At 44.8% G+C, this 576,716-nt stretch overlaps 3 protein-coding genes, 1 long non-coding RNA gene, 2 other non-coding genes and 1 pseudogene across 9 annotated transcripts; 3 read left to right on the top strand and 4 right to left on the bottom strand.

The window, feature by feature from the left end:
- Window positions 1–13,353: 13,353 nt before the first annotated feature.
- LOC141576051 (regulator of nonsense transcripts 2-like) lies at window positions 13,354–90,713 on the bottom strand. 2 transcript variants are annotated; one of them, XM_074358409.1, is made up of 21 exons: window positions 90,557–90,713; window positions 83,592–83,701; window positions 81,381–81,429; window positions 80,459–80,579; window positions 75,393–75,590; window positions 74,905–75,054; window positions 73,611–73,714; window positions 69,488–69,573; window positions 58,450–58,558; window positions 51,342–51,455; window positions 50,253–50,369; window positions 46,193–46,378; window positions 44,098–44,301; window positions 43,208–43,483; window positions 40,839–41,022; window positions 36,049–36,188; window positions 30,990–31,094; window positions 30,586–30,684; window positions 26,970–27,137; window positions 20,745–20,886; window positions 13,354–19,655 (listed from the first exon to the last, which is right to left on the bottom strand). In XM_074358409.1, the coding sequence occupies exons 2-21, from the start codon at window positions 83,615–83,617 to the stop codon at window positions 19,531–19,533; spliced, it is 2,703 nt and encodes a 900-aa protein (XP_074214510.1). In that variant the 5' UTR covers window positions 83,618–83,701; window positions 90,557–90,713; the 3' UTR covers window positions 13,354–19,530. The 2 variants fall into 2 exon arrangements, with proteins under 2 accessions (XP_074214510.1, XP_074214511.1); XM_074358410.1 differs by lacking the exons at window positions 81,381–81,429; window positions 83,592–83,701; window positions 90,557–90,713 and having other exon boundaries at window positions 13,354–13,967; window positions 19,535–19,655; window positions 80,459–80,595.
- A 68-nt stretch (window positions 90,714–90,781) lies between these two features.
- CCDC3 (coiled-coil domain containing 3) lies at window positions 90,782–148,516 on the top strand. Its single transcript, XM_010953718.3, has 3 exons — window positions 90,782–91,379; window positions 94,173–94,347; window positions 147,130–148,516. The coding sequence occupies exons 1-3, from the start codon at window positions 91,006–91,008 to the stop codon at window positions 147,403–147,405; spliced, it is 825 nt and encodes a 274-aa protein (XP_010952020.2). The 5' UTR covers window positions 90,782–91,005; the 3' UTR covers window positions 147,406–148,516.
- A 36,534-nt stretch (window positions 148,517–185,050) lies between these two features.
- Window positions 185,051–530,006, bottom strand: CAMK1D (calcium/calmodulin dependent protein kinase ID). 3 transcript variants are annotated; one of them, XM_045515802.2, is made up of 11 exons: window positions 529,908–530,006; window positions 386,398–386,529; window positions 309,980–310,054; window positions 241,336–241,474; window positions 235,743–235,869; window positions 219,602–219,677; window positions 200,785–200,897; window positions 199,640–199,718; window positions 193,799–193,886; window positions 192,741–192,862; window positions 185,051–191,124 (listed from the first exon to the last, which is right to left on the bottom strand). In XM_045515802.2, the coding sequence occupies exons 1-11, from the start codon at window positions 530,003–530,005 to the stop codon at window positions 191,100–191,102; spliced, it is 1,074 nt and encodes a 357-aa protein (XP_045371758.2). In that variant the 5' UTR covers window position 530,006; the 3' UTR covers window positions 185,051–191,099. The 3 variants fall into 3 exon arrangements, with proteins under 3 accessions (XP_045371758.2, XP_010952019.3, XP_074214584.1); XM_010953717.3 differs by having other exon boundaries at window positions 192,745–192,862; XM_074358483.1 differs by lacking the exon at window positions 529,908–530,006 and adding an exon at window positions 528,413–528,901 and having other exon boundaries at window positions 192,745–192,862.
- LOC123616524 (U6atac minor spliceosomal RNA) lies at window positions 454,549–454,678 on the bottom strand. Its single transcript, XR_006724531.1, has one exon. It is a non-coding gene; the product is annotated as a U6atac minor spliceosomal RNA (small nuclear RNA).
- On the bottom strand, window positions 487,893–498,331 carry LOC141575990 (ubiquitin-associated protein 2 pseudogene; annotated as a pseudogene).
- Window positions 527,086–533,459, top strand: LOC123616522 (uncharacterized). The gene is made up of 2 exons (XR_006724529.2): window positions 527,086–528,055; window positions 529,930–533,459. It is a non-coding gene; the product is annotated as an uncharacterized LOC123616522 (long non-coding RNA).
- Window positions 533,460–534,572: 1,113 nt separating this feature from the next.
- Window positions 534,573–534,676, top strand: LOC123616523 (U6 spliceosomal RNA). The gene has a single exon (XR_006724530.1). It is a non-coding gene; the product is annotated as a U6 spliceosomal RNA (small nuclear RNA).
- The last annotated feature ends 42,040 nt before the right edge of the window (window positions 534,677–576,716 follow it).

Here is a 576,716-nt window from a genome sequence, read left to right as displayed (position 1 = left end):
ATGGGCTGCAGGAAGGCCTCTGTCGGGTTCCCTGTGCCGCCGTCACGTCTGGCTGCCGCACAAGCTGCTGGCTGCACAGCCGGTTCTCGGGGTTCTTGGGAAGGGGCTCCAGCTGGCTCATCTGAGACCAGAGCAGCCTGTCCAGTGCACCCCTGGGACCCCAGGAGCCCTTTCAGCTGAGGTGGCTTTGGACCCAGTGGAGACCAACAGGGTCTCACTGACACCCCCGGCCTGGGTTTGTGAAGGGGAGGGCACGGAGCCCACTTACTCCAGCTGGTTTATTGTTTAGGGCCAATGAAGCTCCCTCGGGGGTCAGACTGTCCAGAAGCCAAGTCCTCGAGACTCAGGTTGAGTCTGGGTCCCTCATGTCCGAATGCAGATTCGCTGTTCTCGGGGCGTGATTCTGCCTCTGGTGGGCGCCGCTCATGACCTGTACCCGGCAGGAGCTCCCAGGCTTTGGGCATTTCTGCGCTTGTATCAAGCTGAGGGCTTGATGCCGGTCACTATCATTCCTTCTTGTGACAAACCTTCGAAGGAGTTCTTTTATTATCTCTGTTAGAGGACGGCGACGCTGAAGGTGAGAGAGGCCAAGGTCCAAGGTCACAGAGCCAGCAAGTGATGGGCGACACTGGGCACAAAACCCGTCGTCTGATGCCAGCTGCCCGCCACCCCACACCCAGTGCCGGGTGGATGGGAAGAGGACGCTCTGGGAACACATGGGCTGGGGAGGCTACCTCCCCCTTCTGAGGTCAAAGGTTAAACAGCCAGGTCAGGGGCACCAACCAAATACCCAGTCCCCAGCTGGGCAGGATGTTAGTCAAGGGCTAACAGGAGCTCATTAGAAGAGGTTACAGCCTCCATCCCAGCAGCCCTGAGATCTAAGTGACACACAGGGCAGGACCAGAGGGGTGAGGCCAGGCCAGACCCTGCTTATCAAGGTGCCCGGACCCCGGGTTAACATGGAGAGCCCGAGGAAGGGAATAGATTCCGCCACCTCAGCAGGAAGCAGGGCCTTCTTCCGTCCTGCTCTTAAATGCACTCGTTTCTCCAGTAAACCAGGCACCAGGGAACGAGGGCTACGTGCCCACTGGCTGCACTTCCCAAATCAACAGTCTCCACCCGGGGCTGCCTTGGGGACAGTGGGGCTGAGTGTTTGAAGCCAGGACTGAACCAAAACCTGGGTCCTGCGGTCACTGGACATGGTGTCCTCCCTTCCTCCAGCCCCTCTGCTCCCCTCCACCCACTGTGGGCCGAAATAAACAGAGCACAGTCCTGCCAGCGTGGGGGGCTCCCCCACCAGCCAGCGGGGCCGTGGGAGGTGGGGGCGCAGGGTGGGGTGCGGGTCTCCAAGGAGCACAGCTTTCTCCCAACACAATAAGCAGGTGCCAAGAGGTGTGTGTTCTTTAAGTCTTTTGGAATCACTTTCTGAAGAAAGGATGCGACGTATGTTAGCTGTGGCCGCACAGGCTTGGGGGCGAGTGGGGACCCCTTCTTCTCCCCCAACTTCTCGAGCCAGTAAACCCTGAGCACAGAAGGCCGGACCAAGAGCGGACCTCTCCAGGGTCCGTGCGCTCCCACGGCAGATCAGGCCTGCCAGCGCTCAGTGTGGCAAACACTCCTTACTACCGGGCAGGGCAGGTCTCAGAATTTCCCATTTTCCTAAACAGGGCATCTGTAGGTCTGAAAGGGATGGCCCAGATTCATTCTTCAATGAAATCATTTTCTACCTCCCACCTCCTCCAAAAAAGTCTTTTGGGCCTGGGTCAGTACAGAGCTTGGTTGTCGGGGGTGTGTTGTGGGGAGACTGAGAGAGGGGACGGACCCAGAGAAAGAGGTCCAGGAGAGCCCAGAGGGCACAAAGGACCCCTGCAGTGGAGACAGCCCTTCAGCTGGGCTGCGGCCGCCCCGCCCCCCGCCCCTCCCCCAGCCCCTCCCCCAGCCCCTGACCTCCAGGCCCGCTTCCCACTCTCCTGGGCCAGCTCAGGCCTGACCTTGCCCACCCAAATGTCGGCCCCTCTGCAAACACAAACGAGGCCACTTATCTGCATTGCCTAACCAATGTAAACAGCCCTGCGAGGGCCCGGGCCCTGGCCTCACCCCCGAGGTCGAGGTCGTGCTGCTGGGCCAAAGGTATGTGCGGCGAGATTTTTCAGTGCCTGTTTCCTCCTGGCAAGACCTGCATTTGGGTGGTTTCGGCTGAGTAGCTTCCTAATTGTCATCAGTGGCACCCAATTCTAGGCCGATCCATCTCCAAGCAGTTAAGTCCACTCCCCTGCCCCCTGTCAACCTTTCTGCTGTTTTCAGGGGAGAAGCCCTGTAACCACCACTGGCCACTTGGCAGTGACTCCCCAATTTTTCAAACAGGAAGCCTTTCTGAGGTCTAAGCTAAATCCTTCCAGTTTCGGGGTGGCTGACCCCCTCCGTTCTTGTCTCTCATGTAAACAGAGGACTGGTACTGGAGGGCAGGCCTCACCACACACACCCTTGACAGCCTTTATTCCACAAGTCTGGGGAGATAACAGGCCTGACTTCCTGTTCTGGCTGTGCTGCTAGCCAGCTGTGTGACCTTGGGCAAAGCACTTAACCTCTCTGAGCCTCAGTGTCCTTGTCGGTAAAATGAGGGGGCTGGGCTAGAGGGTCTCTTAGACCCTCTTATGAATGATTTGTGTTCTCTAGATTCATATGCTGAAGCCCTAAATGACCCCCAGTGTAGCTGTATTTTAAGACAGGGCCTTTAAGGATGTAACCAAGGTTAAATGAGACCGTTAGGTTGGGGCCCTAATCTAATAGGGCTGGGGTCCTTATAAGAAGAGAAAACAACACCAGAGCATCCTTTCTCACCCCAACAAACGCACAGAGGAAACGCCACGTGAGGAATAGCGAGTGGGCAGCCAACTCCAAGGCCTGGAGAGAGGCCTCAGCTGGGCCCAGCCTGCCGACACCTGACCTTGGACTTACAGCCTCCAGAACTGTGGGAAACAGACGTCTGTGGGACTTGGTTATGGCTGCCCAGGCAGACGGGCCCTCCCCACCGCCATCCTGGAGCCATCAAGACGGCTGGAGCCTGGAGGGAAACTCAGCCTCCCCAGTCCCTGCAGAGAATCATACAGGGCTCTGCCTCTGACCTCATCTCTGGCAGTGAGTTTCTGCCTCCACAGAGTTCTTTCAGCTGGAGAGCTCGGCCATCTTTCACCAGCCCCCACACACCACCCCAATCTCCTCACTGACAGAGGCCCCCCAATCCAGAGCCCAAGAGCAGCTGAGCGGTGGGGATGGGGTACCAGAGAGAGAGGCGGAGAGAGAGTGTGTGTGTGGGGGGGTGTGCAGGGCTGGCTGACTCTTTCTGGCAGTTTCCCTCTCCTGGGGTCTCCTCTGCCCCCATCCCCACCTCCAGGTCACCTCTACGCTGAGCACGTGGGCCATGTCTGTTGGATGACTTCCTTCCCAGCCTCGCTGGTTCCATCCTTCATGCCAGCCAAGGCCTTTGGCAGACAGACACCTGCCCTCACGTTACGGCCTTAAGTGGCAGTCCCTCGGTCCACAGCTGGCCACAGTGCTCTGAAGCCAGGCCTCCGGCTCCTGCAGCCCTGAGACCTCTCTGTGAAGCTGAGCAGGACCCTGTGGGGCCCTCCCCAGGGCAAAAGCCCCTCCAGGTCCCCCACTGTTCAGTCTCTGAGAATTTCCCTGGGTTCCAAAGGGCAGGCTCAAGCGTTACTAATTAGGGAAGTGAGGGAAGGCAGAAACAAAGGAGAAGCGGTTAAGCAGGAAGAGTAACGAAGCTTAAACACTGGGTCAGCGACAGAGCAGGGTCCTGGTTCCTCCTCAGGGGCACACGTGACAACCTGATGCGTGTCTTCGAGCTGGCCTGCAGAAACTAAGACCACCCCCCCACAAACATGCAGACCCCAGACTGGCTGGAGCCAGAAAGCAGGTGACTAAGACTCCTGAAATCTCGCCCTGCTCCCTCACCACTGACCAGTCAGGGGAAAGTCCACGAGCTGCAGCCCTCAGCCCACGTGTCCCCTTAAAGCCCCTCCCCTGACAGGCGCTGGGCAGTCAGGCCTCTGGAGCATGAGCTGCCCGGTCTCCATGCTCAGCACTTGCACAGAAGGCTGTACTTCACTCCACCACAACCTGGTGTCAGTAGACTGGCTTCGCTGTGCAGCGGGCCAGCAGGCCCAAATTCGGTTCCGTAGCGCCTGGAGCTCCTCTCGCCTCCCTGGAGCCCGAGCTGCTGTCCCAGGATTTCGGCGCCTTTGGCAAGGCTCCATGAGTACCCTCTCTTCCACGTCCGCAGGTCCTCCTCCAGCCTGGCTGCACCGGCCTCTGTGCTGGCACCGCGCCACCCCGTCACGCCCTCCTCTGCCACCCGGCAGAGGTCATGGCCAGTGTGCCCATGTCACCAGAGCCCCAGGCGGTCACCACCAGGCCCGGACCTTCCGTCTCCTTTCCCTGGGCAGTGGGTTACGGCTCTAGGCTCTGGAGCACAGCTGACTTAGCTTCGTCCAGGTCCCAGTAGCAGGTGACTTCAGGCAAGCTGCCGACTCTCTTGAAGCCTTATATCCTCATTCGTAGGGTTACCTCATCTTTAGTAAGCCTAGGGGGCCTCCCTCTCCTAGGGTTACTGGCCTGTGTGGGGCACTGAGCACAGTGCCTGGGCACATGAATGTTTCTGGGGTTGGGGAGGGTAAATACAGCTCAGTGGTAGAGCACGTACTTAGCATGCACGAGGTCCTGGGTCTAATCCCCAGTACCTCCATCAAAATCCCAGCAAGACATTTTGTAGACGCACATGAGCTTATTCTAAAATTTATGAGCAAAAGAACTAGATCAGCTAAAACAGTCTTGACAGAGAAGGATAACGTGGGAGGAATCAACATACCTGATAAGGCTTACTGCAGAGTGACAGTAACCAAGACAGTGTGGTACTGGTGGAGCAACAGACCCGGAGATCAACGGAACAGAAGAGAGAACCCAGGAATAGACCCACACGATCTGTTCTGTGGGGTTTTGTTTGTTTGTTTGTTTTGACAAAAGTGTAAAAGCTATCCAATGGAGCAGTGACAGCCTCTCCAACAAATGGCACTGGGGCAAATGATTATCCACAGGCTAAAAAATTCCTAAACCTCACACTTTGCACCAAAATTAACTCAAAACAGATCACGGACCTAAATGTAAAATGTACATCTATTAAACTTTTAGGAAAGAAAGATAGCAGGGCTGGGCAAAGAGTAGAGTTCTCAGACATGACACCAAAATAATAATTTATGGGGAAAAAAAGATAAGTTGGGCTTTATTAAAATTTGAAACTTTTGCTGAACAAAAGACTCTGTTAAAACAATGAAAGGCAAGCTACAGGTAGGGGAAAAATATTTAAAAACCACGTATCTGACTTGTATCTAGAGACTTGGGTGCATCTCAAAGGCATCAGTTTCCTATGATGTAGTTCCAATTACATAACGTTCACAAGATGACACAGCTTCACAGGGGAAACTGGGTTAGTTGCTTTCAGGTGTGATGATTAATTTCATGTGTCCACCTGACTGGGGGACGGGACGCCCAGACGGTTGGTGAGACGTTATTTCTGGGTGTGTCTGTGAGGGTGTCTCCAGAAGGGAGAAGAATCTAAATCCGTGGACTGAGTAAAGAAGACCCCCCAATTCCCCAACGTAGGGGGGCATCAGCCAGTCCACTGAGGGCCTGAAGAGGACAGCAGAGCAGAGGTGGGGGATCTGCTCTCTCTCCACTTGAGCTGGGACGCCCCTCTTCTCCTGCCCTCAGACATGGGCGCTCCTGCTTCCCCAGTCTTCAGACTCAGAGTGGACTCACACCATCAGGCCCCTGATTCCTGGGCCCTTGAACTTGAACTTTCACCCTCAGCACCTTGGCTCTCGGGCACTCAGACTTGGAATGAGCCGTAGAGCTGACTTTCCTGCTTCTTCTGTTTGCAGAGGGCAGATCGTGAGACGTCTTGGCCTCCATGACTGCACGTGCCTATCCCTGTAATAAAACGTCCCCGTGTGCACCTCTAACTGTCCTTCTCTCTACAGAACTCTCACACACCAGGGGACAGGGGGTAGCACACAGCTCCTTTGTGGTGATGGGATATTTCTGTACCTTGACTGTGGTGGAGTTAACAAACGTACACATGGAATCACACTGCATAAACACACACACACACACAAGTAAAAACTTGTGGAAACTGAATAAGGTCTTCAGTCTTAGTTACCAGTACAGAACCAGCGTCAGTTTCCTGGTTTTGATATTGTACTATCGTCACATAAGATGCCACCACTGGGGGGAGGCTGGATGAAGGGTTTGCAGGACTCTGCTATTCTTGCAACCTCTGGTTAGTCTGTAATTATTTCTAAGTAAAAAGTTTTTTAAAAAGTAAAATGGAGTTAGGGAGTTTGTAGTTATGTTAGATTTCGTCCCCCATTAACACACGGGGCCGCCCAGCCTTCACATACTGGATCTCCACGTGTGTTTGCAGATTGCAGCAGCAGGAACTGAGAGCCCCGGGAGCTGGTGCAGAAATACTGGTTGACTGTGGAAGGGGCAGGAAACAGAAGTCATACAGAGCTGGCTCTAGGGACCTAAACACTCGTCCGCCAGCCCCTGATCTCTCCTACCCCCCACCACGCCCAAGGGAGTGACCAGATGGCTTTCTCCCGAGGCGGCTGTGTTGGCCAACGGCACCTTCCCCGGGTCCCACTGCAGCGGTCTGTGACTTGGAGAGAAGAGAGCAGACCAGGGCCCAGGGTGGGTGCGGTGCGCCCGGCGCCAAGACTTTGGAAGCCAGTGGGGGTTTGCAGAGTGGGGCCCAGGCCTCTGGGAGGGACAAGGGCAAGCTGTGGCCGGGAGGCTCTGGCCTGAGCCAGGTGTGCAGCCATCAGCCTGGGCCACCTCTGTCCTGTGCCCTGAGTCTCTCAGGAACAATGCAAAGCAAATAAACAGAAATCAAATTAAAAGGAAAATCCAGGTCAGGAAGACCAGAGAGAGATCAGTCTACAGTCAGCCCCTTTCTCACAACCCGCACAGAGCACGGCAGCAGAGTCTCCTCACTCCTCAAGCACCCCCCCCCCCCGGCCCAGGCCCAGGCCCAAGGGCCTGCGCTCTACAAACTCAACAGCTGAGCAGCACTTCTGGCGAAGAGGCCCTCTGGGGCCTGCTTCCCCTTTCCCAGGGCAATGTAATCTCAGCTCTCTGGCCAAGACCTTTGCCTAACAGCCTGCAGACCAGGAAGTCTCCAGAAACCAAGTCCACTTGGCAGTGGTCATTTCCCCTGGCAGCCTGGGAACACACGAGGCATGGAGCCAGGCTGTGCCAGCCGCCCCGTCCGGAGGGAAGGCGTGGGAAGCCCTGGCCACTCTCCCAATCCGTGAAGGACAGCACTGGGGTCTGCGCACCCACTACCCACCTCCCCAGACCCAACCCATCCAACCACGCAGGCCAGGACCCCCATAGCATCCTTTACCCACCCCTCCCACATCCACCCATCACCCAGCCCTCCGCGACTTCTCTCCCCATCACCCCCTCGTCTCTCGTCCAGCCTCGGCTCCCCAGTTCTACTTTTGCTCCTACAGTCTGACCTCCACCAGGAGCCAGTGATCTTGTAAAGTCAGATCAAATCAATCACATCACACCCGGGAGGAAATCCAGATTTCTCACTGTGGCCTACAAGGCCTCTCTGACGAGGCCCGGCCTCTCCAGGCCCTGCTTCCGCCCCCGCTGGGCTCTCCCCTTCGGCTCTGGAGGCCATGCTCCTTCCTCTCCCTCTGCTGTCGTCTGGAACGTGCTTCCTCCATCTTCCAGGGACGGATCCTGGTCACTCAGGTCCTGGCTGAGCCCTCTCTCTTTACGGGAAGGACCCCGTCTCGACAGGTCCAGTCTCGAGGGGCCACCAGTCACGCACCTGGCCCAGCAGAGTACGTGGGCTGCAGTCTGGGTCTCAGGAAAGTAGAGCCAGAGAAGGGGTCTGAGCACAGGTGCTCATCAGGGAGCCCTCGGGATGCAGAGCTGCGGAGGGGTGGGCAGGGCGGGCAGGGGCAAGCGGGCTGCGATGCAGGCTTAAGGACAGTCGGAGTGGCCCCTGGGTTGTCCTGACCTGGGCCGAGGATGGCCTGCACCCATCAGCCTTCGCACGTGGCGCCCCCAGGCCCCCTCCGGCCACGTCTGCGCTGAGCCCACCCCACAGGAGGTGACAGCCGAGGGTCTCCTGCCCACAGCACTCCCGGAACAGGGCCTGCGGCACCACAGCCTCACCTCAGCTTCTCTCATTTTGCTCTTTCCCTTAACTTTTCCTGACTATGTGTCTCTCCCTCCGAGAACAGAAGCTCCACGGAAGCAGGACCCTGGGACCCCAGCCCATCGCGTGGTCGGTGCTGAGTGAAAGCCTCACGTTCACAACCAGCCCGGAAAGCGCGTCATCCGCGTCTCACTGCACGACCTCAGCGCGGCTTAGGTGCGGAGGCTCGCCCAGCACGGGGCGGAGGCAGAGCTCCAGCCGGCGCCGTGCAGCGCCCTCTGCCGCAGGCGTCGTGGGGGCAGCGCCGGGACCGAGCCGCGCTGACGAGGGAGGGAGCACATTCCGCGGGCGGCTCCAAACAAGATTATAAATTACTGGAGGATCTGGGCCATTCTGCACGATCCCTCCTGTGCTCGGTGTTTAATCCACGGCCCCTGTGCACAGACTCGTCGTGAGCCAGCCCCTACGCACACAAGCGGGTGGTCGATCTGACTCAGCAAAGGGACAGCTCTGCCTTCTCCTCTCACTTCTCCTTGGCCGATGCCCTCTCAAGGGAGCCTGGGAAAATCCCACTTCAGTCTCAAGAGGACTTTGGAGCATTTTCCAGGCCTGTTCTGTTTGCTGAAAGAAGTCACTGTCTGTGGGGTTTTGAGAAACCCTGTCTCTTCCAAAGAGCATCCTGGAATGTTGCTGGTCTGCCCCTCATCCACGATGTAACTGGGGGTGGTCTGAGCTGTAGGCCATGCTTGTCCCGGGGGCTGGAGGACTCCAAAGCTGCCATGAGACTTTCGGAGCCATATGAACCAGGACCCCATGAATTTCTCCTTAATATTCAAGTCATACATCAATCTTCTATTATTGGGAGAGGAAGAAACATACAGAAAAAAAATAATGAGAAAATAAAAGGTTTATGGCTGAATTTAAGTGACCAGTGATCTCTGGGGAGATGGGGACGTTACTTCTCTCTCTGGCAAGGAAACAGGACATGTCCTTAAGGATGGTATCCCCACTGCTGTTCAGCCACATTTTTTCTGTGAGTAGTAACATCTGTTGCAAGTTACGCGTGTGGTTTTAGTCACCCTGGTCTGAACTTGGTACTCACTCTCTGCACTCGTGAAGCATTTACGAGTTCTCTAAGGGCTGAGTGTGCTAGGTCAATTCTATACCCAGCAGCATATCTGAAACACGGAAACTGTGGTAGTGATACTATTACCACTACTAGTTAACCCTTATGGAGCACTTAGCAATATAACAGCCACGATGTTAAGACCCGCATGTCCATTATCTTGTTAATTCCTTATACAACCCTAGTAACTTATCCCCATTTTACAGATGAGAAAGCTGAGGTTTAGAGGTCAATAATACACAAGCTCATACAATTAGGAAGTGTCCAAGCTGGTCCTCAATAGACATCTAATGAATGGATGAGTGTGTCAGCCTTGCACCCCCCTGCCCCTCTGGATGCAGTAGGCATCTCCTGTCTGGGCCTCTGGTGAGAAATGTTCCAGGCTGAGCGCTCCTTAGAGGGGTCCGTACAGGTGCACACAGCTCTCGGGGAGACACATGAAGCCCACCTGCTCACCTCTTAAGATTACAAAGCAAACAGTACATGGAACTCGACTGATGCTCTCTGCTCATCAGTCTTGACTAGAAACATCCTGCCAACGCTGACCCGAAGGGCACCAGGTCACCCCCAGTGTCAGGGTGAATTGGGAAATGGCAGACTCGTGGGACCTGTGTCCACTCTTCAAATTCCTGAGCCCAACTGGTCAAGCAGACGAGGGAGAGCCCATCGGCAAGTCTGAGGTCCAGTGGCGTTTGGGTCAGTCGCAGAAGCCCTGCTGTGGACGTGGCAGGGCAAGAGGTTCAGGACGTGGCCACAAGTGATTGCTTCCGGGGGTGGAGGAGATGCCCTCAGGATTCCCGCAGTCTGGGGGAAGCATCTGCTGGACACTTCACAGGGCTCCCTCACGCCTAGCCTGCTGCTCCCACACAAGGGGCTCTGCTTGTCTCTTTTGCAAAGCAGCCACTGAGTACCACCCTCCTGTCATCTTATCCCCCATCATGGGCGGGCGCGTGCAGAGGTCCCTTTGACGAAGCTCAAGAAAAGCATCTAAATTAACTGGGGTAGGAGGACAGCAAGGCTTCCCAGAGGAGGTGATGTATGAACTAAATCTTGAAAGGCAAGTTGCACGAGCCAGGGACTCGGAGATGACATTTCTGGCAGAGGACAGGGCATAAGCAAAGGTGTCACAGTGAGGGTGGCTGCCACCAAATGGACCCTTTCTATGTACCACATGCTGCGGTAAGCACTTGACAGCGTCACAGTTTCAGGGAACTGTTCATATTTCATGCCTGTCTCCCCTGCTAGAAAGTCCCATGAAAGCAGAGACTTCCCCCCACCTCCGTGTCCTTGGAGCTTAGATCAGCGCCTGATGTACAGAACGGGGTCAATCTTTCTCTTCCCAATGGTTGCCAAGTATTCGTATAAATATTTAAGTCCATGAATCCAATAAAACTGACTGTACAGTATCACACAGGAAACCAAAGTAAGCGTAAAACCCTGAGCACATGCACACACACGTGCACATGCTCAGCAGGATCTGAAGTGCTTCCCCCAGTTAACTATAAAACTGGGACTGCTTCCAAGGACACATACACTTGAGTAATAAGCCAGCGATCTGCAAAGTTACTCCTCCAGAAAGAAGCATTTCTACTGAGATGGGCTGGCTGACTGTCCTTTGGACGTCCAAAGGTTTTTTGAAAGTCACCATTTAAATAAGAAAGCCTAAAATGTGATTTTACTTACAGCGTGCTAAGTATTTTAAAATTGATTCCACCTCCATTTTCTTTTCATTTCAAACAAGTCTAGGGAAAACCACCAGACAGAGCTGGGACAGCCACACCCTGGTGCCAGCCAGACAAAGGGAGAGAGATGCTTTAATGAGAGGCTGTAGAGGTAAAAACTTCTGGGGTTCTTTAAAAACCAAACTCTAGAAATAAACATACAGCTCTGTGGAAAACCTCATGTTTAAAATCTGAGAGAACCCCAATGACAGATTAACTGAGTGTAGGAAAGCGGCCTCCCAGCCACGGTTTCGTAGAACCTGCCCCTCCCTCCCCCGACCAGAGACCACCGGTCCAAGGCCTGAGGCTCGTGCCAAGCGGGGCAGCAGTTCTGTGGGTGTGCAGACTTGGCGGCAGTGTCCCTCACCCTGTTTCTGTAGCTGCGCAACACACAGCTCAGGAGCTGTTGGCAGCCAGGCTTACGAGTGCTCAGGACCGAACTGTGTGTCCCCCCCCCCCACTAATACTCACAAGTAAGGAGCCCCCGCCCCCAGTGTGGCTGCATTTGCAGGTGGGGCCTTTAAGGGGGTAATGAAGGTTAAATGCGGTCAGAAAGGTGGGGCCCTAATCCAATAGGACTGGAGCCCTTGTAAGAGGCATCAAGGAAGCGGAATTAAGGCCATGTGACAACACCAAGAGGGTGCTGGCTACAGGCCGAGGAGAGAGACCTCACGGGGAACGGACAGCGCGTGGGCTTCCAGCCTCCGGGACGGTGAGGTACAGTAAATGTCTGCTGTGTGAGGTTGTGACGGCAGCCGGAGCCAACTCAGAGTGGAAGCACACGCCTCAGGGTCCTGACTGCATTCAGGTATCTCCAAAGCCCAACATTCTTGTGTTGGTTTCAAACTTTAGGATCCCTGCGATAATCTCCTGCGCGTTTAAGTGAATTCAAATTGGGTCTCTTTTATTTACAACTAACATCCTATGGGGCCCCTCAGGGACCTGCGCCACGCCCTCCCCCCTGGTGCGTTCTCCTTCTCTGTCCGGCCTGGCTCCTCGCTGAGCATGTCTAGCCGCTATGTTTTGCACGAGTCAGGTGTGTAACCACTGTACGGAGAACGAGCACACGGGGCCTGGGCGGCTCTCGTGGGCAAGTGCAGGGACTCACCTGGAGAGGTACCTAAGGGTCCCGAAGGCTGCCCAGAGGCCTTTTTAGCTTATTTGTTCCCCAAAAGGCATCAATGAATCGAAGGGAGAAGTCTGACAGCAAACATCAGCTTTATTAACATCTGCTTACCTTTGGTGGATCACAAGGGGGAAAGAGGCCCAGAAGACTGACCAAAATTCTTCTCCAAAATTCAGGAGGCTTTCCATTTATTTTTAAAAATATAAACAAGCTCCTTGGTGAACACAGAACCTTTCGTATGACTAACCTGGTCACCAGCAGTCCATCTCTGCTACAGAAATCTAACTGAATAAAGTACAGTGATGGGCACCACCTTATTCAGTCCACTTTCCTTATGGCTCCCATCACATGCTACACCTGCCAGGGACCTCCTTTCTTGATGAAAGATGAACACAGCTGAATTATCGTAACTGATTTTCAGGTATTTTCTGCCTTGTGCATGACACACAGAAGAATTATCCCTGGTTCCTTCTAACAATCTAAAACTCAGAAATAAGCTAAAAATGACAAAACTTGTAAATCATTCTCCCCAGCACAGAATAGCAGGCAACAGTATACAGGTCAGCGATGATGAGGGTTGGAAAACAGGGTTAATAGAATTGAGTTTTGAAATTTTTTTCAAGTCTTTTCAAATTTGAATGACTCCATGCTGAATTTTAGAAATTTTAGCAAGGATAATTACAGTCACATCTTCTGGACTGTCTAAGTCACCTTGGAACGAATACCTGGAAAGAAATTGGAAACAGTGGTTCTCGCAATTCCTTTCTGAGTTGCCTGTCCTACCGAGGCGTTTATCAGCCCTGCCGCACACACGCGGTAAGATCATAAACACCGCCTCACGCGACACTGTGTGGTGCCAACATTTATTTCCTATTGTAACCAGCCTCAAGCCTATTCTAAAAATGTTTATTCTGTCGTACACTTTTTGTACTGATCCAAAGGTAAGGTAACTCAGGCACCCAGGAAAACAATACAAATACAGATGCTGAAGAGAGCAACGTTATTAGTGAAATGCCAAATAGACCGTCTCTGACACTATTTTAAAAGGACAAAGATGACTGTGGAAGATACTGATTTACCCATTTATACGTCTCCAATACCCAAACCAAATAAAACACAACCACACCAAATCTAAATTACAACACTTTATTGCAGCATCGGCAAAGGTCAGATTTCTGAAGCTGGTGAAGATCGGGCAGCATTTCCATGTGAAATGTTACAACTTTACAACTTTTGTTTCTTATTTAATTCTACATGCAGAAACTGAAGCATGGTAAAAAGAAAAAAATGTAAAATAGCTAGAAAAAGATGTAATCAAGTTTGTAGCATACAGATGTGCTCTTCAACTAAATTTACTATGCCTATCGGAAAGCAAACGAAAGACAGCTATCCTAAGAAATTAACAGATTGCCAGAAACAGACTGAGAACCCTCGTTTCTATTTGGGGGGGTTGGGGGGGAGGAGAAACAAAACAAAACAAAACAAAAACAAAGCAAAATAAAAGCTCTACTGTTTCCACACTTTGCTGAGAGACAGAGGCTGTAAACCCATGAAGGTCAACAAAATCTCCGGACCCCCCCTGGCTGTCCTTCGTCCGTCTTCTGTGACGTCTGCCTGGCACGCTGTTTGTGTTCGATGATACTTACAATGGGCTCACCTACCCCTGCGCTCAGGCTGGTGTCAGACGCCCCTGCGCCGCCTGGGTTCACGCTCTTTGCACACTAGTCGTCACGTTCTCCTCTCACCCTAATAGGCAATGTTGTATTACTGACTGATGGACAAACTGCTTTTTCTCCCTCATCTCTTGCTCCTCTTGAAACAAATCCCTAAGCAGAAGCCTTCCTGGTGGATTATCTGTGTTTGGGTCTTTCATCGTTCTGTTGTCCTGCACGTGCGCTGTCACTAGGAGATTTTACCGCTTGCTCTGTGCTTGTCTACTGCAGTCCTGGAGCCCCCAAGGGTATCTTTTTCCAACATGGGATGTTCAATTCAGAGACACTGTAACTCAAATCAAGTTTAACCTCAAGTTCGTTTCCCCCATACCATTACCATCACAACCAGCCTGTCCCAGGTTTAGGTTCGCAAGTCTCTAGACCGACATGCTGAGATGTATCCACTGCTCTCACTCAATTGCTGGAGGACTCCACTATCCACAACATCAGATACAGGACCTAATGAAATGACACGTGCTACTGGATCAACGTCTCCTACAGGCACAAACAGGGCAATGTTAAAGGACTAGTACTGAGGACGACCTCCGGCGAGAAAAGGCCCGCAGACACCACCAGCCACTGTTCACCGACGTCTGCGGACAAGGCAGCGCTTCTCAGGAGCGCACAACGCCTGCTGGGCTGAGAACAGCGGGGAGCAGAGGGGCACCAAGGAGAGCAATTCTGACCGTGACAGGAAGGGGTGGGCCCAGCATACAACTACTATAACTACTTCCTAAGATGCTGAGAGTTCATGGTCTGTTACGGTTGCACTGTGTCCCCCCCCAAATTTATACGTTGAAGTCTAACCCCAGTACCTCAGAATGTGACATTATCTGGAGGCAGGTCGCTGCAGATGTAATTCATTAAGATGAAGCCAGACAGAAGGACAAGCCCCAAATCCAGTTACGACTGTGTCCTCATAACAAGAGGACATCTGGACACAGACACACACGCTGGGAAGACGCCACAAGAAGATGCAGCCAGAGATTGGATGGTGCTGTGGAAGCCGGGGAGGCCAAAGGCGGCCAGCAAACTACCAGAAGCCGGGAGGGAGGCCTGGCTCCCTCACAGCCCCCAGAAGGAACCAACCCTGCCGACACCCTGACCTTGGGTTCAGCTTCCAGAACTGTGAGACCAGCATCTCTGTGGTTTCAGTCACACAGTTCACCACGCTTTCTTACGGCGGCTCCAGCAAAGTAACACAGTTTGCCTCTCACAAGGCAAGCTGCATTAGCAAGAAACTTTCAAAGAATAAAATGCAAATGTGGAGAAGTATCTTCAGCTGGATACATCCGTTATGTCAGGCAGAGCTGAACTGAATGGAAAAAGGTCAGTAACACCACTATTCCCTGAGAGAAAGAGGAAGTCTCTCTCCTGCAGTCGAGACACAGCAGTGGTCTAAAACAGAGCGCGTCAGATAAATGCAGTGAACGACAGGAAAAGAACCGCGGTCTTCGGTAAGTAAGACACGCCTCTCATAACCTCTTGCTGTTCAGAGTGCGGTCCACACTCCAGCAGCTCTGACATCACCTGGGAGCTTGTTAGCAACGAATCAGAACCAGCAGTTTAATTAAGAGTCAAGATGGTTAAAATGCATATTTTTAAAGTTTGCGGAGCACTGGTATAACCCACGTGAATTTACAGCACACAAACCATATCAGTCCTAATACTCGCCACGAATGCCGAGGGTCACAGGTTTTATCAACACTGGCGGAGTGGAGGGAACCCTGTCCCGCACTACGGAGTATCTGATAATTGCACTGCGGACAGAGCTACTGCCATTTTAACTCGTTATAAGCAAATGCCTATACTCTGTTAGAGCATTACTGCCCGGGAGAAGGGCTGAAATTTTAACTTACGGCCTTATTTCAGTCCAGATTAGAAAAATATAAAAATCATCATAATTAATGTCTGAGAGCCTGATCAAAATCCATAGGTAAGAAAAACTTTAAAATGCTTTAATAACCAGTTTCTAAATAAACTTCCCTTTTATCCATCATACAATGTCAACATTAGTAACTTAAAAAAAAAGCATTAGCCAAGTTAGGAGTAAAATTGAAAGCAGTTTCTTAACCTCACGCAGATTTTAACCTCCTGCCTCCTTTGTGCAGGAACTCAGCACACAGATGCCCGAGGAGCACGGCTCTCAATACACACCTTCCTACCAGGTCTGGCCCAGCGTTAAAAACAGAAGAAAACAAAGCCAAGCCAAGCCACCAAAAGACTCCACCCCATCACATACGTTCTTCCAAATGACTGCATTTCTTCACTTAAAACTCAAGTTTAAAACATAGCAAAGAACTCTTGCTACTTGAAAGGCTCAAAAACTCAAGTTTACACATTAGCTTGTTCCTCTACGATGTTCATCCGCACCAGCATTTTAAGAGCACTGGCTTTGAAAACACCATAAAACCGTAAGACTTCACAGAGGGCCATTTTCAAGAGTGCTGGACAAATTATGATTTTTTTTTTTTTTGAGTGATGATTTTAAGAAGAGATTTAGAGCAGGTACAGTGGGCAGCCCAAGCGGTGGGAGTCTCACAAAATCAGGAAAACAAAGGGGAAGGAGAGAGTTAGGGAGTGTAACACAAGAAGACGTTTTTATTAGATGGCTAAACATAGATTTTTAAAAGCCCCTTGTCCATTCAACAAATACTTACCAGGCACCTACTCCGTGCCAGGCACCAAGAGCTGTGGAGGAGACAGAACGGAAGACAAGACAAGGTTTCCGGGGCAAGAGCACGACAGGGTCCCAGACAGAGGGAGGCAAAAAGAGCTTAACGAGAAGAACGGAAAGGCCAGCTCGGTGGGAGCTGGGGAAAGGAGAGCGAGAGAAGGCCAGTGAGGCGGCGCGCCTTGCGCAGGGCCGTGTCACCCAGGCTGCGGGGTCTGGCCTTTTCCCCACAAGCCGAGAGGAGCCCCCGCGGGGTGTATGCAGAGCAGCTTGCTGACACGGCCCGGCGGCAGCCTTGCACTGGAGGAAGGACAGCGTGGGTGCAGCAGAGAATGAAGCGGAAGCGGCGGAAACTGGGGACGGAGAAGCAGACGCGGGCAGCGACCCAAACAAGGGGTGACGACAGCTGGATCCAGGACCTCGGCGGCGGGGGTGGAGCACACGGGGCACGAGAGAGGCAGCCGCTTACGTAGAGTCAGAGGACTTGGGAGCTAACCACATGTGGAGACTGAGGGAGAGGACAGAGTCAAAAATACACCTGTCTTTTCTAGTTTGGACAAGGGGGTGGGCAGAGCCTCCGTTCACTGACCTAGAGGACAGAGGAGAGAAGCTGGGGACACACTGAGGTTGATGTTCCCGTAAGACATCTAGGTGGTCATTCAGAAGACAGCTGGATGTGCAGTCAGCAACTAAAATGTGATGCCTGGGCTGGAGGCATGGATGGTAACTGAGCCCCACGTGGGGCGGAGGGCGCTTGGGGTGAGGGAGGAGCGCTCAGGACCAGCCCGAGGGACACGAGCCCTCCGGGTGGAGGCGAGCCCGTCCCAGAGTCAGGAGCCAGGAAGCGGAGGTCACAGAGGGAAGACAGAGGCCAGAAGACAGCAGAGCCACAGAGGTCAAGGGAAGAGAGTGTGCCGAGAAGAAAAGGAGGGTCCAAGTGCCAAGGGCTGCCAAGACGGCGTCCTAGAGCACCGAACAGAGCGCCGAGGCAGCGGTGGCTTGGGGAGGACAGTGTCGGGGAAAAGCTGGGGAGGCAGGCACAGAGTGAGTGTGAGAGTGTGAGAGTGTGAGAGTGTGTGAGTGTGAGAGTGTGTGTGTGTGTGTGTGTGTGTGTGTGTGTGTGTAAGCAAAACAGAAAGTTAACAAAGAATTCTGAAAGATGACTAACTGGTAGCAAACTAAAAAAGGCATGCCTCCGTGTTCACAGACACAACTATTATTACCACATATGTAAGCTTACACGTTTCCCTGTATTTCTGTTCCCTGCTGCCTAAGAAACGCTTGCTACTTAGACTAGGGCAGAACTAGCTCTTCCAAGTAGCTGGACTCGGTTCCCTACTACACTATAAGCTTGAGAGTGAAGACTCTCTTTTACTTTTGAATTTTCCATAGTGTAGGACTGAACCCATGGAAGGTGCTGGATGAATGTAAGCTGCAGGGAGTGAATCCTACTGCAAATAGTAATTATGCAGCAAATGTCATATTTATTGATTCTGTAAAGTCACCCAAACATTGAAAAATTAGTAAAAGATGCTACAGTCGCAGTATCTGAACGGAGAGGAGAAGGGATTAGGGACAATGCTGTTCAGAGATGGAAGGCTGCAATAAGACAGGTGCAGCTGATGGAAAAACGTCAAGATAGAAATATTCTAATAACGAGACAAGAAGAGAGAACAGACGTTACCAAGAACACAATGGTATATATTTAAAGCTCCTCTAAGAAAATGTAAAAGGAGGAAACGAAAATGTCCATGGCCCCTTTCTTAACTGAGCCAGCGTCTACATCTTAGCAGCAATAATAAAAGGTATTATGGAGAGGCTCAACCTAGTATCTTACCCCGAATCAGATAGGTTTATACATCAATTTCTGAAAAACTCAACAGGTGTTAAAAAACAGAACCCCCTGACAAAAAATAGATTCCTAAGCTGTCATGACAAACCAATTTCTTAAACTGGAACTGGATTAGAGTTGTCTGAGCATACAGTTCTAAGAAAAATGTTACCAGGAACACACAAACACATTTAGAGAGTAAAAGACAAAGGCTCTGACACCTGCATTTCCCCCAACGCTACTCTTCCCGACACTGAACCACTTCTGCGACCCCAGCACCCTTTTCTGCACCCGTGTGGCTGTCTCCGTCCAACAAGGGGACATCTGAGGGCTGTTGTACAGCCGCAGCCTAAACCCGGATGCCCCGAGGGAGAGCAGGCAGAGCAGCAAAGCCCACGTCACTGCAGATTATAACCCAGACACAAGACAGAAGGCGGGACCGACAGGTCTTTAGATCAGATCCCAGAGAAACTTTAAACAACTTTATTCCTTAAAAAAAGATGAATGAGGTCTTATTAGGGAACATCTTCCATGTGATATTCCTTACAGAGTTTTAATTATTTCACATTAGGCAACTCAAGTTTAAGAAGAACTGGCATGAATCCCTGCAGGACATTTTATAACTCAAAAACAGACAAACAAAATACCCCAGAACAAACTCAACCTGCATGTTTGAAAGTCTTACTAGCAAACAGGTTTTGACTTTTAGTAAACATCACGATTACTTAACAGTGGCTTGAGAGGTCCTAACAAAAAGCCTCTGATTTCTCTCAAACGAATCTAAAACTAGTCCTCTCTATAAATGCAAAAGAGAAAAATTAAAAATACAAGTAACTCCACTCAGAGAAAGCAAAAGCTAAGAATGATGGGGCTGAAATCAAGATTCAAAAACAAATAAACAAACAAACAAACCCCAAAAACCAAAACTGTAAATATTGTATTAAAAGGTTTTCTTCTCTCAGCTATCTATAACTCAAAGACTTTTCTAAGTTTGCTAATTCAGCCTTTATCATTAAGTATAATCCAGAACTATCTAAGTTATTCACACGGACATGATGAAGAAAATGGCTAAGGGAGAAACAAGAGAGGGTCCTACCTCCCACCAGTCTTAAAGATTAGATCTGCATTAGGCGCTCCCTTCGGATGCTGGTAACGCGGCCGCCACTCCCGATTGGTGTTTGCTGGAGCCGGGCGCTGGGCAAGAGACTGCAGCATTTCTGGAATTAGGAGCCAAACAGAACAGGTGGTTACGCTTGGTAAATGCACTCCCCTCAAGAAGCCAGAGCCCAGGAAAGTCTCTCAGGGAGCCGGCTGAGGAAAAGCAACCATTGCACAGATTGAAATGATGAACAAGTACCAGAAGAGCAATCTAGAGACGAGATACGCTCTTGACTGTCATGTAAAGTAACACTCAAAGCCCCCCTTACAGCCAGTGCGGCCACCACCCAAGTGTCTTGTGAGGCAGTCAACAGTGTAAGAAGCAGGCAGGACGGCAGCCAGACAGTACTGGCTCGAGTCCCAGCTCTGCCACCTACTAGCCATGGGACTTTCGGTTCAGTGTCTCTAAGTGTAAAATGCAAATAATAATGGGCACTGATCTCACAGAATTGTGAGGATTAAATGCTTTGAAAGCTACTCAAGTGTCTGACCCACAGTAAGCACTTACACTGACTGTTAACTACCATTATTTGTTATTAAGAATGTTGAGTGTCAGCTGGAAAAGAATATTCTAGAAGTGGGACTTAAAGATAGAAAACCAATTATTTATTTACACAGCAATCTCTTGCAGTTTTTGAGTACAGCCCTATATGAAGGGCTGGGCTGGCTTAGGAGGTGTCCATGACCTCTATATTTAAAGTTCCAGCTAAGCCAAGTCTGCTGGGTATGTCTGCATAAAACTGGAATCCTAACTTGAATATACCCTCAAATTTGAAGGAACAGAGGGCCTTCAAGACCAGAATTATCAAACAGACAAAACGAGATGGTATTTGTTGAATTAATTTGTTCACAGTTGACTGGCAACACGAGGCAACTAAAAATTGGTCTTTATGTCACCTGCAAACATGGCTCTAACAGGATGGAATCTAACTGAATTATGGAGTTAGCAAAATGTGATGAAAATTCCACTAGTGTTCTTTTACAAGTAAGTGAGAGAAGAATGGAATGTAAAAAACAATCAGCCTCTCAGGCTAAATACATACAAACACGACGTGAAAAGGTGGAGAACAACACCTTTGACATTCTATGTTCTAAAAGCCCAAGGGGCTTCGCGATTTCCCACTTCCGTCCTGGAAACGAGCTGATACCTTGATAATCTTCTTGTTCTTGCCGTTCGTTGATATCTAGCGTGAGCTTTTTCATTCTCATCCTCTCTTCTTGCTCTGCCTGTTGCTGGTTCCAGTGATTTGCAGCAAGTTGGGAAGACATGGGTACATTAAGGATCTTAAACTGAGAAAAAAAAATGACAAAGAAGTCACAAATGGCTTGAGAAAATCAAGAGGGAAAAAAGTAGATTTCAAGTAAAATAGTTAAGTAGATTTAAACAAGTTTAGGAAAATAATCATCTTTCCTTTCCTAGTAAGTCAATAAAGATGGTCTAAGGACATAAACATAACAGTGTTACTCTACAAGAGACAAACCTATCAGGGCTGGATGGGAAGTGGAAGGCCAAGTTCAACCTCCACGGAAAGCAGACGCTCCTCTTTCCTGCCCTGTCTGGTAGCACACATCTAAGCAACAGGGGATCATTTTCCATTGTGTAGACCCTATTATATATGGGTAATTGTCAGAAAGGCTTTTATACAGCAAGCTGTAATCTGCACCCTTTCATTTCTACCCTCTGGAACCAGTTCTGCCCTTCTGAACCATACAGAACAAACCTAGTCCACCTTCAGGATTAACAGACCTTCATCTTACTAAAGACAGCCGTGATGCTGGGAAAGAGAAGAGCCCCCTGAGTGAATACACCACAATCTGTTTACCCGACCACTTGTTGGTAGCATTCAGGGTGCATCTAGTTTTGAGGTTTACGAATACAGTCATAAATCATGTACAATTGTCTGTGTGGACGTGTGTTTTCATTTTGCTTAAATGAAAAAATGCTAGGCACGGAAAAGGTGGGACTATCTGATGTGTTTTATTGGTTAAGAAACTGCTGAACTGTTTTCCAGGAGTTTGCATTCCACTAGCAGTATATGAGAATTCCAGTTCCTTCACACCCTTGCCAACACTTGATATTGATATGGTCAGTCTTTTCAATTTTAGGCATTCTAGTGAGTATATAGTTAATATATCCATTTTGGTTTTAATTTTCATTTTCCTAATGACTAAAATTACCTGTCTTAAAACTCAATCTAGAACTATGCTTAAAGTTGACATCAAGTTTCCTGGAATATAGAGTTTTCAGAATGTATTTTTTCCCTGGTCTTGAAAAACAAAAAATTTGACGACTATGAATCTTTTGACTGCTGTCCTATTCTGTAGGACTTTTCTGAGTTTAATGACAATTGATCTGCAATTACACACAGGTCCTTTCAGTCCTTGAGGATGTAATTTGCTTATGCCTGAAGACTGTGACTTATTTAAAGCAGATGAATCTCTTTTAATACTATCTAATTTTACCCAATTGTTAATTTATCCTTTCAGGCTAAAATCTTTCTTCTTGATAAAAAGGAAAGTAAATAGTTGCTTTTTCCATACTCTCTCCACAAACTGTGCCCTTTCCTGTTCTTAAGTCTCTGAACACAGCCTTTTAACAAAGCACTTTCTCATCCTCCTGAACCACATCTCCTTTAAAAACTGCTGGCTGTGGGCTATTTATTTCTAAATTCTAGGGTATGTGGTCTGATGATTGTCAATTTTTTCTTCTTTCACGTGAATTCTATGTTCTTTTTTTCCTGCCCCTTCCCCAAGTTTCCTTTCCACAATCCGTTCTTTCATAAAATATATACTTGCTAGGCAGTGCTGCAAAGATGTTAAGAACATGGGTTTTTGTAGTCAGACAGACTAAGTTTATTCCTTAGCCCTATCATTTACTGGTCTGACCAGCAAATCACTTAAGAACACTATTTTTCTCATCTGTAAAATGAGGATATCAATACTAACTTTAGGGCTGTTGTGAGAATTAGACAAGATAAAATATGTAAAGTACACAGGTCAGTGCCTAGCAGGTATTAGGTATTTCATAAATATTACCTACTAGTAATGCATGTAAATAATTTATTGACATCCAGACTCACAGTCTCCCTCATTACTTCCTATACGTTGTGAAAATAAAACTATTTCATTTAGCAAAATAGAATCAAAAGTCAGTTTTTGAAAAATCACCTTCTTTGCAAGAATGAGATTAACAACCAACAGACAGAAATTGAAATCCTTAACTACTCTGTACACCTGTCCTCAGGCCTCTGCAGTAATTTGTATCAGGAATGAGGCTTGCCCCAACTGTTTCTATTTCTACTAACAAAAACAAGTGAAACAAAGTTAAATACAATGGTCATCACTTCCTGCAATAAACATTTTCATTTGTTTTTCAAAATTCAGGAAGACACACACAAAAATAACTAAATGAAAAAGTTCAGCTCAGACACATGTATCTAACACGTGAAACAAAAACTTCACCATAAAGTCACTCTTCTCAAGCAGCAGTCACTGCGAAACGTCACAGTAACTCGTACCGCAATCCCTCACTTCCAGGGCCGGCCACGCAGCAAGCACTCTGCTGCACCTGCGCTTCCAAACGCAGCTGCTACCAAACTAGCAGCAGAGAAGAGCTCCATTCAACAGGCCCTGGGAACAGAGCTGGGTCAAATCATATGACACCAGAGACAGAGATGAAAGTTCGAGAGAGAAAGACCACAACTATGAGAACAATTTCCAGAATGAGGACTTGAAGCAATTTTCTCATCTTTCCCTAGAGGAGTAACTGTGGAGTCTAGCAGGTATATCCAAGTTACAGATACTCGAAGTAACATTTAACCTGTCAGTTTAAATCAACAAAGACATGGCTATATAAATTAATACATTAATTTTAAAGATATGAGTACATATAAAAGAACAATCTCTGAAGTACAGTAAGAGCTCAGTAAATTTTAGCTGTTATTATTAATATCACAATTGCTTTATTATTTTATTACAGGTAGGTGTTCTGGGCAATACTGAAATCTTCAGTCTCAATTGAAATACCTAAGGCTTTGAGAAGGCAGCTAAAGTCGTTCTCTGTTCCTAGTATCAAATAAGATGACTATCTGTGATGCTAAGGGTAAAAAAAAAAAAAAAGTGGAAGTCTGAATTTCTTAATGTGAATCACAGGCCCCAACGTTATAAAGCTCTTGCTCAGCTGGCTGGTTTTCCTCTCACTGGTTTTACTGACTGGTTTCAAATAGCTGTAAATATATGCAAATGCAGAGGGAGTGACATACTACTGTTTTACAAAATACTCAAGCAAAGCAGCCGGGTAAGAAGTGGAGGTACATAATTTCCTCATCACCAGGAAGTCACAAGCTGCAATTTTAAGATGCTCTGTCTGTCACCACATTAACACACTCAGCAGTAAAACAGGATGGCCGCTTCCTCCCCTTCCTCTGATCACGACACCTGAAATGTCCTTCATGTTTAGTAATGGCAAGCCTAATGGCAATGGTACTGATCATACTAATGAAACAGGATTAAAAATTATAAAGCAAATTCCATGATGATCTGATTAAAATGTGGAAAACGTAGGTTTTTATTCATTCGTTTACAAGACTAATAATTTTTTTTTAGAAAGTTCTAGATCTTCTGAGGGGAAATGATTATAAAGAAAAAAGAGAAACAAAAACACATCTTATGCCCTGAGACAAGTTTTACAAAAGGAAAAGTTCTCAAGTATTATACACTTAAAAACAATAGAAAAGAGACAGTAATGAATAAATACAGAGAGCAAAAGGGATGAATTCTTGATGAATTTCTTCACCAGGTGCCTTAATCGTAAAGCTGCTAAGATACTTCAAAAAAGAGAGGCACTGTCTTATAGCAAATTAAATGACAAAAAGATTGAAGTCACTCATACTAGATTTCCTAGAACACAATAATGGCAATAAAGGTGATTTCAGTTGTATTTTAAAGCTACTTTGTAACAAACTGAAACTGATAAAAAATATGTATGTATATACATACATATAATCCCAAGTTACTATGATAGGTAAGTATCAACTACTGCAGTCAAAAGATATGTGAAACAAACCACTTCGTAAGTATTAATTCCAAAAAATGAGTTGTTAACTAGTATTAAATTGTAACAAATATATTGTGCATTAGCTTAAAACAATCAAAAAGCTTTTTAAAACATTACCTAATAGTTCCACTACATTAAAACTTTTGCTCTAATAATCAAAACATTTTATTTCATTATTCAAATTCATTTAAATCTAGATTTAAATGATACTTAAATCTAGAAAAATTATCAACAGTATTATCCTTTCTTTTCAAATACTTCATTGGCGTAAATTTTTATTTTCCTACTGAGTACAGAAGAAGGTTATTTCTGGGCACAAATACGGTGCACAAAGAGATCTTTCACTTAAGAACTAAAAATTCCTATAAAGCTACACACTTCACATTTCTAGAAAAACCGTTGTACCAGAAGGGACAACACCCAAAAGTCAAATAATGAAATAAAAATCAGAACAAAATACACTTTCTTTTTCAGACCACAAAATACCAGTGATTTTTCTTCAAATAATGTTCTTAAAACTGAACATTTCCCAAAATTCCAAGTAATGTTTATGAGTTGAAAATGTACTTTTAATAACCAAGTACAGTTTCAGGTGCTCTGAAGAGAACAGTTTTACAAAGCTCTCACCCCATCACCAAGTTTAGGATCTTAACTTAAAAAACAAAAACAAAAACAAAACCCAAAACCTAATTTTTCTAGGGACTGGGAGGAGAGGGAAAATGCCAGGGCTCAACTCTGGCCTGAGGGTGAGAGAGAGTGGAACTGTCTTGTCCTAAAAACTTGATAACCTTGGAGTCTGGGATGGAGGAAAGGCACGTTGACTGAAAAGGAATTACGAAGACAGTGTCTGAAAAGGACAGCAGTACTCTGGATCTAAGTCAGAGTTAACTATGTCAACATGAGTCAGAACGTAGAGCCTTCTCCCCAGCCCTCCACTCCATGATTCTAACTGGTATACAGTTTTCATAGCTGAAGCTTTACTTGCACTATAGCAAAATAATGGCATACTGGACAACTCTGATCCTTCGAGTAAAAAGAAATTACCTGGCAAAAGCAAAGGTAAAAAATTAAGGTAGGCATCATCTCTTTGAGGTTGTACCGGCAGGGAGGGAACACAATATCCCTCCCCTCACAGAGGACTCCTGAGGCCAGGCCTCCCCTGACCACTCACCCACAACAGCCTCCCCACCCCAGTCTCTTTCTACCCTCCCGACTCACCTGACTGTCCTTCACAGCATTGTCCCCAATCTGACATTATGTATTTCCCTACGTCTGCCTCCTAATACTAGAATTAGCTCCCAAGAGAGGAGAGGTGCGGCTGACTGCTGTATGTTCTGCTGGTGGAACCGTGCCTGGTATATAGCAAGTGAACAATAAAAGCACCTGTCAAATGACTACTTGGATGAATGTGGGAGCCAGGTATTGAGCTTGTTCACAAGCTGTGGTAGCCACTCTAGTTCACACACTAAACATTCTCTTCATTATAAGATGCACCATTATTTTATATACCACTAACAGGAAAAAAAGGCTTGTCGATTATACCAAGATACCATCAACTCTAAGAGGCAGCTTAATTTCAGAAATATTAAAGTGTGAGCATCTTTTTTACAGAACTGATAATATATGATGTATCCTGGAGCTGTGTCCGAGAGCAGGGCTCTGTTGTGTTTAGAGCACATTTCGCTATCTGCACGTACATTATGTTCATCTTTCTCCCTGAGCTGGGGGTTGGATCACGAGGGCAGGGGCTTTGTCTTGTTCATCACTGTAGCCTCACACCTAGGCAGGTATTTGACACATAGCAGACACTCAATATTTGATGAGTGAATGTATGAATCAGAGACATAGCTTAGTAACTGGGAAAATGATTTTGAGGGCCATCTATAAGGTAAGGGAAAGAAGAAAGAGGTGGTTTAAGGACAATGGAAAAGGATCAGGGGTCAGGAAACAATGATTTTTTTCAAGAGAAATTTTGGCAAGTGAGCATTTCCTTGAGATTATCTGCGAGCACCCTCCTTTCCTTTCCCACCCTGAGCTTATGAAACCTTCCAGCTGAAAGTCAAGGTATTTATTTATACATCCTAACAAAGACAGATGAATTTAAATTTTAAATGTCCTTTCCATTAAAAAATATCCATTCGATAGAAGTCAAGATGTATCTTCTATACTCCTAACAGATAAAATTATTTCTACCACTGAATGCTTTAAATGCTTCCAAGTCTTTCCTTCTTATAAGCAAAAGATAACTCAGAACTTACAAAACAAAGTTCCTACTTATACTTGAAACTAACAATCCATTAAGCAGACAGATTCTTACCTGCTGCTTATTGCCTTTTCTGGTTAACATGACAAACGGCATCGTGTCTGCAGACTCTGTCTCTCCCTCCCCACCACTGAGTGGGGTCCCTTTCCTCAGCTGGCTTTTGAGATGCAGGGGAATGGCAACATCGAGTTGGTGCACTTTAACAGATTCACCACTTCGTTGCTTAAAGACAGAAATGAAAAAGAATGTAAATATTCCAAGTACCTGTGGATACGTGTAAATTGCAAACAATCCATTCAGTGTTGTACTTTAGAACAATCATCAGAGCCAGCGTAATCTTTCTGAAACTGCAGGCGTCCCCACCTCCAGATCCTTACACGTGCCTCGGAAGGACAATGGGATGTGGCTCCTGTTTGTCGCTCCAGCCTCTCCCAAGAACACACACACAGTGCTGTGGGCTCTATGACATTCCCGCTCCCCGAACGCACTGTGCCCTTTCATTCACACTCACAGCACACATCTCCCTTCATAATTACCTAGGGCCACGACTGCCTGCTCGTCTGTGAGAAGCCCCCACCTGACTGGTGGGGTGATGACTGTATACACTCTCCCTGATGTTCTCGGTCAGCAGTGCTTCACACGCAGCAGGTGCTCAATTCACATTTAACAGTGAATGGAATCTACTGATGTTCAGATGAGCTTCCTGCTTGCTGATATCAATTATTTTTAACATTCACACTGGATCTATCAACCGATTATTTGAACAAACCTTCACCAATGACTTACTGTGTGTTAGGCTTGGAGATAATAGTATTAAAAGATAGTTTCTACCCTCAAGGAGTCATCAACTTGTTCAGTAAGGGAGAGAAATAATAATTATGCGCCATCTGAGGTATGTATAATGTGTGCTGGGGATGGAGGGCTGCGTGGGCCTGTTTGAGAGTGGGTGGGTGCTGAGATTTCACGAAAGGCTGAGTGAAGCTGGGACACCTGAGGATATCAAAGACTTCAGCTGACTTCTTCCAAGCAGATGGTAAAAGAGCAGCTCGGGGGATGTGGAGGGGATTTAGGCGGGGGAAGACAGGTGCAAAAGCAAGGACGCAGTCAGGGACCCTCAAATAATGCTCCAGTCTGATGAATGAAGTACAAGTGAGACAAGGGCTGAACATGACTCTCCAAAGCCAAGCAGGTAATGCTGAAAGGCCATGCAGGTGTTAAAATTGCTTTACTACTATTTAAACAGTCTTTTGATATAGGTTCCATATTTGCGAGTCTTGCAAATCAAGCAAAATGGTAATAAAAGTGTAAGGTTTTATTGTTTTTGATTTCTCAGTTCCAACTTGCTAGAATTTACCTGAAGTTCTCCCAGGTTCATAAGATTTACTAAGACATTTTGCTTCAAATTTGAAAGAATCATGTTAAACAAATCTTGATTTGTAAATTATCTTTCTGATTACAAAATTAACATTATTTTCAAAAATTATTTTAACACAAAAATATACTATTAAGTGTGTCCATATCAATCCCTCCAGCTGCCTCCCTCTGCCGACTCCAAGATGCAACAACTATTAACAGTGGGTCACCTCCTTTCAGACTGTCTTGCATATATTCACATATAAACATATACAATATACACATACAAATACGAGCAGCCACGATGCACACTGTTCTATACTAAACATATATGCTTTTCTTCTTTTTGATTCTGTATCTTGGGAATCTAGTTCACAATATACAGAGCTAATTATAAGGGTGTGTCCTTATTTATTTAATTGCTCCTCTATTGATAGACAGCTTTTTTCTACTACAATGTAACAGCTCTGTGATATATTTAACTTCATGCACTTGACAAAGTATTATTAAGGGTGCATTTTTAATCAAATGGCACGCCCATCTGACAGGCTTACTAAATTTCTCTCTAAAAAAGGCTGCACTGGTTTACATTTACAAAACATTTACCCACACTTAACCACAATGGGTACTGCCATTTTTTAAATCTGAAGATCTGATGATTTGATAAAGGCCCAGCTGTTTGCTTCTCAGTGAATGTTAGCAGGCTGTGATCGCTCTGTCCAACAGCAACAAACTGAGTCACTCATCTTTCTCCTTAGTGTGTAAAATCTCTGTGGTACAGTACAGATATTTAACTCTGTGCTGTGCAGGCTGTAGGTATTTTTTTCCTGGCCTGTTATTTCTATAAGGTTTTTACGGCATTCTGTGCTGGAAAGCAATGTACCACAAATGGTTGATAAGAGACTGCACCGCTCGCTAGCCTTCCACCTTGAGCAAGCTTTTTGTCTTTCCAAGCCTGCTTCTTTAACTGCAACATGGGGATACCAACAGTATGTGACAGCACTGTGTGAAGAGAAATGTAAAGGCTTAATGCCGGGCTCAACGGTCTTCACACTTACTAAGATTTTCTGATAGATTTGCAATTTATTCTGGTGTGGAAATAAAATAGAAATCCAGCTTTATTTTCATTGGCCATTTGTTGAATAATGCAGTTTCCCTCAACTGATTTGAAATGTTAACTTCATCATGATTAAACTGCCATGTTCTAGGTCTATTTTGGACTCCCCGCTGACAGGAAACAGTTCTTTAAGAAGTAAACGGTTGATTACCTCTTCAAAGGGATTACAATGATCATGTTTTATTTGATGACTTGTGCTCCTGTATGATAAGATTTATTTCATAAATTAAGAGCTTTCTAGATGTATGAAGAAATTTTCATGTATGGAGGAAGATGCAAATTGGCCTAATACAACTGTAATGCTAATCTGTACATTATCATAGCTTTTGGCCTTGGTAGCATCAATGAAAGTAAAATCCAGTATTTCTTCTCCGAAGAATTACTCCACTGGCATATACACCATAATACCTAGGTTCTATCTTAAAAACAACCCTCCAGTCTTCACTATGACTTCTCTAGCTGCACCCCATTTCTCTTCCCTTTCTAGTAAAACTTCTCAAGAGTCAGCTCAACCTGTGTCTGGCGTTTTCACTTCCCCCCTTTCCGCAGTTTACCACTGAGCCCCTCCGTGGGGCTTTCGCCCACCGTTTCAGCAAAGGCACTCTTCTCCAGTCACCACAGGGCGTAACAGCAGCTATGTACGGGGCAGAAGTACACAGCCCATGGAATTTTAGTTTTAACTATAACAAAATGTAATTATTGAATCACTGGGAAGATGGGGCTTTTTATAAAATCTAGTATCTTAGTATCAGGAACCATTAAGCAACATTTTTTAAACATCACATAACCAATCATCCTCGAGAATTTATGTACAAGTTATTCAAATTATAAACCAAGCTTAAAAATTTACCAAATTAAATTTCCCCAAATATTTATCTTCTGTAGTTTGACTTGTAAACAAACTGCAAGTAAGGGTTCTTAGAAACAGGATTATGACCTGAGAGAGAAAAGGTGGAGGCTGATACAGTGAAATTACTCTGTTTCAAGTCTTAAACTTACTACATTTTCCCCTCACTCTAGTTTAAAGAAACATGCACATCAGGGTGTGGGATGCAAGAAGTACTGGCAACTGCAAAGTGTCTGAATCAGGAAAAAGCTGCCACAGAGGCAAATACCTAGATAGTAGAGACCCTCTAACCAGAATCAAATGTGCTGCAATATTGTGTACTGAGTACTTTGGAACAGAGCAACATTTAATACCTGAAGATTTTCTAGCATCATTTTATCCAGAGCTTGAATGAAGTCCTCATCTTCTACGCAAGGTACATGTTTAAGTCCACCTCCTTTAATCATTACCTCCTTATTAAAACAAAACAGAAACGAGAATTCAGACCAGAAATTCTAACTTTAATAGTGTTCTGTATGGCAGAGCCTTCTGTATTGATAACTTGTTCAACATAACTCAAGCAATGAGTGAACAAAATATAGAACATTATTAAATATTCAAAGAACTTGTTAATAAAAGCACTTAGGAAAACATACTGAAAATGAATCTCCAAAGAAATATTATTTCAATAATCACAAAAACCAAAGCTTCTGTGACTAAAATCGAAATACTATGAAAACGAAGCAGTTTCAAAAACCGAATTTTCAGCCATACGTACAGTATTTTCTTCATCAGTTTCATTCTCCTTGTTTGAATCCGTGAGGTAATCTGTGTTCTCTTCCTCTTCTTCCTCTCCTTCATCGTCGTCATTATCAGAACCCTCCTGAAATTGTTCAACATTCAAAACATTAAAACATTTTGAAAGATGTTACTAAAAAGATGTTAAAACTTCTGTATAATTGTCCATTATTCTCAAGTTTCAGTCTTCCATGCAGTCTGCCTAGACCGGTAGGGCAAAGTCAGCCGGGACCACTTACTACACACCAGCAGCCGAAAACCCATTTCGCTATCTTCCACTGACCTAATAATACGAAGATCCTTTGCAGAAACTCTTCCTTAAATTCCACAAGGAATGACTTTCCTGAACATTTTGTATTTTCCCCTCCCCAACTAACTCAAGACTGGTTTTCTCATAGCAGTTCTTCAATACCCACCTAACCCTGCAATGAAAAGTGATAAATAGTTCAAATTTAACACCATTACCATTTGAAGGCAATGACACAACATCTTATAAAGCACTATGTTATATAAAGCCCCTCAGTTCGGAAGGTGCTCTCACATAATTTTGTTGGCTCTACCCAATTCTGAAGAAGGAAGGGTAAGCTTTACTGACCTCATTTTCATATGTGAAAAAACTTAAGGCTCAGAGAAGTTGAGTGACTTGCCCATGGACACATGCTTTGTCAGGAAGAGCTAGACATTCTGATCTCCCTTACTGGTTGCTTTCAAGTACGACTTTCCCCATCCCCTCATGGCCATCCCCCAACATCTTCTATTAGCCAAAATCCCTTTTCAAACCAGAGACTGGGGAAAGGAAATCAAAAAATACTTTGGGACAAATGAAAATGAAAACACAACCATTCAAAACCTCTGGGGCGCAGCAAAAGCGGTTCTAAGAGGGAAGTTTATAGCAGTACAAGCTATGAAGCTGCTTCTCAGGAAACAAGAAAAATCTCCAACTGAAGATTAGGAAGAACCCCAATCAATTTGCAAAGAGATTAAGAACAAAAACAAAAAAACCACAGCCACACAGCAGCATTCCATCTGAGTATCCTTCCAACACGACTCACTCCCACTTTGTTTCATAAGTTAAAAAAAAAAAAAAGACTACACTAAACCCAGATGCTTCTCATATGCCAAGCAAAGTGAACGAGAAATAATTCCTAAGAGAAAATAAATGATTTAAAATTTGATAAAAGTTTTACTATATATAGCAATTAATTTCAAAAATCCAAACAGTGTATTACCACTTACTATATGGACAATGAAAACTTTTAGAATTTCTAAAGTGGAAATATTTGGGGAAAGTACAGAAATGCATTAACTTCTTTTTTTTCAAATGCATAAACTTTTCTTGACATAACTCTATAATTCAAAATTATGAGACTGACACGCTGCCTGCTGTGCTAAGAAGGCACTAATTCAAAACTAAATTTGCAATAGAAATGCTCTTAAATTGGCCCCAGAAAAAAATTAACCCTCTCTTAATACTTAAGAGATTCTTCCTTTTCAAAAACTAAGCTAAAATGCATTAACTTTCTCCCTCACCCTTTATTTTTTATATTGCTCAGGCAAAATAAAATGGATTAACTTTTGAAATTAAAATGCTGAACAAGAATCTCATTGTCCTAACCTCACAGCACACGGTCATTATAACCTGCGGGGTAAGGAAGTCAATGGACCACACAGTCTGAGCTAAGGAAAGCAGGAAGGGAGCACAGCACAAGTCTAACTGTCCAAGTTCAAATGTTGGCTCGCTGGGACCTGGGGCTAATTATTAACCTACCTGTGCCTTATTCCTCACCTAACTCATAGGGTGCTAAGAGAAATGAATACATGTGAAATGAAATATGAATACAGTGATCATGCTCAATAAATAACTATTTTGCTTTGACAATAATACATCTTGTATTTTCTGTTAAGTTGTATAAATCCTGTGGAAATTTAGAATTTTGGCAGAAGAACACTTACTTCGTCTTTAAAGCTACCTTTAACTTACATAGCTGATACTGAGGAGAAAATATTCTAGTTGTCAGGTGCTAAGAGTAACTTCACAAGTGGAGCTTGAAAGAGTTGAGGACCAAGATAAAAGAGCACAATGTTTCTGGAGAGTTCCACTTTAGCCCTGCTCTTTCTCAGCTGCGGTATTTATAGAACTACCTACCCTGCTCTTACTACATTATCATCAACCCATCTTCTCTCTAAGAATTTTCTCCTCTCCGTATTTGGAGAGCAGTCATGGGAAACGGTGGTCTCCAGCGGGAGAGTCAACTATTCCAACTTCATTCCTTTAAATTAAACCGCCCAGACAAGGCTCGTGAGGCTTCCTACTGAACGTTTTGTTTTTCCACTTAGCAAACACACATGTATTGTGTATAATATTCATTTTGCAATTAGGAAAGTAAGAAATAGTTTTAGATGATAACAATCTTAAAATTATAAAGTTCACTTTTGAAAAGGGAAAAAACGCATTTAAAGGAAAAAACAATACACAGCAATTACTCAAATGAGAAATTTATAGGAAATTGAGTCATTCTTTAATGTCAAATTTACTGAGGTCATTTATTAGATTCTGTTTATCTAATTAATGCAATAGTGAATTCCAAAGACAGCCATAAAATTAGTCTAAAAATGCAAAATGGAAATACTCTCATTTCCTTTTGTTGTTATAAAATACTTATTAAGCCAATTTAAATTGTATAATTGAATGTTTCTATGACAACCTCTTTTTTTAAAAAGCAATATAATAATGTCCTTCTATTACACAGAAGTCAATTTGTAAAAACATATTCCAGTTCTAAATTCTTACCAATTTATTTGTCTACTTTAGGGGGATTCTCCAATTGGAAAGAGACAGTGCTGGCAATACTGTATTATATTTTTGAAATTTGCTAAAACAGTAGATATTAAAAGTTCTCATCACAAGAAAAAAGCACTTGCAACTATGTGAGTTGATGGATGTTAACTAAACTTATGTTAGTCATTTCTATATACATATCATATATATAAACTATGTATCAAATCATTGTATGTACACCTTTAATACAATGTTATATCAATCATATCAATAAAACTGGGAAAAAAATGGTAGCAAAATAATAACATAAAAGTGCATCTATTTCTACTGTCTACAAATGCTAGCCTATTATAAAAGTCATACATTATTGTTTATGTTGCCTGTTACACAATCATTTGTTTGTGGGCTTTTTTTTAGTTTTTTGGGGGGGTGGGGAGGAAGGTAGTTAGGTTTATTTACTTATATTTAATTTGTTTTTTTAATGGAGGTACTATTGGGGATTGAACCCAGGATCTCGCATGCACTCTACCACTTGAGCTATACCCTCTCCCCCATGATCCTTCGTTTTTAATTAACAATAATGCTATTTGCTGTGTAGTCAAATCACATGAAATGTTCATTAACAGCTACAGAACTTCAGGGCTGAAAGAAACAAAGATTTAAGGATTTTTACTTTTAACTGTAGAAATTTTAAATTACCTTAAATTATGGGTCATTTTCCTTTCATTCTAAATGAAGCTTTTTAAAAATCCACTTTATGAATCTATCTTATGAATGCCTTCAGTAATTAACATTCCTTTATACATTAAACAACCCACATTCTCTATTTACATTCTATTTACTCAAATAAATCAAAACTTAAAAAGTTAAAATTCAGTTTTCCCAAAACATTTAAATATTGACTACCAATTTAAACTTTTTCAATACTTAATTAAAATCACACTTTCCTAAATGCTTTAAGCACTCAAGGAACACAAAAATACCATACACATAAAATCATAATTATAAGCTTACACTTAAACAAGTGAAAAAGTGCTAATTCCACGGTTTAAATTTCATATTCGTTAGTATTTTATTGCTGTTCTTATTCATCCTGCTTTTTACTTTCTTAATTGTCTAATTTAAATATATATATAAATGTAGATAGAACAGCATAACGAATCCTTACTTCCCTATTACACAACTGAACAATTATTAGCTCAGGGCCAGTTTACAGTTTCTTCTATATCCCTAACTCATTTCCCAGCCTACTTCCAGAGTATGAAGCAAATTCTAGGTACTATTATTTTAGATGGAACTTTTAAGTAGGTGTAGAAGAAAAAGGGAAAGAATTAAAACTATTAGGTTGAACCATGTGAAAATGACTTTCTGGTAGGTCCAAAATGGTAGAAGAGTCATTTCACATGGTTTAGCCCAGCAGAGTTGTAAAAACAAAAGGGCTCATCAATGATTACGGTACATGATTTTCAGAATTCATATGCCATTAGATTTGGGAAAAATAAAGTGATTAATATCTAATCAGTAATTTTTTCATAAAACATGTAAATTAAAAAATCCAAATTCTAAAGTGGTATTAAGATACACAGCAGATCAATGTTTTCTTCAAATTGCTTATTAAATAGAAATCCTAACTATAATGATGAATATATGTCATCGTACATTTAGGTAAACCCATACACGGCACCACCAAGAGTAAACTGTAATATAAACGAGGGATTCTGGGTGATTACAAGGTAGGTTCATCAACTGTAACAAATGCATCACTTTGGTGGGGGATGCTGATAATGGGGGACAGGCTGTGTGACTGAGGAGGAACAGGCGGTATACGGGAAATCTCTGCATCTTCCCCTCAATTTTGCAGTGAATCTAAAGCTGCTCTAAAAAAAGGTCTTAATAGTAGTAATTTGGGGGTAGGGAATAGCTCAGTGGTAGACCGTATGCTTAGCATGCATGAGGTCCTGGGTTCAATCCCCAGTACCTCTGTTAAAAGAAAGAAAGAAAAAAAAAATCTAATTACCTTCTACCCAAGGGGAAAATAATAATAATAATAGTAATTTTTTAAAAATCCTATGATCAGCATTTTCTTATTTAAAAAACCTCTTAATTAATCAGGGTTTTATAATAGGCCTATACTAGTAGTTATATTTACTCTAATAAAACTAAGGGAGAGATCTTATTTTATACATTAAAGAAAACCTTGGCTCATAGAATCAGAGCACTTGTACACAAGTACCGATCTGCTATAAATAAAAGTCATCACCTCTTCTTCTGGTTCATTGACTTCACTTTCATTTCCAGATTGTTCTTCTGTTTCAGCTCCTCCTTCTTCTTCTTCTTCATCCTCTTCAAGATTTTCTCCTTCTGGCATAGAGTCTTTTGAGTCTTTGTCATTTACTAGGCCTTGAGGAGAAAATGGAAAAATACATTAAAAAAAAAAAGACAAAGGCAAGTTTTCCACAGTGACTATTATACCAAGTCATTTAAAGTACATATTAAGTAAGAAAACTCAACAGCCATGTTCTCAGAATAATAAAATAACAGAATTCAAAACTATTTTGAGAAATATTCTAAAAACTACATAGGTAGACCTTCATTTCAACAAAGGAGCACTGATACATTTCTTAACCACTAAATAAAAAAGTTTTTCTTTTCTCAGAGCTTCAAATTGTTTACCTCAGTCTCAGATGTACGAAGGCGAACAGTAGCAGCACTTAATGTGCAGCCTCAGCCACATAAATAAAACGAAGCCCTGGTCACACCTTTTATCAAATGCTATTTCAACAATCTCTAAAAACTCAAAGACATCGTTATGTCACTTTAATGGAGAAATCACATTTGGCTGTCAATTTGAATGTCTGCAAATTAAGACCGAGGGAAGGAGGCAGACGAGCAGCTGTGTCACCCCAGATCTTCTTCCTTCCTTCAGTAACAGCGTTTTCCTCCAAACGGAACTCCCCGACTAGCACCTGCTTCCACCTCCCCTCGTTCATCCACATTTCACTGCCGAGTCAATTCTTTATCACCACGAATTCCAAGCTACTCTCCCACTTTCAAGATGCACATAACATGGCCTCATCTGATCCGACTTTCCCCTACACTCCCTAAGCCTAAGCCTTGTCCTGTAGCTGGGTCAGACTCTTCCCTGTCATAAAGCACACTAATCTTGGGATCTTGCTCAATACACTTCTCAATATAGAATATCCTTCAATATGCACTTTCAAATCGTATACAATCTTGAACTTCAGTTTTACCTCCTGCACAAACTCACTGAGTATTACTTTTTCTCCTACTTGCTCCTGAGCGCTTGGAGAACTGATTACAGTTTACACTTAAGGATACACCATGTAATCGTTTTTCTAATGATTTCAATACACGTTACATCAGGTTGTAAGACCCTTGAGAACACAAAACTTCTTTTAAATATTCAGAACTTACTAGAGGCCATATATTGATAAATACACAGTAGGTGTTTAGTAAATACTTGTTTATTTATAGAATCTTAGACAATTAGAGCAGACAGAAATTTTAGTGATGATGTGACTTATTACCCCTTTGATTTTTATGAGGTATACTGAAGCCCAGAAAGTCTGAATAACTAACACAACCAACAAAAGCAAAAAATGACTCTAGTGTCTTAAGTCTAAGCAATTAAGAACCGACAAAAATACAGACGCAGAGTGATTAAAATAGGTACGTTTAAGTTTGGAGATTTAAAAAAAATGAGAAAAGATGAATGAAGCTCAGAGAGATCTATTTTAAAAGGAAAATAATACTGAGGAGAAAAGCTGCTATCTCAGATTGAGACTCCATTAACTTACTATATTTTTTAATACAGGTTTTCAGAAGCAAAATATTGGGCTGTTATTCACATTATCAAAGGCAAAAAATTTACTTAAAGTCAGGATCGTACATATCTAAGCATTCTCAATAAAAATACCACAGTGCTGATAAACTCACGTGGCCTAATATATCACTATACCCTTTTTTACAGCCACTTAAAAATATGTATCATAGGAAGAACTGATGGATAAGTAGCTCTATTTTGATAGCCATACTTCTAATTTGTAAGGAAAATACATACTATTTCTAACACACTTTCATGTGCATTGCAAGTTAGTTTCAAAAACAGTTTATATATTTTGCATTTGCTAAACTGTATAATAAACCATTCACTTGCTGACCTCTGGGACAGTGTCAATCTGAAATAAACAATGCAGATAAAAATGTACATATAAAGGATAGAGGGTTAACAACATGCAAAATCCAGACAATAAAATATTTAAAATGTGTTTCAGAATGAAGTGTCCTTGGAGACCAAAATCAATTACCGTTCTCTTGATTTTGAGCTGCTTGGTGCCTCGGTTTTCCTACTCATAACAGACAGAGTAACAATTGTCATACTTCCTTTCAGATAGCTTTTATTTACATTTCTCTGTTCACTAGAAATTTTGACTATTTCCCCCACATACTTCATAGTGAGAAAGAGCACAGTCTTTGAATTCTAGTTCGATCGGTTAACCCAGTGTTTTAATTCGGGCTTTACATAATTCACCTGTCAAATATGAGCAACATTACCTGCCACTTTAATTTTGGCAGACAGCCAATACTCAATAAAAATACCAAGTCTTCCCGTCCTCCCTCATCTGATTATGTCATGTTCACTTATCTATTGGGTGTTCTATTTATGACCAATTGGTCTGTGCTCTTTATGCAAGTGAAAATATCCTGGCACAGAAAGTGTTTTCACTTCAATTCTGGTTATTTTTTTCCACTGTACAAAAGTTTTAAACACCCAAATCAGCCTACGTATGTGTGCTTTCTTCTACCGTTTTAAAATTTAGGAAAATTAACGCCTCTTCAAATATTTGATGATTAGATACACTTTTAACTTGCAAACAATAAATATTTAACTCTTTTCTCCATCTGGAGTTTGATGATGTAAGATGTGGCTGTATATCAACTTCCCTCGAAATGCTAACCTGTTGCCCTCATCCTGTTATTAAGATTCCTATTTCATCATATACTACATTGCTTTGGATTTAACTGGGGCAAATTCTGAGCCTTTTATTCTACTGATTTTATTTCTAATTTATGAAATACACTCTTCTGCTTTAAAATGTAATTTATTCATATGACTTCTTTTTTCACTTCTATTCCCCCAGTTTTGTTCCTTATATTATAATATAATCTAGAGCCTCCAAACTAGAGTTAAATTACATTGCCTATTATCATTTTGGCTTTGTTCTTAAATTTAAAGAGAATGTCTTAGAGCCAGTAATTCCATCTATCCTGAGAAAACCAAGATACACAAAAAATATCACCATAACGTTATTTTTAGTGATGCAAAATTGGAATAACCTAAGTGTCAAACAACAGAACTAACACATTTATACAAAAGAATATAGCCAGTTTTTTAAAAAAGATTTAGAAAAATGCATCATGTCAGGAAAAAATTTTATTAAATAGAAAAAAAATCCAGTTATAAAACTGCAAACATGTGGGAAAAACTTTTTAACAGAAGAACATTTATCAAAATGTTAACACATGATCATCCTTGTATATGAAATATCAGAGATTTTTGTTTTCTTGGCATTTTTCAAAATTTCTACCATGAACACCTTACTACTTATAATACTACTAAAAAGGTTTAAAAATATAAGAAAAAATTTTTTAGAGCTTTCCCATTATGTTAGCATTGGGTTGCTATAAAATTAAAAAGATAATGAATTTGCAAGTGCTTGAGAAAAAAACTACCAAAGATGCTATATTATCTTACGGTTTATCAACAGAAAATAGATTTAATATAATTTATTCATACATGTCTTCTCTCTGATATTTAGACTCTAAAACAGAAGGAAAATGGGACGACTTGGGAGCATATTGATTCTAGCTGCCACCATCTTTAGAGTTGCATTCGCAAATGGTGACCTGTTTTTTTTCTTTCCAGGTTCTAAACAAGGACAGACTCCTCAAAAGGAGCCTTAAGTCCTTTAACTCTTCACTCTATAGAGGATAAAGTGTACTGCTCTCTCGACTGCTACCAAACTGGGTGTCAAACTAGTATTTCCTCATGCCCATTATACAGAGAGTGCCGTTCATAAAGGTTTTGGGGAAACAAGACTAAGACTCAACTATTTTAAAGTATACACAGTAAATGAAGTAAGTAAGTAGATAAATAAACACTCTGCTTGAAATAACCATTTTATACAATTAGAAATCTGAACAGGAAAAGAAAGTACGTAACGGGACAAAGTTCAAAGAGCAAAAAGAACTGCGTATGTCTCTATGGGTTGCACAATCAGAAGTGCCTTTGAAAATAACACTCAAATAGACAACAGCAATCGTATTCTCCAGGAGAGGATTTACTTTTGGAGAAAGAAACCCTATTAATATGCTGGATATAATATGAAATAGTAGTTTTAGAGGAAAAGAATCACCAATGCCTTTGTCATGAAAAGTGGTTTTTCAGATATGCAACATAGTAAATTTATACAATTAGTATAACTGGTCAAGGTATGAATCTCCTAATAATCTAGTAATAAAATGCTAGCTCATAGGCTGAAACATGTCACTCTGAAATGACTGCAACACAACATGCTAAGAACTGTCAGCAGAGCAAACCAGACTGACAAGGCCCCACCGTGTTCCAGTTACTTCCACTGGCAAGGCTAGTCCGCTCCTCAGTCCCTGTGGAAGCCGTTCAAATGCTAACTCTTCCTCCAGAACGATCTCAGACGGATACTGAGAAAGTAACCAGACCAATCCTCCTGTAGCGTGTTTCTCGCGTTTTTCTAGTCCTTAGAAATGAGACAACTCCCCCACTATCGTCTGCTTCAAGTCTTACATGACTGTTTTTGGCCAATTTGGGATTATTTAATGAAACCAAGAAGTACGCCACCCAGGTCTCACCTAACACTATTACGTAACACTCAACATCAAAAAATAGAAAGTATACAAAAGTGAATGCTAACGAGAAACATTATAAAGCAAATTCTAACAACAATCTGCCAAATACCATCTTTATTTTTCTCTCTGTAGTTAATTGCTTACCTAGTTTTATTAAGAATTCTCGTTCCAAGTCGTGTACCTGCCTGATGGATTCTTCCAGAGAATTACAGAGTTTGATCTTTGGTCTTAGCAGTTCTAGGGTGTCACTGATCATGTAATCTATGTCAATAGGAAATGGATGATCTTTTGTCCAAACCTCCAAACTTTTCTTCCACCAAACATAACGCTGATAACAAATGAAAAATAAATTTAGCTATAAGAAATTTGTAACAAAATATTTTAAAGTAATAATCTGTATTGTGACATCACCTAGTTATATGTAATAACTAAGCTAGAGTTGTACCAGACACCTACCACTTTTATTAGTGGTCCACAGCAATGATCCTAGGACATTTATTCCCCTCCATCTATGTAGTTTCTAAGCCATTTGGTGACTTTGTATTTTTTATTATAATGGTCATTATCTTTTTACAAAGGCAAGGAAAAACTATAAATAAATAAAATACCAAATAAATTTTTAGGTTCCGAAAACAGAAACTCTACTCCCAAATAGAGTTTAAATATTTAACAGCAACAAAAAAACCTAATTCAAGGCCATGGTTTTGATAAATTTTAATTATTTTCTCTATACTACCTGCTTTGATTTTTTTAAAGGGTCAATTAAAGTATCTGAAGACAGGTTCCTGAATACATAAAAATCAGTAACCAACAAGCGTTTATTAAACATCTACTGTGTATATAGCACTGTTTAGATACTCTCCCTCTCTTCTCCAGGCCTGGTTCCTTCGATCTATTTCACAAGTTTACCTTAACTAAAAAAGCACAACCCAAGAATTTACTTGCATATAACCAAGTGTTGCTCTGGGTGTTTAATCGTCCTCTCCAGTTTTTTCTAGGTCCTTGCTACTCAAAGTATGGGAACCGGGAGCTTGTTAGACATACAGAATCTTAGGCCCCCACCCTAGACCATAGTCTGCATTTTACAATATACCCAGGCGATGTGCATGCACACTGAAGTTTAGAAGCACCACTGCAGGTGATCCTTTCTATCTGCCTTCTGATACTTAACTGGACACTCTCTGTTACAGGCAGAACACACTGACCACATCTCCCAGACCTCACTCCTTACTCCCATGCCCTTGGTACATCCGTTACACGTTCCTGCCTATTAGTCAGTGTGGAAAATACTTTTGTCTCCTCTGCTTCTGCATATTTCTGAGTGGCTCTTTACTCTACCTGAGGGATCTGCAAAAATGTCATAGGAAGTGCAAATAAGAATACTTTCCTGAAAGGGATTCTGCTTTGGATGCTGATAGTTATAGCTGACATTTGCCAGCAAAATTGTGGTTTTCAATACAGGCAGAGTCGAGCTTAAGGCTGTCCTTACATGCAACAGGGATCAAATCTGGAAAACCCCTCCCCATTTTTGGCTCATCAATTCAGAAAATAGGGAGTAACAAGCTGTCCTCTAATGCAAAAGTACAGTGGTAAGAAAAAGTTAAACAGCTCTTCGCCAAATAATTACCCCTACTTAACAACAGCTAGTACGTGGATATATATTTGATACCTTGTTATACTTTTAAATTTATTTTCTTCAACAATGGATAAATGAAAACAATACTAACAATAGATTATATAGAAAGGAATGATCAAAAAGAATTGCATGGTACCAGTGATACTGTATTTCAGTAACATCTGGAGAATTCAACAGTAAGATGGTTCCCCTAATTAGTACATATAATATTGCATTTTATGGGAAATAGTGATTAGGTTTCAAACAACCAACCCATAAGCTAACATTTGGAACTCCAACTGTTGCAGAAATGTCTCCATATTTGTATCTGAATTTAGTTTATACTGCACTTGCCCTAAATCACAAGTTTACATGAGCAACCTAAATTAAGATAGGAAACACAGAATCCAAGAATTTAGCAATGAATGAACAAATAATTCTTTCAGCATTAAAAATAACGTTTTCCCCAAAATGATGGAGGATTTTACTAAAAAAAAAAAAAATCATTTAGAAACAAGAACTTTAGATGTAAAACCAGAACACAGATGAGAAGAATGTTATCAAATGGATAAATATTACAAGTAATTAAATTCATAATACTGTACCAAATACCAAATAATCTATACTATACCAAATTTATAAACTGTACCAAAATAATTCTCAAAATTAATGATCAATAATTACCATTCATAACAGTTAAAACATTATCACAATCTTTATATGATAGAATTCATCATATATTTTTAAAATCTCTAAAGCATTCTTGCAGGAAAAATTAATCTAACTATGAACATATCTTATGCATGATATATAAATGCTTCAGCATTTCTTCTCTAGTATTTCTGTAACACAAGCAATGCATTAAATGATGCCCCACTGCATATTTCAATTTATATACCTGAAAATACACAAGGAAGCAATCGAGTTTTCTTTTACTGGAACCTCTGTCAAAGTACTGGCCGCAGGTATCCAAAATAGTGCACACTAGTCTAATCCTGAAAAGGTGCTCGGGAGGGTCCAGGGAACTTGGAGAACCATCAGAGTTAACACCAAATGAAGTAAAAGAATAAAGAGTTCTAAAAATAACAGCCGATTCCACCATTCGGTAATTATAAAGTTCTCCTAAGAATTTGGCACTGCTGATACGTCTCTGATTAAATTTAGGTTGATTAACCTAAAGGGGGAAGAGAAACAGACACACAAACAAACAGCAGGTTTCCATTAAAGAACAGTACTGTGTTTGAGAAAAGGTAAAATCCCCTCTGTCACTCGACAATCTCACTCACTGAACAGAGTTAGAAGAATGGGGTCTTCCCTTCTTTTCTAACAAGGTGGTCCCTTTGGGGTGTACTTTTTCTCTCCAGAAAATGGCTATCTTTAACATGTTTCAATAAAAAGGACATGTTAAATATTAAATTTAGTATTCAGTCATCATTAAATGAATTAATAGTTTATAAAACAGTTGAAAAGTAACCCTCCCCGTCAGCCCTCCATAACATGTTTTCTCCATCATCCATGAATTACGGAGCAGTGAGCCCACAGAGAGGGAGCTGCGTACAGAAATCCTTAGCAAACGATTGTCAACCAGCCTAATGACAGCCTGAGAGGCTAGAAAAATCTGAAAAACAGGGCTTATCAAGAAACCACCGTCTCCAAATAAGTAACAGTAAATAATACCACATGGGAAAGGAAAGTTTCCAAATTCTTATTTTTCAGTAACAGGATTTAGAAGTTGTTCAAATTCTCCACAAACTCCAATTTGGTAACTTTAAAGAAAGTCTCTGTTACCTCCATTCCTAATCGGATGTCTTCTAAAACTCCATCTACGACATGGATTCCAACATCCTCCTGGTAGAGCACGAGCCCTGCTAGGAGGTTGGCCACACAATGAATGCTGTTGTATTTCACGTTCCAGATGTTTATCATACAGCAAATGACATAGTCTTTTACTTCTTGGTCCTGCCAGGGCAACTTTCGCATCTGTCTCAAAACCTAAACAAGGAGAATTGTGTTTAAATTACTAAGATAAACACACAGGAGTTTATCTTACACATACCCAACAATACAGATACTTTATGATGACTGTGCAGTCACAGAATTTATGAAATGTTTTCTCTAACTGCATTTTAGAGACTATCAGCCTCTTCATTTTTAGACATGGGAAAATGAGATTTTTCTAATTATTGGCAAAATGTATTCACATGTCCCCTGTATCTTTCTGTAATGCCCTCAAGTTTCCTAGAGTTTCCATGTCTTCAATCAAGTTAATGGTATACACTCACATACTCAGGTCACTGTACAAAATACTCAAGGTTTAACAAAAATGTTTTCTTTTGTGCGTGATTTGATGTAAATAATCTCAGACACTTCTTTTTATAGATGAAAAATTTCCAATAAAAGAAAATATAAACCCAAGGTAAACTGGGTAAAAGGTCACTTAAGATGGAGGACACGACATCAAGACTGACATCACACAGCATCTCTTTTCCTCACATGTAAAAGGGGGATGACAGGCCCCTACTTCACAGTCTGTTGCAAGGGTCACAACATAGAGCGCGTCAAGTGCACAGGGGAGTGTCACAGTACACGCACCCCAGTTAAGTCAGCTATTGCTATTTCAAAAATGCTACTGGTAATGAGATGATCAGCAGAGCTTACTTGTCAAGTTCTAACCCATCTGTATCCTGAAAGCAAACGGGTACCACAGCGGACTACAGAGTAGTCCTCTCACCTCTACTCTATGCCCACAATCCATCTTTCAAGCACTAAATAGATCAGCTTCACTGGAAATGTTAATGTCATGTCAACTGCATAAGCATGCCATACTTTTCAAACTTCCAGCCAATTCTGAAATAGCTTTCCAAATCCTGCTGTTTTAAATGACTACTATGTCTGGCTCTCTAAAGTTGGCTTCAATTTTCAAAGTTGCACTATCATGCCTCATCACCTTCCACTCCATCTACGTATAATACATGTATTATTCCATGCCTTTATCCTCCCCACAGGTTTTAGCTGTCCAAAAGTTAATTGGCTTTATTTTTTTTTCCTGAAAAAAGTTCCATACCGTATTGTTTTAACTAGCAGGGTTAACCAAATGTTTTGTTTGACACATCTTACTTAAAAAAATGAAGGTTCTAACAACATAACTACAATAACTAAGGTAATATGTCAGTGGTTCTTAACCTTTTCTGGAAACTGACCCCTGCTGAGAATCTAAAGAAAGCTACAGCCCTTCGTCCAGAAAACTACACAGGCCCAAAGGTTCAAAATTATTAAGTTTCAGAAGGTTACAGGCCTCCTAAAACCCACTTAAGGTTCAGAACCCTTGAACTGAAGCAAAATATTTGAAGGCAAATTCATAGGATATCAGAGACAAAGTAACAGTTTCAAACATACACAGCATCAACGTTAGATTTAGAAGAAGAACCACTTTTATTAGAATAAGAAGTTATTATCATGAAAGGAAAACAAGACGTATGTTCCGTTTATTAAGCATCATCGTATGACTCTCTTCTTGGAATGACCTGTACACGATCAGTCACAGTGGAACTTGGGACCTAACCCCGCCTCTCCGAAATTCCACTCCTGGGGCTTTAAGAGCTCTGCCTCAATTTCTCCATTTACAAAAGGTGAACAATGTGAGCTGCGTGTATTTCTTACCCTGTGGGGCACGGAAGCAACTCATAAACAGGCTGATGTAGGAAAACTGAAATGTATGTCCCTGGCCTAAAACACTCTGGGGCAGGACTAGAAGGAAAGGGCACTGCTCTCTGTGCTGTTATCATGAGGCTGGAACGGGGATGACTTGGCTGGATGTTATGCAAGCTTAGCCCCACCACAAATCTCAAGCTGACTGTTGTTCTATGATTTCATCAGGATTTACCTTCTCAGTGGTAACCTTGGAGAGATCCTTGTACAGAAGTTTCCAGACATATTCCTGGAGAGGAGGACGCTTCTTTTTCACTGTTTTTTCAGCTGGGGGTGGGTTGCAGTAGTAATAGGCATTCTCGACCATTGTGACGTACCTCGCATCGAGATGCATGGCTTGTTTCTTTCTCATCATTTGTTCCTAAAATATGAAGTCTAAATTAGTCAAAATACTTTCATCCAAAGGTTTCTTTATTCCTACTTAAACTTCCATTCTCAGTGATAAGCTTTCAGGATAAAGGGCTAGAAAAGGGAAATAACAATCACTAGGTATTTCCAAGAGTGAGCAAGCAGACTAATTATGATGCCATTAATCATGTTTTTAGAAAAAATTTTAGTCCATGACTGCCTGGTCTTAGGCCTTGTCCAATAAAATACTGAGAGAACTTTGCTAAAAATGTAACTTTATGCAAAATTATAACTCTACCAAATACGTGAACTCCAAGTAAAACAATGCTTGTATATGAGTGACTGAAATTAAGGACTGAGAATACAAACGAAGGGGTGAACGCCTCTGGCTGTTCCACATACATCAGCTGAGAATAAATTCATCCTCAGAGCCCGTGCCATCCAGTGTCGCTCCAGGTAAACCCGAGGCATCTCTACAGAACACCCAAGCCCTCAGCATCAGCTTAGAGGAGGTGGTTAAAAGCACGTGTCTAGTCAGTCATCACCCACTTCAGGTTTCTCAGCCTCAGCACCACTGACATTTTGGACCGGATAATCCTTTGGGTGGGGAGGGCAGCAGCGGGGGCAGGGGATCCACTACAGGGACGAATGAAGGCCAGGGAGGTGCCACTGGAAAGGTGCAAGATCAGCGCTAAGGGGCGGGGAGCGCGAGCTGACAACAGACTCTGCAGACCGCGGGACAAACGCTGGGTTTTAAGCATGAACAGGGAAACCACTGACGAGTTTCAGGCGGGCGCCTGACTGGGGCGGCGGGCGGAGACACGACTTCCCGTCTTGTAAACACGGCTGTGCAGGTAAGCCCAGCCAGGTCAAGGGCTGCAGCATTTTCACTGCTGTAAACCCAGCACCTAAGACAGTGCCTGGCCTAGCACATGGGAGGCGTCCAATTATTAATACATGAATTTGTGAATAAACGGTGACGCTTTCAAAAAGAGAGAACAGCTCCCTATTGAACAGGGCTGGAGAAAATGCCCAATTGTCTAAGTTCTTTGAACAAAACATAATGCGTTACTTATCACTAGTACATATGTAATGGAGCTTTAAATCAACATTAGTTTCAACCTGTTATTTAGACTATTTTAGAATCATTTCCCCCAACAAACACACCAACTAATTTTAGCATTAGCTTAGAATAATTTTAAATGCAATTCAGTTAAAAGGTTACATGTGTTCCCAAACAAATACGGACATATTTTAGATTATCCTATAAGCATCCACGTGTCAAACCAAACTCATCATCTCTTTCCTCCCCCTATTCCCTCATCTCTGGCACCAGCATCTGCTCAGATGTCCACGTCAGAATCTTGGGTTTTACTTGAGGGCACTTTCTCTTCCTCACCCCTTATATCTCACCACCAAGTCTCATCAGTTCTACTTACTAAAATTCTTCCTACAGCCAGTTATTGTTCCCCATTCCTCTCACCCTTACCTTTCCTTCACTGCTTTCCCCCTAGGGTTTGAAAACAGCCTTTTCCATCTGGCCTCAGCCACCTCAAGTATCTCCTCCACACTGATCTTTCTGAAAACATGAATCTAATCATACTTTTCCTATTTGCTTAAAATCCTTCAACATACTCGTTGCCATCAGGGGGAAACCCTAGTTTTTTAGCATGGTGCTCAGGGCTTCTCACGTGTAATCTAGTGTGTGCCTGCCTCTCTAGTCTTATCCATGGATGCTCAACTCAACGTGTCTCTCTTCTCTGCCTTTAAGACTCAGGCTAGTCTCTAAAATAAACACCATTTTCCCCAGGAAACCCTTTCTGATACACCAAGACTGGATTAAGCGTCTCTTCTACACATTATACCCTATGCTCACCCCTACTGCTCTGCTGCGTGTCCTCCCCATGTATTCCAATGGTCTATTTACTCATCTGTCTGGGTTATTGAACTGTAAGCTCCATGAGGGCAGGGGCTATCTTTTTCACGTTTATATCTGAAGGGTCTGACAGAAGGGTCTGCACTCAGTGAATACTGTGAAGCTGTTAGGGAAGAGCTTTCCTGACTCATTCCGTCTGGTTTAAGTACTCCCTCCCGAGACCATCACAGCCTCTGCAAACCTCTGTTTAAGCACTTACAACACTGCATTAGAATTAGCATTCAATACGGACCACTTTGAGGACAGCAGCTGTGTTTCATTTCTCTGTACTATCCCTCTCAACCAGCAGCAACACCCCTGCAGAACTCAGTGCCCAACACACAGGAGGAGCCCAAAACCATTAGATGATAAATAAACAAGGCTCCTACCCAGAAAGCAAAAAAAAAAAAAAAACAACCCAATGACAAAGGCTAGCTGCTTTTGCTATAAGAGAAGGAAAGATCCACTGAGCCAAGAAAACCGTTCGGGCAGGAAGGACCCTGGTCTTCAGCAATGCAATGTGCAGCCACACCACCACGGCCAGTAAACTTTCCCGAGTGAATAAATTAAACATAGAGAGTTCACTATTATAAATAAAATACAGTTTTCTTTTAAAAAAAAACTGAGCATTCCTGGCATCTGTATCACGTTTTCATACGTAGGGTCTCATTTAACCTCACCAGCTTGAGTTAGAGGAGGAAGAGTTTTACAATAAAATTCTGAACTTGGAGAAAACAAACTTATGGTTACCAGAGGGGAAAAGGAGTGGGGAAGGATAAATTGGAAGCTCAGGATTTGCAGATGTTAACTACTACAGGTAAGACAGACAAACAACAAGGTCCTACTGTACAGCACAGGGAACTATAGTCAATACCTCGTAATAGCCTATAATGAAAAAGAGTATAAAAAGAAATAAATATATATATATATAAATGAATCATGCTGTACACCAGAAATTAAAACATTGTAAATTGACTATACTTCCATGAAAAAACAAAATAACAAAGGTCAAAGGCCAAAAAAATGTATTTTGAACTTGGAATGCTGTTACATGAATCAGCGTAGAGAGAACGTGGAGATCAGTTCCACTTGATGGTCTCCACATTCATATTTCTGTTTATTAGAAGTAAATTCCCATGGTTTTGATTTTAAGTGTCATTGGCAGAGAAGTATGCAAGCTTACAAATAGATTCTAAAAGAACAGCGCACCTGCAGAAGTGATACAATCAGCACTTGTGTAAAAGCAACACTGAGGTGGTTCCTGACCCAGCGCTCCCTTTAACACCAACTCTCACCCCCACCGCACTCTCTCCCGCTCAAGGCTGCAGGCGAACACTTGGATATTATCAATAAGCATAATAACTTAACTGTTTAATAAACTTGATGGCCATTTTGGCACCCTAATTAGCTTAATGTCGTCTCCCCTAAACTAATTTTTCAAGCTTATATTTTATGTTTTTTTAATCAAAAACTTTAAGCTTTATAATTTACGTGCTTATGGCACAGTGACGATATACCAAGGACATCTGTAAAGACAGCTCTAACACAGCAGGATTTAGAGCAGCTGTTCACTCGCATCATCTGCCAAAAATTATTTGGGGCTGAACTTAATCCCGCCTTACAGCAGTGTGAACTCAGCAGCAGCCAAATGAGAAAACTTCCTACAGCTCTCCAGGAACGGCTGGAGTTCTAGTTTAGGTAGAAACATGTTTAGATGGCAGGGCAAAATAACTGGCACTGGTCCAAATGTTTAACCCCTGGAGTACATCAAGAACCTCAAGCTTGGCAGGTAGGGTACAGCTCAGTGGTAGAGTGTGTGCTCAGCATGCACGAAGTCCTGGGTTCAATCCTCAGTACCTCCATTAAATAAATAAACCTAATTACCATGTCCTCTCAAAAAAAGACCAAAAAAATTGAAACAACAAAACAAAACAAAAACCTCAAGCTCTTCCAAGGATCTTCAAGCCCTTACCAGAAGTACACTGGTCCTCAGATGAGATTCTGGAGATCTGAAAAGAAATCTTCCACATGTTTCCAGCAGGGTACATGCCATTTCAATATGGTGATGGGAAAAGTCTGACAGAAGCATCTGTAATAATAACAGGGATGAAAAACCAAACGACACATTTCAATTCTGTTAGAAAAAAAATATTATACATCTAATGTGTGCAACAATTTTAAAATGTCACTGCAAAAAAAAGTCTACTTTACACGCCAAGTTTTATCACTGGGTATCTTCTGTGTTCAACCACAAAACTTTAAACACTTCAACATATTTAATGTCTTTCCTTTTGGACAGATATATGGAAACTAATACACTAAAGCTCTTGCTGTATTTATTAGGTGATGCTATGCACTTAAACAAATGCCACATACGCAGTTAACATGGTGCAAATAGCTGTGTGAAATCTACAAACACATTACCACGTTGGAGTATTTATCCTCCCAGTCTTTTTCTGTGCACATTTTTTAAACCAAAACAAATTTAGACATATCATTTAATAATTTAATAACTTAGGTTTTCTGACTAACAGGAGTATTTTCCATGTCGTTTATCCTTCTAGGGCATGACAGAAAAGGTACATAAAGCTATATAATATGAACTACACTAAAACTTAACTGATTCTTATTTACTGGACATCCAAATTGTTTACAATTTCTTGCCACTATAAACAATGGTGTGACAAACATCCTTGTTGATAAACTTGTGCAGACGTTTATGATTATTCCCCAAAAAGGAACTTACAGAAATGAATTTGTGTCAAAGAAATGTACAGACTTACTATATATGTTTAGTAATTAGTAGAAAGAAATATACTAGTATGTTTGTTGCTCATAACGTGATTCCTTTCAACTACAGCATTAAAAAAATTTCACAGCTGTGTTTGTATCTACCATCTTCTATTTGTTCTCTACTTTGCTCATCTGTTTAATGTTCTTTTTCATTTATTTTTTGTCTTCCTTTAAATTACTTAAATACATCTTATTTCATTTTTCCAGCATTTATAACTAAAACTTTAAATTTGTCTATTAAAAATATTTCAAATGATTCAGCACTAACCTTTAAACAATGCAGTGTATCATTTTTTGTGAACATCTTAAACTTAGTGAGTTCTCCAATAAAACGAACAGTTTTGTTCTTTGTTTCAATATTGATCTGGTCCTTTTTTTGTACCTACAAATTAAGAGAAAAGAGACACTGCTTAAATAATTATATCATTTTGAAATCTGTGATAAAAATTGTTATTTTAGTAAGACTGAATTCACTCTAGATATTTTAAATAAATGTGGGTATACTTTCTTGCTGTATTCAAACTATTTTAAGTTAAGGCAAAATAATCTCTGTGGATCACCAGTGCCAGGACATGCTTTGCAGAACAGTTCCATGGTTAAAGAATTTGGGGAAGCAATGTATTTTATCAGCCTTAAAGAGGCTCTCAAATAAAGAAACCTGTTTATTATTAACTTAATTCAATGTTTCTCATATTTGAGGGCAATATAAACCCCTATTTGAAATGTTAACAACTACTAGTTTGTTAAATTAAATCAATGTTATAAGGAATACACTCTAGGAAATGTTGTTTTAAAAACAATAACTGCCAAGAGCTCACTTAAGCAAAAATATGAAGGCTCAGTTATTGTATTACAGCTATGAACCATATACTGCACGTTTCATTATAAAGTCACTGGTACAGTGAAATTTCTAATACAATCACTATTCTTTTTTTATCAACAGCCACAGTCAAAGTTCAAATGATTTGCAAATATAAGCCCTCTACTTAGGCACATATCTCAAGAAACACTGAATACAACAAAATCCTAGTACAACAGTACAATGTAATCAAACACATCAGATAAATATAATTGGATTTAACCTCAGAATTACATTTTCATCAGAAAATCAAACTGACAGTCTAGACACTCTTATCTGAACAACAATGGCAATATATATATATGGTAGTGCTTTGAACTAGTTTAGTGTTTCTTATTTTTCCAGAATACTATCCTATCTTATTTGTTCCACATAACAACATTCTGAGAAAGGACCAAAAGCTATTATAATTCTGATTTAATAGTTAAAACAACAACAATAGAAGAACAAAAGCTCTCAAATGACTTGACCAAGGATCACTTCCAAAATCCCCATCTCCTAGCTCGTACTTGAGAATTCTGCTACCCTAGCATGTGCTGGGATTCAAAGTAAGTCTTACAACCTCATCGGCATCTGGACAATCAATGACAATCTTTTACATAAGCACTAAACTTCTACATACTCAGACAGCTGACACTTAAGCAGAATTTATCGTTTCATTTTTAAGGACCTACTTTCTATTGTAAGCAGAAGTAGGTGTTTAGGCTTTTTAGAACTTCAGGGATAAATTTTGAACAAAACTATGTTCACTCATTTAAAAAAAATCAGAGGAAACTAGAAACTCACTACTAACTACATTCACTCTAAAGCATCAATAAAACTGCAGCAATTAAAGATAAAATAACAAAAACTCAACTTACAGAACTTTAACCATGTGATTTAAAGCATATAAAATAACTTAGAGATTAGAGACAAACAAAAAATAGAACTAGGTTCTAGTTTATAATACTGAATAAACTTGACTATTTTAGTCTTGCAATTTAGAAAAGAGTACAGCCTTCATAAAGACCTTTTCAGAAACAGATGTTTGATAAACACTGCATTTAAAAAGCACCTCTTATCAACTTATTTTTTGAACTCTGAGGCAAGTTTAATCTACATTCTAGATTAAGAATGTAGACTTTGGATCAGATTTCCTGGGCTTAATTCCAGTTCTATCTCTTACTAACTGCGACAAACTCTGTGCCTCAATTTCCTTGTCTGTAAAATGGAACTAATAAAAGTAACCTATATCACAGGGCTGTGAGGCTTTGTCATTTTGGGGGTATATAATCTTGGACAATTCATTGAAACTCTCTGACCCTATTGGCTCACTTGGTAAAATAAAGATAAAAATAAGGATGATGGTGGTAGCAGTAATGATGAGAACTACACTTCACGTGATATTAAACAATGCACAGCACAGGTTACATGAACTTTAAAATGATGTGTGAGAAGTATTTTATGTGATACTGTAACATGCTTCTGAGAAATAAAAAATGGAAAATTGTACATAAAATATAAATTCATCCATGAAAAACTAGAGGAAAAAAGTAAAAAAAAAAAAAAAACCACTAAAATATTAACAAGATTTGCCTTAAGTGATGATATTATGAAGTTCCCTCATTTCTACTTTGTATCTGTCATATTTCCTAAATCACACCACACTAACGTGTTCCTTTTACAGTTAAAGAAATGTAGAAACAAACAAAAAGTATAAAGAAGCATTTCAAAAATGATATACTAACGAATCTTTGAGGGACACGGCTTGGAAATACACATACATGTTTTTAAAAAGTCTCCTTGGGTGAATCTGGATTCACAAGATCTTAACAACTTGTGTGTGGAGTATCATGAACATAAAAGTTTAAGTATTACTGAGCATCACAGCTTTCAAAACATGTAGCATCATGTACCATTCACAGCTCTTCTTAAATACTTTGGAGGTTAAGGAGATACAATGTAACTAACATGACAAAAATGACAGATGTTTGTTTATTTTTAGTTCAAAAATGTCTCACAAGATTTTGTTTACGTAACCAAATTTAGCAAAAATGGTGCTTATAACTCATGTATTTTTTAAAAAGATTTTATTTTTAATTTGGTTTTTTGTTTTGATTTTATTTGGGGGTAATTAGGTTTATTTATTTACTTATTTATTTAATGGAGGTACTGGGGATTGAACCGAGGACCTCATGCATGCTAAGCAGGCGCTCTACCACTGAGCTATACCTTCCCCCTATGACTCATTTATTGGACTGCTAAAATTGAGATTAACTGAGTAACTAAATTCATACACACTAATAAAAAAACTCTTTGGATATATCAACATATAAAAAGTAAGAATTTCCAAAGCTTATCACTCATTATTCCCCTGAAGGAAGAACCCTTTGCCCCAAACTGGATTGGCCCCTCTACAAACTTTATCCAAAGATTTTATTTTCCGTCCTCCACTATTTACTGGTTTCACATAAATATTCAATCATTCAACTAACTTTTTGAAAAATTCTACTACACAATAAACACTAAGTAGGCACTGAGTCTATAAATAAGTAAATTTGCCTTCAAATAAACATTCATTTTATTCGATGGAACACTAATCTCCAAAGTAGGGTGGGCAAGGCTCGATTTACTGGGATGTGGGAAAAAATCTTGAAATTTCTATTTTTGTTTTTTATCTCATACCTCTGAAGTTAACTTTTGTACATTTTATGATGTACATAAAATATGTGGTAGAATTGCAAATGCATATAATTTATAAATAAATATGCCTATATTGAGATACGTAGTCAACTTATTTTACCAACGGAGAGGCTTGATCAAACAAGCTGCTGAAAAACCACTGATTTAAAAAATGTCAATCAGTAAGGGCGATACGGCTATCTTTAAATAAAAGTTGTCCTCTCCGTTATTAAAGAAGTAGGCCCTGTTGAAAATTTGGAGAATACACAAAACTAGAAAGGAAAAAATATTTCGCATAACCCCATTATCCAAAGACAGCCACAGCTAACATACTGATAATTTTTTTCTATTCTTCAATTTCCAAGCATTTTAACATGACTATAAATTTATTATGTGTAAGATTTTATGGCTTGCTCCCCTCCCCTCAAAAGCACTTCTCCATGATTTGAAAGCTTTTTGGTAAATATGACTTTCTATCATTTTAACATTGTAATTATATGACCATTTTCTTTATCTTTCTTCCCTTTTTTTCTTTTTTAGTGGAGGAACTGGGGACTGACTCCAGAACCTTGTGCATGCCATGTGCTCTCCCACTGAGCTATGCCCACACCCCTATATGACCATTTTTTTATCCATTGCTGGGCTTTTAGGTTATTTTCCCTTTTTTTCCCTATGACAACTAATTATGTGAATCAAGTTCTTTTGGGTACCTAGGACTGTTTACTTAGAACAGATTCTCAGAGATGTCCAATGTATGAATGCCTCTAAGGATCCTGAAACACTGCCAAATTCCTTCTCCAAATTCCAACCCCAAGTACATGTGAACGGTCTCTCATTTCTAGTACATTTACTAACCTGTCAGTCAAATTAGCAAATCCATTGTTTGAACTAGGATTTCTCTGACTACTAATTGAAATTTCATACAGTTTTGTTAACCAACTTTCTTTTTCAGGTGAGGTTCTTAAGCAAGGGGCAAACAGGATCAGACTGTGACAATACATCTCTACCTCTGATAGAAGGCAGAGGTGGAGAAGTCTGGTTAAAAAGCTATTCTGTAATTCAAGCCACGGAGAGTGAAAGACAGTGGCACTGCGTGTAAAAGAAGAGACGCCAGGCTTGAGGAGGTGTTTCAGAAGACACAGCAATGCAACGTGGTGAACACAGGCTCGTGAATGTCAGAGGAGCAAAAGTAAAGTAATTAGATAAAATATATTGTAACTTTACAGGAAGCATATAGAAGTTGGTATGAGGAAGAAAAGGAAAAAGAGATTTTTGAGAGAAAATAATAGAGTTTGTTTTATGGACTTATTTAGCGAGAAGTACATGAGAACTTAATGAAGCACCAGGAGATTCATTCTGGCAACAGGTGTGTATGTGAGGTTGCTGGGAAACAGCTGTGAACTGAGCCCCAGGTAAACTGTGTTCCATCAAAAAGGAGGATGAAGGAAGAAAGTCTGGGGGAAGAACAGCAATACATAAACTCAGCTGGAAAAGAGAGAGAAGGATGTTCCTGAGGACAGTGGTCATAAATGAGAACCAGGAGAGCGTGGTGGTTGAGAAGGGATAATTATTATGATGACATCTATGTCTGGGTGCTGGGTGATGAGCTTTATATGCATTACCTTGTTTAATCAGTAAGAACAATCCTATTTTAAAAGATACAAACTACCCCATTTAATAGACAAGAAACTGAGGTTTAGCGCTTTTAAGTAATGGCCAAAGTTACAAAGCTAGCCTGTGGCGGAGACAGGATGATGGTTTCCTAAAAGGCGGGAAGCGTCCAGCAGTTCAGAATCTGCAGGGACATCAACTAAGAAGAGGCGACTGGGAGGACACTGGTGGCTTCCGCCAGGGCGCTGTGATGGGAGGACGTGTCAGAGCAGAGGAGACAAGTACACCCTACAACACTCAAACAAGAAGGAAATGAAAGAGGATGGGGAAAGGGAAGCGGAGGAAGTTTTCTTGTTTTTATTTTACTTTCATTGAAGGATGGGAGTGCTGAGCACATTCATTGCCTGATAAAAAGTCAATGGCAAAGTCTACAGGTTTGAGGGTAGGAAAGGACAGATGCTGGAGGAAGCAGAGGTGATCAAGGACCTCAAGTGCCCTTTCTTCCCTCCCAAGAGCAGCGCTTCCCAAAGTAAACTCTGGAAACCTAGTCTTAGCCAGTTGTAACGAAACCTTACAATAGTAACAAAAATGCCACCTCCTTTAACTCTCACCCCAACCTTCAAAGACAGGAGGGGGAAGTACACATGAACAGAATTTTCTTAATTTTAGGTTTCTCATCAAAAGCACTCATCATGCTTGGTCTGGCGACTTATGTGTTGTTTGTGGCTTTGGTTGAAGGCTGTATGCATGTAACTCAAAAAATACAGTCATACCGCCTGCTAGTGAAACAGACTGTATCTGTATCGTGGGATTAAAAATATCAACAATATCATGATTTTGAAGGCCTCTGTACCTGAACTAGCATTTATCGAAGTGCGTCCTCTGACTGACTACATTCAGCCCCTTCCAGGAGGCGCACAGCGCTCATTACCCTATTAAAGTTTTGAGGACTCTTAAAATAAAACAAAAGCAAAACCGTTTCACTTTCTTTATCTCAGTGTTTCCAAACTTACTTTAACATAGAAACCTATCCTCACTTAATATTAGCTATGAAAATGTGAAACACACTTCAGCAAAAGCTGGCGCAGAAAAATCTTACCCACAAAGCTCATACTGACAATTTAACGCCTACGGCAAGAAGCCTTTAGAGTTTCATTCCGCTCCTCACAGAGACCTTTGATTTCTCTGGACTCAAGGCACTAAGTCTCCAACAATTCACTTGGCAATTAAGCACGTAATTCCTTATAATACCAGATATATTTAGAATTTAAATTTTTATTTCACTCTTGTTTCTGTGAGTATTTATGCTTTATCTTCCCAATTACACTGTGACATTCCTGACCTCAGGAATGAGGTCTGCTCTGAGTGCTCAGCAACACTGCTGATCTGTGTGCAGTGAGTGCAACAAAGTGTGTGTTGAGCACAGCAAACATTTATTTGCATTCCAAGCAACTTGCTATAAAGCTAAATTTTTTAAGCTTAATTTTATCAGCACAATTTTTCCACGGGCATACACGAACACTTGCATTTCATGTCTTTCCCAAGTCTACCCATGTTCACTTTCTAACGTGACCTCTGAGGTGTCATTTTACTCCTACCGAGCCTGCATCCACAAGACGATGGGAAACGTGGGTTTGCCGGAACCACTAGTAGGCAGTCTGTTAAGACTCCTCAGACTAGAGAGGGAAGCTGTCTGGTAACAGGTCCCTGGTACTTACCAGGATACCCTGTAAGAAACTCACCACTACCCAAGGTAAAGATTCTTAAGGCAAGAGTCAATAAAAACATGGTCTATGACAGCATTCACTAAGGTCAGAGCATTTATGCAACGTATGTGCCCCAAACATTTGGACCCCCGACACCTAAACGGGCATCCTACAGGCACTGTGGCCTGACTCAACACACAACCCTATGTTTCTTCTGGGAACACCAATGAGGCCTGCTGGCTCTCTTGATCTTGGAGGATAGTTTTTACTTTACAAAAGCAAAACATGCGCTATCTACAATGGGAAGACAAGGTAGCAGCCACAGCTCACCTCCAAATTGGAATATCATTTATCAATTTCAATCTGTTGAGCAGATTTACATTTTAAAAACTTAGAAGCCTATACATTCTCTACTGTTATACCACCATCAAGTTTCAAAACATGCTTACCAATAAAACAATCATATTCTTAAACTAAAGAATCCTCACTCAACTTATAGGTATATATATATATTACAAAAGAAATGCTTAAATACATACATGAAATCTGAAATCCCCCCTCAGCATGGAACAAAGATCCTCTGCTACATCAGACATGCAGGGATGCAATGTAGCAACCAATCTTGCATAAAATGGGAGCAAATCCAACCTGCAAAAGTTATATGTGATACGTGTAAAAGGAAAGGCACACCAGAAATAACTCATTTTAAAGTTTAAACTTTCTCAGATATATTCACACATTAGATGATTATAACAACTAATAATCATACAGACATGCCTATTTATTGCCACCGTAGTGAAGTATTTGGAAATTCAACTTGCCTTGGGAAAGTTTATTAACAACCTGGTATTTTCCATTCAGTGCATTTATTGCACACCTGCAATTTTCATTGAGCACGCAATTTTGATAAAATATAAAATACCAAGAGAAGAAAGCATGGTTTAAATTTTTAATCACAGAATCACTGAGTAAACAAACCTAAAGGTAACTTAAATAGTACAGATTTCTTTTAAATCATTTCTTTCATTTATCCATGGGTAAGTTATTTGGAAACCTCGATGCAAAGTAAAAAGGTAACCATAACCAAAAAGGCATCTAAGGAGTCACAACCACACACGCACAAAAAAATCACAAAACCCACCAACTTATTTTACCCATTACAGAAGCCACCCGGATTCTCACACAGGGCCTGTTTACTCTTTACTCAATAAATGCAAATATGTGGTCACTAACACTGCCACCCCCTTCCCTCTTCAGAGCACTTTCTCATCAAAATTGGGTACAGCTCCAGAATCCACCACTCCAGGCAGCCACAACCAGTCAGAATCAACACACAAGCTAGAATTTATATTCCATTCCTGCCAGGGACATTATTTTATGAAACCTGATTATCCAATAACTCAACACTCAGCAGGTAAGACTCTGAGGATGAGAAGCCATGAGGAACTAACAAGCAGCTGCACTGACAGCAGGAAGTAATGGGAGCTGACAGGAAGGAAGGAAAGGGGAAAACTAGACAAATTCAAAACAAGAGCTCAAATACTACAACCTGAAGCCATTTAGAACAGCTACAAATAACTATATATGTCCTAAACCTCCCTGGATATACCACGATACTATAGAACAGGACATGAAAATGGCTGGATCATCAGAGCAAACTCTGCATACCACGAAAGGCTTAGAATTAGATCTGGAAAACTCCCAGTGTGGACAGACTCAGCCTTAGCTGGGAGAAGTGAAGGAAGGAAGAACGGAGATAAATTTCAAAGGTGAAGTCAAAAAGAGAAAAATGCTCAAATTCATGCAGAAGGGCCTCCAAAACTTTGTACTCCTCTTTGGCCACTACAATTTTTTAAAAAAAATTATCATTTTCGGGGGCAGGTATAGCTCAGTGGCAGAGTGCATGGTGAGTATGCATGAGGTCCTGGGTTCAATCCCCAGTGACTTCACTAAAAAAAAATTATCATTTATTTTGTTCTTACCAATGTGCCAAGCCCCATTCTAGGTATCTAATATACATTATTTATCTTGCTGATCCTAATATCTACCCTATCAGGTAGATAATATAATCAGCATTTTAGAAATAAGGGTATAGATATTGAGAGAAGTCAACAATGTGGTGGTTCTGCAGTAGTACCTCTATAAATTTTAAATGCATTATATCCTTCTTTAAAGAAAAGTACACTCTATTATGTAATGAACTAAATCAAAACATTTAATGTTAAGTTTTACTGTAAATGTTTCCTTAAATTATCTTAAAGTTTTATCAATTGAAGGCTAAGCTCCTGTTACAGAGCAAATGCACACATGGGTCACACTACTCCTTGATGATATTACAAAAATTAGGTATCCTGTAATCTCACACATACATAATAATTTTCTTATCGTCTGCTAGTGAAAAAAAAAGAAAAAAAAAGGAAAAGAAAGCAAGCCTAGGGCAACTGCACACTTAATTTTCTAGCATAATCTACAGATTCATACTAATATCAAATTACTTTCTAAATTTTTCAAACTTTAGTTAGAATACTGTATTTTAATACAGCACTACTATATTTTAGCTAGAACACTAGGTTTTTCATAGCCACTTTAGCAACAATTTATTTTTTTTTTTCAGTTCATGATCAATTACAAATACAGGACTTTAACCCTAACCCTAGGTTCCATCTCTCCCACACTACCACAACCACAGGTCAGAAGACTTAATTCTCAAAAGAGTTGAGGTCATGGGATAACAAAGGGCAATGCGCTGGGGGTCAGGAGGCTCAACCTGACCTCATCTCCTACTATTCTCCCCTGCTCACAGCTGCACCCTCACCGGTCTCCCCCTAATCCTCCTCAGAGCCTCAGGCACAAGCTGTCCTCGTTCACTGGAGTACACCTTCCCGAATATCCACGCCCCTTACTCCCTCATGAAGGTCAAATCTTAGTTTCAATGACATCCCCTCGCTGAGATGCTTTCTGAACAGGCCACTGAAACTGCAAATCGACCCCACCCCCAAACCCCCTACCCTACGCTATTTTTAAAAAAAATAGAATTTATCATCTTGTAACATATGATTTACTTGTTACATTTGTTGCTATCTTGTTTGTCACCCTTCCCCATCAGAACATAAACTCCATGGGAACAGTTTGCCAACACTAAAAACAGCGCCTGGAACACAGCAGGTGCTAGACAGGTATCTGTTATATAAATGGATATCTCTGGTTATCTCACAATTAACTATACTGTTAGCTTTTAGTCTAAAATACTCTTCATCATAATAAGGAAGTATCATCCTATTTTTATAAGAATATTAAATTTGATTCAAGTTTTGTATTTTATCGAACAAGAGCTAGTTTATCAATAATTATCTTTTATGCAATTAATGGGAAAATCAGTTTCTTATTTTCCCTACTGATGTTATATATATTAATAAGTATCTTTTCACTCCCAAGATCAGTGCTCTTTGATTATGCTGGATTTTAATTTTTAATATACTATTTAATATAATTTACTAGTGTTTTACTTAGAAATTTTGTATCAGCATTTAAAAATGAGATTGGGCCATACTTGTAACTTCCTTGCTCTTTTTTTGTTAAGATTTTACCTATTTCTTCATGTTATAAAATGGCAAGGTTTCTTACCTATGCTTTGGAAAAAATGATACTGCAGAGAAATTAGTCTGAAACTTTCTACATTTCCTTCAATGATCACTGGCCTATTTAACTTTGTCATGAATCAATTTTGAAAATACATACTTTTCCAAAAACTTATCTAAGGTTTTCAAGTGGTTTTTAAATATTTCTAGCACACTGTCTGGCTCATTCTTAAACTTTTTTGATACTTTTTATTTTAATTTTCTAAATAGTTCTCTACTTGGATTTTTATTTTTTTGAAGAACTAGCTCTTGAGTTCATAAAATTAATTTTAAACTTGGTTGTCTCTTTCAATAAAATTTGAGATTATAACAAGCAGTATCAAAAAAAATTTAACCATACTATGTCATTTCCTTTTTTTTTCTTTCCTGGGGAAGTCACCTATACCTTGCTTCATTTTTTTTTTCTTCTTCCAATTACATCAATCTACTTCAAAGCTTTTTCCAGCCCCAAAAGAAAGGTAGGTAGAGCCATCCATTTTAAAGTAAAGCAGCCTATGCTATCCATGAACACAGGTCAGTGCTTTCAGCTTCAATAGGAATTTAAAAATTAGTTTACAGGTTCCCTAAAAGATCTTAACTCTTTTAATTAAGCCTTTCTAGGTAGTTGTAATTCTGGTTTTTGTTTCTTTTGGAACTGGTCACATGGAAGTAAAGTTAGATACTGCACTTGCTTAGAATCCTCTACTTGTAAACTCACCAAATCCTTTTTAAACTGACAACTTCCTAAAATTCCTTTTTTCCACTGTATCTTTTACAATGAAGTGGATAGCTGATACTCCATGTCACCCTGCCCTACATAAATCTTCAAGTTCTGGGACCATTCATTCATTACTTCACAAAATAAGATCCCCTATTGTAAATAATGTTAAGTGGACTAACACTGAAAAAACATGTACTTTCTTAAGTGTGCTTTTCTACCTTCCTATAAATGTAAGCCCAAAAGGGGACAGAGTGCTAAATGCCACCTCAATCACATGAAAGTTATAAAACACTTTCATCAACATAAAGAACAAATTCTGTTAAATTTGAAGCTAGATATATATTTTATTTGACTTTTCCAAAAGTGAACTAGAAAATAGACTTAGATCCTTCCTTTGAAAACTGAATTTTATAACCTTCTGGGAGAGTGATAATCATTTTGACCAACAGTTAACGAGTGAACCACTTAAAAAGAATGCATTTCTAAAACAATAACAAAATCTTGCTTATAGTTTCAAGGTCTCCTCAATCACACATTTTAAGTATTCTACTAGCAGTTAATGATCATCAAGCAAGTAAACACCTCGTCACTAACTACAATGACAAAACTGCAGAATGACACACACTTCTGTTCCTGAGGGAGAAGAGAGGAATCTTAAAGGCTTTTATCTCGTCATCAATCAGCTTTTTAAAAGAAATGTCCGGCTTTTTTCTCTCTCTTTTAAAATCTAAAGAAGTTGATTGTTGAAAACTATTAATTATAATTATCACTGTGCTCAAAAATGCCTAGGGAAAAATTAATGCGAAAGAACATTGTTACTGGTCAATTAAAGAATACAAAAGATTTTTCTTCATAAGAAGCACAAAGCCGATGATATTCCAAAAAAGACAAAATATAGTAAAACAAAAGACTGTGACCATTTACCCTGAACAGGCAACCAAATGCTCTGCTGACTTTTTTCACAACGTTGATGTTCCCAGTGCAACAGTGCCATCAGGTGGTATACCATGCTAACAGATTTCCCAAAACTCATTTTTTCATTTTTTAGCAAGCGGAAGGGGGTCCAATTAGAGAGTCCCTCACAAAAACTGCAGCAAACGCTCCTAAGGGCTGGATCAGGAAAAGCTGTTCAAGATTCAAGTGAAGCATCCACCTCTGAAGAGTATTCTGAACATCCAACCATCTGCTAAAATGTGGCTAAAACCAAATGGCTTCAGAGTCACAAAGCCAATACCAGGTTCGTCTGTCTAAAACCAGGAACTAAGAGATTCTTAGGTACTTTCCCCGATTCTGACTGACTTTAGACACGGAAGTCTGATTAGGTGCGGGAGACTTCAGAGGTCCCGGGAATGCTCCATATTTTGATCTAGGTGGTGGGTACACACATGTACGTAAGATATAAGCACTTCATGTGAAATTTCAATTATATGTGTGGATAATTATACTACATATTAACTACAGAATGGTATGTAAATATATAAGGGGATTGCGAGTAGATTTCATTTCTGTGGAGTCCTTCAAATTAATAGGCTAAGAGATACCATGTCTTCTGAGATTTTTTAAACCACTACTTACTGAAGGAAGAACACAACGGAAAATTAAAATAATGCATCAGATCAGGCCATTAAGAACTGTAAAGACGGAATAAATCAATTTTAAAAACTTTTGTGCAGCAAATGACACCAACAAAGTGGAAAGACAACTCACAGAATAAAAGAAAACATCTGTAAATTGTATCTGATAAGGGACAGTATAAAGAATATATAAAAAACTCACAACTCAATAATAAAAAGACAAATAATAACTTTAAAAGGGGTAAGGGATTTGAGCAGTTTTCCAAAGACATACAAATGGCGAATAAGCACATGAAAAGATGCCCAAAATCTTTAGCCATTAGGGAAATGCAAATCAAACCCACAATGAGACAGAGATGTAACTTCACAGTCACTAGGACAGCTACAATCAAAAAGGGACAGTGACAAGTGTTAGTGAGGATATGGAGAAACTGGAACGTTCATACATTGCTGTTGGGAATGTCAAATGGTGCAGGCACTGTGAATAATGGTGTACTAACGGGTTTAGCAGTTACTAAAAATTTTAAACATAGTTACCATATGACACAGCAGTTCCACTCCTAGGTATACACTCAAGAGAACTGAAAACATGTCGGGAAACTTAAACAGTCACACCAGAATTATTTATAATAGTTAAAAAGTAGAAACAACCCAAATGACAAATGCGTAAACAAAATGTGGTATATCTATACAATGAAATATTATTCAGCCTTAAAAAGGAAGGACATTTTAACACATGCTACAACATGGATGAATCTTGAAAACATACTAAGTGAGAGAAGGCCACATATTTTATAACTTCACTTACAGGAAATACCCAGAATAAATTCATAGAGATTGAAAGTAAATTAGTGGTTTCTCAGGACAAGAGAGTGGGCAGTGAGGGAATGGAATTGCCTGCTAATGGATATAAGATTACTTCTAAGAGGATGAAAATGTTTTAGAAAATTTTATTGTTGTGATAGTTGCACATACTTAGAACACTAAACTGTACACTTCAAATGGGTGAACTGTATGGTTATGTGAATTATATCCCAATAAAACTTTATTTTAAAGATAAGAACTGTAAAGAACCTTAAAAAGTTACCTAGTTTAGTGTTTCCTAAACCAAACTATACAGATTAGGTAAGACAGCTAAATTCTCTACCACAAATACATATATATGAAACCTTCGGGGCCTCACAGTCATAGGGCACTCAGGTGACTATCAGATAATTCATTCTGGTTTTTCTGGTCACCCAGGCTGGATGGGCTAAACGGACAAGTAGGGAATCCTGGCCAGAGAGAAGAATAAAGACACTCCCTAGGATTCATGGCCTTTGGAGGGATAAGGAGGGGAGGAAATGCCACACAAAAAGGGAGGCACCCCTCTTTCAACAATGTTTGTGGAATGTTCATGAAAACTATACAATAAGCCACAAGGAAAATTTCAAAATTATCCCAAAACTAAAAATAACATTATTCTCTAGTTACAGTGCAATAAAAATATGAATTATTAACCAAGCTGGAAAACAAAAGTTCCACTACCTGGAAATTTCAAGCCTCTCTCTAACATCTCCTTAGATAACAATGGAAAAATAAATTAAAATTGGAGAATTTCTAGAAAATATAAAAAGAGAAATCACTACATGTCAGAACTAAGAGAGACAGCAAAAACCAAGGTTAGAAGATACATTAAATGCCCCCCAAAAGAGCAAAAGGAAAAAAAGAAGAACAAAATAAAGGTAAGAAGAAAATAGATAAAAGTCAATAATAATGAATAAGAAAACAGTACAATACATAAGTAATCTAGAAGCTGGGCTTGTGTGTGTGTGTGTGTGTGTGTGAAAAACTAAAATGAATAAACCACTAGCTAACACAATGAAGAGGAGAAAGAAGAAAGGGGAAGTACAAATACAGAACTGTTTACAATGGCAAAAACAGAATGTGGAAGTGGTTAATATAGCACATTCATAAAAAGAAACACTGTAGCTTTAAAAGTAAAGAACAAGGAATCCTGCTCCTGGGCATATATCCAGAAGGAACCCTACTTCAAAATGACACCTGCACCCCAATGTTCATAGCAGCACTATTTACAATAGCCAAGACATGGAAACAGCCTAAATGTCCATCAACGGATGACTGGATAAAGAAGCTGTGGTATATTTATACAATGGAATACTATTCAGCCATAAAAACCAACAACATAACGCCATTTGCAGCAACATGGATGCTCCTGGAGAATGTCATTCTAAGTGAAGTAAGCCAGAAAGAGAAAGAAAAATACCATATGAGATCGCTCATATGTGGAATCTAAAAACAAAAACAAAAACACAAAGCATAAATAGACTTATAGACATAGAATACAAACTTGTAGTTGCCAAGGAGGTGGAGGGTGAGAAGGGATAAATGGGATTTCAAAATTGTAGAATAGATAAACAAGATTATACTGTATAGCACAGGGAAATATACACAAGATCTTATGGTAGCTCACAGAGAAAAAAATGTGACAATGAATATGTATGTATGTTCATATATAACTGAAAAATTGTGCTCTAGACTGGAATTTGACACAACGTTGTAAAATGATTACAAATCAATAAAAATGTTTTTTAAAAAAAAGTAAAGAACAAGGGAAATCTTTACGTATTGATATGAAAAGATGTCTGAGATATGCTGCTACGTGAAAACAGTAAAGTTCAGAACAATAGATGTAAGTTGCCCTTTGTGTAAAAAACAGAAAATACAAGATCTCTTAACTGCATATTCTTATACCTGCAAAAGAAACTTTGGAAGGGTATGCAAGAATCAAGACAGTGGCTCCTATTGGGAGCATCAGGAATTAGGTAGATGGAGAGACAAGGACAGGAAGGCTATTTTCCAGCATAGTGTTTTACATTTCAGGGTTCTGAGTGCTGTGAATACATCACTTGTGTTTTTTTTTTTAATTTTTTAATTTGCTAATGACCAGTGTTAATTCATCAAGGATTTTCAAGCATTTACTATGTATCAAATACAATACTTGGTGTCAGAGACATTCAAAATGAAGAGCTCTAGTCCTCTTTTAAACAGCCCATAGTTTTTACAGTTTCATGGGGATACAGGCAGCAAACCAACTTTGAGCTGTACCTAATAAGCCTAATGCAATGTGCTTAGTTCTTCATATTATGAAGACATTATGTTGAAAGTCTATAAAAAAAGCACCCATGTGTATCAGGTTGTACATATGTAAATAAGGATGGTTGTTCAGGGAAGATAATTCTTATGTTAAGAGCTCAAGACTAAGCCAGAGATTTTCAGTGGGAAAATACAAGATATCCCAGATGGAGTAGAAAGCAGAGGCTTGAAAGTAGAGAGCAAAGGGTATTCAAGAAATCATTACAGATCAGGATTTTGCAAGGAGAGTGGCTACAGTGAAGGCTGAAGAAGCTGAAAGGGAGCTAGATAAGGAAGGGCATCAAACATCATGTCGCATAATTTTATCAGCCTCTACCTGTCAGGCACCGCACTAAGTGCTGGGGATGAGAAGTACACGCGGCCTCCTTCCCGCAGCTGAGTCTACACGACAACGCCCACGGAAGCCAAGGAGGCGGTTTCTGCAGTAGTCTGATGCGTGGCCCTTCCCGTCTCTGGCTCTTTGCACACACGGCTGCCTCTGCCAGAAATGCCCTTTACGTTCCCTTTCCTCATCCACCCCTAGCCTAGCTCAGCCCTTTCTCAGGACTCAGATTAAATGACCCTTGTTCCAAGCAGCCTTCTCTGGCTCCTGAGACTGATTCAATCAGTTCCACTTGTTATATACTCCATAAATAATGCTGGAATTCTTCTTGGTAACTGCACTTAAATCCTCTTTTTCTCCCTCTCCAAACCATAAGCTATGTGAGTACAAGAGCTGACTCTGTCTTGTGCACCTCTGCATCTCCAGCACTAATCACAACATATTACAGATCCTTGATGAATGAGTAAGTTTTACAACTTAATTCAACCTTTCTTGATCGCTCAGGCTGACTGCAAGAAACCTAAGTTTTTATACTTACATATTTCAGGTGTGTAAGACTATGTGATCTCTTTCTCATGGTTCTAAGAGGCTATGCATTTTAAGAATTTGCATCTTTATTTATCTCCTGTCCTCTCAAGCCATAAAGTTTTACTTCCTACTACTTTCAAGACTGTTTCTAGCACATTCCAACTACTTCTAATTTGCAGCTGTGAGCTAAGCAGATAAATCCAGTTATAAAGGATATAACTGGCGTTAGAACAGGTAAAAGCGTATAGTTCCTGAGGAGCATTTGGGGGGTGGGGATGGTGAAGTGGGATGGAACGGGGTTACAGGGAGGCAAAATTCTCTTTTATAAGTAAACTACTTAACTATTGCTGAATAATTTCTTTTCATTAACAATGCCTTTTATTTTTGCTAAATTTGGTTCATTTTATGCTAAAAGTCTAGATAATTGTTACTGCATGTTTCTTCATTCAAATAAATAGTTGAAAAGAAAACTATGAAAGTAAACATTTCATTGTATAGGTCAAGAAAAGCATCACTTGAAAAAAACTGGTCCAAGATATTAAAATATTTGAGTTTCAAAGCAGGATGTGTCTTACAATCAAAGCCTTAAAAATAACTGGCAATATTTTTTTTCTCTCTTAGTTGTACATGAAATAATGGTGCACCTTATAACTGATGAAATGCAATATATAACTTTATATAGTAAAAATAATTCATCTATGATTTTCTCAATTTCTGAATTATCTACTCACTACATTAGCACATTTCACCTCCTTTGCCCCACTAAAATGAAAAACCAAATGCTCATATTAATTAAAGCTGCTGATAGGAGATAAAAACCAATATAGAAGAAAAAAGTAGTGATTTGGTTCACTGAGAAATTTTACCAATAAGAGACCGATGAATGAACCAAATTGAAATTTTGCTTAAGAAACCTTTAGTGAAATCCCTCAGGATTCTTACCCTTTGTGGAAAGTATCTATCTTAGCTATGTTGTATGTAATCATCGTAACAGACAACAAAATCCTCTAATTATTCACTGCTGAATAAACAGAGATGGAGCTCCTCCAGGTTCCTGAAGTCCACAGTCAATGACCTGTTGTGGTCCTAAATACGCAGGTGATGTAGGTGGTGTAAATTCAGTGTAACTTGGAGTATTAGATTCTCTAAAAGCACCATGCAACTGAGTAAGCTTCTTGAATTACTAGCAACATAATCACGAATGACACTACCAATTCAAAACTATCGTAATTACCAAAAAAACTTGAAATTTTTCATTTAAACACAACTCTTGAGAATTAGATACACTCAATTTAGTCTGATCTCTCCACAAAATGAAAACTCTCCAAAAAAATATATATCATTTATTATTTTTTTCCTCAGAGGCAAAAATGTAAACCTATTGCTTCTAACAAGGATTAAGCTATTAAGTTCCTATTATTCTTAAACATTTTCTCTTGAAATAACAGGAAAGCATTGGAAGAAATATTTCCACTAGAGCCAATGAACAAATGAACAAAAATCAATGAGAAACAAGTTCTAGAAAATACGCTAACAATAATAATAACTTCTGTTGACAAGGGACATTTTTAAAGAGATAATAATTAAGTAAGAACTTAAATCTTACAATCATCACTGCAGGGTAAAAACACAAAAATCCCTTTTTTCCTTAATACCTACCTTTGTCTGGAAACTGTAAAGAGTGCCTGTACCAACTTCTTCCTATTTGCTTTTGTGTTCATGTTCATGCAAAAATCCATTGCTGCCTATAGGAGAAAAAGCAAACTTTTTTCTTAAAAATATCTCAACTTAGCTACTGAAAGGAGAAACCCTGCCTGCTACAATGGATTTCTAGTAGTCCTAAACAGTTCAAAATGGTTTTAAGACACCAGTATTACAAACACAACCCAAACTTAAAAGATCACTAAGCTTAAACTCCTATCTCCTTATACATCTCAAAATACGTTTCATAAACTTTTAATTACAACCCAGTGTTAGAAACAGAACTTCAAGTGGGTAGATTAAAGACCTACCATGAGATGTTTGGCAAATAACTATAGGAAATGTGCAATGAATGCCTTTGACCTCATCAAAGTTAAGTAAATCAATATTAATATCAGGAAAGTTTTCTGAAAGAATTTTATAAAGTAGCAAGAACCCAGAAACAAGAAAATTACTCTTAATAAGGTTAATCAAAAAGGAATAAAGACAAACTAGGTATGAGAGAGACATTAATTATCCACAGAAACATGTAAGCATAAGACTAAAAGGTTTGCTGTTGACAATCAGATCTGGTAACTTAAACTGAAGAAACAACATCATAGGACTAGAACAACTGTTCTTTAGTATAGCAACCTACTAGTCTATATTTTAATAACAAAAATATATTTACTATTTCATCAGTATATCTAACATCTAATATTAGTGTAGAAGAAAAGCTAGGAGAGGTATATGTTCTGGGAAGCCATTAGGAAACAAAACTATGAGTAATTGGTACTTTTAAAAACAGATATACATGTATTTTAAACATTAAAAATATTTTCAATATATACAGGTTAAGAAAACAACAAGTTTAAGTTATACTCTAAAAAAGAAATAAACTGTTACCAAAATCCTTTTGGGTATCTCAGTATTTTCCTTCTATAGGTTCACATGATTATTTTATTATTAATCCCAGTCTTTAGGTTGATTTGAGGATCAGATGCAAATAAAAGATCCTCAGATTTACCTAAACTATAAAGGATTTCAACTCTTCACTATAGACAGTGAAACATCTCCCATTAGGTTAAAACTTTTGATGAAACAAATGGCTCAACCAATGTTGATTAGATTCAAACCCAGAAAACTAACTCATATTGAAAGTTCATTCACCAAGATTGAAACTTTGTATCAATATTAGCCAAGAGAGTAAAACTCATTTAAATTTTTTCTTCTTCTTATAAAGGGGGTATAAAATAAATTTTATTAAAATTTATACTTTATAACAGTAAAGCTTATTAGAGCTAATTAGAATAACAAAGAGGAAAGTTGAAAATACACTAAAGTTCCTTCAAGTAATTCACCCATAGGAAACATCAAAAAATTATGGACTAGTGTAATAAGAATCCCAAAGGTCATGTATCCAGAAAAGAAAATTGATTAACATAAGAAAACTTCACACACACACACACACACACAAACTTCTCAAATCAATACTTTTGAAAAAAAAATAAAGAAAATATAAAGAAAAAAATTTTAATGGCTAATAATGGCCTTTGTTTCAACACATTTAGAAACAAAATAAAACGTACTTCAATAACTGTTTTAATTATCCTTTAAAATGCAAATGTACTTTACATAATCTATGAAATACATTTTATAAAACTAGAGAAGGCAATAATCACTTTTCCTACGACAATAATCAAAGGCCAGTTAGATGGGAAAAAAACTGTAATTCTCAAAACTCTGCAAAGATTAGGAGCTCATACAATATGTCAATGCCTGGTACAAACACTAGTGGTTCAATAAATATGTAGAATAAATGAATCAAGACTACATGAAAACTTCTGGGAAAACTGCCAAAATTAATAAATTTGAGGAAATTAAAAAGAAAAAAAAAGCTTCACATGTATATTAATTATTAGATTTAACCAGTCCTGCCATTTGGGGAGAAATGGAAGCAAAGACATCACTATGGTAGTGTCTGTCTGCCTGGGTCACAACTGCTGCCTGACAATTCAATAAGCAGTTTCTTTTTTGAAAACTTGTTTCAAAACATTTGACGTATGTGAAAGACAGTTCAAGGGGAGGGTATAGCTCAGTGATAGAGTGCATGCCTAGCATGCATGAGGTCCTCAGTTCAATCCCCAGTGCCTCCATTAAAAATATGTAAACCTAAATACCTAGACCCCCACACACCATCTCCCCGCCAAAAAATAACAAGCAAAAAAGAAGGAGAAAGAGTTCAACAATCATTTTTTTATTTTATTAAGTAAAAGCAAATTTTTCTGATCATCAAATGGATGCAAAAATAAGCATCACCACGAATGATGTTACCAGTATAAGTCACCTAAAAGAAATTTTCACTTGAGTTTAACTCAAAGAATTCTTATGGTAGGGGGGTACAGCTCAGTAGTAGAGTGCATGCTTAGTATGCACGAGGTTCTGGGTTCAATTCTCAGTACCTCCACTTAAGAAAAAAAAAAAAAAGAATTCTCAGATTTTTCTATTTGCGAACTACTTTCCCCTCTTAAGCCGTCTGGACCTTTGCCAATACATATGGAAGAAATTCCTTTCATGTGGAAGCTGACTCCCAGAGGAAACCACTGAGGTCCAACAGAGAAGGGTAGCCTCCTGTTTTCCATTTGACCCTCCAAGAGCTAAATCGGAATTTAATATACGGTCATTACTGGCAAGAGCTCTTAACAGTGCAGGACACTTTACAATCCAGGTTCACATGAGCTCTTCCCATTTGACTTTCATTACAGCACTCAGCATGGGTGTGGGGCACAGCAGGCATGTCGAGGTCTCTCTCTCATCCTGTTTATATCTAATGAATATGTGAAAATTTAGCAGAGGAAAGATTCGATCATATCCCAACCTTACAAAAATAAGCAACTGTTTAAGAGGTAGTTTTGGCTACATTCTACATCAGAAAGATCAAAGAGACTATCTCTTAAAACAGAAATAAATGCCGTAATTACTGTTTGAAAACTATTTACAGACCTAATCACTCCAAAAGGTAAGCCAATTTGGAATCAGTTTCCAGCCTATTTGATTATATGAACAGTTACTGAAATACATCTTAAATTATTTGTAGAAGAGCTAAAACAGGCTGAAAATTGAAAAGCAGTGCAACATCTATAGTTCTCTATGGAGGACCTCAAAGCATGATGGGGGAAGAAAAGATAAAAGATTACATTACACCTCGACCGAAAAATGGCCTAAAGCAATGATTTTCAAACTTGGGTCTCAAGAGTCCTTTAGTCTTAAAAGGTGTTGAGGACCTGAGTGAACTTTGTATATGTGGATTAATGCATTTATCAGCATTTACTGTTTTACAAGTTAAAATTGAGAAATTTTAAAAATATTCATTCACTTAAAAATACCGGGGGGGGGGTATTTTTTTGCTAACTTAGCTTGCAAGTCAATCACACAGGTGGCTTTTCTGGAGACAACTTGAGACAGCAGATGTGCTTTTCATATCCTTCTCATTTCATCAGGTTAAAATGAAGTGTGCTCAAAGGTAGAAACTAAATAAAATCACCAATTTTCATGATTCAAGGAGATTCTTAAGTGAAAGTGGCACTGTTTTTTTAATTGCAAATTCATGGCTACGAAGAACACAATGGCCACTAGTCCAGTTTGCCGCCACTGCATTATGATCCACATTAAAACACCAGCAACTTTACCCATCATCACTTTTGCAAACGTTGAAAACACTGAACAAGCGGCGGGGGAAATCCTAGAACTAGTGTGAAAAGTGTTTTGACTTTACAGAGCCCCTGAAGGTGCCTCAGATGACACCAAGAACCTACAGAGCACACTTTAAGAACTTCCTGGTCTAACAGTATTTTCCAAACCGTGGCATCCCTACATGAAGGGCAGAGTCAAGCCAACAGGATCCTAGAGACAGTTCCACCCCAAACGTAAGATCAACAAACCGGTTTCAACTGTGTGTTTATTTTGGATTCCCATGTAAGATTCCACTTGAAGAAATGGTTCATTCTATGGCCAAAACAGTCCAAAAACCACAGACATTCCTAATTAGAGCTATCCTACAAGGTCTATGTGCTTGAGTAAAGTTACCTAGAGACAGTCATACCTTGTCTATCAGATCGTGGTTCACACAGTTGGGCAACTGCTGGAGGAAAGCATCTACTATGAGCTTGAGATGAGATCCAGTGCTGGCTTCTTCATCCTCTTGTTCTAACATAAAAGTAGTTTTGAAATAGGTTAAAAAAATATGTAGACAATGTAAGAATAAAAACATCCAATAATAAGTTATTTGGAACACAGATAATCTAGAGCATTTTTCTCACTCATGAAAAAAATGAAGCACTGAGATATTATCCTAGAAAGTTTGGGCATCTCTACAATCATAATTCTAAACTAATCATCACAGTCTTTCAGATATCAAGTATAAAAAGGTAAACTTGCATGAGACACAAAATCAACGTCATAAATTGCATGTAGTTTTATCGTAGATCCATTATTTTTATCTCTCGAGCATCCCTTCTCCCACACCTTCAGTTAACATTACGATCACTGCTTGCCATCAAAGGCAATCCACGGGACTGTGCTGGGGCAGGTGCTAAGCTAAGCTAGTTGCTTTTTGCATAGGATACCATTTTTACTTGAAAGAACTGATGGATAAACTGTGATTATTCAAACTTGGGTATTTAGCAAAGCACTCAGTACACCACCACTCCTCTCAGCACAGGCCAGCACGGCCCAGGACTAGCCAAGTCCTTCCATGCTGTGCATATACAGACAGGGGGAGAGAACCCCTCTCGTCCTTTGATGTCACCAGCTGGTCTGAGCCTGGGGCAGCCTCCAGCCATGCCTACCCTCCCTTCATGACACGGAGAAAGAGAATCTGCAGTAGGAAACAATGAAGCCAACAGAGAGAAAAGCAATATTGACAAGAAGGTATCCTTCTAATAAAGAATTGTAACTAATAAAGAAACCTGATAGGAAGTATGCAGGAAATAATTAACAGTGTGATATTTTTATCACTAAAGACAAATCATTATTCAATTATAAAGACAGATAAAATTATCAAAGATGAACTGATACACTAATTGTCTTTCTCTCAACCATTTAAGAATAACTATTAAATATATTTTTCTACAGATTATATCAGAATTAATTTACATTAAGGACAATGCTAGAAGGTAGAGTATAAGAAATATCCATTAAAATTTAATTATCACTAAAGTCTGTGGTCACATAATATGGGACATGTAGTATTCCTGTTTCAATTCAAATTCCAAAAACTTCATGGCCTAGAAACAACAGGAAAACAAGGAATTAAAGAGTAAAGATTCATATTCACAGGCAAGAGCTTTGTGTATAACAACTAAGCAAAAATTAAGGTTTTTGGCAGAAGTGTTTACCTTGCTCATCAAGAAGTTTCTTTGTAAGATCTTCAGCTTCATCTCCACCCTCTAACTCCAAAGCATCATCATTAATCTCTAGGTTCTCCAACTCAAGTTCCAAATCATCAGGATTCGGTACCTCCTTATTATCCTTAGGTTCTTTTGCTTCTGTTTGAAATCAAAGAATCAGTATCTCTGAATTTAAAAGTCATATTGAAATCCTGCTGCAAAAAATACTTAAGGATTCACAAAATCTGTATCATTTGTCTCAGAACCTATAATATACACCTGACAAGAAATTTGATACATTCAGATTTTTAAAAATACATCATGCTCATTGAGAACAAAGACCATAACCTGTTTAACTCTGTATGCCATCTGAACTCCTTAATGAGGAGTTCAGACTTTCTCTTGACACAAGTAAAAAAAAAAATTTTTTTTACAAATAGTATTCTGAAACTAATTTTTACAACACTTAATATAAGAACTTGCCCTCTAGAATTTACCTTTGCAATCATCCTTGTTGGAATCTTTATTCTGACAACTTTTTTCATTATCTTTAAACAAGATGGCTGGAACAAAAGCTTTCAAATCAATGAGGTTTTCATAAAAATTCCGAGCATCTTCATCTTCCCATATACCACCTTCCAAGTCATAATCTCCAGGCTTACCCGGTGTAAATATATCAATTCCAGGCCCATGCTCTACAATAAAATAAATCACAGGGAATTAAAATATTTTATATTTTCAATTTTATAACTAATGAATCTTGAGGGTTTCAATTAACAGAAGCTTCTTCAATCACTCTGGATTGTTCATGTAACCATCTTCATCATCAAATCACAAACTTGCTTTAAGTAAAGCTCTTAACCAGGACAAACTAGAGGAGAGCACAGGATAAAGATTGTTTTTTTCTTAAATGTTTTAAGCAAGTGATATGAGATTAAGTAGCCATTTGATATATCAGGCTTATCTTCATGAAACTTAAAACCAAAATAAGAAATATATAAGGCTGGCCATTTCTAAAACATCCAGCTTAAAGTCCCACCTCCCAATGAAGCATTTTTTCAAGACTCCCAACCCTCTGTACCACTTATAGCACAAGTATCTTTGCAAATAGACCATAAACCCTTAAGAAGTATCCCTCCTTTTGGTATAAAACTTGGTGTCAGACAGACTGCCGTAAACAATTGACAAATAACTGGAAAAAAAGGAAAGTAACGATGAAGAAATATATAGACATTCCAGTAGAAGGTGGAAAATCACATATATACACATACATATACACACAGTCTACCTTTATATACAACCATAGATTCTTAAACTCAGAACACTAAAAGTAATTTCCTACTTCATGCTTGTGAGACCATTCATGATTTTATCTATTCTCACTGTGCCTCTCTCCAAATTAGAATTGTAAATAAGAGAATGATCATGCAGATTAAAAATAACCCTGAAAAAAACCAGATTATTCATTAAAAGTCATTTAGGAAAAACAAAAACAATAAAATGCCAGCTCCCTAACTCATTACTTACATGTCTTACAAAAAATACATTTAAACACAGGACACTAAACCCATATTAAGGGGAAAGACTGATAAATTTACAATTTCTGTTTAATAAGAAATATAAACAAAAGCAAAGGACAAACTAGAAGACAATACCAGCAATATTTATACAGAGGAATTAATATCCAAAATATAAAGAGCTCCTGCGAATATTGAGAACAAACTCTCAATTAAAAAAATGGATAAAGCCTCTGAACAGATCAGTCAAAGAGCATATGAAAAGATCCTAACCTCAATCAGGGTGAAGGTAAATAAAACAAACACTTATCACTGAATATTTTACATATCTGAAAGATAATGTATCTACACAGTAATTATAAACCATAGGAGAAAACTTCAACTTCTGAGAAAAAAAAAGCTACAAAGTCAAAATGCAATAGAAAATTGGGGGGATTCAATATCTTAAAGTAATTTATGGTGAAAAAGAATATGAAAACAAATACATGTATGTTCATGTATGACTGAAGCATTATGCTGTACACCAGAAACTGACACCATATAATAAACCGACTATACTTCAGTGAAAACATATATATACAAAAAAAAAAATCTGGAAGAAATATTTGCAATACATATGAAAAATAATAATTTCTTTAATATGCTAAGTGCTTTTATAATTCAATTTTTAAAAATAGATAAATACTGGATTTTTTTTAAAAAGGAAGGGGTCAAGGGCTCAAGCCAATTATGTCATAAGGGAAAGAATACAAATGAAAAACAATCAATAAACTTAGGGAAAAGATGCTCACCCTCACTCAGAATGTAAAAGTCAAAAACAGCAATATGATAAGAGTGTAAGGAAAACACTTATATACTTAGTGGCATGTAAATTTCTTTAAAAGAAAATCTGACGTTATATATTGAAACTTAACACGTACATACCCTTTCAACCCAGGAATTCTACTTGTAGGAATTTATCCCTGAAATGCTAGGATGCACACAAAGAGCCACAGGTACAGAGATTTTATTACAGTATTGACTATAATACTAAAACCTAGAAATAACTTAGATGTCAATCAACAGAAGACAAGGTAAAGAAATGAAAGCACAATTATTCACTAGGATATTACTATGCAGCAATGTAAAAGAATGAGATGGCTCAACATGGACTGACATGAAAAGACATCTAAGATACACAGCTAACTTAAAAAAGTAGTCGCCAAATAGTATATACAATTACAATCTCATCTGTGAGGTAGAAAAGGATATTCTGGGTCACTAAAAAATTCAGGCCTCTTCAGGCCAAGATGCAGTAGCAGTGACCTAAAACAACTAAAAAACCAGGCAAACAACAAAATGCAATGGCTGGAAGTGAGGTAGCACAGGAAAGTGACTCCTGTGAGAGAAGAAACAAAAAAATTAAGCTGTGCAATTCATTGCCCCAGCTTACTGCCTGCTGAGATGTTCTAGGCCGTGGCCAAGGAAGAAGCCACGCAGACCCCAGCAGTCCCCATGAGTTGAGGATGACAGAGCTGAGAGTCTGGCTGGCAGAACACTAGCCCAGGTGGCTAGATTTTGCAAGACAGGACCAGAGAGGAGAAAGCATCACAAAGACAGATGCCTAAGATCTGCAGAAGGGCCCCTTGAATGTTCAGCTAAATACTGATCAGCCCCTATGTGTGAGGGAACTAGGTGAGATTAGGAAAACAGCTACTCATGAATCTTCTAATTCATGAGAAATTGAGCAGAATAGAGAGGGATATTGCCTCAGTAATAGGAAAAATCAGCCCTAGATTAAAGGCTGCTCTGATCCCAGGGGAAGCAAGCCTGGAAAGGATGAAACTGTTTCCAAGTAATTAAACTGAGCCCCAGAACAAAGCTCAATGATATTCTTAAAAGCACAAAAATATCTAGCACGCATCTAATAAAACATGATCAGTCATAAAAAGAAGTAGAAAAAAATGCCAGAGATGTACAGATCGATCAGTCAATCAATTACACCAAGGCAGAAGTGACATAAGTAATAAAAATCATAGACAAGGACATTAAAACAGTTATAACCATATTCACATTCTCAACAAGCCAGAAGATACACTGAGCATGTTTGAGACCATGGAAAATATAATCAGCTTCTATAGATAAAAACTATATCTCTACATTTTTCCCCCACAGCACATCTGTTTCCAAAAAGTGGAACTATGCCCCTCCAAGAACACACTGCTGGGAAACACTGCTTTATAATCTTCATGGAAGGGCTATTTCTTACCTAAATCTCAGTTTTCTAAGGTGTGTGTAAAAATTTCCAAAGATAGAAAATTCCTCCCTTAGTAAGATTTTTCCACTGAAATGATTTCATTAAAAAAAAAATCCATCTCTCTCTTTCTGTGCCGCTTTCATGGTCAATTTGATAGGAATGGAAGTTGGAAGAATTTCAAGAAAAAGTCTAATTTTGAGAAAAGACAATCCCTTCAGCAATAAACACCAGCTCAAGGATGCTGGGATCCCTAACGCTGCTTCACTTTTCAGTGGCCCCCCAGACTTGGTATCTTACACCTCGTTCTCTTTAGCCCTCAATGCAGAGCTGAGGTCACCTTTAGGTATAAAATGTCATTGACAGACCGAGAAACAAGTATCTCTAAGTACAAACTCACCCATAATGAAGATCCAAACTGTTCTGTAAATGTAAACGTTGGGATAGTAAAATTAATACTGCCTTAGAGAGAAGACTGGTGACAGGAATTGGCAGTGCTCCCCGCGACGCCCTACTGAAAGAGTGGCATTGCACTGCGCGTCCCAACAGATCAGCAACACTCTCTCATCGTAAAGCAAAATAAAGACTGACGAGGAGGCGTTAGTGTCAAGATGCCTTTTTAAATGATACTGCCTACCAGATGGCAACTCAATACAATGTGTCTTACTACTGGGGTCTATTAATGGCATGCAAAGTGTCCAGAAACAGTTACCATGCAGGTGGTATTTATTTGAAAAAACACTTACAGGGAACGCTGAGGGAGATAGCTAAGTGCAAATACACACACACACACACACACACACACACACACACACACACACACACACAATAACCACGGGGTAAGAAAGCGAGATTTAATAAGCTATGGACTATGGAAAATCATACTTCTGAAAATGTAAAATATCACGTTAGCATGTGGCGGATTCCCTACCACATAAAGCTCCAACGTCCACAGACAGAACTTAGACGGTCCGCTCTTAGAGGGATTAGCACCAAAATTTGTTTTTAATTGGGCGCTGTCACACGCAATGGCACTGGGAAAATTAATTCTGCATTATATGGACAAATGCCACTTTTACTTCCAAGAGAAGCTGTGATCCAAACTCTCTCAAATAAAGTTTACTGCATATGCTTGCAGTAAACTTACTGCAAATATGAGGAAAAGGTTATTAAAAATAATCTTCTAATTTGAAAACCAAAAAACTATGCAGATTTTAAAATACTAAATAATGCAGTGCCCAGAATGTGTTATCAGCCTCCTTTTTATGTAAAATGGAATCAATTTTTAAGGATGAAAGAACTAAAAATACATACTTGATATACAAAACTACCTAATTATTATATATCTTTCCGTTACACACCTAAGTGTCATTTCTCAATAATTATTCGTTAACAAAGAGGTACACATCCCAATATGCAGCTGACAGTAAGCATTTCACTCAAGGCATGACTGTCTAAAAGTTTTGATCCAAAGGCATCTTCTATTTCTCCAACAATACAGCTTTTCCTAAATTCCTCCAAACGTAAATTAGTTTCTTCTGGCTGGGGCAAGTAAGAAGGGAATTTTTAAATGCCAACAGTATACTTTGGAGTAAACACAAATAAGGGATATAAATGTGAACAGAAAAGCTTAGAAAAGTTCAAGAAGAATGAAGTAAGAAATTAGTAACAAACACCAATTAACTCAACAAGCCCCCTAGGCATTGAATTTTTGTACTTCACTCTACCAAACATCTTCCAAAGTTCGACTTTGTTTGAATTTTCCTTTTTCTCCCTCATTTGTTGTCTCTGATCACCCGTGGGGTTTCCTTACCATGCATGGCATGTTTGGGGCCCGAGAAGAGTTTGACAAGGGCCCAGAAGGCGTCCTCTTCATTCATGTACATGAGGAGTAAGGCTGTGATCTGGCTCATCCCCTGACAGTATCCAACCTCCTACAGAGTAAATGACAGCAGGGAAGCCGGGGGTTTTAAGATCAAACCACGTGTATAGACACACATTAAAAAAAAAAAAACTGGTGTATAAAATAATCAGAAAATGCCTAAACAGATTATTCACAGAGAAATACTACAATCTTAACAGAGCTGAGCCACATGCTATCAAAGAACACATCTGTATCCAAGAGGAAGTGCAGAAGTACGGGCAAGTCCAAGCCCACGTGCGTCTTACTAGCCTCTGCTCAGTGTCATTACACCTGCTGTTTATTTTTCTGTTTAACGTGTGAGTCTCAGCTCAATACTCCTCTTCTTTGCTCAGATGCTGGCAAAGTTTAGTTTTAGCCTGCTCCACCACACAGCAAGTAGGTACACAGGGTAGCCCCTCCGGACCTCACCCAGTGAATGGAGCACAACCTCCTGGGGCAATGAAGACTGATCGAGAGTCAGGCAAATCCATCTGCCCACCACTTCCTGTCCTTCTAGTCCTGCGCATTCCCAGTCCTATTTGCTTAAGATAAAAAATAAACAGCAACAGAAAACATAACAGAACAATCTAGATAATGAGGGAAAGAGTGAGATTCACTGTCACACCGTGGTTTTTCCCACTTCCAAACCAGCCCTGCTCCAAGACCCCAGGGCTGCCACGGAGCCTCCAGAAGACCCACTGAGACCAGGAGACCATCCAGCCCCGAGATGAAGAAACGCTGGCCAAAAGGGTCATGTCAGGGAGGGGTCCCCAAAGACATGGTCCAGCTGCTCAGAGCACAGCTCCGCTGTGGGCAGGCACGCCCCACTTACCGTGTTGTAAATAGAATAAGCAGCGAGAACGTGGAATAGGGATTGTTGCCTAGAAAAGAAGAAAACTTCCGTTGAACAAGACTGAGTTATTTCACATATTTCTACAATTATGCACTTTAAAAAATAAACAACGGTTTGACTGAAGATAGACAGATAATCTATCTGGACTATCTACTACTATAATAAAGAAATGGTCCCAAGCTGAATGCAACAATACCCTGTAGTCTAAATGTGAGGCTAGATAACGTTCATTCTGACAGAAGGAATTTATACCACAAGGCACAAAGGGCTTCACTATTTTTAAAATGTGCTGCCCTCTTTCACTGAACTATTCTCTCCACGAAGTCATCCCACAACAGCGGCTAGCCTGAAGAAACAGGGAACAGCATTCTGAAGCCTTATTCACAGCTGGGGGCTCCACCCTGCAGGGCTGGGGCCGTGTCCCCCAAGAGGCGGGACAGGCTGTGAATCAGCCTCCACACTCAGGGCTGCCCCTCCCACAGCCAGGGTCCCAGGGCCCAAGACTCAAGGGTGGAAGTGGGGGTGGCTCCACCCTCACGACCGCTCATTGTCCCCTGACAAAGTGTGTGCTCCCTGTCCCATCACCCTCGGGCTCTGCTGGTCTAGAGGTCCTAGTGCCAAAGAGAGGAGTGTCGCCCCCAGGAGACACAACCATTCCCCGGGACTGGAAGATGAGATGGTCACCCGGCCACTTTGGGCAACAGACAAAAGAGATGACGATACTGAGTGACTGATCCTGGCAACCAGGGGCAATGAGCTGCCGGGACACGGTGGACAGAAGGAAGAGTGTGTCGAGAACACAGAGAACACAGAAGGTGCCTCTTAGTAAAATCAAACCCTGTGATGAGAGTCAGTGGAAAAGTACAACAGTCAAGTCCAGGCAGGACGCTAATAATGGTCCAGACCCCTGAGGAGTAAAGGCTGCAGTCCCTCCACCAGGTGAAGAGCCACGACCAGCTGAGGTACCTGCCGAGGGCAGAGGGAGAACGGATGGGTCGTGGGAAGGTAAATTATGAACCAGCAATGACCACATGCCCAGTACAGAAATGATGGCTGAACTGTTACGAGGGTTTCTTCCTTAGTTTGGCATGGACGTGTTTGTGTGTGTGTATTTTTTTAATGTGTTTTCTTCCTTCTTTTTTATCATCTAACGTAAGATGTTTAGTAACAGTTGACTTCCTATCACAGCATTCAGGTAACATATTATCAAAGCAGAAGAGTGAGCACCGCCCAGAGACCCTGCATCCTTCTGTGCAGAGGGATTAACACAGCCTCAGTCGCAAGCAGAACAGCGGCACCGTGTCAGGTGGAAGTACAGCTTCGTTGTCTTATCTGGAAACTAAGCTGACAGGGGTGCCCTGTGACGGTCAGCTCTGCGCGCCCACCTAGCCAAGCTGCAGCCCGTTATCCAAACCCTAATCTAGGTGTTGCTGTGAAGAAATTTTGTAAATGTAACTGAAATACATAGTCAGTTGAATTTAAATAGGGAAGATTAGCCTAGATAATCAGGGCAACCCTGATTCCACCCGTTAAAAGGCGGTGAGAGCAGATCTGAGGCTTCCCTGAAGAGGAAACCCCTCCCCTGGACAGTGGCTTCAGCTCATCCCCAGAGCAGGCCCTTCCCGACACCCGCCCTACGGTCTCAAACTTGTCCAGTCCGTCCCTGCTGCTCTGTAAGCCAGCTCCTCGCAATAAACCTCTTCGCTTCCATCCCTTACTGGTTTCCATTTCTTTGGTTGAACCCTGATACGGAGCTCAGCAAAACTGTACCTTTCATTCATAAACTGCCACAGTCATTTCATCACTCATTTTCCTTTTTTTTTCTTTTGTTCCATTAGTGTGTGGAGTCAAGATTATAGGGATATATTGATTACTGACACTGTTCTCAAAAGTAATGCAACCTCTCATTTCTTTTCTAAGAGTTTTAATAAAACTACCACATATTTAAGAATTCTCAGATCATAAAATGACTTTGTAGCAATTTTATAGCACCTACTATATGTCAAAGGTTAAAAATTTGTTAAATAGGTTCCTAAATTTTATAAAACAGACAAAATGATCTGCCAAAACTTAAAACCTTTAGAACTGGATTTAAATTATAGTCTATACAAGCTACTCTAAACACATTTTAAGTTGACGAAGATGATTTATAAATGCTATTCATATTTTATAATATTAAACTTCACTTACTTAGCGCCGTGTTTGTCTCTAAACATGATGTGGGCCCTAAATGTGCGGTTGACATCAAGGCCTATTTGTCTGATATCAGGTGAACAACCCCGTGCTCTGTGTTTTAATTTCTGAAAAGGAAAAAGAGAGGAAGAAAGCACATCTTTATGGAAGTCAGTTGTCGAACAGCCTATGACAAACAGTAAAATGATTAAAAACCTTTTTTTTTTTTGATTTAGTAAAGCTATTTCCATGGTTCAAAAATGCAAACAACGTAACAAGGTACACAGTTACAGGTCTCTCTCTGGTCCGTGCCCACATCTCTCCTACTTCCAACCTCTCCCTTCTCCCACCACCTCTTCTCACCCAATCCTGTCAATAGAGTAGATTTTCATTTTGGATGGAGATGGATGATTGGGCCAGGCTAAGGCTGCAGGTACGCTGCTCACAACTAGAGGCAGACCTCGCCCACCTGTAAGACGGACCACTAGACCTAGTAGAGACAAGCGACAGTGAGATACAATGAAAAGAACAGGAGAAAGGAGTGGGTAAGAGCACCAGCTCAGGAGCCAGGACATCTCACCGTGCAAGAAAAAGCTCAGCAGATCAAGAAAAAGTCGTTCCATGCCCACTGAACTTCCAACTTAAGGAGAGCAATTTATACCACATTTGGAAAGAGAGAGTAAGATGGTGACTGGGAAGGGAAGACTTGGTGAAATGCTGGAGGAATCTCAAACAGTAAAAATAACATTTATGTTATTATTGAACATGATAAGCCTGCAAGTACTGGTGGGCAAGTCCTTTCTTTTGTTGTTGTTACTGTATGATTGGTTTTCACTGAATGGTTCTCTCATGTTAACCAGTCATTGGATAATTTTATTCTACGTAGAAAAAGTCTAAAATATTACTGAGAACCACAGTTCTAATATTAGCCTGTGCGCTGGGTTGAATAATGTCCCCCTCACCCCGAATTCCTGTCTGCCCAGAACCTGTGAATGTGACCTGATTTGGAAATGGGGTCTTTACAGGTGTACTCAAGTTAAGAGGACATACTGGATCAGGGTGGACCCCAAATCCAATGACTAGTATCCTTGTAAGGTGAGACCCAGCGACACAGAGACACACAGGGCAAGGCCACGCGAAGACGGAGGGAGAGGCTGGAGTGATGCAGCCTCAAGCCAAAGAAGGCCAGGGATGCTGGCAAGTGCAGGACGGAGGAAGAGCCAAGGGAGGAGTCTTCCCTGGAGCCTCGAGAGAGAAAGAGAGAGAGAGAGAGAGAGCGAGCACGGTCCTGATGACACCTTGGGTTCAGGCTTCTCTCCCCCAGAACTGCGAGAGAACAAACTTCTGTTCTTTTAAGCCACTTGGTCAGTGGTACTTTGTTATGGTGGCCTGAGAGAACTACCACAGCATGCTAAATAAGATTTTCTTCTTTCATTAATTAAACAAGTAATTCCTGAGCATCTACCGTATAACAGGTACACTGTCCTAGGTGCTGGGGTTAGATTTCATATATGTTCTCTCAGACAGCGTTTTCAACACTGGGTCTAAAGTTACAACATTAAAAGCAAGTATCTAGGAGTGGGAGTGCTGGATTACATGGTAACGACCTTCAGTGCTTTAAGGAACCTCCATACTGTCTTCCATAGTGGCTGCACCAATTTACATTCCCACCAACAGTGTAGGAGGGTTCCCTTTTCTTCACACCCTTCTCCAGCATTTATCATTTGTGGACTTTTTACTGATGGCCATTCTGACCTGTGTCAGGTGAACCTAAATGTCCATTGACAGATGACTGAACAAAGAAGATGTGGTATATATACACAATAGAATACTACTCAGTCATAAAAAAGAATGAAATATTGCCATTTGCAGCAACATAAATGGACCTAGAGATTATCATACTAAGTGAAGAAAGTCAGAGAAAGACAAATACCATTTACTTATATGTGGAATGTAAAATATGATACAAATGAACTTATTTACAAAACAGAAACAAACTCACAGACGTAGAAAACAAACTTATGGTTACCAGGATGTTAAGGGGGTAGGAAGGGATAAATTGGGAGTTCGAGATTTGCAAACACTGACTACTATGTATAAAATAGATAAACAGCAATTTTCTGCTTCATAGTGTGGAGGAACTATGTTCAATATCTTGTAGTAACCTATGATGTAAAAGAATATGAAAAGGAATACATGTATATATATGTATAACTGAAACATGATGCTCTGTACTGGAAATTGACACAATGTTGTAAACTGACTATAAAAAAAAAAAACCTTTGATACATACAAGCAAATAGTTAAGCCAAGGAAGATGGTCAGTCCTTTAAAGCTCTGTCCTTTGGGGAGAGTCTGTTCCTGGGACTGCATCTTTGGTCCTTCTAAGTTAGACAAAAGTCACCACGGTAGCCCTGAAGGGCTGTTGAAAGGAGTTGAGAGCTACATCTCGTCTAGGCAAATGGTAGTTGCCAAACAAAGCAATATGTTAAACGAGGGTTGTCATGGCCAAGGTGCTTTTTACTTGTTTAAGAGATCTGGAATTTTCTGGCTACTCAGCACACAGTGTTGTTGTTGTTGTTGTTGTTGTTGTTGTTGTTGTTCAGTTTTCAGTTTTATTAGGTAGAATTGTTACAATTTGACTACACATATACAATATATTGCATGTAAATACATAAACACAATATACTGCACGTATTTTTTTAAAGTTTACATATATGCACTGTTCATTATCTTTAGCTTTTTAAACTTACATAGTTAGAGGAATAAAGCCAACCACAAAATAATAATTAATTCAAAAATATACACACACCCCGCTTTGAACAGCAACATTATTTATAATTGCCAAGCTATGGAAGCATCCTAAGTGCACATCAATAGATGAATGGATGAAGAAGATGCAGCATGTATATGTAACGGAACACAACTCACCCATAAGAAAGAAGGACATTTTGCCATCTGCAGCCCTGCAGCTTCATTCTTTACCCGAGAGGTGCCCCCTTTCCTTTATCGTAAATTGAGAGTAAACTGGGAGCACATTTTTGCAGGGCTATTGTGAAGGTTAGATGAGCAATTTGTATAAAGCGCCCAGCACACTGTCATGGTAACCTTTGTGATGACTGTTCGCTCTCTCACCATGAGTACCGGGGACACAGGATCCTGTTGTAGCGAAGCACAAATGGGTCAGTATCCTGGCCTTGTTATGTATCAGCTTCTGGAGTGCAGTGGTTTAATCTGGTTCCTCGTCTGCATAAGAGGGTGATAAAATTTGACCTATGTAGCTGTTCATGTCTAGTATATAGACCAGGATGATAAGAGGTCCTGTATGTTCTTTAAAGATCTTTTACTGTAGCATCCATTGGGAAAATACATAAAACCTATTTCTGAAACAAAGTGAATGACCATATGACTACTACCAAAATCAAGACATGGCATGTAGCCAGCAGCCCTGGACCCCATCAGGCACTGGAACATCATTTCTACTCTTTCTTCACTTTGCATTGTGTCCTGTGCATGTCATTTAGAAAGTTTAACAATATGCTTAATTGTGATAAACTATTCAAATATATGAATGTGCTACAGTTTATAAACCACTCCCTGCTTGCTGGCAATTTGGTCTGTTTCCACATCCTATATTAAGTTCTTATAAATACAGACCTGTTTAGTTCTCCCGATATGCTTATTGCTTCTTTTTTGTTTTGTTTTGTTAAATTTTTAACAATATTTATTGTTCTCTTTCTAATTTTACAAGCAATACATGTTCATTGCAGACAAGAAGAAATACATAATAGCATAAAGTAAAAATCAACAATCACCTATAGTCCCACACCCAGAGATTACCATCATTAGCATTTTGATGCATTTCCTCCCAATATATGTTAGGATATATACTTATATATATTTAGGATAAACAGGCATATGTCATTTTGTTGTGCTTCGCTTTAGTGTGATTTACAGATATGTTTTTTTTTTTTTTACAAATTGAAGGTTTGTGACAACCCCTGTGTTAGGCAAGTCTACTGGTGCTATTTTCCCAATAGCATTTGTTCACTTTGTGTCTTTGTGTCAAATTTTGTTAGTTCTTGAAATTCAGGGAATCCCAATCAGCAAGGTACCCTGCCAGGCCTTGCAGAGAAGAAACACATGATTGATGTGTCTGTGAAGAATCCAGGAAAAGGACAACCTCTCAGAGGCCCTGGCTTCTGGAAAATACAGCCTGGGTCATGTTGGAGGACTTCTGATTCTGTCAGGTTTATACAACAAGAGGGACGTCGGCCATGCATGAGGGTTTTTATTTATTTGCTCATTTAAATGGAAAGAAGTCAGAATTTTAAGGTCTGTAGAAATGGACAAAACTCTGCCAGGCCTCTGAGGCAGATGCAATTAAAAAGAAAAACTTCACTCTCTTGTCTGCTTAAGTTCTAGTGCAGGACTGAAATAGGGCAGGGAGGCTGATCAGCACAAAATGCACGTTAGTCCAACTACATCCTCATTCAGCCATCGCTGGTGGGTCTGCTAAGGTTATTACTATTTGTATACTCCACTTACTTCTTGATAAAGGGCCCATTTGTGCCTTTAAAACATTACTTAATTTGTCCATATTTTAGTGTTGTAATTAAGCACATGGACTCTGGATTCTGATGCTGGGTTTGAATCCTGGCTTAGTCACATTCTAGCTCTGTGATCTTGGGTCAGTCAATGAACCTAACTCCCTTATCTCTAAAATGAGGCTGATAATAGTACCTACTTTGAAGTGTTGTTTGGAGAATTAATTAAGATAACATACAAAAATCCTTACAATAGTGCACGGCCCATCGTAAGCAATAAGTGTTAACAGTTGTTGATCTTATACTTTGGCAGTGCTTGCTCTAAGTCAGCTTCCCAGGAATATAAGCCATTTTATATCTCCTTTTCTCTAGCAAACCTGCAGAACACCTGCTAAATAACTGTTGTGTCCCTTATTCCCACTCCTCCCCCCAGCCCTGAATTCATACCTTAAAGCCATAACCCCCAATGAGACTGTATTTGGAGACAGGAACTTTGAGGAAGTAATTAAGATTAAATGAGATCACAAGGGTGGGGCTCTAATCTGATAGACTGGTGTCCTTATAAGAAGAGGACAGGACTCCAGAGATTTCTCTCTTTCTACATGTACACAGAAGAATGGCCACGTGAGGCCACAGAAGGAAGGTGGCCATATACAAGCCCAGAAAAGAGACCACACCAGAAGCCAGGCCTGCTGGCACCTTGATCTTGGACTTCCAGTCTCCAGAACTGCGAGAAATAAATGTCTGTAAATAAATACCCCTCAGTCTATGGTATTTTGTGGTGGCGGCCTGAACAGGCTAAGACAGTGACATCATGAAATGTTTTAACTCATATATTCAATGAGGGACAAGTGAGCAGTCCTGAGACACAACACCTGACGCCATTTCCCCAGTTTGTGAAAGTCTAGAATCTACCATGGGCGGGAAGAGGGGTTTGCCACAAGGAGTCGTATACCATCAGGACTGCGGTCCACTTGTTTCCCACAGTTTAACTATTTTTTTCTACAAGATTTACTGAGGCCCCAGGCTGACTACTAGCTAAGCAGTGGTTAAGTATCATCTGTGAGAAGCTCTTACTCTTGTTTCTCTCTTCTTTTAGGCCCATCACAGATGATTTTGTACGAATAAGAATTTGGTCCATTGAGTCACTGATCAGATTTGGGACTAGTGTAACCTGACGTTGGCTTGCCTCCCATGGCTGGAGTCCTGGTCCTTCCACTTCTCAGGGTGCCCTAAGCGTTCCCTAGGGTGTCTTCCAGTTCCCATGGCTTCTACCTCCCGAGTCCCTGTCCCACACCAGATGGATTTGTGCCCCAGAGCTGCCTTTCAAAAACTTGGGTCACAGCAAGCATTCATGAATTTAATTGTCCTAACTGAAGACTTACGGATCACAGGAAAAAGATTGAGGGAGCACGGGAGATGAGGCCCAGCCATGGAGTTTACTCTCCTGTTTCTCTATCCTCTTTTCTCCTTATCTTTCTTTCCAGAATTCCCTAAGAACTCATTTCCCTTCAGTACAGAGAAATCAGCTGGGTACCAAGGCTTAAACTTGCAGAAACCCTGGGTAATAAGATGCTTGTAGAACAAGGAGCCTTCCATTTGAAGGCAGTTCTGCTTGTAAATTTACAGTAAATATATACTACATAATATATATAATATGCATGGTATGGAACTGTGTTATGTATGAATATATAAAATATAATACACATTTACAAATAATCTTTTTTTTCTTCTTACTACATTAGGAACAATAAAGGAAATTTGGAGAGAAAAGGGATCGCTGAGTTTAGAGATAAAACTGGAGTTTGGGTCTCCTCAGATTCACTCATTCGCTTGTGGAAAGCTGTTTGGAATTTACTTCTGACTTTGTTTCTCAGGTGTAAAATGCTCTGAATCTGGAGGTAGTAATTATATAAATCATGAAATCATGTAAGTGAAGGAAAATCAGAACAACATGGCTTTGGCTTTCCAAAACTTTTAAGGCTTTCCTAAGACTATTATTAAAAAAAAAAAAATAAACAGGGAGACAGAATCTAGAAATTTTATTAGATGACATTGAATTTCCTAGTTAACCTCTGCAAAGGTAAAGTCACAGTGCTATGTATTCGAATCTAACTGAACTTAGTAAAAAATGCAAAAACGTATATAGAATAATCATGGTCATTGACAGGGATCGTTTTAAGGATGCCATGTCTGGAACAGGCTTTATGCCTGAAAAGGTCTGACTCAGTCCCGCAGCCGGGCGCTTGAAGCGGGCTGGGGAGCCGCTCCTGGCACTGACTTTCCGGGGATCCCAGCTCCCCCGGACACCGCGCCGGCCCGGGGCGATGCCCCCAGCGCCGCGCGTCTCCCGAGCCTCGCGCGCCCCCGCCGCCACCGCCGCCCCTCCCGCACCTGCCGCCGCCGCCGCTGCTCCCGCCGCCGCCCCTCCCGCACCTGCCGCTGCCGCTCCTGCTCCTGCCGCTGCCGCCGCTCCTGCCGCTGCCGCCGCTCCCGCCGCCGCCGCCGCCGCCGCTCGCGCCGGCCCCCTCCGGCCGCCGCCGCTGCTCCGGCTCCTGCCGCTGCCGCCGGCCCCCTCCGGCCGCCGCCCCTCCCGCCCACGCACCGCCACTCGCGGAAGGAGCAGGCGGCGGCACGCCCGCCCCGCGCTCCTTTTAAAGCGTCGCGGGCGCGGCCGGCGGGGTGAGCTTCGCGGTGGAGAGAGCGGCGCGCCGAGCTGTGGGAGCCGCACGAGGAGCCGAGCGCCCAGGGCTGCGCTACCCAGGCCGGCGGGGCGGCGCCGTGGGCCGGGCGCTCCGGGCTCGCCGCCGCCGCAGCCGCTGCCGCCGCCGGCCGCGCTCCGGGACTCCCCGCCATGCGCCCCGGCTAGTGCGCCCGCCGCCGGCATGCTGCGCCCGCTCCTGCTCGCCGCCCTCTGCCTGGCCGGCCGGCTGGGGCCCGCGCGCGGCTGCCAGCTGCCCTCCGAGTGGAGACCGCTGAGCGAGGGCTGCCGCGCGGAGCTGGCCGAGACCATCGTGTACGCCAAGGTGCTGGCCCTGCACCAGGAGGTGCCCGGCCTCTACAACTACCTGCCCTGGCAGTACGAGGCCAGCGACGCGGGGCTCTTCTACTCGGCCGAGATCGAGATGCTGTGCGACCAGGCGTGGGGCAGCATGCTCGAGGTGCCGGCGGGCTCCAGGCTCAACCTCACCGGCTTGGGCTACTTCTCCTGTCACTCCCACACCGTGGTCCAGGATTACTCCTATTTCTTCTTCCTCAGGTGAGCCAGCCGCCTCGCGACCACACCACCCCCTTGGCCCCCTTGCGTGTCCAGCCAAGGTCACCTTTATCCCGGGCCGGATCAGGGACTCGCAGGGAATCCTGCCCGTGGGGATGGGCTTTCTACTTTACTCTTTTTGTATTTTTAACTTTAAAATGTGTTCATTTTCTTTAAATTTTTCTTTTTTTTTTTTAAATGAGGGGAAGTAATTTTAGGTTTCTTTGTTTATATTTTTAAACAGAGGTACTGGGAATTGAACCCAGGACCTTATGCATGCTAGCATGCGCTCTACCACTGAGCTATACCCTCCCTTCTCTCCCCTTACTCTTTATTCCTTCCTACTCCTCCAGACATCTCTGCAAAGAGCCTAGGTACCTATGGCTAAACTTGGGGAAACAGGGATGATTCTTGTGCTTGGTGGACAGAAGAGGGTTTCAGGCAAAAGCTCAAGGTGGTTTCTAGCAACAAATAGCCTGGCTATTCCAAACAGCAAAGGTTTAAGGGTGGGGGAAGGAGGGGAAGGCCCTGGTCATGGTGCTTTAAAGGTAAATTAGGCAGGAGGCCTTCTCTGTTTGGAGGCTCCTGGAATCTTGTGCAGTTCTGTGAAAGCTGGTCGAGATGAAATGCTTGTGGATAAGAATTCAGGGGTTGGGTTCGAATGAAGTTTGAACTAAAGAACAGCAGGTGGAACCCTGTATTGTAAGTTGGATTTCTCTGGGAGTAGTTTTGGTTGGGTGGTGGTCCAAACAAAACCAACACACTTTGAAATCAGGCTGCTCTTGGAATCCTGGCTCTGCTCTTCCCTGTGATTTCCAGCAAGTTACTGAGCTTGTTGAGAAGCTCAAATAGCCTCACCTTCATAATGTGAGAAACCAGGTTGGTTGCGATGAAAACCCAGTAACTTCTGCGAAACACCTGGTGCAGATCAGACGCAGACTGAATAGTCCTTCTCCTCTGCCCACCTGCTTAAAAGCCAAGATCGGAATGGTGTGGAATGCAGCCCAGCTGTCCTCTTGTTTCACTCACATTAGCTCGTATCAGCTGCCAGCGGACCTCAATGCCAGGCTGTTCCAAATAGCAAAGGTTGATGGAGGAGGGGTCTGGGGTGGGGTGGTAAGACCCTGAGTCACAGCCCTGTGAAGAATGTAAGAAGTGAATTAGGGAGGAGGCCCGCTCTGATTGGATACACCTGGAATCGCGTGCGGTTCCATGGAATTTGGTCTGTGGTCAAGATGAAATGCGTGTGGATAAGAATTTAGGCGGTGGGTTCCACTGAAATTTAAAAAACAGCAGGTGAAACCCTAAATGCATTGGTTGTCTCCAGTTGAAGGAGACAGAGAACGACTGAGAGAAACCGTGACTTGGAATCTAGCGCGTCTGTCAAGATAGTGAGTGGATCCAGAGTTGTAATGGGCAATAGCTCTGGTTTTCCCAGTCCACGGAGCAGCATTAAGGATATTTGGAATGACCATGACCTTGGTCTGCAGACTCACTTTTAGCTCTTGAGATCATGTGACTGAGAAAGAAAACAGTAAGTTCCACAGAAGGGCATTCGTAAGCTCACAGCAACACATGTTTTCCATAGTGAAGCCAGACTAAGTTTAGAATACATGGCATGCTTTGTGTTGGCTTCGGTGGTTTAGCTAGATTAAGTTGATTTTTTTTTTAATTGCTGGAGAAGTGCAGTTTCTAAATAAAGTCGGCAAAGAGTGAGACAGTACCTTCTTGATACAGAGAAACTTAGATTTTTCATGTCTTTAGGGAAAACTTTGGGAACCCAGGTAAAACTATTAAAAAGATTTGATTTTCCAAAGAAAAAAAAGAGCCGGAGTACTTAAGAAAACATTATTTTCTTTTCTGATTTTATCATGAGCTGCAGTTTTGTCCACTGGCTCTGGTGGTCAGCCAACTCTTTTCATCTTTTGCTCTGACATATTTACAAAACGTTAGGGCAGAAATGCAGAGTCAAATGGTAATCTGACAGGTTTATTTCATGGGGCTGTGTTGCCCTGACATATATTGATAACTGCATACAAATCATTTCTCTTTTCTGACACCCACTGAGAAGAGAACAGATTCCGGTCTGTGTCAACAGGAGAAGGGGGGCCTTGGAGACTCACTGGTGAGCCCCACGTGCCCCCTTTGGCCTTTGGGCTGGAGTGTAAACCAACTCCTGTCTCTCGTTTTCCTTTTCTTTACCTTACCAACGGGCTCTCTATGCCAGGCTCTATAAAACTGTTAACTTTTACACTGCACTCACTCTGCCAGAACTTCACTTTTTTCAGTGTGATCCTTACCCACCTACAAAGTGAGGTGCCAGTGTCATCTTTTTATAGACTGTAGTACTAAAACTTAGAGAATTGAAGAAATCCCTTTCGTTTCGGACAGAAGAGATGTAGCAATGGCAGGACTTGGACCCAGGTCATTAAAACTGGCCTGCCTTTCACCAAGGAACAGGGAGCAGTCCTTCTATGAGAAGGAACACCACTTGAGAAATTGGCAAGTAGAGAAACACACATGCACACCCTCCCCGACCTCCCACCCCCAGCTTACAGTTTTGAAAACATTAAGGATGAACTCAAGCAGGATGAGGCAGAGAAACCATTAGAAATAGTAACTCCTCTGCTGAAAGCAGTGCAAGGGGGAAGCAGTGTTGTTTAAAAATAGTAACTCCTCTGCAGAGGTAGTATTGTGTAATTGGCAACATTGTCACAGTCTTCTCTGACTTGACTCCAGATGGTCCAACCCTTCCCTGTCCAGTTTACAGCTGTTTTTTTTTCTCTTTTCCATTAGGATGGATGAAAATTATAACCTCTTGCCTCATGGAGTCAATTTCCAAGATGCCATCTTTCCTGACACTCAAGAAAACAGAAGGATGTTTTCCAGCCTTTTCCAGTTTTCCAACTGTTCCCAAGGGCAGCAGCTGGTGACTTTCTCCAGTGACTGGGAGATCCAAGAAGACAATAGGGTAAGAGCTGGCTGTGCCCTGTGCCCCAGCAAAATAGTAGAATATCTGCTTTGTATGAATTGTGTGACTTAGGAAGTCAAGCGTCATCTTCCAAAAGCCCAGACCAGAGTCACATCCTCGCCTCACTGCTCCCTCCCAGCGGTGAACAAACACTGCTTATAAACTTTGGGTTCCTGAGGCTTTACTGTTTGGCACGGGCCCCCTCACAGAGTGAGGGGACAAGATGAAGGCTGGCATATTGTGCCTCAGTTTCCTCTTCCGTAAAATGGAAATAATACTAGCACCTATGCTGCAGGGCTGATGCAGTGTGATTTAAAGGTGTAAGAAATGTACGTGTGTAAAGCCTTCAGCGTAGTGCTGTGCGGAGTACGCGCTCGATGCCTGTGAGCCACTGTGCCTCCGACCGTTATCATCACTGTTACTATCACTATTGCCGGTGTAGGGCTCTAAGGAATTTTCTAAGAGGAAAGGAAGAGTCCTCCAGGAAATGAAATAATTGTTAAATCGAACAATTATTGGTTGTTCTTATGTGTAAGAACATGGTTCTTATGTGTAATTGTTAAGACACAGAGGTACAGGATGATTAAGGTAATTGTGGAACATAAGGGTCGGGATAATTTTGGGTGTGAAAATTTAAAAGGGGTCTTTCAGCCTGGGGAAGATGCCAGAGTTGCGGGAACGTTTTGAGGACTGTCACTTCCCCAAAGCAGTGGCATGGCCACAACTGAGCTGGGGTGATTATGGCACCAGGTCAGGGGAGGCGGTGGCCCAGTCTGCCCTGTGAGATGTCTTCAGGGCTGCACAACAGAGTGCTAGAGAGAGTCCTGTTGTAGGGGTGTGGCTGTCCCCTGGGACAGGGACTTCGTTTATGGGTTCGTGAACCAACTTGCACGTTGCGTGGCTGCTGCTTTTCATGGGAGATGTCAGTCTCTTGCCCAGTGGGTTGGCATCAGGTAGCGGCCTCGTGCTTCCGAGCATCCTGATGTGCCCAGGGCTCCCTGGCACCTGGAGACCCTCTTCACGTTCTTTGCACAGAAGCTGTTTTCATCGTAGGCAGGTGCGTCCACCTGAGAACTGTTGAATCTTACTTCCTTGACATCACCAAGGGTTCCTTCCATAGGCCCACCCTACTGACAGAGCTCTAGGCTCTTCTCGCTCCTCCTCCGTGGTTTGCTAGAATTTTTTCCTATATTTTACTCCCAACATGGTTCCAAGCACCTGTGGGTTTTTCCCACCCTTTTAGTCTGTACCAGCACCCACTCCACACTGAACTGGACCTACTGGGTGTGAGGCTGAGCATCCCCAGCCTGAGTCAGACCTGAGCAGATTCCAGAGAACATCTTTTTAGTCTAGGTCCTTTGATTCTCCATTTGGTGAGAGTTTTAGTTACACTTGGTAACAATAGATTTATATCAGGGGATCAGATGTTGTTCCAAAAATACCTCATAGCTCAGCCCCCAAACTCTTTAGCTGCGTAACTGATTAGCTCTATGGTCACATAATGAAGCTATTAGCGTTTCCCTGGAATTAGATTTTCTATCATTAGAAGAAAATAGAACAATGGGGCCGTGGAGAATTGTTCCAATGCAAAGGCAGTCCTATTTCTGGTGATCAGATGTTGATCTTGGGGAGAATTCCTTTTCCCTTTCATCACCCTGGTCCCTTAGATAACAAGAGGGTGAGCTGCTGCATTGCTCTTAAAGTCAGAAGCTTTGGGAGGAAGAAAATGAATTCTTCCAGATGGCTGAGCTGCCGCAGAGCTGAGTTTAGGTGTTGGAGCTGATGGACCTCGCAGTTTTCCACACCTTGGCTCCTTCCGTCTCTATCTCCTGCCCACTCAGGTAGGTACCACACCAGAGCTCCGTGAAATTCGCTAGTTTGAGAATTTAGGATGAGACTAAAACTAAGTTGGCTTTCTGGTGAATTTCAGCTTTTACATTTTATGATGCTTTTGGAGACATTTTTACAACCTCTAGAGTAATGGAAGTAGTTGTGAATTGAAGATCTCAGAGTTGGATGAAAAACTGTTGACAATTACTTACTCCTTTCTTCAAGAAAACAAAAAAAAAAAAAGCCAAATTCTCAGCTTTTTCTGTGTGAAGGTTGAGCACCCAATTTTCTCTCCTGCCTGGGGTAAATGCATCATGCTGCGTCGGAAGCAGTCTGTGTTCCTGGGTGGTGGGTCCTCAGTCAGGAGGGACCAGAGGAGCTGTCCATGCCACCTTTTTATTCTGCTCGGAGCAGCGGTAAACTCCTGGTAGTCGGAACGCGTGTTCAAGATCGTTAGGAATGGCCTTGGATGTTGCACGTTGCACGGCTTTTTCATCTTACATACGTGTTTAGATGATGAGACGTCCTGGAGGAACATGTGATGAGTTGTCCTTTCCACTCTTGCTGCTCCTGTTCTTCTGAGCCACCAGTCAGCTTCCACCGTGGCTCTAGGCAGTGGTTGTGAAGGGCGCATTTCATTCTTTTCACTGATAGCATTGCGTGAGTCTGGGACTCTAGAGTTCATCCAGAGGCTAAGAAATGGACTCGAGGGAAAATCTTATGTAGGGAAACTTTTAGTGATGCACACCCAGGGCGACCTGCAACTCCGTCCTCAGCAGCCAGACCCTCCCGTCCTCCAGTGCCATCCTCAAACATCCCACCCCCACCTCCGTAAGTAGAAACAATCTTGCTTTCAAAAGTTGCCAGGAAGTCAACAGCATTACAGAGCGTTGAGCATCTCTTGGGTTCTGCATCATGGTGTTAATGGGACCTTGGGGGATGTCTTTGGCAAGTTAAGAGCATCCATCCCGTTTACTGGCAGGGATCTCTCCACACCAGCCAGGAACATTTCCCTTCTTTTCTTCCTTGCTGGGTGAGCGTAACAATCAAAACAGAAGTTGGCTGTTTTCTTCTCTCTGCAAGGACTGTCCTCCAGGACCGAGACCCAGACTGACCCACGCTTACATCAGTCTGTCCTGGAATGTCAGGGGATTGAAATAAAATCTGTGAAAGGCCTGGTGCCATCGTTCTCTTTCCCCTTTTTGGAGTCGGGAAGGATGGTGGGGAAGCTGTCATCCTCTCAGCTGCATCAGAAGGGATGTAAACTTTTCTTCGGAAGAAGGAGATTGGCTCTGTCACTTTCCAGAGGAGTGACCTTGGTTAAGGCCCTTAATTTCTTACAACTTCAGTATGAAATGGGGTTAAAAACATATAAACTGTCACAGGTTGTTGTAAGGGCCTAATTGGAGCGTATGTTTGAAAGCACTTTGCATTTACAAGGGTTTATGACTGTAAATTGATAATTAGAAAATTTGGCTTTAAAACAGAATATGTCACTTTAAAAATCATCCTCCTTCCCGGCGAAAAGGCGGAGTGGTGGTGATGGGATGTGTTGGAGGTGGGAACAGATGATGGAAAAGCTATCTTGATGTTGTAATTCATTCAAAGGAATTGACTGGGTTCTGGCAAGGGAGCACTTCTTTTTTTTTTTTTTTTTTTTTTTTAGATTATTCACTTTACTTTTATTTTCTTAACATTTTTTATTGAGTTATAGTCATTTTACAGTGTTGTGTCAAATTCCAGTGTAGAGCACAATTTTTCAGTTATACATGAACATACATATATTCATTGTCACTTTTTTTTTTTTGCTGTGAGCTACCGCAAGATCTTGTATATATTTTCCCTTCTATACAGTATAATCTTGATGTATTTTATTCTACATTTTGAAATCCCAGTCTGTCCCTTCCCACCCCAAGGGGGCACTTCTTTAAAATATTTACTGAATTATAAACAGGTCGCGCAGTCACATGAGCTTCAAAATCTAAAAGTATAAAATGGTGGTAGAGTTTCCTCTCCCACTTCGAACACTGATCCACCCATTTCCCAGCCACTCTCCAAACAAGGAGCCACTGTTAAGTTTCTTGTAAACATTTGATGAGTATTTTCACCCAACAGATAACTCAAACATGATTCCTGTCACTTACTGCCAGTGGCACAGCACGATGCCCGCTTCTCTCTGCCCAGCCTGCTTTATTCCCAAGGGAATCTGGAAGTGTTTTCCGTATCGATGCTTTAAATGGCTGCATAGTTTTCTCTTGGGTGGATGTCTCACAATACACATCAAGTCTCCTGTTGGTAGGTGGTTAGGTTGTCTCCAATCCATTGCTATTGCAGCGTGCAGATGTGTATGACACACTGCCTCGTACTGTGGGATTGCTGAGTCCAGTCTTGAGCAGATACTTTAAGTGCCCACCGTGAGGCACCTAATGGGTTAGATACTAGAGCTTCAATGTTGGGCAAAAGACAGGGTGCCTGATCTCATACATTTTACAATCCTAGTGATGGTGGTTGACATAATCCAAAGACCACAATAATGACTTTATAGTTTTTAATAGACACAAGTGCTCCAAGGAAAAGAAAAAATAATCAGGCAGTCTGACCTAGACTTAGGGGTAAAGCCTTTTCTCTTGAATTGATACTGGAGCTAAGATCTGCTGAATGAGGAGGTATCCTAGTTAGTGTTGGGGTAACAGGGAGATGGAAGCAATCCATTGAAGAAGAATCTGTGCAAAGGCCCTGTGGCAGCAGGGTACGTGGTGCCTTTGAGGAGATTGGAAAAAGCCCCTGTGGCTGGGGAAAAAGGAGTAAATGAGAAGAATGAGTGAAGAGCCAGACTATGCAGGGATGGAGAGATTCTGGTGAGGACTGGACTTTGTTCTAACAGTAATGGGAAACCTTTGATGTTTTGAAAGCACAGGGTAATGTGATCAAATTCACGTTTTGAAAAATACCAAACTGACAGGAGTAGGGAAGTGTATATTGGAGGGGATGTAGGTGATACGGTGGGAATGGGCAGTGGTGTAGAAGGCACCAGATAAGTGTTGGGTTAGGGTGTAGGCAGTGGGGATGGAGCAATAGAGGCAAATTTGAGCAAAATTGGAAGATATTTAGGAAGTAAAATCAGCAGATGTTAATGATGGTTTGCATTTGGGTGGTAAAGGAGGTAGGAGGGTCAAAGATACCACCTGTGCTCCTGGCTGACTACACGCCAGGACCAACACTGATGAATGGGAATGGGACAGGTTTGGTAGGAGAATTCGTGGGTCTAGTGGTGGCCATACTGAGTTGAGGAGTCTGAGCCATCATGTGAGATCTGGAATAGGTGCTTGGAACACTAACTCTGGAGGTTTCAGAAGAGCTCTGGGTAGAAGATACACCTTTGGACTGACCAATAACTTGGTGTCAGCTGAAACTGGGTATGATGAGCTTTCCAAGGGAGAGGGCACGGAGCAAGAGTGGAAGCCGTAGGGTAGCACTGAGTCCTGCAGCGTGCTAACACCGGCGAAGAAGGAGCAGGCAGAGAGGCACGAGGAAAACCAGGAGCTCAAGGGCACAGAATGTCTCCGGAAGGATGAGTGATCGGCAGAGCCAGAAGCTGTGGAGAAGTCAAGTAAGGTGAGGACTGTAAAAGTAACCACAGAACTTCGGTGGCAAAGAAGAGGACAGTTCCATCGAGTGAGAGAGTAGAATCTAGGTTGCAGGGGTGCGAGCAGAGGGTGGGACGAGAGGATGTGGCGATGGAAGGGGGCTGGCAACCCTATCGGGGCGTTTGGTTGTGGAGGGTTGAATACAGATACATCTGCAGGTCAAGGGGGCAGAACGGTTGAGGGAGGGGTTTTTCATTTTATTTAAAGATGGCAGCAATCCTGTTCAAACCATCTTGGTCCCTGTTTTCCTACTTGTCAGATGCTGTCTTCCCAAGTAGACTGAACTGTTCAGGGGCAGGGTGATGTATTTTATTCACTGTTGTGTATTTGGTGCATTTTTATGGTGTCTTAACCCATCTGTTGAATGAATTCTCTCTCATCCAGAGAGCTCTGAGGCCTTAGTAAGCAGAGGCCTCCTCTCAGAGAAGCCCGCGCGGTGACTTGGACACGATCAGTTAGGCATGGACTTGACTTTTGGCCTCGCTGGCCATTTGACCTTTGGGAAATCCCTTCACTGGGATTGGGCCTTGGACACTACATTCGTCATGGGACGTCCAGGATAGGCATTAACAGTACCTTGATGAGGGTTTCAGGAGATGATGTGTATAAAAACAGCAGCTGCTGCAAGTCTCTGACGCACAGTAGGTGTACAAAAAGTGGTAACTGTCAACTGTTAAATGGGGGGAACACATTATTGGGGGTCTCTGGAGGAGATCCAGGTCTGGTTGTCCCCGTCATCCCTGGGTGGGACTCAAGGATCTGGCTGTGCCATGTGCTAAAAAAGACCCGTAGAAGAATCCGAGATGCTGAAAGGGCAAAGCCGCACAGGATCCCCCACCCACCCCCACCCAGTTAGTTAGGCAGTGATGCAGGTGGATGGAAACCCACCGTGGGCCCAGCTGCTCAGAAGAGGGGGGCACCTTTGCTGGTGGGTCAGTGCCAAGGGCACCCTGGGACCCCCAAGAGCTGCGTGTATTTCTCGTCCCTGTGCTCTCACAGAGGCGCTGGGCAACAGGATGCCATGCTCCTGTTGTGCCACTTGGAATGCCATTTCCCAGACTGGCTGCACTTTTCTACTTGGCTACTTAACTCATGTCTTGGAGGCATTTTTCAAACACCTGGCATCGAAGTGAATGGCAGTGCCAGCTGTGGGATCAGTTTCCTCATCTAACAAAATAGGATAATAATAGACCCTACTTCCCAGGGCTGTTCGGAGTTAGTGTTCATGTACTTAATTCACTTACAGTAAAGGTCCAGTAAGTTCCGGCTCTGTTCTTACTGTGATTATTCTTCCATCTTCTTCTCCCCTGCCTCCGTCTTCTCCTTCCATCCCCTGCCTTTGATTTGGGTTCCAGGAAGTGTCCAGGAAGAGCAGGGGACGGTCGGGATGGACTGTCCTGAGAAGCTGTTTTCATCCAGCCCCCTCCTCCCACCCACTTCCATTCTGATGCCCTGAGTCAGCCCAGTTCTCTTCCCATGTCCCTGGCAGAAATCAGGTCTTGCTCTGCATAAAGTTGGTTCCTTCCATTGTGGGAGCTGGCGAGAGTGTGTCCTCAATCGACCTTGAAGGATGGCCCTCCGGGCAAAGAGGAAGTGAGCAGGATGAGGGGCTTCTCTGGGCTGTGGGGAGAATGCTCCTAAAACCCCCTCCTGAGTCCTTTTTTGGGATTCAGGATGGAGATCCTATCACTGGGAAAAAACAGGCCTCTTCTTGACCCTCTCACGTCCCTTGCTTCCTTTCTCCTAGAAAGATGAGGGTGTCCTGCTGGCCTGGAAGTACAGCCCAGCTTGGGTCTTCCTGACTGTGAGCTCTGCTCTCGGCTCCACTGTGGCTCATAATCAGAGATCCCTCAGGCTTCAGCCCGGTGCCCTCTGCTTCCCCGTACCCCGTGTTCCCGCCAGACCGTCAGGCCCTTTCTGCCCCACCCCTCCCTTCCCTTCTGCTTCCAGCAGGATATTCTGAGGCCGCTTTTAGGTGCATAAAATGCCCACATGCATGATTTCCAAATTCTGCATAATGGAATGGCTGTCACTTAAATACGTCAAGCTACCGGCCGGCAGCTCCATCCCCTCTGCTGATAAAGATAACACCTCTAAAAAAACACACTTGGAGAGGAAACCGGGAGGAGAGGCATGTGGCCGGTCCCTGCCAGCGGGATGGTCATTTTGGGGGCAGCGGGGACCTCTGGTCTGCATGGAACCGCCCTGTTCCTGTGCTCTGTTGGTGACGCCTCGCGTGGAACACGCTGGCGGGCTTGGCCAAGTGCCTCATAAATGGAAACTCCAGACAGGAAGTTTGAAAACCTGGCCATGATTTCTGCCCAGGATGAGGTTTTTCTCAGCGTCCCTAGTACGTCTTTCCTGTCTAACCTGTTTCATTGCTTAGGTCATCTCCGGTTTGGGTTGCTCTGTCCGTTGTCCCTTTTTTCCTACAATTTAAAGAAGCGACTGATGGTGTCCTTGACCGTCTTAGAGCTTTCAGGAATGCTGCCTAGTTTGGGGGGTGCTTTCACTTCTTGTTTAATATTCACAGCCACAGATGTCACGATAGAGGAGAATGTGGAGGTAAGTGACCCACATTCAAGTCACAGAGGTTGCAGAGGTTGTCAGCACATGAGAAGATAATTCACGTCCCCAAATGTCTGGTCTAGTGCCTTTTTTTTTTTTTTTTAACTACACCATGCTCCTGGGGGAAAAGCTGGCATTATATGCAACAGGCCTTGGGGATGTGGGATGGGGGTCAGGTTTACCTGGAAGTGCTCAGCGCGGTGGGAATTGGGTACCGTGTGCAGTGAGCGAGAGGGAGCTTCCCTCTTCACTGGCTCGGAGGCAGCAGCGGCCTCCTGGAGGTGTTGGGAACCCACCAGATAATCCTGGCTTCTGACCTCCTGGAGGAGACTTCCTATTGGAAGAGCCTGGTTGCCTCCCCTGACGTTTCCCAGAGCAGACCAATCTGGTCCAGGTGGGCAGGAGCCAGTGGCATCCCCCAAGAATGCTCCCTCAGGACGTGGGGATGAGGCCAGGCTGTGTGTGGCTTGCTTCCCTGCCTTCTTCCGTTGCCCAGGCCTCCCGCCTTGGTTGGACTCTCTGTAGGCCTGCCTCTCCCTGTCAGCATGGTCACTTGCCCCAGGGGATGGGTAGCTGTGGGGGGCCCAGTACCAGGACTCCTGGCTGGTGGTGGGGCTTGCCCAGGGCTAGGAGATGCTGTGCCTTGCATCCCTGAGGGCAGATCTCATCTGGTCATCCAACTGACTGCTAGCAAGAGACCTCAAGTCTTGAGGAAATGAAGCCAGCCCTGGGCTTTGCTCTCTGTCTCCGCCCATCCCTGGCAGACTCCTGGCACCCAGTGAGGGCTCAGGAAGTGGCAGCCCCTGTCATTGTGCTCATCACCATCTTTATTCCTCGCAACAGCTCCAAAAGCCGGGTGGGGAAGCCCCGTCTCACAGTGCGGGGGAGCAGGCGAGGAGGAGAAGGCTGCCTGGTCACACATTCAGTGGTTTGCACTGGTGGGATTCGAACCCAGGCCTGCCCACCTCCAAAGCTGAACTTCTTTCTACATCACCCTACTTCCCTTGACTGTGCTGTTCCCAAACCAAGCTAGTATCTGGAATTCCTCATTTTTAAAGGCACCTGGAATGGACCCAGAGTCTCCAGGTGGCTATGGGACAGGCTCCTCCCCCAGCCCTGGTGGACGGGGACTTCGCAAGAACTAGGAAGGTACCAGGGCTCCAGCTTAGAATGGCTCATGACGTAGGGTTGGCAGGCCGGTCCAGCAGGGAACTCAGGATGCCAGGCTGGAAACAAGGCAGAAACCAGCTGAACCTGTGGCCCAGGCTGGGGGACACCTGTCTGTCCAGGTTTAGAATTGGGGGTGAAGGGCCAATGAAGTCCAAGTACGCCATGCATTCTTAGAGTTGAACCTGCAGGGCTGCGAGTGTGAGGACAAAAACAGAAGGACGAAGACAAAACAAAGCCATAAGTGAAGCTGGGGGAGTGGTTGCACGGGAAGCCCAAGAGAAGCAGCGAGCATGGTCCGGGCTGTGGATGGCATGAGGTGATGGTCTGACAGGGGACGGCTGCTGTCGGCAGGCAGTGGGGGTGGGAGGTGGAGGCAAGAGGATGTTCCTGGCCTGGGAGTTGGTGATTGCAGCCATGAAGCAGAATGAGTCCATCTTGGAGGGGACGGGAGACAACTGAGGTTGAGAACCAAGTCTTGGGGGCTTGGCTGCAGGTAGGGGTGGACAGAGGGACGAGACTGAGCAGACAGCCAGCCAGCCATGGGGAACGTGGGTGGGAGAGCGGGCGGCCACAGGGTGGCAGGACCCTCTCTGAGAAACGGCAGGGAGAAGGAGGGCAAGGGTGCCCAGAGCTGAAGGTCATGGTGCTGGAAGAACACTGGCTTTGGGAAGAAAGAGCTCCTTTAGGACCACAGGGGGCACCTGCCTGCTTGTCCACATCTCCATGGTCGACATTGGGAAGTTGTGCTCCGAGGTCCTCAAAGAGTTAACTGAAGTTTGCTGTGCAGGATCAGTTAAGGCAAGAAACATCCTGGTTCACGTTAGAAAGAGTAACAGCCCCTTGTGCTTTCTGCTCCAGCCTTGGTTCCACGGGCCACCGCGGCTCCCTTCTGCTCACTTCAGCGAGGCCCAGTTTTTCTCCACGGTTTAAATATAATCTACGAGGCCCCGGGGCCAGGAGGGAGCGAGGGAGGCATCTCAGGACAGTGGACGGCCTGGGGTCTGATTCCACGTCATGACAGTCAAGGACTTTTCCTCCCTTGAGGACACTACCACCTTGTGGGTTGACGTGTTAGAGCAGATGTCATCATCCTTGACACTACACCTGTAAGGAGGCAGAGTCCCATGTGGAGCGAGGTCCCGGAGGAGCCGAAGAGTTTGGTGACATGCCTGCCTTTGCCAAGGGCTCTCTAATTGCTTCCTTTATTAGTTAGGTTGTGGAGTGGCTTATAAAGAACTTTTGAACCGTCTCCAATTTGGATAGAGACATTGCTTCAGAGTGAAAAATAGGTTGTTGAAATAACAAAAGAATTCCTTTAATGATCTTGTTGGCCTGTAGGAAGAATTAAGCTGGAGCTTCCAGTAAATTAGGCTCTCTGTTAAGCAGTAAATGGTGTTGTACTGAAGCAGCCTTTCAGAGGCAGGGCTGCCGTGTTGGAGGGGCGCAGGGATGCTGGGTCCACGGGCTGCCCCATCCTGGCTCCATCACTCAGCTCCTTGATTCTTAGAGCCTTGGAGGGAGCAGGGAGGGAAGGGCAATCCCCAAAGAACAGAAGCTTGGAGCTAGAGGTCTGCAGCGTTGTGCAGGGCTGTGTGCTCTGGATGGAGCGTTTAAAATTTCCGGGTCCCAGTTTCCACAGTAGAGTCTGTCTGGGTTAATAAACCCTGTCTTCTCCCAGGTGTGTTGGGAAAAGCGCAGAGAGGTAGGACGTGGGAGAGTGTTTCAGACACCGTCAGGCACTGTACCCAGGAGAGCGTGGTGAAATCCCTCTGCTTTAAGGAAATGCGGTTTGAGCGAGCTCTATAAACGGCTACCAGCTTCCTCGCCCATGTTCTGATTGGAGATGAAGGTTGCTTTTTTTTTTTTTTTAAATTGATGAAGGTGGTATGGGAATGTGGTCCCATCTACAGATGAGAGGGCCAATTCACCAATTCAGGATTGGGTGGACTCACCCACCCAGGTAGGCACAGGGGGCTCTGGAAAACCACAGCCCATGTCTGTGGGCCCCACTGATCCTCTAATATTCTTGGCTTTGATGAGACAAGGAGCTCCCTGTGGTCCATTAGCTCCCAGGAGGTTCAGGGCAGAGGATGGGACCAAGTGAGGCAGGCGTGGCTTCTGTCCTCAATACACCAGTCAGAATTCACTCCCTGTCCCCAGGGGGTGTGAGTGAGGGGCCCTGGAGGGGCCGCTGGAACATACGTCTAATGCAGGGCCCTCTACCCAGAATCTGGACGGCAGAGGGGGAGAGTCCTCCCGACTAGCAGTACCACTTAGGAGTAACTCGGTCCCCAGAACTGGTCCTGGGGGCTTTGAATTCACTAGGGCGTACTTCCGTCACTCCAAGATGCTTCTTGTCCACAGACCATGACAGATTTATTGAGACATCACCTTAGCAACAGCTGGGAAAGGCTTACAAGGACACATGAGTTGCCTGGATGGAGGATTCGCTTTCTATTCTAGAGAATCTAACTAATGGTTGGTCACTAAAAATGAACTCTTAATTCGCTTTCATGGGACTCGGCAATTTATCTAGAGTGAATTACAGGCTTAGTCTCACTTGTGTGGGGTCTGCCTTTTCCATGTGTCATTTGACAGCGTGCAGAGTAAAGAAGATGCCTCTCTGGGGACATCCACTCTGGGTTCTGTTTTGCGTGATGCCTCTTTACAGGTGAAACCCCCATGTGGCTGGCGTCCAAGAGTTAATGATTCAGGATCACAGGGGAAAAGAAGTATGCACAATTAGCAGCAGCTTACTGCCGTATTTCTACACCTAGACTGTGGTGGCCAATTGCTTGATTTTACTAAGATGGACTGTTACAGTCAAAACCATTGGAATTTAATAAAAAATAATATATTTGCTTTTTCATGTGCCTTATGACACTTTCAGTGAACTTAACCTGTAATTTTTTTTTCTCCTACATACGACCTCAGAATCTAACAGTCTTTGAGAATAGGTGTCAAATAAATATCGAACTCTAGTTGACCAGCTTGCTAACTGGGATCTCAAGATGAGTTGCGATGTGTGTGAGTGTGTATGTGTGAGAGTGACTATGAAAGTACACGTACATATAATTTATTCAGCATTGGTATTTGGAAGTCTTTTTCTTAGCACTTTTTTTTTTCAGGTTTGATGTGTAATATAAACTGTCCCGTCATACCTACGTGTTCTTAGGGGATTAAGATCAGTAGTGTGATTTTTACTAGCAGTGTGGTTTTAGGTAAGTTACTTGCTCTGTTACTCTTTCTTCATCTGTTAATTTATAATTAAGGATGCCTTTGGCTGCAAGTAAGAGAGGAATCTGGACTCAGCTAATTTAAAACAAGGAGGAAACGTTATATATCACATGAGGCAAGAAAGAAAAAACTATGGCAGCTACAGTTGGGGTGCTCGGTCCCTTCTGGGGGACTCCCTTGGCTTGGCATCCTCTCTGTGGTGCCTCTGTCCTCAGGCCAGCTCTCCTCATCGACTCCAACAAGATCCAAAAGAGGGAGACATCCTCTCTTCCTTTTATTAGGAACAACAGAGAGAGATTCTCAAGCCGACAACTGGCAGACTTGCTCTCGCATGTCATTGGCCGGAAGTGTGTCCCATCCCTGCACCTAGTGGCCCCCTTACTCAGACCAGTAAGGGCCCTATTCTAGGACAGCCCCTCTGGAAGTAATGGCCGTGTGAAAAAGGGTGAAACTCTATAAGAAAGCTGAGGTTTAATAGGAAGAGAGGAAGGATTCAGGCAACCAACACCACAGAGTCTCTAGGATTACTGTGAAGAGTGACGGTGGAACATGTGGTTTAATGAGTGAACACGTATGAAACTCGGAACAGTGCTTAGGACCCAGGAGCCACTACGTGTGTGTGTCCGCTTATTGTGCTGAACATACGTACTTGATGAGTCTGAGTGCCGTATCAAGAAAAAGCAGTGTTACAAATGGCATTGTTTCGTTAGAGAGAAAAGAAGGGAGAGATGCTAGAGGGGAGCAGGAGAGCAAATGTCGTTGATGCTCAGAGGCAAAGAGGAGTCGAGTGAGCAGTTGGCCTATATTTGGTCATAGTCTGTGTAATGGGAGGAGTTAGAGCAGCTTTCCAAATAAAGGGAAAATACTATTGTCCAATGTGTTAATGAATTCCAGTCCCAGTCCCGTCTTTCCCACAGCTATCTTCTTTCACTCGTTGAAAGTGGTATTTAACTGCAGAAGTATTCCTAACTCAGCTGGAGGTCTCTTAACCAAATAAAAAGCTGAGATTCCATTACTTTTGATGGGGGGGGGGGGAGAATGGAATGGAAAAATAGTGTGTTGTGTATCCATGTGTGTGAGTGTAAATCTCGATGAAAAGTACACACATACGCTTGTAAGACACCATATAAAAGCTATAGCAATCCTAGCCAAGGGAAAGGAAAAGAAAAAAATGGACTTCTTGAAGCTTTTAACCAGAACTAAAAATAATCTTCCTCGTTCATGTTTGATACATTACCTAAGAAAAAATTCCCACTGCATATCCCGAATGATTTTAGAGTTCATTTTCACACGATGTGACTTAAGAAGGTCCCTAGTGAAACAGAAGCAGACTCCCAGACATGGAAAACGAAGTTAGGGTTACCAAAAGGGAAGGAGAGGGGGAGGGATAGATTAGGAGTTTGGGATTAGCAGATACACACTGCTATATATAAAATAGATAAGACAGCAAGGCCCTATTGTACAGCACAGGGAACCATATTTAATAGCTTATCATAACCTATAATGAAAAAGAATAGAGAATATATATATATATATGGAACTGAATCACTATGCTGTACACCAGGAACTAACACAACGTTGTAAATCAACCATACTTCGGTGAAAAAAGAGAAGACCCCTGTTCTGTCTGGTGGCATTTTATGTCATTTGGGACTTAGGCTTTTGTGCTGGCCATTTCATACGGCATTTTAAGTGGAACAGGTGGCAACTATAAAAACCAGTGTACGTGTCTTGAGAAGAAAGGAAGAAAAGAGCTCTAAATGTAAAAGTGCTTTCACATTCATGCATCAGGTTTTGTTCTTACAGCCTGAAGAGATTTGGGGGCTTTGCTGATCATTAGGAATTTTTCTCAGATCCGAAGCAGATCGCCTTAAAGGGAAGGTGTCCATCTGACAGTAGAACCCGTCCTGTGAAATCCGGCCGCTTCAGAGACGGCAGGGAGACATTCTGGAGCTCTTACTCTGGAGTGAAAACGGCAGTTTCTGTTTTCATTCTTCTTGGCCTTTTATCAAATTGGACTTTTAATCTTCTCAGAAAGCAGCGTTCCGTTATTTGTCATCCACCTCGTGAAGTCTGTTGTTTGCCAGTCTGTCTGGCTTGGCGCCGAGCATCAGCGAGTCCAGACAAGCATTTCTTCCCTTCTCAGGCCTGACATCTCCTGCCCCTCATCCCCCTCTACACAACCGGAGTATTTTCTTTGCAGTTGAGGGCGCAGGTAAGTATTTGGAAGCTTGGTAAGGGGGTCTTTAGTGCAAACCTGGATCTCCAAGGTTAAATGGAAACTGCTGATTGCAGCTGATTTCTTGGGGCTGGGGGAGACTTTACTTTTCCTCAGAACTAAAAGCTTAAGCTCCGTAAACTTCCTAGTGCAAAGCCCTCCTTTGGAAATCAATCTGATGGCCATCCTCAGCTGCCCTGAGCGGTGGTGGGGGCACGCCTGGAGGGGGGAGCTAGGAGCCAGTCTGCAGTAGCCCCAGCGCCTTGAGGAGGAAGCGACAGGGAACACACCCTTGTTACATTTGCCAGCATCTTTTCTGGGGCTCACGGTGACCACCTGACTAGGTCCTTGAACTGTCCTGGCCTTACCAAGGGGAGCTTTTCCCCTCTCTGCCCTTCTCACGCTCTTTGGTTTGTGATGCTGCTGCTTTGGCTGTAAAGGAAAGCCTGGTCTTCAGCAAGGAGTCCACCCGCCTGCCGTTTCCCGCTGATGCATTTTTGGGAAGGGCCGCTGAAGTGGGTGGCAGTCCCTTGGCACGCTCTGGTGACACCAGGTTTTCAGGCCCGCGATGGGTTGACTGTTAGGACCTTCACATCACGAGTGGAAACTGAGACAGGGTGAGGTTAAGCCACTTGCTGAAGCCACCAAGCCAGTGAAGGAAGAGTCTGGGTGGCAGCTTGTGTCTGGGGGATCCCAGGCCCGTGCTAATTTGCAGCGGCCCACAGAGCTGCTTTGGGGTGCTGGTGCCCTCTGCCAGCACCTTAGAGGTTGCCCGTAGTGCTAAGTGGAGGTGGGGTGTATTTCTAGGCTCTCCCCTGCTGTGAGGCACTTCTGTTCCCCCTCCTGCCTACTTTTTCCCCACGAGATAACACATTCTAAGACTACCAGTCCAAACTGTAAAAGGAAGAAAGTCTGAAAGCCACCAAAAGCCCCTTGTGTTTGTGCACAGTGCTTGATGCCCATGGAATAGTCTGCGTCCATCACCCTGCTTGATTTGGTCAGTAGGGCTGCTTTCATTGTCAGGGCAGAAGTCCGAAGCTTGGGACACGGCTGGCGAGGTTTGGGCAGCAGGGTCACTCTGGGTCTGTGTTGACGCCTCCAAACCCTTGGCTTCGGGGAGGCTTGTGCAACCTCAGCCCCTCCAGGGGCCCCCGGTCGTTTCCCACAGTCCCTGCCTCTCCCCACCGCCCCACCTTGTGTTTCCAGTCTGCATAGTTGGTCATTGCGGTGTGAGAGCTCTTGAGCCTGGCACAAAGCACTGGACGCGCACTGAGCGTTGTGGGCTTTGCTATGTCTATTCCGCAGAGATCAGGGCTGGAATGTCACATTGTAAATCTCCCGTGTCTGGCAGCTGCCTGCTCTGGGCCAATGAGCAGATAAGCCTTGAACGCAGGGATGGGGAATTTCCATCCTCCGAGGCAACAGGACCCAGACACGTCTTCCCGGCTCTCAGGGATCTACCGTGCCCCCGTCTTGCTTCATGCTGGCACCTCCCCCCCCCCCCGCCCTTTCCAAACACACACGCATGCCACACCGAAAAACAATGCAGCAATACTGAACTTCTGTGGAGTTGAAGGATAAAAAACACAGCAGATGTTCAAAAGCCTTATGTGTCTATTCTTTTCATTGCATTTTCCCTCAAGAACAGTACAACTATGCTGAGAAAACCCTTAAGAAAGAAGACAGCATTTTAATTTTCCTAAGTCTCACCTGTAAGCATTCTGGGTGCCACGCAGTAATAAACACTGGGCTGGGAAGATGCCCCAGGCCTGATCTTGACCCTGGCCTTGACCCTGACCAGCCTTGAGCCAAACCACCAGCCCTCTCTGGGGCCCAGGTTTTTTGACTATAATCTAAGGGGTTTGGACTAAATGATTTATAAGCTGTCTTTCAGCTCTGATGTTCCCTTCTTGTCTGTAAAGATGGGTTCCCGTGGCCTGAACCTGGCTCACCCTGACCCCTGTGTATGCAAAGTGTAAAACACTTGGATAGTTGGTGTTTGAGTATCTATTATGAGCCAGGTGCTGCTCTAAGGGACAGTAAAGCATATTTCTACTCTTTTGTAGCTTATTAAAATGTATTTGTGTGCCTTTGGCCCTCCCTAGGCTGCAGTGAACTAGGGCAGTTGTAGTAGCTGTAGGACAGTTACCAGAGTCTTGAGGTTTAACTTTCATTCCCACTGCTGTGGGCATCTGCTGTTTCAGCCTGCCTCGCGCTTTTGGCCAGTGCACCCCGACTTCCCTGTGGCCGTCCTGTCTCCTTGAACTGATCACATCCCTGTGATGTCGGCCTGGCCCAGTGGAGCGCAGGCCCACTGGCCATGGTCAGTGTTGAGGAAGTGGACAGACACCTAAGCCAGGCCAGGGAGACTTTGGCTGAAACTACAGGGACAGAGGCTCCCCATTCCCCCTTGGGGTTGCCATTCAGAGGAAAGGACACCTGACGCTGTGGGCATCTTCACCACGGTGTGGGGTGGACCTGCTGAGCATGAGGTTGATGCTGGGGGAAGCAGGGCAGAGAAGGGCTTCCAATGGCATTGTCAGCACACCTGGGTCCAGCTCTTCCCAAACCTAAAGCAAGGCCTGGACCAGTCGGTTACAAAGCTCAAATGGTCCTTTTTCTCTGTTGGAGTTTTGGATGCGTTTGTGTTACCCGCAGTGCTGCTCTCTAGGAACTACTGCTTTTCTGCTGCATCCTTTGGGCAGCTCTTCACCCTGTGGGATGAATCAGTGAGGATGTTTGATTTCAAGATGGTACCCAAAGCAGCCTAAACGGTAGAGTAGTTATCAGTCTCCTGTAACAAGAAGCCCAGGGCTGTGCAGGTGCAGGGTTGGCATCTCGTGTCGTCAGAGTCTCAGGCTGTCAGGGTCCTGGCATCCGCGGCTCTCAGCACGACCTTTGAGTTGGTCCCCTCCTGGTGCGAGGTTGCCGCTGCAGAAGTCACCTCCTGTCACAGCTGCTTTATCCCAGATGGAAATTTCTCCCCAGATTCCTTCAGGGTCTTGGATGGTTGGATTTTTTTTTTTTTTTTTTTTTTTTTTTGGTTTGTTTGCTATTTTGGTTTCATTTTGTTTTGGATCAGAGAGAAAAAATTCCACTAGCAGCCCTTGAGCAGACTTTTTTTCTGTGTTTCTGATAAAGAAAAACAAAGCCCGATGCTAGTTAAAGGCAGGAAAGACAGAGTCCACTCGGTGCTGTGGCAGCAGGAGAAAGAGACCTGGATGTTTGCTAAAACCGGGCTCGGCTCTGACCCGGGCGGAGGGGCTGCGGGCCTTGAGGGGAGAGCCAGCAAGGGCTCGAGCCCAGACAGAGAGGTAGAAAACTGCAAAAGGCAGGCGGGTTGGTCAGTGGGATGAGGCCACCTGGCCTTGCTGACTGGTACTGACTGAAGTTAGGCCCCCAGCCTCCCCCAGAGCCTGGGAGACAGGGCTTCTATCCTTCCTGATGGTTGTATTTCAGAGGAATGGCTTTCAGGTCCTTGAGAAAGACACCTTGGTTGTGGGAGATACAGATACATCACAAAGGGACAGAGGAAGGATGTGCAATTGTAAGGTGCTTTTATTTTTTTTCTCCTTTTAAATAAATGCTTTAAGAAAGGGAGGTCAGGGGCCCATCAGGCTTTTGGCTGGAACAAACAGTAAATTCTTTTTGACAGCTTTGAGAGTTTTTTCTTTCTCTTCTCTCTTCTCTCTTCTCTTCTCTTTTTTCTTGACAGGAACTCAAGGGGCAGTGGACCAACCCAGGGACATGAGCTTAGGCTGCTAGAAGCCATGTTAGAGTTTGTTCAGGTCTCTTAATGGGATGCGGTGGGGAAGATCCTTGGTGCCAAAAGTCGCGGTCCTTTCAGCACAAGGTTGACGTAGTGGAGAAGAGGATTCCAGGGAGCTTGGCTAAAGCTTGGTCAAGGTCTTTGTCATTTCCTTGGCCAGAATTGCATTATTGGCCCATGAGAAGCCAAGCCACCACAAGCTGCAGGCTTACACTGTGGCAAGAGGAGTGTGACTTCCATTGTTAGTGTAGAGTCTAACTGTAGACTCCTCAAGATACATCCTCTAGAGCTGAGAAGGGCCTTTCCTCTGAGCCCGAGACCAGGAGGAAGGTGAGTAAAACAGAGTTCTCTGGGCAGGAAGAAGCGGGTAAGAAGTGGGTTGGGGTCTGCTGCTGGATCTCTGTGCTGACTCGCCAGCTGTGATGGGTAAGGAGCCCATTCATGTGCATTGTAACCATATTCCTGCACCACAGAAATGCTAGATGAAGGGGAATTGGTCTGAAGAGTTTAATACTGAGCTTCTGGGACAGCTTAGTAAATCTTCAAAAGCATAGAGTGATGGGATAAGACAGTTTTTCTTTGGGACTGTGGGGATGGTGATTTGGCAGAAGACAGCGACACAGTGGTCACAAGGCACTGAAAAAAGGGTGAAGTTACTGGATCTGGGTCTTGGTTACAAACCAGGTGATCCCGAGGGTTCACATGGAACTCTTCTCCCCTCGTGCCCAGCATCCTGCCCCAATAACTGTGGGCGGGCCTGGAAATAACGGGGCTTTGTCTCCAAAAGGCGGTGTTTTCAGACGGGATGCAGAACCCGAAGGGTTGGAGTAGACTGGGTTGTGGAATTCCAATCAGAGCAAGTGGTAGGATTTTCTTAAGTAAAAGCCTACAGGTTGCTTAACACGTATGTCCTTGTAAAGTGAATTAAGTTGTATTTTATTTGGATTAGGAGCGCTTAGTATTTAACAGAGCCTTACAGGGACTCTTGAGGGAAATGGAAGTAAACAATTTTGGTGACTCATAACTCGATTCAGCAGAGTGAGGAGCCTGAATACCAGGTGTGTCTGAACAGTCATAGAATTATTCTAAACATTTTTAAAAGAAATGATAATTCGTCAAGTAAGTTGAGGGACAGTGTGCTGTCGTGGGTGGTTTGTGGTGACAGGATGAAGTACTCAGCTGTGAGTGACAACCGGTGGTGTCTAGGTGGGCTCGTGCACGTGCTAAAAATGGGAGTCAGATGGCCATGGAGGTTTGCAGGGCTGCCATGGGAGTCTCACAGGTGACATGCATCGTGACTGGGTCCTGTATTTTTCATGGATAATCGTCATTTTTGGAGTGTTGGATGCCCCATTCACTAATCTGTACCGTAGAAGGAAACAGAAGATCATTCAAAATCAAAAACATTTCAGTTGGATGAAGTCTTTTATGGACATGACATGTGTTTGGGCTTGAAATATCCAAGTTCTGGAAATACTGGCAATTTAGAATAGGTCAAATCATGGACATTCTGAGTGAACTACTCTAGTGTTGGTTTTCTGAGTGAAGGTTTTCAGACATTATTATGTAGTGTGATTTCTCCATAGTAGCCCAGAGGTCAGCAAACCTTGACCTTCAGGCCACATCTGGTCAGCTGGTCACATCCAGCCTACTTTTGTATGGCTTCTGAGCTAAACATGGTTTTTACATTTTTAAATGGTAAAAAAAAAAAAAGTAGTTTGCGACACAGAATGGTATGAAATTCAAATTTCAGTGTGTACGCTTTTATTGGCTCACAGCCTTGGCTGGTGTGACGTATCGCGTGTGGCTGCTTCTGGTCTACAAAGTCCTAGATGACTGGTATCCCAGGCCGTGCGGCTCACAAGGCCAAAAAAGCCTATTAACTGGCTCTTTACCAAAAAAGATCGCCGACCCCTGCCTGCACTGGACCTTTTAGATGACTTCCATTATTTTTCCTTCCTGCATCAGAGGTCCTTACTCTTGGGGTCAAGCCTTGAGCGTTCCCTTGGCTGAGTGTCCACAAGCCCCCTGGGCTCCTCCGAAGTCGCAGTTCCACAGGGTTGAAACCTGCCCCCCTCTCAGCCTGCGGTCCTTCAGCAAGTGAGGACTCGGGACAGTGGTCCCTGCCTGCGTTCATGCAGTTGGTGTCAGGAGACCAATGACTTGTCCACAGTCTACCCGTGAAAACCCGGTCAGCCATTGACTTCTAGTTCCCGTTCGCTTTAGGCTGTATCAGTATTTCCTTTGCATGTGTCTATTTTAATGTTTTAAATTCCCTCAGTAGTCCCCACACAGAATTTTGGGGGATAGGGTAAGATGAACTAAGGGTGGGCACGAGGGGTCCAGAAGGACCGACTGGATTACTCATTCATTCCTTTGTTGATTCATTAATTCATTTATACCTCCAATAAGCACTTAAAAAGAGCCACTGGAGCCCTCAGGGAGCTCAGAGTCAGCGGGGGAGACATAACCTGATAAATTGCATCAGAACGTTAGAAAAACAAGTTACACTGGACTTGCACACAGTACAGAGGTAGCATGAATGAGAACTGGGTTCACTCTGCAGAGGCTGGGGTCAAGGGCACTGATCAGGGAGGGGTTTGAGGAGGTCCTGCCTGACCTGGGACTTGAGGAGGGTGAGACCGTTGGGCTGAGCTCTCAGAGAAGACTGGTATTTCAGGCATGTGTGTGTGCAGTGGTGCCAAATCATAAACCAGCCCCACGTGCTGGAGAATTTCAATTAGTTCATTACTGCAAAAGAAGTAATTTCAAGACAAGTTGAAAGGGAAGGAGAAGGTGTGGCTAGAAAAGGTGGGGGTGAAGGTCGACCAGGTTAGTGTTCAGTCTAAGTGATGTCATCAGAACATCTCAAGGTGTGGTTACATATCATAACCTTGGTTCTAACTCAGCTGGTCCTCTGAGTCTTGCTCAATGTATTTATTGAACCTCAGTGAGATGTGGTTTCTTTGTAGGGGGAGGTAAATGTCCACGTCGGTCCGTCATTATTTTTGTGTTTAGGGATTGTCCTAAGTCATTCCTGCATTGAATTATTCATTCAACTAATGTTTATTGAGGGCCTGCTTGGTGCTGGGGACTGTTTCTGGAGGTGAGGATAGAGCAGTGAGCTAAATAAAACCCTTGCCTCCTGGAGCTCCCATGCTTACTGGCTCCCACTAGTGGTTTGGCTACAGAGAAGATTTGGGGAGAACCACACAAGCTTGCTTTTCAGTCCTGCCTGATTTTGGCACAGCCATTGTGGCCATGTTCTCCGTGTGGCCAGCAGAAGTCATTTTCTATTTCATACCTGCATCCCTTACCCATAAAAAGGGGCTGCTCGTGGCCACTGTTGATCCCACTCGTAGAATGATTATCAGACGTTGTGTTGAAGAGGGTGGAAGGTGAGTGCACGTGAGACATAAAAAGAGGCCTTCCCACGAGAACATAGACTGGACCCACCATTTTTTCAGGCGGTGGCACCCATGCGTTTTTGCCTGGGGCTCCCACAAACAAGAACACTGTAGAACCAAAACAGAAGTTTCGCAAAGTGATGGAAGTGATGATGCTTAGTGTTCTGCCCTGCCTTGTTTACACAAGCTGGTGGAGACCTGCTAAACTGATCTCATGACTTACTGTGACTGGGTCATGGCCCCCGGGCTAAGAATCACTGCGTTAAGGTGAACATTCCTTTTTTTTTTTAATTCTTATTTTTTTAATTAAAGTGTAGTTGACTTACAATGTTAGTTTCAGGTGTATAGCAAAGACATTCAGTTACACATACACATACATTGATATTTGTTCAGATTCTTTCCCTGCTGGCTGACGCAGGGCTTTAAACTTTACTTCTCTCTGTTGAAGGATTGTTTCAGCTTCTCCTTGGCCTTTTATAAGCCGAGCCATAGACCGCTCAGTCTTTGTATTACCGAGAAAGCCCGGTCACACATGTCCCATGTGTGCTCAGCCCCTCCCGAGGTGACACCCAGGCTGCCCTGTCATAATTACTCCTGTTGGGCATTGAATGGAGTCAGACGCTTCCTTACAGAGGGGCTTGCGGTCAGCTCTGAAGAAAGGACCATGACTTGACACCTTCCCCGGAGGCGACTACAGGTCTGAGCTTGTGCGGTTGGCCCTGTTTGGCTGCATGGGTTCTTCTGAGGGTTTCGGATGCTGGGCAAGGAGGCAGGGAATTGAGAAATGTTTGTCTTCGCTGTTCCAATGGATTGCAGGAGATTTAGCCAGAAAATCAGGAAGCAGGGGGGTGGGGTGGGGGAAATGACCATCAAATGCACATTTTTCTGGGATTCACCGCCCCAGTGTGTGAAAGCATTTCATGTGGTTTGTTTTAATAGAGAACAGTTCACCTCGTCCTGCTGTTTGCTTCTGAGCTGATCTCGGGCACGGTGGCTGGAACCTGAAAGGGTGATGCATGAATTCCTTCCTTTAGAGTCTTGCTTAGCATTCCAGCAGAGCAATGTCCCTTCCGTCCCCCCCAAGTGGAACAACCCTGTGGACAGAGCAGCCTAGGGATGACTCAGGCTGATTCTCTGTCTTTAAAATATGCACCACTTTCTGGTTTCTGGGGGGTACTTTGGAGAGAGTTTCCTATTAGCTTGAACTCTCAGACTTGAGGTCTTATTGATCATATTTAGTTTATTCATTCAGTCGGTATTTTTGGCCTCTGACCTGTCAGAGGGAGCCCTTGTGTTAGTACACAGGTGGGAGCTTATAGAAAACTGGATGAAGAAGGGACCAGCAGCTTTCAGGAGGAGATGGGGCTGGATCTGTACCTTAAAGGGAACAGTGGATGCAGGAAGAGTGCTGCCCTGGAGAGGACAGCCAGGGGCATGCAGTGGGTGATGGCCCAGGGCGATGGTGGGGAGGATGGCAGTAGCTGGAAGAGAGTACAGGTGTGTGCATCTGAAGCATGCTCAGAAACAGGTACGGTGCGATTCCCAGTCCACTGTCCGTGCCATTTTGATGGGCCTGCACAATCACCAAATGTACACAACCTCAGCCTAACGCCCGCACCCAGCTCCCTGACGGTGTTTGCTTGTAGTGATCTGCATGCAGACAAGCCCATGGTTACACTTCCCTCTGGGCAGAAAACCCGGATGGGTTGGTATTGTCCAGCAATCTGGTGTGACTGCCTTGAAGAGTCCAGCCAGGCTGTTACTTAGAGCTCATCAGAACCGTGAGTCTGTTATTACAGCTTCTCTCCCAGTGAGCAGGTCAATCAGTGCTGTTGTGTTGGGTAAACTGGCCTGTGTTCCATAGGACTGGGTTCAGCTCAAGGATCAGAAAACCCAAGCGGCTTAGGTAGAAGTTTGTTTCTCACTCATGTGAAAGTCGTGTAGGTGGGTCAGGGGCTCAGGTCCTTCCATCCGGTTTCTCCACTGTGCGTGGCCTCTGTGACTAGCTTCAACTCATGTCCTCTCCAGCTCCAGCCATCACATCTGCATTCCAGCTACTGGGAAGGAAAAAAGGGTAAGAGAAGGACATGCCTTTTCCCTTGGTGAGGCACTTCCCAGAAGCTGTACATCACAGCACTCTGCCTGCATCCCACGGTCACGGCTTGTTCACATGACTACACTTGGCTCAAGGCAGGCTGGGCTACCTGGGGTCTCACCTGGGCAGCCACGTGGCCAGTTATGCAGTCCTTTAGGACTCTGTTACGGAAGAAAAGAGAGAACCAAGATTGAGGGACCACTGGCAGTGGTGTTTGGGGCTTCTGTTATTTAAATAACTGGAAAGAGTCTTCCCCACAAGGAGCCCTAAAACTCAAAGGTGATGCTGCGTTCCACTCACAGCCCCGCTGCCTCCCGGGTATCCTCATAATGTCACAAGATAGAAATGAACTGGCCTAAGGACAAGGACTTGAGTTCTGACCAGACCTGTTGGTCTTCAGTTGGTCACAAAATATTTATTGAGTGTTCCCAGTGATTTAAGGCTTCAGACGTAGGGTATCAAAGGGCAAACCCTCTCTGACAGTGACCTTCACATTAGGGTTGAAGAGAGAGGTCTGCTGCTCTAGAAAGAGCCCTGCAAATAGAGAAGGAAGGAGGTCGGGGTCAAGGTGGCCCCTGCCCGCCACCATGAATGAGTAGTGCCTTCCTGCCTTCAGCTGCATCTGATTCTTACTCCTACCTACCATCTCTGACTAGGGCACCACCCTGACCCTCGGGTGACTTGTGCAGACTTCCAAGCTCGTTCATAACGTGGATCTTATTAGTGGCCGCTCAAAGGATTATACGAGTTTGAAGTCCTTGGAGAGCACATCATTGCAGTCTTGTGTGCACCAGCAGTATGTCTGAAATGTAGTCGTTATCTGTACATCACATTTTCCAACTGTAAAATCTCATTCCCAGGACAGACAGTATCCTGGGACTTGGCTTAGGGGGGGAAAGACTTTTTCGATTCTTTTTTCCAGATGCCTTGGTTTTTCTTTATGCTTTACTGCTTCTGTAACAGAAATAGTCTGATGTCTTTTAAGCTATTTTGTTTTCTTTGTAAAACACCTGCCAGGAGCGTCCTGTGCTTTGTCAGAAGAATCAACCTGTTTTCAGACATTTGGGTCTGACATGTTAACACAGAAGTAAAACTGGAGACAGGGAAGGCCCTGGAACGGGCATGTAGTCCATCCTAGCTGGGTCTGTCCTCGTCTTCAAGGCCACCAGCTCACTCTGATGAGCCATGCTGGTACCTAGCAATCTTCATTTTCAGGAAGGCGGGGAGTTAGCCAATTCATTAAGATTTTTATTAAGTCATTGGCGGTGAAAAGTTACTGATTTTGGTCACTCTTAATGGGGTTGATCGGGCTTTGATGTCATCATTCTTTTAGGTAATTATTATGATTTGGTGATAGAATCTGTAGCATGCCTCTGTATGGCCCCATGTGGGAGAGCTGACCCCCACCCCCACCCAGAGTGCCTCATTTATTCTTACAGGCCAGCTGATACCTGGACAGAATTGATCCATTATTACCTACTAGTAATCTTCATTATAAAATATAAAGCTGCTTTCTCATGCAGCTTTAAAGTGATAGTTGGATGGGTCGGATGGACGTTGAGCACTGACTCCAGAGAAGGGCATCTTTTCTGTGGGAGCGAGGGGATTAGCAGATGCAGGTGTGTTTAAGGAATGGGGAAGAAAGTGGAGGAGCCTTTGTTCCACACCCCTGCTTCATTTCTGCATTTCTCTCTCGCTCTCTCTCACACACACCTGGAAGCCTTTATTTCTCTATAAAGTAGGAAGCAAAGGCATCCACCTGGAGTGAAAAAAGAGGTGGTAGAGGAAGAGGGGCTTGAGGAGAGGGCTGAAGGCCAGGCATTACTGATGTCAGCATCAGGAAAGAGAGCTGACTGCAAACACATAAGGGCAGGCTGAGCAGAGTGGACGTTGGAGATGCTGAGCTGGAAGTGGAAGCAGTCACCATCGGACAGGGTGGAAGGAGAGAAGATAGCTCTTTGGTTAGATCTGGGGCTGGTGTATCGCTGGAGTGTTTATTGAAAGTATGAGAAGGTGGGACAGTGAGAGTAGGGACGAGAACATAGCTGAAGTTACGGGTCATTGATTCATTCATCCATTAAGCAAATATTTGTCAGGCAACCATTAGAGACAAGTGGCTAGGTAGGAAAGGAGGTGAAGACAAGAGTAAACGGATTCTTTGGGAGAAAATAGACAGGTCAGGAGATGAGAAGCCTCAGGAATTCAAGACCCGAGAGAGGAAGGGAGGGCATGAGCAACGTGGAAGGATGATAGTGGAGGCCGGTGTGTAAATAGCTGTGTGTGTGTGCCAGGTATTGTTCTAGATTCTCTGTGCAAATTAACTTATTAACTCTCACGGTAACTGTATAAGAAAGGACTATTATTATTCACATTTCACAAACATGGGAAGATTAAGTAGTTTTTCTGAAGTCTCCCCACCAGTACAGAGCTGGAATTCGAACCCAGATAAACTGGCACCAAAATCCAAGCTTTCCACACTGTGCTTACGCTGCCTCTAGGATGCTGTGGTCGGAATGGGTGCAGAATGTTAAGTGGGGGGTGGTTCCAGGTGATTTCCCAGGACTGGTGACGTGCGCAGGAGAAAGTGGCTGAAGCCAGTGTGGACGGAGGTCCCTGGAAGCATGATGACAGGTGCATCACCCACGTGATCACTGATGGGAGAGAAGACTGCGCTGAAAGCATCCACGAGCGTAGGCTGGTGATGAGAAGGCTGGCAGGTGGAGAGGTGGAGATGCCGATACTAGTCAGAAGGCCTGAGTCCAAAAACTCCAGGGTGATTTTATGTGAGTGGAGAAGGAATAGTGTGGAAATGCCATTGTAGGGGGAGAAAAAGAGCAAATCTCTCCTCCCAGCCCTAGAGCCTAAGGGACTGGGGGACTGTGTTCCTGGGAAAGAGCCAGGCTTCGGCTGAGCAGGCAGATGGAAGGGGAACTCTCCCCGTCAGATGACAGTGTCTGAGGACTTACTTTCTGTACTGCAGAGTTCCAGGGATTCGGGAGGGCGGAGCGTGTGGGAAATTTGGGTCAAAGCATGGGAACAGAGAAAAGATTGGAATGAGAGCGGGACCAAGGATGGGAGCTGGAAGGGGCCAACATTTGGGGGTGATGACAGGCCTGGGTGGACTGTTTGCCTTCAAGGGTCCAGGTAGGGCCGTGTGGGAAGTTGCATGGGCCCCCTGCAGGCCAGGGCCCCAGGTCGTGGCCACTGTCCGAAGGGCCCGGGTGGGCCTTCCGTCTGAGCCAGGCCAGTGAGCGTGCTTCCCACAGGCCCCTCAGCATCCCTTTGGCTATGGCAACAAGCTGTGAACGGGCTTGTTCGGAGTCATCTCTGCCCTTGTCCAGGGGGAGCTTTTAACCTTTTCTGTGCTAGAGCTCTGTGACAGTCTGGTGACGCTCATGGCCCCTTTTCAGAATAATGTTTTAAATACACAAAACAAGATACCCAGGATTACAAAGATAACTGATTTCATGCACCAGAATGTAAAACAAAAAATTGATACAGAAATACACATGCCCTGATAAAATAACTAGCTACAGGTCTAATAACATTTATAATTTTAAAGTAATGATGAGTTTCAATAATTTGTTGAGGTATAAGGTGAGATGACAATACCTGGACTTTCTGCCGGTGACAGAATGTGAGGTCTTGCTTGTACTGCCGGGGCTTGTTGACTGAATGCGTAATAGAGTGAAATGCTGTATTTCAGTTAGAAACTAGTGAAAATAAATATGTGATATTTCCCCACCCAAATCCTGGAGCCTCTGAATTCTATTCACAGGCCCTTTGGGGAGTGGGGACCCCGGAGTAAGAATCCCCACAGAGGAAACACACACACAGGACTTAATTCTTGAAATGCAGGCAGTTTAGGACTTCTGGCTTCACCCAGTCCACCATATCTGCCTTAAAAAGTTGATCATTGTTGCCTTTATGGGTAGACTCATTCATAAAGGTTTGTGACTACAGTACACTTGTCAGGGCTAGAAATCTATTCATGCCTTCACTGTGTTGTCAGGTCTGGACCAGAGCCTGGGACAGACGCATGTCATCGGAGTTCTCACTGAAGCCCCATCCTTACAAGCCCCTCCTTTGCTCTGTGCTCCACATCTCCTTCTAGAACGGGCTTTCTCAGCCTTAGCTCTGTTGACATTTGGGGACGGGTACTTCTTTGTTGTGAGGGTCTGTCCTGTGCGTTGTGGCGTGTTGGCAGCATCCCGGACCTCTGTCCTTGGTGGCAATAGCAGTATCCCCCTAAGTTATGACAATCAAAAATCCCTCCATGTCAGATGTCCCCTGTTGGGGAAGAGGGACATAAAATCACCGCCATTGAGAACAGCTGCTGTAGAACATGGCTTCACTGTTAACTCCGGAGTAGCAGCCACTACCTGCTATGGCCATTGTCAACTGCACAGGAAGACAGTTTACTGCACACATCAAAATGACATCCCATCCCTTTCACGTCACGTTAACATCTTACTAATACAGAGAAACATTCACAGTTGAGGGGACCTCTCATTTCAGTCGTGGAAAGAGAACATTTCCCACTGTTCACAATGTCTGTCATCAGTGACTGGGTGATGCCTTTCTTCAAAATAATTTCTGATTATACTCATCACTCTGCTAAATGTCAGCAAATTGCTTTTGTGACACATGCGTTCTGAGGGCACACTGCAGATAGATGGCCCATTATCACTGAATAGAAAAGAAAGCGAAGAAATGTTAAGCCATTCAGAGAAACTTTGCAAATCTCTTTTCCTGGAAAGCCTTTTAAAAAGGACTAGAGACCTATTTGAGGAAAATAATTTGGCTGAGGTTCTGCCTGGAGTGTGAGCTGGATGACACCTGGAATTCCGTCCCGATTCTGCAGTTAACGGAAAACAAAATCATCGTCACTTGCTCCCAAGTTAGCATCTCCTTTTATAACATACAGATGTGTGAACAGTACTTTGATTCAAAAACAAAATGTAACTGTTAAGTCATCACTTCTTTTCCATTTGTATGTTTGCGGACTGCTTTCTGATACCCTCTACCTTTCAACCACTCAGTATAAAAAGAAATTCCAGTGGCCGGATCAGACACAGAACATTCATTCTCTTTCTAGCTTTTCTCTTACTGCGCCCTGCAGAACCGCACCTTACCGCCTCCCACTGTGACTTCTTAGCTTGCTTTCATATAGCATTTTATGGTTTGCAAAGACCTTCTGTATCCATACTCATGCTTGATGTGATCCCAAACTTCATCTGACCCGGCATCAGGGCTTGCATCTTGAACAGGATGAAACAGTCTCAAGAGGTGACGTTTACCAGCTTAGGCTCAAATGGTGTTGAATGTCTTCATAGGGTCTGTCTTAAGGCATGTTGGTCTTTGGACCAGTGGAAAAGAAAGGGGCAAACACCTGTCCTGGGCCAGGACTTGGTGTGGTGATCATGGCTGGTGTTCAGTGGCCTGTGGTTGGCAGCGGTGGATAAGATCCCTGGCAGAGTGGGCTCGGTTCCCATGACTCTGACCGGCATGTGGATGTATGGGTGTGGGTGTCACCCATCAGTGCAGTGACTGGGCTTCTCGGGGAAAACCTCAGAGCCACTGAAGAGGGAATTCATTTCACCTCATGCTCACAGCACGTCTGGCGTATCTCCAGTGGGGCAAGAGCTTCAGGCCACATCAGAACCTGCTACACAGGGAGGGCTGATGCTTTGCCGTTGCTGCTCCAGGGATGGAATGATGGTCAGAGAACAGAATTCCCAGACACTTCGCACTCCTCTGCACCAGGGGCGTTCTTGTGCAGAATTCCTTCCCACGGGGAGGCTGATGGGCAGGCTGGCAGCTTCGGTGACTTGGATGAGACTTAAGACTCGGTGTAAGTTACACACCCCTAGGAGCAGCTCCAGGGGAAAGTTACTGCCATGATTCCATCCCCCTTACTGAAGAGATGACTTTCCTTTTGGTGGCTCAGTGCAGTCCTGCCCCAGGTGGACCGCTAACAAGGAATTGGCACTGGGTCACTCCTTCAGCCCCTTGACATTTCCCCCTGAGGGAATGAGTTATGGTCATTTTACAATGTTGTGTCAAATTCTAGTGCAGAGCACAATTTTTTCAGTTATACGTGAACATACATATATTCATTGTCACATTCTTTTTCGCTGTGAGCTACCACAAGATCTTGTATATATTTCCCTGTGCTATACAGTATAATCTTGTTTATCTGTTCTACATATGCCTGTCAGTATCTACAAATTTTTGAACTCCCATCCTATCTCTTCCCAACCCCCTCCCCCTTGGCAACCACAAGGACATGGAAACAGCCTAAATGTCCATCAACAAATGACTGGATAAAGAAGATGTAGTATATTTATGCAATGGAATACTATTCAGCCATTAAAAAATGACAGTGTAATGCCCTTTGCAGTGACATGGATGTCCCTGGAGAATGTCATTCTAAGGGAAGTAAGCCAGAAAGAGAAAGAAAAATACCATGTGAGATCGCTTATATGTGGAATCTTAAAAAAAAATAAATACAAAACAGAAACAGCAGACTCATAGACATAGAATACAAACTTGTGGTCAGTGGTCATTTTTAAAAGAACTGGAGGAGACTTAGCAGAAAACTGCCGAGAGAAGGCAATCATTCTGTGCCTTCTCTTTCTTTCCTTTTGTTGTGTTCTTTATTGTATCCTCTTCAGTGCCTGTGGCTTTTTGAATTTTTTTCTTCCCGAGATTGTGGCTTTCCAAGCTAAGAGTGAACAAAGTTTGGGTTTGCTGGGGGCAGGAGCTAGAAATGTTTCCCGCTAGTCCTGGCTGATGAAGCTCCTGTGCCTTGGGCCATGGTTGCCATAAGCACCTCCTCCGAGCCCCGAGTGAGTCCATATTTAGTTTTATTTGAACAGCGGTGCGATGCCATTTGCGTGGCTGTGTTTGAACATGCTGAGGCCCTGGGTGTGTACACCTGAATTCCTTGACATTTTCCACATGCCCCAGCAGGTCTTGAGGTTAGAAAAAAAATTAAGTAGTTACTTATGACTTGGCAGTGTTCCTATCCTTCAGGCCTAGGGGGCCCTTGGGGAGTGTTTCTCCATTTTAGTTACTTTTCTCAATTTGCGTGTAGTTTGAGTTTGGTGGAACCTAAGTCTAATTAGTGCTTTTGAAATGCAAAGTGAATTTCCCTTGAAATTGAAAAGTCTACGATCCTGGTGATTCTAGTAGGATCGGTGGGTTTCTAATCAGGTTCAGATTGGCTTAAAATACAGTGAACAAGTTCCTTGAGCCATGGGAAGCAATCTCTTTGAAGTGTTGGGGCAGAGTATGCATTAGAGAATTCTCTCCTAGAAACTTCTATATTTTTAATTTACGTAGAGATGATAATCACCTCTAGAAGAGATCTTTAAGTAAAGAAAAGAGCTCTTTTTGTCATTCAGTTGTATAAATGACCCAGTTTCTCTTAAGAAATTAATGGTTTTTTTAAAAAAGGATTATTATAGCATAAGAGACTCAGAAGGTGGAACAACAAAATGCAGTAAGTGGACCTTATTTGTTTGGACCATGATTTGAACAAACCACACACACGAGAGACACCTGTGAGGCAACTGTACTGGACATTACTGAATATTAAGAAATTATTAATTTTAAGTGTGATGAGGGCATGGTGGTTATGCTTAAAAAATGTTCTTAGCTGCTAGACAATCCTACACAAATGTTTACAGGTTAGATGATACGATATCTGGGCTTTCCTTTAAAACACTCTTAAAAAATTAGTTTGGGAAGGGTCCGTGGGTAGATGAAATGAGAAAAGCAGAACTCTGGAAATCGCTGAGGGTGGGTGGGGATGGGTATGTGGAGGTTTACTGCATTCACCTTCACTTTGATGCGTGTTTGGAAATTTCCATAATACAAAAGATTTTTTTTTAAAAGATTCCTTTTCTGGGTGGGAATGGAAAATAGGAGCTGGCAAACATGACGTCAGCTGAGAGGAAGACCAGGATGTTGGAGTGTCTTTGCTGCTGATGCTCTGCTCTGAAAATCTTTAAATATTTGTGTTTTTTTACAAGATGCAAGTTGTTTGGGGGCAGTGAATACATCTTACTTATCTTTCTAATGCCCGCAGCGCTAAGTAAATGTTTCCTGAGTTTATTTCCTGCTTTTTTTGTTTTTCTGGGTAAAACTATTTATGATTATAATGTTTTCATGATGAGTTGACCCTTGATGAAATATCCTCTGGTATCTTGAGCAGTACTCCATGTGCTGAAGTCTACTTCGCCTGATGCCAGTGTATCTCAATGCTGTTTCTTGTGCTGCGTGCTTCCCATGATACATGTATACATTTTTCCCACCCTTTTACTTTCAATGTACTTGTGTCTGTGTATTTACAGTCCATTTCTTACAAATAGCAGGTACTGGGGCTTGCTTTTGTATCCAGTTGGTCATTTCTGTCCTTTTAATTAGTGTTCAGTCCATTGACATTTCATGGTAGAGTTTGTGTGTACCATCTTGATGTTGATCATTTTCTATTTAATCTCTTGTTTGATCTTTGTTCCCACCTTAATAGAAAAATAAGATGCAGAGCAAAGAAAGTAGGCCTTCTCTGTATAGGTTAGATGCAGAATTCCAGGAGGCTTCATTCACATCAGTCTTTGAAAAGAGTGCTCCTGGATTACAATTTCAGTACATCGTGAATGAGGCACCCTGGAGCAGGGCATCATGTCTTCCCTGCCATCCTTTCACTGGACCTCATAGCTAAGGCCGCTGTTGGTTGCCATCCTTAGGTTCCATTCAGCCACAGCTCTTGGCCTGCTTGAGACATACATCAATGGCTTTAGGCACACAGCTTTAGTACCTTCATCCCATGGAGGTTAAGGTTATATCAGTTTCTTAGACTCAGAATTTGATGATCACTACCAGTTATACACAGCCTGGTGCGGAGTAGAGACCAGCCTGTTATCACTAAATGACAGCCATCTTCACACTCCACCTGTGTTCCTCAATCCATAGCAAAGATATGGATTGATGTTCTTGTTTTGGTTTCTGCTTCTGACTATCCACCTGTTACTACCCTATGTCCTGGACCCCATCTAGGACTGGAACACTGTCCAGCACTCCAAATACATCACCAGGTGCCCAGCTGTCCTTCTCTGCTCCTGCCCAGCCTCTCCCTTGCACACAGCACCTCAAACATCCCACTGCACCTGCATATTCTCCTCCTGCAGCCTGGAAAGTCCTTCTCAGGCCTATGCCACCCTAGTGAGCCGGCCTTGTGGGAGGTCCAGCTCTTCTCCCTGTTCCTTCTTGCCTCATACGTAAGGTCTGAGCTTAACGGCCCTGCTCAGACCATCCCTTAAGCACAGTGCTCATCTCTGGAGACCACATTAGGATGGGTGATGGATGGATGGGTTGACTGGAGAATTCTTGAGGTATAGAATCAGACCATGAGGGGGTCTTGAAAAATGTAATGTGAGAAGTGGTCCAGGGAGGGGCTGATGTTTACCCTGGGATGGAGAAGACTTAAAGATGGTATGATTCTGTGTAACACAAACCTTTGGCATGCTACCTTGGAGAAGAGGAAATGGCTTTATTCGGTGTGACTTGAGAAGCAAGTGTTGAAATATTATGTTATATGTGGTTATAAGGTACAGAGGTATGTTCACCTTTGCGAGAAAAAGTTGTGCTAGAAAAAGAAAAAGTGAGATGAGTGCCAGATACGGTCGGAGTGCCCGCCCCAGAGGCCCACTGGCCACCTGTCAGGGGTGTTTGCCTTACGCTGGGTGAAAGGTTGCCTGCAGGACCTCAAAACATGTGATTCAGTGTGTCTGAATTTTAAAATCATTCTTGGTTAATAGTGGGTCACCAAGGAATTTAAAGAGGAGAAAGGAGATACAGATGACTTGTTGACTAGGATCAGTCACCTATTGAATATAAGCCAGAGAGGCAAAAAGGACACCCCATTTGGTGACTTTAACAGCTCTCCCTCTGGTGGGATTTGCCGGCACCTCGAGGCATCTCTGAAGGCCTTGCTTCCTATTCCCCTCTCTGGAACCCCCTGCCCACCTGCCTGCTTCCTGGTGGAGACCCACTGGTCTGACCCAGGTCTGTTGCTCCTCATTTGGGCTCTCCTGGGACCCTGTGTGTCATTGAGACCATCTCTGCCTCCCAAAACTGCCTTCACCACTGACCAATATGGGTGACTCCCTCTCCTTCAGCACACAGAAGCTTCTAGAACTTCAGGCTTACAGCATCCTCTCCTCCTGTGCTCACTGTTACCCGAGGTCACATCTGGATTCCCACTTCCTGGAACTGCAAATCCTCATTGAAAATCCCTGGCTCCTCTCATTTTATTCTCCCGTTTTCCACGGTCCCCCACACTCTGGAGACCAATGATGAAAACATGTTTTGGAGAGTCTCAGCCTCACACACGTGCATGCACACACACAGAATGACACTCGGAGGAAGAAGTCGGGGCCTTTTCAAGATTGGTACAAAGGCACAGTGGATTAAGAGCAGGAAAGTGGATCTGCCCAGAGGACCCCCTGGTGGAGATCACGCCTGGCCATTCCATTTAACCTGTTCGCAGAATCATCAGGGTTTAGATATTCTTAGGCTGAGTGAAACGTGACAAGTTGGCTGCCATGGCAACACAGTTATCAATTCCTTATTGGCAATGAGTTTTCATTTTGGAAAGGATTCTAGGATTTCTGCTTCAACACACAGGCACAAGAATCCTAAAGCCTAGCAGAAAAACGTAACGAACTTGCTTCTGCTTGAAAGTCCTTGCAGCCGATCAAGACAACGCTTTTTGTATCTTAAGGCACACTACATAGTGAGGCGGTTTAAAGACAGAGTCAGAAATATAGTGTCCAGCTCTTTGACTTCATTACACATTTCAGGGGTTTGAGAAGTGTAGACCCAAGCCTGAAGGTTCTAGAGAATAAGTCATGGGCTGAACGGATAAGCAAGCTGTGAAGAAGTCATGTAGCTGGCTGGATAAAAGATGGCCTACTCAATGTATCCAGTGTGGACGGCTGGAGAGCCAATGATGGTTAAGATCCCCAGAGGAGGACAACTTAAGACTGGAACAGACGGCTGGATAAGAGATGGCTTACTTAATGTATCCACTGTAGATGGCTAGAGAGCCAACGACGGTTAAGATCCCCAGAGGAGGACAACCTAAAACAGGATGGCTGGCTGGATAAGACATGGCCTACTTAATGTATCCAGTATGGACAGCTGGAGAACCAATGATGGTTAAGATCCTTAGACGAGGACAACTTAAGACTGGAATGGACGGCTGGATAAGAGATGGCCTACTTAATGTATTCAGTATGGAGGGCAGGATAGCCAAGACAGGTAAGATCCTCAGAGGAGGACAACCTAAGACAGGCACAGCTGGCTGGATAAGAAATGGTTTATTTAATGTATCCAGTGTGGATGGCTGGAGAGCCAACGACAAGTAAGATCCTCAGAGGAGGACAACCTAAGACAGGCACAGCCGGCTGGGTAAGAATGAAGTTTTAAGTCTACTTAATGAAGTTTTGTGACAAAATTTAAAACAATCTGTCCTTGGTATGTTACATCGTGTAACATTACTGCAGAAATCTGGGAACCTGGAGCCTGGGAACATAAATGGCTTAAGATTATTAACGTTGTTATTACTTAGATGGTATGGGAGGCATCATGCGTGTCCTATGTAACCCTTTTACAAGAATGGATAAACAGAGTAGCCAACAGCGCTCTCCAAATGCGGTATATATGTGTACCTCATACCGCGACACGGACAAGAAGGACTCTGAAAACTGGGAATTTGCATAGCCCAAGCTCATTACACCAGATGCTTAAAGCAGAAAGTGAAATGATGCCAATTTTGTAGTCTGTGAGAACAGTTTCCTTCAAGGTTCAAAACTGAGCTCATAAGTGAATCTTAGCTCAGACCTAAAGTGTCATCCGTCTATCAGAGGAAGGAAATTCCACTTTCCATTGGTTTCACTGCAAAGTGCAGCCGTTCCACGGGGTTGTGTACATTGCTGAGTTCACGTTCCTTATCAACATTTGCAAAGATACACACAGCAGAAGAGGTGTGTTCACGGACTGTATGCTTGGAGTCGTGTTGTCAGCTTGTAAAGCTTAATGGATTAGTGCTTACTGGGTGCCCACCAAGTTTCAGGCATGGAGTGGGGGTGCTGAGTGATGGACACTGGGGTTCAGACATCTAAGAGTAGAGGTGAGGGCAGGTGCACCCATGACCGTGGTGTACCCCTAAGGTAAACCCATCTATGTACCTTATAAGATATAACGTAATTGGCTTCAATTCTTGCCTCTGCAAGATAAATGCAAAAAGGGAGGTTCCAAGCACCAGGGGAGGCCAAAGAGGGTGGATTACATGTAGTCGAGGGACCCAGGATGGCTTTGTGAAGGTGGCATCAGAGACTGGCCTTAGGGTACCATTTAAGCGGATGCGGGTGGGGAGACATGCCAGGTGAAGAAAGTGTCAGGAGTGAAGACTCCAGAAGTGACGGCTGGGGTACGTTTAGGGGACAGTGAGACTAGTTCAGGGTGCCTGTAATTCAGTGATTATGAGAGAGTAATGATGTCACATCAGGAAGTTAAGTGAGGACCACCTCCTGGTGGGTTCTGGTTGGTTGCCTCTGAAGGTTTCTGAGCAGAGAAGTGACGTAATACAAGTGTGTCTTGGCATGTATTTCCCAAGTAGGAGAACAGATTCCTTTCTCTTCCAGGAGATTAAAGTCACAGACGGGCCCATGGGTTGACTGTAGAAGCCTGTTCCAATCTGCTTTTGTCTACTTGGTTTCTTTCCTGTGTTTGAGGCTTACAAAGCCTCCAGATGGTCTCTTTCCCCCCACTGACTTTTCAAAATAAGTGATTTATTCAAATCCATCAAAGGATTGTCTTTCTTATCTTGCTCACAAAGCAGGAGGGGAAGGAGAGGATGTCCTGTACATCGAACATTGGCAAGTAGCAGAACAAGAGTATGTTTTCTGAGCCCAGAAGGCTCCGGGCTCCCTTTCTCGGCTGTCATTTGGCCTTTGCAGAATCGTCTCTTTCTGTGCATCCCCTACTGTGAGATGTGACATCTAAGTGGGCATTTTCTGCCAGACTCAGCCGAGGGAAGAGGTTAGAAATAGACGCTCCTGGAGTTCAGAAAGCAGAGAGCCAGCCTCTCTCTACCACGTGCTGGGATGACGTAAACTCTCTGGGTTCCCACTGAAGGCAGAGAGTGAGGGGAGGGTGGAAGGGGGTGCTGTGGGAAGACGGAAATGAGAACGAGAAGGAAAGTGATGCAGAGAGAGGGAGCTGGGGTGGGAATAGCTCATCAGTATCATCTTACAGAAGCAGCATGTCAGTCAGCATCTAATGCGGCTTTCCAGACGCTGGGCCCTGGACAAGGCTCTTCCAGAACTCACCTCCACCCCGGCAGTTAGACACAGCGGCTGCATTTTGTAAAGGGGTGCGTAGGCTCTGTGAGATTCAGTCACCTGCCCAGGACCGTGCATTTGCCCAGGGAGGTGCCGGGTTGCATCCTGGGTTCCAAAGCATCTCCTGCCACAGAGGAGCCTAGAAAGAGGATGGAGGGTGGATGCAGGCTGGCCAGGAGGAGGCGCAGGGGTTTGCTCGGGACAGATCCTGAGCCTTCTAGGCACGGAGGTCCAGCCCAGGTCTGGAAGGAGGCCCCAAAGGCCATCAGAGGGGGGCCCCTTGGAGGCCCAGGGGTGTGGGCTGGTCACAGCGCGGGCTCGATTCCCCAACATGGCCCCTGTGCAGAAAGTGAGGGGCCATCTGGAGAAGCAGACCCCAGTTTGTAAGGGCAGGAGGAACAGATGGGAGAAGGCAGGGTGGGGTGGAAACTCGTAGGGAGTCCAAAGGGATGGCCTGGAGGTGGTGACGATGGCTCCACAGCTGCGGGAATGTGCTTAATGCCTAGAACTGTGCATTTAAAAGTGGGTAAATTTTGCATTCTGTATATTTTATCACAATAAAAAATTACTAACATGGCCTGGCTTTCCCACTGGTGGGTCAAGTCTGCCAGTGGGCAGGGCTTCCTGGCTTCAAGGTCAATGAGAAGGCCCAGTGGGGATTTCAGGGGGCCCGGTTGCCCCTTCTGGGCTGACCTCACAGCAGACGTGCACACCCAGCCTCGGGGACAGGATCACAGCACAGAGGCAGCTCTGGCCACAGAGGATGTGTAACGTTTATGAGTCCAAAGGTCACCTTCCCAGGGACTAGAGTGGAATTTGATGTTCATTAACTGTGAGTTTTTAGAAGCCGAGCTGACATCCTTCCTCACTGAAATTGCCTCCTTAATTCATTTTAAATTGAATATCTAGACTGCTCGCAAGTGGGATTAGGGGTGAGGATGAGGAGGCAGGCATCTGGAACTGTGGTTTTCAGTTTTCTTTTTTGGTAACTGAAACCTCCAGGTCACAGGCAAATATCACAATGGGTAGTTTGCCCACTGTGGTTTTTTAAAAATTTTTTGAGAGGAGTTGGCAGGTGGTAGTGGTTCTGGGAGAAGAATGCCCTCATGTGTGCTGCCGAGGGCCGGAGAGGAGCTTGAGGCCCCTGGAATCCTCCACTTGAGCTATTGGTTTGCAAATTAAACCTCCTTGTTTGAAGACTTGTCACAGAGCTTAAGAGTATGGGGCACAGCCTTAGAGGAGGGGTGGTCTGACTCCAAGTTGAAGCTCCATCAGGTACCGTTGGGGCCTCAGGCAAGTTGCACTGGCTGTCTGACCTTCGTTTTCCTAATCTCTAAAATGGGACAAAGAATACCACCTACCATGGTCAAACATCAGAACTGAATAAGAGGACGTGTCCAAGATGGGTAGCGTGGTGCCCGGCGCACAGTAGGTGCTTGGTAAATGGTAGTTACTGTTCTCGCTCCAATGCCAGAATCTAGGGAAGATAAAGTCCCAAGGATGGGGATCTTGGTGCATTGGGGAAATAACTGCCCCCTCCCACAGCCGTGAACCAGCTCCACCAGGTCCTGTCTGTTGGCCCCAGGTGGTTACATGCTTAACAATGGCTCCTGCATGACTGCAGTTGGGAAGCAGGTGACCGGGCGGCTTAGTCTAGCTCTGATCAAGTTCACCCGCCCTGTCCTGAGCCTGGCTTTTCTTCCCTAAAATGGCAACTGCGTCGTCTCTGTAACTCCTCCAGGGCGAGGGCTTAATCGTAGCATGGCTCCCTGGGGGCCAGTGCCCTGGGTGCTCTGTGGGACTAAGCTGTGCCGAGCTCTTCCAGGAGGAACCACGTGGCACCAACACGTGTGCAGGAAAAATGCATCCCAGGAGCTGATCATCCCTTCAGAGAGTATGGCTTTAGTAACACTCACTGATTTGTAGTTGCACAAGTGACACATGCGTGGGTGCGGCATTGGTATAAAAACGTAAGCACTGTAAATAAAAATACAGCTTCCTTTAAGCTCCGAGTCCCAGGCCCCTCCCCAGAGGCAACCACATTAACAGTCAAGATCCTTCCCGTTCCTGTTTTATGGTGTAACGGGAGAAAGAGGCAGTGAAGCACTGTTAAGTCAGCCTGATTATGCTGTTGGGGGTACAAGCAGGGTGCTGAGATGGTCATCAGGGGAGGTTACTGACCCAGTGGTAAGGAAAGACATCGAGGAGGTAACACAGGACCCAGCAGAATGGGAATGAGCTTGCTGTGCAGTCATGGAACAGCATTCTAGGAAGCTGGAACAGAAACTTGTTGAAGAGGTGGCTAGGAATAACGTGTGGTTTGTATAATGGGACAGTAATGAAGGCATATTTAAATTTTCTTCTCACAGCTTAATAACCCATTTTTCATTTGCTGTAAGAGTCCATCTATAACCATGCACCGGGAAGGATTCTGTAATCTAAAGCCTTTCACATGTAAACTTTGCCCTGACTATGTTTTTGAAACTTTCAAATTTGCAAGGCCTTGTGCTAGATCCCCAGCCAGGAAGGACGGCCCTTGAGAGTTGGCAGAAACACATCACTGTGCTCTAGTCTCTATTATCTGTGGTTTAAAGATTTTCCAGTGATATTTTTACCTATTAACTGAGAACTGATTCTGAGACATGGGCTCGTGGACTGAGCTTGGCAGTAGGTCATTGTAACAGTCAACTTTTAGTGACTGATGGCTTCCCAAAAGTACCTCTGTGCACCGTCTCACAGTATCAGTATCTCCACTTTCTGAAAGAAGGAAAAACAGCTGTGGGCCTGGAGCCGGGCCTGAAGCCAGCTCTCCCCAAATCCCACCCCTAGCTCTTTCTCCTCTAAGGAGAGACAGCTCCCAGGCTGCTGTCCTGATTCAGTAGCAGAAGAGCCTGTATCTGGGTTTGGGAAAGTCTCCCCAGCAGACAGGACTGAGCCGTCACTCCCTGGATGTGGCCATGTGGACAAGTCACCGGTCTCTGGGAAGTAAACAGCGGGCTCACAGCACATAAATCTTTGTCACATTCCCCAGTTGGGCAGGGCAGGTGGCAGGAGCCCTTTGGGGTTTTCAGCCAGTAGTGAGGATGCCAGGAAAACACATCAGCCATCAGAAGGAAAAGGAGAGCCTGGCCCTTAGCTGCCCCTTTCAGGAGAAGGACTGGAGACTGAATACTGAACCATCAAAACCCATGAGTGTGAAAGGCCCCAGGGAACTGAGCCTCAGACCTGAAGACAGTTCAGGCCACCGGTGCCTATGGAGAGAGAGCAGGGCAGAGCAGGCCGCCTTGCCTCTGGGCCAGTTTCTGCTCTAGGCTTCCCTTCTTCAGTGGGCCCTGGCGGTCCATGGTTCAGCCTCCCCACTCAGCATCCTTACTCGGATGCCCTGAAATCAGAGGGGCTGCCTTTAGGTCACCCTGGACCAAGTTCAGAGGTCCACAGGGTGAGGGGGAAGCTTCAGCCTGGCCTACTGTTCCCTTGGCAACAGCAGTGATCCGAGGCCTGGAGCTTAAAGAGCCGATCGGTGGCTCCATGCACCCCACCCAGCAGTGGTCGGCCCACCCAGGGCTGGGGGGGGACAGGAATGAACTTGGCCTCCATCCCCCATGGTGGCACATCTGGCAACTGCTGGGCTTGGAGGAGGCACCACGCCATCAGGCCCTCTCATTCCTCCTCTCCCACAGCCCGAGAGGCCCTGGAGGCCAAGCACACCCACCAGACAGCCAGTGGACAGCGCTTTAAAAAAATTCGGAGGTTCCAGTGACCATGAACCACACCTGTGCCTCTGAAGGGAATTCCTGCATGAGCAAGTCTGTCGTGGGTCTGTCTCCCTCCCTCTGTTTTCATGGGAGAGGATCCCAGCCCTGCCTGGGACTGGCTAACTCGGGACTGAGATGCCCGAGGAGGCTATGACCAAACATTTAGAGGCATTAGCTGTTGGAAGATGTCCTTCAGAGGCTAAAACTGAGGTTCAGGGAGAACCATGATTCTCCAAGGTCAGCAGCACACCAGTGGCAGAGTTGGAAAACCTTTAAACCACAGATGCCAGCAGTCTGGAGGGAATTTCTGGGAATCTTTAAAAAAAAAAAATTCACAGCCTCCTTCCCACTTGACCTGCACCCATTTTCTCCACTGCACCCTGGAAAGTGCCCAGGAGCAGTAAGAGGAGCTAGCAGCCTCTTACCCAGGGATCTGTGAGTTCAGTTTCACCTCCCTTGGTAGATCTGGAAAAGCCTTGGGGGTTGGAAACAGCATTCCATGGCCTATCATCTCCCAGTCTCCCTTGCATCCTAGACAGTGGAAATGAGGTTGGCAGAACTACTGGGGAGATACAGATTCCCCCACAGGAAGCTCAGAATCTAGACTGAAATATCACAGAATGGGACAAGTTGAGTTCCCATCAGCAAAGTCCACATGCACATAACTGAGTGATTAATATTTTTCTTGCTTCCTAGAATATATGTATGGGTGTGTGTATATATATGAAACTGTATCTATATAGATATATGTATAGAGAGAGTTTGTACTGGGATGCAATGAGGAAACTTACTTATGAATGAGTGGTAATTAAAATATCATTAATTATCTACAATATTTCTTTGCAAAGTTCCTGAATCCCTAGGCTCATGATGGCATTTTCAACCATAACGTTAAAGGACTTTGTTAACGGACACTGGGAAGAAGCCCCAGGGACAGGGCAGCAGGCTGCTCAGGGCTGAGGGGACTGGCTGGGGCTCTGGCTGCCCCCAGGCCGGAGAAGATGGGCCTCTTCCCATGCTTGTAGTTCAGTTCTTGCTGCCTGTTGCAGGGCTCTGCCCGAGTCAGGCGAGGATGAGTGTAAAACAGAGGTTGATTTAACACAGGATCAAAGTGCATGGCTGAGAGGTTAATGAACATTAAGTCATAGAGCAGACATAGTGTGCGGAATTTTTGTACTTTATTTGACCCCCCAAAAAAAACCCTTTTGTTTGCACGCCAGCATCTCATGGGCTGAGTGTTAGGTGGACTTCAGTCTGGCAACACTTTCTAGTGCATTTATCTAAAGATGTAACTTTCTTTCTCTGTACCAGAACATAACCGATAAACTCCCCTTTCTGTGACGGCAGGGAATGGACCCAAGGCCATGAGGTCTTTTCCTGGCTTTAATCGTCATCTATTAAGGAGTTAAGCCTTGGCCGTTTAAGACCCTGTGCTCTTTTTCTTGGCTCTCTGGAGTCTTTCTGAAATGTGGTCTGTCTCCTGAATTTACCTGGGTTTCCTGTAACCCCGCATCCCCTCTCTGAAATTCAGTCCTTCCTCCTCTCCATCACGTCCTGCAACTCTGTAGATCTGGCTCAGAATACACAAAATAACCCTGTCAGCTGAGCCTGGGAGAGCATCAGAAAGGAAAGTGCACTCAGTTCAAGATCCTTAAAGCCAGTTCCTGATCTGACCAGAACAGAGGAGTCAGAATGGACTTGGGACACAGAAACTTCACAAGGATCACAGTGAACCCAGCCCCCGCTTCCCAAAGGTAGCCCCTGCTTCTCCATTCGTTGTCTGCTTTTAAGTCCCTGAACTTGTTTCAGCCTTTCATTTATCAAGTGCTTTCTGCACACCAGGTGCTGGATAAATAGATGAAAAGATGGAACCCTTGCATTTATTTGAGAGCTTACAGTCCAGGAGAGAGTCAGATGCACAATGCAATAAACTTGACAGTGGAGTTAGGGAAAGATTACCTGGCTCTTCCTGGAGGAATCAGGGAAGGCTTCACAGAGGAGGTGACCCTTAAACCCAGACTTGGAGAATAAGTAGAATTCCGTCGGTTGGATAAAGATGTGAGGGGTGGTTGGCAGAGATGTTCTCAGCAGAAGGCACAGATACTTGAGAGCGCCCAGTGTGGTTAGGGAGTAGCAGTTCAATCAGGAAAGTGCAAATTCAGGATGAGTAACAGTCAGAAAGCTTCATTTCTTGTTTTCTGTGTGTCAGGTGCTATGTCATGTGCTTTACATCTATTATCTGGTTTTATTCTGCAAAGCAGGTCTATGGCAGAGGCATTATTTTCCCCATTGGGTAAATGAGGAGGGTGGGTAAGGCAGCTGCCCGGACGTGGACGAGGCCCCGCTGTCAGATGATGGAGCAGCGGGGATGCAATCCCAGTTTTGCCTGGTTCTGAAGCCCAGGCTCCTGCCTGGGATGCCAGACGGCCTTCTGCTTGTCTGGGGACAGTGGGGACGGAAGCGGGAAGGCAAGAGAGCCCTTGAGCCAGCACTGCCCAGTGGGACCAGCACTCCCGCCCCAGCTCTGTCCCGACCTCCTGCCTGCCTGCCTCCCACCTCCACGCCCCTCACCCTCAGCCACAGCCCGGCTGGGGCATTTGCTCTCCCTTCCTAAAGGCTCCCAGCTCAGGGAGACAATGCTCTGACTTCGGGTGGAGCAAAGGGCCCCATGCCAGGTCAAACACAGTCCTAGGAACCCTAGGTGGCTTCTCCAGAGAGTCCTCAGAAGAACTGCCCTGCTGTCACTCCTGTGGTTTGGGAGTTTTTTCGGTAGCTCTGGGCGTCTTCCCAATGGTTCCCATTTAGGAAACTATTCTGCAGTGGCTTGGCTCTGCTGCCTGCCCCCTCACCCCCCCCCTTCTCTCTAAAAGGGCGAAAACAATGGTGGGACAAGGAGACAGGGCCAGAGGGAGCTGGAGAGAACTCGGGGCGAGGCCAGTGGGCTGAGCATCGCCCCCCTCCACAGAGAATAAAGGGGTCTTGGCCTGTGGCCTTGACTGGGTCAGAAGACACGATGCCGTGTAAACTTCTCAGAACTGGCAGACTGTGTGGCCGAGGGCCACCTGAGAGCGTGTCTGTGCTGAGAGGGGATGTCTCTGGCCAGTGCACGTGGGCGGTTCTAGGAAGCTTAGCTTATCAGTGTCACTGGCGAAGCGCTTGAAAAACCAGCAGATAATCATTTTGGAAAGAGCGGTTTTGTGGACCTCCACCTGGAGGTTTGAAATTGGCAGTAGTTCGTTGAGTCCAAGGATCCTTGACAAGAATCATTGGGAACCTGAGCTCTGACCAGGCAGCCCAGAGCCGTCATCACGCATCGCTGGGCAAGGGGAGGGGGGGCAGTCAGGGTCTCGGGAGACTCTGGGACCCGGTGCTCTTCCATCTTTCATCCTCCTTCATTCTTTGTTGCTGTTTTCTCTCCAAACTCTTCCATCCAGTCGTCTGTTGTTGCCTTTGTGTCTCCATTTGCCTCGAGCCCCTCTCAAGACTAGGCTTCCAGAGTTTTTTCCTACAAAGGGCCAGATACTAAATATTTTAGGCTTTATGGGTCAGCCTGTGTCATAACTACTCAACTCTGCCGCAGTAGCAGGAAAAGAGCCACAGACCACATGTAAACAAAGGAAGGTGTTTGTGGCCGTGTTCCAATAAAATTTTATTCACAAAAACAGGTGGCAGGCCAGATTCGTTTGCTCACCTCTGTTCTCGATTTCAATATTTTTCTTTTCTTCTTTCTTTCTTTGAATCTCAAGTACAGCGATGTGTTAAAAAGGGAAGCTATTGGTCAGTGTTGCCGCTTTGGGACTTGCTTCATTTTTAACATTTTGGAAAGTACACGCTGTCTTGTCTTTATAGGTGGTTCTTTAAATTGAAAGCAGCTGTGAAGGCAAGAATTCTTTCAGTGAGCATTTGGTATGTCTGCTGCCATGAAATAGTCATTTTTAATACACTGTTTTTTTCTCAAGGTAGATAGAGAGCTTACTGGTGTCCTGTGGAAGAATTCAGGCAATCTTTCTGCCCCATACAGTGCCAGGCGCAGTGCGAGAAACGCGTCTTGCTGGAATGAATGAACATTTGGAGGTGGAAGCTGTTAAGAAATGATTTCCTTAATCATTTAGAGATGATGCTCTATTGTACATGGATTCTGTATGGTAACATGGGTAAAGTTCCTTAACTTTTCAAGATCTTGATTGTGAAAGTTTTGCACAGCACCAGGGATTCCTGGGGAGAGGTGGACACATGGGAGAGTTTTAGGTAGAGCGCAGGTGAGACACTCTCATGGGTTTGTCCTGTCATTGGAGGCAGGGGACCACCCAAAGGTCACACTGAGATCACTCAGCCTCACAGATGCAAAAACATCCCTCTTGGCATCTTTCCTCGTCGGCCTGTGGTCATGAGGGTGCAGGATTAACTAGTGATCAGTCTTGCAGTTCATGGTGGCTGGGCAGAACCACCAGACTCATCCTCCCCCCGCTTCCATCAAAATGCTCCATGAAAGTATACAAATACCTAGAAAATAATGATGATAAAATAGCAAAGGGAAAAAAAAATTAAGAGCAGAAAATCTAATAATGGCGTGAGTCTAACTTTGTTTAAATGTGTGTGTATACCAATAGAAATGATCCTCAGAAGAAATACATTAATGTCAACAGTAGCCATTTCTGTGCAACAGAATTGCAGATGATCTTGTCCTTTTTTTGTCCCATAATTTTTAAATGCTTTTCTATAATAAAATATGTTGCTTTTAGAGTTTAAAAAGGTTTCTACTTCAAAAAGAGAAAGAATGGGGACCCCAGCCTACAGTTTGTCTTACTGAGAATAAGAGGGCAGGCTCCCCTGTGACAGTCGTCCCATCCACCCTGAAGCAGTGGCGCTTTCTAGAGAAGGGGGACTCAGCCACGGGCAGATGCTGGGCCTCTGACAGGCACATGCTTTCTCCTCCATAGCCAGTCAGAGCTGGTGTGATGTCCTGACAGTGGGGCTGCCTACTAGGAATTGGTTGTTTTGAGGTTGCCCAATATGATCATTTGCTTCTCTTTGGTTCTTCCTCAAAGGACATATGGCAATGCCTGTTTCAGCTTGGCCGGGCCTGTCCCCCTCCTCTTCTCAGCCTACTGTAAAGCATCACAAAGCTAAATGAGCAAGTGTGTTGACTTTATCTATATTTTAAAAGCAGTTTCTAAAGAGATTGATTTCATTTGGAAAGCATTCCAGACAAAGGATGGTTTTTTAAAGAAACACATGTATTAGAAAGCACAGCTCTCATGGAGAAATTCTCGCTTTCTTAAGGGGTGATGGCCAGGATGCAGGAGGCTTCTCTGAGATGCCGGTGACAATGGCTTCATCATTTTATGGGGTTAGCCTCTTATTCCCAGGGCCTGAGTCCTCCCTACCTGCAGGCATAGCCCACTTCCCACAGAGATAAAGACATTCTGCCCGGCCAGGGGTTCTGGGTCACAGCTTTGCTGTTGACATTGGACAAGTTCTAAGAGTCCTTCTGTGTCTCTCTGCTCCAAATCAAACCCTACCCATGTCAAAGAGAGGCTGTGGGGTGGAGAGTGACATAGTCCCTAAGGAACTCCAGTCAGACCACTCATCCCATCTTAATAACTACTGCCCCCCCCCCACCGCCCAATAGACACACACCCACACACACCCCCAGCTGTCCCTCTGCTCCACCTCGGCTTCTTCAGGCCATTGTCAAGGTGGTCTTCCTCTTCCTCTAACTCCCTGGGGCAGGGACCAGCCGGCCCCCAGGGTCTGAGGGATGCCATTGAAGAGTGCAAATGTCTTAGACATGATCGCTGACCCACCAAGAGGACAGATCTGTTGCGTCCTACTGTGTTTGCTCTTATTTATTATTTTAAAATGCAGCCGTGTGAAGAACGCCATAAAATGTAACTCAGCCTCCTCTTTGATGTTATGTTCCATCCCACTGCTGGATCCTGTCCTTTCAAAATGCAAACCGCCAGCCACATCAAAGCCCAGTTCTCTTGTGTTAGTGGACTTTGCTTGGACTTTTTCACCCTGTTCTTGGCTGGAGAATCTGTGATAACTTAGAGGAAGACCACTGCTTAGGGAGGGCGGATGTCCATGCTGAGCCTGGGGTGCGGTCACCTTAGATTGTCAGGAAGTTACGGAGATGATGCCTGGTCATACACAACGTTGTGAGTCCTCCAGAGTCTCCCGTGTCACCTTCTCTTAAGGGGCTCATTTTGGCTAGAAGAGGGTGGTGTGGCTCACATGGCCTCCTCTCACCTTGTAACAGTGACTAAAGCTCTTTATTAAGTGATGGGTATTTTGGGAACAACTGGATTCAGATTTTTTTTTTTTTCAGTGTATTCCTAAAATGGCCCGGGCAACAAGGCGACGGAGACCAAGGTGAAAGAGGCCTTCGCCTCTGTGCGGCGTGACAAGGGCAGCGGGTATGCCCCCGGGGCTGCGGGCGCTTGCTGGCTGGACGGCTCCAGGCTTAGGTGCTGTGGAGACGTGGGAGCAGGAAACCTGGTGTGTAACTGGAGAGTCGCCTGTGGAAGGTGTCACAGAGGCGGACCTGCACAGTGGTTCCAGGACAACCAGACAGAGCTGGGGTCGGCCAGCCCTCCAGGAGGGAGGAAGCAAGCACAGAGGCTCAGAGATGGGAAGGAACAAGACATGCTAGGGAACACCCAGGAGCCAGGATGCTCTGGGCATAAAGTTTGTGAACAAAAGGATGATAAGTGAGACTGGAGATGCAGGCTGGGTCCAGTTGCACAGGTTAAGGGTGTTAAGAGAATGAACTCTAGCTCATAATAATGAGTAACATCTAGGGGATATTTACGGTGTACCTAGGGATCTTAGTCTGTTCCGGCTGCCATAGCAAAATTCCACAGACTGGGTGACTTACAAACAACAGAATTTTCTTCCTCAGTTCTAGAGGCGGGAAGCACAAGGTCAGGGAGCCGGTGTGACAGGTGAGGGCCCTCCTCTAGGTCACAGACTTTTTTTTTTCTTGGTTGTATCTTCACATGGCAGAAGGGGCAACACTCTCTATAAAATGTCTTTATAAGGACGTTAATCCCATCAGTGAGGGCTCTGTCATCAAGACGTAATCCTCCACCGAAGCTTTTAACATAAAAGGATGCTAAATTTTTCAAATGCTTTTTCTACATCCGTTGATACGATTTTTATCCTTCATTTTATGAATGCGCTGTGTCACATTAACTGACTTGCCATCTTTGTGTCCCTGGAATAAATCCCCCTGGAACGTGGTGTATGATCCTATTTGAAGATAGTTTGTTAGCATTCTGTGGAGGATCTTTGCATCTGTGTTCATCAGGGAAATTGGCCTGTGATTTTTTTTTTTTTCTGTGGTGTCCTTGTCTGGTTTTGGTATCAAGGTAATGCTGGCCTTGTAAAATGATTTTTGGAGTGTTCTCTCTTCTGTTTTTTGGAAGAATTTGAGACGGACTGGTATTAATTTTTCTTTCAAATGTTTAGTAGAATTCACCACTGAAGCCGTCTGGTCCAGGACTTCTGTTCCAGGGGAAGTTCTGGATTACTCATCCAATCTCTTTACTAGTAATTGGTCTGTTCAGATTTTCTGTTTATTTTATGATTTAGTGTGTGTAGGTTGTATGTTTTTAGAAATGTATCCATCTCCTTTCATTTCTGATTTTGTCTCTTTTTTTCTTGCTGAATCTAGCTAAAGATTTACTTTTTTTTTCCAGAAACCCAGCTTTTAGTTCCACTGATCTTTTTCTGTTTTTTTTTTTTTTTAAGTCTCTATTTCATTTATTCTGCTCTGATCTTTGTTATTTCCTTCTTACTATTAACTTTGGGCTTCATTTTTTCTTTTTCTGTTTCCTTGAGGTATAAGGTCGTTATTTGAGCTCTTTCTTGTTGCATCATGTGAGCATTTATCACTACGTACTTCCCTCTTACAGCTGATTTTATTGCATCCTGTAAGTTACAGTTCTATTTTTTATTTCTCTTTTGACTGCTTGGTTCAGGTTCGTGCTTCATCTTCACATATTTGTGAATTTTCCAGTTCTCCTTTGTAATTGGCTTCTACTTGTATACCATTATGGTCAGAAAAGCCGCTTGATAAGATTTCCATCTCCTAATTTATTAAGACTTGTTTTGTGACCAAACATATCATCTGTCCTGAAGAATGTTTCCTGTGCCTTTGAGAAGAATCTCTATTCTCTTGCTTTTGGATGGAATGTTCTGTAAATATTAAGTCTGTCTGGTCTAACATGTAGTTTAAACCCCATGTTTCTTTAAGACCTAGTCGCTGTTGGGGTGGATACTGAAGCCCCCTACTATTATGGTATTGCAGTCTACTTCTCCCTTTAGGTCTGTTAATACTTGCTTAAATATTTAGAGTCTTCTATGTTAGGTGCATAAATATTTATAAATGCTATATCCTCATGAACTGATTCCTTTATCATTACATAATGACCTTTGTTATAGTTTTTCTCAAAATAGAAACACAGTTACCCCAGCTTGCTTGTGGTTTCCATTTGTATGGAATATCTTTTCCCATCCCTTTACTTTCAGTCTCTGTGTGTCCTTAGAACTGAAGTGAGTTTCTCTCAGACAGAATATAGATGGGCCATGGATTTTTTATTTCATTTTTTAAACTGAACTACAGTCCGTTACAATTTGTCAATTTCTGGTGCGCAGCACAGTGTCCCAGTCATGCGTATACAGACATATGTTCATTTTTATATTCTTTTTCATTAAAGGTTACCACAAGATACTGAACATAGTGTCTTATATCTAAAAATCTATTTTCATATATAGTAGTTAATATTTGCAAATCTCAAACTCCCAAATTTATCCTTTCCTCCCCTTTTCCCTGCCGGTAACTGTAAGATTTACTATGTTTGCAAGTCTGCTTCTGTTTTGTAGATGAGTTAGCGTCTTTGTCTTTTTTTGGAGTCCACATATGGGTGATTTAATGTATTTGTCTTTCTCTGTCTGACTTATTTCCCTTAGTATGATAATCTCTCAGTCCATCCATGTTGCTGCAAATGGCACTATTTTATTTTTTGTGGCTGAGTAGTATTCCATTATATAAATATACCACAAGTTCTTTATCCATTCATCTGTCAATGGGCCTTAGGTTGGTTCCATGTCTTGGCTATTTTATATGGTGCTGCTGTGAACATTGGGGTGCAGGTGTCTTTTCAAACTAGAGTTCCCTCCGGATATATGGATGGCTCATGTTTTATATTCATTCAACTATTCTGTCTTTTGTCTGGAGATTTTAGTCCATTTACATTGAACATAATTCTTTATAGTTTTCCTTACTGCCATTTAAATTTCTTTCTGGTTGGGTTGTAATTCCTTTTTTCTTCTCGTGTGCTTTGCTGTTTGGTTATCCTCTGGTAGCAGTCTGCTTAGAATCATTTCTCTTCATATTTTGTGTATTGGGTTTTTGCTTTGTAATTACCAGGACATTTATACAAAACAACTTATAACAGTCCATTTGAAGTTGAAAACTTATTCCCCAATGTTTTTGATGTCACAGTATACATCTTTTTATCTTGTGTATTCATTAACAAATTATACATAGTGATAGTTATTTTTACTACTTTTATTTTTTAACCTTCATACAGGCTTTAGATGTGATTGATCCACTGCCTTTATGACCTTAGATTATTCTGAATTTTACTATATATATTTACCAGTGAGATTCATACTTTCATATGTTTTTCTGGAGCTAAACATTTTTACTAACTTGTATGGAAGATATTTAAGATTACTATTTGTTTCCAAATTACTTATTGCCTTTCTCAAAATTTGCATTCCAGAGGTTGTAACAGCAGTTGCGTCATTGGTACTGGAACAGAAGTTTCTGCCAGTATCCCCCAGAAAGTCCACTAGTTGAGACACCCCTGACAGTTGTACCCGAGGCTCTTGGGTGGCAATTGTTATGGGTCTTTAACACAGCCGAGAGCCCCGGGCCCTGTCAGCCATTACCTTCCTTGTCTGTGGTTCCTTGGGTGACCATGACATTGGAAGGTGCTTGTTCTTCCTTTTTTTTCTTTCTTCCCTCATTTGTCTGGTAATCTTTCTCTGTTCATTTTTATATTCTTTCTCTACTTTCCTTTGAACCATCAATCTGATTTACTGCCCTCCTCATTATGGGCTTTCATAAAGGCTTGTATAAATGATATTTCTTCCCATTTCCCACTTTTCTGGCAAAACAGTTCCAAGTGGAGAATGGTGGAGTAATTTAACAACCCATTTTCAGGCCAGTGTTCCCCAGAGCCTAAAGCATACATTACTCAAGCAGTATTACACTAAAACACCATCTTTTTCTTAGTCATAGGTGGATAACTATAATTAGACCAGACATATGTGATATCACAGTGAACTGCAGCACCTTTCCTCTACCTGTTGGCCATTTGTTTATCTCCTTTGGAGAAATATCTGTTGAGGTCCTTTGCCTGAGAGGGTCTGGAGGCAGCTCACAGACAACTGCAGGGTCCCCAGCCAGGACGTCATGGATACGTGGTGGTGGGGTCAAGACTCCTCCCTTGGTGGACCCCCACAGTTCTCTCAAAGTCATTTTTCTTCATGGATAGATGCCAATATTTTGTTGAGGGGGTGGAATGAGGGGTGTCTTATATGGTCCTAATGCTGATGTCATTCCTTAGCCTTCTTGTAACAGCAGTGTTTGTCGTTATATATGTATATATTTTTATATATGTATCTATAAAATAAATACTCCCACATGTGTATTTATATCAGATGAAGTCCCAGAATGACCAGATCAAAGGATACATGCTGTCTTCATTTTGATACAGTCAAACTGGCTCTTTAGATAAGTTTATACTCTACCCGCAGTATATGAGAATCCCCACTTCCCCAAATCCTGACTCTGGTTTTACCAAAGAGTAAAATCAAAATTGGATTTTGTGGAGGAAAGCAATTCATTGTGGATCTACTTTGCATTCATCTTAAGGGTAGGGCTAAGCATTTCCCACATTTGGGAGAGATTTATTTTCCCTTTCCTGTGGACTGTCCACATTCTTTGCGCATTTTCCTGCTCTGGGTTTTGTGTTTTTTACTTACTGGATCATTGGAGCACTGTCCTTGTAGGAATGGCAAATATTTAGAATATCTTATCTTTTCCTATAAGAAACCAAGGTGGCTTAGCTAAGAAACCAAAATTCAATTTTCCAAAGAGACACTTTCAGCCCATCCCGCGATGACTGGAAAGGTTTCCAGAACGCGGGGACGTGCGCCTCCATGCAGGCAAAGCCCTTCAGATGGAAATACGCCGAAGGCCTTCTGTAGATCCAGTTCTCCCTTCCAACAAGGTGATCCTCAAGGTATGGCTTTCCTGGAAAGTGTTTTAGACCCAGATTAGAATTTAACGGTCAGAACTGCTGAACAGGAGGAAAATGTGGGGAGTCACATGCCCCCCAGCAAGGTCTCCCTGCAATGTGAACTGGTAAGCGAGGGAAAAGACGGGTCACGGCGTGTCTTTCAAAATAAACTTACCTAGGGCACCCAATACGGAAAGCAAAAGAGGGGCTCCCTATTTGGGTTCACTTGGGGGTTCACAGAGTGACAGCAAGAAGGGGGAATGAGGCGTCCTTGCCCTGGGGTGGGGGCCACTGGGGAGCATTCCTCGGGAGGTTTTCTGCAACTCACCTTCCTCTCCCGGCCTTTCCTGCCCCAGCTCATGTGCTCCTCGGTGCAGAAGGCCCTGTTTGAGGAGGAGGACCGTGTCAAGAAGCTGCAGCAGAAGGTGGCCACCCTGGAGAAGCGGAACAGGCAGCTGCGGGAGCGGGTGAAGAAGGTGAAGCGGTCCCTGCGGCAGGCGCGGAAGAACAGCCGCCACCTGGAGCTGCTCAACCACAAGCTCAGCGAGAAGCTGGTGGCCACAGCGGGCGCGCTTCCGCACATCAACGCCCTGGGGCGGGAGCCCGCGGGTGCCCCCTACCTGCGGGGCTAGCCGGGCGCCAGCCTCGCGCAGCCAGCGAGCAGAAAGGGAGGGCGGGAGGGTCTGAGCACAGAGTTCAAGAGCTCTCCTGGCTGGCATTTTATTCTGCAGTTGGTAGACTCTAGTTGGCTCCAGGGCAAGTCTTGCTCTCTCTCCCCAGCCTGGTCCTCCACCCAGTGCTCCAATACCCACAGTGCCATGTGCTTGCCTGGGGCCTGCCCCGGGCTTCCAGGAGGAGCCTTGCCAAGTGCACTTAATAGGGAAAGGACATTTTAGACTCTCTAGTGGCCCAAGAACTCAAGGGGTTCTGCCTTTGTCTTAGAAGAGCCGCAGTGTGGTCCTAGCTGTGCACAACCAGACAGCCATCCGTGTGCAGGAGTGGTCTCAAGCTAGGTCGTGGAACCTTCTAAGGCTGCTAAGGCTTACCGAGTTCATCACAGGTCAGGGAGTGAGGTGGCAAGAAATTAAACAAGAGTCACACCTGATTTCCCACACCAGCTACCCAGAGTGTGGATTCCTAAGGCTCACTTTAATCTAAAGGAGAAGTGCCTTTATGGGCCTAGTCATGTTTCATCGAACCACGTTCCCAGGTGGGAAAAGCCTGAACAGCATCTCAGGTATCTCAACACTATAAATTGCACAGGGGATGCTGCCCAGAGGCACCCCACCACCTCCAAAACTACGGGGCCCCGTCACACCGTCCTCTCTGTTGGAAATGGCATTAGTGTCAGATTTCCATCCACTGCCTTTTGAAAACCCACATCCTTTTTGCTCTAGCAGCTCATCTGGGGCCCGAGCATTCTGTCCCTGAGTTTTGGTGGCAGGCTGCTGCCTCGGGGAGAAATTTGTGCCCTGGACTGCACAGCATGGGGACTTCTGCTCAAAGGCTCTTCATGGCCGCACTCCACCAGCACTTTGTTCTTCACAGTGTGGTGCCATAGAGGGTGCGTTTTCCTGTTTCTTGCCTGGGACATTTTCATTCTAGCAGTTTTGCTGTCACCCAAGGGAAGGCTAGATCTAAGGGTGATTTGCAGCCCATGCTTGGAGAGCTGGGGGAGCGGGATCTCTACAGATGCACCACATTTTGCCTTTTCAATAAACATGAGCAATATTTCAGCCACAACCATAAAGCCTCGTGTGTTTCTTTTGCAGCAGGAAGAGGGCAGGCTTTCCAGCTCTGTGTCCTCTGGGGACATATCTGTGAGTTAGTTACACCTGGCGGGGGGCACCCAGGAGACTGCACTCAAGCCGCCTGTGCCCTCCCCATTGGGATGAGTCTGACCCTGTCTCTCCCAGAGTTCCCGTCTCGCAACATACCTACAGAAAAGCAGTGTTAGCCAGGCTTCATCTCCCAGGGGACACACAGCTTCATTAATCGTCTTCAAACGTACACTCAGATCTTCACCAAAGGGGACTCCCCCATCCCTGCTGTCTGCTGGGCTGTTATCTCACCTTAGCCCTCGCCACCTGTTCATTGTACTCGGAATTGTTTCTGCAAGAAGAACCGAAGACTTACGCAGAACCCGACACACTGTAGCCAATGTAAGTGCCATCTGTGAGCTGTGGGCCGTGGCTTATTTCCACTTGGTGGCTCGGGGGGGCTCACTGACTTTTCCAGAGTCACATAATGAGCAAGAGGCCGATAGACTCAAGCATCTTTAAACTGTGGTCCCCAGGAGGCACAAGCTGGCAGCCTGAGGGCCACACCTCTGGTGGGGATGAGGTTTCTGGGCTTCATGTCTCTGAATGTCAGACACATGGCTGTGGTCTGGGCTACTGTCTCTCCTGCTATTGCTACTAACAGCACTATTGCTGCTCTGCTACTAACCGCCACCCCCCACACGCACCTTTTTTTAAAAGCCAGGCTACGTCACACAATTTTGGCACCTGCCTGGCAGCAGAAATTAACAGGGATCCCCATCTCTGCGGTGCAAGTCCTCATCCTCCTTTGGGGCGAGAGAATGCAAACTCAAATCACGACTATCCATCAGTTGTTGGTTCAGCAATGAACCACATTCTGTGATGGTTTTTTTAAAAACCAAGTACCCGGCATGGCATGTATTACTAGGCTCTTGCACACACACAATCCCATTTAATATTCCTAATAATTTTATCAAGTAATGATTCTGATCATCATTCTTTAAGAGGAATCTGGGGCTTCAAGAGATTACTGTCTGGTGTACCCAACTAGCGCAGGTAGCCAGTCAAAAATCCAACACCACCTTCATTTTTCTTTGCACATGCTCATCTGTAGAATGGGGGAAATAATCCTACCGTAAAGGCTGTTAGGAGGATTGAAATTACTCATATAGCGGTTTACCATGATGCCTAACACCCTGCAAACACTCCATAGGTATGACCCTCAATCATAACTTTTATTATAAATTCTCACCAGAAAGGTCCAATGCAATGTCACAAATGAGTGGTGAGATTCCATATCATCTTCTTGTCACTTTTCCAATCTCCAGTACAACATTCCAGCTCTTTTCCATTTTCTTTGTTTCTGAACCACTTTTTTTTTTCCACATTCAGTAGTTAGTTGTTCCTTCAAATTAACCAAGAAAATACAGTGCATCAGAAATGTGTTTCCTCACCTTCCTAGTGTCAACATAAAAAATGCACAACCTAAAAGTTGAGAATTAGGGGTTTTTTTCGGCAAATAAACTGAGGACTGTAAGCCCAGGAGGCAGCCTCTCAGCTCCAAGGAACTGTTCTGAAGCGGTTAAGGGAAGAGCCAGGATATACGGGAGGTTTTGCAAAAAAAAAAAAAAAAAAAACAAAGAAAAAAGCAAGCAGCCAGAACATCAGAAGATTACTCTTAATTATGGAAAACACAGACATCTCAAGTTAATGAATTGAGTGCTTTTCTGCAGATGGGAAGATGCAAGAGCCTGGGCTCATTCTCAGGGTGCACAGTTGGGGGTGGCTGCAGTGGCTAGTGGCTCGATGGCTGTGACATCCTTGCCCCCTTCTCACCTCCCTCCCAGCTCAGAGGAAGGCACACCCCTCTGGCCCACACCCCGTGTCAAACCCTTTCCCTGTTCTCGAGTTCATACTGCTTCCCTCAGTCCCTGGCTCCACGGGTGTTCCCTCTTCTGTTGTAATAGAGAACAAATCTGACTGCATAGTGGATCTGTCCCTTTCATTTAACCCTGTGCCCTGCTTTCTAGGCTTAGTCTTGCCAGCTCTGCACCTTTTGTGAAAGTGTTGCCTTCAGCCTGAAATAGACAGGAGAGCCTATCCTCGGCTCTGAACTTTAAGGACGTTAGCTCTTCTGCCCTTAGGTAGAGATGGCAAGTTGCAAAATAGAGAATAACCTTTGTTTTGTTGGAGGTTTACAGGAACACCCTGGCCTGGCCCATGTGGACCGCTGGAAGAACAAAGAATTCTTTCAGCAAGAAGTTTGCAAGAATGAACCACACCCCCTCCCCTGGTTTTTTGTTTGTTTGTTTTTAATTTATTGGCCTGTTGTACAGGGAGCAGAATGAGTTTGGACTCAGTGCCTTCTCTTCGTTGGGGTATTCTGCCCTTATCCTCCAGCCATGCTCAGATTTACCCATCTCAGGAAAAAAAAAACAAAACATAGTTTAAAAAGTATTGAGGCCATCTTTAAAGAAGGCTCCTGGACTCCCCTCCTCCGATGGACACACCTAATGAACAGCTACCCACAGAGCAAGTCCCCATGGGAGACAGACACTGGCTGAGCACTCAGTGGGGGACCAAGAGAAGTACATTGAAATGAGTAGGAAAGGCTGAGTGAGACAGGCTCTTGCCATAGACCCCGGCCATGGCACAGAGCCAGACAGTTGGGAGGGAGTCTCCAAAGGCCAACTTCTCCTTGAGGGGTGAAGGGTTTGGACCCTACATCTACAGCCCCAGATTTTAAGACTCCCACCCGAGGGGTGGACCTCCACACACCTAACTTTGAAAGCCAGTAGAGGTGGAGTCGACCAGATGCACAAGACAAGAGCAGACAAAGAAGCAGTTATTGATGGGCACAAGGATTCACTTCTAGGGTCAGTGCAGAGGGAACAAGTGAAAACCACCCACCTCCCCGTCCTTCCCTGAATGGCATCTATCTGGGTACTTTCAAAGCTGTTGCCTGAGGGTCAGGCTTCTAACTGGGCACACACCTGGGGGCTGACTGCGCTCCTCCCCAAAGACCAGGGAAGCCAGAAGACACCACCCCGACTCTCCCTCTAGCCTGCTCCAGGTTGCCAGCATCTCCCTGAAAGGAACCTGTACGCACATCTGCACCCCAGCCTTTGTGGCTGAGGGTAGGGGATGAGTCCCCAGGTCACCTGGTTCTGATAGCCACCATAGCATCCATTCAGAAGTCCCACAGGATTATAGAAGACAGAAGCCATTTTAAACTGGCTGTTCCCCCAGGGGTCAGCACAGAAGGAGCAGACACGAATGTCCATCTCCCAGTCTTTCCATGGAAAGATTTGATTTGCACACTTCAAAATCTTCTTGCTGAGGGTCAGCCTCCTGACATATCACGCACCTAGAGGCTGCCTGTGATCCTCCCTGAAAACCAGGGAGGCCAGCAGACACGTCTCCTTCCCTCTCCCCCGGCCTGCTCCAGCGTGCTAGTTATCTCCCTGGAAGCTACCTCCCTTGCACACATGTCTGAGCCCCAGCTTTTACGGCTGCCACCCAAGGGACAGGCACCCAAATCGCTTGGTTCTGATAGCAAACAGGATTTGCATTCCTGTAGCAAACAAAGTTCTTAACAGGCTCAGGAGCACACCTCTGGCCCCTGCCACACAGCTAAACTCCTGGACCCAGTGCAGAGGGAACAGGCGAAAATGCCCACCTCCCTTTTCTCCCTCTCTACAGACATTCCCAGCTGCTGCCTCAGGGTCCAGCTTGCAACCAGCCTGCGTGTCGGTGCTGACTGTGATTCTCCCCTCTGGGACCCTGACAAGTTAAAACAGACATCCAGATCCCGGAAGCCCGGGTTTTCAAAAAGGATGAGCACAAAGAGACTCACGCTGAGGCACGTTATAACTTAACTGTCAGAAGGTAAAGGTAAGGAGAGAATCTTAGAAGCAGCAAGAGAAAACAATGTCTTACATATAAGGGAACCCCCACAAAACTATCAGCTGGCTTTCTGAGCAGAAACTGTGCAGGCCAGGGGGGGCTGGGATGTGTATTCAAACTCCTGAAAGAAGAAAAAAAAAATCTACCAGCCGAGAATCATCTGTCCAGCAAGGTTGTCCTTCAGAATCGAAGAACATATTACATATTAAAACCCCTAATGACTCCACCAGAAGAAGCTGTTGGAGCTAAGAAACAAATTCAGTAAAGTTGCAGGAAACCAAATCATACAAAAAGCAGTCGCACTGAAGTTGCCCTTTTCAGAATTGAAGGAGAGTTTTCCAGACAAACAAAAACTGAAGGAGTTCAGCACCAATATACTGACCCTACAAGAAATGTTAAAAAGACTTAATTTAAGCTGAAACAAAAGGCCACTAGTCAGTAAGAGGGAACATATGAAAGTATAAATCTTCCTGATAAAGGTAAATATACAATTAAATTTGGAATAATCTAATGCTGCAGTGGCGCTGGGTTAATCACTTACAAAGGTAATATGAAGGTGAAAAGGCCAAACAGGAAAAATATAACTATAAACGTTTGTTAATGGTAACTCAAGGTAAAAAGATGCAAATGTGACATCAAAAACATAAAATGTTGTGGGAGAGAAGAGTAAAAATGTCTAGTTTTAGAATGCATTTAAACTTGTTATCAGTTTAAAATAGATTGTTATAACTCTTAGATGTCTTCTGTAAGCCTCATGGTAACCACAAAACAAAACCCTACAGAAGACACACAAAAGATAAAGGAATCTAAGCATACCACTCAGAAAAATCTTCAAATCATGAAGATAACAAGAAGAGAACAGAGAAATTACAAAACAGCCAAAAAACAATTAACAAAATTGTTGTCAGTAAGTCCATATTTATTAATAATTATGTGAAATGTTAATGAACTAAATTATCTCACCAAAAGATACAGAGTAGCTGAATGGCTTTAAAAAAAAACAAACAAACCAAGACTCATCTATTTCTGCCTGTAAGAGACTGACTTTGGCTTTAAGAACCCAAAAATCTAAAAGTGAAAGGATGTCCCATTCCTGGGTATATATCCAGAGAGAACTCTAATTCAAAAAGATATATGCACCCCAGCATTCATAGCAGCACTATTTACAATAGCCAAGACATGGAAACAACCTAACCATCCATCCACAGATGACTGGATAAAGAAGTTGTGGTATATTTATACAACGGAATACTACTCGGTCATGAAAAATAATAAAACAGTGCCATTTGCAGCAACATGGATGGACCTGGAAATTGTAATTCTAAGTGAAATTAGCCAGAAAGAGAAAGAAAAATACCACATGTTATGTGGAATCTTAAAAAAAAAAAAAAAAAAAAAGGACACTATGAACTCATCTACAAAACAGAAACAGACTAGTAATCTTATGGTTACCGGGAAAAGGAGGTGGGAAGGGATAAATCTGAGAGTTTGAGATTTGCAAATGTTAACCACTATATATAATAATACATTAAAAATAAATAAAAGTTTATTGAACTTGCATACACACCAAAAAAAAAAAAAAAAAAGCAGTGAAAGTATCTGCTGAATCCCTGATAAGTAAGCAGAATAAAAGGTCTTCAATGGAAAAAAAAAATCATTTTTGGGTTATCCAGACACTATTTCTCCAGGGAGGGGATTATAAAGCCTTTTGCTTCTCTCCTGCCTCTTCACCCCTGTTGCCACCCCCTTGGTGTCTGCAAAACTTGTTGTCTTTGGCAGCAGAGGTTGAACACACTGGAGGGTGAAGCCCTATGGGTTTGTCTGCTGCTTTCTCTGGCTTTTGCTTAAGGCTCAGAGATGAGGCTGAACAAAGAAACAGAAATGAAACTTTTTGATTATCTGTGTTTTTCCAATTAATCCTGCACCCCACTAAGGGATCATAAGTTGGCTTCAACACTCTGTCCCTAAGAGATGAATCTTCATTTGCCAGATGGCTGGGCATGAACTGGATGGCCTGGCATTTCATTTCTTCCTGTCCAGTAAAATAAGAAAATTCAAACCAGACACTGAAACGTCCTATTTTCTTTTATTAAAAACATTTCTTAATGGTGTAGCTGGGCACTCTGAGAGTGAACTTCAATGTTTCTGAACCTCTGAATGCTGGAAACAGGGGTAAAACTGCCATTCTAAAAGTGCCGGACAGTTACATAATATGACTCTGAACTACTGGTTCTCAACTCTGCCAGCATATTAGGAACAACTGGGGAGATATGAAATAAGGATGCCTGCCATCTGCCCCCTTATTATCCCAGAGGGGTGCCAGCATCAGCATTTAAAACAAAACAGACCACATCAAACCAAAGCAAAACAAAACACCTTCCATGTGATGAGAATATGCAGTAAGGACTGAGAAGTCACTGCTCTGAGGGTAAAAGAGGTTATCCATCTTCAGAATAAACATTTCATTCTAGGAGAGATTATTTTGAGGAGCCCCTTTGTAAGAAGAGATACTTTGAGGTACTTGGAGCACCTCTGAATATTGGCAAACTGATCCAAATGCAAATAGTTTAGACAGATACGTTAGCTATCCATTGCTGTGTAACGAAGTACCACAAACTTAGTAATAACTGTGTCATTGCTCATAACTTAGTGAGATAACATGTGCGTTGTTCCAGTGCCTTAAAGCAAGATACACTTACTATCTCGCAGTGTCTATGGTCAAGAGTCTCAGCATGGCTTAGGCTGAGCTCTCTGCTTCAGAGTCTGTCACAAGGCTGTAATTGAGGCGCTGGCCGGGGCTGGGGTCTTATCTGAAGGCTTGACTTTATTTTTAAGCTCACATGATTATTTGTAAGACTGGTTCCCTACAGGCTCTTGAACTGAGGTCCTTAGGTCCTAGCTGGCTACCGACTGTTGGCTGGAGGTTGCCCTCAACTCCTTGCCACGTTGGCTGCTCCAGCCTGACTGTTTACTTCATCAAAGCACACAAGCCAAGAGGGCAATGGAGAAAGTCTGCCAGTGACATGTAAGTTACAGTCTTACGTAATCTAACCTGGAAAGCGATACCCCATCCACTTACAATGTTCCGTTGGTCAGAATCAAGTCACAAGTCCTACACACACGCAAAGGGAGGGCAACACAAAGGAGGAGGTCTGTACCAGGAGCTGGGGAACTGTGGAAGGCGCCTTAGACTTCCTGCCTCAGTTTGGCTTTAGCAATTCAGTTTAAAAGTATAAAATCATGCTCTGTGGTAAGGAGGGTGCATCCCTATGGACGCTTTCCCCCCAGCTTTATTGAGGTATAATTTTAAAATAAAATTTTACATATTTAAAGTGTACAACATGATGTTTCGATACATGTATACATACATTATGAAGTGCTTATCACAATCAAGCTAATTAACATATCTGTCACCTCACATAGTCACCTTTTTGTTTTGTTGAGAGCAATCAAGATCTACTCTCTTACTCAGTTTCAAGCATACAATACAGTACTGCTAACTAGTCACTGTGCCCACGTTAGATATCCAGAACTTCCTCATCCTGCGTATCTTGAACTCCGTACCCTTTGACCAACATTTTCCCATTTCCCCTACCCTCCAGCCCCTGGTCAACAGCATTCTACTCTCCGCTTCGAGGAGTTTGACTTTTTTAGACTTTATAGATAGGCAACATCATGTAGTATTTGACTTTCTGTGTCTGGCTTTTTTCACTTAGCATAATGTCCTCCAGGCCCATCAATATCGTCACAAATGACAAGATTTCCTCCTCTTTAAGGCTGAATATTTCATTGTGTGTGTGCATGTGTATATGTATCTCTGTGTGTGTGTGTGTGTGTGTGTGTGTGTGTGTGTACATATATACACACATCATCTGTATCCTCTCATCTGTCGATGGACACTTAGGCTGTTTCTGTATCTTGGCTGTTGTTAGTACTGCAAACATGGGAATTGCAGATGTCTTTGTGAGACACTGATTCCACTCCCTTCGGATATATACCCAGGAGTAGGCTTTGTTGGAACATATGATAGTCTTTTTAATTTTCTGAGGACCCTGCATACTGTTTTCCATAACAGTTGTACCAGTTTACAATCCCACCAACTGTGTACAAGGGTTCTCTTTTCTCCACAACCTTGCCAACACTTATCTTTTGTCTTTTTTGATAATAACCAATCTAACAGTTATGGGGCAACATTCACGGTAATGTTCACTTGCATTTCCCGATGATTAGCAGTACTGAGTACCTTCTCATATGCCTGTTGATCATTTTGTTTATCTTCTTTTGAGAAACGTCTGTTCAGGTCCTTTGCCCATGTTGAAATTGTTTCCTTGCTTTTGAGTTACCTGAGTTCCTTATATATTTTAGCTATTAATCCCTTATCAGATACATGGTTTGAAAATATTTTCTCCCATTCCATAGATTGTCTCTTCACTCTATATTCATTTACGGAGCAGCTTTTTATTTTAATGAAATCCCATTTGTCAATTTTTGCTTTTGTAACCTTTGCTTTTGGGTTCATATCAAAAAAAAAAAAATCATTACCCAGACCAAAGTCAAGAAACTTTTCCCCTGTTTTCTAGTAGTTTTACAGTTTCAGGTCTTACATTTAACTCTTTGAGTTAACTTTTGTATATGGTGTGAGGTAATTAAGTTTATTTTTAATGGAGGTACTGGGGATTGAACCCAGGACCCCGCGCACACTATGTACTCTACCACTGAGCTATATCCTCCCCTCAGATAACTTTTTATAAGGGTACTAATTCCCTCATGAGCTCCACCCTCATGGCCTAATCACCTTCTCAAGACCCCATCTTCAAATACCATCACATTGGGGATCAGAGTTTCAACATACAGATTTGGGGGGGGCACATTCGGTCTAGAGCGTTCTCTGCTGCCATCCAGGACCTCCGGGCAAACTCCCGGTGATGGAGAGAATGCTGCCCAAGCAGAGGGCCTTCACTGTGAAAGGCAAGCCCGCAGTGCTGAGTTATAGTCTTGTTCCTCATAAATGTTTTCTCTACTGCTGTGGATATGGTTTAGCTTCTCGGTACTACTTTTCCCGTCAGTAAATTTTAAAATCAATCAAGCTGTTATCTTTATATCTATATTTGCTTTCCAACAGAGCCCCTGGAAAACACATCAAAAGTTTTTTTTTTGTTTTTTTTTTAACACTTGCTCAAGCACATGGGTTTCTTCCAATGGGCAGTTCTACCTACAGCCCACCTTGTTTGCAGGCAGCACTTAAAACTGGCTCTCTTTGTGAAGTGATTTTACTTTGGATCCCCCAAGGAGTTTTTAACTTGGAATTAATAACTCAGACCCAAGTGTTTAGTTTGGAAGACGGAGGTTATTGTAAATCTTTGAGTTCCCCAATCCTCGGCCAAGTGGAAAGTTTTTCTAAGCATCAGCTGGAGGGAGGGGCCAGCCTAGCCCTTTCCCAGCTCTCCTCCAGGTAACCCCTGTCAACGGCTCAGAGGCACAAGCCTTTCACACCCACCTAGTCTGCCTACTTGCCAAGAACTCCACACCCCGGGGAATTCCAAGAAGAAAACAACACATCAGTTTGAGAGATGGGATTTTTTTTTTTAATCTCCATGAATTTTTTCTTGTTTTGATCATGAGCATCACTGCTGAGCAGAGTATGTGTCCTGCCACCACTCCAGAATTTTCAACCTATCTGTCATCCACCCAAGCAAGCAGTGTGAGTCTGGGTCTTCAGCAACTTTCCCTCATCCTCACGCCTTGATGGATGGCCCACCAGCAGCCTGCAGCGGGGTCACTGCTGGGGGGGCAGGAGACCTCGGGGGTGGGGCAAGCTACAACTGGCTTTCAGCTAAGAAAGAGCAGGAAAGAATGGGAGGATTCCCCCACAGTCCTAACCCCCATCCCAGAGAACCTATTTCTACTTTTAAAATCCTAAGTCTGTTATGGTTACACATGTTTCTAACCCATTCTGCTGGCCACTTTAAATGTTTACTTTTGCACTGGGACTTTCAAAGATTGGATGAATGTCCTTTTTTTTTTTTTTTGGAGGGTGGTGGTGGGGAAAAAAGGAACATTATATCCCACAAAGCACAGCACGCCACATGTAGCCACACAGCATTTCCCAAACAACTGTTCTTACATCTCCAAGGAAAATGCTCTACTCACAACTACTTTTTACCATTTTGGTGTCAGATACCAAGTGCTAACAAGCCAACGGGTTGTATACATCATGTGCTTTCCCTTTTTTGCTCTCAAACCATCAGATATCAGCAAGGTTTTGGCAGCTCCTCTTTCCTGGAAACTCAGGCTGCAAAGATGTAAGGCTTCCCTTTTCAGATTTTCCCTTCCAAAATACTGGGATTGATACAGACAGATGTTTCCAGCACTTCGTCACACAGGTTAGTGGGGAAACAAGTTTTTCATCAGACCAAAACGAGGCATCAACAATATTTCAAAAGAAGAACCAATTCTAGTATCTCCCTGCATAGATCATGGCTTCTCGCAAGCTATGAACTCTGACCTCCACTAGAGTAATGAAAATTTGACAGGTTTTCTCTTTGCCTTCATGCCTCCCTATTGGCCAATTCACATGCTTAAATTAATACTCTTAAGAATACCCTTTAGGGGGGAGGCTACAGCTCAAGTGGTAGAGCGCGTGCTTAGCATGCACCGGGTCCTGGGTTCAATCCCCAGTACCTCCTCTAAAAAAATAAACAAACCTAATTACCCACTCCCCCAAAACAAAAAATAAAACAAATTTAAAAAAAAGAATACTCCTTTAGTTCAGATTCACAAAAGTCTTTACCATTTCAACTTCCCTCTATAATTTTCCTGCCACTTCACTGTATATTTTCTTAACTGGACCCACTGACCCTTCTTTCTATTTTTCAATAGATTTGGAGGATAGACATTGCTGGGAAGCTGAGAGCTCTGTGATATTTTCGGTTTCCTCCTTAGGAGGGGAGCTAGCACTCAGCATCTCACTCCAGTCCCCCTTGTAGAAGTTGGATACACGCTGCATTCCCAGAACTCTCCAGTGTGTTGAGATGGAACATAAAAATAGCCTTCTCCACTGCAGGGGACAGATTCTAATTAGAAATCTTGAAATATTTTCTCAGTTTCATTTTCCATGGAAGGGACTAGATTTTAAGCCAGGCAGCTGGCAAACAGCCACATGGATTTTTGGCTTGCTGGCCCTGACATCTCATGAGGACAACTCAAAACACTTACAAAACTCTTTTGGTTCAGGAGCTCAGGGAGTTGGAGTGGACCCACCCACCTCGGATCCATGATCTTGCTACTGAGGGTGCATCTGCTGTGATGCTCAGTGCCACGGGGCTTGGAATTGCGGCATGTTGTTTGCCTCTGTCTTCCCTGGTAATTATTCCCTGTGCCGACTTTAAAATCCCGTTCCTTACCTGTATGTATATGTATGACTGAAACGCTGTACACCAGAAACTGACACAACATTGTAAACTGACTACACTTCAATTTAAAAAATATCCAGTTCCTTAGATCTGATTCATCTTGTGTAAATGAAAGTTTGTAGCCATTGAATAGCAACTCCCCTGGCAACTACCATTCTACTCTCTGCTTCTATGAGTTTGACTGTTTTGTTAAGAGGGTGGATCTCATGTTAAACGTTCTTATCATAATGAACAGAACAAATCCTATTCCTTGTCTTGGGCAGAGGACTTGGTGATCTGGAATAAGGCTACTCCAGCCCACGCTCAGAGCACCAATTAATCCGCTCATGATATCTCAGGCAGGGCTGGTTTGTTCACTTCTTCAACAAATACTTACTGAGCATCTACTATGTGCCAGGTGCAGGGCTAGTTCTGGCTGACAGCTATGACCACGCAGGCAGCTTTCCTCCCATCAGAGTCTAATTCTCTCTCCAGTGGAGCGGAGAAATAAAAAAAAAAAAACTATAAGCTAATAATTAGAAATGAATGATAGGAATAAAATTAACAGTGTGCTGGGTGAGGAAATGCTGTAGTAGGGGTGGAAAGCAAGAAAGACCTATCTTAGACAGGGTGGCTCCAGAAAGCCTTTCTGGGAATGTGACCTTTAACATGCAACCTGAAAACCAGGGAGTTAGAAGGAGTCTGAAAATATGTATGACCTCTCGGGAAAGGGAATTACTCGTCACAGTGTGGTGACTCGTTATCAGTGTCTGTTGAGAACCATCTCTATGCTTGCTTCCCCTTCCTGGCCCCTGCACCTTGCTTCCTGTAGGCACCTAGAGACACTCAACTGGACCTTTGAGGGAGACAAGAAAAATGGTGGCCCCTGCAGTTTCAAGGAGATGTAGTAATAGTATGCATTACGTTGCTATGGACATTTCTTTGTATCTTTAGCCTTGATCTTGCCCCTGAACCCTAGACTCTGAGGTCCAGTTGCACGCATAGTGTCTCCATGTGGTTGTCTAATATACATCTCAATTCATCAGGTCTAAAACAAAGCTCTTAATTTTCTGCCTGAGATTCCCTCAGCTTGCAAATGACACCAGCATCTACCCAGTAGCCTGAGCCAAAAACAGTCTTTCTTGATTCTTTTCTTTTTCTCACCCCCTTCTTGCAATATGTTAGTATGACCCTCTCACCAGTATATCTAGAACCACCCACTTCTCTCCCTCTCCAAGGCCACCATCATGATCCAAACCCTCGACACCTGTACTGCTGCAACAGCTTCCTGCAAGCCTCCTTGTTTCCTCTACAACTATTTTTCCACAGCATAGACAGAGTGATTGTTGTAATGTTAAATCAGGTCTTCTTAATCCCCTTTGTAACCCTTCCAAGGGCTTCTCATGGTCTTCATAATCCCTGAAAAGCCATTGATTCATGCACTTCCCCAGTCCTATCTCAGCCCTTTCTCCTTGCTCAGCTTTGATCACTACTCTCCAGTCATAGTGAGCTTCAAATTCTTCACTACACAAGCTCATTCCAGCCTCAGGGCCTTTGCATATATTATTCTTCTGCCTGAAGCCCTTGTCCTTCAGATCTTTGCATGGTCTCCTCCTCCTCCTCTTCCTTTAAAACTTTGTTCAGTCACCACCTCAGGAGGCCTTTCCTTGGGCACACTCTCTAATAAAGTCCCCATCTAACTACATTACTTTGTTTAATCTAATTCATACCATGTAATTCCATCTGCAGTTAGCTTTTTTTTTTCACTTGTCAGTGGTCCTCCCCCCACCATTAGAAGTTTAGCCCCAAAGGAACAGGAACCCTGTCTGTTTTGTATACTGCTACACCACCCAGAAGGTCGGGTCCACCCTTCCTACCTAGAACAGTGCCTGATGCACACAGTAGGTGTTCATAATACATTTGTTGGATGAATGCATAAATGAATAAAATATAGCATAAAATACTCTTGTGACAGTCTTAAAACATATATTAAGGAACCATTCTTATCCCTATTTTACAGATGAGGAACTAGAGGCTGAGAGACCCAGAGAAATTAAGTAACTTGATCAAAATCACACCATGAATCTGTGATGAAACTGGCATTTGTACCTAAGTGATCTGACTCCAGTTACCTTTTTTTTTTCTTTTTAACAGTAAGAATCTTATTTTTCTCAAAAATTTATCAGTCATCTTTACTGAGCTATAAACTACATATGTAATCAAATGTACCCATTTTAAGTATATAATCCAATGGGTTTTGATGAATACATACAACCAGGGAACCACACTATGATATAGAACAAGATACAGAGTATTTCTGTCACCCCAAAAGTTTCCCTGTGCCTTTTTGTGGTCAGTCTCCACTGTCCTGGCAACTACTGATCTTCCTTCCATTGGCCTCTGTACTTTGTTTTTCTCTCTGAACTGCTTTTCACCACTAGGGCATATGACCTCTCTGAGCTTGAGGCTCCTCGTTTGCGTCATGTGGATGATGATGGTGAGAGCGGTGCCTTACGGTCGCTGATGCCTGTAGCATGTGTGTAACAGTGTTAGCCTTTGTGTTCGTCTGCTTGGGATGACATAACCCAAAACCAGGGACTGGGTGGCTTAAAGAACCAAAGCTTTGCCCATCCCTGACCTCATTTGGCCCTAACTACCTTCTGAAGATCTCATCTTCAAATACCATCAGAGATTCAGTAGATGAATTTCAGCATACGAATGAAATGGGGGTGGGGGGACACAATTCAGTCCTTGGTAGCTGTTATTATAGAATCATTCAACTAGTGAATTTCAGAGCTGAGACTTTCTCCCAGGGCCCAAGGGGCTTGCTCATTCCGTTACTCTAGTTTCCCTCCCTTTTACCAGCACATGTCATCTCCCAGGACATTATTCCTTGTGAATGTTAATTTTATGTGTCAACTTGTTGGAGGACATGGGTGACCAGATAGATGGTTAAACATTACATCTGGGGGTCTCTGGGAGGGTGACTGTGGAAGAGGTTAGCCTTTGAGTTGGTGGACTGAGTGAAGCAGATGGCCCTCCCCAACGTGGGTGGGCATCGTCTGATCCACAGAGGGCCTGCATAGGACAAAATGGCAGAGGAAGGTGCAGTTCTCTCTCTGCCTGACTGAGGAGCTGGGACATTGATTTTCTCTTGCCCTCAGCATTTCTGGTTCTCAGGCCTTGAGACTCAGACTGGAATCTACATGATGGCTCTCTTGCCAGTGAACTACACCACTGGCTTTGCTGGGTCCCCGGCTTGCAGATGGCAGACCATGGGACTTGATACGGACTTACCTCTGTAATCACTCGAGCCAATGCCTTATAATAAATCCCTTTCTGAACAGATCTAGAGCTGTATAAAAAACTACATGTGTGTGTATACACACACACACACACACACACACACACACACACACACACACACACACACACAGTGTGCTCTCTCTTACTCGTTCCCTCTGGCACTCTCTCTCTCCATCCATCCTATTTTTTTCTGTTTCTCTGGGGAACCCTGAGTAGTACATTCACAAAACCCACAAAGCCCACTTCTTAGTCATCCTCATCTCCTAGTGGGCTCCGTATTGCTAAGTTAAGAAAAGAGAAATTTGCATAATTTGTAAGCCTCCTTCTACCAAACACTGTTTGCTTCAAAACAATTCAATAAAAAAAAAGGACAGAAAGAGCAAAAAATCCCAGGTCTGTAGCTTAGTTCTGAGTCAGTCCTGATTTCTCTAAAACTCTGGCCACACACGGCTCTCTCCTGGGGTCACTTCTCTATAAATGAAAAGAGGTTTCACCCCAGATGCAAATGTTTGCTTCAGATCCACCAGAGCTTCGCCAGCCTCAAATTCCACTGGATCATCTTTGTGTATCCCTCTAATTGCAAAATTTAGACTGAGAATCATGGCTCTTTTCCACCACAAAGCTTATCCGATGCTTTGTTCCTCTGGGTAAACAGATTTCCAGCCGGGCCTGCCAGCAGCACAGAGCGCTGGCCAAGTTCAGCAGACACCAAGGGCTTCAGGGTCTTTTTCATGTTCTCAGCTTCAACATGGCCATGAAATGTCTCTACTCCCCAAAGCCCACCAGACATTCAGTCATCCCCGCTGTGTGCCTGGCTTGCTAACCCAGCCATCCTCCCTGCGATAACAGGGCCCACCTTGCACCTGGCTGCCCTGTGTGGGACCGGGGCACTGCGTGCACACCTTCTGGATGGCCTAGCAATTCACTTCAGCCCTACTTCCTTGCTCACATGGGGAAAGTCTTGATTCCCCAGTTCAGTTACTGGAACGAGGGCAATTTGCAAGGGAAAGGATCAGAGTCATGGAATGTTGATGGAGATTCCTCCTGCCCCAGAATTTCAGTTAAAGGCGGAATATGGGAGACAAAAAACAAAAAGCTGGGCCGGGTACCCTTCACACACTAAAGAGAGCTGTCCATAGTTAGGCACCACGAATTGGGACCAGTCACACGTCTGCTCAGTTAACTAGGAAACATCCTTCCCGGGAAGATGAACCCAACTGGAAGATAGAAATTCTGGTCTTCCTTTTTGCTGGCATCCAAGTCTTTGCTCCCTGGCCTCTTCTAAGGGAAAGCACCCCTCTTCACCTCAACAGACGCTCCATGCCCATGAGCACGCCACTTCCCAAGTTAACCACAACTTCCATTTCTTCCCCCTTCATGTCACTTGATGCCCATGAGATAGAGAGGATGGGGTTGGAGGAGTATTTTGTATTAAAGCGTCAAGCATTGGAGGCTTTCTTTCTTTCTTTTTTTCTTGACTCAATCTCAGCTCAACTTCTGAGAGATCAAGAAAGTCCCACTCTGCATCCTGTCACACACAGGGACCTCAGGCCAACGATGTGCTAAATTATGGAGGAGAGAGGATGCCTCCTCATCTCCTCTCTCTGGTGTCCTATGATCTCCCACGGCAGCATCACCTGTGTTTGGATGCCCAGGTCTTGCCTGCCTCAGTGAGTGAGCTAGTGCCCCTTCTTTGACTCACATCCCTCTTAAAATGCCCTGTGCCCCTGGTATTTGCATATTAAGAGGCCCCTGGGGCCTCTAGATTAGGCATTCAGAGATTTTTACTCCCTGATAGGCAGGGTCAACACCCCTCCTCAGCCTGGAAGCAGTTTCAGAAGACGGACCTTCGCCCCTCTGCATCCCCATAAGATTATGGGAGTAGAATCTCTGAGGGGGGAATGAGAGGATGGAAGGGGGCAGGGCACAGCCGTTCAAGGAATGCCACGGCAATTAGCATGAAAATGGTGAAAGATTCAACCCCCAGTAGGCCCTGGGCTCAGGATGGTGAGAGATTTAACTTCTGTAGATCTTGAGCTTCATTACACACCCATTGTAATCTATTAACATGGTGAATAACACGCCCGCAGGCTCCATGGCAGTCCTGAGGCTAGCCACAAAAGGTCAAAGGGTGGGAAATGGCCAACTTCCTGGGAGTCCCAGCCCCTTCCCCTTAGACTGGTCCTTCCACTTAGCATATGAAGCCACCAAGCCCATAAAAACCAGCAACACAGTGTCGCGTGGCCGCCCCTCTCTCTTCCTCTTAGGAGGTGGCCCGCATTCTGTCTGTGGAGTGTGGACCTACTTTTAATCTGAGCACCCAACCCCCACACCTCATGGCCTGTCTCTTGCCTTTCAATGTATCTCTCTGAGTAAACTTACCTTCACTCAAAAAAAAAAAAAAAAAAAAAAAAAAAAAAAGCAGCTACTAAGTTTAAGAAAAAGAGTAGCTCTGAAGGTAGGAATTTTAGACATAGTAACACGTTAAGGGCAAGTATTTGTAGACAAGTTGGACTTTCAGTGTCTTCCCAGCGAGGACCAAGTAGGCAGGAACCACAGATCAGGACAAATCCATCCATCATTTACAGAGAACATCAGTCAACTCAGAATGAAAAGAAAGCATCTCCCTTTTCCATCTCCTTGCACCCTGAGGCTCCTGACTCTGACGTCTCATTGCAGAAAGTTGCTTGCCAAGCAAGGCTCTCTCCTCCCTCTGGGGGCTTTCTCAGTGATGATTGTCATATAGCTCACAAGGCACCAAGAGGGTATGAAGAAAAGAAATCCTAGGATTAGATACCTGGAATAGAAACATATTTGAATTGGGTGGGAAGTTTCTCTGGCCTCCTTTGAAGTCACTGTCGCTGCTTATTACAGGATTTGGGGTGATGACACAGAGTGAAAACAGGCCATGCGATGAGCATGGTGAACAAGTAGAGTGACCATTTATTGTCCAAGCCGGGACACTTCTGAGGGTGAAAAGGGACATTCTGGCATAATTATGTTGGGACGTTATGAACTGGGACTGTCCCAGGCAAACTAAGACATAGGTCACCCTAATTCCTGCATGTCGCACCCGTAATGCAGTGAGAACCTGTGTGACACCTGGGTTGTCACCTTCCCCACACTACTTCAGCAATGCCAGAGTCCATTTGAGCATCTAGAAGGGGGCTGGCAACTGGGAACAGCATGCAAAGTTCAAAATCGCCCACTTGGATGTTGTAGTGTTGTCAGTGTCCTGAAAACTCTCTAGATATTTCCACTCGCTTTCTGTATTTTTCTCTCGTCGCAGACCACACTTTGAGTAGCACTGAAGGCTACTCACGTAGCAGAGTTGAGGGTCCTTATTATGCCAAGGAGCGCCAAAGCCCCTTCCAGTGCCCCTGGCATTGCGCCTTGGAGAAGAGGCACAAGGGGTGAGCTGGGCCCGAGGCTCTCGGGGGTGAAGCCTCGGTGATGGGGCAGGTATGTTGCCTTCAGAACCGTGGAAGGAGAAATGAGGCCAAAGCCACAGAAGCCCAACACTGAGACAACTTTCAGTGGTCACACCAGTCAAATGAGACAGGGGGTTGGCGTGCAAGGAACACAGGGAAAGAGCCAAAAATGTAAAGGAGAGAAAAGCTATGACTTGGGGGCACTGGTGTCTGGTGGGGGCGGGTCTGTAGATGTTCCCCTCTTCTCAACATGCCAGCGGTCCCCAGAGCAGACTGCCCACACTTATGACTCGTCACTTCATGGAACAATTCCCTTAAAGATCTGTGTCTCCCATGCTGTAATTTTATAATGTGGTTTTATTCTATTTAGGGCTAGATCTAGAATTTGAACAGCTCTAAGTCATCTAGAGACATTTTTCAACGGAAGTAAAATTACATATGCCCCCCACCCCATGAAAATTCCAAAATTGGAAAATTCTGTGAAAAATCTGAATCAACACTCCTTTTCTAAGCTGTCCCAGAGGAAGATGATGCTCCTGGAGTCACTCTCAACTTCGGCTTCACTTTGGATGCCCAGGGTGGCTCAGCGGCACTCTTGTGGGTGGTTCCAGCTCCCTGTGGGTCATGTCACCCACGCTGTCACCCCAGAGCCTGCTCCTTTGTCACACAGGGTAGGGTGTGGGCAGGACCAGGTCCTCTGCCCCCTTTCCCTCCCTGCAAATCCCGCCCCGCCCATCGGGGTCTTTCTGTGCAGCAACGCCCAGCCTTGTGCCACGTGAAGGAACCCACCTTGGTGGGTGGGAGGGATGGGTCCTGAGGATGCTCGTGACTGAGGGGTTTCATGATGGAGGGACAGTCGCAGCCCTTCTGAGAAGGAACCAGGCATGGGCGGCCCAGACTTGGACACAGGGACAGAGGCAGACTGGGTCTAGGATCAGGTCATGTGCACAGAAGGGTGTAAGGGACAGAGAATGAGCAATAGAGCAGGAAGAAAATGGTTTCCAGGAGCCCATCCAAGAGGACATGGTGCATATAGGGTTTGCCTGAAGGGCACGGTGATGCAGAGCCCTGCACTGTCCCTGTGCAACTGTCATCAGCCCATCCTCTTCCTGACAGGGACACAGCGGCCAGGTTGCAGCTACCAGCTCAGTCCAGATTCTGGGGGACTTTAAAATAGCAACTTTCTGCCCTTCTACCTGTTTATTTTACAAGATGAGGGGTGCCCAAGGCAACAAGAAGGCATCCAGGGGCGTGATTTAGAAGTGGGAACCACTCCAGGGTGTCCCCACATCCCTCAGTAAACCAGCCCCCAAGTCTCCACCATCCTCTCATCCCTTCTTTTGACAACAACATCCGGGCATCACCTCTGGCCCTGGGGACAGGAGAGGCTGCTCAGAAGAGAGCAGAGGGGAAGCTATGACAGATGTGGCAACTGAAGTAGGAACCAGATTCCCTGGTGTGCTTTTGATTTCCAGGTGGTTTCTAGCTCAGACCCTCAATGGTCTTTTAGGATGCACAAACATCTGTAGAAGGCTGCTAGGTGGGGTGACATAGGTCTGAGTGTCCAGAGCTGAGACATCACCGCCGGATCCCAGTGACCCTTGTCACCCTCTCTACCTGCTTGTGCAGCCTGGTTTGCAAATGGGGGGTGTGCGCCCTACAACCTACACTAATGGTTCTCAGCCTCGGTGGTACCTGGAAGCTCCCTGGGTGACTGTAACACTGAGAATCCATGTTCAATACCTTCTCTTGCAGGTGGGACGACCCCATTCTCTGGTCTCTCATCCTTTCCCCCAAGCAGCTTCATTTTCCTAGGCCAAACCCCCCAGTATCAGAAAAATTAAAACCAGAGTCTGGATGGTTCACTATGTGACCAAAGAATGAAGGTCACGGAACATGATGGGCATCACCTGCCTCAAGAGGGTCCCCAGGTTTTCCACGGTTCCTACTCTGAAGAGCTTTGGGGGCTCTGAAAGAACTGTCCTGAGCTACTTCTGAGGCCTGCTATCCCCAAAGGGCTAGCAGAACCTGAGAAGGAGGTAAGAGCAGACACAAAAAGGGAAGAAGAAAACTTACAGGGGAAAGTGAGACCAGAGACAGAGGTAGGAGGAAGTTACTTTTCTGGTGATCTCTGACTGTTGTCACCGGGCAGCTTGGCTGAGGACCTGTGGAAAGACTGTTCCTTGACTTCCAACAGAGCTTTCCTCTTCCTCCTTTCGTTACTAGAAGCCCTCAAGTTTTAGATCCCTTGCTAAAGACTACAATTCCCAGCATCCCTTGCAACCAGGTGTGACATGTCCAAGTTCTGTCCAGTAGGATGTGTGCAAGTGATGTGTGCAGTTCTAATCGGACATTCACATGGGAGCAGATACTAACCGACATATAGAGAATAAACACGTACATGCTGTAGAGCACAGGGAAATATATTCGATATCTTTTTTTTTTGAGGGGGGAGGTAATTAGGTTTGTTTGTTTGTTTATTTTTTTACATCTTTACTGAGTTATAGTCATTTTACAATGTGTCAAATTCCAGTGTAGAGCACAATTTTTCAGTTACACACGAACATACACATATTCATTGTCACTTTTTTTTTCCGCTGTGAGCTACCACAAGATCTTGTATATATTTCCCTGTGCTATACAGTATAATCTTGTTTATCTATTCTACATTTTGAAGTCCCAGTCTGTACCTTCCCACCCCCCGCCCCCTTGGCAACCACAAGTTTGTCTTCTATGTCTATGAGTCTATTTCTCTTTTGTATTTTTTTTTTTAAGATTCCACATATGTGCAATTTCATATGGTATTTTTCTTTCTCTTTCTGGCTTACTTCACTTAGAATGACATTCTCCAGGAGCATCCATGTTGCTGTAAATGGCATTATGTTATCAGTTTTATGGCTAAATAGTATTCCATTGTATAAATATACCACTTCTTCTTTATCCAGTCATCTGTTGATGGACATTTAGGCTGTTTCCATGTCTTGGCTGTTGTAAATAGTGCTGCTATGAACATTGGGGTGCAGGTGTCACTTTGAAGTAGGGTTCCTTCTGGATACAAGCCCAGGAGCGGGATTCCTGGGTCATATGGTAAGTCTATTCCTAGTCTTTTGAGGAATCTCCATACTGTTTTCCACAGTGGCTGCACCAAACTGCATCCCCACCAGCAGTGTAGGAGGGTTCCCCTTTCTCCACAGCCTCTCTAGCATTTGTCATTTGTGGACTTTTGAATGGTGGCCATTCTGGCTGGTGTGAGGTGATATACCTCATTGAAGTTTTGATCTGCATTTCTCTGATAATTAGTGATACTGAGCATTTTTTCATGTGCCTATTGATCATTTGTATGTTTTCCTTGGAGAATTGCTTGCTTAGGTCTTCTGCCCATTTTTGGATTGGATTGTTTGTTTTTTTCTTATTAAGTCATATGAGCTGCTTATATACCCTGAAGATCAAGCCTTTGTCGGTTTCATTTGCAAAAATGTTCTCCCATTCCGTAGGTTGTCTTTTTGCTTTACTTATGGTTTCCTTTGCTGTGCAGAAGCTTGTAAGTTTAATTAGGCCCCATTTGTTTATTCTTGTTTTTATTTCTCTTGCTTGGGTAGACTGTCCTAGGAGAACATTTCTGAGATGTATGTCAGATAATGTTTTGCCTATATTTTCTTCTAGGAGGTTTATTGTATCTTGTCTTACGTTTAAGTCTTTGATCCATTTTGAGTTTATTTTTGTGTATGGTGTAAGGGAGTGTTCTAACTTCATTGATTTACATATATTTGGTATTTTGTAGTAACTTATGATGAAAAAGAGTATGAAAATGAATATATGTATGTTCATGTATGACTGAAGCATTGTGCTACATACCAGAAGTTGACACATTATAAACTGACTATACTTCAATTTACAAATACATATATTTGAAATGAGCCCAGGATATTTACAAATATTTGAGAGGAGTACAGGACCCCATATTCATTGTCACATTTTTTTTGCTGTGAGCTACCATAAGAACTTGTATGTATTTCCCTGTGCTATACAGTATAATCTTGTTTATCTATTCTACATTTTGAAATCCCAGACTGTCCCTTCCCACCCCCTTACCCCTTGGCAACCACAAGCTTGTAAAAATGAGAAAAATGAGCCCAGGATATTTACAAATATTTGAGAGGAGTACAGGACCCCATATATAACCCACTCAGAATTTCCCTTCTCTCCTTCCTGCCTCTTCAAATCTCGGAGAAATGTAAAGAATCTCTACACTCCATCTTTAAATGACAGCTCAGGATGAGGAGAAATAAAGTGATTCCAGATAAGTTTAAAAGTTAAAAGCAAAATTCATGAGCAGATCACAGTAAATAGAAAGTCAGTATTAATGCACCCATATTAACTATAAACAAGGTTTGATGTTAGTGGCATAGCAACTAGGCTAGTAAACTTCAAGGAGAAATAAAAAAGAAATAGAAGAAAGTTTATAGCCTTAGATGCTTCTATTAGAACATCCAGCATATGTAAAGAAATCTAAAAATCAATAACAAAAAGATGGTAAGAGAACTGGCAAAGGACTTAAATACTTTCCATATAAAAAAATTAAAATGGGCCAAAAAGGAAAGGTGCTCAACCTCGCTAATAATCAGGAAAATGCAAGTTAAAACCACAATGATATCTAAGTAGACAGTCAATATTTTGGCAAAAATATTAAAAGTCCGGCAATTCCAAGGGACAGCAATGATACCAATAGGAATTCTCCAGCAAAGCTGCTAGGGTTCTATGTAAACTGATACAAACATTTCAGAGAATTGTTTGATGTTATTAACTAGAATTAAACCTGTGCATATCCTGTGACCTAACAGTGTCCCTCCTGAGGCGGATATCCTATCCTTCAAAAAAGTGACTACATATGTACCAGTATACACATAAGAGAATATTCCTCAGCAAAAACTAGAAACAAATCAAATGCCCATTTACTGTAGAATGAATAAATGCATCACAGCACATTCAGGGGCATGCTGGGAGATGTTTAACAACAGAAGAGGAAAGCCCTGGTTTGTAGCATTTGCCAGTTTCTGTGATGTAAATATTCCCCCCATGGCCAATTTCAGGCTCCCACTACGATATCAACCAGCTTGCAAAATTCCTGTACGTTCAGCAGTCAGCTCTTGTGAGCCTGTACGAGCCACTTCCAGCACGTCATCGGGTAGGCTGGAACACTAGACAGCACTAAAAATGAATGACCTCAAGCTACAGGCACCACCGATATTGTGGATAAACCTCACAAATATAACATGGAGCAAAATAAACAAATGACAAAAGAATACAGAGTATGATTCCATTGATATAAAGTTCAAAATAGTCCAAATTAAATCAGAATGTTTAGGGATGTACACTTAGTTGGTAAAAGTATAAAGAACAGCATGAAAAAGGTCACCATACAAGTGAGGATATGGTTAATTCTAACAGGGAAGAAGAGATTATAAATGGGACAGGGCACGTGGTGGACTTCTGCGGTGCTGGCAGTGGTCTATGCCCTGACCTTGGCGGAGTTACATGGGTATTGTCTCTAAAGGTGTTTGTTAAGTTACACGCCCAGGCTGCATGCATCTTGATGTGTGCAGGTTAACATCAGGCCCTGCTGGTCCTGGCTGCTCACACCAACTTGTGCTATTTCTTCCCAACATCACATTCAGTGACACGTGTTAGCAGCTGGACAGCTCTCCTTACTAATGATCAATCCTAACTTGTAGAACAGTGAGAAAAGTTATTCTTTACATATTTATATGAGTCTGCTTTCTCGTAATTTTACAACCCCAATATAGGGTTAATATGACAGCACTTATTTTATTTTGGCTTTCCTGATGGTTCATGACTTAAAATCCTACTTCACTGTTTTCTAAGGTTCAAATATAACCGGGCATTCTGTATCTTATCTGATATGTGTGTCAAAAGTGTTTTCAAATCTTTTACTCAAAAGGGAAGAGACTGGTCACCTGGTGGATTTGCCCTTAAAGGACATGGAGGGAAGAGAAGGAAGGTTTCCACAAAAGCATCCAAATTCAATCTTCCTTCTCCAGATCATCTCTGCTTTGTATAAGCCAGGTGAAGGCAGTAAGGAGTTCCCAGCATCAGGCTATTTAATCCTCATCAGACTGAGAAGTGCTTCCAGCTGGGCCGGTGAGGTTCCCTTTCCCTAGTGCACGAATCACGTGAGGTAGCTTTAAACATCCCCGCTGTGGAGGTCATAGCCCAGACCAATGATATCAGAACTGGGGAGACTCACACGGGGGATTTCAATGTGCAGCCAAGTCTGAGAACCACTGAGCTAGGGCCTTAAGAAATTTAGCCAAATTGCAGGAGTTAAAATAAGTGAGAAAGATCATTCCAAACTGTCCCCCTGGCCCCAGCCCCCAGGGGCCAGGAGTGAGCAAGCCACCCCCGGTGGGACTTAGCCAGTGGGATAGCCTACAGGCTTGGACATCGGGGTGGTGGGGAGGCCCTGCCACAGGGCCTTCATTCCAGGCCTGCCCACGCCTGGCCGAGTGGTCGGCAGGTGTTTGGGCCACAGAGAAGCAGAAAGGGAGACCCAGCCTTATTCACAGTAGAAGAAATGAAGCATCAGACACAGAATGTGAGTTTCGTGCCTGCACACATAACGCAGAACATCCTCTCCCTCCTGTTCGCACCCTGTGCAGACAACCCCCCACTCCGCAACCGTCTCCGTCTGCCAGAGTGTGTCCCTGCCGCTCCAGCTCCTAATCCAGGGCTTTCTAATCCTGTACCTCATTCTCCGAGAAGCAGACCTACCTCAGAGCCTCAAAATCACCAACAAGACCCCCGGGGAGGGGGTCCTCACCCACCCCTGGCCCCCCACTTCTGCCATTCTTCGGCTGCTAACAGATTTCTGCCCATCACACCCTCCATCTTTGAGGGAAGGAAGCATGTCTGTTCTTTTTAAGACTTTTTTTTAAAAACAATTTTTAGCTTCACAGCAAAACTGAGGGGAATGGACAGATTTCCCATACACTCCCTGCACCCAGACACGCATGGCCTCTCCCACTATCCACGTCCCCCACCACAATGGAACGTTTGTTACAACTGACGGTCCTACACTGACATGTCATCATTCAGAGTCTATTGTTTACAGGAGGGTTCCCTCTTGGTGTCTGGAGAAATATGTAATGACATGTATCCATCACTAGAGTATCATATAGAGTATTTCCATGGCCCTAAAAATCCTCTGAGCTCCACCTGTTCACCCTTCCCTCCTGGCTGAGCCCTGGCAACCAGTGCCTGACCATGTCTACTCTCGGCTAGGTCCTCAAAGCTCCTGGCGTTCTCCCAGGCATCGTGAATGCAACAGATTCACACAGTTGGCCAACTGCAAGGAAGCATCTAGAGCTGTCTGATTAAGTTGACTTGGCACACTGCCCCTTCCAGCTGCTATGAACACTGCTAGAGGGCCAGGCTTGATGGGATGACCCTACGATGACACGGAGATGACACCAGGAGAGGTCTAGGGCAGGCTCATGGACTCGTATCCCTAGTGGCTCCAGGTGGGTTCTGGCCATTTCCTAGAAGCCATTGCTGCCTTGACATGCCAGGCTGGGATGCTCAGTTCTGAACCGATACCTGAACTCAAGTTTAAGTCCCCTCCGCCTGGACACAGAGGAAACATAAGCAAGGGGGATAGGGCAGTAGAGGAGGACCATGTGTATTCACTCAGGGCGCGTAATTGGCAGACAGGCTGACCCGAGAGTTCCATTTACCAACCCAGGAATTTGGCGACTCATGAAGTCATCCAATAAATAGTTCTTTAGTGACCAGTGTCCTGGGGATAAGAAGGTGAGAAAATAGTCCTGACCTTTCATTCCGACCCACCCGCCACTGTCACCATTTGTAACGAAAGCGCTAGGGGTAGGTGAGGGGAGGTGAGAGGCCCCGACAGCCCATCCTGATGGGGACATCAGCTTAGCAGCCTCCTGAAATGACTCACTGGCAAATCTGCTCAAGGTGCGAAACTGTAGATAGATGCTTTTAAGGGCATCACAAGCTAATTCACAGTCACTTTAGGAAACTTTCCAAAAAGCCATCTCATTTCCTCGGGGAAAAACAGAATCACACACATTTAACCCGGGATGGGGGGCACCTTGCTTTCTTCAACCAAATCTAATAGACCCTGCCAGAGAGCCATGAATCTTTAATCTCCTCTCTTTTAAAAGACAGAAGTAGTTTCTAGTCATTCACAGTAGGTGTCACCTTGTGTCACAGCAGGGCCAGGGTGTCACCTTGGAATCACAGAGGGTAGCTTCCTTCAGAAAAAGATAGGACGGGGAAGAGCCACAGTGGTCCCGACAGAAAGAAATGGCCGCCCTTTGGGCTCCTGGGTCTCACCTTTGCCGTGTGGATGCTGCAACCAGTCCTGCCCAGCCCTCCAAAGCTGGCTTACTCCTGCTCCTGCTGGAGTTCCTGCTGGAGCTGGAGCACTGGCGGCTCAGGTCACAGGAGACTTTCTACGAAGAGGTACTCGTGCTGACAGCCCGAGCAGAGAGGCAGCACCACCTCCTCTGCCTTTAAGCCCTCCTCTTGGCTCAGCTGCTTCCTCTTCCCTAAAGAGCGGCTTGTCTCCCTGCTGGAGCGTCCTCCCGCAGTAGGGGGTGCTGTGGTGCCCACCTGCCCGGCTCCTCCTTGGCTTGACTGTTAACATCCGCTCCTTGGAGGGAATTGGATTTAAAGAAGTTGAACACAAAGGTGTCGTCTGATTTGGCTGGAAGCAATACTGAGGAGCGGTTGGTTGGGCAGTGGACCTCCTCCTTAGTTACTACCTTAGTTAGTTACTACCTTTGCTAGTTACTACCTCTGTTAGTTACTACCCCTGTAGGTTACTACCTGTAGCTTCTGTGTTCACTGTTTAGCTCACCAGTGCCGGCCTCAGTTGGCTTCCACACGTGTTGGCTGCTGCCAGCGAATCGAGACAGGCTCAGGAAAGACTGGACTCCCCTGCTGAAGACACGCTGATGCTACGGTCTCCTTTCTCATTGTATGATCTTGGACCAGTAGCACCTGTGTCTCTTGGGAGCTTGTTAGAAATGCAGAATCTCAGACCCCCACCCCAGGCCTGCTGAATCGTAACCTGCATTTTAATGAGATGCCCAGGTGTTTCATGCGACCATTTAAGAGAACCACTGCATGAGGGGATGGCCCAGTATCTCAATTATATGCAGATGGTTCTCTTTCTGTGCAAGCTTTTTATCTCCGCCTCCTTTACAATCTCTCCTCATTGTGCTTTTTTGCTTCATGAGGTCCCAAGGGTCACTGACTGGAGCCAGAGAAGGACTTACAATTTCACAATGCCCCCTTTACCATAAGGCCCTTTGGTTAGTATAAGGTTTGTCACAATGTAATAGGCTTAGGTCTTCAAGGCAATCACTAAGAGGTCTGCATATTTATTCCCAAATACTTTCCCCAGCCACTAGGGGGAATGTTTTCATGGGGGCTTGGTCATGGCTGTGGTCAAGGACTGCAGAGTGGTTGCAAGTTTGCCTAATTCCTTGTCTGTAGACTGATGAAATATGTCTCCTACGTGTCCTTACTATTGCTTAATAGACATAGAAACCACTTTGAGTAATAGAATACAAACCCAGTTTTTACACCTTTATTGAGGTATACTTGGTTTATGAAGAACTGCCCATGTTTAATGTGTACGATTTGATGAGTTTGGACATATGCAAACATCCATCATACTGTGACCACAATCAAGGTAACAGAGATACCCAATACGACCCAGAGTTTCCTTGTGTCCTTTTGGACTTGTTTAGATTTGGCTTTTGTTTTGGAAAGAACACTTAATATGAGATCTACTCTCATTTAGGTGTGAAATGCACAAGATGATATTGCTTGCTCCAGACAGGATGTTGTACAGCCGATCTCTAGAATATATTCATTCAGTGTAACTGGAACTTTTTACCCACTGAATAACAACTCTCCATTTCCCTGCCTGCCAAGCCCCTGGCAACCACCACTGTGCTCTCTGCTTCTGTAAGCTGGGCTGTTTCAGATACCTTATAGAAGTCGAAGCATACAGCATTTGTTCTGTTAGCATAATGTCCGGCTGGTTCACATATGTTGTCACTAATGTCAGGATGTCCTCCTTTTTAGGGCTGAATAATATTCCATTGCCTGTAAATACCACATTTTCTTTACAGATTCATTTTGAAAAGCTATTTGCACTGTGTCTTTTCTTAGTCAATTCTACTTGCTAGGATGCTGAGCTCCATGAAAAGGGGCCACATTCTTCAAAAGTTTGGGGACCATTGCTGTGGTGGTCTGAAGCGCCAAGCTCCCTGAAGTGTCTTAATTGAGAGAAAGATATTAGTACATATTTCCATTCAACTGTGAGTTTTCAAAAAATTTGTTTATTAAGAGTTAAATACAAACATTGACCAGTAGCAGTCTCTAGCCATCCATAGTAGTGTTTTAAGGAAAAATAGGGTCTTTGAGGAACTGTTTGTGCCTGGATTATAGTTCTATATTTGTGTAACATGATTTAGTGGGGTCCAGGGTCTTGAACAGGAAGAGTATGAGGAGGAGCTTGGAAAGAAGGAACATTCTGTAAATGTAACAGGGAAACAAACCTGACTCCATACTGGATGTTTCTTTTACTTCAACCTTTGTATTCTATTGCTTTTGCTACAAGGTAATCACTAAAGCAATGTTGCCTAGAGCTTAAAGTATACATAATGGCCCATCTCCAGGAACCCTGCCTCCCATGCCTGAGCTTAAACTTAAAATACCTTTTTTTTTTCTTTTAACTCACTGGAAACATCCTGACCAGGGCGACCTGTAATGGCTGCAGGAAAGTAGAAATTAACACATCCCCTACAGAGTCTGACTGGAACCAGGAAATATTTGCAACAACTTAATGCCTTTTCCACTTTACCTCATCACCTCCCTCCCTCTGCTGTATAAAAAAACGAACATCCAAACCCAGGCAACATGGTTCTTTAGGACACTAGTTCACCATCTTCTCAGTCTGCTGGTTTTCCGAATAAAGTTGTGATTCCTTACCCCGAAAACTTGTCTCTCAATTTATTGGCCTGTCATGAGGGGAACAGTATAAGGTTGGACTTGGTGACAGAATGACACTACCTTCAGTCTTGTAAGTTTCCAGTTTGGATTTGGTCACGTCCCCAGTTACAAGCTCTCCAATGATGGATTTCTTCAATGTAGATATATAGATAGATAGATAGATAGATAGATAGATAGATAGATTTTTTTTGCACTGCAACTTTTTCAGTTACAAATAGTGCCCAGAAACCAAGAATTTGGACAAATTAGAGCTAGAATCAGACTTTCAAGTTGCCATGTTACAAAAATAAACTACCTACTGAATCACATTAATGTAACAAAGATAAAACACTTTGTTCTGCTGACAAGAGTTTCTTTGTTTTGATCTTGTCCTTTAATTTTCTTCCTTTTGTGTATGTTTTATATGTTCATCAGTAGGTATAATACTACACACCTGCAGTTTCCAACTATTCACATTATTAGAGATGTTTGTGTGCTCAAAAACATTTTATCAAAAGGGTGCGCAATCAAAACTTTTTGCAGATCCCTGAACTAGGTAAACGATCTCTTGCTGTCTTTTGTCAACAAATGGATCAGAAAAGCCCTTTTCTTTCCATTATTTAAGGCCAACGTCATGCCACCACATTCTCTAGGCTTGAATCATCCTTGTTAACCCTCATATTTGAGTTTGTTAATTTAACACCAGACTTGGAAAGAACTGATAGGAAATGTAGGTTTCATAATGACTAACAATTCTAACTCGTGTTCTTCCTTGCCTCTGGGCTGGGATCCAAATCTAGAAAAGCCCAAAATTCACAGGTTCAACTGAGACTCTTTTCCATGTTTCTCAGGGAGCAAAAGGGGTACACTGGACAGTGGCAATCTTTTCCAGACAAAAAGCAAAACCCAAACAGGGGCACTGGCACCCAGCGTGCTTGTAACATGGGAACTCGGGGAGGTCTGAGTGTCAGAGGCTCGAGAGCTGGGAGCTTGGGGGTCCATCGTGGTATAAATGAACACAGAAGGCAAAGCGCAGAATGAGTCACCCAAGATTACACAGCTCGTTAGTGGCACATCTGGGACCACAACCAAGTCTTTGGATTCCCCTTGGTCTCTGGGACTTGCTAATAGTCCCTCAGGGCCGATGCAGGGTTGTAGACATGGGTGGGAAGCCACAAGAAACATGGAGAGTTGTTGGCCTCGGATGAGACAAGGCCAGATAATGTCTGGAGCTCAGTGATCGCAGTCAGTGTTTTAGCAGCAATCTCCTGGGCATGCTGGCTCAGCACGCCTGTGCGGGGTCCTGTGAGTGGACTGTGGAGTCCTCCAGCCTGGGAAATTGCTCTGCACAGCCCCGCCTCTGGAGAGGAGAAGGCGAACTTGCTGCTTCTTCAACAGCGGGTGATAGACTCACAGCTCCAGCTCTTCTGATCATGCCTGCAGCTCCTGCACACACACTGAGGGGCTGCGGAGGAATGAAAGGGGGAGGGGGAGGGGACGCGTCCTCACTACTGTATCCTCAGTGCCTAGAATGGTGTCTAGCACAGCGGAGGTGCTCAGGGAATTTTCATTTGTGAAAAAGTCCTCACCGGAGAGGATGGAACAGGGCCAAGTGAGAGGACTGAGTTTCCAGCCCTGATCTTGTTGGGCTCGTGGGTGGCCACAGGTGGAGAGCTGGGAGTCCAACCAGGAGAGCAGGTCAGGAGGGACCCAGGAAACATCCCAGCCGGGATGTGTTCTATTTCCTGCTTGCCCAGGAGGCCTCCATGAAAACTCAGATTTTTCTTCCAAAGCTATGAAATAAGCCCACTCATGACCCTGCACGTGGCCAGGTTTCCGCTGACACGTCTTCATCCACTCCGCTATGGGGGTGACTGCCCTGGGCTTTATGGAGGCCCAACTCGAGCCCTTAACACTGATCACTGCCACCCTCTGAGTCCCAGTTCCCTCGTGTACAAGGCAGAAATCAGGACCATTCCCACTCACCTCGTGGCCATGGTGACAACTGGATGGGAGTTCACTGTAACGTGCCTCAGTCACTGTAAACCCCTCTGCACGTGTGTGTCGGCGTTGGCGAGAAGGGGCCACGTCTGCTGGGCCCACTGGCGAGTTGTGCCCCTCCTGTCCATCTTCAGGCAGAGGGGAGCCACTTTAACTGGTCCGGAGTAAAGCCCTTTCCAGCCCTGCTCCGTGCCCAGGTGTAACCACAGTCGTGAGAACCAGCTGCCGTGGGGCGCGGCTTCATTTTCCATCTCCACGTGGAGCACGGGAACCCATGAGTTCTTTAAGAAGGACCCCGCTGACACCGGTAGATGGGGCTTGCCTATGGGTGTGAAGCGTTTGGCCACTTTTTTTTCCCTCTGAAGATATAAAAGCTTCCTGTCAGGACTCAGGGTATGCTTTGTCTAGAAGCTTGAGGCCTCCCCAGGGCAGTTTGCTAATGCATTGGTGTCTGTGCTACATTCTTACAGCAAATTAAAGATTTTGAAGACGGTAATTGAGTTCATGTTGGTTTGAGATGCACTTGCCAGCATCCAGTGTCTGTTCTCAAGCTGCCTCTCCCTCACCACATGGACCACAAGTGCCAGTCCAGCCGCATGCTCTCTCTCTGGTCAGCAAGGGTGACTGAGCTGTCTTGAGTGTGCCGACAGAGGGGCGATGCTGAGGGAGGCAGCCTTCTAGAGCGCTCCCCCCAAGGCCCCCAAATCTTGATCAAATCCTTGGGTAATCCTCAGTTCCAATTAATAGAATATGGCAGAGGCAGTGGGATACCATTTACAAGATTAGGTTATAAAAACCAGTATCCACTCTGGGGACTTTCATGTTCTCTCACTGCCTGTCTATCTGTCTGTCTATCTCTCTCCCTCTAGCATTACCCATGTTGTCAGCAGCCCTAGAGGAGGCCCACATGGTATGACCAGGAATGAAGCCCTCAGTCCATGAGGAACGAACCTGCCAATGACCCCATCAATGAACTTAGAAGCACATCCTTCAGTCCCAGCCACGTCCTGGGATGTCCCAGCTCCAGCCGACAGCATCTGGGCTGCAACCTCACGGGCAGCTGGGGCCAGAGGCACCCAGAGGCCAAGTTCTGACCCACAGAAAGTGCGAGATGGTCAATGTTTGTTGCAAGGTCCTCCCCACTCCTGGTGCCCTTGAGACGTTCCTTCACTGTAGGGATTACAGCCCAGACACAAGACAGTTTGAAAGCCTTACCTCTGAGTAAGCTTTCTCTCCTCCCCTGGGGGTGCCTTGTGACAAGCACCTTGGGCTGGCAGAGTCCAGAAGTCAGCTGTTTTCCGTGTCCATGCTGGGGAGCAGCTGGTCCTCATTAGAGGGCTTGCTCGGGTGCTCATCTGCATGATGACAGCCAGGTGGGCTGGCGGCTCAGCCTCCCGTGTGAGTTTTTCTCCATGAGCTGATATACACAGCCTGACCTAGCAAGACCCACAAAAATAGATCCTGGTGCCCTCAAGACAAATACAACATTGAAGCTAAAGAAATGTTATAGGGAGGGGAAGTGGTGGGCAGAGAGGTGGGCAGGAGGAAAAGGGTTCATACGTTGACCAAGAATTGCGTTTTCCTGGCCCACTAAGTCTTCCTGGACAGAGGCCGTGCTCGCTGGTGGAAACATATTAGGAAGATGAGCTCATGTGTAACACGGTTCCTCCCAGGGGAGGCTGGCAGAGAACCAGAGATCTGAGACACTTTCTTGAAAAAAAATCAGCAGCTTTGAAGTTGCTCTGGAGGAGAAGAGCAGTCGACAGGGAAGTCTGCATGTCAGGGATGAACTCAGTGTGCATGAACAGAACTTCCCCAAGACATTAATCAGAGCAGGAGAATAGACTAACTTAAGGAAAAACAAAAAAACTCACAAAACAAAACCCTAGCACTGTTGTGATTATTCCTGCATCTCTGATTGTAGATCAAATCCAGCTTCTGGGACATTCCTCATGAGACATGGAGCAGCTGGACAGCAGGAACACACGGGCTCAGTGTGTTACACTGTCACGCCTGTGTCCTCTCCGCCGTTCCTGTTTAACAGAACTGTGTGTCAGGCTGGGCTCAGCTATTAGGAGAAATTTCTGTCAGAGATGGAGAAGGGACCTTAGGAACATTAACCAGTTGGATCATGCCATTCCTCAGCTCAGTAGTTATCAGCTCCCCCGACCCCAGTTACCTGTGAAATACATGAAGTCCAGATTGCATAGTTTGTAAATCTGTGACCTGCACAAAACCGCGAGAGGCAATGCAGTGGAATGGCACTTGGTGTCAGTGCCAGCTGAGTTTGGAACTCTGCCGAATTGGGGTAAATCACTGAGCCTTTCCGAACCCACCTGGGCAATAAAGGCACCTTCCTTGTGAAGCCGACGGTTAAAGGAGATGTTGAATGGAATGCACTGAGCGCAGTGCCTAGAGCACAGCAAACGGTCAGTACGTGACGTTGTTACCAGGAGTAGTTGCTGTTGATGATCCTCCAGCCCATCTCCCTCTCTCCCTACGCTTTGCCCACACCCCATCTTCGAGCCCAAGGAAGTAGTTACCAGTCCATCCGCACGCTGTGTCTCCAGCCGCCATGGTCTCGCTCACACTGTTCTGCTGATTTCTTCCTGTCCACACGCTACCCGTCCTCCCAGCTCCACAGCCTTCCTCACGCAGCCTTTGAGGGTAGCGTCCGCGTCGGCTTTACCTTGGTTTTCTCAGTCTGAAAGACAACGCTTGACTATACTAGGTGCTCAAAGAGGCTGAATGAATAAATGGATGGATGGACGGAAGAAACCTTATGGCCAGGGCACTGGAGGGAACCGGCAGGGGAACAGATGACGGCGGGTTTGTGGGTCTGTAGGCCCTGAGGCCTAACTTCACTGCTGCCGCTGGCCCCGAAGGGGAGGCAAAGTCTCCCCGGGTTTCTTGTGCAGGACAAGCGCGGCCAGCGTTTTTCCACAGCTGCGATGCCACAGCAAGTCTGTAAAGTGCTTCTAACTGTCCCAGCCCTTAGTGACAGCCTCCTGAGGGCGACGCTTCTCTCCTCGCCTCACATCCCTCAACAAAAGAGGCCACATGAACTCCCCCTGGAGCCCGGGATTTCAGTCCCAGCTCTCTCCAGCCTTGAAAACCTGGTAGAAGTTCTCATTGTCCCACAGCACACAGTCTAGTGCTCCCAGGTCTGCGGGGCACACACAAGCCAGCAGGCCTCCTATGTGGCACCTCTGTTAAACTGGACGTATAAACAAGCACCTTTTCCCCGGTGCCAGGGTGCATGGAGGGTGTGTGGACTGGAAATCAGCCCCCACGACAGGTCCCCTCAGCTGGAAGGCCTTGCATGGTGGGTGCTCACTGTGAAAATTAATACAGGGAAACCCCGCTGAAGGGCAGTGGGGAGGCCAGAGGGGCAGCTCTCCTGCAGGGACGACTTGACATCAGTACGGATTCCAATAGGATGACGCATACTTTGCATCTCCAGCTGGAAGTGACACTTCTTTACAACCACCAGCAGGAAGAAGGAAGATTTTCTCCCTGACTGGCAACAGCTCAACTGATGAGAGACTGTTACAACTCAGCCAGTAAAAAGCCATGACACTTCTAACTCCGGCTTTCCTCCATGGACTTCTTGTTTGTTACAGCCCCTCTCAACGCCCCCTTCTCCTCTAAAAGAGTTTCCTCTCTTTTGCTGTATTGGACTTGCATGTGGCTTGCCACAGGTGCATGTCCTGAATAGCTGTTCTTTGTTGTGCCTGAATAAACCTGTTTTGCTGGTCAAATAGCTGGCTGTTTTATTGTTTTACGTGAACAACATCACACGCTGACACACACACACTCTCCCTGTTATGTTATTGGGGTGCTCTTTTGAGGATTACATGTTCTGGGGGCTCAGCACAGGTTTTGCAACCAAGTATGTAAAAAAAAAAAAAGTGGGGCTCTTCTTTGGTCTTTCTCAAACGAGGGGACACCAGCACAGCCAAGTATGTACATAGGACCACAACCGCTCCAGCCAAATGGGTTGCCCTGTACGTGATTTGAAGACACTCCGATTTCAGAACCTTTCTTTATGAAATAGAGTTTTGTTACAGTCGTCCTCCTTGGGGGCACAGAGAGCTGGGAGGTTTTGGCTGTGCACGATTTGTACCCCTCTTTGGCATCATGCTCTCTGCTTGCTGTGACCTGTCGTGATTCCCTTCCAGATGGACAGTCCTGTATCTACACAGGCAGGCTTTTGCTTAATTCTTGTACTTTTGGCTCCTTAAGTGTGTTATGGCCAGTGATGGAGCATCCCAAGGGAATATGTAAGACCAAAATTTATCTGAAAAAAGTGTAAGAAATTTAACATGAATTTCAGTGCACGTTGAACACTTTTTTGAGCCACAGGGAGGTTCAGTGACTGTCTTGCGAGGTGTCTGGAGGTGCTGGGCTGGTCAATGTGACAGGAGCCCAGCAAAAAGAAAGTGACCTTAAACTTTCTAACTCTAAGGCCCTAATAAATACCAGCTTTCTATTAGGATCAGTTTTATACTCCTGTGCGTTGTCTTTGGCTAAATTTTCAGTCACGGTGGGTGAGCCCTCTCTTTAATAAATCTTTACAAATAGTTTTCAAAAGTGATTAGGTTACTAAAGTTCCTTTGTTCTGTAAAATCTGCACTGACAATGTCACCTGTGCACCGACTGAATGAACCCTTTGTTCTATTACACCGCCTAAGTAGGGCCTGGGATGAGAGAAGGCACATCAGCCAAGAGAGAACTAGACGTCAGACATCAGGGGGTGTACACTGCATTTCTTTGGGGCTCACTTATTTCCACTAAGGCCCACGCTGTTTTCCCTTGCTATCCTGCATTTCTATAACACACATCCAATTCACTCTTCCCTATTTCATAACCACTTACTATGTGGACTGGAAGAATTACTGGTCATCAGACCCAATCCCCATCATATATTTAATGAGCTATGAGCTGTAGTCCCTAAATTCCCCACACCCCAACAAACAGAGATAGCAGCAGCCAGTCTTCCAATCAGAAACCAACTGTCCTTTGGGCACCAAGAATTCCAAGGCTGTGCTGAGGACATGGATGTGTGTGGGCGTGTGCTACTCAGAGAGGTCTTCCTGGAAATCAGTGCTGGCTTTAACTCCAAACGACTCAAGGATATCTAGTTAGTGTGATCCGGGTGTCTGGGCCCACCTCCAGCCACCTTCTGACAGCAGCAAGGAGCAGGGGGGCCTGAGCACCCACCACAAGCCTTGAAGCCAAGATGTGCCCGCCTGCCCCCACTCCTGGCCTTCCTGCCCACTGGGCCGTGATATGAAGTATTCAGGGACCCTTATGAGCTTCCAGGGGCTCAATTCAAACTCCTGCCTTCAAATCCAAACTTCAGAGAGAGGAGAAAAGAATGGCAGAAACAGCCCTCCCAACCCCGCACAGCAGAAACAAACTTCATATATCTGAAGGTGATTAACTGTCTTTATTGGAGGAAAACAAGAAGTCATCAATCTCATTATCATTATGATAGAAATCTTGATATGTGTACATGATTGTCAAGGCAGAGAATCATTTGCTACACAGGCCCGTTGACAGTTTTGCAGTGCCGCAACCCGTGGGGGGTAAACTTCTTGCAGAGTTTATTACATGCATGGAATAAATGCACAGTTTCCCTTCTTTTGGACAAGCATATTTTTTACAGAAAATTTGAACCAGTTGCAAGCCTGGTAATAATAGACACGGGGGGACATTCCTGGGTTTGACATCATAAGCTTTTGGAAAACGTGCTCACTGCTGGGAGAGCTGCAAGAAGGCCTATGCCACTGTGTGTGGTGACCAAAGCCAATTTAGAAATTGTTCCGAATTGTATTCTGGACAGAATGTACCTTTTTTTTTTTCTGTCTTCCAACCTCAACGTGGGGCTGAGATAAATGTCCTCTGAAACGTTGCAATGTTGCAGCATTGTTCTCATGGACAAGATGTTTTTGTTTTTGGAACATGTTTTTGGAACATGTCAAAAAGCTGGCTGCCAGCCCTGCCCCAGCACTCCTGCCCCACCAAATGCAGGGCTACTGTGAGGGTCAGTGAACCCCCGTCTGTCCAGAAGAAGGTTTTCCTTTGAGAAGTAATTTATCTAGTGTTTGGGGCTTTTGATTCCCTGGTGATCTTATCTCTCTGACTAAAACCTCAAACACTCCTTTCACTTTCTTTTTTCCTGTCCATAAGAAAATAAAATCACCTCAAAGTAAAGTAAGTTGGTAAATCATCAGAAGACATAATCAACATAGGAGAAGTTCCTTGGAGACCAAAAGGTTTAAAATGGAGACGGCGAATGCAGAAGCGGCATTGGTACAAAGGGGGAAATGCAATAGTTAGTCCCTTTGGCGTAAAGAGATACAGACACTGAGAAGCCATTCCACACTTTGTCCACGAAACCAGGCCTGACAGCCACATGCTGCAGGGTTGGCTGCCAAATGCACAGCCTTTGGGTTTGCAGAAGCAGAGGCCCCTGGAGCCACAAGCCGAGCTGCTCCTGCTGCAGGTGGCAGGGAAGGCAGGAAGGGCTGGTGTTTCTTCCCGTCTGACTCGGTGCGGTGCAGTGCAGGAGGCGGGCCAGGCCGCGGCCAACATGCGGGGCTGACTTCACAGTGGGGCTGGGCTCCTGGGCCCACGCCTGGGCTGCAGATCGCGATGCACGCAGACCACAATGAAGGCGGGGGCCGCAGGGGGCTCAGGCCTCTATCCTCCTCCTCCCTGCCTGCTGTCCAGCGCAGAGGTTTCCAAGCAATCTCATCCACGCACTAGTTTCCTTGGCATTGTCAGGAAGCAAGCTCCCCTTTCAGAAATCTGCCCAGTTCACCTTTCCTATCTGAAAATGTTGATTTTCATTTCTGAAAACCAAAGCCTGGAACACTACTTTTCGGCCAGTGACAGGTACACTTGCAGCCCCAACCAGCTCCCCACCCCTTGCAAAGAGTGGTGGGTTACATACAGGTATATACATTTTTAAAAAAAAAAACAACAAACTGAACAGTGTTTGGTCTGGAATGTGTTTAAGGAAAAGGCCAGCTTTTCAGAGTGTGACAGCGCAGAATGGGGAGCGGTGCTGTTTCAGAACATGCAGAGGCGTCGTGCACTGGCTGAATCGGAGGGCCTTCGTTTCCTTTGCCAGGAGTGACTGTGTGACCCTGGCGAAGAGTACGTCTTATTTCTGTTAATGGAAGTGGGAGGAGGTGCCCTTGGCTGGACCGTGCTGTTCCTTCTCACATCCAGAGGAAACCCAGCAGTGAGCTTGTGGAAGTCACACCAAGTTGGAGAGTTGCGGGTGTAGCACAGAGGCCACAACCTTCCTCCTCCTGCCTTCAGCCCTGAGCGATGGTTCCCGCGTGGCTTCTCCAAGGTGAAGAATTAACACTGGCCTGGGTTCTGGGTGGGTCACAGGGACGTGGTGGCCAAAGCCTTAAAATACTGAGTTATCTCCACCGGGATATGGCCTTTCCTTTCTGTTTAATATTGCTCAAGAAAGATCAAACTCCAGGGGTTAATCAGATTATGCTGTCACTTCTCCAGAGAGAGGGTCAGCCCCTGTTCTCAAGAGGGGTCACTTGGGTTCCCTCCCTTTGTCTCTGGTGTACCCTGGTCTGTTTTAAATGGGGGGGGGGTCCCCCTCTCTTACTCACAATCTTGCCTGGGATATGCTGGATACCACGGGAGACAAATGAACAAGAGGTTAGTGCTGGGCAGGTGAACTGAGTCTGGAGGTCATATGCCAAATCCCTTTCATCAGCTCATGTTCCTTAAGCGCCAAAGCCTTGCCTGTTTAACCCCAAGCCTGACTGCCCAGTTCCTTGGACACTATGCTAAGAGCTAGCTGGACAGTGGGACTTTCTCAAAGGTCAGAAGCTCCTGTGCCAAGGGGAGGCTGCTCCCTGTTCCTGCAGTGAGATTTTAGAAGTGATGGGGATCACTGCCATGGTCAAGAACACCAAGCCACACTTGCCTTTGGGTGGGTGGGGGGGGGGGTTGCTGCTTTCTGCATCTTTTTTTTTTTTTAAAGGAAACATGAAGGGGTCATTATCTTTTCTTTCCTCCTATGGAGTCAGGGGCAGTAGGAGGTGGTGAGAACTGCCTACTGCAACAGCCACGTGCCGCCCTGGAATTGCTGTCCATCTGAGTATCTCTTCAAGGGTTTTCCGTGGAGGTGTGCACTTCAGTGGGCACACTCTCTCTTGGCTCCAGCTGCCTTTACCCGACACTGCAGACCCCATGTGCTTGCTGAGGGACAGCAGTGTGTGGCCCAGACTCCAGGGTCCCCCAGTTAAGACAATCACATGCCTATCTGGGCGTGCACTCACAGTTTCAGACAAACGCTAGCTTCTCCAATGGCCTCACTGCTGAGATGAAAATGAGAGAAGGGAGGGACAGACAGGCAGCGGAGGCCAAGATCACTCGAGGACACATTTCAAATGAGAAAAACAATCCACTTGCTCTGAGAAGGTGGAGAGACCAAGCTGGAGAGGGGCGGGTGTCGGAAGGCAGTCTGTGATGAAGCCGTGGTCCACCCTTAGCCTCGCTGCACACGGTGGCCTCAATGGGGAGTGTGAGCTGGACATCCATGTGCAAGGCTCAGCTTCTGTAGGTGGGATTTGACAGCAGTGAGGGTCCAACGACTTCGCCCCTCCTTTTGGCAGGTGTTGTCAAAAGGCACACTCTGAGCTCTCTTCCCTGCTGTAATAAAGTATAAATAATACCAAATACAGTTGAAAGAGAACTTCCATTCTTCTATTACTGAGGCGCTCTCAACAGAGCAAAGGTTCTTCCATATCGGGGTTACTTTCTCCTCTTCCAAAAACAATGGGAAAAAACCTAAGTCTGGTGGCACTGCGACACTACAGGCTCACCCAATGTCAAGTTCAACAGTGCCTACTTTGGGGCTGAAACCAGTGACCATCTCCCCGCACGCTGCTGGGGCCTGATGTACTTCAGGCCAACTCGTCCTTCTTTCAACTCTTCTGCGCTTTCCAGGTCAGACATACTTTCAAACTAATTGCATATAACATGCACCTCACATATCAGCTCCAGCAAATAACTTAATCGCCTGTAAATTTGGCTTCAGATGTTGCCTTTTTAAGTGTAAGTGACTGCCTACAGCCCATAGTACAAGAAGCTGGTAACTGCACGCACGTTAAAGGTATCAAATTCGCGCAAATTATCATCCCCTGTAGTATCTCATTGTTTTCTTGTACTATAGAAACTTGATTTTTTCCATTACGCTCGTTAGTCAGCAACATTCTAATAAGCCCCTTAATAAACCCCTAATAAAACTTGGAGGGAGGCCTCAGTTTTCTGACACTGTTTATAATATCCGTACCACCATCCTTCTCAAGGGGGGGCATGGATTCATATCCAACCCAGGCGACACGTCCTTCTTAACTGGGTCTATTGTTTTACAGCCTTTTCCAGCCTTTTCACAGATTTTGAAGAGCGGTACTTTGACTTTTCACTCTGGATGCATGTGCGGCAGGTGCCAAATAGGATTCCTGTTGAGGGGCTGAGTGTCTATGAAGCATGTGGATGCAGAGTAGACCAGATGCCTGTCTTTCCTAAAGGAGGCAGAATGGAGCTGTTAATGCTTAATGGTTTTGTGTGTGTGTGTGTGTATTTCTGTTGGGGGGCCATCACTGAACATCTGACCTGGACCTAGGCAGAGGTGTGGAAGTGACAAAGACAGCCTGACCAACAGCATCTGTCGAGTCTGGCCAACTGTGGGAGAAGAGCATGAGGACATGGGCCCAGAAAGTCCCTGGACCCTCAGGCAGGTGGACAGGGGCCGGCGGCGGGCTAGAGGCTGACTCTGGATGCAAACTCAAGGCGCTGCACAGGCGTAAGGGCTGAGGGAGGGCTTTTGCAAAGCAGACGTTTGGAGCCACCACCTGCTTGCCTCTTCAAGAGAGCATCCTTGAAGCCCCCTGGAAAAGTGGTTTGCCCTGGTTTTCACACTGGCTCCCTCAGTCGTGCACTCTTATCCAGTTTGGCCAAGACATGGCTGGTTTCAGCACTGAAAGTCCTCCATCCCAGGAAAGCCTTCAGTCCTCAGCAAACTGGGATCTTTGGTGACCTCGCCATCACAGGTCTTTGGTTTCTGGATTCCCTTGGTCAGAGGGACGGCTTCCAGCACTGGCTGGGTGGGTCTCTGGCCGTATTTGTAGCGGCGGGTGTCCTGCTTGCCAGGCGGTCCCTGCTCCTCACCACCCTGAAAAACAGTGTCTTTCCAAGGCTGCTCCCCTCTCCTCCCCTGGACCACCATCCTCTGAGAACAGGGCAGAAATCTGCAGAGACCACTTGTGTGAGCTGGAGGCTGTTTTCAGTTGTAAGGTGAGAAATGCATTTTTTAAGAAACAGATAAATTTTAAAACTGCATCGCTGGGAGCAGGGCCTTCATGTGTCACCCTCCTCGAGAGAAATGAGAGCTGCGTGTGCAATTCACTCTCAACAGGATGGCATCTTGCTCCTTCAGTTGGGGAGGCTCTTAAATCTTTGCTGGGGTCGGGGGTGGGCAGGGGTCCATCTCCTTCACCACAAGGCTAGCCTTTCGTTTGGGGGAAGCAGGCTTCTTCATTTCTGAATGCTGATGGCAAGAGGCCCCGAGGGTCTCCACTCAGAGAGGGGTTTGCTGGGGGAGCTGCCAGGAAGGTTTCTCTGCAGGTCCCCTCCCACAGCACCCTGGGGGAGAAGACTGCAGAACGGCTGAGCTGTTTTCTCAGAGAGCTGCCCCTCCAAGGAAGAAGGGGAGAGAAAGAGAAGGAATTGAAGTAAAGTGCATTCTTCACCTTGGAGACAGATTCTCGATCAATCCTCTTGTTACAATTTTTAAAAATACCTTAAAATTCCCTTTGGAGGAAAAAAAAATCTCATAAAGGTTAACATAAAATTCTACCATGGACAAGCGTAAGAAATAGCTCGTGGAAATAAGAAGTACAGCTCGAGAGGACATATTTCTTAGAAGGAAAAAAAGTCCTAATGCACAATATTTACCAATACTTAAATAATCCAGTTGAAACCTTTTTTTTTTTGTCATGAATGAAAAAATACAACACAGATGGTTACCTCTACTGGGAAGAGCAGAAACGGCAGGGGAGAGGACTGGGAAATATCCGTTCTACCAGAGCCTTGCGAGAGTCCTATATACAGCACCAGAGCCTATGAAGTCAGCTCCCTTGAGTCAGTAAAGTTAGTGAGAAATGAACACTTCAGAATTGCAGTATAAAATATGGCCGTAAAAAAACTTCTGTCTTCCAGTCCTGTGCAGGGAGGCGCCCGGTGCAAGGTGGGATCGCTCTGGAGTGGCTGGTGGCGCTGGTGGTCCTCAGGGGGGCCCCCTTCCCTGGCCCGCCCCCTGGGCCCCACCTCCAGGGCCAGTCACTTGCTTCCAGAGTGCACCGTCGTCACAGTGGTGGGCCTCGGTCTCCGATCCGCTCCCACTCCTGAGACCCCCGACGAAGAGGAAATGAAACTACAGAGCGTGGAGGGTGCCAGGCCTGCAGGGGGACAGGGGACACAAAGGGGTTCAAAGCTTCAGTCCCCCTTCCCGCTGCAAGGGTTGGTGGCAGGGGGCAAACTTTTGTGTGCTTGACTACATTTTTACCTGCTTGTGGGGGAACATCTGCAGTGTATCCAAATTCTTCTTAGACCCAAGTCTCCCCTCCTTGTTTCGTTGTAATAATTATAACTGCTGTGTATTTGGATACGAGATACAGCGTGGCTTAACCACCATACCACAGGTTCCATTTACTGAGCACTTTTACTATGTGCTCGGCATTGGGTTAGGTATGGAACATACACCATCTTTCTAAGAAGTGTTTATTTCTTACAACAGCTCCGTGAAGCAGGGATTTTAAGAGTAAATAAAGAATGTGATACCCTTTTGTGACCCCAGATTGGTCATGGTCTGGACTCTTGGCTGAGAAGCGTTTGTGACTCAGAGGACACTGACACGGGGCTGCTGACCAAGGCCCGTGGGAACTCAGCAGCCCCCTGGCCTAGAACATCCCTCGTGGGCCGTCCCTCCACTGCTGCCCCCGAGTAGATGCACTGGCCTTGGAGTGTCCTGATGGGAACGACCCTGTGTCTCTAGGTGCCGGAGGTGCACCCCCGCCCTGCCCCTGTGAGCTTTGTGGGCTGGAGCACAGGGATGTGCATAAACACATAACTCAGATGGCTTCACTGTGGTCAGGGCTGCTGTCTGAAACTTCAAAGCAATGAGCGATAGTGGGGTTCCTTTTGACGAGAAGGTGGGAAGGATGTGCCCTGAGATGTAAACGTGGGTCTAAGCGGCATGCGACTGTCAGGGGACGCTGGTGGAGATTTCCTGGGAGAATTTAAGGGCTGGACATTCCGGAATGGGATGGGAGCACTATTTTGAGAGGAAAGGAACCGACCCCTTTTGAGGCACATGGGAAGGAGTGTGATGCCCGGAGTGAGACCAAGCTGAAGGGTCTCAAGGGCTGAGATGAGGGCCTTTGGGGACGATGACGGCAGCCGCTCTGCAGTGCCAAGGGGCCCGCGGAAAAGCCTAGCGCGAGGTTAGGACAAGAACGCAGAGGGGCATGGGAGGGAAAAATCAGGAGCGTGTCGGTGATGTGACGCTCCGTGCAAAGGTGACGGACAGCAGAATATTAGTACTGTTACTTCGATCGCAAAGCCAACGCGCTTTATGTGAATTAGCTTAAAAGATCATCATTTTAAAAAGATATCTTAAAAGACAATGAGATGAGGCTGTCACGAGTCTCCGTCATCCCTTCCTCAACCCCGAAAGGGGACGCGAAATGAAAAGCCAATCAGTACACGGGGAGTGGGTCAGAAGGCATCTGGGCTATTGTCCGGACACCCATGGCTGAGCGGGGCTTGAGCCACAGGTTTCTCATCTAAAAATGGCCATGAGAATCCCAAGAGTTGTATAAATATGAAGTAATTAAATATAAAAAAAATTTACAAAAGTAGTGTCCTAGGATCTTGTGGGGGGGGGGGGATTAAATGGGATCAAGTATTGAGAGAGCCCGACAAACAGCAGGTACTCGTCAGTCGAGTTCCTTCCTCTCCCCGCCCCCGGACGGGTCTCAGAGGCCAGGTGGGAATTTCTGGTTTTGCTACATACGCACAGTCTTTTTGGCTGGCCAAACTGAGGCTGCTCGAAACACCTGCGTTGGAACTGTCCAGGCTGCTGCCGAGATGGAGTTTTCTCATATGTCTCACGACGGCCGTGGCATTAAACGCTTGCTGAAATTTCAGAAAGGGGAGGAAGCAGACTGAATAGTCCAGTCAACAAGAAAAGACTCAGACTGTCTCCTATCGTTTCTCCTGTGACCTCAAGTTCAGACTTCTTAAAACGTTCTCATGACACTCTAGAAACTTGCCCCTTCTTCCAAAAGCACACTAGTCATTTGGCCTCCCCTCCCCACCATCAAAATATATTTTGGAGATTAAAAAAAATATTTTTCTTCTGACATAATAATGTAGATTAGGGAATAAATGTAACCCAATCGTGTCCATAATTGAAGAGAAGTGACTTCTAGAATTAAAGGCATATTATAATAACACCAAAACTTAAAATATGATATTTTAAGAGTGTTCATTTTCTACTTTTTGGTGCTTTTATCCTAATAGCATTTCCTTGGAATAAAGTGGGTCAGTGGAATTACTGTTGTATCTGCACGGTCTCTCTCTGTCAGCTCTCGTGGAAAAACAGCCAGCTCTTAATTACCCACACTGATGAGACCATGGCGTTTAGGTAATGGTTTAAATCCACCACATTTTTTACCAGAAAGCATGGATGAGTTCAACTTGGATTTCCTTTCTTTACCCCCTTTATATCACTTTGATAAAAGTCGACTCTCCAAAGTCCCAGCAAAGTGAAGGAAGACAACAGGGATTATGTTCTTAAGAAATAGCAAGTAAAGAAGAGATGGTGGCATTACTATTTTTGGATCACAGAGGGGAGGTGTTAAATCATATACTTCAGCCCTCTCACACCACGATGCTCTCCTCAAGTCTTAATCCTTTTTGCTTAAAACGAGCACAGTTATTTGGGTGAGGTTCTGGGGATTTTCATCAAATTCAGCTGACAGTGACCTTTAGAAACAAATGCTCCCACTGTAGGGCAAGTCTCGTGCTCGCGGTTAAAGTCACCCGGACAGCAGTGAGCACAGGACTTACTCTCCACTTGCTTTTGGCGAAGTTCTTCCGGATCTGGGCGCTGACGGACTCGTGGATGTTTTTGCTGAGAGCTGTGTCACCGGCGATCCTGAAACACAGGCAAAGATGCTTCCTCAAGAGGGTTTCTTGCGGATGGAGGGCTGGGAAGGGGCGTCTGACAATAGGTCCCAAGCTGCTTTCTGGGGGGGGGAGCCACATCCTGTCCCCACCCCAGGGTTCGCTGAGAGGGTGGCTTGTCACTGCCCCTCCAGGCTCCTTATTTCACCCCACGGTGAAATGCACGTGATCCACCACCACCATGCTCCAATCCTGTCCACTTCCTGCCCCGCACCCCCTCCAGGATGGCCGGCACCTCCGTGGTGGACCGCTTGGCCTGGCTCCCCTTTCTTCCCTTTTGGACCCCAATTCCTGCAACGTAAGAGTCCACAATGAGGACACAGTCTGAACTCAGTTTCCTCTCCCTACCTCTCCCCAGCTTCCTATCTGCCTTGCCTCACCTCTGAGGTCTCAAGCCCGTCCCTACCTGATCTGACCACCGGATCCCTTCCCAGGGCCTTCCTCCCAGCTCCCTCCCCACACCCCTCTCTCTGGCATCTCCAGGACCTCTGATCCATGGACCTGCTTACATCCCCAGGCCCACAGCTCCCTTCTGGCTCCACTCTGGGTAAACTAAGCTCCACCGTGTTCCTCTCACCCTCCCCCCAGCGCCCTCCACCTTCTCTGTGCTCAGTGAGAGGGCTCCCGGCCTCAGCTCAGCCCTGTTTGGCACACACCTGCTCCTGCATTTCCTGGCAAGCTTCTCAGAACTGCAAGGACCACGTCCACACTACATTCCACTGGGTCCCTGATCTCACCGGGTAATCTTTCATGTAGTTCTTGCTTGACCTCAGCCTTCCATTAGCAGGGAGGAAGGTAGGGTACCTTTCACCTCCTGTCCTTAGCGCTCCCTCACCTCATTACGTCCTCCCTCTGCTTTGTCGTGTGCCTTCTCCTCTCTGCCCGCCCCCCTCTTCCTCCCTCCCTCCCCCATCTGTTCCTATGCCCTGTCTCCTCTCTCTCTGATTTCAGTCTCCAGCCTTGTGGATGCCCTGGAGGTCCCACCAGCTCATTCTTCACCCTCCCCTCCCCTCTCTGCCTCAGCACCATCCTCCCTCCACGGACCCCAGTTTCACAGGAAGCTGTGTTTTGCTCAGTCCTTCCTGGGCTTGAATCCATCCATCTTCCCTTCCCTTTAGCACCAAACTATTCAATTCTAAGCTGATGTCTGATGCCTAAGAAATAATTTCCTGGGTCTCGATAGAGTTAAGGGGCAGACAGATGCCAAGAACACTGACCATCTTTTCTGGCTGGAAGGTGAGTGGTAGGTGAGGGAGCCCGTCAGGTCCCAGACCTAGGTGGCCTTGGACACAAACCAGCCTGGACCCTGACTATTTGGGACAGACTGTTTTTAAAAGCGACATCCTCAGAAGAGAATGCCAGTCCCCTTTGTCGGTGGCCAGCTCTTGGAAATGAGGGGGTAGACGTGGTAGGAAGTATGGGCTTCCGCGGGCGGGCTGAGTACCGCCGCAGGGCAGAGCCTGCTCCAAACAAACAGACCGGGGTGGGGCGGGTCAGGGTCAGGGAGACTCCCTTCTCTGTGGGTGAGTGTGGCCGAGATGGGAGAAAAAGGCAAACTTCCAATTATTTTGGGACTGTCCCGCACTCACTTCCCACAGTCCCAGGTAAGAACCAAGCGGGGCGCACGGTGGCCCAGGGCCCCCGTCAGGCAGTCTTCTTGGAGGTGAAGCCGCCCAGGCGCGTGACAGCACACGACCTCCCTCCGACGTGCACCACGATCTCTCTGCAGCTCCCGGCAGCCAGGGTGTTCACAGGGACAACACAGGACGCTCCGCGACACCAGCTCAGCACCATTCACCCACAAAGCCGGAGGCACGGGATCTTAGAACCGGAAGGGACCCTGGCGGTCCCCCTGATTGTCTTAGGAGTTGAACAATGCCTCGGAGACAGAAGACGTCCCTGACGGACCTGTACACGCACACGTAAAGCTCTGGGCACCACACGCACGCAGGTCGCCAACTCTCTCCTCCCAGTTTTTGCCTCTGAGCTAACACCACAGGTGACATCTGTATAAATCATGCTTCTTCAGGCCAGTCCGCTCTCCCCCTCCACAAGCAGGTCATCAAACTGACCTCTCCTTGCCCTCTGGTGTTGGTGTGCTGCGCATGGTCTGATCTACCTGCCAGACTGATGGTGCATTTCTCCAGCCTCTAGACAGGCTTGGTGATGCCTGGTGTGGATCCCAGTCTCCTGGGGTCCTTCCCAATGCCTATAGTCACCATGGCTCGGCTGGCTGGAGTCCCAAGAAGGGAAAGGGTCTCCAGGAACACCGAGGCGTGGGCTGCAGATGCTACTCTGGCCTGGCCAACACACAACATTCCCCCAGGTGGGCACACTGCCGTTGCCGTGGGGGCTAAGTGTCACTTGGTATGCTGACAGCCAGGATAATCATTGAAACCGGAGGCAGAGGTTCAGGACAATCCGAACGAGGTAAACACACCCTGTTGAGGTGCTTCTCTGGAACCAGGACTGGGTCTCATCCTGCCTCTCGCCATTCCCTACTCTCTGGCCACCGGCCAGGGGCCTGCTGGTCCCCTACCATCCACCACCAAGAGGAAGGCAAGACCTCCATGAGGAGCTGGGGACACATCTGGTGAGAGGGGCTGACTGCCCCCTTCAGGGGCAGCTTTGAAAGGAGCCCTGTCCTGGCTGCAGTGGCCTGCTTGGGGCTGAGGGGGGCCCCAGCCGTGGGCGGCCGTGATTAGTCAGAAGAGCAAGGGCAGAGTAAGAGATGATGCTTTCTGGGCACATGGATGTGCTGGGACCACCACCCCCAGAACGGTGAGGTCGATAAAGCCCTACTCACTGGAATAATGACTCCACTTTCTGCAAGCTCTCAGCCGAACCAGTTTTAAAATTGTCTGGGGGCAATTTTACATAAAAGAAACAAGTCTATCATAAATGCAGGCCAGCAGGGCGTCTTGCTTATGCTGGAGTCAAGGGCACCCGTGTTTATAATTTTCCGACACGACTTCTGGGAATTGTGAAATGTGCAGTAAAAATCCTAAAACATTGAGGAAAAAACCCACCTCTAAAGTCAGGAGGCATTTATTTGCGCAGCTGACGTGACGGCACATCTTAACGTGACCCAGGCGGAGGCCTGTGAAGTCAGCTTCTCCAGCTCGACCTCCTTCCTGAGCTCCAGACTCATTCAGCAAAGTGCCCACCACAGATGTGCACTGCCGGCACCTTCCTCCGCATTCTCTTCCACTCACATCTGCCTGTTCCCCCAGCACCACCATCCTCCCCGTCCCTTAAACTGGAAAATTGGGAAAAACCTTGCCACCCCTGACCCTTTGCCTCACTCCTCCCACAGGTCTTTCCAAGACCCACAGCTTCCCCACCCCTGGACTGTCTCTCTGCCCCCTCCATCCCCAGACACTGGCGCTGGGCAGGCCACCTCCGCCCTCCCTCTACTTCTGGTCTGCACTTCCTACCCTCCCCCACCCCCAACACCTCATCCCCGCTCCTGCACGCAGGCTGAGCTTTCAAAAATGCCAATCAGATCACCCTGCTTAAAACCTGTCAGAGGCCCCCACTGCCCAAAAGGAAAAGTACAAATTCCTGGGCGCAGTTAGGAAATTATGGCAGCTCACGTTGGGGAGATGATCAGGGACTCTTCTTTACATGGATTACTGCATTCGACCCCTTGAAAGTCTCTACAGGAGATGCACTGCTGTCACTTAGGGTCTCAGCCCTACAGGGAAGGCCCAAGGGCGAGGGGCCTGCACACCCACCCTGCCGGCTGGAGCCCAGGGCTGGAGCCCAGGCAGCCCTGCCAGAGCTCACGTCAGCACCTGCTGGTCCTTCCTTTCTGTGGCCTCAGCTCCCACTTCCCTCCTTTGTCCACTCTCCTCCGGGAATACCAAAGCCAAGGCTCCAAGGGTGGGCACACAGTTTAAGCCCCCATGCCAGGCCTGGAGTCCCATCCCCCGACCCCAGAGAGCGGGTGGAAGCCTTCTCAGTGTGAGGCTGTGTCTCCGTGAAGATTCTGCTGAGCCCATCCTGCCCCCGCCAGGCCCCTCAGAGTAAAGCTGACCTCCCCCTTCCTTGTTTTTTCAAAAACATCTGGTGAAGGAGAGAGGAGGCTTTTAACCGGCCTCCTTCCTGCCTCCTGCTGAGCGAGGCTGGATTAGTAAACAAGAAGCAAGTCACTTCCCTTGTTTCGAGGTCATTTTCCTCCTAAGATAACCTCTAAAGTCTCATACATACAAGATAAAAAACACTGGGGGTGTCACGTACAACACTATGACTACAGGGAATGCTGCTTTATGGTACATTCAAAAGCTGTTAGAAAATGCTCAAAGTTGTCGTCACAAGGGAAAAAATTTTCTAACTATATAAGATGATGGATGTCAAGTAAACCTATTATACTAGCCACTTTGCAATACATGCAGAAGTCAAATTATTATGCGCTACACCTTAAACGTCTATCTCTAGCACGAAGAAAAAAGTTTCATCTAGCTGTAAAAGCCTACTGTTTACAAAATAAGAAAAACCTTTAGTATCTTCAGCATCACGTACTTTGACCTACTGTCCAAAGTGACTTATTAAAAAAAATCAAGATGACAGACAATCAAAACCGCCTCTTCAGCAAATTCCTTCCTCCCCCTTTTGTCCTCCTGTCAGGGAAGCGCAGCATTCTGGACAGTTCTGCCTGGAAACGACGTCAGCTGGCTGTGTCCTGTTCACTAAGCCACTTTATCTTTCTAAATCTATTTCCTTATCTCTAAAATGGAGACAAAACCTCCCTTACAGGACTATCATAAAGGGAAAAATGAGTATTTTAACATGATCAGCACAGTGCATGGTGGAACATCACAGATATTCAAAAAATGACGGCTGTTATGATAAATTAAAACACTGTGAAACTGGGTCACAAAGGGACTGTAGGCAGCTCCCTCTCTGGAAAGGTTAACCAGCATATGAGAATCTGGAAAAAATGCTGCAGGAGATGGTGGAATAGGAGATGGTGGGTGGGACAGTTTTCGAGGGGGCTTGTCCGGGGGATCGCTCCTGACACGGCTCTGTGCACTGTGCTTCACTACTCCTGGCCTTTGTTTCAGGCTGGAGGCTCACGGTGCTTTGATAAGACAGCTTAACACATTTACCCCATGCCAGACGTGCTCAGCCCTTTATGTGTGTGCGTGATCTCAGTTACTGCTCACATCAACCCTGCACGCCAGGCATCGTTATTTCCATTTTAAAGATGAGAAGAATTCATGTTCAGAAAAGTATAAACCTAAGGTCACCAGGTATGAACCTAGTCAGCGACATGAAAACCAGGCGGCCTCAGAGCCCTGCTGCAGACATAGTCCAGGAGGCCGTAAACTATCCATGAACCCCTCTGGAGGTGAAGAAACACTAACTGAAAAGCATCTTAAAAGAAAAAGAACATACAATGTCAATTCGCTTACTACCGAGCAATAAGCTCAAGGAATAAAACTCCAACCTTAACACCTCCTTGGGGAATTACCTTCAATAAAGATGATCCTAAAATATTTCCCATAAAGTGAAAAAGCTACAGCTATTTTTTGCACAGTTGTCATTTCTGCGTTCAGAAGACCGTGTCCCTAGTGCTGATTTGGGGAAGGATGAGAGCCAGTGGCCAGATGGGGTGCAAGATTCACCCGAGGGGTTCATAGTGATGATCAGCCAACTGAAAGTTTACTCTGGGACGGTGTCAGCCGACAGGGTCTTTCCGGGGGTGGAGGGGGTTCTTACCATGGGTGCCGAGCTGCCTGCTCGCATGTGTATCTTTTATTTGGATCCTTCTCCATCAGATTCCGAATGAAGTCCTTTGCTGTTCAAAAAAAAGGCACAAGGGGAGAAATCAGCATGTGTGACTTGAGAGATGACAAGATGATACCAGTGGAGGTATCAAGGGTACCATAAAAAACACGAGACCAGGGACCTGGGACAAAAAGGCGAGGCGGTACCAGCATTTGCAGGAAAGGGAAACCAAGGCTGGGGATGCTGCGTGTTGATCCAGCAAACGAGGAGGCAGCCGAGCCAGCGCTGGGACCCCACCTTCCCAGCTCCGAGTCCTTTCCCGCCGGCAGCTAGTGGTACCTTCGGTTCAGGGGAAAGATGAGACATCTTTGTCCCCAGGTGCCTCTCGCTCAGCTCTGTGCTGCCATAGGGAGCTGTTTTGTTGACTTCTCTCCATGTGTAGATGTCACTGATTCAACAAAATCACCTGAGCACCCACTGGGCCACTGGGGCCTCGACTAGCTCTGTGGATGTGTCACCTTCCAGAAGCCCCACCTGCAGCCTGTGCCAATGGTTACAGACAGTGAGCAGGAAACTGCGATGCCAGAGAGGTGCCCTGGTGGGGAGGCAGAGTGTGCCTGGAGGCCCAGGACCGGGGATGACCCAGAAGCAGGATGCTGGGAATGTGGGGGACTGGGTCCCAGAATAGGAAGATGACCCTGTGTGCCAGGTGGGAGAGCTGTCACCTCTGGGGCCTGGCATCCCACTGGCCACAGGACTGGACTCCTGGGGACGGCAGTGCCCTTCCAAGCTCAGAAGGAAGCTATTCCCCCAGCAGCTCTTTCCTGTTAGCCTTGGAGAACTGTACTCTGGTCCCAGGCTTTGGAATATTGAGGAAGAAAGCAGAGTGTTCCCAGTTAGGAGGCAAGAACGCCAATAATGTGCTGTCACCCACCAGGGTAGGGGGTATGTTACTATCATCCCCATCTGGTCAGTGAGGAAACTGAGGCTGGAGATGTTTCATCTGTTTACGTGGACATTGGGTTTGATCTTAACTTCTGAGGAGGAAATGGTGCATTTCCCTGGGGACATTCTGTGTGGTGCAGTCGCTGAGACTCGGGCCCCAGGGGCCGCCCACGGGGAGCCGAGAGACCTACCGGAGTCGGAGATGTCATCCCAGTAGGGGGAGTCGAACTCATATTCCGCCTTGAGGATCTGCTCAAAGAGCTTGGAGTCATTCTCGTCATAAAAAGGAGGGTAACCGCAGAGCCTGTAAGACAGGACGGCGAGAGGATCTGAGACGGCTGTGGGCCCAGCAGCTCAGGCTGGTCTGACATCCAGCCCAGAGGAAGAGCTTTCACCCGAGCTGGCAAAGGCTGCACCGTGTGCGCCGCAGACACCGTCTCCACCAAGAAATCACACCTCCTACGTGTCCAAGTGGCATATAAGTCAGCCTGTGACTTCACAGGGAGCAAAAAGGGTTAAAAGCAGGAGGCAGCTGAGGCAAACACATGCAGAGAAACCCAGTTCATCTTAACTCTGTGCACCTTAATCCCTGGTGCTGGACGCCCGGAACACCTACCAGGAAGCCTTCTGCGCATAAATGTAACTGATCTTACTGCCCGTGAGAGTAGCCCTCAGAGATGATGGGTTAATGAAATGAACAAAACACATGTTTAATATGCATTTCAGGACCTTTCCAGATTCACTTTATTTAATAAATCATCAGAGGAAGAAAAGGAAATTTTATCAGCTTGAGGAACCAAGTTGCCACAAGTGGCTCCAAGCCACAAAGCATCACCCGACCCGGCCCAGATCGGGGACTTGGAAGGTTATAGTTTCACCCATTAATATGCAAGAAGCAGAAGGTGGCATAAATGATCATACGATCACCCTTTTCCCACTGAGCCCTTTCAAAGTTGATTTTTTAAAGATCTGATTAGGATGTTGGTGAACAGACCTTTTAGTTCTAGGGGTTCATCTGACAAACATAACAGGAGTAGAAATTTTTATTAAAGACCCCAAATACAATTTGTTCCATGAAATTGTGGGTTCTCACTCCCAGTTCTGCCACCAGCTCTGACGTGACCTCTACCATTAATAGGCCAGTGAGGCATTTTCTGGACCAAAATGTCCTCATCTAAACATGGAGTGGCCAGACTGGAAAGTTCCTAGTATTCTTCCTGGCTCTAAGATGCTGTGGCCCTATGCCTCCTTCTCCCAGCTTGTCTGAGGAAACACCTAGTGCAGGCTGGATGCCCACGTGGGGCAGGCCCCGGCTGGGCCTGGACATCGGGAGGGCATGGGGTTTAGGCTGACGCCATGAGGGACGGACAGAGCAGAAGGCAAGGCTGGATTCCGGAAGGCCAGGTGCAAAGCTGGATGGCGTAGACCCTGGTTCTGGGCTGGTGACAACCCAGGGGGTGGCAGCCACAGTGCCAGAGTTCTGTCCTCAGAGGAGCCGTGGGTGACTCCTCCCACACAGCCAAACTTTGTTCAAACCACAGCTACAGCCTAGAGACCGATTTCATGGGAACAATCGAACAGGAATCAATAGAATCCAGGCCTTCGAGGGATTTCGGCTGTCGGCAAGTAAGAAATTTACTAGAGGTTCGAAACACACAGCTTTAGGACGATTTTTCAGCCCCTCCTGCCACACATGGTATCGCTGGCCACGCTGCATAGGGGAGAGGCTGATGACTTTTTAAAGGCTGTGGGACATTCTGTGGGCTGGTAAGATTCAAAATCATCTATCCCCTCAAGGTTGATTTAGGGGCTAAGTGCCTGGAAATTTTCATTTCTTAAAAGATCTGCTGCTCTTGGTGAAATGAATACGAAGAGCCAGGGCTTCTGAAACCACGAAGCACATATTTCACTGCCCAGGAAACCCTGGGGCTAAGAGATGGATATGGAAATGTTTCCCATAATGAGGATTTGGGCTAAACAAAGTGTGCATATTAGGAAAAGAAGACAGAGTGAAATGTTAGCTCATCTCAGAAAATAGTGAAATTTTAGACACGTGAGGTTTTTGTTTATTAACAACGGAGTGTGTTTTACTTTACAGTTTAGCTTTCTTTTCAGGGAAAAAAAAGTCTTAAAGATAATCCCAAGACAGATTTATTCTTCTTGTGCCAATTTTCTTCAAGTAATCCTGATTTCTTCTGGTTTCAGCTCTTTTGGAGGGGGGAGTGTATACAATACTGTTTACTCGGCTACACTGAGGATGGAAGGAAAGGAAATGGATGGAGCTCGGGGACTAAGCTAAAATTAAGCAAGAAGATTTTGAAATAAGGATCGAAACAGAACAGAAGGGCAAGGAGAAGTTGTAAAATCTTCCTTAGACCTCGGAATTTCCCAGAGCTCCCTGGCTGGGATATTTCATGAGTAGGCTTGTCTGGTGGGTACAAATGGGAGAAATAACTTTGAGCTATTTCTGTCACCATATACAGAATGCTGACTTCCCTACATGGTCCTGGACCTGTCCATTTGTGGTATCATCTCTGTCTTCACATTTGGCACGTCAGACCATTTAAATAATCTATAAATCATCTCACCATGGGTTCTCAAAGATGATAAAGCCATTCCCAATTGTTCTAGGCCTAAAAGCCCATGGTTCAAAGTAACATCTATATCTGCCAACCCAATGACTGCCCAATACGGGCCCCTGGCCTTCACGGGCTGGTCCATCACCTCCATCCCAGCCTCAGGATAGTCGTCCAGGGAGATCACTTTATACTTCCCACCTTTCCTGTGCTACTTAGTCTGCCATCTTATCTACCTCGGTACAACTTCCACAAACGCACGGCTAGATTCTAGTGCAGCCTCGACTGAGTGCTTATTTTGGGTCAAAATCTCCACCAAGAGCTTTGCTGTATTATCCCCCTTAAACCTCACTCCCCCAGGAGGTGGGTGTCCCCGACAACTTCCCTTCGCTCTTTAGGGCCACTCTCCACTCTGCCTTCCCTGGGAGGCTGACCTGTGCAGAGGGTTGAAAGAGGGTTGAACTCTCTGACACCTGGGAGGGGGTCGGTCGATAGGGAGATGGTGGAGGGAGGAGGAAACCAGGGACAGGCTAAGTGGAGCCCTGGCCCCTCTACCCAGGCTCAGGCTGGTTACACCCGTGACCAAGGCCACTGCTCCTCTGGAGGGGGGGACTCCATCAGACTCTTCCTTTGGTGTGGTAACTGCTTCCTCCCTCCCCTGATCACCAAGGATCCAAGGGTTTTTACAGTTCAGCTGCTAAAAACCTCGGGGTCGTGGTGCCATCCCTTGTGGTTCCCTCACACCCCACCCTTGTACACAGTCCCTTGTCCAGTTCTCATTCTAAAGTCAAAGAAGCTAACAAGCAGCCAAGTCAGGACGCGAGCCTTATCTGTCTGATTCCAGGTCTGTGTTCTTAACTGTTCCGCTTGTTCACTAAAGAGAAGGTGGCTTGAGAACTGGACTGTATGTTTCAGTCTCAGTTTTGAATTTTCTCTGTGGGCCATTTTGTTTGCCCACTGGCCCCTTTATCTGCAAGTAGAACCCGGTGATTGGACCCTACTTCCCCAACCCCGTTTCCCACACTCTGGGTCTAGTTGCTAAGATGCTTAGGGTTGGTTCACTGCACAATGAAACTAAGTTTTGTTTCTGGACCAAGGTAAAGGTATTCACTTTACCTGGGCTGCCCTCCCCTGGCCCCTGCGATCGACTCTGGCAGACCCTTGAAGACCGGCTGCAGTGTTACTAGGAAGACACAGCCCCTCCTGCCAGGCAGGGTGGGGGTCCTGCTCTGACCCCATGGCAGTGGACAGAGCTGTGCAGTGACACTCCCTACACTGCATGCTGCCCTGACCTGTCCACAAGCTCCTTCAGGAAGGACCATGTCTTATGTCTTATTTTCGTCTTTGGATTTTCAGCACCCAGCCCAGGGTTTAACCATGCTGGATGCTGGGTAAGTGTCTGGATCAATGTATATGCTCTTGAAGAAGAGGCTTCTTCATTGACTGCTGAGCACCCCCCGGCTAGGCTCTGAAACAGAGCTAAGGATCCAGGATGCCCCAGCCCAGGGAGCCCTCCAGCCCCCACCTGCCATGACTCCTCCCTCCTGCTCATCACCCCTCCCAGGAGGTGGTTAAAAAAAAAGCAATGCTCTGTGTATCATTTGACAGACATTCCAGATAACCCAGTGTGCAAGGTCAGGTGCTGGGAGCAACCTGGCCTGTCTCTGTAGAGAGAATGCAGTGGGCTCCCTGAATGCCACTTTGGTCTTGTGGACAAGTTTCATAGAGGAGAAGGTTTTCCACGAAGAGAGCTTTTAACATAAACAAATGTGAAAACTGGCAATGGCCAACCGTGCCTGAGTCAGCAGTGCCTGCTTTCTCCTGGAAACTGAAATGCTGTCATCCATCAGAGCTCCTGCTGAGAAGCCCTGGGACTCTGCTGTGGTCATTATGCTCCAGGAAGTGACAGTCTCCCTCCTTGTTTGCCTCTGGTTATGTATTTGCCTCTACAAAAATGGGTGCCCACTGAAAAGATTTCCAAGTAATGATTAGTTGTTACCTCTTCCCCCTTTTATGTTAACCTTATTGCTGTAATTCACCTCAACCTTCTACGTTCTTGCATATTTCTTAGACCCATGAATTACAGGTTTGAGGTTCTATTTTTCCTCATAGCTTTTGGTACCAGAGGGAGACCCAGAGCGGACAGGAAGGAGCTGGTATCAGAAGTAGTGGTAGGCAATGAGATGTCACCTCACATCTGTTAGGAGAGCTATTATCAAAAAATAAAAGTTCACAAGAGTTTAGATGTGGAGAAAATGGAACGCTTTTATGCTGGTGGGAACGCAACATGGTGCAGCCACAATGGAAACAGTATGGAGGTTCCTCCCAAAATTAAAAATGGAACTGCCACATGAGCCAGGAACCCCTCTGTGGGACATAGTTCCAGAGGAAATGAAATCAGGACCTTGAAGAGATACACATGCTCTTGGGTTCACTGCGGCTTTATTCACAATGGCCAAGACGTGAAAACAATGTGTGTCTGTTGACTGATACTTGCACAAAGGAATTATGGTGTATTTATACAATGAAATATTACTCAGCCTTAAAAAGGAAACCCTGCTATTTGCAACAACATGGATGAACCTGGAGGAGATTATGAAGTAAAATCAGCCAGACACAGAAAGGAAAAAAATACCTGATCTCAGTTATATGTGGAATCTAAAAAAGGTCAAATACATAGAAACAGAGAGCAGAACTGTGGTTACCAGGGGTGGGGAGGCCAGGGAACTGGGGAGGTGCTGGTCAAAGTGCAACAAGGTGTCGTTATGAAGGATATGAATAAGTCAAGAGATCCAATGGACACATGACAAGTGACTATGGTTAATAATATTGGATTTAATACTGGAAATTTGCTAAGAAAGTAGATTTCAGGTGTTCTCGTCATAAAAAATAGTAACCATGTAAGGAGAATATATGTAAATTAGCTTGAGCACAGTCATCATTTCACTATGTAGATGTAGATCAAACCATCATACTGTGCCTCTTAAATATACAGGGCTTTAATTTTTTTAAAAAATGGTGGAGAAAGTACCAGCTGTGTTTTAACACTAAGCAGTGAATGACTTTAAAAAAGGTGTCACTGTAGTAAGAAAACTTAACATGAGATCTAACTTCTTAACAAACTTTAAGTGTGAGTACAGTATTGTTGCTTATGTACACAACGTTGTCAAGTAGATCTCGAGAGCTTACCTATCTTAAATAACTGAAACTTTGCACCGGCTGTAACTCCCTACTTCCCTCTCTCTGCATCCCTGGGCAACCACCACTTTACTCTTTGGTTCTAAGAATTTGACTATTTTAGAGACTTCCGGTATGTGGAATGTGACTCTAAATGCCCGCAGATGGGCGCTGAGCTCGCCAGTCCACCGCACTACTCCCTATTGCCTTATACCCAGCAGGTCACCCATTTACATCATCTACTGCCTGGCCCTCCACATCCTACGTTTGTGACTCTGAGTCAAGGGCCAAGGATGGAGGTCTGGAGAGGACAAATTTTTTTTTTTTGTCTTATACAAATTACTTGTTCAGATTTACTAAAGTATTTATTACTTCACATTCTTTTCAAGCCTTCGTACATTCAGTACTTTCATCTGAGAATCGCCTTCTTCCTACCTAGAGTACATTTTTCAAAATTTCCTTTAGTGAAGACTTCCCAATTGTCTGTTTGAAGTGCCTGAATTTCCCCTTACCTTCTCCCCTGGGTGTAGAATTCTAGGTTGTTTTTTCCTTGTATTTCCATTCCAATGTCTTCTGGGTGTGACACCACTGAAGGTAAATCTCTCTTCCCTCTCTAGATAGTTTTAAGATCTTTGCCTTTGATGTTCTGCTGCTTCACTGTAACAAAGCTAAGTGAGAACTTCCTTTCATTTAACCAGCTTGGGCTCTTGTGATTCTTTTTTTTTTTTTTTTTTTAACATTTTTTATTGATTTATAATAATTTTGCAATGTTGTGTCAAATTCCAGTGTAGAGCACAATTTTTCAATTATACATGAACATATATATATTCATTGTCACATTTTTTTCTCTGTGAGCTACCTTAAGATCTTGTATATATTTCCCTGTGCTATACAGTATCATCTTGTTTATCTATTCTACAATATTGAAATCCCAGTCTATCCCTTCCCACCCCCTGCCCCCTTGGCAACCACAAGTTTGTCTTCTATGTCTATGAGTCTATTTCTGTTTTGTATTTATGCTTTGTGTTTTTTTTTTTTTAATTCCACATATGAGCGATCCCATATGGTATTTTTCTTTCTCTTTCTGGCTTACTTTACTTAGAATGACATTCTCCAGGAGCATCCATGTTGCTGCAAATGGCGTTATGTTGTCAGTTTTTATGGCTGAATAGTATTCCATTATATAAATATACCACAGCTTCTTTATCCAGTCATCTGTTGATGGACATTTAGGCTGTTTCCATGTCTTGACTATTGTAAATAGTGCTGCTATGAACATTGGGGTGCATGTGTCATCCTGAAGTAGGGTTCCTTCTGGATACAAGCCCAGGAGCGGGATTCCTGGGTCATATGGTAAGTCTATTCCTAGTCTTTTGAGGAATCTCCATACTGTTTTCCACAGTGGCTGCACCAAACTGCATCCCCACCAGCAGTGTAGGAGGGTTCCCTTTTCTCCACAGTGGAGAGGACAATTTTTAAGGAGAGAAGGGGACATTCAGCACTATGTTTGGTGCTGCTGGCTACAAGAGCTAGGAGACCTGTGGGCCAGATCCCATAGCCCAGATGCCCAAGGCAGTGTGTGTGTGTGTCTGTGTGTGTGTGTGCACCCACGTGTGTGCGATTTCCTCCTTGGCAACTGCTACAGGAACTCAGAAGAGGGTGAGAATCCTGACTGGAGTGATCAGGGAAGGCTCCTGGGAGGAGGTGTGACCTGTGCCATCTGCATCCGTAATTCTGGGCTGGTGCTCATCAGAGCCACCTGGGACTCTGGTCAAAACTGAAGATGCCCTGTATCTTCCCCAAACCCAGTGCATCTGAATCTTCAAGGGCAGGCCCAAGTATCTTTATTTTTGTTCTTTACAAAATTATAAAGGTACTTTAGGTTCAGAGTTAAAGAGCTCAAGTACAGAAGAGTAAAGGGAATGTTTCCTCCCTGACCCTCATTCCCACTCCTGTTAACACTTTCCTGTGAATGCTTTTCAGAAACTTTCTTGGCATCTACAAGCATGTACGTATGTGTGTGTATGGGGAACCAGAATTCAAATTACCTGGAAGTTTAGCCTGGACAGACCGGCTGCATAGGAACAGCTGGTTTGTTTCTTTGCACGTGCCAGCAAGCCCCTGGCATGAACAAAGAGGACCCCCTCTTTCAGGGGAATATGCTTGATTTTTTCCCTCTGAAATTTCCATCGAATACCAGCTGGTTGCCCTTTCTTGCCTTGTGACTCAGGAGGAGCTGCAGCTGCCCTGCTCTCCTGAGCCACATCTGGCTTCCCTGAGCACAGGCCCCTCAGGTTCCCCACTGAGGACAGAGGATGAAGAACCGCCATGAGGCAGTCCTCTGGCTGTCCCTAAATGCTGATCGGGTATCGGCTGTGTCCCGGGCCTGGGGATACAGCATTGAATGAATCATCAGGGTCCTACTCTTCATATTCTATTTGGGGGAAGAGGGGGACAGACACTCAACATGAAATTTCCAAATAAACAGGAAAGCTAAGCAGCAAAAGTAATGGGTGGGGAGCTAGCTGGTCCCAGAAGGTCACAGCATCTCAACCTCAATCGAGTCTTCCTTTCCATGTACTGATCCCTGTGCCTGAAGTGCTCTTCTCCTCGAGGACAACTGGACTGGCTCCTCCTTACTCCCAAAGCTCGTGTGTGTGGCCCCTGGCTCCGTGATGTCTTTCCTGAGCCCACCCAGCCAGGGCAGGCACGCCTCCCCCGTGCTCCCCCAGCTTCCCGGGAACGGCCATCATGGCGCCCATGCTGGTGGATGTCTATGGCCCAGCCCACGTCACCTCCTGTTAGACTCTGAGCTCCCCTCTGAGGGAGGAGGCCGTGGCTCATTGAGGTTCGCAATCCCAGTACCCAGCCCACATGCTCAGCAAAAGTCTGCTGGATGAATGAGTCCATAAATGCTTCAGTGTGTCAAAGATGGCGGCCCGCACCCCACTCAGCCCCTCCCTGAATACTTTCTACTTTTCACACTCCACTGCAATCCTATCTCTCTCTTGGGCCGTCTCAAGAAATTGAAGAACTATTATTTCACGGTTATTCTGTTTATGAATTCCTTGAGGAGAAAGACTACGCCACACATTGTGTTTCTTCTGTATCTCCCATTAGCACTCAACAGTATTCGATCCCTCTGTGTTGGTTGACTGCTCTTTAACAAGCGGTAAATCCTTCCGTGAAACATGCTTGCGTGTGTGTGCGTGCACTGCAGCACATGCTGAAGTTGACTTGAGGTGCGGGGTTGAACGCCCTGAAATGGTGTTTACTCTGGAAAAAATAATTCAGCTAAACTTCCTGAAGTGTTAAAATTTTTCAGCTACTTTTGCAGCGAAGCCTCCTAAGGGCCAACAGCATCCATGGTAAGTGACATCCATCAAGGCGGACGGGGGTGAGCACAGCACATCCTCTCGGGGCTCATGTTTGCTCTGCGGCTGATGGTTTCCTCCAGGGATGCAGCTCCCCCTGCTCTGGATTCCCTCCAACCAGTCAGTGCTCACGTGACCACACAACCCAGCGATCACACCCTCTGTTCCCAGCCTGAATCCTCAAGCCAGGCACTAAAGAAGGGCTTTGTGTGGTATAGGGATTCACACAGAATCCCAGAGTTTTATTTTGGGGTCCAGAAGTCATCATCTGTCCTACCCCTTATTTAGGAGACCGACAAAGCGGGTCCCAAAGAGAAGAAGAGGTGGCCTTGGGGCCACAGCCAGTGGCAGACCTGGGCATCTCTCTGCTCAAGGCTCTGGCCTAGAAAACCAAAGCCAGTTCAGTCCAGTTCTACAGACATTAACGGAGCACTAAGGTTTATCAAATGCTGCCCACCCAGCAGCGAGGAAGACAGCCTCTGTTCAGAGTCCAGCCGGGAACAGAAAAAGGACAAGGGCAATGTTGATCTTCCTACAGAAGAGAAACTAACTGGGCTGCATGTGTCCCGTTACAGCCGTGAGCGCCATCCAGCACCTGCGGAGCGGCCACCGCGTGCCAGGCCAGGCCACACAGCTTCCATGTATTCCCTCTTTTAATGCAGAAAGCCAAGTATTTCAGCCCCCCCTTCTGGACGAGGAAACGCACGAAGGATTAGCAGCAACTTGCTCACATCGACAGGGCAGAACAGAATCTTAATTAGTTCATCCAACTCCAGAGCCAAGTCAGGTCAACCTTTAGGCCTGACAGCAGGTGTGTCAGTTCAAAGATGGGGAGATGCCACATGTGTGCTCTTCCTAAACCTGCCCTCTGAAGTCAGGGTGCCGTGGTTTTTTTTATAGTATATGTTTGGAAACAGAACCAGAGACAGGGTTATAAGACCTGTCAATGGAATAAAGAACAGCTCAGAGGCCTTAGAAAATCAACACCTAAGGTTCTACCCCAGCCTGCCTTCCAAAAAGACAGACAGCAGGAGGATTCCTGGGACCATCACGGCCTGTTGGGAGAAGAATGCAGCCGGGTCTACACTGAACCGAATCCCAAGATGATCATGTCCTGCAGCCACCGTTCAGCGCCCTGCTCCCACACAGAGCTGCAAGGGGACGTCGAGGACAGAAAAGCTTGTGTCAAGACCTGTGGAACAGGGCTGGGCAGAAGTTCAGGCCTGCTGCGCTGACCCAGGGTAACTGGGAAACCGAGTAACACCCATGAGTGAAATTTCTAAGCATCTGAAATGCACTTCTTAAGTGCTCCCAAATATTTCAAATATTTTACACAAAAAGCATCCGAGTGCCACAGTCCACTCTGACAATCAAATAATCATCAGAAGATGGCCACCCGGAATTTGCCCTTTCAGTCTAATTGGATGAAGGCTCTGAATGTGAACAGAGAGGTGATTTTTCAAGGAAAGGTGCGCGGCTATGCTCTGGGGGATCACTGCTCTCGGAGGGGTTTCGTGGTGTGGCTTTCTCAGCCTGGGATTCAGAGAAACGCAGACACAGATTCAAATCCTGGCTCCAGCAAGTAATGGTTGAGTGACTTCGGGGAAATTATATATCCTTTTCGGGTCTCAGTTTCTTTTGTGAAATGAGGGTAACAGGCCCACCTCATAGATAGTACAACATATATAACATACACTATAAAATAATCTAGATTATAGAACACACGCACACGGATGGATGGAGAGAAATGATACACACGTGAGAGTGGCTGTCACAGAGCAATCATTAAATACCCGCTCCCCGCCCTTATCCACCACGTCCCTTTTCCATCCCACCAACTCCATCTAACCTTTCAGGGTCCTTCCACTGAAATATGGTGAAATGGGACACTGCTCACCATCGGGAAGAACAAGACAAGGGGAGAGAGGAGCAGAGGAGTCCTGAGGGACTCAGCCCAGGGTCCTACATGCCAGACACAAAAACGAAGCAACATATTTAAAAATGTTGTGCCAAGTCTCAGAATCATCCATGAAGGACCACACATCCTGACCTGAACTTCTAAACTGCTACAGAGGGGAAGGAGAAGGGTGCCGCCTCCGGTCCTCATTTTGCACACTGTTACGGCTGTGAGGTCGGGAGGTTGGGAAATTGCTCTGCAAACTTCGTTTTTGTGTATTTCCAAGCATTTAGCCAAGGAGACCTCAATTCTAGGAGTAGCTCAAGCTCTCCTGAGAACACCTGGTCGGAGCTGTATCTGTGAAGAAGGAATATTTGTATGCACTTAGACCAGGGAGAGACAACAAACCTGCACGTATACTGTAAACTTGAGAAGCCACATTAGGCCAACCTGGGCCAACACAATGGGTCTCTGAAAAACACCCGCAAAATCAATCATATCTGGGTGTCCTTCCTCTGGAAACCGGAGTCTGTTGGATAATGCAACAGCCACTCCAATCTGCCCCTCCATCTTGGCTGTCACTGAGTATTCAACAAGTGTTTACTGAATGAATGTCTGGGACCCACATTGAGGAATCTGAGTTGTTTTCATCTTGGTTAATAGCACAGGTTTTTTAAAATAATAAAATAAAGCCAAGTTTTTTAAGCTGACAGATCCCTTGAACTTCATTGCAAAGCTCACTTATGAAAAAAATAGGTTTCAGCTTCTCATTCAGGTTTATAGACCAGTATGAACAATGAGACCTGAATGATGACAAAAATGTAATGCAATTATTCCAGCAACTCTGTCTTTGATGATGTGCAAGCCAGAGCTTTTTCCTTGCAAACTGGGAAGAGACAAGGGAAGGTTCGCACGTTAGAACACGTGCAGGCTGACCGCAGCAAAGCGCTGTGGGTAAAATGCAATGGATAAATGTCCCATGTCACCCTTGGGATTTGCATAATACCTTGAAAGCTGAGAGTGAGGATGCAGGACAGGGAAAGCTCTAGAGGAGGAAGGAAAGGGATATTGGAGGGAAGAAAGGAAGTGCATCCCTTAGAACGTTTGTACACAACAGGAAGCCGTGCAGGGAGAGGAAGAAAACCAAACACTTCCGCCAGCACGAGAGGTTAGCAGCATACTCCACTTGGAGTAAAGAGTTTAAAGAAATTCCGTACACGGTAAAGGGTGGGCCAGGGGATAACACTGTCAAAGCTGTTGTATTGCGATCTACTGACCCACTTTCAAGTGTCTAACTTTTTGATTCTTGCATCAGCCAAATGGACACTGCCTCCAGGAAGTCTGCAGGATTAGTCCAGAGGCCCGGGGCCTCCTCCTTTAGGTGCAACACCTCTCAAGGAAGGTCAGACAAATGTACTTCCAACTTGGCCCATGCTGACTAGATGGAGGGCTCGGCTGGGGAGGAGGAGGAGGAGTGAGGAGACCTTCCAACAGCCAGGAAAGTTGTGTTAGGAGAAACATGGCGAAACTTTCAGCAGCTAAAATTAGTTCTCACAAGTGATGGATTTTATAGTGAAGCCCTGAGGGGTGCAGACATCCAGTCTGGAGGTGATTAACACAAGTGTTAACTGATGATTCTGAACCCTGGGCGGATTTCCAACTCCACTTTTGCATCTAGACATTGCTTTCTTGGCTGTGGGGTTCTTGTTCCCTCCCTCCCTCCCTTCTCTATCCCCCAACCCCCCCAGATTCCTTCTCTCTCTCATGTGCTGCTCGGTAAGCGGCTATGAACCCGTGCAGACTAACAGCCGCACTGGAGAAATGCCCTGGTACCTCCATCCCGTTGGCCTTTGACTGCACTTCTCGCTTGTCCCCTGGCCTCTGTCAGCCTTCTCACAATGCACATCTGAGGACAACTAGAAATTGTTTTCATCCTCTGAGGCGCACAGACAACAATGTCCAGTCATCCTTGGAAACGCACTGTGAGATCCTGGCAAGGTGGCCGGAAGCCCGCTTCCTAGGGGCCTCGGCTGTGGTCCAGCCCTGGCGCAGCTGTGCTGGTGCTGCGTCCCTCCTTCCAAACCACCTCCACGAGTGCTTCCGGACTTGCTGGTGTGAGCTGGTACCTCTCCCACTCCCACCCCCATCTCTGCTCCTCTCGGTCGCAAACCCTGCTCAGACTCAGTGGTCTGAACTCCTGACTCTTGTCATTAGAGCTTTTGGTCCTTTTACCTCTCTGCGCCCTGCCTCCCTGCTGTGCTGCATCCAGATGGCGAAGCTTTTAAACATCAAAAGGGCCTCTTTTGGTTCTTTCACCTGCTGGGTGTGGTGCCAGGTGAATTAAACATCCTGATAATTCAGCGATTCTGGTTTCCCCATCACCAAGTGTTGGGTATCAGAAGTTCAAAGCCGAATCAAATCTTCCAAATTACGTTTTCAAAATTACGTCTGAAGCCAAATGGTACCTATTTTATCAAACACAGTGAGCATGTCATACCCTTAGATAATTGGGTCTTGCAGGATAAACCGTCGATCTCTCCTGCCTGATGGCCCTGCCGACATCTGAAGACAGTCCTTCCGAGCCCAGATCACTGCACACCGCTCTTACGGAGCCTTCCTCCTGGCCTGGGAAGGGTTCACATCCCCTCCCCCGCCGGGAGCAACCCCAGCTCTTGCCTCCCATCTCGATGACAGCAAGACCGGACAGTAAGTTATGTGTTCACTGTCTGTCGCCTCCAGCAGACAGTAATCGCCTCCCTGGCCAGGGTGGCAATGAATCCGTCTCAGCCACCCCATCATATTGCCTGACACATATTAGACTCAATAAATGTTACTTAAGTGAATGAATGTCAACCCCTGCCTTCCATTCTCCAGGCTTCATATCCCGAAGCATTTAGCTGCTACTTAAGTGACAGTCACCAGGAGAAGATGCTTATATGAAATAAGAAAGCAGAGAAAGTAAAGTGTTTTCTCCATTTGGCCCAAAGCCACATGGTTTTCCGTGTGTAAAAGTGATGGAGGAGGCACTCCATTCCTGCTTCTCCCTCTGGGCACCGTCCCCGTCGGGGCCTCCGCAGAGACAAAGGTGCAGATGCGGGTGGATCTGCCCTTCCCTGAAGTCCCTGGAGGAAGCTGCTCCCACCACCATCTAAAACACAGAATTTTTTAACCTCATTGGCGCTGCTTGTAAAACTTCCTCCCCTCACTGCTGTGCACATCCCTGTACCAGTTTTTTGAAACCAGAGAGTATTTTATGTTTGGCTCTTTCCTAAAGGGTTAGAGGTGAACCAGTTGTCAACAGACAGCCAAGTTTTCTCCCAAAGCAGCAAAGAGAGGATCATGGGCCCATGCACGAAGCAGAAATGAGGTCAAGCAGTCCTTGTAAACAAAAGGCACTGAGGCACCACAGGATCCACTCAGTAGAAACTATGCCGGGTAGGGGTGAAGGCTGCGTGAAGATCCTCAGAAAGGAGCCACACTGAAATGCGGTCAGTGAAGTAGAATCAGTGAACCTGGGAATTATAACCAACCATAAGTGCAGGCTGAAACAAAAACAATGATGCTGGAATAGCACAGGAGAGCACGGTGGTGGCTGGTCTTCAAGGCCGGAGGAAGGAGAGGCAGGTGTAAGAACCGTCTGCACGTGGCCACTCTGACCAGCCACTGTGAAGAGCTGTGCCCCTTGATGGAAATGCCCTTTGGGGAGGAAGGTGGCCCGGAGCCCATGACAGGCTCTATGGAGACATCCGAAGCTGTCCCACTCCCCCGCTCTGGTCCCTCACTCACGGAGGAAACTGCTGTTTTGAACTTGGTTTCTCCTGGAGCATTTCCTACGGGGGAGAGAACTTGCTAGTCTGACGATCTGCATATTCAGTGACCTCACGGGGCACGCATCTCACGATGACTTGTAACTGGGCACTCCAGTTGTGTGTGTGGTCTTTAATCTCTTTTGAGTCCGGCAAGTGTGAGTCAGTTCACTGGGATCATCTGAACAAGACGGAGCAACAGATCTGATTTTGTTTCTAAACGTCTAAAGCCAGAGGCCAGACCGTGGGCCCGTGGTGGTGGCCTCAATGAGGCGCTGTCCCACTCTGCACAGCTTACGAAAATAAGAAGATGATTTCTGCCTGCTGACAACGCCACTTGATTATTCTCATTAGGGTTACCATCCCCCATACCGAGTAGTAACAACCGTCGTAGTAGCACCCCAGGCGTGGGGCTCCGTGATGACGCTGCATTCTCTCCAGCTGAGACCTGGGTTCACGCCGTCTTCCTGGGACATATGCATCCACAAGAAGACAGCTGCCAGTGGTTGAAAGTAATGGTGACTGCTGTGGTGAGGACGTCCTTCGTCTCAGAAGACGGACGTAAGTATGCAGGTTAGACACTCTTGGCTCCTCTCTTCCGAAGCTAATTACGCCGTGTCTACCGGGTCAACTTACGTGACCTCGTTTTAAAAACTGAACAGCACAGGCGGCCAGTCACCAAGTAAGGCGATCAGTGTAAGTATCTGCCTGGGGTGTCTTCTAGGCAGAGAGGTCAGAGGGCGTGGCCTGCCCTAACACCCTCTTCTCCATAAGGTCTTTCTTCGTTTTTCAGTCCGCAAACATTCACTGTGTTTCTCTCCACAACATGTTGTATCCCTGGGCATAATCTAGGCAAGAGATCATTAAAGAATCTCCTTGAAGTTGCGAGTAGAAAGGCAGCCTACCGGCTCACAAAATCGAGTTCGGTTCACAGGGCGCTGGTCCTCATCCTGATGAGGCAAATGTATTTCTTGGCTGAGTCAACCTCATCAGACTAGACACCAACACACTCATCACAGTGTCCAGCCCACTCCATCCTCATTCCTTCCCAGTAGCTTAAGCTGCAGGCAAAGATGTATTTTGCAAGTCCTGATCCCCAGAGGAAGATTCCTGGCAGGGTAAGGACCCGTCAAAAGTGCTTTTAAAAAAATGAGCATCCTTGACAGGAAAAAATATTTCTCCTTCCAAGTGATGGATAACAGAAATGAGTGTGGAGATCAAAAGAGTACCAATTCATCAAGGATCTGCACTGACAAAATGAAGAATGTCTGCATGGCATGCGGAGAGGGGAAAATGTGGTGCCTGCCACGGCTGCTGTTGCTGCAATCTGATATCTCAGCGTGACAGGTTTATCAAAGGAAGATAATCAGGCTGCACTCCCAACAATGACAGAGGCTAACAGCTTTCCCATTACAGGTGACACGAGGAACGAGGGGCTCTGCCCTGGTCCCCGTGGGACAGCTGGACTTCCAGCCTCCAGAACTGTGAGAAATAAATGTCAGCTGGCTAAGCCACCAGGCCATGGTATTGTGTTAGAGCAGCACGAGCTGACTAAGGCACCACTGCTTAGTTTTAAGCTGCTTGTCCCAATAATGCAGTACGCACCTCCTCATGGCCATCCAGATACATCCTGCCCCGACGCCAAGACTTCAGGGAGATAATTATATGTAAATTATACATACAGAAGGAATCTACAGACACTAGTGCAGACCAGCACAGTGGTTCAAGATTCAGGACAGTTGTCAAGGCACGAGTAAGCAGAAGGCCAGATCATTTCTCTAAGTCCTTCACACTCAAGTTGGGCACGGATAAGAATTGCAGTTGAGGGCTCAGGGAGCCAAGTAAATAATGTAGGGCCCATGGCCAGTGTCTGCTCACCCAGGACCCACCAGCATGGTATGCAAAATTGTACGTGTGTGAACTTAATGGGGAAGAGGGCCCAGAGCTTTCATTAGATTCTTAAAAGGGTCTAGAACCCACCTCCCCCCACACAAAGGAAGAAACTACTGCAGAAGGTGGTCAGCGAGCCTTGGAGCCGAAAGCATTATGTAAGTGCAATATGTTAGTTTTGTGGCTCAGATGAATCTGGCCTTTCCCTAATTCCAAAAGTGGGAGCCCTTCAGGCCAAGTATATTATAATGGATAAATTCTCCCGCGAGAATGGCAGGAATCTGCGGGAGCTGTCAGCTGGATCTACGCCTTGCTGTAAAACCTGCCCAGGTGAACACATGCTGTAGAAAAACCATTTGCTTCCCAGATAATGAGACAAAACCAACATGGGGGGGTGCATTTCCAGCCTTCCCTGAGGATGCCACTGTCAGACTCCAATCACAATCCTTCACAACCTTTCACTGTGCGCAGCGGGCTCTATCAGTTATGAAACGTTCCCTTCCTTGGGGAGGATCAGGAGGAGAAATTCACTTCCTATCCATTACAGACACTCAGCCTAAACTCACCCCAAAAGCATGTTCCAAAGAAAGTCTTTCAAAGTATCATTGCAAAAAAAAAAATGTAACTTCAAAATAACTTTACAGTGGACTTCAGCAAAACAGAACATAACAAAGAAAACACCCAAATTGATCATCTGAAAATAATTGCAACAAGCCTTTGACCTATGATGGCATTTCCTGGGTCGTGGAGATAAGAAATGGGGGAATTCAAGGGCTAAATTTTGGTTTTCATCACATTTTTTCTTATTGTGATAAGTGTTGGAGATGTCATATTTTCAGAGAGGTTTGTATCCCCAGAAAAGCCCAGGTGATGCATGAAAAGATGCTCAGCATCACTGGCCATAAGATAAATGCCAATCATCCATCGACAGAGGACTGGATAAAGAAGTTGTGGTATATGTATACAATGGAATACTACTCAGCCATAAAAAAGAATGAAATCATGCCATTGGCAGAAACATGGATGGACCTAGAGATCATCATGTAAGTGAGGTAAGCCAGACAGAGAAAGAAAAATACCATATGATATCACTCATATGTGGAATCTTAAAAAAAAAAAAAAAAAAGAAAAGAGGACACTAATGAAGTTATCTACAAAACAGAAACAGACTCACAAACATAGTAAACAGTCTTACGGTTACCGGGGAAAGGGGGTGGGAAGGGATAAATTTAGGAGTTTGAGATTTGCAAATGTTAACCACTATATATAAAAAAAGATTTAAAAAAACCCAAATTTCTTCTGTGTAGCACAGGGAACTATATTCAATATCCTGTAATAAATACCCTTTAATGAAAAAGAATATGAAAATGAATATACATGTATATGCATGACTGGGACATTGTGCTGTCCACCAGAAATTAACACATTATAAGTGACTATACTTCAATGAAAAAAAATGTAGAGGGCCAAAAAAAAAAAAAGAGAGAAATGCCAATCAAACCCAGAATGAGATACTGCTTCACACTAAGGACAGACATTACCAAAAAATGGAAAAGAAGTGTTAGCAAGGACGTAGAGAAACTGGACCCCGGGGAGTCATTGTTGGGAATGTAAAATGGTGGTGTTGCTTTGGAAAATGGTATGACAGGTCCTCAAACAGTTAAAACATAGAATTACTACAGGACCCAGCAATTCCCCTTCTGGATCTACACCCAAAAGCACTGAAAGCAGGACTTGAACAGATACTTGCACACCTGTGAACATCACAGCATTATTCACAAGAGCCAAAAGGTGGAGCCCATCCAAGCGCCCAGGGATGGATGAATGCATCAACAGAAGTTAGTCTACACACACGATGGAATATAATTCAGCCTCAAAAAAAGAATGGAATTCTGAACATGCTACAACACGGATGAACCTTGAGGACATCATGCTAAATGAAAAAAAAACAGGCAAAAAAGGACAGATACTTGATGATTCCACTTACGTGAAACACTGAGAGAAGTCAAATTCATAGAGACAGAAAGCAGAATGGCGGTTACCAGGGGCTGGGGGCTGGGGGCAGGGGCTCGGGGAGAGGGTTGGATACGGACAGGTTCCAGTCTGCAAAGATGAAGTTCTGGAGATGGCTGGTGCTGACGGTGTGGGTGTGCTTGATGCCAAGGAATTGTACTCTTAAAAATGGTTAAAATGGTAAATTCTGTGTGCCAAGTTAAATGTGCATTTTGCTACAATTAAAAAATAATAATAAAAGGGAAAAAGAAGCCAAGGCAGCAAGCCATACTTACAAGATGTAGGCGATCACCCCGATGGACCAGCAGTCAACGGCTTTGCTGTAGGGTTTCTGGGCCAGGACCTCCGGAGCTGGAAATGACAAAGGAGAGACACAAGCTGACCATTTAAAGGACTCAGACGTACGACGGCTGTTTGTGTTTTGCTTCTGGTGTCTGCTACTCGGGCTGAACTTTCCATGATTCTACCAACAGAGGAGACGGATACAATCTGATGTATCTGTTGGCTTTTCTAACTAGAAAAAAGTGAGAGTATCTATGTGTGTGTGTCCATGTGCATGTGTGTGTGACTGGAGGTTATCAGTCAATCAACAAACATTTTGCAGGAGGCTATTTTATGCCCAGCTAAGCCCTACAGCTCAGACCAGAGAGAGAGAGAGAGGAGGGCATTACTCAGTTCGGGGCCTGGGGTGTGACTTCACCTCGAATCAATTCAAGGAAGCATCTCCGGCCCATGTGTAGGGCCTTCCTAGGTGCTGCGGGGACAGGAGAGCGAAGCCCCCGCCCTCTGCCTTCCTGGAGCTTCAAATCAAGGTTAGACCTAAAATCTGGTCCCTGGGCTCCTGCGTTAGGCCTGCTCTGAGTTCCTGCTCTAAGGTTTGAGGCAGGTCATCCATCAGTACTGCCATTTTGTTTTCTCATCTGCGAAACAGGAAAACTGCTATTTAATCTCACTTCCCCGGTCCTAACCCACTGCTCATCAGGCATCATCCGTCCAGGGCTGGGGCTCCTTTTGCACTCTTCCCACACTTCCCATTCCTGGCCTGTGGCCAGCGCCCAGGGCTGGACACCCATGCGGTGTCCGGCGCCCAGCAGCGTCTGCCACACATATTTGTGTAAAGAGTAAATAGACACAAGAAACACAGTAAAAACCTTCAGGAGTAAAATCTCCTTTTCATGCGAACACGTCTGATTGGAGTGTCCAGCATGGGCTTCCCGGAAAATTGAAGAAGGCAGAGGTAGTAACAGCAGAGCTTACAAGGCACTTGGCAGAGGCCAAGTTGGGTGAGTGGTGAAGAGCCGAGTTACCGTCACCATCTTGATTCCCGAGTTCCAGGCGAGGGTGTGCAGGGACCCAGGTCAAGGGACCCACCCACAGGACCCAGCTGTCAGCGGGCCTCTACGACGCCGCCCTGACCTAACCCGAATTAGGTGCCTGCCATGGTCTGGGTCTTATCCCGGGCATTCATAAACCTTTTTACTGCCACCCTTTCAGCAGTTCTGACAACCACCATTACCTACATCTGATCAATAAGGAAAATGGGCCGAGAGAAGTGCCTTTGCGGACGCCACACAGAAGACATGGACCAGCTCGGGCTGAGTGTGACTCTCACCCTGTCCAGCCCCTTCTCCTGGAGCCTCCTGACTATTAAGGTGAGAGTTTCTGCAAGGAGAGCCTTTTTGCAGAAAAACTAACAGGGAAATCCCCTCATTCTGTGGCAGATAAGTACCTTCCGGAGCAAGAACACGGACGTATACAAACTGTTGTTGGATGTTTCTGGTTCTGGTGGCAAGAGATACAATCCACAGATAATCCCCAAATCTCATTTTAGGTTTCAGCTCCAGTTCCTCTAAACATCCCATCAGGCTTTTTTTTTTTTTTTTAATTTAACAAGAACAAAATAAATAAATCTGTACATCTTTTCTTTGCTTTGTTTGCCCTCAACACAGCAGCAAAAGGAGAGAGAGCTACAAGGCCAGGGAACCCCCACTCTGAAGAGGGGCCTCGGACAACGGGGAGCGGGCTGCCTGCTTCGGTGCCTCCTTTCCCCTGTAACTGCTAAGAGCATTCTTCTCGACACTTCTATGACAGCAGCTGACCAAAGGGAGCCATTCGCCACAGTGACTGGCTGATTTAGGAGGCAGGTGCTCTCGGAGCCGACGTTCTGGTCTGAGTGGCCACACGTCACAGATGGTGGGAGGTGACTGCTTCTGCAAGGAGCACATTTCTGAGCCTGCAGGGTCATCCTCGTGGCCTGATGGAAAGTTCAGAAGAGGCAGAGAAGGCTCACAGAGCAACATCTGCCCCAGCTCCACCTCCCAGCAAAGCAGAGAGCAGATGGCAGGAGCACCGCACCAACCTGGGGGCCGAGGCCCTGGCTCCCGCATCACGGGGTCTGCAGGGCTCGATGCAGAGCTGGGGAGACAGTTCGGCCCAAACACTCCACGGAGCCAAGTGTCAGAGGGCACCAAGGCACTTGGGACTCAGCACAGGACTTAAAGCACAAACTAACATCACGTACCTGGCGACAGTGACAGATACACGGGGAAGGAGCTTGGGGAAGGAAGCTGTCAGCACCTTTGACAGCTGATGCTGTGGCTTATGAGCAAAGATGGGGCCGATTGGTCCCCCGAGGCACGACGTATGGAGGGGGCCTGGAGGGTAAGACTCGGCCCCTGTAAAGCAAGTATCTAGGAAGAGCCAATCCTCGGTGTTCTCCTGAGCTCTCCATCCTCAGTTTGTTCTGCGGATGTGGGAGGAAGGATTCTTTAAAAAAAAAAAAAAATCCTCCTCCTTGTCATCAGCTGTTAGAAAGTCCTGGCCACCATCCATTGTTCAGCAAACAAAAGAATAAAGAACACGGTTCCCCTCCTGAAATCCACACACCTGGGGGCACTGGTGTGTGAAGCCCTTTGCCTTCAGTCTGTCTGGCACATTCGCCAGCATTCTGGAGAATCAGCAGACGGACTGTAGATGCTTGAAAAGCAAGTCACTGATTTTGATGCAACTTGGAACTTGGATTTACTCGACATTGAGGGTCTTGAAGCCACAGATAACACTGAGATAATTTTTTTAAATGTAAGATTTTTGTTTAAATGGTAAACTTTCTAACATCAATGTATATGATTTTTTTAATAAAAAGATTTCTGATTTAGGGGAAAATTCTAAATGATTAACAAACACCAGGGTATCCACACTGGGTGTGAAACTGTGGACTTGTGCCAAACATTTCTTGTTCTTTTTGGTGTTGTATCTTATCTGGAGCAACAACAACGAAATAGAAACATTTGTTAACTGACTGGAGGCTGGCCAACCATTTGCCATGAGATGAGGTTCTTAATTGCATCTGAAACGCATCCAGGGGTGAAGCCAAACGTGTAATGTCATGATTAAAAAGACAAAAAAGCAAACTGACTTCAAATAAAATTCTCACCAACTTGAAATATTTTAAAAATTGTATCATGGCGCACACACACATGGCCTAAATTCTAATCTCTCTTGTGATAGGATTCCTGGAACCAAATGTTTTTTGGGACATTGTTTCAACAATCCCACCTACATTCTAACCCCCGCTAGCTTTAAATAGCTAACTTCTTATCTCATAGTAATTCTTGAAAAAAAAAAAAAAATCTCAGGCACGACTCAAAACCCTCCTGACAGTTTGATATGGCCTCGATACGCTGACCAGGTCACAAAGGACCCCCGAGATCAACAGGGATGTTTCCCTCCCCGTCTCCTCCCAGGCCCTGCCGCTGCCGCCACTGTCTAGCCAACCTGTTGCCACCGGGGGGTTTCAGTCCTCTGCCTTTGTCCCCTTGACCCCTTTCAGCTCTGGAGTAGCAGGTGGTGCTGGGAGAATCCCCTTCTCTCTCTCATCTTTTCAGAGACCAGTTTTCCCTTTGAGAACCAGCCAAACTCCTTCACGTTATGTCATCCATCTTACACCAGTTAGGCAACAATTCAGCTGTAATTCCAAAAAGTCACAGAATCCAATTTGCAAACTTTGAGACAACAGAGGAGGCCCAGAGCCCAGTCCATCTGGAACCTGGGAAGGTAATAAGGGTCCTCTGCACCGCCACCACCATCCCATCTCTCCCCCGGCACCGTCAGCAGATGCTGAAGAACTTCTTAATCAAGGGGAAATAATGTTCTCTTCTCACTGTACCCATCATGACTCGTGCGGAGTGGGAGGTTGGCAATGGCTCTGGCCACCCCCACGCCTTCGAATAGAGGGAGGCTTTGAGTCGAAATAACTTAATTGGAGTTAATGACAAAGAGAGCAGTCATTCTAAGGCACTGTGGCTGTCTGTGATGCCATCGGCCCCCAGGCAGAGCAGGGAAGGTCTTAGTTTCCTGGCACAGCCATAATATGAGGGAAAGATTCAAGTGGACAGGACACATGTGTTCCTCCCATTCATTTCAAGGCCTGGTCCCTGGGGGCCATCAGTGGCTATCAGTCGCAGTAGAGAGACCCATCCACTGGGAGGTGTTGAAGGGATGAATACAAGAAAGGTGGCAGGTCCAACCTCCTTCCTGCCCTGTAGGCTGGGCTGAAGTCAGCCTTTCAGAGGGGGAGAGAATAGAGTGGGGTGAGGGCAGCTCAACCTGGGTGACATGCGTTGGGCATGACAGCTGGGTTCTCAGGTCTAGTCACCAAAATCCTGTAACACACTAGCTCCTGCACACCCCCACTGTTCCTTACACACCCCTTTACTGTAGCATGGCCCACAGTCGAGTCCTAGGCTTCGTGCAGCTGGAGGGCAGGGAGACACCTCTAGCCTGGATTTGCAGGGAGCAGAACTTTCTGATTGTTCACTAAATGGAGATTCAACTACACCCAACCTTCTCAACACACACACCACTTTTTCTATAAGAAAATGTTTTCCAAACTCAGACAACTGATTTAAAAATAAACTTAGCTGCCTCAAATATTTTCAGTGAATAGGTACAGGAAAAAACAGAAAGGGCGACAAATGAACTTTGGCAGGGACCTGTATTAGGTACAGGTAAGATCAATTGTTAAATACATGTCCTTAAGCAAATTATTTCTGACATGAATTCGGGGGATAAAAGAGGCAGAATTAGCCCTAATTCTCTGTGTGTGGATGTCTGTAATTCATGCTGCTTTCCTTTTAAAAGTTTTCCTCAAAGAGATTTCAGAATGACTAGTTTTAGGGCTAAACAGCAGAAAAGATACTCTGTTGAATGATCTCTCAGAACTTCTATTCATTCCATTTTCTTGATTATTCCCCATAGAAACAGTATCCCATCAGCCTGTTTAATTTACACCAGTAAACAGAATTTATCTCCATGTAAACCAGCAGCCTCTGCAGAGCGTCCCACAAGCTGCTGGAGGTATCTGCGGACAGATGTTCCCTCCTTCTGAGCTCCAGGCTGAACCCACGCTCTTTAGTAAAACAGTAGGTTCAAAATTTTAAATAATTGAATTTACTGCTTTGAGATTCACTACCAACCCACGGTGGAAAATTCCACTTGGTGGGAAATGTCTTCTAGAAACCGAGCTGCTTTATATTGATTTAGAGCAAGGATTCCTGGTAAAGGGAAGAACTCCAGAGATTACAAAAAGAAGAAAAGAGGAATTTCAGAGACCTTTCATGTTGTTTTTAAAACAATTAAGTTGCCCATTTTCCTTACTGAAGAGGGAAAGAGGGGAAAAAGGGCTTAACCAAGTGTAACTGGAAACGAGGACAGTGGCTTGTAGGGGTGGGGGCCGTGGTAATCCATCCTCGGGCTCTAGTAAAACAGAAAAGGAATTTTCCCTTTTCCTGCATCCAAGGATGTGCTGAGAACAGTCTGTGCAATGGGAGACGGGAGACGGGAGACGGGGATCTCACCGTGTTAACCACGTTCACATTCGAGGTGACTTGTTCACCTGTGCAGATGCCTGAGGACCACTCTTCTCAGTACTTCAGAGCTGACCACACTCAGTGGGACAAGGACAGGGACACAATCAGGGGGCAGCCCAAGGTGGAAGGAGCAGCCATCCATGCCGGAAACTGAGAGCCAGAACCAGGGTGGTGGGGTTTCTCTTTATTCAATCATTTAATGGGTTGCATCCCATTCCAGGCCCTGGGTTTAGGGGTGAAAAAGGCCCGCCTGGGCCCTGTCCCCATGGCACACTTGTCCTCCGGGGGGTTGAGGGTAGACACAAGCCACAGACGTAATGCCAGTCTCAGCTGCCTTCCTAAGGACGATGATCAGATTCAGACAAGGTCAGGGCAAGATGGGGCTGAGTTAACTCGGTCTAAATCAGACTCTGAAAATACTGAACTTACTCTAAATAAAACTCAAAAGTATCCAAGGAAAGAATGTATTACTTTCAACAGTCAAATGACAGGGAAGGTGCAGACAAAAAGAATGGGAAAGATACAGCCGGGGCTAGTGGTGCTGTGAGAATATGCCTTCACGTTGTTCTCTTAAGAATAAAGCAGCAGGTGTAAGGATGCGGGAGCAGGAGAGCTGCAGTGCATCATTCTGTAACTACATGAGAAGTAAGGGAGGGGAAACGGGTGCCGGGATTTGGATGAATCAGCCAGCCTATGGCTTTGTCTAAGGGTTATCTGTTGCCCCTGCTGGCTGGCCTCGCCTCCCGGAGGCCACCACAGAGAAAGGCATTTGATTTGAACTTGATGCGTGTCATGATGGGGAGGAAGAGGCTCTGACACACGAGAGCCAGTCATGGTCAGAGGTAGTGAAGACTTCTTTTAATATCATGGCTTTTCCCAAGCAGCTCATGAAAGGAGGTCACAGGGCTGGGGGACTGACTTCAAGCTCCTCTCTGCTAGACAGGCTGGGCAGTGTGATAAGGTCTTGAGAGGAAGGGGTCTAAAAGAAAAGTAGGTGATCTAATGGGAGAGAGCTGAACTTCCATGCGGGCTTTAAAATGATTAGATTGTGCACACAGAGTGGCACCAGCATCTCTCACCCCTGACCAGCACTGAGCCAGAGGACAGGATTCCAGGCTGGGCTCTGCACCAGTGCATCTGCAATTTATTGTGTTTCTATGCCTCAGTTTCCCATCTTGAAGGACACCTGCCACTCTGTCCTGGGGTTAGGCGTTCATGGGAAAGAATGTGCACTCACCTGGATGGCTGCACGTGTCCCTTCATTCTAAGGCACGTTTCCCCCCCAGTATCCACAGGGTAGAGGGTGCAGGGCCCCCGGCCAGTGCCAAAATCAGTGGATGCCAAAGCCCCACACATAAAATAGAGTAGCATTTACATCTCACCGACACCCTCCCATACACTTTACATCATCTCTAGCACCCATACAGTCTGTGTAAATCATTGCAGGCATGCAGTGAATTCAAGTTTTGTTTTTTCAAGGCTTCAGGCAAATTTTTAAAAGTATGTTTGATCTGCAGTGGGTTGAATTGAGGAAGTGGAACCCATGGATCCAGATAGCTAACTGTACTATTAGGGATCTGTGTCCAGGGCTAGATACTTCATCCACATCTTCCTATCCTTGAGGAATTTCCCTAGATTGTGGGAGGGAGCATGGCTCCTTTGCTGGTGGATAAGAGCAGAGAGTTTCATAAGTCCAGTGCGCTATCCATGGATCCACAGAGCCTGACAAGAGGAGAGGGTCTCAAACCAGACTGCAGTGTGGTTCCGCACAGTGAGCGACACCGCGCATCACCGAGGTGGAGAGAAGGATTTTGTTTAAGCGGTGGGAGGGAAGGATGACATTTCTACCCAGCAGTGGCCTGCTCAGAGATGGTAAACAAAATTCTAAAGATCAATGAAAATACGAGTCAGGCATACAACTCAGAGGAGAGTGAGGCCTCAGTAAGACATTATGTTACAATGTAATTACGATGCATCACAACAAGGAAGCCGTCTTGTGTATGTTTACTCAGGTCTGCTTCCTGTCATTAGAATTTTCAGCAGGAGGGGTATTAAAAAGGAAAACCCCAGATAATGAGAGACTTTATTGTGAGCATCTTAATAAACAGGTGTTACTTCACCTGGGTTTGGACTATTGCAGTCTGGATTGTTTGCAAATAAAAATGCAGCTGAAATGCAGAATCATTCCTTGCCTGGGGTTTGTCTTCAGCCGGAAGTTGCAGAGGTGAAGGGGAGCACAAGGTTCCTGGGCCAGCACCGCTCTCTTCCTCCCGGTTAGAGGCTCCTTTCTCATCCTCCCTTACAGTTGTAATTTACTAAAAATGCCTCACAGAAGGGCAGCTCATTTGGATTTTCCTAGTAGCTTCTTGAATTTTACCACAGGCATGAAGAGTCCCCCATAAGAGCACCATCCTGGTTTCTCATTACCAGTCCGATCTGAGCTGGGTTACTATTCAAACGCTTCTGAGGCCAAAATGTGGCTGGTGGGTGGTGGAGCTAGGCTCAGACACAGGAAGGGGGAGGAAAATGGGAGGGCAGCTGGTGTCCGGTGTTTTAAAATGTGGGAGAGACCTGGAACTCTGTGCGGTGGAGGAAGAAAAATGCTGTGAGTAAGGCATTTCAGAGCAGTGTGGCAGCGAATCGCCCTGTAATGTGTTCCGTACAGGTGGTCCCAAGATTCAGCCTCCGCCCTAACCCACTTGTGACCGCAACCGGATGGCTACTTTGCACATACGCCCATCCTCGCTTCTGAAATCTGATGCGCTGCACTTCAGAATGAAAAAGGCTGTTCCAGTCATTCCAATGTTGGGGTTTATAATCATTAAAAGAAAAAAGTTACAAAATGCTGTAGTGTTTCTTTCCTCTCTGCCACCACAAAATGGTACCAGTTTAGAAACCATGAAACTCCGTCCCAATGTTAAAGATTTAGAGAGGAGCTGTTAAGGAATTCTAAAAGGATGGAAAGTGCTTCACAAACGGTGTTAAGAGGGATTTAGGGGGACTGAACCTGCGGGGTGGGGGTTCCTCCAAGGCAGGGCTGGGTTGACTTTGCCCACGTCCACAATCATTACGTCCAGGCTAACCATGGGCCCTGCAAGTCTCCCCACGTGGGGGGCCCTGTTCTTCCTGACAAGCGGGGTCTGCTGGCAGCTCCCAGTGTGATGGAACGGTCGCTGCTGGCTGTCACTGAGTAGCTGCTGAGAGAGAAGAGAAAGTTCTTATCTGAGTCCTCCGCCTACTTAGCTGTGCCCCATGCGACAACTTGTCAGTTACATAAAGTCCTGTTTCAACGCTAACTGTTTGAGAGGGTGAGAACACTGATGTCATGTTCATAGCCGTGTACTTAAATACGGTATTTAAGTGAACAGCAAATAAAAACCAAGCTCTCTTGGAAAGAATGACCACACAGAAGAGGGAAGATTAAAGCATTAGAAACAGAGGGTCTAGGAGCCAAGATAAAAGGAACTGCCATGGCTCAGCTTGCTCAAGAGGACAGAAATGGATGATGTCAACCTAGCTGAGGTTTTTCCTGTCTGTTCTGAGTAAGGATGGGGGAAAGTGACAGTCAATTTCCTTGACATGAATATTTATCCACTTAAAGGTTACTAAGTTACACATCTGGAGAAATACAGGATGGGGGAACCAGAAAAAAAAATCACGGAGGTCCATCAGTTCAGCACACTTATTTTACAAGAGAGAAACTGAGAACCCAAGAGTCTGAGGGCAGGGCTCAGACCTCCCTTGAACCGAACCAATGGCAGAGATACACAGAATCTCGCACCCAAGACCCACTATTGTGACTGCCACCGACGACAGGCTGGGGGACTCTGGGAACAGGTCCTCACTCCAATATTGCAGTATTCCTGGAATCCCCATTTCCCAGCTCTCATCCTAACCTCAAGCCCTTCCTCAAGCTTTAAAAATGTGATGATCCCATGAATTAAGAGCATTCTTCTAATAATGAAAAAATACGCCAAGAATGTTGACCAACTGGCCTCCATTTCCATTTAGAAGAGAACTCAGTGAAACCTGCTGAAACTCCTTTAGGCACGGGCTGACCAAAGCCTTCTGCAATGTCTGTGCAGGCAGCTACATTTCAGGAAGAAATGACTCCCTCTCCACAGTTTAAGTAACCTACCAATTAGCCACCCTCTAAAGAACCACGATGTAGCTCCGCTTCCAAGCACAAGCATGGATCAGACATAAATGCTCCGTCTTATTTTTGAATAACACCCACTGATGAAAAGACTGGCTGCTGGTGCACACCCCAAGTGGAATATTGCAAAGCAAAGGTCATCACTCAATAAGGCTCGATGAGAAAAAAAAAAAAAAAGAAGTCTCATTTAGTTCAAAATCAAACATCACAGAGCAGTTAAAAGTCCTGCCGCCCCAGGGCCACCCCAGCACCACCCCAGCTTTCTCGCCCTTTCTAAAAGTGAAGTTTACAATTCCTGAAAAAGACAGACTCCTTCTTCAGAAGAGTAAGTAAGAGAACACACGTTTGCCCTCCTCTGGTGAGGCCCTTTGTCACTTCATCTGGAGCCACAGTTTGAAGTTCTTTTAAAAGAGTTTAATTTTCCTTCTCAAACCAGGAGCAGGAGACCCACAGAATCTAAGAAATCACATCACCATGCAAAAAGCAACATCAAGAAACTAAACAATGGGCTTTCCTCTACCAACAGAAGTACTTTTGTTATCTTTAGTCTCTGATCAATTACATGGCTGAAACGGATGCTTTCTGTGACTTACTGTTTCTCTTCAGTGATTCAGGAGAGCCAGCTGGATATTTTAATTAATGCAGTAGAACAAGTCAAATAAGTAATTTTACAAACGTCCTTAGCTCTGACTTCTATCTTGTATTGGTGATGCCACAGGGAATGCTGTATCTGACTCAGCAGAACGGATTCTAAATCCAGGTCTATACCACGGAGACCGTCACCACACTACCCCGAGGAGCTGGTTTCCTCCAGATGGCCCTATCATTTCTCCTAAATTATCTCCAAGAACATATTGATGCAAGCCCTCCCTCGAAGCCAAGAGAGCCTGCGCCTTTCCCCCAGACCCTGCATACAAGACGCAGCTCACGACTCTGGGTCTTCGTTCTCCCGCTGGACCGCATCCACGGCTCCCTTCATCTCAGCCCGAGTTCCATCCTTCCTTCATGCCCCTCCTCCTCTAAGAATTGTTTCCTGATCCCTCTCTCACCAGCATTTGTGAGGCTGCTTCTGAAATATGTCAGTTACTTCACCCTGCAAACGTGCTACCTCATACGGGTCTGCATCGCCCACTGGCCATACTGCATCGGAGGAGGCCTGTGAGCTGCCCGCAGTAGGAACTCAGTACACCTGGATGGAGAGATGCCTGCAATCTCCTGCTGTCAGTGATCTGACGCTCTGCATGGACCCTGGTTCCTCGTACAGCGTGTGTGAGGACCAGGCAGCTGCTCAGGGTCAAGGGTGAAGTTCAAAGTGCTCAGATTCCTCTGCCTTCTCTCAAGGCACCGTGTGCACTGGGGTACTTGGGATAAACAGCTCCTTTTTCATTATTTCTTCATTATTAAAGAACTCATTTATATTGAAGTCATAATCCCGACGCTGGCAAAACTAACTACTTAGCCGAATAGTCATTTAGGTGACAATAACTGATACAACAACACAACAGCACTCACCAGTTGAAACCAACGCTCCCTAGAAGGAATCTGAACTAAAGCTGAAAGCAGATAGCATTCCTCCACTCCCGGCTTGGGCTTGTGGGAAGCGTGGTCCCAAGGACGGGGAGGGGAGTGGCCCCCCTCCCTCCTCTCACATAGATGCCCAATGGCTCTGCCCTGTTCAAATCAAACTGCCAGGCAAAAATGAGGCTGTAGCTTCTTTGTCCAAGATCCCAGATAGTGTCTCCATCTTACAGCTACTGCTGGGGTCGGGGGAGGTGAGCAGGGGGACGTGGCTTTGTCCAGCCCCACACAGACACAGCGCGCTGGGCTCCTCTTATGAAGACGTGTTTCATGTCCTCCCTGGCATCACTCTGACTGCCAGGCTCCCACAGGCTTAATTAATTGTTCAACTACTCCATAGTTTAAGGTCCCCCCAACCAGTGGCCCCCACTCACTCAGCCTTCATCTCATCTGACTCAGTAGCCACAGCTGACACACAGCTCTTCATCCTTGAAGCACTTTCCAGATGCCATACTCCCCTCGTCCTCTTCCTCCCTCCCACTGTCCCTTCTCAGTCCCTCTGAGTCCCCAGGACTCAGCCCTGGGACCTTTCCTCTCCTCCATCTACACCCACCTCCCTTGATGGTTTCATCAGGTTCACAGCTTTAAAACGCACCCAGAAGCTATCAGCTTCCAAATACAGTCCATCCCCACTACACGGGGATTCCATATTTGCGAATCTGCCTCCTCGCCAAAATTCACGTGTACCCCCCAAATCAATACTTAGGATGCTTCTGCGGTCATTTGTAGACACGCACAGAGTGGCCGGAACTTGGAGGTGCACGTGCCCAGCTGAGGTCAAACACGGCAACGCTCTGCCCTCCTGTTTGGTCTACGAGTGTGGTTTTCATGGTCTAGCCAGTGCCACGTTTTCCACGTATTTGTGCATTTTGTTGATTTCATTATTAAAAATGGCCCCCAGGTGTCAGTGCTGAAGAGCTGTCCGGTGTTCCTAAGCACAAGAAGGCCGGGTGAGCCTCATGGGGAAATGTGTGCTAGATCAGCTTCCTTTAGACACGAGTTACACTGCGGCTGGCCTGGCTTCAACGTTAATGAACTACTACTACATAAAATGTCGTTGAACAGAGACACACATACAACAAGGCTAAGTATCGACCAGTTGATGTCAGCGCTGGAATCAGAGGCTCGCAGGAACCCAAATTCATTTCTTCCCCTGGGGGCAGCAGCTCAGCATTTGCTAATTCATGCTCACTGTGACCTTACAGAACATAACTACTTGGTGTAATGAGAATCTCCCCACAATTCCAGATGCCTTCCTTACCTTGCAAACTTTATCAGATCCGAACCCAAACCCCTGGCGATATTTCTGCAATGTCCTCCTCCACATTTTTTTCCTTTTTGATGCAGGTATTGGGGATTGAACCCAGGACCTTGTGCATGCTAAGCACGTGCTCTACCACAGAGCTGCACCCTCCTTCCTCCTCCCATATCTTAATTAAAGGCCACTGCACCCTTTCAGGTGCTCAGGTCAAAAACCTTGGAATTAACCTTGACTTCTCTCTTTCAAATCTGACTTTTACTTTTACAGAAATTCCTGGTGACACTACCTTCACCTTATATTCCAAACCTGATGATTACTCATCACTTCCACTCTGCTGACCTGGCTGAGTTCTCACTATTTCTCACCTGGATAGTTCCAGAGACTTCTAACTGGTCTTCACCCTGGCCCTGCACCCCCATCATCTCTCCTTATCCCAGCCAGTCCCCTACAGGGATCCTGGTAAAAGTTCGATCATGGTGTGTCTTACTCAGAACCCTCTGATGGCTTCCCGCCTCCCAGTCTTGACAATGATTTCTAAGTCCTGGTCTGCACATGCTCTGCCCATTACTTCTCTGACTTCCTCTTTTCTCATCCTGTTCCTCTTGCTACCCACCCCCACTCCTGCCTCAGGGCCTTTGCACCATCCTTGGAATGCTCTTCCTTCCCAGAACAGCATGACCAGCTCCTTCACATCTACCAAATCTTTATCCCATTGTCACCTTGGTGAGGGCTGCCTTGATCAGTGTATTTAAAATTACAACCCCCCCCCACACACACTTACTTCCTATTCTCTTTCCTGCTTTATTCTTCTCCATGGCACTTGTGACTAAGATACTAATTAATATATTAAGCTGTTTGCTTATGGTCTGCCTCTCTCTCACTCAAATGTTAAGTACTATGAGGTTGGGGATTTTTATCTGCTTTTTTTTTCTTTCTCCTGATATATCCCCACTGCTAGAACAGAAGGTGGGCACTAAATAAGTAATTTCTTGAATGATAAATAATGTAGCACTTATCATCCATCATTCAGTTTACCTGTTAACCCTCTGGCTCTCGCAATTCTGTGAATCGTTGGCAGTCAGAAACTGTCTAATTCATATTTGTATTCATAACATCGAACTACTGTGTAGGACACATACCAGGAATTCAATAAATGCATGTTGAATGAATGGAAAGGGAGCTGAGGAAGAAAAAATTGCTAATTTCCATGAACATTAGGTTTCTATTCAATTCAACAAGCATCTGTGCAAAGATGAGTAAGACACAGCCCCTGCTCTAGTGCAGTGGGGGACAGACACAGATAAATACAAACTCTGATGCGACGTGATCTAAACCATGACAAGAAAAGGTAAAGAACCAGGATGATAAAGGAGAGGATGGGTGATGGGAAAGCAATCAAAAAGGGGTCATGTAAGCTGGGTTTTGATGGCTGAATAGGAGCTTGCCATGCAGACTGTTATGGAGGAACAGCCCAAGCTCAGCTGCTCTCTGCCCAAGGCATGTCTGCGTGGACATGACCTTGCCAATGTTGTCTCTTCCTTGCTCTAAAAGGTCTCCCAAGAGTCTTCTTGGTGCTTAACAAATATGAACACACAGAATCACTATATTCCCATAGTCCATGACTTCCCTCTCCCCACTCAAAGAAAACTCTGTATCTGATGACAGAATTACCCAATGGCTCTACTTGCCACCTTTTAGGGTGGTAAGGGCAAGGGCCACATCCAAACATCATTCCCAGTTCCCAGACTCATATACGTCCGACATCTAAACAGAACCAGACTGTTCAGACGGCAGCCACTCAGAAACCCAGAGAAAACCGCTATTCCGTAGACTCTGCCAAGACGCAAAAAAGCAAAAAGCAATTTAGAAAGTGCTAGAGACTTCCAGCATCAGAGTCAAATGTGAGAATGGTGTGATGCACATGTAAATATGGACATTCTTTATCAGAACACTTAAATTGCAGCCCGAGAGCCTCGCTGGGCAGCTACAGCATCCCCAGCTCCCTGGCCCTCCGTGGCCTGGGCAGCAACCCCTGCAGAACAGAGCAAAGACACTCTGGACAGGAGACTGGCCCCATGACCTCACAGGCCTTTCCTTTTTCTGATGTCTATTATTCATCACAGTTGGAACAGGCTATTTTTCCTCCCATCTCTTAAGAGAAATGAGAATAAGTTTGTCTCATTCATTTTTATTTGCTGCTTGCTTGGTGGCTTGGACTGAACTGGAGAAATTCCACACACACACGCACTCACATTTCCACCCACAGCCCCCACCTCTGGGCATACACAGGGGTTACACAGCATCTCTCATCACAGCTGCTGGGTCCCCCTGATGGGGTCCAGGCTCTTCCTGAAACCATCACTTTCTACCCTACAACGGAGATGGCTAGCCCTGCCATTAATCCCCCTCAGATGCACTGGCTTCTTAAACATGATCAGAACTCTGTCTCCTTCTCTGTCCAGTGCATATACACAACCCAGGGACAAAGTCCTGGCCTGTGACAGTCAAGGGCTAGGAGGTGCTGACTACACCCTTTCCTCCCCTGCCACCTTTCCCCCCATCTCAACACCTCCTAAATCTCTATCGCTTCCTTCCTTCCCCCTCATTTTATTCTCTATTCCCTCAGGTCTGTCTTTTTGCCTCTGAGTTCCTTTAAAAATGTAGCAGCTGTGACATAACAGTGGTGACTTAACACCCGTCATCATGCAAGCACTTGAAGGGCCCTGAGGTGCCTTCAAGGTCATTCGGAGTTTCCCACAATGCTCTAGGCCCCAGACCAGTTTAGTGTGAGGCCTGCTTTCCTCAGCCTGCCGGTCTCATTCACTGTCCTCACTCCAGGGCCCAGGACATGGCAGGCACTTTAATACACATTTGCTGGATGAACGAATACACTCACAAGTCTCAAAAATGTCACACACGGTTCCAACGGCCTTTCTCCAGGGCCACAGAAGATGGAAGAGGAGTCTTAGAATGTCCGTATTCAGGTCTGCCTGCATTCTGTATGTCTGTGTTGTCAGCTTTGTCTGCATTCTGTATGTTTGGGACAAAGGATGTGGGGTTCTGATTTTAGGAAAAACTTTAATTCTTGGCTTCTCTGGGGCAGATCAGGACTGGCTAATTGCAGAGAGTGAGTTCATCAAGGTTTGAACCAGACTCCTCCCATCAATGTTTTCTTTCTAGCTGCTTCTATCGCAACATTTTCAGTGTTCCATGTGTGTCTGCACCTTACTGTTATCTCTGTGTGTCCCTGTAAGTCATTTGAAAACATAGATGCCCATGCAATACTTCTGGCCTTAGAACCTGGGAATTCATCCAAGTCAATTCCCGGCCTCCAGTCAGGCCCGCACCCAAATCAAACAGGAGTTCTACCCAACTCTTAAAAGGTTTCAGGGGAAATCACTTCCCTTCAAACTTGTTCCAGTGTCTCTCAATCTTTTTATTCCTCCCTCAGGGGGAATGAAGGCTGTGATCACGTGCCAGGCTCAAATGCTTAAGAAGACCGATCAAGTCGGCAAGCTGGAAAGCACACACACACACACACACAGGGTCCTTACCGACATAGCCTGGGGTCCCACACGCGGTGGACATCACGTCGCCTTTGCCCTCCATTTTGGACAATCCAAAGTCACTGATCATTATTTTGGACTCCTCATCTTGACTGTAGTACAAAAGGTTCTCAGGCTAGAAGGGAAATCAGAAAAACAAAATTTACAAACCATGTTGAAAGCTGGGTTAACTGCGGGAGACTCACCCAACCACCAAAGCTTAAAGTCACAGCTGAAGAACAGACCTGAACTTTTGGACACAGTGAGTGCATTAAGAAAAGCAGTGTTTAATGAAAGCAATTCAGGGGGCCTGGCATGGTATTGGGCACTTACGGGTTTTCAATAAATGCTAGTTCCTTTCCCTCATTAGTATTTGGTCTACTTGAAAAAAATGAGCCGTTTATTGAGGCAATTAGAAAGCGATTCCTCTCACGCTTGTCAGTTCATTTCTTGGGTTAGGGGAGACACTCCCGGAGAGAAGGTTGCTTTCACGGGTGCTGTTCTGTTTCTCTTTTCTGACCCCTATCAGCAACCTGTCTCTAACCCAAGGGACTCTCTCCTTGCCCTCAGGGACATCCGCATCCCGGGGTTCTGGCCGATGCATGGCACCCCCACCCCTCCCTGGGCAGCTGACACCCACTCGCTCGGCTCCCCGGGAGCAGTGGGAGGTCATCAAGGAATGACTCAGAGTTGGAAGATCCAGCACTTTCTAGCCATGTGTCCGAGGTACTCCAAGCTTCTGCTTGTCCATCTGTAGACCCTGGGTTGTGACGTTTCCTTGTCTGCCTCCCTGACTGTACATGTTGGATCTCAGGCAGCAGTAATGCAGGACGTGCAGTGAAGGCCCGAGGACAGCCCCCATCTCCACTACAACCCTGCACGCCGGGGGCGCCTCCAGGGCGTCTACGCGGGAGGGGCTTAAGCGTGGCGGTCCTGGGGTCGACCCGGAAACAGTGAAGCTTTTGCAATTTTCTTATGGAAAACTGGGGAATCTGGTTGTTCCCAGCGAAAAAAATGGAGACAGGGCTTATGGAGACTGAAGGAGCTCACAGCCGCAGGGCCTGGGCCTGAACACAGGAGGCGTGCCTGCATGTTTTTGTTTTTCACCGTCGTTTCAACTGATGACACCGTGGCTGAGGGAGACGAGGTCAAGGACTGACAGCTCCACCGTCATCCAGTAACATGAGCGTGCACCGGGAAAGCCGTTCCGCACCCCACCCCCCCGATGGCTCCTGCCCGGCTCCCCTCCTGGCCCCAGGGGTGAAGCCATAGTCTCTCTTGTCAATGGTTTGTGGTGGATTTTTGGTTTCTAAGCATTGACTTTTCAAAGCTATTCTTAGGCAGAGTGACTAGATTGTACATCCAAGACTTAGAAAAGTGTTGAGAAAAGTGGTTCCCAGCCTGGCTGTGCAGCAGAACCAGTCCCCTGTGAGGGCATGAAACATCTTCAGCAATTTGAGACTGGGCCCAGGCCTCTGGGGTTTAGAAGTCCACGGGGGGGTTGGGGGTGGGCTTCAGAGGTACGACCACTGCCGGGAAGAAATGGTGAGAACTGACCAAGACTCCCTCCTTGACCAGACTTCCGTCAGGCTCCTCTGCAGCCTCTTCTCCACCCAGCCTTGACCTTGGCCATCTGTGTCCTTCCTGCTCTTGGCCCTCCCACAAAGCCCAGTCTTGGCAAGAATCTAGCCACCTCTGTGTAGAGAGAACCCCTCTCCCCAGATAGCTCGTCAGGTTGCTCCACCCCTCTCCCTGACCTTTGATGATGTTGAAAAATAAATGATTCAGACACATGCGGAAAGTCCTAAGGAAGGTTTTGCCCAGGGGAGCCCTCACTGCAGCGGGGTTTTGCAGTAGAAGAGGAAGATTCGACTCCACCCCTAACACAACAAGGCCAAGTGGGGATTTACAGCCTGGGAGCCGGGTGGGGTCGGGGAGGGGAAATTACTAGGGAGGGTAAGGGGGATTCTGGCTGCACCAACTTGAGGAGTTTTGCAGAAGGCAGGTGAGGGGGGTCAGCCACAGAGGGCGGGGGAAAAAGGAATCTGATCAGGTTTCAAGGCTGGGAGGTTTATCTTGATGGGACTTGCCGGGGTTCTTGCTAAGACCGGACTATGTGGGCAGCCAATCAACCAAGCATGGAGCCCAAGGTCCAAGCCTGGTCAGAAAGCAAACTCAGTGGGGCCCGCCTCCGGTCTGGTCAAAGGACAGAGTCTGTCAATGTCCAGGTCCTTCGCCACCTTTGACAAGAATCCCCTACCCTCGCTGTCTCCTCTCGGATTTTCCATCCATGGCCCCTCACTCTGCTCAATGGATATACAGCCCCACGTGGCCTCGCTGAACTTGGAATTCCCTCCCCTAATGCAATACCCTTCTCACAACAGTCTTGAATAAAGCCTTCCTGACCATTTTAACATGTCAGAATTTGTTTTTCTTTAACAGAACCTAAAGGAAAAAAAAATACTACCCTTCACCCAAAAATAACATGACAAAAAGGAACAGAAAGGGATGGTGTTTATCATTCACAGTGACATAACTTCTGTGGATGAAGCATCAGATTAGAAGAAAATCAAATGTATGCTTGAGGAGGCTTTCAATGAGTTACAAAATAGAATAAAATGGGCCAGTCAACGGTGGAAATAAAAATGATGGTTAGAAAGGGGAGGGAACTAATGGAACCCAACAGTATACGTGGTTCCTGTTTTCCCTGAATGCTTACGGAGGAGCCTTCGATGAACAGTAAGAGTCCAATCATGCATGCAGAGAGGACTTTTTTTTTTTTTTTTGAAGTTTATGATTTTTCACCTTCCTGTCCCGGGACTTCTGCAGCTGTAAAGTCAATGATCCCATGCTCCTAAACCAGGCTGCATCCAGGCTGGAGATGGCCAAGGAGCCCAAATCTCTCCTTCCTCCTACAGGAGATTCATTTGGATCAATAAATTGCTCTTTTGAAGGACAAGTACCAAGGAGAGTTCAGTTGACTGGTCCTTCTCAGCCTAGGTCTGTACTTTCTCAAGACTTAGAAAAGACAGCAGGGCTTTTCTTGGAGAGGGAGACGGGGGGAACAGGGGAGAAAGTGGGAGAGAAGATGGGCTCAGATAATCAGGCGGAGACCCTCCCCTTTGGCAGGAGAAGGGCTATGGGGGGCGAGGGGCCAGGGGAGGGAGGGAATCCTACAGTTCTACCTGGGGTCCAGTGAGGCCCAGGACTCCCCTAAAAAATTATTTTTCTTTATTTTATGGCATCTCTGGAAGACAACTGGTGGCTAATACTTGACTTGGAATGTCCATTCCAACCCTTTAATACTTCATATAATAAGCTCTTAAAAGATCTGAATCAATACTTCCCATAAAGTTAATGTTATACATAATCATACTTCTAATCTAGTGATTCCCAACTGGGGGCAGTTTCACCCTCCAGGGGATATTTGGTAATGCCTAGAAATATTTTTGGTGGTCAGAAGTTTAGAAGGTGGTACCGGCGTAGAGGGTAGAGACCAGGGCTGCTGTTAAGCATCCTCCTCTGCACAGGACGCCCCTTCACAAAGAACAATCCAGCCCCAAATGTCAACAGAGCAGCCCTGCCCTCATAGGAGGAGGCGGCAGTGGACATTTCCCTTGTTTTGATAAAAGGACAGCTGATCGTCTCTAGTAGCTTCCCGGGGCAAGAAGGCACAAGAATACCCTCCTGAAGGGAGAAGGAGGTAAACAGCCACGTGTGAGGGTGGGGTGGTACCCAAACTGTGCCCTAATCTTAAATGAAACCGATCGTGTTCTCTATTGCGCTGGCTTGCATCAGAGTTTGTTTTCATTTTCTTAGAGGTTTATGAAAATTCAGTTTCCTAACCCCAACTTCCTCTGCATAGATCAAATCTCTTTGTGCCTCTGAAAAGTGGTCACAGAAAGGTTCTAAAATGGTCATGTTCTTTCCACAATTATAACGCTGGTGATCTTCAGGCTCTGCAGGCTGGGAGCGGCACACACGCCTCCAGAAGCATCATGTGGGTGGAAATCACAGCCTCTCCCTGACAGCCAACCTGCCTTCCTAAAGGGGAAATAAACATTGCCCATCTAGGAAATGGCTTGGTTTCTAATAAGGACAGACAACTTGCCCTTCACATCACATCTCCACGGTCAGCACACTGCATTGTTCAGAAAGAGTTGCCTGCTGTGTTCTGGAAGCACAGAACTGGCATCTGGTGTGGGCACAAGCGAGCAGAGCAGACACTGCTGCCCAGCTCAGCGGTGCCAGGTCAGCTTCCAGAGCCCTCACCTGGCCCTCAGAAGGACCTCCAGGTCCTCACGATTAACTACTGGTGCGCATGGCCCATGTCACCCACCAAGAAGTCTGCAAAGGGCAAAGGCTGTATGAACTCCATCAACATTCCCAGATACCCCCATCCGGCGGTTCTCCCAGCGTGGGTCCCAGGCCAACATCAGCATGACCTGCAAACCCCTCAGAAGTACAAGTTCCCGGGCCCCTGCCGCAGACCCGCCGAATCAGAACCTCCGGGCTGGGGCCAGTCATCTGTGTTTTCACAAGCCCTCCAGGCAGTTCTGATGCAGGCTAACATTTGGGAGCCACTATCCTGGTCAATGGAAAATGGTAACAAGGAGAAAAGAAAACATTACAGCGAGTCCCTGTGAAAGGAAGACTACGCTATTTTATACCTTGGTGCCCAGTACCGGTAACGGGCAGGTGTTAAATTTCTCTTTTAACATCTGTTTATGACTTAGTCTTTAAGTTGACTTAGATTGCCCAGAGTCATGAATAGCATGGCTTCAGCACAATATAATCCCTGGGTTTCTGATGGGAGTGGGGAGTCTGTGTGCTGGGGTGGAACTGCTATCTTGACCAGTGCAGTGAGCTCTCAGGCTGGACCTGGAACTGCTAAGTAATGAAGCCATGTTACAGCCTTTTGTCAGCAAGGCTGCTTTTTTCTGTTCCTCAGATTGTACTGTAGGTTTGCTATCTACCCTTTGATGACATCCACATAGCCCTTTGGGCCAAGGTGACCAAGTAAAGCCCAGATCCTTCCTTTACAGTGAGAGCTATTGGGGGAAGGCTGAATTATGCCAAAACCTCATAAGGAAAAGATAAGAAGGACCCCAGCAGACACTGGGAGAAAGCTGTAACTGTAGGTCAGGTAACCTAGCTTTCCTTTTATTAGCCTTTTATTTCCCTCCTCTCTCAACTCATGCTCTCTACCCACTTCTCCCTTTCTTTCATATGGTGTGTGATGCTGGGCTGGGAAAAGACAGAAGAACTGCACTGGGAGAAGGTACTTCATGGCCTCTATGTCTTGAACAAAATTACTTTCTAGATAGGCTTGAAGCAATACACAGCCTGTGTGCCTGGGGCCCTTTGGCTGCATCACAGTTATCAAATCTCTGAAACGATGCCAGCCCCATTGATCTTCATCATCCTTCAAGCTACTTCTGGGTCCCAAAAGCTCCAATAAGGAACACTAAACAATGCCCACCATTCATTCTACCCATATCTCCATCAAGGCCACCTCATCCCTCCATGGGAGCCAGTCCTCTCGGACAGGTGCACTGTGGTGGGAGAGCAGCTGGAGGGTGTTGCTAAGCGACAGCCTCACCTTGAGGTCCCTGTGAACAATGCCCATTCTATGGAGATAGTAGACAGCGTCTAAGACCTGGCGGATCAGAGTGCTGGCATCTTTCTCTGTGTAAAATCCCTTCTCCACTATCCGGTCAAACAGCTCTCCACCAGACACCCTGTTTAAAAAAAAAAAATAAGTGTCAGTTTGAGAGGACCTATTGAATTGTTCAGGGAAGACTATCACTAAGACCTTTCAATACGGTGAAAGACCCAAATTTTATTTCAAAAATGAATCCATTTTCAGATTTAAAATTTGCCCCCTTATTGCCTGGAAGCTACACCAAGGAAGTGTCTGTGTCAGGGTAGCATGGCTGGTTCCGAATGACGAAAGGAAGTATAAACCAGGACCCATGGACTGAGAAGTCTCTCTTGGCCTCTGGATCCATCTTGCTGGGACAACAAAAAGTAAGAGTAACCTGCCAGAGTGCCAGCATCATCAGTGACAGGGAGATGAGACGGGATAAAACGTCTCCTTCGCGTGCAAGGGCAGCCTCAACGGGCTGGGGTAGGTAGGAGGGGGCCTGTGGGCAAAGCGGCAAGCGGCCCACGGGATGTCTGGGTTCTTGACCCACTTCTGCTCCTAACACGCTGAGAGGATGAGCACTCCTGCAATCTCTGGACCTCAGTCTTTTCAATCTGTAAAATGGGGGAGTGAATCTAGTCAGCCATTCCCTCAGAAGCATCAGAAGCTCAAAGTGACTTGTGATTTACAAAAAAAGGAAGAACCACACTCCATTACATTGTTTTGCTTTGATTTTTGGTAAGAATATTTAATTTTAATTTGTTTTGAATTTCAGCTTTCAGTGACCATTTTGTTTTTTTCCATTTATCGAAAGGCGACCTAGGTTGCCAAAGGCCAAAAAGCCCTGGTGGACAACCTCTTAGAGACCCTTTCAGCTCTGATATTTGATGCTTCTGTAAGTTGAACAGAACTGTACAGTCCTGAATAGAACAATTCAACTAACACCTTAGCCTTCAAGTTCGTGTACACTTCTCTGAGAGAAATATTGTGCTTTGTTCAAATAATTAAGCCATCTTGGAAATTAGCTTCAAGGGATATATCAGCACCATTTTAATAAAAAAGAAACACATTTTCCAAAAACAAAATGGAAAAGATTTGAGATATTAAAATTTGAGATTCATAAACAACTTCTACAGCTTTAAAAGACACCCCAGCAGTAACACGCATACACACACCCTCACACACAAAGCGATGACTCACTCTCTGCAAGCAAAGGCAAGTAACATTCAATGACTGAGCCACCGAAATGCTCTTTCAAAAAAACTAATGGAACACAATTGCAGCTACAAAAGGCCTATGTGATGTGCTAGCGTCTCTCGCATTACCTATAGTCATTCCAAGCCATATTGTGCTTGGATAATGTCCTGTTTCCAAAGCAAACTGAGCAATCTAGATAAAAGGAGAACGACGCTCAGGAGAAAGAAAAAGCAATTCAAAGAATGAAAACAAAATTGAAACAACAGGGGAGCAGCTATATTTTGACGACCATGTTGTCTAAATGAGCCATCCTTAGGTAAACCAAAATTCCAAGACAGTCCCTCTCAGCAACTGACATCAAGTTCTCACCAGGCTTCATTCTTCTAGAACCTGCTTCCAGTGCATTTCAACAGCAGGACGTCCCAGAGCTTGAGGATGTCCCACAGGGGATGCACTGCTGCCAGGGGTTGGGAGAACCTGCGTGCATTCACTTCATTGAATCATTTATTCAATCACTCACCCCACGTTTACCGAGCACCGTTAGGTGCCAGCTTTCCCACGTGCTGTTAGTGTCAATCAATGCGGCATCAGCTGTGCAGGAGAAAAAGTCTGTTCTGACTGCGGTCCTCTCATCCCCCACAGCGGCCCCCCTTCAGTAATGCCCCTTACTAGTGTTCCAGGGCTTTCTCACCGCTGCTCTGCCTGCCACTCACACGCTCTGCAAGACGTGGAAGACTCAGGCAGCAAAGCTCACCCCCTCCCCACCCCACCCCCCACTTTAGCACCCCATGAGCCACCCTTTACCAGATCCTTTCCCTCCCCCAAAACTCATCTTTCCTGCTTCCCATTCTCTCAACGTCCTCTTTTCTGCCCTGTGATAGAAGGTACTGGTAGCTACTGAATAGTAATACTTTCACGGTGACAGGTCAGCAACGCAGGAAGAACTGCACCGTCAGAGTTGAAGTAAAGATGCTGCTGTCGTAGGCAGTGTCCGAGTTTCAATTTTCTGCACATTTACTATTTCACTTCTTAACTTTCAAGTTGCACCAGGGCTTTATTTTTCTGAGTACTGTTCGGAAAGAATTTGATTTCCTTAGAAACCGAGGAACAAGGGAAAAGTTTAAAACCCTTCCAATTAAAAAAAAAAGTAACAATACTGATAAAAATGTCTTAAAGTTTGTAAATCACTTGATACTTTATACATTTCAAAAGGCCACTGTTATAGACTGAATATCCCCCCCCCCCATTCGTATGTTGAAGCTCCAGCCCCATGTGATGGTACTGGGAGGTGGGAATCTGGGGAGGTAGTTAGGTTGAGTTCAGGTCATGAGGGTGGGGCCCGATAGTGGGATTAATGTCTTTATAGGAAGAGTGAGAGACACCAGACAGTTCCACTTCTTCTTTCTCTGTGCTGTGTGAGGACACAGCAAGAAGGCGGCCATCTGTAAGCCAGGAACAGAGCCCTTAACAGGATCCCAATCTGCCCGCACCTTGATCTGAGACCATCCAGACTCCAGAACTGTGAGGTATACATTTCTGTCCTTTACGCTGCCTGGTCTCTGGTATTTTGTTATGACAGCCTGAGCTAAGACACCCAGTCATTTTCAAAATCACAAACAACAGAACAGAATTTCAGAATCACTGATAAGGAAGTAAGTGTAGGATGGTGGCGAGAGGCGTGTTGCATCTTCAGGCTGGCAGGACAAGTGAAGCTTGGGGCGGCTAGCTGCTGAGCGGACACGTTATGTTCTCAGGTCAATGTCCTTCTAGGGCAAACTTCCAATGGGGGTGGTTTAAAGGTTCTTGTTGGAAATGGAGTTCCCCAGCAAAAGCATGCAGAACACCAGAATGCAGTTAGAAGGATCAGGGGTCAGGTGATTGGGGAAAAAGAGCAGAACCATAATAACAGGCCAATAAATAAAATTACTTCATGGAAGAGTTATGGGAGAGCAGTTCAATTTGGGGGGGATGTAGACATAGAAGGAAACTGTCTACCAAACATGAAGACAGGAATATGGTTTGAAAATTCTCTACTCTTCTCTATTTAAACTTGGACATTTATTTAGAACAGACTGCCTTTGCCGTGAACTTGGGTTTGCTCAGTCTCTGATCTTCCTTGCCTATTACATTGTCTTGGGATCACTGTGTGTGAATCTTTTAAATATGCAGAGATGAAATAGTTGGATGTAATGATCCCCCCCCAAATTTTAAGTAATGCAAATCTCTTCAAATTAAAAAATAGTCAAGAAACAATTTCAAAGTTTCTGGATCAAGTAAACTGTAAGGTTTGATTCCACTCTGGTATACTGCAGTGTACTAGACATAACTCTGCCAGCGTCCCAGGCTCCCGTCGTGTGCCCACTTCTGGGCACACCATGCTGCTGTCTACATGCACTTGAACATCTCCATGTGATTTTGGTTGGTATTATCCTCTTATTTTAAGATTTACTGCTAATTACAATTTAAAATGTTTTACATCTTCTACCAATATCATTCACACATTCATTAAAAAAATGGTACCTGTGCTAATGCTGAAATGTGGGCTCTGAAAATCCATCACTCTAGAAGAGAAGTTAGATTTAATAAAATATGAAAAAGGCCAAAGGGTTATGTCATCCCCAAAATACGCCTCTCTGACATGAAATTATTTTGAGCTAAAGGCAGTTAACACCAGAAATTGACACATTGTAATTGACTGTACTTCAATTAAAAAAATTAATACATAAAGGCAGTTAAGAGGCAAGTAAGTGTAGAAGAAGCTCCCCTTTCTGTATAAAGGCAGGAAATTAATTCTCCTTTCACTGGAGACAGACTCTTACCAGCAGAGTGGAATCAGCAAACGAACCTTGTTCAGCTAACTCTTCTCATCTCACTTATGTCTTCACCATTTACGACCCTGATTCCAAACCCCTTTGTCTTGTCCATTCTCCACAAATTTACTGTTTGCCTACAAGGTATAAAAGCTTCCTGCTCTGGTCACTTCTCGAGATGTTCCTTCTCCTCAGGAAGGCTCCTGGGCACATGTGAAAATTCAGTACAACGTATATGCTTTTTTCCCTATTAGTCTTTATGAGTTTCATCTTTGGACCCAACCACGGAGCCTCAGAGAACTGAAGAAAACCTCTTCCTTTCCAAGAAGGCCAAAAAGCATAGCCCTGAGCTGTTAGTCATAGACAGCAGTCTGAGAAATATTGGTGGTGACAGTGGGATGATAAAAGGCAATGTGACAACAAGGACCTACTGTAGAGCACAGGGAACTATATGCAATTCCTTGTAATAACATACAACAGAAAAGAATCTGAAAAGAAAAAATATATATATATATATATGTGTGTGTGTGTGTGTGTGGTATATGTATAATTGAATCGCTCTGCTGTACACCTGAAACTAACACTGTAAATCAACTACACTTCAATAAAAAATTAAAAAAAAAATTTTTAAAGCAGTGTTACGGCAGCTCTGCCCTGAAACCCACAAGACTGTCATATAACTAAGCAGAGTGAGTGGAAAAGACCCAGGTGATTTGGCCACAAGAGCCACGCAGCCTTGTTTACCCCAGAGCAAGTCTGGTTATAAATGTGTTTTCCAAGAACCATTGCCCGTCTTTACATTTGATCCTAAGGGGAAAGTAGTCCTGAAATAGGCAGCTTGTGATTAAGAGCGGCTGTAAACAAAGCATTTTTCAGCTGTGAAACCCCCAGGCCCAGATGACAGAAATGGACTTTTTTTTCACCCAGCCTGGAGAAAGAAACTATCAGTCTTTTCCTCAATCAAGTCCCAACTGGGCAGCCCAGGGACTGCCCTCCTCCCACACAGGGCACCCACCCGCCTGTCCTTATGATCCTCACTCCTTCATCTGTCTCTGGTGTCCCCACACTCCGCTCCTGAGTGGGGATGTGCTCACCCACTCCAGGAAGATTAAGGGTTTATTTCCTGAAACCTCTGTCCTCAGCATTTCCTTCCTTCAACAAATCCTACTTTAATAATAAAAATATCTTTATTCTCCAAATTCAGTTTCACAGCATCTTCCCAGCCTCAATCTGCTCAGAAATTTCCAAAACACAAACACATGCCTCTCCATGGAATGGACCGAATTTAGCCCCTTGTGTGCCATTACATTTTGACTCTGGCCCTTTGCCTTCACCCTAACTGCCCCCTCCTCAGCACACCTCAGTAGGGGACTGTATTTGGAGACAGGGCTTTAAAAAGGTAACTACAGTTAACTGAGGTCATACAGGTCTAGTAAGAAGAGACACCAGGGACGCACACAGAGGCTGTGCCATGTGAGGACACGGTGAGAAGGCGGCCGTCTGCACGCCAAGGATAGAGGCTTCAGGAAGAACCAAACCTGCTGACACACTGTCCTTGGACTCCACGTGAGGGGACTCATTTCTACTGTTTAAAGTCACCCAGTGTATGGTGTCATGTGACAGCACCCCAGGCAGATGAGTTCACCGGGCGACTTAAAGGGTCTCCATATCCGTGAGTCTGTCTTTGAATATACACTATATTTCTTCAAGGTTTATGGGGAGAAGCACTTTTGCTATTTTTTCTGTATTGTATGCTTTTTTATCCACCTAATCAAATCATCTCGTATCAAATGAAAAATATGTTGTTCTTGTTTCCAAGGTGTACACGGTCCAGTGTGTATGTGTGTGTCAGGGGGGGGGGGGACTAAAACACAAACAAGTAAAACACGGTGCAGATGGTTCTGATGTCAGGGAAGGGGGGGGGTGGAGTGCTTCGGAAGACCTCAGAAGGGCATCGAGAAGAGGCCCAGGGCACAGGGCAGGACAGAGTGAATCCGAGCTGTCTTGAAGGAGGAGCGGTGTTTAGTCAAGTGGAGAAAGGCCCAGGCAATGCCCAGGCATTTGAGCGATCGTGAAAGTTTTTGCTGAATTAATTTTCAGGGAAAGAGAGTCAATGAAAGAAGGGTCCAGTGAGAGTCTTTGGCAAGCCCCCCAAGCGGCAGGCAGCTAGTCTGAATCTGGGGAGCTACGAAGTAAGTTCAAGTTGACTATCAGGACCACCAGTGACCAATGACTTGCCCAACTGTGACCCAGGCTGCGTGACCACAGGCTGCTGTGGATGGGAGAAATCTGTGTTTAGAAAAGGCTTCCTGAAGGAGATGTCCTGACCTTCTTTGTGTCTCCAGAGTCCAGCACAGCTCTCAGTGAACTGCAGAAAAGTGCCAGCTGATTCCCAAAGGAAGGACCTGGGAGGAAGAGCATGACAGGCAGGGAGGAAGAAGAGAAGCGAGGCAAGGATGAACAAGATATGCCAAGAAGCCTGATGTATCTGTAAGACGTGACTGGTGAGGATGAAGTCAAATCATGAAGGATTCTGAAAACCAGGTGGTGGAGGCTGGATGGGCTGCATTGGACGGCACTCAGTTCTGAGCCGCCTATGATCTAAGGCAACCTACTTCTGAGAGAGATGCCACTGAGACTGACCATCTGTGCATGTGGGCGTGGGGCGAGGGACAGTTGGGAACAAGAGTCCTTTTGCACGTGTGCACACTGTCTTCCAATGAAGGTCTGTCCCTGCCATCCTGGAGATCCGCTGCTTTGACATCCTCGATCCTGTGGGCTTCCAGCCACCCTTAGATGCACCTCAGAAGAGGAAATCCATTCCTCTGACTCCCTGTCAGCCAGATCTGCAGTGGACACTGATTCTCCATCCATCCAGGCAACAGCTTTCATTGCTTTCAGTGGGGCCTTAGTGATTCCTTACAGTCCTCTCTCCCCGGTTTCCAACTACGCCCCTCCAGTTCCCATCCAGCTGCCCCTCAAGGAAGGAACTGAAGGCGTTTTAATGTTGTATGTGAAACTTGCCTGCTGAGACTCTGATAAAGAAATTCTACTTTTGCGTTACTCGTGAGAGAAGGACAAAAGGATTTGTTAAAAAAACACCAACATGCTCAAGATACAGAGAAAACAGCTAACCTCCTCCAACTCCAACACCTGTTCACAGTCCAAAAAAAGATAAGTTAATTACAAATCATTTTTAGATTTGTGTATTCCAAGAGAGTAAAGTGTGTCTTATTCACATTGAATCCCTAGTATCTAAGACTTAATATTCCAGTGAGGGAGGAAGAGAAAGAAAATAAATGAACAGACAGATAGATGTGCAACACTCAGAGTGTGGAATGCTGTGGGGAGAGTGGGAACAAGCCTGGGATGGCTACCAGGTGCAGCCCCTTCTGTGTGGGCGCCGAGACAGCCCCACTGGGTGGCAGGAAAGAGCCACCCAAGTGACGATCAGGGGAAGAGCTTCTGGGCAAAGGGGTGAGCCAGTGCTAAGTCCCCTAGCACAGCGCAGGCCTTTTAGGGCATTTGGGGACCAAAAAGGAAGTCAGAGTGACTGGGGTCTGGTAGGTAATGAACAGAGTGGTTGAGAAAGACAAAGGCCCAGATCATGCAGGGCTATGAGTTACGGATTGAATGTTTATATTCCCCCTTCAACAAATTCATATGTTGACCTAACCCCCAATGTGATGGTGTTAGGAGGCGGGGCCTTTGGGAGGTGATCAGGTCATAAGGGTGGAGCCCTCATGAATGGGGTTAGTGCCCTTATAAAGACCCCAGAGAGCTGGCTTGCCCTACTTCCATCATGTGAGGACACAGGGAGAAGCCGGTGGTCTTCAACCTGTTATAGGGCCCAGTCATGCTCACACTCTGATCTGGGAGTTCCAGGCTCCAGAACTGTGAGAAATACATTTCTGTAGCTTAAAAGCCACTAATCTATGGTCCTTTGTTATGGCAGCCCAAATGGATGAAGATACCATGTACACTAAGATTCAAACGGGGTGGCTTTATTCTACATTTGATGAGATATCACTGGAGGATTTTCAGCCAGGGGACAGGTGAACTGGTTTACAGTTTTCAAAGATCACTCTGGCTGCCTGCCACGTGGAGAACAGGTTATAGAGACAAGAGTAGAGGCAGGCAGATCACTGGGGAGCTACTGGAGGATCCAGGGGACAGAGTCTGGTGGCTCAGCTTGGAGAACATTGGAGTCTAAGAAGTACTCAGACAACACAACACACAGGACTCCCTGATCAGGCTGACAGAAAGCATGCTGGAAGGAGAGGAATCAGGAATGTCTCCTAGATTCTTGACTTGAGGAATGGCTAGATGGTGGTGTTATTTTTTGAAATGGGGGATCCCTGTGAAAGAACCAGTTTAGAGGGATTAAAAATGAGGGCAGAACTTCCTGATGATGAAAATGCTGTTGGTCTGCAGTCTGGTGTGGTGACCACTAGTCACAGCAAGCTGCATGAATTTCAAACGTGGCTAGTGCAACTGGAAAACTGACTTTTAAATCCTATTTACTTTTACTGAATGTATATAGCTCTGTGGCTCTACCATACTGAGTTGCACAGATCTAGAACCTTGGGTAGGACATGGAAATCTAAGATGCCTACTGGATAGAGACCTCAAGCAGGTGGCCTTAGATTTGAGTCTGAAGTTCAGTGGGAAGATCGAGGCTAGAGTTCAAAATGAGCAAGTCATCGGCATGCGGATGGTCTTAAAGCCAAGAGGGTAGAACTGATCAACCACCGGGTGAATGTAGTTGGGTAAGGGAAAGGTATTTGAGTGCTGAGGATGCCAACACTCAGATAAGGAAGAGCCTGCAAAGGACCAGACAGAAGTAGGAAGCAAAGGAAAGGTGTGGGGCCGTGGAAACCAAGGAGGATCTGGTAAACCCTGACAGATGCTGCAGAGAGACCTTGGGGCTGTTGATGTCCGAGTACACAGGGAAGGGTACCCAGGATGGGCCTCTCTGAGCCTCGTTTTTCTCATCTATACACGAAAGAATTATACCTGATCTAAGAATAAAGTGAGACCACGAAGGGGAAATTCCGAGGCTGACTCCCCACATGCTCCAGTGTTTTGTAAATGTGGGTCCCCTTCTCCCTTCTCTGCCAGGGATCTCAGGGGAGGAGCCAACCCCTGACTGACAAGAAATCAGTGAAGAAATCAGCTGCTGGAAACAGGGAGTTGCAACGAGAGGCGGGTGATGTAAGGGCTTCTGGTTCTATCAACAGGAGAGCCGCCTGCTCTTTGCTCTGCTCCCCACAAACACGCTGGGTTTTGTTTTGTTCTGGGTTTTTTTTTGATGCTACCCATGCCTTTGATTAGAATGGAAATTTGTGAAAATGTCAGCCTTCTTACCTAATCTCACAACTTTGTACTGCGGCTTCTGTATTAAGTAGATACATTTCTATAACCTTATATAACGAGGACTCGCAGTGGGAAGGTAAGAACGCTATTGACCTAGGACAGGACATTTCCTGGGACGATCTAGGTTAATGAAATACTCACTGACCTGCCAGTGACCCTGTAGAACACCCACAGCACAAGCTTGGTATTAACAGATGTCCTTGAATATATTAAATATAACTTTTGGAAAAATTACATAATGAACTATTTGTTACCTACTGGCCTTCCTACCATTAGTTCCAGTGAGGAAAATCTTGCTTGGCCACAATGATTTTTCTATTCTAATTCTCTAGTATTAAAATACTTTTGCATTCCTGGAGTTGATGACAATTGGAAGAGATTGGAGACGACTCTGGAAGGGTCTGGTGTATGGCTTGGTTATAGGAGTCCGTAAAATTGCTACCTCTTGTACAGGGGATTGCCAGTTGGTTGTAAATGCATCCTTGTCTGTCTTGGGTAACTGACTTTGTTAAAAACTCACGGAGAACAATTACACAATTTCACATATGCTCAGAGATTCAGAATCTAAAGACAAGTTAATAGGGCCCTAATTTATGACAAGTCTAAAAAATGTGTTTTAATTCCTTTGTCCAGCTTTAATTGATTATATGTATTTATATTCATTCTAGTGTTTCTCAGCCAATCTCTACTGAAAATCTCACAGTAGATCTGTGGGACAGCACACGCATTTAGGTAACATGAGAAAGGTCTAACAATGCTTTCAAAAAACCACAACCCAAATAAAAATTGTCTACCTATTGTTCAGAATTGATTAGATCTGCAGAGTTCAAGTTTACTTTCTATCAATGTCATTGACAAATGTGCAAGGTCACAGCTGCCCACTGCAGGGTTTCCAGGCCCTAGGTCACCTTGCTACCTGTTGAAACATCACATACTTTTTGTCTTTCTAATTCCTATTCACCATTCAGATCCTAGTTTGAATAGCACTATTTCAAAAAAGCTTTTCCTGACCCGCTGACCTCTAGACCAGATTAGGTCCTTCCTTCCTCCATTACACTTTCTCTTAGCATCTGTATCTCCGCACAGCACTCACCAGGCAGAACTAACTATTGGCACATTTGTCTGGGCGATGCTTGTCCTCCTACTCCACCCCTGCCTATTCCAGACTGTGAACTACACCAAGGCAGAGGCAGCCGCCTCTTTTCTGACAGTTTCACCAAGAGCCTAGCAAGGTATCTGACATAGACAAAAAGCTAACTAAATACATGTTGAATAAACAAAGATGTTGCACATGCATGCAAACACACATACACACACTAGAAAACAGTGAGTGTGATCTGGTGTAGCTGGGCACGGCACACTCAAGCAGTCAAGCAAATCCTCAAAACACGTACCATACAAAAACTTGTACATAAATGTTCACAGCAAAATTATTCACAATAGCCAAGTGTCCATCAGCTGATGGTTAGATGAACAATGTACATCCATACAATTCATACAAGGACTGTTATTCAGCCACTAAAAAGAGTGCAGTACCCCCAGTGTTCATAGCAGCACTATTTACAATAGCCAATACATGGAAACAGCCTAAATGCCCATCAACAGATGACTGGATAAAGAGGATGTGGTATATTTATACAACGGAATACTACTCAGCCATAAAAATGACAACATAACGCCATTTGCAGCAACATGGATGTCCCTGGAGAATGTCATTCTAAGTAAAGTAAGCCAGAAAGAGAAAGAAAAATACCATATGAGACTGCTCATATGTGGAATCTAAAAAAAAAAAAAAAAAGCAGAACATAAATACAAAACATAAACAGACTCATAGACATAGAATACAAACTTGTGGTTGCCAGAGGGGAGGCGGGTGGGAAGGGACAGATTGGGAGTTTGAAATTTGTTACCAACAGGCATATGTAGAACAGATAAACAAGATTATACTGTATAGCACAGGGAAACAAATACAAGATCTGTGGTAGCTCACAGCAAAAAAGAATGTGACAATGAATATATGTATTTTCATGTATAACCAAAAAATTATGCTCTATACCAGAAATTGACACAACATTGTAAACTGACTATAACTCGATTAAAAAAAAGAAAAGGAGTGCAGTACTGTTATACATGGTACAACCATGCAAACATATACAAGACATTATGCTACGGGAAAGAAACTGGACACAAATGTCCACATTTCGCATGATTCCACGTATATGAAATGCCCTAGAGAGGCAAATCTATAGACATGTAGACTCGTGGTTACCAAAAGCTGGGGGGAAGATGAAACAGGAAATGACCACTAATGGGTACAGAGTTTATTTTGGGGGTGATGAAACATTTGGGGGAGTTACAGAGTGGTGATAATTGTACCATCTTGTGGATGTATGAAAAACCATTGAACTGTATTCCTTAAAAGGGTGTATTTATGGTATGTGATTTGTATCTCATTTATTTTTTAAAAATGCCCTCTTTCCTTTTCCTAGACCCATTGTTTTATCGACCAATGTGCACAAGGCATTTATACCAACCCGAGAAATAGGCTAGTGTTTTGCCTTGGTCATTTAACCAACAGAATTTCCTCCTTTGTCTTGGTTTATCCTTTGTATCTTCTCCATACCTCCTCTGTCTTTCCTTCCTGATGACGTACGAAGGTGGTCTCTCATTGGCGCTAACACTTCCTCTTTTGCAGCCTGCTGTCTTACACGCACCTACATCTGCTCTAACAGCCCTCATCTCAAACATCGGTTCTTCTCTTAAGGAACAAAGTAGAACTATAAAGCACAGAGAACTCTGTCAGATGTGTTATTCTTAGATGACCTTTGGGACTCAACCACTTAACAAAGGAAGTTGGAGTCTGTCTCTCTGGAAGCAGCCTCTAGTTAGTTACTTCTCCTGAGGACTCATGTCATGTGACCTCAAGTAACTGTCAAATGGCACCTCACTCACCCACGTGAATGCGAGTCTTTTTTATTCTTATCAATAGATCCCTCAGTTAAGAACTTCACTGCGTTAATACTTCACTAAAGTGATTTGCTTCGAAATAGACCAGGAGTCATTTTTAAAAGGGGATATGCTAATCAGGGTAATAAAAATGCTCTCACAGTGGATTAGAGTGATGGTTGTATAACTTGGTAAATTTACTAAAAATCACTGATTTGTACAGTTAAAATGAGTGCATTTTATGGTATATGATTATACATCAATAAAGTTGTCTAAAAACAATAAATTGTGGGGAGTGGAAGGGGGAGATGTGGGTGGAAGTAGAGGCAGAGCAAGATAGGTGGAGGGTGACCGAAGAGGAGGCGGTGATGGGCGCGCGCAGTGGGTACCGCTGGGGCTGCCGGGCGCTCGCCTGGGGCCAGGGTTCTCAGAACTGGCTAAGGGCTTCGCTGAAACTGCCTTGCAGCTCACCTCCTCCTTGCCCGGTCTGGCTTCCTTCACTCCTGGCAGATGCGGATCCTAACAGCTCTTCCCAGAAAATCACCTGCTCCCAAAGCCCTGCTTCAGGACCTGTGTCCAGGGAACCAGACCTAAGATAGAGGCATTTTATATATTCTTCCTACATTTACAAGTGTTTAAAGTTTTTCATAACAAGAAGAAAAAAAAAAAACCCAAACCAAAAGAAAACCTAGAAGTTCCCCAAGCTCAAGTACCACAAACTCTGGGAAAATGATCCGGGATGCTTCACAGACGCTGCTGCCAACGCTAAGCCTGCCGTCTGATGAGCTCTAAGTTGGAAACCTGCCGCCACGGCGTCAGTGCCTCCCTTGCTCTTCCTCCCTCCCGGTCTGAGGGACCGTGAGATGCACTTATCCACCTGTTCACATGCATTTGTTGAACTCAGAGGGTCTCCTCCTCCCCTGCCTGTGACAATTTTAAGAGTGTGTGTTCTCTGCCAAACACAGGGAAAGGAAGACAAGGACATCGAGAGTAATGAGACCCTCAGAAAGGCAATGAGATGCAGGAACGTCTTGAATTTTGAGTCCTTTTCCCTACATTTACTATAATTGCACTCTCTGCTAGGAAGCCTATAGGCAGGAGGATAAGATTTCGGTGATTAAATTACTTGAATACTGTCGCATTTTAGACAGCATCCCACATATTCCGTCTGTAACAGCGAAGGATGATCTGGAAAATCCCCTTTCCTTAGAGCGTCTGGGAGCTACCGATAATCCAAAACTGCTTTGCTTAAAAAAATCCCAAACACTATAAGGAATCTCTAATTTTCTTACCATTATTAACTCCCCTTGGCCCATTACATGAATGCTGGTCCTCTACTAAATGTCCTCAAAGAGATGTATATTATTGACTGTTCTGTATGGTAGTTCCAAATAATGCCCAGCACTATGGACTGAGCTGTCCTATGCAAAAAGAAAAAAAAAAAAAAAAAAAAGACCAAAAAACTCTCCTAAGGAGGCACTGCCTTCCAAATTCTTGCAATTTGCTCCAGAACTGCTACCTATTTGTGCCTTGCTCAGTGTTTTAGCTTCTCTAGTTGGCAGCCCACCTGTCTTCATTGGTCTGTCCTGTCTCCCTCCCTGGTTCCATCTTCTGCTTCTGATCTTGTCTCTCCCCCTTGATGTGGTCCCTCCATCAGTGGATCATTCATGTTCAACACACAGCACTCTCCTATTTGTGGAATTTCCCCTACAGGCTGGCCTCTGTGCACGCCTTCCCACAACCCCAAACCGGGAGTGCCAGGGAGTGCTGCCCGAGAAGAGGGGAGGGGACCGGGGGGGGACTGGATACATGGAGAGAAACACACAGTGAGAAATCAGGAAAATTAAGCCCCAAATTACGCCATGAACTAGCAAACAGCACTACTCTGTCACCATGCTATTGTATAATACTTTTACAAGTTAGGAAAAATAGTTGGCATAATAATATATTTCAACTCTTAACTGTTGTCAGTCTTTACTTTTCAAAAATATTTGTGTAATGGCAATATGAGTTTTCTTCTTTCTTACCCCCCAAAACCCTCAATCACCCAGGCTGAGAGTGCCTTTGTGGAAGTCCAGAGCTCCAGAGGAGATGTCCTAGCATGTCACCAGAGTGAAATTAAATCCGAGACTGGATCCACTGAGAAGGGCCAGAGGACTGGTTTCAATTTACCCATGTCAGTCTCCCCCAGTCAACACAGCTCGGAGCTGAGGGAGAACTTCTCAGCCTGTGCTTTCCCCCAGGAAGGGGGAGTGAGAGCGTACGAGTGAGCGCCCGGCTTCCCCAGTCGTGCAGGACACTGTCAAAGAGACCCACGTCTCCCCCAGCCTGTCCACAAAGCAGTAGTGTGCTGTGTGACTGCAGGGTGGGGAGAGGCTGCAGGAATGACAGCCTGGGCTCCTGGAGGGCAAAGGGACATGGATTCCACCAACAGCTTTGCTGACTCCATCAGGAAGCCCACGCATAAGCCACGGGGAAGACGACCTGGAAATCCATCCACTCACCCCTGGGCACCACCAGCGCTCCATGCACCTCACACTCAGAGGAGGACAAAGAGTGAAGAAAGCTTATGTGAACTATGGACACCATTAAGAGAAATAATTTACACGTTATTGGAACCTACAAGGGGCAGAAAGCTTATTCAAAGAAAAAATGGCAAAGAACTTCCCAAACCTGGGGAGAAATCTGAACATCCAAATTCATTAAGCTCGTAAGTTCTCCCCAAATTTCAACCCAAAATGGTATTCTTGAAGACACGTTATAATAAAACTGCCTAGAACCAAAGACAAAGAGAATTTTAAAAGCAGCAAGAGGGGGAAAAAGTTCCTCTCCTGTAAGGGAACTTCCATAAAACTATCAGGTGGCTCCTCAGCAGACACCCTGCGGGTCAGGAGACAGTGGGATGACAGTCACACGAAGTGCTGAAATGAGCTGCCAACCAAGAACACTTTGCAACAGCAAAGCTGTCCTTCAGAGATGAAGGAGAGAGAAAGACTTTTCCATCAACCGCTAGACCTGCCTCACAAGGAGTGCTGAGAGGAGTGTTTCAAGCCGAAATGAAGGAGTGCTAATTAGTAACGCGAAACATAGGAACATACATAACACTCTAAAGGCAAGGAGGTAGTAAAAGGCTGAGTTAGCAAGTGCAGGCTGTGCCAGAGAAGAGAAAGGGAGGGACAGGCGGAGGAGAGGGAAGTGACAGGGCGGGCCTCCCCATCGGGGGAGGGGGCTCGTGGGTTACTGGGAGCACCGGGGGCTGGCAGAAGCCCTGGCATTTGGCACCAGGGTCACGGGGATCTCAGGGTGAAAAGAGGGCACGTTTCAGGGCTGCAGGTCTGGCTGTCCTCCACGGCAGAGGCTTCCAGCCGGTGCCAAATCTGAACAAAGGGAATCCACAGCATTCACTGGCTCAGCGCTTCTTTAAAATTCCTCAACGTGCCTACAGTGGAATTTCAATCAAAGTCAGCTTAGCCTTCTTTTCCCTGCAACCTGAGTGTGCTGCCAGCCAGCTCTCAACCCTCCAGCAATGGGGTATGGGGCGGGGTGGGTATGAGGACTGCAGGGTTTATTGTTGGTTTTTTTAAAAATAGACTTTCTTTTAGAAAGGTTTAGGTTCACAGCAAAATCGAGGGGATGGTATGGAGATTTCCCGTTTCCCCCGACCCTCACACATGCACGGCCCCCCTCATTATCCACAGCCCCTGCCAGATGGTGCACTTGCTACAACTGATGATGTTGATGCGCTGAAGATGCACTGACACGCCATCATCACCCAGAGTCCACAGCTGACGTTAGGGGTCATTCCTGGTGGTGTACATTCCATGGGCTTGGACAAATAGTGGCATGTGTCTACTATGACAGTGGCACAGAGTATTTTCACTGCCCTAAAAATCATCTGTGCTTTGCCTATTCACCCCATCCCCTTAACCCCAGGCCAGCACCGACCCTCTGCCATCTCCATAGTTCCACCTTTTCCAGAATGCCACTGTAGTCAGACACGTGCAGCCTTCTCAGATGCTTTCCTTCATTTAATAATATGTACTGTGTCCTCCATGCCTTTTCATGGCAAGTACCTTTCATTTCATCTCTTTCTCTCTCTCCCTCCCTCTCTCTTTCTGTTTCTTTTAAGGAAAGACACTGACTGACTGTGCCACCACATAACTCGGTGGGGATTAGAACCTGCCAGGCTGCCAGATGGTCCCTGCTCCAAGGTCAGAGCAGAATATTCTGAGTAGGGTTTGGTGACCTGGGCCAAAGGCTGCAGACAGAGGGCTGGCCCCATGTTGAGTGAGAGTGTTCAACTCCTTCTAGGGAGACACGCCTCTGCCCGTGTTACTGTGCGGATGGCAGGGGCGAACATCCTGGGAGCTGGAGGTTGAATCCTTGTTCCCCAACTTCCAGCTCCCTGGAATCCTGAGTCTCTGAAGGCCTGAGTCTCTCCAGTCCTTCACCAGAGCGCCCCTCAGATCCATAATCTTCACATCAGGCATCCTCCTCTCTGATCACCACCTTGCATCTTCCCAGCCCACTCCCTCTAGTGCCCGACTCCGGGGTCCTTCAGGCCCCTCGGGCCTCCCAATCCATCTTCTCCACCTGTCATCTTTTCACTGTCCCTGCTCACCTCCACGCTCTCTCCCGCTCCTTTAACCAGCTTCAGTTCCACAGCCAGTCATTACAATTGCCCCTTCCACACACCCTTGCTCCTCGCCTGTCTCCTCTACTCGGCAAAGCTACGACCCTGGTTGATCCAACTCTGCCTACTCTGCGCCTGACCCCGCACAGCTGAACACGGCAGGAGATGACACACGAGCACCCGAGGGCCCCACTTTAAACTCCTGACCGTGCTGACCTGCGACACTGCCTGGCATCGTATTCTCTTTCCTGACATGTTCTGACTCCATCAGGCACATCCATTTCCCACCTTCTCCTTTCCTCCAATCACTATTTCACTAGACTTTCAGCAGATGACCTGGTTGGTTTCCTCCTTCTCTTGAGGAAACTGAAACAATCAGAAGAGAATGTCCACATACTCTCACCCTCTAAAGCATCCACACCAAGTCACTCTGTCCTTTCGTAGTTACCTACGCCTGATCCTTCCAAAGCCAATCCTTCAGCCTGTGCACCGATCTCATTCCCTGGCTCAAGGGCCCGGTCTGAACACCTCTGCTTACCTCCCTCCACAGTGCTGGCCTGTCCTCTCTCTGAGGATCACCCTCACTGAAATACAAGTACACTGAACCTTTCCTCATTAAAATAAAACAAAACAAAACAAAACTCTTATCTTGATCTTGCTTCCCCTGCCAGCTACTGTCCTATTTCTCTTGTCTCCTTGGTAGCAAAGCAAAAATACTCTCTCTACCTCAAATTTAAATCCTCTCTGCAGAATTCTCGCTGAACCCCTCGCCTTCAATCAGGCCTGTGCCCTACCTAGCACGTCACTGACGATCACCAAGGTAGCGATTCTCCACTACTCAATGCAGCCATCAAGTCTCCGTCTTCAATTTCCTGGACCCGCCAGTGGCAGGGGACACCGATGGCCATGGCTTCCTCCCTGAAACACTTTCTTGCCTCACCTTCCAATCTATTGCTCTGGGTTTTCTGCCCCACTCACCAGTCACTCCCCTTCAGTCTCCTTTTGTGACTCTTCCTCTGTTTCCGGCCCCTAAATTCTGGGAAGCACAGGCCTCGGTCTTCAGTCTCCTCTCTATCCTCACTACCTTGGGGACCTCATCCTGGGTCACAGATAAAACTGTCAATGACTCTCTACAGCTCACACCTCTAGCCAAAATGTACTGAATTGCCTATTCGAACTCTCCAGTTGGACATGTCTCAGACACTTCCAACTCAGCATTCCAAGAAGAAATAGACCCAGAGACACAGAAAACAAAATTACGGCTACCAAAGGAGAAAGGGAGGGGAAGAATAATTAGGAATTAGGGATTAACTGATATACACTACTATATATAAAGTAGACAAACAAGAACCTACTGTACAGCACAGGGAACTAAACTCAGTATCTTATAACTTATAATGGAAAAGAATCTGAAAAAGAATAGATAGATACATGTATAACTGAATCACTTTGCTAAGTACTTGAAAATAACACAACATTGTAAGTCAACTATACTTCAGTAAAATTAATCAATAAGTAATTTTTAAAAAGAGAGAAAAAAAAAAGATTTGTTGAATGAAAGACATACACAGAACTGCCCTGTCCCTTGTTCCAAAACTCCACTGTTCTGGAAACAATATTACACCCAACCAGAATGACACGCGGGCACAAAGGATGGCAGCCGTCAGAGTACTGATGACCTGAGTGAGGCTGGAAGGCTAACTTCAATGATTTTTCAGATTGCCCATGTGTTGGATTACCTTTAACTTTTTTCCTCCTTGCTACAGACTCTGTAGTTGTTATGGCTGCACATTCTAAGCAGTGACACTGCGTGTCATCATCTCCAGCACTGTAATCTCTTCTAGGCTTTTCTTAGGTAAGTGACTGACCAAAGAGTAAGTGAGGTCAGAAACTCACGGGTACACACGCACATACGCAAGCACACACATATCGAAAGCCAAACAACAGTGGCCACCTCAGTGGAATCGCTGACTTTGGCAGTGCAGCTCTGCAGCATGAAAAAGCCAAGGGGCCGGGGGAGGTCGAGTGAGTGGAGCTTAAAGGGCAGATAGAGAAACCGGTCTGCCTCATCCCGGGCAGCCGTCAACAGCACAAAGACAGCATCTCCTCATGATGGTTTTAGAAGCAAAGTCTCTGGCTTGGTCTTACTACCACACGGATAATGCAGTGGAGCACCGCTCCTTCCCAAGGACTGATTCCTAGCCTCCCGTTCCTACACGTGGGCCATGTCAAGCCACTTAGCTCTGCCCTGGTGCCAATTCCCCATCACAGGCTGTCTCAGCCCTGCAGTGGCGAGTCCCCTCAGAAAGGGGCTCTGCTAACGGGCTAAAATTATCACACAATTCCTGTGCAGGCATACCCAGTCCTTCCCAAGGATCTGTACAAGCAGCTCCCTGGGCTCACAAAGCAGACAGGGCTGTCGCTGCAAGATGTCAGCACAAGATGGATTGCTGGAAAGACATGCACTGTTTCCTCAGACCCTGAATTTCAAAAGCTGCAAATCTGCCACATTTAGTAAGACAGGCAATGCCGTGACTGTACCAGCCCTCTCGCGCACGATGCAAGTCCAGAATCGCAGCTGAGTGCTAGGGAGGCATCTCTGCTGTGCTCTCAGGGAGACATTTCAGTGTCTCTTCCAGTTTAAATGGCTCTGATCTACTTGGAAACATGCCGCATTTTAAAAATTCTGTGGCTCTTAGATGCATCGTATGATCTACAGTGTATACCCCAGAATCTGACCTTGTGCATAATCAAATAAAAAATTTAATAAGCCTCATGGCCTTGGTGCTGAGAGTTGTGTTTATGGTTGTGATGGACTTTGAGGGCCGCCACATGGTGTGGAAGAGTGTGCCCCAAAGACACCCTCATCCCAGGGTGTGTAACTTCTGCCTGTGAACGTTGTATTTATCATCCCCATGATCATGCTTGTTCTGTGAAATACAATGGCTCAGTACACATTGTACAGAATCTCAGCACAGACGTCAAAACACAGATTGCTTCGAATTCACATGCTGTCAGTACAAAAGCGACTTGAAGCAAGATTTCAAGAACTGTTGAATATCAGAACAGACTTGTGATAGCTTCTTTGTCCTCAGCGATTACTCAACCTCAGACGACAAACAAAATCCTGGCTGGATGTTTTTGAGTCTTAATCTTTCTAACGTTTCTGGACTTGAAAGGGATTATCTTTAAAGTCTGAGGAAGGCTTTAAGTTGCAGTCTATGGTAATCAAAAAGCCTTATTTTTGCTCCCTTGGGAAACCCCAGCTGTTAGCTTTTTTGGCCTCACCCCTTCACCCATTTCTCCTTTGCACGCTACAGAGCCCCTGAGTAGAACAGTCAGAGGACTGTGTAGACGGAGGGTCTGGATGTTATCGCAGGCACGGCTGTCAAGGGCATGGTTTGAACACAACTGTCCTCACCCAGGCCTGGGAAGTCAGAAACCCAGCCCAGAGCTACCCTGGTTCCCGTAAACTTTTACCCGGATGCACAAACAACTACAGAAGAATTTTAAAGAAATTTTAAAGAATTCTTAAAAAGCTTTTCTGATGGAAACTAAAGTGGGAACTGGGAACTCACCCCCCCACCACCACTTTTTGAAAACCAGTCATCCTAGGTAAAGCCTGGGACCCGGGAGACGTGAGAACAAACCAAAGTCTATCATTCAGGCAAATCACTTTCTCCCCAAGTCTTGGCCCACTCACCCATCCCAGAATGGGTATGAGGGTTTAATGAATAATATGAAGAGTTTAGCACAGCTTTGCTCCATAACAGGAGTTCTATAAGTAACTACTAGTGATAATAACATATTCTGATTGTGGCTTCTGTAGAATTGTTTTTAGGTACCTGTCTCTCTGAATTCTGCCTAACCAGATCTAATTAATGCCAACAGTCTGGAAGTCTGTTTCCTATTAGCCTTCAGTATTCCTTTTATAACCTTAAACGTCATCAATTCCACTTTATAGGCTAAGCAATGATCCTGATGAACTATTTATTAGCTAGAAAAAGCATATGATTTGTGCATATGGATGAAATGCTGAAAATTTTCCCCCTGGGAATTCCTTTTCAATGTGTTTGCAATGTGTGGGGAGAGTAGAAAAATGACTGTTTACTTTGTTTTGAAGATTTTAAGTGTTGTCTGTAAGTATGTTATGGAAACCATGGAATTTTAGAAAAAATAAATGATAAAAGATATTGGGGGGGGCATCCATGTTAAATATATGCAATATCCAATTCCAAAATTTCATTCTGCTGTGGTCATCGACTGTGGAACAAAATTGGAAATCCTCCATAGCAAATGTTATTTTGAGTATGTCTCCGATGCTAAAAGTACTCAGAAGTACATTAAAAGGGTTCTGACCTTGAACATGTGTGAATCGGGAATATTCACTAAAGAGAGAAACACTCTATACAAACACCATACAATTCGGCAGCGTCTAATCTGCTAGGAAAACATGGCCCATTTCGGAAACGTTTATATCCCTTCCCTCTCAGGAACAGGTGTAGACATGCCTTATGATAGTATTCTTTCTTACATGCTGGGTCCCCAGACAAGGAAAGATGAATCCTGAGAAGATAAAGTATTAATTGACATTGCTGGTGGGTACTTGCAGCTTTTTAAGGGAGCTGTTAAAAGTTGTCTGATTATTCACTATTCTGGATGAATATTCTTTGAAGAAAATTTTAATATATCTGAGTTGAGTTTACATTTTACTCTTTTTTGGGGGCAGGTTTTTTGGGTCTTTTTGTTGTCTTTTATAAAGGAAATTTTTTTCTAAATTCAAAAGATACTTCCAGGGGAGAAATAAAGTGCTATATTCAATGTTGGTGTCACAGTACAATTTATGAGGTAATAGTCTGTTCAAGAAATTTAACTACCCTGAACAAGGCCCTCCAGGCTCATGCATTTTAAGTACTTTTTCCCCCAATTTCTTTTTGTTTTTTGTTGCTCAATAATGCACCGTATTTTTTTCCTTTATACCTTTTGAACCCCTTCATGCATTTCTCCTACCCCTCACCCTCCCACCCCTGGCAACCCCCAGCCTGGGAGCTAGATTCTACCTATGCCTGATTTACATTTATTCTCTCTTTATTTTTTTAATTTTAATTTTTATTGAAGTATAGTTGGTTTACAATGTGTTAGTTTCTAGTGTACAGCATAGTGATTCAGATATATAGATATATGTATATTTTTTCCTTTTCATATTCTTATTCATTGTAGGCTATTACAAGGCATTGAATACAGTTCCCTGAGCTCTACAGTAGGACCTTGTTGCTTATCTGGTTTATATGTAGTGGTGCGTATCTGCTAATCCCTCTCTCTTTAAAATGACTACTTTGCCTTTTGTTTAGGGAGAAGACACCCTGTCTTTGCACTTGGAGGTAAAGAAGCTTTGAGATGCCATCACACGGGAGCATCCTAGTGCCTTACATTGGTGAGGATTTCCACAGTCGTGACCACAAAGTGCTTTCACGTGCATTTTCTAATTCGGCCCGTGGCAGTCTGGTGAGAAGCCAGGACAGCGATCTGCAGCTGATCTCACAGACAGAGGACGGTGGAGCATACAGGCTCCCCAACTCCTCCCCAAACCACATGGCTGAGGAGAAACACGGCAGGGATGTTCTCCTACTGAAACTGCTGGACAAATGTGCTTATTTATTCTTTGAGAAGTTTAAATCTTTCAGAAACTTGGGTGGAAGGAAATATGGCTTTAATACTTCCACGATCACATCAAGCATCTCAGCAGTAGAAGCCGGGACACAGACAGAGCACATAAGGTCACCTCTTAGACCTGAGGGAGGGTCCTGAGGAAGGCGGATGGGTGGGCCTTTATCCCTTTCAAGGCAGAAGGAGCATCTCTTTACATTTAAATCCCAGGCATCAGGTGCTTCTAAGTAGTAACACTTCCCCAAACAGCCTTTAAGTGCAAGAACTTCTCAGCATCTGTAACAACGCATTCAACTGCCTTCTTTAAAGCGGATTTACCAAGTTTTGCTTTTGTCCAGCAACCACATTCTGTTGTTATATCCAAGGGTGCCAAGGCACAGCTGTAATGCACCTAAAGCTTTCCCTCCGGTTACAGAATCCCCTGCACTTAGAAACCAGCAAGGGGGTAAATAACTCCTACAAATTTTTAAATATATAGAAGATCTTGCGGTAGCTCACAGCGAAAAAAATGTGACAATGAATATATGTATGTTCATGTATAACTGAAAAATTGTGCTCTACACTGGAATTTGACACAACATTGTAAAATGACTATAACTCAATAAAAAATGTTAAAAAAAATAATTCCTACAAAAACTTCTGTTTCGGAATGTTAGGTCTACATGGGTAATTCTGACAGGTAGAGTCCAGCACTGTGTCCATAATGAGTGCTTGTCCATAGGAGGGAGGCCCTGGGCTCCCCCAAAACTACTGTCTCCCACTGTTGTCTCCCATCAGATCTTCTCAACATTCATTACTGTCTGAAAGGACTGGATCATTTCTGTGCCAACTTGATTTCTGGGTTTCCCTCTACTAGATATGAGCTCTGTAAGCAGGGTCCTAGTCGGCTCCATTCGCTGCTGTAGTCCTGGTGCCGAGAAAGGGTGTGTCACTTAGTAGATGCTCAGCAAGTATTTTTTGGATGCATGAATGAGCAAATATATGAATGAATGGTGGCCAGAGAAAGCAAGACTGAACTGTGACACTCTAAGCCAGCAATACCATGGAGCCCAGATTTTGACCAACTACCAGCAGTGCAGAATGAAGTCATAAATGATCTTCCTAACACTCCTGATGAAATTCCATTCTTCCCAGTATAGAGTTCTAGAAGGTGATTTTATAACCTGGCTGTGGAAGAAGCCAGAAGCAGAGAATTTGCTCTCTCTCATCAAGGATGAGAAAATGTATTTTTAGAAAAAGTATTGTGATTGGTCTCAAATGACTTATTGAGTGACTGCAAAGTGTCAGAAACTGAGGGAGGCAAGGAGACTCCATGAGTTGCCAATGGTTTCTGTCCCCATGTCCAAATGTGCATGTGTCCACACCTTCCAAACCCTGGTCCCTTGACTTTGAAGATCCCGGCTGTGCCTGGCAAATACACTCTCCTCCCAGGCTGCCTCACCTGCACCTCTCCTGGCAAGTCCAGGCTCTCCGTCACTGATGTTTCCCAAGCCACCAGGGGATGGCTGAACGCCTGCTACTCACACCAATCTGAAACTATTTGGGTAAACATCTACACCTCATCCAACCATGAGTCAAGGCCTGCGGCATATGATCTCACAGAGCCTTGCCAAAGGTCTCTGTTGAATGAATTAATAAATTCCAGATGATAGATGTGTAGCTCTTGGCTTCTGAGAACTACTTACAAGCATGGTTTGAAGTATGTCTTTGGGCTGCAATAAATTCTAAGGCTGAAAATACTAAAGGAAGATTACACATTGCAACAGGCTCCTCGGCACAACCAGCCGAGAATCGCCAGCTTCCCAGGGATTTGAGAAGCCTTATATAGGAATCTTTATTGAATTTTTGGGGCCATTCAAGAAAAACAAGTTTTTGGTTTTGTTTTTTTTTTTCCCTCCACTGTAGCATTTCATTCTCAAGAAAAAAAAAAAAAAAAAAAAAAAAAAAGGCTTGAATGTCTTCCATTTCCATGTCAAATCTCTGTTAAGACAATCAGAGCTTTGTGCCAGCCACTGGCTTGGGACAATGGATCAGTGTTTACTTCAGTTGAGATTAGAGAATCTGTCAGCAGTCACCTTATCTAAGACATCAACTTTGGGTCTCATTGCTGTTCAACAATGGTTGGGTTAAAAGATTAGTAAGAATGCCTTGAAGGGACTTGTTAGAGGCCACGTTTCACATCACTCATCATGTCTCTCCATGTCCAACAACAGGCATCCATTCTTCTGTGACATTAATGGGACAACGTCTTGAGATTGTCTCAATCATCTTCTGGGTATCAGTGAAGATGTAAAACCAGTAGGGGCAATCCCTAGGTGGTGGTCTGAAGCCCTTCTTGTCTCTCATTGAAACTCCAAGAGTTACTCCTCACTAGAAATTCTGGAGATGGACCAAGCTGGGTTTCTTACACCCTAATTGAAATTGTAAGCCTCAGGTCACATAAAATCACACATGGTTCCAACTGCAAATGGTTTGCTGTGGCATCGCTGTTATTGACCTGCAAAAGCATTTCTCCTTAGAGGTGACAACTGAATATCAGAAGTATGTTCTTAAAAGTCTTGCTACTCACAGGGGAATCCTTGGAACAGCAGCATCAGCATCACCTGGGAGCTCAAGGAAATGCAGATTCATGCCTCTTCTCCCACCCAGATTTACCAAATAAAGGTGGGGCCCAGGAGTCTTTCCTTCAAGAAGATCTCCAGGTGATTCTGAATGTGTACTAAAACTTGAGGTCTGCTTTAAAGCACTCCCATGTAAATTTCTCAGCCATACTTCCCAGAGGACTGGAATCAAAAGCCAGAAACAGGCAATTATTTTCAGGTTCCTACAACTGCTAACAGAGTGTTGTATACAGGTTTTGCCCTAGGATAACTGCAGAAGAGACTTGCTAAGTAAAACCTGTTCACTGGAGGAGGAGGAGGAGGAAGATTCACAGGGGAGGCAGAAGTTCAGGGCTAGTGGTTGGTTCTTTCCAAGTCCCTAGTGTTCTCTAGTGAATGGTTCTGGGTAAGGTCAATACAAAGTAGTTCTAACCCTAAAAAGAGAAGAGGATTACGGTTGAATCCTCTTGCTCATTTCAGCCTGCTTACTCCTCCCTGTCTCACACCAGGTGATCACAGAAACATCAGGTGAATTCCTCACAGATTCTTTCAGATTCTTTCATCATTCTGATACTCCACACCATAAGCCCTTCTGTAGTGCATCTCTGAAACGAGCGAAACTCTCATCAGTTCTTAGGTTGAATCTTCAATGAGAAACTTTGGAGGAGACATTCCAACTGATGCCACAGAAATAAAAAGGATCATAAGAGACCACTATGAACAATTATACACCAACAAATTGAATACCATGGAAGAAATGGATAAACTCCTAGAAACATACAACCTACTAAGACTGAATCTTGATGAAGTAGAAAATCTGAACAAATAAGAAAGAGATGAAATCAGCAATCAAAAACCTCCCAGCAAAGAAAATCTCAGAACCAGATGGTTTCCCTAGTGAATTCTAACAAACATTTAAAGAAGAATTAATTCCAATCCTTCTCAAACTCTTCCAAAACAGTGAAGAGAAGGAAACATTCCCAAACTCATTTTATGAGGTTAGGATTGCACTGATACCAAAGCCAGAAAAGGACACCACAAGAAAAGAAAACTACAGGCAAATATCCCCGATGAACACAGATGCAAAAAGAAAAAAGGAAAAAAGACAACTCATCAAAATATTAGCAAACTGAATTCAACATCACATTAAAGATCATATACCATGACCAAGTACAACTGATCCCTGTGATGTGAAGATGGTTCAGGATATGTACCGATTAATGTGATATACCACCTTAATAGAATGAAGGATGAAAATCAGATGACCATCTCAGTGCATGCAGGAAAAGTATCTGACAAAATTCAACACCCTCAGTAAAGTAGGCACAGAAGGAACTTACCTCAATATAATAAAGATCACATATGATAAGCTCACAGCTAATATCATGTTCAATGATTTAAAAATGAGAGCTTTTCTTCTAAATCAGGAAGAAGATAAGGGTGCCCATCCTTGCCACTGCTATTCAACATAGTAGTAGAAGTCCTAGCCGGAGCAATTACACAAGAAAAAAATAAAATGCATTCAAATAGGAAAGGAAGTAAAATTGTATCTGCAGATGACATAATCTTATATGTAGAAAACTCTAAAGCCTCCATCAAAAAGCTGTTAGACCTAATAAATAAATTTAGTAAAGATGCAGGATGCAAAATCAACATACAAAATTCAGTTTTTTTTCTATACACTAATAATGGATTATCCAAAAAGAAAATTAAGAAAACAATCCCATTTACAAATGCAAGAATAAAATACTTAGGAATAAATTCAACCAAGAGGGTAAAAGGCTTATACGCTAAAAACTACAGAACAGTGATGAAAGAAGTTAAACACAAGTAAATAGAAACACATCCTTCCAATCTTCATAGATTGAAAGACTTAATATTGTTAAAATGTCCACACCACCCAAAGCCATCTATGGATTCAATGCAACTACCATCAAAATCTCAATGGCACTTTTTTTTTTATAGGAAGAGAGAAAGCAATCCTAAAATTCATACAAAACCTCTATAGACCCTAAATAACAAAAGCAATCTTGAGGAAAAACATAACTAGAGGCATCACATTTCCTGGTTTCAAAATATATTACAAAGCTACAGTAATTAAAACAGTATGGCACTGGCATAAAGATAGACATATTCATCAGTGAAACAGAATCAAGAGCCCCAAAATAAACCAACATATATATGGCAACTGATCTTATACAAGGGTGCTGCAAATACACAATGGGGAAAGAATAGTTTCTCTAACAAATGGAGTTTGGAAAGCTAGATATCCACATGCAAAAGAATGAAATTGGACCCTTATTTTACATCTTACACACACCAACTCAAAATCAATTAAAGACTTAAACTTAAGAGTTGAAACTATAAAAACTCCTAGAAGAAAACACAGGGGAAATTGCCTTGACATTGGTCTTGGCAATGATTCTTGGATATAACACCAAAAGCACAGGCTACAAAAACAAAAATTGACAAGTGGGACTACAACAAACTCAAAAGCATCTACAAGCAAAGGAAACAATCAACAGAATGAAAAGGCAACATATAGAATGGGAGAAAATATTTGCAAACTGTTTACCTGATAAGGGGTTTTATATTCAAAATACATAAGGAATTCCTACAGCTCAATAGCAAAGACATCAAATAACCAGATTTTAAAAACAGCAAAGGAATTGAATAGACATTTCTTCAAAGATATATAGATATCCAACAGGTACGTGAAAAGGTGCTCAACATCACTCATCTTCAGGGAAGTGCAAATCAAAACCACAATGAGGTATCACCTCACACCTGTTAGAATGGCTGTTATCAAAAAGCTAGAACTTACTCAGCTGAAAAACTGCTGTACAACATTGTGCCTGTAGTTAATGATACTCTACTGTGCACTTAAAAATTTGTTGAGACAGTGAATCTCATATCAAGTGTTCTTAACACAATGAAAAAACAATCCCATAATCTGTTTCCTCTGTCTCACTTTGATTAAAGAATCTATCCCATCAGGTTTTGGAGTCCTAGGTGGCTGGAAAAGAGTCCAATTTGAAGACTATGGGAAGAAAGCAGGCAAAATTAGCAGAGATACTGATGTCATATGAGCAATACAACCTCCACATTCTGCTTTGAGGGTTAACTCCCAACATATTTGGAAGGGTTAGGGCCAGCCAGGAGACTCCAAAGGCATCATACATTCAGCAGGGAAAAGTTAAAAGGAAGAAAAAGAAATGAGATGTGAGGCTTTTCAACTTTGAATGAAAAAATTATCAAAAAGAAAAACCAATGAAGATGATAAGTCATGGTGCACGTGGTAAAACCATCTTGAGGCTCTTGTTTAACAACCCCTGACAGTTCAAGACCTATCACTTCAGCTTGAAACTATGAACACCTGTGCATATTGTGACTTGAGGGCATTATTCAAGATTTACTCAAGTCATTTTTTTCAGGGCAAGTCAATTTACTTATCCAAGTGGAGATTTAAAAACCTGAGGGAGTCATCTGGTGGCTTGTGTGCCTTCTAATTAAAACCCTTCTCCTGGGCACAAGACTGCTGCCCTGTGGGTACCATCATTGGAGCAAATGGCACAATACAAAGAAGAGTTGACAAAAAGCATTCCGACGCTGTATAAGAGCCAAACAGCATAATTTAGATGTGACCAAACCAAGATTAAGATTGGGTATGCTTAAGACTCATTCTGATACTATTTCCTCTATCTGCTCTGAAAAAGAAACCACATAATGGCTATGAATAATAAAAAGTTCTGTTTGAGCTCAATTTCAAGATTGCATTTTTCACAAATAATTTCACAATTAATTCAGTAATTAAAAAATTAGAAATCAGTCCCCAAACCATACATCAATGCTGAAATGATGCACAGGTTTAATTAGCTTTACATCTTTCTCTGACTCTGTAAAAGGAGCAGTAGAGTAGGATGGGGAGACACAGTTCCTCTGCTCAAAAAAAGAAAAAACTCAAATCCTGAGCACAGTCCATAAAAATACTTTAGTATTTAATACTCTCTTTCATGTTTTATAAATTGTTCATGGTTTCAGGGCAGAGTCTATTTCTTCAAACCCTGGAAAAATTTTTCTCTGTAATGCATTTTATTTTCCTGTCAAAAAAGTGTATGTATTATTCTCATTAGGAAGGAGGAAAGATGACTTCAAAATTTCAGATAATTGCCTTGAGTAAGAGGCGGTTCTTCTGTAACAATGCACTTTATAAACTTTTCTTCTAAAGCTTCTATTACTTTGATTTGCCTGGCACCAAATAAGTTACTGGAAATGATTTGTTTTTTTCACATGAGGAAATCCCAGTTCCTTACACAATAGACTAATTACACAGGCAACCACGAAGAACAAGCAGTTAAGAGCTTCTTGTTATTACCTTTGTAGTTCATTATTAAAGTATAGATTGGCTGTAGAAAGGTACCAGAAAGTTGGCGTAAATGTTGAAAATCAAAATGTAATTTTTCAAAAGACTTAAAACCAATACAAAGACTGCTTTAAAAAAAGATGTCTCCTAATCTATAATTTAAACCAAATATAATATGAAACATAGACTATGAAATGTACATCATCACTGGACTATTTCTAAATTAACGGCATTCTTTTTTTGTTGTTGCTTAACATTTTTGCTTATTTATTATTATGGTTGTCCTGGATAAACCGAACACTTTCTGAGGTTCATAACCAGAAGTATGTATATTACTTATTTGTTAATTTAAAATACTTTAATTACATTAAGTGTATGTTCCACCTTTTATTGAATTGTTTTCTTTAAATTAGTTTAAACTCCAATTGTAATAGCCATACATGTTTATTTTCTGTGGATATTAAAGTGTAACCTGTTTCCATTTTTATTTTTAATTTATATTAATCTTTTTGTTGTATTCAAAAGAGAGTTCAGTCTTTAAAACTCAAATGATTCCTTGACATTTCAATCAGAAATTCATTATTTTAAATTTAATGAAAGCCATTTTTGCTATATATAACACTTGCTTTGAAAATATGAACTTGTTCCAACATGACTGACAGATCACATAATTTCCTATTTGCATATACGCAATCTTGCCTGTGAGGAACACTAGGTCGGTTCTAAATCAGGGCAATTTTGCCCCCGAGAGGACATCTGGCAATGTCCCGAGACACTTCTGCCATGACTAGGGTTGCTACTGGCATCTCGCAGGCAGAGGCTAAGGATGCTGATGATCCTACAATGAGCACAACAGCTCCCCCCAACTCCTGCCACAACACAAAACTATCCAGTAGCAAATGTCAGTCAATGTCAATATTCTGAAAAAGGTAAGCAACACTGCATTCAGTGAACGAAGAACTGAGCTGTGTAGGAACATACAAAATGCACACATGCACATCCTACAAGCTACCTCAGATTTGCCCATGTGATAAGCCCCACCACCCACATCGCTCTTACAACTCTCCCCCGACTGCAGATCCTCCTCCTCCTCCTCCTGCCTCCTCCCAGTGACTCACAAGCTCCAACCCTTCCTGCACCCACTTCCGCAAGCAAATTTCAGGTAGTTTTTAAGGTAACTGTTTATTTATTTCTTAGTTCTTTACCATGCATACAATTGTGCTATTTTTATTAGGTTCCCATCTTTATAACATGTCACTGATGAACTTCTGGAGTGTTGTGTGTCTAACATTGTTTCTCCCATAAGCTCTGTGGTTTTTAACGTGTAATTTGGCACCTCGCAGTGAGTCTTAGAAACAGATACGATGATATCATAGCACAACTGAATGCATGTTTTTATTTCTGGGTTAAATATACTTACTCTCCTCTCCTCTTGGATTAAATTCCTCGCTTTTAAAATGTTCTCTGGTCTAAAGGGATTTGAAAATGACTACAAAAATATGATTTGTAAGCATACATGAGGGTGAGAGACAGAGGTGTTCCTCTAGTTCTGCCACTACCTAGAACTTGAAAATAGGTGCCCAGCACAGTGCCTGATACACAGTTGGCATTCATTATTTACTAAATTTACCAGAAAAGCAAAATACCTTCTGTCCTGCCCCCCCAAGATCCAAGTATAATCTGATAGAGGTATGAACATCCCTAACATTCCTACACTTAACTTTTAAAAATACACGGCTTTCTCATGTAACATATGGTGATACGGCCTTTTGGATACACAAGTTAGATGGTCAGACAAATCATGTGAACTTGGCATTACAGCAATGACTTCTAGCCAAAAGTCAAGTTTGAGTTCAGTCACTGTGTTTGTCTACAGAAGGGTGTTTGTTCAATTGTTTGACTACTTTTGGCCTTTTTCTATTATTATTTACAAAAATAAATGTTAAATGATAAAATGCAAACGAAGCAACTAGGGATAAAAATGAAGATCTACTGGTCTTAATGCAGGGGAGATGACACAAAGGCGGGACTCATTAAAGGCAGCAAAAGTGGCCAACTGTCTGCTTAGTGAACTCCAGCTTGTCCACTGTTTGGATTTAGTTATGAAAGGAAAGAACAAAAAAACCAAAGAAGTATATGCAATGCCAGAAATACCGCATCGGAAACTGTGACTAAAGGCTTAGGGTTCTGAGGGATCTTACATATTTTTATATAACTATTTATATAAATACTAATGTATTTTTAAACCTCCCTGGAATAGAAACATGTCAGTGTATTGGTCAAGTTTTTGCACCTAAGGGCATGTTTTGGGGAACACAAGTCTGTAAAGAAAGTGGAGAGCTATTTGTATCAATATTCTAAAGAAGAAACACACCTCTGAGGGTGAGTTGGGAGTCAGGCAGTGAGAGAAATGCAGAGAAGAGGGTCAGAGGGGCCAACCGGGACCACAAAGTCCTGGCCCACTGACCAGGACCACGAACCATGGCCGGTCTGTGCCTGCAGCCGAGACCAAGAGTTCAGATCCTCTACCACAGCCTGATGGCGGCAGCCATTCAAACAAATCCCACTCCTGCCTCTTGCCCTGATTCTTTCCATCCAAGCAATCTTCTCATGACAGTTTGCCTTTTTGGGTCTTTTTTCCTAATAGGAAAGAACAAGATGCTGAGCAAACATGAGCCTCCTGGATAATTGTATATTTCATTATAAATGAATAGAATAAAGTGGTTTTCTCCCTCTGTTGATGAATGGGGTTCTGTTCAGATCAAAAGATCTACTCTTGGTGTGCTGAGAAATAGCTATGGTCCAGATCTTGGGATTGCGGGTCATTAATTCATCCAGGTAAATGCCACTCCTTAGGGGCACTGAAGTGTGTGCGGCTGACCTCCCCTAGGTCTTCCCCAATCCTGATGAGCACCTGCAGCTGAATGAATTTCAAGCATGGGGATGGGGATGGTCCAGCCATCCTCTCTTCCATTCTCTCTACTCTGATTCCTTTGATCAGTGGCCCATGGAAAGACTAATGTTTGATCTTCTTCATCATCAGTGTTCTCTTAAGTCTAGACTTGCACTGTTTCTGCAGGAACAGGTGGGTGGGTGCAGGTGGGCCAGACATTTAGTTCTGGAAAGCACAGACACTGGGTGGTGTGAGGACTATGGTCAAGCAGAATGTCCCTCCCTGCCTCATATATTAACAGAGCTTGCAGTCACATTCACTTTGTTTCATCAAAGCAAAGAATGCTTTGCACAGCATTGATTTTTTCATTAAAATATCAGCCAGCAGTAGCATTAAGTGTTCTGGGGGATAATTTTAAGGTCTCCACACTCTGAAAAAGAAAAAAAAATAACTAACTTTTGGAGTTCTGAGAACTCCAAAAGGCAGGAACGGAGGGAGTTTATCAGAACTCTTGCAAGGATGCGATCTCATGCATATTTATCCACAAGCGATCCTGCTGGGCTATTTGCTATGTATCTTGGAGGGACCACCTCTGCTTTCACTTTTTCTGTCTTTCTTGTAGAGCGAGGTTTGGATTTTGTGACCATGTGTTTTCCTCCCTCAGCCCTGCAGGTGGCACTTGGGCTCCAGGGCGCTCTGGCTGTCCAGCTATAAATAGATCGTGTTTCCTCAGGAGCAAGTACTTGCCACATCACCTTATATAACTAAAATGGACAGTCTTCTATTTTGCTTTTAGCCAGAAACCAACTGTTCCTGGAATCACAGGGCCATTAGGCTTTATTAAGCTGAAATTAATACAGAGAGGCAGAAAATTTAAAAAGGGAACAGGCTTTCATGGTCGGGAGGGAGTTCTACCTGACAGGTTTATGTGGGAGATGGGTTTTGATTTCAGGATGAATCAGGCAAGCAATATACACAAAATCATGGTCTACCAAACAAAAATCCACATTATGGGCTCAACAAGTTGATGGAAATTCCAACTGTGATGGATCAAATGCCAGTCAAACACAACAGGGATCTGTGTAACTTTCTGTGTGCTGGGTGTGCTTCCGGCCCTGGTATACACGGGGCGGGGGGGGGGGGGCATGTCCCTGATAGGACATTGTTCACCTCGGGTTTCTTTGTTGTGCCAGGGATACGCTGTGGGACTGTTATTTGCTTTAGTGGAACACAGCATCGCTCTTCACAAGATCTCCCTCTGCCTGGGTCCTGACTCCCAAAGCAATGCGTTTTCTCTGGCTGAGGTTGGATGGTGTTCCAGGCAGCAGTAGGGGGGCTAGCCCGAGGATGCTGGCTCCATGAGTCCAGGCTCCAGCCCACAGCTTACAGGACCCAAAGCCTAAAAGAAGCCCACATCCTGGGTCTTCCCAGTCATCATCCAGAGCGCTAGCAACTCACGCAAAAACCAAGAGCTGTCACACTGCATCAGAAGTCCTACTTTGCTTCTCTGTCTCCACTAATCTGCAATTTTCACCTGGTATCCTCCACAGCTAGGGTGGCTCCTAGTTCATTACAGCTGCTCAATAAACACGTATGGAATGAATGGGGGAAGAGCCCAACTACAGAAAGTTGTCAACAGATTGCCAAAAATATTCTAGTGGAGATGGCAGAAGACTGTTACTTATAAACCAACCACATCCTGTCTGGACCCATGTATTGTACCGATTTGCAGAGATATACCTTGGGTTCTAAATGGGGAAACTAAAGAAGAATTTGAGTGTCTCTGGGCCAGTTAGTTACAAGTGATAATAGATAATATTTCTTTGAAAAATTATGTGATAGGTACTGCTTTAAGCACTTACATAGCATCTTCTGTAATGCTCACAATAATCTGTGAGATAAGTATTGTTATTACATTTAAAAGAGAGGAAACTGAGGCACAGAGACATTAAGTGATTTGCTCAAAGTCACACAGGAAATTGCAGAGTCAGGGTACAAAAGCATTTAGTCTGACTTGAGAGCTGATTCTCTGAATCATTACACTGCACTGCCTCCCTGTACCAAGGGAGTGTCTCTGATTCTCTTAATGGAAAGCCGTAAGCAGCACCCACACTAATGCTAGTAACTGCTTGCTGGGAGGTAGGGGATGGGAGAGGTGAGTCTTTGCAAATCCGGCCTTACTCAACTTTACCAGTAGCTGATCATCCACATTATTCATACACTAGTTTAGAATTTCTGTTGTTCTTGGAATTTTCAAGTGCTTCCTGCCTATCCCATTCTCTAATTGGGATGAATGAACTTATCTAATGAAATTATGATGGCCAGCTCTATTGGGAGAGACAAAGTCCCCAGATGTACAATGGCTCCAAGGTGGGAGACATTCATTTCCTGTGCACACAGTTTATGTGTTCACGATCACTGCTCTCTTCCCAGGGGTGACTCCTGGGCCCAGGAGCCTTCCTTCCAGTCATTTCATCTTCTCCAAGAGGAGGGGTACGTATCTCCATCAATCCAGCAGCAGGAGAAACAGCACAAAGAATTTTGCACGGGAGGTTCTGACGGGCCAGTGCAGAAGGGGCACAGATCATTTCCACTCACTTTCCATTGGTCAGAATGCACTCACGGGGCTGGATCTAACAGCGGGATTAACTGGAATATTCAATCTAGCACCATGCCCAAGAAGAAAAGGAAATGGGTTTGATGAATAGCTGGCCAGCTTCTGCCATACAGGCTGATCTTAGAATTAACAGAAGATGCAATCAATAAAAGAATTTCAAAACCCCTACATTATATATATTTTTTTTCCACAAAAGGAGACCACGGCTGATCTCCATCCATTGCTTACAGGTTACGGCTGTGTCAGCAGGAGGATGCTGCTCCCAGCAGCTACCTACGTTATCATTAGAAGGAACATAACCCTTATTTCATATCATCCTCTGATGAGAACGTTAACAGTGTGACAGATGACACAGAGGCAAAAGTGCTGGCGGTGTCAGAAATCACAACAAGATGGACGTATTCTGTCGCAACAGGGATGCTGGACTGCGCTCCTCCCATTTTTCCTCTCTTAACCCCAGGCTTCCGGCATGTCTTAAGACTCTGGGGGACAAATTTGAAAACTACTGTTCAGAAGCCATACCAGCTGCTATAAAGAGCCATGGACAAACTGATAAAAAAAAAATCTATGCTATTATCCCCAGAGTATTTCCACTTCTACCTCTCTAGCTGTGATCTTCCAATTAATAGCAATGACATGGTATTGAGGGGCCACCCTTTTTAAGGATAAATACTTGTTGAATGAAAAATGATGGATGGCTCTGTCTGTCCCTGTCAGCACATCACCTTTCTATGAAACGCTGTAGTCATCTCAGGGCTTAGGCTCAGAGAAGCTCACAAGCCTGGGGACCAACCACCAGATGCCAATTCCTACATCTCTGCAAAAACTGGGTCTCTCACAACCTCTGCCAGGAATCCTGAGATTAGGATAAGATATTTGCTCCGGCCCCTTCCCCTGTCTAACTGACCAAATCAACTAATGAAATAAGTAGGATCCCAAACTAGCCCATACCTAAAACTGGAGATGAAGTGACTGGTAATATAAGGCAGCAAAGCAATCTTGACTGAGGCATTTCAGTAATTTGTAAGCCTTTAAGCTGAGTTAGCTACCTTAAAGGATTTATCTCTTAGAAGATACACACATTCTAATTCCAGAAGACAAAATGTCAGTGCACTAATCCGTTTCTTTTTTTTTCCCCCTTTCAGATTATAAGAAGGAAAATGATGCACTTATGATTTTTTTTTTTAAATCTCCAGCCCTTGTCATGGTGGCTGATGGAGGTATTTAACGAACAGTTGTGGAAGGAAGAAGGACCAAGGAATGAATGAGCCTTGGTAAGGAGAGAGGGGAGAGAGGAGGCTGTTTTGTGATATGATCTGAAATGCTCTTAAAGCCATGTCAGATTTTCACAAGAAGATACAAAAGCAGGTGAGGAGATACCCCTTCACCCTGACCCATCGATAAAATGTAAGTGAACGCAACTCATGCAGACGATGGTTCCCTAGGCCTGGTTTGCCGGTGGAAGTCCTTGATTAAGAACCCAGAGATGGAGACTGAAATTTGTCTTCTTTGCTAAGTAGCTAAAGAGTTGTAGGCCTTGATAGTTCACAGCTCTTCTGGGCCTCCTTTTCAACATTTTACAATGAGAATATTACCTCCTAGTCTTTCTCGCAGAGAGCGGGTGGAGAGTCAGGGCCGGGGAGAGGCTGTGAACAGGTTACGGGATAAAAGAAGCGTAGACAAACTGGGGAAATAAAAGGACCCTACAGATGCCAGGTATTGCTGGTGTAAATTAAACATTTAGAAGACATGGCCTATTACATTTTCATTTTCAATTTTCAAAATGTACTATTATCTTGGGTGTCCCGAGTTTTACTAAACTGAGTAATAGAGGGTGTCTGCTTCTGCATTTGGAATAATACCTCAAAAAGACAACCCAAACCACTGACGTCCCTGGAACAGGGGCTGATGGTTTCCTGGACGGGGAAACAAAGGCACACGTCCCTGAGACCGTGTGGCCAGCCTCACAAAGGGTCAAGTGAACAGAGCCAGAAATGAATGCCAATCCCAGCCACCACGTGGGCAGTGCCCATCGATCAGATGGCATCTTCCCCCACTGGGTAATAGAGAAATCGGTGTATCCAAATGGTTAATTAAAGAACAGACTCAAAAAAGATCATGGTGTCAACCAGCTCCTACCACACGTGTGCATCAGTCAGAGGTCCTTCCCTTAATTCTTCTCCACAGACCATCAGTGCTTTCATTTTATCTCTTGGAAGGTCCCAGAGGAGTATCTACATAAGTATGACAAACTTAAAAGCAAAAACAAACTTTAAAAAAATGTAGATATGGTCAACAGTACTTATAACAAGAAATTCTGGGCATCTAGTCTACTTTCTTATATCCTTTTTCTACTGACTCCCTATCAGAAATAAGCTTTCCTTCAAAATGTCCCAACTGCTGAATAAGCCTAAAGTCTACCAGCTACTAAAAAAATTAGAAATTAGATTAAATTAAACAAAGTGGCAAGACTCCACAGAAATATTTTCAAACTGATTGAAATCGTAAATTCTTCTAATGTCCTCCCAAGGTGTTGGGTACACAGATATTTTCATGGATGCTTCTACAGGGAGGAAACAGGGTTTTTCAATCCTGCAGCTACTGAAAAAATTGCCTGCTGTTTCTGAGTTAGCAAACTCTTAGCTGTGGGTTCCAAGCCTCCAGTCTAGATATTTTAAGATTTAAGAATGCAGTCAAGTCTTTATATTCCTCATACTGTCACTTTCCCTCCACCAACTCCGAAATGCATTGCAAAGTTTTCTTTTCAATTTGTCTGTTTGTTTCCACAATGCCCAAGGGGTAGGGACAGCTGGTCCTTCCCAGTCCATATCTCCCTATATTAAGAAAAAACAAACAAACAAACAAAACCCCTCCAACAATGGCCTTAAGACTCGCCCCACATTTTCTCAGCCAAGAATTTTCTCAGCTACAATGTATTCCTTCTTTACAAACCCTCAGCATCTTTTTTTTTTTTTCCTTTTCTTACTTTCCATTTATATCACTGTGGAGGCTTTCCCTGAGCCTCCGCAATCAGATTCTCACCAGCCCCCAGACAGGGTGACTCACCCAGGAGGGAGGTCTGACAATGTGGGAGGCTGGGCTGGGCTGTCACCTTGTCCTGAGAGCCATCCCACCCCCTCCTCCACCACAATTCAAACCCTAGAGAGTCAGGGCTCCTCTCCTGGCCACACGGCCAACTGGGATGTGCTAAGAGGAGGTACCTCCTCCCCACTCCTCTCCCACAGCCCACAGTTTCACACCTAAGGTCAGAAGCCGTCTTAGCATTGTCTTGTGAACCCTCTGGGCTTCAGACCTCTAAGGTTCCCTCTGGCTTTCAAACCTCTTACGGACACACAGACCTGGATTTGGACCCCGGTTCAGTTCAAATCTGCAGGAACCCACGAGTGCAGCATCACCCCGTGGAACACTGCCGTTAGACACTGCTGTCAGTCGGTCTCACCTCAGTCCCCAGAGCACCTCGGTCTTTGCTGCCTCCACTCCTTCCTGATCTTACCTGTTCTGCCCTGTACACAGGAGACTGTCAGCGTTTGCTAAGTCGAGGGTCCAGGTACTCAGTTCTACACTGCGCAGCACGTGCGCTTCCGTTACTCCTTTCTTTTTACTCTCAAAACACGTGAGCGAGGCCAGGCAGGCGCTCACCGATTTTACAGAGTGGAGACCTCCGCCCACAGGCCCTGTAACTTCCTGAAGGGGCCACAGCTGGTAGATTTTTTTTTTAACCCCTAAAATTTGGTATTATTTTCACACTGTCTAAGGTTGCTGATGATCGTGTCAGAATTGCAAATAAGTCTCAAAATTAATCATCCTTGGGTTTCCAAATCAGCTCACCACGCTCATAAATGGCAATAACGGAAAAGCCATAGGTTAGCCGGGGAAGTCACGGAAAGGCCGTGGGTGGTGTAGCCCCTCGGTGGCTTGGGTGGGGCCGCGGGGAGACGCCTGACCAGCTCCGATCTTCAAAGACATTTTTGACTGTAATATTTTGAACTAATTTCAGAACACAAATTGTCACTCCCCTTCTGCCTATGGGTATTTGGTCTGCTTACTGACTTAAGAGAGGGATGGAGAGGAATTCACTCTAAGAGCCACATAGAATCCTGGAGCCACGAACCAATGGTTTCTCCCCAGGCAGGTCAACAGCCTTCCCCATAATCAGCACCTTGCCTGGACATCAGGACCCAACTCAGTTGAATTTTACACTTTTGAAGGAATGTGCATCCGTACGTAGTTGGATGTGGAGTGGAGTTGACTACGTCATATGTTCCCCAAAATCAAATACTTGGAGGGGAGGGAGAGCAGTTAACACCATGTAAGAAATTCCCACAGGAATGAGAGAGGAAAGCTAATTTCGAAGCATGGAGTGTGGATTCCAGCTCAGCTTCTTACTGGGTGACCTGAGGACTTTGGGACATATAATTGGGGTCATTTAAAATAAGCACCAGTACATCACACAAGATGTCCATATTCGATACCCAATAATATCTTAGATTAGTCGAATCAGATGTAGACTCACATGGAACTGAAATAAGAAGGCGTGAACAGCCCATCTGCCTGCAGGGCTGTTCTGATTACACTGTGTTGGGAGTTGGTATCTGAAAAATGGTTGAGGAAATGGGTGCTACTAAGGAATACAGGGACACACGAGTTCTTTTAAATGATGGGCAGAGGAAAAGACTGCCAAGTCTTTTGCTGAAGCCATCTAAAGATTTTAGAGAAACCAGTAAAAGAAGTGTATCATAGAGTTTAACACAAACTGACTGCATTTATGCTACGGTGATGACGGTTTTCTTAAGTTGGCATGTAACTGGGATCAGGAATCAGGCAGAAGAGAAGGGAAGTAAACATACAGAGTTTGTCCACCTTCCTATGCTTTTCTGATGTCCAGACAGAGTTAACTTGCTTCCTCCTGTGTCTTCCTTCCCTTTCTACCACCACCACCTACCAAAGTCCGTATCTTTCAACAATGGAGCAAGTAAACGCATCCACGCATCCCGGGGACTTTACGAACCTGCAGGTTCACCCAGGGGCGCAGGGTCAGCGTCCATCACAGGTGGCCGCGTGCACGTGGCCCCACAGGGGACTTCGGGTGGGTCGTGAAGACCGCAGCTGGAAGGACTGTGCTCTCAGTGTGCCGCCCCGAAACTGACGCGGTTGTACAAACCTGTTCTGACTACAGTGTGGGCCCCTGTGTTGCAGTGACTGTCACCTTATATTCCTAGTTAAAGATGAACATAGGATTATACTTGGGGTGAGAGGTGTGGGAAGAGGAAAGCTGTTTACAGGGCACTTCCTATGCCCTAGACTATCTGCTAAGCAGACATAAATCCTTCGGAATCCTCACAAGAAACAGTGTGGAGGGAGACTCTTTGGGGTTGATTTTCCAGCAGAGGAAGCGGGCTCAGAGAGGCTCCAGACGTGGATTTGGGGGGCAGGTCTGTGAGAAACCCTGTGCTTTCTGCTCCGCCACACTTCTCAGGACACTTACCTGTGCCCGTCAGAGTCCATGAGCGGTTAGAGGCTGCAAAGTGCAATGCCGAATAAACAGTATTGACCTTTGCCCTCTACATTCTGGAATTCCTGAATCTGGTCCAGCCACCTCTTCCCCATCTCTCTATTTTCTGGCCGCACTACATCCCAAGTCTGCTGCGCAACACGCCAGCAGACACTTCTGTCTCCTCCAAGGGCTTTGCCACCTTCCCTGTGACTGATCTTCATTTGAACTTCTATCTTTCTTCCCCTTTTTAACAGACGCTTTAATCCTTAATCAGAAGAGGATACAAGATGACAAATTGTGCACACCAGAGGAAATCATCAACAAAACAAAAAGACAACCTCTGGACTGGGAGACAGTACTTGTAAATGTTGCTCCTGACAAGGAGTTAATATCCAAAATATACAGACAGCTCATATAACTTGATTTCAAAAAAACAAACAACCCTATCAAAAAATAAGCAGAAGACCTAAATAGACATTTCTCCAAAGACGACATACAGATGGCCAACAGGCACATGAAAAGATGCTCAACACTGTTAATTATTAGAGAAATGCAAATCAAAACCACAATGAAGTATCACCTCATACCCATCAGAATGACCATCATCAAAAGGGTCACTAATAATAAATGCTGGAGAGGGTGTGGGGAAAAGGGAACCCTCCTACACTGTTGGTGGGAATGTAAATTGGTGCAGCCACTATGGAAAACAGTATGGAGATTCCTTAAAAAACTAAACATAGAGCTACCATATGATCCAGCAATCCCACTCCTAGGTATATAGCCTGAAGAGATGTAAACTCAAATTTGAAAAGATACATGCACCCCAATGTTCACAGCAGCATAACTTGCAATAGCCAAGATATGGAAAGAACCAAAGTGCCCATCAATAGACAATTTCTTTAAGAAGATGTGGTGTATACATACAATGGAATATTAGTCAGCCATAAAAAAGAGTGAAATATTGCCATTTGCAGCAACATGGATGGACCTAGAGATGATCATACTAAGAGAAGTAAGTCAGACAGAGAGACAAGCATTATATGATATCACTTATATGTATAATCTAAAAAAATAGTATTAATGAATCTATATACAAAACAGAAACAGACTTACGGACAGAAAACAAACTTATGGTTACAAAAGGGGAAAGGAAGAGAGAATAAATTAGGAGTATGGGATGAACAAATACAAACGACTATATGTAAAATAGATAAGGACTTACTGTTTAGTCAGGGAACTATATTCAGTATCTTTTAATGGAAAATAATCTGAAAAAATATATAATTAGAATCACTTTGCTGGGGAGGAGATAGCTCAGTGGTAGAGTATGTGCCTAGCATGCACGAGGTCCTGGGTTCAATCCCCAGTCCCTCCATTAAAATAAATAAATAAACACAAATGTAATTACCTCCCCCCACAAAGAATCACTTTGCTATACACTAACACAATATTATAAATCAATTATATTTCAATTAAAAAAAATGAAGCCAAACTGGATTTGTAAAGAATTCATAATCAGAATTACACAGGTCTAATCCCACCCTAGCCAAAACAACTAAGCAAACAAATAAAAAAAAACCCACCAAAATACTCTCTTAAGATAATTAAAACAAAACACATTATTATAACCCTGCTTTTTGATACACTAAAGTTACAGTGAAACCTTAATTAGCCAGACGTCCCCTAACTGGTACTCTGAATAACTAGAATTTGTTCTTTTCTGAACTCAATTCTTAAGAGAAAGAAGCAATTGGTACTCCAAGCACATCAGGTGCTTACTAAACAAAACAAATACCAGGCTGAGCTCTGGAGTCAGAGTACGTCCCCCGCCTCCTATGGAGAAGTCTTATTTGCCTGTCAAGTTTTATTTTGAAGATTTTGTGATGGGTGATGTCTTCCCAAACTGCACAGTTGGTCCTTCCTCCTTTAACATCCCAGATAACTTTACACACCTTTCTCTGTATTCTAGCCCTTACCATCCTGGAATTGCTGTTGTGTGTGTATCTATACATCTGTTTCTGTCTCTGGACCAAGGGCCAAGCCATCGCCTGCCTTTGGGTTCCCAGAGTACAGCACAAGGTAGATGCTCAAAAAAAAAAGTTTGTATTAAAAATAAATAGGGAAATGCATGAAAACTAGATCTTGCCCGCCTTCTATATCCATATCTACTTTCCTGCACCGTGGTTCTTCATTTCAGAACGATGATGAGATACCTTCCTAAATTGATAAAGATTAAAAGAAGACTTCAGCGCAACGAAGTGCTAGATAAGGATGCTGAAGCATTTCAATGCATCTCATAAAGATGTTCAACTACTGATGGAATCGTGACATCAGGAGTTGCTAGTTAACACTACTTTTAGTTACTCTGACTTTAATTAATAAAAGCATTTCCATCCTGGAGTCACTCCAGCTAGGGAATATCAGATATTGCTTTTCCTAGAGCAGCACAAACCATACATCATGTTTGGATGACACTGACAGAAGTATATCTCAGCTCCTGGCAAGAGAAATGAACAACTAAGTCCTTGTGACACTCAATGACCTTCCTTCCTGGTTTCATGTCTCTTGAATAGAGGTAGCTGCCCCAGTGGACATGGCCAGCCACGGTCACAACCAAAGACCAGACTGGTCTCCCTAACCAGCATATGTTATAAACACACATGTTCATGGAAGTGAAACAAAAGTTGCATAAAACAATATTTTCTTATTCTTTCCTGTGTGTGGTAACTATCATTTCCTATTCTGTTCCATTTTCTTTTTTTAAAGCCAGTTGCAATCCACAAAATTGATTTCAGGATTGCATAGTGGGTCAAGACCTGAGTATGAAGAAAATCTAATCTGTACTCAAAAAAACCAACTAAACAGGACATAGGTCGGCTGCCCTAACTTACCCCTGATCCCTGCGGATCAGGAATGATAGTATAGAGACCTCAAACCAGTGCCTCTATATTTTGATTCTAACAACTTTTACTGGGTCTTAGCTCATGCTTCTAGAACCAATGTTACTACCAACATCACCACTGCAAGGGAATAATTTACTAGAACAAGAAGAGAAATAAATGATACCTAACTCATAAATACACACTTAAAAGTAGATTTTCCCTGGGAGATGTGTAAAATGAATGCCATCAAACATTTAAAGGAATTAACCAAATAATGCTTACCCTCTGATGATCACCACATCCTACCCCATCCCCCTCCCCACAAGGTTTTACAGAATCCTTTGTATTCCCAATCGTCATCTGATAAATTGTCAGTCATTTAGAGTACGTACTTCACTTGAGTTTCCACTTGAGTTACCACTCTTGACGACTCATTCATGGGGAAATATCTCTTCTTTCTCAGTGTTAACATCTTAGATACAGAATAAAAGAGACTCTTGGAAGCGTGCCATCTTCTGGGATGACTGGCTAGGCAGACAGAGGTCTCAACTCAAAACTCGAAGGGCAGGTTACCTCCAAGGACCTACAGTTTTGTTTGTTCCTAGCCATTTCACTCAGAGTTTCCTACAAAACTAAGATAATACTATAATCGGTAGAATGAGCTCATTTATATTCTGGCAATAGTGGGGGACGGATGACTGTGATCAGCTACATGGCTGTGGGTGGGATACTGGTAACAGCAAGGGGCAGGACATAAATCATGTTCCATTTTGAAACTTTGCTCTAATGAGGCTGCTTCTTAAAATTATGTTAAAAGGTTGAAAAAGAGGATGAATATAACACTGCTGTGGACACATCTGCAGTAAGAGTTCATCAACCACTAACCAGAGGGGGAGTTGAATCCCTTATCTCACACAGACACACAGACACAGACACAGACACAGACACAGACACACACACACACACACACACACACATCAAAAAAGCTAGGAAATAAGTTAGGGAACAATTTTGGTCGATTTTTGGCTCAGCAAGAAGGGTGAATCGAGTATCAAACCTTGGGTGATTCATCTGTGGAATTTATACCTTTGAATAAATACGAGAGTTTACTTGTTGGCAGTGTTTCACTTTTTTATTGAACTCCAAGTCATCTTAAAAAATATCTGAGCAATGTAGGAAAGACTGCCCTTTCACAAAGCAGCTAAACGAGTGCCACTGCCAGGGGGGTGCTATGTCCTCGTGGTGACTTGGGTCACGGGGAGACAAGACCACCACGGGACTTGACGCCCACCACCCGTGGGCCTGGTGGCTTCCACACAGGCTGTCCTGAGCCCCGCCAGCCAGACCCTCTGAGCCTTCTGCCACCTGCAGCATGGGCAACAGTGACTCCAGCAAAGGCAGAATCTTTGCCTACTTGGGAGTCTGAAGGACAGTCGCTGGGGAACCCCTGGCCACCAACCAGCCTCTCAACTGGATATCACAGGAATGATAAAGAAGCTTCTATCGTGTTAAGACCTGGGATTTATCTGCTTCAGCAGGAAAGATTTCTGGATTTCCTTCCTAGGAACAGGTGAATATGACACCATGCATTTGGAGAAAAAGAAAGCAGGCTGAATTTATACCAGGCTCCTCCAGTGAATACTAGCAAACATCATGCAGGTCATGGAAAGATGGATAATTAAGAAACATTTTGAAGAGAAAAGTGCAGGATGGTTTATCCCAGAGATGTCACTTTAAGAAACCACACTACCTTCAACAGAAGAGCAATCTAACCCCCTGTCTCCTCCTCAGTCCCAGCCCAGTGTTACTGGAAGAAGTCTGAATTCTGTGGAGGGCTGTACTTAAAAACACAGAAATGATGATGATTAATTGCAATTAATTTATCGGTTAAAATCTTGTCATTTTTGCAGGTGTTTTGTTCTGTTTTGTTTGGCTTTTGCAAATCATTTTGATTATAATTCCAGGGAATAAACCACTGGAAATGAAAATTAATTGGACCCTAAAGAATAAGCTATAGGCAATTAAAAAGTAGAAATGTCACCTTTTAAACAGAACTGTATTTTTGATTATACCCAATTGGGTGGGGGCAGGAATGAAACTGAATTCAATATAATTAACAGTGAAAAACAGCTACCTTAGGTACAATGTAAAGCACACTCCAAAGCAGCTGTTGGAATAATACAAGGATTCACCCAGAATTTAGAGGAAATGCTGGAATCAGATTTGGGTTAAATAGTCCTAAAATCTCTCAGAAAGATGCTCCCTTTGATTATGTCCAGAACTGGAACTGGAACTAGAATGTGGAATTCTCTAGGGACCAGAAAATTATTCCCTTGACCTCTTGGCTGGCTCCTTCACTGGCAGATGTAAAACCACAGAGATTAAGAAGAGGAATGTGGGTTCGAGTTCAGCAGCATTGCTAAATTTTTTGAAACTGCAATGATGTGTCTTAAAATCAAGGACAGATGAGAGACCCTCGACACAGGAGTCCCTCCTGAATCTCCACTGATGTTGCTGAGCCTCTGGCTTTGGTCACTGGATTTTGGCTACTCTTTAGGGGGAAAGAATTTTTGTGCGTTACACATTTGTAGAGGAAGATATTTAGTAAAGCAGATTAAAATACAAGAACGGTCAGCCTTCATTATTCGTGGAGTTCCAAACTGTGAATTTGCCTACTTGCTAATGTGTCTTTGGAACCCCAAATCAATGCTTGGCAGCACTTGTGTGGTCCTTTGGGGACGTGTGCAGAAGGGAGAAAATTTAAGTCCCAACTTGTACGTTCTCAGCTGAGGTAGAACAGGGCGAGGGTGCTCTCTGCCTTCTTGATTCAGCTTTCAGACTGTAAACAAGTATCCTTTTTGCTGCCATGGTTTTCACATTTGTGTGTTTTTTGTTGCTGATTTTGCTGTTTAGAACCAAGCAGAGTGTTTCTGAGCTGGAGAAGGCTGGCATGTGTCTGATGAAGAAAATACACGTTAGGTACGCTTTGTCCAGGCATGAGTTACAGGGCTGTTGGCTGTGAGTTCAATGTTAATGAACCAACTAGACATTTTAAACAAGGTGATGTACTAAATGGGCTGATGAAAATGTGATCAGAGGCTGGCAGGCATCTCAGCCTGTTTTCCCCTAGGACAACAGCTCAAATTTGCTGATTCAGTGGCTGTAGAAACTTTGACTCTACGAATTCCAGTGGATACATTTCAGGAGAGTCTATTATATATTCAACATCATGGTAAACTTCTTCACAAACATGTTTTGGCAATTGAGGCAGACTTGAAAACTGTATCAACCCTGACAATGAAGTACTAAATACAAAGTTACCACCAGGAGAAAATGAATGTCACCATTTCAGTAAAGAGCAGCCATCCCAAGGCCATACGTGCTTTCCTGTCAAACTGAGACAGCCTGGGACCTGGGACCCTGGGCTGCAGTGCTTGCACCACACAAAGGTCTCCTCCCGCAACAAAATACAAAGAAACTATAAGGGACTAAAATTAACTGCGTGAGTGGACAGTTAGATACAAAAAGGTCAAAACCCCAACTGCTACTTCTGAGGTGTCGGGAGCAAAAACACGATACTGTGCATGACCCCTGCACACAGTACCGCCAACGGGGTGGGCAGAGCACCTAAGCCACCCCTCCAGCCTGACCCCTGGACCCACCTCTACCCTCACCCCATTTAAGTGACTAGCTCACCCCCTCCCACCTCAGGGAGCGAGCAAGGGAACCTGTTACTTGTTTCTGCTCCCTGGTGCTGCTGCATGATTCCCAGTAAAGCCTTGCCTGAATATCTCATCTGACTCTTATCAATTTCTATTGACTAAAGGGTCGAAGAGCCCTGGTTGGTAACAAAACCAGCAACACTTGCCAAATAAACTGAATGGACTTTGTCAGATTTAGTGGTTTTGAAACAACCAGAGCCTTTTCCGGAGCACTGTCTGCAAAGCTACTGACCTTTCCCACCACGTGGTTGCTGAAATGAACACAGCCCGCTGCCGCTGCCCCAGACCCTAAGTGATGCCTAGCCAAAACCCAGACCAGAGCCACAGGCTCAGTAGTGGTGGAAATGCAGGAAGTATGCCTGCATGGAGGATCTTTCCCTTGCTCTTGATTTTTAAAACCATCCTGGCAGTCTCAAAAACCTTAACAACACTGCTGAAATTAAACCCTGATTCCTATTCTTAATCTTTGTTGCTTTTTATGTAGCAAAGACTAGCACACCACGAGGTTAAAAGTAGAGAATCATTTCCTGGTCCTTAGAGAATTCTGAACTGTTGTTCTGGTTTTAGGACGTACGAAAGGTAAAAACATTTTGAGAAATTTTAGGACTATTTAACCCAAGTCTAATTCTGTCATTTCCTCTAAACTCTGGGTGAATCCCTGTATTATTCCTACCCCTTGCCGTGGGACTGCACCATTTACCCTAAGGTAGCCTGTTTTTCACTACAAACAGTATTGAATTTAGCATTATTTTTTCCCTAAATTCAGTGAAAAGTAACCTTAGTGTAACAACAAACAAACTGCTTATCTGGGAACTGATCCACTCTGAAAAATCCACACAGATAAATATCCTGGAATATTAACCAACACTGCCAAGATGGAGCCATTTCTAACCCCAAACTGTGTATTTACATAAAACTGACAGAACCTTATGAGCTGTTTCCTTCGAAGCCCCATTTTCCCAGGAAAGCAAGAATTTGAAATTTGTTACTAGAACTACTTGTTCTACTGAGTTGAAAGTTCTTATGTTTCCAAATATAATGAAGAACATCAAGAATTACAAGTAGAATTTAGTCAGTAAGTGACAGCTTGTAGAGAATGACATTTTCATCTATTAAGACAATTACTGTTGAACATGAATATGAATATATAACTTCAGTAGATGGGTATTTCTTCAGGCATTCAGACTCCTGAGATCATTGTAAAGCAGCAATTTTCATGCTTTTTCACCCCAGGGCACTTACTGAAAAAAAAATCTGGGAAATATTCAAGCTCCATGTCTCTTTCATTGGTCAAAAATACGGCAGGATTTCCAAAGAGATGAAACATTCCTTTATTTTTTAATTGACTACATTGTTGCATGGATTGTATCAGAGAACGGTACATTTAGAGGTGGGCAGGACTCCAGCACCTCAATCAGGAGTAATCAAAATGTGGTCATAACTGCCAAGAAAAGCATCCGTCAGGGGGTCTGTACGCCCTTGTGCGTGTTCAGACAACTACAAGGCACTCCACGGTAACCAAAGCATGTGCCCTGTTACCTGATGTGAAATATCACCTTCTGCTTAAAAGAATTAAACTAGCAACGCTGTTCTCATAATGCAGTGGCCACAGGACCATGGAGGGGAAGGGGGGAGCAGGGATGAAGCTAAAGGAAGGCCCTGAGGATGGGGGTTGGGATGGTCAGAACAGTGGCTCCCCAAACTTGTCCATGTCCTCACCCCCACAACCTGAGAGTCTGTCAGGAGATGTGGCAAAATGGACTTTGCAGATGTGGTTAAATCAAGGATCTGGTGGTGGGGCATTGAGCCTGGAATATGCAGGTGGGCTCAAATTAATCACAAGGGTCCTGAAAAGAGCTAGAGAAGGAGTTATCATGGAAGAGAGAGGAGGATGTTACACTGGTGGCTCTGAAGGTGGAGGAAGGGGCTGGGAACCAAGAGGGGTTGGTGGTCTCCAGAAGCTGGAAAAGGCAACAAATCAGATTCTCCTCTGGCCCCTCCAGGAGGAACGCAGCCCTGCTGATGCTTTGGTTTTAGCCTAGTGACCCTCATTTAGGACATCTCACTTCTAGAACTGTAAGATAATCTATGCGTTGTTTTCAGTCACCAATTTCGTGGTGATTTGTTTTAGCAGCAATAAGGAACTAATACAGAAGCCAACATCTAAATGTCAGTGTCTAAGAGAGTGAGATGGGGCAGGATCCAGGAAGTCAGTACTCAAGGGGCCAGGTCTGGGTAAGTCAGGGAACCCACCCAATTGGAAATAGAATTTTAGCTCGTGATTGGGGCAGGGTTTTGGCTGAGTCTCTAGGAGGGGAGCTTTGGCAAAGGCCAGGCAAGTTCAGGCCAGGACCCTAGTCCCAACACTGCAGTGATGGAAACCACAGCCGTTGCTCTGTCCCAGTGCCTGGCATTCAAGAGGGTGTCTAAGGGACAAGCAGGCAATGAGTTCCTACCCTGCCTTCTGCTGGAACTTTGGGGAAAAGGAGAGTTCTTCTACAGCGTAAAGAGATGAGTCTAGCACTGTCAGCTGGAAGAACTGCCTAAAAAATAAAGAACCCAAGAGGACACAGAACCAAAGGATGGAAACAGATTTGGACTGAAATCCAATTGTGTCAAAAGCGAGTTTTACCCCTGTTGACTTAGTTTTGAAGCAATACTTTGTGCTTAATCCAGTGTGAACTGGGTAGCTAATACTTGTAACTGAATGAGTCCTGTAATATCCAGTCATTACAAAACTTATTTTTTCAAATAGAAAACATTAACTCCCTGGCATTTTAATGAGGGCAACTAAATTTAGGGGGATTAGGGGGTACAGAGAGGAGAATAAATCTGGAATACACTAGCATGTCTTTCGTTCAGCCATCTCAACACTTGAAAAACTCTCTTAAATATTTTAAAGCATTAAATAACACATAGTAATTGTATAAAACTATAGATAAATCTAAATATATATATAGATAAATATAAAAAAAATCACCCATTATTACAGGGGTCGTGGAGGGAACGGGCGAGGCAGGGCAAGCAGGTTTAGGATTGGCTAGTCTGAATAATTTCAGTGATGAATCATTTTAGTTTGCTAATTTCTAGGCTGTATGGACTGTCTAAAATTATCTGCCCTGGGGGATCAGGAGTGAGAGGAGTAATGTTCCTGAGAGTTAAGAGCCCCCTGGGGGAGGAGGCAGTTAGGGGGTGGGTTCTGGATGGGCTGGTCTGAATACAGATGGCGTGATCACAGGTGATCCCGTATGATCTCTAGGAATTGGCGAATGCTGGGAGGGGCTATCTCTCCAGCAAGGGCCCAAGATGTCAAAACTTCAGAAACACACAGTTGATACACTGTCATGTCACCCCATACCACTTTACCAACGTGCTGTTTTCTCGCTAACGCATTTATGTTGTGTTTATTGTCTGTTACCCCACGAGAACGTAAGCTCCATGGGGCAGGATGACAGCCATGCTCACTGCTAATTCCCAGCCCCTACCACGGCAGGCGATGCTCAGTCCCTGTGCACTGAGACAATGAATGCATTTCTCTTCCGGAAATTGCTAGTTCAGTCTCTTGCCCATTTTTCTATTTAAATGGCTTGCACCTTTCTTGTTGATCTGCACCTTAATTAATACAAAAATTAACACTTGGTCAGTTACGTGTTTTGCAAATATTTTTTTCCTGTTGCCCTCTACTTTTTAAATTGCTTTCAGCCATAAGAAGTTTTATTTCTTATTTTCACGTAGTGAAAGTTATCAATATTATTCTTCATGGCTTCTGAGTTTTAGATCAAGCTTAGAAAGGGTTTCACAACTCAGTGTGATAAAAAGTAGTATGATATTTAGTATTTTACTATTTCATTATTTTACAATTATATCTTTGGGACAACTAGAATTTATTTTCTGTGAAGAAGCAAGGTAGAGATCTATTTCCTAAATCACTAGCACTATTTATTAAATAATCTACCATCCACATTGGTCTGAAATATTTTCTTTAACATGTACCAAATTGTGTGTGTGTGTGAGTGCATGAGTGTATTCTGATACACACATGAGTTTGTAACTGGGAAGGGGGTCTATTTTCTGAGCTCTCCCTTCTGTCCCCTTACTCGTCTTGCATCAGTATCACACATCACACAAATCACCATGTACTAACAGCCTCTATTCCAGTCAGCAAGAAACAGGCCACACTCTACTACCAGGTGACTGAATGGGCTAGTTTTGCAGCTGAACTGAACAGCTGTATCAAAATACAGAAATAGCTGTGAAGGGGAAATAAAATTACCAATGCATGAAATCAAACAGGTACCTTGTTAACATGGCCCTTTATGACAAAGGAAAAGAGTTCAACCATTTGGTTTAAATAACTTTACTTTAAAAAAAAAAATGAGCAACACAACACTGTAAATCAACTATACTTCAATCAAAATAACTTTTTAAAAACGAGCAAAACAGGAGCAGCCAGGCCTGTCTCATCTCTCTTTGGAGTCAAAGGTGACACTACTGAACTATGTCAGTGACAGGCACCCAAGTGAGCTAGACCAAAAGGCCAGGGTGGTCCCACAGCTACAGAGGAGTCAGCATCAATTTCTATCGACACTCACAGGATGCAAACATTGATTTGGTTATGGAAGGTGTCCCTCTCCTCCTCTTCATTTTATTCAATAATGTCGCACATTAAACTGCAGAGAAACGGAGCCCTATGCCAGATCTCTAACCCCTTTTGTCCATAGGCTTTCCATCCCCTTTCACAAATGTCCATTCATACTGTCACTGGACTGCCTTTCCATCTGTTCAATGTCTCTGCTTCTAACATCTATTTCACGCATCAGCCCAATTTCAGGATGGCCCTATCCACCTTGGACCTTTGTCTGTTTCAAGCATCACTTTGAAGACAGTCTTCAAGAATCTGGGGGGAAAGGAAGAAGTTTCCTGACACCCTCTTTGTTGTTTCCAGAATGAGTGGTTCAGCCACACAGGTGTGATTGTTTGCATCACGAAGCAATGGTGTTGACCTCTTATCACAGGGAGATGGGACTTGAGTTGCCTTCAGGAACAGGCACTGAGATATTAAAAGAGACAGTGCACAAACAGTGCGTGGAACAGTGACTGGCACAGAAGTGCTCGATACACGGGAGCTCTCGTAGATTTCTGCCAGTTCCCCATGACTCTCATCAGGTCTATGGTCACGTAACCCCTGTGATCGTGGCGACACCTGAGTGAAGCTAACAGGTCCAAACGGACATCAGAAAGAACCGACCAGTCCTCAGAGCACAGAGTACAGGGCGGAGCTACTGTCAAGACCAAATTGTAAAACTATCTAAACATCTCTCAGCATCCATGATCTCTGCACATCGGAGAGTTCTCTGTGCATTAATGTCTTGTTTACTTTCAATCTTTCAATGAAATTGTGAACCCCTGAATCAGAATGCGCCATAAAAATGACAAAATGTAAGCTTCATTTGGTTTCTACTTAATGTTAAACTGAACGTAAAGACTTTTAGAGTTATACATAGTAGGCTCAGTTCAAACCACTTCCTAGTATCTACGCTTTTGTAAGGAAACCACCTTATATCTGTTTTTTAACAGAGTTTTCAGCTTCACTGTATTTTAAATTTTAGATCGGGGTGGGAGAGGAGTCAAACCTCTTCATGAAGCAGGCTGTCAAACTGCTACGAGGAGAAGTAGGTTATTAAAGAGTATACTTTGTTTGGTCAATGAGTATGTGTAACCAATAGACATGAAGCTGTTTGAAAGGGGCGGGGGTGGGTAGGAGAGGAGACGTGAGTGAATTATGGAAGTTGGTTGCTAGGGAAACCTCCTCAGGGGAAAAATAGAGTCACCCCATACAGTGGTCATAATCTCTCTTCTTTTCAGTTTAACCCAAGTTGTCGGAAGCAGGAAGGCAAGCTGGGGGAGGGCATTAGCCCGCTCTTCTAAAGGGTTATATAAGATGGTTAAGAAGGGAACTCAGTGCTTCCTCTCCTCAGAAGTGTAAACAGTCTCCTAAAAAATCTAAAAGGATATCACTCATTATAGAGAAATCTGAGGACAAGCAAAAGCTGTAAGCGTTTTGGAAATTAAAGGAATTCTAGCACCACCTCCCTGACCTGTGTATCTAAGGGATTCTGGATGGGTTTTCTTCCCAAACATGGCAGGGACAACTACCAATACTGAAGCTGAAATACGAGGGCACCGAATTCTGTTGAGTTGCTCGTAATTCTTAAGATCTTTTTCTTCATGATTCATCTTTGAGAAGCCAAACAGAGGTTAGCAATTAGTGATTGGTTTGTGTTTATTCTTAAATCAATCAACTGTTGATTTTTTTTTTTTTTTAAAGGATGAAAGCAGATATGTGTGGCCAGATGCCATTACACTGAGTCAGTCTTTCCTGCCAAAGGGACCTCTGCCAACTGAGCCACAGGCCACCCGTACACCTAGTGGCCAGGAGCGATGCCAGGTTGGGAAGGAACTAAACAGCCCCTGAAGGGCTACTCTGGAAAACAACGGGATGTGCATCACCATGGTGTTTTCTGACCTAACAAAACAGAATGAGAACATGAAGATCCTTTCTGAGCAGAGCCTGGATTGAAATGATGCTGCATTTACCTTAATCCCCAACTGATTTTTGTAATGTCCATTTCTGGTGAGCAGGAATTAGTTTTCAGCCAACTTTAACCCATCAGAGGCGTGTGTGTGTGTGTGTGTGTGTGTGTGTGTGTGTGTGTGTGTGTGTGTGTGTATGTCATTAATCAAATGTACCTACGGCCAGGCTCAAAGTCACAAAAGTCTCAAAATCACAAGAACTGAAACACACTGTTCTTGGGCTAAGGAGCCGAGATGTTCCTGAGACGTTGTCAGGAGGAACATGAGGGTAATTGTCAGAAGAGCACAGTTTGCTACAGCATCCAGTTCTTCAATGGGAAAGCCAAGCTTCGTGGCTCTGGCAGCCCCCAGCAGCTGCTACCTTCGGCGCTCCCCTCTTTATTCATCTCCAGAATCAAGAGAACAGGCCTGTATTTCATCATCTGCTCACTCCCTTGCTTGCACTGGGGCAAATGTGGTCTCCTGTTCTAGCCCGATGCCTAAGATCTTTGGTTTGGACACTCCTATGCTGTATACACACAGAGGCCTTCGGTTTAGTCTAGTGATTTGATCATGAGAAAATTTAATTCTGTTAAGACTGAGGCACCAGTCCCAGCCAGACATCAACCATCTCACATGACAACAAAATTAGATGCTCATAAATTCACAAAGGTTCCATAATCATATATTAAAGTTCTAATGGAGATTAAACAGCATCTTTAATCTACTGCAAATGTAAAACTCAGGAGAGAGAGAACAGATGAAAACATTTCTGGCACACAATTTTAGGGGCACAACACAGGGGGTGTCGTGCTGAAAGGCTCTTTGTCAAAATAGATGGTGCAATATTTTTTCCTGAGCATCGACTCAATAAATCAAAAAGAAAAGCTGATCCTGAACCAATACAAATGGTTTAGTGAGATAATTAAAGACCCAAATCATTAAGGGCTCAGAACGAAGGCTGATATTAAAAATGAATCTGTTCTGAAAATGCACTGCACCAGATCTTTTCTCATTTAGGGTCTGATATTATGCATCAGTGTAACTGCCTCTCGCTCAATCACATCTTCACGGAGGAAGATTCCGGCTCTGATTATGTCAGAAAGATAGAATTTGCTGTCATATTGACAATCGATTCTCAATGCTGTAAAAATTATTGGTGGAAGCAAAATAATTACTCTTCTAGTTTGGCAGGGAAAGATCCAATCTGCTAAAGGACCCAAAGGCTCTTAAAGATCTGTAGGGGGTTTATAATGAAGTCTTAAAACCCTGGGAATAAGTACAAATGGGGTCCTTTAATTTAAAAACAAAAATGGTTAAAAAAAAGAAATTCAAATAGTATATGAGGGTATTTATTAAAAAATAAATTTTCTTCCTAAATACCCATGCTCTCCTCCAAGAATCAACTCCTAGCAGTTTTCAGAATATTCCTCCAGGGACTTCCTGTACATATAAGCATATATGTGTCCACCTAACCTGTGTGATCTTGTTTAAAACCATGAAGAAGAGCACGTGCTACATAATGTTATGCACATTGCTTATTCACTAACACTGTGCCTTCACAACCAGCCCACATCAGCACATAGGAACTAACCTCATCCAGCCCATAATACTTCCATATATGTAATTGGCAAAAATGATATAAATTTCGATGTGTGAACAATGTTAACTTCTAAATAGGCTGATCGGACCTTAGAAACAAGCCGTCCCTGTGTAACTGCCACTGCAGGGATCTGGCTGTTACTCGCTGTTACTCATTGTTACTCTAACCCAAAAAGCTGATTCTCCCTCTGCACGGGGAATGCACCAGCTCTCTGGATCATATGCAGAGTGGGTGGGGGTGAGGGGGCTGTAGCTGGGAGGTGATGGAACAAAAGAAGATACATTTGAAGGGCAAAAGCAGCCTAGCCTTCATCATCTCCTGCAAAACTTCCCTGAAGAGTCTGAAATTCTTATTACTGCCCACTCAGCTGTTCTCAAGGTGCAGGTCCATCCACCTCTGGGCACCCACCAGCCCTTCATCTTCCATAACTTTGTTTCCATTACTCGAAAACACCATCTCCTCCCTGTAAATCAAGCCTGGGATGACTGAGAACTGAAGACAGTGAGTCACTGCCTAGAGGGACTGGGGATGACTTTTCCGAACATAAATTTGCATAATTCAGTGGCTGGAGAACTATTCCTGGAAACAAAGGATGAGCAACTCAGGCTCTTCATAAAGGGCCTGGGTCAATTTACTCAGTTCAGTAAACACACTTCTTGGGAAGGTGGATATTTGAGCAAAGTTAATAGTGTGGTTATTGATTTCTGGTGGCTCTTCCAAATGGGAGGGGACAATCCTTAGCACCGAGTCCTTGAAAAAGATGCTAAAACTCAGGCATGTCTTATGTTTCTAAATAGTTCTAACACGTGTCTACACTAAAGGTCACAGTTCTGGTACAGTGAAGTTAGCAATGACTATTTTTAGATAACCTTCGAAGACAAGGTTCAACGCTTCAGGCACCTTTAAAAACTTGGTTCACTTATAGTCCTTGTTGGAATCTCAGGAGACAGCGACACCATCCCCACTTCTACCTGGAGTATTACACAGTAATCACCCTAGATAAGTATTTATTTTACAAAGTAAAAGGTAACCTATTTCAGATTGCCTGTATTTCCAGAATTTAGAGACCTGGACACCAAAACCAAACAAAACAAACAACCCCCCCAAAACCCGAAACCAACCCCAAATAAATAAAAAGCACCATGATTTGAAAATTTTTTCCACCAATCCCCAATATCTTCTGAATATATTCTCTTAGATTTTTCTTTTCATTATAAGGATGATAAATGAGAAAGTGTGACATATATTTACACAAGAAGCTGACAGATTGTATCATCTTCACATGTTAACTTGTTCAAGCCACATAGTGATGTAATTTTTAAAATGAGCAGTCATTTAAATGTCACTTTAGAACAATCCCATTATTTGCATGTTTTTAAGTATTTAGACACATGAATTAATAACCTCTCATCTCAGGAATGTCTAAAAGATTTGGCCACCCTCTTTAAGGACATTTACCAAGGGTTTATAACCTAAAATAGCTGGGGTCCCTTCTTCCAAAGAACTTGGCTTAAGTCAGCAGGAAGTGTTCTGAAATGCTGACTTCCTAATGCACTGACTTCATGTCTGACCCGACACAATTTCTCTCCCCACACCGCCTCCGCCCCATCCCGTCTGACCCCACAGAGATGGATAGATGTCACTGGTACATCGAAAGCTTCTGCTGACTAAGGGAACTCCACTCTTCCAGGGAGAATGAGGGTTTCTTAAAACATCACTGTATTAGAAAACCCTTTCTGCTACAGCCCGGTCCCTGGACAGAAGCCTCTCCAACTTCTCGTAAGACTTACAGACCAGCCAATGGGCTCTGTGGTTTGTGTATGAGTAACACCTGCATACATCACATTCACGCAGACAAGAAATTCCCCTTTAATGATGCATCTTCCTTATGCATCATCGGTTTGTTTTAAAGGTAGATGTCAAATCTGTATGCAGTGCAACCTCACCCCTTTTAGAGTTCACTCCTGCATCCATTATGAGTGAAAATCTCACGTGTAGCTGCCCTGAAATGCTTTCAGTCTCATGTGCTTAGTCACCAGGGGTCCGAATAAATGGTTATTGGAGGGGTGATGAAAAACAAGGTATGATGTTGAATACAAATGTTTACAGATAGGTTAGCTTATTAGGGGTGTTCTACAAAAACCACCTTAGATTCCTAAATTCATTTGCTTAATAATCATTATTATGGACCAGGTATTGGGATAAACCTTGAGATAAACCTTGAGAATGCACAAATAACAGAGACAATGTTCTGAGGGAACTTACAGTTAGAGGAACAAGATGTGTGAGCAACTAAGAGCAGAAGGAGTATGATAAAATCATTTATAAATGGGACAGTGAAAAAAGACATGAAGGACTGGTTTTGTTCCTAGAGAGAAGGCAGGTAAGAAAGAGTATCACAAAAGAAGATGTGTATAGATATACAATGGAATACTAGTCAGCCATAAAGAAGAATGAAATTTTGCCATTTCCAGCAACATGGATGCCTAGAGATTATCACTGATCAGATTATCAAGTCAGACAAAGACAAAATCATATGATATCACTTATATGTGGAATGTAAGAAAAATAATACAAATGAACTTATTTACAAGACAGAAATAGACAACAAACTTACGATTGCCAAAGGGGAAAAGGGCGGGTAAGTTAGGGATTTGGGATTAACAGATACACACTCCTATATATAAAGTAGATGAACCACAAGATCCTACTGTAGAGCACTGGGAACTATATTCAATACCTTGTAATAACCTATAATTGAAACATTCTGAAAAGTTATATATATATATATATATATAAAATCAAATCACTCTGCGGTACACCAGAAACTAACACAACATTGTAAATGAGCCATACTTCAATTAAAAAAAAAAAAAAAAGGAGTATCATGGCTAAAACTGTTGCATAAGTTAGTATCCAACCAGGCCATTCAGAGAGTGAAAGAAGCCACCGAAGTTAATAGAACCAAATAATGCCTGACATTTTTATTTATGGAATGACAACTGGTTTATCACACTGTTTGGCCTATAAAAAGAATTTTGCTTAATAACTTTCTTAAAATGAACTTATTTCCAAAAAAATTAAAATAACTATTATCCATGTATGTTAGAAGTTTCTTTTAACCTTTTTTCTGTTGATTGCCTGAATATCAGAAAATACTGCAAGCAGAATAATTATTCTTAGCACATATTCATGTATTTTAATCAATTTTAAATCCATATCCCTCTCCAAATCCAGATCTGAAGAATTCACTTTTTTCTACATGGATTTTTCATTTTCAGTTTTTATAACATTGCTTATAATCTTCAAAGTTACATTTTACAATCAGTAAGTTTGAAACTGTGGACACCTTCAATAGAATCTTTGCTGTTAACCATAATGTTTTTAACTTGGAAAATGCTCTCTATATAAGTGCTTCAACACCTAGTACATTCAGGGCAAATCCTGCTAAACAGAAATATTCTACATTGTCAATTTTAAATCAAAATATGTAAGTATTTCAGCCCAAATATCTTTTTAATAGTTACTGTCATTTTGCTCTCTTTCTTGGATAAATACTACCTTTCTTTGATGAGTACTTAGAAAAGACAAACCTTGTCAAATAAATTGTCTCTACTGATGACTTTTTAAATGTTTCTCAACATTTGAATACTGCATAATGGACATAAAATTATCCAATTAAAAATAGGAGCTCCACCAAGACACCGCCCACAGGTTGAGTTATTCCAAAGCACAATCACAGACTGTCAAAACTCTTCTACGTTATCTGAGCTCTCATCATGTAATTTGTTCAGTTTCTTTTGTAGGGATGTGGGGTTTTTTTTTTTTTTTTTTGGTAGGGATGTGTTTTAAGTTTTGTTTCCAATAAGTGCAATTTGCTGAAAACATCAAAAGCTGCTTTATTTTTTTTTTTGCACTGAACTTGTTGAATATTTTGATTAAAGATTTCCAACTGTTTTTTAACCAAGATGACCAAAATATGGGGCATTTGTTTTCAAAGAAGTTTGATACCATTTTAGTGTCTTTATATCAATTTACAAAGTACCATCCTTACAGGCTCATACAGTTCTAATATCCAGTGGATGGAGCATTAGGTAGCTTAGAAGAGCAATGTCTGGAGAAAGTGGAAAACAAAAGAATGGAAGAAGAATCTCACCAGAACCACAGGAAAGGAGAGCTGAGCAGTGCTGGGACTGGGGTGAGACTGGGGAACATTTAATTTCTAGCAGCTCCAAGCCACCCGAATGTGTGCTATCCTCCAGTGGTGCCCAGTAGCCCTGACGTAGGGGCTGAGGATGCAGGCACTTGCACTGATGCCAAGTTTTGCGTCTGCAAGGTGGATATAGCAGACAAAGAAGGATGCTCGCAGGGAAGTGACCATGGGGGATACTGGAAGGGTTTAGACTGGATAAGGAAGCCCGAGGAAGGAGTCATTGGGGGGTTCTCAATCATACCAAAGAAGAGGTAAATTAAAAAACTGAAGTACTATTGTCAGCTAGGCTGAAAAAAGACATATAGGCTGGTGAAGATTAAGATTATAGAGCCGAAATAGTTCTGGGGAACACCATTCTAGAAAGTGTCTATGGGATTGTGTGATAGGAGAGGAGGTGTTGAAAACCACTAAAGGTTATCACGTGGGTTGTCCACAGGGACACTGAGAGTACCATACTCGTCATCCCAATCACTGAAGGAGGGGGTAGAAGTCGCTGTGTCAGACACCAAAGTCTTTAGTGTATAAAAGAAGATGGAGTCAAAAAGTACAAACTTCCAGTTACAAGATAAACAAGTACTAGGGATGTAATGTACATTATAAATATAATTAACACTGCTGTATGTTACATATAAAAGTTGTTAAGAGAGTAAAGCCTAAAAGTTCTCATCGCAAGAAAAAGAATGTTTCTGTTTCTTTAATTTTGTGCTGATATGAAATGATGGATGTTTAACTAAACTTATTGCAATCATCACTTCATGATGTACATCAATCTAATCATTATGCTGTCCACCTTAAACGTGGACAGTGCTGCCTGTCAATTCTATCTCGATAAAACTGGAAGAAGAAAAATAAACAAATAAATAAAACTGGAAGAAAAAAAATGGGGAGCTGGTAGAGACAAGAAAATCTGGCCAAGAACAGAGCTTGAGAGTCTGAGCCACAAAGGAGCAAGGGTTTTCATTTCAAGATGTAAAATTAATCATCTAGATGTGGCAATGGGGAAATCTAGCAGAATTCTAAACACCTGCTTCAAAACCGGAACCAGAGGACCTCTCTACGGCCCTAGCCTTTCCCGTTCGCCCTGCCATGTGTGAAATCGAATTTCCTACATTCATCAGGGATGCCAAGTCAGCATTGTCACCAACATGCCTTATTTATAAAGCCCCATGGATTCAAAGAGATAAGACACGGTTTTAGAAATATCATCTTGGGAAACGGAGAGACTGAGCTAGTGAATGCAGAAAACTCAACTAGTGGATTTCTAACGTCAGCACTTGTTTCTTGGAGTTTTGCGCTGAGGAAATAGGGACAGCAGATGAAGTGCGAGGCCACAGAGACCTGAAACCTCAGGCTTGTCTAGGACAAGTGCCCAAACAACAAGAACCCCCTGCTTTACGGACAGACCCAGCAAGGCCAGGCTGATCTGTCTCATAGGAGGCAGGAGGGAGCCTGGCATCCGTGGCCCCCAGCCCCGGACCCTTGCTCTTTCCAGTTGCAGCATTCCAAAAGGTTCCCAAATATGCCCTGTGAGATCGCCCCCCAGTCTCCTTCCGCATCCCTGACAAAACCTCCCAAACAGGAAAAGTGACGGAGTTTACACCTTCACTCCTAGTAGCCTCAACTTTTCCCATGACATAGCCTGAAAAACCATTCGGATTTCCATGGTTCCAAGGAAGGGGCGGTGATTCTCTCAAAAGGACAGAAGCTGGGGTGGGATTAGATTATTTCCAAGGTTACCATGGGCTACATCCCATGACTCAATGGTTTCTGCCCTGCAGGGGCTTGGATTTAAATTGGCAGGCCAGGATGTAACCACTGAAAAGTAAATGCAGCTTGACCGCAGTAAACTTTGGAGTGTTCTAGAGCTCTCCCCTCAGACCTCTTCCCTGTTACCTGCTTCCTCCTCCTGAACCCAGGCCCCCACTTGGCATGGCCCCCCACTCTCCTGGGAGCCCTTCTGCTGCACCTGCTCACCTGCCCTCATCCAGCCTCCCCGGCCAGGCCCCTTGGTCTGCCACTACCACAGGCCGCATCTGCTCACTCCCATCCCATACCGGCCGTTCTGCTGCCGGGACACTTTCTCTGGCAGCCACGCGCAGGGCTGGCCGTCACATGCAGGGCTGGCCACACCATCTGCTGGACCCAGAGCAAAATAAAGAGGAGCAATTGGCGCCGGACGCAGCACGTCTTCCCGAGTCGCCAGCGCTGCTGCCGCGGGGTCCCTGAACCGAGGGCGCCTGGGCTCCCTCCGCTCGGCCATGGCCCCCCACCCACGCCGCGGTGCAGGCCCCCGAGGTCGCCGCCGCCTCCGAGGCTGCTGCTGCTCCTGCTGCTGAGCGTCGTCGTCGAGCTGCTGGGCACCCAGGCCCGCGCTGAGCCCGCCGCCGGGAGCGCCGTCCCCACGCAGAGCCGCCGGCGCGTGGCTGCCACGCTCTCGGGTTCGTGCAGCGCGCCCGGCAGGACCTGCGGGGGACGGCCTACTGCCCGCACGCCCATACGGAGACCCTCCTGCTGCAGGCTGAGCGCCCGGCCCTGTGTGCCTGCTGGCCGGCTGGGCGCTGAGGGCCTGGAGCCAGCACTTTCCTTCATCGATAAACACCTGGCCCAGCCAAAAAAAAAAAAAAAAAAGAGGAGCAATCGTATACAATGACTGCTTTCCTCAAGGTTCTTGCAGGATGCTCTGGTGTCACAGGGAAGGTTCTGGTGGAGGAGACGTCTTTGTGTGGAGGGTGATTAGGGCTAGCCAGATGGATGTGCCGAGCACAGGGTGGGGTGGGGAGGGGAGCTGTGCTCCAGGCTGAAGGGCTGGTACAAAGAGAGGCTTTAGGGAGCCTGGGTGGGATAAGGAGGGCTTTAGCCTATGTTCTAAAAGAAAAGAGTGTCTAGATGCCTGAGAAGGGTAGGAAATTGGGAAGACATGAGAGAAAACCTGAGGCCAGAACACCCACATCCTATTTGCAGGGCATGAGGAAATTGGCTTGGTTGGAGTAGAATGTCTTTATCTTTTAATAAGTCATCAAATAGAACTGCAATTCAGGGGGGCATCTCAAACTAGAATGTCTAATCTGATATATTCAGAAATTTATTACTCCATAGGCACCCTTTTTACAAGCCCCAAATGTTTATCTACTAGGGAATTAGAAGCAATGAAGTCCATGGTGATAGCTATTTTTTATTTTACAAGCCCCAATTGCTGACTCTACAGCTTTACATGTATCCTTAAATCAAATAAATATGTGTACAACATGTAAGTTAATAAATGGATAGTTTCTGATGCTTTATATTCTATGCATGACTACTCTTTATGTGCTTTTATGGGTCCTCAAATTTGAGTATTAGTGACCAGACGTTACTTATCAAAATTTTTACAATTGTTCTATAATGCATGGGACTTTTAAATCGTGCATACTTTTAAGAGCTCGTTAGAAATTTCAGAAAGATGTTCAATTTTGTTCAAATTAGATAAAATGGGTAAGATGATGTTTAGAAAAGTACTGTAAAAATATTTCTGTCAAACAGGATTGCTTTAAAAACATGGTTATATAAAGTCAAAACTTATAAGAGACAAAGAAAGATATTATACACTGGCAAAAGCGTCCTATTCACCAAGAAAAATAGTACCTGTACCAAACATGTACCGAACATCAGAGCTCCAAAATATACGACGCAAACGTGGGCAGGATTGAATGGAGAAACAGAGCGCTCTATAAAAATAGGAGACTTCAATACGTTACTCTCCATAATAGATGGAACAGCCAAGCAGAACATCAGTGTGGAAACAGAGGACCTGCATATCACGACAGACCAATCAGCCCTAACAGACATACAGAACACACAATCCAACAACAGCAGAATGCACATTTTGTCACATTCACATGGAATGTGCTCCAGGATATGTCAGGCCGCAAAACACAAAAAAGGAAATACATTTTAAAATACTGAAATCATACAAAGTATCTTCTCCAATCACAATGGAAGGAAACTAGAAATCAACGGCAGAAAGAAAATTGGAAAGCTGACAAATAGGCAGAAATTAACACATTCTTAAACAGCCAGGGTCAAAGAAGAAATCACAAAAGAAAGGAGAAAACCTCTTGAAACAAATGAAAATGGAAACACAGCATACCAAAACTTACAGGATTCAGCAAAAGCAGAGCTAAGAGGAAAATTTATGGTTGTAAATGCTTTACATTAAAAAAAGATCTCAAAAACATGACTGTATGTTGTCACACAGTTGAACCTAGTAAAATCGATTCATGATTATATTGGATGTTGGCTTTTATCTTTTCCTTCTTAACTATCTAAGGTCTTTAAATCTCAGTAGGTTTTCCAGTGGCAGGAAAAACAAACAAACAAACAAAACATATTAAGTAATTAACCTGGAGGATAACAAAAAAGCAGCAGCTGCAGCCAAAAGTACTGAGTTTGCCTCTGCCAAGGTCTCCAGTCGTACCTCCCACCAAGATGTCTCAGGCAGACTGAAACCCCACAGGACATAACTGCATACAGAGTGACCCCCCAAAGACAGATCCCAATAGTCTGAGCACCTTATAGATGGCATCCTTCACAGACTGAACCCTCCACAGACTAAATCTCTCACAAACTGGACACCCATGGACTAAATCTGTCCCCAGACCACACCCCTCAAAGAATGGGCCCTCCATAGACTGGACCCCGACATTCTAAATCCTCACAGGCTGGACCTCTTCACAGACTACACTACTCACAAACTGGACCTCCCACAGACTGGACCTCCGCAGACCGAGCCCCTCATCCCACCGAGCCTCCTCAGTGTCTGTGTACCAGCTCTTCAGCGTGGAGCGCCCCACCTCACCCCCCGGTGACCCAGAGCTCCCTGCACAAAGCTCGAGGGCTGCAGTGGTGTGCATTATGAAGACTCTTCCACACAGAGAGGCACGGAGACCATCGGCCATGCCTCGTGTGTGTCCCCAACCCCCTTCTCAGCCACCCAATACCGAACAGAAGCCAAAGACCCTCTAAGCTCTCAGTTAGTGCCTGTTGTGAACAGAGATAACATTTTGGTAATTTGTATGGAAATATATTAAGGTGTCGTAGTCAAAAACACTTTTGTCTTCATTATTATGCTTGGCTACTTAGAAAAGATTTTCTGTTGGGAGTAATAATTTGTGTTCAGATTAAAACTGTTTCTGGGAACACACTGCATGAATTATGAATACAATATCCACGTGAAGCTAACACCGGCAATCCACAAACGGGGAGCTGTTCAAATAGCTTTGTGCACCAGAAGCTGCATATATTTTTGTGTCTTGGGCTGCTCAGGAATTAAATTAACTTTCTTCGAAGAAAGTGTGCTTCATCATTAGTTTTCAGGCTCAGCAGGTAACTAACTAGTCATACATATCTTAATGCTACCATGGGATTAAAAGGAATACAGAAATGTTAGAAATACTTGTATCTCACGTGGAGTACGTACAACACAACAGAGCACAATATTGGTAAAACATGCTCATCCCTTCCTTCATTAGTTGAAAAAAATTACTTAAAGAAACATGACCACTTCTGTGAATGGCTTAAGATTGCTTTAGTGATTTCCTTTGATATTATTTAGTAAATTTTTTTTACTCCCTCACAAACCACTATAAAAAACACAGCACATTTTCTAGTTAGCTGTGCTTTTACTGGGAGATATAAATAAGTGGAGAGAATGGTCATGTATGGATTGAAAAGCTTGATTTTTTTTTCAGTTGTCAATTGTTCCCAAAGTGATCTACAGATTCAATGCAATCCCAGACAAAATTCCCACTGCATTTTTGGGGGGTAAAGGGTAAGCTAATTGTAAAATTTATAGGAAAATGTAAATAATCTAGAATATCCAAAACAATTTTAAGAGAATAATAAAATTAAAGAACTACACTATCTGATTTCAAGACTTACGAGGAAACTACAGTAAATAAGGCAGAGTGGTATTAACAAAAGGACACATATAGAGTAATGGAATATTATAATGAGTCTAGAAATCAATCCAGCCAGTCAACAGATTTTTAACAAAGGTGCCAAAGTAATTAATTGAGAAAAGAAAAGTCTTCTCAAGAAATGGTGTTGAAACGTGGACATCCCTATGGGGGGAAAAATGACTATCATCCTTACCTCACACCACACGTAAAAATTAACTTGAAGTTGACCTTGAAAGAGACCTAAGTGGAAAAGCTAAAACTCTAAAACTTCTAGAAAAATAAATTTGCAGACTTGCGGTAGGCAAAGACTTCTCATTACAGGGCACAAAAAGCACAAACCATAAGAGAAAATAAATTGGTAAGTTGAACTTTACCACCATTAAAACTTTACCTATTCAAAAGGTACCGTTAAGAATTAGGTGATGGTTTCTTAGATATGACACCAAAACCATTAAGTAACAAAAGGAAAAATAAACTGGACTACATCAATATTGAAAACTTTGGACTGCAAATGATACCAACAAGAACATAAAAGGGCAACTCAGAGGACAGAAGAATATTTGCAAATCATATGTCTAATCAAGGACTCATAAATAAGCCTAATTACTACCTCCCCCAACAAAATTTTTAAAAATTAAATTAAATTTAAATTTAAAAAAATGTAAAGTAATGAGAACCAATGAAAAAAGAATTTAACAGCTTGCAATTAGCATATCCAACATTTGTGTGTGTGAGTGCCTCTCAACTGCTTAATGGTGCACAGAAAGCTTTTTTTCCTTCAGTACATCATTCATATCCCCTCTAGATCTGGATTTTGTGATTAATTTTCCTGACAAACCTTATGGAGAGCCCCCTGAGAGTTCATTCTAACCCACCTCCTCTCTGCATTAATACAAATTCTGAATGAGTGTGGTCCCTGTTAAGGAGGTCTTGGGGACAATGGCACAAGAGAGAAGAAATCCAGGATAGAAAAGCTCAGCAAAGGGGTGGGGACAGCTGTGCCAATACAACCTGAAAACTTTGTTCCAAAGTTCGTGCCGTTCCAGACACTTTAACACTCTCCTGCCACCTCGTCTTTACACAAGCTTCTGCTGCTGCGTATACAATCAAGTTGCTTAGACAGGTAGAATTTAAATGTACTTGACCTTTACCTCATAAAATTACAGACCATCTGCAGAGACAAACTGATGAAATGATATCATGTCCAGAAAGAAAGCAGTCTGCACGGAGGACCTATTATTTAGAACAGGCTATTTATTTCTCACACGTTTTTCCCATTCAGTACTCACTCTAGTCCTCTAATGTAAATCTTATTATTATGAATTTCTTTTCCGTTAAAGAAACTGGTACTCAGAGGGGCCCAGTTATTTGCCCAAATTCACCCAGCTAGTAAGAGGCAGAGTTGAGATGTACATATTTGGGGTGCTTTCCACTGATTTATTTAGTGACCGTTTCATAAACAGAGAACTTAGAGCAAGTGAATACATATAGCTTCGGACTCAAGTGTTAGTACTTTGTTTTTTGGCATCGCCAATAAAAAAAGCATACATTTAAATATTCTACTGACACTTGTGAGGCTTTTTCTTGTCACCAAAATGTCATATTTTTCCTATTGAGCAGTCAATATTTGGTAGGAAAGTGATTCACCTACTTCTTTAAGGGTAGACTCTGTATAAAACAAAATCACATAAGCTTCTAGGGAGTGTATCAAACTTGAGGACTCCTGTGCTCTCCAGGAAGAACCAGAAATGTGACCAATCATAAAATAAACAAAATAGCAAGGAACTAGGAAAGCCTGCACTTAAGTAACTGAACGTTAACACAGAACCAGCAGCCACTGGCTGAATCACAGCTGACAACACCGTCCCCAGTCTGTTAAACTGCTGGTCACCACCTCGGACTATCATGTCAGAGAAAAGTCACCCATAAGCTTCCAACTTGGACACTTAAAAAAATGTTTATACAAAAATGTCATAGTCTACTAAAAGTATTTTAAAGGTAATGAAAGATTAAATAAAGGCATTGATAAACACTTACTAGCATCCTAACACGATTCCAAGTTAATGTATTGTTTAAACATGTGTAAGGAAAAGGAGAACTGATGAAAAATAAATTGTTAGCCTGACCCTCAACTCTTTTAAATACCTTGGGGAATCCAAAGTCTGAAAAGCATTAATAAATACTGAAATTTAAGTATATATTTTAACCTTCAACAAAAATCTTCTTTGTCCCCTCAGCTCAAGAGCATGGTGTTCCAGAATTTATTTACTCAGGTAGCGGTGAAAATGCAGCACTCTTACACAGTTTCCATCACTTAATTATAATAAATTTAGTCCTGGGATACGCCTATGAATTACATCACTTAGAATAAAGTAGGGAGGCTAATTTCATCTCACATTAAAACACACACACACACACACACACATTCAAGTAACGTTTCTACCTAGATATTTAGCTTTATTATTTCTTCCAACTTCTGGTAATCTCCAGAGTTACTGGAATGCAGAAATAGTCTAATGGGGGTGATAATGTCATAGCCTGACTCCAATTATATGCCTCTCATGCCTGGCATGAATCCCATGTGTACTTATCCGCCAGCAGGAGAGTAGAAGGGAAGGGACAGAACACAAGCTACCATCTGCTATCAGCCCCCAGCCTCCCTAGAGATGAAGACAAGGGTGGGAGTTTCTCCTGGAGACAAGAGCAGAATGTACTTCACAGTGGGCCCACTGAAGTGTTTTCAGGAAGCAACATTTGGACCTTGCACAATAATAAGCTAAAGAGACATCCTATAAATACATTGACCCTGCAGTAATAGCATCGGATTCCACTGTGAGGACTCGAGATTTTCAGTCTGGTCCAGCAGCTGCAGGTGAGATCAAGTGTTCGACCTGCTGTCTTTAGATGGACGGGTTCTCCCCGGTGACTCACAGTGCTCACCACTCCCTGTGGTCTTAGCCGGCCCACTCCGTTAGTGTCTTTACCAGCTGGCCCTTTAGGTATTTGAGTTTGCAACCCCCGGTCTGTACTCATCAATTAAACAAGTTACTTACAGTTGCATGACCAAGTACAAGTGATTCGGGCTTTCATAAATGTCTTCCAGGGCCACAATGTTTTCATGCTTAATCCTGAAAGAAAAAAAAAAAGCACACACAATAGTAAGTACAGTGAGACCTGAAAACTTTAAAAGACAGATGTCATTACTGCAAAAAGTTCTGAGACAGAATCTAAACTCCTTAATGTGACATTAAGACTCCTCTCAGTCTTGTCCCCAAACTTCCCCCCGTCTAGACCCATCTCTCCTGCTCTCTGTTCCTCTCCATTCCAGAGGCTCTGTATCCTACAACGTAGCACTACTGGATGCGCTGTCACTGCTTCTTGTGTATCACAGCCTCCTTGCATTTATTCACAGAGGAGTGGGCCAAATCCCCGTTACCTTGCATGGCCCAGCTCAGATGGCTGGGCCCCTGAGGAGAATTTAACTGCTCCCTCTTCTGTCCTCTCACAGTGGCCATCACAGACTGGCCCTAACAGGCCATTGTTTGTAAATCTATCCCCATAACAGCCTAGATGTCCCAGGGAAGAGTTTCATAGTCATGTTCATGACCCCAGTGTAAGCGATGGAAAACCAGACTGACCTCCTCACTGGGCAGTCATCACCACCACCAACAAAGGGCAGTTCGGGACCCCGAGTGAACTAGACTGGTGCTACCCCAAGAGCGGCTCCCAAACAGGCAGCACCAGCATCTTCTGGGAGATTGTTAGAAATGCACGTTCTCAGGCTGCGCCCCGTCATACAGACTCAGGATCCCTGGGGCTGGAGCCAGAACTCTGTTTTAACACGCTCCTCAGATGATCAGCCTGCACAAAGTGAAGCTGGAGAAATTCTGTATCAAACCAGTGCTTCTCAAACCTCCGTGTGCACGTGAGCCACCTGGGGTTCTGGTCCCACTGCACATTTTGGCTCAGTGGGTCCAGGGCAGGGCCTGGGAGCCTGCATTTCTAACAAGACCCCAGGAGTTGCTGGTGCTGCTGGTTGCAGACCACACTCTGAGAGCAAAGGCCTAGGTACTGAACAGAAGGAGAAGGAAATGGTCTAATTCTAGCCCCTTGAACTACCAATTAGGAATAGCTTCTGCTCAGAATGTAAAGCTTGGTGTTCCTTTAAAGCATTTGAGAGAAGAATCATTTCATTACTCTATGAGCTAATTAGCTCTTACCACAAGCTTTTTCTCTGAAATGACTGCTGTGCCATTTAAAAGCAAGCATTTAATGTGCAGATTCCCATGAACCCTTGAAAGCAGGGACACCATGTTACTCCCATTGTTTCCTAGCATAGAGCTGCTTGATAAATGTTTGCTGAATGAATACATGATACTTAAAGGTTGTTGCTACCACACAGCAAGAATCATTGTTTAGTTCAGGAAAACAGATGTGATTTTCCTAAGTGTGAGATGTCTTCCCCTCAAAAGAAGTTTCTAAGATGGAACAAATATTATCTTCCCTTCGAGAAGATGAAAGAAGAGAACAAAACTAATTAACTAAGAGAGGCGATGCATTGCTTTGATTGCCTCAGCTCTTAGCAGTCAATGCAGTTATTTGCAGCAAATGAGAAGACAGATTATACCAAATTCACCTTTCACCAGATTCCAGTGCCGAGAACCTAATTATTTATTCGTTACCAGTAGTTTCTGCGGCCCCTGAGCAAAATAATATTAGCAACGTATCATATGAACCAAATAGACTATGCCACCAAGGAAACCACGAGAGGCTAACTGGGGACTGCCGAGATCTTAGAGGTTTGTGGAATTATCATTATCGGATACCTCTGAAAGAATACAACCAAAACCAGTATATAGTACATGGAGTTTCCCCTTTTTTCAAATTCAAAAATGTCACTGGAATCAATCACCTAGGCACAAATATTTTCTTTCAGTGGAGTTAATTTGGAAGTTAATTCAGAGCTTAGAGCTATGGGAACATGAAAGGAATGGGGTTATGTGCAGCATTACCAAATAAAATGCAGGGCACCCAGTTCCATTCAATTCTAGATAAACAGTGAATACTTTTAAAATATAAGTACGTCCCAAATAGCGCATCGTTGTTTATCTGAAATGCAAATGTACCTGGGAGCTAGATGTGGCCACTCTGGGTACACGAATTACAGCGAGCCTCCGAACTGGGCTCAGGGGTTTGTACCTGCAGCCCCGGCTCCCCTCAGAGGTTTAGCCAAGAAGACAGTCTGAGCCCTGGAAGTGATTCAGCTGTATACAAGGAACCAACTACGTACAAAGCACTTGCCAGCCAAAGCAGGAGACTAATAAATTAAGACTAGAAATCCCTTCTTTGGATGCAGGGGATGGAGAAATTAAAGTCTATTTAACCTGCTATGAGTTCTCACAGTGGTTGAAATGATATTGCTACTGACTGTCCCTCTTAGCTGATGAATCAATCAAGCAAGCAATTGCCATTTCCTGACTTTCTTCTGCTCTGTGTCTGGGGGAACACAGGAAAATAGAAAATAAGGTTTAGCCCTCAAAACTCTTATCACCTTGATGGAGAGACTCATGAAACAATTAGGGAAGAATGAAATGCCATCCTCTGCAAAAATGCTGTTAAATTCAGAGAAAGCCAGGCCCATGTGGTTCAGAATTATGGAGAAGGCCTCAAAAAATGATGGAGGCTGAGCTGATTGGGTAATGTGTGAAATAAGCACGTCAGAAATTTCAAAGAAATCCTAAAATGGCCTCTTAAATGTCTCTTAAGAAAAGCGGTGTAATTAACATGTAAACGGCAGAATGTGATGGAAGGAAGCGCTCTGACCTCCCACCACCCTTCTCAGGGACTGCATTCCACCCTCAGATTCTACAAAAACTGAACTTCAAATGGTAATACTACTTTAGTGATCTAGGTTATCTTCACAAAATGCCGGGTGACTATCCAGCCACCCATCTTCCAGGAGCCCACCATGTCCCAGGCCCAGTACCAGGAATCACAAGAGCCACATCTCGGCCCTCATGGAGGTCACACGCTGGGCATCGGCTGCAGCAATGACACTTCACAGGTGGTCCTTCTTATATTTGTCAGAAATTAGCCTCGTTATAATTAGTATCGACTCCCGGGAGCCACACAGAACCAGCTTACACCCTGTTCTCACATATCCTGCAACTATTCAAGGGATATAGTTTCCCTACTTCGCTTACTCTTCTTATCTCCCCAGCATGGTTTATGGTCCGCTCATCATGCCGCTGTCACTCTTGTTTGTTCAGACTACAGGACTCTGAAGTGAAAGTAATGATCCCAACATAAAATACAGAACCAAGAACAGGGTACTAAAAGCAGAGTAGAGCTATTAACCATCATGAGCTGAATACTATACTTTTGCAAATGAAGTCTAACTACAGGTTCATTGTTTTAGGCAGGTGCACAACCGTTGGCATATAGAGAATATAAACTCCATGGAGGTGGGGGGTTTTGACTGGTTCACTGCTGTCTCCCCAGTACTAAGGAAAGTGCACAGCAGGCAGTACTTTCAATACATATTTCCTGAAAGGATGAGTGAATGGATGAGAGGGAGAAGACAAAGGTCAGGGTCCATTAAATAATCAGATCGTTTTTACCTGAACTTCTACCGCACAAGACTTACTCTGGCTTGAGTTTCATGTCTTCACCTTAGCTTCATAAACTTCAGTCTTTTTGGGTTCCATGCAATGCTTCAGATGATCAGAAATATTCTGAAGTTTGATTCTCTCATCTATTTTATTTACTGCTCCTCTCAAATTTGGGCCATCTGCATATTTTGTTGGTACACATCCATCCCATACGTGTCCATCCAAATTCCTAGTTTGAGTCTTAAGTGGGAAAGTTATCTGCCAGAGCTCCATGGTACTCCACCAGAGAACCCCATCAAGGAAAACAAGACACTAATCAGCTGACTTCAATGGCTGTTGAGTTGCAAACCCAGCAGAACTATCGTCTAGCCCATGTTACATACTAAACGTAAGTGGACAATGTGATTCTTTGCTGAAATGGCATTCCTCAGTTTTGCACACCACATAATACTATCTGCAAGGGAAATGGGATGTTTGGGAAGATCTGTTCTTAGTAAACCCATGGGGACTCCTAGCAACCACTACAGTCTTAACTAAATAATTATAAGCCATCTGCTTATAATCATTCCAGAACTTTGCTGGGCATTGGAGTCAAACTTTCCTATCTACACATCTCATATTCTACCTTTTTTGTGTTTGGAAAATTTACCAACATCTCTTATATTGTTTTCTCAAACATTTCAACTGTGGCCCTTTTGTGATAAGTGCAGTTCCCTTGGTCTGCTGGCATGTAACACATCTAAATCGAGTGAACTAATTTTGTAACTTTCTTCAGGCCCCACTTACATAGATGCTTTATATATACCATTTATTGGGTGCTAACTGTGTGTCAAGACCATACTAAGTATTTTTAAGAATTTCATTTAATACAGCAACTCTACAAAGTGGCTATCGTTCTACCCATTTTTAAAAGACAAAAACTAAGATCCCAAGAGGCTAAGTGTTCCAAGGTCATACAACGGATAACTGAAATTGCTAAGATTCTCTCAAGCCCATGTTCAAGCAATCATGGTATAACTCCATTATTAGCTAACTTATAATGAGAATATTAAAGAACTTGTATAAGTTCAGAGTTATTTGTATAAAATTATAACACTGAAAGTCAAAGTATTAAATTTCGTAACTAACAATATAATATCCACTTTTGGAGGGTGGGTAGAGATTCGTTGGCCTACCCTGCAATGTATTGGAAGTGCTCAGGGTATGTGGCTGTAAATATCCTGAAGGATGAAATCCCCCAGGTCAAAGTGAACCAGAGGCAGAGGTACTCAGAAGCAGGGGGAACAGTTAGGAGTCCAGAAATTATACCTGGGAAGAGCCTTTCACCAGCTCACATCTGCTGGTGTCATCCGAAGGGGGAATAAAGTGGACAGAAAAGAGGTGGGGAATCTTAGCTACAAGCCAATGGACAACCAAGGTTCTGCCAACCTTGCATAGCTAAATCCCAGTAGGTCTTTCCAAAACACAGCCAGGAGGACCTTCATACATACAGAATATTCATGCCCAAACAGCAAACCTTTCTAAAATGTGCATAATTCAAAGGAATAATGTCACTAAAAGCAACCTGGCGATGAAAAGAACCTCCCTTAATTTTGATCACTTATCTACCAGGTCCAAAGTAAACACTGGCTGGCACATCTCTGTACAGAGGATAAATGGTTTAGGTGGTAATCCACACTAAAATCTCCATAATCTCCAATAGTGGACAGAAGAGGTGGGCCCAGGCAGAGAGAGGGAGAGAAAAGCCAAATGGGAAAACAGCATGTGGGCACTGATGCAGACTTCTGCCTGCATGGTAACTGACAGCCACGCAAGAAAACCCCAGAACGAGCCAGGAAAACGTTTTAAAGTTAATTCATGCAAAAAACCATGCCAAATGCACAAGCAGGCCCCATTTCAAAGCCCCCGAGCTGGAGGGAACATCAGAATCCAAAGGACAGGCGTTCTGCTGAACACACACACTTCTATGAAACAACAGTGGTGTCATTTCCCCTTCTGCTTTAATTCTCCACAGTTTAAGGAGCCACAAATTTTGAACTCCATGTAAAACAAAGAAAATTAGAAAAACACAAAAGGGAAGAGAAAGTCCAACATATTTTGCTTTTTTTCATCCTATCACGGTTAACTGATCTGGAGCGGGGAAGAAGCCATGGCAGCATTTATAAGCATCAGGAGAATTATCAGAAGGAAAAGGCAAGAAAACACTTTTCCTTTGTGTGCTCATTGGCAAAGGTTGCCTCCTGCTCAAGTTAAGAGGCCCCAGGAGGGTAAGAGATGGACAGAAGTATAATTAGAAGTGGCAGACAGGAGACAAGGTCATTAGCAGCGAAGACAGAACAAAGCTGGTGGAGGAATGGACCTCGGCTCAGGGGCGCAGGGGCGCAAGGCAGAAGTTATGTCAATGAGCCGTGACCAGCCTCCTGTCCACCTCCGCCAAGCACTTGTGGGTTAACCGTCCAGTCTGGAAAAGTTCTCTCTCGGGGAAACACAGTCCCTCTGAAGCAAAGACCATAAAGGACTAGATCTGTCACCACCTACCACTATTTTTTTCAAAACAGCCCAGAAACTTGAAATTTCATTCACACAAAAAAAGACACCGTGGTTCTCTGGCATGACAAGTGGCCTCAGAAATATTTGAAGAATATTCTGATATCTTGGCAAACACTCTTACTTGTCTAAGTAAAGGCTATGTTTTCTTTTTCTGAAATAAACAAAATCATTTCCTCCTTTCTTGGGTCAGATTTTTTTTCCCTCCCATTATAAGCAGTACAGGAAAGCATGCTGAGAAAATCAGGATATTGTCAGTCACAAGGGAAAGTGATAGAGCTGAAATATTTGCCAGATGGTGTTTAAAATAATAATACCTTTCCTTTTTATAACTTAACAGGCGCGTCCACAGATGTTATCGCATTTCAGTCCCACAACCACTCTGCAAAGCAGGCATTATTATTCCTATCTTATAGACGATCGCTCCTAGTTTATAATCACTTAATTGTCCTCCCTTCCTCCCTCTGGTCTTGCTCTGTTTCTAGTCATGCTCCATGCTGTTTCCTGAGCCATCATTTGACAATACAGACTCGATCAAACGTCTTATCTTGAAATCCTTTGCTGGCTCCCCGTAGTCCGGAATAAAGGATAACGACCTGACATGACCTACAAGGTCCCACGTTGCTTGGTCCTCACCTGCCCGTTCCATCCTATCTTCCGCTGCCATTTCACACCAAACCTTTACTGGGCCCGGGCAGCTCTCGCACACCTGTGCCCACCTTCACTGACCGTATAGGTGTACTCGTCCCTCTCCTGTCTTCTCACTCACCGACTCATCCTCTGAGACCCATTCTCCATCACCTCCACTGAGATCCCCTTGCTATTCCTTACCTCCTGCAGGACTGATACCCTCTCCTCTGGGCGACCCCACTCCTTTTATCACCGTGTTGTACACACTGCATTGCAGCCATCTGTTTGTATGCATATGTGTGTACATATGCAAATGGTTTTAGATGCAGAGACTAAAAGTCTAGAAGGATACATGTCAAACTGGTAACTAGTACCTCAAAACGGGTGCTAGGATGGGAGGAACGTTTTTACCTTCTATTTTTTTTTAACAGAGTTTCTTCATGTGAACCATAGAACAGAGAAAAATGATTCGAGTGACTATTTTCTCAATGCTCGCAAGGACAGCACCATACTGATTGCATGGGAGAGAAAGTTAATTCAGTATATACAATGAATGCCTTAGGGCATTAGAGCCTGATTCTCTCACTGAACCTAAGTACAGAAAGGCTGATGGACTGTTGTGTTGCCAGACTTTTACAAAGAGGTACTTTTTAAAAGATTCTTGACCAAAATAACCAACACCTGATTCAGCAAAATGTATCCATAATGCTGGACACAAGAGACATAAACTGATTAGTTTAACTGCTCAAGCAATCAAGAGATGGATAGGTTGGGTCTCAGCTGTGATGAATCTAAATGCAAGATTTTGGACAAGTCATTAACTACTTTGACTTGATTTCCTCATTTGTTAAATGAACATTAAATTACGAGGCCTCATTATCTATATAGAGACACATATATCCATGTGTAGAGGTAAAAATGTTATACATATACACATATATGTATCACATCACATATAGAGAGAGATCTTGTCTGTTTAGAATATAGGCTACTCCAGGGAAGACCAGAATTCAAAATCCAGAGTGTCAGATAATTTTTCTTTGCTGCCAGCAGATGGAGCTGTAATCAATAGGAAACTAAGGAGCAAAAGACAGGTACCTAAATCAACTACATCTTAAGCATGCAAGCCAGTTTTGTTGCTTAAGGCTTAAGCACCACATGTCATATTCTCTGTGAAATGAGTTTTGCGTTGAATCCTTAAAAACAAACAAACAAACAACAAAATTAAAACCCTGGGCACAGCTGATGATAGTTTCAAAAAAGCATCTCAGGCATCCTTAGTGCAACGCAGGGTGCACGGGGTGGAGAACTGGCCAGCATTTGTACGTAAGGAGGCAGGGCTGGAGCCTGGGATGGTACCATGGGAGGGGCACCAACAAGGCTGGCTCCATCTCTAAGGGACCGTATGTCGGTCACATCACTTTCCAGAGTCTTAAGTTTCCTCATCGAGAAATTACCCAGTCAAACAGGATACTCCCTCAGGTCCTTTCCAACTCTAGCAATCGATGAATCTAAAATTATAATGAGGCAAGTATCCTGAGGTGTATATGATCCCACAGCGCTTGATTCTTAGCCAACATTTAGTCTTCTCCAGGATGCTGCCTGCTACACAGAAACCTGGATTACAACTCATGCTTCAAAAGGCTCTTCTTCTGCGTGGGTAAGTCTGTCAGTTAGGCGTGAAATAGAATTTCTTGAGATAAGAATCCATTTTCATGGAAAAGACCTTTTCCCTGTCCCATAGTCAGCCTTTACAATGCCCTGAGCAGACAGAAAAACGATCAAGTGATTTGTTCCATGTCTGGAACAGCTCCAGAAGTTCCAACCAAGGCCTGGTTGTCTTCAGCTCAAAAGAGAAGTAGGTTAGGTCCAAATCAGTGTGAAAACCGCAGTGCTTAGCACGGACCAGCACTCAGTGGACGTTGTGGAAGAATGAATCAATGAATTAACAATTAACTCGGGCCTTCCTGAAGTCTTGTGGACCAGAGACACGCAAAAGCTGGACACCTGAATCAAAAAAGACTAGAAGATTTGACTTTATTTCTTTCCTCCTCCTATGACCACTCGTGATAAATTACCAGTGGGTCTCAAAACTGGCTGCATGTTAGAATTACCTGCGGAGTTTTCACATAGACTGATACCTGGTCCATCCCTGGAGATAACGATTTAATTAGCCTGAGATGTGGCCGAGGCATCAGAATTTTTTAAAAAAAAATCCAAGTGATTCAAATACAAAGTCTGATATGCACCAGTAAGTGACTGAGTTAGTGACAGCCTTAGGTGGCGAAAAGGGATTCACCTTTAAATACCTGGCTGAGCACATTTCCTTCACAATCGATCTGATTTAAAGGTAAGATGCAGGTTGTCCTGAAGATAAAAGTTCAAGACTACTTGGCCAACATAATAGTCCTCTCAGAAAAAGAATATGAAAAATTAACAAATTTCAACTGGTTACCTGCAATGTTTCTAATATTTCTTAGTAAGGCTTTGAAACACTAACACATTTAAGAGAATGTTGTGATTTCCTTCTGTGGGGTTTTTGGTAACTTGCTGTGGAAGGGTAATATACACTTCTCTGGATGTTTTAACATGAGAATAGGTGCCTTGGAGTCTTGGAGGAAAGAAGGCACTCACCTGTCTGGGAACAGAGATGAAGTCTGGTGACTTTTATTGACTAGTTCCACTGATGTGCAAATCCAGCCTCCAAAGGCACCTTAGAAGGGGAATCTCAGAGAGCTTGTTCCAGGTTCACGGCAGGTCATCACAAGGCAGATTTAGAAGCCATGCCTACGCAGAACACTGCTGACGACAGACAACCAGGTGCCAACGGCCTGGTTCATCACACACACACACCCTGTGCCCCCGACTGAAGATGCTGGGCTTGAATGCAAAATGCATCCTAGAGGCTTCCAGCTCTGAACACGTGCACTCACGTGAGTATAAGGGAAAGGGGACCAAAATAATGCACTGGAATTCTGGGGAAAAGCATCATTTCCTTTTCCTTTCCTGCCACAAAAGCCCTGTGCTTTTCCTGTGCCGATACCCACAGTGAGGTCCTGTATTTCACAACATGAATCCAGGGCTCTGCCAAGCCGGGAGGCGCCCAGAATGGCTCAGCAGCATCGCCCTGGCACCGGCACAGCCCTCACACTGACCCAGAGACCCGGGGAAGGTGCAGCGCTGCTGCCTGCGCTTCCTCTAGACAACAAGGATCGGGGCCAGGTGAGCACGATCTGGGGCAGCTCACTGAATCTGCTGGAATATTAGGCCATTTCTTGGCAAAGTGAGAGGCAAATTATTATTATTTTTTTAAAAGATGAAAAAGAGTAAGAAGGAAAAACAGAGATGAAGAGAAGTCTGCTTCGGACGACTGTCTCCCACCAGCTCCGTTTCAGACTTAGGAGGATGGAACTTGCACTGTACAATGTTCCCTGCTGTTGGAGGAACATGCCCATGTTTGGAGGTAGCGGCACCGAATTGAGCATTCCTTTGCTTTTTTGCATCAGTAACTGACACCGTGACACAGCCCGCTGGGGTCAGTCACAGGCTTTAGAAAATCAAGTGCATTCAACAGAAGAAACCAGTGTTCAAGCACTTACATGGTGGGGATTCATAAGGGTATCTGTGTTCGGTAGTGTTCTTTACATATATTGTATATGTAACTGAAAAAAACACAGAGATAATCTCTTTGAGGGTGCAATAAGGGCAACTCTGTATTCTTTCTTGAGAAACCAAGAGCGAGTTTCTTCAAATCTGAGATTAGATTCATGGTTAGAAACAACAGCATGTTTTGCTTTGTCGGTAATTTTTTTCAGGAGGATGTGTATATAGGCATCGCCCCTCCAAACCACAGTTTTATGGCCGATGGGTGTGAAATGCTGAGGCAGTTCTGAGTTTATGGTTTTATGATGTCCTGCTAATAAAAGAGGATGATAACCCAGGGGGCTGAGCGCCAGCGCTGTGAGCACGCTCTCAGGAAGGCTACTGCCCACAGCTGGTAGCTCGGAAACACGTGCTATTCGCCCAACTGCCTATTCAGAGTTTAGAAGGGAATCAGAAGAGCAACTGTGCTGAGAGGGATAAGGGGATGGCAGCAGTCCAGCTACACAGACTGTCCCTGACGATGACACGAGGGTAGCTGGGGAGGGGACAGTGGTAACCCCTATGCTCCCGTGCTCAGGTGGAGACATGGATGTGCCCTGGCGGTGGCCACAGTCTGAAGCCAAAGGTGGAGGAGGCAGGCCAGGCTGAGAGCACAGACAGCTCGCCTGGTGCTGTCTGGGTGACTGTGTTTCTCGGCAAAGGCATGGAGATTTTTTCCTCCAAATATCACAGCACGTTAGTCCAATGGCCGGACTTCATTGAGGTCACTTTGGACTCATGCTTTCCAATCTGGTTTCCCCCAAATCCTCCCAGGTCTCACTAGTATTTTAGAAACCATCATGAAACACAACTTCTATCTGTTAGACCCACCTCTAACAGATACCAAATGTGAACACAGGGCAAACTGCCAACACGTTCACTTGGGTTCCCCTTGACAGCACTTGTAATAAATAAAGTTATAAAATTGAACCTAAAGGAATATATATTATGTATATGCATGACTGGGACATTGTGCTGCACACCAGAGATCGACACACTGTAACTGACTGTACTTCAATCAATCAATCAATCAAACCTATACATTTACGCTGATAAAATACTACATTTCTTATCTGTTTGTGTACGGGGGCTTTATATGTACAAGAACTTATTTTTAAAAGGGTTCTGCTACTAAAGAAAAGAAATAAAATATAGGAAAAAGGAAACCAGTGCAATAAATAATTTAAAAGTGAATTTAAAAGTTTCTTCCCTACTCTAGAGGAGACTAGCATTATGCATGTATTTCAGATACAAAGGGAAGACGTGTCCTCAGAAAGTTATTCCCTAAGATGCTAATGTTCCTTTTCTTCCTGAATCTTTAGCCTCTTTAGAATTTTTTCTTTTAAGTTATGTTAAAATCAGAAAGAAGCCAACAATGTTACAACATGTTGAGACAGGGAAGGGAATGAGGAGAAACATGCACACACGTATACACATACACATATGCATGTATACACACATGCACACACATGCACGTACACACACCTACATACAATTTGGGGACCCCCTCCTTAGGCCCAGTCTAAAGTCACATAGCGCTGGGTGCACTGTGTTGGAGCTGCCATTTCCCCAGAGGCGCGGGGGGTGGTGGTGGCAGCCAGCACCGTGGCACACACTCTGCGGGGAGAGAGCCTGGCAGAATGATTTATCTCAGGGAAAGGATGCCAAGAACATTTGAGGGGTAAAGAAACAGAAAAAGGGCCTGGGTGGAGGAAGGTGCAAAGCGGAGCCTCTTGCAAAGCACACCGCAAACTGCGTCAGGATGATTTCCGGTCTGGGGCAGCCGAAGCCCCGGTGTGGACGTGCGCTGCTGGATTTAGGAGCCTTGCGGGGGGCAAACGCTAGCATGGGAATGAAGCCTGGCAGTTCTAGGATCTTGCAATAAGGAGTCAGATGAACCATCTGGTAGTTTTTCCTCTTCCATCTTTTTTTCTCTCTCTCTTTTTTCTTAGGGGTGGGGGGTGAGAGATGGGGCTGGTGGTGGACCAAGCATCTGAAGGTCTCACGTGGTTTGATGGCAAATAAGCACATAGAAGCTCGGTTTACAAAGACAGCCCAGCAGATGTCACGATGGATGCCGCCCAAGAACGCCCCCGGGGCACCACGGACTAAAGCGGGTGGGGGAGCAGGGGAAGGGACGGAAAGCACAACCTCTTACTGTCCCCGACGCTCCTCTTCCAAGTTCACTGCCTACAGGAACCCTCAGAGGAGCATCAGGGCACATTATTTTCAGGAGGCTGGTGTAAAACTCACAGACATAGACTTCATCAAACATCGAGAGAGGGAGTCCCTATGAGTGCCAGACCTGAGGCCAAGCAGTGGGGATAGAAAGATAAATAAAACACAGTCCCTGAAACCAGGCGGCTCCCCGGCCAGTGTGGGAAGCCAGATGTGAGGGTAAACATCCTGATACGGCACCACCAGCCTCCTGCCAGGGAGCCAGAGCCCGGGCGATGGAAGCGATGGAAGCGCAGCTGCTCCCACATCTTCCTCTGCCCAGGCCCTTGGCAGGGCTGCACCCCGGGAGCTGACATGCGCTCTGGGTGTTGGCAGGTTTGCCAGGCATGGAAAGACAAGGAAAAGAGCTCGCTAGAGAGAGGGAACGGCATGTGCAAAGACTCAGAACAGTGGGGTGCACTGTGCCGGAACGGAGGGATACTCAGGTAGATGGGGAGTGTGGGAGAGAAGTCCATGAAGGCAGATGAGGCCCTATTATAAGAGGCCTGCTTGCCAAGTTCAGTGGAGGAGGTCTTATGCTAAAGGCACTAGGGAGCAATAAGCGAGGGTCAACCTCTGGCTCTGAAAAAGTAAATGTAGTGTTTTGTTTGGCAGGAAAATTTAAACATAGCCAATATTTTATAAATGGAGTATAAATGAAGATTATGAATTGATATGTTGTATGCCTGAAATATATATTATTGTAAATCAACAGACCTCACTTTAAAAAAAAAAAAGAGCAATACCAAAACGTAATTAATTAATTAAGCCACGTGAAGGAGTTCCTTATAAGCCATGCCTGAAATCCTAACCCTCTCTCCGGCTGATGGGGGAACTTTAAACGTGAAATTTCACTTTACTCCACGTTTAATTTCCCAAGTGGAAGGTTCATACAAACTTTTCTCTTTTCATCATAAACAAATAGAAAAAGTCAATTTGACCAGAGTGCACAAGTCTGGATTTCTTTGGGGGACCAAGGTCAATGCAGGCACTCTTACTAGGGAGTGATGGAAAGGCTGGAAAGTGATGGAAATGTCAAGTTCATGACTCTTTTCGCTGATAAGTTTTTTTTTCCCCTAAAGGAAAAGGGAATTGTGAGAAAGAAAACAACGTCTGTCATGATCTAGGGTTTTGTTCTCCGGAGTCTTCCTCCATCTCTAGAATCGGGTTACCACAGACTATTGCTTGTCTTCAGAAACTAGTGTAGATGCTGGAAAGACCTTTTCCTCTTCATCAACCAACCAACACTTGGAACAAAGTGGCAGCTACTTGATAGCATTTCTGATAATGGAGAGACATATCTGAAGTTTCCATGGGCTCCAATACACAGCCTTTCATCCTTTTAGAGACGTATTTATCTGCCCTTTTCTTCTTCTTAACTGTTATTCAAACTTGGTACCCAATCATAACAGAGTGAACGTCAAGGCGGTGGACCAGCCGCCTCTCTGTCTCAGTGGGAGCTCAGACTTGGCCAAGCACAGATTCTAAGAAATACAGAATAGGCACAGGGTCTCTCAGTGGACACTGGCCCCTCACCTCCAGATACACAGGACAAGACTCTGCAGTGGAGATTAAACACTGAAGTTTGTCCAGGAGAGCAGTATGGATGTCAGGATCGCCCTATATGGTACTTAAAGCATGCACATCTCCAGCTCTCACCCAGCCCCATGAAACCACCACCAGCGAGGCCCGTGGAGCCTGGGAACTGTGTATATTTTTTTAAAGTTTCTAGCAATTCTGATGATTAGCCAAATTTGGGAACCAAATGTTCTAGCCAGGCCTCCCTTTCCAGATGGGAAAATTAAGTGACCTCCGCACAGATGCTCAGCCAGTTTTGATGACTATGTCCTGGAGGATAATTTCTTTAGATTCTGTGAAGAAACAACTTTTGTTATAAATGAAGTTACAAATCAAAACAACAAACTCCAAGATAAAACAGGTTCTACCTCCTTTCAGGTTTGAATTTTGAATTTTGGGGGCTCCTTTCATGGTGGTGGCATGAGGAGGGTTTCTGGGGTCACAGTGGAGGGCATGCACTCTGGGTGGAACATCTTGGCCACGTGTCCCTGATCCTGCAGACACCTCACCCCGTGCAAAGGGCAAGGGACCACGCTGGAATCCGGTGAACCAGGGGCAACTTCTGCCTCGCTTCAGAATGCACCTGGCTGTGGAGAGCAGAACCTGCCCCAGAGGAAGTCAGCCTCCTTCCCTCTCCGCATATGCATATATTCATATATGTAAATATGTCCACATTTTCACAGAGATGGATTTTCTACTAAGCACTGCCATACAGAAACTTTTAAAGGAAACCGCTATATGTTTCTAAAGTACAATACAGCATGACAAAGGATAAAGAATTTCTAAAGTCTTAAAGCGATAATGTCCTACAATGCAGTTCGATTTCGATTTTTTTTTTCTTGTTCAGCTTCACGCTTGTTTCAAGAACTGTCATTTACTTAGAGCTCTCAGTGTGCAGAACACTGGGCTGATCACATTTCATCTCAATAACTTATGTGAATAACTGAAAACACCAGGGGAGGGACCGATTATCCTTATTTTACAAGGAAGGGAATTAAGATTCAAGGGGATTAGGTAATTGGCCCCAAATTAGTTAAGTAGCACATCCTGAATTCAAACCCATGACTCTCTCATTCCTGAGCTCCGTATTTTCTGCGACAGCAACTGCCTTTGAAAGGAAAGGATGGATGTGTTCCTTCGCATATCTTTAAGAAACTAAATTTTTCCAGAGAAAGAGAAGTCTTACTATTTCTGTAACATCATCACATTAGTTACATAACAAGATTTTTTTTTTTCAAATTTCTGCCTTATCTGTTATGGTGGTCTGAGAGGGTTCTTGAGAGCTACAGAAGTCAGATAGAAAGAAGTTCTGAATATTCAAATAAAAGAATATTAAAAATTCTCACTGGTATTTCAGGAAATTACTATCCTAAGACCCTGGGGGAAAAAAAATCTTTTAAAATCAATTACAAGAATGCTCGACACTTTAGAAATCATCCCCCATACTGAGACTTGAGTTTTTAATCTCGTTTCTGGGTAAAAAATAATAGAATCAACCAAAAAGTAAGTAATCCTTCTCATGGAAATGTGTTCTCTGGTGGGGACAGGTGTATCTCAAGTGGTAGAGTGCATGTTTAGCACACATGAGGTCCTGGGTTCAATCCCCTGCACCTCCTCTAAGAATAAAGCAAATAAACCTAATTATCTTCCTTCCCCCAAAAAAGGAATGTATTTTTTGTTTAGCAGAAGATCCTAAACAGAAGCTATGTACAATGTTTCAATCACTTATTAAAATTAAAAAAAAAAACTAGGCATGTATGAGAAAATAGAAATTCTTCAACTAGAATGAAAAAAATGTAAAAAGTCAGACAGCCTCTTGATGAAAATGGATAAATTAACTTTTACATTTCCTTGAGAACATTTACGACCTAGGCAGCATGTTTGGATGAACTGGTCATTTGTTATATTTTAGAAACTCAGATGGTGTGATGGATACCAGGTTGCCTCCCATTAGCCACACAACACTTTCCTTTGTGAAGTTCCTGAGTTTTCATTTGGGCCACATCACTCCCACACAGCTTGTGCTTTGGGGAAAGTTAACTCTACTCCTGGCTGTAAGATCATGGCATTTGGCTCAGACCTTGAATAAGGAAGCGATGAATCTAGAAGTTGCTGGCAGCCACCTTGTGACCACAAGGACCGAACTATCAGATGACACTGTGGAGAGGAGAGCAAAAAAACTGGTAGAAACAAAGGTCTTGATCTCAGAATCGTCTTACTGAATCAAACCAATTGTAAGCCAGCCCTATCTCTGGAGGGTGACATCCATCAGCCAACTTCCCTCCTTGACTGCTTAAGCCAATTTCCAATTTGATCTATGTTTTCTGTGGCTGATGATCAAGTGCATCCTAACTGATACAGATGGTCCAACAAGAAGTTCATATATTTCTAACTTATTCCGTAAGTGTGAACCAAAAACAAGAGTCTACTTCCTATCTAAGGTTTAGAAATAAACTTGAAAATGATTGCATTGCCTTAATAACAAATACGCCATTATTCATCCTGATTAAAAACAGCACGGGATAAATGGTTGCTTCAAATGGTCAAACAGAGTGTGGGAAAACGGTCACTGCTCCTCATAAGCATCATGAAAATGTGCATCCACTTAAAATGTGAAAAGAACAAGGCAGGCAGAGGAGGACACAAACTTTGGAATGATTTTGAGAGATCTGAGACACATGCTAAGGGTGAGAGGCTAAAAAAATGACAGCTTTGCAAAAGAAAAGGACTGGATTTAAACCATTTGTGAAGATTATCTAACCTTCACACCATCCCCCGCCCCGATTTCTGTGTATTCGAAATCCACCCCTAATGTAGGAAATTTCTACATGAGCGATTGGACACCTATTTCCACTTTCTTCAGAGATAAGGAAGAGACTCACTGAATGCAGCCTGGGAGGGATATTAACATGAAATTAAAATTAACTTGTAATGGCTTATGAAAAAATAATGAGGAAAGTCATTTCTCTGAGGAGTTCCACAAGATAGGAATCAGAGCTTGCGCTGCCGGTAAGGAAAATGTATAATTTAGTACAAACGGCCTGGAGCCCCTTCAGAATTGGAGAGACGCTACTCCTTGGAAGTTACTAAAATTCCAGGGGATGTGCCAAAGCTGGGATGGCTGGGACAAGCCAGGAACCCTGAGGAAAAGGTGAGGGAAGCCACGCATGAGGAAGCAACAACCAATAGGAAGCAAAGGCCAGCTGGCTTCCAAGAAGGAAGGTCATGGGGTTTCCAGCGATGGAGCAAATGTTCTGGGTAAGGAAGTATTAAATCTCATGTCCTGTTAAGATGCTGAGTGATCTGATTTGTCAGAAACATGAAAGAATGGAGCTTTGGTGTCAAAGGTTTGGTGATTTGGCACAACCCTCTGGTTTGACTTGTATTTATGTTCTGACTCACACTAATGGGAAAAAGAGACATTTGTTTTTGTTGGGAGAGTCAAAGAGGTAACCCTGTCCTGTTTTACTCAGGCAGCTCAAGTGGAAGAGACAAGTAGGTAAGAGGCCTGGGGGGCACGTCTACATCCCAACAAAGGCTAGGTTGCACAGACTGCATGAAACATCTGCATGCATCTTAGGAGAATAAATAAGCTACGCCTAGTTCTTATAGTTACGTGGAAAATAGAAAAGAAAAGAAACTTATGTAACTTATTCTTCTAAGACTACTTTTGACTTGTTAATTTTTTGTATAGTTTACTTCAAATATACTAGGAAAAACTCAAGTTTCCTTCATAGAAAATTCCCCGACATACACCTGAAACTAACATTGTAAATCAACTACACTTCAATAAAAAATAAGAAAAAAAGAGAACATTCCCCTACACTCACTGGAAAAGACTACAGAGCATTCTTCTACATTGTCAAGATCCAATCATAGCTGAAAATCCTAAAATAAACTAAAAAGAGTGGGTGGTAAAATTAAATTAAAGCATAAAAAGTGAAAAAGAAAATAGTATTAGGGTAAATTTAATTTATTGAGTAATTTATTATTGGTAGAACTATTTTTGAATCTAGCTTCTGGCCATATGTAAATTTAATTAGTATACCTTCCATGTCTTCTTCCAAGCGATTTATTTTTCCAATATTGGAAAGAATATGTTCTGAGCCAGCCCTGGGGGAAGTCCCCGGAAATTTCCTTTCAGGGTTACATTTTCCACTGATCAGCAGCCTTTGGGCACGGCTGCTCAACTGATCGTCTGTCCATCTAAACGCAGTATTATTTAGTTTATCTTTCCCATCTCACCTACAAGGATATTCATTGATTCACTCAACAAACGTTTATTATGAACGCTTATTATGTGCCAGGTCCCACAAGTACTGGGCTAAATGATTCTTCACCCTGGCCTTAAGAAAATCACTGTCTAATCCTCCACGGGCTGTTAAAAAAAAAAAAAAAAAAAGAAAAAAGAAATCACAATACACTGTGTGTGTTAAGTCCAGCATCGCCAAGCACATGAGGGTTTACCCATGTCAGAAGTTTCCTGAAGTGATGATTCCTGCTTCCTTTCTGAATGCGTTCACAGCCCATCACTTTCACAGTATATGTTTTTGTTTTTTTTAATTAGAAAAAAAATTTTTAACTTCTTTTATTTTGAGGGGAGTTTTTTTGGTTTTGGTTTGGTTTTTTGTTTGTTTGTCTTGGGGGGGATTATTAGGTTTATTTATTTATTAGAATGGAGGTACTGGGGATTGAACCCATGACCTCATGCATGCCAGGCATGCACTCTACCACTGAGCTGTACCCTCCCCTTCATGGTATGTTTTAGCATCTATCCAGGATCAATTCAGTCCTTACAGTCATAGATTTACATGTTTCAATGATGTAAATATTTACTTATTTTTTTTAAGTCAAAATGGTTTCTCAAAACTATTTTAAGCCAAAGAATATCCACAATGATGGATACATTATTCTTTAAAATCAGTTTGGAAGAATTTACCTAGAATATGCAGTGCAGAGACTCTCAATCTTTCTCACATCACCACGTGGTGAAAAAACCATCATACTGGTAGAGCCCTGCAGTAAAGATGGACATAGGTGACTAATATCCTTTTTACCAATTACAAGGAGATGCAAATAGCCTGATTCCATCTCACAAAAAACAAAATTTTTATCTGTTTATCTATTTCTCTTATTCATGGTTTCCACAGAAAAAACAAAGTAGCACTTGCTCTCTGAAATTTTGTAGCTGATATGTCCAGCAGGCTTACGAATAATAAAATCCCCCAATAAGGCACAATGCCACGCATACAACCTGCATTTACTGAGAATCTAATATGTGGAAAGCTCTGTGCTAGCTTCTTGAGGCACCTCATGTGAGGCGGATAGAAGAATTCCTACTTGTACAGTGAAAGGATCTGGGAACAGAGAGGCACCCTAACCTGCCAGATATCCTGGAGCTAGGTTTTCCCGATTCTAAAATCCTTTTCCTTTCCACCACCCCTGCTGGCAAACCCTGTAACTTGGACAAAGCCTTGCCTAGCTGCATGGGGTGATGGCAAGCTGACAGCAAACAAAACCCCAAATCGGGAGAAACACTCTCTCGTGCAAAGCAAGTGAAAAGAGCTTTCTAGGAGTTGAATTTGTTGGGTCTAGGAACACAGATTCTTCCCAGGGAGAGGAGGAGTTGTTCTGCAGAATAATAATAAGGACATCTGTCAGTTTCTATCATCCAAAAGGGGAGTTTCACAGGACGTTCTATTACAGGTTTTCTTCCCTCTTGTTAAGTCCCAGAGATTGCGGAACTAGTGCTATCAGAAATCATCAATTATTTCAGCAGATCGACCAAGAGAGTTTTCATGTAAAATTCCAGGTGCGTAGAAGTCTCCAACCCGAACAGTGGGAACATGGATAGACTCTCCAAATAAAGAATACATAGCCACAAATCGTGGATTGTTAAATAATCATTCTTTCCAGAGAGCAGTGTAATGAGAAATACCTTGGGGCTGAGATGATCCAGTAATGGATGCAAAAGCATGCACATCGATGCAACTAAACAAATAATAAACAGATGGGCACTGGAAAACAAAATGTTAATTCTAAAGTAAATAAACATTAGATCTCCTTTATAACAAGTTTTCACATGAGTGTGTCCTGGAGAAAATGGGAGATGAAGACTCCGAGGTCTCCTGGGAGTGGGTGGATAAGCTGGATAATTAACCCTCAGAGCCCTTCCTGGTTCCAGTCTTATCTCTTGAAAAGCATTTTCTCCACATCTGTAAGGCAAAAAAGGGAGAGAGGATCCTCTCTCTGATACCAAAAGTCCTCTAGATCACAGTCATCTGAGTTAATTACCCCCTACAATTTAGCAGACAGATACTGAACATTTCATACATCGGGGGAAGGAGCTACATATTAGAGCCAAAGAGAGAGCCAGAAGGATGAGGTCCCAGTGCTTGTGAAGAGGATGGTTCAGAGAGGGTGAAGAAGGACAGTGGACAGAGAAGATCGTTTATGACTGCAACAAACAGTAGGAGGCAGGCGGGGAGGGGGGACAGTGATGGAGAAGACAGTGCCTGCAGAAGGCATCCCTGAGGATGCTTTTTCTACCACAGCAGAGGGAAGGTAGAGAACCTCGTCTTCCTCTCTCCCGCCCTTCTTCTGCATATACGGACTTGATGGTACAAAATGAGAGGTGGGCATGGAGGGCTGAGCTGCCAGTGTGGGGTGGCGTTCACCCCCTCCTTCATTAGACATTTACTGAGCTCTGACAATATTGCTTTGGATGAACCCTGCAGGTGGTCTGAGGGGTGTCCAGTGAGCAGGCTGTCCTGATGCCACGTGTTACGTGTTAACATGGGACTATGGGATCACGCCAGAGGGGAGCCTGGCCAGTTGTAGGGGCTCAGAGAAGACTTCCTGATGGAAATGAATGTGGGAGATGATGGACAAGTAGAATTCACCCAAAGAATGTGGCATGGGGTAGGGGATAAGGGGATGGGTTCCCTCAGGCAGAGAGAAGAGTCTTTGCAAAAGGCCCGAGGTGGCAGAGAGCACAGGGCATGGTGACTAGCACAGAGTATGGAATGGTCGGATTATGAGGGGGCGGGGAGTGATGAGGATGGGGAAGGCTGGGTGGATGTGGTGCGATAAAGCCAAGAACAAGGTTTGGATCCTGGAGAGCAACCAAACAACCAGACTGGGAGTCTGGACTTTATCCAGATGGCATTGCAAAGCCATTCAAAGTAGATCTGAGGAGAGTCACAGATGACGGACTCAGATCCAAGAATGGGAAGAACTGAAACACTGGCTAGGTTCCTGGTCTTCAACAATCTCCAGCTTTGTGATGAACTTCCAGTTAATCAATGAAGGAGGTGCTTGTGTGTGTGTGTGTGTGTGCGCGCGCGCACGCACGTGCACGCACAAAGGGGAGGAGGGAGAGGGAAAAACTGAGATGCAGGAGAGATGGAGAGAGAGACAGAAGAGGAAGGAGGGTGGCTCCTGCAAACACAGCAGCACCCTCTTCCCCACCCTGAGGTCCTTCTCACCACGAGCATCTCTGGATCCCCACCTACCACTCCCCACCATTCTTCTGCCTTTGGTCACTGGAGGCACAGGCTGGGAGGAGGGGTGGGACTGGGAAGGTGGGGAGGGGATATTATGAGGCTACGGGCGGGGGTGTTGGGTGGCCTTCCTCTACTCTCTAAGATTAGAAGCCTGCTTGTGCCTCTGTGATGTTTTCCTTCTTATTTGCATGTCAAACGAGAAGGAGCGAGTTTCTCCCTGTCTTGCACCACATGTTTCGTGTTTTCATCTGAGTGATACCCTTGGATATAGCACCGCAGCCTCACAAGGAGGAAAGGAGCCCAGGACACCTCACCACTCGTTCCTAACCGTGTTCTCTAACAGACTGTTTCTTCCAAGAATAAAATAGATGGCTAACATTTGTACCATTTTATGCAGCTGACTTGGTTCCACCCCCAACGAGGGACTTGTATGTCAGCAGGTCCAGTGGCACCAACATGAGGACCTTCTCTGGACTTTCTACAGTATTAACATCTCCACTATCTCCCTCTACACCCAGGCCAGCCAGTGATGAGACTAAGAAGGAAGCTTAGGTCATACGTCCATGTGTTTTTATAAAAGAAAGACACAAATGCCGTCACCAATGGGCGGGAAGGTAATGTAATCATGAGATTCACTTCCTCTTAGAGTTAAAAACCAATGGGTGATATTTTAGAGGGGAGAATATTCTAAATGGAGGTACATAGAGTCATTGAATTTTAGGGATCTGAGTCTCCAAATCCTCTTCAAAAAGGAAGTGTGGTTTTGATTTCCAGCTGTTTTTTTTTTTTTTTTTTTTCCGGATGCCTATTGTGCTGGTGCTCACGTGTGCTGATTAGGAAGATCTGAGCACCAAAGAAGCATGCCCAGTATTCTGGGAAAATGTGACCAGCGCTCTGCTCTGTGCTGAAACAGTGACTGACAGAAGGCAAGATGCCAGAATCAAAATTTTGAACTGAAAATCACTGTGGAACAGCAGAGAACACCTTGGCTTTGGAGGAAGCTGGGTTCAAAATGCTATTCCAACATCTATTGAGTATATAACGTTAAACAAAGTACTTGATCTGTTTTCTTATCAGTAAAAACAGAGAACAGGCACCGCACGATTTACTGCACGCGACTGAACTCTCCTTTTCTGTGCTTCACAGATGCTGCGTTGCTTTTTTGTTTTGTTTTGTTTTGTTTTGTTTTTTACAAATAAGCTTTCTGATAACTTCATCAAGCAAGTCTTTCAGTGTCCCTTCCTCACTTGGCACTTGCTCACTTCATGTCTCTGTGTCACATTTTGGTAATTCTCAAAATATTTCCAATTTTTCATTGTTATTATTATATCTGTTATGATGATCTGTGATCTTTGATGTCATTATTGCAAAAAGATTGCAACTTGCAGAAGGCTCAGATGATGGCTAACATTTTTTAGCAATGACGTATTTTTAAGTTAAGGTATGTACTTCATTTTAGACATAACACTACTGCACACTGAAGGGTCTATGGTACAGTGTTGACATAACTTTCATGTGCACTGGGAAATCAAGAAATTCACGTGACTTGGTTTATCGTGATACTCACTGTATGGCAGGGGGTCTGAAACCACACCTGCAATATCTCCAAGGTTATGTCTGTATGTAATATGCCCCTTATAGGATTATGGTGAGAATTAAATCAAATACAAATTTGATTACATATCGAATACACGTTATACATTTTATGTGTGTAAAATACCCAGTAACGGTGCCTTGGCTAAATAAAATACGCATACCGGCAAGAGAAGCTGCAAAACTCCACAGTCTTCTCAGAAAATGAAGAGTTCTGTGGATGGATGGCGGTGATGGTTGCACAACAGTGTAATGTAATTAATGCCACTGAATCGTACACTTAAAAATGGTTAAGATGGTAAATTTTATGTGTGTTTTACCACCATTAAAGAAAATTTGAAGGACAATTTGGAAAGTGTTTAAAATATCTGGGGAGAGAAACTCACAGAGATCAAGAGGGAGATTTCTTCCACTTTAAACTGGTTGGTTTTCTTTCCAGCCTAGGGCATTGCTTCTCATCACTGAAATAGGCATTTTAAGGAGTGAATTGTTGCTAATTAAAATGTTCAATGGAGCGTAATTTGAATACAAAATGACACACTGGGTTTTTATCATGAATCACATGGTTTAGAAGATGAGGAAGAGAGGAATTATTCATTATAAAATAAAAGCCTTTGTTCTGAAGATCACTACACCCACTTTTAACTTAGGTTTAACATTTATAAATAAAATCAGCTTTGTGCATTAAAATATAAAGGCTTCATTTCCAGTGATGATGGACATTTGCAGGACCATGTACCAACAGATCTGAAACATAGAAGGACCTCTTCCATCCCCAGGAAGGTCCTGGAGTCCTCTCCACCAAGGGTGCAAGTATCCTGCTCGCATCCCCAGACTGGAGCCCCGTGAGGGCAGGACCTCGTCCTGCTGCTCCTGCCGTGGGCTTGGGGAGCACTATGTAAACACTTGGTGAGTGAACACAACTTTATATTTAATCTACTCCAAGTTGTAAAGTCTGAACAGTTTTGCACTAATGCAGATGTTTCATTGATTATACGCATTAAAGCAAACAAACAACTGAGAGAGGCCATGAGATTCCTGAGAGAATAGAAAAGCAAACGCTTGTGCTGGGTCGGAAGTCGCAGGAGATGATGCTTCTTGGTGTTCTGCCAGCAAAACTAGATGCGCCGTGCCTGGGCGGTCCCGGAGCTGGGACAGCCCGCCTCTCGGTCCACAGTCTAGAGAGAGGCCCCCCAGCCCCCAAGGCCTCGCCCTCCCATCATCCTATCTCATATTCTTCACACCCTGTATCAACTTCTGAGACTACCTGGCTTGCTGTCTATGTCCTGTGCCCCTCCCTCTCCAGGATAAACCCCATCAAAGGGAGACTGTCTTGGTTACTATTGTATCCTCTCTCCTAGAACAGCAGGTGTCACGTGCCAAATGAGAAAATGAACCAATGAACAGCTGCACAAAACCAGTTCTCATCTCCTGCGCATATTGTCGCCGAAGCCCCACTGAACAAGGCCAGAATCCTGGCCACTGTCATCACCTCAAATTGTCTGGCTGATGTCACCGTGGGGTCCTACCCAGGGAACCTGAGATGCTGCCACTCAACAGCAGGGAAAATGACAGGGAATGAGCTGGTGGGAAGGACAATGACACCACACTCTAGTTGCAAGGACATGAAACACTGGCAAGAAGTCAAGAATCATGGTGATGCTGAATGGGGAGATGGAGCAGTTGGCTCTGGAGGGCCGGCCAGACTCTCTCCTGAACAGAATCTACAGAATGGCTCTATTTTCTTCACAGCGCGTGATCTGAATTGTCCCCTTTTCTAATGATAGGTCCTGAAGAATGACGGACAACGTCTGGACTTTTCAAGGCCATACTCAATCGATTGAAAACTTTTTTTTTTTAAACTAAGATTGACCACGCTCTTGCAAATATCTAATCCCAGATCTGGTACCAAGTTCAACGGCAAATAATTTGCACACAGAAAAATCACTGTGAGAAGAGCAATATCTAGCTCCAAAGAATCTGTGCTGATCTCTGTAGACTTAATTTTGAAATAAAGTCTTGGCTGCAGCCTGAACACAATCCTCTACCTTGTTTTCATTTGTTTATGTTGTAAGATGATGAAATCATCAGGTCCCGGAAGGAATCCTGAGGGTTACAAGGCACGGTTTCTTCTCTCAAGGAGCTTTCCCTTTGATGGGGGCGTGCGGGACCCTACTTCACCCTCAATGATGCATCTTCTTGGTCCCTCTGTCCCTTGTCTGCTGATCCTGGATGACTCTACTGATTCTCACACTGAAAAGAGCTTTTATAAAATGCTATCTCGTGTCACTCAGGATGTGGATCAAATGTGATCTCAAAGAAGGGAGGTGTCAGGGGAGGCTTAGGGCACTAGGGTAAGCTTCACTGGTGAGATGAAGAAAGCAAATGTCACTGGGCAGGATGTGAAAAGACAAGACAAGAAGGTTCCCACCCATGGTCATGGTGTATGTACATGTGGGGTGTGGGGGAGGGGAGTGGTGGGGGCCTCACGAGGAAAAGCAAGAGAGATGGTCCAGAGGCAGAAATGAGCCTGCCAGAGGACAGGATGTTGGGGAGAAGGAGGTGCTACAGTTATGTAAGAGATGACCAGGTGACAAATGGCTTCAAGTAGTGAGGTGAGGAACTTGGGCTCCATTTTAGAATCCTCTATCCTCATGGCTGGAAAAAGGTCAATAGTCCAAACTATACACCAAAAGCAGGATAAAAGTCCTCTTTGGGAGCTTTCATGCCCTTCTGCCCTGAGGTCCCTCTGAGCTCACTAGGGATCAGCTGATCATACAGAGGGATTCAGCCCCACCGCTGGCCCCTCTCCTTCTCTGCCCACAACACTGAACTCACAACCATCTCAGCAGAGGTTCACTGCCTTCTGGACCTGAGACCCTCACTTCAGGAGATGCCACCAGCCAGCACTGGTTCGAGCCCAGAGAAATGCAACAGCATAACAAAATCGGGAACTTAAAAAAAAAACTGTTCAGATATTGTCAGAGTCACCATTCGGCACTTTTCCGCAAGATGTTGTGGAGGCTGAAAGAAAACCCGAGGTAGAGAATGTGTCCCCATCTGTAATGACTATAATCCAGCTCTTCCCACACAAGGAGCTCTTCACAGCCGCACAGAGGGCCCCGAACTTCGCTGACAGCCTCGACGTGGGAGCCACAGAGTGTGGATGGAAGGACAAATCTGTAGCTCTGTTTCTGGACCAGTTTTACTTTATATGTAAGATGTGTTTATTGTCATCTGGGGCTTCCAATACCTTGGAACAAGATGTTTCCACATCAGTGGAGGACAAAGTTGATTGCATGAAGTTATGGTTTTTGAGATCACAATAAAATAAATCCCCTGGTAAATTAAACGGAAGGGCAATGTTCGTTGTATGCTTTTTAAAAACTAACAAGCAAGAACTCAGCATCTAATAAAAACATCCCCTTTCTTTTAACTGCAGGCCATTATTGCTCTGTTGTTCTATCTTTGCTCCTTAGCTTCATAAACTTAATAGAACAAACTGAATGTCAAAGTGCTGTGAGGCCAGGAGAGTCTGTTGCACCTCTGAACACGATGCATAGCATTTATCTCTTCCAAGGTTAACTGCACTCAGAGCAGTGTCCTAACCCCAGAAATGCATCAGAATGAAGCTGAGAGCTTCTACAAACACAAACCCCCAGACCCCACCCAACGCTTAATGAGTCAGAATCTCCGAAAGGGTATCACACAGGCTTTCCTTGGTGACACCCACAGATATGACAATGAAGTTACTTTCTAAATGTGTATTTTCACCTTTAATATGCTCTACTAAGAAAATGCAAAGTATTAAAACACTCTAGTATTCCTGGAAAGAAACTAGCATAGGTTTTTTTGTGCATGAATCTCTCTTTTCAGAACAGAAAAGCTACATCATTTCACTCCAAAGGGAAAGAAAGAGCCCCAATTCTCAGGAATAAGGTGGGAGACTGTTACTTTTTCACAAGCATCCAGATGGGTCCACACCAGCTCAACTGGGTGTGTTTCATTGCTCCCAACAAAAGCTGCTCAGGGCTTGTGCCTCAGTTCGGTTCTTTGACAAGGGGTGGTGAGAACATTCCTCAGTATATCCTGAATAATCCCCTGCATGTGCCCTCAACCACACATGCAGGAGGAACACTGAGCTGCCGGACCCCATCCTCTAAGTCGGTGTTAAAGGGAAAAGGGGCTCAAAGGTAGAGAATAAGGCTGTTTTCCTGGATATGAGGGAGAATAAGGTAAATTGGGGAGCAATTCTCAAGGGCTCTGAAGGCTGGGGCACAGGAGCTGGACATCTCTCAATTAATAAGCACGTAGCTGCCAATGGGTTTTGATTATAAAGAGGCTGAGAACAAACAGCAAAGCACAGGAATGAAGAGCTTGGACTCTGGACCTCAAAGCCAGACTTCCAAGGTCCGAATCCCAGAGCTACTGACTCCAGCTGTGGAACCTCAAGCATGTGGCTTACCCTCTCTGTGCCTGGGTTTTTTCGCCTACAAAATGGGGATGATAATAGTACCTTCCCTGCTGGGTTGTTCTGGGGACCAAATGAGTTTGTGTAGGTGAAGAATTTAGACCATAGTATGTGTTACACTAAGTAATTCTGGAAGATGCATTCAAAGGAGAAAACACTGGATGGAGAGAAAACCAGCGGGGAGGATACGGCAGAATCTATTTAAGCGCCTTTGGTTTTTCACACGCACTGAAGCATCAGCTGCCACAACCCTAAAATGTTACATCAAGGAGATGCTTCAGAGGGACTGTGATGACCTCTTGTGATGTGACATTGGGGGAAAGGCTGTGAGGACAGCCTTGGTCATAGGATGAAGGGGGAAACCGGATGTGAAGGCAAAGGGCTCGGGCTGTGGGTCCAGAGGCCTGGGTCTGAATCCCAGCTGAGTGTTGCTGGGCAAATGACTTAACCTCTCTGAGTCTTACTTTCCTTGACCGTAAAAATGGGAGCACTTTCAGGATGCCTCACGGAGCTGCAGAGAGGATGAAATAAGCAATAAAAAGTTATGTGATATTGTAAGAATTATGTAATAATGATATAATATGTATTGTCCATATAATAATAATAATAATGCCAAATACTTATCAGGGATTCTGGCACACAGTGAAAAGTCAGGGACACTGACTCTGAGGTCACTGTGATGAAGATGATGAAAGATAAATGTCCTCATGGTTTTTAAAAAGTCACAAAAGCTGCAAGGAAGCTAGAGACTTATTTACTGAACACTCACTCTCTAAGTACTGTGACAGGTGCTGGCGACCCAAGTTGGTAAGGAAGCAAAGGAAAGCCGATCTTTGCATCCTCAAGAGAGAGGTGGTGCTCCAGGTGTCACCCCCAGGAAAGGTGGGATTGACCTGGGGGTGGAGAGTCACAGGGAGAACGTGCAGCTTGGGCTCTGAGCCAGCACAGGGGATTTTTACTCTTACAGACGTTATTTCACTCCTTCCCTACAACCTAATAGACACAGACAAGATGTCATTACCACTGCTCTACAGGTGGCCCGTCTGATGCTTGAGAATCTGGGTTGCTGTTGGCCACGATGCTAGAAAGCTCTGAGCTGGGCCTGGAACCTGAAACCAAGCAGGATCCTGCAGGGTCTTCCTGGACACAGACCCCCACTCCCCTCCACTGTGCCGTGTCCCCTGCCTCTTGTTTGCAGAAAAGCTTCAGCCTCCTAGGCCTTCCCCGAGTTCCAAAGAGCAAATATAACCACAGAAGTGAGAAAATGCAGAAACAAACGCAAACAGTCAAGCCTGACAAAATAGTAAGAGTTTAGCCAAAATCAAGGGCTTTTAGTTCCTCCTCAAGGGCTACAGGTAATATCCTGAGCCGTAGCCTTGAGCTGTGTTGCAGATACTGAAGCCCCTACCAGGCGGAAACAGTTAACTACATGTCGACCACCAGCACGTAGACCCCAGACGGGATGGAGCCAGAAAACTGATAACTGAGATTCCAGAAACAGCACCCTGTTACCTCAGCACCAACCAATCAGAGAATTGTGCATCAGCTGGTCAGTTACCCTGCAACCCACATCCCTAAGTTTCCCTTGAAAACCCCTTCCTTGAAAGCAATCAGATAGTTGGGGTGTTTTGAGCATGAGCTGCTGGCTCTCCCTGCTTGGCCCCACACTGGGCGCCTTGCAGTAAACACTGTACTTTCCTTCACCACAACCTGGTATCGGTAGGTTCGTTTGGTAGCAAACCCAGTCCCTCCGGGGAGCCTTCCCACAGCTCCCCACCACTGGCAGGCTCACGGCCACCAGCCCCACTCTGACGTCTTCCTGATGCCTCCAACTCTGGGTCAGTGGATTCTCCCCGGGGGCAGTCCCCGTGCGCCTGCACCCTCTGTGCTGGGGGCCTGGAACCAGGTGGCACCTGCAAGGGCAGGTTTTCCACTGTCCAGAGACGTGAACTTGTGAGTCACAGGTAGGTTAAAATCAGAGCAGTCAAAATTGGCGACGGAAGGGGTCGCAAAGCTTAATAAGACCAGGTTGGGCCCTGTTCACTATGGTCCAGAAAAGAAATGCTTTGAGCCTCTAATGGTCACAGAAACAGAACATTCTGTCCTGAAAGAAAAACACACGTCACTCGAATGAACAACACCTGATGTCCTCCTCACCAGGGGAAAGGAGCATGTCCCTGTCGGAGCTCCCGGGGGGCTCCGCGGGCGGCCACAGCCCTCCGTGGAGGACATGATGACCTCGGCTTCAGGGAGGAGTTTGGAGATTGTCCGCACAAGCTCCAGTCAAAGCTACTGGCGCCACGTGGAAAACCAGACAGGAAATGTTCCTTTGCCACCCTGGGGAGCCTTTGGTTATATTTTTGTTTTCCCCCTTATTTAAAAAAAAATCCAGCAGTCTTATCAAAATGTGCTATTGAAAAGTAAAGAGTACTCAGCTAATAGCAAATGCTCTGCTGAAAATGATGCAGCAGGCTCGGCCCTCCTGGGACCCTAATTTTCTCACTTGGAAAGTGAATGGGACTCCAGAACCCAGGGGCCTGTAAACTGCAACCAACTTTTGGAAAATTAGTCTGACAATATCTATTAAAATGGAAAACATACACACCTCTGATCCACGGTACCCACTTGGGGGGAATTCTCTGTGGAAATAAAAGGACCCAGTGAGAAAGCACACTCGGGGAGGAGGTTTATCAAAGCATGATGTGCAGAGGCAAAACCAAAATGAAGAGAAATTATAGAAAAAGCCAGAAGTCCATCAACAGGGAAATAGTTCAATATGTTATGATATATTCATATTATAGAACCCGATGCAGATGTTATTAAGAAGAATGAATGCGGGATTTTTCATTAGGCACAGCAGAAAGATAGAGATTAGGAGAAGAAATGATTTATCAGGACAGGTCACTAACCCTGTGACAGCAGAGGAGCAGAGGGACAAGCTGTAACTAACCTGACAGATCAGCAGACTTTGCAAAGCCTAAGCCTGAGGGTGACATGGGGGTGGGGAGGTGGAAAGCAAATAAAAGCCAGGCTGGTTGGTATCACTGAGCCCCACGAGGTTTGGGAACTGCAGATGCTGGAGCTGATCAGACCCAGAGATTCTCTCTCCTGCCCTAGAGCAAACCCAGGGAGAAAGCCCAGATTCCCGCTCCAGAGAGACTGAATCGGATGGCGCTGAGGGGCAGCAGAAACGCTTCAGAGAAGACAGGTGACTGAACCAAGTCCCTGGAGAGCTCAGTTCCAGAACGCTGGCAGCCAGCCTCTGTCCCCACCAAGCAAAAGACACATGACATTTTATAGCAGCTTGATCCATAACTGCTAAACCCAGGAAGTAACTAAGATGTCCCTCAATTAGATACATGGATAAGCAAACTGTAGGACGTTCAGACAATGCAGTGTTATTCCGCACTGACAAGAAATGAGTTCTCAAGCCACAAAAAGACATGGAGAAACTTTAACTGCATATTTCTAAGCGAAAGAAGCAAATCCGAAAAGGTGACATCCTGTATAATTCCAACTCTATGACATTCTGGAAAAGGCAAAACTATGGAGACAGTAAAAAGATCAGTGGTTGCTGGGTTGAGGGTGGAGAGGGAAAGGGAGGAAGGAGGGAGGGAGGGATGAAAAGGTGGAGAACAGGGGATTTTTAAGGCAGTTAACTATTCTATACGATTCTGTGACGATGGCTACATGTCATTACACATCTGTTAAAATCCACAGAATGTGCAACACAAAGAGGAAACCCTGACATCAACTATGGACTTCAGCTAATAATAATGCACCAATATCGACTTATCAATTGTAGCAAATATATCACACTGACACGAGATGTTAGTAATAGGGTAAGGGTGTATGGGAACGCTCTGTACTTAATTTTTCTGAAAACCTAAAACAGCTTAAACCAATAAATTCGGTTACTTGAAAAAAAACTACAATGAGTCATGCCTACACGTGCACTAAAATGCTTAAATTAAAAAATACTGACACACAAAGACTGACAAGCAGCTGAAATTCTCTTACATTACTGGACAGAATGAAAATGTTACAACCACTCTGGAAAACAGTTAAACACACTACCTACCAAGTTACCCAGCAATGCACCTCTTAGATATTTACCCAAGAGAAACAAAGACATACGTCTACACAAAGACTTGAATACAAGTGTTGATACCAGCTTTAATGTAATAGCGAGCATATGTGTGTTTGCAGGGTTAGACTAAAAAGACTAAATCCTCTAGTTAGTGCAACATCAAGAGATGATGTTCTGAAACAAGAAATAGTAGAAACAACAGATTGTGTTTTGAAACCTCTATCAGAATCATTGCCTGCAGCAATGACCTTTTGAAAGGCTATTAATAATCTGAAATATCGTAAAGCATAGTTGCATTTTAGTTGCTATTCTTTCTTCCTTTCTTTATTTTACCCTAACCCTCTTAGTTGCTATTCTTTCAATTTATATTTAATGATGATTTAATTCTCACCTTAATAAATAGAATTTATAATTCACATTAGCATAGTATAAGCTCTTAAAAGTCCTGTAGTAAAGAAGCCTATTAAATTCTGTTTATTCCACCCTCCCCCCAAAAAAAGAAATAGTAGAAACATTTTGTTTAGAAACCTGGAGATAAATACCAGAAGAAATAGTTTAAAATGTATCCCCTTGGGGAGAGAAAATCAAAAGAAAGGGAGGAAAGTGACAAATAACTATGATTATTCATTTTAAATCTAGTCTTACTATTTGATTTTTTCTTACTATTTCATTTTTAAAGCTATGTATCCTGCTTTGATAAAAGTAACGTTAAATTTAAAAATAATGTAAAGACACATACAAACATTCATTTTGTACTGTGAAGTGCAGAAAGCTACTTTTGGTTTAATATGAATATGACGTAGCTTTCACTTAAAATGGAATAAAAACAAAAAATAACCAGATATGTATATTAATTTATGCTTAGAAGAATGGTAAATAGCAAAATTTTAATATGAGCTATCTCAGAGTGGAGAAATTAAAGATTATTAAGGTAGTGTCATAAATTACTAACTTTTTCCATATATGTTTCTCTGTCACTTGACCAGATACAATGAATACATATTAATTTCCTATTAAAATCAAGAAGAAGAGCAAAGGTTGAATACAATGGATTAGATCAATGGAGAAAAGAGAATGCAAAAATAAATTCACCCATCTATGCCCAACAGATTTCTGGACAAAGGTGCAAAGCAATTCAATGGAGAAAGACAGTCATCTAAACACAAGGTACTGGAGTAATTAAAGCAAAAGGCAAAAAAAAAAAAAAAGCAAAAGGCAACAACAACAAAATGAATCTCAACCTGGGTCTCAACCTTGTATAAAAATTAACTCAGAATGGATCCTGCAGTTAAATGTAGAAGTTGAAAGTATCAAACTTTTAGGGGAAAAGAGAAAATCTTCAGGATCTAAAAATAGGCAAAGAGTTATTAGATGGGACACCAAAAGCACAATCTTTAAACAAACAAAAAAAATAAATTAGACTTTATCAAAATTTTAAATTTTGCTCCATGACAGACCTGTTAAGAGGATGAAAAGACAAACTATAGAGTGGGATAAAATATTTGCAACCCACTTAACCAACAAAGGATTACTATTGGAACTATCTATTGAATTTTCAAAACTCAACAGCTAAGAAAGCTACCAATCCAAATAGAACATGGGAAAAAGACATAAGAAACATTTCACCAAAGAAGCTAAGCAGATGGCAAATAAGCATATGAAGAGATGTTTCACATTATTGGTCGTTAGGGAAATGCAAATTAAAACTACAATAAGACACCACTACACATCTATCAGAATGGCTAAAATAAAAACAGTGACAACACTGAATGCTGGCAGTAATGTGGAGAAACTCATTCGTTGCTGGTGGGAATGTAAAATGGTAGCTACTCTGGAAAACAGTTTGACAAGTTCTCAAAAAACTAAATGGATAATCATCATACAATCTAGCAATTGAACTCATGGGCATTTATCTCAGAGAAATAAAAATCTATGTCTACTCAAAAACCTGTTCATGGACATTCAAGCAGCTTTATTTTTAATAGGTTAAAAACTGAGAACAACCCAAATGTCCTTCAACTGTAATGATTAAACAAACTCTGGTACACCCATACCATGGGATACGCAGCAATAAAACAGAAAGGACTCCTGGTACACGTGACAACCTGGAAGAATTGCCAGGGAATATTGAGTGACTGTGAAAATCCCCAAAGGTAACATATGTATAACATTATGATGTTATTTTACATGTATAAGTACATGTTATATATTAATTTAATAAAATATATAATTTATATAACATCCTTGACATGATAAAACCATGGAAATGAAGAACAGATAACAGGTTGCCAGGAGTCAAGGAAGAGGTGGGAGCAGAGGGAAGAGGATGAGTTACAAAAAGGCAGCAGAAGGGATCCTGGAACCCTTCCATATCTTGACTGTATCAACGTTAATACCCTGGCTGTGATATGTTACTACACTTTTGCAAGATGTTACCACTAGGGGGAAAGTGGGTAAAGGACATGTGGTATCTCTGTATCATTTCCTACAACTGCATATGAATCTGTAATCATCTCAAAAAAAAAAAAGTTTAATTTTTTAAACATCCAGCTCTGTGTGGATTTGGTCAAGTTACTCATCCTCTCTACAACTTAGTTTCCTTGGGAGCAAAAGAGGAACTACAATGCCAACCTCATAAGATTATTGTGACATTGAAGAGTTTACTAGACATTAGGTACTCAGACACAGTTTAGCAGATATTACTGAAACAAAAGTAGTCATTATTATTTCAATCAATAGTTCCAAAGTATTTATGGAGTACCTGCTGTATGCCAAGACTCCATGGCTTCTTTAAAAATCAACACCTCATCTAAGGAGGGAGTACCACCCAGGAGTGAGAGCACAGACTTTGCACTAAGAGAGAGACCGGGATTTAAACCCCAGTGCTGCCACCATCCTTGAGTGCATTCTTGGGTAATTTACTTAACCACTCACAGCCACAGGGTTAGGAGGACTATGAGGATCTGTGGAAGGGCCTGGAATGCAGCAAATGATGATAAATGATAACTGTTCTTATTACTACTTACATGTCCCTTTATCGTTACTTTCTTAGCACATGAATTTTAATCTTCTTAACAGAACCCCCTCTTTTTCCCGCATGAATCCCCTTTCAACACCAACAGAATGATACACACACAGGAAGTGCTCAGTAAGTACTCACTAAAAAATATAATAATCGGGCAGAACTTAATGAAATTAAATATCTGTGTGTCTTCTTCTAAATATCAGGCCCCAGGAAATGTCTCTCAACTCAACGAAGGGACATGAAGAAGGGCATGTACTGTGACACCCTTTATGGAGGCAGGAAAGCAGGACCCCAGACATCCATCGCCAGAGAGATGGAGAGTAGAATGGGGTAGAAGCAGCTGAAAACAATGGTCTAGACATACAGATGGCCAACAGGCACATGAAAAGAAGCTCAGTATCACTAATTATCAGAGAAATGCCAATCAAAATTACAATAAGGTGTATCACCTCACACTGGTCAGAATGGCCATCATTCAAAAGTCCACAAACAATAAATACTAGAGAAGGTGTGGAGAAAAGGGAACCCTCCTACACTGCTGATGAGAATGTAATTTGGTGCAGCCACTATGGAGAACAGTATGGAGATTCCTTAAAAACTAAAAATAGACTTAACATATGATCCAGCAATGCCACTGCTGGGCATATATCTGGAGAATGCTCCAATTCAAAAAGATACATGCACCCAATATTCATAGCAGTGCTATTTACAATAGTCAAGAAATGGAAGCAACTTAAATGTCCATTGACAGATGACTGGATAAAGAGGTTGTGGTAAAAATACACAATGGAATACTATTCGGCCATAAAAAAGAATGAAATAATGCCATTTGTAGCCACATGGATGGTCCTAGAGAATATTAAACTAAGTGAAGTAAACAGAGAAAGACAAATATCATATGGAATTTTAAAAATGACACAAATAAACTTATTTATTTCTTATAAACATAAAGAGACCCAAAAACATAGAAAACAGACTATGGTTACCAAAGGGGAAGGTGGAGGGGGAAGGATAAATAGGGACTTTGAGATTAGCAGACAAACTACTATATACAAACTAGCTAAACAAGGTCCTACTGTAGAGCACAGGGAACTATATTTGATAACCTGTAATAACCTATAATGGAAAAGAATATGAAAAAGAATATATATGTTTAACTGAATCACTATGCTGTACACCAGAAGCTAACACAACATTGTAAATCAGCTATACTTCAATTAAAAAGAAGATAAATACATCAAAAAAAACCCAAAAACAATGAATTAGAATGAAATATAGCAGCATGGCCAGGTGTTTGAAACATTGTGAACTACAAATGGTGAAAAAAAAAAAAAGGAATCTATAGACAAATACCATTCACATAAATTAAAAACAAAAACTCACACACCCACACACGTGCTACAAAATGACAAATTTTAGGAGGCGCCCATAATATTCAAAGAGATACATCAAATCTGTTAGGGTCGAATAGTCTGCCCTAGACCTTGTTGGAGAGGCAGGAGTCGAAAAATTTGAATTTTCATTTCAAAATAAATATAGATCAACTGCTCTCATCTAATGATTGATGTTACACAACAAAATCAATGGTTTGAAAAACACACATTCCAGTCCGTTCCATTTCCAAAAGGCACTATCAGGATTTCAAGGATTTTGCCAGTGGGAAACATTTCAGCATCACTAGTATTTTTGTCTCATGTGTCTTTTGGGAATGTTCAACATTTTGATCACTGGTGAATCAGAGACACCCAGTCGGGAGGAATAAAATGCCACAGCCAGATAGCTAAGCAGCGCAGGAAGGCTAAGGCAAGGGTGTGCTCGCCCCTTGGGGCTCCTGACATGTGGTCCCCAGGGTCAGAACCCAGATGCAGGTGGGACAGAAAATCACTTCTTTCCTTGAAGGTAATAAACAGCTTTTGCAAGAGCAGGAAACACAGATGGCTGTGCCAGGGGAGTTCCTCATCTTCGGTCATCTCAGCACCCGTGTCTGCCTGCCATGCTGCTTCTCCCACTCCAGCTGATGCTAATTAATATATTCAGGAGGGAAAAAAGGATAATATTTCACATAAACGATGCCAACGTAAACAGTGGGGATTTCTGGACAGGTGGGACTGTGAGTGTGTTTCCTCTTTTTGCTTAAGCTTTTCCTACTTTGCCTTCTATGAGCACAGACTGCTTTGGCCGTTATGGAAAAATAAAACATTTCAAAAAAATAATAGCACCAGGCTTAGTCAGAAGGCTTTAAAAATCATGCTTCCTTTGGTGCACTAATAACTTCACTGCAAATTAGAAATGTATTTTCAACGAATACCTTTATTCCAAATCCATCTGGCTACATGTTGTCCTTGAGGAAAACTACCAGTCACCTTGCTTCTGAGAGGCTCGCAGTGCAATGCCTAGGTGACTAGTGCATGGCGTGAACTCCTGTGACCAAACAGGGATGATATGGAGAAAACAATAATCCCAAAGCTACATTTCCAGCCACCCCCACCCCCAAACGCCCATTCTCTTTACTTAATTAGGATTAAATGAGCTAAAGTGAGTACAGGGTTTAGACATTTCCAGTGCCCCGTATTAAAACATCAGGTCAACTGGATTGTATATTTTCCTTTCAGTAAGAGAAGTCTACATGAGAAACCAGATTAAGATCAAAAGGTTGCGTTCTGAGCCCAAGGTCATCCACCTAAATGGTCAAGTAGAGAAAGACCTTAGGGTGGTGGCTTTCCATCAGCCACGTTGGGAGTATTGACACCAGAGAGATGGGTAGAAGCTACAGGAGAGCCAGCTGTTAAACACTGGCCCACGCGCCACTGGGCTGCTTCCCCACCACGTGCTGAAATGGACCTTATGGAAGCCAAGTGGCGTTGTTGTCCCTAAATCCAATGGACACTGTCTAGTTGTATTTTTCTTGAACTCTCCAATGTGTTGACAGTCAATCATTTCATCCCTCTCGAATCTCCCCTCATCCTAGAGCCCGAGACTCTCTGCTGACTTTTCTTTTGTTTCTGAGCACATTTTCCCAGGTTCTCCAAGATTGCCTTCCCCCACTCAGCCCTGAAATGTTGGTGTTCCCACAGTTCTCTCCCTGGTCATTGCAGTGTGCCCTGTAAGACACAGCTGGGTCACTGCTTCCTCCAGGAAGACTTCCCTGACTATGCCCCATTTCTAGAATACCTCCATCCTCTCCTCCACCACAGATGAATGTCTGTCTACTTGTGTGACCCCTCTGCTATAGGGTAAGGACCTGGAGGACCAGGACTTGGAACTAAAACAAAGACATTAATGACAATAATGACAGACAGCTGTTACTGGCACTCACGCTCCACCAGGCACGATCCCCAGTGCTTTGCATAGATCATTCCATTCAGTCTTTACACCAACCCTATGATTTCTCCCACGAGACAATGGGCATTTGCAGAGTTGAAATAACTTGCTGATGACTACACAGACTGATGTGAACCTTGAAGGGCAGGCGTTGAAGCCAGTGACCTTAACCATGGCCCCACAGGAGCTCTTCCCATTGGCCCAGCCCAAGAATTCGATTCAACATATATATGAGGGAAAAAGAGAGGAACAGAGAGGCAGGGGATCTTGTAAAAGTAAATGTTCTGAAATTTCAATACAACTTCTTGTTCATAACGCTGTTGAATAAATGAAACAGTTCCCAATTCCAATGTACTTGGTTCTTTACAACTGCCATTTTTTCGCACTGATGGGGCTGGATTTTTGCAGAGTAAAACACAACCTATGGTTCCCTCTCACCACCAGCCTAATGAAAGTATCAATGCAGCATAGAAGAAGGGAAAAAATGCTACTTAAAAATGCAACAATCTTAAATCTCTCCATGCAAACAGCAAAACATTGTACACCATGTAAATCTGCTATGAATTCCATTGGTCCATGGGTATCTATACAGTTTCTCAAGTGGGTCTGTTTTGTTAATGAATCTCAGGTTCCCCCCTCCACCAAAAAAATTAAGTGTCTTCTGGGTTTGAACTCTTGTTAGCTTTAAACGTACAAGCATCCTTGTGACATGCATACGTGCGTGCGTGCACGCGCGCACACACGCGCACACACACGCGCACACACACACAGGAATATTACTCAGCCACAAAAAAGAATGAAATAATGCCATGTGCAGCAACATGGATGGACCTAGAGATTATCATATTGAGTGAAGTAAGTCAGAGAAAGACAAATATCATATGATAGCCACTTGTATGTGGAATCTGAAAAAAAAGATACACGTTCTACTTATAAACCAAAAACAGACTCTCAGACATAGAGAACAAACTATGGTTACCAAAGAGGAAAAGGTGGAAAGGGATAAATTAGGGGCTGGGGATTAACAGACACACATGACTATATACAAAATAGATAAACCGTAAGAACCTACTGTGTAGCACAGGGAATTATATTCAGTATCTTATAATAACCTATAATGGAAAAGAATCTAAAAAGAAAAAATATATGTATGTATATGTATAACTGAATCGTTTTACTGTACACCTGAAACTAACATTGTAAATCAACTGCACTTCAAAAAAAAATTTTTTTTTAAGTAAAAGCATCTTTGTGTTTGGGTATGGAAGTGCCACCGGATCAATTTGCAAAGCTGGGACTTGCTGCAGATCCTCGCAGTAAGGAAAGGGTGCTAGACGCTTGCTTGAAGGGTCGCGCCATGTGTCTGTGACTGAGGCGGCGCGTGCCCAGGGATGCTAAGAGAACTCAAATAGTCCAGGGAGCTGTTCCTGGGAAATTAACACACCACTAAATGGCCCAGGAGGCTTTCCAAACCCCTCTCATTACAAAGCCCACAACACCTCTCAAGAGCAATTTTCCCTTTACAGTGATGCTGTGGGAAAGTTTATTAGAATGTGTACAGGCAGCCCTGGAGTCTCCTCACTAGTGGAGGGAAAGGGACATGCAGGGGATAGGTTTTCCTGGAAAACCTTTAAGCTTTAAAGCCCAGGAAGAAAAGGGGGGTGGGGAGGACAGGAAGGAGGGAAGAGAGAGGGACAGATAGAGACAGGGAGAGAAGAAAGGAAGGAAGGGAGGGAGGGAGGGAGGAAGGAAGGAAGGAAGGAAGGAAGGAAAGAAGGAAGGAAGGAAGGGAGGAAGGAAGGGAGGGAGGAAGGAAGGAAGGAAGGAAGGGAGGAAGGAAGGGAGGAAGGGAGGAATCCCACTTCTGGGGATGTATCCCAGAACCTCTGTGCAGGCTCAGCCAAGCCTGTCAAGGGAAGCGGGCAGGGTCAGGCAGGGAAAAGAGAAGCCGGTTTATTTGTGAATTAGCCGGCATCCTGGTCTCTCTGAGATCTAGACTTTCTGCCCCTGGAGGCTGTTCTATCCATGAGGGATCCAAGGAGCAGAGAGAAAGCAATGCATGGGTCAGAGCGCCTGGTGTTCGAGGTCGAGTGGTCCCTCCCCTGAAGGACCTTGGTTTAGTCACAACCTCTCTGCTCAGCTTGGAAATGAGGATAAGGTACCTGCTTTCACTCAAAGTAAAGAGCTATTCTGGTGACTTTCCACTCCAAGTTGCTTGGCTGAGAAACAAACAGACAAAGAGCATCTCAGTTTGCCCTTTTCTACGAACTCGTTCTGCCCCTGGCAGTCAGGACTCCGGCTGCCCTGCACTCCCAGCCCCTGCACTGGCCCTGAGCCTCGCAGACTGAGCCTGGCTGCTGGCAGCAGCCCCTCTGGTCCTGGGCCCAAGGGAGAGGCTGGGCTGTTTACTTTTGGTTTCCCAGTAATTCCTGTTTCCAAGAGCTCCCTGCCAAAGGGAGAATGAGGGAGGTGGCCACAAACGGCCACATCCAAGGGCAGTCCAGGGTGGAGGTAGACCCAGGGGCCACCCAGGCCACATGCTCTGGGCCCCAGGAGAGACCCCCACCCTCACGCTCTGCCTTCATCAGTTCACTCCTGAGAACCCCTCATCTGAATCATTCCTTGGGAAGTTCTTGGGCCACAGAACAGGGGATAGAGAAGAGACACTGGGGGTCAGAGTGGGCCCCTGAATGGCCTAGACTCACCAGGCACTGGGAAGGGAACTGCAGCCAGGGGCAAAATGACGCTGACCTGGGGGCAGGGTGAGAAGATACTGAAGCAAACACTGCCTGCTGCCCAGAACCGGCCCTGGTTCTGAACAAGGTGTGTGTGTCTGATTGTCTCTGTCTAACACACACACACACAGCTTCTTCCCACTTTCTCACCCTGCATTAGAAGCCATATGGTTCACAGGAAGGGGCCCCAACTAGGAGCCAGGAGACCTGGGTTCTGTCCTAGCTCCATTGCGTCCTACTCTCATGGCCTTCACGTGTCCAGGCCTCGGTTTTTTCTCTGTAAAATAAGAAATGGCACTGGAACAGTATCCCATAGTGGGGCCCTATGTACACTGCGTCCAGGCAAAAGGATTCTGTGATCAACTAAGTTTGCCAGCACCTCACGCTACGGCACCGGCACCCCAAGCCCCACCCCTGTCTCATTCCAGGACACTCACACTGCAACTGGCAATCACACCCCTCACTTCCCTGAACCCCTGGGCACATAACAGATGAAGATACATTCTGACAATTAATTGGAATTGGAATCCCTAGAAATGCTCGAAATATCACTCACCAGTTACAGGTGGCAAACCATGACTATTCTCAGGAGTGAGCCAACTGGAGATAATTAAGACTGACCCTCAAATTCCTGACACCCTCTGAATAGCATCCAACAAGCGCTTCTGGAAAGTTCTCCCGAGAAGCTAAGTGCACTGATGACAGAAATGGGTGGGGCAGAAATTCAGTTTCCCGTGTGCCAACGCCGCCAAGCACTTAGCTAATTAGTCAAATACTGACTGCATGTTATGGATTTTATCCGATTAGTTATTAATGTCCGTCAAAGATGCTGGCTGGTATCTGTACTCCTTCCAGCCCAATCTCCACCAGCCTTGGGGTTTTTACCTGAACTGTTTGCTTAGCATCCATCTCATCACATCTGTGTTGTTACGTTTGTTTGCCCTTGGAAATGATTCTGTAGCAGACACTGGCTTGGCTGGGTGGGGAGAATTCAAAGATACCTGAGAAAGGGTCCCAGGCCTCAGAAGGTGCTCCTTCCACATGCGAAGGCAGATGGGTGACAAGTATTTATGACAGATCAGGGTCAGCGCTGGGCCCGCAAGCAGGTACGTGACGCACACCAGGTGAGCGGAAATGACTTAATAAGGTCAGGGATCCTGTTGGGGGAAGAAAGCCCTTCTAATGCTGGAGAGTCGTGTTTGCACCCTGTATCTTTGAGGACTGAGCCTGTAAAAGGGAAGAACAAATCTGACTCCGTATTAGGTCTGTTCCTTTGGCTCTAACCCTGTGCTGTTTCCTGCGCTTGGTCATGCTGCTTCTGCACCTTTCGTAAAAGACTGTTGCCTAGAACCTGGAATATACAGGAGAGCCCATCCTCAAGGCTCTGCCCTTTAAGGGTATTAACACTTTCCCATGCACACAGAGACTAAAAGTTGCAGGACAGGGAAAAACATTTGTCCTGCTGGAGGCTTGCAGGAACATCATGACCTGACCTAGGGGGACAGCAGTAAGGGCAAAGGATTCAGACACCAAGACGTCTGCAACAACCAGCCCCACCCCCTTTTTAGTATAAACAGAGCCTCAATTCTGACTTGGCAAAGATGGTTCTCCATGACATTAGTCCCCCATCTTCTTGGTCTGCTGGCTTTCCGAATAAAATTGTTATTCCTTGCCCCAATACGTCGTCTCCCAATTTACTGGCCTGTTGTGTGGCAAGCAGAGTAAGTTTGGTAACAAGTCCTCAGATGAGGAACAGCCAGAACAGAATGGGACAAAACTTGTCCTAAAAAGAAAAACGTGCTCACCCTATTTACAGCACACAGAACGCTCAGGGGCAGAAGTTCAGGCCACAAACGACCGATAAAGGACTTAAAGATCTCGGAGCAAACAGCTTGTGTGGTTAAGTAAATGAGAGGGAAAATTCTCATTATCGGGCACGAGGGGGAGAAGCCCGCACTTCACCAGATCCACATTTGCTAAACAAAGTAGCCTGGAATTTCCTCGGGATCAAACCCCACGTTCATGACCCCTCTGTAGTCTGTTCAACAAAAACCAAAATGGGAGTGGGCTGCAGGGTGGAGGCTCTTTCCAGGTCTTGCCTGGGATGACACAAAGCCTTTCCGGTAAAACGCCGAGTCCGCTGTTTTGTTTGGTAGTTTCTGAAGCCACCCTCGAGTGGAGCAGGGCTCGGAGGGAGTACTTAATCTGAACCAAGGACACCCACCCACCCTCCCACGTAAGCAGCAGGGAACTGGAGTCAAATCTATTTTCATACAGAGTGTCCCTCCCCCTTTTTCCTTCTAGACTGGGTATTTTCACAAACTTCTATTGTTCTGTTTGTTGCAAAATAAGGCCACTTGTTCAAAGCAGGCTTTTAGCCTTAATGCCTACGACGAAGCATCCTCTAGTTGGTACCCAGGGATTTATACAATTTTGGAATTCTTCTCATCTCCAGAGGCTGACACTGGGGAAGCCCCAGGCCCTCCTCCGAGAGCCCGTCTGGAAACTGTGTTAATACTTCCAGGCGGGGGGGGGGGGGGGCGCACATGTCAACGCCAAGAGCTCACAAGTGCTCATAAAAACACCAGCATCTCTCAACTGGAGAGACGAGGCCAAAGGGGCAGGGTAGCTCCCAGATCGCTTCTGATCGTGTTCCTGCCTCTGCCATGTAATAGGGTTGTCGTGACAGGGGCTCAGTGTGAGGGAACAGAGGAGCAGCAAAGAGCAAAAAGGTTCAGTCCTTTCTTCCTCCATCACACAAGTCTTGGTTAAGAAGATCTCTCCTCTGAAGCACTGCATTGCCTATTCCCTTGATGCCAGCCATGTACAATGGAGTCATGAACTCTCCAGGGCCCAGTAAGAGCTTCTGTCTTCTCTCCCAGCCCCCAGCACCCTCTCCAGGCTCCATGAGTGCACAGTGATTAAATAAAAACCTAGAGGCTTCAGCACTTTGCCTCCCCAAACTGACTGCATCTCCCCTGCATCAACTCTCAAAACGAGGTGGGCATAGGGAGGCCTTTCTGTGTCTGACTCTCTCACCCAAAACTTGACCCGCAATTTTACAACTCAAGCAAATAGAATGACTGATCCCAGAAACCCTGCAAAGATAAGAAGTCACTATTAATGCACAACTAACAATGATGGTAAACACTCACTGCTGACCATAGGGCCACATGAACCCAGACAACCCAGACAACCCAGACACATCTGTGGCCTTCCCTGACTTATGGAGAAATTGTATCCACTCTCTCAATTCTATTAATATCCACACATTCTTCTGAAAGACTAAACAGTAACTGTGTCCATTTTTGCTGATTCTAAAGTGGCTGTTTTCTCCATCCTCACCCCACTCAACTCCCCCCAACAAATGCAGAGATTACATCACATCACACGTATTGAGCTATTTTGGACTGTGTAGACCTAATGAAATTAGATTTGCTATATCCAGGCATCGCACATACAGCAGATAGCATGTCGTTCACAAGCCACACGTGAAAAGGTGAAACTGCCTCGGTTCATTTTGCTCCCATGCAGGGGCGGGCTCAGGGCTACAGAGGATCCATCAGTAACCTACACACAAAGGCAGTTTCAGGAACCCATGAGCACAGATCCCTTCTCCTCCCTGCAGACCTTCTGTCTTGTCTTCAGCCTACAGCCCAAGCAATCTTACACAGATCATTTGCATTCAGCATTGCTCTCCCACAACAAACATTTAGTAGACTAGAGCAAATTCAAAACAGGGCACCCAGGGATGCAACTTCACAGTAGGTTGTTCTTAATCTTCAGGAGGTAGACTTTCCCCAAACACATTCCATTTCCCTTTGAAAATGAATTCACTTCCTGAGATTTGGACAAGGGTGCCTGGTACATAGTAGGTACTTGATATATATTAGTCCAAACTACTCTGGATCTCAGGGTTTTCTTTGGTCCCCTCTCTGGATAAAGCACACATTAATATATCTTGGGAGCTTTTTACGGTCAAAATATCTGCCTCATTCAACTGTCATCCTGCTGGAGAGCAGCTGGAGGAAATGAAACAAACGGGCTGAAGTGGGAGCCACACGTAATCACGTGCTCCGAGCAGATGCACTACCGCCGACGGTCCGCCGCAGACGCACATGAATAATGGAGAAGCAATCGAATATCCTTCAGTATTTTCATTTTCACAGCAGGCACCCAGGTTCAGCTATTGCTTTCGTGTGGCGACACTGAGAATCAAGGCATGAATGAGGTCTTTCTGAAGCTAATAAGCGATTATCCTTCACCAAAAAATGTGATTAGAGTGTCCGCATAGGAAGACGTAGTGTTACTTACAAATGCATGTGTTTTACAGCATCGTCTCTCTTGATGGGAGCCCTTCAGCAACCAGACCACACAGTGTTTCTCCTCTACAGCATCTCACACAGTGACATACGCACTTGGCCCTAGCAAGTATTTGTTGCTGTTGTTGGATAAGGATGCGCAACACTGGCATTACGTCCAGGTAACTGTCCCAGGTGTTCTGATCAGAGTACACCTCCCAGAGGATCTGGTTCGAGCACAAATAAAGCTACCCAGCTCATGTCTGCAAATATCAAGCTTTCTTTATCTTTGGAGAGAGAATGAAGAGCTGATGGTAGATGGTGAACATAGTCCTATGGGCAGCCCAGGAGAAGAGGCAAGTTGGCAGCAAAGAACTGGCCAAGGACATGAATGAAGCAATGAACCTAAAGTCAGAATGGCTACAATTTGCAGAACGATCTGGCTCTCTTCAAACCCCTCTGATCGGGGACACCGGAGCCCTTGATGTGCCTCCCTGTCAGAAGAAAGCTACCCATTTCTGCTTACAGTCTAGGTCACAGCCACCCCCTTCTGGGGTAGTTACTTTACAGCCACCCCCTCACTTCCTGAAATCCTGTTTGCTCCAGATGGTAAATACATCTGGGGGAGGAGATTTTCAACCCAGAAGGCCAGCGACCTTGAGTTAGCAGAGCCGTGAACTTCAGGACACGGCCTCGAGAAAGCCTTGGCCTCCATTCCTGGAAGTTCAAAGTGACATTTCCACAGCTGTAATGGAGCTGGGACATCACAGCTGGGTTCTGTTCTCAAGGCAGGGGTGGGGGTCGATAGGTGTTCCCCCAAACACGGAGGGCATGACCAACTCAGCTCAACACCTTGCATTCAGGAGATCAAAGAGCAGTCACCACAGAACCCAAGTGTGATCTGCAAGAGTGGATGTTCTGCTGGTTTTTTGCCAAACAGAAGCTGTGCCCTCACCTGCTGGAACCCTAGTGAAGACAGGTGCTCAGCTTCCCTGAGAAGCTGTGAACTACAGGGCAGGGGGCTGTGTATTCATTGTTCAGTACCCCTGCCAATGGGCACACTGCAGGGGCTCAATAAATGTTGAATGGATTCCACCCCGAACTCCACAGATAACTTAATAGCCTCATCTTAACATAGCTCGTATCTTCAACATCCTAGGTTCACCAGAGGACTCACAGGAAAGAAAATACTCTGCTTTCAGTCCCTTGACCAATGAGACAGTTAACAAAGACAGATCCAACAGCCACCAGAAAAAAAAGAACACGCAGAAAAGGAAAACAAAAATGGCAGGTCTGAAAAAAACATGGGTGGGACAGGTGGCCCAGGGGAAACAGAAGATGGGATACTAGGGATTGACCTGAAACATATCTCAGGGTCTCCAGAGAAGCCCCTGCCACTTAAGTTCTGGGTCTCACCATAGGATTTCAGCATCAGAATCTTTGAGGGTAAAAATCCACACAGCTTCATTTTTAAACATGCCTGCCTACTGCTGTCTAAGTTTGAGCCACGCTGGTCTACAGACCGCAGAGAGAAGCTGTACCCAGGAACAGGTGGGCACCTGGGAGTAGCTCAAACCAGGAGCTTTGGGGACAAATTCAACCCCTGCCCCAAATTTCTCCACACCCTCTTCACTCCCTGTTCCCCTTTTCCTGGGTCTTCCTGGGGCATCTCCCTTTTTAGGACCGCTGGATCCCTCATCTCCATTCCTTCACAGGCTGCTGTATGCCCACCCAGGGATGGAGCCCTCCAGACTACATTTCCCAGACTCCCCCGTGGCTGGTTCTCCTCCAGCAGGTGCTGAGAAGAGCAGGGGAAACCAAAGTGAGGCAGGGGCTGCTACAGAGAGTCATGGAGGTATTAGATTTATCCAGGGCAAGCTACATAATTTGCAGAGTCCAGTGCAAATTTAAAAATGCACAGCTCCTTGTGCAAAACACAGAGGGGAAGGTTTTCCTCTTGCTTCCACAATCTCTTTCTCAATCTGCCACGGCATTTTTAAATTTGCTATTTCATGTCTCTCTTCCTCGGGCACAAAGAGTCAAAGTCAGCGCCCCACACTACCCGCTCCACAGGCTGGGAACCCACCCTGGAGAGGCGATCATATAGTGGGGGCAGAACCTCCCACGAGCCGAGGCACCAAGTCCCCGGAGCACGTTCATTGGACTTGGCCTGTGAAACACAAATGCAAAGACAGAATGATTCAGAATTTTAAGATGGCCTGGATTTATTGCCCAACAAGGTGGAGTAAGTCCCAGGGAGCAGGCCCTGGTTTGTGAATTTAGAGTTGGGAGGAAGGGCTGATCCCACAGCCGGCAGCATCCTAGTGGACCCCCCCCCCCCCCAGGTCCTGATAATCCTCTGCGTTCCTGATCCTTCTCTGCCTCCTGATTCTGGCAAAGGGGGAATCCTCCTGGAATCGTTTTGAGAATTGTTCCTGGCAGCCCTTCCAATATCTCTGCTATGGGCTTTGTCTGTCTCCCTCCAAATTCACATGTTGAAGCCGAAACCTGTGATGTGATGGTGTTTAGAGGCGAGGCCTTTGGGAGGTGATTAGGTTTAGATCAGGACACGAGATTGGGGCCCTCACGATGGGGTTACTGCCCTTAAAAGAAGAGGAAGAGAGACACGAGCTCTCTCTCCACACATGAGGACACAGTGAGAAGGTGGCTGTCTGCAGGACAGGAAGAGCCCTCACCAGACACCAACTCTTCTGGCCTCTGGATCTTGAACTTCCCGGCCTCCAGAACCAGGAGAAATAAATGTCTGTTGTTTAAGCCACTCAGTCCAGGGTGTTTTGTTACAGCAGCCCCAGCTGACTACAACACCCTGTGTTACTGACTTTGTGCTTTGACAGGAGTTCCTGCTTTCTGAGGCTGAACTCTGACCAGTAAAATCTATTGTCCTCCCTGGCCCTGGTTCCCGGGCCCCTGGGCAAGGCTACATGTGGCTTCCCTGCCTCAGTCAACCTCCCAGGACCTCAACACTAGCAGGATAGAGCTGACGAGAAACACAGGTTCAACCTCCTGGAAATAGGTTTTTTACCAGGAAAGCAAGTGTCTGAAAAAAAAAAAAAAAAAAAAAAAAGCATTTTCCCAGTAGATATCACATGCTTGTAACCTAAACTAGCTTTTAACTTCCCGAACGTGAGAAACATTTCTACATCGGAGACATTGAGAAATGCCTGAGTTCACTGACTCCCCAAAGATCTACTGCAGGAAGTGAGCAGGACAGAAGATTCAGAGTCTGCCAGCATTGGCTCCGTTGGTGGGTGGTTCCACTTTCCCGGCGAAGCCTTGGCTCTGTGGACTCTGAGGAGTGCTGACAGCCTCGACTGCAAAGCATTATTAAGGCAAGAAAAATACAACTGGGATCAGCAAGTCCCAAAATGTCACTTTGAAATTAGACGCCTATAACAATAAGGCTCACACCTGTAGACTTAAGGGTGGTTGAGCAAAACAAACTTGTTTGGTAAAAAAGAAATTACTACAGCCTGAAATGCTTGGGGTAGGGTTGCTAGGTGGTGGCTGGTTTGTTTGTTGTTTTTCCTTCTCCCAAATCACATTCATGACAATTCAACATGGCCAAGTGTTCCTCCCTGTAATACGAATGCCATCAGGCTCTAATGATGAGCTCACCACCCATAATGACACACACGTAAGTTCACTCCCATGTTTTAATTAGAGAAGAAGGGATTGCAGTTTCCCATCTGGCACAACAGCTGCCCAGCCAAAGATAATTACCAGTTGAGTGGCCCAAGCTTGGGAAGACAGGTACGTCCAGAAGGACCTAGATTTGGGAGGAGAGGAGAGGATAAAGACCAAAGACCACTGAGGGTTTTATTTTAAAGAAATATTCAGAACTAGAAGATAAACAAAAGTTTTCGCAAACAGACTGAGAAGCAGAAGGCAGGAAGCAGTGGTAGAGGGCTCAAAGCCTTCTGCATCTCCACCTCATTTGTTCATTCATTCATTCATTCATTAAGTAAACACTTACTAAGTGCCTGCTATACGCCCAGTACTGTGCCTGCCTTACAGATGCAGAAATAAACACCAATTAGGCTTTGTATTTACCAAGCTGCAGTTCAGAGAAAGAGAAACAATCACATGATCACACTGCAGAAAAACTACAGCATAATCTAAAGCAGGGATCAGTAAACCACAGCCACAGGCCCACCCCTTGTTTCTGTAAATAAAGTTTTATTGGGAGGCACCGCGCCCACTCATTTACACACGGCCGATGGCTGCCTCTGCATGACGACTAAAGTCTTGAGTAGTCACCTGCAGAGCTGCAAAGTCTAAAACATTTACTACTGGATCTTTTTTAAAAAATGTTTACTGACTCCTGGTCTCAGAGGATAAAATGGGAACCCTGATTTAGACTGGAGTTCAGGAAGGCTTCCTGGAGGAAGTGACATCTAAGACTCATCTGAAAGATGAGGAGGAAGGAGGTAGGCAGAAATGAGAGGGAGGGGTCTCAAGCAGAGGGGGCTGTGTGGGTGAAGGAAGAGGCAGAAGAGAGCTTGGCAAGTTCAAGGACTGGAAGGGGTGACGTGACCTTGATGAAGAGATTGTAGCAGCTCCACGAATTCCACCTGAGAGCAGCAGCCTCAGTGGCCACTGCAGAGGTGACAGCACCAGCCGACAGACACTGAATGAGAACCATGGGCCAGGCTGTGTTTTCAGCACTTTACTCACATTAGCTTTTTATTCCTTAAGGGCTTACGGGTTCAGTATAATTAGAAATGAGGGGGCTTACCATTATATTTGCGCTTCACTTAATGTTGGTAAAATGTCAATTGCTCAGACAATGGTGGGGGGTGGGTGTGAGCTAATTGACAGACACTGGGAAGGACTAAATCCCTGTCCCCCCACCTCTTCAAATGCCACCTTGGCAGTGTCACTGTGCAGAGGGAAGTGACATACAGGTGGTCTCTAAAACAAGTTAATTTCATCCCTTAAATTCTGACATTCAGAAGAACGATATCCATGACTGGTAAATTACCAACTTTACTTGTGATTTCAGACCTTTAATTTGTACCAAGAAATCCTGGGGAACAAGAAAAATTCTGATTTTCAAAATGAAAGAAAAGGATGGAGTCCAGAAAAGAATAGATGATGCCTGGCATCACCTTCCTAGCGAAATTCTAGAGAGATTATGAAATGGAAATCTTATGAACACTCCAGAAAACAATGAGGTGAGGACTCAGAGCCACGCCCACCTTGTGCCCTGTCTGGGCAGGGTTACTGGGTGATGGGTCAGAAGAATGCCACAGAGACAGTATGGTGATTTCAACAATCAACCAAGATTTTCCCTACATTCTTTCGGTAAAGGAAACACAAATAGGCTTTTAAAAACCCTATTATGCAGATGGATTGCTGGTGGATGATCATAAGGAGAGAGAACAGTGAAGTAGGCAGGACTGGTCTTCTTTGTGGGTCTTCCTCCATGAGAGTGAGACCAGGCAAACACTATTTATTCAGCACCTGCGGGAGCCGGGGAGTCACTCACCATCACGTGCATTTGGTAGAGACTCGGAGCAGGCAGGGAGGTGGGAAAGTTGGTAGTGAAAAAAGTGAAGGCTTCAGGCATGCCCTGCCTGGGAGTTGTGCACCTGGAGAAGCCACGGGGGGGCTAACTTGAGAGGGGGCATCCTCTGTGGCTGGTCTGGGGAATGTAATGGGCTTTCTCAGCCTGCTCCTAAGTTGGAAACATGACAAAAATTAGAGAAGCATCAGTGACTGGTTAAGTCCTGGCCATTCAGGGCCAACTGCACAGAGGGACTGTTTGGGTCCCTGGGCTGGCTGTTTCAGATCAGAGGTCAAAGTTCTCCTGTTGTATGTGGTCTGGTCACTTCCTGTTTACATAATGTCTCCCCTCTTCCTTCCTCTCCCCCCACTTCTTTGTCCAACATGGGCAAAACAGACAAACCGTTTAGGTCAGTTTCCTTGTAAGCGCCATGAAGAAATTTTAGAAAGTAGACAGAGAAACCAAAGCAATTGATTAGCCCCAAATTCAGAAGAGGTAAAACTAAAAATCAATTGAATATCTTCTCCAAGGGGAACCAGGGGCATACAGAATGATGAAATTTAAATGTACTGTAATAGGGTAGCTAAAGCAATTGTCAGCGATGTCAGTTTCTACGTGGTTTATCAATGGGTGAGTGAGATGAACGGCTGATTCATCCCCTGCTAGCTCGGCAACCCTGGGCAAGTCCCTTGATCTCTATCAGCTGTAACTGCTCATGTGTAAAACAAATAGGTTGAATTAAAAATCTCCCAGGTCGTTTATGGCTATAAAATTTTATGGTTCTATGATTCTGGTCACTTGCAGTGTTCTTTGATTCTACAGGCGGCAGCTTTATGTCTGCCCAGGTAGATATATTCATTCATTAGGAGCTGAACTGGAAAAACAAAACAAAAAAATCGTGCCCATGTTTTGTAAAAGTGCATTCATTGAACAATAATTGCGGAACAGTAACTATGCGTAAAGCACTCTCCCAGGAGCCATGGGAGAAGCAAAGAGCAGAGACAGAGACCCAGCACTAAGGGACTCTGGTTGAGAAGTGAAAATACGTGCATAATTAACTCTAAATAAACAAAGTGTTCAGTACCCTAAAATGACACAGAAAGTGCTACAGAAAATGAGAAATAGTCTGTACACTCTGAACCGCTTCCCCAAAGGTTGCAAAAAGAAAATGATCAGCTAAGTGGTTGTATTTTTTGGTGCACACTGTAATTTGCAAATAATTTTTGTTTGCTTTAAATTTCACTTGCTCCCATTCCTTTAACCCTGGACTCAGGGGTTTGGCACACCAGAGTTATACTAGCTGGTTTCTACTACAAAAAGCATTTAAAAGGAGGGTTTATGCCAGAATGTTGGCAACTCTACATTTTACAGGATATTCTGGCCAGAGAAAAACCAGTCTCAAAAATGACTAAGTAACTGCAATGAAGGGGCAATAAAATGTTCCCATGAGGCTGATTTTCTTCAAAGTCCCCTTCCTAGGAAGTGGTAAATACTGAAGATTATTGTTTCCTGCTGCCTTTCACCCCTGTCTGAAGTTACACGTGGTGGTGGCAGGGGGATGGGGTGGGGGGGTGGTTTAAAGATGCAGTTTCGTAACATTAGAACGTCTTACATTTTTACTGGCAAGGGAGGGCCTGGGGAAGATTTTTTTCACTTGCCCCTTTCTGGCTGGGAAGCCTGATCTTTAATGTCTACAGCTCTGTTGCTGCCATCCAAAGATGCTACAGTTTTCCCCAACTTAAAAGAAACATGCAAATCACAAGATGAAAAGTGCTCTCTGCCCAGGAAGCACAGCCACTGCCTGCAGGCACGCTTTTCAAACTGCCTCCAGCCGCAGTAAACAAGTCAAGCCTCTCTGACACACAAAACAATTCTCAGTTGCACTTAACAGTCTGTTCCCCATGGGGAAAAAAACTGATACAAAAAGAGACACTTTAAATTGACACAGCTCTCTTGGGTTCAATGCAGAGCATAAATTACTTTCTTGAATAGAAGTTGAGAATCGCAAATCAGTTGTCTTTATTTATTTATTTTTTTTTGGATAGCCAGTTCAATGGAAAGACTTTATTGCTCTCTAACCTCCTCTTCACAGTGAGAACGGGCTGAGCAGGTGCACCGCAGTGGGGAGAGAGATCAGTGTGCACGAAACAGGAAGTTCTTGGAGACCAAAAGCCCCTGGTTTGTCAATTACCAAAAGCAAGCTCCCAAACACTGACTCAATTATTTACTAGATTTGATGAGGGATTTGAGGTCCTGCCTGATGTTGACTGCATTTATTGCAAATCCCCAAACAATTAGCAGGCACTTTTTGAGAGCAGGGTTTCTCTTTGTTTCCCTGGAAATTCTCAAGGGTGTGCCTCCTATTTAAATTCTGTGACTAAAAGCCCTTGGGGATGCAGCTAAGTCTGCAGTCAACGTGTCTAATCATTACTATTAACAAGTTCAGGGGGCCAGACCAGCCATGGGATTCTCCCTCACCCAGTCACCGTGGCACACATCTGGCCAAGCTCTATGCCTTACAAGCTGTCAACCCCACGCGAGACACAAAGGGACAAGCAGCAGCTGTGGTCCCCAGATGCCCTGCCATGGCAGTAAGTACTGAATGGCCCAAGCTTTTCCCCACCCTCGAGAATATTCCCTTCAGATTTGCTGTAAACTAACTCCTTTCAACACTCCATAGATGTGAACTCCCTTCCTGAATATTCATACTCTCCTGCAAAGCTGCATGTAAATACAGCCTTCGAAAAACAACAAAAATGTCACTGTTAATAGGAGCTTGAAGGCAAAAATCTCGGCTAACTCATCCTTTCTATGGCCCAGCCGTTCCCTCATTTATCTCTGGGGTTTACTGGTGACAGACTCATACATCTAGAAAAACTTACAGAGGTGCTAAGGCAAACCCAAGTATTCATTCTTGAGCATCGAATAAGAAAAGGAGGGCGAACGTATTTTTCTAAAATGATACGTAAAGACGAATCATTTCTCACAGAAGCCATCTCACCTGCGCTTCCTACAGAACCCTCGCTGCCCTATCCTCCCTGCTGGGTGTGTTATTCTGGTCCGAGATTTCAACCATGGCTCCGCACTAAAGCCACCTGGGAGATTCATTTTCAAATACTCATGTCCAGACCCCACAGATTCTGATTTAATTGACCCAGAATGGGCTCCCATGGTTTTAATATGCAGCCAGAGTCCAGGACCACAGGCTGTAACCAAAGGCAATGTCACTGTGTTCTGTCACTAACCCTGAATAACCGGAGACAACTAGAAAGTCAGTAGGCTGCAAGCTCCAAATCTCCCGGAATTTTATATACACGATATTATTACAAGGACTCCAAACTGGTGTTTGCTCTGGCTTATTTTGAAAATTAGAGTGTATTTTAGGAAAGCGGTCATGGGCTGGCTACACCCCAGTTGTTGTTTATCAGTCTTAGGTTATTGTACTGCCACAACCTCTCCCAACGTTGCAGAGAGGTCTGTTTTCCTTTAAAAGGAAAGGAAACCATAAAATCAGAACATGGGACGCAGAGATTGTTTCCAACTGGACAATTAACAGAGGAGGAAAGTGAAACCAAGAGTGAATAAAATGAAAACCACTAAAAGATGCCCTACGTGAGAGGGAACCAAAAAAACAAGATCACAGTCCAAACTTTCTGGTAGGCAGTTGGGTGAAGACCAGTCTTTGCTGCTGGGGACCCCTGTTCCTTGTCAGAAAAAGAAGAGAACCCCCAGGGAACAGCCCTTCTCAAAAGCTGCTCTCAGTACCAGGGTCAGAGAACCCTGGTTCTCACCTGTCAGTGACAGAATCAGAAAAATATAGGAAAGGAAGCGTTTGGGGAGTTTTGGCTTTATTTTTTACTTAAAAGACCGTTCTTTCTTGAGATGATGCCTCCCTGTGCGTTTTATGATGTTAACTTCATTTCTTTTGTGAAATGATTTTCACGATAGATTTCGTTGGTTCAGATGTATGTATACAAAGTAGCTGCTAAATTAACATTTCCAGACCAAGTGAACTGAAAGCTTGTGGGCACACAAGGAACTGCCGACTGTGTGAGGCTCTGAGTACCATTTTTTTAATCCAGCAAGAGGGTAGATAATGCCTTTTGGCAAATACTTCAAAGAAGAGAGGTACCTTTGCTTGAGCCACAATCTATTTCAATGGTTACATCAGAACAAAAAGCCAGCCTTAGGCAGTCATGAGGGTGAGCCGGGGGAAACAATTTTCCTACCTTGAGCGCACCTCTCGTGTCACTGCTGTTGCTCCCATTTATGTTTGGAAACAAACAAGTCTACTGGAGACCACGAGAAAGTGGGCAGAGGGACAAGTGAGATCTTGCCTGAAAAGCGTGGTTGTCTTTGGTGCCCACCCCCTGGGGTGCGGGATGGTGCCCTCCAGAGCCATGGACGTGAGATCATGGATGCGATGGAGGGAACGCAGAGGGGAAACAGGACCTTTCTCTCTTGGACTAGTTGCTCATGTCCTGCATCTTCCTTCCACCTGGCAGGTGAGAGATGGTGGAAGCAACCTAAAAACTAGGAAGGCAGGCCCCCAGGAGGGACCCACACGGACTGGACAGAAGCCCTGGGCTCTGGAGAGCAAAATACTGTGTATCCCTTGAAGGACCTGGATTCATGGAACTCGCCACGTAGATCTCTGCCTTTGTGAGAGCCTAGTGCTGGGCAATCTTAGCAGTGCCAGCTGTAACCAAAGGAAGAGACACCCAGGAAAGCTTGTTTGCCTGTGTCTGGGCCCGGGTTTAAAGGGGCAGAAACAGGTGGTCACGATCCTCAGCATGAAACACGGAGCAGAAAGTGACTCTGGGGCTGAAGAGGAGGCTGGGGGTCAGGCCCGTCTGTGCGGGGTATTCTCTGGAACTCGCTTGGAGAGCAGGTGTTGTTTTCAGTCAAGGGAGTCAGATTTCCTAACCATGCAAAGGGCACCTTGACTGCATTCCTTCCTTAGTAGATTTCACTGGTATCTTACAAAAACATCCTGACGTCTTGAACATAGAGTCGGTCTTATTTTAATTCTCTCGGGCTCTTTCTTTGACCACTTGGAATCCTGGAAGATGGCAGCCATCACGGCCACCCCCAGCCTCCCCAGGCCCCGTCCTGCTACTTCCTTCCCAAGTTACACAGGCCCTGGATGATAGCTTTCTACCCAGCTGGCCCCAGACAAGTCTGGTAGGACCAGGCTTCAAGAGGAAGTGTCAAGGCCAGAACATTCAGGCCATGTGACTGTCAGTCATTTACGTGTGTGGATTCAAAACTATCCAGGCATTTCACAAAGGGTGAAAAAGTTACAAATGAAAGCAAATCTTTCTTGCTAAGTCACCCCCCAGGATGCACTGCATCTCTCTCTGAGGGCTGAGACCCTCCTTACAAGGCACCCTGTAAGGTAACAGTGTGTTGAGAATTTAAAGTCCACACAGCAAATTCTGGACACCTCTGCTGTGTAAGAGAAATTCTCCTCTTCCAAGGCTTAAGACTATACATTTTTAATCCCCTGACTCACATTTAAGTGTGAAGACACCTCTGAGAAGCCTATAGGGCAGACAACTTTGGGTGGAGTCGGGTGCTAGGATCACAGAGGACGCCCCCTTTTCTGGGCACAGCTCCTGAAAACACCAAGATGGCACCCCAAGGGTCACGTTTCTACCATGTCAGCCTGACCATGTCTGCTTGATCCAATGACAACTCTTGACCCAAGACAGGCCTCTGCTATCCCTGGAATCTGATATTTGGAAAAGAGAAGGTAAAGAGGGAGTGAGGGAGGGAAGGAGGGAGGGAGAGATGGAGAGACAGACAGACAGACATAGAGGTGTGGGGGGTGAGGCCTGAGGTTGGGTTATACCAATGGTCACACCCTAGAAAGATGATCTTGAAAACCTAGGATGACATTCCAGGAACGGACCTGATTGTCTCTCCAGGAGAATCTTGGTTGTTCACTTTTCCCTTGGGTTAGCTCAGATAAACCAGGATTCTCATAATAAACACCTTTCACTTAAGCCAACTGGAGCTGGTTTTCTTTAAACTCATACAGAAATGTTCCAGGTCTGTGCTAGGCTGCTATTACAGAAAAACAGAGTAGAAGCAATTTAAGGCTATTTAAAATATTTTTCAAAATGTTGGGCAAGATTTTCATATTGGTTTGGTGGGAGGAACCTGCTGAGTTCTTCATCCACATGGACCATGCACGAGTCCTGGGGGTGATGGAGACTCACGAACGCTCCTGTCTGAAGTGCTGTCTCCAGGAGACCACGTGGCAGAGCGTGGACCCTCGCCAAACTCCTCTTGTTTCAAAAGGCTGAAGGGAGCTGATGGAGGCTGACCCACTACGGCTGATCCTCAGGGCAAACTCGCGCCAGCCCTCCTTCAGAGCACCCTGCCCGGGGGAGGAGACACTCTCTTGAGCAGGACAGATGCTGCTGCCCTGAAATCTCCAGTGAGGCCTCAGGATGGCCCAGAGGGCAGGTCACTGGTGACCGGCCACGCGGCCCAGGCTGACCTCAGTGCCCACACAGGCTCTGCACTTGGTCACCATGTTAGAGAAGCCATGGCAAGGCCAGGCTGGAGCGTTCAGCCTGAGACCACCGAGTCAGCGCTTTTCAAAGCGTGGCCTCTGGTCCAGCGGGACCAGCACCACTGGGGTAACAGAAATTCAAATCTGGGGCCCCAGCATCTGGGCTGGGCCCCAAAGTATGTGTTTACTTTTAGGGTTAGGCCCCTAGCTAATTCTGATGCCTCTTAAATTTTAGGAACTACCAGCTTAAATCTCCAGTTAGTTCCAAGAAAGACTGGCTAAGCTGTGAAGAGTTCATCAGCAAAAGTTTATCCTCACTTGCCCTCTGCATAGGGAAAGGGCATATTTGGTCTGAATATCAGCTCCCAGCCTGATGACCAAACCGAGCTGACCAAGAATCCCCAAAATTTACTGGTAGTCTTTTCAAGTTACGTGTGATTTTCTTTATTTCAGTTGGTTAGTTTTCTTTTTTTTTTAATCCAGAAACTGTAACGCATGTTTGTATTAGGAGGCAATATGATACACCAAAAAAAGGCTTAGATTCTAGAGAGACCTAGATTTTAATCTCAGCTTGGGCAAGCTACTGAAACTTTCTGAGTCTCAGTTTCCTCATCAGTCAAACAAAGATTCAATACCTGCCTTGTGGTGCGGTTGTAAAGTCAGGAGATAAATATGCACAGCAACAGGAATATGTATGCTCATCAGTGGATATGCTACCATGATCATCACCATCACTACCATCATCACCACCATCAACTTCATCATCATCACTACCATCATCAGCATCACCACCACCACCCTCACCATCATCAGCAGCATCACCACACCATCACCACCATCCTTATCATCGTCACCACCACCACCATCATCACCACCATCATCATCATCACCACCATCTTCATCACCACCACCATCCTCATCATCACCAGCACGATCATCACCATCATCCTCGTCTCCAAGTCCTTTCGTATGTATGCTTACTTCTTGAACAACAGCCTCTATGGCTTTGGGTGAAGGAAATCCATTTTTTTCTTCCTGGAGAATCTACATATTACTTATCCTTAATAATTACTTAAAATGTATTGCCACCTTTCCAAATAAGAGCCATATACCTAGTAGGAGCCTCTTCCCCTTGTTGCTTTTTTATTTACTTAACATAAATCATAGGGTTCAGTATTGTTTTAAGAATCTACACTACCAAGGTGGTAACCCGAACCTGAGCTATCCGAGTCCAGCTTTCCACTCTCTGAGCATGCAAAGACAAGAAGGAAAACAGGTGCTCCTGGGAGTGCAGAAATTGTTTCCACAGAAGTCACGTGGACACTGCCTGCGTGCCGACAGCTACTTTGCCATCATAATGTTCTGATTACTGTAAATCTGCTTAGTACAATCACACTCATGCAGTCCTCAAAAAAACAAAAACTCAAAGTGGAAATGCTATTTGAATGCGAAAGACCTGGAACATAGTATAGTAGGAGTATGGAGTCTAGTAAGAATCCAGAGATACTCAAATTGAATCAGTCATTGACAACATCAGATAAAAATCTAAGGATTTTATTGAGAAACACCATCATCTTTGCTGTTGATCTTCAAACACATCTGGAAATGGGATAAGCTGTTTTAACAAAGGCAAGTATAAAACTGTATGTTTGCCAGAACAACTTCTCTTATGATGCCAAGGGAAAAACAACTCAGATAATTAGAGCCATCAAATTAAAGAGCCACTGAGATATCAGCTCATCTATTCCCCCTCCAGGTAGAGCCAGCACTGTCCCAGTATAGGCAATATTTTCTAAGATCTCCAAATAACATACTGTATTCCAGTATTAGATAATCTTCCCCTAGCAAGACATTGTTTTTTATCCAACTTAAATTTCCTTTATGACTTCTGAAGGAGTTCAGGAACATGTTACCCCAAAATATGTCTCTTAAGCATATTGAAAATTGAGTTAAAAACAGCAAATATAAGAAAGCCACCCTGAACCACCTTATTTTTCTTAGGAGCAGGAGGTGAATTTCCCATTATGAAAGACGTCTCCTTCCTGTACTGGAAAGAAAACTATTTTTATCATTAAGGACGAGAAGCGGGGACTAAGAGAACACTACACAGGGAGACTTTGTTAAAATAATGATTACCTTCCTTTTAGTTTCCCCACATAGTTTCATCACTTTTCAAGGACTGCCTTTCTTTGTTCAATCTGAAATATAAAAGCCATTCATTTTTGCCATATCTATAGGACTTCACTCCTTGGGAAGGTTCTTGTGTGGCGTAAAGCTTTTATTAAATAAATCTGTATACTTTTGTCCTCTTGATCCATCTGATGTCATTTTAATTCTTAGGTCCAGCCCTAAAAAGCCGTAAGGGGGTAAAAGTCTGCCTGCCTCCCCTACACCTCTGTGTCCTCACGTCCCACATCCTGATCCTTCTCAGCCAATGAGTAGGGAGCTGTGGTTGTTAATTTCTCTGGGATTCATTATCTTCACTAAAAAATAAAAGAGATGGATTGCTAGGGCTAGTAATGTTAGGATTCTAAATGTTCAAGGACTTAAAAACAGCATAGTGCCCTCACAGAGTGCTGGCCACTCAAATACAATAATATATGTTAACGGATGCCAGTTGTCACGTTTCTCCAGGTAAAATAATACCAGTTCCTTCTGGCTCTCCTCCCAGAACCTAATTTCCAGGCTCTGGCCATTTCTGCGGCTCTTGGTGGCATCCTCCTGAGCACCCCTACCTCCTTCTCGGGCTGGTACCCAGATAATGGGACACAGTATTCCATGACACCTGTTTTCCTCTCTCCCTAGTGGGGCTTATATGACAGTCGTTTTGCTGGGATTTTCATTCTAGTACCAAGTGAAACTGAGCTGACTAACAAGCCCTGTTTGAACAGTAAGGCTTCTGCCTGACAGTACTTTTCCCACTGTCATCTGAATCCAAGTTCCCAGAAAACAACCGCAGCTACTTTCAACATGTGCAGAGTCACTAGCTTTTCCACCAAATACTGCAACGCAGGGTGGGCCTCAGCAGGCGCCAGTCTGTCACTGACGTGATATACATATTCATATGTATTTTTGCTTTAAGTTTTTTATGTTTATATTTTACTAAAGTATAGTTGATATATAGTGTTACTTTCAGGTGTACAGTGAGCAATTCAGTTATACATATACATACAGATACATTTTGTTCTTTTCAGATTCTTTCCCATTATATGTTATTATAAGAAATTAAATATAATTCTCTGTGCCCTACAGTAGGTCCTTGTTGTTTATCTATTTTATATGTAAAATAAAATAGTATTTTGTATAGTAGTGTGTATCTGTTAATCCCAAGCTTCTAATTTATCCCTCTGCTACCCATCCATGTTGCTGTAAATGGCATTATTTCATTCTTTTTTATGGCTGAGTAGTATTCCATTGTGTATATATACCACATCTTCTTTACCCAGCCATCTGTTGATGGACATTTAGGTTATTCCGTGTCTTCGCTATTGTAAATAGTGCTGCTGTGAACACTGGGGTGCAGGTGTCTTTTTGAAGTAGGGTTCCTTCTGGATATATGCCCAGGGCCGGGATTCCTGGGTCACATGGTAAGTCTATTCCTAGTCTTTTGAGGAATCTCCATACTGTTTTCCAAAGTGGCTGCACCAAACTGCATTCCCACCAGCAGTGTAGGAGCGTTCCCTTTTCTCCACATCCTTTCCAGCATTTATTATTTGTAGACTTTTGAATGATGGCCATTCTGACTGGTGTGAGGTGTTATCTCACAGTTTTCATTTGCATTTCTCTGATAATTAGCAATATTGAGCATCTTTTCATATGCCTGTTGGCCATCTGGATGTCTTCTTTGGAGAAATGTCTATATAGGTCTTCTGCCTATTTTTTTGACTGGGTTGTTTGGGTTTTTTTTTTATATTAAGCTATATGAGCTGTTCGTATATTTTGGAGATTAGTCCTTTGTCAGTCGTGTCATCTTCAAATATTTTCTCCCATTCTGTAGGTTGCCTTTTGGTTTTGTTCATGGTTTCCTTTGCTGTGTAAAAACTTTTAAGCTTAATTGGGTCCCATTTGTTTATTTTTGCTTTTATTTCCATTACTTTAGGAGCTGGTTCGAAAAGAACACTGCTGCAGTTGAAATATATATAAATATGTATTTTTAATGTTTATTTTAGTCTAACTGCATTGGTACCACCAGTTTTCCAATTCAGAAACATCTGTTAGTTAAATTACCTACAGATCACGTTGATGAGCAAATTGTAGCCTTAAGAATTATCTGGAGACAGTGTATAGCACAGGGAAACATGCCCAATAACCCGTAATAACCTATAGTGAAAAAGAATATACATATGAATGCATAACTGAATCACTGTGCTGCACACCAGAAACTAACACAACATTGTAAGTCAACTACACACCAATTAAAAAAAAAACAATTATCTAGAGACAGGAGCCGTCTGGTTCATGCAGTCAGGTTTGGATGACTAACCCTTCAGGATACCCCTCCCTGGGGAATTCTGGCTCTGCCTGAAGACCCTTTGTGGTTTCACAGGGCAACCTTTGCCTCCAGAGAAGAGATGGGACCACTGAATTCTCTGCTTAAGGAAAAAATGCCCAAGAAAGACACAGGAGAAACGCTCAGAGTAGATACTTTTTAAAATGACCGCACCAAGTGAGAACACAGCAAAAAGGTGCCGTCTGTGAACCGGGAAGCAGCATCTTGATCTTGCATTTCCAGCCTCCAGAACTGTAAGAAATGAATTTCTGTACACTACCCCTTCTACTCTGGTGTTACAGCAGCTGAGCGGACTGAGATAGGAGGCAAAGGTACTCCAAACATGCCATCATTAAGCCATGTATTTTAAGAAGAGAATGTTGGTCAACATGGTCTAGTGTTCCAGACAAATCAAGGGCGATCTATACTCTGAAAAGGCTATGACATTTGCCAACTCAAAATTAATGGGGGCTCTTTGAGGAAACCACACCAGTACCACCACTGGGCTGTTAAGTGACTTGAAGATACAGGACATACAGCAGTTGATGAAGAAACAGTTTAAAGATGTCTGGTAGGGAAAGAAGGCAAGAGGAAGGAAAGAAAAGAAGAAAAGTGAGGAAGGATGGAGAAAACAAGGGGGCATTCTGAAGCCATCAGAAGCTACAGAGTGAAACCACCGTTTGAGAAGTCAGAACTTCAGAGGAGTACTCCTCCCACTGTATGCTGTCAATAACATTAAGTGTAGGCATCCTTTGGTCCATCCTAAAAGCCCAGACCATAATTAGGACCCACCTCAGGGGCTGGAATTCTTGTCCTAGTGAGTGTAATGCAACCGGGTGGCACTAACCAGAACATACCATCATGACAGCCAGTCTCTTCATCCATGTGAACAGATGCATTCTCTGCATCAGGGTGAAAACGGCCCATCACGCCCTCCCTCTCTCCTACCCCGCCCCAGCCACAGGCACCACTCGCTGAAACAAGCATCTTTCTTTTGCATAAATGCTGCAGGCCCATGGCCTCGTGTGTCTCGGGCCTCAGGGGTCATATTAGTTAGTTCTGTCACAAGATATCCTGTTGGATGGAAAGAGAGATGTCCAATGAACAGCACTGTGGCCTGCCCTTTTTCTTCACCACTCTACCTCTGCTAATGCTCCCAGCACTTTTCCCATCACTCAGGCTTGCAAACTGGCGTCTGTCATCCCTCACTTCCCGTTACTGGCAGAGTTCCATTGATTCTTTTTCCTTAGTGTCTCAGGTGAGGTCCATGTGGTTGTTGAGGGCTCCTCCCCTCCAGCCAAGACTTTCACAACCACATCTCAGGTGGTCCTCAGTCTCTCTTCTGACACAGGTCTAACCCACCTTCATACTAAGCACCGTCCCAGGAGTCACCCTCCGTCTTCCCAATGTTCCCTCCCAACCCTCCTCTATGCAAAACTCTTCGGTTGCCCCACTGCCTAGCAGACGAAGCACAAACCCTTTAATCTCACAGGTAAGCATCACTGTGCTCTGAGCTATCATCCCTGCTCCTTTTTACCTGCATCTTCTCAAACGCTCCAGCCACACTTCCAGGCTCACCCCCACGTCATCTCTTTCTGTCCATAACTGTTCTAGCTGTTCCATCCGCTGAAATGTTTCCCCTTCCCCCTGCTTCCACCCACGAAAAGCCTACCCGTCCTTCAAGGTCACCCAAATACCACCTTCTTCTGACTCCCCCAGTGGCTATGATCGGTCCCGCCTCTGGACCTCTCTGCCCACCATCTGTGTGGCTCCTACAGAACACTGGGCCACTCTTACGTACATTGGTTGGGTCCTCTGGGAAGCCACCATCAGCTCCTTGAGGCATGGACTGGATTTTGTTAATTATTGAAAGCATGTATACAGTGATGACCAGACTCAAGAAATGCAATCTATTAATTCAGCTCAAAATTAGTGCCAGTTTCTTTACAGAGGGTAGTTAAGTCATCGAAATTTCAGAGCCATTGACAGCATCTTTTCATTTTTAAAATTCTGGAAAAGCTATAAACAAGAGAGGAAAATCTCAACCAGAGCTATTTTAAACAGCAGGGGTATGTCTTTGGTATGCCATTCAAACATCTCCCTCTGTGGTCTCCATTTTAAGAGAGTGTCAGGTGTCCCATCTGATAAGAACCACCCACAAAACTGACAATTCTGCCCCAGTTCTGCGAGGGATTTAATGTATTCTATCAAAAACAAATTTTTTTTTCAAGTTTTCAGTTCTTTAGTGCTGACTTCCAACTTTGAAATGGATACAAATTTGTCACTCAACATCTTTTGTTAGGATACACGTGCTTGTGTTTTCAAAATACTTGAAGATTCTATTTATTCAAGGAAATAAAGCATTTTGATTTTATTTTTTAGAGGGAAGGGAATACACATTGTCTTCCTCAATCTTTCCTCTTGTGACACTGGTATAATTCAAGTCAACAAAAACATATGAATCACCTACTCTGTGGCAGGATCTTGTCAGGCACTAGAAACACACATGGATCTCAGCCATCATCCCTGCCTCCAGAAGGTTTCGACGCAGTGGGAAAGAAAGACAAGGAGGGGGTGTGGTTGTAGCTCAGCATGCGGGAGGTCCTGGGTTCAATCCCCAGTACCTCCATTAAAAAAATTTTTTTTAAAGAAAAAGACAAAAGGGCAATTACTCCAAATTGTGACAAGCAGTACAAGGGATGAGAATGTTCGATGTTACTGGAGCACACAGGAGGGGCAGCTAAATGCTTTCTGAAGGAGAGTTTCCTAGATCAGTGTTCCTCAAAGGTAAATGTGCAAATGAATCACCTGGGATCCAGTTACATGGCACATTCTAATTCACTAGGCCTGGGCTGGGCCTGAGAGTCTGCATTTCCAACAAGCTCCCTGGAGTTGCCGCTGATCTGTGGACCACATGCTGGGTGTAAGGGTGCGCGGAAGACCAGACCCCAACCAGTCCAGATCAGTCCTGGGAAGTGCATTCCAGGCAGAGGAGATGATGTGAACACAGCCAGAGGGGAGACCATAGCACTAACATCTCAAAGAGGCAAATGAAAGGGGGTGATGGTTGGGGGGGAGCAAATCAAAGACCGGAAAGATACCGATAACCTTGGGAGCGCGTTGTCACCTTCTTAAGAAGATTTAAGAGCTTTCCAACTCAGAGTAATTATATGAGGACAAATCTAAATGATTTAGAAGTCTGAGCTATAAAATATCTTTAAAAGGAGTTATTTCAAGTACTTGTAGAATCTTGAACTCACAGCTACCCAGGATCACCGCCCCATCTCTTTAGGTGACAAGGTAATTACTGACACTGGGATCAAGAACTTAAAAATATTCGCTTTCCTAGAAGATTTTATAATAACTTCATAAGAGTTTCTTATTCTTTCATATGCTCATCACACAATTTTTAAGAGTAGTAGAAAAGAGAAATTTCAACTGAATCTGTATCCTGAGTAAACCACGTTCAAAACAGCAAAACTTTACATAAAAAATGTAGTACATGGTATCATTCAAAAAAAGATGCAATGAAAATTTTTGAATGATATACTGGTATTAGGGGTTATTTCGCTGAGAAATTACGGTTTCTGCAAGTGAGGGAATGAGGCTTGTTACTGCAAAAGAAGACTGTATGTACATGCCGACTGAACTCCCCCTCAGGAGAAGACAGGAATCTGAAATCTCTACTCTGAAGAGTGTCACTGCCATCTGTTCCTCTGACTCACCAACAATATTGTGAAAATATTCGGGCACATTTCTTGTGCCAGTAGTTTCTTCAGAACAAGTTTCCACTTGGAAGTTTGTAATACGCTTCTCAACACGATGATCTTTGTAAAGAAAAAAGCCACCCATTCTAAACTATTTCTTAAAGAGGAATATCATCTTTTGGGAGAAGTTATACTGACTGAAGAAGAATGGACTGAATAGTAAGAGTAACGAACAACTTAACCATGATTGTCCCCTAACCACCTACACGAGCTAAAGTGCCCGCGTCTGTGTAGTGAAATTCTGTGTCACTTAATTAAATGATGATGTTTAGGAAAGCAAAACTACTTGCCATGTTTCTCCAGGAAATTATACTAAGAAGCAACTTTCTTTTTTTCAGCTTTACTGAGAAGTAAGTGACAATAAGCAACTTATTCATGGATACTGTTGGTCAGTTAAATTTAGCTTACCATTTTTTTAGAAAATAAAAGCACTCCAAACAAAAGAGAAACACAAAAGGAAGGAAGGAATAAAGGAAAGAAGGAAGGAAGGAAGGGAGGGAGGAAGGAAGGGACTCACTCTGGGCAGAAGAATAAATCAAATTTCAACCATTCTATTAACATCTTTAAAGAAAATCTGAGTAAAAGCAGGTGTGGGAGTCTTGGGGTCCCCTTACAATGTGCTGTGTTCTGAATCCACCAGAAAACAGGATCTTCATGGAGATAAACAGAAAGACGCACTCACAAACAGATCTACCCCTGAGTTTTAATGTTCTGCGAGATATCACTAACATTCAACCCAAGACTGAGGCGCTACCTATTTGGGACTCTGTCATCCTTTAGTGCCACCTCCCAGTGACTGTACCAAGTGGCTTTGTCCACCAGGACTGAACAAGCACCCCCACACACACACACTAGCCATCTACAGCGAGGGAATCGGGGTAGGATGTGTGGAAATACAAGTCAAATATCCAGCTCGGCTCAACCCAGGGAAGCTACCTTATCCCTTACACTCCAGCCAGGAGACTCGCTAGAAAGAACAGCTAGTGCTGGAGCGAAAGCTTCTTTCTGGAAATTTACTTCTATGCCTAGAAGAAGTCACATACTGATGTAGAAATATTTGCCATCGAGGGAAACTCGGGCTTCTTGAGGTGGTGGGCTTATCCCGCAAATGGTACCTTTCCTCCGTGGTCGACTTTGGACCTCTCACCTTCCCTGTGGGACCAATCCTGGGCCACCACCCACAAGATGACCCACGTCCCCCCAACCCACTGTTATGTCCGGGATGGTATGTGAGAAGCTGCCCCTCTGTTTCTAGAACATTCCAGAAAGGCAGAGAGAGGGCAAAGGGTCAAACAGAGCAAATAGGGAGCAGGAGCAGAACCTGGGTGCTCAGCACACCTCCCCAGCCTGCGGCCAGATGGGGAGGGTGGAGAAGGGTTCCCAGATTATGACCTCACCCCCTCCCCAGGAGCACTTCCCACATTTCCCAAGTGATCCCACAGTCCGGAGCTGCCTTCCTCCCGCTGCACTCCTGAGAAGTCGTGTCTCCCTTCTGTGGATGAGAAGCTAGCACAAAGCACCACGCTCCTCAAACACACCCAAAGTGGGAAGGAAGCACTCCCAGTGTTTCACCTTTAACACGGGCTCTGAGCTCCCTTCCAGAGAATTCCAGAGCACCCGAGGCGGCGGGGGGCAGAACGGGATGGTGGTCACAGCGGCGGCAGCAACACTGCACGGCCAGGCGGAGCGGGCGGCGGAAAGGACAGCAAGTCTAACTGAAATCGCCGGGGGAGTTTCTGGAACCAGATTCAATACCCCACCCTGGGATCCAGCCAAGCCACCCGGGCAGAGTCTTTCGTCCCTGCCAGACATATCAAGGGGCTTTTAAAGATGAGGAAGAGTTGCTGTCTTGCATTCTCCTGAGGGAGGCTCAGTTAGAGGGCCAGCGTGATTATGTGGAAAGAGCTCTGAACGAGGAGGCCAGAAACCATCGCGTGGCTGCGCCTCTGCGTGAGGAGCTCTGTGACCTCAGGCCACTCACTTAACCTCTCTGGACCTGTTTCTCCCTCTAGAAGTCAAGAGACCTGGACCAAGACCTCTAAGCTCCTTTTCCAGTTCTGATGCTGGGTGACCCTAACGTGAGGGTAGCGGACAGTAAGAGGGACAAAGAGGGCAAGTATCACCCCCAATCTCCTGACAGTGGAAGCACAGCATTGAAATTATTCGCCCAAGGTCGCACGGCTCCCAAGTGGAGTAGTTGGATGAAAATTAGGCAGGTTGGTTCTCAGGTCGTCACCAGTGTTTGATGCTGCCCCTCTGACGGCATTCTCACTTAGACCATTGGGGATTGTTTTCTTTCACTATCAATGAGCACCTCCGTGCACTGGGCTGCTGCCCACATCAGGAGTGTGCGGTCCTGTCTTGAACAACATGGAGACACCAGATAGATCAAATCCTAAAGGGAAAGACAAACAGACCCGAATCTGACTTCCTGCTCTACCTGTTACTCCTTATGTGGCCTCCAAAAATTTCTTAAGTAAGTCCCAGGCCCTCCACCATAAAATGTGAAGAATCGTAACCACTTCTGAGGTTTACGGTGAAGATTACATAAAACAATGCTCACAGGAGTCCCAGTTAGTTTCCAAATGATGACAAAGTGAGAATATCTGTACTTAAAATCGCAAAGGACAGATAAAATTGGCTCTGGATTTCAGATGACTGGGTCGGGACAGAAGGCTGAATTCTGATTTTAGACTTAGCAAATATATTTGTATATACATTTAATTAACTGACATCTATTTTGATTAATCTATTAGCATCCATCGACAACTATTGTCCACTGAAACCTACCACCGTCTGTTTCCTGCTGTTTGTTGGAAGTCATAAGACTTGGGATTCCTGTTGGCTGTTTCTGGAGTGAACGAAGTTCCCACAGCAGTTTCCTAACAGAAGGGCAGGCTGGGGACCCTAAAAGGTGGGGAATACAAGTGGGAAGCTCTCTGCTGTTTCCCCTGCTCTGTTGCTCACCCAAACTATACCCTCTGCACCTCAGTTTCTCCTTCCACAAAATGGGTATGATCTCTGCTCTCACCTCTCCCACCAACAGACTCCTTTTATAACAGTGTAATGAGAGCGGTAATGCTGAACATTTGAACATTTTAATGTTGAAAAAGGCTTTTCAGATGCTTTACCATCTTATTTAGGCACCTAGAATGCAGATTTTTGACACACTTGACAGTAGATTGACTAAATTAAGCATAAAGAATTCTTTGCTCCTCAGTGGAAAGATATACATGTTTTAAATACATTTCAGCTTTTTTATATGCATTTATATACGTCCATGTGTGTATACATATACGTGTATACATACACATGTGTATACACTTATGCACACACACATGTGTGCATTTAGCACATCAGCTCTGTAGCCTTCAACAAGAATGAGAACCCCACATCCATCACACCATATTGTTTGTTTATAAAGATCCTTACCTATGTTTGGATTTCCCAGTGACACTTATCTCACGTCTGAATCATATAGTCAATATGTTAAAAATTTATAAAAATAAATTATATTATAAAATATTTATAATATTTTTAAATATTTATCAAAGGAAAACACAAATGTCTAAAAAATGGATGTTAAATCTCCTTAATCAAATATACATATATATATACACATACATACATATATATACACATATATACCATTTTAGAAAGGACTTCTTTCATTGTATATTTTCTAAAAACTTCAGACCAGTCCCCTAAGACTCTGACCTCAATGTTAGGCTGACATTGAGGACAAAAGTCAGTGATTGAGCTTTAAAATGGAACTGTTTACACCACCCAAACCATAACCCTGGACTTCGATATGTGAAATGAAATTTATTCACCAAATTTTATAGAGTTTAAACTAGATAATAAGTCTTAAATAAAACTGTACTGAGATCATTTATCTACCCGCATACACAATGCCAAAATCAGGTAGAAAACACAACTGACACAACCTGAAGCTTAACAGAAAAGAAACAGCAAACCTTTGGTGTGTATTACTGTTTTTTCTGTGTTTGCCATCCGAGTCCATCCCAGGACTCCTTGTACTTAATCTTTCATGTTATGTGACCCTCCAACAGAAGCTATTCTGACGTTTTAGAAATATCAGACTACAAAACAGATAATAGATACCAACACACACACACACACACACACACACTTCTGTTGGAATCATTTAAGTGAAATCTGTATACATCATTAACTAAGTTTACTGAAGAAGAAAGAAAAAAACATCAGCCAGGATATATTATCAGAGGAATTTAGACCAGCAGCTAATCCACACAAGGGCTGACCTCCCCAAACGCGTACCCAGACTGGATGACGGGGAGGTGGCACAGGGAAGTAAGCATGCAAGTAACTGACACCGCTTCTGAAAGTGTGGCGAACACAACGTATCCCCAACTTCTCTAAATATCCGCAGAGTAACACAGACAGTACAAGAGGTGGGAGGAAGGGCCAGACAGGTGAAGCCGGCTGTGTTGCTGTAGGTCAATCATCTCCCCCCTAACACGCCTGGTCTTCCAGAATTGGATGACGGACCTGTGTGCACACGGTCACCAGAGCCAGACAGAACCGGCAGACATTTCTTCCTCCCTAATCTCTGCTGAGTCAGTGCCTGAGCCCAGTGTTTCTAACTCCTGACCATCACTTGAATCCCCCAGCCCTGGACCCACGCTCCCCATCACTCCTTTAGTTCAGGGCTGGATTCAGGAAATTCAGAGTCTCAGGAAGAGGACATCACAGGCAGAGTCAGGAGAGGCAGAGGTAAACTTGGTGCCGTGGGGTCTCGGAGGGAAGGGTCCATCCAGGCAGGGACAATCAGTGGGGGAATCCTGAAGGAGAGGGCGTCTCAAACAGAGGCTTAGCCCGCTGCAGCAGGGAGGAGTGGGAAGGAGAGGCAGAAGCCTGAATCATTGTTCCTCTGGGGAGAACTAAACTGAATGTGGGGTGGGGAGGTGGGGGACAGGAGGTGAACGCCACACAGCAAGATCATAAAGCAGGGGGCTGTCTACCAAGGAGTTTGGATTCCTTCAAGCAGGTGACTTTGTAGAATTAAGGTGGGGAGGGTCAACATCAGACAGGAATTTTAAGTCTCATTTGCATAGCATTACTGGAACAAGGAAGGGAGTCTGATCACGTGGGCCACACATCGCACGATGCTTGGGAAGCCAAAACCGCAAGGCGGGGTGAGGCCCTGGAGGTTCAAGGTCCCTGGAAAGATAAACCACATACTTGGTGAAGCGAGTCTAAATATCCCTGTTTTGTAGTAAAGGCTACCAGCAATGTCATCTTCCTCCCATTCACAGCATTCTGTAAGCAATGCCCAAGAAGTCGCTAGACCTCATAAAAATGCATTGATTCTGGATGTCAAATCAAATTTTAAGAAGTTCCTGGATTATCTGCTACGGACAAAGCACCATGTGGAGGCCACTCAGAAGCATCAAATGTACTATCCTCTTTTGGTTGTAAAGTAGCCTTGGCACAAGACCAGTTTTATTTCTTATACACACGCACACTGTCAAGACGAAATAAACAATAATCAGCAAAGGGTGGTTGCAACAAAGCTGAATTTACTATCCACTTGGCAGGAACAGCATCCTCACTCAGAAGTCAGATCCACGGGATTCAGTGGAAACGGAGAGGCCGAGGCATAAAGCCTAAGGACGTGTGGCAAGATCTGGAGGGCAGGTCTCCAGTAAGGCCACAGGGAAGCGAGTCAGCTCCTGATGTGATTCGATGCTTTTGTTGGGTCTGATTTGAGCAGGTCGAGGATGGGCTGTGTCAGCTTTCCAGGGGGAACAGGGCCATTCAGCTCCAAGCTTGGCAAGACTGTGACCTCAATCACACACACAGCCCACCAACAGTCACCACCACCAAACAACTTAACCGCACCCCTCAACTTGTTTTGCTTGAACTGCAAGTGTTTTTTTTTTTTTTTTGAAATTAAGGGAACTTTCAGTAAGGGTTTTCCAGCATAGTCAAGGGTTGTAGGATCATGACAGACGGACCTGCCTCCGTATTTGTTATCCCACGGCCTTCAGTGACGTCTTTTCACACTTCCGGCCTATGTCCTTAACCCCGACACTACCTTTCCAGAGAAAAGGTCTCTCCACGTTGCAGCATCATCTTTGAGGCGGATCAGATCCTTAAAATTCTGTACTGGTGTCTGAGAAACTCAAGTATCAGCTTTACCAGCTTAGCCATTTTCAGTCATTGGAAAAGTGGTTTTGTTCGCCCTGAATTGATGAATTTCTACTGAAGCGTATGTTCCTTCAACACACACAATAAACAGGCATTTGGCAGGGATTTAAAGAAGCAAACAGGCCAGTCAGCCATCAGAACAAAGCTGCAGGAACAGAAGCAAGCCAGATTTAAATGAGTTAATTTACAGAAAAGCCTTTCTCTGAAGGCTAATACTTAATACAAAACCAGCTGTCCTCTCCTTTGGGGGCCCAAGCTGCCTGCCTTCCCTCTGGTTAGTCTGCATTGAGAGAAGCATGTCTGCCCAAAGATAACCAGGGAATCAGGCTACTGCAAGGAGCGTCCAGGCCTCCAGAGCCCGGCTCTCACCTGGCTGAGGGGCTGACTCCGTCTCCCTCTGGAAGGCCCAGCCCGACCCCTCTGCCCGCTGTCCATCCTAACCTTGGCCACAGGGGATCCCGGGAGTTGGCATCTGCTGCCTTTAGCAGCCCTGACTCCCTTCTGAGAGTGGGTTGGTCGTGGCGTCCTGCTGACTTGACCAGCCCCCACGCCAGCCTCTCCAGGCCAGGGATGGCCACTACTGCCTCCACTTCCTCTGCCCCTCAAAGAGCCGGGGTCTCGCTTGTGACCCCAGCCAGTGGCTGGTGCCCACTCCCCACAGATGGGATGATGGGTTCAGGTCAGTGCCCCTCTCTTAGAATGAAATGCAGCTCTTCAAAAGGGACCACGTAGGGAGGGATAAATTAGGAGTTTGCAATTAACAGATACACACTGCTATATATAAAACAGATAAACAACAAGGACCCACTATATAGCACAGGGAACTATATTCAATATCTTGTGATAATCTATCATGTAAAGAGTCTGAAAAAGAATATGTATATATGTATATACATAACTGAATCACTTTGCTGTGCACTTGAAACTAACACATTGTAAATCAACTATATTTCAATAAAAATAAATAAAGAAAAAAATTTTTTTCATTTTAAAAATAATTGAATTTTTTTTAAAGGGACCACATGTGAGTTTGCTCCTCTAAATGAATCCTCTCACCTAAAGGAAACATCGTCTGGTGTGTTTGTGTGTGCGCATGCATGCGTACACATCTTTTCTGCTCCTGGACACAGGGGGAGCATCATCATCCCTGTGGAGGTGAGACCGTGAGGCCAGAGCCCTGGAACTGCTGTTCCCAGCACTGGCTTGGCTGCACGTAAGACTCTCAGAATGGAGACGGCGCTTTCTAAAATTTCCCAGTGGCCACCATAACCTCCGATTCTAACTCTGGGGTCTGGAGTGGAGTCTGGGCATCAGGAGGTTCAGAAAAGCCTCCCGGGTGATTTGAATGTGCAACCAGGGTTGAGAACCACTGATTTCAAGAGAAAAAGGCATAGACCATCACCTGAGACTCCCCAGTGTACCAAGATGGAGGAGAACATGCAATTTAAAAGCAATTCCTACCCAGGCTCTCTCCCCAGGGAATATAATCTCCGCAGCTGACAAAGTAACCATTAGATCATCATGTGGAATTCTGCTGCCCTGTTTCAGACACAGTAACCCTTTAACCACCCTGAGCCCTGGTTACCCCAACTATTAGGGAGAGGGCTACTCTGAATACATCTGTTTGGCCTCTCCCATCTCCTATTTTCCAGCTTGATCATCTCCTCATTTAAATGCAGGTTGTTTATACATTTGCCTTTCTATTTCTCCAAAAATGCTTTTTGTGCTGCCTTGAAATTAGATTTGGGTAGTGCCTGCCCTCTAAATAAATAACACCACAGGAACTGCAAGCTCTGTAAACCAGCCTAGGGTACGTAACACAGGTGATGTGATAGTCCATCATGCACAAAAAACACTCCATTCGTGGGACCTGAGCTAACCGTCCCTCCAGAGGAAGGTCAGGCTGAGCCATGCAGATCCTGCCACTGCCAGTCAGACAGCATCTCTGCTACGCAGCACCTTCCCACCATGACGTCTGCCTCTTTTCACTCCCTCTGAGCTTGGTTTAATACCCACTTATCAAATAGAAAATTCATTTTGGAACTATTTTCAGAGCAATATAATGACATCCTTAAGGATATATTAGCTACATTACTTCAATCCAATGAAATACATAAATCTCTCACCCTGCAATAAACTCAGCACGTAGGAGGGAAGGCAGTCTCCCAGATGCGCCTCCCTGAATGAAAAACAGCGCGGAAATATACAAACGACCAGGGTCTGTGGCAGAATGCGGAATAAAGTAGGGCTCTCTGAGACCCTATCTACATGATTTAGTGATGGAAAGTACCAAAAGGGTTTTTTTTAACATGTTGTTTCAGAAAACTTGAACATCCAGCAAGCTCAGATTATAGCTGAGTTCCAGATCTCCATCATCAGCCGGTCATCTCCACCTGGCCACGCCCAAGACCAGCCCACTAAATCGGAACTCACCACCTGCCCTCCTGCTCCTGTATCTCTCATCTCAGCTAATGAGGGTGGTATCCACCCAGCTGTCCAATCAGAAACCTGGCAGTTATCCTAGAATTCTCTCTCCCCTCAACCCTTAGCCCACTCCTTCTGAATCCGTTAAGTCCTGAAGATTCCATTCTGCCTCTTCCATCTCAACCCACAGCTCCCGTTTCAATGCACTGCTTCCCAGACTCCTCCAGTGGCCTTCCAACTGCTGCCCCTCAACTGAGTTTTGCCCCCTTCAATATATCCTTCTAAATTCTGCAGCAATAACCTTTTTTAAATTGAAGCATAGTTGATTTACAATGTTGTGTTCATTTCTGGTGTACAGCAAAGTGATTCAGTTATACATATATATATTCCTTTTCATTATAGGCTAGTACAAGGTATTAAATATAGTTCCCCGTGCTATACACAAGGACTTTGTTGTTTAACTATTGTATGTATGATAGTTAGTATTAGCAAATTCTGAACTTGGGAATTGGGAATTTATTCCTCCACACCCCTCCTTTCCCCTCTGGTAAACACAAGTTGCAACAGTAATCTTTATGAAACAATCTTGATCACATTGCTCCTTCCAATAAAACACGTCAAGGCTCCCCAGCATCTATAGGACAAAGCAGGGTATACAGCCCCCTACAATCCAGCCTCTCCAACCTCAGGTCTCCCCTCCCTCACCCTGAACCCTCTGCCTGGTCCAATGAGCACACCAGCCTGCCTCCCATCTCCTCACCTCCGTTTGCACTGCTCCTCCTGGTCCGAATATCATTCCCCCTTTCTGCCCCCAGGGAAAAATACTCATTGTCTGGACCCACTTCCTCCAGGAAGCCTTCAGTCATACCCGACCCCAAAGAGAGAACTGGGCAGCCCTGCTCTTGAGAGGTCAGACCTCTCACACAGCATCTACAACATTACTGCACTTGTTTAGCTCCTGGAGGACAAGAATGTGTCTTTTCAACCTCAGAGCCTAGCTGAGCCACCTGATGCAGAGGAATTTAACAAACATTCGCAAAATGAATGAATGTCTCAATGGTGGATTTTAACAGAGCTTCCCAAACCATTTTCTTTACCACTTGTATACTTTGCTTCCAGGTGCTTATGACATGGAGCTGTCTCTTACTACACTTGTAAATCATTGGCAGAGGACCAACAACTACATAAATCAGTACAGGAGATACAGCAACTCTTATCCCCCAAGGATGAAGTCGACACCTGCTCCCCTTGCCCGTGGAGACGGAAAACACCATCGAGAACAAAAACTGACTTCCCTGGCTTTGCAGCTTCTCAGCCCACGAGGGAGTCACACGTAACAACAAAGGCACCATCCCTGAGTTCAGAGCAGGATGGCTCTGAACCCACCCAGGTTTCCATGTAAAATGTCAAATATCTGCAACGTGGCTGCAATTTAATACCCAGCCAATGCCCTCTTCTCCGAGGGCTGATTTCATATTGGAAATGAAGCAATTTAAAGAAATGTGTCATTAGCACAGTGTCTTCCCCCTTGATGCTAATGTACTTAGAGTAATTTGCTTTCCCACATTCTTTTCCACAGAATAATTTCACGCAGTTCTCCACAGGACAATCTGAAACTCATCGGGTCCCTATCGGACAATCTAGGGAAACTAGAAACCAAACAAACAAACAAGAGGAAACCCTTGTACCAAGAAGCCGCTGAGCCTTGTTCTGGAGCACACATCACATGGGCTGCAGGTCGGGACAATCCCAACCACCTTGGTGGCGCTGGGTTTGTCCCAACGGCAGCAAAGCATCATTCAGCCAGCACCCTTGGTCCCTGAGAGACAGGAGTAGGAGAGGTAGCTTACTCAGGAAAAACGTGGACAGTGTCACATTTTGTTTTGAGGCCCTATAAAGCTCTTTCCCATTCTGCTTTGCTTATCTGTACAGGGATTCTTGCTATGCACTGATTCCAAACCCCGAAAGTTTCAAGGCTATCTCTAGCATCTGTTATTAACAGATGCACTTAAAAACATCACAGCACGATGCTCAAAGACACTCCAGTACACAAAAGCAGGTCCCATAAAAAGATTTGTGAGATGCAGGGGAATGAATGGCTTGATCATGAGGACGTGGGAGCAGCCTGAGGCTAGATCATCTTTTGGGTGGATCTAACCACGTCAGGATGGTTCTTTGTGCGCAATGATGCTGGAGGAATGGTTTTGATTTGGTTCTGCAACACCGCGATCTGGTATACATATTTGATCTTGTTCATGAGGCCGACCCTCCGGCACTTACTTCCTCAGAACGGCTATCTCATTCTCAATGCTGCTTTCTTTGCCCTTCAGCGCCTTCTTGGGGATACACTTGACGGCAAAGAGTTTTCCAGTTGCCTTCTCTTCGGCTAAGACCACTTCCGAAAAAGCCCCTCTGTGAACAAACAGGGAGAAAAAGAAGCAGGTTAGATTCAGGAGATGTGGGGTTTCCCAATGGCTCCCCTGACCCCACTACCACAATGTGAGTAATCGTAATAGTGAGAACAATTCTTGGCCTTACTGGGGCTTTTTTATCCAGCCACACTCCCGACCAAACTTCTTTATGCGAAGAAAGACACAGGCAACTAGGAACACTTGCACAGGGGACGCAGGGATGTCCACGCAGCTGTGGCTGCCTCCCAGTGCCACCTGCCACCCTGAAGTCACTTGAAAGCAACAGGAATGCTCCAGAAAGGTTCCCGCAGGAAAGACTGCGTCCACCTGAAGTTGTCCGTACCCCCGCCCCCAAGGAGACGAGGAGGTAATACTAAAATTTCTGGATTCCTTCCAGGCCCTTTCAGAGATTCCCAAGACCATTTCAGAGCACTTCACAAACCTGCAATTAATTCTCACAGACCGGTAAGGGTGTAATTACTGTGTGCGTCCGTGCGACGCATGGTATTGACACGGGTTAATTAATTGGTAGGGCTGCCCACGTCCTTGGTAAGCAGCTTGTCCCTTTTTTTTTTAAACCAAACAAACACACGAAAACACACATGATACCCTGAGCTGGGGAGACCTTTCTGTCTGAAAATGAAAATCTAACTGCAAAGCCAGAGCACCAAGCTGAAAATGTAGCCAGGACACTTGGGGCCAGAGATCCCATTTCTCCAAGGAAGTGGTCGGCGAGCCCCAGTGCCTTGGTGGCCCCCTGACCCCCACCTGCCACCTCCTCTATTTCCAGCAGACAAGGCCGGGGTGCTGCTCTCGGCCCGGAGCACAGCGTTCCTAACAACTCAGACAAAACTAGACCTCTCCGCGGCCCCCTCCAGACCTCAGAAACCTGGGCTTTGTGCACACTGGCCAAGGAAAACCACCGAGTCATTCTCTGTCCTAGACTTTCAGGAACAACCCTTATTTCCTCAGAGAGACACTTCGCACAGCTTCTAAATAGTTATGACCAGAGTCAAACTCTCCTGCATCAAAAGAAACCACCAGAAGGACCACTGTCATCTGCATACCGGTGCCTCAGGGCTTTGTTTCTCAGCCAACATCAAAGAGACGCATGCCTAAGCCAGGAGAGGGGGCTTTTCTCTCCCTCTCCTTTGCCGTCAGAGGGATATGCATCTTTCTGGAGCCAATGGAAGACCAATACACATATTTTAAATCCTTCTCAGTGAGAGGAATTCACTCCACTCAGCGCAATTATCCGTGAGTCTTCGGTGCAAGTGTTTCCTCCCAAAACACGAACTCTCACGAGAGGTATCTATCGGTGAGGTCCATGTCTAATTACAGAAACCCGAGGGGCAGAAGACTGGCACTGCATGAAAGAACCACGTGGAATACGTCAGAGCAAAGCTCTTCTGCCCAAATCCACAATCGCTGGCCAAGTAGGAGTCTCCCCACACCCGCCCCGCCCAGACAGAAACCTTCCAGATTCAGCCAGAACAGCGATTATGAAATATAAATACACCACAACCCAGGACAGATTTATTGCCGAGTGATAAATGGGATCAGATATTCCCAGTGGCCTCTGGTCACTGCCAATGGCTTTGGTCCCCAAAAAGCCCAATTCATAACAACTTCAGGGAATCTGCAGCCCGGGAGCTGTCCCTCCCGCTCACGTCTGTCTCAGGGAGGGACCGGGGCGGTTATCCTCCCAGCGAGGGTTCTGAGGGTTCTCGGATGGGAGGAACTGCAGACACCTACACACATGCTCCCTTTCACTGTCCTCCGGGAAGTGGAACAGGATCTGTGCTAGTGACAAGGAGAGTCAGTGAGGAGACACCAGGATCCCAGCACCAAAGGTGACTGTATGTCACGGATCCCATGCATGCATGTCCAGTGTCCCTATTTGCCACTAGGGTCCCTGATGCTGATGACACCACAGCAGTTTCTCTCCTGGCTCTGTCGGGTTTACGGCGTCTCTTTTCCAAAAGGTGGGGAAGCCAGAGTTTGGGCTGAGGACTGCAGACACTTCTCCCCCTCTCTATCCCCTCACCCTACTCTGGGTCCCACTCTGGGTCCACCATGCTCCTTCCTCTTCAGAATCTGTGCAGATGGTAACAGACTCCGGCCAATGCAGAGGAGGTCCTCTGCAGGGCTGAGCTGCCAGGAGCCCATAATCTAAAATGGGGGGTCATTCCCTCCCAGGAACAGAGTGAGCGGTGTTGTTTCCATGTGAATCAACCCCTAGGCGCATGACAGTGGAGAGAGGACTAGAGGTCTCCAACAGAGCCAGTGCTGGTGGACGGCTGCAGGGGGCTGAGGCCAAGGTGAGACGTGGTGTTCCCGGATTGAGGGTTTCTCTGCCTTTGTCCCTGATGTCGGGGAGGGATGGACTATCCGTGAGCCCATGGTGGGGGCAGGACAACGGAACAAGCATGGAGAGTGAGGCCCCTCGTGACTCCAGGGGCCTCCATCAACAGTTGCTGAGTACAATCACAAAGCCAAGGACATACTGCCATCCTATCAGAATGAAAGTCGGCCTGCAGTTACACTTCTGTGCATCTGCCTGCAGAATCACACGCTGGGACTCCTTCAGTACTTGGACACCCATGTTCACGGCAACGTTACTCACAACAGCCAAAATGTGGGGACAATGTGGGTACCCACCAATGGATGAAAGGATAAACAAAATGTGGTCAAAACATACAATGAAATATTACTCAGCATAAAAAGGAATGGAATTCTGACACAGGCTACAAGCCAGGTGAACCTTGACGAAGACATTATGCCCCATGAAATAGGCCACAATCAAGAGATAAGTACTATACAATTCCACTTGTATGACAATTTATTTGGGGGGGGGGTTAGGTTTATTTATTTATTTATTTACTTATTTAATTGGAGGTCCTGGGGAATGAACCCAGGACCTTGTGCACCCTACTACTGAGGTATATATCCTTCCCCCGTCCACTTCTGTGAGAAACTAGCATAGTCAAATTCATCGAGACACACAGTAGAAGGGTGGGTGCCCGGGGCTGGGGGAGGAGGGAATGGGGGAGTGACGGGGACACAGTTTCTGTCTAGGGAGATGAGAAAGTTCCTTGGGAGGTGAACAAAGGTAATGGATACACAACTGTGTGAATGCACTAATGCCCCTGAATTGCACACTTAAAAATGGTTTAAAACAGTACATTTTACATTAGGTATATTGTACCACCATTAAAAATATATATAAATAAATAAAAATAAAAGTCTGTTTGGTTCTATTCAACGGCATTGTCTGGAGGTGGACACGCTGGAAAAATCTGATAAAACTTTTCAGTCATTAGTTCCCTCAAGGAGAAAGAAATCAGATGAGTGACTGGAGGGCCCTGGAGGTTGCGCACCACTCGACATTTACAAAGTGCTCTGGCCTGAATCAACAAATCCAGTTCTTAGAGCAACCTCAGAAGTATGCACGAAGTCACCGTCATCTGTTTTACAGACACTGAGCTTCTGCAAAGTAAACGGAGGTTTCCTCACCTCCCCAGGTGCTTTTCAAGGCACTGTGCTGGCTGATGCACAGCATGGAAGGTGACAGTAAGGGAGAGTCAGACATTGCCTTTAGGGAGCGGTCATCCCTCCCCGAGAGTGCAAATCCACCTTGCTTCCTCCTTGAGCCAAACAACGTGCATTTATCCTGGCTTTAAGCTTTCCAAAGACAGAGCTCTCTGGTCTTCTTGGAGGGGTTGGTATAAGATTAGCGTAAACTGTTATTGTTCCTGCAGTAAACAGAAATCACTGGAAGACACCTCCCCTCTTCCAAGAAAGCTAATTAAAAACATCAGACGCAGAAACTCATGAATGAAGAGTTCAGGGCACTCTCTATGTAATTACACAAAAAAGTGAGAGTGTGTGTGTGTGTGTGTGTGTGTGAGGCGGGGAGTGGGAGGGAGGCGGGGGTGGAGAGGAAGGCTGGGAGGGGGCTGGTAGCAGGAGGGAAGATAGCAAGAAAAATGATCTGAGAGCTAGGAAGCCTCCAGACAACCCAAGGAAGTAAATTCCTAGGAAGCCGGCAGGGACAGAGAGTCACCGAGTTTTAAAAATACAGGGAGGGCAAAGCAGGCTGCACCCCATGAGCTGTAAAATGCGAGCTCTGCGCATTTAAAACTGAACGGCAGAGCCTGCCAGCCAGAGTGAATCACACTTGCCTCTTGAAACTGCCGTCTGTGCGGTGGCGCTCGCTCCTGCCTGGCACCCCCAGCCCCCTCCGCCATCTGACTTCTCCCCTCCTCACAGCTAGACTAGAACCTGGGGGCTGGGTCCCTGGCGAGGGGGAGTGAGGGGGGGTCCCCAGGGCTAAATCCAGTGTCTTGCTGCTCATCCTACTGGTCTTTTGTGTGACCTGATGGCCTGGGTCTCCTTCCTAAAACGCCCCTCTTCTTGGTTCTACGACAGTTCTCTCCTTCCACCTTTACATCCAGCTTCTCTCCACCTGCTCCCTTCTTCCCATCACACGTCAGTGGTCCCTGAGGTTTCACCCCTTCTTCATCCTATTCTCTGCTCCTCCCTCCCACTGAAAATCTGGTGTTTCCAGTTTCCAACACCACCCATCTCCTCATGGCCCCTTAATTTTTATTTAATTTTAACCTCTCTCATCTCATGCACAAAAATCTCATCTCTCCAGCTGAATCCCCTGGCCAGCCTCTCAAGAACACCATAACCAAAGTAAAAAACCAGTATCTTCATCCCAAAACTTCTTTCTCCTGTATACTCTTACTTCTGTGGATTCAGCAACCCAGCTCTAGAACCCTATCTCATTTCTCTCTCTCTTTCTCTCCCCCCACCCCATTTCCATCACCAAATATATTCAGGTCTTCTGCTAAAAAGATTCAGATGCCCAACTGGAAATCTTTCTGAAAGGACCTGCTTCAAGATGGCAGAATAGAAGGATGATCACCTTCTCCCACAGATGCCTGCCTGTTCTTCCATTCTGATGTCACTGCTCTGCTTCAACTTCCAGTTACTTCACTCAGGACAGCTTCTAGGACTCTCTCCTGGCCCCTCTGCCCCCAGCAAGTCTACCTCCCACCTGCTATCTCCTATCTGCTACTGGAATTACTTTTCCAAAGCAATGATGTGATTCGGTGGCTTCCTTACTTAAAATTTTGAGGTCTTAAGTCTACACAGGATAAAGTTTAAACTCCTTTGCAAGCTAGCTGTGGCATTCAAAGCTCTCCCTAGCCTGCCCCCAACTTTGCAGGCTCACCTACCACGAGAGCCACCATCCCCAACACAAGCGCGCCCCACCACACACACATCGCCTCTGCCGACCACAGAGGTCAGCTAGCATTTCCCAGATACACCCATGCCCTTCACAACGCTGGCCTTGATTCAAGTCTACCCCCCTCCCCCCTCCCACCTTGAATGCCATTCCTTTTTCTCACTGTTTGGCAAACTTCCATTTATATTTTTAAAGGCTCTAGCTGACATATTTCCCTAGCTTGAAGGCTTTCTCAGTTGTCTTCCATGAGACAGAACGAGGCCCGCGTTCTCAGGCTCACGGGCTTGGCTTCCACCTTCACTACCCTACTTACACACGCCACTGTGGTCCTTTGTGAGCTTGCCTGCGTGAGAGAAGTCCTAAGTCATTCTTTTCTGTGACTCCACTCCTAAGACTATTTGGCACCAACTGATGCCCAAGGCAGTTTTGATGAGCATCATTATCTAAGGGCTCTCCTTGGATTCTCCCCGTGTTGTAAATTCACAAAGTAAGTGATACACTCCAATGAGTGTAGAGTAAACTAATACTGTCTCTTTCTTCCTTTCTAATGTATTTTTCTAAATTTCTATGCAAGCTTATGCAGAAAAATCCTCAAAGGTTTCTCTTGAAACATACAAATTCTTTGAGTCTTTCCAGATATATTTTAAACCGTACACTTACGTGCCTGAATGCTTAAGTAATCTTCTACAGTTGGATAATCCTGAGATTACTATTTGTGAATTTATGACAGGATATTGCTCCCCAGAAACCATCATCCTGGTTAAATAAGTAAAATTTGGTAGGAAAAAAGAGAGGGGAGATTTTTAGATGGATAAAAGGACTTTAGAAAATGAATAATCACAGGAAAATAAAACTTCTAGTGCTTTGAAAATAGAATTTTTTTTTCAAGTTGAGACAAGATATTTATGTACTTTTTAAAGAAAACTACTCCATTTTTAAAAACACACAGTTTCCATCTAAATTAAATCTCTATGATGAAATACTAAAAAAAAATCAAACAAAAAATTCTTCTTAAAATGTTAAATATTTTCATCTCCTGAAGATAAGCCATCCAAATTACAAAAGCCGAATCCTTCCCCCTTTCCTTCCACATTTCAAAGCAAATCAAATCACCAGCCAGAGGCACCTTCCTCTGATTGTAAGCCAGGCATCCAGGAGAAAATAAACAATCTTTTGAGAGCCGAATTTCCAAGACTCAAGGGAAATGTCACATTTTCTATATTGTATATTCTAAACAACGACTTTTGCTTCTAACTTCATAAACGATGGCTCTGAAAAAGGCTGTTCTGTTTTTGCTTTATCTAGTCAGTTGTAAGAATGGAAACCTGGTGTGGTAAAGGAAACTCCCCACAACACAGACTACATCCGCCCGCCCAGCAAGAAGCCCACAGGAGGGTGTGCCCACCCCTCTCCGTCCTCCATGAGTGAAATGATTTAAACTCCAACTTACCAACGGAAGGGCAAGCAAAGAAATGGGACCGGGCTCCAGGAATTCCTGAGTTCCCTGAAAAAGCAGCACAAAATCCATGTGCACTGAGGATGTCTTGGCTAAAAACAGACATTTACAGGTTTTGTGAATTACAGCTAAATATTCACCTTCCAATTGTTAAGAGAATCCCTAGAGCCATTCAGAGACCCTTACCTCCAGATCTCATGCTGTATATTGGGACTGGAACTCAGAGCTAAGCCACGCCCAGAGATACGCTGGGTAACACACTTACTCACTATCACTTACGATCTTCAAAAGCAACAACAAGAATCTAAGGAGTCTGCCTTCTGGATTTCTGTGATCTTTAACCTGCCGTTGTTAAGAACGAATATTGGTACCTAAAAAGAGGAGCTGATGTGCTGGCCCCTCTAAGCACACGCAATTTTAAAACAAACTCTTTGCTTGAACAAAAGCAATTTCAGCACAAACGGACACACACTTGAGTCTCCAACGACCTGCTGCGATCTGCACACTTTCTGTGCTCCCTAAATGTCCGTTCGATTAAACTGGAGACACCTCAAAAAGATGTCTCTGATTTTCAACCAGAATCAGGAATTCCAGAGCTGTCTCTCTGATTCAAGACAGCACACTAAAGCAGTCACTTGGTAAAATTATATCAATCCCAAATTAGACCAAGAGATAATCAGACGGTGCTGAAAGCTCGGCCCTCTTAGCTTAGGGTCAGCTATTATTGCTCATTGCCTTCCCATGCTTCTGAATGTTTCTACATACAAATCAGATTGATTGTGTTATTAACTTTATTAACATCGCCTCTAGCCTACTGCTGTTACTGCGATGTGCAATTGGAGAGACAGAGGTTACCCCAGGCCTTGGACCATAAATTAAAATGTTCTTTTCCACTAAGCCTACTATTTTCCCCAATATCAGGCCAGGACAATATTCAAGGCTGATGGGGGGGAAAATGAAAAAAATTTAAGCAGCAGAAAATGAAGTTGGTAATATTTGGCTTCAGACAATAAAGAAACAGACAGATGCCTTTGAGACCTATTGTTCCAGAGCAGAATCGATTCTTAAAATAGGAAAACCTGTCTGCTAACTCCAATGGTAGTCATACTGACCCCAGAAAACACAAATGGATAAAAAAAAGTCGTGGAACCAGACGGTCTCAGGGTCTAAGAAACTCTCCAGGTGGAAATTAAGCCATTTTAGAAGTGGCATTGACTCTTTCTGGTAGAATCATCACTTAAATATCTTCGCTAATTCATATACCACTAATGACATTTATACTAATTCAGCCCACTGACCTAAAGAAAGCTACGTCCGATATGAATAAAACTCTCACAACCAAACAAAGCAAAAAAGAAAGTCGTCCTTTTACGCACTTCAAGAACAAATACGTGTGTGAAAACTGGCGTCCCATTTAGGTATGGCTTCTATTATTTAAAGTGTGTCTTCTCAAACAAATCTCTACTTGGCAATGACATAGTAAGTCATGTTAGTTTGTGTTGATGCTTGAACTAAAAGTAACAGAAAATTTCTTTTAAAAAACAGTCTATAACTCAGGCCCTTGTTAATATGGACCTGAGTCTCACCAACTAGTTCAAATCAGAGACATCTCCTTAACTCTAGGAAATGACACATAGGAATAGGAAGGCTCCTACTAAAAATAGCTATTCTTTTCCACTCAGAAAACTCCTCTTCCTCTTCAGCTGGTAAATTCCATGGTGAGTAGCCACCTTCCAGAACATCTTCGAGAACCATCTTCAACACCAGCCCTGTCATTGTGGGTGACATCTTGGGTTTCTTAAGGCTTTTCTCTGGTGCTAAATCGTTACCGCTAATTGCTTCACCGATCCAAATGCGGAAGAGAAATAAATTCCAAATGAATACATCCTGCCGGATTCTGAAAAACACGCTTCATTTAATAGCACAACTTTTCCCCTTCACTTCTCCACCGCGGTCCTGTATTTCATCTCTGCTCCTTTCCAGTCACTTGTGAAAGGTTTATTGGGAACCTGCGTGAGTCAGTCATTTTTTCTTAGCACATCACCAGGGAGTATTCATGGAAGCCTGGTTTCTAGAGGTGAAGGCAGAATAAAAGATTCAGTTCTTCTGGGGTTACAGCGTCTCCTTGGAGCCACAGCTAAAGGGCCAGCAACACTGAGAGGCACATAAAGTGTCCTTGTGGGCCATATATGCCTTTGTTGCAAGAATACACTGGCAACAACTTGGATGAGAGGGGTAATGACTTGGATGAAACGAACTGCCGGTATATTCCCAGCTTCCTCTGTCATCGGAGCAGACCTCCTAGATCAGCGGCCTTCACAGACCTCCCTCCAGGGGTGGCTCTTCAACTAGCCCTGCCCTGTCTCAGTCCCATTCCTAATGGCAGGGAAGCCAGACCTAGTGACATCCATGTCCCTTCTCCTGCGACTGCTACGAAGATCCAACGTCCTCCTGACGCCAAATATACAGCCTCTGGAGGGGCTGGGAGACACCATGGTCAAGTGGTAGGCAAAAGCTTAACCTCAAAGCTGGGCTGGGTATTCATGGTCAGTCCCAGCTGGCCAGCCCTCACATGGCCATTTCCACTCACTGGGACCCCCTGGTGGGCTCCAAATTCAAGCACTTTTAAGCTTATTTTAATTCTTGTTCAGGGCAGATGTATCAACAGGTAACTTGAAGGGAAACACTCTGAAGCTCCAAACTAGCCAAACTCACGCATCAAGGTGCTCTTTAATTAGTCTTTCAAGTAAAAAGAATAGAGTCCTTAACAGCATAATAATTACTACACTAAAGGACACTTGGCTATACCTACAGAAAGAAAATAGAAGGCCTGTTACAATCTGGTAAAAAATAAAATAAAAGTTTTAAATAGCAAAACATTAGAAATACCCTAAATACTGGCACACCTCGGAGATATCACAGATTGGGTTCCAGACCACTGTAATGAACGGAATACTGCAATAAAGCAAGTCAGATGATTTTTTTTTTTTTTTTTTTTTTTTGGTTTCCCAGTGTGTACAAAGTTGTGTTTACACTGTCCTGGAGTCTATTCAGTGTGCAAAAGCATTAGGCCTTTTGGTGAGGGGGGGGTATTTAGGTTACTTATTTATTTAACGGAGGTCCAGGGGATTGAACCCAGGACCTCGTGCATGCTAAGCACACGCTCTGCCACTGAGCTACACCCTCCCCTGCATCATGTCTTAAAAAACAACATGCATCCCTCAATTGCAAGATACTTTATTGCTTAAAAATGCTAACCCTCGGCCGAGCCTTCAGCCAGTCAATAATAGTAGCATCAAAGATCACTGATCACAGATCACCATGACAAACATAGTAACAGTGGAAACGTTTGAAATGTTGCAAGAATTCCCAAAATGTGACGCAGAGACATGGAGTGAGCAAATGCTGTTGGAAAAAAAAATGGTACCAATGGACTTGGTCAACGCAGGTTGCCACAAACCTTCAACTCATAAAAAAGGCAGTATCTGTAAGTGCCAAAAAGCGAAGTGCAACAAAATAAGGCCTGCCTGTGTGTATCAATAGGGAGCTGATTAAGTATTACAACTGAAAAACACAACGGAATAGTATGCAGTCATTGAAAATAATTAAGCAGATTTATGTGTGCTAATATGGTGCTATCCCCAAGATATGCTGTTAAGTGAAAAAATAAAGGTGCCAAGCAAAGTGTCTACTGCGTTCCCGCTTGAAGAACACACACAGAGACACAGACACAGACACACACACACACACAATCTCTCAGAAAACAGATACAAAACAAGTGACACTGCTGCCTCCAGGGAGAGGCCTAAGAACGAGGCTGGATGGGAGACTTACTTTTGACCATTTTACTATGTACGGGCACTGGTTTTCCATTAAAAGCTATTTAACAAGGTAGAGAAAATTTGGGGAAAATACAGAATAATCAATAATCATCTATGCAAAATGACTAGCCAGCTAATTAAAGCCTTGTACTAGATGTTCTGGTTGGACCAACCAACCAGCTATACCCTATTGACAAAACGTCAGTACCAATCCCATTACAGAGCCAAGTTCGCCCTCGTGCTGGATGGATAACCTGCCTAAGGAGGACTGGTGTGAACTGGTGACTCAGTCCTCTCAACTTGGCTCACCGTTAGTCTGGACACCTTCAATAATGCAGAAATTCAATAGCTCCTTGGGAAAAAACCTCCTCTTCATAGACAGCATTTATATGTAACACTCGGAAGCTCATTCTGGGGGAAGGGGGATTGGAAATGAGCCCTGAAGGATGAGTATGTTTCAGGAGATATCAGGGAAGACGGAGGGAGGTCCAGAAAGGCAACTGGACAAAAGCAGAACAATATGGCAGATGACATGCACGTGAGGGGGATGTGCAGGCAGAGGGTCATTTACTGTGCAGAGCACAATGCGAAGGACATATTATATGTGTGCACATGCGTATAAAGTTGTAAAACACACCATTTCTACTCACAAGTCTGCAGCATCCTTTGGTAGGTAGAATAATGGCCCCAAAGATGTCCACATCCTAATACCTGGAACCTGTGACTATCAGCTTCACAGTGAATGAGCCTCTGCAGCTGTGATTAGGGTCTTAAAACGGGGAGGGTACCCTGGATTATCCAGGGGGGTGCCTTATAAGAGGAAAGCAGGAGGGTTAGAATCAGAGAAAGAGATGGCACTCCAGAAGCAGGGGTCAGAGTGACATGTTGCAGAAGGGGGCCACTAGCGGGAGAACACAGATAAGACTCGAGCAGCTCAGAAAGACAGAGAGCAGGTTTTCCCCAGAACCTCCAGAAGGAACACAGCCCTGCAACATTTTTATTTTAGCCCTGTAAGACCCACTTCGGAGCTTCTAACCAGAACTAGAAGATAATAGATTTGTTTTGCTTTAAGCCACTAAATGTGTGGTAATTTGTTACAATGGCAAAAGGAAACTAACACAAACAGAAATCTATGTTATTAGAGTTACAGATCTAATTTTACAGATTCAGAAATTGAACTTATCGAGGTTCAAGGACTTGTCCAAATCTCAAAGCCAGTGACTGCAGGTGCCAGGATACAAACCCAGGCGTAAGGCATGGATGAAATGTCACCACTGAGAAGGTAGCTTACAGTCACACCGTGGACATCGTGAACGTCAGATGGAACAGTGTCACTTAATGCAGCGGGCAGTAAGGAGACATGAGGTTTTGAATAAACAGAGCACATGAACAGAACTGATTAATATTCTCAATCCAATCCAATGTGTCATAGGTAATTCTTTGTGCTTTTTCACATCATTTTGAACACAACCAGGTGAGCATCCTCCCTGTCAAAATGATATGATATGGCTTTCCCATGCAGGAAATTCATTTAAGGCAAACGTTTCCCTACTTACATCCCTGACTGACACAAAATCAATCTCTACATTGCCCTTTGAAAATTCCCTTCTCTTTCTTTTTACTTTAGTGATTGTTCCCAACTGGCTGCAGCTCCCAACACTACCCAGATGGAATGGTCCATTTATCTTCCCATCTCTGAGCTGCAACTGGATAGATCTGTACATGAGGTTGGAGACAGAACTTGGTCAAGATGCAAGTTATTCAGTGCTTCTGTGTATTACAAAGTTCAGCATAGAGAGTAACTTCCCCTTCCCCAGACAGATTACTGTGCGAAGAATGAAGCTTCCCTAACCTAGATAATCACTACCACCACCATTATCAACATCCTCCTCCTCTGTACTGCTTAGTGAAGCCTGATTAAAAGCTTTCTATAAAAACTATTTGCCGATGGTTTTCTATTCCTACCAATAACCCTGCATGACAACACTGTACCCACTCCACTGCTGAGAAAACGGAAGTTCCAAGAGGTTAGCGTTTTTGCTAACCAGGTAATAAACTGACATCCCAACTCTGGTTTGATGTCAGAGTCACGCTTTTTTAAGCTTAAAACTATGCTACCTCCTCAGGTGGAGTTAATTTCATAATTCAGGGAGAGTAAGAAGGCTGAGTGGGGTGCAGAGGTTTTTCTCACTGTATTTCTCCCCACGAAAAATTATCCAAATTCTCACCCACACTGCATCAGTGGTGATCTGGGCTATGATATGTTAAAATCACTGAAACTTTCTTAACCAGAGAACCTGTGAATAAAACCCCCGTAACTTTGGCTTCCTGGTAAGTTTCTGACAGTGTTTGCCTATTTCAATCCCAAGGGCTGAGGCAGAAAGCTCTCCTCCCTCCCACTTCAGGAAACCCACCACTCTCCATGAAGGAGGCAGGAAGAATTTTTAATTCAGACTTTCCCAATGTTCCTAAGCCACTCCTCCGTGTTTTTAAATTAGCCACCCCCCCCCTTATTGCCTTTATGTCTTAGAATCCTACATAATAATTTCCATTCCTTTCAAAAGTATAAAAACTCAGTTGACTCAAGAACGACCCTTGTGTTCCCCTCCCCTCTCTCAGAGAAGATTCCTTCTCTTTCTAAACTGCCCACACACGCCATTCGCCATTTCCCAATGAATGGAACCAACTTAATCTTCAAGTGCAATTGACAAGTTCTCTCATTTCCTGCAGCATAATCACAATGATGTTGTCCCAGCTGGGAAAAAAAGGGGAAATGTTCATCCGTCCGTCCGTAGGCACTAATGCCTTGCTGGAAAGCTTGATTTGCCATTCAACCATGCACGCACGAAACTAATCGATTTGTTGTGAGGGGCTGATGATGACATTATCTCTGGTGGAAAATAAGAGTACATGTGCCTGGTGGCTACCCGCAAAACAAAGAGCATCCTCTGAGATACCTCTGTATGAAAAATAAAGGCCAGAAGCATGGGGATACTCTTCGTTGGACTTTTCTCAATTACTTGGCCATGGAGGTTATGACCCATCATAGAGACGATGGAAAGGAATGGAGGGGCTGCTCTGCCCCCTACCAGTCCTCGCCAAGTCTCAAATGATGGGAACAGTGACCTGAATGTTTCGATGCCTAGTGAGGTCACTGGTCCTCTCTGCTTGGTTTCTCCCAATAGGACTGAGAAGCTCACGTCTCTCGCCTCATGCAGGGTGGACGCCTCCATTAGAAACCCCAAAACTCTCTTCCCCTGACACTGAACCATTCAAGGTCACACCCCTCTGAGAGTTATGAAAGGTACAAGAGGGTCAACTCTGCAAACAATGAGACTCTGCCGGCCTGGGTGACTTGAGGGTTCCAAAAGGCTTGCCTGCCCCAAAATATCTCCCTGTATTGGCCCATGAACGTGCTTGAGCCCCGTCTTTGGTTAAGGAACACCCTACTGCCATCCCCTCTGAAGTCCAGGTGTATGGTCTGAGAGCATGCCACATTCACACCTGCTCAGCAGTAAGTCCTCAGTGACACTGGGGACAAGCCACAGTTTACACATCAGTCAGCTCCAGCCTGTGGAGATGAACCCTGCCTTCAGGAAAACTGGAACCACAAGCTGTCACTGACCACTGCCCATGGCCCTGCTTCCTGGAGGTGGTGAGGGATGGGGGCCAACCTCCCCAAGTCCTGCCGCTGCCTGGAGAGCAGGTCCCACACCTGTGAGCCAGCAGAGGGCGAAGAGCTCAGGCCACTCAGTCAGCAGGCACCCAGTGAGCATGCGGCGCCAGGCTGAGGGGTGGGAGGTGGATGGAGTGAACCCTGTGCCCCGGTAAGCTCCCCGGTCAGTGAGAAGCGAGGCAGATGATAAACAAATACATCCATCAGGTGTCCGTTAAGAGCTGGAAACAAAGATAAAGCAAAGGGTAAGAAGAAAAAAACAAAACAGCATGTACATTTCTAGATGGGGTGGCGAGGCAGGCCTCTTTGCTAAGAACTAAAACAGAACAAGGAAGAAGGCCGTAAACCTGTCTAGAAGAATTTTCCAGAAGGAAGAAACCACCAGGGAAAGACCCTGGGCTGGTACAGAGCAGGCGGCCATGGGGTCTGGAGCTCTGGGAAGGAGGGAAGAGGGGGTCTGGGAAATCCAGGCAGAGCATCAGGGCCCGTGGGCCAGAATTCGGCAGGTTTGAGGGTTTTTCTGAGAGATGTGCAGAGTCACTGGTTAGAGGACACATTTTTCTTCTGAGTGCAAACCTTTTTCAAAAAGCACAAAGAACTGTGCCAAGCCCAGCATCGGCTTCACAAATGCCCATATTTGAGCGAAGTGAACCATCATGTTTGCACTCCCTAAAGAATAGAATTAATACCCACTGAGTCCAAGATTGTCTCGAAGCTGTGAGAAGGCCCTTCGTGCTTGCCCAAGTCATTTCATGACGCTGCTTCGCTGTGCCCCAGTGCCTCAGTTTTGCCACCAACACGATGGAGAGGACACTCCACCATCGGCATCAAATAAGAGTTGTAAAGGCGATGAACTCCAAGCCTGCACGCAGACCCCACTGCGAGCAAGGGTGCAGATCCTCGCAGCCACAGCGCCCCTGCCCACACTCTGCACTGCGTCTTCTGCACAGGCTGGTTGCGCAGAGAACAAAAATGCCATTTCTGTATCTCATCACTAAGCTGCTGGATGCCTAGCAACTGGTCCGCAGCACCTCCTCAGGCCCCTTCTGAAACTGGGACTTCACCCTCATAATGACAAAGTCATTTCATAAAATCAAGGAAGGTTGTGGAAATGTATCTGAACTACAACACACATACATACACACACACACAATGTAACACTAAAACGATTTAACTTTTTTTCATTTGCCACGTTCTTTGATGCTTCTGAAAATTGTGCTTAAAAATAGAAACTGGATCCGTACATTGTTTTCACCATTAAATCAGATCTCCCTCGCGAGCAGCAGCAGAACGCATCTCCCTCCTCTAGTCTCTGCTGCCTTCCTTCCTCCTCCAGGAACAAATCACAACGTCTCAACCTCCACGAATGACTGGATGGCAGAACGAAAGAGAGCAACTGTCAGTCTCCAGGAGGCGTCCATGCCAGCAGGTTCTGGAGGGTAAATATCACGGAGGAGTATAATGGCCTTGTTTCCTTCCTTGATTTTTAAACAAAAATATCAATCGCAGCCTTCCTGCTAAGTGTGCGCGGCCATTGGCTGCCTGTGCCTTTCTCTCTCTCTGGGAGCTTTGCAGGATTTGAACAGGAGAGATCAAAGTGTCAACTTTCAAAAGGAAAAGAGGAGAACACATGCCACGGCCTTGTCCCTCAGTAGAGCGTGTGATACAGCATCCAAGCAAACGACATTTGGTAAATGAGTTCAGGTGCCTTTGCCAGGCTGTATTTACATATTGAGGAAATCTGGGTTCTTTAAAGATGGTGCTTAAATTTCCCAGTTAAAAAATACCATAAAAAGGTTGGAAACTTTTTAGGAGAAAAGATTTAGAAGGTATGTGCAAGTTAACCTTCTTAAGCAGGGCACAAAACTGAGAACATCCTAATGGAGAAGACAAAATATGCAAGCCCAATGAATTAAAAATGGGAGCATAGTAAAAGATACTTTAAGCAAAGTAAACAAACAAACAAAAGGTAGGCTATTGTGGAAACATGAATTTTCAGTAAAGCTGGAATGGTGTATCCATACCGTGGACTATTATACAGCTATCAAGAAGAATGAGTTAGAGTTATTATGTATTTATTTAGAGGGATGTAATATTCCAGTTTATTGAGAGGGATACCATTGTAACTAGCCTATCAGTGCAACGAGCCTAAAATTGCAACCCATAAGACAGGGTTAAGCCCTCTGACATCAAGGGCTTCCCACCAAGAGAACTCCAGGGGGGCACTGCTCACAGAAACCATGTCCAGTGGAGATGCTCTGGTCCTACAAATTTATATGAACCAGGACACAAATACAAAGTTCACAGAATGGCCGATGAACATATTAAAATATGCTCAGCCTTCCCAGTAGTACAGAAAAATACTAAATAAAACCTCAAAGGAGCAGCTTTCTTCTCATCAGGCTGTGAAAAGGTCAATTTATGTGGGAAACCTGCTGCCTATAAATTGCTATGGTTTTCAAAGCTAATCTGGCTATGCATGCTCAATTTCATTTTAGGAAATCTATCCCATAGAAAAGAATGCATTCTATACAGAGACACGCATAAATATGATGATTGTAGCACTGTAAGAAGGAGAAAAGAATAAAATATGAATTTCCAGTGATACTGGAATGGTACATCAATATTGTGGAATATTACATGGGGATGAAAAACAATGAGTTAGAGTTATATCTATTTATCTAGAGGGATGTAATATCAAATTTCTCTATTGGGACATAAATGCCTTGAATAAGAAATAAAGATATTCAGTGGAACAATCTGTGTCAGTTAAATTAAATGATGAGGTCTACTTGAATTAACAAGGATAAAATTCAAAAACATAATAATGGGTGAGAAAAAGCAGGTTACTAAAAGATACTATGGTATTGATTCAGTTGACATCACTGCATAAAACACACACACACAGACACACACACACACACACCCCGATAATATGAAGCCCTATATTGTAAGACGGACAGTATATACATACATAGTGAAGGGTAAAGACACACAATAAGAATGCACACACACCAGCTTCCGGTACAGGCTGTTTGGGGCTGGGGAGGAGGGCGTTGCAAAAGAACAGGACATGTATCCATAACTGTATCCTGTCTCCATAACATTTGTTTGAGACGTCTAACGCAAAGATGGCAAAATGTTAATTAACACTTGCTCAATCTGGGTGGTGGGTACACATCAGTCTGTTCATTTTTCTGTACTTCATGGCAAAGTTGAAATATTTCATGATATTATTTTAATTTAACCAAAGGCATAATAGACAATAGTGCTTTCAGCAAATGGCAGAATTGGGGACACATCAGGAAGGAAGCTGTGGGTCCCAGTTTCCTTAAGACAGTCCCCATCATGCCTACCCCCCAGCATAGCAATAAGCATGCTCAGTGCTCACTGCCCATAGTATTGGGCCACATTACTTAACCTCTGATTTCTCAGTTCAGTGAAGATGGTGACACCACAAGCCTCATGGGGCCATTGGGAGGATTAAATAAAAACATGGAAATTACCCACTTACTCCCTGGTGTGACCAATATATTTTAATTATTCTGATGAGGCATCGGGCCCTAAAACAAAAACAGGCACCATATATTCCAAGAACTCAGAGGAAAAAGAGAACAAAACTGGCCCTGGCCAAAATGGAGCACTGAACTTCCGCAAAGCAGGGGCATTTGAGTAATCTTTTCAGCACGGGAATTTTCGAGAGTAAGCTTTGACCTAGAGAAGGGAGGGTCTTATCCAGGTTCAGAGTCTGCAGCCAGGGTTAGAACACGACTACAGAGTCCTGGAGGTCCTCGGGATGGACTGTGCACGCCGGCCAGAAAGTTTTAACTTTCATTCTGGCCTCCTGATCTTTGACTATTTGACAGAGGGCTTCTTGGCCGTTCTCATGAGGAGGACACATCACTCACCAGGGCGTAGCTGACCACTAGTGATGATGGCAGACGAGATGAAAGTCCCTGCTTTCAAACGTTTAAAGAGCAAAACCCAAGATCCAGGAAGCACAGAACAAATAGAAACAAGTCACTGTCGAATTAAGAGCTGAATCTGGTGGGATGGACAAGAAGTGGGAGAATGGAGAAATCATCAGACGCGGAAGGACAAGATCTGATCCGGGTGGTCAGGAACAAGAAGAGTCCCTGTGGGAAACAGGAGCAGGAGCTGTGTCCGGCCGTGGCTGAGGCTGTTACCAGTGCGTCTTAATGTCTGTCCCAGTAACAGAATCCTGACGATACGGGGGCTGCGATGTGCCCGGTGGCTAGCCGTTTCCCTTTTGTCCCAGACACAGAGCTGGACTCTAGTTCCCAGCCTTGCAGGTATGTAGGACCACGTGACAGAGCTCTGGCCAAAGGGGCCTAAATGGATGGCGTGGGCCCCTTCCAGGCTGGCCCAGAGACATTCCACACGTGACACTCCATCCTCATTTGCCACCTGCCCACTCAACACAGAGGACTGCCGGTCCTAAAGGAAGGTAGAGCCACAGAGGCGTGGGATCTGGGTCTAAAATTTGAGTGTTTATTCATTCCAACAGCTAACATGATTCCAGTATGTCGAGCTGCCGAGGTCCAATCCCCAACTTCCCTTTCAGCTAGAGGTGGTCAATGAGATTTAAGCCAAAGCCATCGTGCTAGGCTCACAGAAGACTCTTGAAAGGGGGTTGACTTGCTGTGCTGCCTGCTTCTCTGTCCCTTGCCTTCCCTTTGCTTCTAGAATAAGAACGTGATGGCTGGATCTCCAGTAGTCAGTTATGAACTTTAGGAGAGACGTTCTTGCTAATGGCGACAGAATAGAAAGCTAGAAAGAACCCCAGTTTCTGTGTCTTCATAGGGCCACCATGCTAACCCTGGATTCCCTATTTTAAAAAATTCTTTTACGTGAAATGATAAACCAAAAATTTGTTCATACCATGTAAGTAGGAACTCTGTCACTATCTGCCAAATCTACATCTTTACTAATAAAATGGCCATAAGAAGTAGCCAGTTAGAGTGGAGGGTCTGTGTCGTATTGAAGACACATGAGAATAAAAGAAAATTGTGGAGATAATACAAAGCCATTAAAATCATGGCATATAAAACTAAAGAAGCATGGAAAACTTTAAAAAGGAGAGCACAAAGAACACTAGGACTTTACAGTAAACACAACTGGAAGGTTATGGCCAGAAAATCAGGCTTTAAAAGGATAAACTCAAGACTGGTCAGTCTATGAAAGAGTATTGCACCCCATTACAGGATAATGACCAGGAGATGGAACAGGGAGTGATGTGTGAGACACTTCCTTCATTCACATAATCTCACAACCAGACAAACAAACGCAAGGGGGAGAGGGTTCAGGGCAGAGAAACACCAACCACTTGCCCATAAGCTGCGACGCATTCGGAAAGATCAGTCTCGAAAACTAAAATGAAAAGAATTAAACCTGACTCTTCTGGCCAAGCGATCAATCAGTATCTATTGAATGAATGAAAGGAGATGATACACATTTTTTTGAAGCCTCTACAGCAAAGAAGAAAAAGCACGAGGTGTTCTATTAAATTAAGAAAAAGCAGCCCAATGATGAATGGAGAAAACTAAGATGTTTCTCTTCTAGGAATGATTCATCTGCTCAATAATGTACCCAGGTAGGGTATTATCAAGTGGAAATGATCAGCTGGCCGGGCCAAAGCTCTCCACCATGCAGCGTTGAGAATATCCTTTACTGGGAATTTCTGGATCAGTGACCTGTTAGAAGTGACTCAGGAGTGACTTCTCTGATTCCTAGATGATAAATCTTTGTAATTAGAGACAGAAAATCTCCTTTGCCTTTATTAATTCCCTGGCCTCAATTATTACACCCAAACTCATCATTTCACAGTTATTTACCACATCAACCATCCCCTGAGGAAAGCCAGCAAAAGTCATTTTTTAGTTTCTGACCGACCCAGATAGAACATTATGAGAAGACTATTGCTAGGAAACAAAGGAAGGAAAATCAGAGTCAGGTGAGAGCAATTTTAAGTGTTGTTTCAGGTATAATTACTCTGCATTTGATAATTTCTCATTTTGACACGGAAGATGAATCTTGAACCATTGCCCTACCGTGCTATTTTGTGCAAAATGGGTTTGGCTTGGTTTGGTTTTGTTCAGTTCTGATGATTCTCTGTAGTCTGTCCTGCTCCAGGGCAGTTCACAATGACAGACACTGGATTCATTGTGTTTATCATTAGTAACTTGGTTCCAAATAATTGGACTTCGCCTGCAGACAATATGCTTAAGCAAATGTGATGCATACAGATGAGAAAGGGCCAGGGCACGAGGAAACGTCGGAGGCTGGTAATTTCCACGCATCCCCAGCAACCATTATCTCATTTCAGCACAACGCAGAAGGGGGGTGAACACACTGTGGCAGGTTGCTGGAGAGAGCCTTGCTTTTTTGCCTGACTGGGTCCCTAAGACACACTACATCCTCCTGAAGAAACACAAGTATCAGCAGCTTATCATCAGATGGCAATGGCCCGGCCACTAAAGCCCAAAGCAAGGCTACAGACGTTCATGTCAATGTCATGTACCTTCCACTTCCTGCTTTATTTGCCACAAGGAAGCCTGATGTTTAAGGTCCTTTCACCCTGTGCTCTAATGATCTGATCCTGGATAATCTCAGACTTCTGATCACCTCCGTCTCCAGACTACTGATGGAAGTGAAGGGAGGAAACCTGGGATTGCAGAAAGATGGAATATGGCCACAAAAGTAATAAAAGTATAAATCACGACGGGACTTTCATGCTTCTCTGTCTGTTAAACTGTTGGTGTACAAACTAGCAAGATGATTTTCCCACCAAAATGTCTACTATGCTGAATGGGGATCCCAGTCAATTTTAGATCGCAGACTGTCAGACTTGGACTTGACTTAAACATCATCAAATTCAATTCCTCATTTCCCAGGAAAGGAAACTGGGGTCAAGAAAGGTTGAGCAACTGGCCCAAGGCCCAGGCACTTACAACACTGGGGTCATAATTCAGTCTAGTGCTTTCCTCAAATGAGATGTTCACATTTGCCTTGCAGGTTAGACTCCCCAAGGCTCCCCATTCACAGCCTGAAGGGAGGGAGCAGCTTAACCGTGTTCTTTGTGCTGAGGCCAACAGCCTCCCAGTTCATCAAGGAGCAGCGTTTAGGAGCGCACGACCCCTGGAGCCAGCCAGACCTTGGTGTGAATCCCTACACCAGCACCAAAGAGCTGTGCACGTTTGGGGCAGTAACTTAACCACTCTGAGCCTCAGGTTCCCCATACATGGAATAGGGATATGATTCCCTTCCTTTGATTGGCAATAAGCTTTATGTGCTTATATATCTTACAGGCACATTACCCAGCTCAATACTCCATGACCAGTTGGATAAATATCTTTTTCATGAGTATATAAGAGAAAAAAAATTTACCTTTCAATTGTTTCTATTTCTAAAGCCTTACCTCCCAGAAGCCTAGGACAATGGATCTCCCTTCATCTGTGTAATATAGAGGGAAAGAATCTTATCTACATCCACAGTTAATTCTAATTATCCTGAAAGGCTTATGAGTACCTAGCCCTAGAGAAAAATCTTTAAAATATATATCAGCTTAAGGGTTTTTTTCTTCATGACTTTTCACAGCCCTCGTATTTTAAAATTGTATTTGCTTAAAGCATGTGCTCTCTTGATCTGCAGGGATGAGCAAAATTTTTAAGTGACCTCTGTCCAGCTCCGTGTGGTTCACCTCTAATGGCCTTAGGAAACAGACCAACAGACCCATTAATTAACACTCATGAACGCTGGCTATCGACAGCATTTTACATCATCTAAATCAAACCATGGCAAATACAAATTTTGCAACCTGGAAATAAAGACTCACAGGTAGGGTGACCCTTTGTCCCAGTCTGCCCAGGACAGTCCCAGTATAATGACTACTAGGGCCCCCTGCACTCAGAAAATGTATCCCAATTGGAATACAACATAGTACATGGTATGTACACACATGTACATGATATGCAATGCAACATATTACATGACAATTACACATACGACCAGAACGCATCAAATATTCACAGGTAGGAAATGCTCAGTAAAGACATGTGACTGAATACTGACCCAAGTGTGGCACTTTTGTTGGGCAAGTTACCTATCATCTCAAAAATCCCCCCAAAATGGGGACCACAGCACCTATTTTGCAAGGTTATTTAGAACATCAGAGAGGTGCCCTGCAGAGTTCCTGGGATATCTGTGTCCTATAAATGCAGTTATGATGATGATAATGAAGATACAGATTTCATCAATTTCACTCTCTAGAACTATTTCCTTATGCATAACAACTACCATTCATATACCATTTTACCTTTGACAAGGTGCTTTCCAATACACCACGATGTGTGATCTACAAAATCAGGAGGTGAATTTAGACCTGGTGTGTCTCTTCCAGCTCTAACCTCCTATGATTCTACTATTCCAAGATTTACTGGGTAGGAATGTACTGTGCCTTCCAGAGAAGGCAGGAACAATCACTGAAACTATCACTTCTCTGTTCTAGAGAATTCAATTGCCACCTCTCTGGCAAGTCACCTGGCTTTTCTCCAATTTCCTACATGCAGAATGAACATACTTGGTATCTTAGAACGAGAAATGTGATGTGTTCACAAAGGCATTTCATCCTGAAGGTGATCTGTACATGTATCACTATAGTAATTTTCTAGCTAGCTTGTGCAAGTATGTGATAGGTAAGTGTTGGTAATAATAAGACAGTGTCATCATTGTTCTTATTATTATATAATTGTAGTTAGGTGTAAGGACTTTTGAACCAGACAGCCTAGGTAGCTGTTCCATTGACTAGCTATGTGACCTTGGGCAAGTTAATTTCCCCAAGGAGGTATCATCATCTGCAAAATGGGAATAATACTATGTACCCACTACGGTTGCTGCAAGGATTAAATGGGTTAATATATGTGTGGCACTTAGAACCATGCCTGGCACTTAAAGCATTCAATAACTATTGTTTCTTGTCACTGTTAACAACATCATTTTTCTCTCCAATATACATTATTAAGTAAAAAACAAAAACAAACAGAAAACAGGTGCCAAACAAATACTATGCTACTGTTTGTTTTTCAAAAGAGTATGTAAGACTTGCAGGACCAGCCAAGATGAATAAGCCGATGAAAACGTCTCTTTCCCAGTGATTACAACAAAAATCTCTGCACGGAACACAGAAGCCAACTTCTTGAGGACCCTGAAGAGCAAACAGTATCAGATAGACTGAGAGGGAAGTTAAAAATCGAAGACACACACATTGGCAAGTTTCCTGGATTAAATTTTCCTCCATTATCTCTTGGCTTTGATCCGAAGGTGCATCCAATCAAGGAAGTCCACAGTGGGAGATGGAAACAAAAACTACAGGAAAACTCTCCTCTTTCTGGCTAGATGACTAGGAAAAGGAGCTCCTAAAAAACAAAGAGTGTGATGGGAGATTATGGATTTTTTTTCCCTCTTTTTTCCCTTCCTGCCCTGATGTCAGGCCGCACCTAATCATGGTGCTGCACTACTGCTAGACCTCACTAGTGTCTAAAAGCCCAAGAGATACCCCATCTCATCAGCCAAAGGAACTGGGAAAGGGGAGCCCCGTGCTCGAAGACTGCAAGAGGATGCTGGTTCTTTTTGTTCTCTTACTTTCCGCATTGCTTCACCCTGAGGTACAACAGAGCTGCACAACCACACAAGTCCCAGGCCACCCACGAGACACGCACATGTGACTACATGACTTGAGACAAGTAACTTCAGTTTTCTTATCTGTTAAAGGGAAATAAAACTCCTACCTCACTGTCGTTGTGGGAATTAAATTCGATACTGTGAGCCCACAAGGCAGCATATGGTAGACGAGAATGGAGTGGACGTTATTTTTTATCATTAAATTTTTGTTTACTCCAGGTGTGGTCCAAGGGGGACCTCAACTGCTATGAAGTTTGCATATTAATAGACAGAGGGCTAAATATAAGCCATCGAGGTGAGTGCAGGGCGACCCTCCGGCTAGTCATCCGCCCTGCGTTACCGCATTCCATTTCCCTCTTGCCTCATGAGCGCAGTCTGGTGAAATAACTAACTGTTGTTAGCATGAGCATTAATGAAACCTTAATGGTCCCACACTGCTCTCCAGATGAAAAGCACTTCCAGGTCCCTTATGTCGCTACCTCATCACAACAACCCAGGGAAGCTCTGATCTCTCCAAGACGCAGTGACAAGGGCCCGCATGGAGAAGGCGTAATTTACAAGGCTCTCAGGGCGAAGCTCAGCCCACCACTGCCGTCGGCTGGACTACAGGGGGAGCTCACGTGTGATCTGAACACAGAAGACGGATGTGGACACACAACCACATCCATCACCGGAGTCTTCACTTTAAATAGAGGCTAAGGCATCATTGGTTCATCAAACATTTGTTAAACACTTCTGATGAAGACGTCAAGGTGCCCAACCTCAGGAGGTTCACATCTCCTAACGGGCCTTCCTCTGCGGGGCTGCAGCTCATTATGACTCAGTTAACCAGCAGGTTAGGCTCAGAAGGTCCAAGCATTTATTGTAACACAGAGCCCATCTGCAAAGGCTCACATGATTTATTTCATCCCATCCCGAGAACTCAAAGGTGACATATAATGACTCCTGCAGATAGCATTGAGGAAGGACAGGAAAAAGACCTTGAGCAGGCAGAAAAATTAGAGGCTAGTCAGCAAAGCCAGCAAAATGCCCATCCAGGCAGCTGCACCCAGGAACACTTGACCTGAGTCCCCACCAGAACTTCCTCCTCTGGGGCTGACCCGAGTGGTAAATCCAGACCTCTGATACACCTCGTGGGATGGCACCGCAATCGCAGCTGCGTTCTTGGAGGTCTGTGCTCCTTACTGTTCAGGAAAAGAAAACGCAGTCGGTCCTTGGTGTTGGAGGGGTCTACATTCTCAAACAACCATGGATGGAAAATATTTGGGAAAAAAAATTCCCAAAAAGCAAAACTTGCATTTGCCACATACCGGCAATTATTTACACAGCATTCACATTGTTTTAGGAGGAACCTAGAGATGATTTAAAGGATGTGCATAGGTTATACATAAATACTATGCTGTTTTATAGAAGGGACTTAAGCATCCTCAGATTTGGTACCTGTGGGGTCCTGGAACCAATCCCCCACGGACGACTGGAACCGAAGCAAAGTTAAACAAAGCCTGTTCCAGCTGGTCCTTCTATTACAGGGATTGTCAACATCAGTCCGGCAGTTTGCTTGTTTTTCCCCTCACGCTCTCTGAACAGACTGAAAATCACCTGGACCAGGAAACTTTTTTCCCTCGGACTTTAGCAAACGCCCTTATGAGCTTTAGTGAGCTTTTATGAGCATAACCTTTCTCCTGGGCTTAACAAAACACACAGATGTTGTGTCACACCCACTCCCAGGCTCAGAGACATCTAGAAAGCGGCAACTAACTCGGAACAAGGAACACAACATGATGGTCGCCAGGGAGTCTAAATTCTGGAGGCCAATGGGAAGCCTCACCTATTAAAATGAGACATGCTATATTTAATAACAGCTCCAGTAATGAGCTCTGAATCTCCCAATGGCAAAAAAAAAAAAAAAAGTGGGCTTTTGGTGGAGCTGGTTGGTGGTAGAAACTTCAAGGTGATCTGAAACTAGAGGCAGCTTAAGGCAGTGCCTTCTGGCGCCCCGTGGAGCCCATCTGAATGACAAAGGTAGCTGGCTGCATTCACCCACCCGTGTGCCTCTGATGGCAAAGGTTTGATAAATATTTTGATGAACCGACACTTTTTGGTACTTATGCTTGCCCTCCAGCCACACACTAAGGGTTTAGATAGAGTTACAATCCAGTGGGCATTTTATTGGTGCCCGAGTGTACAATCACGCCTGCTTCCTCTAGCATGTTTCACCCTGCTTCCCACTGCGCTTTTCCGTACACGTATGATTTCATTACACCCTTTCTGACAGCCCAGGGAGGAACCCAGGGTAGGAGCATCATCCCAATTTCACAGATAAACCAAACCCACACAGAGTTAACTCATGCAGCCTGTCCAGAGCACAGAGCTCCACACCTTAGTCGTTCAGACCTGCTCTTCCGGCTTCTTGCGGACTTGGTGAGAAACTAGAGACGGTCCCTTCTTAGGATTTACACGGTGGAGACAAGTCCCTCTGCCCATTCAGGGTTGGGGATCCTTCTGTGTGGGCCCAGGGTTCTCTGTACTGCTGCAGGATGGAATCACCCGAAAAGTTGATTTTTAAAAAACACCAATGTGTGGGCACCACCCAGAGATTCTGAACCAGCTGGACTGAAGTCGGGCTTGGACATGTCTTGTTTTTTTAAGTTCCCCCAGGAGATTCTAATTTGCAGACACGGATGAAAGCCACTCGCCTGGTCATAAATATCTGGGTTGACTACAGCATTGGAGTGAAAATCCATAAAGTGTGGGAGGGAGGTGTTCAACTCCAAAACCTAGATTCACTGCCACCTACTGCACAGCGCCGTTGGGAGATGGGGCAGATATCAATGACGAAAAATTCAAGCCTCTTTGTCGCAAAGCAGGCCATCGACTGCACATTTAAACCACACACACGCTGTCACTGCTGAGAGAATGAAAAGTGAAGGTCAAACCATCCTGCTTCAAAATCCAGGTCTTTTGTAAAACCTCACCACCTGATCCTTTCCCTCCCTTGGTCTCCATTTCTCATCAGAGACCAGGGACTGCCTTTAAGGAATGAGAAATCTAGGGTGTACACACTGCTGCTGAATGAAGGCTTCTCCAAGCTTGTCGGCCCTGCCCACCTGCAATCACCTGCATTCATGCTCACTGTCTTCCTGCAGAATGGATGCGCAGGAATTCAGGAAATGCCAAGCTGGTAAATCCATGTCCCCCACCCCGCATCCTGCAGAAGGGCACCTCTGTGATTCATTCAGTGATGGCCAAAAGGGAATCTCATGTCATTGGTGACTCTAGGGAAGGACTGAATGACTGAGCGGTCTGCAGGCTGCCCTGGCAGCTGGTGGAGAAACCGGGACCACACTCCTCTTGCCCAAGGGTCCCAACTCTGCTTCACTAGTGTGCAGCCCCCTTAGCAAAAAGACATTCAATTCTCAGCTGTGCTTCTCAACGAAGGAGCACTTTTCAGGATGGATAATAGGACAGGGTGAAAAGTGATCTTAAGACAGCATTGGAGATGGCTTCAAAAAGCCCACATGGCTTCCCAAACTATCTTGAATTGAGCAGTGAGGCTCTTTGACTTTAGGTCACCAGGATACTGGGATGCTGAAGGCTGGGACTGGAGTTTAATTCAGGTTTTCCTTTACCCACAGATGATCTTTGAAAGTCTAAGCGTATTTCCTCCCCATGATAATGAAAGCAGACGACAACACGGAATGTTAGTTTCAGCAATCCCAGCTTCCAAATGGAAATACACTCCCAGCCAGGGGCCCCGGAGGGTGTCTGCAGCAGAACTCAGGCTACCACTAGCCCAAGCATGATGCCTTTGTGCCAATTTGAAAGAGCTGCCTTTTCTCTGGGTCCTCCAGTGGCAGGCAGCCTACAGAAATTGAAGCAGCTGCTGGGCTTAAATCAACCTCTTGTAGCTCTCACTCCCCTGTCATCCCTGGAAAAGCAACAAGAGAATTTCCCGGTGTTGGTAGGAAATCACTTTCTCGGTGAAAACCAGTTGAGATTCCCTCTTCGGCACAACAGGCTTCATCTTGGTGAGCTGAAGCCTTCGCCCACTTGATGAACTGAAATGAAAGAGAACGGGTGCCTCGCTGTGGCTGGCGGGGGGTGGGGGGAGTCCCTTGTTTCTAAGGACAGAATCCTCAAAGCAACCACGCGGAGCAGGCAGACACCAGCTGAGCTGCCACAGAAAAACTTATTTCCCCTGGACCACGGCTTCTGGGGTTTTCTGAGCCTCTTCATTTCCTCCAGTGTCTATCAGCTTGAGGGATGAACCATGCACACTCCCTATGGGAACAAGAATCACAAGGAAATAGGGCTGCGAAAAAAGTCCAGATCACAGCCTTCCTCACTCTATAGACAGGAAGGCATATTCCAACAGTGTCTGTATTTTCAATATGTGCAAAAATTCATCCCCGCCTATCCTGAAAAATTCTGTTTCTTTTTAAACAATCTTCTTTTTTTAAACAAATAATATAAGCAGCATATTTAGAATCACATTATTAGTCAGCCTGGAATGGTGGAAAGACATTCTTTTTTCCTGTGTTTGCTTGTGGTTTGTTTTTTGTTTTGGGTAAGAGATGAGCTCTATCCTCTTAACACACTGTACAGTGTACAACGTGGTTTTGTTAACTCCAGGTACAGTGTTGTACAGCAGACCTCTAGGACTTATTCATCACGTAACAGAAACGCTTATTTCCATGGAAAAGCAAGTCATCTCTCCCTCCTCCAGCCCTCCCGACACACATCATTCCACTCTCTCCTTCCATGAGCCTATTTTAGACACCTCTCTATGTAAGTGGAATCACACCATATTGGGCCTTCTGAATCTGGCTCATTTCATCTTATGTCATGTCCTCTAAGTTCATCCATGTTGTCGCAAATGGCAGGATTTCCTTCCTTTTTTAAGGCTGAATCATATTCCACTGTAGGTGTGTACCAGATTTTCTTTATCGATTCAGCCATCGATGAACTTCTGGGTTGTTTCCACGTCGTGGTGGTTGTGAACAGTGGCACAGTGGGCGTGGGGTGCAAGCAGCTCTGGGAGATCCTGATTTCAATCCTTCTGATTTCCTGAAAGCTTGTAATGAGGTGCTCAGCGCTGTAACAAACAACCCCACTAAATTGTTTCCTCTATTAATTACTGTTGTTTCTTTGAAACATGTTCCCAACTCTGCCTTTCTAGGGGGGATACTGAAGAACTATTTTCTTGCTTGCTTTTATTAATTCTACAGTTACTGAGTTGTGCAAGGAACTCAGGATACAGTGTGACTGGAAGTAGGCAGGGTCCCCACCATACTGGCCAGGGGTACCAAGCGCTGGGTGAGCAGGAGAGAGATGGCCGGGATCCTTCTGTTTACTCCTGTACAGAGTGTAGATAATCTTAAACATCCCAAGCACTGGCTCCTACATGATCTCTTCTGATCCTGGCAGTAGTCCCAGAAAACTAGCTGGACAGGCATAATACACCCATTGCACAAATGAGAAAATAAAGGCTTAGGATGTTCAGTGACTTGCCAGCCCTCACACATTTAGCACATAGTAGAGCCTGGAATCAACTCAGACTCCCCTTTCTTCTAGTCTCTGACTCTCATGCTAAAGAATGAATTCTGGGGTGCCCCTTCTTTGAGGGGGGAAATGGTCAATTCTCATACACATGTGATGTGATTGGGGCTGGAATGGTCTGGGGAGGGGGACGAGGAGGAAGGCAGCTGTCTGAAATCACTGGTTCCATCAGAGCAGCCCTTCTCTGCTCCATCGTGTGGGTACGTGGTACACGCCAGAGCTTGCAGGGCTGGCCTGGATGAAGAACAAACAGCAATAAAGCCTCAAAGCACAGAAGAGGCTCGACTCGGCCGTGAGAAGCGTAATTAAATTCTTGTGAAACAGACTCTGCCGCTGCCCCACTGGTTCTCACTCTTATTTATTCTTGGTCACGTGGCTGCGCTGAATAAGCACCAAAGGACAGACCCTGCTTTCGAAGAGCACAGCTCCGGCTTCTCTGTGAGCCACGGAAGTGGCCAGATGGACCACCCGGAAAAGTCCCAGGAAAAGTCCCATCCAGAAAGCAGAGACCAATCTTCCTGACGCTGTAACATTTGGAAGCTTTCGTCCACCTTCGAGAAGCTTCTACATCACAGTTTTATTGCCTAGTTTAAAATGACAGACCAGACATGACTTGATCTCTGCCTTCCTACCCCACACTGGGCTTGCAGAAGAATGTTCATTTCCCTGGCACCTCGGGAGAAAAGAGGTCCAGGAGCTCTCACCCAATAACAAGTTCAGTCCTTGAAGACCCTTGAGAGTTTACATGTCCTCGTGTCCAGAGGGACACCACGTACCTGCGTGCCATCAACCTTGATGTTGGCCCCACCACCATCACGCACCCTCCCCCACTCACACGTCCCACGCTCTCACTGCTTCTGCAGCCCTCAGGATGTGATGGGGGTAATAATGATCATAAAACATCTCAGAAAGGAACAGCCATCCAGAAAAAAACAAAAACACACCTAAGACTAAGGAACAAGATGGTGATGACTGTTCTGCCGTCCTTTGGAAGCAGGGAGAGGTGAAGCCTGGGCTCAGGCATGCTGCTCTGTTGCCATCAACCACTGAAAGTCCCCAACCAGTGAGGCTTCTGCCCTGCCTCCGAGCGAGATGTGGGCCCACACCTCCTGTAACTAAGCAGGACCCTACAGTGGCAGGGGGTTGGGGGGGTGCTTCCTGGGACAGACCCCTCCCCCATAACCTCTGCTGTCCCCTCTCTGAAGGACCCAGATAATGGTAGCTAAGGCAGATTTCTTGAGTTTTTCAGATGCTAAAAACCACCACCACATGGAAGAAATTAACTACTTGATGATCATGAGCACCAGACCTTCTGGTGCCTGAGGACTGAGCACCATCAACCAATCAGAATTATGCACAGCTGATCACAGACCCCAGGACGCCCCTCCCTCGGCTGAATCCCTTTGGGGAGTTGGTGGGGGGCATGGCCACGAGCCACCTGTTCTCTCCCTGCTTGGCCCTGCAGTAAGCCTTTCTCTGTTCCAAACGCTGACATTTTGGTATTTTTTTGGCCTCACTGTGCATTGGGCACATGAACTTGCATTCAGTAATGCTCAGGAGAGGAGCAGAAGGGATGCGCATACAGGGCAAGGTCAGGTAACCCAAGGCTGTGCCTCCAGAACTCGGGGAGAACCTGGGAGGAAAGAGAAGAGGACGAAGTGGCTGGCAGGGTCTTCGATGGGTCACGATCCCAGAGGCTCGCAAACCCAGCCGCTCCAGGTCTGGTTAACATTCTCCAGCTAATGCAGGACAGCCAGACACCTACAGGGCCCTCCTTCTGTATCACAGCCAGCCAGATGCCCTCAGACAGGAAGCTCACGTCTTCTTGAGAAACACCAACTTGTCCTAAGGCCAGTGTTTTGCCTGCTTACTGTTCTGAACTTGGGCTTTTCAACCCCATGCCTTTAACAGCACAGCAAAGCAAGAGAAATATTCTAGTATGACCTTACATCCTCCAGACCACCCTGCAGGAGCCGCAGACCTAACTCTGAAAGCCTGGCCCCAAAACAGAGAAAAGAAAACTGTTTTGTTAGGAAACATAAAACAAAAATATCAGAGTAAGTCATTATGTCAGTCAGTCCGCCAGCAAACGCATTTATTCATAAGGGTGCAGCCAGCCCAGCTCAGTTGGGCCTTACTTGAATTTTCTGTCTCGCGATAAAATCTTGTTCTGTTCCCGTGTTCCCCGCTTGTCCCCATCACCTGCTCCTGCCAATACCCCTTCTCTCCTTCTCTCCCCGTCCTCCCCTCCCTGGTTAAAAGCATGCCAGGCCTCCAGACGGCTGTGACACACACCGCCCAGAGGGTACTAGGCTGGAACCTGGCTCTCAGGAGTTGTTTTTGGTTCACGCATCTCATTGAATGTATTTAAATACATTATATGCAGCCACCTGGCTGCACAGGCCGTAGACGCAATCGCTCCTCCCTCAAGCCCAGCAGCGCGCACGCACACACACACGCAAACATACATATACACATACACATGTGTGCATGTCCACATGCATACATCCATATACACATGCACACACATACACATACACTCATGCAGACATAACACACATACACATATATACACATGCACCCACATATGTGCATATCTGCACACACACAAACACACACACACACACACACTCAGGGCAGAGCGGAGGAAGCCTGCGCCACAGTACAGACTGGAATACATCCACTCTCGCAGCAAAGACGGGCTCCAAGGAGAAAGGACTCAGGCACACACAGGTCTCCAAGCATCAGCTAGGCCTTGGTCCAAGGCCCTCCTCTGTTCCAACACCCTTAAAATCTCCCCTCCTCCATCCCTGCTCCCAGTGCTGGGGTCAGAATGCCCAGTTCCGTGGAACCTGAGTTGCCATCTTGGGAGCAAGGCCAAGTCCTTGGCTCAGGAGTACGTGTCTCAGGGTCCACCGCTGGGATCACAGCCTGCTCTGCACTTCCCAATGGGGCCTTGGGTGGATTACTGTTCGTCTCCATTCCCACCTCCTGCTCTGTAAAATGCTGGTAAAGACCTGTGCCGGTATCAAGAGGACAGAATGTGATCCTCATGTGACACTTAGGACAGGACCTGCCCAATAAGGGTGGTGAACCAGACACTAGCCTGCCTGCACCCATTTCTCATATGGGTAAACTGAGACCAGATCCCTGCTGTTGTTGCAGCAAAGTGTGTTACAGCTCAGTGTTACATCTCAGTGTTATAACTCAGTTGTGACAGCAACCTGGATCCAGGTGAGAGACCAAGCAGCACTCGGAGGGTTGGAGAACTCAGGTTTATCACGCCGGCGGGCCCAGAGGAGTTAACACTTCAAGCTCTGGACCCCGTCTGTAGGTTTACACAGGCTTTATAGGCTACCAGTCTAGATTTTGCAACATTTTGTAACATCATATGGAAATAAATTATAACAAAGGTGACTAATTAGGAACAAGCTTTGTAGAAATGCACCAATCAGGAGTGAGCTCAAGGAACCAACAGAATCTTAGGAATAAGTTCTGCTTTCCCAGAAGTAAGCCATTTCATAGTTTAAAAAGTGAGATAATGCCACAGGGCCAGGGAACCGAATGGTGCTGGCAGGAGGGTAGTGGCCCTGCCTGGGGGTCCTGCCATCTTTTTCAAAGGGCTTCCCATCTCACTGCCAATGTTCCTTCCAGCTTTCCTAACGTATTGCTGTCTGATTCTCCACCTGCTGCAGCGCCGCCCCGCCCCGGAGTCTCCTGACATCGGACTAGCCTTTCTCACACCCATCTCACTCACCCGTGTCAGGAAATCTTCCTGAAACCCTGTGTCCATCATGGCACTACTCTGTCCCAGAGTCTGCACCACACTTTGCTACCTTACAGTCCACGCTCCCCCCACGGGCTGGTCTTCCCAGCAGCCTGCTTACTCCACACCCTCTTCTCCCTCAAAGCCTGGACCGGTTCCAGGGGCTCCCTTTCCCTTCCCTCCTCCAGGGGCCTGAATTCTATTCCGGTTCACAGCCGGTCCAGCCTCCCCGGTGACCTCCACTCAGTGGGCTCCCCCCCGCGCCGGTCCTGTTGGCACGGCTCACCTCAGCGATACTGCACCTGGCCCACCAGCATCACAGCACTTCGGAGGACAGACGCTCAGGTTCCTCAGGGTCAGCGCGACTCACACTGGGTTGGATCGTTCTTTGTCATGAGGGCTCCCCTGTGTGTTGCAGGGTGTTTAGCATCCCTACCCACCAGACACCAGTAGCGGCCCGCACAACCTCCAAATGTCCCCTGGGGGGCAAAATCACCCCCAACGGAGAATCACCTGGATATACGCCTCTTTAATTAACCCATTAGCTCCTAGAGAACAGGCCAGTATTGTTTTTTACTTTTTTAACTTTAATTTTTTTAATTGAAGTGTGGTCAATTTAAATGTTGCGTCAACTTCTACAGCATAAGGCCCATGTTATTTTATTTTTTATTTCCTCCCAGCAACTAGCACAGGGCTGTGCACACAATAGATACCTGCACGGAAATGCTTGCCGGAATGAGTACGGGACTAGGGACACAGCAGGGCAACAGTGTGGAATAGTACTTAGCACCAGGCAATGCATGTCCCCAGGTAAACCAAGACTTGAGCATCCGTAAGGTCCCCCCATGCCCCTTACTATGTTATAAACAAGAACCAGATTTTCTGACCCCTTAGTAAATTTTCTCTACCCCTTAGTAAATTTTAGCCAGCAGATAATGCTTTGAATACAGTAGCGCCCAACAAAAAATTGAAGAATTAATATATTTGACCCCAGGGCACTGTTTATAGAAAAAAATTAGTGTGGCTACCATGTTTCCAAATCCCCTGTGTTTCCTTCATCACTGTGTGAGCAGCATGGCTTTGAGCTGAGAAACCGTGTAGGGTAGAGAGAGGTGTTTGGGCTCCGGGCTCAGGTGAGCATGGGTGTGGGTGCCAGATACGCCAGTGATTAGCCCAGATGGCTTTGATGAGGGGCCTCTGGGACCTTCAGTTTCATCATCTGTGAAGGGAGAAATAAAATGCCAGCCACCAAAAGGTTACTGTGAGGCTTCACCGAGGGGATCTATGAGAAAGTATTTTCATACCAGCCATTTAATAACAGGAGAATTTCCTCCTGTTTGGACTAGCTGGAGAATTCACCCATGATATTTCTCATCAACAAAATGTGAGGTGAACTTCACTGATGCTTTACCAAGAATCCATAGGTTGGTGTCTGTGAAAAGAAAGAATGACTAGAGGCCAGAATGGCAGAATGTCCCCAGCCACTGCTGGCAGACAATCTCTCTAAATGTGTCCAAAGTCACCAGGGGAAGGGGTGGTGCCAGGTCTCAAAGCCTGGTCTTTTCCTGCTACACAGGCTCACCTTGAAGATACGGCCGGTTAGTTTCCAGCCCCTGAAATCAACTGAAAACCGCAATAAGGCGAGTCACAACAACATTTTTGGTTTCCCAGTGCATATAAAAGTTATGTTTACACTCTAGTCTATGAAGAGTGCAATAGCATTATGTCTAAATAAACAATGTGCATACCATAACTAAAAATACTTTCTTGTTAAAAAATGCTAACCATCACCTTCAAGGAGTCATAATCTTTTTGCAATAGTGACATTCAAAGATCACTGATCACAGATCACCATTACAAATATGCTAATAATGGGAAGGTCAGAAATCTGGCGAGAATTCCCACACTGTGACACAGAGACATGAAGTCAGCAAACGTTGTTGGAAAACGGTGCCAACAGAACTGCTCGATGCAGGGTTGCCAGAAAACTTCAGTTTGTAAAAAAAAACAAACACACTATCTGCAGAGTACCACAAAGCAAAGTGCGATCAGGCAAGGTCTGCCTGTACATCCCACTTGGTCTCAGTCACTGGGAAGGCAGGTCACAGCAATGGCAGTGACAGCAAAGGCTCCTCCAGTCCCACTGGAGAAAGGCTTCCATGCTGGTTGCCTGTCCCCATCAGAGAAGATGCTGGGCGATGCTGGGCCTCATCTACCTCTGTGCTCAGTGAGGTCTAGAAGCAGGTGAGCACACCTGGACAGGTGCACACGGGAATGATTCTGCTCCAGAAGAGAAAGGAAGAAGGTACGTGACTTTCTTTCCCTTGCCCTCCTCCTTGCCCTCCTCCCTGCCCTCCATCCTCCACGCAGCCAAAACCACATCCTCTCTGGGCATCCTGGCTTTGCCATGGTCTTACTAAATGACCCGTGGAAGGTTCTTCTTCCTGTAATTCCTTCTCCTCAAACAGACCATGGGCAGCGCCAGTCTGTCCCGGTGCACCTGGGAGGGGTTCTGGAACTGTACACCAGCCTTGGCAGAGGCACCCTGTTATGTTATGTAACAGGGCTGTTAACGCCCATTGGTGCCCCGTGAGAGCTCCTCAAAGTCTGACTGCTCCAGGGCAGAGAACCGGCCCGTGATGCTATGTTCTGCTCTCCCTGGTCTGCTCTAAAGCCCCACCTCTCTCAAGCCCATCTGTTGAAGAAAACAGAAGGGAAAAATAGCCCCTCTTTGTATTGTCCCAACCAAATCCTAGCATAAAACCCCACGTGTGCCACCCCCCCAGAGTCCCCTGGGAAGAGACTCAGATTTGGGGGGAGAATCAATCCCGATGCCTCAGGGCCAACACCATGAACATGTTTGTTTCTGCTCTCACCTCTTGACATGTCTTTCTTTTTTCCATTTTCTTTTTTTTTTCAGAAGCCACTGGAGGGGAAGAAAATCATGAAATATGCATGCAGATATGGATTGTGGGCAGCAAGGATAAAGCAGACCGGTTCTTATCAGAATGAGAAAAGAGGTAGAGGCTGCTGGCCGGGAAACCAGACCCAGAATCATCCAGCCCAGCCGCAGCTTAGCCAAGGTTATCAGTCACCCTAAACGACCTGCTCAAGTTCAGCTCTAAGTACTGAGGTGAATTAAAAAAAAAAAAAAAAAAAAAAAAAAAAAAAAAGACAATATATGGAAGAACTGCTGGGGAAGTTTTTATTTACCCCATCTCCTTTCTATCCTTCTTGTATCCACACCCACTAAATTAACCAATAATATAAATGATAATAAAAGCACCAAGTTTGATATGGATGCCAAGAAAAAAAAAAAAAAAAGGAACTTGTAGAAGCCAAGAAAGGAGACTTCAGGTATGACCCAAGGCAAGTCTTTGGTAATCAATGACTTAATTTATCCACTGCTAAAACTGTGCATGGATATCTGCTACCTAAATGCTAGTGCGAAAATTGACAGAAATCCTTCACTTAGATGACATGCCACAGAAGACAAAGGTTCCCCACCCAAAGCAAGGCAGGACCATTACTGTTTCCCTGCTCCTTGTTCATCGCTGGATCACACAGGACTGAACGCATCCCAGCACGCTCGGATGTAAGGAAGTAGGGTGTTCAACAGCAGCAATGACCTGGTGTTTTCCTGGGGCCCCAAGACTGGCTTAGGGTCTTAATTGGGTTGTTTCGCATCTCCTCTCCACCTCAGAGATCATGTCCCTCAATGCTCCTCACCACCCAGCTCCAGTCCGGAAGCCAGAGTCTCTTTTTGGTTTCATCCCACTCACCAAACAGCTGCCTTCCAGCCTCTAATGACCTCAATGATGGGAATGAACTCAACGCTTTGTGGTCCCTTTCTTCACAATCCAGGTTTTCTATGAGTTGGAAACTGGGCACATCAGAGGATACGCAGTTTTGCTATACGTTAGTCAAGGAGTTCCTGGGTACACTCTGTTACCAGAACCTCCCTACCAGCCTAAGGCCTCCCCCACTGGATAACCCCAGTCGGGGCTGGTCTCAGATGCTCACTTGAGAGCTCCTTCCTTGTGACTCAGGCTGCAGTCCTGGACCCCGCAGCCCTCTGCTTCCCAAGCATCACACGTCTCCATCACCCTGACATCGGCCCCAGTCTGCTCATGCCTGTTTTCTCTCCTTCTGCCCACCCTTCCCCATCCCACTCAGAGAAATATACTCCTGAGCAGCCTTCATCTCTTGTCTCAGCCTAGGTACTTTCCAGACTAACCACCCAATTTGTCCTTTCTTGCCACTCCCTAGCCTTAAGTTTTGTCAATTTTCATAACCCAGGCTTTGGTGAAATTATAATGTCCCTTTCAACGCTAGTCATTTCTAGTACAGATAGAAAGTTGAAAGTAATTTCTTAGAGTTAGAAAAATAGCATTTGCTAATTTTAAGCAAACAGTGTTTGTACTTCTGGTCTTGATAAACAAGTACATTCTAATGCTTAAAGCTAACAGAATTTAAGTCCATACGAACCACAAAAAAAAAAACTACAATTGTTTGCAAATGCTATGAATGGATTGTTTCTACTGTATTCACAGCTGAAGTCTGTTGCCATTAGCTAGTATCTCCTTCTCTGGGGAGAAAGTTCCTGAATTCAAGCCCTCAGAACAGAGACTCCATTTCCCATCCCCTCTTGGCCTCTCAGCTCTGGCCAGTTCACATGTACCTTTGGCCCCATTTTCTGTCTCTTCCTTCATTCTGCTGCCTGGGACATGGACCCCCCCTTTCTGGAGCATGAACTCAAGGCCACACCAGGCAGAGAAACAAACTAGAAGGAGCTTGGGTCCGACACCATGAACTCACACCAGGGCTTGTACAAAAGAGAAACAGCCTCTATCTTGTTTCACTCACAGCTGTCTGTAATTTTCTATGCCTTGCAGCCAACCTTAATCTTAACCGATACAGTCATTAAAGAGTCTGGTCATGAACTTCATAAAGACATTAACAACCAAGTTAATTTACTAAGACACCTGTCCCACATCCTTTAGCAGACAAAGGAACACCGAAGCAAACACAGATGTTTAAAAGAACATTTAAGAAGAAAGAGGCTTTTCCTACAGTGAATATCTTTCTCCAATTTTAAAAATCTTTCATTAAATCCTTGACAGATGACAATAAATCATCTCGTACATTCTTTCTGTGTTCCTCTAGTGTAACATATCGGGAGTGTTTCCATCCCTTCAAAATTGCCTAAATATTTATTCCTTAACTTTCCGAAGGACATAAAACCTTAAGTGAGTAAGACACCCAAATGAACCATTCTGACATCCTGCATCTCTTGGGAGAGCTAAATATTTGCTCCCTTAACTGGAAAAAAAAGTCTTATATTTTAGAAACAGACCAATTTTTTTTCAAAAAAAAGTGGAAAGAACTGACCCACTAAAGCCTTGGATACATGGAAAAGGTATATCATTGTTTGAAGTAATTGTAAACATTCCTTGGTAACCTTTGGTTCATTCTAAACAGTCACAAAATTCATGTCTCATTGTGTCGTTCATTACTATAAAGTCATGTGTACATATGACAGTTAGAAGAAACCATTATTTGTCTGCATCTGGGGATGATTTAGGCAGTAAAAAAAGTTGAAGGCATTTTCCTTTCTCATAAACAGCATCGACTTTCACTGGGGCAACAAATTTTGTTGTGAGAAATTCACAAGAGTGAAAAAAAGATGTGCTTGCTTTGGAAGGAACCAGAATCTAAGTTTTCAGCTCAGAAGTTCACAGTTTACTTTTTTTTTTTCCACATTGCAGGATTTTGACAGTGATTTTTTAATCCTAAATAAGATTTTCACCTGAAACAGAAATTCCATTTCCAAGACACTCTTACCCCAATGACTTCTCGTGTATGTTTAGAATCAGTTTTTTTTTTCCACTAGATCTCAAACTCAAAAACAGTGAGATAGCTCTTAATCAACCAGACCAATGAAGGTGAAAAGTGACAACAAAATCTCAGGCCACAGCAAGTACAAAAGTGATTCAGTGACTGGGACGTTGTGCTCCATACCAGAAACTGACACATTGTAACTGACTATACTTCAATTTGAAAAAAAAAAAAAAAAAAGTGAATGGAAAAATAGCAGGCTTTGGGACACACCTGGCTGGAATGATAAGGGTTAGGGGAGAGGTGCCAGGGAAGCAGGTGTGCCCTCCTATGTATAACTTTCCAATACAATGTGTGTGTGTGTGTGTGTGTGTATAAAACTAACGTTAAAAATTAGCATGCATGTCCCAAGCACACACCAGCTGAGAAGGAAAAATGGTTTGGGATTTGTAGCTACACACGACTATATATAAACTAGATAAGCAACAAGGTCCTACTGTAGAGCACAGGGAACTATATTCAGTACCTTGTAATAACCTATAATGGAAAAGAATGTGAAAAGAATAGATATATACGTACAAATGAATCACTATGCTGTACACCAGAAACTAACACAACATTGTAATCAATTATACTTCAATTAAAAAAAAAAAACACATGCCAAAAATATTCAGAGCACAGCTAGCCCACGGTTCAACCTTTCTCAGAGATAATCCACCCTAGATAATCTGGTTCTATAACTGAATTTAAGCTTCTTCTAGTCTTTACCTTCATCAGATGTACTGTACTATAAATGGCTGAGATTTTCCTTGTCGGCACTGACATGACACCTGCCAGTCCTGAAACACTCCAACTTGCTGAGCATCTGGCAGGAGCGGTATTTCCCCCCAACGATCACTGTGGTGAAAAGATCTTCGTTACATTAACCCGGGTCTCAAGTCCAGAGACAAATCTCCTATAACCTTCCTTCAGTTACTCTCACACGGTATTTTCCCTCTCCGTCCTCAAACTGCAATGCCTGTTTTTAAAGCAACATGCATTTTCCATGCATCCTTCTAAAGCTTGGGCGAGGGGAGGGGCTTCCACCAGAAAAGTGTATCCTCACTGTGGCAACTAATCCTCCATCCACTTGACCGCATCCCACATAATACAAGTAACTTAAAACAGATATACAAACAGGTTGATGTCACAGGCACTATTCTTGGCTAAAAGACATCATCTTTTCTACATGAGATATTGCATGTACTTATGAATTCCTCATCTATTTATGCTGGGGGTGGTGTTTTTAATTTTCTTCCGAATTCATCCTCTGAGAGTGTGATTTCTCTGCTACCAAAGAAATCAACACCATTTATAAAAATGTATTTCCAATGGAAAGCCCATTCTCACTGAGCAGAGGACAACTGGGATTGGGTCTAAGCAGTCAGATGCTTAAAAACAAAGATGTGATGCTCTCTGACTTCAGGCTATACTACAAAGCTACAGTAATCAAAACAGTACAGTACTGGCACAAAAACAGACACATAAATCAATGGAACAGAATAGAGAGCCCAGAAATAAACCCACACACTCAAGGTCAACTAATCTATGATAAAGGAGGCAAGGATATACAATGGAGAAAAGACAGTCTCTTCAGTAAGTGGTGCAGGGGAAACTGGACAGCTACCTGGAAAAGAATAAAATGAGAACATTCTCTAACACCATATCCAAAGATAAACTCAAAGCGGATTAAAGACTTGAACATTAAGACTGGGTACTATAAAACTGCTGGAGGGAAACACAGGCACAACATTCTTTGACGTAAATCACAGCAATCCTTTTTTTGATTCGTCTCCTAAAGCAAAGGAAACAAAAGCAAAAATAAACAAACGGGATCTAATTAAATTTAAAAGCTTTTGCACAGCAAAAGAAACCACTGACAAAACAAAAAGCTTACTGAATGGGAGAAGTTATGAACAAATAATACGACCAATAATGGGTAAAGAGCCAACATATATAAACAGCTCATACAACTTAGCAAAAAACCAAACAACCTGATTAAAAAATGGGCAGAAGAACCGAATGGACATTTTTCCAAAGAGGACATGCAGATGGCCAATAGGTACATGAAAAGATACTCAACGTTGCTAATTATCAGGGAAATGCAAATCAAAACCACCGTGAGATATCACCTCACACCTGTCAGAATGGCCATCACCAAAAAGAACACAAATAAGTACTGGCAAGGATGTGGAGAAAAGGGAACCTTTGTACACTGCTGGTGAGAAGGCGAACTGGTGCAGCCACTGTGGAAAACAGTATGGAGGTTTCTCAAAACACTAAAAATAGATCTACCACATGACCCAGTAATTCCATTTGTGGGTATATTATCCAAAAAAACAAAAACACTAATTCAAAAAAATACATGCACCCCAATGTTCATAGCAGAATTACTTACAATTGCCAAGATATGAAAGCAACCTAAATATCCATCAACAGATGAATGGACAAAGATAGACAGATAGATAGATCACATCATGGAATACTACTGAGCCAAAAGAAGAGTGAAATGTTGCCAACTGCAGCAACCTGGATGGACTTGGAGAGCATTATGCTAAGTGAAATAAGTCAGACAGAAAGACAAATACTAGGTCATAATACTTATACACAGAATCTAAAAAATACAACAAACTAGTGAATAAAACAAAAAAGAAGCAGACTCACAGATACAGAGAGCAAAGTAGCGGTTACCGGTGGGGAGAGGGAAAGAGGCAGGAGCAACGTAGGGGTAGGGAGAAAACAGGTTATTACGGGAGTGTATTGTGTGTGTGAAAATTTTGAAAATAGTAAAGCGCTATAGAATTTAAGAATCTTTCATTCAATTAAAAAAAAAGAAGATGTGAAATTCTTCCCAAACCCAGCCTCACTGGCCCAAGGATGAAAATCAAAACCACCCAATGATGCTGTTGAGCCCACACATTTACTTCCCCCCACCTGGACCCCCAGGCAAATTTTTTTGTCTCGGGTAAGTGCTCAACATTCTCGCCAAAGGTTCCAGTAAAATCAAGATTTTTCTCCAACATTCCAAAGATCTGTCTTGTCACTTTTTATAGGAAATGTACCCATTGGAGACTCAATACATCAGACCGTGAAATGCTATGAAAAGCTCATTGGACCGGGTCAAGCTTGAGCCACTGAGGTGCCTCCCCAGAACTGCCCAGCAGGAAAAGCCTCTGGTACATGCTGAATTATGTCCCCTCCAAATTTTTCTGTCGACGTCCTTAACCCTAGTACCTCAGAATGTGACCTTATTTGGAGTTAGGTCTTTAGAGATAATCAAGTTTACGTGAGGCCGTTAGAGTGGGCCCTAACTCAACATGACGGGTGTCCTTATAAAAAGGGGAAATTCGGACAAAGAGACAGGTGCAGAGGTGAGACGGTGTGAAGAGACACAGGGAGAAGATGGCCGTCCACAAGCCAAGGAGAGAGCCTGGAACAGACACTCCCCTCGCTGCTCCCAGGCAGAACCCACCTGGCCGCCACTTTGATCTGGGGCTTCTAGCCTCCAGAATGTTGACACCGTACAAGACTGTTAGTCAATCCACCTGTTTACTGGTACTTTGTTACGGCAACTATACATCAGCCAACAAATACACCTTCTGTTCTACAAGGAGCTTATTCTCTGTATCCAAACTACCACGTACCAATGGGAATGTCAAGCCAAGTGGGATGGATAAACCACTGCAGCCAGCAGGGGTGCCACAAATCCCCCTCCCCCCCCCACCTTCTGAGGGTGAGCTTTAAATTCACAGGCTTGTTGGGGGAGTGGGCGCGAGCAGTGAAGGCTTGCAACGCCCCCTTCTGCTCAGCCAGGTTAGGAAAGCAAACTGAGATGAATTAAGATCTACAATGAGATGAATTAAGATCACAGTCGTTTCAATCTAAAATAAAATGACACAGTTGAACTTATTTACAAACCAGAGATAGATACAGTAAGCAAATTTACGATCACCAAAGGGGAGAAGGGTGGGGAGGAAAGACATATTAGGAGTTTGAGATTAACAGATACACACTACTATCCATAAAATAGATAAACAACAAGACCTATGGTATACTGCAGGGGAGCTAGAGTCAAAATCTTGTAATAACTTATAGCGGAAAAGAATCTGAAAAAGAATATATATATACGCATATAACTGAATCACTACGCTGTACATCTGAAACTAACACAACATTGTAAATCAACTACACGTCAATTAAAATAAAAATCACAGTCATTTCCAGGAGAATGCCACTGACAGCAGCGAAGACCGGGGCTCGGGGGATGCCATGGAGAGCTGCAGGAGAACCACTGGATTGAGGGTCTAGGCCAGTTCAGTGAACTCCTGGCCCTGGCTTTGCCATCAACCAGCCATGTGACCAGAAACGAGGACACAGTAGTCTTCTCACCAGTGAATAAGGTAGTGAGGGTACCCAGCCTACCCCAGCTCAGGTGCCTCTTATCCATGGTCCATGAATCTATTTCAGGCAGTCGGGGACCTCCTGAAATTGTCTGCACAATTGCAGGTGTGTGTGCAGACGTGTCTTTTTCTTATGAGAGGTTGTACAGCTGGCATCAGCTATTTGAGGCAATGTGACAAGATTTAAGAACATGCATGGGAGGATCTTGCAATGTTCCTTCTTGCCCTAACACCTCGTAAGGCAAGTAGGCTGTGAGTGTCTGCCACATCTTCATGGGGCCATGATACAACCCCAAAGGCAGCTACCCACCTCCAGACATCAGCCCGGGCTCTTCAACCTTCACATAAATCACTTGCATCTAGGAGACACCAGCAACCTGTTTTGGGGACAGCCTAAGGGGCAAACTGGAGACTGTAAAGGGCTGTTTATAGAGACTGTCTATGAGGGTCAGCGAACATGTCACAATGCCCCGTTAGTTACTGACAAGACTATATAAGCAAGTGTTCAAGGGTTTCATCCATCAATAAAACCACATTGCACCTGCCAGAGCTGGCCACCAGGAAAGCACAGAAGTGGAGCTAGAGATGCTGGGGGTGTGGGCTCAGCCAGAAACTGGCAGGGGTGGGGCCGTAAAACCAGCCCAGAAGACGAACAATCTGGGGTCAAGTGGAGCTACGGGAGTAGCCAGGCCCAGTATCCAGCTCAGAGAGCTCCACGCCCTGCCTCTGCCAGGCCATTCACACATGCCAGCTGCACAGCCTGGGAGGCCCCACAACTTCCTTTATGGGAAGGGTCTCCCTCCTGACCTCAGGGCCCTTGCACAAAGGGCTATGGTTGTGAATGACAGCAGCTATGTGTACATTTTCATTCCTCCAGTTCCCCAGTGAAGAGAAGCCAGCGTGATGGTATTTCTAGGCTTTTTCCATCCTCCCACCTCAGAGAACAGCTCCAGAGCCAGGGACCTGCAGGCATGAAAGCCACAGTGAAGCTGTCCAGAATCATCCTTCTCAAAGAGGTCACATCAAAAAAAATTAAGCCTCCAGCTAGAAATGTATTAAACAGAAGATAGTGGTGAACCATTGCTGCAGGGTTTTGAATGATTTTTTTAACAATTAACAATGAGTGGGTGTTCTCTCTGTGCCAGGCTTGGTGCGAAATGCTGGGTATCATCTCAGTGAATCCGCTCACACTGTGTTACAAGCAGACCCTCCCAGTCTCACGGCTGGGAAGTGGCAGAGAGGGATTCAGTCAGCATGCCCCCCTGCCAGGAACTCAGAGCTCCGCTGCGACTCAGCCTCCGGTGACGGGCTTTGGGGGTCCATTCTGGTCAGGTTTTCTTCTAGACACAGAGATTTTCCCTCCAGACGCAGGAAGAATATATACATCCCCTTATCTCTGCATCCCCTTCAAAAGTAAATTTAAAGTAACCTTTCCCAAGAGGCTATAGGACTTTAAACTTAAAAAAATTTTTCATCAAATAAATAAAAGTGCTCCTGACAAAAGCAGCATCATCTGGTTTCACCTCTTAGTTTGGTGATGACTGTCCAGCCTGATGAGCTCAGTTACCTGCCATCAGTTGCACAGCAGAGCAGCACGGCCCAGACACACCGAGATATTTTCTATCAAAGCCTGAGATTCCGTCTTCAGACACCTGACCCTGTCCTAGTCCTTTCAGGCTGTTATGACAGGACATCATTGTTATGATTTGGTGTCTGGTGAGAACCCACTTCCTGGTTCCTGCGTCCTCACGTGGTGGAAGGGGCAGGGGGCTCCTTATAAGGGCACTGATCCTATCGTGGGGGCTCCCCCCTCATGACCTCACCTCCTCCCCAAGGCCACACCTCCTAACACCATCACATTGGGAGTTAGGTTTCAACTATGAATTTCAGTCAGGAGTACCCACAAACTGGGACGTCCAGTGACCCACAGCGACAACCAAATGTGCACAGGGCAGGATGATTCTCTGGAAGGCACAGAAATGGGCCATGCCTTTTTCCCCCTCCATCACTTCCCTGGCTCCCAATTAAGCCAGGGTGGGCCCCCAAGTGCCCCTTCCACACCACAGAAACCTAACAGCGACGGCGATAGAAGAATCTAGCAAGTCTGGGTGTCACAGCACCATGCCAGCAGCTGGCTCTGATGACAGTTCCCAGGGCCGTATTGCTGTTTCACAACACTTACCACACTCTAATTAATTTCAAAACAATGTCTCTCGAGTCCTTTGCCTCCACGTACTAGGCAGGGAGGGGGCAAGTCTCGAGTGGTTTCTGGGGCCCAATTAAGGCTTAGCAGCAGAGGCGAGGGCTGCGGCCGGCAGAGAGCACTGCTCCCAGGCAGGCGCCGTTGGAGATGGTACCCAGAAAAATCTGGAGACTCTCCAGGGTGGCGCTGTCCTCCTCGCTCCTCTGCCCTGGTTGGGTATCACCCACATCTTTAGTGCTGGGCTCACACGCACAGCTATCTCGAGCAGGGGGACATCGCTTCCAGTAACACATGCCCCTGGTGCTGACGGCTGGAATGCAGCCTCTGACGTGCGGGAGCTCTCGGCAGTGTGGGGCGCTCCGCGGAGCTGGCCCTGGCCTGCAAAGAGCTGCCGATGTAGATGGTTGACCAGAGGTCAAGGAAGGTGGCAGTTCCGGGTGAATGCTCAGAAAAGAGAGGGTGGAGACTGAAGGGAGGGTAGAAAGAGCATGAGCAGTCACACACTACCGTCACCACCGAGAAAGCGAGGTGTGGGAGATCACTCGGCGCGCTCACGTCATGGGGACGGCTTCTGTTAAGAATCTACCCCGGCATCTGCATCACATGGAGTGTGGTTGGAGAAGTCGAGCCGACCCTTCCTTTGGGGGTTGGTGGGTGACTCTGATGACAGTCGTTTGCTCCTTGCATCCTCATCCAGGGCATATGGAAGAACTGCCATCACATCAAGGATCTGGGCACCTGCCTCTGTGATATTGAGAAGCTTGGGAGGCCTCCATCCTCAGAAAAAAATTCTGCATCCTTTAAATGGTTAACATTGGAAATGTGACCTCGGACTTGCAACACTATGAAGCATCAGCATCGCACTAAGTTCTCAGTCCCTTCCATCTTAGAGGGAATGAGCTAGTGAGAACTGGCGAGGAGGACATCTGTGAAGGGAGAGGGGCTTGGGGAAGATTTCCTGACCCTAAGAGAGGGTGTCTCCAGGCTTGGGTTCATCAGTAGAAGTCTCCCTGTTGAGGCTCTGAAATGCCCAGGTTGTTAAAACTGGAATGGAGGGGCCATGAACCCATAACTCTGCTTACGATCGAGTAAGTATCTATGAAGAGATATCTTTACACTTTTCATTTCAGACAACACTGACATTTGCTGAATCCTGCCCAGGGTCTGCGCAGGACACAGCATTTTGCTATCAGGATAAAAGGGGAGAATCTCAGTTCTACTGACCCTGCAGGGCTCTTCTGAGCGTGGTACCACTTTCTGACCAGGGGAATCCCCAGTAGGACCTATCAGAAATGGTTCCCGTTACCTGGTGCCTTTCTTCTGGGATTCGTGTCATTACAGTGGTGAGCTGAGGCTTGCTGTGGGCACTGAACGATGAGAAAGAGACTCAAATATTGACTCAGGGTCAATCCAATAAAATCCAACCCAAATAAACAAAAAAAGGTACAAATCCACCAAAGCTCTCTCTGCCACAGGGCAACCACCAGATCCACGTGTCAGTGAAATCAGCCATCAAATTATTAACCTTGTGAACTGATCAATAAGGTCACTCAATGTTAGGCAGGAGAGGCTGGCAGTAAAGGGGTGGGGCATTCATCTGAATCCATGTGGAAATCAAATTTTTCGATATAAAAGCAGGAACTTGTTCATTAAAGGGACCTGGTGAAAAACTCTATTTTCATGTGAAAAAATTAGCTCCTATACTCTCCTTTTGCACAGGTTTAAATTTTCATGCACTGGATTTTCCAAAAGCGGGGCCCCTGCGGCTGTAAGTCTCTGACCCACTGGCTGTTACACAAAGACTAAACAGTGAGACCCCAGGCTCCACTGCTCTGCTCACTCACTGCCTTCTTGGGAAATCCTGAAACGGAGAAGGGGGCATTTGGGGTGGGCCACACGGTCTGATTGTACTCGGAAGACGGTGGTATTAGTCAGCATTCTACAGAGAAACAGAAGCAAAAGAACCAGAAAACCAGAATCAATAAAGAGATTTATTATAAGGTATTGGTGCATGCAATTATAGAGGCAGGCAAGTCCCAAGATCTGCAGGGTGAGTCAGCGAGATGGATTCCCAGGAGAGCCAATGGGGAAGTTCCAGCCTGAAGGCCAGCAGACTTGAGACCCAGGAAGAGCTGATATTCCAATTCAAATTCAGAGGCAAGAAAAAGTCAATGTCCTAGTTCAAAGGCCAGCAGAATTCTATATCACAGATTATATGATCTAACAGTTGAATATTGTAAATATACTTGTCTACCTCTCAATAAAACAGTATTTTTCTATTAAAAAAAAAAATTCCCTCTTATTGAAAGGAGGACCAGCCCTTTAGTTCTATTGTGGCCTTCGACTGATTGGGTAAGGCCCACTCACACTAGGGAGGGCAATCTGCTTTATTCAGTCTACTGATTTAAATATTAATCTGATCACAATGCTCTACAACAGAAACTAACACAACACTGTAAATCAACTATACTTCAGGTAGCTCACAGCAAAAAAAAAAAAATGTGACAATGAATATATAATATGTTCATGTGTAACTGAAAAATTGTTCTCTACACTGGAATTTGACACAACATTGTAAAATGACTATAACGCAATAAAAAATGTTAAAAAAAAAAAACTATGCTTCAGATAGATAGATAGATAGATAGATAGATAGATAGATAGATAGATAGATAAATTAATCTCATCCAAAAAACACCCTCACAGACACATGCAAGAGTAATGTTTGACCAAGCGTCTGGGCACTCCAAAGTCCAGTCAAGTTGATGCATGAAATTACCATCACAATGGTGACAGCTGTTTTCTGCAAGGGAGAATCCAGGAGCAGATGTTAGGGATCCATGCAAGGCTGAAGATCCTGGAGTGAACTCAGCCAACAGAGAGAAACCAGACTTCAGGGTGGAACACAGCCACGAGCCCCCAGGTGTGAAAATGCCTTAGCATCAGGCCGTCTGTCCAGAGTCCCACACGGAGACCAGGAGAACCCACCTGGGGTTGAACTCTGTTCCACTGTTAACAGTGTCATTACTAGAGGCAGTGACATAGCCATATTGCTGTCTGGTGTTAAACCAAGCTAATCCACAAGGGGCAAAAATAATATTACATCTTGGCATTTTGAACAATTTTCTTCGGAAAGGTCCAGGCTTCCCTTATCTGTGACCTTGCTTGGATCCCTGACTTGGAGACAGTATGACACCATCTGGTCACAGATAAAGAAGCTGAATTAGAGAGAGTCTGGGGTGGTGTGGTCAAGGTGACACCTGGCCAACACAACCCAAGCCCCTGCCTCCCCTTCCAGGATTCCCGCAGTGCTCACAGCCCGGCCAACCGGCACCTTGACTTCCTCCAGCTTCCCCAGCTCCGTCCAGCCAGCCCTACCCTGCCTGCACCGAGACACAGGCTGGTGGGCCTCTCCACCCAGTCTGGTGGGTTCATCAACACTGGCCTTTCTGGACTTGACCTGCTGGCTTCCCCCCAGTGCTGCTGCCTGTCTCTACTTTTCCCCTATGTCAGGCAGACACTGGAGCAGAAGCAGCTCTAAAAACAGCATAGCATCCTCAAGAAGCCCTCCGGCTCCCAGGAGCCACCCCTAGGCCAGGCAGCCTCAGGCCCCAGCCATGTTTCAGCTCTGGGGGGACCAGCGAGGCAGCCACGACCCCGAAGCCCTAACGCTGAGCCCTCCCCTCAGCTCCGTCTCACTCACTGACTGCAAGCATCTGCTTTAGCCACATTTGCTAAAAATACACCTCGCTCCTCTGTTACACTTACTAATACATTCTATTTCAGGCCTGTTTGCATTCTTGCTTAGAAATACCCGTATGGGTAGCAGTGAGAATGTGTAGAATGTTCGAGCATTTCCTTCAGGAAGGCTCCTCCCTGCTCCGCTCTGCTCAGCACACAAATCTGCAGAGCAAACCCTTCTGCGCCCAATGGGAACTGGATAGAAAACCTCCCCACGCTGGATGGGAACTGGGGATACACAAGGAAAATCTGGGGTCAGAGGAGAAAGGAAAGGGCCAATAAGGAAACAGGTTCAGCTGCTGGCCCACCAGTGAAGTTCCATCCACACTTCCTCCTCCTCACACCTGCCCCCCACGGGCACATGCCCGGCCCCCAGAGTCACGGTCAGCCCAGAGGCAGTGGCAGAATGGCCTCTCCACTGGAGCCACAAGACACACGTTAGGAACCAGGAGAACGTCTCAGAAAGGCACAAACCAGGCTGAACTCCACCAGCCATCCCCTGGAAGCCGTTTTCCACGTCTGAGGCCCAGAGAAATCATTCTTTCCGCCACACAGTGCTCCCCTTGGATGAGCTCATCCTCCCGGCACCAGCATCCCTCCGTCCTGGCTTCCCTTGGCCTTCCTGGAAGAGCTCCCTGACTTTCCTGGCATTTCCTAGAACTCGGGCTCTCTCCTTCAATTACTTGGGGGACAATGAAAGCGCTCCATCTCTGATCTGTGCCTTCTGGGATGCAAGAGGGAGAAGCCGTGTGTGGCCACTTTTCAAAGGTCTTAATTCCTGCCTCCTTCTTCTTGTTTTACCTTAGGATCTTCCTTTTTCCCGACACATATTTAATACATTTTCCTTTCCTTGGAGGTGAAACACCAAAGGAAACAGTGACCGGGTGTTGCTGGCTGCAGAGAAGGGACTTGAGCAGAAGGGACCCCAGAACAGGGAGGCGGCCACCTGGGGGGAGCCGGTGCTCAGCACACAGCTGGGGCCACACTGATGTCTTTCTGATTACAATGCTTGTGGGCAACAGACACGTGGCTGAGCACAGCGGGACGCATTCAGAATGCCAGCTCCACCCTGCCCTTCCCAGGTCTCAGACCTTGGCTGGGTGCTCCAGCCTGAGCTTGGAGCAGGCATTCCCCAGTCACAAAATCAGATCTCTAAAAAAAAAAAAAAACAAACAAAAAGAAAAACATTTTCAAATAAAAGCCTGAGACCGAATGATGGCCCCTCAACCAAGACAGACTGGAGTCTCCCAAGGTCTGGAACTAGGGGGGCATTGCCAGCCCCACACACGCCGGAAGTGGCCGAGCAGAGATGGCTAATGGCAGGAAGGAGGCAATGAACCCAGCCAGAAATTATCATAATGAAGGGTCATGAGAAAGAAAGGAATAGGAAGCTAAGGGTATTCCTCTAACTGCATTATCTCTTGCACTCTTCGCTAGCACCATGATCTGGCCCGGGAAATGATTATTAACAACCCTCACACAGGCAATCCTAACGTCTGAAAATTTCCTGAATCCCAGCGATAGCAGAATCTTATTTATCTAGGCTTGATTCCACCCTTAGTAACAGAAAGCCCTGGTATAAACAGAGCACCATCACGGCACCCCATTGGTGAATTCTGATGACCAAAATTAGCCTTATCTCCTCGCAGTCTATCTTCAGGTGCCGCCGTTGAATTTGATTCCATCCGTGGAACAAAAGACAGTCACAACCACGAGCTGTTTATGATGCACGCCGCGTAGGCTTGGCTTGGAAGCAGGCAGAGATGCAGATACGTGTGTAATAGACACACGCATATGGAAAAAACCCACTAACGCTGAGAAGAAGTTTCCCAGACCTCATCCCTTTTCATTTTCTCTGCAAATCCTCTGAATAGCTCATCCTGCACACTGTCGCTGCCAAGACAGAAGAAATCCTATTATTCCAACTTTCTTTCCTTGAGCCTGAGGAGAATAGGGACCATGGCTGGGGAGATTTTTTCAGCAGGAAGAAGGCTATTTCTCCATTTAGCTACCAGGTGGTACAAAGGAAGTAGGAATGTCGGTGAGCTGACTTCAAGGCCCCCGTAAGTGGCCCCCACACGCCCACCCAGCTCTGACCATGACTTGGAAGAAATCCCTTACTCCCTCTGAATGCCACCCCGCTGCCCCATCACCTCACTGTGAGTGCATTCTGTGGACCACAGGGGCAGGGGGGTGGAGAGAAGCAGGGAGAGCGAGCAGGAGCAGGCGATCCCAGTTCAATTCCCTCTCTTCAGAGAGATGCTAAAAGGATTAAAGAGGTAATTATTGCTTCTGGAGCTCTTCAACTATAAGATGCTCTATAAATACCAATAACCACCCCCTCAAGAGAAAACACGTTTCATTACAGTGGAGGTAAACGCTGCAGCAGCCTGCAAGGAAGACGGGTGCATCTGGGAGGGATCTTCTGCTATCCTGAGTGGACCCAGAGAAATCACCCAGCAGACCCACACAGCATCCGGCTCCCATGGAGACCAGAGCTCCCTGCCTGCTGGCATCTGACATGCCTATCCAACTTTATGTGTCCATCCAGTGCACACTTACTAGGCACCCAGTGTCTGCCCAGTACAGCCCTGTGATTAAGCACATGGGCTCTGGAGTGAGGCTGCCCAGTGGGAATCCTGGCTCTGCCCACTGGCCAGTTGTCTGACCTCAGCCAAGTCCCTTAACCTCTGTGCAGTGAGGACACGGAGGTCCTCACTCCGAACATGGGGATGGTAACGGAAGCCACTTCACCAGGTCCCGGTGAGGATTCATGGGTTAATCTGTGTCCAGTGGTCAGACCGCTGCCTGACACGCAGTGAGGACCAGAGAAGGGACCTTACTTATCAAATGTATGGGTCGACAGTATTTTATTTATTTCTTGACTGTTTTAAATAAGATAATTGTAGCATTAAAATCAAGAGGAAGGAAGGATGTAGCAGAGAAGTGGACCTAGCACTTACCCACATGTGGAAAACAGAGAAGATGAGGTCCCTAACTGGGAGCCTCCAGAGCCCCAATCGTGAAGGGTGGTCAGTGTTTTTACCTTCAGCTGCCAGGCAGTGGCATCTGAAGGCAGTAGGGGGAAGAGCATCATCCCAGATGCTGTTCAGAACGGTCAGCTCACAGTCGTCACAAAGCAGTCGGGCTTCTGGTCCCTGTTACTACTGTTTGAAGTTCTGTACTGGCAATGCCCTCTCTCGGCTCTTGCCCCTGCCCCTTCCCCTTGCCTCGTTCCCTCCCTCAAGCCTGCCAGGATCTCACCAAAAAGAGAAAGAGTATCCACCTGAATCTCTGACCAGGAGGACCTGAGTCCACCCACCCTGGGCAGTGAGCAGCCGTCCCTCCACCACAGCTGCCTGAGGTGCACTTCCCACGAAGCAAAGGGCACACCTGCTGTCAGACAGGCCCTGGTGTGACTCCCGGTCCCGCCACCACTTAGCTGGATGGCGGTGAGCAGTGGTTCCCAAAGTGCAGTCCCTACACCAGCAGCAGCCGCCCCCGGGAACTTGTTAGCCGTGCAACTTCTGCTCCATCACAGACTTGCTGTACGATAAACTCTGGGGATGGGGACCAGCAGCCTGGGTGTAAACACCACCCTGGGATTCTGATGCCTGCTCAGGTTTGAGAACCACTGGCTTCAAGACAGTTCCTTAACTTTTTCTGGGTCACAGATTTCTCACCCAGCAAAGGGGGTTAATAGCACTCACTCATGAGGTTAAAACGTAAGAATGAAATGAGACAACACCTGTCAAGCCCTGGGTAAGGTGCCCCAAATCTGGCAGACACGCCACACACGGCACCTATTGTTGCTACTCTCAGTGTCAGTGGGGCAACTCACAAAACAGCAGTAGCTCAGAAACAGCCAGAGACCGACCAGAATCCATGACAGCCCTGCTTTTCAGGGAAGCAGTTTAAAGGACAGTCCGAGGAGAGAAGCTAGGGGAACTGGTAGGTACACTGGACCTTGTCCAAGGTCAGCCGAGGTGCCCTAGGATCCTGGGGTCACTAATCTGCACCACCTGTGATTTATGGAGGTTCCCACAAACTCTGATCTCTCAAGCATCTTGGGGGTTAGGAATCCCAGAAATTAAAAATATTCCCCATTTTATTGTTAAAATAAGGATAATGTGAGTTTTGAGAAAATGCCTCCAGAGGGAGAACTAGAGGTGTCTGAGTTCAAACACTAGTATTTATAATGTATCATGGACATCGTTAGAACATGCTCTGAATTGCTGACGGGTATTTTTAGTAGGGAACAGTGATAAGAATCCTGTCCAGACTGACAGTGTCCGGAATCCACGAGCTAAGGGCAGAGTGTGAGGGAAGAAGTTCATCCTGGATTAAACACCACCATTACCTGAAACAACTCTGGCAGAGGTTGCAAGGGCCCCTGAACAGCTCAATGCACAGGACGCTTGTCAATATCTTGTCCCTTCTGGTATCTGACAGTTGGCTGCTTCCACCTCCCTCCATCGCCCCCTTTGCCTCCCAACCCACACCTGTCCCGGCTGTCCTGTCATCACCCTGACCTCCCTTCCACTATCCTCGGTGGCTCCTCCCCCAGCCCACGCACCTGCCCTGTCTCTTGCCTCCTCTTCCAGCCCGTCTGCTGAAATCCCATTTCCAGGGGAGTCTGGAGTCTGCTGTGCATATGAAGATAGTGGAACGGGGAAGTCACAGGTCAGGTGCCATCTTGGAGCCACCTTGGTCTACCGTTTCACTGTCCCCTATACTGGATGCAACAGTGGACAAAGAGACTGGTCTTCTGTCTTTGGTCTTCTCTTCTTGTGCCTTTTTTTCTCTCTATCAATCTCTTTCTCCTTCATTCTGGGATGATTTCCCTGGCTACCTCCAGCCCCAGGTTAGTCCTGAGCACTGGAACTTCATATCCCACCACCTGCTTAGTTACCTCCAGCTGGATGTTACACCAGCATCTTGAGATCAAGATATCCAAAAGTAAACCCATCATCCTTCCCACCACATCCATTATGACTCACCCCAAATTCAACTTCAGACTAGGGCACAAAAATTCAGGTGCAAAAACTTACAACATTCAGTATCAAATGACTCTCCTAAGTTTCATCTGTCACCTTTGAAATCAACCAAGAGACTATTAACCTTCACGTCAGAGTCCCAAAAGAAAAGAAATCCTCACATAATAAGAGAAATTTCTGTAAAGAAATATAACCATCTTCTTTGAAAAGGAATCTAAATTTACATTAATGATAATGTATCTTTGGTTCATTTTCTAGTCACATTATATAGGTGTGCTGTAATTATCTCTACCCTGCAGATCACCTGCGGGCCCATGGAACGTCTTCCTCTATTTCAGAGAGGCCCAAGAGAGATGTATTATCTGTCATCTCTCAATACCCTCCCCATCTGTTAGTCCTGTCAGTTAATAGGACCATGTGGTCACCCAAGCTAGAAATTTGGGATTCCCTCCGGACTCTTTTCTCTTCCTCATGCCCCACCATGAAGTGCAAACCCATGAATGTCCCTATTTCTACTTCCCAGACTGTGCCCAGATCAGCACTGCTGTCCCTGTGCCTGTCCCCGTATCCCACCTCCACCAACACCTCCATAGCTGAGCGACATCCTCACCTCCTGCCTGGAATTTATCAGTAAGTGCTGCCTGTGTAATGTCCACTATGTCCCCTATTTCATAAAAGTAGGGAGGAGAGTCCATTCTAAACCACACTCCTCCTGCAATCTGCCTCTAATATTACATTAAATATGATTCAACGTGGTAGGGAAGGAAGGGGGAGAAGGAGGCAAATTCCATGCCCATAAACACAACTCTACTTTAGTTATCAAATTCAAGCCCCATGACCCAAAAGAACTGACTGCAGGGAGATGAACAGATATCTGATATATGTTCACAGTAGCATGGGTCACAATAGCCAAAAGATGGAAGCAACCCAAGTGCCTGCTGATGGACGAATGGAGCAACAAAATGTGGTCTCACCATCCGGCGCAATACTATTCGGCCTTGTTGACACATGCTACAACGTGGATGATCCTTGAGGACACTGTAAGTGACATAAGCCAGACACAACAAGATAAATACAATGTGATTCCATGTATAGGAAGTACCTACAGTGGTCAAATTCACAAACACAGAGAGTAGGATGGTGCTTGCCAGGGGCTGGAGGGTGGGGATTGGGGGCTGGGAAATGGGGAGTTGTTCTGTAGGTACAGTTTCAGTTTTGGAAGATCAGAAGAGACCTGGAGATGGATGGTGGTGATGGTTGCACAACAATGTGAATGTACTCAATGCCAATGAACTTGTGTCTCCAGCTTCACCTACGCTGCTCCTTCTACTCCACGCTGACCTGGCAAACTCTTTACAGGGTGTCACTTCACCCATGATGGCTTTCCTGACTCCCAGACAGAGATAGACTTATGCCCACTTTCCTCTGTGTTTCCAACAGCCCTCGCCCACCGTCAAAGCAATGCATATCGTAGACACATGTCTACTTACCTGGCCCTCTCGGTAAGGAACAGAGGGCTCCTGGGAGGCAGGGGCTGCTCATGCGGCCTCGAGCAGAGGGCCTGGCACACAGAAGATGCCCAATGATGGATGGGTGGATGGATGGACGGATGGATGCTGAGCATAGAAAGAGAGAGCCTGATACCAGGCATGAAGGGAGAGGATGAAGAGACAGGCTGGACTAAAGGCAGGAGGCCTCATCCGGGAGAAGCATGTGCTCCAGGGAAAGGAAGAGAAGCAAGGTTTTGTATCTCAGGAAGGAAGAAATCAAAGGACATGAGGGGCTGAGCAACCTGAGACATTGTACACAGAATATCTGAGGCCCACAGGTCTCACCAGGGCCCACGCCATCGATGCACGTGATAAATCCAGACATGAACACAGACAAATGATGGGGGTCTGCATGGATAGCGTCCGCATCTCAAAATGCCCTCACACCTCAGAAAACTGAGCGATGCCCCCCACACGCCGTGCACTGGGCAAAGGAGAAGGATAAAAAGGGCAGAGACATCTCCGATGAAATGGAGACTCGCAGCCAAGCTCAGAAACGTGGCTTTCTCAACATGTCTCTCCTTGTTGGGCCAGCAGTAAAGGAGGAAACCTGAGATCCATTCAGCAGGTGGAGAGATGGGTGGAGAACTCAAGCTGGGGCAGAGGGTGGCAGGGGTTCCTTGGTTCTCAGAAACTTATGAGCTGACGTACCCTCGGCCAGCACCCTGGCAGCTGGGACAGCGCCTGGCCTTTAACCGTCAGGTTTTTGGTTGCTGAGCTCTAATCAAAGACCCAGGACACGTTTCACAGGGTCACCTGAAAGCTAAAGCCGGCCCCACACCAGCCACTGAAAACGGAGCTCACCACCTTGAATGAGATGCTGTTTCCAGATAGATGTCAACACTGGGACGTGTGAGCTCAGGCCCCAAAGTCAACATGAAAGGGAATCCAACCAGGAGCCCCATCTGCACCCAGACACACTGATGCAGACCCGGGCTAACCCCTCCTCATCAAGACCAGCAAGCCCGCTCCCCACCACCTGCGGGGAGCATGCGCAGAGGCGGAGTCCCGTGATCAATGACAGCTCAGCCTCCAGCTTCTGATCGACAACCCCCAAAGAGGAAGCAGAACTAAAAACAGACACGTGGGAAAACACATGAGGATGGAAGGAAGAAAGGGAGCAAAAGAGGAAGATGAGAGGGTACTAGTGGTCCCCTGACTGCAAGAGGGCGAGTCAACCCTGGCTACACACACACACATGCACATCTACCCACATGCACACACACACAATGTATATCACATACATACACACTATACACACATACTTACAGACATACACACACATATACACACATCACACACATACACACACAGGGGCCCTGTTTAGTATAGAGGCAGCAGGGCACTGGGCCATGACACACACTCAAGTAAAGACTGGGTTTCTTGGGATTCAAAACATATACATAGCATTTGGGGGGAAAGACTTACAGTATGCAAAAATGCCCAGACATGTCATTTAATGAGAAATGGAAGAAACAACATATAATATGAAAATGATTGTGTTAACTAGTTAGGCATAGAAAAAGCCTGGAGAACACATAAAAAATTTAACAGTGTTTATTTTTGAGAGGCAGGATTAGAGTTGATTTTTATATTCTTCTTCAAGTCTTTGTATATTATACAAAGCGGGGGAAAGCACATTTGCCTTAATTCACAAAAGCAAGCTTCTAGGTACTATATAGAAAGCCACGGTTTTCAAAAGCATTAGAGGAAATCATTATGAAACCTGGGAGGCAAATGTCGCCCTCAAGGCCAACTTGTTTATATAATAATGGACATTTTGAGACAATCTGAAAAACCTAATTATCTAGTTGCTTACTAATATGTGAACATTTGGAACCACTGAGACATATCTTTGAATACAAAGAAAAACCCAAAGCAATCAAGCAGAAATTCACCATCCTTTTTCTGGTATTCAGCCATTTATTTGAATACCAGAATGTGCCCTGAATAAAATGTTTAATACTTCAGAAGAAGAATAACCTAGTAAACCAAAAAAGTGAGAGCAGAGGAAAAAAGCTGCCAGGAATAACAAGGCTCAGCGAGAACTGATTACATATAAAAGCTTAAAAGAATAACTTAACACATGCGTTTCCCGAATCCCTTGAAAGGGTCATTTTAACTACATCGATCTCCAAGTAAAATCTAACATTATTCTTTCCAGAAGCTGCAAATTTAAAAATTGGGTTCTGAAAACCTTATTAAATAATATTACACTATATTCACAAAAGCATTTTATGATATTAGGTTTTCCTGGGAAAAAAAGTTCTCGGGGGTTCCCACAGGGTAGACTGTTGATTATGCAACTATTTAAGAATTAGTAATTCCTGTGAAAGGTGTGTCTTTTATTTTCCAAATCTATAGCAGAGGGTGGCAAACCAAATAAGGGAGTATTATGCAAATGTTGCCTTCCTTGGCTGTATCTAAGCGAAGGCAGGGAATGTACTGCTGGCGGCCTGCACACCCCAGAGGGAAGGAGTTAATTCCATGCTAGTTACTTGCACAGGCTGAAATGCAGACATTTCTAAGCCTAGCTATGCCAAGGGGAGAGTGGGGGGAACCTCTATCCTGTAACCTAGAATGCTGGATTTAGCTCAGGAATATAAAAATGCTGGGTGGTTCTTCTCTCCCTAAATAGAAACAAGGCCACGTCCCCACTTCAGAGAAGCCCCCTGAGGCTCAGTGGGGCAGTGACATCAAGGGTCCCAGGAAGATAACCAGCTTTTTGTCCTACCCGACACTGCTACCCGCCTCTCCTCTCCCCACCTCCTCTGTGTCACGGGAGCTGCAGGTCCTCCTTCCCTCCGAATCTCCCTGTGGAGAAGTTGACTTCATTTCCATCAGCATTAAGGACCCACTTTTCCAAGGCAGGATGCTGTGCGGGCTGCTGAGGGCAGGTGAGATTTGGGACTAGGAAGAGGCTGCCAAGTAATAGACAGAAAGAGGCACCACCAGAATGTAAACTGATGCAGTCACTATGGAAGACAGAACAGAGATTCCTTACAGAACTAAAAATTGAGTTACCATACGATCCAGCAACCCCACTTCTGGGTATGCATCTGGAGAAACCTTTAATTCAAAAAGCACCTAGATGTCCATCAACAGATGACTGGATAAAGAAGGGGTGTGTGTGTGTGTGTGTGTGCAGTGCAATACTACTCAGCCATAAAAAAGAATAAAATAATGCTTTACAGCAACATGGATGACCTGGAGATTGTCATTCTAAGTGAAGTAAGCCAGAAAGAGAAAGAAAAATACCATATGATACCACTTACATGTAGAATTTTTTTAAAAAAGACACAAATGAACTTATTCACAAAACAGAAACAGATTCACAAACATAGAAAGCAAACTTACGATTACCAGGGGTGAAAGGGGGTGGGAAGGGATAAATTGGGAGTTCAAGATTTGCAGATGCTAACTACTATATACAAAATGGATAAACAACAAGGTCCTACTGTATCGCACAGGGAAATATATTCAATATCTTGTAGTAAACCTATAAGGAAAATGCATATGAAAAGGACTATATGTATATATATGTATGACTGAAACATGGTGCTATACACCAGAAACTGACAAAACATTATAAACTGACTGTACTTCAATTTAAAAATACAAAAAGATACATGAACCCCAATGTTCACAGCAGCACTATTAACAAAAGCCAAAACATGGAAGCAATCTCAATGTCTATTGACAGATGACTGGATAAAGAAGATATGTGTGTGTGTGTGTGTGTGTGTGTGTGTGTGTGTGTGTGTGTGTGTGTGTGTGTGTGTGTGTGTGTGTGTGTAATGGAATATTACTCAACCATAAAAAAGAATGAAATAATGCCATTTGCAGCAACATGGATGGACCTAGAGATTACTGTACTAAGTAACATTAGACAGAGAAAGACTAATATCATGTGATGTCACTTGTATGCAGAATCTAAAATATTATACAAATGAACTTATGAACAAAACAGAAAGAGACTTACATATATAGAGAATAAATCTACGGTTACCGAAGAGGGGGAGGGATAAATTAGGAGTTTGGGATTGGCAGATACAAACTATTATACATAAAATAGATAAACAATAAGGCCCTACTGAACAGCACAGGGAACAACATTCAATACCTTATAATAACCTATAATGAAAAAGAATACGAAAAAGAATATGTATGTGTAACTGAATCACCTTGCTGTACACCAGAAACTAACACAACACTGTAAATCAACTATACTTCAATTAAAAAAAAAAAAAAAGAGGCACCACCAGTTATCCAGTACCTAATATTTGCTTGCCTGATTCTGATAAGAAAAACGACCCCATGAAAGGAAAGGATGACAAAGATAGAAGCTAATTCTCCTCAAACCTTCAATAAATTCTGGTTCAGAAGGTGCAGACCAGACCTGGAGCCCCTGCAAACCTATAGTATCACACGTGTTCCTGCCACATGGGCTGGAGGTTGGAGGGAAAAGGGGAAGGCACAGGGAGGAGGGGCGCTGGCTCATCCCTGGAAAATGCCAATGTTCCCTCCTTGCCTTTGGGCTGCCAGACTGTCTTTTTCTGTTCTGAGCCCTACAAGGCCCTGGGAAAGCCTGTCCTCCCCAACTAGGGACCCCCAACCCCAGTCATCCCACACTCAGCTCTCCTCTGCATCTGGGAACCAGCCTCATCCCAGCACACGTCCACAAAGTCTGGTTCTATCTTTGCCCCAGGAAGCCCACAACCTGGCTTTTATTCTCCTCGATCACACTTCATCATTTGAAAATCACTTGAAAAAAACCGTATTTGAATAAAATCAGCAGATCCTCTGAATGACATGGATGGACAGTATCCAAGCCATGATATTGTGCTATAGTTTTATAAGATGTTGCCACTGGGAGGAACTAGGTAAAAGGTACCTGAGATGTCTCTGTATTATTCATAATATACATAATTCCTGTATTCATGTAAATCAACAATCACTCCAATTAAAATGTCCAGGGGCAAGGGTGTAGCTCAAGTGGTAGAGCACATGCTTAGCATGCCTGAGGTCCTGGGTTCAACCCCCAGTACCTCCTCTAAAAATAAATAAACCTAATCACCCTTCCCCCATCAAAAAATAATAATAAATAAAATACAACAATGAACAAATAAAATTATAAAATAAAATGTCCATTAAAGAAAATTCAAAGAACACATTTTATACACTTCATGTGAATAGAGACCAACCAAGAGGTCATCCAACTTACAGGCACACTGAGCCTGGCGGCCATCCACACTGTCACTCACTTTTCAGCAAATACATAAGTCAGCACTCAGTAACCATGCCAGGCATTACGACATCTGTCTCAGCTGATGTTCACAGAAAATGAACAGTCATGAGAGAAAAATCACTGAGGAAGCCCTTGTGTGACTGACGATTCCATACTTTTAAACAGAGGTGAAAATATTTACACACCCATTAAATGCCCACACTGTTCAGTTTGGGACCTGGCTCCAGGAACAATTCATCAGTTACCAGAGCTCCAACTGTCAAGAAAACGGGTTCCCAAGCACCACCTTGGACTACTTACGATACGCTTAAAGATGCTAGCATCCCTTTATGCTTTCTGCTCCTTGCATATTTAAGAGTAAGTTTTTCAAGTGGCCGGGAGACAGAGGAGCTGGTACTTCATTTGCTTCAAAATGAGTTCTCAAAACACTGTGTGCTTCAAGATATCTTCCCATTTCTTTGTATCATCTTCAGTTTCCCTATTCAATGTTTTACAGTTTCCAAAGTATAGGTAATCTCCTTGGTTATGTTTATTTCTAGGTATTTTGTTCTTTTTGATGCAATGGAAACGTTTATGTCAGTTGTAAAATTCTGGTTTTTGAAGTGGAAAAAAAAGTGAATGAAAGGCTGCAAATGGCAAAATATCCTTCTTTCTTATGCGTGAGTTGTATTCCATTACATATATATGCTGCATCTTCTTTATCTATTCATTTATTGATGTGCACTTATGATGCTTCCATACCTTGGCAATTACAAATAATGTTACTGTTAATAGTGGTGTATGTGTATCTTTTTGAATTAATTCTTATTTTGTGGTTGGCTTTATTCCTTTGATAACTATGTAAGTTTAAAAAGCTAAAGTTCTAGACATTCTTAGAGACAATGAACAGTACATATATGTAAACTCAAAAAAAAAGTGCAGAATATTGTGTATATGTATTTGTATGCAATATATTGTTTACGTGCAAATTGTAGCAATTCTACCTAATAAAGCTGAAAACTGAAAAAACAACAACAACACTGTGTGCTGTGTAGCCAGAAAGCTCCAGATCGCTTAAACAAGCAAAAAGCACCCTGGCCATGACAACTCTCATTTAACACGTTGCTTTGTTTGGCAGCTATCATTTGTCTAGACGAGATGTAGCTCTCAACTCCTTTCAACAGCCCTTCAGGGCTGCCATGGTGACATTCGTCTAACTCAGAAGGACCAAAGACACAGTCCCAAGGGACAGAGCTTTAAAGGACTGACCATCTTCCTTGGCTTATCTATTTGCTTGTACGTATCAAAGGTTTTTTTTTTTTTATAGTCAGTTTACAATGATGTGTTGATTTCCGGTACACAGCATCACGTTTCAGTCATACATATACATACATGGATTCCTTTTAATATTCTTTTTCATTATAGGTTACTACAAGATATTGAACATAGTTCCTCCATGCTATGAAGTAGAAACTTGCTGTTTATCTATTTCATATATAGTAGTTAGTATCTGCAAATCTCAAACTCCCAATTTATCCCTTCATACCCCCTTAACCCCCTGGTAACCATAAGTTTGTTTTCTATGTCTGTGAGTCTGTTTCTGTTCTGCAAATAAGTTCGTGTCTTTATTTTTTAGGTTCCACATATCTCATTTGCTTCTTACGATCTGTACCGATAGTTTTATATGAATAAACTGAAACCAACTCTCTCAAATATTTATCAATCCTTGGTTATTCAAGAATTGATGTTTCAAGATGATTTTAGCCTTTTTTTCAGCCTCCTTCTATCCTTCAGGACATTTTACCACATTTCTACCAGGGAGCAGGGAATAGTTTACGAGAGAGAACAGGTCTTGAGTCAGAGAGGTAAAGTTACAGCTCGGCTCCACGATCCATGGGCAGCCTTGCATTTAGCCTCCCTGAACCTCTGCCTCTTCATCTGTAACATGGGGTAACACCCACAGTGCAGGGCCAAAGGGATGATTAAATGCAACCACCTGAAGAGAATATGGGGTGTTGCTCCAAATGTTATCCCTTTTGTCAAAAGTAGTTTTGAAAATAGGATCCGATCAACAAAAACCAGAAACTAACAACCAACGTGACATTTTAGGATTATCAGAGAATGTTAATAATCTGCAAGAATCCCTGGACGCATGGCTGACAGAGCACCGTCCATGGTGAGCAGCTGCCTCAGAAATGCCCAGGTGAGCAGGAGGATTTCTTTTTTATTTTTATGTATCTGAGTTGGTAAAGAAATGCCGCGCTGGTGTCTTACCCTGCGATTAGAAATCCCCCACTAGAGCAGCATGTACTAACCCACAGAAGGATAAGCACTTTCTGGGTGTGCCGTCATCGGATTTCCGCATCACGGCTGCACACGCAAATGCAGAGTTGAGGGCTGATTTCTATCCCCTGCCTGACGTCCACGGTGACTGGGAAACAGCGTGCTGTTCAACCTTCTGCTGAAGAGAACTTCCTTAGAACCATATATAAGAGGCCAGAGTTCAAAGAATCTGAAATATGACAAAGCAGATTTGGAGGAACGATACTGACCTATCCTTTCTGATTTGTCTGCCATTAGCCATTAACACGAAACTTCTCAAATTATAGTATGAGTGCCAGGGCGTAGGTAAAGCCAGAAGATTACAAAGGTGCACTTTCCTGCAGCATCAGTGTCCTCGGGGAGAGTCCGTGGATCGTGCAGAGATGGCTGCGCTCGTGTGTTTACGACTCCCTGTACCAGAGAGCACTCGGGGTGGGGGAAAGGTTGGGAAGCACTACGGAGGGTGAGGGGAAAACACCAATTTACTGAACACCCACCTGCCAAGATTTGCGCTCGGTGTCTGCACACTGATCTCAGTTCATTTCTTACTTAGTCATTCAATGATCCTGGGAAGATGAGGAGGGAACAGCCAGGGACTTTAATGATTGTTTTCACATACATTTTAACTAGGTTTTCAGAACCCAGCTCAGCGTCTGTATCACATCCTTTGAGTCTCGGGCCCGAGGTGAGAAAAAAGCACCAGGAACTTGGCAGTGAAAACACACCAGTGGCAAGCTCAGACGTGAGAAAACTGGTTGATGTAGATACAGATGTGCTGGCGGGGTATGAATTCTTGTGGTTTACCTTAAAAGGTCTACTTTTGAATATAAACAAATGATCAAATTTACTAATAAGCTCTAATAAGCACCAACACATGATACATTTATATATATGTATATATAAAATTATAATATTATATTAATCTATCTCTATTTAACTCTTAGAGTTTATTTTCATTCCCTAACCCAATTAATCAGGAAATAAGTTTGCTCCCGACACGAACTCCAGCCACTGTTTGTGCGGCAGAATTTGGCCAAGGGATGCACCTTCTCTAACATAATGCTCACTTCTTCTCCCCAGTCCAGCCAGAATGTTCCTTGTCTATGCTGCTGTTCAGTGCTGCCCTCTGAGTTACTCTCACCAACACGAGAGGACCCCACTACCTTAGTTGGTTAGAAACAAAAGCTCCCTGAATCAAATCAGCCCCCTGGGTCTGTTTTGCCCGTCCTTTGACCCCTCTCCTTTCTACTAACACATATGACAGATATCTTAGGTAGTGAGTGCCCATGAAACATACAAGCGTCAACTCTATTTTTATTGGCCTTCTTAACTATCATATTTTACACCCATCCTGCTGGGCTGCCTTGAGACTCTCACAAGTATGGTCAAATGTTTATCAGCAGCTTAAAAAACTCTTAACAGGCCAGAAATACAAACTGTCCATTCAGTAAAACATGCCCATGAAAGAATCATTTACTTTTCATGATCATTTACTTTTCACGACATTACCAGAATTGGGCAAAACACTAAAACCATTGTGAACACACACTCATCTTCTTTCACTGACTCACAAAGGAGCTAAGGAGCTTGCTGTGTGCAGAAGATGTAAGACGTGTTGGATGGGAGTATTCGGAGGAAGTAGCTACCAAAAGTGGATACTACTCAGGAAACGGAGATGCTCTCAGGAGAAGCAGTCTTTGGTTTCTGTGACAAGCAACAAACCTCTTCCTCCAAAGATGCAGTGGCACAACAATACGGTCTCCACTCGGTGCCGCTAACCTTCTATTAGGAGCGTGTATCAACTACCATCAAAGAGAAAGAATGCCTAAAATAATTGTGGCAGATTTCACAGGCTAATGCACTGCTCTGGGGTACGCTTACTTTAAGAACATCTCTCGTTAAACTGCTGCCCCAAAGAGCAAAAGGCATTAGAGAATCAGCCCACTTTCATTGAATTTCTCCATCACCCTATCTCACCTTTGCATCCTTGTCATTCTTATCGCCTCTTCGAAAATAAAATTCAGAAAGAAAACACAACTTAGCAAGCACCGGATGCGTATCCTCGTAGTTTCCAGACTCCTCACGTTATCCCTGAGCACAGCCGCTAGAGCATGGTGCCTCACTGCTAGTGATGGAGAATGTGAGCAGTCCCTCCATTGTGCATGAGCTCTAGCGACTCCCCCAGCCAAGCCCGGTGATGCTCCCGCACGTTCCGGTAAGGCCAGAACAGGTGGCAGAGAGGAAGGGCTCGTGCACTCACAGCCTCTCCTTTCCTTTATCTCCTAGGAAGCAAAGACCACGTTCTCTGAGGTCACCCTGAGATTCCAAGAGAACAGACCTGACAAAGCTCTGAAACAGCCAGTCCTCAAAGACAGCCCAAGTCTGCTCAGCAATAAATAACAGGGAGATAAAACAGCAAGCTTCCATCATCACTTTTTTGTGCATTTCGTAGGATGATGGTGGATTCTGGGACCCCTGGACATCTCAACACTACTCTTCAGAACGGAGTTTATCATGATTATGAAATAAGGTTCTGTATTACTCGGCACATTTTTGAAACTTAAGTCTGATTTCTGGTGGTTTCGTAACTAACTCACCCAACCTAAGATTGTTTGTGAATATGCTGGCTCCAGATAGATGTATATTTTGGACTTCGGTTGCCAGGAAAATTTCAGACTCCCAAGACTGGCTGTCAGTCTGTTGTTATTCTTTCTTATCTGAGCAAGACTCAAGTTGTTGTAGCATTGGAGATGCAAGAAACACTCTGACCATCAGACTTTCTTGTGCCTTTGATCTCTGCTCATCAAGTTTTCCCCAAAATTGAATTGAACCCAAAGAAACCCAAAGAGCCCAGAGAAAAATTTCTCTTTGAAAAAGTAATTTTATCATAGAAACTTAAAAATATATTTATTAATCTTTCTTCTGATTCAGAAACTATGAAAGGGAAATCTGCCAGTAAAAGAAAAGAATAAGGCAAAAAAAAAAAAAAAAAGAACACAGGAAATAAATGTTTCAAATGTCTATATTATCTACTGTGGAAATATCTCCACGGTAGTTTCAGACAATGATTATCATGAAGATAAACAGAATGCGAGCTGTGTGGTACGTGTGTGTTTCAACTTTCTGTAGTTAATGCGTCACAGTACAGGGGTGAATTACATTTAACCTCTTTTTGAATGGGAAAGCAAAGGATAGACTTGTCATAGTAGTATCTTATCTGTTTGATAAACTGGGTTAGTGTCACAAATCATACAGATCACATTATCCCCACTACAGCCCTCCTGTTGTGAAAACAAACCACGACGGTCAAACCAACTTTTTATTTATTCATCTAAATTCAGGTCTCCTGCCCACACAGCAGCAGGCTGGGCAACAGTGACTGCTGGAACATGTTTACTTCTTATTTGAAACTTAAGTGATACTGATCTTATGGTAAAATGAAATCCTGACTGCTACGGCCAAAGATTAAGAGTGAGAATTTACCCTACTTTATTATCCTGTGTGCAAGAATATTGTTCACGGAGACACAGGAACAGAGATCAGCAGTGACCCCCACCTTCTGATGTCAGCACAGAATTCTTTCACCCACTTCCCTGGACCCCTGCAACAGGAACCTTCTCTCCCTCCATCCTCACCTGCTTGTTGTCTGCCTGCTCCTTCAAGGATGCCCTTCTGAAAGCTTGGACCTTAAGGCACCACTGACAGCATCTAAAACAGCGCCTGGCACGTCGGATTGGCAGACTGACTCGGGGAGCATGTGCGGATGGAATGACCGAATGTACTGACTTAGCGTCTGAGAAAGGAAGCGGAGTGGATGGCCTCAGCCCTTCACGATGCACTCAGCCAGCCTCACCTCCTGCCACCTGCCTTTGTTCTAGCTCAGCGCCACAGGGCATGCCCAGACAGATTCACTTTCGCTGGCTGGTGGTTTTGCGTGTCATTCAAAAAGTCAACACATTAGAAAAAGACACACACAGGGAGTCATTCCTCTGTTCTCAATCGCCCTCTTCCCCTCTGCCTGCTCCAGATGCACATCTGTGTCGGTTCCCTGTTTGCCCACATAGCATTTCTTTATGCAAAAAGAAGCAAACGCACCTATAAATTTTCATATCCCACTCTTTCTTACATAAAGGTAGTGTACTCCATACACTGCTCTCCACCTTGCTTCTTGCACTTGGCAATGTACCTGAACATCACGCTACATCAGTACACAGCTCTCCCTCACTCTCTTTTAACAACTGCCCGACATTCCACTGTACACGTACACTGTCCTTTAACCACTCCCTTATTGACTGATGGACACCTGGTGGCTTCGATGTTCTGGTGTGATATACAAAGCTTTGGTGATAATCAGGTACAAATGTCATTTCGTTACACGTACAGGTGTGTGCATGGGAAAGATTCCAGGACAGGACTGCACATCGGTAATGGAGGTTCATACTGTCAGATTCCCCTCCTGGAGGGTTGTTAAAAAACACTGGTAGGTGGCTATAAAGACATGATGACACCTTAAATGTATGTGTGTGGTGTTGGTCCCTAAAATTTTTCCCATTCTTCTCAAGGGGAGTGCTAACCAAATTCTTCACTTTCATTAAAGCTAGACTATTTTAAAACTTAAGTCAACACAGCCTCCCCTGCTGGTGGTCAGAGATCAGTATTCCTCTTCTACGTCCATCCATCATTTCTCTAGGAGAACAGATTTTCCCTCTAGCAACCTATTAGAGGAAAACAGGCCCTCTAAAACAGCCCTGAAAGCCTAGTTAATACGGGGGAAATGAAATTTTTATAAGGGTATTCAGGGATTCTAAATCAGCAGCAAATATTTTTTTCATCACAACACCCAAAATGACATGGAAAGAAAAACACAAATGAATATTTAAAAACCTTATTCATTCCAATTCAGAGGGGACTCTCCCCCCAAACAAGTTTATATTCTCAGAGGTTTTAGTAATTCATGATTTTTTTTCACAGCAAGAATCTCAAATTAGAAAATGATGCCTATTTGCAGAATTAATGAAAAGGTCCTTTTCCCACCCCCTCTACAGAAGCCATGAGGGAACAACATACTTTCACGTGAGAATCTCGGCGTTCAGGAAACTGACCCTCTGGTTTAGGACATTTATTATAGTCAAGGAGCACAAAACCAATGATCTGCTTTTGCACCAGCATAGTTTGCTAAATATACATATACTTGTCCAAATTCATTCCTTTGTGTGATATACAGTTGACCCTCGAACAACATGGCGGTTAAGGGCACCAGCCCTCCTGGAAGCCGAAAATCCGAGTATAATTTGCAGTGGGCCCTCCATACCTTTTGGTTCCTCCATATCCACAGTTCTGCAACCTAAAAGATCCACAGATCAACCAACCGCAGATGGTGCAATACCGTCGTCTCTAAGCTGAAAAAAACCTGCGTGTAAGTGGACCCACCCAGTACAACTCCATGCTGCTCAAGGGTCAGCTGGACTTTCGTACGATGCCTTCAATATACTTTAAAGCGACTTGGCATGGACGAGATGATATTAAATTAAATGCTAATTTAAGCTTCGATTCCAGAGACAGCTAGTCAACCTGCATCAGTAACTCACACTCCACCCACCATAACAGGCGCAAGAACCGTCTTAGCTGGTTTATTCATACCAGTTCCAACCTAGAAATAAACAAGTGTCCACCGAGGATAGAACGGGTATCCAAATTTCACACAGTGGACCACCACATGGCAGTGGGGGAAAATGAACAATGTATATAAGCAACAACATGAATAAATCCCACAAAGCGTAAGCAGGATGCCAACTTTCTGGAATTCAAATCAGGCAAAACTAACTTATGGTGACAGAGGTCAGAACAGTGATTACCTTTGGGCAGGGAGGTGTTGTTTCAACTGGGAAAAGGGGACCAGGGAGCCTTCTAGGGTGCTGGTAATGTTCTACGTCTTGATCTAGGGGGTCAGTACAAGGGTTAAAATTTTTTGAGATTTGTGAACTTTACTGTATGCAAATTCTATCGGAGCTGGTCAGCTAGCATCCTAACCAAGCAGTCCTTACTCTGGGAGTGGCAACTAGAAACACTTGGGCTATTACATTTGAGTAATGCTAGAGCCTCTGCCAACCAGATCCTCAGAAATGATTTTTTTTTCCTTGATGAAATTGGTAGTTTGTTAATTAGCATGGTAAGTGTTAAGAATGGGGTAAAAAAAATTTTTAGGTCCTCCCTGTCCTGGTCCATACTCTGATTTCAGAATACGCCTGGAAACAAAGGATGGTTTCCTCTGCTTTGTGAAGGATCAGCAGCAAACACTGCCAGCCCCACCCCCCTGCTCCTCCTCCCCAGTCGATGGCACCAACTTTTCACAGCACCTGGATGGCACATCTCAACCCTCTCCTTTGATGAAGGGACAATGGACACATTGGGAAAGGAGAAGCCTCCCAAAGCAAGGGCTGCCTCAAGTCCCCACATCTTTGCCTGGTTCCTGGGCCCCAGGGACAGAAGGTCCATCAGCCAGTGACACTGACTACCAGGACACTCAGGCATGGGAACCTCTCCTCCAGGTGCTGAAACATCCAGAAAGCCTTAGCTCTCCATTCTTCTTCCCCTTGGCCCCGCACACACACACACACACACACACACACACACACACACACACACACACACACACACACACACAACCATCCTCAAGTCTCTCCCCACCCCACCCCCAAATGCAAACATGTGATTGGTATAGTCATTCATTCAACAGATATTCAGAGTTTGGGCAAAATCTGAAAGATGAGTATCTTTTAAAGATTTGTCTATTTCAGGAGTGCCTATTGTATGAATGACAGTATTTACTGAAACACACTCTCAGCAAAACGTCTCTCGCTCACCTCAGTCAATTCATCACTGACGCTGAGATACAGGCAAGAATCCAGAAGGCACCCATGATGCTGGGGACCAGTCTCCAGGGCAAGGTAACTGTGAGAGGGAAGCCCTGCTGGCCCTTTCTCTGTGGCCGCCCCTCGTGGAGAAGGAGGAGGGCTGGCCGGAAGGGACAGAGGGTGGACGCCCAGCCCCTTCTCCCTCGTACTCCTGGGAACCTGCTGGAAGCCCGCCTACTGCTTTTCTCCCCTAAGCTAGCGTGGCCCGCTCCAGAGGTTCAGAATGAGGACGCCCTTTACTGCCACAGTCTGAGGCCCTCCGATTTAGCTTTTCTTGGCAATAAAGTTAATATTCGGGTCTCCATCTGGCTGAGTCCTCAGCCCTTCTTCACAGCTGGTCCAGAGCTCAGGTGGGAAAGGTTGTGTTCCTGGGCCCACACGCCTCACACACGTCACAGGTGGTAGGTTTGGTAGGAAGATGAAGGAGCTGGGAAGAGGCTTTGCAGGGGCCCCTGAACAATGCAGAGAGCGTGCCCGTCAGCAGGACCTCTGGGGCTGGAGCACTGATATCCGCTAGGCAGACAGTGTGTGACTTTTTCATTCTTTTGTTCTGGAACAATGAGCATTTCCTAGACAGGTAACCTGAGAGATCCAGCATTTCGTCTCCTTGACTAAAACACCACAGTCTCAAATAACAAAACAAAATGAAGTCAGGGGAGGGATAAATTGAGTCTGGGATTAACAGATACACACTGTTACATATAAAACAGATAAACAACAAGGACCCACTGTATAGCACAGGGAATTATGTTCAATAGCTCATAATAATCTACAATGGAAAAGAATCTGAAAAAGAATATATACGTTATATATAAAAACTGAATCACTTTGCTGTACACCTGAAACTAACACAACATTGTAAATCAACTATACTTCAATTAAAAAAAATCAAAAAGACTGTCAAAGTCCTTGAACAATTATGGAGCATATAAAGTACAAGCCTGAAACCTGCTGGGTGGAACGCAAGTTACTGCCTCCTTCCCTAAATTGGCAAGGATACAATTTACCTAAATAGTTTTAACGCTCGGTCCACCGAACCTACAGGTTGACCCACAAGTCAACCCCAACCTGCCTCAACCGATCCCATGAACCAAATCATTTGCAAATTTCTACCTCATCTTGCTATAGAGGCATAGTTTGTCTCTGTAAACTGTGGCTCCTGCTCCAGGAACAAGAGATGAATGAACAAAATCAGAGCAGCACTCCCTAAAGGTATTAAACATAAAACCATGAGCCTTCAAGATCATTTAGTTAGTCCTACATCCTTGTTCCTCATACGAAGCAACTGCAGTAACATAAAGTAAATTCAGTATATGGCCTGACCACACCTGGGGAAATCGAATATGAACTGGATATTAAGGATCCTGAAAAATTATTGTGTTAGTGGTGATCATGCTATCTTGATTATATGGGAAAACACTTTTCCTTCTTTTCTTCCTTCTTTCCTTCCTTTCTTGGGGGAACTGGAGGGTGGATATCCATTTTAAGTATTGTAAAGGGTGGAATGTCAAGATACCTTTTTTATTGAGATGTAATTGACACATAACACCGTGTAAGTATGAGGAGGACCATATGTTGATTTGACACACTTACATACTGCAGTATGATTACACTGCAGGCTTAGCCAAACCTCCATGACATCACGTAATTACCATTTCTTTCTTGTGGCGAGAACATTTATGATCTAGTATCTTAGCAGCTTTGAAGTATCTAATATGTATGTTAACTACTGTCACCCTGCTATGCGTTAGATCCCCAGAACTTATTGATCTTCTAACTTCAAGTCTGTATTCTTTAATCAGCATCTCCTCAGTTTCCCCACCCCTCAGCCCCTGGTAACCACAAGTCTACTCTCCGCTTCTACAAGTTCAGCTTTTTTAGATTTCACAAGTAAGTGATATCACACAGTATTTGTCTTCCTCTGTCTGAATTATCTCACTTAGTATGATGAGCTCAAGGTCCACCCATGTTCTTGCAAATGGCAGGATTTCCTTTCTTCTCTTGGCTGGATAATATTCCATTTTATACGTTGATGAACACTTAGCTTGCTTCCATGTCTTAGTTAATCTGAATAATGCTGCAATAAGATATCTTAAATATACTTTAAAATATCTTAGCATTTTTTTTCACAAATGGAGATAGTTAAGTAAGTAAATGAATGAATGAATAGCTGTCCTGACCCAGGGTACACAAAGCTGGTTAACGGAGGAGGAGCTGGCTACCCGCCAAGCATCCTTCCTCTAATGCTTCACAAGGGACCCTTTACTGTGTCTTATACCCTCAACACCTGAGCAGCTACCCAAGGCGACTGCAGTCTGTCAGAAGGTCATTCAGGTTCTGCCCACTCAGCTTTGGAAAGACTCTGCATACTTCAAATTAGTGTGGCAAACTGGGCTTGGATGAGCTGAGAAAGTTACCAGAGCGGCCTTCTTCTCAGATCCAGATGACCGAGTGATGGCCAAGTAGTCATGAACACTGGTCTGGGCGGAAATTTGTTCCGAGTTTCCAAGACCCTATCAGTGGACCAAGAGACTAGACTCTCCCATGCCATAATAAAACCTAATAGAATAAGAGCATAATCATACCTAATAACCAGGAACTGCTTCCCACGTACCAAGGACTGTTCTAAGTGGTTCACAAGAATGATCTCAGCTGATCACTGCAACATTCAAAGAGATTACTATCTCCATCATATATGAAGTGACAGGAGCACAGAGAGTTTAAGAAACTTGCCAAGACCACAGAGCCCGCAGGGCCAGCGCCACCACTGGGACGACTGTGCCACACGGCCTCCTGGCCGCACTCCGTTTCCACACAGTCGTGCCCCAAGTCTCTCCCTGGGAGAAATGGTCCAGGGACACGTCTCATTGTCCTTAAAAACAGCACAAAAGAATGCAAACAAAAGGTAAACGAGAAACACAAAGTTCACCGCACGGGCCAAAACAAGATGTTCGACGTCAGAAAAATCTTTCACTTTGTTTTTCTCGTGAAAAATTCAAACCATTCAAGTGCTGCCTAACTGTCTTCTCCAAATGAATCTGGGCTAGACATCCAGGCAGCTCTGCAATTTCTCCTTAGAGAACTCTCTCTGGAGGCAGCAGAGGCCTGGGCTGCCCGCTCAGACCCTCATCCTGACGGGATGGGAAGGCGCCAGTCATTTCCTTTAAGGGCTCTGGGCAAGTTCCTGCAGACAAGTCTTCACACTCACACAGGAAAAAAAGGAGGATGCAGTCCACCTTCCAATACCTTCTCTAGGGCTTCCAGGACTGACAATGACTTTGAATGAATCTCCATAATTAAATTACTACGTTAACATTATGCCTTCAGAGCTAAAAGGACAAGACTTAAAAAAAAAATCAGATTGAAACAACCAATCTGAGAAAAGCTGAGGTGTCTTATGATGAAACTGGGGACAATTCCCTGCTGGAATGGTCCCTAGCCCCATTCCTGAGCCCTTTGCCTCCACTAGTCCAACAGGAGTGTAAGTTAAGGGTGTCTCATGCAATCTTAGAAGTCACAGAATTCTCAAAGGACTTCAAAGTCAAATGGAGACACAGCACAGGTAGGCTCTGAAAGCACAGAGGGAAAGGCAGACCAAAAAGCAGATCAGCAAGAACCGAGGGCTCTAACTCCAGTGGGTTCCGTAACTATTGGCATGGACGTTTCTGCAAAGGGCCTTGACCACCAAAAGAAAAAGGTTTCATATCTTGGCTACTGTCCCTATTTGAAAAACCTGAGTTTCCTCCGATCTTAGTCGACTGAATGAGCAAGGGAAAAACTGAGGCAAAGAGGCCATATTTCTATCTGCAATGGAAACGAACACTGGTATCTACAAGTGACAAGAACCTCTCACACAGAACCAGCCTCCTCTCACTAGCTGGGAACTTCTTGTTCCTTCCCCAAATTTATTATTGTTAAAATTAGTATTTGACATTCACCAAATGCCAACAGCAGGCCTCTATCTGCTATTATGACTCCATCATTTGCTCACCTCTGAACTGACTTTCAAAACATTGTTAACTTGGTCCCAGAAAACAACCGTCAGGCATAAAGATAAGGGAGGAAATTCAAAGTTATACTGACCATTAAACTAAATTGGTGATATAATTTTCTACAGTTGTCAAGGCATGCTTTATGGCTTTTACATTAAAAAGACTGAGAACTTTTTTTTTCTTTTTATGACTGCAGACAGCGTAAACACGATGGTTCGAATGGCTAAAAGCAAGTCAGGAAAGGACCTGGGAACAGTCTCTTGTTTAAAAATGTGTGTTGACGTTCCTCAGCCATGAAACTTGGAAAACCCAAAGGCAAGTCTGTCTATTCCACAGTCCAAACGTGTCCTCCCCTTTCTTGCCCACATTTTGGTGTTAGGCCCCTCACAGCAGGTCACAGCAAAGCCAATGATGGAAGGCAGCCAAGCAACAAGAGACAGTAGGACCATCCTTCACACCAAAGAAGCCAAAACAAAAATGGCAGCACCGAAGCTAATTCTAGCTAAACGTGAGCTATGCAGTATTCAAACCAGTGCCAAGGTGGTTTCACTTCAGAACTCTCACATTAACTCAATTAACGTATCCTCTTCCTCAAAGTCTCGGAGACCATGGAAATGGAGATTTCCGTGGTCCTCCTCAATCCCGACTACGTGAGCACAACCCATGGTTCATGCCTCCATGGAGGCAATTATAACATATTGTAACTACTCATTTCTGTGCTTGTCTGTCCCCTCCCCTCCATCAGAGGGTCCTCAAATCACGAGTGACATCACTTACCCATCTGTATGTATGACAGAGGCACTTGGCACTGAGCAGACACCCCTCACCCCTATTCCATAAATACTGAATAGGTCTTATAAACACACAGTCCCTGAGAAGACTTTCTGCTGGTAAATATCCTTCCTACTCAAGGCAAAATTCCACCATGAAAGATTCATTTCTTTGGCTCTGTCTTCTGGAGTCTTTAACAAGATCTCTCTGAAGGGTGTCACTGTCTTCTCAACTGCTGTGAACTAATGTATAGAGGAAGTTAAAGAAAATGGCTCCAAACCGAAGGGAAAGATTAGAAAGAAAAGAAATAGGGAGGAGAAGTGGAAAGAGTGAAGGAAATGAGAAGAAAAGGTTGGGAAGGAGGCAAAGGAACACCTGCCTTCTTTGTTTTTGCCAGGAATCCATTATCCCCGCCTCCTCTCCAAGAGGAGCTGTCGACACTCCCAAGTGTACTCACTCCTAACGTGATCCTTCTCACAAACGAACGGAGGAAGCAGGTTTCCCTTGTCCCCCAAATGCTCAACAATGGTTCAAAGTTTCTTTTTGATCTTTTTTCCTTCTTAGGAAAGAAAGCAAAATGAAGGGAGAGAAAAACACTTCACAATCTTTCACAACCAGGGAGAGCACCACATTAAACTTTTGACATGAAAACTCTGACCACAGGTTCATGTTCAAGGTTTGGGGTGACAGCTAGAAACACTGACCTCGAAAGGAAGGGTTTTTGCAAATCTTCCTGAATTAAAACATGAGGAGAATGAAGTTCCACTTTCGTATAATGTTTAAGAGAAATCAAAGTTTTAAGAAGAGCAAATTATCAGTAAAGACTACTATAACAACTCTTCAAGCATATGGTTTACATTTTATTGAGTTTTTAGTCCATGCTGATTTATTACTAAGACCCCCCCCCAAAAAAATGATTACTGCTGCATCTTTATGCCATCAAAGTGACTCTCTTTCACAACTTTAAAAACAAATTTCAAATTTCCATTTTTTCACTTTTTTCAGTGCAAGAAAATTCAATTTATACAGTTTCCAATCCTCTCTGTTCTGGAGGTTTTACTGAAACTGTGATAAAGTGCTTCTTGGGTGATTTGAGGGTTTTAATTTCCATCTTTGAGAACAGAGTAGAATATATAAAGAAAAATTAAGCTTAGACAAGAGGAGGGGAGAAGAGTTCACCTTTTGTCACATCAAATTAAACAAAACAAACAAACAAACAAACAAAAAACTATATATATATATATCCAAAAGGACTAAAATATAACCAGAATGGCAGGGGCAGAAAAGCAAGAGCTCTACTATTTCATGATCACTACGTAATTTGAAAGAGACTTTTATGAGGAGTTGCAGGGAATAAACCCCAGGCCAAAGGAACCCCATCTCTGCCTTTCATCAAATTTAAAAAGAAGTTCCTGCCATAAAGTAAGACACGTCAGGCCACCACATTCTTTCCCATTTGGTTTAGACAAACAATCTCCTCGGCCTGCCTGGTTATCAAAGACCCAGCAGGAGAAACAAAGTAAGCCCTGCCCCCTCAGGACGTGGGGACTGTCAGGCTCAAGTGCAAACCACTCAGGAAGGCAGCTCTGCAGCTTGTTCATGCAGCGGATGTCCACACTGATGGTGCTAACAGAAGGCGCGAGGATGCACCGTAAGAGCAATACCCCAGCATTGTTATCACAGCCGAGCCCTCAAAGGCAGGCGAACAACACAAGGCACATTTCAGCCCTTGTCAATTTCATCCTCGCAGCGCACTGAACGGTGATAAAGCTTCCTGCACGTATCAAGGGGCGCACATACACAAAATGACTTTGAACACACTTGGCTCTAACTGTCTGGCCTCCAGTCAATAAAGGCACCCAAAGACGAGCCCCGCCAACAAATTTAAAACCACAACAAACCACCCTTCTTGGTCTCTGAGACGCATGCAATCTTTTTACCCACAGAAAGCACTTGTCATCTAACTTCAAAAATGACTTGTAGAAAAGAAAAATAATTTTAGCTTGGGATACAGCACAAGAGTCCTCAGACAGCCAGGCACTGGGACTCAGGATAACAGATCCTGGTGTCTGACGTGTGTCCTATGCAGACCACGGACTCCCACCCGTGACAGGTGCATGGCTCCATTTTAATAAGCGGGAGGGGAAGATGGGGAAGATTCCTGCATCTGAAGGCTGAGGTCTCGGGAAAATTCCATGGAAAACCAAAATCTAGTACAAGCATGATATCTTGCTAAAACACGAAAGCAGCACAGTGCTATTCCAGGGTGTCATTTATACTCAGTGTCCAAGGACAAGTCTCTTTATTTTTGCTGTTAACTGAAGTCAAAACTATGAACTGTGTGGTGGGGTGGGGCAAAGCAGAAAAGAAAGAGGCAGGATTCCTCTATGCTATGGAGAACAAATGTATCACATCTCTGCGACGATGCCTCAAACTTCAGAGGTTACAGTGAGAATTTTAAATCTCAAGGTTAATAATCCCGGGGGGGGGGGGTGTAGGGTGGGTATAGCTCAGTGGTAAAGCACGTGCTAATAAGTAAGCATGCACGAGGTCCTGGGTTCAATCCCAAACAGCAACAAACAATTAACAAACAAACCAAAAAAGGTTAATAGTCCCTAGCATGACATCAAACATATGGACCCACTCTTCCTGGTTAAGAGGTCAGCAGCAGTAAGCAAATTTCATTATAATATCTAACTCCCAGACCAGTGGGATGAATAGGAAAAAGGTCCCAGCAAACAAGAAGGTGACCACAAGGAAAAGGCTTGCCCAGGGAGCTCTCCTGATGGAACAGCCTGAGCCTAGATACAGGATTTTCTGAGAAGCTGAACATGCCATTTAAGAAAGGAACTGAATTCATGTCCTGGGGAACTAAGCCTTTTTGTCCTTCCCATTCAGAGAGGACAATGGCCAGATACACAACTCCATCAGGGCAGAGGACCAAGGAGGCCACTTGCCCGATGTGAAGGAAAGGACCAGGGGTGGAGAAAAGAGGCCCAGAACTGCTCAGAATGAGGCTTCCTTTCCAGGGAAGGTCTGAGATCAATGGTCCAAGATGAAGAGGATGAGGACCAAGGTCCGGGGTGAAGGCAATGACTTCAGCTGCCGGAACTGCTCCGTGATGAGCCCGGCAGGAAAGTTCTCATAGTAGGCCTGACTTCTGTCCTTGGAAAGGCCTCCTTCTGGGCCAGCCCTTGGCTGGTATCTGAGAACTTGGATTTGGAAGAGTTCCCACCACCCTAACTGCACTGGCTCACTGTCTTAGGTGTCCATGGGGCTCAGGCCTGAACAGGACAAGAAGTGAGGTAAGGGAGAATTCACTCTCTGCCTGACTGCTAAGCTGGGACGTCGGCGTTGGACGTCCCTGCCCTCGGATGGGACTTACACCCCCAGCTCTCCTGCTTCCCTGGCCTTCAGACTCAGACTAAAATTATACCACCAGCCCTCCCAGGCCTTTTGGGAGTCCCTGGCTGCAAATCCTGGGACTTCTCAGCCTCCCTAATTCTTTATAATGAATTACATATCTATCTGTCTACCTACCTACTATCTCCTATGGTTCTGTTTCTCTGGAAAACCTTAACTCATCCAAGAGTACTATCACAAGGAATTTCTGAACTTTTCAATTACGGCTGGAGATTCGCTAATTTAGGTCCTTAAATTTTTGGAATCATTAAGCAATCACCGGTTAGATGCCATTACCCCTAAAGCCATCAGTTAATTCTGGGCTAGGAATGAAGGTTCAGAAGTAGTGGGAAGAACAGCCTGGAATATATAAGCCAGGACCCCAGTTGACTTCCCAGCATTGACTAGATCCAGCCCTGCTCCTGGCCCCTGACAACTACCACAGTGGATGACCTGGGGGGCACCCACAATCTAGGCTCACATGACCACAAAACCTCAAAGCCTGAAGGACTCTCTCATTTTGCAGATGAGATTCGGGAAGGCAGAGCAGTGTGTCAGAAGTCACAAGTCAAGGTGTGTCTGATTCTGGCTGTCTTTTCCCATGCGTGACCTGACTCTCCAGACCCCAACTCATGGCTGGAAAGAGAGTCACAGTTGAGGGCCATAAAATGTCAGGAGAAAATAGTCAGGAGCTGCAAGAGGCCACAGAGGACGTCTTCAAACCCTCAGTGGAAGCGAAGGGGTTATAAATCTTAAAATGTGACACAGAAAAGGTGGATAGTAGTCATTACTTGTAGCCTTCCTAGGCAATCTCTTCAGGGCAGCGGAGAATGAGGAGAAAAGTCACACGTGGTCACGCAGGCAACAGAAGAGGCTCACGAAGCAGGGACATGTCCCCACATCTCTGCTCCTGGACAAAGAGACACGTGCTCCCTCCCGGGGCCCCTTGGTTCCTCCTCACCAGTCAGGCTGGTGCTCTGAAGGGTCACACTGGCTCTGCTTGCGTATTAGTGGATCTTTTAAACAAATTATTCCTGGGGGAGGTGGGGACAATTTATCACCTCTTGGTGGCGTGTGATTAACCGGTTCCCTTGGGGGTGTCTGAGGATTGGTCTCACACGCTACTCAGCACCTGGGCCCCCATTTCTCTACATGATCTCCTTTTCATCTCGGCAATGAAAGGAACCCAGCCTCGGATTCATCCAGACCCAGCTGCAAGCCGGGCTCCCTCCCATCCGGGCAGGGGTGAGCTAAGAGCTGACCTCGGGGTCCGCGTCTGCCCTCAATAACCAGGGATGATGGCGCGGCCTTGAAAATCAGCCCGAGGCTCCAAGTGGCTTACTGGGGAGGTGAGACGCGTGTTTGATTAACTTTCCTACAAAACTGTCCTGAACGCTTTGGTTTATGGTTTTAATTTATTCTTCCTTTCTCCGCTACAGTAACAAGGCAATGCCAACAAGGTGGCAGGAACATAAATTTTGGAAAATAAGAAAATGAGGCCAATCTCCTGAGTTGTTATGCAGAACCCAATAAAAGCATTGAAAAATATGTATCACCTGTAGGCACAAACGCCCCAAGACTGAAAAGCTCCGGAAAGAAGCACCAGGGAAATCTAACAATCAAGACACGTGGGTTCCGGCTCCAGCTCTGGCCCTAAGGAAACCGCAATTCCCAGTCCAGGCAGCTCTCGGGCCAACGTTTCTTCTTTCGCAAAATTGGCAACGTCCTGCCTCATTCTCAGACTATGGCACGTGGCCCACCAGCAGGATGAGGGGAAAGCCGTGGAATTAATTCAAATGACTTGGCGAGAAGGCTCATTTGATTGAGTGCAAGCACCAGACAGTCTAAAGCAAACTGCTCCTTTTCACGTTCATTAGAAGCAAAAACTCGCAGCTGCCAGCTGCTGCCCCCCATCACACAAACATCAGCCACCTACAAACAGGACTAAGTGCCCCAAGATGCTTCGTTCCTACAGAGCCGATGGCTGGCTGCCCTCGGGTCAGTATTATCACATGGCTTTGCCAAGCAATCCGTCTTTTCATGGTGAGTACCAAGGTCACCGTGAGTTTAATCCCCTCCAAATGCTTGCCAATTCCAAAAGAGCCGGATCTGAAGTGATAAGGGGTTTTTGATGATTATCCCGGCTGCCGATTTCGTCCCAGAGAGAAGGGCAAGAGAAAGAAGGGACACGTGTGTGCCCTTCTCACTGTGTCTGCAATTCAAATAAGGCCAGAAGTCAGAGGCTCGGAAGAGAAGAAAGCAAGGAAGCCAGAACGTGGGGGACAAAACAAAAGAAAGGAGTGACCCATGGCCCCCTAAGTGACACCCACACTGGGGTGGGGAGGGTGAAGTTTTGTTCTAAGAGCTGCCCTGCCAAGGTCCACGTGGCCCATGGGACACTAAGCCAGGCAATGAAATCCAGTGAATACAAACAGCCACGCACGCACAGCCCGGGACTTGGCAGATGTGAAAGCTCAGGGCACAGCTTCCTCTGCCCTTGTCTTCCAGACGCACCTGCGTGGTCACCCTCCTCACACCTGAACTTGATGCCGACCGCCTTCCAGCCCCCGTGCGAAGTGCCGGGCACAGCGAGATGGACGTGTCAGGAGTTAGGGGAGAGACAGTGGGGCCAGGAGGGGCGCTGTGACTCTGGGAGGCCAGGGAAGATGCTCTGAGGAGGTGATACTGAAACTGCAGGAGGAGAAGCCAGCAAGGCAAAGGGAGGAGGAGGAGAAGGCAAAAACAAGGAAAGGGCTGCGGGTACCCTGCCCAGGCTGGGAAAGCGCTTGGCTGCTGGGGGCCGGGGGGCTGAAAGGAGTGGGGAGGGAGTGACTGTAAGAAGGAGCAGGGTCTGGAGACAGGCGCAGGGGCCCCGCCACATGTGGCCTCTTGGGAAGGGTGTTGGGTCATCTGCACCCACACGTGGTGGTCGGTGGATGGAAGCTTTGGAACAGTACATGCCTTGCCTGCCTGCGTCTTCCATGATCGCAATGCCTCCCATGGAGAAAGCCACATTGCAGAGGGACAAAATGGAAGGGAGGGAACCGCTGGGAAGCTGCTGCCTCCGCCCAGGAGAGCGAGGACAGTGCCTGGAACTCGGGCCGTGGAAGTGGAGCCAAGAGGAACGGACACCTTTGAGGGAAGACACGGGGCAGAATTTTGAAAGTGGGATCAGAAAGTTCAGTAAGAAAGAACGGTGAAGGCTTTAACAAGTGTTTACCTGTCGCAGCCTAAAAACCCTCCGTCCAATTCCCAAATCAAGAGCCTGGGCGAGAGGGCTCCCAGGAGCCAGCCAGGACGCAGAACTGACCAGGCACAGCCCAGCACTCTCCTGCCGAGAAAGGCCAAGTTCGGCCAAGCTAGAAAAGCACTGCCAGCCCTGTGGCCTTTCCCAGGGAGGAAAATGCACGAAACCAAATGAAGGAAGGGGAACAGCAAGTTGGCCTCCGAGGCTGCCGGGAGCAAGGACAGCCCAGGGCTGGTTCTCTCCAACCTCCCCCGACCCCAGATCCACCTTCCACCCTCCTGTGTCCTGCTCTCTGTCCCAGAGGACAACTTAGCGGATGGCATCACCCAGGCTCCCTTGGGAGTCAGAAGAACAGAGGCCAAGAGAGAGAGAGATCAGAGTATCGCTTCCCTGCCTCCTCCATGAATTGGTCCAGGGCTCCATCAAGGACTCTGTCCCCACAACCACAGCTCCCCCTGGTACCCATCCTCCAGGGCTCACTCACTGGGCTCCTCTCTTCACCCCTGTGCCACGGGAGGTGGGAGGCACCAGTCCTTGGGCACCTGAATCTACTGCTGATTCCATCACCCACAGCCCCTCCTCTGTCCCCACCACACACACACTTCTGCCATGAGCCTCTCCACTGATGCCTCCGTATTGGAACCGTCTAGAGTGAGTTCCCCTTCCTGCTGGGACCCCATCTAAAACACCAGGGAGGCCCCGTTGCCTTGAAAACCCGCTAAAGCAGAAACCCAGCAGCCCAAAAAGCAAGGGGACCTGCCTTCCCGGTGTCAGGCACTGACTCCGCAACCAGTCCAGCTATTCCAAAGTGCAAAGATGTCTCGTTAAAGAGGAATCATCGTGGGGCTCGAAATAACAGCTTATCATGGATCGTGCACTCAAGAGGAAACTATAAAATAATAGCAGGACCCGCTAAAGTTAGCTCGAGGTAAAGAGGTGACACATCCCTGGCATGCTCTGCTCTCCAGTACAATCACTGTGAGCTTGGGTCCTTTAATAACAAGAGGAGAATTTTCTAGCTATTATTCCCAATTCTTCCACCAGCATATTAGAACATGTGATTCTTCATGTAGGCTTTTAAACTCCTCCTGTGGACTTATATGGATTGGAATGACGGGTACGTGACATTTTCTCATCTGGGAGGCATCCTGCTGTCCTCCTGTCCATTTATTCACATTTAACTAACATCTGTCAGTATCTGTGGATGCTGGTACGAGCTCGTAGGCTCTGGGCAAACTTTTGAGAGCAGTGACCAAGATGCAGTCCTTTGCCCTCTAGTTAAGAGTCTAGTTTTGAGGAGATAAGGAAACGCAATTAAATGCAAGGTGGTAAGTCCAGCTCAGGGCTTAGGACAGGAGCTGGGGGAACGTCCAAGAGGGGGCAGGGCGCCTTACCCAGTGCGGAGGAGAGAACAGGGAAGGTTTCTGGATGAAATGAAAGCTCAGCAGAGGCCAAGAGGTGGGGCAGGAGCCAGCCCGAGAGAGGAGACGGGGAGTTAGGCTGGAGGCAGACGGACCACACGGGTAAAGTGGAAGAGGAGACGTGCCACTGCCCGAGGCATGTGGAGGAGCAAAGCCAATTGTGACAAGAAGGACAGAGGTGAGGAGGCTGGCAGTGTGCTGACACCTCATGAACGGCCTTATCAGTAGGGAAGCCGTGCAGTTTATCATCCCAACTGGGACAGGCCAAGAGGGCCATACTTGCACCGGGAAAACAGACCTAAGCTGGGACTGTCCCCGACACACCAGACACGGGGCCGCTCCACTTACACGACACGTGAAACGGTTCCCACTTCAAATGGACAACGGAAAGTGCCTGATGGGGCTTGGGGAGAGGAGTCGCATGAGCAGATCTGGGCTTTGGGAAAATCACTTTGGGGCCCCTCATGGACAAGAAGCTGGAGAAGAGCCGACACTGAAACTGTGAGAACACTGAGGATGTTCCCGGAGAAATCCAGGAAGGAGATGAACTTCTACGTGGGGATAAGATGGGTCAGTGTACACAGATGGATGCAAGAAATTTACACTGAAGTTTAAGATATGGGAGAGGGATTAGGGAGCTGGGAGGAGAGATGAAAGGTAGAGGGAGGAGCCCAACTGTTAACTGGATGTCTGGCTGGGGCGAGGAGGACGCTGGGGCCACGGGGCGATGGAGGACAGGTGGGGAGGGGAGCGAGTGGGTGGGCTAGATTATTAAGGGATGTCAAGGGAGCCACTGGACACAGGGCCCAGGGCTCCGCACGGAGACCTGGGCTGGAAATGGGGACTTGGGACAGTCAGCACGCGTGTGATGACGAAAGAGCCCCTGGAACAGGCGGCCAGGACCTTGAGAAGAAGAGTCTCCCTGGAGGGTTAGGGCGTACAGGCTGCAGTGAATGGGAAAGGGAGGGGATGAAAAAGCAAAAGGCGTAAGACAGTTGGTCTTGGAAGCTGTACTCTGACAGGGGCTGGGGGACAGCGAATGGGACAGATCGAGACTTTAAGCGGGAAGGTACCGGATGCACGTGAACAGGGCAAATGCCATCACCCGGCTGCTGGCAAAAGTCTCCTTAAATCCAGACACACGCCATTCAGGGTCTTTTTTATTTCAGTTGCACAAAACCAAACCCCACCAACATAACCAGATTAGTGAGGATGAAGCATCCACGGCTTCTGAACAAACCTTAGGGGAAATGCTTCTTAGGCCCAAATCTGAGACACTCAGGCTGTCTTTCCAAGCTGGCTTCAGTCTGACTGGAGAGAGGAAGACGCAGTTCCTGCCACCGACACTTCCAGGCAAACAGAGGGCCCTAAGGGGCCTTTCCTTTCTGACACAGCTCAGGAGCCACTCTTGTAAGATTTGATGAGATCCGCAAGCTGTGTGAGAGGTCAACTATCTCATGTGCCTATAAGTTCAGCGAAGGGGCAGACGTATACCCCCTCTTTCCTTGCTTATTCTGGACCATAACCACATTCTTGCTTTCTAGATATAAACCCACACTCCACGTACATAAGCGATCCCTTTTCAAAGTAATAAAAAATATAGTGTATTTTTAGAATTTAAAAATATTTTTTATAAACAGAAATCACTATATTACCCACATATTTTCTAAAGAGAGCTCTGGGTAAAACAGCTCCAGAAGCCAGAAAAGTATTTTCCATTCATCTGTAAGGTCTTCTTTTTTTGAAGCACCAAGCTTGTCCTCCACGTTGGCTGGGTGTTCCAAGGGCGCACTGGTACTGGATACAGCAGCTGTTCACATCCGAGGGACCGCGTCCCACTGTAACACTTGTTATTATGTGGTGATGCCTATGGACTGGGGCCACCTTCAGCCAGAGCTAGTGAGTTGTTTTTTGATCATTGTGTAATTATCTCATTACCAACACGGGCTGAAAATCAGGAACAACCAGAGAGAGAGAAGACTGTATTCTTCGTCCCTCCCGTTCCCCACGACTGAAATATTCTTACTGAAGAGTCAACACCAACAGATGTACCTGCTCCTCGGATCTGTTAGTGCTTGAAACCAAGGAGAGAATTTTCATGTGGTCCAACTACCAAATATCAGTGAAAAATCGTTCCTGAATGCCTGGCTTCAAGAGAGTAACATGAAACCACCGGGGCGTGACTGGAAACTATCAGAAAGAGCCCAGGCAAAATGGCCTGGCATAAACAACGGACAGTGAAACAAGGCGCAAACCAAATAATCTGAGGGCGATGGTTGGGACGTGGGGACTGGCTGGACGTGGTTCCAGCACGGGTTTGGGAACACCGGGTCTTAAGCATCCTGTGAGCCTGGTGACAAGCACGGAGGACACTGCTCTGCCCACAAAGCCTCTGGCTCTTAGAATCAGTAGTACAAGCAAGATGCTTCTTAACAGGATTTCACCTCTCTCACTAAGCTCGCAGAGCAAAGCCCAGGCCGCTTCAAGCTTGAAAGAATGTTCTTCCTGTGCTTGGATGTGAAGGTAGGAAGGAGACCCAGCCCAAGCCCCTGGAGCCCATGCCTGCCTGGTCTCGGAATTCCTCACCGGGAGAGGCAGGCTGGGGCTCCTGCCTCCTAAGAGGCACAAGGCTGGAGACAGACAGAAAGTCTGCAGGGCAGTCCTAACCAGTAAGAAGGACTTCTCTCGGCCTGAGGGAAAGTAGATGTTAATTTTTTCACACAAAGGGGAGAGGCAAGCCCAGAGGCAGACGCTGCACTGCTGTATAAGGGGTCTGTCTGCACCCACCACCCTCCTCCTCATCTAGTGGCCAGAGCACTGGACTCCGGGGGTGGCCAGACACCAACGTGAGCCCAGAGGAAAGACAGCAGCCCCCTGGGAATGGAAGAGAATTCCAGTGACACAAATTCCATTGATACATCTGACACTTTTTTTTTAATAGGAGACAAGCAGAGTCACTCTCAAGAGAGTAACTCAGCATTGGCTGTAACGGTCCTGATAGAATCCAGTTGGTTTTCTGCTGAAACTGTCAGTCCTCCAAGATGACATGACAGCCCTTTGCAAGAGAGAGGTTGTTAGAAAGAAAGAAACTCCAAGCAGCCTGGATTTTGCATTTTTCTTAATAACTCAAAAAAAAATTTTTTTGACTAAGATTCCCACCAAAATTTCCCAAAGGGTTAATTAAATTAGTAAGCCTCAACTACCTCAAGATCGTACTCATGCAGGAAATCCATTGCCAGGAAGGCTTTGCTGGAGTTACAAAAACATAGTATAGTTTATAAAATAATAAAAATTATTATATAATGTTCATTCATTTGAAGTGGCCCATCAGTGTAAAATATTAAAAGCGCTATTATATCACTATTATATCATACCTCGACTATCTCTATCACAAAATGTGATATATTTTTTAAAAAGTGTTATGTCCAATTCTTCACTGCTTACTAAAAACAATTTTAAACTCAGTTAATTTAGTTAGTTTATTCAAGTCAGTAAGAAAGTAGGATCCGTCCAGAGTCATGCTCCAGATAAAACAGCTATGGTGGTCGTCACTTAAGTACAAAAGAAAATCTTTTTTTTAATAAGCTAATAAAATCTCTTTGTTTATTTTGAATATTGACATTTCAGGGAAAGCATTTCTGATATTTAACTAAAAGCAGATGAATAAAAGTGGGAACATTAAAAGAATTTTTTGATTCGTGGTATGGCTTATTGTCTTTTTTGTATGTATAAATTATTTCATTTCAGCATGGAGGCAAGTCCTTTTCTTTGACTTAGGGATATTTTTAGAACTTATCAACTATTGGTTGATAAGCTGAATGTTGTCACATGTCTTTCCCAACTTTATATATTCCAGGTATTTCCAACTAAACTATATATTATATATAGTTGGAAATTATATATATACATATAATTAAAGACACACATATTCACATTTATTTACCTATACATATATCCAACTTCAAAAGCCTCTTAGATATAAATGGTGAATTACACTTTATTTCTTCCCCACTCTTTAACTGCTCCCAATTTGGATATACCCATGGTGGCAGGAAAGAAATTTTATTTGAAACTCTAAACTGGTTATCTGTTCTGACTTAAACCTGTTCTTTTTTTTTTTTTTTAATTAAACTATAGCTGATTTACCATGTTGTGTTAGTTTCAAAGTGTACAGCAAAGTGGTTCAGTTTTATACATATATAACCTTATACTTAAAAAATTCAATATATAAGATAAAACCCTAAGAAGCTAAAAAACAGTTTTTCCAATGCTACTATTTTCTGCAACCTAGGAATAGCCAGAACTCTTTTTGCTTCTTGGTGTCTGTGTGCGTGTGTTTTCTCTTTGGATCTAAGGCTGAATCACTTTCTGGCTTCATTCAGAATCTACTGAGGCCCAGTGGGGACTAGATATTTGTTCCCAGTGCTTTATGCCCTAGGAAAACCAGGGGTCTGACTCATTTCTAATGTGTGCCCTGCGTTTTGTTAATAAAAGCTGTGGAAAAGTCAGGAAACAGGACTTGGCTCTGGTTAACTAGTGTATTTTCCTATTTTTTTCACAGTACCTTAGAAAATGCCACCACCAGAACCAGTGGGTGTCAGGAAAACCCCCTTCCATTCTCTGAGCCTCCAGGAAATGGCCACAGGCTAACAACCTTACCTCCTGGGGGTTCATTTTCTCAATTCTGCACCCTACTTACTAAAAGAAAATTGAAAAGATGGGGGGCAGTAAATACTGATGAGATCGTATCTGCCAAGTTTTGAAGAAAATACATGGTAAAATAATCAATGCTTATGAAATCTCCTGTCCCTGGGGTTTGAAAAAGTAGGATGGATTTCCATTTATTTGAGATGAGGTTGGACATGGATGACCTCTCAGGGATCTTTTTAAATTTTAGGTCAAAAATAGACAGAGAAGTTCATTCACTCAGGAAAGTCAAGGAGAAAAGCAGCAGGCAGCTGTTCTAAAGTTTCCTACGAGCGATGCCCTCACCGCAGCCCAGCCTTGGCTGACATCTTTCATCTAAAGGAAGGCTGTGGACAGCTTCCAGCAGAGGGGGACCATGGCTCTCCATCTTCTACAAAGGTGGGGGTCAGAAACTCTTGGATAAACCCAGTAACTGGGATCTTTACTCAACCAAACATCCAGGGTTTTCTTATAATACCTTGACTAGCTTTTAAATAAAAGCTTTGTTTTGGACTTTCAAATTAGCCGAAAAACAATTTTTGGATGATAATCACCGGCAGGGATGTGATAAGATGGACAATATAGGAGTGGAAATTAGTTAAAAAAAAAAAACTTTCTGAGAGCCATTATGGTACCATGTAAGTCCTTAAAACAAAAATGTATCTTTGAACTTAATTCCTCATCTCAGAATCTATCACCAGACCCATGTTTACTGAAGCATTTTTCACAATAGCCAAGATATGGACACAACCTAAGCATCAGTCAACAAAAGAATGGATAAAGATGTGGAACATATATGATGGAATACTATTCAGCCACGAGAAAGAAGGAAATTCTGCATTTGTGATGGCATAAGTGGACCTTGAGGGCATTATTATAAATAAGTTAGATACTGCATGGTGTCTCTTATTTGTAGAGTCTTAAAAAAAAAAAGGCTCATAGAAACAGAGAGTAGAAAAGTGGTTGCCAGGGGCTGGGGAAAGGGAAAGGTTGTTTAAAAGGGTACAAACTTTGAGCTATAAAATGAGTAAGTCCAGAGGATCTAATGTAAAACCTAGTGACGACAGGTGATAACACTGTAGTGTATAACTGAAATTTGCTGAGAGAGTAACACTTCCACGTTCTTGTGCACACACACACACACACAAAAGATAACTATGTGAAGTGATGGGTATACTAATTAACTAGATGGGAGGAATCCTTTCACAAATACATACATAGATTAAATCACCACAATGTACACATGTACACTTCCACGATCTCACACCTTTGTCTGTCAATTACATCTCAATAAAGCTGAAAAAAATTAAAACCAGGAGGGAAAAAAAGAAAATAATCAGGATTGTCAAGAGAGATTTATGCACAAGGATGTTCTCTGCATATATTCTTTACAACAGTAAAAAAAAAAAAAATGGAAATAAGCCAAATGTTGAAGAACAAGAGAGTGGATAAATACATTAAGGCTCATCCAGACAATGAGATATTAAAATGCCATTAAAAAGCATGTTTGCAAACAGCTATATAATTCATGGTAAATTATTCTAGGGATAATGTGGATGTTGGAAGAAAAAACTCAAGTGTAAAGTTAGATGGTAAGTGTGCTACCAACTTAGATCAATGCAATCTTGCCCATGAGAACGATGATTACGTTGAGTCCGGCATGAAGCAAGCCCGCCTCTAGCAATAAAGGAGGTCCACCTGTATCTCCAGCCTGTCAATAGCTGGCCAAACGCTTCTCCTCTGCAGGGCGTCAGAAATGATAACCACACGCCTCTTTGGCTGACAGGTCACCTGCCTCAACTGACCTAAGAATGAGAGGTCCTGAGGCAAGGACGGGTCCAAACATGGCTTTGGAAACCAAGCAACTGACTCTGCTCTGACCCCCAGGAGCTGCTTATTCATCCCTGCACAACCTGCCCTGTGTCAGTCAGTGCAGAACACCCAGATGGCAGGACAAAATTTTCTCTGAAAGAAAATACACCCCATGTCTGATTGATTTCAATGTTAGAATGGGGCCACTACATCCCAGGGCGCCGAGCTCGCCCCTCATCAGGGGTGGCCAGCAGGGGGCTGCCCAGGCCCCATTTCTAAAGGAACCAGGAGGCTCTTCAGTTCACTGAGGCTTAACCCTGGTTCCCGGCCCCCACCTCCACCCCAGCCCGGGCCCCAGGGCCACCCCCTGTGCAATCCCCTGGCTGAACGCCACCCTAAACAACCTTGTGCCACCTCCTGGTCTGCAAGGGATCTCTCCTCTGTTTTCCTTCTCAGGAGCCTATTTGCTCTGGCACAGTGGCTCCCCCCAAATTCCTGGCTCTTTTCAAAGGCATGACACTGAAACCCTGTGCAAACATCTCCCACCGTCCATGGAGTGGCTGTGCTATTTGCAAGCTCTCTCTCACACAAACACACTCACACACACATATGAAGAAAACTCAGAAAGTTGAATTCCATCACCCTGTGTTTAGGCTACAATAAAAGCCACTACTTTTACTTGAAAACTTATTCTGTGTCAGCACTGAGCTCAGTTTTTTCCATGGACTGCCTTAGGAGACAAGTACTGTTACTGTGCCCATTTCACAGATGGAGAAACAGAGGCTTCCAGAGTCCCACAACTCAACCGGGACGCAGCCCCTAACAGTCACCTCTGGAGTTTCAACAATGTTAGGTTAACAACAAAGTCCATGGGCTTCCACGGTCAATGGCACCTCCATCCCTGGGAGGTTTTTAGGGAGTCCACCAGCAGACCGCTTGGACACAACCACAATGAGGCTCATGTTGGGCAGAAGATCCAGGGATGCTTGGAGTGCCAGAGCTGGGTGGACTGAATCAGTCAGGAAAGAAGGGACCAGAAAGAACAGGACTTCGAGCAGCAGAAGCCACAGGCAAAGAGAATTTCTCTCAGCCTGGAAAAAATGTGACTCGGACGATGGCTAATGGTTTCTAGCTCTGTCCACTGCCAAGTACTGGTCAGGACCTCTCCTCCGATGCCCACTGAAGTTCCTACCTTATGACCACCCCAGTATGCAGACAAAGCCTTTTCCCAGTCAGACCACCATATGCAACCCGCGGGATTACACCCCCCAGACTCCCAGGGTACTGAGTTAGCTTTATCCCGTCTGCCCCGACAGTCTGGAGATGAAGGCCTCCAGCCAGAGGGGCTGCATCAGAAGCAGAAAACAGGACTCTGGGAGTCCTGAGTCACTCTATACCCACCCTTCCTCCATGTGCGACACAGTTTTTCCCTCTCTGAATTTTATGTGCAACCAGCAATCAAGACAGGAAAAACAAGCAAGTCTTACACACACCCGAGAAAATGCTGATTTGCCTATTCTATTAATAACCCCAAATCTCAGCAAATGCAAATGGCATTACATGCCTAATTACAGAAAAAGTTAAATCCACACTGTTTCCATTTTAAATGACATTTGCAGAGACCTCTCGATTAATATATTTAACACAGATTTTTAAAAAAGGGACGGCCCTACATTTCCTAAGGCAAAAACTATGTAGTCAATCAGAAACCAGTATAGATAATATTTTTTAGATGAACTGAAATGCTGTCTGTTTTCTGCTGTCTTGTACAAGTCTTAGCACAAGAACAGCCACAGTCACATACTAACACTTTTGCCCCCACAGTCAACTGGCTATTTTAAAGAAGAAAAAATAACCATGATTTCAATCTGCTTCAAATAGGGAAGTGATTTCTCTCTCTCTCTCTCTTTTTTTTTTTTTTTTTTGGTAGATATATTTTTATTGAAGTACAGCCAGTTTACAATGTTGTGTCAATTTCTGGTATACAGCACAATGCTTCAGTCATACATGAACATAATACATATATTCATTTTCATATTGTTTTCCAACATAAGTTACTACAAGATATTGAATACAGTTTCCTGTGCAACTGGCTAAAGAAGTTGTGGTATATTTATACAATGGAATACTACTCAGCCATGAAAAATAATAGACTAATGCCATTTGCAGCAACAGGGAAGTGATTCCTTAGCACTGAGTTTAGAGTAATGGAGCAAAATATGCAGAAGCAAGACCTTGAAAAAGAGTCATGGACATAGAATGCTTGGAAGAAATAATTTTTAGAACATATAAATACTTACAGACTAAATAAATACCACTATCATGCACTCAAAGATACTGAAATAAATGGTTAGGTGAGCGAGTAACTTTATTTTTGACAGGGAAAGTCACACACATTTGAAGTGACATTAATGGACTAGAAAATCTTGGGACGCTTGCAACACCAACTTTCAAAAAAAGTTAAGAAGCTAAGAAAGGCTGTCCTGATTATACTAATGAGACCAGAAATGAGGGGGGGGGGTTAAGAGGGGCCTATAAACGTGGGAAGGTAACACCATCAAACAGAAACAAGATAATTACAAGGGACAATCTGAGGGTTAACTAGAGATCTTTTTTCAGTAGAAATTCAAAATGAATGTTAATGGAAACTTTTGAGCACAGAAAAGAAACTGACTCTCCATTATTTACTTCCTGGATCTGAACAGAATCTGGCCATCGAGCAGGACCAGAAAAACCTCAACTAAGAAGACGTCTACCCAGGCAAAGCCAAACGGGGAAATAAGCTAATCAATCACCCAGCAAATCAAGGCAAAAAGCTGGACACTGTGACTAAGAGCATTTTTCAAGGAAACTCTCCAAATTCAAATTTATGGGAAAGTGTAATGCAAGTTTTTCCATCACTCGGCCTAAAATATTCCAGAACAAAGAGGAAAGCTTATCAGAACAATTCCAGAAAGAAGCCTGCAAGTGGATGTGTTAGATTTATTCGATTAGTGAGATTTGAGAAATCTGTAAAAAGTTCCCCAAATCAAGTTGTTTGTACAAAACGTAACAGCTCCCACTGAATAGAAGATAATGAGGCAGAACAGACAAAAGGTCAGATCAACAACTCTAGCCAGATCCTCATCGTGGCTGACCGCCTTCCCCAGCTATTTCTGAAACCACAGAGAAAAAAGACGATTTCAAAGATAAAACACATTATAGCCAATGTATGTGATTGTACACAGACCTGTCTTCTTTGTACAGTGAGCTTGCTGAGAGACAGTTTCTGCAAAAAAAAAAACCAAAAACCTAACAACAAGAAAATGTTTACCACAATTATCATCAGAAAATAAAACAGCAATGACTTTGCCAAAGTAGCAAACGCAAGCTTCTTATTTCACCACCTCCATTCCCTCCACCTCCCTTCTAAAATGAGAAAATTTTTAAATGAAGGAACCAAACTACACATACATGTATTAGATGATCGTTGTCAGACTTCTGAGTTTCAGAAAGAAGCAGAATTCTCCCCCAAATCAAAGAACTGGAGTAGAGTTGCCAACTCTTAATTTGTCAAGAAAGGTCGGGACATCCAAACTACCAATGTTGTTGCCATTTGTTACCATCATTTCACAAAAGACAGGATATTCACCATGAGAAAACAGGAAAGATAACATTTCAAGGAGAAAAAGGATAATCTTTTCCGCTTAACATATCTGGATTTCTAGAAACCCCAGTACATTGTGTTTTGAACCAGTGCCAGGAAAAGTTGGTCCAGATGGTACAGAGCAGTGCTTCTCAAAGTGTGGGCCTTGGACCTGCAGCATCTGCATCCCTGGGGGACTTGTCAAAAAGGCAAATTCTTGGGGGGAGGGTCTAGCTCAAATGGTAGTGTACGCTTAGCATGCACAAGGATCCTGGGCTCAATCCCCAGTATGTCCTCTAAAATAAATAAACCTAATTGCCTACCCCCCAAGTAAAATAATTAAATAATACAATAACAAATAAATTAAATAAATTTTGAAAAGAAAGACAAATTCTCAGATCCCAAGCAAATCTGGGTCTTAAGTCTAGAACGTGTTTTTTAACAAGCCTTCCAAACCAGGAAAGGGAGCTATAGGAGCCCAATTCAAGGCTGGCCAGCCAGGTTCCTCGTCACCAAACTCAGTGAAAACAGCCTATTTTTCCAAACAAACAGTGGTACAATTTTAGCGTGAAATACATGGTATGACAATGGAACAGAATATTTGAAATCAGAATTGTCCCATATCCAGGGATTCGAGATCCATAAACACCAGCAAATGACTAGAAACTTCTCCTTTAAGGCAAAGTTCCACATCCTTCTGCCCTGGGACCCACCGTCATCACCACCGTCCTCACCATCACTACCCTCATACAACACTCACGCTATGTCATATGTTAGGGCAGCTTTCAATCTCATGATGTCATTTTTATTCTGATCAACACAGCAACCCTGTGACATATAAGTGTAGTAATGGAACCTATCACCTGTTTGGCTTAGTGAGGGCACGTTAGTATTTGCGCTTAAATTATTTTATTATTTGGTTTACAATGTTGTGTTAGTTTCAGGTGTACAGCAAAGTGATTCAGATATATATATTCTTTTTCAGATTCTTTCCCATTATAGGTTATTACAAGAAATTAAATATAATTCCCTGTGCTCTACAGTAAGACTTTGTTATTTATTTGTTTTATATACAGTAGTGTATATCTGTTAATCCCAAACTCCTAATTGATCCCTACTTACATTTTTTTGCTTTTAAAATAACAATCCTTCATTCTGTCCCCTGGAATTAGGCACAATAAGATTCCTCCCCACAGTACAATCCCCAAGTTTGTAATTGCCCAAGTGGGTTGACGGTGTTGAGATGATGGGCAGGGACACACAGGACACTGCAGAGGTTCTGGGAGCTTCCAAGGAAGGCTTCCCTGAGCAGCCTTGGAACCTCCCTGCACAGATGGGACAGGAGTTCCCATTGAGAGCCTTGGACCTACTGACCTGCCTCTGTCCTGCCTGGCCTGCCCTGAGGATCCCTGAGGACCATCGTGTGCTTCCTGGGATGTCCCTGGATTCCCTTGCACCTCAGCCAGGCCAGCCCTCACCTTGGTCAAAGGCACAGATGTGCCCTTTTTCCCTAACCCTTAAGTAAACCTCCCCACCTGCCAAGAGATGCAGGCATCACGCTGGAACCTCCAGACAGCAAGGCCCCCAGAGAAGGGAAGGGGCCTGTCTTCTATCTAAGGAGCAGCTCTCAAGGGAATGGTTGAGCCCCTCTTTCTCAGGTCCCAGACCCACCCTAGGGACACAAGCCAGGGTGGCCGAGGACCGACATGAGTCTACTAGGAAAGGACAGTAGGGAGACGTTCATGACTGCTTTCCAGGAAAAGAAAGGGCCCGGGCGGACTCAACACAGATGAGCATGTGATTCACCCAAAGAAAAAAAAGAGGCTGGAAAATTCAGTGCCACACACCCCCACTTCATCTTCATCCCGACCCACTTCTGTTACATTCAACCCCAGCAACTGCTACACCCAACACTTGGTTTTATTTTTAATAGACATCCCTGCATTTTTCTTCCCTGAGTGGCTACCACGAGGCGGGGCGGATATGTGAAGCTGGCTGGGGGAGGAAGCAGACAGTGGTCATCTCATCCAGAGCCACCAGGGCCCCAAGCTCTACTTCTGCAAGATGACACAAAATGGGGATCCCAACATGAATTCACACTGTTGAATGCAGCTCCAGGCACTGAGGTCGACTTGAAATTCTGTTTTAACTGAAGCCAGAAACTTTGTGAGCTCAGGTTCCTGGCATCCTCCCCACACGCATCCGCCCAAAACCTGGCCAGGGCTCCGTGATGCTCATGGGATAAGAAAACAAGATGCAGAGGGCTGGCTGAGGTCGCCCCACCCCGGAGATGGTTACTCAGCACCCAGACAGGCCCACGTAAATCCTCCAGGAGTCAACGTTTAGCGAGGTCACGTTGGGGGAGTCTGCAAGCTGGGCTCAAAGCTTAGTAAATGAACAGACACACTGGATGTCTGTGCCGGTCCTGCAACGTGAGATGGGATCTCTGAGCATTCTAGAAAGGTCACAGACACGCAGCGGCCACTGCAGCAAAGCACGATGCTCCGCCACCTTGGGCAACTGGTACAAACCCAAGAAGAGCAAAAGCATGAAGTAGATCTGCAGAGATAGGTTAAAAATAATAAATAAAAGAGAGCAGGGGAAATACTAGCTTCCAGCATAAAACTGAAGCTCAGCAAATGCTAGACCCCAGGCTGTCCCTAAGGTCTAGAACTGCCTTGCTTCTGGCCACCTATTAAAATGTGTGTGATTTCAGCTAAGAGAGAACGAATAACCATTGTCAAACATATTATGTATTAGCCCTACTGCCTTATCACACTGCATGTGTCCTCCTCTGATTTGTGAAACCAGCAACAAAAAGATTTATCAATTCACTTTCTCTGGGGAGCAGCCTTCCAGAGAAGTATTTTTTTTCTCCCTATGTGTTTCTTCATCCTTCCGAGACACATTTATCACAAGGAGACAGATACAAGTCGGTTTCGAGCAGATTGTAAATCAGAACAATATTAAACCTTAAAAGAAACAGGCTTTTTCTTTAAATACTTTTGGGGCAGGAGGATAGGGCTAACTGCTCCAAGTTCTTGCCATTCCGACCCTGCCTCCCCCATCATCTTTCCCAGACATGTTTACCAACTGGATGACCTCACTTATGAAAGACATAGAAATACACACAGTCAAGAAAACGTACATATTTACACACAATCACATCAGGAAATGGAGTTTCTGACTTGTGACCACCATCCTTGTGTTGGAAATTGTTAATAAAGTCAATCAAGAAATATTTACTAGCAATATGGCAGGCATACAAAAAATATACATATGGCAGACAAATTAATTTTCCCCAGAAGATCTGTTTGGGGAAAAAGCACTTCGACCAGGAACTGCTGTAAAACGCTCAAGAACATCACCTAGTTGCATGATGTTTGTCAACTTCTATTGCAGCTGGAACTGGTGGGACTGGATCCACCATCTCCCAGGTTGGCTATTCAATCAACCAGCCAGCCCTTGGCTGGCCCGTCCACACGGCCAGGAAGCCACCTCCTCCCTGCCTTCAGGACATTCACAGTCTAGTGTGGAGCCTGGCATGGCCACAGCAACTGTAGTACGATGTGCAGGTACAGTGAGAGTGTGGGGAACCTTCCAGAAGAAGGGGCTACTGAAAAAGCATGAGCAGGAGTCAACCAGTGGGGTGGAAGGAGGAAGCTGGAAAGCAGAGAGCCAGACAGAAAAGACCCAGGCGGGAAACAGCAAAGCAGATGGCACTGGGAGAGGGGGCGGGAGGGGGCTGGGTAGCATAAACAGCTCAGAGGGACTAACATTTGAAGCTGGAGGCGGGAATGCCGGGTTCTCTCCCACGACCAGTGGAAGGCTTCTGAAGGATTCCAAGCTGAGGCACGACAGGACCCTGCCTGCACTTTACATCTGTCCCTCATGGGGACCTCTGCCTGCACGGTAGCCTTCTTTACCCCTATTTTATTCATCAGGCTCAGGGAGGTCAAAGAGGCTGGATTCCACCCTGGGCGGCAGGACCCACGCTCTGTCCGCCCGGCCAAGGAGAATTCACTGAGAGGTTGAGCCATGAACATAAGGACCAAGATGTGCTAGTAAATGGTGGTGCGGGAACATGGATGTTAAAGATTTATTTTCAAACGTGGGAGCATCTGAGAAGGTTTAGAGGCAGCTTGGAAAAAGACAGAGGAGAAGATAAAATGGAAAATGCTAGAGATGTGAGGCGCTGGGTGAGGGAGCAGCAAGCTACGGCAGCGAGGCCCCCGCAGAAGTCGAACTTAGAAAGAAAGGACGGGTGCTGGGGTTTGGAGAAGTGAAGTGGCCACAAGCCCCTTTGGCTGGCCTCAATCTCTGTAAAGAGGCAGAGAAAACTGATTACAAGCAGCATGGTTCCTCTGAATAGCCCCTGAGAAAATCAAACAGACAGTCGGAGAGAAAGACTCACTAGGCAATAGAGGATTCTGCAAAGAAACCCATAGCTTAATTTTTAAATATTTTGTCAGATATTAATCTATATCTTCTTCTTTCTTTTTTTTTTTTAAACTTCTTTTCTATGTTTAACTTTCTAGCATCTGGAATTGATTTTTGGTGTCTGAGGAAAAGTCATGGTCCATAACTAGGGATGGAAATCAGGGGTGCCAAACGTCCAGAGATGCAGGGCTCGGCAAGGAAGAGTCATCTTGGCCACAGAACCCACAGAGCCCCACTGAGAAACACCATGTGTTATTCTTTCCCAACTTGTTAGCTCACAATCCTGGTGTCACTGACTTATTCACACACCTCATCCATTTGACAAATAAGCACCGAGCAGCTCCGGTGTGCCAGGCTTGCGTCAAACACATCAAAGCAACAGCACTGGTACACACAAGTCACACACTTGCCCCACTGATCATAAAAATAATGCCACCTGCCGCATCATGGATGGACCTAGAGATGATCATACTAAGTATGTCAGACAGAGGAAGTAAGTCAGGCAGAGAAAGACAAATACTATATGGTATCACTTACATGTGGAATCTAAAAACATGACGCAAATGAACTTATTTACAAAACAGAAAGAGACTCACAGACATAGAAAACAAACTTCTGGCTACCAAAGGGCAAAGTAGGGGAGGGATACATTAGGAGTTTGGGATTAACAGAGACACACTATTATATATAAAACAGGTAAACAATAAGGCCCTACTGTATAGCACAGAAAACTTGTAATAATCCATAAAGGAAAAAAAAATAAAAAAAATATATATATATATATACACACACACACAACTGAATCACTTTGCTAGACACCTGAAACTAACACAACATTGTAATTAACCATACTTCAATTTTGAAAAAAGAGAGAAATGTACTTTAAATGCTCTGAAACTCATAAACAACTTTAAAGGACTGGCCAAGTATTGCTAAGCAGGTGTCTTGTTGGTCCTGGTAAGAATTACTTGTAATAAACATTTAATTACATGTGCAAATATTAAAGCTAAGTGGTTAAACAACATGACCACACTCATGATCCCGTTTGTGTGCTGAGCAAACTCCTCTTTCACAAACACCAGCCTGCCCTGTTGGCTAATGTTTGAATGAGTTCTTTCTGGAAGGTTGGGCATGCAGTACATACTTACACAGCAAGACAATTAACAGGTCTTAATTGTTCTATGTTCGATCTGACAAACTGTGACTAATTTTTTAAGATAGCTCCTTAGGACGGTGGGCATCTGAGCCAATACATAAGACATTCTAAGCAAACAGCACAGCTGTGTTGCCAGTTCATTGCCTGCCTTTCAACTGAACACAAAAATGGTGTGTATCAACTACTATATATAAAATAGATAAACAAGGACCTACTACTGTATAGCACAGGGAACTGTATTCAATATCTTGTAATGGCTATAATGAAAAAGAATACATATATGTATAACTGAATCACTATGCTGTGCACCAGAAACACAATATTGTAAATCAACTATACTTTAATTTAAAAAAAGATTCCAAAAAGAGAACAAAATGGTGTGTATTACAGATGTATCACTGTATTTTCTACAAAGAATGTCAGTTTTCTCAGCACCCTATCTGCACTGGATACAAAGTATAACCTCCCAAAGTCACTATGTTTCTGACCCTAGGCAAGTGACTTCTACTAACGAAATCTGTGAGATAAGGTGGATGGACCAGAGATGGCTGGGGATGTCCCCAAAGGGAGCGATGGGGGCACCAGGGCTATCTCCAGTATTTCAGAAGTCCCAGCAGAAACCACACAGTACCCACAACGTGATGGCACAGGCTAAAACATGTTTGCTTTGGACTGAGATTAAGTCAACTCAACGTGCAGTGGCCATGGCGACAGCACAGGAAGGAGAAGCCCTCACTGGCAGCTTGGTCTGTCCTATATTAACAAAACATACGGGGAATGAATGAGCACTTCCAAAATATAGTTTCCTCGGTCCCTGTGATGAAAAAAGTTGATCTTTAAGAAGTTGATACCTTCTGCTCTACGATTCTATGGTTCTAACTTTCACAGGAAGTCTTCATACCAAAAGGAATCAATCCCTCCATAGTGCAGCCCTGTCTGCTACATAATTAACAATAACAATCAGCTATCTCTCTTAGCTTCCCTACACTTGTTTATGTCTTTTCAACTTATTAAGGGTATATTTATTTATAAGGGGTGCCGTAGATCCAAATAGAATTCAATGCAAGTGCATATCCTCTGAAGCTATTAAGGAATCGTCTGCATTTGCTCAATTAGCAGTTTCTTCCTCAATTTCTTCCTCTTTCAAAAGCTCAAGAAACTAGATGCTCATTTTTGTTTGTTTTTTCTCTTTGATGCTTTTCTCTCAAAAGCATCAAGAGAGGTTTCAATCGGCCCTAGTGCTATCATCTGAGTGACGTCCCTGGAGCTCCCTGGTCCCAGTGTCATCACAATAAAGTCAAGGCCACAATGTCGCCCTACTGTGAGTCCTGTGATGGAGGGGGGAACAAACCGAAAAGTTCAATGCATTATATAACAGTTTATTGTTATTAATAATAGACTATGATTTTAAAGTATGTGGAATTTTTGCAAATAGTTTATTTTCAAGTGCACTCGTAGGAAGGTCTTCTACAGGAATTCTATGCATCCTTGTATAAGTGGAAACTAAATCTCTTAGAAAATCCATCTTAAATCCCAGGTTTATGTTCAGTTGTGAATTTACAGTCATTCTGTGAGATCTGTTCTTATAGTTATTTCAAGATACCATTTTTTTTCACTATGTCAAGAACTGTGCTAGGACTTGACTCACCCGAGGGAGGGATGAACTAGGTCCACGTGAAACCAGAACCAGTGCTCTGAGCCACTGTGCAATGCCACCGAGCAGATGTGAACACAGGATGGTCAGGAGGTGACAGCTTGTCCTAGGTCACTTGGAGAAACCAGCCCACAGCCTCCACTGCATCTGGTTTCATGCACCCGTGTGGGTGTTCAGACCACAGCAGGAGAGACTTTTCTTCCCTCCCAGGCAATTTCACACATTTTGTTCCATGTTCTTTCTCTGCTAACAAACAGATCAACGAAAATTCCTTAAGTAGATAATGTAGGCAAAAACATGCAAACAAGAGAAAAAAAAAAACCTGCTTCCAGAATGTAATTCTGGAGCTGTATTTATACCAAAATGATGAATCTATTCACCTGTGTGATGGAGGCGCTCCACCCTGGGGTCTCACGGTCCATGCAACTCTACTCCCACAAACCTGCTCCTATATGTCCTCAGTAGAGGACATTATCTTTTACCCTAGTGCCCAAGCATGAAAACTCTTAGCTCTTCTCTCCTTGACTGAGGCTCCAAAATCCAAAATGATCCCAAAGAATTAGACCTGACGGCCTTAGTGTATCTTCTGTCTGTCCCCATCTCCCCAAGCCCCCTTCCAGTTAGGGCACTTACCTCTCCCCCCATTCCCCCACCCACCCACGAATCCAAGAGCGATATACCTGGTCTCTCTGACACCTGTCTTCAACTTCCCAACTTTTGCTCCAAAGTGATCTTTCAAACACACAAAAAGGATGATTGCGTTTCCCCTTCAATTCCCCCACTTTGAGGATAAATTCCAAACTGCTGAGTGTGGCACAAAAAATCCCCGAAACCGAGGCCTGTAACTCCCTTTCAAGCCTCCTCTCTCACTGCTCCCCTATTCTTGCCTGAACCCCCAAACAGACCCCATTCTCTTTCATTCTACAGGTCTTTGGACAAGAGCAGGGTCATCTGTCTGGAAGCCCCCTCTCCCTTGGTTAGCTGCTAAACTCCTACCCATCCCTCAAGCCTCAGACGTGGCCCCACCTCCTCTGTGAAGCCTTCCCGATGCTCCCAAGCAAACTCCCAGGCACCTACAGCCTACCCTTCCGAGGCTCACCTCAGGAACCTCCCCTAGCAGCCTCTCTGCGTGGGATGTGAATCCCTTCCCCCAGTGGAAAGGGGGCTCCTTGACCCCAGGGCTGGGCGCTGTCTTTGTACCTCCAGCACCTGGGCACAAAGCGGGAGCTCAGCAATATCTACTGATTAAATAAATGTGAATAAAAACAGTGTAGATGGACAAGAAAAGCACTGGCTTTATAACTTATGAGGGGGCACACTTGAGATTTGATTTGAGCTTATAAAACATTCTACAAAGGGGAGAGGTGTGGCGAGGAAAGGGTTTCTTGGACTACAGATGTGTCCCCAAAGGAGGACAGGAGGATGAGGTGAGGAGCACAGACTCCAGAATGCCCACGTGACACTCCGGGTACCAGCTGTGAGTCTCCGTCCACTCAACGCAAGCCCTCAAATGGGGATTCCAGAAGGATCAAGTCACATCTTAAAATACACTCTGCTCCTCGGAATATAAATTTCTCAAGACCATGACGACTACTTTTTATGTAGTAGTTTATTGGGGATTAGAGGCTGCGGGACTAGTGGCTTTTAGAAAAAACAGTGGAAGCCGTGTGAAATCAGAGGCTAAGTGATGGTTCTAAGTGTAAATGAGGAGAGCGGTGCAGCTTCTAAACTCCAGGCTTCTTTTCTGAGGTCATTTAGCTTCTGGTAACAGAAGCCTGAGTCAGATAGAGAGTAACTCACGCTGTTCTCCTCACTCAGCTGCTGTCTGACTCGCAGCAAGAAGGAGGGCAACAAGGGTGGACCCCGAGGTGATACTACCAAGCAAAGTAAGCCAGACAGACAAAACCACATGACATCACTTATATGAGGAATCTAAAAAAAATGACACAAATGAACTTATTTATAAAAGCAGAAACAGACTCACAGACACAGAAAACAAACTTATGGTTATCAAAGGGGAGAAGTCGGGGGGGATAAATTAGGAGTTTGGGATTAGCAGATACAAACTACTGTATACAGAATAGATAAACAACAAGGTCCTACTGTATAGCCCGGGGAACTGTATTCAATAGCTTGTAATAACCTATAAAAAGAACATGAAAAAGAATATATATGTATAACTGAATTGTTATGCTGTACACCAGAACCTAACACAACACTGTAAATCAACTATCTTTCAATTTAAAAAAAAAAAAAAAAGCAAAGGCATTTCCCATGATGAGAACACTTTTCTCTGGGTGAACTCTAAAGATTCACCAATGCATGCCACACCTATTAGAGAACCACTTTATCTTGTAAAAATAAAAGAAACAGACCTACTGTAAGATCCAGCAGTCCCATTTCTGGGTATATATCCAGAGGGAACTCTAATTTGAAAAGATACATGCACCCCAATGTTCACAGCAGCGCCAAATACAGCAGCCAAATACAATACAATAACCTAACTGTCCATTGACAGATGACTGGATGAAGAAGCTGTGGTATATTTATACAGTGGCATACTACTCAGCCATAAGAAAAAATAAAATAATGCCATTTGCAGCAACATGCATGGACCTAGAGATCATCATTCCAAGTGAAGTAAGCCAGAAAGAGAAAGAAAAATACCATATGATATCACTTATATGTAGAATCTAAAAGAAAAAAAAAGGACACTACGAACTCATCTACAAAACAGAAACAGACTCGCAGACATAGTAAACAGTCTTATGGTTACCAGGGAAAGAGGGTGGGAAGGGATAAATTTGGGAGTTTGAGATTTACAAATGTTAGCCACTGTATATAAAAATAGACTTTTTTTAAGTTTCTTCTGTATAGCACAGGGAACTATGTTCAATATCTTGTAATTACCTTTAATGAAAAAGAGATGAAAATGAATATATGTATGTATATGCATGACTGGAACATTGTGATGTACACCAGAAATGGACACATTGTAACTGATTGTACTTCAATATAATTAATTAAAAATTAATTAATTAAACAAAATACTGCATATTCTGAGTGAAAAACCTGCCCAATTAGACGTTATTCAGAAATTTTTCCTTGTTTCTAATGTTGTGACATGCACGTGCAAATGACATTCTGCCTATTTCTATGAGTCACAGTAGTTATGTCCTATAAAAACATCGTGAACACTGAATTTGCAAATTCTGAGCCACTGCTCCCAAGGGAAACAAGGAATTGGGTTCCTGCGAGTCTTTGGTCTCAGTACCTTCATCAACCAATCAGTGCATCACTGTAAATAAGACATCTTATTTCATATATTTGCTGGTTTGGTGACAGTGAACTTGGGGCCAACAGCACTGAAGGGAGCTTATCCAGCAGATGTTATTTCCTCCGTGAGGAACATCCCAGCCTCCCTGCACCCAGGAGCACTAAGCAGCATGCAGCGCTGCACTTGGGCACTGTTTTAAATAGAGATGTCACCAGCAAAATGCACGAGAATGTGAAAAACATGGCCTTAAAAGGACCACAAAGGGGTCACCTGTTACAGTGAGGGCTGGACCGAAGGCAGAGCATCACCCTGTCTCACCTGTGCTGAGAACACATGCATCAGGCAACTCAGATTTTTCCCTGCTCTGCTCATGGCCTCAAGGGAACACAGAGGTGTCGCAGGTGTTGTTTTGGGGGGATACAAATACATCTGAGTGAGTGGGTGAATTCGCAGATGCAGAATCTGGGGATGACAAGGACTGAGTGCCATCTGTGTTACCTTTAAAATGTTAGCGGGACCAGGTTGGGAGGACCCGACAGAACTCAGCCCTGGTGTGATTCCCCGGGTGTGACTCAGCCCCGAAAGAGCCCCAGTCCAGCACCAAGCCTCATGTTTCCTCCTCCTGGGTGTACTTGGGGAACACCTCCCCATCCCTCACACCAGAGTCTCGGGCATGTGGACGGTTCCACGGCACCCCACCCCTCAACCCCCAGCCGATTCCAATACAATTCAGATTCTCTACCTGCTGAATAGGAAGAAACTAATTGCAGCAGCTAACTTTGGATGCAACGGGGTAATAACTTGGCATTTGACTCAGAAAGAGTTCCCCCCCAAAAGCAGGACCACTGTAACAGGTAATAGGTAAAGTCCCCTTTACCTATTTAGTTATACACGATTTCTATGTGCTGACATCCATTAAAACACAAAAACACGAATGAACTAATGTTGACCCTTTTTATTCCAGCAATAAGTAATATACAGAAAACAATTGCAAAAAAAAAAAAAAAAAAGACGACAAAGAGCTCCCAGCATTTCATTAGGAGATACATTTCCAAGTCAACATTACCTTCTCCTTTTAATATATTTATGGAAATCTGTAATGCATTAATATTTCATTCAAAGATATAATAGTAATCAATCCCAATAACATAAATACAAGGACTTTTTAGAGGCCCTTATAGCCACAGGACATTTAATTGACAGGGAGAGACGTATTTCGTGCAAGAACACCCAAGGATAACATTCTGTGGGAATAGAATATGAATTCAAATTAAAAAGAAAATGAGGTAGCAATTCCAATGGTTAAAGAGGAGTCTATTTAAGCACTTTTTACAGGAATGACGATGTGTATCAATCAGTCTCTATGGTATTTAGATTCCACTGGTTATACTGAAAAGAATGATGGAATTGTTTTATTTAGAGATGTCACTATTCACAATAAGCTGGAAATAACATCCTTTGCAACTCTTAAATTACAATGAAAAATCTTAGCTATCAACTCAAAATATGTGAGGAGGCAGGTTTTTTCTTTTCTTCTCTTTTCTTTTTCTTTTTTTTTTTTTTTTTTTTGACCAAATGATTTTAGGCATTAGGTGAGTTAAAGGCACAGTACAGCCCCCCCCGAGGGTAGGTTACCCCTCAGTTCCAGGTCTTAACATTTTGCAAGAGAAGCTGGAAATCTGGATTTTCCATGTACAATTGATTTTTTTTTAATATATTGGTTCAGAAATTTTTTAAAACAATGTACAGGCCAAACAAAACATAGCTGCAGGCCAACATCTTTTCTACCTTGACTCTGAACAATACTTAGCATCCTTTGTCAACTTTTCCATAGACTTAAAGGAGATGCACTCATTCAAAAAAGCCCTCACTGAACAGCTTGGGCTGGGCCAGGCGCTATCCTGGGCCCTGGGGATCCAGAGATGGTGGAAACTCTACACCTGCCCTCCAGGAGGACAGCCTAGAGGGCCACAGACCAGGAGACAAACTTGCAACCCTGTCTATGAAATCCAGGGCTGGAGTTAGACCTTGGGTGCAGTGGTCATGCACCTTGGCTTGGGTAGGTCAGGAATAGATGCTTTATTTGTGGAAGCTTGGGGCTAAAGAGAGGACAGGACTAGAAGCATCCCCTGAAATCAACACAAGGTGTGACTTCAGTGATGTCAACCCGATTGTCTGCCTTGGGAAGGCTCCTTAGGAGATGGCCAACCAGGCAGACAGGAGCAAAGATGTCCCAAAGCTAAGAACACCCAGACTGAGACAAAGCCAGCCCCTCTCCTCATTTCCAGTTTTTCTGTTGAAAACAGGCACAAGATGTAAATAAACCATTGAGACAAGATCCAAAAATAATCTTAAGTGGGCATAAAAGCCCATACAAAATTTCTTCTTTTAATCACTTCTGGAAGGCAGCTGATAGGTACACACACCAAAACGCAGCTAGTGAAGCAATCAGCTTAATCTGTTTCTTTGAAAGATTAATTAAAACCGAGATTACCGGCAGCGACAGCTGAGCTGGGTCAGCCATCGGACCACGTTTGAGATGAGAGAGAAATTGTCTTAAGATCACACAAACACAGCTGCAAGCCAAACGTGGAGATGCCGCAGAAAACCTGCTTCTTCCTGGGCCCATAATTCAATTCCCAGGGATGACACTTGAGTTAAAAGCATGAGCCTGGGGAAAAGCGCAAGGCAGGCAGGCGGCCTGCCCTGTGGGCAGTGCCCACGGCAGCCGATGTGGCCTTGAACTCCGGAAACCAGCCAGCAACAGTTGCGGAAGGAGAGCACAGGGCACCGCCCCGGCACAGCGACGGGGCAAGGAACCCGACTCTGGCTCTGAACTCAAGCAAGATTTTAAGTGCTTGTTTAAGGCCATGTCAAGGATCTGCCCAGCTGAGGCCCAGAACAGAAGCAGAGATAAGAAGCCAGAGCAAGAGTAAACACTGTCCGCACAGCCCCTGCTCCGTGGGGGCCTGGAAGGAAAGGCGGTGTCTCTAGTGGAGGGCTGCTTTTTTCAGCAAAAAGGAGATGAAGGAGGAGACCCTCCTGGAAATTCCAGAGCAACCAGAATGTGAACACACTGTCAGTGGACACAGTGCTAACATATCGAAAAAAAAAAAACAAAACCCTCAATAGCACTCATCAGGAAAATAACAATTTTGGCAACAATTCCCAAAGTTCTTCATTTCAAAACAAAAGAAGGAAGATGATGAAGATGAAAGGAGAGTAAAGAGAGGACAGTAGCGGTGAGAGGAAGAGAAGATCCCTCCGCTACTCCCTGCCAGGCCACTTAGGCCCCAGGGCCATGCCCAGCATCCCCCATCTCAACAGTCCACCCTGGACAGTCCACCCTGGATGCCCATTTAAGAAGCCTGGGCTGCGGGCTACTGAAGACTACTCTTTAGGAAGTTTCCCCTAACATAGTAGAACATTCGTCTCAGCACTAGATGTCAGAAGCCCTGCATCCCAGCCCTACCTTGATGGCCCTTGTAGACCACCTGACCTCCCTACATCCCTCCCCATCTCTGCATTAGAAAGGCTGGACCAAAACTGAGTTCGAAGATGACCTGTCTGGACATTCCCACTCCAATATCCTCCCATCCTCCTGGGTCAGCAGTTCTAACTCAATGTCATGTAAAACCCCACGGCCAATCTCATTCTAGATGCCTCCACCGTGTGGATCAAGTAGCCAACAGAGTAAAATAATGGGCACAATAAATAATTGTTTCCTTTTAGGAAGAGAAAGAGTCGGAACACAGGGGAAGACAGTAAAATGTGAATCTCCAATGTACTGTCAACACCAAAATGAGGGCCAGGCTTAAAGTAAAGATCTGATCATGGCCTGCATTTCCTCATCTGTAAAATGGGAATAATCATCAGAGTCTACTCCACGGGGGAGTCATTAAAAGTGAATGAGTTTCTGTAAAGCACTTAGAACAAAAGGTGATTATGCGCTAGGTGTTTACATAAAAACCGAGAATCATCCTAGCTACCATCAGGAAGGAGCTAGAAATTACACCTGAGTCAAACTGGAGAGGCACTGGCTGCAATGGGAAGGTCCCTTGGGACAGCACCAGAACCCAGCCCTGCTTGTCCCAGATCCCAGGTGAAGCAGCTCTCTCCCTGTGCTGTCCCCTCCAGCCCTGCCTCGGTGGGACATCTGTGCCAGCCTCCCAGCTCTGCTCCCAGCCTGCAGGACCTCCCAGCTCCAGGGTCCCCGACCCCAGACCTGAGGTCGATTTCTAGTATTCTAACATTAGAATATTACATTCTTTTTTTTATTGACGCACAGTCAGATTACAATGTGTCCATTTCTGGTGTACAGCATAATGTTTCATATGTATACATACACATTCAAAGACTCATTTTCTTTTTCTTTTTCATTATAGGTTACTACAAGGTATTGAATATAGTCCCCTGTGCTACACAGAAGAAATCTGTTGCTTATCTACTTTACAGACAGTAGTTAATATCTGCAGATCTTGAACTCCCAATTTATTATATTCCAGTAGTTTGTATCACCACACCCTGGATATTCCAATGGCTTGCATCACCAGCTAAAATTAGAAACATTTTAGCCTAGAACTCAAAATGAATCATGATCTGACCCCTTACTGATCTTTCTAACCTTACTTCCTACTGGCTCTTTCATACATCCCTCACACCCGAGTCCCACCCTGGATGGCAACCCTCCCATCGCCCATGTGGTGCTCGGCCCCGGTCTGTTCATCCTGCCCGTGGTTCCTGCCTCCAAAGATGGACATCCCTGCAAGCCTCAAGGTCTGCCTCCTCCTCTAACTGGTCCCCTAAGGCTCCCCTGCAGATGGAATTCACGTCTCCGTGCCTGAACTCACACACCTTGCATCTCTGCATAGGGGAGGCAGAGGAGTGCCCCACCAGGAGTTTGCACCCCAGCCCTGTGGCTTCCTAGCTCAATGTCGCTGTGTCAGAGAATTAACATCTCTGAACCGATCTCCCTGCGGGGATGAGGATAAAGGGGGATAATATATAGAAAAATGCTGGGTTTAAATTCTCTTTGCCTTCTTTCTCTTGTGGAATTTATTACTTCTCTAAATTTTATGGTAGTCATTTTGGTTTTTTTTTTTTTGCTCTCAGAATTTTATTAGGTGGAGTTGGGCAAAAGACAAAACCTCTGAAACAGTCGCCCACCTGGTTTAGAACAACCAAAACAGAGGAGCCTTTGCACGGAGACATGCTCTCACTGAGATGAAAGAACATCTTCAATTTCTTTTAAAAGGGGAGCTGACCTGCCGTAGGCAGGTTTGGAGGCTTGCGACTTGGGCTGCAGGGAGCTGTGCTGGCTGCGCTGACCGGAGCCACTCTGAGCATCCTGCGGCAGGTGGTGGCGTAACAGCTGTGAGTGAGGCTGCTGGTGGGCGGGCAGACGTACAAGAATGGTGGGGGCGCATAACCAGGGGCTGCACCAGGAGCCAGGGGCCCGGGGGAGCCCAAGGCCAAGGGCAAGCTGAATGGTGGAGGGGTCCCTGCATGAAATCCTTGCTTGTCAAAAGCCTGAGTCTTGTAGACAGAACCAGTCGTATCAGGGAGACCACTGGTGCTTGAAGATGTGGACACTCCTTTGCCAGGCCCAGAACCTGCAGACTTGTTCTGTGCCTGCGATGATCCGCCACAGCCACCCTTGGTGTAGTCTCCCGCTGCTGTCCCCTGGGTCAGGTCGTCATAACCTGCGCCGTAGCTGTGCTGGCCATAACCTCCAGCCTGCTGGATGGGGTGGGGGAGGTGTTGAGGCCCACACCATGCTGCTTGGCTGAGGCTGGAGGGACAAACCTGGTGGGCCCGTACTGGAAGGCACTGGGCACGCCGGCGTAGTCGGGGAGGCCAGTGTAGCTGTAGCCAGGTGGCAGCACAGGATTCAGAAAGGGCTGCTGGCTGTGCGGTGGGGCTGCGACTGGCTCTGCTGTGGCTGAGCCAGTGTGGTGGGGGGCACAGGGGATGCAGAGTCACCTGGGCCAAACTTCATGACATCACCTGAATATGTGTTATAAGCGAGGCTCCCATCTCGACTGGCAAGGGCTGCGGGTGTAGCAAAAGGAATCCCACAGTAAATCCACTGGCAGCCGTGATTGCGGCATCTGGAGCTCGTCGTGGCCATAGATCGGGTGGGCGGGAAGCAGTCCTGCGGGGCCTACGAGGTACCGGTTGTGCAGCAGGGGAGGCACCCCCTGGGGAAGGTTAGGGGGTGCTTTGCCTAAGGTCACCAATGGCGTGGCCCCGGCACTGCCACTGGGGGCACTCACGGAGGTACCGCCCAGCGGAGGCTGTGCACTGCGCTCATGCTGCTCGGCAGGCTGAGCCCTGAGGACGGGGCACTCGAGGCAGAGGTTGCTGGTGTGGAGAAGGTGGCTGAGGACTGGAGGGGAGGGCGCTCTCCACACTGGCATGTGTGGAGAGGGCTGCGTGCGCAGATGGGAGGCTGCTCTGATGGCTGGAGAGGGAGCTGCTTAGCGGAGAGAGGGGGCTGCCAGACAGGTCACCAGGCTGGGACAAGGCAGGCAGAGTGGCAGTGTGCTGGGACGTGGTGGGCAGAAGTGGAGTGCAGGAGGTGGTGCTGGGCAGGGAGCCCACAGATGGGAGGGCAGAGGGAGGGTCTGCTTTGGAGCTGGAATGGATGAAGTAGTGTCTATTGTCTGCTGACTTCGACTACCATGTTCATAAGGGACAGTTCCTGGAGCCGACTCCGACAGACTCACAGAGCTCTGGTATGCGGTCTTGCTGTGCACAGGACTCTGGTCATAGGAGGAAGACACTGTTACTGGGCCAGTGGGGCTCAGAGATGAGCTGGTCAGGCTGGAGGAGGTGAGCACTAAAGTTGTGCAGGTGGGGCTCTGTGCTGCACTGGCCTTTGGGAGAGAGATATTCAAAGAATCACTTGAAGACTTCGAATACAAGCTAATGCGAATCTGGCTACTATTTTCACTGCTTGCAGCTGATCCAAATTCAGAGAGAGACGGTTCTGATCCAACTTCCAAGGCACCAAACTGAACATTTAATCCTGTGACATCTGCTGAACCAGGCATTTCCACTGCAGAAGCTGGGATCTTAGAAGCTGGAGGTATTTGCCGCTTAGGGAGTTCGATGTGTTTAGGCTGTGGTTGGTGAGCAGACACGGCAATGTTTTCAATAGTCATGCTTGGAAGCTGCAAAAGTTTGTTCGCAGTGGAGGTACTACTGTCTCTGGGTGTTGACACTAAGAGTTTCACCTGGGAAGGAAAGGACTCCGACCCAGGAGGAACAGTGACTGCCGGAGGCTGGTGCTGATGCCACTGGCTCAGCTGGCTAAACAGGGTACGGTTCGGGCTGAGATCTGAAGTCAAAATGACTAAGGACTGAGGACTGGGATGCTGAGGGCTTGAGGTTCCAAGAAGAAGTGGTTGTGGGGGTACTCGTACTATTCTGTTGTGAACTTGGGGTGGTGGTAAACTGGCCCAAACTTGGAGCTTTCAGCTGGCCCAAAATCTGGGAGCTGGTGATGTCTGCCATTTTTGAAGGTGCAAGCTCTCCAAATCCTGAACCAAGGATGGATGACAGGCTCTGAGGAGAACAGAAGTTGACAGTGGTGGAGCTGCCAGTCCCTGGTGCCATCTGTTTGTTGTGCTGAGAATTCGTGAAGATAAGGGCTTGGCCAAAACCCTGCTGCTGGGAAGTTTCAACGGAGCTGACTTCTGAGGCTTGACTAGGAGGTTTCTGGAGCAGGGCTACCAGATCAACACTTTGCCCAGGTGTGACGTGATTCTCTGCTGGAACAGACGAGGAAGTGAAGACCTCTGTTTCAGAAAGACCTTCAGTCCAGTCTTCTGTTACCCACTCATCCACAGAATTCTTTCAGACCCCAGTTCCCTCATCTGCACCATTCTGAGCAGCTTCCCAAACTACTGGTTTTGTCCCACACCCATCTATAGATGGAGAATCTGAATAGTCCACAGGATTAAATGTCCCCATGCCTTGGGTTGAGAATCTTCCTGCCCCTCTCCCTCTGCAACGTCCAAATCCTCTACCACGAGCTCGCTTTCCACGGTCTGAAGGCTTGTCCCCTTGATTGCACTCAATTCCATTCTCTTTGCCCCTAAACTCTCTCCCACAATTGCCACCCCTTCCTTTCCAGTTGTTGTTTCCATGCCCATGATTCACTTCTCTCTCACTTTTCTCTCTATTCTCTTTGTTTTCCGAACTCTCTTTTCCAAAATTCTTCTTCTTCCCTCCTACAGTCTCCCATGAAGTTGTGTCTGAATTCCCTTCCAGTAATATATTGATAGCTTTGTTGATATCTCCATCATAGTCATGTAGGGCCACTATGCATTCATCCTGTTTTCCTGTCACTTCCATAAGCTGTTTAACCTTAGCTTCAAACTCTGAATCATTTTCATCAAACATCGCTTGAGTGAGACGCATCTGTTCAGCTGTAGCTGTGTTGCTGAAATCTGTTTTTTCCCGAGCACTTCTGGAACAGTCACTGCTCACCGAAGTCATCATATATGGTATACACAAAATAAGGTCTGCACAAAATAGAAAATCACTGCTGCTCTCGCTGGACTCGGGACCCGCCGCCGCTCGTTACCTGCCAATGCGCCTCTTACAAAGCAGCGGCCGTCATTTAGGTTTATAAGTTTTCTTCCCACTGATGAGGTGAGTTCCCTGAGTGCAGGATGTCTGTCTTTCTCAAAGGACCAGCACAAGGCCTGACGTGTTGTGAGAGCTGCACAAAAATGTCCTGAGTGGATGAATGAACAGGTGGATGGAATACTTTATACTTGGCTCTAGTATTTTTTGTTATTTTACACTCGCTCCCCATTTAGACCCACATCATTGTTAAGGACAGTAACTAGCACATAAGTTAATACAGATGCCCAGACAGTTCTGAGGAAGGGCACTCATCTTCTGAGTCTCAAATGATTCGATTCCATTCACTCACATTTGTCTGTTCTCTACTGGTTCCTTCATATATCACCAGAAAGCACTGACCGTGACACTCTGCAGCCTATAGAAGGGCAGAACCCCTCTTCCCAAATTCACCCATGGGCAGCATGAGGACGTTTTAACAGGCTTGTCCAACTTCACCAACTGGGGTGTTTTGCTTTTCTTTAAAAAAAATTTTGAAAATCATCATCCTGAAAAGGAATATTTTATTCATGCCAGTTTAAGTAGTGGCAGGAAAATATTCAGTACTCAAAATGGAATGAGAAAAAAAAAAAAACCCGTCAGCATGAATTTCCAAAGGCATCTGGAAAACTGGCAAAAGAATTAAAAATGTGAAAGCAACCGGTGATCCCAGCTGGAGTGAAATTGCCTCCCCGTGGAAATCCTGAAGAGAAAGCAGGCTTCTAAGATGGATTGCTTGATGCCTTCTCTTTATATGAGATACCACCCCTAGGACTGCTTCAGGAATTCCCAGAGACAATCCCCTGGAAAGTTCAGTTACACAGTGGTTCTGATTGAACCTGGGAAAAGCAAACCCACAACTCGTCCCCAGGGCGCCAGTCTTCAAATTCATGTACTGGATTTTGTATTGAGACTAATAGGAATCCCGGCAGAAATCCGACTGGGAACAGAAGTTAAACCTTCCCCTATACCCAGAGTGGTCAAAAGACTGAGATTCCAACACACCAAGACCCGAGTTTCCTCTCTCTTAGCAGGAGAGGGTGATGGCTCAACATGTCCACTCTGGAAGCAGCCAGAACTGAACTGGAAACCCGTCCCCCAACTCAGGGCCAGACTTAGAGCACATCAGTGACCCCCCACTGAATCCCATCGACTTGATTCTTTTTTTTTTCTTTTTTAGTTTTTTTTTTCTTTTTTAGTTTTAGGTTTTTTTTCTTTGTTAGTTTTTGTTTCTGTTTTTGGTTTTTGTTTTTTTTTTTTTTTTGAGTGGGGAGAGGTAATTAGGTTTATTTATTTTATTTATTTTTAGAGGAGGTACTGGGGATTGAACCCAGAACCTCCTGAATGTTAAGCATGCACTCTACCACTTGAGCTATACCCTCCCCCTCATCGACTTGATTCCTAAAGTCAACATTACCTAAGACAGCATTCCATAGCCAAGTACACTGACCTTCTGAATCTACCAGCCAGAAGGACCACCCCGTGGGCACAGCTGGACCCACATTTCAGACCAGGATAAGCAGCTCAGTAACTGTGTGACCTTGGGCAAGTCCCTGGACCCCCTCCTGTGTCACTCACACACTGGACTAGATGCTCCTGCCCTCACTTCACATGCATGTCAGGGGACCAAGAGATGGGAAACACAGGGGTCTTTAGAAGCACTGGCCCTGCCCTCTGACCTGGGTTTTGCTCTTGCACACTGGGCCCTGTTCTGTCCCTGGCTCACTGTGTGATGCTGAACAGCACACTTAGCTTTTCTGTGCCAGGTTTTTTTTTTTCCTTAATAAAATATGTGGATAAGCCATATATACGCAAAGTCCCTTGTAGATCTAGAGTTCTACTCATCGGAGAAGTCTCTTTCACTGGGGAGTAGAACAGAATCACTTTATAGTTCTTCAGCCCCTTGGTGTAAATCACCAACAGGATGACTATAAAAATTCTGCACTGGCTTTGAAAATGGACAGGCCATGGGCGGCAAGTGTTTTATGAAAGGTCATATAGAATACAAACATGATGTATTCACTCCTCTAAAGAAGCCAGAGCAATCTACTGGTTACCCCTGTGACTCAAAATGAAATCCCATCCAGGATGACCAAGCACCTCCCGAACTTAAAGTCACCTGCAGGGGGTGCCTCCCATGTCTAGTGTTAGAATCACCTCCAAGAATCCCACTCCTGGGCATATATCCAGAGGGAACTCTAATTTGAAAAGATACATGCACCCCAGTGTTCACAGGTGCACTATATACAACAGCCAAGACACGAAAGCAACCTAAATGTCCAACGACAGATGACTGGATAAAGAAGTTGTGGTATATTTCTACAATGGAATACTACTCAGCCATAAAAAAGAATAAAATAATGCCATTTGCAGAAACATGGATGGACCTTGAGATCATCATTCTAAGTGAAGTAGAATAGAAAGAGAAAGAAAAATACCATATGATATCACTCATATGTGGAATCTAAAGGAAAAAAGAAGACACTAATGAACTCATCTACAAAACAGAAACAGACTCACAGACATAGTAAACAGTCTTACAGTTACTGGGAGGAAAGAGGGTGCAAAAGGATAAACTGGGAGTTCAAGATTTGTGAATATTAACTATTCCATATAAATTAGATAAACAATAAGTTTCTTCTGTCTAGCACAGGGAACTGTATTCAATAAATGTAGTAACCTATAATGAAAATGAATAAATGTATGTATGACTGAAACATTATGCTGCACACCAGAAATAACTGATGTATACTTCAATTTAAAAAAATATATATACATATATATATGGACCTCAGAAATAAAAATCTACTCAAATCTCAAACAAACAAACAAGAAATCACCTGCCAGAAAAGCGGCCTCCTCGCTGGGGCTCTGGGAGACTTACTACCAGTACAGGTGCGGAATTCACCCTCTTCCCTTGTCCCAAATCCACATGGGAGGCGTTGAAAAAAAGAAGACCACAGGTGACAGTTCAAAGCCATAGACTTTGTGACCACTTTATTCTCAGCCTCTTCCCCAAAAAGGAAAGGGCTCTGGACAGAATAACAGTTGACAAGGACACCAGGTCAAGAAAGACAGTTTCCTTATAAACGAAACTTTCAAACTCACAGCCATTAACACTCACCCGAAATAACTGGATAGGAGCCAACTAGGAAAGGGCACGTTACTAAAACTGGCCCTCCAGCCTCCAAGAGGCTCAGCAGAATTATTCTTGCTGCGAGGAGAGGAGGAAGGAAGGTCTGGTTATTGTGCCAGCGCACTGGGAGGCACAATAACTAGGTCATGTTCCCACTCGGGCCAGGATGAAGCCACTCGGCGGCTTGGCGGCACCGGGCAAAGCCGAGTCTCGCTCTCCTGGTCAGCATCCGTATCCTAAAGAGCCTGTCCCTAGAGCAGCAGGCACAGTATAGCTGGAGGTCTAAGCACACGCTCAAGGCTAACAGGGCAGGGAAGACACATGAAACACACAAGCAACAGCCCACCTTCCACCCAAATCCTCAGCTCACTTCGGGACCACACACTAGGGAACACAACCCTTAACTCGGGAGCTGATGCAATGGGCAATAAAGGGGAATAAAGAGCCCCTTCTCCAGCCAGATGATGGTGCCTCCTCTGCCAGATCCTGCAGAAGGAAACCACACAGACTGGAAGCCCCTTCCGTGAAATGCAGTCGCTGTCTCCCTGGCATGTAACTCTTGCAGATGTAACGGAAACTTCGTTCTTTGTAATTGGCATCACAAGTCTCACCTTTATCCAGGCTCACAACGCAGAAGCTCCAACAACAGCTTTCAGGGGAGCCCGGGGAGCGTGGTAACACACTCCATTCAGGCCAGAGCATGTGACTTCCACAGGTGTGAGGTCCTTCTTTTCAGAGCAAACCTTCATGCTGGCACAGCTTCTCTGAAAAATGGAACCTCTGGCCCCAGGCAATCCCAGGGCCGCTAACGGGCCCTCAGAAGCCTTGCAAGGGTGCGTTTTGCACGGTATATTAATTCAAGAGACGCATTAGATGAGATGGGTTCTAGCTTTGCTTTTAACCTCGGCAGTTAGGGGATGGGTCCTTCTGCCTCTGCACAGCACACAGCAGAGACACAAACACAGAGGCTGCCAAAGATGTTTTCTGGGGAAAGAAGGCACACCAGAATATCCCAGGGCTTTCTTCTCTGCTCTTACCCAGTTTTACTGACACCATTTATTTGCAGACAAAGGATCTAGAAGGTGGAGTCTGGGGGAAAAGCGGAACGTGAGAAAGCCTGTAAGTTTCCAGGCTGACGCAGGTAACAGTCTACAGTCACCAGGAGCGCTTAGAAGTCTCCTCGCAAAGCAGAGGGGAAAACAACCCAGTGCCCCAAAACAGTCTTCCAGAATATCAGTAAAGAAGCCATGGGAGACAGACATCACTGCAGAGCGGACATCACCAGAGAACCGCTGCTCCGGGAATTGCCTCCGGACACACAGAGCACTGGCCCCTGCAAGATGCTAAGTGGCAGGTGCCCAGAGGAAGAGAGAAGCTCTAGGGAGAAACAGAAAAAGAAATATCTGAGGTTTCTTCTCTCCCACAAGAAGTCCTATTGCCTCACTCATGAAAGCATCTTGCTATGGGAGGTGAGGGGAGGCAGGTTTGAAAGAGATAGTTTTAGGGCCCAATTTTTTTTTAAAGAATATCTTTTTTGGTGGGGAGGTAGTTACGTTTACTTACTTGTTTTTGGAGGAGGTACTGGGGATTGAATCCAGGACCTTGTGTATGCTAAGCACACACTCTACCACTGAGCTGTACCCTCCCCCACCAATTTTTTTAATAAATAAAATACTTCAGAACTTGCATTCCAACAGATATAGCTGGCAATTACTGAGCAATTATTTTGACACTGTAGGATACATGAGTGTAACTTTTAGTAAGAGCTTATAATGTCTATATATAGTTTTTTTTCAAGCTATCAATGCAAGTTAACTAATATATAGTATGTCTACAGTTTGTGTACATCAAAACAACAGAAGAACATTATTATCCTGAGAATGGTATTAACAGTAAAATAAAGTACGTGAAGGTAAGGTTATCTTCCTGTTGCCTTCTTATTTTATTAAAGTATTAATCCTATTACATGTAAATTGTACATAAAATTTCTTTTTCTGATAACTAATAATCTGATTAGTATAGAAAATGTATGAAATACAGCAAGGCAAGAAGGAGAAAATTAAAGTTATCTATCATTTCCACACCCGGAGATGACTACTCTCACTGTAATTGATGTAGCTACTTCTGGCTCGCTACCTATGCGTATAATTACAAACGCTGTTCCACAAAACTGGGGATGTTATTTGATAACTTATTTTTCACATTAAATAGTATATCGTTTATCTATGCCCTTAAATAATGTTCTGCACCATGAGTTAAAATCTGCAGTGTGTTGCATTCTATTAATGTGCTGCAGTTTATTTTATAAATTGTGTACTATTAAATAAGTTGTTTCCAACTTCTATGTATCTTCTTTATTAATTTCTTTCAATGACACTTCATAGTTCGCAGCATCTGAGTCTTCTGCTTCTTTGGTAAATTTATTCCTATTTTATTCTTTCTGATGCTATTATAATCAGAATTTCATTTTCAGATGGCTCATTGCCAGAATACGGACATACAATTGAATTTTGTATATTGACCTTGCATCCTACAACCTTGATGAACTCATATATTAGTTCTCATCGATTTTTAGCAGATTTTTTAGGATTTTCTCTCTACGAGATCATGTCATCTGCAAATAAAGACAGTTTTACTTCTTCCTTTACAATGTGGATGCTTTTTATTTCTTTTTATTGCCTAACTATCCTGGCCAGAACCTCCAGTACAATGTTAAACAGAAGTGCAAGAGCATTTCAAAATGTAGGACAGATAAGCAAGACGATACTGTATCGCACAGGGAAATACGTACAAGATCTTATGGGAGCTCACAGAGAAAAAATGTGACAATGAATATATATATGTGTTCACGTGTAACTGAAAACCTGTGCTCTACACTGGAATTTGACACAACACTGTAAAATGACTATAACTCAATAAAAAATGTTAAAAAATAAAATAAAAAGTTATAAAGCAAAGGCAAAACAAAAAAAGAAGTGCCAGAGCAGAGACCCTCGTTTTGTTCGTGGTCTGAGGGGAAAGCATTCATTTTTCACCAGGAAGTATGAGGTTAGCTCCGAGAATAGAATTCTTAAATGTATTTGTTGTGAGAAGGTAAAAAGGTTACTTCGATGCTTCGCCCATTCATAAGAGATCCTAAATATGTCCATTTCCCGATGTGCAATGTCTTCAATATTTATTTCCCTAACAGAATTTCAACATTCTCTGATTTTCTACTAGGTAGGAAAGGGACAGTGACATGTTATAGAAAATCTCAAGAATTTTCTGAAGTTCAAGAGCCTTGAAATGGACAGATTTAATGAAATCCAACACCTGTGTCTGGTGAAATAAACACCTGCTAATACAAAGCCCAAGCAGTGGGCATTAAGTTAAAGTCAATTTGACGTTTCCCTGGGTTGTCAGCTGCTCAATTCACTGCAGAAAGGAAGACTTTATTCTGAGCATGTTCTGAAATTCTGTGTCAATTTTCCTGCTTGAATGTTTCCTGCGTTCTCATTCTGCTGCTCACCAAAATTAGTTCTGCCACAAAAGGCTTAAAAAAAAAAAAGTTGGAAAGATCTATTCTAATTATATTTAAATCTGTAAATCCTAGAACAAAGAGGGATTTGACAGTTACTTAATTTGATTATTTAGTCATACCAAATACTTCAGATTAAAGACTACACCCTGAAACCTGGATTATCTGGTTTGACCCCTAAACAAACTATATTAGAGCAACAGCTTGGTTAGCGGGGACACATACACACATACGAGGTACAGGCGGAAACATCTGGACTTCAAAAGACCTAGCCTCAAATTCCAGATCTTTCCATTCTCAGCTGTGCATCCTGGGGCAAATTACTTATCCTCTCTGTGTCAATGGTTAACAAAAACTTTAAAGGTTAAAAACTTCTGCCTGGCAGGGAGGTTATGAGGATTACATGACATATAATTCATAAAGTGCCTGGAATATAGTGGTAGTATTAGTATTTCTTAACTAAACTGTTCAGGAAATGGAGTAGTCTGGTCCATTATAATTTCTGGTTCTCATACTTTTGTGGCTGAAAGTCCCTCTAAACAATGTGAGTACTGTTTGTGTCTCTGTATTATGGTAGACACACAATTACATCTTCCATCTCACTGATAAGTATTTCATGCGCAAGATCCTATGTAAGTGACCAAAAGGTGTGTCAGTTTCATCCACATGTAGTTTACAAGCTGGCGTAAACGAACAAGATTCACACCATGAGGATTTTATGTGCATTACTGTTACACTGTCTTGCAGAGAGAGCAGGTGCAGGACACTGGGCCGACTTGACTATACAGTGAGTGACTTGGCACACACTCTAAAACACGGTTTTCATTAATAAATTCCAAATATGAGCTTATGCAACTATTGTTTGCCTGCTGTCCTTCAAAGGGGAGTATAGGAAAGGGGCCAGTGAGCTGAAAGCTCCACTCTTATCTTCCAACCCCAAGTCCCCTCAAAGGCCACGTCTCCACTCTGGGAACTAATCAGCAGTGGCCAACCTTCCCCCCCTCCACCCTCCTTGGTGTGCTCCTGACACAGGCTAATTGGCACATCTGAAATTGTCCAATTAACAAGCTAATGAGGACTGGCCAGCCCTGTGAAGAGGAACTCAGGCTGCTCCTGGATGCCACAACACATGCTTTCAGAACACTCAGGCTGTGATTCTAATCAACTCTGAGAGGTCTGCTCTGTCTTCTTTGACAGCTTGAGCATGAATCTCAAAACTCTGTATTTTCATAGCAGTGAAAATCATAGTCACCTGACAAAAGTTCCTGTCCCAAAAAGGTTAGCAGGTTGGAGAGCAGGAAAAAACAAGAAGAGGGAGGGAAGAGGTCTGTCCACCAGGCAGCAGTTACTAGGAGAGGAACTGAACCCAGATATCTGACTTATATTCATTCCACAATTATAGCCAGGACACCTCCCGTGGTCCAGGTGCTGAGCCCTGAACTTTCCAGAAGACAACACAAAACAATTAAGCCGGTATAAAATGCCTACTGATCAAAGAAATTTTGACATATGGAGATACAGGGAAGTCATTCTGGCTTAACCATGAGTTAACTGGAATTTGATGCTAACTAAAATAGCCTGTTTGTAGCCTATCAAACATACCTGGTTACATCTGCTTTAACTACTAAAGAAAAGGGCACACTGATCAGAAGCAAATGTCCACGTTAAAAATAAAGATTAAATGCCTCTCCTTCCTGGGACGCCAATGCTGGTCCTCCTTTGATGATAAGATTCCCGCCCCAGATGCCAAGGCCATACTGGACATGCTGGTCTGGTTTTGGGGTTGTTTTTATTTTTTTTTTTGAAATCTTTAAGAAATTACTTGTTTAACATTCTGTATTCTGACAAGACATAAAACTATGCTGGAAACCATACTTCTCCAGAGTAGCTTCTCAGAGTTACCTGGGAGCAGGCTTCCCGGCTAGTCCTCAGTTTGGCTCAAAGAGAACTCTTTTCTTATCTTATTGCTGATTACTGATTATTTTCATTGACACTACCAGAAGCAAATAGCCCATGTGCACAAATGCACGTGTGCAGGGCTGTCTCGTAATTAGCAACGTCAGCCACAGAACGTCATTTATCGACAACCGAAATTCATCGGGCAACCAGAGAAATAAACCCAACAATCATTTAGTAGACAGGGGCTGCTCCTACACACGGTCCCCTGAAGTAACAGCCATCCATCCCCTTAGGCACACAGCCAGGCTGGAGGCCACATGGTCACAAGGCACAGAAAACAACACCCAGTTGCTCAGTGTCACGCAGCTCCTGAAAGTCAGATCTGGGCTGATTGAGCAAATACTCTGAGGCCTGCGCTGGCTGAGAACTTTGAAACACATGTTAGTTCACCTAATTCTCACAAGAGCCAGAGACAGGACACCTGACTACAACACTCCTCGGCCTCCCTGAGATTTGAATAAAGAATCAGAAATAGGACAAGTAGAAGGAAGACTGAAGTCCAATTCTATTCGTTTCATGCATTTCTGTCCCCTAAAGAAGTGTAGCATCCAGAATCCTGATGTAACCATGCAATGAGCCCTGTGCACAAACGCTCTGGGAGTTGGCACTGAATCTCCCACATTTGCTATGTGGCCCTGGGGAGGGCCCCCAGCTGCCCCAGATCTCTGTTTTCTCAACCTGATCAAAGAACAAGACGTTCACAAGGCCCTCTCCAGAGTCAACTATTGGGAAACTTGAAAATCCAAAATGTCCCTCATCTGCTCCCAGCCATGTGAGGACGGCAGGACACAGCCCTGTGCTGGGGCTGGTCACCAGAGGAACATGGAGACGCGTTTCACAATAGAGCATTATGCTGGCCTGGTTCTTCTGACCTGCAGTTTAAGAAACGCTCCCTGAGATCTCTCTCTGTTGGGTTCCGACTTTCATCACATGTGGCCAAGTCAAGCTGTGCGCACACCGGGAAGAGGGCGGCATGAATTCTGTGACTCCAGAAGGTGCCTGGCCCACTGTTAGTGCTCCCCATAGGTACGAACCTGACCTTCCTTTACAATGGTTTTAAAGGCACAGCCAGACCTTTTCACAGCCTCCTCCTTTTTATTTCTTTAAGTCTCCAGGGAAAAGGAAGGCTTTCAACTAAATCAAAATGGGCAAAATTCATAAAATGCACCAGTGACTTCACACAGGTAGCATATCTTTTGTTTTTGTCGGAACCTCAAGCCATTCATTTTAACCCAAAAGAGATGGAGAAATGACCAACTAGCCAAGTATACCACTACTGAAAATGTGAGCCTTAAATTAGTTGAGAAATGCTCTTAGAAATAAATCTGTTGATCTGGGGGCATCGAGGTGAAAATCAATCCACGTCGTAAGGACAACCAGCGCATGAAGAGACGTATCTCTTATCTGCTTCAAAAAAGGACGGATTTTGGGGGCCTCCTTTCTGATGTCAAACTGAATAATTATTATCTAAGAGAGGCAACAAGTGTGACCAAAACCTTGAAGTGTTATAAACCGTTATCACGTATTTGAAGTTCTTTATCCGCTTAATTGGAAGCCAGAACCGCATCACAAGGCAGGATTCAGACCTGAGGCAGGAAGGGGTTCATCTGGCCTGGAACCAGACCCGCCTCCTTCCTCTGCACCCCTTCCCCACCCCACCCACTGCTACAGTCACCCAGGCCAAACACTCGCGGGTTGTCACATCCACCCCTCTTCCAGCGTTCCTTGCAGCCAGAGCCCCAAGACCCTGCAGGGACACGGCCCACGATCTGTAACATCAGAGAAGCAACCATAGGAGCAAAGGCCTCCCTTTTTCTAGCTTGAAGGGGCCATGTAAAATACCATGAAAGGGCCCTTCCCATCGCTGCTTGTGGAGAGAAGGGACTGTGACTTTTTCATTTTGTATCCACACGGCCTACAATACAGGAGGGGTGTGTGTGTGTGTGTGTGTGTGCGTGTACACTGAGCAGCTGCCCTACCCTTTTCCATCTGACACTCCAAATAGTATTTCCATCTACTCTAACTTATCAGTTACCAGGAAACTTCTCAATCCCTGCCCTTCATAGGCAGGGAATGACATCTCAAAATGACACCCCCTTTTTTAAGTTCTCTTAAAAGATTGTCACTGATTCGTCTGCTTGAGGTCACATTTTTTTAACGATCTCTAACTGGGAGTTAGAGGTACCATATTTGGCCATGAATCAGGGTGGCAAAAACTGGCCCAAAATAAAGTGATCTCATCTCACATTTAATAAGCTTTTCGTGTACACCAGGCATTATGCACACACATAAAAACTTGACATGAGTCATCTCACTGAAACCTCACAGCAATCCTACCTAATGTGGGCCATTTTTCCATCCCCATTTTATGAATTGTAAATAGAGATTCAGCCCTGTAGACACATATGGCTGGTGAGGAGATGAACGGAGCTCAGGCCCAGAGAATTCTGTGTCCCGATCCACAGACCATGACCTACTTCTAAGATCCGCACTAACACCAAGAAAGCCAGCAAGCACAACACTCTAGGAACACCTCAAATTTTGGCAGAGGAGTGCCTGGAAGATTTTTTTTTTAATGCTAAAAAAAGTATACCCATATCCAGGTAGTGTTCATTACCCGAGGTATCACAATACAAGACTTCTCCAAGTATCTAATAAACTTTAGTATTCCCTAAATTTCTTAACCACTCACCCTAAGAAAATGTTAAACAATCAGTAAAAGACCTTTGATATCAGGCTGAAAGGAGTGTGAAGTTTTATAATTACGAGGGATCAGACGAGCTATGTAATTTGCAGAACCCAGCGCAAAATGCAATTGGTGGGGATGGGGAGGTCCTTGTTCAAAAAATATTAAGAATTTCAAGACAGTGGGAAAAACTCATTGAAGGAAGCGTGGGACCCTCAGGGCCTCATGAGACCATGAAGCTCGCCCCCTCCAAGAAGCCAGTCCCAGGAGGGATGGAGGTATAGGGCCCCGGAGATCACTCCAGACTTCAGAAGAATGAGGCTATGAAATGGTCTGTGAGCTCAGCTACGTGCCAGATGCTTTCTCCAGAACTAGCCACATGCAAAATCGGAATCTCAAACTGGAATGCCAAACGGTTTGGCTCCTACTACCACTGGACGTGAACTCCATACGAGCCAGTGTTCAGCACGTCTTATGTTAGGAAGTTGCCTGTGACTGCAGGAAAAGGTCATCTTGCATATAAATCATTAGAGAAACAGATTTCACAGCACCTCCTGAAGAGAAACAATGAGTACCGTGGCCTATTGTGCTGAGACGGCTTTCTTAACAGAGCAGGTGTTTCAACATTTTTAATATTCCTATTGGCTATCTCCTGGTGGTTTCCAATTAATGACAATATAAAGAAACCATCTGAGGTACATTATGTATGATGAGGCCTTTACCGCACAATGAATAGTAATTTTTTGTAATTACCAAGCCCTGAGAAAAAGTAAATCTGACCTGATAATTTTTAAATTTTTAAAACTGAAGTATGAAGTATAGTCGGTTTACAATGTTGTATTAATTTCCGGTGTACAGCATAGCAATGCAATTATACATACACATTTTCCTTTTCATATTCTTTTTCATTAGAGGTTATTATAAGGTATTGAATATAGTTCCCTGTGCTATACAGTAGGACCTTGCTGTTTATCTGTTTTATATACAGTAGTTAGTATCTGCAAATCCTGAACTCCCAATTTATCCCTCCCCACCCCGCCTTTCCCCCCAACCTGTAACCACAAATTTTTTCTATGTCTGAGTCTACTGCTGTTCTGTAAATAAGTTCATTTGTCTCATTTTTTTTAGATTCCACATATCAATGATATCATATGATAAAATCTGATCTAATAAATTTTTGAAAAACACAATACATTGCAATAAGAAAAGAAAAATAATTATTTTCATGTGAGCAGTATTTCATCAATGAAAAAAAAAAAAAAACCCTTCGGTGGGAAAAAAAGCCCTGACCTGGGACTCAAGAATATCTGTCCCTTCGTCACTCAACTGCCACTGAGAACCAGGCAGCTCACACGAGAGAGGTGGGGATAGAAATCATACTCCTGTACATGTTTTTTAGGCATTTGAGAAAATACACCAGACTTGGCGAGTTCCTGGCTATCTGCCTGTATCTTCCATGACCTTTTGCTAATGGAACCTATGCTCTAAATGATGCGTATTTTTTAAGTTGCATAAAATATGACATTTCGCTTGCCAGAACCCTGAGGTGAGCACTCTAGATCTTTTTTTTCTTTTTCTTTTTGGCAAATTGTCTAATTTAAAATCTCAGGGTTCTCTCGATGTCTTCAAAATGATTTTCTTCATTTTGCCAGGATGGAAATAGCCACGCAATCCCAAAATGTATCCTCAGCCCCATAAAATCGTGACTGGGCCCATTTCTCTCTCAACACATAGGTTTCTGGTCAGTGTGAGCCAGGTCACCAATTCCAGGTAGCAGCGTTTCACCTGCAGGCTGAGCACAAGACAGCATCCCGGCTCCAGGCTCCAGAGCGAGGCTCTGATGGGCCTGAGGAGAAGGGTGGCAGGGGGCCATCCTGGAGGCTCAGTGACAAACACTGTAACACACAAGCACTCAAGTCTCCCCATCAGAGCCCCCAGGACCATGCCAGGACACACCCCAGAGAAGCCTGCATCACCTCAATCAGTACAGCTGTGAGCTGGGCACACCCTTCCAGAAGCTTCTTTAGACAGATCTGGGTTCAAACTGCTATCCTGTGACTAGTGAGTCACATGCCCCGGGGCCAGTCAGTTCTCCTCAACTGTCAAATGGTATTGAATTCACAGGGTTACTGAGGAATTAAATGACCCACCACGTGTCCAGTGAAGGACCCCGGGCCCAGCAGACATTCCAACATTCGTAGCCATTACTATGCTATTTCAAACCACCTACACACCTTCCCACAGACACCAGTGTGGAGCCCCCCTCAGAAAATAACGGTACATTCAAAACTCAGGTGTTGTCCGCCATTCGCAGCAACATGGATGTTCCTGGAGAATGTCATTTTAAGTGAAGTAAGCCAGAAAGAGAAAGAAAAATTCCATATGAGATCGCTCATATGTGGAATCTTAAAAAGAAAAAAAAAGAACATAAATACAAAACAGAAACAGACTCATAGACATAGACTACAAACTTGTGGTTGTCAAGGGGGCGAGGGGTGGGAAGGGATAGACAGGATTTCAAAATTGTAAAATAGATAAACAAGATTATACTGTATAGCACCAGGAAATATACACAAAATCTTTTGGTAGCTCACAGAGAAAAAAATGTGACAATGAATATATATATGTTCATGTGTAACTGAAAAACTGTGCTCTACACTGGAATTTGATGCAGCATTGTAAAATGACTATAATTCAATTTTAAAATGTAAAAAAAAAAAAATCAGGTGTTGTCCAAAGAGAAATTTCACTTCTTTTTTTTTTTTTTTTTTTTTCACTGAGAATGTCTGACCCGAATACGAAGAGCAAGGACAACTTATACCTGGAAGTCAGTGTGTCTGCGACGTCCAGACAAAGAGTGTGCTGCCTTCTGAGGGAAGGGACATCAGGAAAGACTACTGCACCTGCCTTGAAATTTCTCATCCCACCGTCTGTTCTAGAGACAGCATATTTTTGGAAGAAAAATACTATAGTTGATGATTACAGCCAAGGGGTCATCCTTGGGTTCTGGACACATTAGCAGGCAGATGAAGTCACACAACGATTAAAGGCCTGACTGCAAAGGAAAAGATGAAAAAAACCGACTCCATATTGCATCCACGAGTATCTCAAGACTACAACAAGCCCTGTTTGAGGGGGGACATTGCAAGAAGGAAAGTAACAGAAAACAGAGGTATTTAACAGGACTCCACAGGACACAGCCAGCAGGGGCTACCCAACCCAAAGAAGCGTGTGATCATCCAAACATCACCTCCATTTAGCTTTGGGCCATCCTACTGAGGGAGACTCTTTTCTGGAGCCTGACAACTAGTTTTCTTTCTCTGAGCACAGCCAGATGGCGGCCAAGAGAAAGAGCCTGCCAAAGGAAGGAAGCAGGCAAAGCCCCACAGATTAAAAATGCACCGCAGCTAATCCACCGGCTGAGTAATCCGCACGTGGAAAAGTGGTGAAATCCAGAGGGAGAAAATATGGGCGGAACATTCAGAAAAGATTATAAGTAATGAAAACATTTAGAAAAGCAAGCTTCCTCAGAGACCAGGGACAACTTCGTTGCTCGGGAATTTTTTAAAGGGAAACAAACAAAATCTCCATCTATTACTCAGGGTGCAAGGCATTGTGGGAAACACACGGGAGGGAAACCACATGGGTGAGAATGTCCCCTGCAAGCAGCTCTGAGCTGTACCAGCTGGAGAAAAAGCTGGCAAAGGAAAAAAGAAAACAAAATCTTGAATGGCTGACCCTCAACAGTGTGATCCTAAGAGAGCATCTTAGAAAATCCTGCAAAAGAAGAAGCAGAGTAGCCCAAAGTGGGCTGCTTATGTCTGGAGAAAGTTGATGGAAGAGAGCAGACTTAAGTGATCTTAAGATCTTCAGGCCTTGAAGAACTGATGGGTAAGCGACAGAAATAGGAGAATTCACAGGAGCAGGACACAGAGGTGGGAACGGGTCTGGCGTACCTGGAGGACACGTGGGGACCAGCCCTCTCACTTGCCACTGAATCTCCAGTCGGTACAGCCTGAGCTGTTAAGTGAGAGCTTAACGACCATTCATTAAATGAACACATGGCTGCCATCTGGGAAGTGGGTCACTGGAGAAGCTGGACTAGAAAACCAGTTCAGTTACCAGTTCTTATGATTCGTCTCCACCCATTACTTCTGACAAAAATTACTTCCCTTCCCTTGGGGCCACGTTATGTCACCATGTGCTGCTTTGCATCCTGGGTATATGGGCACACATCCAATGTTCTCTGTTAAGAGTCCACGGGACAAAATTTACCAACCTATAAGGTTGGTATAATGTCAGTATAACGACAGTTAAGAGCACTGGCTTTGGCCCCAGACAGATAACCTAACTTCAAACCCCAGTTCTTCCCTATAGTTCTGTGTGACCTTGGCCAAGTTACTTAACCTCTCTGGGCCTCCGTGTGTTTATCTCTAAAATGGTGCTAACAATAAGATCTATTTTGTGGGGCTGCTAAGAGGATTTATTGTGAAAATTCATGAAAAATATTGTATTTGGCATAGTGTCTAGCACTTGGTAAGTATTCAATAAATGCTTGTTATTACTATTATAGTCATTATTATTATTAAAAGTAAGTGTTTCCCTTGCTTACAGAAGTCAGCTTTCTCTTGGACATGCAGCAGGAACTCATTAAATACTGAAGCATGCTAGGTCTTTTCCACTTCTGACTTCCAGAACTCTCTCAGGCAACAGCCCAGCTCACTGTCCCCAAGCCCCAATTCCAGCGAGGTACCCCTCTTTTTAGCTCCCATATTGCATACCCCCCATACCGCACCATCACACTGAAGTGTAGTTATATGTTTGTCTCCTCAGGAAGTTCCCTAGGGACGAGACCCACATTTTGTCTCATCAACACTTCCTCAGTGCCTGACCCAGAGCAGGCTCTCAATCTATATGTGATAAATTTTTTAAAAAGAAAAGAACTGTTGAATCAATCTCACAAGTCTCCAAAGTCTTACCCAGAGCCTGACCGAGGGGACTAAATGAAGGCCCATTTCCAGGTGGCTCTGGCTGGACAAATCCATCTGAATGTCCAGTACCAGGACTAGTTCAAGTTTCCCTCATGCTTACTGGCAGATGGGGCTGGTAAAGAGGGGCCTGGTTTACTCAGGGTTCAATGAACCCAAGAGTTTTCTGCAGGGTTAGGGTCTAACCCCCTGGCCATGCTAAGAGCCCACACAGCAGACCCCCAATGACAAATTCCTGGAGAGCTTGTGAAGGACACCCAGCTCTGAGGATCTTCAGGGTTGACCAAGCTTTCTGGAGGTCCCTGCCCCTACCTAGACCACACCTGCAGCCCTGGGATGAGATCATACTCATCAGGGAATACACATTCAAGAGTTTCTACAAGAAAGGACAGCCACCAGAACAGCCCTGTGAGATTGGCAGGGGCCACACTGAGCCTGAAGACTCAAAGGCTGCCACACCATGCCCCCATTTGGACCCTGCCTGGGTGGGTAACTTGCCAGGCAGGGCCTGGAAGTCCAAGATGAAGGCACTGTCAGATCTGATGTCTGTCAAGAGTCCACTTCCTAGTTCACAGGCAACGGTGTCCTCATATGGGGGAAGGGAGCCCTCTGGGGTCTCATTTATAAGGGCACTAAGCTCATTTAAAAGGGCTCCACCCTCGTGACGTAATCACCTCCCAAAGGCCCCAAAAAGGCCATGCTGACACAGGCTGCCCTGTGGATAAACCTTGAGGACATTACGCTAATGTCCACCTCCAAGTACCATCACACGGGGGTTAGATTTCAATACAGGAATTTGGGGTGACACAAGCATTCAGTCCAGAGCCAACCGTATTTATTTTACCCCATGAAGTGACTGAGAATCTAGGTTCCTGTGTCCGACCCTAAGCCAGGGGAGTCATCCGCACTTGGACATGGGTATTTTTTTACCTCCTTCTTCCCACAAGGATAACGAGCCCACTGGAAGTCCGCTGAGCCAGGTCTCCTGTTGGCACCTGGTTCTGTCCCACTGCGGACTCTGTAGGTGTTTACAGGTGGTGACAAGGGTAGAGAAGCTAATCATGACAGTAATCCCAATGACAGCATCACCACCAGCACCAAACACAAAGTGCCGGCACCCTGAAGAGCTCGGGACACCTGCCGCACTCAGCAGACGCCACCACCCCTACTTCCAGAGCCAGTGCTCAACCTGTGTGCAGGGGTTCAATCAGACCAGCTGGTAAAAGACTGAAACAGCTTCACGCCACGGATGAAGAACCCCACCCCCCCCACTCCCTTAGACCCACCCCAGTGGCTGACCTCTCCCGTCTCCCCTGAGTCCTCTCTGTCCCCTAGAGGGACTGATGACCCAGGATCCAGCCAGCCAGCTGGTTGATTCTTTTTTTTTTTTTTTTCATTTTATTTTTATTGAAGTGTACTCGATTTACAGCATTAGTTTCAAGTGCACAGCAAAGCGATTCAGATATACATATACACACATAGCTATTTTTTCTTTTCAGATTCTTTTCCATTATCTGTCATTACAAGAAGTTGAATATAGTTCCCTGCACTCTACAGTAGGTGCTTGTTGTTTATCTGCTTTACATATAATCATGTATATCTGTTAATCCCAAACTCCTAATCTATCCCTCCCCGACTCCTTCCCATCTGGTAACCATAGTTCATTTTCTATGTCTGTAAGTCTGTCTTTGGTTTGTAAATAAAATTTGTATCTTTTTTTTTTTTTTTGGTTCCACACATAGGTGATATCATGATATTTGTCTTGGCCTGACTTCACTCAACAGGATCATCTCTGGGTGCATCCACGTTGCTGCAAATGGCATTATCGCATTCTTTTTCATGGCTGAGTAAACTACTTGATTCATATCATCTGCCTTACACTCTTCTGTATTTTTCAGATTCTCTACTAGGATAATATGTTGCTTTTATAAATTCTTAAGAGTGCTTCTGAAGGTACCCATCACTTAAAACACTGAGGGCAAAAACAACATGCACCTGAACAGACCCAGATAAAATATAGAGGCCCAGACGAAGTTTGGGATTTGAGCTGATCCTTTCAGAGTCAAGGCTGACTACAGCTCAACTTCCTGGGAACCCTGCCCGAAAGATGATAGCTGGGTTCCAAAGAGTATGCATACCAACATGTATGGGAGAGGAATATTTTGGAGCTGTAATCTTCAGAACGTAACAACACCTTTTATTTGTATAAGGCCTCCCTGCATATGTCTTATCTCATTCAGGACTTCCGACAGGTCTGTAATGTAAGCAGGAATCATTATCCCCAGTTAACAAACAAGGCACTTTGGACAAACAGAGGGTAAGGCCAAGGCTCCACAATCCTGAAATGACAGAGCCAGGACTGACCTCAGCTCTCCAGCCCTCTACTTCCTGCAGAGGGGAGCCGGCGCCAACTCACGTGTGCTCAGAAGAGCCTACATCAAGAATTCTGCAGTCGGTTGTTAAACCAGAGGTGGCCTGGAGTGGTACCAAGCGGGAGTATTTACACCACGGAAATCAGCAAGTGGTAGGAATCGGAGCGGGTTTACCAGGGCACACCGGCTCCCGTGATCTCCTAACCACAGCACAGTACACTCACAGAAGGGGGAGGCATTTTTTATCCATCAGTGTCCTCTGTTCCCACCGCCTCCAATAACCAGCTTGTAAGCCGCATGACAGGGGAGAAATTGCAGTGAATTCAGAGTCAGAAGGCTCTCAAATCTCCACCTGCCACTTAGCAACCTTTTCACCAAGTGACTTCAAATTTCTGAACCTCCATTTTCTCATAAAATGAGGGCAATGATTGCCACCCACTCACAGGGTTGTCCTAAGGCTCAGAAGGAATCCTGGACATAAAAGCATCTTGCAGACTGCAAAACACCACACAGCTGTGGAGCACTGAGAGCGTGCGAGCACCTCCAAACATGAAGCGTGGAATTACCACATGATGCAGCAAATTCCATTCCTGGGTCTGTCCCCAAAAGACTGGAAAGCAGGGGCTTGAAGAGGTATGTATCTATCCTTGTTCACAGTGGCATTATTCACAAAATCCAAAAGGTGGAAGCCACTCAACTGTCCATCAACAGATGAACGTATAAACAAAATGTGGTCTAGCCACACAATGGACTATCATTCTGCCTTGAAAAGGAAGGCAATTCTGTTACATGCCACTCGGTGTGTAAACCTTGGGAATACTATGCTAAATAAAATCAGCTAGATACAAACTGACAAGAATTGTATGATTCCACTTACGTAAGATACCCAGAGTTGTCAAATTCATAAACCAAAAAGGAGAATGGAGGCTGCCAGGGGTTGAGGGGAGGGGAAATGGGGAGTGAGTGTTTAATGAGCACAAAGTTTCAATCTGGGAAGATGAAAAAGTTCTGGAGCTGGTGGTGATGGTTGCACACAACCAGGTGAATGTCCTCAGTGCCACTGAGCAATAGACTCAAAAATGGTTAAGAGAGCAAATCTTATGTCATGCATTATTTTTTACAATTAAAAAACACACCCAAATCCAAGGTCTTGTTATTTCACAGTTGTCAAAAGGCCCTAAAAAGCCAGTATCAGCGTATTATCACGACTGGGACCACAAAGTCCGTGTACACGGGCCCCGCTGACACAGGTGCAAAGAACCCCAGCAGCGTGGTTCCTGTACCTGACACAGGCCATGCCAGCCTTCATACAAGGTCTGCCCGGAAGTTCATTTTAAGCTTTGTGTTGTGGTGAGTAAAAGCGTAACGTCTAAGGATTCATGGTAGTAAGGACTCTACTCAGGCTGAGAGAAGACGAGCACCTGTGAAGGCTGAATTACAGGGTGAACAGTCCTGGCCTGGTCCTGGGAACCAGGGCTGAGCTGGGGGAGGAGGGGGCAGGGGAGAGATCACAGAGGCAGCACCACAGGGTCCTCCCTCCGGGGACCGAGGCCGGTATAGGACCCAGTTTAATGGCTGAGGTCACTTCGTCTAGAATCCTTCTTTTCACCTGGCCTTCAACTTCCCAGTTTCCAACTCATTGGGAGCCTCCCCGCTTGCCCCCAAGTTCCCAAACCACAATTACCTACTTTCTTCCTGTCTTCCATCCAAACGCTAATTCTTGTCAGTTTTGCATGGGAGACAAAGCACTTTCTTTAAAATCACTTACATCACAGATGGCTGGTCTCTCAACCTATTTCAAGGCATTTCTGTCTTCTAATGTTTTAAGGCAAATTTCAAACAGCCATTTTTATCCAGGTTAAAGGAGTGTCAGCCCCAAAGATAGGAAGACCCCTGGGGGCAGGGAGCACGGCCCTCGAGCGTCTGCCGACCCCACCGCCCCACCAGACCTCTACGCTGAGGATGGCATCTCTTCTACCCACAAGCTTCCAAAGCTGCAAAGGTTTGGAGGAGTTTTTTTCAGTTTTTTGTTTTTTCCCAAAACACTGGGTTTTGGTGGAAGGGGATAGAGGAATGGAGTCGTGTGCAGGGGCAGGAAGGAGTGTCACCTGAAAACTAGGGACTGTCTGAGGTTTTATTGAATGTAACTTTAGGATTCCATTTATAGCCCCAAATCCAATTAGGTGTGAAAGCACTTCAGTGATGTAAGCCGTGGTCATAAAAGTCAGAGGGGGGGCTTCTTGACAGGTAGAAATGTTGACTCCGTCCAGTTTGGAAGGCTTTTCTTCCCCTGCTCACCACGTTACAGAGGCACCAATAGGCTGTGACCCTAGATCTGGTTTGGCCATCCAAAAGGCTAAAAGGGAGATCAAAATGAGGGACCTCACCCCATTCAGATATGAGCTCCCCACCTGTTATACCGACTTCCTGTGACCTGGGAAATAAACGTCTGAGGTCATCTCCCATCCCCCCATCCAGCAATCCGTGAAAAGGATATTTTTGAATAAACTATGACCCAGCATGTTCCTGTGGTCTATGCAGACATGTTGCCATTTGTGAAATAGCCTAACACTGAACTATACTCAGGACCTAGAGATTTTAAACTTCCAAAACTCCTTGATGCTTTGTAACACTGAAATCAAGAAATTACTTCAGTTCTCAAAACTGAACATTAGTTTCAATAAGAAACATGAAACATTATGCTGTATACCAGAAACTGACACACTGCAACTGACAATACTTCAATTTTTTTAAAAAAGAAGAAATGAAGCAGAAACGGCTGAAGCCATTCCCAGAAGGGAGCAGCACGTTTAAGCTGAAGAAGGGCCACAGCTGCACCAAGATCTAAGCGCTGCTGGAGACAGAAACTGCAGTTAGAAGAGGCTCTTGCACAAGCTGATGTAGAGATAGACTGAGGGGAAAAAAAAAAAAACCAGCTCAGGGTGCAGGGAGAGGTGCAGAGAGACAAAGTTGATGAGCTAACCAGGGGAAGGGATGAGTCTGTGTATGTAGCAAACTAGGTCACTCCAACACACGAGCTGGCCCGAGGACGCTTCGGGATGAGACTCTTGGTTAATGCCAGCGCCAGGTAAACCCATCAGCCTCCCATGGGAAGCAAATGCTGACTGGTGCAATGGAACCTCCAGAGCCGTGCAAGTGGCCTCGAGGAGCAGGGCTCCAGCACCCAGGGACTAAGGAGCTAGAACTAACATTTACTGCACTGTGCTAAGTCGTTTCCAAGCATCCTCATCTAATTGTCACTGCAACCCTTAGATCAGGGACCAGTCTTATCCTGATCTACAGAGGAGGGCAGAAAGCTGAGAATGGCGAAACAATGAGCCCAAAACCACAAAGCTAGGAAGCAGCAGATGCAGGATTTCAGCCCAGGTTCTGGTGACCTCAGAGCCTCCATTCTTAGCAGCTCACAACTGTGCTGTGTTCAGCTGACTGAGGACTTGATGATGGTTTCTTTTATTTCTTTCTTGGTACTGTCACCCATTTTTATTTTAGCTGTTTTAATAGGTGTTGGTTTCTTAAAGCAACTCAAGGGGGATGTTAACTAAGCGCCATTCTGTGTGTTCGCAACAAAAGCTTCCAAAATCAATTTCCAACAGATACTGATACGTTCTTCCTCGTGGCACCAGCCCTGAATATCCACGAATGGTCATCCTCCACCACGGCTGCTGAAGGCAACCAGAACTTGATGAGAGTTACTGTTTACTCGATCTCAGTTATGTGCCTGGTGCCCCACAGATGTCACTGAATCCTTACAAGAATCCCACAACGCAGCAATTTCCACCTCCATTTTAATTCCCAAAGATGAAGGAACCCGTCCAGAGGGCTACAGCTATGCAGGGTGGTGCTGGAACTACCTTTCTATTACGGTTCATTGCCTCCTCTACCTGGCCCTCATCAGCCAATACTCTGTCTTAAATGCACATCCTCAAGATTTGGTGTCAACCAAGAGACAGCACCCCTCCATATCTGAAATACTAGGAAAACCGGCAGAAGACAAATAGCTGATCGCTGGCAACGGGGAATGAACTTGGTCTGCCACGAAATGAACTTGGCCTGGGGCATCCATTTGGAGGTCACCTTTGGTCTGATTTGAACCTAAACAATCCACGCACCGCATAAGAAGCATTTCTTAAAATCAGGTGGGATCTAACAGAAAACTAGCCCCAGGAAAAAGTGAGCTCCTGCAACACAGGCAGTCAGAGGGATGTACCCAACATGAACTGAGAAAAATCGTGTTGGCATCTCTCCCAGAGTCCACAGGTCCCCCTGTTCTTGCTACACATGCATTAGGTTGACCATGTTGCATCAGAAAAGAAACTTGCATCAGCTAACTAGGGCTCCTCCAGGCTTCGTGCCGGCTACCCATGAGCGGTTCCCTCTTCAATCAAAGAAATGTCCCTGATGGTTCCTGCAAAATCTGGTGAGGACTGGAGGTGGCATGAGGTCCTGGCGTCCAACCCTGTGAGTGCAAGTTGACCAACAATGTGGCAATGTCCTGCTGGACCAATGCCTAAGCCCTCCCAGGGGGAGAGATGGAGGAGAGATTGAAGGGGATTTAAGGAGATTTATTTGGGGAAAGGAAAGATTAAAGGGATTTATGGAGACCCAGCCAAAGAAAAACTCAACAAGTTAACCCCTAAAATCCTCCCCTGAGAGGACACGAATATCCACCTGCCAAATCTAATTACTGTCCACTCAGCTGCCAAGTTTGAACCAGAAATTTCTACTTGAGACACAGTCTTCGTGAGCACCTCTGGCAACAAGCTCTAAACAGTGCCATTCCCCAAATCCCACCTGACTAATCAAAAAGGCCATGAGAGTTTGTTGTCTGTTTTGCAACTGAGAAAAACGGTTCAGCTTTTCCTCTCCAAACACAAAACGCCCTGTCAAAGAAAGGAGCAGCAAAAGCAGTCAGTTCTCATTTATTATTTTTCACAGAACATCTGGGCTTTAAACTCCCAAGTCAAGCGAGAGAGTCCGAGGTTACAGGCCCACCTGTCAACGTGATCTAGCTCTTTCGATGGCTGATTCTAGGCAAAACCCAGTGGTTCCACAGAAGGTTAAGCAGCTCTTCCCGCTGCTCGGACGGCCAGCCTATCACAACTTTCTCACAGTGACAGGAGAGGAGCTACCTGCAGAGCCCATCATTCCAGACGCAAGCTCGTAGAAAGAAAGTAGCCTTAAATCCGAGGGCCTCTCACAAGGGGAACCCAGAAGCCCAAAAGACGTGTGCTCATCCTCCAAACTGCTTCCAAGAGCTTCCCAGAACATGGACGGCCCTGCTGTGCACACAGAGCACTTGCTTAGAAAGTCTTTGGAAAAACTGACCAACAAATGGCCACAGCCTTCCAACCCTGGCGAATCTCACATCCCACACAATCCACCAGCAATTCCTATCAGCTCTCCTGTCCTCATGGGTCCAGAATCCAACCACATGTCATCACCTCCACAGCTGCCTCCCAGCCCGACACCACCTATCTCTCTGCCCTGGGTTGTTTCCACCGCCTCCGAGCTGTCCTCCCGGCTTCTGCCCTTGAACCCACCCATCCATTCTCAACACAGCAACCACAGCCATAACGGAAAGACCCGAGTCAGGTCAAGGGAGGCCTCTGCTCAGAACTCTCCAGTGTTCCCCTTTTCTCTGAGAGTAAAAGCAATGTCTTGACTATGACCTACAACTTGGTGAACTCAGACCTCCACGCCCCCTCCCCCCATCTGTCTCCCCTCAGCTCCCCATCTCCTCCCTGGTCACTCACTTCCAGCCACACCTGCCTCCTTGAAGCAGCGGGGCCTTAAAAACACCAGGCCTGCTCCCTCAGCCCTCGCTGCTCCCCGTGACTGAAACACTCTACCTCCAGCCATCTCCACAGCTCCTTCAGATCTGTATTCAGACAGCAGCTCTGGCTACCCTGCTTCAAACTGCCACACACACTCCCCCCTCACTCCAGAAAATTCCCTTTCCCGGCTTTATTTCTCTCCCTAATGGGAATACTATATAACACACTCGACATTTTCCCGATTCATATTTTTTTATTTTCTGGCTTCCTCTTCAGAATGTGAGCTCCAGGAAAGCCGGCATTTGTGTCTGTCTGTTCACTGCTCTCCCCCCCCAGTGCCTAGAACATAGCAGGTGTTCAGTAGATATTTTTAAATGTACGAGAGGCTGAATTTATATCATGCCTCAAAGAAAGGACTGAGAAATGCAAACTTCGAACAAATACTGCAGCTGGGATACCCTCAGGGAGCTCTCCGGGGGCCTCCCACCCCTATTTTCCTCTTGGTAATATTCCTTCTAATGCTTCCCACAGACTCTACGATTTTGAGTAATCCCAGAATAAATACCCGTAAATCAGCCAGTCAAATACACAAACCACCCCAGACAGACCTGCAACCTCCCCCTCTCCCCCCACATACATCCCCCCAAAAAAGAACACTGGAGTCAGTTTTCTCCCCAGGCTTGCAGATAAATCAATCATGTGTCCTCAACAGGTGTATATCTATTTAGCAATTTCAGAACAAGGAGGGTAAGGAGGATACTAGTGGGGAAAGACAGTGCTGGACCCACAGAAATTTCTATTTATATTCTTCCTAAAGCAGCACCCAGACGGCACTCATTTAATGAAAAAGAGGCAGCACTGTGCCATAAGACTTCTGATTCTGCGCCGTGTCACTTTGCTACTAGCCTGGGCATAAAAATGTCCCTCCAAATACGAATACACCCAAAAGCTCCTGAAGAGGGACAGTGAGGGCCTTCCTGCCACAGACGAGCCAAAAAAACCTTAGAATTGTAAGCACATTTGAAAATCACCCCATCTCCCCTGCACCCCCCCCCGATTTTGCAGAGGAGGAAGCTAAGACCAGGAGAGGGTCACATGGACAAATGTCCAAGCAACCCACAGGCCACACACTCCATCAGTGGCCGAGCCTGCCCTTGAACCCAGGCCCAAGTCCTCCACGGCCCAGCAGCCCCTCTCCCCCTGCAAACAGCAATTACTTCAACAAAAAAGGGCAGTCTGCAGGAAAAGCATGTATTCCTACCCTGCAGAGATGAAAATATATTCTCCAGGATGTGCCATTGCCTGTCCTCTGGGGGAAATGGGGTGTACTGGGAGACATTCGGGCAGTGCCAATCAAGAAGGCCTCCTCTATTCAGGTGCCTTTTATGGGGAAGAAAATATAACAGAGACTTCCATGAGTCTGGGGTACTTCCTGGACACCCCATCCAAGCTTTCTGCCCATCTGCATGCTTTTCCAAATGGCCTATTTTTGTTTTCTTGGTTCAGAAGACATTCAAAGATACCTACGGTGGAGATGGTCTGAATAGCTTCAGCAAATGCGCCACAGAACTGTTGACCACTCCTAACTGCTGTCACACAACATGCATTTGCTCTCGCATTTATGGGGTGTGCTAAGCCTCTGAAAACATGTCGTTGGTTAATACATAGTAATTAAGTCTTCCCACCTTATTCTGAGGGATGGTCAGGCTCTGGGAGCCCTTCCAGAGGAAGCCACACTGAAGGTCGCAAGTTGCAAGGTTTTTCCTGAGACCGGACCCAGAGGCGCATCAGACAACCAGGCCCAGACCTCATGGTGGGTCCTCCCCCTCCGCTGTCCTTTGTGTCCTCAAGCTCTTTTCTCACTGTCCTGGGCCTGCCTTCACTCTCATTCGGCGCCCAGCCCCCAGCAAGGTGCCGCTGACCACAAGGATGAAATGGCTCGGCTCGACCTTTTGGCCTTCAGCAGTGCTCTGCACAGGAAGGCACCTGGATCAGGCAGCCGGAGATCAGATTACAAAGTTTGGCAAAGTGAGTGTTCCTTGGGCCTTCACAGCGCTTTATTTTGAAAGCATTTTAACACTGTAGGCTGACAGTCTGGCTCCTGGCAGGACTTTCCTGCCTTAGGATCTTAAAGGCATATGGTAAAAGTGTGACAAACAAAATGACGACCTGCAGAGGGCCCTGGAAAGGAATTCCAGTCACAACTGTTGGTGCCCTTGACTGATGCTGGGTTTCATGACAAACGAGTGAAAAGCCCAGACCCAAAATCCACACTGCCTGGACCAGCAGTGACCTCTGTTTAGACTCAGGTCAAGGTCACTGGATTTTGGCCCAGGATGAAACAGGCATCCTGAACTTCACACCACTTCTAGAAAGTCCAAGAGACAAAACGGTGCTAAGCACCCAAAAGCTTCGAAAGGTTACATATTCAGGTAACAGTTTACTCCATCACTATGTTTTCTTTACATTCATATTAAAATTAGCTTTTCAAATACTAAAGTTGAGTCAAATTAGAATCAACATTTGCTGTTACATAATCCACAGAGTGGCTCAACCCACAAGGATAATCACAAGCTGTTCTGCCTGGATTCTAGTATCAGCTCCACGTAATAACTAGCTTGTGTTCGACAGGTCATTTAATCTCCCTGTTGCCTCAGCTTTCCCATCTGCCAAGTGGGGATAATAGTAAACACGTCCTTCACCAGGTTATCATGAGAGTAAAGTGAGTTAATACAGGTAAGGCACTTAGAATAACATCTGGTACTTGGCACTCATTTAAGTCACCTACAATTACTATTACTAGTAGTAGTACTACCATGATGCTATCGAGTGAAAATATTTTGATCATTTTATCGTTTGTTTCACTCTTCTAAAGTCCCTGCCAGCACTATGTGATCATAGTGGAAAGCGTCTTTTCAAAGAATTCTTTCCAAGGCAGAAGGCAAAGTTTTGGACCTCTAACACAGACCCATTCCCAGGCTCATGGCGAACGGGCCAGAGTCCAAGAGGTGGTTCTGCAGGAGTTCCAGGTCTCTCTGGTGCCGTAAGGCAAGTCCCCATACTGGCCAGAGGTGGAACTACCCGCAGTCATCCTCAAACGGCGCCGGCCACAGCAGGAGCCCCTCAATGAAGTCACAGCTCAAGAGCTGAGCAGCCTGGCCACTGCAGAGGCGTGGCTGCAAGGCTCTCCCCGGAGCAGGAGTCAGAGGAGGCTGCATCCATCTGCCCAGAGGCTGCAGGCAGAGGGACCAGCGCAAGGGGCTCCGTGGCGCCATGCAAAGGAATGCATTTTCACACGACAGCCACGTTATCAGCCTCACGACTACCAGCAAGGACATGCTTCTTGTTCCTTGGCAACTTGAGCATCTCAGAGCCACTATCCCTAAACCTGAATAAACCTCATTGGTAATTTTCTAGAGTTCTGATCAAACCTCACCCCTTATCTGGCCACGCTAAGAGGCAGCCCCAAAACCCTCTATGAAAAGGCTAAGTCCCTTCCATTTTCCTTCCAACAAAGATAGAAAGTCTATACCTCCAGGAGCTCTCCCTGAAGTGGTGCACAACAGCTGTGGAACCCTACTCTCATCCTCGGCGAGAGTGCGCTCCCACGGTCAGAAGCATGGCAGGGATGCCAGCCTCCACAACTTGGCTGTGGGGGGACCCGCTGCAGATATGGGGGTGGGGGTAGAAAATGATCCAGCAACTCAGTGGACCCTGCATATGGAGCACAAAACAATCTAGGTTTGAAAATGCTGTTCTGGAAAAGCAACCAAGCACAAGGGCAAATAAAAGGAGGAGGAAGAAGACAAGAAAGAACACACTGATTTATCTTAGGGAACACCTCCTTTATCTCTTCCCAGCCTAATGAACACCTCCATGAACCCCTGCAAAAGGTTCAGTTCATATAGCGCATATGTGTGTGACTATATATGCTGACAGATACAGATCACGTGAGGGAAGAAAAATAACTCGAACTTCAGACTCTTCCAGCTGCGCCCGATTCTCTCACTAACAGCCTCCCTACCTATTCTGAGGTGCTCCAAAGCAAAACAAAAACCAACTCATAGACAGAAAGAGAACAGCAGCTGAGCCGGGCAGCACCTGCTTGAAGCCTTCCTGCCATTGACTTCTGATTATTTCTGCCTTCTCAAGACGCAGCCCACCAGCCTTGGACTAAATACAGCCCTGGAGAGAAACGGCCTGTGCCGCGACTCTCGCAGACCCTCCCTGGGAGACACGCACCACCCTTGTGAGCGGCTGAGCCTCGTGAAACGGACAGACCCTCAGGTCAGGCTCTGCCCGCACGTGACCCTGAACACTGCGAAATTCCTCCCTTCTCTAACCGCGCGGCCACCCAAAGTCTTGCCTACACCTAGTACGTGCAGATGTCAGTTCTGTAAGAATGTATGCTGGAAGGACAGAAATGGGGATGCCCGGAGCCCGATTTTCTCCTGCCGGTGTCTCTCGCCCACATGATGCGCCCATGCACACGGTGAGTAGACGCAAGCAGCCAGCAAGCAGGAATATCCACCATGCTTAGCCCACAGTCAGGCGTGGGGAGAAGTCGAGAGGGCGGCGGTGTCAGGGAAGTGGCAAGTCGCCCGCCTGCGACTGTCCCCGAAAGCCCAGAGCCTCCCTCGCCCTGGAACGGCGCCCACCCGGGCCGCGGGCTCTCCCACGCGGTTGGCAAGCGGGGGGCTCCGCAGAGCCGGTAACCGGACAATGAGGACGCGGCGACCCGCCGGTTCCTGCCGCTGTGGCGGCGACGGCGGCGGCAGTGGCAGCCGAAGCCACCTCTGCACTCGGGGCCGCTGCCACCTCCACCGTCTTTTCCCCGGTTCCTACTTACGTTCCGAGGGTCTCTTTGAACTCGAAGATTTTCTTGATGTCTTCAGCTTGCTTTTTCCAGGAGGAGCTGCTCTCGCCGTTCTCCCGGGCCATGGCAGACCAGAGCGGCGTGTGCGGAGAGCGGCGAGGCGGAGAGGCCGGGGTGGGCGCACGAGGAGGGCGCGCCCGGGTGCAGGGGCGCGGGGGGCGGCGGCGGCGCGGGCGCGGTGGTGGTCGGTCCGGGAGGCTGGGCCGGCGGCGCGGGGATGCTCGGCACGAGAGTCTGAGGAGACTTTGTGCTGCGGCACAGCTTCCTCTTCTGCAGTTTCCTCTTTCACTCTCGCCGCCGCCGCGGTCCCTCCCTGGCTCTTATTTCTGCGCGTCTCGGGCACAGACTTCCTGCCGCCGTCGCCGCCGCTCGCTCGGCTCCTTTGCCGCCCGCTGCCAGCCTCACTTTCTGCTACTTTCTTGCCTCCCTTCTCCTCCCTCCTCGCCGCCCGCCCTGCTCCCTCCCCTCCTCCTCCCGCGGGCTCCCCGCCCTCCCCGCGCGCCCGGGCCGCCTCCCGCCTCCCGCCTCCCCGCCTCCCGCGCGCTGCCGCCTTCGGGGATGTCCTGCTTCCTGGGGGCGCCGCGCCCCGGCCGCGGGAGCACCGCCGTCGCCGCCTGGCCACGCTCCCCGCCGCCGCGCGCGCCCCGAAGCCCGAGAGAGGGCAGGTGCGGAGGACCTGGGCAGGTGGGAGCGCCCAGCCGCGAGCTGGAGGACCCCGGTTCCCCCGGGCTGCTTTAATTCTGCAGTCAGGTCTCCGGGGCGCGTGGGCTTTCCTCCCCGGCGGCGGGAGGGGGCGCCTCTGCGCTGCGCTCGGACTCGGCGGGGCGGGGACGGGGGTGCGAGGCCGCGCGCGGAGGGAGGGGGAGTCTTTCCCGGGCTTCCCGGCGCGGGGTCGGGCGGGCGGGCGGGGGCCGGTTGTTATGGCGACGCGAGGCGGCGGCGGGGATGCTGGCGGAGGTGGGCGTAGACTCAAGCTCCACGGTGCTGGCCCGCGGATGGCGCTCCCCGAGCCTGCCTGGCCCTCCCGACTCGGCGACTGGAGCTGATTCGCATTGCACCAAAATCGGCTCTCAGCGTCCAATTACGGCCGGGGGAGGGGGCCTCGCGGCGAGGAGGGAATAGGGGAGCCCCAGAGCCTCGGGGCCCGGGAGGCTCTGGACGTGCCGGGCGCTGCCTCATTTTCCCTTTGGGAGCTTAACTCCCGGGGTTATTTGGCTGCCAGGCGGCGGGTGGATTAGCTGCCGGGCTCCGTGTGCTGCTCAGGCTGCCCCAGTCCCCGCGCAGGGGCGGCCGGCGGGCCTGGGCGGGCGTTGGCCGGCCTCTGCTCCAGCATGGCCTCTCCTGGTCTCTCCCTCCCCGCCGGCCAAAACCCAGAGACTTAGACCCACACCCTCCTGGACAGGAGGGCCGCCCCTCCTAAGCCCAGCCACAGCGGGTTTAGTGGGGAACCCTGTCCTGGGGCAGGTACCTGGAAGCATCCTTTCCTACAGGCTGGAGAAACACACCCAGAGCTCCCTCTGGCCTCCCATCTCGAAGGTGTACTCTGACTGTCCATCCATCTCCCATGTCCACGTGTCAGAAGGTGAGCCACGTGCGGATCCCCATCGCCAACCTGCAGGAACTACCAAAAAATTACAGTTTTCTTTGTATCAAGACTATCACTCCCTGAGGGCCCCTCAGCTGAGTTGGGCAAACAGTCCTGTCTCTTGCTTGGTGACACCTGTCCCATTTTCCCAGGACTATTCCAAGTTCACTGTAGAAGAGGGGGAAAAAATCCTACTCCCTGAAAAGGAAACTTATCTAGCACCTTCTTCCTCGCTCTGACAAACTGGACGCAGGCCGACTGCCCTCTCCAAAGCCAGTGGAAGCCATCTAGGCCCAGTGCCCTCCCTCCACCCCTTCCCTGACCCCAAGGAAGTCTGAAGATAACCTGGCCTCCCTGTTCCTCCACACCTGCCTGCTGGATTCCGTCTTTCAGGGGCTGTTGGCTTAAGGCTCTCCAGGCTGAGGAGAGCAAATGGGGGTCTGGCTGTTAGAAACACACTAAATCGACAAACCCGGCTTCCAATGTGGTTTACTAGGGAACATCTCTCAAAGTTGGGACACATTGCCAAAGGCAAACAGCACCACTTCAATAAGAAATAGTGGGGTGGGTGTAGTTCAGCAGTAGAGCACGTGCTTAGCGTGCAAAATTCCTGGGTTCAATCCCTAGTACCGCCATTAAAAAAAAAGAAGAAATACATTTGAAGATCTAGAATATCGTTTACTGGGGTCAAAGGTCAGGCAATTTGAAGAGAAGGAACCAGGCATGATTAACATCCCTGCCCACACTCTCCCATGCCCTGTCCTGTGCATCTTCTCATCCTTTTTTCCCCTCCTTCCCTTCCTCTCACTCCCTATCCAGTTCTTTCCTCTCTATTTCAGCCTTGCTTCTTGCCCAGAGATGAGCCTCCAGAGCTCACGGTAACAATTCTCGATCTCAGCTTGTGTCCCCAGACCTAAAGAAGTGGTGATAGTGTCTATTTTCCTCCTTTCAAAGGTACATCATTTTCCAGGAGGAGGAAAGGTGAAGTGAAAGCAGAATAGGGTGCACGTGGCTCTGTGGCCACCACTTCACCCACCAGCCCGTAAGGTCCATGAGCACAAGGAACTTATTGCCTCTTGTACCACTATATCCCCAGTACCCAGCACAGTAACTTACACATAGTAACGGATGCATGAATGGGTGTTGCAGGGATAAAGAAATAGAATTAGGACAGCTATCTGGTATTTGTTGTACTGGTGGAAGTGCCATGGGGAGTTTTCTTTCTCTCCCACGTTGCCCGTTACGCTGTTCATTCAGCATTATCAAGCTCCCCTCAGCTGGACTAGGTCCTGGAGAAAAGACCCAAACGCTGAATGGGGAGTTGACGAGGCCAAGTCCCAAAGGGTGGATCCCATCACCCAAAGAGGAAGCGGAAATACCAAAGACAAATTCAGCCTGGCTTTAGCGTGGTCATTCCTCCCTTACTGGACACCGTGTGTAATAAGAGATCTTGATCCTGGAAACTGCACTAGAAAACAAAACCACCACTCCCGAAGAACGGTTAAACTCTACCCTGGAAGTTGCTTCATGCTGTTCACCTGGGGACCCTTGCTTGGACTGTCCTCCAGTACCTGCCCATTCCCTCCAGCCTGCTCTGCTTTCTAGAGGAACAGATGATGGCTGCCTAGCTCCTCCTTCCTCCCCGTTGTCAATTAGCTGTTACCTGTCAGCCAAAAGCTGTGTGTTCCCTAACAATTCTACTCCAGAAAGCTATGCCAGATATTCCAGATCACTAAAGTTTAGGTCCCAAGTCTTTATATTTCCTTTAAGCCCTTAAAAATTTTATTACAAAGTGGAGGTTGCTTAATAACCCACTGTTGGGCTGCACCCCACAGGCCTACAAGGCCTGTCCTTGCCCAGCTTCAAGACTGAAGAAAGAACCCCAAGTTAGCAACAGAGGCATCAATGTTTTAATGGACGGGGGAGCTTACATGTCTGAAGCAAGGCCCTGGAGAGATACCCCACCATGTGCGGCGGTCAGCGGGAGGACATGGCAGCAGTCTTCACTCGGGGGTGGGGTGGGGGGAATTACCAGTTATAGGGAAGTTCTGATCTAAAACTAGAACAATCATAATCACTGGGGCCTGGGGCAAGTACGTAGGAAGATCAGTCAGGAGAGTAGGATACAGGTGAAGGTGGCCCTGGTCCAGCAGAGGATGTACAGGGAGCAAGACAACAGCCATCTTGAGTGGCCTGACCGTACACCCATCATTAAAGAGTTACTAATTTTATGCCCATCAAATTCTTTTCCAACCAACTATCCTGCCAACAGATCAGGTTTGTGTGGCCCAGGTTCAGACCTGGGCAGGTGGTGGAGGGAGATATACACTATCTAAAGCAAATGCATAGGTTACAATTGAAAATGTCTCAATTGCCTCTATTCCACCTTGAATACCTAAAGTGATAAACCAGGAAGGCAGGCTGGGGTGGTAGAGAGAACTAGAAGTCTAGAAATCTGGGAAACTAGGCTTAAGTCTCAAGTCTGCTGCTAAGTTTGGTTTAAGACACTTTACCTAGCTGAGCCTATAAAATCCAGATTGTAAGAGGGAGAGTGGTATATAAACTCAATGGTTTTAGGATGTGTAAATCAGTGTGTTTTCTTCATATGATGAAAAGCTTATCCAGAATATCATTCCTCCTTGAAAACTTAAGAACACTTTGGTCTAAAAATGCATTGATCATAAATGTTTTATTAGGTGACCTCATATAGCCCTATATGAACACCTTGGTTAAATCTCAACAAAAAATACTGAAAGGAAAAATGTTTTCATATTAAAAGTTGGGCATATCATCTCCATCAAATGGATGGTTTGACAACACTCTGATATTAGAGACCTCACAAATCCTGCAAAAGTTATACTACCTTAAATTGTATACATAGTTTCTAGAAATAGTTAAGACTTGCTTAGCCATATTTCCCATAAAGGCACACATCAGAGATACTGCAGGTTTGGTTCCAGACTGTCACAATAAAGCAAATGTCGCAGCAAAGCAGATCACTCAATTTTTTTGTTTTCCCAGTGCATGTAGAAGTTATGTTTACACTATACTGTTGTCTGTTAAGTGTGTAATAGCATATGTCTAAAAAAAAATGTATGTACCTTCATTAAAAAGTAATGCTGTTGGACTAGTTACAGTAGCCAAGACATGGAAGCAACCTAAGTGTCCATTGACAGATGAATGGATAAAGATGATGTGATACACACACACACACACACACACACACACACACACACACACACACACAAAATGGAATACTAATCAGCCATTAAAAAGCATGAAATAATGCCATGTGCAGCAACATGGATGGACCTATATATATACACACACACGTATATATGTGAATCATTTTGCTGTACACCAGAAACTAACAACATTGTAATCAACTGTACTTCAATTTTTAAAATAAAATAAAATAATGCTGTTAGAAAAATGGCACAGATAGACTTGCATGACACAGGGTACCCACACACCATCAATTTGTAAAAAACTCAATAACTGTGAAGCACAATAAAACGAGGAGTGCCTGTATACTGATGATCAGCATAGGTTGTGGACAGTGTGCATGACAATAACACTACAGAAAAAGCATAGCTGAATGAGGAATCACGCGTAATTTCCACCATTGCAAAAAGCAGCCCGGCAGGGAGGCAAGGTCCAGAAGAGAGACTCAGAGATTTTGTTTCAGCTCTCTATTCAAAGAGCTAAAGACAAAAAGAGCCTTCAGTCAAAAACCTGGGTCACAAAGAACCTGAGCCTGATTCAAAAACAGTCCAGCTAGCCTGGAAAATGTCCAAGGTCCCCTCCTTGCCATGAACCTCTTGCAAATAGCTGTTCATGGAGAAACTTGTCTAGTTCACATGAGAAATCAGGGTAGAACCAGCACAACATTTTTACAGAAGTCCTCCAATTGAAAAAAGAGAGAGAAGGAATAGGAAGAACAACAGAAGTGAAGATTCAACACAAGAAAAAAATTGCTCTAGAATAGATTAAAATTGTGTTCAGATGTATCAAAAAAAAATTTTTAATTGTCTATAACAAGAATTTGCTCGGCAAAGATAGGGCAGGACAACTAGAGGAGTCAGCTGGACAGCTCAGGAAAGGATCGGGAAACAGAATAAAGCCACCATAGATATGAAGACTACATTGGAAATGGCACAAAGAAAACTGATTTTTAAAAAAAACCTTTTAAGGGATATAGAAAACATATCAAGAACAGTGAGAAAATAAAATGGAAAGGAGCAAAGACTAGCAAGATAATTATATGAAACACAAAGGAAGTTCAATATAGTCATAAATGGCATTCCTTCTGAAGAGATGGAAATAATGAACAAAATATATTTTAATTAAAAGATTATGAAAAAGAATATATATGTATAACTAAATCACTATGTTGTACACCAGAAACTAACACAACATTGTAAATCAACTATACTTCAATTAAAAATTATTTGAAGATGTTATTCAAGAAAACTTTCCAGAAATGAAGACAGACCTTAATCTACAGATTGAAGGGGTACATCATGTATCAGAAAATATATGGATGATGTGCTCGCTTCAGCAGCACAGATACTAAAATTGGAATGATTTAGAGATTAGCATGGCCCCTGTGCAAGGATGACACTGAAATTCATGAAGCATTCCATATTTTTCCATTTGCAGCAATATGGGTGGACCTGTCGATGGTCATTCTAAGTGAAGTAAGCCAGAAAGAAAAATACCATATATCACTTATATGTGGAATCTGGAAAAAAAAAAAAAAAAGACAAACAAGCTTATTTACAAAACAGAAACAGACTCACAGACAGAAAACGCACTTATGGTTACCAGGGGGGAAAGGAGGTGGGAAGGAATAAATTGGGAGTTCCAGATTTACAGATACTAACTGATATATATAAAATAGATAAACAACAAGTTCATACTGAACAGCACAGGGAACTATATTCAGTGTCTTGTAACTTATGGTGAAAAAGAATACGAAAACGAATATATGTATGTTTATGTATGACTTAAGTATGATGCTGTACACCAGAAACTGACACACATTGTAAACTAAATTGTAAATTAAAAAAGAAAAAGAAAATATATGGATGATCATCAGTATCAAGACTTGTCCTAGTAAAACTACTTATCTCCAAATAAATAATCCTTTGGTCTTCTCAGGGAAAAAAAAATCAAGTTATATGTCATGGGGAAAAAATTATACCAGCCTTTCATCGACTTCTAAAGCCACATTCAGTGATAGAGGCCATGTTTATAAAGCCCCTAAGAAAATTAATTGTGATGTAAGAATTTCATAACAATAGTTAACACTTAACCAAGTTCATATCATGTATCAGACCCTGTTCGAAGTGCTTTACCGTATTTCCTTATCAATCCTCACATCAATTCCAGGCAGTAGGTAACATTGCTATTCCTATTATGTAGTGGAGGAGACCAAGATTTGGAAGTTAAGAAACACACTGCAGGGCACACAGCACGGATGAATAAAACCCAAGCAGCCTGGCTCCCGAGCCCGGCCCTTTACTGTCACACTGTGATCCCTCTGTCAAAGTGTCATTTAAAAGGCATCAAACACTGAGAAGCTGTTACTGAAAGAGGAGGATGGATGTTGAGCAGGCAAAGGTGATAGGTGTCCCCCACAGTGTAAAAGTCATCTTTTTAGTAAAGAAAAGAGGAGAATGATAGCTGTTCAAAACCCATATTGGACAATCAAATGACTGCCCCATCCACAAATGTATCTTTGTATGTTTGTTTTTTGAGTTTCTTTTTTTTCAGCCCCCCAGGGACCTTTAAGTGAACACACCCGCTTGGATCTTTACCTAGTGGATAGAACCTTTTTCTTTCTACCTTAGACCTGAAACAAGCGTCAGGTCTTTCTCAATGTTCTCCCAGACCTGGACCCTGCTTCTTCTACAGCTGACATTGAAACACAGTCTTGTCAGTTCGTGTTAGAATAAAGAGTCTATTCTTAACTCAAGGAAATGCATCTGGCAATACGCATAAAATCCAGGACACTGAACACAGTAAGTGTGCTTCCTCTTATCTGGGGAACCAGGCCGAAACCAAAACGGCACCTCCCCTGACTTTCTACCCTGAACGTGATCTACAACAGACATTGAGATAGATTCTCATCAATTTATATTTCAACTTAACAGTATATTCCAAATAGCGGCGAGAGGTACCTTGAATGATGTACGTAGATGCATTTACAGAATTTGAGGTCAGTCAATAAATAAGCTGTAAGCCAGGCCTACACAACCAACCACAATGGCCTCAAAAAACTGCCCATAAAGTTTGATTTTCTCCAAAACCTCAAATCTTTTAAAAAATCTTTTCCTGTAAAAATGAGTAATTATCAAAAGATGGGAGCCTAATTGTAAGACATTCTCTCTTCCTTTTCAGCAGTTTGAGCCACAAGCATTTTTGAAATTGAACCACAAACATTTTTGAAATGATAGTCACTTAAATAATGCTGAAGGAGACAAGTCAATCTTAACAGATATCTTCCAATATTTGGTAAATTACCACTGCTGGTGTATCAGGGCATCGGGACAATGGATGGTAACACCAGTGAGCTGACCTGAACTGTGTCCATCAACTTCTGAGTGCCTTAATTTCTCTGTGAGACATTTGTTGAGCTGGGACTTTTAAATAGACACTTTGGACAGAAAAAAGAACGAAATTAAGTTTGTGCCCTCAAAATGTTTGACATCTACGAGACAAAGACAGATGTGTAAACAGGAAGCAAAGATAAAACGTGATTGAGGCTATCATGGCGGTTTGCACAGAGAGTGGTAGGGAAGCTCAGATTAGAAAGGGTCTGACTTCTTGGAGGTGTCAGAATAGACTTCACTGAAAGGAAGACTTTTAAACTGGGTCTGGACAGATCAGTAAGATTTTGCCAAGGAGAGAATTTGAGGTGAAGTCCTAAATATGTGCCGAGTCTGGACTGATTAGCCAGGGTCCTACAATGCAACTACTCTTGGGGCATCTCTGTGGGCGTGAGTCTCAGAGACAGTCAGGGGCATCACGGAATCTTAACTCCAGTGCCCTAGAGCTGTGGGCCTGGAATCCGGTTACTGGTGAATGGGAGGGTACACCATGCAAAAGTGACTTTGCAAACAGCCTGACGCAGGAAATAAGCCAAAAAGTCATCAGGTTTGTCAGTCGGTCTGGTGAGAGTTGTTCGCAAGCTCAGACTCTTCCCTTTGGGCTACAAATAGCAAAACAATGGAGTGGGCACAGCACTTTCAAACACAACTGGTGTGAAAGGCATCTCACTTGTTCCAATGTTGGTGCACTGAATACAGAGTACAAACCAGAGCAAGATGTGGTGCAATAAGAAAGAACCCAGGTCTCGTCTGATATCTAACCCATTCCTTGACCTCAGGCATTTTCCAATCCTTTCTTCAGCTGAGGGTACCATACAGGGATGGGGTAACACCAGCCAAGCACTGTGGACTTCTCAGAAGAAAGGCAGGAGGTGCACAGAAGATATGAATAGTATGCATCTTTTTAAAAAATAGCTGTCACATCTGGCTTTTTGGTTTTTTGCCTGGACTATAAAATGAATGGTTTAAAAAGAAAAACATCCTACCAAAAACACACCCACCCACCAGACCTCCCCTGGACAGCTGCATTTTATAGTCAATGTCCACAATCTTGGGATGTCTTGGATTCTTGCTTCTGGCAGGGGTTTTCTCGCTAAAGAAAACCTCCCCGGGTCCGGCTAATATCTTATTCTCTAAGAGTGTGTTGGCACTGTGGCCATTAACTCTTCAAAATCAAAACTTAAAAAAAGAAAGTCTGTAACCAGCAACATATCAGTATTTATGTTTAAACCATAGACCTATCAGTGGAGATCAGTGTTTTTTATAAAAGCAAATGACTTGTTGAATTTTTTTCAAAAGGATGTGCTCCTTCAAGGTGGCAGAGTGCCCCTGTGGGCCACTGTGGTCCTAGTTCTCCAAAGTGTTTCTAGAAACAGAGAAAAGTGGGGCAAAAATATTCACCAGAAAGTTATTGGGCAAAAAATAATTTAAAATGTCTCTCCGCATCCCTGGCCCAGCTGCTCTTTCCAGAGTTCATGGTGGAATGTATACCCCAGATGGACATAAAGCAGACAGTCGGATTACTGGGGTGTTAGCTACACCCGTGACAGAATGTCAGCTCCTCTACCTCCTGAAACTGCTGGCCTAGAACTGACGCATGAAGGAAGGATGTTTAAATTACCAGCCACAAGAAGAGCCTTTCTTCTACTTGAATTGACACAGGAAGTAAGAAAGGCGCCAAGTACGGAACGTAGGCCCGAATGCCCCTGGAACGCCCCTCCTTCCCCAATCCCTCCCCTCCCTGGAGAGGCCCAGACTTCCAAATCTCAGACAGCGCGGCGGTCCCCTCAAGGTTAACAATGCTGTTTCCCGTGGAACCAGCCAGAAACAACACTGGAAGTGGGTTTATTTTTACCCCAGGCTTTGTCATCCATCATTATTGAAAAACTAAGAGACAGGTTTTGGCTGACTATCCTGTGGAATATTCGAGATCTCCGTGCAGGATCTGGCCCTCTGTCTGCCGCATTTATCTTATCTGGAGTGGTCGCCTTCCTCTCCGTGCCAAGGTTCCTCATTAGCAAGGATATCTGTATCCAAAGCAAGAGGCTGTCTCTGTTGGTCAAGCGCCACAGAGATTCTATGATGACATCACAGAGCAGCCCTGTGATCTCATAGCTTCTTTCATGGAAACAAATCTGTGGTATCTTAGACGATGCAGTAATACTTAACCAGAAGGGTGGGGGGATCGAGTCCAGAGATCTCTTGCAGATTTCTTCCACGTGGACATAACAGCTCAAACTTGCGTTATTGAAGGGCCTTCTCTCTGGATTCAGCCGTATTTCGTGGCTGGAGGGAGGGTATCTTTTCTTTGGTCCCCAAGATGGAAATTATTTTATCTGCTGGCGTGATGCCTTCTTGAACCACAGACCCAGCTGTGAGATGCCTGCATGACTCCCCCGATCTTCCCCATTACACTCAAACTAGTCACCCTTGGTTTTCAGAGTCCTCTGTGCATGGAACTGGGCATCCATCTCCTTCCTCATCTTCCTTTCCAGTCAAGCAAACTTGATTGGAACCTCACGGAGCAAATTCAGAATGACTCAGAAATCAGTGACTGCATGCCCCAAACTAGTCCCTTTGCTCTCTTGTTTCCATATTTAATTTCCAGCTCCTTCCTATTTCCAGCTGATTTTTCCCAAGCACCACACTGCTCATTGCCTGCACTTCTCAAACCTGACAAATACTCCTTCCAGTATTTTTTCACCAAAGGGCATGCGTCTACGCGGAAAAGAATGGAGCCCGCAGTTCAGTTCTATCCGAAAGCAAAACCTCCTAGGTTATACTGCCTCTAAGCAAGTCAGTAATTGAAAGGAGGGCTTTGGGGGAAAGCCAAGGGTCACCATCCACGACCTTTCCATGACATGAAATGACATGACATGACATGACATGACAACTCTCATGCAAAAATCCTGGCAGCAAAATCTATGATTCTCACTTGCATACACTTATAAATAAGCACGAAAGCCAAATTCAGAAGCAAAATACCCTGGAGAAAGTCTCAGGCCTGGAGTGATCACTGCCTGTTCCTGAGAATGGTGCTGGGGTCAGGGGTCTGGCCTGAGGGGTTCTATTCAGCTCCACAGGATGGGGATGCAGTGGTAGTCATTTACCCATGACAACCGGGAGGCAGACCTGCTGTGCTCAGCTGTCCTCGGCAGAGTGAGCAGCGGGGTTTCTCCAGCTCTCCCCCGGGCACTGACCCCCTCACGCACCTCTTGACCTCACTTTGGCCAGTGGCACTCCCTGAGGGGGTTTAAGTCACCTGATAATTAAAACCCAAGACACTGGCTTTGAAGCAAGGCATGCTTCACCACGCCCAGTTCGAACTCAGAAGTCCAGTGTTGCTCTGGAATCCCTGGGGTTGCTTCGAGATGTCTCCTGCATGATCCAGCACGAAGCTCCAGTTTCTTCCTCATCACCCTCCCAGCACATCTCACCCCCAGTCAACCATCACTGTGTCAGAATCCTGTCCTTAACCCTCCTACACACCCCTGGCAGAAGGTCAGTGGGGGGTTTTCCTCTGTTGCTCAGCTGACTCAGATCTCTCCTCTCCCCGTGGTTGCCTTGGGGAGGCCGAGGTTCCAGGTTTTCTGGTTTCAAAATAAATTGGCAGAAGTCTGAAGTGAAGCCAATACCGCCCTCCTGCCCTCAGGCAGCTGGGTCCCAGTGGGAGGTCTCTAAGCAACCAGGCTCAAATCAAATATTTGGGCATCTGGACACATTCAGATTGGAATGAGCTCATGAACAAAACCTTCTCTTTCCCTCAACCCAGCTACCGAGGGTTATGAAAAGACGCTGAGCCTCTTGGCCGCCAGCCTGCACCGGGCAAAGCTGTGACTCACGCGGAACGTTCAGCTAGAGGAAGCCCTAGCGGGGCAGGCCAGGGATCCGACTTCTATTTCTGGCTCGATAGGTATCCTTGGACAAGACACTTGAACTTTTAGTTGCTGTGTCTTCATGAAGCCTGAAGTTTTCATCTGGCCCTCTGCACTCAGCCTTTTCACCAGAAACCAGAACATTCACAGAGTCACAGAGGGCTTGAGCGCCAGTCTAATTCAGAAGTGAACCAGGACAAAAGAAGGTTTCAGAGCCCTCTTCCCCCATCTGCCATCACACCCTCCCTGCCACCTTCCCCGCCAATGACAAATGGGAAATGGGAGGGAGAAGCGGGCATATGGGTGCTAGCCAAGAGAGGTTCACATTTTTACTTTCTGACCCCAAACCCAAAGTGTATACTCGGGAAATACTAAACACATCAAATTTGGCTTTGGAAGGAAGGGAATAGCTCAGTGGTACAGCGCATGCTTAGCATGCATGAGGTCCTGGGTTCAATCCCCTGGACTGCCATTAAAAAAATAAGTAAATAAACAAATAAGCCTAATTACCTCCCCTCTTCAAAAAATAAATAAAATTAAAATAAAGTAAATAAATCTAAAAAAAATTGTCTCTGGATGCTAATTCAAACTGATTATCTTCATGTACAGGCGAGGCTGCATCTCAGCTTTTCTATCTTTAAAATGGAATTTTTAAATCCTATTCTCCTGATCCTTTGAGAGATGGGCTGGTCAGGGCTCCCTCTCCTCAATCAGCCCGCCCACCCCTCCTACCTCTGGGCCCCCATCACATTTATTGATCATGCCACCCCATGGGCCACTCGAGTTGCTCATTTCCATGTGCACAGATGTCTAACTTCGTCATGGAGCCCCAAAAGGAAGAAGCTGTGTCTAAAGTCCCTTGTCACCTTTTAAGTCACCTTACCCAGAGCCCCAGGGGCAAACACTGCTAGGTCCTAAAGAAACACCTGTTGAATGTAATGAACCCCCAAACCCTGGGCATGAGGATGCTCCAACAGGGGACAGCTTGGAAATAGGAAATGTCATCTCCTCCTCACTGGAGATGAGAAGTCAGTGAGCGGTGAGGGTGGGGACAAGAGCGTGGGCCCTGGATTCGGCACCACTGGTTGGCCTCAGCTGCTCCCTAGCTGTGGCGCCCTGGGCATGTTGCAAAACCTCTCTCAGAAAATGGAACCAACCACAGTCAGTGCCTGCCCTGCTGTATGGTTTTAAGAACATTAAAGAATGAATAACTGTAAAACATCGAACACAGAGGCAATCAGTAAGTGGTAGTTCTTATTGCCACAACTTTTTCACCCAATCATGTGATCATTAAATAAAAGTATCCTTGGGTTACTCAGCTGTTCTGATGACAAAATTAATTTAGTTGTTTATCTCAAAAGCTGCAGAAGAGTGTGGACTGAGGTAGTCACGCACCCTGGCTTCAATGCCTTAAAAGAAACCACATAACCATTTTTAAATCACTCCTTGGTTTGCAATGTCCACAGCGACAATGATTGATAGGGCATTTATTAAAATCATTTCTGTCCAAGGAAATACAAAAGTTAATCATTAGGATTCAACAGTGACCCTGAATTCCGCATCACATGACCTCCTTCTTTAATCTGCTTTGAAAGCAGCCTGAGCTGTTCTCTGGGAGACTCAAGGATCAATTTTTGTTGATTCTGTTTATGCTCAAGAAGATGATGCCAGACTTCAAGCACGGAAAGACATGCTCCTTCTGAAATGAGCCTGAGCAAGACTTGATGATAGACACATTTTATCCTTTCCACTGTCAGCTGCACATAAAGAAGACCGCATGATCTCTAATAGCCCCAAACTAGAAAGAGTCCAAGGGTGCAGCAGGATGGGACCATGTTTCCACAAAGCAATGGGACATAATACTTTCACTAAAGGTGAAGATGCTAGTCAAAATAAAACCAAGGGGAAAACAAAAACAAAATAACGATTGTATCCATCTCACTGCCAGGTTTATAAAATAATACAGAGGAATAGGATCTTCTAGGTTGTAGGAGCTGTTATGAAGATTCGAGCTTGACCCCCCCCAACAAGAGTGCACTTTCCCAATATGTTTTGATTTTAATATACATGCAGTAGCCCTTTCTCCTTTTTGATGTTGACTGAGCATCTGCTGTGCAGTTGGCACCTCTGGGAAAACAGCAGTGAGAAAAATCACTTTGTCATCCTCACGGAGCTTACATTCTGTAATCAAGAAAATAATCAACAAAAATGAGACTGGACCACTTCAAAATTGTTCATATTTAAATATCCCAGACACACTGTCAGGTAGCTAGGGTATCATGAATACATCTCGGAGATGAGGGAACGAACATACTTGGCCAACGTCAATTCGCTCATCAGTGACAGACCTGGGATTTAAACCCAGGGCATCTGCTACGTCCGGTTTTGGAAAAGGCAGACAAAGCAATTCAGACCAACCCTCCCATCAAGGATGACTTAAAAAGCTGGATGAAATATTTCTTTAATTTTCTTAAAAGCATCAAAGCAATAATAAGGGAGTGAAGAAAACACCTGCCAAAATCTAGGAAAGGACAAACTCCCGAGAGGTTGGCCCAGCCCACAAAGCTTTTATCCTAAAGTATTTGTCAATTTGGAAAAAAAAAAAAAAAAAAAAAGAAAAAACAACTTTGAAAATAAGCTTTTGTTTGCATAGCCTCACGAGGCCAAAGCCCAGGGCCTGCCACAGTTGGGATTCAGCTCGAACACTCGCCATTTTCAGCTGGGTCCCAGGCGAGAGGGAAGAGGAAGGCTAAAGCTGTTGGGCTTGTAACAGGTTCACATCATCACTGAGGCCACAGAATCTCAGGCTTTGCACTTGGATTAAGGTGGCTTCAGACTGGAAGTGCCCTCCAGCCTGGCCTGGCAGTGCCCTCAATGCCTGAATGTATTCCATGCCATGCGTGTATGGCATTGAGTAATTTTATTGCATTTATTTATTGAATTTATTTATTTACACACATATATATTTATCAATGTCTAATGCCCACTAAGAGAATAGAAACTCCCAAGAAATCAGGTCCTTATGAGCAAGCAGAGCAGAAACAGCCGAGAGTGGGAACAGGCCCACAAAGATTTCAGAAATGGGAATTTTTCAATACAGACTATTAAAGAACTCTACTTACTATATTCAGAAACACGGGTGCCACAAGTGAAAATTGTGGCAGGGAACTAAAAACAGGAGAAAATAATGTAAAAGATTTTTTTAAAGGATCCAAGTAGAAATTCACAAATGGAGGACTAGGATTGTTGGAGTTAAGAACGCCCAGTGGCTGGGCTAAGAACAGGTTCTCACAGCTGAAGTGAGAATTAGTGATTTGGAAGACAGGGCAGAAAAAAAAAAAACAAAAGAATTCAGCTTGAACTGGAGAAAAAAAAAAAAAAAAATATATATATATATATATATATATGAGAAAATACATTTAAAAGGCCTAACATACATTTAATTGGCATCCAGAGAGGAAATAAATACTGGAACAAAGGCAATATCGGAAGAGACGACAGCCAAGAATTTTCCAGAATGGATGGCAAACATCACCTTACAGTTTTGAAAGCCCAACAAATCCTAAGTAACATGAATTTTGCAAAAATGCACACCTAGATACAACACAGAGAAACTGCAAGCAACCGAAATCAGAGAAATCTTGACCCTAGACCATCTGATGTGAGTTTGCCTCCCCAGTGCGTGGAGGCCCTTTTCCATCGAGGCCCGAGTTGGGCCCTTTCACCTGCCCCCCCGCCCCCCGCCACTGTCCCTGGGTGGACGGCATCCTGCGAGAATCATCAGCTGCTAAGTGGCCCTCCTCCTGTGTAAGCAGAAACACTGCTGGACTCTAGAACATTTCTAAAAATGCTACAACTAGTTAGCAGTAATCAGAATGAAACACCCTTGTTTAATTCAGCAGGCCCTCAAGACTGAATTTTTAACTCACAGAAAAGCAAAAGAATCAGCCAGGGCCAGGTAGGAATGAGATGAGAACAATAAAAATAAGTCCCTCCTCCCTCAGTGGCCAGTTACCTATGGGACCCAATGATCTCATAGAAGCTAAGATGAAACAGGCTTCAGGACTGAGTGGGGTGATGACCAGAGAGGGGTGATCTCATTTTTACACCATCCTTTATGAGTGTTCCAAACACCAGGGGATGTATTTCATTCGTCTTATTTTCCCAGCGTCTGAACAGGGCCTGGATTACAATAGAGAGTCATACATTAATTTGTGAGGGAATGAATTTGTACACAACGTGCGGCAAGTGTACCAAGCGCATATCAGGAATACTGTTTACCAAGAAGGTTTCAGGCAGGCCGCTGCCACCTCCCTGGAAAAAGGAAAAACCCTTCATCTCATTTCTTTAATCTCCTCCTATCACATATTATCTGCTGCAGTTCCCGAAAAATAAAGATTTTGTAAATTTAGGGTGAAATGGACTGATAAGAAAATGGAGTGCATTGAATCCTTGTAAGAAGTAAGCCTTGGGCTTGGTGCCGGCACCAGCACTCCAGGGCATGGAAAGCCGGCCACGACTCTGAAATAGTCACAGTGCTTTGGCAGATCACATGCCACACCAAAACAGCCTTCCTGGGGTCTCCAGATCTTGTCCCTAACGATCTCTAGAAATCCCACCATCCTGCTCAGGGTAAGGGAGGTCATAGTTGAAAAGGCATGATGCCAGAAGTCAGGATATGAGGTTCTAGATGAAGTGGTCCAGGCTCGGTCCCGCCCCTTTCACCGGTGCCCCATCCGCATAAGTCACTCATTCCTCCGCCGGGGGCGGGGGGGGGGCCGGGGGGCTGAGCTGCAAAACAAAGAGCTTGGCATAGAGCAAACCCTGGGGGAACGCAGGCGTGAGTGTGGATTTGTCAAACTCTCTAGGTAGCGGTGAGACGTGCTCAAACCTGCTGTGGGAAATTCCGATAGACCCTTTCCCAGAAGAAGCAGGTGCACAAGAGGACGGCTCCCTGAAGTCCCCCAGTAGAGGTAAACGTTCTACAACTTGCCCCATACCCTCTGCCTTCTGCCGCTCCCCCACGTCTGTTTTGGCCTCCGGCAGAGGCAGAGGAAGTGCGGGTTTGACAGCAGACCCCTCCAGCTCTGGCCCCCTGCTTGACAAGACTAGTCACCACAGCAGATTAATTAAAAGCCGAGTTGTTGCCCCCAAAGCCACTCTGCGGCAAAGCAGACCCCACAAGAAGCTAATTAGCAATCAAGATGGAGCCACTGAAGCAGCTTGATAAACCCATCTGCGCTGACAGCAGAGGGACACCCACTGGGCGGCCACTGGCCATGCTCGGTCCCATCAGCCATGTCTCTCTCTCTCCTAAAGCCCTAACTGCCAGGTTCTGCTCCCAGTTCCAGCCTGCAGCTCCCTCTGATGTACCCTGTCACACCAGAGCTTGATAAGAGCCTCGTGTTCTGCCCCTGGAGTGGTACCCAGAAGCCGTTCCTTTCACTGCGGGGCCCTCTCTAGTTCCTAACGCTTGTTCACGTTGCGGAAAGTCTGCAGGCTGGAATACTGGGCGGCCTAGTCTCAGGACAACTGGGGGCTTACAGAGAAGCGATGCTTTCCGTTTTAGCCGTTATGTACATCTTTCCTGACATCATTGGCTGCCGCCCTACAGAGGAGCACAAAACACTTCCTCACCCACCTCCAAGAACACTTGGTACCCAGAGAAGAATGACTGCCGGTCCACATTGTCTTCAGATGTTCACAAGGTGACTTTGCTGCCTGTCACTGTCTGTGGGCCACGTGCTCCAGTTGGCCTGGCCAGTTGTAAGGAGGAATTGACACCATTGCATCCATCCACACCCTCGGTCAGCTCCCTGCCCTGTGACCCGTGGCAGACACTTAGGGACGGCCTGGCTGTTGGCTGTAGCCATGGAAAAGAGCACAGCTCTCTGGTTTAGACCCGGTCTGACCTGTCCTCGGTGGGCCGAGGCCGGGGAGGGCAGGTGGAGCTGTGGCAGAGCCGTCCCAGGCATTTGGCAGTTCTGGAATTTCTATGGACTCAATATCTAGACGTCAGTCTGGCCGCCCATGGGCTCCAGCAAGCCTACACATAGGACTTGTTTTGGCCAGAGAGGGTTTGGGTTTTGGATTTTAAGTTGCCAACATCTAAAATGTAAGAGCTTACAGCACAGAGAATATCACCAATATTTTATAATAACTATAAGTGGGATATAGTCTTTAAAAACTGTGAATCACTATGTTGTACACCTGAAACTCATACAATGTTATAAATCAAGTATGCCCCAATAAAAAATTTTAAAAACTTGAAAATAAATAAATAAATAAAATATAAGAGGTTTCAGATTTAAAAAAAAAAAAACAAAAAACCTGGATTCCCTGCTGCTCTTGAAAACATAGAAGCCTTAGCAACACTTCTGATGAACTGTCATCCCTTGGAGCTGAAGGGTCCGACTTATTTAGACAAGTCCTACCAGACTCGGAGCCACGGATCGTGGGGCCGGAAGCTTCTGTGATTTGGGGCAACCTCCCCAAGAAAAGTCAATCAGAGTCATTGCTAGGGCCCCTCCAAGGGCCTGAGCAAGTGATGGGTCAGGAAGCTTACACGTCTCGAGCCTCCGTGGGAACTCCAGCTTGGTTCTCTACCCACGGCCTCTTGTTTCATCCCCAGCCCAGTACCCATCCCCTACGTGGGCCTGGGAGGCTGTGCCATCAGCTCCTGCCTCCATTTTCCTTTCCAGCCCTAATTTCCAGTATAAACCCAGCTGGGCCTGTAACACAGGCCCCACTCTCCCTAAAACTCCAGTCACTAAAACGATGACTTCATTTCTTTGCAAAGGGAGTAAACAGAAGTCCTCACGCTCTGCAACGCCCTCTCTTCTGTGAGGTTACCCAAGCCTCTGCCTGAAGTTCATATAGAAGGCAATTCCTCACCAGTATGGAGGTGGAGGGAGAGCCCCGAAGTGGGGGTCGGGGTGGGGTACTAAAGGTCTGCTCGGTCCGCAGCCTCATTTCCCTTCCACTGGGGCTGCTCCTTTGGTTCACAGACGGTCCCGTGGTCACTAAATGATCTTGTTTGGAGCAGGGTCAGGTGGAGGGGAGACGTGCCCCCGTAAATGTTTTCCAAATGGCTGGTGGACTGCATGACCACAATTAGATTAGGAAGGAGACAATCTGAGATACTGGTTGAGCACCTGCTGTGTACTAACACGACCTCTGTGTACCATGATCGTACCAGACGCACACAGGGCTGCCCCGAGGGTATGGAGAATCTACTGTAGAAACAGACGCCCACAGAGAACGGCAGATCACAGGGGAACATGATAAAGGCTTGTGGGAGCTCAGAGGCTGGCCTGGGAAGATGTTCCCAGAGTAGAGGTGAAGCCCTGGGACCCTGCAAGTTCAGGGATCAGCACTGAGGAAATTCCAGGTGGAGAGAAGGGCTTAGGGGACCAGGAGGTCTGGGCTCTGGAGGGCAAGGGGGTGGGTTGAGAGCAAAGAGCAATAAAACAGAAAAAAGGCAGGGAAACTGTCAGAAAGGAACTTGAATTCTAGATAAAGGTCTCTGGATTGTGGTAGAGTATGATAAACACAATAAAAATGCTTGTGGGCAGTGCTTTTCAGGTTACTGAAAATAAACATTGCAACTTATTTTCACAAGATTCTTAGTTCTGCTCTGCACTGTACAACACAAGTTTTTTTGAAAATCTGGGGGTGAGTAAAACCAACACACTGTAATTCTATCAGCCAGAGATAACCACCGTTAACATTTTGGCAGGTTTTCTTCCTGTTTTATTTCTAAACGTAAGTTTTTCTTTTCCAGAAGTGGGATGAACGTGTCTGTTTGGCACTAAACACCATTTTATGAGGCTTTCCCCATGCCACTAAATAGCCTTTGAAGACAACATGTTCACCAGCTGCGTACTACTCCTGTTTCTTGGTGTACCAAATGTTATTAATGATTGTTCTCTCTTAAACGTTTAAGTTGTCTCCTGTTTTTCATTAGTATAAATAATGCCGCAGTGAACACTGCAGGATATAAATATCAGTCAGCCCCTCTCTGACGACTTCATGATATGAAATGACTAGAGCAAAGGGTGTAAATATTTTTAGAAGTCTGAATCTATATTGACAAATGGTTTTAAAAAAAGATTTCACCAATTTGCACATTCATCAGGAGTACATGAAAGGGCTTGTTTCCTGCAGGTGTTCCCTAGAGTTTAGCATTATTTTTTAATTTCATAAATGAAAAATGGAATCACAGAAGTGCATCCAAATAACCATTTTGTTACTCGTGAGTCTGAATTTTTTAACGTATTTTTCATTAATGTGTACTTCTATGAATTATCTGGGTTTTTGCTCATTATTCTGTTGGTACAAAGCATTTATCAATTTGGATTTTAACAAGCTCTTAGTATATCTGATTGCCATTTGTTACATGTGTTTTAATTTTACTTATGGTATTTTGACCAAAATATTTTACATTTTATAAAATTTAATCTATCGATCTTTCCTATTTTTTTTTTTAAATTACAAGGTCCTATTCTCCACTAAGATCACTTACATTTCTTTTGAAATTTTTTTAATTGAAATGACTTCATTGCTTCTCTGATTCCCTTGACTTTTTCCCAATATCAGTTGAGAAACCTACTAGTTTTTTGGTTTTTTTTTATTGAAGTACAGACAATTATGATGCGTCAATGTCTGGTGTACAGCACAATGTCCCAGTCATACATATATATTCATATATTCGGAGAAACCTACTGTTATTTTAACATTTAATACAAGGCATTATTTCTCTCTTTTTTTAATTGAAATATAGTTGATTTACAATATTGTGTTAGTTTCAGGTGTACAGCAAAGTGATGCAAAGAATTTTTTTTTTCAGATTCCTTTCCATCATAGGTTATTACAAGATACTAAATATAGTTCCCTGTGCTCTACAGCAGGTCCTTGTTGTTTAACTATTTTATATATTTTGGTGTGTATCTGTTAATCCCAGACTCCTAATTTATCCCTCCCCGACTCCCCTTTTGAAACCATAAGTTTGTTTTCTACGTCTATGAGTCTGTTTCTGTTTTGTAAATAAATCCATTTGTCTCTTGGATTTTTGATGGTTTTATGTTTACATTTCACTCTTAATCCATCTGGAATTCATTTAGACATGCCTTGACCTCCAATGGTGAAAGCAGTTAAGTTGAGACTTCACCCAGATTGTCTGTTTTTCTACTATCATTCATTAAATACTTCATTAAATAAATTCATCCCTTTAGCGATGATTTGCAAAGCTCCTTTGTCATATACTCTTAGGATGTGCTCTGAGACCAGCTTCATGGCTATCTTCTCTGTTCTGTTCACCTGTGTTTTACTATCTATGCCAATAACACACTTTAATTACCGTAATCTTATGAAAGACCTATAGAACTTTTTTCTGTTTCTGAGATCATCTATGTGTGTACTTTTATAAATAACTCTACATGAAAATAAAGAAAATCCATTTCTCTCATTTCTTGTCTCCTAGTTACTACTCATATATAAGACAAATAGTTACATAAAAGACAAATGTTCTGAGAAACAGATATCTGGACTAAACCTAAAAAAGGATCTTGCAATTCTGTGCCTGTTCTCTGGTTTAAAAAAAAATGAAAATAAAATAAAATAAAAGCACAGTCTGGTTATTAAAATGGAACATACTGAATTGGAAAAATCAAAACAAAACAGCAGTGAAATCTGAACTTGATTGCTTTGAATTATTTTTTCTAAATTGAGATTGTGTGTGTTCACCTCAAGGAAACCTTAAAACTGTAAAGGAAGCCAAGCCTTGGAGGTACAAATTTCTGATCCTCTAAGCTTTACTTTCCTAAATAGAAATCTTTTGGGATGAACAGAGATAGAATTGAATTCATTTATTCTACTCTTTAAAGAGTGGCACATGACTCGTTGGCTTTACACTGAACTTTGTCTACTGGGGCTCAAATTCTTCTCTAAAGAGGGTTTGTGATAATAGGTACCTACCACTGACTTACACAGCACCCTCAGTGTGGGGTCAACTGTTAAGGATTCAGGGACACATGCTTCATCCAGGTGTAAACATTGCAAATCAGCTTGCCTTGTGGCCTCTGCCATCATCATGAATCACATCACAGCTGAGTCCGGCCAGCCTACCTGACCAGAACATGCTGCCAGTGAGGCCCCAGTCTCTGATTCTCCCCGCACTCCGAGTCTTCCTTGCACCCCCAACTCAAGCAGCCTGGGAAACGAGTGCCCCTGTTCACAAGCAAACTCTGGGTAACCTGTGAGTCAGTACAACCCATCACAGTCCCTAGAAAACAGTCAAGGTGCTCAGGCTCTCAGATAGAGGTAAGTCCTCACCCCCACCTTCTGCGCTGTGAGCTCCTGCAGGGCAAGGTCTGTGATTTATTTATTGCTCTGCTTTCAGTGGATGGTACCTGACAGTCGATCAGTACATGCTTCTCAAATGGATGGATAAATGAATACATTTTGACATTCAAAATGCCATCTTTTTACCAGTGAACTGGGCTAAATAGTAGTCAGTATCAGTTAAACTCATGACCTTAGCAATTTGGAAATTTATAGGTGCCCTGAATATGTATGTGATTCCCCTGTTAATCTATCATCTCGAACGACCTAAAAAGAATGTCAAGAAAAGGTATGTGTGATTAGCAGCATCATATCCTCCTCTTCTGGGAGCTAGAGAGGCAGCCTTGCATTTTTTTCCTCTGTAGATGAATAAATAAGAGTGAGATTATGGAGAGAGAGAGGGCTGAGTGTGGGAGCAGATACGCAGATGCACCATTAAAACAAACGCCTCATCATAGGTTACTACAAGATATCGAATAAAAAAGAATATATGTGTGTGTGTATAACTGAATCACCATGCTGTACACCAGAGACTAACACAACACTGCAAACTGACTATACTTCAATAAAACACAAAGAAGCCAACAGACACCTCATGGGTCTGGGAAGACAGACTCAACGCAGCATCTGATTTTCTTTGCATTTTCTAGGGCTCTTTTCAAGGAAATGGTTGTTCCTGAGAAATGTCTGAAAATAAGGGAATTGGTCATATTTAAGCTCCCTTCCAGCCCTAAAATTATATGAATCTAGGACAGCTTGTCTTTTCCGGAAATGGCCATGAGAAAAAAAAAGAGTCCTGAGTGGGGAGACCGACCCCTTTCCACTGTAATTAATTGGTTTTCCTTCATGCACAGCGATTTCTTCACAACAAGGTACGTGATGGCACCACACACCAGACATTGACTGCAACTCAAGAATTGGGGGTTCAGAAATGGAAATTTTCAGAGACAAGTTGAACCTCATTAAATCCGAAGGAAGTCTATTCACAACTTGAGACCTTCTTAATCCCAGAATTTTCTAGAAAAGAATGACAACTTCAGCTAACAGAAGACTGCCTGATAGAATAATATTCCTTAACAGAGGTCTCTCTGGGGCCACTTTAATAAACTAGGAATAAGACATGTACTTAATTTATTGTCAGCTAGAAAGAAATGCATCTAAGACGCTGAAAACTCACCAAACCAAGTTACCTTGAACAGCCCAGGTCATTGTCTTATTCATGTGCGTGATCTTTAAAGAAATTGTTTGGCTCCAGAAACACAGGAAAGCTTCAACTCAGCTGCTGCCCAGTTGCCGTGAATTCCAAATTAGCAGTGTCTGAACTTAATGAAACTGCATTACAGTTTGAAATTCATCATTTGATAATGTACCAGAAAACTCGGGCACGTAGCCAGCACACCCTTGGTTACCTACTTCTGCAGCCACTGTTTGTTGGTACCAGGAGGCTAATTTTCAAGCTCAATCTGGTTTTTTTTAACCATTGATTCCCCAGACTCCCAAGCTGCAATCTTATCCCTCCAAACCCTGGTCTACTGTACACTCACAAAATGCAAACTAATTTCAATATTAGCCTAAAGAAGACAAGCAAATGCCATGAATAATGGATTCCAGAAGGAAACAAGAATTTTTTTTTAAAGTTTCCTGTTGTTTGGATTAGCCTGATAGGCCCCCACCTTTATCCCCTGGAAAGGACCACAAGGCAGCCACAAGCAGGAAAGCCTAGTGGTTAGGGAAGCATGCTTTGTTACTAGACAGAACCAGGTTTCAACCTCAGCTCTGCCTATGGCTTAACTCCTCTGAGCCTCAGTTTCCTCCTCTGTAAAACTGGTGAAATTGGGGAGAACATATTCAAAAAGCTGGGCCCAGTTCCCAGGACACAGACTCATGAAGTAAGAGCAATTATGATCATGAGCAATAAAGAATTTCTTCTATAGCACAGGGACCTATATTCAATATCTTATAATAGCCTGTAATAAAAAAGAATATGAAAAGGAATATATACATATAAATAACTGAATCACTGTGCCGTGCACCAGAAATTAACATCATCGTACACCGACTATACTCCAATTTAAAAAAAAAATTCCTTATAAGCAGGCACTTAACAGAAAAGAAACAGAAAAGAGGAAATTGCTATTCCATCTCCCTGCTGCTAACATGTGAAAAGAACATGGAAAATGTATTCACACAAGTGACAAGTAACAGTTAAAATAGTTGATAACCCAAAGATCCAGTCTGTAAGTGGACCTCCCATCTGGGAGCCGGCACTGGAAACAGCATGACTGCCTCTGGAGAGTGATGTGTAGGAAGCCACTGGAAACGAGGCCAGTCTGAGTGGATTGTCCAAAAGCATAAAGTAATTGCTGGGAGCCTGCCAGACCCACTGACTTAGAAGAATGACACCCCAGACATGTGGAAAATGAGCACTTTAGTTCCAGCTCTGGGTGAGGGTGGAGAGGACGACATATCAACAGAGCTCACCCCAAACAGCCAGCCAGGGGCCCCATTCCCCACCGACTTATCAGCAGCCCAGCCCGGAGAGAAGAACATCATTCCAAAAGTTCGTGGGTTTATTGGCTTTTGGAAATCACATGCACTTTCCTCAAAAAGGTGTTACAAATAGTTGTTGGATTTTTTTTTTCCAATCAGCTCCATGAAAGACTTCACAGTTAAAGGTGTCACCCCAAAGCCTGACCTCCGAGCCCAGCGGCTTGCTTTCTGGGTTGCAACAGCTAGGCAGCAAGATAAAGCACCCCCATGCCTCAGTTTCTCATATGTGAGTCAGAAATAATTGTACTTCCGTCTTGCTGCAGAGTGACAAGGATTAAGTGAGTGGATGCTTATTAAGCATTTCGATCATACCTGGTACAGAACAGGTGTTGAATTAACATTAGCGGTCATTATTATTACCATGAAGGCCATGAGGTCACAGAGTAGGCTCCCCAGGTGGGCCACAACAGGGAGTTTCAGCCTTGAAGGAGAGTGAGGAATCGCACAAGAAGCCTGTGACAAAGAGGAAGGACTTGGGAGAACCAGCCTTCCAAAGTGGCCATTCATTGAGCACTTGGTGTGTTCCAGGCAGGAGCAAAGAGCTTTCCTGCATCATCTCTTACAGCTCCCAACAGAGCTTTAAGCAAATTATTAGTGTGATCACTGTCACCTCCAGTTTGTTCATGAAACTGTGACTCAGAAAGATAAAGGCACCAACACATCTCTTCAATGGCCTCCCTTCAGGTGCCGTGCCCAGAAAATACAAGTGGCCTTTATAAGAAGAATGTCTCAGCCACTCATTTCATGTCAAGAAAACCACCAACAACCTTCCCACATCATAAGAGAAAAAGGCTGAAGACATGAGCTTCAATGATCATCCTCTTCTCACCCTCCAAGAAACATTTATTCCCTAGAGGATACAGGCTACATCTCCTGGGAAGGGGTTTTGACCCTCTTCTTTACTAGAACATTCTCTGCACACTGCCACTCTGTCTCATTAATCCCTAGAGCCACTTCCAGGACCAAAAGCAGTGGGAACTATGCTGAGGCCATGGGTCGGGTAAACTGTGAGGTGTCAGGTGGGAAATGGGCACTGAAATTTCTTGTGCTTGTGAAAATTGGGTCTACTTGTGCTTATGATGACAATTCAGAAAAGAAGCAGATTTCCTCTTCACAGTTTTCAGGGGAATAGACATCAATTATTGCTATATTAAGAGGCAAGATCTTAACCTGGTAACTGCCAAACCTCTGCAGGGAGAGAGGTAGAAAGGGGCGCCTATGGGTGTTCACCATGATTTTTTTTAGCAATTAAGGCTGGAAAGTTCAGCCAAGAAAAGGTGAATGGAGTTGGGGTGGAGAGAAGGGCAAGAGCCCTGGCATGTGAAGATGTTCCATCGCTCATAGGAGAGGTAGGAGAACCAGGCTCAGCCTTCTTTTTGGGGTTTAGTGTTAGCAAGAATCCCACTGATCAAAAAAGAGAGAGAGAACAAAGGCAAAGGAGCAGCAGATCCATGTAGACCAAAATGCATCAATAGCTGGTTGAAATTCACAAAGTTAAGAAAGTAACAGTTTTAGTGTTTTTAATGTCCCACAGGACATCTGGTTTACCTAAGTTAGCAAATATTTCTTGAACACCGACCAAGTGCCCAGCACTTGGAGTGTTGGGAAGAGTTTGTTGGCTGTAAACATTGTGATTCATTGAGACATCTTCACCCTGGGAACAGAGACAGAATCTTCTTCTCTGACTAGAACAACTCACCTCAAAGTCAAGTTCTGCTTAGAAACAGAGAGGTGTCCTCTCCAGCCAAATTTACTCCAAAGTCAAAGACTTGGCCGTAGGGGTTGCCTTCTTAAAACCACAGATTCTGAGGGAATTCAAATGTTGACAAATGGATATGTTTTGCTCCTAATGAATATATTATTCCTCTTCTTAAGGTTTAATTTGCCTTTTAATAGTTTCCAGTTTTGTCCATTGCCATGGTTGCAAAGAAAACATCTTTAAATCCTTGAGAATCAAATTCAAGTCAGGAAACTTTTTCCTACTTAATATTACAGGAACATTTGTCAGGGAAGTGCTCTGGCACTCAGTCAGAACCCCCCCTCATAAATTGGAGAATTTTCTCGAGGCAGATTACCATATGCTGGACAATAAAATCTCTACCTCTTGCAGGCTGTTTCTTTTTCTTAATAAGAAATTCTCCGTTCTTAGGTGCACTTTACAAAAACTGCAATTAGTTTTGCAGGCATATGTGCACCAAAAGCCTTATGTATAATACTAATGAAAGTTTTTTTTCCAGTAAAAAAAGCATAACAAAAATGTACCAAGTTCATTTAGGATCATTTATATTGGCAAAACACTCTAGATTAATTGTAATATAATTAACAAAGAAAAATATTTTATTAAAGAAAATTTGTATTTAAATATTTGACATCTCAAGATTACTTTATCTAATCACTTTATACATCATCAGCTAGCATTTGGGTGAGGAAGGGGCAAAGGTGTAATATTTGCCCTCAAGGATCTAAATTCTGTACTTGGGACCCAAACTATTCTAATGAATACAGCAAAACAATATGTATCTTAATTTTTGTAAATTTCCTAGGATTAGTCTTATTAATAAAACAAACAGGAGGCTTACTTGGCTTAAAATTATATTTGTTTTGGTCCTTCAAGCAGTTGTCCAAATGGATCCACTGGGCATGTTGTTTGGTGGAATTGTCGAGTAGATAACTCATCCATTTCTCTACTCAACATTTATTGAGTCTTTATCATGGGCCAGGGACCAAGCTAAGTGTGGAAGATTTAGCTGCAAACAAGTCGCCCTATGGCTTGTTCCAGCAGTGGGTTGTGCCAGCCTTCTTGATAATGGGGTTGGGGGCATTAACAAGGAGAGTGAAAAAGAGAACAGTGTTAGGATAATTTCTCTCCTCCTCACCTGAGAGTCAGCCATGGGTCTGGCAGATGCCCAGGTGTCTGAGATGAGACAGAAATGAGACCATTCCCTTTCTTACCAGCTTTTCCCCAGCCTTCTTTGACAGAACCTTTGAGCACTGAAAGGAGCTGGTTGTACCGCTGCTCTTTAAAGCTCCTCATTTCCTCCCAGCATCTCCACTCAGTGAAATCCCTCTCTGAAGACCAAACACCACTTGATGAAGTCTGATGCAGACCAAGTTTAAGGTTTTGAGATTTGGAGTCTTCCAAAGGGAGTACTGTTGCTTTGGGAGGGCAGAAATCTTTTGAAGGGGCTGTCCATGGAGATGGCAGATTGCCCTGGTTCAGCCCTGTGCTTTCTGCTTCCTGGGGCCCACAGCTGTGGTCCTCTTAGTCACTAAGCCTGATAGCACAGGAACATTCTAGAACACATGGTATTTATGGGGACCCTGGCTCTAAGAGTAAATTGACTACTTACTCTTCTCCAAGGGCAGTGAAAGGGGGACTGTAGAGGTAAATGACGGTACTTCCCTTAGAATACATCTCTGACACTGTCATCCCACTGGAGCTTCCAACAGAAGCCCAAGCTGCATACTATCAGTTCCTTGCATCTGATAGTATTGAGTACCTACTGTATCCAGGAAGAGGCTGACAGATACAGAGCCCTGATTGGGAGTGGGGGAAATAATCTGGTGAAATCTGGTAGATGCTGTAACACGAGTATATGCCGAGTTCTGTGGGAGTGCAGAAGAGTGAGGGGTCTTTTGAACAGATCTTAAAAGGGAAGTGAGAATTCGGCAGGTCGGGGTTGGGGTGGCAACATTCCAGGCAGAGCAAAGATTACCAAGAGCAAAGAATAAAGATGAGAACAAACACGACGTTGGGGGTGGGGGGACCTCAAATGTCTGCCGTGTCTTAGTTCATTCAGGCTGTTACAGGAAAATACCATGGACTGGACAGCCTAACAACAGGAATTTACTTCTCACAACTCTGGAGGCTAGAAGTCCAAGGCCAGGGCTCCAGCAGATTCTGTGCCTGGTGGGGGGCGGGCCTGCTTCCTGGTCCACAGATGGCCATCTTCTTCGTGTCTTCACATGGTGGAGGGGCAGGGGGCTCTCTGGGGCCTCTTATAAGGGCACTGATCCCATTATGAAGGCTCCACCCTCACGACCTCATTCCTCACAAAGCGCCTCATCTTCTAACACCATCCCATTGCAGGTTAGGTCTCAACATATGAATTTTGGGGGGGACACAGGCATTCCATCTGTAGTTTACTGTGTCCATGTGTAATGTGCACTGGGGGGGATGTTTTAAGAGTAAAAAAGAAGATGGTGACAAATTAAAAGGTTCCAAGTATGTCATGTTAAGGAAGGATCAGAAATGGGGATACTGAGGGGGGCAGGTGTAGCTCAGTGGCAGGGTGCACGCTTAGCACGCACCAGGTCCTGGGCTCAATCCCCAGTACCTCCATTTAAACAACACGGGGAAGTTGAGGTTTGTAGTCATTACATTTAGCACCTAAGGTCACTCTCACAAGAATAGGACTTGGGGAGGAAATCTATCCTTCTCCTTCCTGCTAGGGCAGGAATGAGGAAAGAGGAAGCACCCAGAGGCGGATGGAAAAGACTGAAGTCTTTGGTGATGGGCTGTGTGGTTTCTCTCTGTCCCTGCAGCCTGCACCTTGCCCACCCCCTGCCCCGCGGTGAGAGCAGGACCGATTCTGGGCGGTCCTTGTTCACACACAGCCCGGCTCCACCGCCAGACCGGCCGGCAAACCCAGCCGCTTCTCACCATGGACGCCGTGGAGCTAAGCGGGTTCACAGGGCAAAAGCCCGCCTGCAGCGTCTGCATCACCTACGTCACTGGCCTTGGGCCCTGGGAGGCCCTCCTAGGGGAGAGCTGGCAGCGTGCGCTTCCGGACCAAAAAGAAGCATGCTCTCTGTGCTGGCCCTCACTCTGGGAACATGAAGGCTCACCAGAACTACAGAAATTGCCCTCCAAGATCTCAACCACATTCACAGGCGAGCTGCGGCGAGTAGCCCACGTGGCCTCGGGAGATCCTTGAGAACAGTCCAGCCTGATGGATTTGTGCGGTCAAACAGGAAGTCAGAACTCACGCAGGGTTTGTATGTGGGTCCCTTCCATAAGCAAAATTCTTCTTAGGTCTACAGTATCTGTGACCACCAAGCCGCCTCCTGCCCGGATTGCTGAAATCACAGTGCTCAAGCCCTAACTCCATCCCTGCTTCTGTAACTCAGACAAATCACTACACTACTCAGGCAGGCAAGGACCCTTGCTGATGCAAGGGAGATTCTAGGACCCGCCTCCAGTGGTTTTTGCCAGGACCACGTGAGATGATTCAGGTAGAAGGGATTGTAAAATGTCAAATAGGATATAAAATGTTAGTTACCGTAAGATTAATTACTATTGCCTACAGCTCAAGTCTCATCAGACACTGAGCGTTTTCAGTTTCATATGAAGGAAAGGACCCATGCTCTGTCCAGGTGGAGTCTAGAAACAATATAGGAAAGCCTGTTTTCCATTGATTACCCCAATCTCACATCGGATGGCCTTGTCACAGGTTTTTCTGGCAGAACTTTTGAGTCCAAAGCGCAATTCAGCATAAACAAAGACCTGGCTCTGACCCAGCAGTGAATCAACGAATTAATGCTTCCCCCATCCATTAACCTTGGGCCTGAAGCAGTGACTTAGCATTGGCGGGATTCAAGAATTCTCTAGCTACTGGAGATGCCTAGAGGACTAGCGGAAGGAAAAAAAAAAAGGCTAGCAGCCCTGGGTCTCCTGAAAAAAGAGTGGCCAAAATGACCGTGACTGTCGGCTGTCTGGACACCTTAGTTTTTGTCTAGTCTCCCAGCAGGTTCTACATATCAACATGATGAGAGAAAACTGGGAAACAAGAGAGAAAACAAAAATGAGAGAGACAGATGCTCTTGGTGTCATTATATACTGGATGCAGGTAATTTTATTACAACACTCAAGTTTAAGCATTAGCTTTCCAGATATGTGTGCTCCCCGCCCCCACTCATCCTTCCCCCCAACCTTTCTTAGACTTTTTCCTTTCGTAATTGTGTTTAAAAAAAAAAAACTAAAAAAACACAGCACATGACATGCACCATCTTAATCATTTTCACGTGTCCTGTCCAGTTCAGCGGCATGAGACAGGTGCACATTGTCGTGCAACCGATCTCCAGAATTTTTTCATCATGCAGGACTGAAGCTCTGTACCCATTAAACAGCTCCCCACTTCCCATCCCCCCTTTCACAGACTTATTTTATTTTTTAACATTTTTTGAGGGGAGGAGATAATCAGGTTTATTTATGTATTTATTTTTAATGGAGGTACTGGGGATTGAACCCTGGACCTTGTGCATGCTAGGCATGCACTCTACCACTGAGCTATACCACACCCCACCCCCAGACTTTTAAATCTCTAATATTTCCTTCCAACCATTTTGTTTTTCAAGATACCTCCCACCTATAGACTGCCCTGGCCTTTTCTAAGATCTAATGACTGGCCTCATTATAACTGCCTTAGAGTTCTACAATCATCTCTGTTGGACTTAAAAACAAAAACAAGCATTTCTTTCAGTGGGGAAGCTTTCAGAGGGGCAGCTGAGGTCCATGTGGGCGTGGGAAACGGAGCCCCCTCTGGGAGGAGAGCACTCAGAGAAGCCAGGTCTTGAGCCAGCCCTGTGACTCCGACTGTCTGAGGCATTATTCAGAAAGTAAAAATTAAAAGGGAGGGATCCACTGGCCAAATTGGCTGAGAAAACTTGGGTGACTCAAAGTTAAAAAGTAAAGGCCCTGCCGGTGGCTCGGAGCCTCGGCCATGCCGATGAGGAGGGCAGCGTTTCACAGAAGCTCAGGCTCAGGCGAGGGGCCTTCAAGGCGCTCGCCCACCACTGTGTGAGAGCCAGGTGGTGGGGGCAGAGCCCGTGAGCTGGGCGGGACTGGGGGGGGTTCTTCTCTGTGGGAGGAAGGGTCGCACTTTCTCCTGGGACGTTTTCACACTTAGGAAACTGTGTTTGTCAGAAAAAGCCACAAAGACCACTCCTTCTGGGCACAGGGGGTGTAAAAGTTAACTTGTCCAGTCTTAGAGATCTGCCCAATCTTTCCCCTTGCCAGACAAAGGGCAGCCCAAACAGACTCCCGGGTATACAGCAGGTGCTCACAGATGCTGTTGGTTTTAGTTCAGGCCGCCATCACAAAATACCACTGACTGGGCGGCCAGTGCCTCCGTCCCTTCCTCTTTTTGTAAGGCCACTAACTGTCACCACGAGAATCTCACCTTTACGACCTCATCTAACTCCCCTTCTTACCAGGCCTAACCCGCCTTGAGGACCTAATCACCTCCCAAAGGTCCCACCTCCAAACACTGTCACACTGGGAGTTAGGACTGTAACCTATGAAAGGGGAGAAGCACGAACACTCAGTCCACGGCTGTGCTGACAGTTTTGTTGGAGGAACGGTCAGCCCTATTCTAATGAAGGTAGGAGAGAAGGGAATTGGACGTTAAAAGACAGAAGACGTGGTAGGGAAAACTGTTACGAAGTCCTTTACTGGTCTACAGCTATGGGTGTACCAAGAGATAAATTATGTCCCTTGTTGGTATAATGATATCTAATAAGTCTCCCTCTGTTTCATCTATATTTTGCTTTGTTACACATTTTGTACTTCCAAAAGGATTTGAGGCATCTTCTTAAAATAAAAGCTTAGACACCAGAAACTGTGGAGAAAAAGATGGTCGTAATTATACCAGGAACCAGGGGTGGGCAAGTATTGTGATTAAACACCAAATTTAGTTCATTCTGAGCATCTTGGGGGGCTAAAAAAATGTGGCTTTGTCTTCAGATAATAAAGAAGAGTTTTCCCTCACTAAAATTAAACTCTAAAAGGAATGTGTTATTAAATCCAAGCAAGAGCAAAAACATACATTTATTCACGTGGCTGGCTCTTGTATGGGCCCTTGATAAAAAGCCAAGGGCATGGAATACTGACTTGCAGCTAAGTAAGGAGGACTCCACAGGTCTGCACGTATTCCCGTCTGATTACCAACCTTAGTACAAGGGTGAGAGTCGGAGGAGGCAAGACCAGGGCCTCTGAGTGTGTCCCCCCCATCCCACCCCCCTGAACTTGCATCACATTCAGCTGAACTCCTGATAAAATGTAGATTCTTGGATGGACCCAAGCCTACCGAATCAGACTACTGGGAGGCAAGGGCTCAAAATCAACATTTTGGAAACTGCCTCAGTGGTGGTGATGCCCATGAAGTTTGAGACACTGATCTGGAAAAGGAACTGTGTGTACAGCCCATAAATGTTTTCTTTCTATTCCTTAGTTACCTGATGCCAGCTCCCAGAACGGACACACTGTTGTGAAAATTAAGGGATCTGACAAATATTCTCTTTCTCAAAGAAAAGCCACTGTTCCCAAAGCAGCAGGACCCCAATTTTTCTCAACAAAGGAATGAGCCTGCCTAAAACCTCTCGCGAGTATCTAGGTACAGCCCAGCGTCTGCACCAGCAAGCGCAGAAAAGACAACTTAGCCTGCCCTTCAAGTTGTTAGCAGTCCACTGCCATGATCGTAAAATGATTTCAGGGGGTGCCTAACGTATACGTAATAGTGAGAAGCAGTTTTTCCTGTGTGCCCATCACAATAAACAGGTGAGATGGGGTGGCCCCTGAATACCAGCTTTAATAACAGATTGTAAAAGCAACCACTGAGATGTTCTTGAGGAAGGAGCTGATTGTTAAATAGTCAGGAACGTGGTGAGCCAGTTGGTAAAATGTTGGTAGCTTAAAATCGGCCAGGGAAATCAGCAAATGCTGTAAATCAGGCTCAATTTTTCCCCCTTGGAGAGCTGGTTTACCAGGGTACCACCAATGCGGACGGAGGAATGGATGGGAACTACACAGAGCAGTCATGTCACTTTCCTGAAACCTGTGACAAGGACACTCACTCGTCCTTCCCACATGGACACTCTCTTTTGTCCTTTATCCAGCATTCCCTCAGGTAATGGTCTGTGTCCAAGGCTGCAGTTCCCCAAGCAGTCAGGTGCATCTGAATTTTACTTAGACAGGCTCAATGTAGTTGATTTGTAAGGGTTGCTAAAAACAAACAAAAAAAGAAAAGAAAAGAAATCAGCCTTCTAGTGGATATACTTATTTCATTAAGAACGATGCTCTTTGTAGTATAGTTGGAAGGCAGGGAGTGTAATTCCTCCCGGTCTGTTCTTTCTCAAGATTGTTTTGGCTATTCAGGGTCTTATGTGTTCCCGAACAAATTTAAAAAAATTTTGTTCCAGTTCTGTGAAAAAAATGCCATTCGTAATTTGATAGGGATAGCATTAAATCTGTAGATGGCTTTGGGTAGTATGGCCATTTAAACAATATTAATTCTTCCAACCCAAGAACATGGGATACCTTCCCATGGCTTTAAGTCATCTTTAATTTCCTCAGTGCTTTGTAGTTCTCCGCGTGTAAGTCTTTCACTTCCTTGGTCAGGATTATTCCTAAGTATTTTATTTTTTTGGATGCAATTTTAAAAGGGATTGTTTCTTTACTTTCCTTTTCTGATATTTAATTGTACTCATTTTCTTTTAGTGTAAAGAAATGCTACTGATTTTTGTATGTTAATCTTGTATCTTGCTATATTGCCAAATTCTTTTATCAGCTCTAGTAGATTTTGTGTGGAGCCTTTAAGGTTTTCTATATATAGTATTATGTCATCCGCATATAGTGACAATTTTACTCTATTAATCTTTGACAAAGGAGGCAAGAATAATGGAGTAAAGGCAGTCTCTTCAGTAAATGGTGTTGGGAAAACTGGACAGCTGCATATAGATCAATGAAGTTAGAACACTCCCTCACACCATACACACAAATAAACTCCAAATGGCTTAAAGACTTAAAAATAAGACAAGACACTATAGCTCTTAGAAGAAAACATAGGCAAAACATTCTCTGACACAAATCTTAGCAATGTTCTCCCAGGGCAATCTACCCAGGCAACAGAAATAAAAGCAAAATAAACAAATAGGACCTAATTAAACTTATAAGCTTTTGCACAGCAAAGGAAACCATAAGCAAAACAAAAAGATAACCTATGAAATGGGAGAAAATATTTGCAAAAGATGAGACTGACAAGGGCTTAATCTCCCAAATATATAAATAGCTCATACAACTCAATAAGAAAAAAACAAATAACCCAATCCAAAAATGGGCAAAAGACCTAAACAAGGAATTCTCCAATGAAGTTTCATACAGATGGCCAATAGGCATATGAAAAATGCTCAATATTACTAATTATCAGAGAAATGCAAATCAAAACTATAATGAGGTATCACCTCAGCAATCAGAATGGCCATCATTCAAAAGTCCACAAACAATAAATGCTGGAGAGGGTGTGGAGAAAAGGGAACCCTCCTACACTGTTTTTGGAAATGTAGTTTGGTGCAGCCATCATGGAAAACAGTACGGAGAGTCCTCAAAAAAAAATAAAAATAGACTTATCATATGATCCAGCAATCCACTCCTGGGCATATATCCAGAGGGAACTTTAATTCAAAAAGATACAAGCACCCCAATGTTCATAGCAGCACTATTTACAATAGCCAAGACATAGAAACAACCTAAATGTCCATCAACAGATGACTGGATAAAGAAGTTGTGGTATATTTATACAATGGAATACTACTTAGCCATAAAAAAGAATAAAATAATGCCATTTGCAGCAACATGGATGGACCTGAAGCTCATCATCCTAAGTGAACTAAGCCAGAAAGAGAAAGAAAAATACCATATGATATCACTTACATGTGGAATCTAAAAAGAGACAAATGAACTTATTTACAAAACAAACAGATTCACAGACATAGAAAACAAACTTATGGTTACCAGGGTGGGAAGGGGGCAAGAAGGGATAAAGTGGGAGTTTGAGATTTGCACATACTAACTACTATATATAAAATAGATAAACAACAAGTTTATACTGTACAGCTCAGGGACCTATATTCAGTATCTTGTAACTTATGGTGAAAAAGAATATGAAAATGAATATATGTATGTATATATATGACTGAACTATTATGCTGTACACCAGAAACTGACACAACATTGTAAACTGACTATATATAGTTTAATGAAAAAAAAAGGAAACAAAAAAGTTTCCATGTTTGTATATATACATTCATGGAACCAAAAAAACTGAAATGCATTTGGCAAAATAGTAGGAATTGTTATGAATGGATGATGTGATTTCAGGTGAATGTGTTCTTTTTGTTATCCACATGTTGAATGTACGCAAATTGATCATGTTATTTGCATAGCAAAAGTAAGACAGTTTTTAAAAGGGTTCTTCACCAATGCAAAAGAAAATAAGGGGCAAGACTAGTCTTTGTATATGACTGATTGTCAGTTTCGTCCATGTCAAACAAAGGTGTGTGTGGATGTGCACACACCAAAGCTGGTAGAGAAAGGGTAGCAATTTCTGGAGTACCTAGATTTTTAACTTTCTACCTGTGTCTCATCTATCTGCCCACAAGCCTTCTCTACTGGTGAGGGCATTCCAACTTCATTCAGGTCTGAGAGGCGCTGTTATCTGAGCGATCAGCTAAACATACAGAGCAATAATGGACAACCGCTGTGGTCCAAACGAACTAACCAGAAATGGCCAAGTGAGAAAAGCCGGGCCCCCTCAGAAAGTCAAACTCTAACTCCCTTCTCTTCGGGCATCTGCTTTCCTCCCCTTTCAGCATATTTTAATTCACTTGTCCCTCATGTATCTTTACATACTCCCCTCATTAGACAAAGCATTGAAATATCAAGAGCAAGGATAGTACGCCCCCTCCCCGCACCCCACTTTGATTCTCCGGTCCTATCTGGACTTTAGCCAGTTGTCTTTAACTCAGAACAACACTGGTCACAGGAAGAAACTGCTGCCCCTGGGATGGGTGTCCCCAGTCTAAGATGGTAAGAGGCATGGATATGGCAGACAGAATGATTAACATCACACCCAGCTGGTGGTCCCTGGGGCACAGTTGCAAACCCCATGATTCAGTACATCAATACCCAACACACCAAACCTCTACTCTAGCAAACAATGGTGCAGGATATCTGTTTTCCCTGAGACCACCCAAAGCCAGCTCTCCTGGAGAATCCAAAGGAAGTTGACTTCAAGCTTCCTCTTCCATAGAACAAACCAGCTAGAGAGCTAATTAGTAAAAAACACAAGACAGTATATATTTAGCCAGTAACTTGGTGGTAAAGCCTACACATGTCGGAGTTGGGGAAATAAGAGTCTAGTGTGAACTGGCATGATCAGGGAGGGGGTTGCAGATCATGAAGGAGGGGCAGTTTGGCTCTGGGAAGAGAGAGGTGCTTTAGGAAAGCAGGGGCGTGGCGGTGAGCAGGAGGGTGGGGTGAGCTGGGAGACTGCCTGGAGGAGGCAGCCTTGGGTGTTGGTAGGAATTCAGAGATGAGTGTAGAAAGGTGGGATTCGAGCAAATTAAGGAAGTGGATTAAAAGTCTGGGAAAGAGCCCAGGCTTTAGTCTACAGCAAAAGGCAGCCCTCAACTGGCAGGCAGGGGTGAGGTCTTGAGCAAGAGAGTGATGCAGTGAAAGCAACGTTCTACCAGGTAGCAAAAATGTCTCAACAAGATTTTAAGCACGGTAATCCCTAGGAAACCAGTAAGCACCTGGGAGTATGTTCTCCCTTTCCTGGACAAGCCCACGTTCTTTGTTGTACCAAATCTATTGTGGTTTTAAACTATCTAAAACAAAGACTCTTTCTTACCTTTCCTTTTTTTTTTTTTTTTCCCCTTCAATGCACATATGTTTGCCATGACTTGACAGAAGTGGGCTCCAGCGTCCCTCTGGCTTGTCCCTCTGTTCTTTTCCGCTTAGGAAACAAAATGGTTGGTCCTCAGGGAGTCCCAGGATAACACAGGCTTATGTGCTCCCAGCCAGGTCAGCAGAACCTTCCAGACTGCTCCCAGGACCACTAAGCCAGCCCCTCCCAGAGGCTGGGTGACCACACTCAGGCCACCACAGGAACGGAAGCAGGGCGCTCCCGAGAGGCTGGGAGATAAATTTGAGCTCCTGATGGGAACAGCCAACATCGAACCTCCATCCATCCAGAAGCCCCAGGGAGCGCGAGGCAGCCCTTCTGCGGCCCCTCTGCCCTCAGAGGAACGTGGAAGCAGCCTGCTTTGGAGTGAAATGACCTGGAGAAAGTCCTTCTCAGCCTCCCAGGCCAAACGGGCCTTCTCTCAGTGCTCCGCAGCCCAAACATCGCCCGAAGCAACGCCACCCACTCTTTGGAGTGACCACTTTCCAAAGACCAAAATAGCCTCCAGTTTCTGTTTTCAGGAGTCAGAGCAAAACATCCCCCTAAGTGGTTTGTCTGTAGGGGCCCCTCCCCCTCCCCCTCCCCCAAGCCCCTGTCTTCCTGCTCTGTTCCCCCCCTCCCCCACCAGCGGTGCTCAGTCCTGAGTGTACATTGTAACCACCTGGACCTGCCCGGCTTGTTAAACACACAGTGCTGGGCCTCACCCCCAGCGTTTCTGATTCAGTAGCTCAGAGGTGGAGCCAAAACTTTGCATTGGTGATGCCTTTCCAGTGCTACCAATTTTCTCTGCCATGTGACAGTCTCCATCACGCTTATATGCACAAAAGTCAATATACATCCCAAATAGCGTTTAACTAAATAGAAAGACAATGGGAAAATAAATTAAACTATTTTTGAAATATCTAGAGAAGAGTTTGAAGAGATAACTTTGTCTAGAAGCAGTATATTTAATTAAAAAGTTAGAAATGACTCTGAATGTAACTCAAAAAGATATATGCATCCCAGTGTTCATAGCAGCAATCTTTACAATTAGTCAAGACATGCGAGCAACCTAAGTGTCTATCGACAGATGAATAGATAAAGACGTGGTATATATATATAATGGAATATTACACAGCCATAAATAAGAGTGAAATAAGGCCATTTGCAGCAACATAGACGGACCCAGAGATTATCCTATTAAATGAAGTAAGTCAGACAGAGGAAGACAAATATCACATGTCACTTATATGTGGAATCTAAAAAAAATGACACAAATGAACTTATTTACAAAATAGAAACAGACTCACAGATATAGAAAACAAACTTAGGGTTACCAAAGAGGAAAGGAGGAGGGGAGGATAAATTAGGAGTTTGGGATTAACAGAGGTACACTACTATCAAATAAACACAAGGTCCTACTGTATAGCACAGAGAACTGTATTCAATATCTTGTAATAACCTATAATGAATAAGAATATGAAAAGGAATATATATGTATATGTAACTGAATCACTGCGCTGTATGCCTGAAACTAACACAACGCTGTAACTCAGCATTGTCAATCAACTGTACTTCAATTAAAAAAAAAAGAAAACATGTCAAAATGAAAAAAAAATTAAAAAATGCAAACAGACCAGGAAACAATTTTTGTACCAAATCTGACAAAGGGTTAATAGCTTTATTCCTCTGAGAAAAGTCATTATTAATTGATTTTTTAAAAACATCTCCAATGGATAAATGGGGAAAGTACATAAACCTGTGGTTCAAAGAACTAAAGCCAGTGGACAAACACATGAAACAATGTTTAATTGTTCAAATAACAAACGAAGTTAAAATACTAAATTATCAATTATCACTTTGCTACTAAATTCGTGAAACAACATTTTAAATTAACATAACTAATGTGGGCAAGGATCATGGATAATTTATATATTATAAAGTGGCATAATTTTTTCAAAGTCATTTTGGCACCAGGCGTCACCTGTCATCAAAACGTCCCCACTCTTTGACTCTTGTTGTTTAGAGTTGACAACATACTGGGGATGGCCTGTGGATAAAGGTGTTTAGTTGCAGAGTGGGTTCTAATAACAAAAGAAAATGAGAGGAAGCAATTTAAATGTCCAGCTAGGAAGGGAACTGCTCTGGAGTCAGATCTGGGCAGAACCTCAGGTCTGTGCTACCAAATTCTCTGCAAAATTCCTCCTCTGCAAAAAAAAAAAAAAAAAAGAGGTAAATGATACCCGCTACCATCCCAGAGTTGTGGGGAAAAAATGAGATAAACACTGAAAGCCCAGGGCACTCAGCTCAGCATGTGATCAACACAACACATGTTCAATATTATTATTCCTTCCACTTGACGAAACACCAGCTAGCCCCAAGAAACTGAAAGTGTGAAATAAAATTTGGGAGAAAATATTCAGCAAAATGCACGGGATACATAAAGTAGGGAAAATAATCCAATAACAAACATGGTATTGGCATTACCATCCGTCTCTAATAAACGTCGTGGGCCGGCGGGGAGCCCGGGGAGTATTAAATGGGCTTGAAAAAGTCATGATAAGATTATAGATAAATTATTTTCTTTTACATCTTCCTATAAACCTGTAATATTATTTTTGTACATACAAATAATTTCACAAAGCAGGAAACATCCTCTATCAGACCAATTTTTGGTTGAGAAATGTGGAGAGGCGAGGGCAGTGGGCCCGGGCTGCTGGGTCCGCTCCTGGCCTGTTGCCCTCGGCGGTCAGCAGACCCGCAGGCCAGTCTCCTCCTGGTGTGGACTTTGTTAAGCTCACATGGCGGCCTCCCTCACTCCTATCTGAAAGGCTCTATCTTTTCCAGCTTTCTCATTGCCTGACGGGCACCGTCACCTGTGTCCCTACTGTCCCCACCCTTGCAGAGTCCACCCCCAACCCCACCACACAGGCAGGGAGACAAAAGAGCGGCGTATCTTCTTCCACCCTCGCAGACGAGAAAAGCTGTGTTTTCCAGGCCAAGTGCCGCCTGGAAGCCTCTTTCCTAGCATTCACAAGCCCTAATCCCGACGGCTAAGCAGGGCTTTGCTGTTTAACTGCTTCATGCCCTGGGCCTTGCTTCCATCTACGCAATACCAAGTCTTTTTCCAGTGACTTCAAGCAGTCGGGTGCTTGGCACCAAAACTGAGTCCCCAGGTCAAACTCAGCCACTGTCTGTGGAAGATTCTATTCAATGAATGTTTCAATATATGCAGCTCATGGTAGTTGCCATATAACTTGCTGAGGATAGACGAATTATGGCAAATGGAAACAGGGATGCCATTCGTCTTGGCAGCAGAGGCATATTGTGGTCCACAAACATTTTATTTAGATTTATTGAGCATATACTCTGTGCCAGGCACTACACTGAGCATGGCAGAGAAGTTCTCACAGTGGAAAAGAACTTAAAGGTCAAGCATTCCAACCATTCAGTAGGTTCTTGGCTCTGAAGTACAAGATCTCCACCCAGAATAACTCTCAGGAGGCACTCACAGATTCCCAAGCAGCGCATCCCACTTCCAGTCAGCTCTGGCTGAGGTGTTCTCCCTGCGGCTAATTCAGTTCCAACTTTTACTGTATTTTAATAAGTTCTTTTTTTTTTTTAAATAGAGGTATTGGGGATTCAACCTAGGACCTCGTGCATGCATGTGCTCTACCACTGAGCTGTACCCAACCCCCCTCCCTTGGGTTAACTCCGAATTCAGACTCATCAATGATGCGGAGAGAGCTATCGCCAGCTGCCACCTCTGGCTAAGAGCATGCATTATTCCATCCCTTGTGCTGGCATCCAGGTATCCTCACTGTCTCTTACCTTGTGACTCAGCAAACGTGGCAGATGGCTTTTTAGACCTGGAAGTTGACAACTCATGAAGCAGGTGTTCTGAATCCTGACATAATCATAAATCACAAATACGAATCATAAATACGAATCCCCGAGGTGAGTTAAAATGGTGTCTAGGTGCCGGATTTTAGACACCTAGCTGAGGTTCAGCCCACACAGTTAGGGCCCAACAGGAACGAATCCATTTTCTGGGCTCTCGGATGATGAGTCACAAATTCCATAAAAGGCCCACTTCCAGCCCCTGGCACTAACAATGAATAGCTTTTCACCCTGAGTGTAAGCATTTGATCCTCTTGAGAGACGTACAGTCTCAGAGGGAGTTCTGACCCCACCCTAGTTATGAGGAAACACTTTGCCTAAGAAGCAGAAGTTAATAGGGGTGGAGAGACTTGATAGCCCAAGGAAATGGCCTGAAAGAAAACTCTTATTTAAATGTTTGAAACTTAAAATAATTAGGCTGGGAGACAATGAAGCAATGTTTCAAAAACATGGGAAATGGCTTTGAATTTAGAGTTCCATACTGCTCAAATTATCAATCTAATGCACGACTCTCAGATGTGCATGCAAGAACTCAGAAGGTTCTGCCCACAGAAAGATCACTACTTTGGCAAAAGAGAAGAGGAATTTAAGAAAGGGAAAGAAATGGAATGGAAGAAAGAGGGACTGCCAACCATGGCCCGGAATATGTGCCATTCATCTGGACGATTCAGAGAGCCTTCTGTCAAACAGTGAAATTCTAGAACCAAAAGATGGGATTTCTGTTTCTGTAGGTCCATTCGCACTCAGAGAGGGCCCTTCTTGAAAAACTCAAAGCTCTCTAAAAATATTTATCTCCATTGAGCCTGGTCTCTGATCTGTCTCATCCTCCTCTCCAGTGACTCATTCACTTAAGCATCCACAAGCGTGTTCCACTGGGGGTGACATGAGACACGTCCTGCCCCTGGCCTGGCAGTTTTCCCAGTGGCCCCCCTCTGCTCATCTCGTAGGGCATTTCCCACTGCAAGGAAGGAACACCTGCTGATTTCAAAGTTCTTGAGTCTGTCTGTGGTGGCTAATTTTCTGAGCCCAAAGTCAGAACATAAGACTTGAGTGTCAAGTTAAAATAGTCTTACTTGAACAGCATGGACAGACTATTTAAAACCAGACCATTCTTGGAAATTCGGGATATATAACTATCATTATTGTCCTGAGATGCTTGGGGAAGAGACAAGGCAGGTGTGAAAAGCCAAGGTCCTTGCCCAGTGGGCGCTGGGATAATAATCCGCTCACGGGGACCTCTTCTGGTGCTTATTTTTTGAGGAGTCCCCTCAGCGGCCCTCCCCCACCCGGGCAGGGTAAAGACATTCGGAGCCCTAACCGGCTTATACCTGGGCACCCCTTTAAGTCCACGGTCTTTAGGGATTTGTTCGATGATTATGAAAGCCTATTGGTTGGGAGGTAGCAGGGGAGACAGAGAAGGACAAATGTCTGGTAACTCAGTTTTTCCTCTTTTGTCCCTAAAAATTTAGCTCAGGCCCCACACTGTGTGTCCTACTTAGCAAACCGGTCCTTCACTTGGAAGGTGGGTGGCAGCTAATGTTGCTGCTCAGGCATGACCTCTGGAGTGGGGTAGGGTCGAGGTTGGGGATCTTAACTTCACCTTAAACCCTTTACCAAAGTGTTTCTTCCTACCCCTCAGAAGAGTTCTGAAAAATATGACTTCCCATCTTGTTTATTTTCCACACTATGTTAGTGTTTCTTGTCAATGGATGGCCCCAAAGAACCTGTGACCTAACTGGTCTACTGCTCAATTCTTGTGAACACGAGCCCTGAGGAAATACTCCCATTCCAGGAATGTGTCTCTTATTCAGAAGAGGAACCTCTGGGCCAACCTCCTGTCTTCAAGGCCCCTGCAAAGGACCCACTGGTCTTGGCCACCAGAATGTCCCGGTGCCAGTTGCTAGATGAGATAAGAGCTGGGAGGCCTCCCTTCCCTCTGGAGGTTGTGTCATATCAGTGAACTCTGCCGCAAGAGAAAGATAAAGCCTGGGTAGGCTCACTTGCCCGCAGCGCCTGCTTCACGGGCAGCAGACACATGCCCCAAATCCAGAGAGGCAGTAGGTGCTTTGCAAATATTTACCTAGCTGCATGGCAACAGGGCAGGACTAGTAAAATTCTATTTAACTTCAAGGACACACGCCCGACACTTCATCCTCTCCACGCACATAAAAAAGGCTACATCCTTTGTAAAAACCATGTGAAGATTGGACCCCCTTTCATTTCCAGATCATCCAGTTATCCCAGATTTGAACATCCCATGGAGATGATACGAGGTTTGCTCTCACGCATGAAGGGACTGGCTGTCACTCAGCCTTGGAGTTCAGACCCATCCTCGCTTTCTCAGAAATGAGAATTTCAGGCACTGCGGACTTTCCTAGACCTGCTGCTGATCTTCTACAGATAAATGAAGCACACCAAGCGTTTGGTGCTTAAGGAAATCCGCAACAACAGAACGTGGTAGAGAGAGGAACCAGAATACAGCCTTCTCGCACTTTCCATCAGGAGCTGAGGGGGAAACTTCACTGCCTTCGGAGTCCCACCTACCTCAGCCACCTTCTCCTCAAAATCTGTGAGTAACTGTGGGCTGGTTGTCGTGGCGATGGCCTGTTACCAGGAGGGCTCGTTGCAAGGGAGAGCTCATGTGAAAAGCACAAGAGGAAGGCCTTAGTCACTGAAAACTCGCAAAGCAAGACAGGCACTTGCCTCTGTAGAAGAGCGTTATCAGATGTGCAGTACGCCACCCTCTTAAGTACTAGGAGGGCCTGCTGTAAGAACAGCACACGCAGGGGAAAGCAGCTTATTGACCACCATTTGCGTGGTGCCACCTTGTGGTGAATCCCTTTAGCGACTTGAAAGAAACAGGACGTCCGTTTTCCCCACGTTGTTAATTTTGTGAAGCGCAGTGTTTAGACTGGTTTTACTAGTCTAAGAACAGCTTCGAGTCCCTAATAATGAAAAAGTGTTCATGATACATTTTCTGTTGGATCCAAGAGTTAATAAATACTGATTGAGATTTCCCCACCCCAAAGTCAGCAATTATAAAATCCAGGAAGCAGGCACACACTACTATATATAAAACAGACAAACAACAAGGACCTACTATAGAGCACAGGGAACTATATTCAGTGCCTTGTAATAGCCTATAATGGACAAGAATCTGAAAAAGAATATATACATACATGTATAACTGAATCACTTTGCTGCACACCAGAAACTAACACAACACTGTAAATCAACTCTACTTCAATGAAAAAAAAAAGTAAATAAATTAAATAAATAAAATCCAGGAAGAATGTTGAGGAAGAAATTTGACTGTTTCACTAGAAAATTAATTTTTTTTTTTACTGAAAATTACCTTTCTTTATTTGAGAAAAAACTTCACCCAGAGGTTCAGGCTCTAGATTAAACTGTATTGTCTCATTTCCAAACTATTTCAAAGATAAGGGAATTTTTCCAGAAATGGTCATGGATGGATTAGTTTTAAATAACTTGAAAGGAAGCTCATGGCCTGAGCACATGGACCCTGTATCTTTCTATTTCCTTTTTTCATCTTGAGGAAGGGTTAGCCAGCGGTGTCTCCCTAAAATTTACATGTAAAGGATGAAGGGCAGCCTGTTCACTTAGGAGAACTTCACACAGTTGAGCATGCACCTGTAGAACCAGAATTGGAGCCAAGGTTTCCTAATTTCTAATCTCACGCCTTTGCTGTGGGCCTCAGTGCTCCACTTAGATTGTGAACTCACAGTGGTTAAGAGTGGGTGTGAAGTTCTGTATTTTGTGTGGTTATGAAATCAGAGCTGCGGATCTGTGGCTGGGCAGTCATGCAAGACACCTGAGCAAGATGGCCAGCCTGTCAAGTTGGGCCACAAAAACTCCAGGCCACAATCAAAATTCTTTGTGTTGCCAGCCCAGCCTGACAGTAAACACACCCCCAAATCCACCAGCCTGTAAGACACCCCCACCCCTAAAAGCTTCTTAAGTCCTGCACTTATTTCATGGAGATACCATAATGCCAAGTTCACAGAAGGCGCTCAATGAATGCGCTAGACTGGCTGAATATCAGAAGGCCCCATGCCTGAAATATACTGGCCATGAAATAAACAAAAGGCTGACGGCATTAAAAAAATTTTTTTAATCAGAATTCTCTCTTGCCCAAACTCTGAGTTCTTCTATTCAGATTAAAATTAAACAAACATTTGCTGAATGCCCATTGGTGTGGTCCAGGCATGATCACGTGTATTCCCACTGTGGCTAAATCTGCACAGCCAGCCTGGCTGACGGAGGCCACGTGAATTGGTAAACATGGATTGTTGGGGTGGAAAGTCACTCTGCTGGAAGAAAGATGCAGTGATGGGTGAGAATGATCACTATTAGCTTTCAGGAAATTGGGGGGTGGGGTGCCCGAAAATGATGTCGGGGGTCGGGAGGGCATCTAAGTTCGGCTCTCTGGAAGCCAGGTGCTGGGCATAGCTTGAAAGGCGGGACAGAGAAAACCGCACACAAGGCCATCTCTCAGGTGAGAGCTGGCAGGAGGATGTGGTGGGGTAAAAGGAGAGATCAAAAGAAAGACGTTGGAAGTTGGCCCTCAGATTCCAGGAAGGGAGGACCATCAAAGGAAGCCGCAGAGAGCCCGGGAGCAAAAGTCATTTTGCTGCCTTAAAGCGGAACAAAGGAGAAAGTTGTATTGCGAGGTCAGGGACATGGACGAATCTGAGGATTCTGTAGCTCCCGCCTGCCCTCCCTCCCACATTTCACTGCTTGCTCATGGACAGGAGAGACTGAGGATCTGAAACAAGAAATGTTCATTTTTGTTGGTCTTAGCAGCCAACATAACACGTTAGAAGGAAAAGAAAATCAGCTCAAGTGGCTCGGGGCGGGGGGGACGATAGTGACAAAGAGTGGATGGCGGGGGTCCATTTCCTTCTTGTTCTGTTACCAAAATACTCCTGGACCTGTTTGTGATGCACTAACCTGGAAGGAAGGGGAGAGGCCCGGGAAGACACAGACACAGACGCAAAGAGAAACACTGAGGGCATCATTAGGCAGCACGAGGGAAGCTGGAGAAGGGAAAACAAGAACTGGGAGAAGCAGTGGAAAAAGCTGCAAGGCCCCAGAGAGGAGCTGGAAGTGGCACTTAGGAAGTCATTCAGGGAGAGGGGCAGACAGCGTGTGGGAGGAAGGGGAGAAGGCAGGATGCATCGGGGAGGACCGGCAGGCACGGAACTTATGGTGGGAGGGCACCCTCGCACCCCTGAAGACACCCTTGCATCCCTGAGGGGACCCCTTCCAGCTGCCCCCACCTCCGATGCCCCTCCTTTAACTCAGGCAGGGCCCTGCAGCCACCGTCATCATCGGGTCAAGGATTAAGTCACAAACTCAGTTTTAGATGAAGTAGCAGCTAGAACAGGACACCCCATAAGAGGAAAAATACAGGCCTGGTCTCCCTGCTCTCCCACCTCCATTCCCCAGAGAGAACATCCATTATCGTGGGGCCATCTTCAGTAACAGACTCTGGGGAAAGAGAAAGGGAAGAAAATAGGAATGCAAATGTTCCTCCAGGAAGTGAATTTCCTTGGGCTGACAGTTATTCCTTTTTCTGCTGTCACAGCCCACCATGTATAACACATTTCCTGCTGGTCTGGTGGCAGGGAAGACTCTTGGGTTGGAAGGCTGGCCTTCTGTGGTCTGTTAAGGTCAAGGCCACTGAGTCTGAGCATCCTTTCAGAAGGTGTTTCTCTGTGGCTTCCCCACTTCCTCCACCCAACCCTCCAACTCCACCCTGATGGAAACACACATCAAGGAATACAGAGAGCACAGGTAATAAAAGTAGTGTGTCTACAGATGCTTCCCATGCAAATGTCCATAGATATGAACAAATAATGTTCAGGAAAGATTGTGGAGAGTAAAGAGTCAACGAACTTCAGGATAAAAATATCTGATCTGAAGGAGAACCCCACAAGCCATAGAATAATAACCGAAGGCTTGACATCGTGTCATAGGAGTCCCAGAGGAAGAGGGGAGGTTGATACAGAAATATCTTTGAAAAAAAAATGACCCCCAAATTTCCCAGATTTGGTGAAAGGTATAAACTTGCAGATTCAAGAAGCTCAGTAAACCCCAAACAGAATAAATTCAAAGAAAACCAAGCACAGACACTGAAATTTACTGTTGAAACTGAAAAAAAAAAAAAAAAAAAGAAAAGAAAAGGAAGAAAAAAAATTTCAAAAGCAGCTAGTGAAAAACACCTTACTTATCACAGAACAACGATTGGAAATATTCCTCAGGAATGAAGCCAAAATGAAGACATTCTTAAGGAGGGGAGGGTATAGCTCAGGGGTAGAGTGCATGCTTAGCATGCATGAGGTCCTAGGTTCGATCCTTAGTACCTCCATTTAAAAAAAAAGATAATAAATTTTAAAAATAATAAAGGCATTCTAAGATGAAGAAAACCTAAAAGCACTGCTGAAGGAAGTTCTTCAAACTGAAGGGAAATTATAAGAGAAGGAAGCTTGCACCTTCAGGAACAGAAGAGCTACAGAAATGTCTGGACTCTGGGTCACACAGCCGGGTTGGTGACCTCCCTCTGCAATCCACACAAGCCTTCCCTTTCTCCCAAGTTTAGTTGTATGTGCACATCTATTTCTTCACTGGAATGTGCTTCTCCAAGGTCGGCAAATGTTTTATGACTATCCT

The sequence above is a fragment of the Camelus bactrianus genome, chromosome 35 (genome assembly GCF_048773025.1).
Source record: "Camelus bactrianus isolate YW-2024 breed Bactrian camel chromosome 35, ASM4877302v1, whole genome shotgun sequence".
Taxonomy (NCBI): Eukaryota; Metazoa; Chordata; class Mammalia; order Artiodactyla; family Camelidae; genus Camelus; species Camelus bactrianus.
The sequence above is the reverse complement of the archived record's forward strand: the minus strand, read 5'-3'. Positions and strand labels throughout refer to the sequence as shown.

What these genes read in the sequence shown, in the direction of transcription:
- LOC141576051 (XM_074358409.1), bottom strand. Translation starts at nt 83,617, where the DNA reads ATGTTTAGAGACAAACACGGCGCTAA. An exon ending in CCCCAAACATGCCATGCATG is followed by an intron (nt 75,591 to 80,458) that starts GTAAGGAAACCC and finishes ATTTTATTGTAG; the next exon opens with AGCATGGGCCTGGAATTGAT. An exon ending in GAAAAGGCAATAAGCAGCAG is followed by an intron (nt 20,887 to 26,969) that starts GTAAGAATCTGT and finishes TTTTTTTCTCAG; the next exon opens with TTTAAGATCCTTAATGTACC.
- CCDC3 (XM_010953718.3), top strand. Translation starts at nt 91,006, where the DNA reads ATGCTGCGCCCGCTCCTGCTCGCCGCCCTCTGCCTGGCCGGCCGGCTG. An exon ending in TCCTATTTCTTCTTCCTCAG is followed by an intron (nt 91,380 to 94,172) that starts GTGAGCCAGCCG and finishes CTTTTCCATTAG; the next exon opens with GATGGATGAAAATTATAACC. An exon ending in AGATCCAAGAAGACAATAGG is followed by an intron (nt 94,348 to 147,129) that starts GTAAGAGCTGGC and finishes TTCCTGCCCCAG; the next exon opens with CTCATGTGCTCCTCGGTGCA.
- CAMK1D (XM_010953717.3), bottom strand. Translation starts at nt 530,005, where the DNA reads ATGGGAGATGGATGGACAGTCAGAGTACACCTTCGAGATGGGAGGCCA. An exon ending in TTGTACTTGGTCATGCAACT is followed by an intron (nt 241,475 to 309,979) that starts GTAAGTAACTTG and finishes TTTTTTAAACAG; the next exon opens with GGTGTCTGGTGGAGAGCTGT. An exon ending in TTTGGCCAGCCAAAAAGACT is followed by an intron (nt 191,125 to 192,744) that starts GTGCGTATGTAG and finishes GTCCCCCTGCAG; the next exon opens with GCCTGGCACCCTCCACGCTC.